Here is a 552,965-nt window from a genome sequence, read left to right as displayed (position 1 = left end):
TATCTACTTTGTGTTAACATTTCAGACTGGACTACGTTAACACAAACTAGGTACTTTTTGGAACACACCAGCAGAGTCTACACAGGGAAGTTAGAGAGCAACAAGTTAGAACACTCTACAAATCACGCTACTCTGGTGCACTTTGCCGCACCACATAGACAACTCCATTGATGAATTTGGCACTTCAGTCTCTAGTGCTGTCATGCGGCATACCTTTCATAGCAGTGGCAGATTAGCCACTGGGCCAACAAGGCCTGTGCACAGGATCCCTGGCCAATTGCCCCTCCCCCACCGAAAAATGGGCACCTCAGCCTCCTGACCTGCTGTGCCCACCCAGCGCTCTTGCGGAAGCCCCACACACCCCGAGCCTGCTCCCCGGCAGGAGCGCTGGGGATTGGGGGGGGATTGAAGGTGGAAAGGGAGGGGTGGGGCCTGCACTTGCTCTTGCCCAGGACTCCACTAACCTCTAATTCACTTCTGTTTCATAGGCACTGTTTTTTTTTAACATATTGAGTTGCAGCAAGTAGTAGGAACTAGATTCCTGTTGCGTCAACATTTTAACACAACCTCTGAAAGCAGAAAACAAGCTAGTGTTTGGTGAGCCAGTCCAATTCAAGTACACACATTTTACAGTCTTTTACTCCTCATAAAGGAAATGAACGCCTACAACTCCAAAAGACTTCAATGGGAGTTCCTCGTGTACATGCATCATGGTACAGCCGGAATATCTAATATGTATTGAATATTGCTGTAGGGTTTTGCAATATATAATTATTTATCAAGCAAATCAATGTTAATTTGATTTTAGCAGGCACCTGTTAGTGCCTGAAGGCCTCTGTCACTCTTTGCATTTCAGAGTGGAGATGCTTACACCAGCGAACAAAAGAAAGACATTATCTGCATCAAATTTGTCCCATGGCATTAAGGATGTACATAAAATATTCAACTTCCTCAAGCAGCATCCTGATTCAGCAATATTCTTTTAGTTGCACCAATGCTACTTCAGATCTATTGCATGGAAATATATCCTCTAAACATTTACTCATTCTACAGAGTACTATTAAATACTATTCAGTCACACGCAAGCCACCCATCTCACATAATATTCCCTCAGGACTTGTTTTAAAAATTGAATATATTGCGCAAAATAAGATAAAAACCAGGCATATTTGTTAGTGACTTACGAGGGACTATACGCTAAATAAGGCTTCTTGGGCTTTTATGAAACAAAAAGGTAGTTCATAGTAATTAAGATTGTAATCATGTCAGAGATGTTTTCCATTTTGTTGAAATTTCATCTTCATATAAATATTTCATAGAACATGAATGAAAATGTGTTCATTAAAGAATCCTAATCGAGATCTGTAAGCCAAAATGATATTAAGAGAATAAAAGAAGGAAAAAACTACTCAGCTTCCACTGAATGTGTCATGAGGAAGGCAAACTGGTAATAACTTACTGCTATGTTGTAAATATTGCATTAGATGCAGATTTATAAGTTAGATGCAATTTCATCATTGTGTTGAATGGGGATTTGTAGGCTGCCAGAAAATAAATAGTCTTTTACCTTATTTGCAATTTGCTCCTTGTAGGCACTAATGGTTTATGGCTAACAATAAACATATCATTAAAGGAGTAAGTCAGTTAGGGAATCTTAGCCATTGCAAGACGACCACTTGGACACTAGGTATGATTTTTCTGCCCAAACACTAGTTCAAACTTACAGAAATGGCTAATATGATAACAATTTGATTGTTAAGAGGTACAAAGGCCTATGCCAAAGGGTGGGGCCTATGCCAAAGGGTGAACATTATCCAAAATCAGTAATTTTAGTAGCTCTTTTCCTTTAATCAGTATTAAGGTGAGTGACATTTAATAACAATAGATATTAGAACTATAGTACAGTAGAACCTCAGAGTTACGAATACTTTGGGAATGGAGGTTGTTCATAACTCTGAAATGTTTGTAACTCTGAACAAAACATTATGGTTGTTCTTTCAAAAGTTTACAAGTGAATATTGACCTAATACAACTTTGAAACTTTACTATGCAGAAGAAAAATGCTGCTTTCCCTTTATTTATTTAGTGGTTTATGTTTAACACAGAACTGTACTGTATTTGCTTTTTTATTTATTTTTGTCTCTGCTGTTGCTTGATTGTGTACTTCCGGTTCCAAATGAGGTGTGTGATTGACTGGTCTGTTTGTAACTCTGGTGTTCATAACTCTGAGGTTCTACATAGTAGTTTTCATTTAATACATTGAACAGCTTTCAACCGGAGAATTTGGGGAGGGAGGGCAGTGCAGGTCAGAAAATGCTGATTCATTGAAACTGAAACTTTTCTGATAAATATATAGGTTTTGACTAAATTTTAGTTGAGCAGGTTTCTCAGGTCCATGATGGAATATCTAATCAAGACTAGAGAGAAAGAAACACATCCCACCAAAGACAATAGTCTGGTGGTTAGGGTGCTTGTTTTAGATGTAGTAGATCCAGGTTCAAGTCACTATTTTGCCTCAGGTTGAGGTAGGACAGGGATCGGCAACCTTTGGCATGTGGCCCACCAGGGTAAACCCCCTGGCAGGCTGGGCCAGTTTGTTTACCTGCTGCGTCCTTAGCTACCCAGGAAAGCATACCTGAGGAAAAAAGAGATTAAGGGGGCGATAGATGGGCTATTCTAGGGGCACACCAAAACCTGTTTTTCAGGGAAACATGGTGAACAACTGTTGATATTCCTTCCCTTGATATATGTATTTTTGCCTATATTAAATGGTGTCCAACACAAAATGCAATTAAATTTTAACTGTAGATGTACTAGCCAATTATGGTAGCAAGGGGAACAGTTTAGGTTCATTGAAAGTGCCAGGGACAGCTGGCAAAAACTGAAGAAAGTGGAAACAGTCAGAAAACACAGAAGGCCACAAAGGTCCACTGAGCATCAGAGAGAGCTGGCAATGGCTGAAGTGAGTGTGAGAACAAGCTTTATGTCTACACAAGCAGCAGACTGTTCCAGGAATGTCTGAAAGAGCCTTAGAGGCAATAACTATGAAGAATTGGAGGGGGCTTCAAATCTGAAAGCGCTGAAGATTTTCAGTCTAATAGTTCCTTCCTTCAGAATTCAGTATGTCCTGCCACACTTAAAGTATCTAAGCCTCACATTTTACATGGAGGGGGAAAAAAGACTGAACACTCATGTATTTGTGAAAACAAACAAATCCTACTTGTAGTTTAGTCTTGTTTTGCAAAAAGTCATTATGAATGGCCAGATCACTGATCTATGAAAGTTCTTGTCTTGAGTTAACAAAATGAAATTCAACCCTTATCTTAGTCTGTGACGCTAACTATATGGGACAAAATCAGTAAGCCATACATGCTGCTACTTTGGCTCAAGATTTTGAAAGGAATCAGGCTGATAACAAATCCCATTAAACATTATACCATATCTATAAACCAAGTTTATTAGAATTGTTTGAATTAGCAGTTCCTTTAGCACCAATCCTTCCTAAGTAAGGATATTTGAGTATCAGCCATACATAGGTATATTATATAGCTCAAACTGGATTAAGTGTTTGTTGCCTGATGTTCAAAGTTAACTAAGTTGTATTAATGTTACTATGAGGATTATTTAACTGACTTCCCCCCCACCCACCTTCTCCCAACTCAACTAACACACACAATTGAAATCTTGTTTTAAGTAATGGCACTACATCAGTCATTTTGTGATACTACTAATGCATTTTAAATATAGCATTGATTCTAATTAAATATATCAAAATGACTAGTATGTATGTGTATTACTGTCTTTGCCTCGATGGATTCAGAATAACTTAACTGTCTAAACTTTCCAATTTTCCATCCAAATTTATCAGAATTTCCACAAAGAAAGTGGAATGAAATTGCCCTTTCCCCCCATTTTTATTGATCAGCTCTAACCATTAGCCCTAAAACATCAATGCTAATAGAGCTCCCTCTTATGGAAAGGAACCCATGTTTTCAAAACAAAAGAATGTTGTGAAAATAGAGTCACAGTGTGACAACCAAGAAGTTTTAACTGGGCCTACTATTATTACATAACAAAATGCATGCTTAGCAGATTTGTAGACATGCCTTTTTAATGTATTTCTCACTGTTTTGGGTAAGTACCACATCCTCCAGTGCTTATTCTGTGGCAGGGCTTGCCAAGACTGAGCCCCAGCACCTTTAGGCTTGGCAGTTCATAGCCCCAGAACCTTTTCCATCAATTTAATTACTCCAGCCCCTGCATACAACGGTAGCTATGTCAGTGGGAGAAACTCTCCGGCCAACATAGTGCTGTCTACACCGTGGGTTAGGTCAGTGTAACTTGCGTCACTCAGGGGTGGCTTATTCACATCCCTGAGCAACATAAGTTATCCCAATGTAAGCTATGGTGCATTCATGGTCTAATGCACTGAGAGGATCAGAGACTGTTCCGGGCTGTACAAGGGTAGTGGCTGATTGGGAAATGGAACTCTGAAGTTGTAGCCCCCAGTCCTGCCCTCTAACCAATAAACCACACTTCATAATGCTAAAGTTTATGTGACCTTATTGATACCTGACTGATCTGTGCTGAAAGGTGGGAAATCACGTAGAAGTGAACCAGGGCACTAGTATGTTCTTTCAGTGATCTAGCAAGTCTGCATCAGACCAAAGGGTGGGATTCCCAGTTTTGTTTCAGCACACTATATTTCTTTCTTTTCTGAAGCTGTAGCATGCCTATATTAGCCAGTACCAAGGGACAGTAAAATACTAAGCATCTGAGTACAGCATTCCAACACCATTCTAACCTTCCAAGAGCATTCTATCACCACCCATTCTGTTTACCCAAACAATCCACTTCTGTATTTTCTGAGGAATGTACAAATCTAGTTTGACTTATTTAAAATAAAAACTCAAAGTCTTTTAAAAGAAGATTATTGCACAGTGAATTCTGCAGCACGCTCAAGTGCCCCTGGCTTCTGGATACTTCAGGTATGAAATATCCACTTCAATGGAACAGATATGAAAGAACATGAAAATGTTTACTTAATTACTAGCTGATTGCTACAATAGATTTAGTCTATCATTACTAAAAATCAAATTATTCATATGCTAAGGTATTTAACTTCAGGTATCCATATCATAGGAATATAGTGTAGCATATGAAGTGCAAATTTAAAAGGGGTTATTTGTTTATGTCTTGCACTTGAAGGGTTTAACTTAGCTTAGAATTAATGATTTGCATCAAGCATGTCAAAGAGAAGGATAAAAAAATATAGCTGTAGAAGTTCATTAATTAGAATTATAAATTGAATAGTGTCTCAAGAGTTAATGTACCCAAACTATCTAGCTAATGCACAGTACATGGGAAGATGGACAGGCTGGTATTTCAGATCTAATTGGCTACAGAAAACTGAATTACGTACTAACACCTTGTATAGGCAGGATATAAAGGAAACTTTAATCTGTAAAAAGAACACAAAGTTTGTTTTTAACTCAATTATTTCTCCTATATATCCAAATAAAATTATTTTGACTGCATGGGAAGCTTGCAAGTTTTAAAATAAAATATACGAGATGATTTATGATGGAATTAGACCAGCCCTAGGGGCTTTATGTTGTACCAGCTATACACCAGTGCTCACATGGCTGGCATCCGATTTTACACAAATAGAAAATTATGTCAATCTCCTGGATAGGGAAAATGGGCCAAACACTTTTAAGTAGTCCCACTGAGGTCAAGACTCACTGAGTTGAGCAGGATTTGGCCCAGGTCTTCACTTAAGAAACACTTGCTTCCAGGAACTGGATGTTTATTTCAGACGTTGTCAATAGAAGTAGAGGATTTAATGTGGCCAGAGATGTAGCCGTTTACTCTAGAATTTATAGCACAAGAAATGACAGAGGTTAAAAGAACTCTCCTACGGAGATCCAAGATGAAGGAGCCTTAGTTTTCCATGTGTATATAAAAACAATTTATTTTCATTACAATGGAGTGTTTTGATAGCATAGAAATGATCAGAGTAAGAAATATTAGGCCTGATTCGTATCTCATTTATACCAGTTTTACCACAGTTTAGTTTTATTGACTTCATTGGAATTACTTTTTATTTGTATCAATGTAATCGACAGCAGAATCGGGGCCGTTGGATTCAATCAGAGCAAACACTATGGTGAAGTAATATGGTTAAAGAAAACCTGCAGAACAAGAACATCTTCATGAACATCCCATTCAGAACAAATAAATGGGAAAACTACAATAATATTTCTCTCTGTGCTCTCCAATAATAAGCAATGAGACCTTTCTACAGTCTCAAATGTGTACTTGAGGTGGCCATTGAGCCTTGATGCTGGTGAAGGTGAGAGAGAGAGAGAGAGAGAGAGAGAGAGAGAGACGATATTCATCCTTTCGGCACATCAGCTCTATCAGAACAACATTTATAATTGTTTACATTGCTGAAAATTCTTCACTGTGGCAATACATTTTGCATTATGATTATGTCAAGTGCCAGCAGCATGCTGGGCTTAGTACTGAGCCAAGATGAGTCATAGGCTTGCTTTGAAATTCTCCTTATGAAATCTTTGATGATATGATTACCACAGTTGAGAGGAAACTGTAATTTGAGTACTGGTACAATAATATTAATAACAATAAAAGCAAAATAAAGTTAGATTGGAAAAAAAGCTATTCTATTCATGCAGTGACTAACTAATAAAAGTAATATACTAATGAAGTGCATTCAGGCACTTTGGAATTAGTTGCATATATTATCCATTTAATCATGGATACAGTCTTTACATATAAAAGAGAATTACAAACTGTCTACTGCTTTCCCACAGAGGGCAAAATTAAAGGAGAAGAGGCCTATATTTATTTATTACACTTAAAGGAGTATGATTTTTCCACATGAATAATTGGAAAGTTTCTTCACGTATCTGTTTATTAGTTTGCAAAGTAATCTCTGTATGGGTGAGAAACAACATGCAGGGAAACAGAACTACTTTCTGGATAGATATGCTGACAGGGCAGGCAAAGGAAACTTGCAGCACACCACTGCCTGAGATATACCTGTTCCACAGAGCAACAGAGAACTTCTGAGGAATTATAACCAAGGTTGCCTATGTAACCTTATTTCTGGCATTTCCTAACATAGGAGTGCTTGACTTTGCAACCTTAATGCTCCCTTATACGTACACACACACAGACAAAATGACATCAAGCAGAAGTTAATGTTGAGAGTATATAATACATATCAAAGGGAAAACAAACATTATAAAAGATTTTACTTATTCCCAAAACAAGCTTTATAAACCCAAATTCAAAGAAATTCAATGTAGTGAAGGTAATTAACCATTAGAATGATTTACCTAGAGATGTGGTGGATTCTCCCAAATCCAGACTGGATGTTTTTCTATAAGATATTCTATAGCTCAAAGAGAAGTCATAGGCTATAAACAGAGATTTTTAGGTCAGGTTCTCAGGATTATTCAGGAGGTCTGACTCGGGCTTCTCTACCGGAAGACATGCAAGAAAAGTAATCTAAATGAACTAAACCTGAAAATTGGAAGTAGATTAGTTAAACTATTAAATCTCTGTGTCAAACACTCTCATTAAAGTGGCCTTAATTCAGTTTACCTTAAGTCACTTCTGTGTAAGTCAATACAGTTTAACTTATCCATTTCAAATTCACACTATTAGTTAATTTGGATTAACTTTTCTGGATGTCACCATGTAGACAAGCCATAAATTTTCATAATGGTCGTTAAACTTATTTAGTCTTAGTGAAGTGTATAGTAGAGACAGCAAAACAAATGTAACTTTGCACTGTAATGGTGCCACGAGGGGGAAATAAAATGAAAATTAAATCTATCTTTGTACACCAATGCGAGGACCCTAGGTAACAAAATGGAGGAACTAGAGTTACTGGTGCAGGAAGTGAAACTGCATATTATAGGGATAACAGAGACATGGTGGAATAGTAGTCATGACTGAAGTACAGGTATTGAAGGGTATGTGCTGTTTAGGAAAGACAGAAATAAAGGTAAAGGTGGTGGAGCAGCATTGTATATCAATGATGAGGTAGACTGTAAAGAAATAAGAAGGGATGAAATGGATAAGACAGAGTCTGTCTGGGCAAAAATCACATTGGGGAAGAAAGCTACTAGAGCCTCCCCTGAGACAGTGCTTGGGGTGTGCTATAGACCACCGGGATCTGATTTGGATATGGATAGAGACCTCTTTAATGCTTTTAATGAAGTAAATACTAATGGGAATTGTGTGATCATGTGAGATTTTAACTTCCCAGATATAGACTGGAGGACAAGTGCTAGTAATAATAATAGGGCTCAGATTTTCCTAGATGAGATAGCTGATAGATTCCTTCACCAAGTAGTTTGCTGAACCAACAAGAGGGGATGCCATTTTAGATTTGGTTTTGGTGAGTAGTGTGGACCTCATAGAAGAAATGGTTGTAGGGGACAACCTTGGTTCAAGCGATCATGAGGTAATTCAGTTTAAACTAAATGGAAGGATAAACAAAAATAGATCTGTGACTAGGGTTTTTTATTTCAAAAGGGCTAACTTTAAAGAATTAAAGAAATTAGTTAGGGAAGTGGATTGGACTGAAGAAGTTGGGGATTTAAAGGTGGAGGAAGCCTGGAATTACTTCAAGTTAAAGTTGCAGAAACTATCAGAAGCCTGCATCCCAAGAAAGGGGAAAAATTGATAGGCAGGAGTTGTAGACCAAGCTGGATGAGCAAGCATCTCAGAGAGGTGATTAAGAAAAAGCAGAAAGCCTACTAGGAATGAAAGATGGGAGTGATCAGCAAGGAAAGCTACCTTAACGAGGTCAGAATATGTAGGGATAAAGTGAGAAAGGCCAAATGCCATTTAGAGTTGGACCTTGCAAAGGGAATTAAAACCAATAGTAAAAGGTTCTATAGCCATATAAATAAGAAGAAAACAAAGAAAGAAGAACTGGGACCACTAAACACTGAGGATGGAGTGGAGGTTAAGGATAATCTAGGCATGGCCCAATATCTAAACAAATACTTTGCTTCAGTCTTTAATGAGGAGCTTAGGGATAATGGTAGGATGACAAATAGGAATGAGGATATGGGAGATATTGCTAATACAGCGAAGGACCGGGATATCATACAGGAAGATCTGGATGACCTTGTAAACTGGAGTAATAGTAATAGGATGAAATTTAATAGTGAAAAGTACAAGGTCATGCATTTAGGGATTAATAACAAGAACTATTGTTATAAGCTGGGGAGGCATCAGTTGGAAGTAACAGAGGAGGAGAGGGACCTTGGAGTATTGGTTGATCACAGGATGACTATGAGCCGCCAATGTGATATGGCTGTGAAAAAAGCTAATGCGGTCTTGGGATGATTCAGGCGAGGTATTTCCAGTAGAGATAAGGAGGTGTTAGTACCATTATACAAGGCACTGGTGAGACCTCATCTGGAATACTGGGTGCAGTTCTGGTCTCCCATGTTTATGAAGGATGAATTCAAACTGGAACAGGTACAGAGAAGGGCTACTAAGGGTATGTCTACACTACAAGACTATTTCGAATCAACTTAAGTCGAATTTGTGGAATTGACCTTATGAAGTCGAATTTGTGTATCCACACTAAATATACTAATTCAACTGTGTGAGTCCACAGTAACAGGGCCAGCGTCGACTTTGGAAGCGGTGCACTGTGGGAAGCTATCCCACAGTTCCCGCACTCCCCGCTGCCCATTGGAATTCTGGGATCTCCCCCCAATGCATGCTGGGGGAAAAAATGTGTCGAGGGTGGTTTTGGGTAACTGTCATCATTGAACCGTCAATCACGCCCTCCCTCCCTCCCTGAAAGCGCCTGCGGGCAATCTGTTCGTGCACTTTTCTGCTCAGTGACAGCGCGGGCCCCACAGAACTGTGAGCACGGAGCCCGCTGCAGTTATGGCCGTTGTCAACTCCTCGCACCTTATTGTCCACCTCTTCCACAGTCAGCTGCTGAGAAATAGGGCTACTTTTCAATGGTGCTGCGAGCACTGGTGGACCATGGGGGACATTTTACCAACAACGTCGGGTGGCCAGGCAAAGTTCATGACGCGCGTGTTTTCAGGAACTCTGCTCTGTTTAGACGCCTGCAGGAAGGTAGTTTCTTCCCGGACCACAAAATAACTCTTGGGGATGTGCAGATGCCTACAGTGATCCTCGGGGACCCAGCCTACCCGCTAATGCCCTGGCTCATGAAGCCCTATGCAGGCACCTTGCACAGCGACAAGGAACTCTTCAAGTACCAGCAAGCAGCGAGCAGCGTGACCTGTGACTATTCAGTTTCTTTACAGAGAAGCTGAACCTGCCCCTGTTTCTTTACCAAGTTACTGTTGACTAGCATCTGCAGTTACATACCCCTTCCACCCCGCTTCCCCCACTTCCAACACACGTTTAAAAATAAAATACATGTTCCACTGTAACTTTACAAAGGTTTCTTTATTGATGACTTTGCATTAAATGGTTGAAACTGCGACGCAGACTGTGCTGGGTAGGGTGTGCGGTGATGTAAAGACCACCTCTAAACTGGAGGAATGACAGGCTCCTGCTCCCAGAGCGGTCTGCAGTGCCGGACTGGTTGTTTCAACGGACCCTGCCATCCCTCCTTTTTGGGACTCTGTGTGCGGGGCCTATGTGGCCTTGTGGCGGGGGAGGACGGATACAGATTCCTCTGCTGCGTGGCTCTGTGGTCCAGGACAGGGACCGTTGCATGAGATCTGTAACCACCCTCCCCCGCTACAAAGTCACGTACCCCCCCACCCACACAGAACCTGCAAACCACCTCCTATACCGACCAGGGTGCCTACTGACTGCACTGTGTGTGTGACCTGCTGCTGATCCTGCCCCCGTCTCTGTACCCTGCTAAAGGTGACTGTCCTATGCAATACCCTACCCGCTTCCCCACCCACGCACCCACCCCTTCAAACGCAGCGTTGTGTAAAAAAGCATGATGGAAACAGTAATTAACAGCAAAGTATTTTTAATAATTAACCAGACAGTCAGGGGATGAAACTGGGATTGAGGCTAGGGTGAGTCAGGAAGGGAAGGAATTCTCAAAAATTAGGGTATGAGAGCTTTTGGGTACTTGAGCACTCTGCTGGGGTGCAGTGACAGTTTTCACGGCCCCTGGCGCCACTCCTTCTGGTTACTTTGGGTGACGGGAGGTATGGGACTTTGTGGCGGGGGAGGGCGGTTGCAGATACACTGTGGGGGGGGCTCTGTCCACCTGGCTGCGGTCCTGCAGAACATCCACAAGGCGCCGGAGCGTGTCCGTTTGCTCCCTCATTAGTCCAAGCAGCGTTTGAGTCGCCTGCTTGTCTTCCTCATGCCACCTCTCCTCCCGTTCGCTGTGTGAGCACTGGTACAGAGAGAGGGTCTCCCTCCACTGGCTCTGCTGGTCCGCCTCGGCTCAGGAGCACCCCATAACTTCAGCGATCATCCCGTCCAGTGTCTTTCTCTTTCGCCTCCTAATCTTTGCCAGCCTCTGTGAGGGGGATGCTGTGGCAGGTCTGGAGACAGTTGAAGCTGTGTGATGGGAAAAAGGTAGTGAATTCCTTGCAAAGATACATTTTTGCGAACAATGAACACAGTCTAGTCTGTGTCTGTGAACAACACCATGCACAGCACCTCTCTCGTCCGCACTCCTGCAGCAGGCAATCCTGAAAGCATAAACTCTGCCCCTGTTCCACCCCATCGCAGTGTCCCCCGACCCTTGCACTTCTGGGTTGAGATCCCAGTGCCTGATGGTGCAAATTTCATTGTCGCGGGTGGTTCTGGGTAAATGTAGTCAGTCATTCCTTCCTCTGGGAAAGCAATGCCAGACAATCATTTCGAGCCCGTTTTCCCTGGATTGCCCTGGCATACGCCATAGCGTGGCAACCATGGAGCCTGTTTTGCCTTTTGTCACTGTCACCATATGCGTACTAGATGCCGCGGACAGAGGCGATTCAGCAGTGCTACACAGCAGCATTCATTTGCTTTTGCATGACAGCAGAGATGGTTATCAGCCATATTGCACCATCAACCACGCCAATGTAAATTGGCAAGGTGATGATGGGTAGCTGTCCTATTGCACTACACCTTCTGCTGCTGTCATAGGTGCCCCTGGCCGAGATTAGCCGGGGGCGCAAAAGACAAAACTGGGAATGACTCCCTGAGTCAATCCCTCCTTTATGGTATCTAAAAATAGAAACAGTCCTGCCTAGAATATGGGGCAACTGTACTAGGGTTGCAGTGTATCAGAGAACTACTGAGCCCAGCCGCTCTGTGTCAGATCCCACAGGAATGACGAACTGCGTGCCATTCACAGGGGGTGCCCCTGCAACAACCCTACCTGTTGCTTCCCTCCTCCTCCAGCCTTCCTGGGCTACCATTGTAGTGTCCCCCCATTTGTATGCTGAAGTAATAAGGAATGCAGGAATAAGAAACAGTGACTTGTTAGGGAAATGAAATGAGGGTAAGGCAGCCTCCAGCTGCTATGATAGTCCAGGCAGTACAGAATCTTTTCTTTACACATGAAGGGCGGGGGCTGATGGAGCTCGGCCCCCTGTTGCTATGATGAAGACGGTTAGCAGGCCGTCTACTTATGGGCTGATGATGAGGACAGGTAGCAGTCCTATTGCACTACACCATCTATCGCAAGGCTGATGATGAGGACGGGTCCCAGTCATTTTGCACCATCAGTCACCCATAAGGTGGGGGAGGGGGGGCGAGGATGCTACCGTAGCGTGCCGCAGCATCGCGTCTACCAGCAGCATTCAGTACACTTAGGGTGACATTTACAAGAGTCAAGAGACTATTTCTTTCCCTTTTCCTTCTGGGGGTGGGGGGTGGCTGTACATTGACGAGCTATGCCCTGAACCACCGCGGACACTGTGTTTGACCCTAGAAGCATTTGGAGCTCAGCCAAGAATGCAAATGGTTTTCGGACACAGCGGGAACTGTGGGATAGCTTGCGTCCTCATTCCCCCCCCCTCCCTCCATGAGCGTCCATTTGATTCTTTGGCTTTCCGTTACGCTTGTCAAGCAGCAGCGTGCCGACTCTCTGCTACGCCGTCTGTCCGGAGATTTTTTAAAAATACTTTGGACCAGGAGTAACATTACGGTAATTTTCCTAATTAGATGCAGGAGTCTCCGAACGAGATCACCCTGAGGACGGTCACTGAAGGAGATAGAGAGCGCGTGCTGCATGAAAGCCGGCACAAACCAGGGGCTTATGCAGCCGTGCTCGGGGAGGCAATGCTCCCTGAGTACCTCATGAAAGCCTGGCACGGAAAGGTGTGCTATCACGGAGCACCCAATAAGGCAGCTCTCCCCAGGAACCTCCTGCGGAGGCTTTTCGATTACCTCCAGGAGAGCTTCGTGGAGATCTCCCAGGAGGATTTCTGTTCTATCTCCATATATAGAGAGACCTCCTCTACACATAGTTCAGATTCCTGTTCCATTAATAATAAAAGTTTACATGTTTAAAGCACTTACCGACTGCTCCTTCCCCTGATTCAGGGTCCGGGTTAACGGCCGCGGAGGGTTGTTGGGGGATCTCCGTGAGGGTGCTGAAGAGATCCTGGCTGTCGGGGAAACCAGCGTTGTAAGCGCTGTCGCCTGCCTCGTCCTCCACAAACCCTTCCTCATCTTCCTCGTCCGCGAACATCGCCGAGGAACTGGCCGTTGACACTGTCCCATCGTCAGAGTCCACGGTCACTGGTGGGGCAGTGGTGGCAGGCTCCGTAGCGTCCGTTTGCCGCTTTGATTTTTTGGTAGCCTTGTCTGGGGTCCTTGATTTTCACACGAGGCTGCATTGCATCCCGCCTGTATCCTCTGTCTCTCATGGCTTTGGAGACATTCCCGTAGGTCTTTGCATTCCGTTTGTTGGAGCGCAGCTCCGAAAGCACAGACTCCTCGCCCCACACACCGATCAGATCCAAGACTTCCCGGTCAGTCTATGCTGGGTCCCTCTTTCTATTCAGAGATTACATGAATTCCTCTGCTGGAGAGCTCTGCATTGCTGCCGGTGCTGCTGAGCTCGCCCCGATGTCCAACCACGAAATGAGATTCTAACTGTCCAGACAGGAAAAGGAATTCAAATTTTCCCAGGACTTTTCCTGTATGGCTGGTCAGAGCATCCAAGCTCGGACTGCTGTCCAGAGCGTCAACAGAGTGGTGCAGTGTGGGATAGCTCCCGGAGCTACTAAGTTCGATTTGCATCCACACCTAGCCTAATTCGACATAGCCATGTCGAATTTAGTGCTACTACCCTCGTCGGGGAGGAGTACAGAATTCGAACTAAAGAGCCCTCTATGTCGAATTAAATGGCTTCCTGGTGTGGACGGGTGCGCGGTTAATTCGAATTAACGCTGCTAAATTCGAATTAAAGTCCTAGTGTAGACCAGGCCTAAGATGATCAAAGGAATGGATTATCTGTCATATGAAAGGAGACTCAAAGAGCTTGGCTTGTTTAGCCTAACCAAAAGAAGGCTGAGGGGAGATATATTGCTCTCTATCAATATATCAGAGGAATAAATACCAGGGAGGGAGAGGAATTATTTAAGCTCAGTACCAATGTGGACACAAGAACAAATGGATATAAACTGGCTATCAGGAAGTTTAGACTTGAAATTAGATGAAGGTTTCTAACCATCAGAGGTGTAAAGTTCTGGAACAGCCTTCCAAGGGAGAAGTGGGGGCAAAAGACATATCTGGCTTCAAGACTAAGCTTGATAAGTTTATGGAGGGGATGGTATAATGGGATAGTCTAATTTTGGCAATGAATTCATCTTTGACTGATAGCGGTAAATATGCCCAATGGCTTGTGATGAGACGTCAGATGGGGTGGGATCTGAGTTATTACAGAGAATTATTTTCTGGGTGTCTGGCTGGCAGGGCCGCCCAGAGGATTCAGAGGGCCTGGGGTCCTTGGCAGCCCGGGCCCCCCGCTGCGGTGGTAATTTAGCGGTGGGGGGTCCTTCTGCTCCGGGACACACCGCCGTTGATAAATGCAAAGTAATGCATGTTAGAAAACATAATCCCAACTATACATACAAGATGATGGGATCTAAATTAGCTGTTGCCATTCCCAAAGAGATCTTGGAGTCATTGTGGATTGTTCCCCTGAAAACACGTCAATATGCAGCAGCAGTCAAAAAAGCTAACAGAATGTTAGGAACCAGGAGGAAAGGGATAGATAATGAAACAGAAAATATCATAATGCTACCATATAAATCAATGATACACCCACACCTTGAATATTGTGTGCAGAATTGGAAAAAGTACAGAGAAGGGAAAAAAAGATTAAGGGTATGGAACAGCTTCCATATGTGGAGAGATTAAAAAGACTGAAAAAAGAGATGACTGACAGAGGATATGATAGAGAGCTATAAAATTATGAATGGCATGGAGTGAGTGAATAAGGAAGTGTGATTTACCATTTCACATAACACAAACTGTGGGTCACTCAATGAAATTAATTGACAGCAGGTTTAAATCAAACAAAAGGAAGCACTTTTTCCACACAGTCAACCTGTGGCACTCATTGTTGGGGTGTTGTGAATACCAAAAGTTTAATTCTTTTTTTTAACCCAGTTAGACAAGTTCAGGGAGATTCAGTCCATCAATGGCTCTTAAGCCAAGATGGTCGGGGACCTAAACCTCTGACTTCTAGAAGCTGGGGCTGGATGTCTCAATAAATTGCTCTCTTCTGTTCACTCCTTCTAAAGTCTCTGACACTGGTTGCTGTTGGAAGATCAGATAGATGTACCATTGATCTGACCACTATGGCCATTCTTTTGTTCTTATTAATTACAACATTTTTCATGTTTTGTTTATCCTTAATTTATTGATATGTAATCTGTCCCTAACTCCAAATTACATTAGTTTTAAAATGATTTAATCGCACTGTCCTCAATAGAGTTACCTTTGATTTACACCATGCGAGATCAATACCAGACCCAGTTTGGTGCCCGATTAAGAGTCCTTGAGATTGAAGGCATTTTTATTTTCAGAAAATGGACAGTTCAGGCAGCTGCAGTGCAAGCTTCAGCATAGTGTCCTATTATTATGCATATACCCTGACTCAAGAAGGAGTTAATCTAAAAAGATAGGAAGTGAAATCCTTGTCTCTTTGAAGTCTATGGGAGTTCCCATGCCCATTCAAACCCTGGAGACTCTGTGCAGTCAATAAACGTTCAACCAGTCCCAATGGTATTTTTATTTCATCTGTCTACTAGAGAACTGGAGTGAAACCACAAACATTTCACAAAGGCACTTAACAGCCATCAGAAAGTAAGAGCTTTCAGCCACTACTAACTCGAGCTGAAATCAAACTAATGCCTAGGTGTAAAAGGTGGTGTTATCCTATCAGCTGAGTTGTTCAGCTTCTTATGAGTGTTGTATCTTTTAACAGACATTTTAGAACTAGTAGCCTAATCATTAGCTATTTATAGTAGGCTTTACATTTTAAAATCCTGTAACTACCACAGGGCAAGAAAATAATTTGTATTCTGAGAGTACTATCAAATTAGCACTAGTCTTTTGAGTGGCATTGACATTCCTGGGTAAATGGCATCGTTACTTGCTGGCTTGTTTACAGTGTTCAAAATTATTAAATAGGATTGATTTGCATTTTCTACTTCAGATTTTTTCATGGGACCTATGCCAAAGCTACTACTACTACTACTATGGGTATAAATGAGATATCAGGACAAACAATACTCATGGAAAACCACACTGAAGTCTCCTTTTGCCTTTTCCATGTCCAAACCCACAGGCCATGAAAATGAGAAGTGGACAGAGCTACCAGCTAGATGTACAAATTAAGGCTCTGATTACTAGCTTGGGGCCCAGATTTTCAAATAGACCGTGTGCAAGCTGTTCTGCTTGGCCAAATCTAGATGAATGAAATACAAAACTTAGAAATATTAGAGGCTATGAATTAATTAAAAAACATGGGATATGACATACTAAAGCGGACTTGGAACCATCAGAAGCAATACATTGATGCAGGAATAAGCTTAATCACCCATGTTAAACACTACTAGGGAGTTGGTTTATCAGGAGGGGGGCAAACTCCATATAAAAACTGAAGGTTATAAAGATAGCCTTTTCCGTCACTGGCCATCTAAATCAGTGGTGCGCAACCTGCGGGCCATATGTCAGGGTAATCCACTGGCGAGCAGCGAGACAGTTTGTTTACATTGACCATCCATAGGCACGGCCGCCCTCTGCTCCCAGTGGCCACGGTTCGCTGTTCCCAGCCAATGGGAACTGTGGGAAGTGGTGGCCAACACGTCCCTGTAACCCGCGCTGCTTCCCGCAGGTTCCATTGGCCAGGAACCACAAACCGTAGCCACTGGGAGCTGAGGGTGGCCGTGCCTATGGATGGTCAATGTAAACAAACTGTCTCATGGCCCACCAGCGGATTACCCTGATAGGCCACATGTGGCCCGTGGGCTGCAGGTTGCCCACCACTGATCTAAATTGTGTCAACAAAATTTATTCATAGACTCCAAGGCCCGAAGGGACTATTGTAATAATTTAGTCTGATGATTGTCTAGTCATTTAGGAGTATGCTCTCTCTATATATTTAAGTGGGCATTTGCACGCATATATCCCAGCTTCGTTCAAGAAAATGGTGCGCAGATAAATGTGGAATTTTAGGTAAGCCACTTTAAGGTTGCACTGTATAGCTGTCTTATATCTGTGGCCTATCCACTCTCTAGAAAACCCCACTGAAAGGGACATTTGAAAACCCACATTTTCTATTTAGTAAATGGTGTCTGTACATTAAAGTTGTTGAATTTTTGCTTTGCAGCAGCACCAAGAATTCTGTGTAATCGTGTTCCATTCATTATGTTACACATCATCTTGCAGTATATATGGACAGGGCAACACAGGGGTCACAAAGAGAGAGACTAAGAAAACAGTCAGGATCTGGATGACATTGCAGCAAGTGCATCTTTTTCTCCAGATTAATTTAGCTCTATTCTTTCCCCATTAAACAGGAAGTAAAACTTATGACTTCAGCCTTGACAGTGAACAGATGGTGCACAGAGTAATACTTCCTAGAATAAAAATTATTGGGAGCAGTCAGAGGCATACTGATAGGCAGTCACAGATAGGCAAAACTAGTAATGACTGGATACTCTGGAGTAGGGATCAGGGAATCATGGTTCATACACAGAATTGGATGGAACAGATTGCTCCAGCTACTGGCACACAAACAACATACCAAGCAATTTACAAGAATTGGTCAATACACTGTACCATACTTTGTAATATAAGATTTAGTCAATATCAACCTCCCTGAGACATTTATAAATATGGCAAAAAAAATTTGCATAAAAATATACTATTAGAGTAGATAGCAGAAAAACTCCCCACCCCCGTCTTCCTAGAACTGCTGGAAGACAGCTATAAAACATGCCTGTAGTCATGCAAGTGAGTTGCTTTAGCTCAGGCCTGGGCCAACACTTGAGTTTTTCAAATTTTGACGCCCCACATTGGACCTTAAAACTTTAAATCAGTGTCACGGCCTTTAAGAGAACTCTCGTGCTCTGGTTGCCTCTACAACTCTGAAAGGCTTGATACCACATGATGTTTTCAAAAAGGCTTCTGGGTCAAACTGTGCTAAATACATCACACGTGAAGAAGGTTTACACAGATTTTAAAACAAACAAACTAAAACAATTTAAAAAAATCCCCCACACACATACTTTTGTTTTCCAGTAAACAAAGTGGCATGTATCTGGTGCAGTGGTCTTGTGTCATGTCTTTTTCCTTGTCCATTATCAAGGATGCTGCATGATAACAGTTTCTCTATCTCCTCAGACTTCATCTGTTATAAAAAATGATGATCAATTCCATTATTTTCTAGATTGAATTTAGAACTCAGAAAGATGCAAGACTGACTGTGTTTTCTAGTCTTGCACCTTGTCTAGTCAAGCAGTGGGCAGATACAAGTACTGGCCCAACTTCTGTTGGTGAGAGAGAGAGACACTTGGTTTTAGTATCTAGAAAAGTTACTAACCCAGAAAAATGGTAAAAGACAAAACATCATATGATCTGAAAAGTATTCACCCACAGAAAACGATCATTCTATATCTGACGTCTCAGTCCTCATCCTCAAAGGAAACCTGCACAACACCTTCAAAAGATGAGCATAGGCGCTTAAATTCATAACTTTGCTAGACACTGAAAAATCATTGACTGACTAGAGACACTGGATTTATGGCTTATTACAACAATGTATAAACCATTCAAATGTCCCCCACCAGCTTTCTCCTCCTCCCCCCAACCTTTGCCCCTGTGATTGGAGTAGTGTTAACAGGCCACTTCACCTTGAATGGTCCATTGAAATATGTTGTTAACTATGTAGGCTAAACAATCTATTCCACCTTGTTTTTAGCTGTGATGCTTTCGGTATATTTCCCAGCAGTCCAGAAGAAGAGCTCCATTTAAGCTGGAAAGCTTGTCTCTCTCTCCAACAGAAGTTGGTCCAATAAAAGATATTACCTCACCCACCTTGTCTCTATAATGTCCTGGGACAAACACAACTACAACAATACTGCCTATAACTGCTAGACAGCATGGCTAGCGCTCCCACTGCATATTATTGCAGATAAGCTCTTAAAAATATGGTCCTCTTGATTTTTAGGCAATAATTGTATCACACAAGCCAAAAGGCAAATACTTCCTAGCTGAGCTAATCGGAGACTTGATAAACTTCCTTCAGCTTTCTTTGTACATCCTACAGTTGGCACTCGAAACTGAAGTTTCCACTTTGTCCATGAGCAGGGTTACTGCAGGAAGTGGCCAAAAAACCTTCTGCAGAAGGTTGTCCCATTAGTCTCATTTCCAACCCATAGGGGCCACCTTTAGGGGTGAGAGGATACTTGTACTCTTACACTCATTCCATACTTATCCTATGTGCTGAGAATAGCTGTTTCTAGTTATGATGATGGTTTCTGTGTGATGCCAACCTGTCTACTGAAAACTAAACTGAGACCACCAGCTCATAAGGGTGTTAACTTACTTTTTATTCCTACTGACCAGTAATAGAGCCAAATAAGTAACCTAGTAATGAAATATGGAAACTTTCATTTCCAATAGTCTAAATCATGTTTTTGACTGAATATACAATATTTAGCACATGTATTTTAATGTATTTAACAAAGACCAATCAAGCCAACCAGTTTTTCCTCATTAAGGACTTCAGACTGAACCTATAACGTTTAAATATTAATGAAAAATCATAAGATGCAAGGCAATATTAACACTGTATTTCTGCTATCCTGCATGATGAACTTATAATAGAAATCGAAGTGCTAATGAAGTGATCTTGTCTAATGTGTAAAAACGGGAAAACACAGTTCCAGTAAATTGTGCATCCAATTACCATATGCTCCAAGAAAGATTTCAAGCAACAGTCATTAACTTTGACCACGTGTAAGTGATGACGATGCTTTTGAAATAGATAACTAGGGAACAGAATTAAAGAAAAAAAAGGCATTTATTCCTGCATGGTACGTGACTATAATAGCTGATTGCTGTATTTAGTGGCTTACAAAACATTCTATAATATGGTCTATAAACAGGAGTCATAATAATTCTAAAAGAGAAGCCATAATGTAGGAACAGACATCAAAAAGCCTAATGATTAAAGCTGAATTAAGGCAATTTGATTGTTTATTGTGTCTTCCTCATACATCTTCAAATATAAAAAGTGAAAAAGCCGGGGGGGGGGGGGGGAAATGAACAGAATGGTAAAATACAAGGGCAGATTTACACTGCTGTAACATTTCAGAATTTGACTGGTACATTAGGAGAGATGAGTTAAAGTACATCGTATCAATGTAGCAACATTTTCAAAGCCATCATAAACTCAGGTGACCAACTATTGTCAGAGCCACTAGTCACCGTTAGAACTGAGTAAATAGTTCATAGTTAATATTTATTTGATGATTTCCCCCCCCCCACTCCTTCTTCCTTATAGACTTTAATACCAAACTTTAATTCCATCATGATCACCTATTCTGATCTCCTGCACATTGCAGGCCACAGAATCTCTCCCACCCACTCCTGCAATAGACACCTAACCTCTGGCTGAGTTACTGAATTCCTCAAATCACGATTTAAAGACTTCAAATTATAGTTTTCCTGTTTGAAAACTGTCTGCCTAAAAGGTCCCTCTGCAGGTCTTCCTATTTTCACCTCTGATATGGAGTAGCTTTTATAAAACTTCTCCATGGCCTAATGGTAGAATTTCCTTATTTACCTATTATCTAGGCCAGGCAGTGGATGTTCCCTTTAGTTTTTGAGAAGGTGTTTCAACCTCTAAAGTAAAGGACTTTGGACTACTATAAATGACCACGTAAACTGTATGTTTAGGTAAGGATGTCCATGCAAGTGTTATACTTTAATTTTAAGCAAAAACATGGAGATCTTGGAAATGCTCCATCTTGATTAGTGCACATGCATGTCTTTCCCCCTCCCACCAAGAGGTGCATTCGCCAGTAGGAAAGCCCACTTTGCCAGTTCTCTCTATTTACTAGCAAATCTCTCACTTCTAGAGAAAAGGTCTTGGCATCACAAGCTGTTGAAGAAATCTTGCTTGACGGCCAGCCTAGCATAAGTATTTGCTTCACAAGTCATTGGTAATATGATGTGACATATCAAAATACTGTAAGATCTACTGTTTGTTTTTTAAAGCTAGAGTACATGTACAATTTCAGGTATATTTTTAAAGGGTCTGGGAGTCTCCTATGTAGATCCAAAGAAAGCAAGAAAATATGCTTGCAGACTAACTACAGAATGGAAAAGGGGAAATCATAAAATTACAGACAAATCAGCAGAAGGAATGGAGAGTAAAAAGAGGGGGGAAGGAGAATTAATATAAAAGAGAAAATTAAGGAAGAAAAGAGAAGAGAGGGGAGACCATAATTCAAAGAAAGACTTTTCTAAGAATACAGAAGGTTAAGAGGATCTCATGAAGGATTTAAAAGGACACAGAGAACCTGGATTTTGTTGAAATGGACTAACTAAAAATATCATAATTTCTGATAAAACACCCTTTAAGTGGTATGTTCTGAAGTTAGGTTGAAATTCCTTTTTATAATATTTTACAAGGTCTCCCTTTCACAAGCTTGAAGTGTGACTCTTACCTTTTGGATTCTGCTATTTTGTCACTTGCCACATTCAAGCACCTGAAGGAAACAAAGTTAAGTAACTGAGATGTCAACAAGCATCCTCCACTGCCTTGCTCATGGTATTGTCATTTACACCTGTGCAAAGTGGGTATAAAGCACTTTTGTTCTTACTTTGTAGCTTTTCACATCCACTTCACACAAATGTGAATAACTATGCAAGTTGCAAGGTTGTGCTTAATGAGTTTCTATGTGTTTAATGTTAGATAAATTTAGCTACTATCTTTAAGAATTTGGAGATTTCTTGCCTCATCCAAAAAGGAAAAGGAAAACAATTCTCAGATGGTTCAGTCAGTCTGTCACTTTTGTGAATACTTGCTTTATGCCACTTCTGGTTTTCCTGCTCTGTAACCAAAGGCAATTACATTCTATTCCTTTCATTTGCTCAAGAGAAAAATTTGTTCCAATTTCTGGCACTATCATCTCTAACTTCAGGGGTGCTAAAGTATTACAATAGGTATGTGTCAAGGGGAAAAGGTTAATCTTGTCTTCATGTTTTTCTACAGTGCTTTATAAACTATTTACTTTAAAAAGTTGTTTTTTAGCAACTTACCCAAGGATATGCTGCTACTGACTCTCCCCCGCCTCCAGCAGGTGAAATGCAAATACTTCGGCAACTGACAAGGAAGGATCCTAAACAAATTGCTTCTTTTTTCATTGTAATTTTGAAGTGTCTTGGGAGAAACTCATATTTCTCAATATTACATTACAACTCATGGACTATGCTTTTGTTATTTAGAGGAAGATGAGCAGTGCAAAGCAGACCTGCTAGCTTCCCTCTACTTTCATGAACTGTAACAAGCCAGTCATTTTTTTTAACCTGCTGTGCTTTCTGTGGCTTGTGCTCACTACCACTGATCTAACACACTTGCTCTTCATCTCATATTTTATGTGCTCAAGCCTATAATTAAAAGATCTCAACCAAGAGTTCAGAATAAGGCCACTAACTGCTGGGAAATTTTAGCTTTTTACATGTTTAAATACTAAACACAGCTCTGCTAAAAGGTAAGGTCAATCCAAAAATGAGATGGCACTGCCTGCTGACCTTACCCTGAATGTTTATTGTTGTGGTTTTTGCAGTGTGTGTGTACATTGGTGAAAAGCCTGGGGCCAGTGTCTGACAATTATCTTCAAGAGATTTTCAAAAGGAATAAAGAAATGTGTGGACTAAGTTCTGAAACAGAATATTTAGAGGCATTTCCTCTCCTGCTTTCAGAAGGATCCAAAGAAGACAGTGGGAGAGAGTGGGAGTAGAGACTGAAACCAGAACACCAAAGTGAGGAGCCCTTTCTCCCCCTCCCCTTATCAAAGGCTTAGAGACTGAGAAGAGAGAGGGAGTTGGAATGCCTTTAATCAGTCTCACAAAAGAATCTGTTTAAAGGGTGGCAGAATTCAACTCATGAGCACAGATTCAGGGGACAAGGTTGATGTTCACATTCAGAAAAGAATCTTATAATGGAAACACTGGGGAAAGAAATTTGAAGTCTGATGGGCAGGGGACTGAGGGAAGCAGCAGCAGCTGCATCACAAAAGCAGGAAAACAAAGGAAAATAGATGAATGCATACATCTATCAAGAGATACACACATCCCAGAGTCTGGTCTGAGTGTCTATACATTTCATGAGATTGTAAGCAAAGAGAAACCTACGAGGATGGCGAGATTCCCCAATAGGAGTGAATGGGAATTGTTAGAAGATGGGAAGCAACAAATGAACAAGCAGAGGAAGAGATTTCTCTTTTTTGTTGCTGCTTAATTACAAATTTCAGTCAAAGTGATGCACACACTATCCCTTTCCCCTCCATTACGCAGTCAGAAGAGATTTAACACGCATCACAGATATAAGTATAATAAGCTCCCAAGTAAGATGAGATGACTGTAGCAACTGACCTTGGTCTGACTCTTACTTAAGTACAGCCACCCACACTAACCATTCTTCTGGCCATGCAGCTGAGCACACAGACTCACCTCAGTATAGATAGTGTGGGATTCATTCTATATTCCTGCCTAACCACTGATGTGGCTGCACTCCCTGACCCCTCCTTTACCTGCCCCTACAAACCTCTGCATTTAGACTGCACTCAGAACAGAGACAGAGTCTCTCTCCCTTTGCAGGTCTCTTTCCCCTGCCTCTCCAGTGGTAAATAAGATGTCATTTGCTGTGATCTTTTGTAATTGCTTTGTTTGGGGAGAGGGTTCAGAAGAGTAGAAATTTAACAGAATTTTTTTTTCCCTCTGACACTGACAACAGTGAGTTGCTTCCACTTCAATATCCAAAACTATTTCACATAGGTATTTATTTCACATCAGTCACCATAGTTTCTAGGCACTGAAAAGAAACACAAGGACAGCAAAACTGTTACAGGATTAGTGCAAAGTGGCTGAGTTACAGAGGCAAATCCAGCCAGTGATTGAACAGAATGAAGGTACTGAGAAACTTTGAATTCTCTCTCTAACCCCAACCCCAATTTAGGATATATACTCTCTAATGCTCACCTTGCTAGCTGGGATACATCTTTGATGGGGCTGGGCGCAGTACAGACACCTCCTAGGTCCAGCAAGGAAAGATCTTAACTAGCAGCAGCTGAAGCAGTATTCCTTTTGTTCTCTTTCCTTTCTCTCCTCCTCACTTTGATTTCAGCAGGTGGAGGGTGCTTCTTCCCTCTTTCTTCTTTGTGCTCAGAGCAGGGGGAGGGGGTATGTCACATGCTGCACTGAGGAATTGAGTTCTAGGACCTGTCCCACTTACTAATACTTCCATTAGGGCTGATACAGTTTGCTGGCTAGGGAATAGCCAGAACGGATTCCCTGTTTCAGCCCCACCCTTTTCACCCATTTTCTAGTAGCTGGATCTCTGGGGCAGGGTTAATTGTTGGTTTGGAGGTTTAGAAGGGATTTTTTCCATATGGAAAAGCTGGCAAACTACCCTGTGGGATTTTTTACCTTCTACCTGGTGCCTAGATTTGGGATTTAAGTTAGAATTGTCATAATTCTGGGAGGGTTCCACTACAGCTGATGGCATAGAAAAGTGTCCAGTTGAGGTCCCTCTGACCCTTAGACTGCCTTGGGACTGAAACTCATGGTGAAGGGATGTGGCTCTACAGTTACATCTACACTCCAAGCTAGGGATGTGATTCCCATGTCATGTACACATACTCACTCTATCTCGATCAAAGCTAATCAACTATAAATAGCAGTGCACCTATTGAGGGACTGCAGAGGGGCAGGTGTGACCTTGCCCTTTACTAAAGGTCCTGCCCCCTAATTGTAAGGGGAGGAGCCACAAACCCAGGCATCAATCAAACCTGGAGGAAAACAAATGAAAAAAAACAGGGATGGGAATGAAGGTTACAGGGATAAAATCAGGGATCGAGAGAGGAACACCAAGTATAGGACCCCAGACAGAGCCCACTGTTCCTCAAAGGCATCCAGGGATTGAGGGAGGCAGCAGACACTGCCCAGAGGAACTCTGCTTGGATACCTAAATTAAGGAGAAATTAGAAGTAGACCTCAAAGTAGCAAAGGCCTGCTCCTGTCCAGATTCTTCTTCCTGGTAGGGTGGATGGTCACCTTGGCCAGTGCCTGGAGGAGGCTGATGAGGAGGTCTCATGACTGTATGGGGCCACGGACATGGTGTGAATGGATCAAGGGGTGGGGGGAATCCAGCCAGAGCTTTAGGAGGACAATCTGGAGGAGCTGGAAAAGGGGCTGCCATCTGACACACCCTACATAACATGCACCAAGGCCTCCCTCTTGCCGTAGAAAGGGTGAGTGTCAGGGGAAGCCGTAACTGCAGTAGCACAGGCAGTGGCAGAATGGTTTAGATTTGCTGATTATAAGCCCACCTGAACTCCATGGGTGCATACTCAGAACAGGTAAGCTGTGCTACCATGAATGCTGCCTATGTTACTGCAACTACATTGCAATTTATACTCACACTAGCTTGAATCTCACCCCAAGTTCATAGAATCATAGAGTTAGAAGGGACCACAAGGGTCATCTAGTCTACCCCCCTGCCAAGACGTAGGATTTGTTGTGTCTAAAGCATCCAAGACAGATGGCTAGCCAGTCTCCTTTTGAAAACCTCCAGTGAAGGAACTTCCACAACCTCCCTAGGCAGTCTGTTCCATTGCCCTACTGTCAGGAAGTTTTCCCTGAGATTTAATCTAAATCTGCTGTGCTGTAGTTTGAACCCTTGCCTCTTGTCCATAGTGCAGACATAGTCTGTCTTGTTTAGCTTGTGGCTTTTCTCATCTTAGCTCTCCTATGTCCACTGTGGAGGAGGGGAGCAGGCCAGAACTCTGGATTCCAGTCAGGGTTCCCTGGCAGGACTGAGGGTGTAGAGGAGGCGTGGCCGTCACACACCCTTTTAAACCTGTTGTCTCCCAGGACCATTGGTTCCCATTGAGAGTGGCACTGGAACCGGATGGCTACTGTGGGGTGGTTACCCCAGGTGGGTAATAGTCTTAAAGTTGCAGTCTCTGCATTTAGCCAAATGGGTGTTTGTCTCTCATTATTTCCACATCCACTTCAGTACCTGACAGCTGACTTTTTGCAGAAGTGGTTTTGTCTTGTCAGGTAGGGTTATTGATTTTTTTGGTTCTCCCATCCCTGCTAATTAGCACTTTGAGCCAATTGCCTTTCATTTCCCCTCATGAGTGGTCTCTCTTCCTTTTAGTAACCAGATAATAAGGCTTTGAAACAGAGGAGTGCTGGGTGGCAAAAAAAACAAAAACAACAAAAAAAAAGAAGTCCTTTTCCTGAGCTGAGCCACTTGAGCTCTAAAGCCTGACAGCAGCATTGCCATTCTCAACAGGGCTGGCTCTAGGCACCAGCGCTCCAGGCATGTGCTTGGGGTGGCACTTTCCAAGGGGCAACACTCTGGCACCTTTTTTTTTTTTTTGCTTGGGGAACAAAAAGCCAGGAGCCGGCCCTGAGCGGAGGTGAGCTGTGGCAGTGGGGGGCATAGGGAGGGCCGCAGGAAGTAACCCGGGAGGAGGGGGCAGAGGAACCACTCCCCCCAGCTCACCTCCACTCCACTGCCCCCTTCTCCCCTGAGCACGCCGTCGCTCCGCTTATCGTGTGAATCAGCTGTTTTGCGGCAAGCCTGGGAGGGAGGGAGAGAGGAGAAGCGGAGCGATGGCGGCACGCTCAGGGGAGCAGGTGGAGCAGAGGTGGGCCGCAGCAGTTGGGGGGCATGGGGAGGGCTGCAGGAAGTAACCTTGGGAGGGCAGAGGAACCACTCCCACCCCCAGCTCACCTCTGCCTCCTCCCCTGAGCATGCTACCCGCTCCTGGGAGGGAAGGGTAGGAGGGGAAATGCGGCATGCCCGGGGGAGGAGGCGGGGCTGGGGATTTGGGGAAGGGGTTGGAATGGGGTGGGGAAGGGGCGGAGTTGGGGCGGGGCCAGGGGGGTGCATGGGAAAACTTTTTTGCTTGGGGCGGCAAAAGACTTGGAGCCGACCCTGGTTCTCAAGCATTCAAAGTCATACACCTTGCTTTCAAATCGTGAGATTTAAATAACTAATCCACTTTAGGTTCTTTTCATTTGCCTTCTGTTTCTCAAACTTCAGAATAGACATGGGTCACATGTTTTCAGGCCTTTAAAAAAAGGGGGTGGGAGCTGAGATTCTCCCATAATCCTTGCCTTCAGGAGCTGTGGTTTTGTTTAAAAAAAAAACAGCAAATACTGTGAGTTTCATGACAAAATCCAGAGTGTTAGCGACTCTGAAATAGCATTGTCATAGGATAGGCCTCAGTCTTGGCTGATTCCAGCAGTTAATGTTACAGTGACTCATGAGACTTTGAATTTTCTCTCTACCTTCTTCACCCATTTGGGGGACATACAACTACCAGATTCCTGGGAGTGTATGTTTTCCAGGAGTGTTTGGCTTGCTCAATAGAGTTAATATTCATGCTGTCTGGTAAATTTATTATTTGATGCCTCCCATCCTTGCTAATTAGCACTTTGAAGTGATTACTTTTTTTGCAGCTGACTATAGATAACTGGGTTTCTCCTCTTTGGGAATGAACTTCAGATATGTGCTTGACTTCATTTGTTTCTGTTGCTACACTGCAATTTTACATGTTTCTATAAACAATGAATCAGACTGATCTTCTAGGTTAACAGGCTTACACTGATTTATTGCTCTGTTATGATGGGACAACTTCAGCCTGATGAGACACTTCAGCTCAAAACAAGTTTATGTGAGGAAAAGAATTGTCAACATCCAGTGTTAATTGACAGACTCTATTGACAGATTGTTCAGCTGCAGAAATAACATCAACTATCCACGCTCAGTGCTAAGCCTACTGCTAAAGGCACAGTAAAGAGTTGTATCTTCTAACGGGCATAAGGATGGAACGTTGATTCTCAAAATGTCCCAAATATTGGCACATCTGTGAACAAAACTGGACCCCCAGATAAAACTACTCAGAGGTTCAGGGAGGATCTTCAAAAAGTCTGTTGGGTCATTCCAAGTGATCATGGCAGGGTTAAAGTTCCCTCAAGTAGAGTAGAGTTCGACTCAAGTAGAGCAGGAATTTGAACTACTTGAAATGTCTCTCATTTCAAAGATTTTTTCATAGGATGGAAAAACAGTTTCCTGTCCAGCTCTACTGATGACTGCTTGCTGTCCCATGACAAGATGATGAGGCATCTGTATAGTAGGTCAAGTCTGAACACAGCCCTCAGGGCAAGGCTTTAGGAGAAAAGTGTATGTTGTGTCTGCACAGAGAGAGAGAGAGTTGTTTCACTGGCTACTGACACAGGTGAGACTGAGAAACTTCAGGTGAGCATGCATCATTTGGGAGGGGATGCTTTGTTCTCCTATGTAGTCTAGTAAGGATTTATGTATTAGAGAGAGTTTATATATTAGAGAAAGTACCATCTCTTTCAGAATATTTGTTTAAATTGAACAGTAGTTATGGATTCTCAAAAAAAATCAATAAAACTATTAATTTTGAATCAAATCAGTAAACTTTAGTACTCGGCATTAGTCTTTACTTCCACCTACTTTGCATATTTAATTTTTTTAAATTATTTCTACCTTCTGCTGAATTTAATGAAACATCAGGACTCAAGTGCATTTCATTTACTATAAATCCTCCACGAATGGAATTTCGCTTGACAAATTAATCTTTGCCTCCTCCTCTTGCACAGGTAATCCGTGATTAATTGACAGTGATTGTGTAGAACATAATATGCAAGAAAGCCTTAGAGCTCTTCAAGGGTGGCATTAAAGTGTACCAAGAAAAATAATTTTCTGCCCACCAAAAATCCTGATATTATGCACTTCACAGTAATTTACTATGCTTAATTTGAATAGGGATGGCCAAACCTGGAACCTCCAATCTAATCCCTTCAAAGTTCAGAGGTGGTGGTTCTGATCTGAACTGCTGCTTCTGAATCTGCTTCTACAGTTTCAGATCCAAGCTGAATCCAAAACCAGAAATTGCATCCCCCTCACACACACTTTGGACATGGCCAAAACTTCATGAGAATGGACATTCTCATGAAAGTCAATCCAAAATTAGTAAAATTTCTTGAACCACAGATCTGATGAGATTTTTAGAATTGTGTGTTTGTGGTGGGGGGGGGGAGATCTCATTAAACAGGTTCACAAGATGTTGATCCCATTGGTCTCACCCTAACTCTGATTCAGCCCTCAAACCATTGCCTAAATTTAATCCAGACCCAGATCCAAACGCTTCCTCTCTTCAGCCATGACTAATTTTGAGAGGAAGCAGTTATGTCATATCCATTAGGTGTTCTGCATTATCACCTACTAATGAGTTTTACTTTATCAATGAAGTGGAAATGTTACTTTAATTATGAATTTATTATTTGTTGCTTGGCCATTTTCCTTTAATTAGCAAATATCTGAAGCTATTAGTTCTTCCAGATTTTCTCAGTTGCTATGACTCATGAGCTTCTTTTGGGAATTTAGCAATTCCATAATTTAGTTTATATTTGGCATTACACACACCACCTGGATGTTAAATTACTAGAAATGTTTCTGTGCCTATAAATAATGCAAGTTCCTGGCGCTGCTCTAATTATGACATGTTCATAATGTATTGCTTCCTAAAATTGATAGAAATCCTACTTTGCCCCAAAATGCATGCATTTATCATGGTACGGGTGGTTTTGAGGAAAATTGATATAAAGAGATCACATCCTGCTTTCCTTAATCAATTGAATCTGGGATTTAATGGGAGTTTAGATTGAAGTCTGGTCTACACTACAGACCTATATCAGTAGAACTATGTCGCTTAGGGGTGTGAAAAATCCACACCCCTGAATGACATAGTTATACCAACCTAACCTCCTGTGTAGACAGTGCAATGGCTGCAGGAGAACTTCTCCCATCGACATAGCTACCACCTCTAGGGAAGGTGGATTAACTGAGCCGACGGGAGAGCTCTCTCATGTCGGCTTAGAGCGTCTTCATTAAAGTGCTGCATTGGTGCTGCTGTGCCAATGCAGCGTTTTAAGTGTAGATGTGCCATGAATATAGGACTTAGAGACAGATTTTTAAGTGATTTATGCACCTAAAGATGCATGATAGCGAGGCTCCTCAGTGCTTTTGAAAATGCCACTTGGCACCTCTCTGCATGTTTAGGCACCTAAATCATTCTAACCTTTTAATCCAATTTTGTCTTGTGGAAGTGCATTTGCTGTCATGAGGGAAGGTTTCTAAAAGGCACAACTAGCCGTTATGTGCCTAATTCCCATGGCCTTTCAGTGATGGTTTGGTGCTGAATTGACATTTGTGCTTTTGAAAACCTCTCCAATGGTGATTTCAGTTGTCCCATTTATAATGCTGGTAGCAATAAGGAAGTGCCTATGATGACAGAACAAATGTGAATGGCTTCACTTAATATGCTTTCTGGGAGCAGGATGCTTTAAATCCCTACAGATGAGAAAGTGGCTGACTTGTTATATCTATATCTTAGCTTCACTGCACAGAGCACTCCATTAGTCAGCCACCAAAAATGTAGGTGCACATTGCTTTAGGGAGTAGATTGATAGAAATGCAAAGATGACCTGGAATGTGAAATGTGGTTAAGGGGATTCATACAGAAGCACAAATCAATATAATAGACCCCTTTCCCTACTGCACTCAGTGGTATTTGAATGCATTACAAAGAAAGAAATGTAAAGTAGACAAGCAGGCCAAGATTTTCAATAGCGAGTAGTGATGGGTGCCCGAGTTTTTGAATGTCTATCTTGAGGCATCTGAAAGAGAACTGATTTTTCAGAGGGTGCATGTTCATCACTTCCTGAAAATCCAGTCCTTTTCACACTGAGCACCCAAAAACCGAAGCACAAAAAAGAAAAAAAGAAAAAAAAATAAACCCACTGCTCATTATTGAAAAAACTTGGCTACAAGCTATTGCTTCTCTCACTTTCACTAGTATGTCTCACAGGGTTTTGTTTTTTTTTAATTTCATTTATTGGGAGTAGGGTGGGTGAATTGTTATTACAAATATTTTTGAGCACAGCTAAGTTAATAAGGTGGCTACACATAAGAATGGCCATAATGGGTCAGGCCAAAGGTCCATATAGCCCAGTATCCTATCTTCCGACAGTGGCCAATGCCAGGTGCTCTGGAGAGAATGAACAGAACAGGTAATCAAGTTTCCCAGCTTGGCAAACAGAGGCTAGGGACACCATCCCAACCCATAATAGGCATTGATGGTAATAGGCATTGATGGACCTATCCTCCATGAATGTATAAGTTCTTTTTTGAACCCTGTTACATGTGATCTGTTGCCATCCCCAACTCTTGTGGAAGTGATCCTACACCCTTGGATGGGAAAAAGCTCTGTCTGCCACAAGTTTCATATCCTACTTTTTAGAGTAATTGTCTCTGCACGTAGCCATAACTTATTTAAATTTATGTAACAATTTCCTCTTAATTTATTTTTCCAAGGGAAAGTATGTTCTAAGGATACAGAAATTATGATGGCTGAAATCCTTCTAATGTTTAAGTGCCACCTCATGTGAGCACTGTCGCAAACAAGGAGTTTTCAGTTTTTAAACTCAGTGAAAATTCAGTTTGTGTGCACCTCAAAACAATACACATATGCTTTATATTCCATACACATTAGACATATCAACTAGGAAATGGCTGTTCGGCCTCATGGCACCATCACAACAGTCTAGCCTATGAAAAGTCACTATAGGGAACAAGATATATATTCATAATGCATAGTGTTAGACAGTTAACGGGGGTGGGGGGGACACCTAGAATCCATTAGAAATTCTGTATATGTTTTCATAAAAATGTATAGTGTTCTGGATAGATTCAATGGACTAAAATCTTCTAGTCCACCATACGAAAATAGAACAGTAGAAAAATGATATTACAATACTTGTAAATCTGCAACATTTTGACATGAACTTATGCATTTCTTTACCCAACAATGACAGATCACGACGCATACATAGCTGGAGATTTGACGTTTGTAATAAGCAGGTTCAGCTTTATAAACACGCAAGCTCCTGAGCAAACCAGAAATACCTTCTTGTAAACAGCTTTTCAACTCTAACTCGCTGACAGGTTCTTTGAACATATGTTTTGTTTCAGAAAATGTAACTGCTATTGAGTTTCTGCTGCAGCAAAATTGTAATGAGACATTCTTTTCCCTTCAAGTTATTTTAGGTTTTTTTGGAAACACAGTAGTGTGTCAAATTTGTTAAGAACTTTCTGCAACAAGATGCCTTTTTAAAAAAATAATGGGTAAGGGAGATGAACTAGAGGGCATTACCCAGGCTTTTTAAACAGATTATCCTTGTCTTTAAAAGACGTGATGCTAATTCTCAAGAGACAAATCATTACTTTAAAGCTCCAATTGCATGGCTTGCTTAAATACAGATGACTTCAATGCAGATAATAATTCAACACATTTGAATAGCTGTTTATATCTCCGTAGTATTTTCATTAAGGTTTTGGGATATATTAACCTATTATTTTTCAGTAATAAAAGATATGAATGATTAAAACAGTTATTATTTTGAGGGAGTACAGTACAGGCTCACTTAGGTAACATAAGCATCACCTCTGAACAGGCAAAATTTAAGGTAGTTTTTAACGTGACACTACTCATGTCTGTAAATTACCTGAATGGAATGGCAGTCAGCCTCTAAATAATAAGTGAGAGAGTGTATCTTAGATTCTGACCTCCACTGGATGGAATGACACAAGGTGGGTTAGGTAATATATTTTATTGGACCAGATTCTGTTGGTGAGAGAAAGAAGCTTTTCAGCTTACACAGAGCTCTTCATCTGGGCTGGGAAAGGTACTCAGTGTCATAGCTATATACAAGGTGGAACAGATTGTTTTAGCATACGTAGTTAACACATATTTCAAGGGACCATTCAAGGTGAAGTGGTCCATTAACACCCCTCCAATAATAAGGGTGAAAGAACGGGGCATTGTTAGTGGGTTATATATTGTTGTAGTTAGCCAAAATTCAGTATTTGGATTCATGAACTAGGGGTCACCAAATGAAATAAATAGGCATCAGGTTTAAAACAACAAAAGGAAGTATTTTTCACACAATGCACAGTCAACCTGTGGAACTCCTTGCCAGAGGATGTTTTTAAGGCCAAGACTAGAACAGGGTTCAAAAAAGAACTAGATAAGTTCATGCAGGATAGGTCCATCAACGGCTATTAGCCACAATGGACAGGGATGGTGTCCCTAGCCTCTGTTTGTTTGCCAGAAGCTGGGAATGGGCAACAGAGGATGGATCACTTGATGATTACCTGTTCTGTTCATTCCTTCTAGTCAGGGGCGGCTCTACAAAGTAGGCTGCCCCAAGCAGCGCGGAGCGCTGCGCCGCCCTTCCCCAGTCCCGCGGCGGGTCCCCTCTTCCCGCGGCTCCGGCATCCTGGGGAGGGCGTCATTTGGCTCCGGTGGAGCTCCCGCCGGCATGCCTGCGGCAGGTCCACCGGAGCCCGGGACGAGCGGACCTGCCGCAGCCGCGCCGCGGAGCTCAACCGAGCCGCGGGAAGACGGGACCCGCCGCAGGCATGACTGCGCAGGTCCGCTGTCCCGGCTCCAGTGGACCTGCCGCAGGCATGCCGGCGGGAGCTCCACCGGAGCCAAATGACGCCCTCCCCAGGATGCCGCCCCAAGCGGGCGCTTGGCCCGCTGGTGCCTAGAGCCGCCCCTGCTTCTAGTGCACCTGCCAGTGGCCACTGTCGGAAGACAGGATACTAGACTAGATGGACCTTTGGTCTGACCCAGTATGGCCGTTCCTATGTGTCTATTGAGTCCATGATTTTTAGGGTCTTGCAAAGTTATAAATTTAAGCTCCCAGGCTTGTCTTTTGTGAGTGTTGTGCAAGTTTATTTTGAGGATGAAGACTGAGAGGTCAGCTGTAGAGTGATGGCTTTGTGAAAAGTGTTCATTCCAGAGGTGATATGGTGTTTCTGTATTATTTTCCTATGGGAGTTCATTTGAGAGTGTAGTGATTGTCTGGTTTCACCAGTTGCTATAGAGGCATTTAGTGCACTGGATGAGGTAGGACTCATGGATCTTGAAAGGTGTGTTGTGGGGGTTGTTAATCATTGTAGCATTGGAGATATGTCTGCAGGTTTCACATCCATTGTTCTGGCAGGGTCTGGTTCCGCTTTGAGTTGGTGGGTCCTGGTCTGTGGGGAGCTTGCTTCTCCCGATGAGCTTGGGGATTGTTTGAAGGCCAGAGGAGGGGATTCAAGACAGAAAACAGGACTGAAAATTAGCAAATATAAAAAATCTTTAATCCTCAGACTCCAGTAAGGTCACGATTCAGTAGGTTTCTTTTTGACAGTACCGTTACAACATAATTACCCACGTGCTATGTTTAAAAATGGGTCAAATCAGCTGTAAATCCACAAACTCATTTTGTATTAATGTTTAAAATCAAATTAATGTACCATTCATTTATGGCTCATAAATTCTAAGACCTCTACATAACCTTGATAGAGGAACTTTAAAGATGACCCTCTTTATATTCTAAAATATTTCCACAGAAAATTTTAGAAGTAATAGCATAGCTCAATGCACAATCCATTAAATCACTGTTTAACACTGCATAAGATTAAAGTGATTCAGCACATCATAACCCTTTCTATAGGCCCTTTTATACACAAGGATGTCAGAACTAATGTATTATTTATATTAGTAAACACACATACACACACATTCTGTTAGATACCCCAGACCATACAACTTTATCCTGTCCTCCCAGGCTGACACCCTTTCATCACTCCCTTTATACACCCTTTACCAAACTACCCTCTCCTAACACAATCAGCTACTACAAACATCCACAACTACGTGTGTGTGTGTGTGTGTGTGTGTGTGTGTGTGTGTGTGTGTGTATATTTAGGTGGAATCTGAATCTTATTGATTGTTGTAAGATTCTTTAATCTGAAGCTTATTAATTGTTGTAAGATTCCTTCATTGTAATTCAGCTAGATTCTACATATCCATTTCTTTTCATCTTTCCTTAGAAGCAATTCCTCCTGCCCTTTCTAGATCCTTTAATCACTGATGGGAAGTGCATTTCAATTAAGGCACACTGTACCAGTGACTCAAGTCCCCATTATTTAGCCTTAAGTTTCAGAGCTCTATTTTTTTTTTAATTATATAAGATTGGTGGGAATATCAAAAGTTCTTGGCATTGGTCTAACTGTTCCCACTGATGTCAATAGGATTTTTAATGTTGTTTTCAAAAGGAAAAGGGCAGGCCAGTAGTGATCACTTTCGAATTAACACTTATAACCCCCTTTTTGATACTTAGAGTTGGATTTTTTTTTCAAAATCTTTGAATAGAAACCTTCAGACTCATGGCCTATTTGAATGCATATTCTTAAAACACTTGGATTTGCTCCAAACTGTTCCAAATCATCTCCAGAAAGTCATTCTATAAACATTTGTTCTTCCCAGTGCTATTTCCAACTTGTTAGGTAAAATTATTGATTTTGAAATAATAAATTGCTTTAGACAACACATCATTTCTCCATTATTATTTATACCAGGAAAACCAATCAAGTGAAAAACATTAAATTATTTGTGAATGTCTTTAATAAAGTGTATATATATATTTTACACTAAAATTTTACTGCAATATTAAATCTAATTAAATGCCTCATAAAGCAAAACATTAAGTAGATGTCAAGCAAAACTGACAAGTCATTCTTCTGCCTTCACTGTCATGAATCCCTGATTTTGTTCGCAAATGGTAATTTGGCCCATGTGATGGGATGTGCTCTTGAATGTTTGGGAAGGTCAAATGAAAGCTGCAAAATCCTCTCCATTAATGATTTAGTGTAGATGAATTCAGAGTCCTGTTTGACATAACCTCCAACTCAGAGATACTCAGACATTTCCCATGACTCAGTTGGAGCTACCCCCATCCCTGCACAAGCATAGTTTTGTCTGTATTTTAGAAGCACTTTGCCATTTATTGAGAACATTTACAAGCATTACGTTCCATTCAGAAGAAATCAGAAGCAACAATTAGTAACTGAATTGATAGCTAGCCTGATAACAAAGATCTTTCTAAAGTATTGTCTGGAGCAGTATTTGGCCAGTTTCTGGAGATTAATATTATTTAAAATATCGTGCCAGACATAGACCATTAAATGCCCACTGAAGTCAGTTGGAATATTTCTCCTCACTTCAATGGGCTTTGGATCAGTCTCAGTGATACCATACCGAGCCAGATATTACACAGAAAGCTGTAGGATCACATGGAAAATATGGGTTTGCTCCTTATCAGGCAAATCAGAGGAGCTTGCAATCTGACTTGAGAACTAACTAGGCAGCGTGTTTTTGGCAGCATTCAGCACACAGGCCAGACTGTATCACTTTCTGATGCAGAAAGATAATTGTCCTTTGCCCTTATATGTCTGGCAAGACAGTACCTAGTATGGTGCTTTCAGCTCTGACCATTTCATTACTAGAAAGATATGGACACACTGGAATGAGGTCAGAGAAGAACAATGAAAATTATGGGGAGGCTAATTAATGAGGTAATTAAAAGCATTGCTTGGCGAGGCAACAACTAAAGGGTGACAGATATCTACAAATGTGTGAAGAATCAAGGAGAGAGAAGAACTGTTTAGCATGGTTTCAGAAGGATATAATTAGAAGTAATGGAATGAAGTTAGGAAATGAGAAATGGGAATCAGAAAACCAGTTCCCTCATGGTGCTATATAGTCTTTAAGGAAACCAGTTCACTCTCCAGTGCTACAATGGATAGCACACTTGAAAAACTGAGGAAGAATCCTACACTTGCATTGGGAAGATTAATTGACCTATTGGTTCTTCTTTATTTCTAGCTTATAACTCTATGGCATAAGAATCAATGATGACCCATCAGTTAGGTTAGCATCTGGCTTACTTTACATTTATTTTAAAATGTGCCTCCTGCCACTCTCACTGTGTCCAGTATACACTGCCATTCAAACAGGCCCTTGAGAAACTAATTCTTCCAAAGAGTACAGTTTCTGCCTTGGGAACAAGAAAATGTGTTTCTCGATGCTGATTATGTTATCAAGCAAACCATGTCAATATGAGCTCGTCTTCAGAATAATGATTGTCCTGAGAAGAACAGTGAGGCTTTATAAGCCTGTCACTTAAAAATATCCCCATTCTACTTTGACATTGATTTGGAGCAGCATCGGCAATAGAGAAAGAAAGTTTTGCAAAGCAGCATCAACACAGAAATCAGCAAATCTTAAAAGAGATGCTGGAATTTCTAAACAGAATTTCTGTGTTTTGTATCAATGATTCTGAGCCTGGTACATGGGTACACAAATGGATACTTGTTGTCAGCTTTGATGGGGTCAGGAGCAGTGGAAACACCATCTGGGACCAGGGAGGAGAAATCACAACTGGGAGCAGCTAAGGCAATGTTTCACATGCCCACCCTTTCCTTTGATCTCAGTGTGTGCATGCGAGGGAGAAAGGGGCAGTTTCTTTTCTCTTCCCAGCCTTCTTCCTTGTGCTCAGTACATTGGGAGGGGGGTCACATGCTGTCCTACCCGGTGTTGCTGCCACTGGGTGGTGGGTGTGTTGCTGAGTTCAGGTGATCGCTCCCATTTGGTGGTCGAGTGGGTGTACATGTGCAGGGGTTGATACAATTTGATGACTAGACAGGGGAGCCATTCAGGCGTCCTGTGTCAGCCCCTCTCTTTATCTAGTTGCCAGATCTCTGATGATGTCAGGAGCTGAGCTGATTGCCAGTTTTGGGGCCTAGAAGGGATTTTTACCATATGCCAACACTGACAAATTGCTGTGGTGATTTTTTTCACCTTCCATGCAGCATCCAGGAATTCTGGTTTGGAGAGGGGAGGTAAATAGGCTTGTTCCAGTGCAGTTGCTGGGTTAGAAAGTGTCCGACTGAGGTCCCTATAACTCAGCATTGGTCATAGGCACAGCAATGCCTCTGTGTCTCGCACAGCTTGAGGCTCACCTCCTCTTAGCTCTCCTACCTCCAACGAGAGGAGGTGGTTGGGACTCTAGCTTCCAACCAGGATCCTTTGGCAGAACTGAGGATACAGAGGGAGCATGGCCTTCATGCTCACCCTCAGGTTTATAGTTTAGAACAGTGCTGGAAAACACTAGCAGGCAGGTTTGAGGTGGTTACCAGAGTTTGTTTATATTTAAATATACATATTAAAATTAGTTCAACCAAAAAAACCTTAGTGATTCAAAAATTAGATCCCCAAAGCACTTTTGAGGGATAGCTCGGTGGTTTGAGCATTGGCCTGCTTAAACCTAGGATAGTGAGTTCAATCCTTGAGGGGGCCATTTAGGGATCTGGGGCAAAAATCTATTTGGGGATTAGTCCTGCTTTGAGCAGGGGCTTGGACTAGATGATCTCCTGAGGTCCCTTCCAATCCTGATATTCTATGATCTTTGCATGCTGTACAGAATAGAAAAAAATAAATACTGTCTAGAGGTATAAAACATTGATTAAATGCAGCTGTATTATTTCTATGCAAGGCTATCCAACCTGATAAAATTCAGGAAGATTAGAGTTTAAAAAGTTAATAAATCATCAGAAAATCTGTAATATCTTTAATATACCTTCAATATAAAAGCCCTTTGACCTGATGCAAGGACCACTGGAATAAGTGAAAAGAACCCCATTGATTCCAGTGGGCTATGGAACAGACCCATTATGAACAAAAAGATAGAAATGACAACTAAAGGATACAAGGACGGGGGATGGCAATAAATAAGGGGAATAAAGTAACACTGTAATCACACTTTCAAATATGGCCTTTAAAAACTACACCCATGTATGCTTGTGTGTGCTCACTAACTAGTTGGGTGGTCACTCTGTGTACATAGTTTGCACCTGCAGATAGATTTTCAGAGGAACCCAAAGGAATCAAGCACCCAACTCCCAGTGAAATTCAGTTGGAGTTGGGCATCTAACTCCCTTGGGCTCCTTTCAAAAATCTCAGCCACAATCCATTGCACAGGCAGAACTGAGGACACCAGTGTCAGAATCTGGGTTAAGATCACTTTGGGGAATTTAATCCAAGAGAGTCAGCAACAGCGAGTCTTGACATACTTTCCCAAATGCAAAAGGTAGTCTCCGAAAACAATATTAAGCACCTAACAAACGGAGCTGGGGGGTTTTAGCTAGAATGCCTCTTCTAAAATCTATCCACTTACATAAAGCCAAATAATGTCTCAAACTCCCCTTTTGTTTGTGAGTCTGGAGTAAAGGTGGGACAAGTGATTTTGAAGAGTTTGAGTACTTCCAAAAATTAGGGTGAAGCAAGGGTTACATGTCAGCACATTGTAAAGCACTGTATCAGAAACCCAGAGTCTGTCCTCATTCCCACTGAATAGGCACTGTTCGCCAGTTTAGCTAAGGGCTTTATGAAAGCAAACAATGTTTGATACATGTCTTAAGGGCAAATGCAGCACTGGCTATTACTCCTACCCCTGGCAGACAGACAGCTGAAGGGATTCTTTCATAAAGCAGAGGCGCTGGAAGGCTACCGTCATCTTCCTCTTACCTCATTTCCCAAACCACATACCACAAGCACCAGTAGACAGCAAATCTTACTGAGTGTGCACTATTCCGGAGAGATAGACAGCTTTCAGGAGAACTTCAGTTCTTTCTTTTTAATGAATTCAAGAACTTAGTTTAAAACAAATTATTTATATATAAGAAAAAAAAACTTCCATCTAACCTTTCTAGCTAGTTCAAAACCTTTGGTACAAGGCTTTTAATTGTGTCCCTGCTGAGGCTTTCCTCCAGCAGACTTATTACCCAAACTTCCTAGCCACAGCCAGTTTCCTGAAGGCTTGCACTTCCTAGGCTCTCTGCCAGCTAAGGAGAGTCTCTCTCTGAGTTTAGGCTGTCCTTCATAATTCCAAGGAGGCCTGGTTCCAAGCCACATGCTCCTATCATGTGACCAAACTTATTTCCTTCCTCTGGGGAAGTGGACTACATCCCGCACAGGTGAGACTGACCTTCCTCCTAAAGGACCAGCTTACAATTCGACAACTCCTGTTTCATGCCTTGTAACTTTACTGAAGTCACTCATTCCCTGGTATTTCTGCTTTGAAATCAATGGAGAAATGGATATAAAACTGGAGTAGTAGAGCGGTGAATTGGGCCTTTATTTAGTCATGCTGGCCATTGTTACAGTCAGTCCCTCATTTTGATGAGCACAAACATTCACACCTCTTGTCAAAAATATTAAAAGGAAACAAAAGGAATAAGGTATCTTCCTAAAAATTAATTAATCCTGCAACTTTGTTTCTTTCCTCCTCCTATCTCCAGACGCATGGAAATGAAGGGAGCACTGTCATACTGCACTGCTCCAGATGGTAGAATTTTGAAAACATGCCACAGGCTGATTGAATTGGCTTGTGGCACTAATAAACTGTAAACCTTGAAATTCCTGTCTAATTTCAAAGTCTTTCAAAATAAACAGCTATAAAGATAAAAGGGTAATTTGAAGCCACAATTTGTCAGGAACATTCTGTAGGTACACAAGAACCTTCCATTGAGCATCCTTGTTAGCTAGTGAGTTTCATCTGGTTAATTTAATAACAATATGGGAAGATTATAACATTTGAACATCCACTTGCCTGGGGAAATGGCTTAGGCTTCATAGACTAAACTCAGGAATGATGGAGGTATTTTTTTTCTTGGATAAAAATTTAATAACTAACTAAATTCAGGGTCTTATTGTTTAACTTTTATTGTGCATTCCAGAGGTGAGGAAAACCTCTGGTTATAGTTCCTGAGAATCCTGCTAGCTGTGGATTTTTCATGGCATTTATGATTTTCAAATGCTAACTGTACATTTACATACAGGAGATGCTCAGCACCGTGCAGGATTGGACCCTGTACATGTGAGCAGTGACCATATCATAACAATAGCCTGACTTTAGGATACTCTTTCCTATATTTTTACAGAGTAGCACCAAGGAAACAAACAAATGGGTGGTAAATGCTAAATTGCTTCTTCACATGCCATTAAATATCCCATGTTAGTACTCCAATCTTTTAATTCTTATTCATATCTGACTATGCAAGTCTCAACCAGCTTCTTCAAAACTTTGCCAGACAGAATAGTATTCAATATAATATCTACGAATGAAAAGCTGACATTAATTCATCTTGAATTTGGAAGATTTTTCCATGATCAGATAGTGATTATGAGATAAAACTGCCTTGACTTTGACATATTTGCTAGGATATATCAACTTGAGGGAAATAATGCATGAAAGTGGAAGCTTGCATTAAGTAAATGGTAACTGTTAGCTGCATGCATTTTTAGTGGTTGCCACAACACTGTTCAGTATTATGTTATGGAAAGTTCTCTGAAGGAGGCAGTGTTTGTTTTTTAATCATTATGATAATCTGGGAGGCAGTGAGTGAATCCCAGTGAGACACTCCACTTTAGTGCATAACTAAAGGCTTCTGGGAATCCTGGCTTACTTGACAGCTGGAAAATGATTCTCAGGTTCTTGTGGATATTTCACATCCGTAGAAGAGGTCATTGGCATATAATGAAGTGTGAAATAGGAAATGTTAATCTCATTTTACCTAGTGTTTCACTCAGGAAATTTTTGTTTCCTAGGGCAATTGATAGTGCCAAACAAATATGAATGAGTCATGATGAAGAAGGTCAGTTGCTGAATGTTTCTTCTTTCTGAAAGAAATGCTCATTTCATATCTCTTGTGTGCAACATAGAAAAGTTTGATTTGCGGGGGCTGAATTCCAAGAAACAGAGGATCCAACTGCAATTTGAATGGAAAGGTAATCTTTATATTTGCGCTTTTTTGTCCCAAACATATCCACACATGTGCCTTGACAAAGTATGCTGAATAGGAGCATCATTAAATGTTAATAGCCCCAGTGCTACAGTAAATATCAGTCATGTGATGTCTTGAATTAATTGGCGAAAGCTCTTGTTAAGAAAAATATCCTGAATTAGATCTTAATTCTTCCCTTAACATACTGCAGTGATGTGCACTGAGGGGTGGGGGATTTCTAAAGCATAATGATGTGTTGTGCAGTAACTGGCCCATTTAGACCCTGCTGATGCAAACTGAACACTAACACTGTGTTAACGTGCACTAGGGAACTTTTAATTTGCATCAGCAGGGTCTTCATGGGCCAATTATTGCACAACACATCAGTACGCTTTAGAAATCACCCCCCCCCCCAGTGCACATTGCTGTAGTGTGTATACAAGCCCTTACACTTTTTATTAGGAACTTTGCCCAGGTTACAAACCAAATATTTGTTCTTCATTTTCCAACATTTCAAAGCACTTTTATCTTGCAAAGTATGGTCACATTCTGGCCTGTGATCCTAAAAAGTTAAGATCACTGACTGGCAGTTAGTGCAGTAAAGAATCACTATATATAAAAAAAAAAGTAGACTGCACAATTATGACTGGAGCTTGCCAGAAAATTTTGACATTCAGCATTTTCTCATTTAAAAAGGGTCAGTTTTTTCATGAATATTTTTGTGAAACATTTTATCTTCCTCCTATCCCCCCAAATCAGGTCTATTCGTGACAATGGTTCCTAATTCTGTCTTCTTAAAGATGTTCATTTGTTATCTTCATATTGAACCAAAACCTTCAATATACCTTCAATATAAAAGCCCTTTGATCTTGATGCAAGGACCACTGGAATAAGTGAAAAGAACCCCATTGATTCCAGTGGGCTATGGAACAGACCCATTATGAACAAAAAGATAGAAATGACAACTAAAGGATACAAGGACGGGGGATGGCAATAAATAAGGGGAATAAAGTGACACTGTAATCACACTTTCAAATATGGCCTTTAAAAACTACACCCATGTATGCTTGTGTGTGCTCACTAACTAGTTGGGTGGTCACTCTGTGTACATAGTTTGCACCTGCAGATAGATTTTCAGAGGAACCCAAAGGAATCAAGCACCCAACTCCCAGTGAAATTCAGTTGGAGTTGGGCATCTAACTCCCTTGGGCTCCTTTCAAAAATCTCAGCCACAATCCATTGCACAGGCAGAACTGAGGACACCAGTGTCAGAATCTGGGTTAAGATCACTTTGGGGAATTTAATCCAAGAGAGTCAGCAATAGCGAGTCTTGACATACTTTCCCAAATGCAAAAGGTAGTCTCCGAAAACAATATTAAGCACCTAACAAACGGAGCTGGGGGGTGTTAGCTAGAATGCCTCTTCTAAAATCTATCCACTTACATAAAGCCAAATAATGTCTCAAACTCCTTTTGATTGGATTGGATTGAAGATATTGGATTGAAGATATTGGTGGTAAAGTGAAAAACTAGCTGTCAACCTCACACTGACCCAATTTCTGAGATTGCTCAGAATGAAGGACAGAAGATTACAATGATCTGGGAGTCATTAATGGGTTTCAAAATTCCTAAAATCCTCAGTTGTAGGATTCCCCATTTCTAATATTAATTTTATAATGACAATACCAAGCTGAAATCCTGGTCCCACTCATATCAGTGGCAAGACTTTCATTGACTTAAGTGGGGCCAGGATTTTACCCTAGGGGAGCTGGGGGAGGAGGCCATACACAAAGATATTTTATATCTAATTTGAGAGACCTCCCTCGGTTTGGCGTTCACTTGCAGATTTTTCCTGTGTAATTGTACTACACTTATGTGGAGAGCTCTGGCTTTCACCTGGAATCGTGAAAGTACTTTGCAGTCTCTAACCTTCTGCATGATTTTACAAATCCTGTAAACTCATCTTTAATGGACAATTAAAGACAGCTCATCTCACACCCCTCGCTTCACTGCTGAATTAGCAGCTTTGGAAATCCCCCATCCATCAGGTGAAAAATGCTGAAATGCTTACCTAGCTCTGAAGGATGCAGGGGCCTGTCAGAGAAGAGAGTGGGGGCACAAGGAGAAGTGAGACAGAATGCAAAGCAGTGGGGAAGGACGCCAGGACTAAAACAGGTGGGAGGAGGAAAGGAATCCATTAAATCATGTCAGGTGTTTATGAATTTCAACCTGTTTCTCACTGTGTGGTTCCTTTGGAAGTATTAAACATCTGATAAGCTACATATTTATATTAAAGCATATCCTGTTCAAAAGGGAATGAAAACACTGACATAAAAAGACTTATTTGAATTTAATAGCTATCCTCCACAGAAACTGCATCCATTCTGCAAATCCTTGGGGAAAAAAAAACAAATATTTCAATTGAAAATCAATCAGAACAAGCTGGCTTGTGTACATTCATGTGTGATGCAGGCTCAAACTACAGACTGCCCTGTCTCTTGAGTCCAACAACCCAAAAGTCTCTGTCCCTGATCAGTGCAGCCCCCGAGTTGAAAAGTTTATCAGCAGAGTTTTACCCCACCAGCCTGGGTGGAAATGCGGGGGGGGGGGGGGAGGGAAGGGCCACACGGGGTGTTAAGGGGCACCTTACGTGGTCTGAGGCCGATTGCCCCACCTCTCTGTGAGGTTCTGCTGCAGCCTTCACCCCGAGCCGCTCCACTCCACCAGCTGTCCCACGAACTGCTCCGCTCTGCCCCACTCCACCTCGCTTCACTCCACTCGCCATCCCGTGGGCCGCTCCAACCATCCCACAAATTGTTCCGCTCTGCCAGCTGCTTAGCAATATATCTTCAGGCTCCCCCACTAGTTAACACAGCACTCAGTGATCTCAGCTCTTAGTAATTTTAGCTCTTCAATGACTTCAACTTGTAGTAGGGGAGCCCCAGTGCTGGTGTGCCATTGGGCCAAAGTGAATTCAGCACAGCAGTCTGTAACTAGACTCTTAATAGAATCAAATTAGCTCTGCTATTCAACAGTGGGGAGAGAAGGACATGCAATTGGTGTTTCAAACCCTCAAAGGGGGCCCATCCCACCAGGTACAAATACCTACCCCCCATCCTCTCTCAATTCACTGGGTTTTGGAACCCATGTCCCTTGTCTAGTGAGTGCTACTTAGTTGATGGTCACTCCCTCTGTCATAAAACAGTTCCACTAGCCTTAATTCAAATAATCAGGGTAACAACACTTTATTCCTCCTGCCCCAATAACAGAGAAACTGGGGATCCCACAGCAGCCACCGTGACCATTTGGGTGGCTGTGGGCTCATCTTACACGGGGTGGGTGTGCCTATGCAAACAAGACCAGCCCCTGAAGTTCTTTTCCACAACTCACCACAATTCACCACCAGATGTCAGGGTAGAGCTCATCCTGACTCTGCTTACAATAATTTATAACAGCTTCTAACTTTTACACACTATTCATGTTTCTAACATGTTTATAACATACATTAAACATTTATAAACCCTTTATCAGCCTTTTATAAACAGATTCTTAACATAAAGTGCAAACAAGCTACTTTAATTTAAAAAAAAACAGCAACACTTTTGTAGAGAAATGGGCTGACTGGCCAGCATGCCCTCTCATAACAGGGCATGGCATAGCAGGCTCTCCTCCTCTGGGGCATTCTGCAGTGGTCTGCTTTTTCTCATGACTTGGCCCTCGGGCCTGGTCACGTTCATTTCCACCTCTTCTGGTGGGACAGAAAGTCCCAGACACTATTGTTTAAAACCTTATTCCAGACTTTCAGCCCCGACCCTGGGACCAGTCATCTTCACATACCTTTGCCCTTGTATCAGGAGGGGTTTAACACCATCTTCCTTGGTGGCCAGCACAGGAGCACAGGCTGTCCCTTTACTCTGAGTTCCAGCCAAGGCACCCTATGGGGCAAGCTGCTAAGCTCTGCTTCTCTCTTCTGCTGCCTCCCTGGAAGGCTACTTCCTGCAGTAGCCTGTCTCTTCTAGGCCCTTTTCTGGGATCTGCAGAGTTCTTGTACAAAGGAACACCTCCCAGAGCTTTCTTCCTGGAGACTCAGCTTCTCCCCTATTGTGAGGAATCACCATAGAATCATAGAAGATTAGGGCTGGACGAGGGTTGCTCTCTAGTTCCAGTTAACCCTTTCACTGCCACTCCGGGGTACACACCCATCAACACTTTCTTTTAAGCATTTTCCAGAAAACAATACAAAAATGCTACCTCCCCCTTACTCAAACAAATTCCACCTACTTCAGAGGACTTCAGTGGAACTGTTAGCATAAGTAAGGTGAACAGGATTTGATATTGTCTAATATATAAGAGGCTCTATATTCTGATATTTGTTTCCTGCATAGTAAAATGTGGAAAATAAGTATAATCTGAGTATAAACAGAGTTTAATAGAAAAGTTTTTGTCTGGGGGGGAAAACATGATCAAGAATGATAATTAATTTTGAGTAGTAAATTAATTAGGTACTGCATTCTCTCCACATTTCATCCTCATTACCAATCTATACAAGTGAATCATATTAATGATCCTGCTTGAAATTCCTCTGACATTGTTGATTTATTAAAGCATGGAAGATGGATGCAGAATATCTATGTCAGCACTGTGGTTGGCAGATCTTCTGTTTCACTCAAGATGCTGTCAACATAAAATAAAAAAGCACAGATGTTACAATCTCAGCAATACACTCTGTACTTCTTCTTTGTATAGTTATTACAAAGCTTGTAAATTTGCATTAAATAAGGATGAGATCTTAAAGAGCTAATCATCATATAAATATGGTACATTATGTTCAATATTTAGACTCTGTGCCCTGGTCAGCCCTCCCTGGTTGTTGCATGTTCACTAAAATTAAGGCTCTTTTTAGCTTTATTCTAAGGATTTTAAAGGAAATATGTAAAGAAATATTTCTGAGTAGTTGAAAGACTTCACAGTAACTGCTAGATTAAAGAAAAGTGCAGATGCTGCACAAATAGTTCATACCATTCACAGTCCAGTCGCAGAACCTTTCCTTCTTTTGGCCTTGGGTATTAAGCATGTATCTATTTCTGTTAACATCATTATACCTTACTGGCAACTTAAATTCATCTCAGTCAAATTTTAAATGGGTTTTGGAATGCAATTATATTTCTCATGATTATTCATGGATAACTTTTGAGTTGGTCCCAACAAGAGAGAAGAATTTAGCAAATATTCTGAGTTTAGCCTATATCTACCTTTTGGACTTTACAACTAGGTAGCATTAAAAATCAAAATGTGCGTCAAATTACAAACAAAGAAAGCCCCCTAAAAATAAAGGGATTCTCAAAATGGTAAAAAAATGGTTAAGAAGCTAATCAAACAACTCTCATGTTCAGTGCCCACATCTTTTCATGTTTCAGCTTAAAAGTTCAGTTAACAAACGGTTTAACCTATTGTCTCAAAGGCTGAAGATCTTTTGTAATAGGTTAACATGGTTCCCTTTTTGTTAGCAAAAGGACCCCAAATAGATTGACGCTGAATAAGGGCTTGTCTACATAGGGAAATTGACCAGTTATTCTGCTGCAGCTATCCTGGTATAACTCCCCTGTGACTTTATTCCAGAATAATTATTCTACTGTAGCTATGTCAGTCAATTTCCCTGTGCAGACAAGCCCTGAAAAGAAGGGGCGGGGAGACTTATTTGCGTATCTCCCAGGACCACATAACCAACCTAGTATGAGTTTTGAAAGATGGACAAATCAAATGTTCTTACAAAAAGGATATTAATGTGTTTGGGCTGGAGATAAGACACCAGCACATCAGCCGAAAGCAGTGCCTGGAAGTAGGAAAGAAGATCTGAAACCCAGGCACTCTCTCTGTGTATGCTTTGATGCTGCTTTTCCTGCTAATCCCCCCTTTTTGTTGTTGGCAACTTCAACAAATATTTTCTATTATATAAGTCATTTGTACACTCTAACCTTCCATTCCATTTTCAAATCTGGCCACCTTATCTTAAAGCAAGTTATAGAAGAGTTCAGAAATGGATAAGAAAAAATGAGTAGAGTCTTGGAAAGACTTCACACGAGGAGGGATTGAAAACACAAACTGTTTAGAGAGAAGACAAATAAGACAGGACATGATAGAGGTATACAAAATGATGAATGGCGAGTAAACTCAATTGGTAGCTTTAGCAAACAACATTAGAGGAGCAATCAGCAGATGCTAAGATGCAGGATATGTGAATCAAGTTTGTGAGCTGTGGGATTATGAAGGCACAAAGGGAATTCTTCCAGACTTCTGGGATGTCTTGTGGTGCAGGGGGATTTTGACACAAAGCCCAAATGGAGTGTCTCTGGCCTGCAATTAAAGCTTGCAACCCTGATGGTATTGCACTGGGTGAGAGGGCTTTTAAAGCCAAAGGTCAGTTTGGACCAGTTCTTTGTGCCAGCCAGTACTTTCCCCTGGTGGCTACAATCTCTTTCCAAAACCTAAACTTTTGCATTAAAAAAATATTAAGGCCAACATTTTAAATCTGGATGCCTAAAGTTAGGCTCCCAAATCCATATTTAGGCAAGTAAATATTATAGTATAGGTTTCTAGAGTTATTCGAGTGCTCTGAATCTATAATCAATACTGCAATACTGAGACTGGATAGGAAGATTCCAGATATATCGATCTGATTAATTATATTTACCTGAAAAGGCTCAAATTGTACTTCTTTCCTTCCCTTCCCCTCCCCAGCAGCAATTCCTGTTCATAGACAGCTAAGGGCCATCAGATCCCAAAACATATCAGTAACGCTTGATATTCATTGGAATATGTTCTGGTACTCACCCCAAAATCACTTTGAAATTAGCCTTATTTATTAGTTGTGCTGTGTGGTTTATAAATAAAGTTGTGGTTAGATGGATCCACAGATTTGGATGTTCTAAATGTAATGTAATTTGGAGGCTTAGGGTATAATATACTTACATTGAGGTATAAGTCCACCCTATTTTATAGAGCTGCATTAATTTTTTTGTTTGTTTTTTTACTTTAGATCACAACTTTTTCTGTACTGGGGACTGCATTGACAACATGGTAGAAGCCCAAAGGCTACCCCTAAACTGTATCTACATTTACACAGAATTTTAATGAAAAATAAATACACAGCATGCAGCAGTTCACATAATGCAGACACAATATGCTTTGAAGATTTCAAGGTGTGGAGTGTTCATGAAAAGACTAAAGTCAACTTCCTGAGATCCAGCTATATCTTAGAGGTGGCCATGTGCACTTCAGAATGCAAGTCCAAGTCTGCTAGTTGATCATGGGGATATGTTCAGATTAGCTGCCTTTTCTTATAACTCTAGCAAGCATTTATGGAAATCCAAAGGGCTTCCTTCACAAAATGGGTATTGAAGCATTGTGAGACAAGCTCTAGAGAACTTCGGCTTTAGCTTCAAGGTGATCTAAAAATGCACCTGTAAACAACCAACGTTTTGAACACATTAAGGGAATAAAGTTTGAAGCTAATATAATCAGCAGTAAAATAGTCCATACTCCATTTAGATGAATAAGACCTGTACATACCACCTCAGATCCATTATTTCAGGCCATCAGCTTCCCAGATTAAAACTGTGCTACAATGGCTCACATTCACATTCTTTTTGGTAAGGGCCAGAAGCTTACATTTTAAAAAATGAAAGCATATGTTCTGCAGAAACTGACTTGCGCTTCTGATGGGCTGAAATTTGTGGAGCCCAGTTTCAGAGATATTTATGTATGTAACAATTTATTCCTAATGGACAATAAAAGTTAATCAGGAAAATAAGCCTAACAAAGCATGTTAATTGTAAATAGAAATGGAAAGCATAATAAATAAGGATGAACAAATTAATTAGGGCAAATAAAAGCAAAATCCAATCCTGAGCCAAACCAACATTATTCAGATTCAGACAGGTTTGGATATTCTCCCTCATCTAGAACATAGTTCCTAAATGTGGTTGTTCTTTGTACATTACATGGAGATTTCCCTTTTTTTTTTATTTCCCAAATTTCTAGCAACATGCAAATTATTACTGTAGATTTGTGGGTAATTTGACATCCAGTTCCCTTGTGGATACATCCTTATATATATCCAGACATCTGTGAGCTTAATTCCTGGGCAGTGCCCAGTGGGGTGATGGGTGTGGTTCCTGCTATTATTATACTATCAATGACATTGGCATTATTTTGTTAACAGGAATAAAATCCCATCCTTACCCCTGTGCTTTCTGGAGCATCTCAGACTTCACTTAGAATGACTTAACAACCACCCAATCAGCCGGCCAGCCAGCAATGGGAGCATGACTGTCCCCAACCCTGCTGCTGACAAACTGGAGGGCAGGCAAGAGCATGCCCCACTTCAGAGAGTGTGAATTTGCCAACACTTCCACCCAAAGACTGAAGATAGGGGTGTCCCGGTTCACCCTATCATCGAGGGTTGACAGCGATCTACCGTCCCAAGATTCTGGGATGAGCGGATAAAGGCTCTGTGGAAGACAAAGTATGAAGTGGAGAGATAGGGGCTTATTGGGGTAAGTTAAGGAACTGGTGAGGAATGAAGGTTCTGTGGGGAAGAGATTGGGTGCAGGGATGGCTATATAAATTCTCAGAAAAGAGATCGGAGCTGTAAACGAGCACTTATATTTGCATTAGCTAATAAATTTAATATTGGACATGCCCATTCCATGTGTGAGTCCCATTCCTTTTGTGAGATTTGAACACAAGCTATGTATTTACAAAATACCACTGCACTCCATCAAATCACACAAACTCCCCCCAACCGCAGGGATCCAACAGTATTAGCTAAGGGTACTGTACAGAGAGTACTGGAGGCTTTGTGAAGTCTCTTTGCCCTTCTTTATCCCTCACACTAATTCATTTCAATGAAAGCTTTGTCTGAATATCAGGCTGTAAAACTGGCCCATGGATCCCATGCTTAGAGGTTTCTAAACTGGTTCAAGTTATCTCCAAAGCCAATATAATTTCAGAAACCTTAGTTCCATTATGGGAGCATGATACTAATGTGAATATTGATTAAGCCTATTGGGAGTCAGAGAGTGAACTTATGTTGCCTGGAAGAATGTAGCAGCTGAATCTTTTTTTTTAAAAAAAGAATGAAAAACTTTCATGGTTGGAAAAGTGTCCAAATAGGGAGATAAAACTAATTAACAGAATGAAACGGGAATCCAGTGTAAGCTGAAAACAGCTGCTAAAGCTTTCAGAGAAATTGCATGCACAAGTTATGTTATGTATACATGTAAGAAACATGGAGTGTTAAAAAGCTTCCAAGGAAAAGTGCTTCTTATGCTATTGGCTATCTGGTTGCTTTTGGTATGAACTGTTGCTGAGGAGAGTTTTCAGTTCCAGCAGAGCACTTGCGTATTTGAGGCTAGGATACTCACAAAGCATAAAGGTATGCAGGCCCATGGGTAAGTCTTTGAAGAACTGGGGTCTAAAATTGCCTCCTGATGCGTGAAATGTAACCCAAAGAAACAAGGGTAGTCCAAATAAAGCACAGTTCTAAAACATACAATCCTTACATAATCTTCAGCATGCATACTACTTAATGCATATGCATGGATTGATTAAACTATCAGGAGATGCCAATGTTTACCACACAGCGGCATCTGAGAAACCACAATATTTTCCTAGACGTAGAATACCAAAGAACTATACTATCCCTGACGCCACTATGCTAAATGTAGTATGTTGACTTGTTATAGGACAACCTGTGTGTGCATATTATTCTGCCTTTGTATATTGTGTGTAACTTACCTTTTTTACTGACTGTGTTTGGTAGAATTTGAAGTTAATGCATAAAGTTAGGCACCTTCATAGTCTTTGCAGGTCCAGGGCTTTAGCTTGTCATTTTTCTTTGGTAAGTGATCATCAAAGTTTTCCTAAGTTAAATAAATTGTAATATTGATGATAAAACACAGTCCTATCTGGGAGCCACTTCCTATTGGAGTTTTACCATTAATTGAGTGGAAGGAGGATAAAGCCCTAAAGCTGGAGGGAGATGTGAAAGAACCAGTATTTGCAGGTCTGGCACTGAACTTTTTCTGGAAGCTGTAAATACAGCCTTCAGTGCACTACCATGTGGTAATGTGGTCAGACTAATATGATCATTCCACCTTTGCTTTACTTTTACTGTGTCTTACCTACAGAGCTGCAATAGGCTATGACCTGTTCCAATACATCTGTGTTAAAATCTACCACAGAATATTTTTATATTTGTTTCTTTGTTAGGTCATGGCCATTGATACTTCCCAAGTTGATTTAATAAAGCAACTGGGAGTTTGTTTGCTTCTCTTTGGTGATATCTCTGTGCTACATGAAACATACATATCTGTTGAGAATGAGACTACTAGCAGGGGAGTAGTCAGGATTTTCTATATTTACTACCTTGTAAATTCAGGCAGGATTCTGCGTATTGCCGGAATAAGTGCTCACTCGCAATTTGTGTTCTATCTTTCCATTCCCTCACCCTGGATTCCCTCCTACCAACAGTCCTCACACACACCAGTGGCAAGTTCAACACTATGGGCTTTATTTACAACATGCTTTACAAGTGTTTGTTCCTCACAGCATTCAGCGGTTCCACAAACTTTTACTTACAACCAAGGCACAGGACAGGAGGGGGAGACAGATTAGATTTTGGGCTCCTTTGCTCTTCCTTCCAGCCTTCCCTCCTCCCCGCCCCCTTTCAACCATCCTCAGCTGAGGAGTTGAATCCTCTTGTTGCTTGTTTAATCACCTGTTACCTAACCAATTATCTCATCCCTTTGGCTCAGGTAGGGGATGCTTATTTAGTACAAAGAGTGGTGAGTTAGCCTTAAGCTACTCACACTGTGTCATGCTTTTACAAGCAGTGCTGGAATTACTGCCAACATTCTGCTGTAACCAGCAAGTGCAGAGAAATGTAAAAATAGAGGAAGAGACAATAAAAATGTACCCAAACTATTCTGAAACTCAAAAACAAAACAAAAAATGGGTTTGACCTGAACTTTCTTCAAAACTTCAGATCAGTTCTTTTTCATCTGAACCAGTGCACATATCAATGCATTTCCAGCTCTTGTAAGATTTCAGCACTTATAAACAGGTGGTTAATGATAGAGTATAATGGTCATAGGACCAGTTTTAAAGCCTTCATTTTCGTTCCTGTAAGTTCTTGTAACAAATAATTGAAGTGCTACTATGACTAGTATCTGTTTTCAAACTAGCATCATTTTCTAATTATCTTTGTAAATATTTTCCTAAAAATACCATCATTATGGAAATGAAATAAGTTCAAATGAATTCCTATGACAACAGATACGGAAAGGTTTGGTTAAGCAATCTTTTAAATTTATCATTCTAGTTGTTTCAAAACTGACCACTTATGGTTATGAACCTATTTTCCATTCCTTTTGATTGATCTCATTCTATCCCTTATCTAATAGGTTTATTTTCTGTTTGCAATATTCTTGCTATTCAAACTGCCTAGCAGATACTCTGATTACACAAGCTTGCAATATAAAATAATATAGTCACTGCAGGATGAGCTAAGGATGGAATAAGTCCTGAAACGGTGAAAATCTCATTACGAATATAGAAGAAATTGATACAAAAGGCTGAGGAGATTCATGGTAGAAATTATGTAAAATAAAATTGGCACCATATGACTCTATACACAGATTAATATTTATACATTAGACAAGTAGGGATAGATGAACTACATGTCACCTGTACAGGAAAGGACATGGTGAATCTAGAAAGAGTAAGCGTAGGAATAGAAGAATAGTAGCATTAGTCAGAGGGGGAAAGTAGACATTGGGCCAAGTTCTCTGCTGGCACAGTTCCTTTGGCTTCAGTGGAGATACACCAGCATAGAATTTGACTCAGTGTATCATCCTTGCAGCTAAAATCATCATCAATAGTTTAGAAGACCAGAGTGTTCAAAAAGCAATTATATTTACAGTAAAGGCATTAACTTTAGGGTTAGGAACATTGCCCGTAAAACACCCAATACTGGCCTTTCCACAGTATCTTTGGGTTCTCTTTCCTGATACTTCAGCTAGCAAATAAACAGTAGATATTGGCTGCAGTTGAATTTAATATAATCATTTATTGACCAAAGTAGTACATATTGAGCAAAGCTTCAGCAATGTCAGTATTTAATGTGAGCAACAATAAATCTTCTGGTTGAAGGAAACTAGAAGTCAATATATGTATTGCTACATATACTGTATTTTAAAAAGTAGTCCTGACATGGATATTGATCTAATTTTATGTAAACGCTTAGGGCTTTTTAAGTCAATGTTAGAAGGCAGTATTGCCATGCTGTAAGTAATACATTCCATTTTCTTACATTCATCATCATAGTGGTGCCCTACTGGAAAAAAAGATCTTTGGCAGCAAAGCTGAATAGTGCTTTCTATTAGAGATGCACAAAAACTGAAGAAGAAATTCACTCTATTTTAAAAATGATTTGCTCCAGCAACAATTACATATCTATAGCATCTATTATTCATGAACATATAAGTGGTCAAGTTATCATGAATGTATACAGATAGTGAATTTTAAACTCACATATACAAGAATTCACACTGAATATATTATATAATACAGTACACTATATGGCACAATAGGGGGAGAGAGAGCCCAAACTTCTTTACAAGGCATTTGAGATAGAAACAATTAAATAGGAAAGATATAAATTGTACCACACCATTAGCAACTAGAACTCGACATACAGAATATTGCTATTTCTCTGAGTTAAAAAATCATGAGCTAGGCCTCAAAAAAATCCCATGAGATTGCCTGAAAAAAATAAATACATTTTAAGTTCTCTATACTCACCTTCTGTTTTCTGAGCCTTTAGGGTTGATGTTTTCAAGCTTTTCTCTTCAAACTCTTCCTGTGAATGAAAGCTGAGATTCTCATTTAATCACATGACTCCAGTAGCTGGAGCTTTTAAAAAACACACCAAATATCTCAAGACTTGTGGTAAAATCTCAAACTACACTATTACAAACTGGAGGGCCTCCCTGAGCTGCAAGTAACAAAGGGAGAGAATGGCCCCAGTGAGTTTATCTTCACTAAATTTCTGCGCCAATGCAGCTGCACTACTGTAGTGCTTTAGTGAAGACGCTATTATGCTGATGGGAGAGATTCTCCCATTGGCATAGTTAATTCACCTCCCCGAGCGGCAGTAGCTGTGTTGATGGGAGAAGCTCTCCCACTGACATAGCACTGTGTCAGTATAACTGTGTTGCTCAGGGGTGTGCATTTTTCTCACCCCTGAGCAATGCAGTTATACTAATATAGGTCTGTAGTGTAGACCTGGCCCGTGTCATCTTTTGCGAAAGTGCACTATACAGTTCCGACCACAATTAATTAAAGGTGCTCAGTTCTTCTGAAAAATCAGGTCACTTTTATTTAGGTGTCTAAATATAAAGTTAAAAACCTGATATTAGGCATCCAAGTTTGAAAACTATAGCCTTAGCCTTTGTGCTGCAGTTTATCCATTTATAAAATGGGTATAAATCAATAGTAATTGTTCACTGCTGGAAAATTCTGGAAAATTGGCATTGCTCAACCCCCTCCTCCTCCCAACCAACAGTTGTCTTTGTTTTTAGAAAACAAAAATATCACTGAAGCCCCACCCCCTTTGAATCCTCCATGTTCCACCTCTCTCAACCGCACTCCCCATCTCCACTCTCCTCAAGAGGGTTATGTGAGGTGTGCAGTTCCTGTTCTCTCAGCATCTGAAGCTACTAATTCTGGGAGATCTAGTGCAGTTATGTGGGAGAAGGAGTCGTTTCTCCAATATGTGCCAGCATTAGATCTAACCCACAAGCCAGCCCACAGTGATTGCTACAGCTCAAAGTAGAATCCAAGATTTCTCTGACTCATGCCCCTGTCTCTAATGAGCAGATCTCTAGGGGTATGTCTACACTACGGGATTATTCCGATTGTACAGAAACCGGTTTTTTTAAAACAGATTGTATAAAGTTGAGTGCACGCGTCCACACTAAGCACATTAATTCGGTAGCGTGCGTCCATGTACCTAGGCTAGCGTCGATTTCCGGAGCGTTGCACTGTGGGTAGCTATCCCATAGTTCCCGCAGTCTCCTCCACCCATTGGAATTCTGGGTTGAGAACACAATGCATGATGGAGCAAAAACAGTGTCGCGGGTGATTCTGGGTAAATGTCGTCACTCAATCCTTCCTCCGTGAAAGCAACGGCAGACAATCATTTCGCGCCCTTTTTCTCTGAATTGCCCTGGCAGATGCCATAGCATGGTAACCATGGAGCCCGGTGAGAGGGTCTTTCTCAGGGAAATGAAATTCAAAAGTTTGCAGGGCTTTTCCTGTCTACCTGGCCAGTGCATCCGAGTTCAGATTGCTTTCCAGAGCGGTCACAATGGTGCACTGTGGGATACCACCCGGAGGCCAATACTGTTGAATTGCGGCCACACTAACCCTAATCCGACATGGCAATATCGATTTCAGCGCTACTCCCCTCGTCGGGGAGGAGTACAGAAATCGGTTTTAAGAGCCCTTTATATCGATATAAAGGGCTTCGTTGTGTGGATGGGTGCAGGGTTAAATCGGTTTAAACGCTGCTAAATTCTGTATAAACGCGTAGTGTAGACCAGGCCTAGGCCTCCAAGCACTCCCAAGCAGATCCCCTTGCTCTATTTCTCACCGTAATTCTCACATGCCACAGTGTGAGATATATCCCATCTCCTAGATCATTAAGTCCCTTTGGCTCTAACTTCTTACAGTTCTAGTTTTAAATTCTCCTCTGCTTTTAAGTAAACTAGCCTTAAGATTGTCAGACTGGTAGGAATTATTTATTTTTTTTAAAGTAAAGATGGGTGAGTTGTCCTGCCAGGTCTGTTTTCCCAAACTCAGACGCCTTCCATTGCTCTTTGTTCCAGATTTCATCCTCATGTGCATATCAGTATGTCCAAGGTGAAATGGTAGTCAGCCTGCTGACTTTGATTGATGAAAATGCACCCATATTACAAATGCACAGTTGTCTGTTACCTGATGGTAGGCAGTCTGATAGACCTATTGTTTTGAGACTGATACAAAGTCAATAAAATCACATACCACTTAAGAAGTCACATGCTCCACTGGCACTGCAGGTCAAAACTCAAACCCAATCTTACATTCTAAGGCTTACTTGTCTCAATTGCATTGAGAATTGAAAATGGCAAAGTTTACAGAGATACTTGCACCTAAACTCATATTTCAAGCTCCTACTCTCTACCCCATTAAGATGTTGTGTTTGTTTGGACATGGAATTTTGATTAGCGATAAGGAGCTTTGCCAGAATTTCACCCTAGATATTTACTGTAGATTAAAATTAGGCTCTAATGGAGTTTCACTGACATTCCACATGAGAAGTTGTGGATGAAAGTCATGCTTTCTTGACGTCAGAACTTTGTGCTCTTTAACAATTAATATTAGATTGCTGTATTCATAAGACTTAAAGCTATGATATTGCAAGGTAAGGAGGTAGAGCTCTAAAATACTGGATGTATGGCAAGAGCTCGCAAGAACTGTTAAAGATCAGTATAAAGGGGTTTTTTGTTGTTGTTGTTTTTTAATGTTTGTCACTGGGTTGGCCTGCATCAGACGACCGAAACAGATGAATTAATGAAAGGACAGTCATACTCCATGTTTTAGTTCTAGCAAAGGGATTGGTGACCCCCAAATGAATGCAATTCATATAAAGATACTGTGCCTCTAGGGATCAGGGCTAGAATAATTTCACTGAACCATTTCCCCAACAATTGTATGTTAAATTCAGGTTGCTAATCCAAGGAATTTGATCATGTATCATTTCAATCAAATTTTGGCTCAGGACATGCCTGATTTTGTGGTTTTAGACTTGGCTGAAAGAAATGTTTTAAAAAAACCTCAGAATACTAAATCCATAGCTGTGGAAATTAGCATAACTCCATTGACTTCAATTGATTTACACTAGCTAAAGCTCTAGCCCTTGAAGTGCAATATAAAATTGCTTGATACTGTAAAGTATGCATTAAAAATAAATTATCAATAATAGAGGTGCTACATATACTTGTACATTACAGCAGGTTGATCTTCAGAAAAAGGTATAAACTTAAGAATTACTCTAATTTTAAAAGCCAAATTCAACCTTTGTTGTTATTATGTGTTGTCATGTGGTAAAATCTGAATACTGTGCACCAAATGTTCTTTCCTTGAATGTGTTGTATGCCAGAACATTGTTAACTCAAGAGGAGTTGATCTGAAACCTAACTGATTAGAATGTCTTCACATTTCTGGTGTTGATACTGGGATTTTGTGGCATCTCTGTGAAGGAATATAACAAATTATATGTTGTGGGAAATGTAGCAGGAACTCTGCTGCTACTGTAGAGTTATTTCTGAATTTAATCAAATATTTTCTTTAAATTCTAAGGCTGCACTTTTATGTGCTGTAATTTACTGTTTCTCTTCAGAAGTAGCTGGTGAGGGTGCAGCTAAGAGGCAATAATATCTAGCAACATCCTCTCCAGAAACCTCTTCATGTTATTTAGACGATTGATTAGGTTACTGAGAAGATTATTTCTTTGGAGTTTTTCACTTTTCTACCAGTTTTCATCACCACTTTTCTAGGTAAAGTGAAGAACTTAGCTCACAGAGGCAGAAGCTAATCCTCTGAGTAATTTATAATTGGTGAGAGACCCGAACATTTTTCCTATCAAAGCATTATACACCTCTACCTCGATATAACGCCACCCGATATAACACAAATTTGGATATAATGTGGTAAAGCAGTGCTCCGGGGGGGGGGGGGAGCACACTCCTGTTTCACCTATAACGTGGTAAGATTTTTTGGCTCCTAAGGACAGCATTATATCAAGGTAGAGGTGTATTTAATCTTAAAGTACTAGGTAAACAAACCCAAATGAGAGCTTGCAGTCAACATCAATGAGTGTTATCCCTGAATATGGACTGCAGGATGGCCTACTCTGCTTTGAATTTTCTGAGAAATTAATTCCAGACAGCTAGTAGGCCAAATACTGCTCCCCTAACTTAATGTGGCTAGCAGCATGTAAATTAATGGAACTGTTAGTATGTGTAAGGAGCAGGATTTGGCTTAATCTATGAATGTGGTTATTAATAGTATTAATAGTATTTCGATCTGAAAAATCATAAAATTGCTATTCCTCACAAAATCACTGTTGAAAATAGCACATAAAACCTCCATGCATGTCATTTGAGAGAGTAGGAATGAGAACATGCAATGGATTACCTGTTTCCTGAGAAACTGTTTTTTCTTATATTTGGTCTTCTGCTTTGGTGTGGCATATTTGATAGGGGTCCAGATATCACATTTTAGTGAGGGGGGTGGGATGATTTTGAAAAATGACATAACTGTAAATTTACAAGCAGTTTTCCTTGCTGCTGGAGAAGACAGGAAGGATGGTCTTATGGCTCAAAACTTTTGGGTTCTAATTTCAGCTGTGTCACAGATGCCCTGCAGAACACTGAGAAAGTCGCATGCAGGGGAATCTTCAAAGGGGATAGTTTGGGCAAATGACAGGGGATTGGAGAATTTGAGTCTGTAAAGTATGTAATAAATATAAATAATCGAGGTGTAACATACTTTTATTACAGCAGATTGATCTGCAACTAAAGTTACATGGTGCTCTGGAAATGGTAAGGATTTTCTAAGCTTAAGGGAATCAGTGTTGGAGTTCTGAAAATGCTCCACATGCACAAACATGAATGGAGGCCCAACGGAGCATGCAACAGGCTACCTAAGGCAGTGCAGGCTTTTGAAAATGTTGGTGTTAATCTGTGTGGGTGAAATCGTGATCCTACAGAAGTCAATGAGAGTTCTGCCATTTACTTCACTGGGGCAAGGATTTCACACTCTGCACCTCAGTTTCACATCTCTAAAATAGGAGGAATAATAATTCTTCCTTATGTCTCAGGGGTATTGTGAAAACAAATTGATTATTTTTAGAGAGACTCTTAAATACCACAGTGGCAGCATCATAGCAGAGGATGTATATAAATAAAAGTTCTGTGTCATGGTAGTAAAAATGATTTGTATAACAATAAAATAAATTTATTTTGTAATAGGTTTTATATAGCACTGATTTTTTCCCCACTGGTATAAACTGATACAGAACTCCTGTACCATGCTGACTGGTAACAACTTGGAAACACGAAATGATACTAAGAGCTGCAGGGTACTGGTATTGATGTATTGAACATGTTGCCACAAGAAGATTAGTTCTGGAAAATAATGGTAGTACCCAAGATATTTAAAAGAATAAGCGTTTTCAACTTTCTGACCAATCCAGTTGCTTTTTTCTGCTGATTCAATTGAATAGATAACCACCTTTCACTGATTAAAATGGTAGTGTGGAGGAGTGTATGTGTAGGGATCTGGGGTTTCTCTTCCTTTCAGTCCCAACAACAATACCAAAAGTACTTGTAATGTATCATACAAGCTTACAGTGATCTTCATTTGTAATTTCCCATATAATTATTTCTTTATTACATTAATTCTCCCTTTAATTTATATTACAGCTAATCCATATGAAGCCAGAACAAAAAGAAAAATAATTGTATTAATTCAGTTTGACATGTGGCTCTTTAGTATGACAGCAGGCCAGGGAGGTGGAGAAGCTTTTTGACAACATATTAGAAAATGAAAATTGGTTCTTTCACGATACAGGCAACTCATTCTTCCAAACTTGCCATGATGTCAGTTGTGATTGTGCCACACTAACAACAACATATCTTACCTCTTGTTCCTCCTTCACTCCCTTAAAGAGAGGCTGACAAATTAAAAATAATTAATTATGAATTTAAGGAGCAGATACACTTGTAATTATCTCAGACATGCAGTGATTATGATAAGATTCCCTGAGGGGGATCAGCTGGAGTGACTTCAGACTCCATGGTAATCGTTGAAAGGGCATCTGTATTACCTCCTGTCCCTGTGCCAGCAGAGCTTGAAATGTACAGCCAAAATAATTGTGTCTGAGCATTGAACATGACTAGAAGTGAGCAGGTGCTTTATTTAAGGGAGGTTGATTCATGAGCATTGGAAAGCCTTGGAGGCTGCAGAAGGGGGAACAGACAATATTCAGTTAGGGTACATCTTCACTACCGGCCGTATCAGCAGGTAGCAATCTCATCTAGACGCGATATATCGATCCCCGAACGCGCTCCTGTCGACTCCGGAACTCCACCAACGCAAACGGCGGTAGCGGAGTCGACAGGGGGAGCCGCGGACGTCGATCCCATGCCGTGAGGACGGTAGGTAACTCGATCTAAGATACTTCGACTTCAGCTATGCTATTCACGTAGCTGAAGTTGCGTATCTTAGATCGATCCCCCCCCAAAGTGTAGACCAGCCCTTACAGTAAAAAGACCTAAGATGAATGTAAACCGTTAAAAAAAGAACATGTGGGATTTGAGTGTATTGCTACTGCTCCTTGCAGTGTATTTAACAATTAGACTTGTTTGACTTGCTGATATGAACCCTGGGCTATGGGAGACAAAGTGTAAAATAAGGGATGATCCTGCAATACTTATTCATGCAAGCCGTTCTATTGACTACAGTGGGAGTAGTCATAAAAGTACATTCCCAGGATTAGCCCCTAAGAACTGGACACCTCAGCTTTTTCCTCAAATTAAAAATTCCAGTGGAAGCAATGGAAATCACATGTAGCTTTTCCTTTTAAAGTACAGCATACAGATTTTCTAACATACTCTTTGCGAGGAAAAACCTGTATTCTGAAATACCATTTGCGAGGTTTAGCACTTTTATCAGGAACCGGAGAGCCTTGGATATCTCAAAAGGAAGGAAAGGAAATCAGATTTTTTTTAATTCATGCTAAAACCATGCATTTTTCCATTTACAGGCATTAACAGAAAGGGTTGGAAGGTGTGATCCCATTCCTACACATAAAAATGACCCTCTCCAAAATATCAACCTCCCTAATATTAGTTCTTGAACCACAACCACATTTATCTGATTTCTGTCTCCTGTTGCAGCAAATGAAATCTGCTGAAAGCAAGCAGACCTACCAAGAACGAACTCTGCAAGAAACAACTGAGTGCTGCAGAAACCAGAAGTGAAAACCTGGCCCTTCTGAAGTCAATGGAAGTTTCACCCAAGGATTTCACCCCAACTGCCTTTCCTGAATGGTGTATGTTACCCCAACCTAGGATAATATAATTAGTTAAATAATATGTATATAAAACTGGAAGTTAAAAACAAGGAGGAGGAGGGAAAGCTGCATCCTGTTACTCACCAGTTAATTAGCAAGATAAATCTATGTAGTAACATAATCAGTGAGTATGTAACCCTTCCGTCAGGCCGAGTTGATAGAAGGAAGGGCCGGGTTCAGTACATAGGGGCCCCTTCCCAACAACATAACACAAAACCAGCTTGAGCCCCCACCCAGTGACCTGGGAAAATCTTACACACACCCCTGGGCACCTCAAAGAGGCAATACTTCCCCTCTGGTAGGCACAGAGTCTCGGTATAGCAGAAAATTTTTAATAACATGAGGTAAACAACATCAGCATAGATTGGGAAAACACCACAACTAGGGTTCATAGACCAAACCATGAGAAAAGACATACCCCAGCAAATTGGGCCGTGTCCTTTCCCTTTGGTTCTTGAGTCCAACACCCCAAAAGTCTCTTGAGTCCACACTCAAGAATCACCCCAAGTCCCAAAAGTCCAACAACCCAAAAGTCTCTGTCCCTGGTCAGTGCAGCCCCAGAGTTCAAAAGTTTATCTGCAGAGTTTTACCCCACCAGTCTGGGTGGAAATGGCGGGGAAAGAGGCACATGGGATGTTAAGGGGCACCTTACGTGGTCCAAGGCCAACTGCCCCACCTCTCCGTGGGGTTCTGCTGCAGCCTTCACCATGAGCCGCTCCACTCCACCAGCCGGCCCATGGGCCGCTCCAACCATCTCACAAACTGCTCTGCCCCGCTCCGCCCCGCTTCACTCCACTCACCATCCCGTGGGCTGCTCCAACCATCCCACAAACTGCTCCACTCTGCCAGCTGCTTAGCAATATATCTCCAAGCTCCCCCACTAGTTAACACAGCACTCAGTGATTTCAGCTTGTAGTAGGGGAGCCCCAGTGCTGGTACACTATTAGCCCTAAGTGAATTCAGCACAGCAGCCTGTAACTAGACTGTTAATGGAATCTAAATTAGCTCTGCTATTTGGTGGTGTTGGTGTTTCAGGCCCTCAAAAGGGACCCACACCACCAAGCACAAACATCTATCCCCAGCCTCCTTCAATTCATTGGGTTTTGGAACCCATGTCCCTTGTCTAGCAAGTGCTACTTAGTTGATGGTGAGTCCCTTTGTCATAAAACAATTCCACTGGCCTTGATTCACACAATCAGGGTAACAACACTTTATTCTTCCTGCCCCAATAATAGAGAAACTGGGGATTCGACAGCAGCCAAAGTGACCATTTGGGTGGCTGTGGGCTCATGCAAACAAGATCAGCCCCTGAAGTTCTTTTCCACAACTCACCACAATTCACCACCAGATGTCAGGGCAGAGCTCATCCTGACTCCACTTACAAGTAAAATAAAGGGGAAAATAGGAAACTTATGTTACTTTCAACATTTGGATACAAAGCAGAACTCTTGAGGGTGCTCTATGATGTATCAAACTTAACTGCAAGATAGTGAACCTAAATCAGTAGGCAAGAGATTTTCAAAGGCACAAACAGCAGTTAGATAGCTAATTCTCATTACTTTCCATAGGAATTAGGTGGTTAGTGCTTATTTTTGCCTTTGAAAATCTATGGAAGCCTAGGTGGTATTGAAGATCCCAACCCATAGTTAAAGTTTCTCTATTTCATTTATGCAGGGCGTGCTGCATGCCTACTTACTCCTTCCTGGAACAGATCAAGGCTAGTTCTAGGGGTGGGCAAGCAGGACAGTCACTCTGGCATCAACTTCCAGGGAGCATCAAACTTCTGTACTGCTCAGTGTTTCCTCCCCCCGGAGTGGCCAGCTCAGCTGCTCAAGGAGCAGATGGGAGGAGGGGATGTTTTTCACCCTGGCCAGCTAAATGGCTCGGATGACTTATGGAGCCAAGGGTGAGTAGGGGCAAGCAATGTGAGGCGCTTTTCTCCCCATTAGATCTTGGTGAATAATTGATTTTTCAGTTTGGTGGCAGTTCTAAAAAATGCTGGGGGAAAAAAACAGGTTTGGGTTGAAATGAATCTGAAAATTTTCAGAATTTGTGGTGAATTGAAAAGAGCCTGCTCCAGAGCAGGAATCTGAACCAGCATTTCCCACATTCCAGGTGAGTGCCACTGGGCTGTTGGCCACAAATGTGGGGTGGCGGGGGAATCAGCCCCACCACCTGCTCCTTTTGCAAGTGGCCAAAATTATTACTATCAAATTTGCAACTATTTTGAGGTTGACTAAAACTGATTTTTTGTTAAATAAACTATTCATCCGAAAAAACTTTACTCAGCTCTCCTGGCCAGTGCAGCTAACTAGGGCATGGGATTGCAGTTTGCTGCTGCTCTAGGCCAGTAGCAAATTACTACCACTCCCTCTCTCCATAAAATAAGGAGGAAGGAAAGTAAGAACTGTTCCTCAGAGCCATGTCTGTGAGGCACATGGCTTCCTTAGCTACCCCTAGGGTGTAAGCTTTTGTGGGTAAAAAACCCACTTCAGATGCATGGAGTGAAAATTACAGATACAAATTGTACCAATATATATTTATGCCTGTATCTGTAATTTTCACTCCATGCATCTGAAGAAGTGGGTTTTTTACCCACGAAAGCTTATGCCCAAATAAATCTGTTAGTCTTTAAGGTGCCACCAGACTCCTCATTGTTTTTGTGGATACAGACTAACACGGCTACCTCTGATATTTAGTACCCGTAGGGTGGTGAAGCTTACATATCATCTCTTGCTTTGAGCTATACCTAAAGTAACAATACATTCATTACATGAGAGGCTATGCAAATTTATTTCTCACCTATCCTTGAGAATAACATACCAGTTCTCTGATTAACTATGGATTTTGGAATAATGCTAACTACTACACCATATCTCCTTTTGTATTGAGTTAATATAGGTGTGATAAAGAATAAGAATGAAAAATGAAAGAGTAATAATAATACTATAGTGTTAGGTTAGAAAGTACCAGAGAAAAATAGTTAGTCTAAAAACTGTGGTATATAATTGGTTGGATTTTGGATCATCAAAACTAGACTTGAACATTAATAATTTGTATTGAAATCCACAAAAAATGTCTTTTTTATCTGAAAAGCTTTTAATTTATATATCTATCAAATCCTTAGTTTACACGGTACTCACAATAAAATGTAAGGGGCACAATTTCTTTTCTTCTAAACCCTCTTTTTGATTTCTATGAAACTGGAAGTAACAATAACATTTCTGAAGTATAGTTATATGCTGTCCCAATTCTAGTCATGACCATACAAAGTTTTTAGAATAATTAGATCTGCCAAAGCATAATGGAGGGGATTTTTAATCCAGTGTTACAGTTACCACAGAATACTCTGTGATCTTCCACAATCAAGTTCTATAACACATGACAACTCCGACACACAGGAATTTATGGAATAGGTAACAAAAGGTCAGGTCTTAGTCCCATTTGCCCTGCCACTTGCGTCTTAAAACTTCTTTCAAATTATGGCCTTACTTCTTCCTCTGTTATTTCACACATTCTGAGCAGAAGGATCACAGTGACAGGAAAAATTAGAATGAATTTTGTTTTAAAAGAAAAGAATATCACAGCATTACAATAACCCATAGACTATAAGTGAATGTTCACAAACCTAGCTTACCAGCACTGTTTTGCATGGAAGCATGGTGAATGTGGTTTAGTTACTCCATTTAATTCTGAGTGTAGTTGAGTTTCATATGTTTGTTTTGTAGGTTTATATTATAATGCTGCCTGCAGTGATTCAATCATGAATACCAAACTTGAGGCAGACTGTTGGCACCCATGGCTCAAACCCAAAATTGGTTGTGAACTCTATACTTAGATGTCACCAACCAAGTGTAACATCTTCAGGCACTATAAGACCCTAATTTTGGAGTCACAGACAGTCTTCTTGGGTACTCCAGTCTATCTTGCCACACAGGTGGGCATATCTTTGTGATAGATGATCCTTTACACCAAGAATCTATCATGTTATAAACTATCAGGTTATTATCAGTCCCAAACAACCAGCCACTTACCCCAGGACAAGTGCACCTTAGATCTCACAGGAAAGAAAATGCTTGTAGCCAATCCTATAATAAACAATATAACGATTTATTAAATAGGAAAGCATTGGCCTGCTAAACCCAGGGTTGTGAGTTCAATCCTTGAGGGGGACTCTTAGGGATCTGGGGCAAAATCAGTACTTGGTCCTGCTAGTGAAGGCAGGGGGCTAGACTCACTGACCTTTGGAGGGAGGGGTAGCTCATTGGCCTGCTAAACCCAGGGTTGTGAGCTCAATTCTTGAGGGGCCATTTAGGGATCTGGGGCAAAAATCTGTCTGGGGATTGGTCCTGCTTTGAGCAGGGGGTTGGACTAGATGACCTCCTGAGGTCCCTTCCAACCCTGACATTCTATGATAAAACAAGAAAGTTATTTACAAGGTTATAGCAGGTAATACATGCACAAATGAGTTACAATCTTCACTTCCAAAAAGATAATAGAAACTTCTATAAGAAACAAGCTCTGTTTGAACTTTAGGGCTAGCCTTGGCTAAGCAGCTGGGGATCACTTACATATGCCTAGAAAACCTCTTCCCCAGTCCAAGTAGCATAGAGATACAGTTCCTTCTTGTTAGGGATTTTGTCCCCTTTCCCCCCCTTGTGCTCTAAACTGTAAACTCAGCCATTTGCATGACTCATCTTCTGGGGGAGAGGGCAGCATAACATATGCATTTTGTCCTCTTTAACACCCCACAATAGTCTGTCTGGTGTTGATGGACATTTCCTGTTGGGCAGGATGTAACCCTTTCTGTTGGAGATTAGCATTTGAAACTTGCTAATGTCTCTCTCCTGCCTGGTGATTTACACAGTCACAGAGGCTCACAAAACAACTGCTCAAATGTTACCTTACAGTATGGGAAACAGATGGTATAAGTGAGGTTGCTGCATGCAGCAACTCACAAGCATTTAATAAATTTTAAACATTAAACCCATTCTTATAATTCTAATGCTTACTTTAACAATACTAACACACAGGTGAGCCAGACTGATTCCAACTATGTATTTGTCAGTATTCAGTTGAGAACTGGAGACCATGGCATGAGCTGGCACTTGATCTGCCAGCATCACAATAATTGCTGGAGGATTTATGAAGATTTATTAAGGTAATTTAGAACATAATGGCTCTCTTTTTCTTGTACTTCCCCTTTTATTGACCTCTGGCACCTTCCACCGAGGCAGTGAAGTAGTTTGCATTGGCTTTCAAGCCACACAAATTCACCTATCATAGTGTTTTCATGACATTTCGCATCTTCTGATCACTGGAAAACTCTGCAATTTTCTCTAAGATCATTGTCTCTCTAGTAGACGTATTTTTGCGTTCTTATGCTGGGGTGTTTTAACCTTTTAGAAGAGAAGTTCATTGTTTAATCTTATCTATTGGTCCCTGGCAGTAAACTGACCCAACTTCTCACTTGGCAACTCTGGACTGATATTGTCTATGCTAATATCTTCAGAGCTAGTTGCATGTGTGTCCAGTACAAAGAAAGGAGGTAGCAGAAAATCTGTCTGCCACTACTGTCATATTCATTTAAATTAAAAGCAGTGTTCGTAAGATTAATATTCCAATCTTCCTGCAAGAGTTAGGGTCAGATGTGAACATGAATACAGTGAAACACATAATTGAATGAAAGAACATAACTGGCTTGTTTATATTGTGATTGCTAGAAAAATGTATCTGCGTATGGCTGAACTTTGTTTTTATTACTTAGATTGTTTTAACATACCGTCTGTTTTGGATCAGACACCTAGGATAATACAACACAATCCTATGAAGAGACTTTTAAACAATGCTTCTCTGCTGCTTAACTCACTTTGATATCTGCCTCAAAAGGCATAACCCTGGGCATGCTTGGCAGTGCAATTAAGGGGCAAAGTCAACATACTGCTATGAATCAGCTCTGCCATCACACAGCCTGATTCTGCCATTGAAGTCAACAGCACAGGGATTTATTAAATACTCTATGGTCTAGACGTCTGGGAACAGAACATTTATTGGTTAACTAGATCAGTTACCTAGAGCCAAACCGCAGCACTGAACACAAACCTTCTAGTGAGTCACCGTGTCCTAATGGCTTATAGGAAGACCAGCTCCATTGATACTGATGCATGAAAATAATAAAGTCTAGAATTAATTTTTTTTCCTTGGCTATAAATCTTTCCCTGTTTTTGACTGATGAAATTCTTTTCTGTTATTAAGTGCAGTGCTGTTTTATAGAAACCAGGGTTTAAAAGTGCATAAAGGAGCTGGACAAATGCTGAATATATTTACATCATCAAGAAACATAACATTCAGGGAAGCAAAAATTTAGACATTATTTACACATCATTTTTGCTAATGTTTACTTTGTTTTTTAAACACATTTAACTGCACAGGAAATTACTGTAATGAAGCATTTAATGGCATTTGTCCAAACTGTCCTGCAGGCAATATGGAGTTGTATATAATTTCTTTTAAAATTCTGCTTCACACACATTAGAGAGTATAATACATCATTTATATTATTCTCATGGGTGTCCCTAGATTGTCTGAGCTGGCATAAACCAAATTAAAATAAAAATAAAACAAAAAAATCTGCTAGTTGAGTAGATCCATGGTAGAACTTTATTTTTTTTCTTATTTTATTTCATTATGCTGTACCTTTTGGGACTTATTAATCTTCTGTACTTGTAGTGCAACTTTGCTGGTAAGGTATTTATGATCATTTCTGTTTAGTATTTTATCCCTCCAGGGCCCAACACTATTTGAATCTGTTCTCATAATATCAATGGCACAACATAAATTCAGTTAAGGACCAAAGGTTTCCTTTTTCACTGGGTCCTTCCTTGACAGCATCCAAAAGGTGTTGCATGCTCACACTTGCATTTAAGAGAACATTGCCTAAATATATTTTGGCCCTGATCCTACAAACACTTAAGCGTGTGTGTAATGTAATAACCTGATACATGTGAGTAGCCCCATGGATCTGAAAGAGACTACTCAATCATATGAAAAGGTATGGACATTCTTAAGTTGTTTGCAGGATCAGGGCCATCAATGGTAATAAATAAACATTAGAAATCAGTTAGCCTTTTCTGAGAAACAAACGCCTAATAATATGTATTATTAAAACCTTGGTTAGAGTACAGTTGTGGAAATCTAGCTACTTAACCCAGAAAGTGACACAAATAGTTTTAGTCCTGTGCAAAATTAATAATTTTGTTTTATTACATTTTGCAAAGATTGAAGGCACATCATGTTTCATGATTTACCAACCCCCAAATTCTGCCTTGTTCACAGCTTCTATAAATTGATTCTTTTCCCATTCAAAGTGTATAAAAACAGAACTGATCTGGCAAAAGCCACCTCTATTTGGAAACAAGTAACAGACTTTAGCAGCTGTTTCTGGGCAAAAGGGCCAATTTGAAGATTTAAAATGAAGTTCTGAAACCTGAATTTTGGGCAGTCTTGCATTTTCGCACTGAAATAGTATTAGAATATAGTGTAAACAGACTGCTTCATCTGACACAGGAAAACCATTTTTTAAAAGTACATTTGCCTTCCATTGCCAATGAAACACATTCATTCTTTGGCGTTTATGTGCTTTCATAGATTTAGAATGAGTTGCAGAACAATCTCATCTCTGTTACATGGTTAAAACTTCATTGTAGTCAATAAAATTACAAGGGGTAAAAATAGAACTTAATTTGGAAGCAAAATGTGATTCTGTTTATGTTGCAAACCAGTCATTCTGATTTTAGTAGCAGAGGGGTAGCTGTGTTAGTCTGGATCTGTAAAAAGCGACAAAGAGTCATGTGGCACCGACTAACAGAAGTACTGGAGCATAAGTTTTCGTGGGTGAATACGTCTGACGAAGTGGGTATTCACCCACGAAAGCTTATGCTCCAATACTTCTGTTAATCTATAAGGTGCCAGAGGACTCTTTGTTGGTTTTAGTAGAATGGTCATGGGATATGTCCAACATATACTTTATAAAACACTTAATTAAGGAACTGTTTTAAGGGCCTCAGAAATAGTGGTATGACTGTGCCCTCATACACTTTAGTTCAATTACAATTGATTCTATTACAGGGGTAGGCAACCTATGGCATGGGTGCCAAAGGCGGCACGTGAGCTGATTTTCAGTGGCACTCACACTGCCTGAGTCCTGGCCACCAGTCTAGGGGGCTCTGCATTTTAATTCAATTTTAAATGACGCTTCTTAAACATTTAAAAAACTTTATTTACTTTACATACAACAATAGTTTAGTTATATATTATAGACTTATAGAAAGAGACCTTCTAAAAACGTTAAAATGTAACACTGGCACGTAAAACCTTAAATCAGAGTGAATAAATGAAGACTCGGCACATCACTTCTGAAAGGTTGCCGACCCCTGTTCTATTATATGTTGAAATCATATATTGGAGGGGAGAAAATGTTTGCAGTGTTCTCCCCACACTGAGCAAGTTTAAAAATATGTATGAGGTGTTTGGCATGATTTTTCCCTTGTTAAAATCTAATTGATTTTTTTGTCCAAGAGAATTACCATTATCTAATGTTCATTCATAGTGATTGCAGATGAACATCTGGTCAGTTTATAGAACTAGCAGAATGTCATATTGAAACAATGTTTTCTTGGTTTGGTTTTGCTTTTTTCTAATGTTCTCTAACACAATGTTAGTGATAATATATTGGCTGAATTTAAGACAAGTCAGAGGTCTTTAGTCCTGTATCAGCCATTCCATTCTTTTGCCTGGGATCAATATCAGGTTGACAGGGCTGAAGATTTCCATGCTCTCTCTCAACTCATACATGAATTCTTTTAGAAATTTTAAGTCCAATCAATTCAGTTATTTTTCCACTTGGGAAATGGAGAAACATTCCCACCACCCATTTTAAGTAAATTTTAAGATTCTTTTAAATCAGTAGTTCTCAAACTTTTGTACTGGTGACCCCTTTCACAAAGGAAGCCTGAGTGAGACACCCCCCCTTATAAATTAAAAACACTTTTTAATATATTTAACACTATTATAAATGTTGGAGGCAAAGCGAGGCTTGGGGTGAAGACTGACAGCTCGCGACCTCCCATGTAATAACCTTGTGACCCCTTGAGGGGTCCCAACCCCCAGTTTGAGAACTTCTGTTTTAAATGGAAACTGTCTGAATTTTACAAATGGAAATTTTCAGATTGTCTAGTGCTCCCATACCCTACAACACTTCCGTCGTTAGCAAAAATAAATAAGTATCATAACTAAAGGTCACTATTCTGGTCAGTCATGCCCAAGCAATTTCCAGTAAATCCAGAGGAAATCACCCCAGAGAGTATGTGTGGATATATTTGCACCCTAATGGAGTCTCATATTAAAATATAATTCAGCTGGTTTTATTAGTAGTTTTTATTAGGAAAGAAGGATATGCTGGCTTGCAGTGAAAGCTGATCTATCTCTTTGGCCATGGATTCTGCAATGCATGTGAATTTCATTTTTATGTTTATTGATAAATGTTATCAGATAAGAAGCTTGGAAAGATCTGCACCTTATTTTTAGCCTGAATTTGTCTATCTTCAACTTCCAGCCATTAGATAGTGCTATCCCTTTCTCTATTACACGTAAGAGCCCATTTTCAAATATTTATTCCCCATGTAGGTACTTACAGAATGTGATCAACCATCTCTTTGTTAAGGTAAACAGATTGAGCTCCCTGAGTCTTTCACTATAAAGCATATTTTCCAATCCTTTAATCATGTTCATGGCTATTCCCTGAGCCCTCTCCAATTTTTCAACATCCTTCTTGAACTGTGAACACCAGAACTGCATACAGTGCTCCAGCAGTGGTCACCCCAGTGCCAAATACAGAGGTAAAATAACTTCTCTACACCAACTCAGTATTCCCCTGTTTATACATTCAAAGATCACTTTACCCCCTTTGGGCACAGCATTGTACTGGGAGTTCATATTCAGCTCATTATCCACCAAGACCCCAATCTTTTTAGAATCATTGCTTCCCAGGACAGAGTCCTCCCACCACATAAGTCTGGCCTACATCCTTTGTTTCTAGATGTATAACTTTACATCTGGCTATAATGCATGTTGTATGCATGCAGCCATTTTACCAAGCAATCCAGATTGGTCTGTATCAGTGACCTGTCCTCTTCCATATTTATCACGCCCCCTATCTTTGTGCCATCTGCAAACTTTATCAGTGATGATTCTGTGTTTTCTTCCAGGTCATTGCTGAAAATGTTAGACCGACTACGGCCAAACACCAGAGCCTGTAGAACCTGGATAACACACACCTGCTCAGTAATGATTCCCCATTTACAAGAGTTGTCAGTTAGCCATGTTTATTGTGCCATGTACCATGTTTATTGTGTATTCTTTTAGTTTCGTAATCAAGATGTCATGAAGTACCTAGGCAAATGCTTTACAGAAGCCTGTGTATATTACAGCATCTCTTTATCACCCAAACTTGTAATCTCATCAAAAAGTGATACCAAGTTAGTTTGACAAGCTCTTTTTTCCAATTTTGGCATTAATTATATTATCTTCCTTTAATTCTTTAGTGAGTCCCATATCAGACATGCCATTCTTTTGCCTGGGATTGAGATCATGCAGACGGGCCTATAATTACAGGCGTATAATTTACTGTGACAAAATGGCCGATGTTGGTATGGTGGGTCCCACGCTTTTCTTGTGGGGGGCTAAGGCGCCACCCTTTGCCCCTGCTCTTGGGGAGCCAAGGGGCCCACTAGTGGTCCAAGAAGGTGGTAGAGAGGTTTGCTCCTCACTCTGAGGCTGAGCCCCTCTCAACTCCTGTGGGTGTCTTACCTTCTTTCCCCTTGGGTAGGGTTACCCTCGGTCCTTGACACTGGGAGAGAGAGTCTCCCTTCTTTTGATTCTCTGGTCTCAGAGGCACACCTCAAACTCCAGTCCTTCCTCTCACATACTAACTACCTGAAGCAGGGAGTTTTATTAGGTTCCTGACAGGGCCTTAATTGACTACAGGTGTGCCAATTACTCTACAGGGAACCATGCCTTAATTAGCCTAGGGCTTATATATTTCCCCTCTACCACTCTCCCACTGTTCCCTGGTCCTGCTGTATTACATTACATATTGATACAGCATTAGCATTCCTCTAATCGTCTAAAACATCTGTAGTGTTCCAAAACATATTGAAAAATCAACATTACCATCCAAGGAGATCTTTGGCTATTCTTTTAAAACTCTCGGATGCAAGTTATCAGACCTGCTGATTTTAAAATGTCTAACTTTAGTAGCTGCTGTTTAACATCCGCCTGAAGTACTGAGGATCACTGTGTTTATTCTAGATAAATAAATTAGTGACTTTTCCCAGGATAGGGTAAAAGAAATGCCACAAACCTAAAGCATATCAAGCAGAGGGCACTCATGTACCTTTCATATTTGGGAGAGGCTTCAGGCAGTAAGTATTGGATAACACAACTTAATATACATCTTGATCTAGAATTAATAGCAACGTTTGAGACCAACATATAATTTCCTTACGGTAATATCAGCTAAATAGAGCCCCAAATCTTTCACTCATTGGTTTCTAACCCTATTTTTTCTTGTTAGGTGACATGTAAACATAGTTTAATATAAAATAGTCCTTGAACTAAAAGAGTCCATTGTGATATGAGTCCTCAAAATTTGCTATTGTAAAATGAGGGTTTGTTCCCCCTTCTTTGCTTGTTTAATCAGCTCTTTAGATAGCATGGAGAAAGGGTCAATAAAGAGGGCCTGTGTTTCTGTAAAAATAATAAAACTAAGTCCCTTATAAAGCTTTTTTAAAGACTTCTGGATTTTCAGTTTTGCATTTCTGGAAGATAATCTGAAAGTCATTGGGAATTGTTAGAAATAGCCAGACAGATTTTTGCTTATCCAGCCCCCATTTGAGCCGAATATTAGTGATATATTTTTTCTAATTATATATCTTATGTTGGATATTATACTTTTAGAGCAGTATTCCATATTAGCTAGACCACCGTTTATATAATAATACAGCAAAGCATTAATGTAACAAAACAAAAGGAAAAAAAAGCACAGCAAACTGAGTTTTTGCTGCCAAGTACATGATTGGCTGAGACCACTCTAACATGAGGGGAGTAATAAAATAAAATGACCGACTTTGGCTTACACCGTTGCCAAAATGACAAAGAAAAATACATTTTAATGTAGCTTTCTTTGCTCCCCATCTCTTCTGTGAAATACTTAGTGAGGTTCTTTGGAACATCAATTGGGATAGAATTACCATTAATGTACTAGGTAAAGAGAGAGGCAATTCTGCTACCAAGAAGATTCCTGTTGTGCTTTATGTGAGTGCGGATAGCTTGTCTGCAAGTACCTTATTTTTGTCCCTGTAAGTCACCACTATTTGTTAGTTAATATCACCTGTAAATTTAATCAAAGAGCTATGCTAACTACAGTAGGGAGTAGAGAATTAATTTTAGTTGAACCTACTTAATGGAAAGACTCAATATTTGTTTACGTTATTGCATACCTGTGATTGATAAAGTAGGATTCTTTGTATGTATATTCGCATGATCTGATGTAGACTTCCCAACAATGTCATGGGAATCTTGTTATGCAATTCCTATGTTAGTTTTACAGGCTCAGGAAGTCCAGGTAAATATACAACTTTGAGATACTTATGTAACCCACTAAAGTTTGATTACACAAGTACCCACTATAATTCCATTTTACTGCAGGAATAGTGAGTGGGTTCCATCTGTTTTGACAGTGGAACTCCCATTTGTGGATACTAACACATAAGATAAATATGCAAATTTGGATAGTTGTGGACGCCCACATGCTGAGTTGCTCTAGTCTGGAACAAAGACACAAGAATATAATAAAGTTGCTCAGACTAAAAAACAAAACAAAACAAAAAAAAATCAAAGTTTGTAAGAAGACAATGAGGGTTAACTACAACTCCTCAAAAATCTAAATGCAATTTTATCATTACAGCAAACACTATGCAAGAAAAATAGCATCAAACATACAGATTTCTTCAGTACCCAAAGATACACAGGACACAAATCTTATGCCTTTAAAACATGCAGGAAACTTGTTCTTTGAATAGACTGGTATCTTTCTCCTTGTAGGTATCTTTTTGCTTCAATTAGTAAAACAGGCCTGTGAGCCCTCAGGGCAGAGATCTTCAGTTCCCCTCCCATATGGCTTCTCCCTCTGGGTCTGGCTCAACTAACATGAAGTTTGGTGCTTTTTTTTTAAATACTACAGAGTGGAATTTGCCCTCACCCTTGGAGACACCTACTGAGCATGCTCCAACAGCTCATGATTTTTTTTTCCTGCTAGTCTCAGACTTGCTGGAGTCTGTGGACAGCTGCTCCAATCTTCTGGCAAAAAACCTGACTGCTACTGTTTAAAGGAACAGCAATACGAGCATGGGTTACACTTACACAACCAAAACCAGCCTATTCAAGGATGGAAGTTCACCCATAACATTATGTAGACTTTGAGCCCACTCCTACAAGGTGCTAGGCCACTCTGGGCAAGGTGCACAACTTCAGAGAACTCCAGTGAGAGCTGAAGGTACTTTATCCCTTGCATGATCAATAATACATAAAATGAGAACCAGCAGAAGACTTAAAAATTTTGTAGTTTGAGATATAGCTTGGTAAATAAGATGGAAATAGTGAACTCATAACATAGATTCTTTTCTCTCAAATTGCATTTTAGGCTTCAAAGTGTAGATTCCAGAGTTTTAAATGGGCAGCCTTGATCTCCAGCGATAGCTTTGTGCTACCAGTGCCTGAATCTCTATTACAGTCATTTGGAAGCACTGGTATCAGCTTTCCCTTAACTATAGGCATTTGCATATTTTTGGCCAAATCTAAACATGTTTTCCTATATAAGCTAATTTATGTACTCAGATTGCAAATACACATTAAGTGTCTAAAGGGTAATTGCTATGAATTTTGTATCCTACAAAAAGGAACAATAGATCACAAGTTAGCAAATGTGTTAGACATTATTCCATGTCCGAACAGATGACATTTAAATAATCCCAGTACTGTCAAATGCATTCAGCTGGGTGAATATCTTGGACTTAAATCTGAACTGGATCACAAGCTCGCTAGGCAGGGACTGTTTCTTTCTTTGGGTCTTGAAAACAGCTGAGCACACTGTTTAAACTTAATAGTACATAATTGCGCTCTATTCAAATTGAAGTCAAACCAAACCATTTTGAAGACTGGAAAAGGTTTTGTTAACCTTTTCCCTACCTGTGCCCAGCCAACATCTCAAAGGTGTACCTGCCCATCTCACCTTCAAGCGATTGAGAGGCAGATTGCACCTGTAGTGTCAGGTCTTTGCTTTGCTTTGCTGTCTGGCATTGAAGTGAGGTAGGATGGGGGAGGGAAGTTCAGATACTTTACTCATCACACCCATTACCCCTTAATTCTTCACTACTCACCCTTCTAATTTAACAATCAACATCCTTGCCTCTCTCTCGCTTACTGCTTTGGGGGTCTCTGGATGAATCAAGGACAAAGCAAAGAGCAAAAGAAAGGGCTACATTTGGAAAGCTTATTTACACTGCTCCTCTGCTTGGCCTAGATCAGTGCTTCTCAAAGTCGGGCCACCGCTTGTTCAGGGAAAGCCCCTGGCTGTCCGGGTCAGTTTGTTTACCTACTGCGTCTGCAGGTTCGGCCGATCGCGGCTTCCACTGGCCATGGTTCGCCGCTCCAGGCCTATGGGGGCTGAGGGAAGCGGCATGGGCCGAGGGATGTGCTGGCCACCCTTCCCACAGACCCCATTGGCCTGGAGCAGGGAACCGCAGCCAGTCAGAGCCACGATCGGCCAAACCTGCAGATGCGTCAGGTAAACAATCCAGCCCGGACCGCCAGGGGCTTTCCCTGAACAAGTGGCAGACCAGCTTTGAGAAGCACTGGCCTAGAGGACAATGTGCATGTGAACGTTCCAAGCTGTAAAATATCTCATTTAACTCACTTACAGTCCCAGTAAGGGCAGAATGAGAAATTACTGCACTGATTCTATTGCAGCTAAACCTAGACCCTCCCTTAGTCTTATCTTGTCTTGTCTTATTAATTTAACATTTTGAAAGGTTCTCTAAGGCTTAGCTAATACATAGTTTGTATTGTCTCCCCATGGACTTCCCAGAACCACTTTTCCTCCTTCAATCCCTCCCATCATTGAATATCTCACAGCTTCATAAGTATCCCTTGTCCGCTGAATTTTTCTGCATTCAAATCTGATGAGCTCAGAGACTTTCCTGCCATGTTATGCTGTGGACTGTACATTATCTGCATCTGAAGTAAGTTATAGAGGAATATATTTCCATGAACTGCTAATTGGCTGCCAACAAATGTTCAAAGGTTTGAGTTGGTGCTACAGAGAAAGAGAGGAAAGGGAGAATATGAGGGATGTGGAGGAGAGGAGAGAAACTGAGGAATATCTAGGCACCAGGAGCCAGCAAACCTGCATGCTTGGTTAGGGTGTCTGGAATGGGAGGAGTCTGAGAAAACATGTTGGGTGTTGCAAAGATAGAAGAAGAAATAGGTGAAATAGGAAAACGCAATTGGAAAGTGAGAAAGAAGGATAGGGTCAGAAAAGTAAAGAAAGGAGAGGGGAATGGATGAAGCTACAAAAGGTTCAGATACCCTTCATGTAAGGACCTAAGCAGACATCACTAGCTTTTAAATACCTTCTTACCTTATGTCATTTCCATGACAAAAAAGACCACTAGAAGGTTAATGTCATTATAAAGCGGGAAATAATATATTCCATGTCTAGACAGAAGGCCTGGTCCTAGGGCACTTGTGCTGATTAACTGATACCTATAATTGCAACTGAGTGTCACTATTCTTCAATTAGTTCCAATAAAATAGGTAAAGGAAAACTGCAGGCAATTGAACTGATTAATAATTCAGTCGTATCTGATCCTGGGCAATCCTGGCTGCATAATTTTTCAGTTCCCTTTTCTATTACTTATGTAAATTAAACAAGTAAACGACGAGGTTATTTAGAAGATATAGATCATTAAAACAAAAAAGTTTGGAAATGGGAATAAGTAAAATTTTACTCATTCAGGGCCTTACTGAACATTCATTCCTCACCCACGCAACCCTCCCATTAGCTTCAATAGCAGTTTTGGCTGATCAAAGAGTTCTGCATAGGGCCTGTAGGGAGAGCAGCTGATGAGCAACAAACAATGAAGAAATGTACTCAAATAGCACACCCACTCTCACACAAAGCAAAGATATAATCTATTTCCAAATCAAACTGCTTCTACAGGCTGAGAAGGAAGAAATAAATTGTTATTCCTATTTTTAAATAATTGGAAAGCACAAAGGAAACTTTGATGATGGGAGCCATTTAAGTAGACAGGTTAGACAGATGACTGCCTTTAAAGAAATCCACATAAGTCTTCACTCCACTATGAAAAATATCCATTCGTGACAGAACCTGATGGGGGTTTAACCACCATTACTAGGCGCTGAGCAAAGTTTGTCTGTCTGCGAATCCAGCTAAGCCGTATTTGACCCTGTGTCAGCTGCACCTATTGTCGGCAATGGGCAATTTTGTCAGTGTGTCACTTATGAAAAGTGTTTCCATTATTGACTGCAAGGTGAAAGGCATTTTAGAATGTGGAGAAGTGGAAATTGCAGGTAATGAAAAATAAGGTTAGCCTTTACATTGTGGAATTATTCACTCACTACAGAGCATGACAAGCTCTCCCCAGCATTAGATAAATAACAAATTCACCTTGACAACATAGACAGCAGTAATCCAGTGGTCTGCAGGTTCCTTTATAGATGGCATAGGGGGCAAAGTAAATGGGTTGTGTTGCTGTAGTGCCCTAGAACAGAGCAATAGGGGAAGCCAACAGAAAATTGTTACAATGCATGTCTTTTCACCAGAATCACCTGTGGTAACAGGAGCCTCTCATAGCCTGCCAACAGGTAGCAGCATCTATGAGGTTACAATTTCACTTTGGCATTCTGACAATATTTCAAACTCTGCATAAAGATGATTTGAGATGGGGTCTCTAATGGAAGTACAAGGTCAAGCTTCAATATAATCTTGTGATAATACATGATTTCAAGCCTGAGAATCATCCCCTGCACAGGCTACTGCTCCTTACTCCTGCTGCCCTCTTCTCAACCCTTCACTGTTCTTCACCCGTGGCCAAAAACACTGAGCTCTCTCTATTCACCACTGAAGCGGCTTTGTATTACCATTTCAGCATCTTTCTCAGTTTTCCCACAACAGCACTCACTTTGGCACTAATTAAATGTAATCATTTAAGGATGTAATTAAACTTCTAAAGTATAAGTTTTTTTGGTTGTGTTTTGTTTTTGTCGTGATCTTCAGTCTGTTTAACATGCAGTAGTCCATGGTTTATAGTATGTCTTGTGAAAATGGATAGTGTAGCAACAGCTTTAGAAAACATTCTATTTAGTCTTAAAATATATGAGAGAGGGCAGAGTAAAGAGGAAGATAAATCGTTCCTAATGTAAATCAGAGAAGTAGAATAAAAGATCTCTATGTCAGCTTGTCATGGTGCTTTTTGAGGAAGAAGAAAAAACATAGCAAGCCGATAGATAAAAGGAAAGATGTCAGTCTTAGAAATAACAGTTGGACTAAGGATTTGGTACTGTCAAAATCCAAAAGACACATCTGGTTTTCTTTAAAAAAAATTTAGTTAAGTAGAATTGGTAGTTCCCACAAATTTTGAAAAATTATAAAGAAAACCAAAAAGAACAAGGAGTACTTGTGGCACCTTAGACACTAACAAATGTATTTGAGCATAAGCTTTTGTGGGCTAAAGCCCACTTCATCAGATGCATGACGTGGAAAATACAGTAGGAAGATTTTATATATTATATACACACACACACACACACACAGAGAACATGAAAAAATGGGGGTGGCCATACCAACTCTAATGAGACTCATCAATTAAGGTGGGCTATTATCAGCAGGAGAAACAATAACTTTTATTGTGATAAATCAGGATGGCCCATTTCAAACAGTTGACAAGAAGGTGTGAGTAACAGTAGGGGGAAATTAGCATGGGGAAATAGATTTTAGTTTGTGTAATGATTCATCCATTCCCAGTCTTTATTCAAGCTTAATTTAATGGTGTCCATTATACAAATTATTTCCAGTTCTGCGGTTTCTCATTGGAGTCTGTTTTTGAAGTTTTTTTGTTGAATAATTGTGACTTTTAGGTCTGTAATTGAGTGACCAGGGAGTTTAAAGTGTTCTTTGACTGGTTTTTGAATGTTATAATTCTTGAAATCTGATTTGTGTCCATTTATTCTTTTGTGTAGAGACTGTCCAATTTGGCCAATGTACATGGCAGAGGGGCATTGCTGGCACATGATGGCATATATGACATTGGTAGATGTGCAGGTAAATGAGCCTCTGATAGTGTGGCTGATGTGATTAGGTCCTATGATGGTGTCCCCTGACACAAAAGAATAAATGGACACAAATAAGATGTTTGTGTCCCCTACTGTTATTCACACTTTCTTGTTAACTGTTTGAAATGGGCCATTCTGATCATCGCTACAAAAGTTATTGTTTCTCCTGCTGATAATAGCCCACCTTAATCGATGAGTCTCATTAGAGTTGGTATGGAAACCCCCATTTTTTCATGTTCTCTCTGTATATATATGTTTGTCTCTGTCTGAGGGTTTGGAGCAAATGCGGTTGTATCTTAGAGCTTGGCTGTAGACAATGGATCATGTGGTGTGGTCTGGATGAAAGCTGGAGGCATGTAGGCAAGTATAGCAGTCATTAAGTTTCTGGTATAAGATGGTGTTTATGTGACCATCGCTTATTAGCACTGTACTGTCCAGGAAGTGGATCTCTTGTGTGGACTGGTCCAGGCTGAGGTTGATGGTGGGATGGAAATTGTTGAAATCATGGTGGAATTCCTCAAGGGCTTCTTTTCCATGGGTCCAGATGATAAAGATGTCATCAATGTAGCGCAAGTAGAGTAGGGATGTTAGGGGATGAAAGCTAAGTAAGCATTCCTATACAGTAGGAATTCCTACTGTATTTTCCACTGCATGCCTCTGATGAAGTGGGCTTTAGCCCACGAAAGCTTATGCTCAAATAAATGTTAGTCTCTAAGGTGCCACAAGTCCTCCTCGTTCTTTTTGCTGATGCCGACTAACACGGCTACCACTCTGAAAAGAAAAATGAACTAACCTAAGCAAATATATATTAATATCCTCCATGTTAGATTTATCTTTATGTAGGAGTTTCAGACACATTAAAGCTATGTAAGACTAAATTGGTGCAGTTATATATTAAGTCTTACAATTATACATCAAGGAGTATTAGCCAACAATTGATGTTTACTAATGAAAGGCAATGGGGAAAAGATGGGATACAATTCAGCAACTGCTTTAAAAGCATGTGAGCTTCTCTATTCATTTTAATAAACTCTAAACAGGTAATTAACTAAATGACAGGTTTAGGGAAGATTTTTATTTCACAACATTACTAACAATTCTAAAAGAATTGAAGAAACATATCCATTACTGACACATATGATGCAAATACTTAAGGAAGGTAGTTAGAAGGCATAATGTTTTAGCCCACTAGCCTTTCTCCTATAATCACCTCTGTTGAAATGCTGGCTTTGGGTCACCAGGGAGAACACATTTAGGGATGTCATTTTAGTCTCCTTATACACTTAACAAAACTTACACACCGTCTGATGAATTGGGACTACCATACATTATATAACCATTCTGATGTAAGTGTGAATTAAATTTGGGGTTAAAGGACCAAATGCTTTCTTCCAATTCAGGGGTGGCAAATCTGAGCCTGAGAAGGAGCCAGAATTTACCAATGTACATTGTCAAAGAACCACAGTAACACGTCAGCAGCCCCTCCCCCATCAGCTCCTCCTGCTCCCAGCACCTCCCACCCACCAGCAGCCCTGCCAGTCAGAGCCTCCCCCTCACTCCCCGCACCTCCCAATCATCTGTTCCGTGGTGTGCAGGAGGCTCGGGGTGGGGGGGGGAGAGTGAGGGCATGGCAAACTCAGGGTAGGGGAGGGGAAGGGATGGAGTGGGGGCAGGGCCTGTGGCAGAGCCAGGGGTTGAGCAGTGAGCACCCCTCAGCACATTGGAAAGTTGGCGCCTGTCGCTCCAGCCCTAGAATCTGTGCCTATGCAAGGAGCCGCATATTAACTTCTGAAAAGCTGCATGTGGCTCCAGAGCCATAGGTTGGCCACCCCTGATCTAATTGTTGCCCCCTTGCAGAGCCTAGGTAAATAGTGGAACTGGTAAAAAGTGCCTAGGATTTTCTATGGAAAACTTCCAATTTTCAACAGAAATTCTAAAACCAAAATATTTTGGCCTATTTCAGTTTGGAAATGTTGCCATGGTGCCTCATAGGAGTTGTAGTTTGGGAGCCTCAAATTCCCATTTTCCTCTATAGGCCAGGTTCCCTGATCAGACTATATTTACCATGGAGCACCATGGTCTTCCCCCTTGGAGAGGTTACAGGAATCCCCTGACCATTGTGCATTAGAAGTGATGTAGTCCAGCCAGGGAGCCTGACCAATAAGGGAGAACGGGGACATGAGACAACAGAAGTACATCTCCCATTAGGCACAGTGGCAGCATTTCCTAATTGAAATAATTCAGTTTGGAGGCATTCCGTTTGTTGATGAAAATTTGAAATTGTCTGCAGAAAGCAGGCTCTTTTAAAAAAAAGCATTTAACTGTAAACCCAGTTTTCTGTAGAAAAATACTTATGATGGAAAATATTTGACTAGGCCTAGTAAAGAGGCTTTACGGAAACTGAAGGCACCTAATAAGGGTTTGTTGGGGAAGGGAGATTGCTAGCTTAGTGACTGGGAGATTACTCTTACTCCCTCACTCCGTTTGCCCCTCTCATTGGTCCCCTAAGTCCACCAATCCAGTGTAGAGACTCCAGTAGGTAAGCCACTCTATTTTTCCCATGGTTGCAGCTCTCTCAGGCCCTCAGCTTTAGCTCTCCAGTTTAGAGTCAGCAGATATCTCCATCTTCTGCTGCTGCTCCCCTCACCACTGCCACCACCATAAGCCCTGGTGTGATAATTTTGCCTACAAATGTACTGTAATTGTGACCTCAACTGTAAAAAAGTAAGTGGAAGTTCATAGGATGTCACAATAACCTATAATAACAAATGTGGATAGAGAAAGTCTGTCTCCTTTTTGCCCCTATGTTAGTCTAAACAAAAAGGCCTACTGATATAATTCAAGGACTGTGTCAATCTCATGTTTGCTAAGCAACACAATGAAGGTCCAAATATTAATAAACCAAAATTTAGTGAGACAACTATTAGGCTTAATTGGTGGACAAAATAATGAGTGAGGACAATATGGAAGAAAAGATGGAGGCTACTGGAGCAAGCTTCACCATCATGGCTGCCATTACCACCACCATTTCCTGGGACCCCCAGGCCTTCATCACCCTGATCCTGAAAGATGTCCTACTGAGACTGGCCAGAGAGAGGGATCTACAAGCTCCAGCTAAATCTCAACCACCCTCTGAGAAGAAAGAGGCTCAGACTTTAACAGCAGCAGCAACAGTTCCATCCTACCTCAACTAACTTTTTCTTTTCCCCACAAGAACACTTATTACCATCTCTGATACCATCTAAGAGACTTAGAAACAGGGTTTAATTTCCCCTTCTAAAACTTTTTTTCTGCTAACGAGAAAAGGAACAAAATATGTTGTTAAAATGAAACTCTTAATACTTTACATTTCAAATCCTTTCACTGTTTTTCCATCTTTTCTTTATCTTTAATAAAAGGTTCAAAGTATTTTAATGGTGTATTTGCCATGGTAACAGGCTAAGGTCTCTGTATAACAAACCCTGACCCTTGTATAACACTATTTAATGTTGGACAGTGGCTGCATTACATTAACATTTTTAGCCCATTTATTCCATCTAAATTAATACAATTGCCCTCTCCAGCCCTAACTCAGCTAGCAAATCACTCTTGCTGCTCTCCTTGCTTTCAGCCTTCCCCCAGAAAACACCTTCTGGACTCTGGCAGCTCTCACCTGCTCCTCTTTTCCTGACTCTTACTCAGGCAGCTTGGATTCACCAGGCTCATCCTTATGGGGTCTCCCTCGATCCCTTATAAACTCAGATGCTGCCCTACCCTCTTAGTTGGCCAAACTGGGGGCACCTGCTCCGGCACAGGAGAGCTGCACCTGCTTCATTTACAGGGGCCAGGCACCGTGTGTCAGTTTCCCACTGCACAAGATCTCCTGGATCCCTTTTGTCTCTTGGAAGACAGAGCCAGAGAAGGAAATGTAGGGAAACTGGGGATCAGCCTTTGCAGGCAAATTCATGACCTGAAATTCACCCAAATGCTTCTGCTGCTTAAACCCACATTATCTGCGCCTCCTTCCACCAGAGAGGCTTTGGTGCTGGTACTGGCAAAAACTGCATAGTAAAGTGGCTGTGTGGAGAGGGGCCGGGGCCGGCATGAAAATAAAACTGCTGCTGAACATGTGAGATGATATTTGGAACGTACACAAGTTCAGGATGCTGGCCTGTTCCTCATTCCTTAGCAGATAGAGGGAGGAAAGAACTCTGCAGAGGAAATGCCGGGGATCAACACTGGAATTTTTTGTCCTTTATCTGCCTTTTTCCTGCCTAGTCTGAACCCCTCATCCTTTTTCATCTTCTTTCCCACTCAACCCCAGGGCCGGCCAGAGGTGGGGGGAAGTGGGTCAACTTGCCCCAGGCCCCGGACCCCGAAGGGGCCCTCACGAGAGTTTTTCAGGCCCCTGGAGTGGAATCCTTCACTCACTCCGAGGGCCCCGGAAAACTCTCGCGGGGCCCAGGCCCCCAGAGCTTCTTCCACTCTGGGTCATCATCAGCAATTTGGCGGCGGGGGGTCCATCCGCTCCGGGGTGGAAGGACCCCCCCACCGCCGAATTACTGCCAAAGCGGGAGCCCCCCGCCACCGAAGACCCCAGGCCCCCTGAATCCTCTGGGCGGCCCTGCTCAACCTCCCCTGAAAAAGAGGGAAATGAGTCATGAGGAGAAAGGATCACATAGTAATAAATGCAATTATGAAGACATTTAACAAGTTTTAAAGCCTGCATTTGATATTGTGCTTTCTCAGTACAGTAGTGTCATTTTAATCTTAAATTTTCACAAGGTTAGCAAGGGGACCGGTTTTCTTTCTCTGTGGAAAGGCCTGTCAAAAAGTTAAATGATACAGTAGGCTTGGTTACCTCTGATGCTCTAAACGTGGATCGATTGCCTTTGATTTAGGAATGCTTTTCTCTAAAATGGATTTTATCAAGGTACAAATACTACAACATTTTCCATTTATTTAGCCATGGTAATTGCTTTATTACTGTAAAATGAGTTGAATCAAAGATATGATATGAAATGTATTGAGCCGGTATTTTTTCAGCTTCATGGCCAAGCTCAAGTCTATTAAGTTGGAAAAAACAGATAATAGATTAAATATTATATATGGAAAAAGATTTTCAATTTTGAGTTTAATAGCACTTCATTGAATTTTTGTTTGGCTTCCTGCTCACTTGGGGCTTGGTAGGAAAGAACTAGTTAATAGCACCAGAAATATTAGTCAGCAAGTGGAAAATAACTTTTTAGTTGCTGGAGATGAAGTGTGTCCTATAGTCACAGCAAAGTTTAGGATGAGCTGCTGAAGAGCTAAAGTGTAAAGATTGGAAATACTTTAAAATAATTTTGTCACGAAAAATGAACTGCAGTTTAAGAGTGCTGCAATACAGAATGTAGGTACCAGCAGTGATTTATTTAGTGACTGTTTGGAAATCTGAAAAGCTGAAACATTAATACACACTTTATGATAAAATATGTATGTCAGTGCATTCATTTGTGATGTTGGCCAACCTAATAATTTCAAATGATGATTTGTAAGCAAAGTCTAAATGAGTTCTCCCTGACAGCTAAGGCTTCTATTATCTATCCCTTTCTTAATGATTCCCAACATTGTTCCTTGAGTGTAGGTACCAGTTACTGAGCTCTGTGCACTTAATGTATAAAACGGGACACAAGCTAAATGATCAGAAAGTGCCATTTACTGTAAGGCAGTACATAGCAGCAAACAGTAACAGCTTCTTTATTAAACCTTGCACACACAGTGGTGGCTCACATTAGCATTACTACATTGCTTAACCGAAGCATATTCTCCCAGTTCAGTGAGTTGTTCTCTTCCCAGCTGAATTATTTCTAATGGGAACTACAGTATGTCTTCTGAGTACTGTGGCTGGCAGGCTATGCTGGCTGCCACTGGTCTTATAAAAAAATCCATCACAACTGGCACTAACTGGCACACTTTTGTAGTCTCCACATTGAGGCTCAACAGAGACTGAACCATATTCTCACCCTCTCAGATTTGAGAAATGCCAATGAGTTAGGTATGCTAATCTAAGACATTTAAAAGCACTACATTGACTTAATTTTTTAAAAGGAAACATATCAATTATCCTGGGCTTTTTGCTTGTTTTTTGGCCATCTGCTTAGCAATTAAAGTTTAATCACCTCTTGATTTAAAGTTGTAATTTTTAAGCAATCAGCACTTAAACTTTTTTAGTGCTAAGCACGTAACTGTATTTCAAAAGTACCAGGAGCTGCAGGGAGTGGAGCTAGGTGGGTCAGGTGAGGGTCGTGTTTAACAGTTAACAGACTATCTGAGGCTTTGACAGAAGACAGTCCTGCTTTGTGGGACACTACTGATGTCTGTGACTTAAGCAGAAGGGAAAGCACCAGACGGGGGGATAACAAAGGAACCAGAATGAGTGAGTGAGATCTGGGTAGTAGCTGGAGAGCCAGAATTGTCTGAGGTCTGAAATTATATAGTAGACCTGGCTGGGGTTTCAGTACTGATACAGTAACTCCTCACTTAATGTCCTCCCGCTTAACGCTGCTCAATTAGGGAACATGCTCGTTTAAAGTTGTGCAATGCTCCCTTATAACGTCCTTTGGCTGCCTGCTCTGTCCACTGCTTTTAAGATTCTGTGAAAGAACAGCAACTTTACAAGGGAACATTGCACAAGTTCCTCTTCTCCGCCTCCTCTCCCTCCCTCCCAGCGCTTCCCCCATTGCCAAAGAGCTGTTTGGCGGCACTTAGAAATTTCTGGGAGGGAAGGGGAAGAGCGAGGAAGTGCCGCGTCTCCACTCCTTCCCCTCCCGCGCTACCCCGCTCCTGCCCCTCCTTCCCAGAAAGTCCCAAGTGCCACCAAACAGCTGTTTGGCAGCACTTAGGACTTTTGGGGGGTGGGGAGGAAGGAGCGGGGATGCGGCATGCTCCAGAAGGGAGGTGGAGTGGGGGTGGGAAGAGGTGGGCCTGGAGTGGAGCGGGGATGGGAAGAGGCGGGTCTGGAGCATCCCCCGGCAAAGTCGGCACCTGTTCTTCTCTGGGGAAGCTGCTGCTGCTGCTGCAAAGGTGCTTCCTAGCGTCCTTGCCTGCAGCGGGCTGTGCCTGTGTGGGGTAAGCCAGGAGCACTTCCCAACCACAGTACAGTACTGTTGTAGTAATGAATCAAGCCAAGTCCGTCAGTCTATCCCAGTGGAGCGCCCCGGGGGGGGTTTTCCGTTTTTTATTATTATAAGTTATTACAATCATACTATTATGCGCATATGCTAAACAAATCCCCTTCCCCCCCCCCCTCCCCTTGCCTCATGTTCTGTGTATTCCATATATATGCACCCTGGTCAGCAGTGAGTCAGTGAGTGAGTGATGTGGGTGGTGTGGGGAACACTGGGCCACTTGCCACTTAACAGAGTGTAACACACCATACTGTACAGTATATAATGCCTTTTGTCTGCCCCCCCAAAATTTCCTTGGAACCTAACCCCCCGCATTTACATTAAATCTTATGGGAAAATTGGATTCGTTTAACATCGTTTCACTTAAAGTTGCATTTTTCAGGAACATAACTACAACATTAAGTGAGGAGTTACTGTATTGTGCCATGGAGTAGGGCTCTGAAAGGGTTGCAGCTGGACTGGGAGAAAAGAAGCAGCGTGGGAGACTGCTTGTGTGGCTGGAAATCTCAGGTGGGATGTTGGTAAAACAATCCAAAAAACCTGCTCTCCTGGCATAAAAATCTGAATGCTCAAGCTTTCTCTGGACAGCATGCAGGGTTTTCCCATGAGAAGCAGCAGAAGCCTAATATTATTGTTAAATCTCAGATTTACAAAAGAACAAAAGAAATTCTAACAAAAATAACTTAAGTTATAGTTAAGATTGCTAAATGCATTTCAACAGCAGACATATCATTAAGCACATCTGTACAAAACCCAAACATCAACTGGAAATTCCTAGCTAAGTTTACGTATCATCCTGAATGTTGAGTTCACTTGCACAGGCCTTTAACAAAAAAGGTCTCTTCATGATATGGTTTATCAATTCTTGATGATAAAAGTAAGTGTGTCTCTCTGTGCGTGCGCATCACTGTCAGACAATTTTTTGTGACAGTGTTGGCTCGGGAGATTAAGAGATGTAGGTTTGATTCCTTTGGCAGTTTCAGTTCAAGTCAAATTTTAGGATTACATAAAGCAGGTTGACTGTACTGAGATGATATATGATGAGACATTCTCCTTCAACAAATCACAGGAATCACAGCTTGCTTACCCAGTCTATAAAGCACAAGGTGAGATGAAGTCATTATCAGAAGTCAGGACATGCTTTAACTTGATTATGTCTTTGCCATTTAGTGTCTGCATATTTGGACTGTATATAAAGAACAGTTAGATGCTGCAACCTTTTTCTAATATTGACTATTCTTTGAACTTGTTACACTTTTGGAGTTATAATGCATCACAAGGCTCAAAGGATTGAGCGAATACAATATCCACAGAAACTTTTAAAGAATTCTAAAGAAGTAAGTAGATTTCTGAACCTCTAGGGGATTTTTTGTTTAAATATTTATGATTTCTTTTAAGCAATCTTCTGGCTCCTTACTCTTCCCTCAGATGACCCCAGGAATCCCAAGAAAAGTAAAAAGATATTATTTGTTCAGAGAGCCCAGTGTGTGTAGATAAGACTCTCCTTTAAGTCAGTGGGGCTGCTCTGATTTACACCAGCTGAGGATTGGGCTCCTGTTGGTAATGCTCAGATATCAGCATGAATAAGAATGCTTTTGTGATATTTGGTTTGATAGTGGCAGGGTTGTTTCTTCTTCTAGATAAATCTTTTTTCTCCATGAATGATTCAACCATACCCTAAAGCTGTCTGCTCAAATACTAATGCAGTTATCTCATTGAAAGTGTAAGTCATACATTAGCTTACTGTCTTCCAGGTGCCTATAATAATGAGCTGAAGATCCATGATAGTAAGAGTCCAGAATTTAAGTATTCCCACAAATGAAATAGAATATTTAACTAACCATATTTGAAGTCTTTTTAGTTAGGGTTAAATGCTCCAAGGGTAAGTTAATTCCGCCATGTAAAAGTAACAGTATCTGTCAGTATTTGACCTTAAAAGGAGTAAGATGTTTCTTCCACATTCATATAAACTGTACAATGAGCTATCAGAATTGGCCTAAATGAGGAGAAAAGGCATATTTGTTAGTCAGGGGAGCCTAATTAACCTCTGCTAAGTTTATAGAGATTCAATAGGGAAAACAAGATTTCCATTTTGTCACACCCATCCTTACTATGAAGTTAAGGAAGTATTTTTATGTTTAGTAAATATATACAGGCTATCTTTGCAACCAGACACAGATATTTACTATTAAGAATTAACCATGTGGCAGTGTACTTACAAAATATAAATTCAGATTTAAAAAAAAAAAGTAAACCGAAGCTAGATTTTCCACATTTCCAATACATATTAGGATCTAGTCTGAGTTAGTTTACCCAATTTTCAAAATATTAAAATGAAGCCTAATATTGGCTAATCGCATAGCCAGCCATTCAGCCAAGTACATAACACTATCATACATGAGACTTCATGAAGCATACATGGAATTCATCCATTTCTATAATAAAAATTTAAAAAACACTGGCTGAAAGTTTCTTTGAAAGTTTTTATGACATTACAGGTTACTGACTGCTGCTAGTTGCTGGGGTGTGCATAAATATAACCTATGTCCTGGCTAGGGGACTACTACCCACCAAGCATCTGATCACAAAGCCCACTGAAGTCAATAGAAAGACTCCCATTGATTTCACTGGGCTTTGGATCAGGCCCCTGATGTTTTGGGTCACATCCTCTGTTTTCTTTCTTATGCAATCTTCCACTAAAATTTGAGCTAGTCAATGTAGTGAGAGAAAGAGACACTGATAATTTTTAAGTACCTGCCAATCTTTCTCCAGTGGTTCTTAAATTACAATGAATGCAATGCAGGGGCACCTTACACCTTTAAAACGGTGGTCTTTTACTTCCAGTCTTGGCGGAACGAATAGCTCTGTGGTTTGAGCATTGGCCTCCTAAACACAGGGTTGTGAGTTCAATTCTTACAGTGGGCCATTTAGGGACCGGGGGTAAAAATCTGTCTGGGTATTGGTCTTGGTTTGAACAGAGGGTTGGACTAGATAACCTCCTGAGGGCCCTTCCAACCCCAATATTCTACAATTATCACTTAGATCTCTACAACTTACTATCAAATATCTGACATTACAGCTACATTTTATTGGACTGTATGTCACCAGTGCTGTGCCATCCATACCTTGCACCAGAAGGATGGGACAAAAATAATGCTGGCTAAGGAGGGTGAATGGAAAACACAAAGGTTCTGCATGTTATAGAGCTGTTTCATCTGCAGACCTCTGAATCAGCTTCAATTATTTCAGTGTCTGTGCAGAAAGTGAATGCAACAACTAAGTATCAGATTTGCTAAATTTAAGTTTTTCTCTTTCTAATCAGTTGACTTTTAGCAAAGTGTCTGAGCTGCCACTTTTTGGATGGCAAAAAGGACATCAGAAATAATCTTGTCTTCTTAACTTTCATACACATCATGAAATTCAGTTCACTAACATTTACTAAAGGATGTGTGAATGAGTTATGAAAAAAAAAAAAAAAAAAACCAAGAGCTAGCCCAAACCTTTTCTTCCACCACTAACAATTCAAGTAAGGGCAACCTGAATGTGTCAATATTCCTCTTCCCTCAGCACACAACATTCCTGAGACTTCCTTTTCACAAGCTTTCAATTGCTTATGCATGACTAAGGCTAAGATTTTGTCACAGGACTTTTAGTAAAAGTCATAGGTAGGTCACAGGAATAAACAATAAAGCATGGAAGCCTGAGCCCCACCACCCAGGGCTGAAGTCATGGAGGTCCCCTAAAATCACAAATCCATGAGTTCCTCATAGCCTTATGCATGACATTCTTAAATCAGGCTAGACTGAATAGCACTACTTAGCACTTCTCTATTAGGCAGCATGAAGGGAAAAAGCCTATCTGTGTACTATAATCACAATTATTGCTTGAAATTGTAGTCATTCCCCTACAAGCTTCTCCTTGCAGCAATTTGGGCAGAAGTCATGCAGTTCTTTTGTGTGCTAATTAGTACACCTGGCAGGCCTGATCACAAACTGTAATGTTGAATGTAACTATTAGAGATTGTGCAGAAGATTCAGAATTAAAATTGGTCTTTAATAGGGACACACTGGTGCCCTGCAGCGTGCTGAGGATTTCAAACACCACAAAATGTTTCAACATTTCCAAGATGAAACATTTAATTTTGGTCTGTGTTCACCTAAACTACCACAGTTCCTCCTGCAACTTATAGTTAGGTACCTCATGTCATCGTTCTCCTCTATGGATTGGGTTCAGTGGCTGGAATAGCTCTCTTAATGCACCACAGTCATGGACTTCCCATAATGCACCTGGGAAGTTCAACCAGAAGGGAGAGCTCGGTGCATCTTGAGAGATGTATTCTGGACAAGAAGTCCGTGGACAGAATAGGGCCAGGAGAAACCTAAGTACAGCTCCCAGGAGGTACTCTGCCAGTACACATGGTCATAGTTAATGTCAAACTGAGCTAAAACAAGAACCTTTTGATTCAGTTTGGCAAACTGAAATATTTTGAGTCAGGTCAGCCTGACCCATCACAAATTACTTTGTTTTAATTTTCCCAGAGGAAAATGAACAAAGTTTAGCTAACCAAAATCCCTTAGAAAAATTTAATTTTGCAGAAACTACATTTTCACAGGAAATTCCTGACCACTTGTAGTCATAAACATGCCCCTCACTATTTAAGGAGGAAAAGCTAAAACAACATAAGCCTAACATTTAAACCTATATCAGGAGTTCACACACACTATTGCTCATGTTTAACTAAGTCAATTAAACATCACATTTTTAGTTTAATTGGGGCAACATGTGTATCTAGACAACTTTCTTGGAATATTACTGTATTTCCAAATGTGACCCAGGCAAAACAAAAACACAAACCTGTCACTCCCTCAGTTATTACTGTAAATAATTTATAGCAAAATAGTTGATTCAGGAAAATGAAGTTAGAGTGTTTAATTTATGTAAAAGATAACTCTACATCATTTTTGGCTTCCACAGTTCTGCTCTCTACTTCTGGATAATCTCCCATGTTTAGATTGGCCATTCTCTACCTGACTTGAGAGACAAATATATGGCCCTGTGACGGGGCAGCACTGCCTAGCACTAGCCCCAGCAGTGTCAGACTAGTAGCACTGACGGCAGAAGTCCCGCCCCATCTGTACTGGGCATGCTCCAAGTGCTCTGGAAGTATAAAAGGAGGGAGCTCAGCTCAGACTGGGCTGGCGGCCGCAGGGGAAGGACCTGACTGGGAAGCTCCTGCAAAGGACCAGCCATTGCCCGTGAAGGCACCGGGGACAGAAGCCTCTCCAGGCTGGCTCAAAGCCCTGCGGTGGGAGGAACCTGAGGAAGCGACTGACCCGGAGGCCTGCAGCAAACCTAGGGACTCGTGGGAGACCCCAACTCTCAAGCCAGAGGGAAGCGACCCAGGGGGGTGACAGACTGGTATCTTGCCCCCGGTAAGCCTCAGCGTGTTTCAGTAGGACTCACACACACACACACACACGCTGAGCCAATGACAGGGTCCTATGCTGCAGTTAGGGCTGCAGGCCAGTGCCCGGTGGAGTGGGAGAGACTCCAGCCACTAGGCCGTACTGCCCTGCAACCAGAGGCAACTCTATGGACTCTGGCCACCAGGCCATACTACCCTGTAACCAGGGGCACAAACCCTCACAGGCCCCAAATGGTATACTTTCAACCAGAATGAGGTTTAACCATTCAGCTTCCATTAATGTAAATTGCAGCTACTTGGCTAACATCCTTCAGCTCAACCTACAAGATTTCTTCCAGTGACAGGAGGTAGCAATGTTCTTACCGCAATACAAAATAAGTTTTGACATGAAAAGTTATTTCAAAATGAAAAATAAAATGTTCCATTCCAAAAGTGTCAAAAGGGGGCATTTCAATATAGTCACGACTTTTTTCTCTTCTGAAATGGAATTCCAGTGAAGTTCTCTGATTGGCTCTACACCTACCTTTCTGTATTGTACCTTCGCATTCCAAAGTTCTTGGTTTTTTCTATGCTGCCTTTTACTCCAGGACCTCCCTTTCACCCCCACTTCCTTATGTGAAGCCTTTGACAATCCACCATATTTCTTTATTTATTAAACTGCACCACTTTTTGATGGACACGTTTTCTGGTCATCTATTGCTGACTGCATCTGTACTGCATGGTTCGTTTACTTAGACTGGAACTGGGGCCATGTTATTTACACAGTTGAGCACACTGTTAGTATACAATGAATATTCCTCTTTGGTATCAGCTGCAGACAGTAATATCAGCAATACCATTTAGTCCCCCTACTTTCCACCCTATGGATTAGAACTGTCATGCTCTGGCTTCCCAGGAAGAGAAGAAATGAGAAACAGAACCAACAAAATAATGTAAATCATTTTGAATGAGACTGACATATTGAAAAATGCTATCTCCCTCCCCTCCCCCACAAAAAAAAGGTTTTGGTGTAAGAGTCTTAAAATTCTTAGGGGTCAGCCCCAATAAATAAAAAGCAATCACTTTTCCACTCATTTAACAGAATGATATGAAAGTAAAGAAAAGTGAAGAAACATTTACTTCACAACAGCTATGGGAAATACACTCCCGGGACCAATCAAACTGGCCACTGGATGTCACTGGAGATCTTGTACCACAGAAACACAGCTGCTAGCATATTAATCTGGCTGGAAATCATATTTTGGAGCATAACTGCAAGTATCAGTTGTTTGTATTACATCCCTTATACTCCCATTTTGTTTGTTTTATTGCTACAATTTGTAGAGGGGTTTTTTTGAATAGGGGGAAACAGTGTGTTCATTAAACAACTGATATACGAAGTTATCTGCGGTTCTTTGACAATAACTGAATGTAACCCTTTACATTCATGTGGATCAGTAAGGCCATTTAGAAAAGGTTAAAAATGGGTGCACACAACAAAAATGTTCTTTGCAGAATCAGTATATTGCAAGCAAACAGCGCACCCCACCAGTGACCAACCTGAAATAAATTCACACCTGTTTCTGGAAACTATTAATCCACATTAAAGCCATTTTACATAAATAAGTCCTAGAAGCGAATAGTACAGTTTCTCCACACTTGAATAGTGCTTTTTGTTGTTGTTTTTTACTGTTTACCTTTGAACCTTTCAGGATTTACTTTCTTTAGAAATCGTCATTACAGCTCTCTCAGGAGACAGCAGCATTCGTATTTCAGGCAGAGGAACAGCTTTAACCATGCAGAGCAAATGGTTTGAATTCAGACTGAGCCAAGCAAACTTTTTTACCCTTTCATAGGACAGAAATTACTACACAAGGAGGCTCTGATAATTTTTTTAACTTTTGCTTAATATGTTAGTGTATTGCAACCTTGCTAGTGTTTGTACAAAGCATTGATAACTATGCAGCCATAACAAGCAAGCAAAAGATTTTTGTATGTAATGTAGCAACAAACACCCATGGAGCTAGCAATTTTCAGCCTTCCGCCAGTATTATAAACACAAACGAGCAGATGGAAACTCTTTCAGGGTAATAGGGTGCCACAATACATGCTTTTCCAATTAAAAATCATTTGACAGACAGAGGGACTCAAACAACAAAGCATATCCTAGAGAGAAATAAATTGTTTGGCCTCTAGTTCTCTGATCTAGTCTAGAATCTCTGGTAATGTTTAAAATCAACATTTAAAGTCTGTACATGGAGCATATGGAGAGCACCTATTGAAAGGTACAGGCTGGATTGTGGCTTTAAGCCACTGGCCATGTTGGGGCAGCTGGGAGACCATACAGCAGATGCCCCCTCCCGCTGAGAATTCTGGCCAGCTCCTGATTTCCATGGTCATGAAGTGGGCCAGATGTACTGGTTTACGAAACATGCAATGAAAATCCAGTCCCATGGTATCAATTTGAATCACCTCATTTGAGCTCATCGGCAGGCGCACAGTATAAATTCCATAATAGGTGCAACATATTGCACGTATATTTTCTGAATTGGCAATAGCCTGCATAACAGCTTTTCTATCACAGATGTGAGTGTTATAGAACTTTTGTTGGACCACATCTTAGCGACATTGTGTTGCATTTGCAGGAGTCATGGAGTCTCTGTGGTTTTCTAAGGATTATGCATGTTTGTCTTAACACATCATTGTTGGGTCTGTGGGAAACTCATATTCAGTATATCTTCTCCATTTTAAAAAGTGTAAAGGGAAAACACTAAGCACTTCAAAGCGTCTTACCAATATGAATCAATCCTCACAACACCTCTGTGACTTAGGTATGTGTTATCCCATTTTATGGTGAAACTGAGACAGAGCTTAAGTGACTTGCCTAATATCACCATTGTCAGAACTGGATTAGAATTAGAGCTTCTGCTAAATTATGCTTCAGCTCGAAAAAGAAGAAATGGCTTGAATGTATTAAAATGATTGAAGAACAGTTCTCGGGGCGGGGGACGGGAATCTAATACCTGACACTGAAAAAAATACACACAAAAAACCAGGCAGTGTCTTCATACACAACAACATAAATAAATAAATACACCTTTTCAAAGAAATACTTTAAAGAAAATGAAATGTCAGGACATCACTTTAGGTGGTGGTAGCCACCAGTATGGCGATACTACATTAGACCAGTGGCTCTCAACCTTTCCAGACTATTATACCCCTTTCAGGAGTTTGATTTGTCTTGCTTAACCCCAGTTTCACCTCACTTAAAAACTACTTGCTTACAAAATCAGTCATAAAAATACAAAAGTGTCACAGCACACTAGTACTGAAAAAATGCTTACTGTCTCATTTTTACTGTATCATTATAAAATAAATCGATCGGAATATAAATATTGTACTTACATTTCAGCATATAGTATATAGAGCAGTATAAACAAGTCATTGTCTGTATGAAATTTTACTTTGTACTGACTTCGCTGGTGCATTTTATGTAGCCTGTTATAAAACTAGGCAAATATCTAGATAAGTTGATGTATCCCCTGGAAGACCTCTGCCTACTCCCAGGGGTACACATACCCCTGGCTGAGAACCACTGCATTAGACTATTAAGTCTATAAATACATATGTAAGAATTCATGAACACTCACAGTTGCAAACTAATTCATGGTGATTTCAGTGTGCACAAAACCAACAAGACCAGGTTTTGACATTTCATGGAAAGACAAGACCTAAACAATCATCTAATGGAGGAGTGAGCATATATACAAGGCATACATTTTTGCTAGTGAGGGTAATTAACCACTGGAACAATTTACTGAGGGTTGTGGAGATTAATCCATCACTGATGATTTTTAAAATCAAGATTGGATGTTTTTCTAAAAGATGTGCTCTAGGAATTATTTGGGGGAAGTTCTATGGCCTGTATATACAGGAGGTAGACTAGAAGATGACAGTGGTCCCTTCTGACCTTGGAATACATAAATCAATATCTACATTTTCAATTTAATAATAAAAAAAAAAAGCAAGAACCCAGATAGGACTTTTTCAGTTCCAAAGTGAAATTGCAGCCAAATATTTCTCCAAGTATGTCGTCTGCATTAGTTATAGGTCAGCAATAACTGTTAGTCATTGAAGCTAGCCAAAAAATCCTAGCATGTAAATATCCTTAGGAGGGTACTACACACCAGAAAATATTGAACTATTTAAAAAACAAAACCAAAAACGGAGGTTGCAAGTTTCAGAATCAACGAGGAGATGAAGAGTTAGTGTAAAGGAGCTCCCTGCCTCCCATGACTCATAACATCTTAATGCTAGAACGGTTATGAACTGCACCTACTTTAGCAAAAGTATGAGATAAGCCACCATTTTTAACCAAACTACCCCCACTTCACAGTCATAACCTGTAAAGCATTATATAGCCATTATACAGCTTATACCTCTATTTTTAAATTAACCTTTTAACAACACTAAGCAATTCACAGCTTCAAAGAACTGTACAACTACTAACAAATTAATCCTCACTGAGCTTTTGTGAAGTGTGTTTTACAGTCTGAGAAATGGAGCCAAAGAAGGATTTACTTGCCCAAAACCACATAGCAAGTCAGTGGCACAGCTGGCTTGAGAACTCAAGAGTGATTGAGGATTCAGTACTCTACTGCAATCCAGCAGAGTTCAGGCACAATGGGGAAAGGAACCAGGCTCCACCCTCCACCTCTCCTTGCCAACACACCTCCCCTCATCGTGCTCATCCCCTGCCTTCCTGCTTCACTACCAGAGCCCCTCCTATGATACAGGCACCAGCATGAAAAGTGGGTGACAGAAATTGGGTGAGAAGTGGTGGAGCTGCCTCCACCAACTTTAACCTGGGGGAGGGAGAGAATTCTCCAGGGGAAATCTCAGTGTAAGTTCACTTTGCACGTGGAGAATCCAGACGTCAGCCTTTTGCATGATCCCTAGGACTGCATTGCTGTTTCAGAGGCACCTCTACCCAACAGATTTGGGCCACCATTTTGGGAGTGCTTTCTGTGTTGCTTTAGTCCTCTGTCCGGTTCACTCCTTGTGATTGGAGTGTTACTCCTTCCTCCATGTACGCTTTAAGCAAAATAGGGATAGTATCCCAAAGGGATTAAACAACATTAACAGTATTCTCAATGCCACTGGCAGAATCCATAGGGAGCAAGGCACTTCTTAACATAATATGTTATTGTTAAGCTGTGAGAAAGGAGAGGGGAACACAGGAGAGAGAAGCCAAGTGAGGAAAAGAAATGGATATGAGAACACAGAGAAAGAAGGACTGGATGTGTGAAGGAAGTTGGAAAGAAAAGGAAGGGGAAACAGAAGAGAGAAAGGAAAAGGATGAGATGATGCATGTCTATTTCCCACCATTCATATCTTGGCTTGATGTCTAAGGTAGAGCCGGTCAAACTTTTTTCACCAATAAAATTTTTACACATATTTTGTCATTTTTGTCTCACTTCCCCTTCAACTATTTTGTTTTTTCATCAAAACTGAGGGAAATGGAGATGTTTTTCAAAATGTTTTGTTTATTAAAAAAACAGCCTTTTTTATTGAAAGGGTCTAACAGCTCTATTCTGAAGCCCTCGTTACTGCTTAACCTAGCATTTCTGTCCTGCAGACTGCAGGAGAGAGGAACTGAGGACAGCAGCACGTTACACTTCAAATGGGATTTTTTTTAATATACATAATCAGTCAATAAAAAACCCCGCAAGTGAGATGAAATTGATTAAAGCCCCTGATACTTCCCACTTTTCCTATTATAGGGGAGAAAGAGGCTAATGACTGACATTAAATGAGATTTCCTAGGTGCCTCAGGAACAAGTCCATCAGCCAGTGAAGAACTGTGCAGTAAACTCAGGGCCATGACAACCAGTCAGAGCAACCTTTCTGGTCTTCAAACTCTAAGCAGACCCTGAGCATATTCATTGGTGTCTCCTGATGTAATCCACAACAGTCTCTGTGTTCATCATATCTATCAAGTGGACCAAGAATTGTGAGAGATTTAGCTCGGTAGAAGAAGAATGAAAAACCTGCTGAGAACATTGCATGGACATTATTAAAGAGACAGGATTTTCTTCCTCAACGTGCAAACAGCTTTTCCTCCTTGCAGAGGGGAGAGCTTCCATGGACAAGATGTCCCATAGACTAATTTCAGCGGGACTGCGCTCTTGCTCTAAAACCAAGCTATTTGAAGTTTTTCTTCAGAAAATAATTTCTGAGTTTAGATTCCCACATATCTAATTCATTGTAAAGCCAAATCAAAGTAACTGATATGCTGTACGGGTGTTTTGAGTCAATGTATGAGTCAGCTCAGAGGGACTTATTAGACACTAGTTTTGTATTAAAGGATTGCGGCCAAATTTTATGAGAAAAGCACCTGCCAAGACTTTATATGGCACAGAACTGTGGGCTTATATCTCTGTACTTACACATTGAGTTAGAGAAGTCATCAAGCATTAGCTCTTTGTCTATCAAGTACAATTCTCCCTAAAAACAGGATAGCATTTGGTTCTTCAATTAACTTTTATTCTGCTGTTCTTTTCCCTTTTCCAATGTAAAAAAATCTCTCTCACTGGAACCAGCAGTATGAAAGCAGGCAAACTGCAGAACATCTCACTTGTGAATTAATTATACGGGCATGGATCAATAAAGCAAGAACGTTATTTAATTGAAATGAATAAGAGCAACAAAACTACTTAATGAGAAAATGCTGAAGCCACTACAGAGACTAAACTAAAGATCATTTCACAATGCTCTTTCCTTTCCTGGTTCTCATTTTAGGTAAAGAATGAGGAACACGAATATGAATGTACTATCATGTTACTAAATTAAAGGCAAATACTAGGGATGGATCAAACAATTTGGCTAAATTGACACCTTCCCCTAATTTTCACCCCACCCTCAAAATTAAACCAGAACAATTAGACATGTACTAAATGTTTAGATGGAGGGTGATATGTTGTCCTTACAGGCTCTTCAAGAAAAATGAAACTGCCCGATAACTGTAGTAATTTGGGGTGGGAGGCAGAGGAGGGTTGTGGGGAGAGTGAGGGAAAACAAAGATTCCACAAATGAAAATCTGGCAAAGCTACTTCTGCCATTAATGTGTAATGTGCTGCTCTATTCTAAAAAGGACTCTATAATTAGGGCAGCATGAATCTCCATGTTTTCTGGAACTCCATGACATCCACATCACATATGCTCAGTGTACCAGTAAAGATGGAGTTTTGTAACTGGTAGCTCTTCAGATTCAGCCTAGGATACTGTACAGATCTCTCAACTTTATAGATTTTCAGACCCTCCTGAAAGTCTGGGAGACAGCCAGTGCTGCTGCAAGTGATGCAGGGCAGTCTGGTCCTCTGGCATGTGCAGGGGGAAGACTTCTTCCTCTCCCAAACCAATAACAGATGGCTGGAGTACTCATGCCTTCTATGCTGAAAGCAAACTCAGCAGCAGCTGCTCACTGCAAGTGATGCAGGGCAGTCTGGTCCTCTGGCATGTGCAGGGGGAAGACTTCTTCCTCTCCCAAACCAATAACAGATGGCTGGAGTGCTCATGCCTTCTATGCTGAAAGCAAACTCAGCAGCAGCTGCTCACTGCTAGCTCTGAAGCATCTCCTGCCTATTCTCTGGTTTCTCTAAGTTTGAGAAGTGAATATCCTCTGGTATTGTTTCCCCCCACTGGACTGGGAGACATATCCCTACATATCCCAATAATGCTCCCCGGGAAGAAAAACAAGGAAAAAGGCCCTGAAGAAAGGAAGGGTGGGTAGCCAGGCAAAGTATCTAAAACATAGGAGCATAGAATCAATCGGGTGGGATTAGAGAGCATAATAAACTGTAATGGTATGTAGGGATATTTGTGTGGAGTCAGAATCAATTGTGCAAGAAAGTCTGGGGGGGGAGTAAGAGGATGGGGGGGGCAGGACAAAAATCAAGTGTGCTTAGAGGTGTAGCGACCAGAGTACTTATCTTTTACTGATAATATCCAATTCCACACTAAATAGATTATATTCCACTAATATTTTACCAAATCATTCAGAATGCAAGCTTTTGGGGGCAGGAATCTATCTTCTGTATGTTTTGCTGTCATAGCCAGATACAGCTGTGGATGCTGCAACGTAATAAGAGCAAAAATATCTTTGTAAGTTTTAGATCAACAAAAAGTCTTATGGGTAAGAGAAGAATGGTGTTCAAATTTAAAAAAAATCTTTTTATTACCAACATTTGCTTATGCAAATGGAAGAGAAATATCAATATTCTTTCTCCCTCCCACCCCCCAATTTCTATATTCAGTATTTCATTAGCCAAGAAATAAATGCTGAACTATAGTTTCCTTCCCATAGGAGTTAATGATGTTCCATCAGCAAACAATTCATTATTTTGGTGTACTCAGTAATTATATTTAGTGTGCTTTCCTCTCTGATTTTTACTGTGTATAGACAGAAAATGTGACAGTGTTGAGTTTTGACATTTCTGCGGAAACCCTTTGGGAACCAATATTAGCATGTCAGTTAAATATAGTTTTATTAATTTATTATTATCATCATCATCTTATTATGATGAAAGATAGCTTCAACAACCAGTAAAATACGTTGCCTGGGAAAGGCAGTCTTTCAAGAATAAACAAAATTGCACTGAAAATCTTGTGGATGCTTAAAATATGGCGGCTTGTGATAGATATAAGGAAAACTGAATTATACGTTTACTTATCTGCCCCCCTTCTCACTTTCACATCTGTCAGTGAGCGTCGCCATTTGCCATTGATCATGATATGGTCAATCTGGTTCTTATCTCCGCCATTTGGAGAACACCACATCAGCTTCTGTATTTCACGATGTTCAAATAGGGTTCCGCCCATGACTAGGTCATTCATACTAAAGAAATCAACAAGCCTTTCTCCGTTTTCATTCATAGAGCCACATCCATGTCTTCCCATTGCTCTGTCATTGTTTGTGTTGTCCTTACCGACCTTGGCATTTAGGTCTCCCATGACAATAGGTCATAGTGTGGTACTTTCTCTAACTCCGCCTGTAGTGTAAGGCAGAATTTGTCCTTTACGTCTTCATCACTGTCATTTGTCAGAGCATAACACTGAATCAGGGTGATATTACTATGTTTCCCTTTCAATCTGGCTCTCATACGTCTGCTGCTCATGGATTTCCATTCAAGCAGGGAGGGTCCCACTCCCTTCTTCAAAAGGATGGGAACACCCTCATGGTGTTGTCCATCATCCCATCTAGAAAACAGCAAAGTTTCTCCCATGGCAGTTGTTAATCTTCCAGATCGCACCCATCTGCTCTCACTGACACCCAGGATGTGAAAGCTGTAGCATCTCTTCTCTGCGGTGACCTGAGCTAGCTTTCAGAAAGGACAGGCGGAGGAGAAAAGATGGAGGAGTTGCACTGTATGTAAGAGAGCAGTATTATTGCTCAGAGCTCCAGTATGAAACTGGAGAAAAGCCTGTTGTGAATCTTTGGGTTAAGTTTAGAGGTGAGAGCAGCAAGAGTAATGCCTTGGTGGGTGTCTGCTATAAATCACCAGACTAGGAGGATGAGGTAGACGAGGCTTTCTTCGGACATCCCCACATCACAGGCCCTGGTTCTCACTTCAATCACTGTGACATCTGCTGGGAGAGTGATACAGCAGTGCACAGACAATCCAGGAAGTTTTTGGAGAGTGTTGGGGACAACTTACTGGTGCAAGTACTGGAGAAACCAACTAGGGGGCATGATCCTCTTGACCTGATCCTCACAAACAGGTAAGAATAGGGGAAGTAGAAGTGTACAGCAACCTGGACAGCAGTGACCATGAGATGGTCGTGTTCAGGATCACTGACAAAAGCAAGAAAGGAGAGCAGAATACGGACCCTGGACTTCAGAAAAGCAGGCTTTGACTCCCTCAGGAAACTGATGGGCAGGATCCCCTGGGAGGCCAATATGAGGGGGAAAGGAGTCCAAGAGAGCTGCCTGTATTTTAAAGAAGCCTTATTGAGGGTGCAGGAACAAACCATCCTGATGTGCAGAAAGAATAACAAATATGGCAGGCGACCAGCTTGGCTTAACTTAGAAATCTTCGGTGAGCTTAAACCCAAAAAGGAAGTTTATAAAAAGTGGAAACTTGGAAAGATGACTAAGGAGGAGTATAGAAATATTGCTCAAGCATGGCAGGGGTGTAATCAAGAAAGCCAAAGCACAACTGGAGTTGGAGCTAGCAAGGGATGTGAAGGGTAACAAGAAGAGTTTCTACGGGTAGGTTAGCTACAAGAAGAGGGTTCGGGAAAGTGTGGGACCCTTACTGAATGGGGGAGGAAACCTAGTGACAGATTATGTGGAAAAAGCTGAAGTACTCAATGCTTTTTTTGCCTCAGTCTTCACAAACGTCAGCTCCCAGACTGCTGTCCTGGGCGGAATAGTATGGAGAGGAGGTGAGTAGCCCTCAGGGGTGAAAGAACAGGCTAAGGACTATTTTAAAAAGCTGGACATGCACAAGTCCATGGGGCCACATGCAATGCATCCAAGGGTGCAGAAAGAGTTGGCTGATGTGATTGCAGAGCAATTGGCCATTAACTTTTAAAACTTGTGGTGATCAGGGGTGGTCCCAGACTATTAGAAAAAGGCAAATATAGTGCCAATCTTTAAAAAAGAGAAGGAGAATCTGGGGAACTACAGACTGGTCAGCCTCACCTCAGTCCCAGGAAAAATCATGGAGCAGGTCCTCAAGGAATCTATTTTGAAGCACTTGGAGGAGAGGAAGGTGATCAGGAACAGTCAACATGGATTCACCAAATGCAAGTCATGCCTGATCAACCTGATGCCGTCTATGATGAGATAACTGTCTCTGTGGATATGGGGAAAGTGGTGGACGTGATATACCTTGATTTTAGCAAAGCTTTTGATACAGTCTCCCAAAGTATTCTTGCCAGCAAGTTAAAGAAGTATGGATTGGATGCATGGAGTATAAGGTGAATACAAAGCTGGCTAGATCGTCAGGCTCAATGGGTAGTGATCAACAGCTCGATATCTAGTTGTCAGCCAGTATCAAGCAGAGTGCCCCAGGGATCAGTCCTGGGGCTGACTTTGTTCAGCATCTTCATTAATGATCTGGATGATGGGATGGATTGCACCCTCAGCAAGTTCGCAGACGACACTAAGCAGTGGGGAGGGTAGATACATTGGAGGGTAGGGATGGGGTCCAGATTGACCTAGACAAATTGGAGAATTGGGCCAAAAGAAATCTGATGAGGTTCAACAAGTGCAGAGTCCTGCACTTAGGATGGAAGAATCTCATACACTGCTACAGGTTGGGGACCGACTGGCTAAGTGGTGGCTCTGCAGAAAAGGACCTGGGTATTGCAGTGGACGAGAAGCTGAATATTATTCAACAGTGTTCCCTTGTTTCCAAGAAAGCTAATGGCATATTGGGCTGCATTAGTAGGAGCATTGCCAGGAGATCAACGGAAGTGACAAAGCCCTGGCTGGGATGATTTAGTTGGTATTGGTCCTGCTTTGAACAAGGGGTTGGACTAGATGTCCTCCTGAGGTCTCTTCCAACCCTAGTCTTCTATGATTCTATGATATAGCCCTATAAGCAGGCCAGGCAATCTGGCCCATATCTCTTATGATGCACCTGCTGTCATTTAACTCCTATGATGCACTATGGCACTTAGAAGAAAGATTGTGTTGCACCATGGGATATGTAGTCCAGCCAGGAAGTCCAGCCCATAGGAGAGAATAGGGGCAATCAGACTGGTGAACTTCAACTCTCAAAAGGCAATGACCCATTGCAGGGAAATGCAGTTTAATGTTAAAGTTAAACAGTCTAGAAAGAAAACATTTTGTGTCACCCACTGTAATCCCCAGGTCCTTTTCTTTTTCAATTGAACAAATTTTAAACTAAATATTTTGTTTTTGTTTTCCCAATGGAAAAAAAATGAAGTTTCACCAAGATCCAACAGAAAAAAAAATCTATTTTGTTGAGACTGCATTTTCCATTTAAAAAAGTCACTCTGAAAGAAGATTTCCAACTAGATCGACTTAAAAACTTCCCTGTTTCAAGTTTTGTTTCGGAACCCTCTCTGCTTTTTATATCAGCATTTGAAGTGTCCCAGGTTAGTTATTAGTTATCCTTCCAAGAGCAGTCAAAAGTTTACGTAGTCCAAAGTACTAAACACATAGTGTGGCAGCTTGGGATACTCAGTTGTTCCTTTTTACAGTTTCTATGCTATTTATTAGCAAGTATTTCTATTTAGTAAGTGTTCTGATTGCTATCAATCAGTTTGACTGACAGCAGTAAAGAATCTTCCTCACCAGACCAATCTTAATTCTTTGTTGACAGAGATGAAATATATCAAAACCAATGCATTTCTAACATCATAAATGTAGTGCCTTATGTTGCTCTAAGGAAAAGAAGGGAAGGTTTATGGAATGTGGGAAAATTCAGATTGATTTGCTGATCACTGTCTCCATAAAATGGAAATCAACATCAAACATGCAAAAGAACTCTCCTATTATTGCTATTTTATCTTGCATGTCTCCCTGAAGGGATATGTGCTCAAGCAAAAGCAGCAACAAAAAACTCTTCCTTTTGGAAATTACTTTGAAAATTGGAGTTAAATAAATTATTTTTATCTTCCTTTTATCTCATCATCCCCATCTTTTAACTGCCTATATTGCTTTCATACCACATAACAAATGATGTTGCAGCCAGAGTCAAGTGGAGAATTTCTGTACTCAACATCTGTAATCCTCTCTCTGTTTGGTCATTCTGATCCTAACTCTCTCTCAAAATTACACAAAATCCAAGTCTCCTCACTTTCATGGTTTCATGAGTTTCCTATTAAGTCTGTCAAATTTACCCTGGTTTTATGCATAAATCAGGAAATCTATACAAGTTTTGCGGCAAAACAAAAATCAGACCAACTTCACCCAAAAATTTAACTGGCTGTAAATTTGTCAAACTCTCTGCTTGCTCCCACCTCAGAAACGAGAGTGCCTGACAAAGAGAGGATGAAGAGAAAAAAGAAATCATGACAGGACAACAAACGTACAATGCTGGTATTGAGTTCAGGAGTTTCTCAGGCTGCCGTCACATGTCTTGACTACACGCTCCAGGTGCATAATATCATGAATGGGTGGAAAATATTAGGCATGCAATAACAATTCTTAAATTATTCCAGATTCTTCTTGTGCAAGGTTAGGGTTTTTTTTCATAATGTTAGCTTTAGATGTATTTAAGTAGCAAATATCCAAGCCTAAAAGACCTTGGGCTCTACAACATTTTCTTTCTTTTGCTGAAGACTCACCTCCACCAAAAAACCTTGCCTTTCAGCCATTATAACAGATAGTAGGTTATCCCACTACTCTGATTACTCAAGGCCATTGATGTTGCATGCCTTTATCCTGTCACTTACAGCTGAGTCACACACTTTTCTGTGCCTTTTCTACTCTCATTTTACCTATACCTTCACTCCCATTGGTGAGCCTAATTCTGTTCCAGACCAAATGAAACAGCTATGTTATTTACTGATGATCATAGATGAAAGAGTTACTATGCAAGCCATGCTCCTAGGAGGGAAGCTATGAATCTATACCCGTGATTTAGCCAAAAATTTGTCACGTAACACCTGTGACTTCTTTGACTGCTTCCACCACTAGCTTTACTTATGCAGGCTGATCATTAACATATAATAATTGTACAGGAGCTCAGTACCAAATTTACTGAAATCCAGTGAGGTGAATAAATCTATATGCTGCTTTCTGCTCAGTAGAATGAATGCAAAGTTCTAAAGTGAGTTGTATATTCTTCTGTGAAAACATTTCATCAAAAAGTGTTAAAAAAATAGAAATAGCATAAATAATTGAAGCAGTTGATGGGAATATTAGACTAGTCTTTGATCTGAGAGAGACTCTCCATGAAAATACAGTGCTACTTTTGCGTTAGTGGCTTCTTTCATGTAATACTGAAGTCTATATGGAATGTAATATTTCCCCTTGAAGTACTTCTCAGCTTCAAACAATTAAGAAAAAATCTTCCTGGCCTTAAGGAAAAATCATTGAAATAATAAAATACTCAGTGAAATGAATGGGGCTGGTCTAAGTTTTGCTTGTGAGAAAAGCAAAGAAAAAAAGTCAGACTTATGAAAGTAAGAAAAATCTTGACCATAACAGGTCAAATGAGAGCTGGGAGGGTTGCCTAAAGTACAATAATTACAGTACCTACACGTCAGTGAAGCCATTCTCCAAGAGTCGGTGAGGGTTTTACTGATTCCCATCTCAGCGTTTAGCACAAAAGATAGATGGATGTCAGTGGTTCCCCATAGGGTCTCTATTTCCAAGGGCCAAATACACATGCCATTTTGCTAGAGTAATAGGAGCTCTGTGTTCTGAATGAATTCAGATATGAAATTGCAGAACTACTAACTGTGGCACATATCAGCCTTTGTATCAAATGACTAGAGGGAAGATGATTTTTAAAAAAAGTCCAGAGGTGATCCTGGCAATTACAGGCTGGTAAGCCTAACTTGAGCACCAGACAACTTAGGTGAAACTATAGTAAGGAACAAAATTATCAGACACATAGATAAACACAGTTTGTTGAGGGAAGAGTCAACACGGCTTTTGTAAAGGGAAATCATGCCTCATGAATCTATTAGAATTCTCTCAGGGTATCGACAAGCAAGTGGACAAGAGTGATCCAGTCGACAGTGCACTTGGACTTTCAGAAAGCCTATGACAAGCTCCCTCACCAAAGGCTATTAAGCAAAGTAAGCTGTCATGGGATAAGAAAGAAGGTCTTCTCACAGATAAGTAACTGGTTCAAAAGATAGGAAACAAAAGATAGGAATAAATGGTTAGTTTTCACAATGGAGAGAGGTACTGTGACATGTGGTGTTCAACCTATTCATAAGTTATCTGAATTTTTTTTTTGCAGATGATACAAAATTACTCAGGATAGCATTCAGCTTTGGTTTATCGATGGCTGTTAGCCAAGATGGTCAGGGCCACAAACCCATGCTCTGGGTGTCCCTTAATCTCTGACGGCCAAATATTGGGACTGGACAACAGGGGATGGATCAGAATGGGCAGGGAGATTTAGGACAGATATTAGGAAAAACTTTCTAACTCTACAGGTAGTTAAGCATCACAACATGCTTCCAAGGGAGGCTGTGGAATCCCTGTCATTAAAGACCCTCCCTCTCCACCAGGTCCTTGTGGAAAGCAACTGCAGGGAGCACCCTGCTGGTACAAGTTCCCTGCAGTTTGGGGCATGGCCCCTGTATTCCAAACAGTCAGACTCTCTCTCTGTCTCTCTCTGTCACACACACACACACACACACACACAAAAGAGCCCAAAGGAGCACAGCCCTGCAGGTTGTCAAAGAGGGTGGGGTTGGAGAAGGCACTGCCTTTGGGCCTTACTCACTCAGTGATCTTCTCTTAGGCTCAACCTTCTGTCTGACTTTTTTGGAAGATTTCTCTTTCCTGGAACCTGTCCATCCCCTTTGCCTGGGCTTCTAAGATCCTTTTTAACCTGCTCTTCCATGCTCAGAGGTCAGTAGGGGTGGGAGTATATAGGCCCAGTATTGTCTCCTAACCCCTTTGGGACCAGGGTGGGGTGGACACCTCATCACCAGATCCAAAGGGGACCCATGGCCAGACAGTAATGGGAAAGAGGCTTTCCATACTTACCAGATGGGAAGGTCTGGCTGGAATGATACTCTTAGGGGCAGGAACTGAAACCATAAAAGCAATAATCTTCAGAGGGAAATGGTTTGAGGAAACACCAGTCAGCAGGTCCTTATTTTTGGAAACAACTGTTGCACCCAACAAGGAACTGAAGAAATTGGGGAGTCAGAGAAAGGCATGTTTTGATTTGATATTTGAACTGTTTTTTTATTGTGTTTGCAGGGCCGTCCTTAGGCATACACAGCGTACATGGCTGCGTATGGCACCTGAAAATTTGGGGCACCATCAGGGGTGGCTCTGTTTTTTGCCGCCCCAAGCACAGCAGTCAGGCAGCCTTCGGCGGCACGCCTCCGGGCGGTCTGCTGGTCACACGGATTCGGTAGCGTTTCTACGGGTGATTTGCCAGTCCCACACCTTCGGCGTACCTGCTGCCGAATTGCTGCCAAAGCCGCGGGACCGGCGGCCCTCCCGCAGGCATGTTGCCGAAGGCTGCCTGACTGCTGCCTTCACAGCGACTGGCAGGCCGCCTCCGTGGCTTTCCACCCCAGGCACTTGCTTGCTGCGCTGGTGCCTGGAGCCGCCCCTGGGCACCACTGGGTCTTAGGCTATGGCTACACTTGCACTTCAAAGTGCCGCGGCAGCGCTTTGAAGCGCTACGTGTAATCAAAGCGCCAGCGCTGGGAGAGAGCTCTCCCAGCGCTGTCCGTACTCCACCTCCCTGTGGGGAATAACATGCCGCGCTCCCAGCGCTGGGGCTTTGACCACACTGGCGCTTTGCCATGGCCTTAGTATCCACCCTCCTGGCTCTTCCTATCCCTGTTCCGACTCTTCCTGCAGGCTAAAGCCTTCCAGCCTGCCAGACCAATTAGCACAACATTGAAACTGTTACAGAGCCATTCAAGTGGTAATGAAGCCATTTAACAGGCATTTGCCAACCCCCAGGTATATACTGTCAGTTTCTGAATTTACTGACACAAACAGTTGTGCAGGACTGTCATATTTACTCAGAATGTGTTAGTCTACAGGACCTTAGTTTAAAATTTGCTTTAAAATATTTAATTAGTGAGTTGGTGAAGATTATAAAATCGCATCTCTAAAAAATCCTTGCATAGATTTTTAGATGCACAATCATCTTAAATGCTTGTATCTTCAGATTTTAAATAAATCCTTCAAAAGACCACCCTTATCTAAAATACACATTTTTATTTTAATTACTGAGTTTCCCTTTCTTTATGTCTGACTAGCTGATGAACTAGTTTTAAGAGAACCCTCCAGCAAAATCAGTACCTAGTAGATATAAAATCCTTTGTTATGCCTAAAATCTTTGGAAACACATTTTTTAAAGTTGGTGAAATTTCATAAACATGTCTATTGTTATGGTGATCACACAAAGTAAATCTGTGTTCCCTTTTTCTAAAAGCAATGAACATTGTTATGAACACACTAAACCTCTGTGACTATTAATTTAAAATAATGTATTTGTTTCAGTGAGTTAAATATGTAGTAATCTGGAATGATTACTTTATGAAGGCTTAAGAGTACATTTAAAATATAAAATCAGCTTAGAAAACTAATTAAGAAAATGTAAAACAGAGAAGAGCTGCATCATGTATTCCATAATATTTAATGTTGTATTCAGCATGGCAGCTGACTTGCCCTCACTACAAAGTTTTTGCAAATAAATTTCTGACAAACTTCATGGCATATCAAAAAACCTGTGACTGACATTTTTTATTCCCAAGTTTAGTGCTTTTAATTAGGTACCTTCTGCATGTCCAGTCTTCACCATCTGGCATGCAGTGGAAAACATGCCCCATTTTCTTTAGAAAGAAATTGCAGAAGAGTGTTTTTTCAAATGTCATTTGCTTCATTTGGGTTCAGGGATTTGGCTGGAAAGGGGTGAGTAGGGTGGGATAGGAAAGAGAGGAGGAAGATGGGGGGAAGGCCGGGCCTGGGCGGAGTGGGGCAGGGCTTGGGGCAGAGTAGGGGTGGAGTATGAGCGGGGCCACCGGCAGAAGAGGTGGGCTGGGGAGCTAGCCTCCCCAAGCAGCAGCTTCACTCACTGTCCATGACAGCAGGTAAGAGCGGGTTGGCTCCAGCGCTCACTGCAGTGTCCTTAGGCAGGGGCCATATTCACAGAGCTGAATGTGCCATCGCCGCACATTCTGAGTGAGGGAGAGTGAACGGGGGTCTCTGCGGGGAACTGTGAGGTGGGCCTGGCATCTCAGTATCCTTTGCTGCCTCTCCCACCCCTGGGCTGCCATTGGGCATAGGGGCACCAGTTTAATAATACTGGGTAGGGCCCCATAAATCCTAAGGATGTCCCTGTGTGTTTGTTTTTGTTAATAAAGTACCATATAAGGATGTATTATTTGATTTACACAAGAGTCTGGGTTCAGTTAGTGGGAACCTCAAGAAGGGGGAAAAGGCGGTGGCCAGGTTCAATGCCAGTTTGGGTAAAACTCACTTGCAGTCAGTTTAGGGCTATTTCATTGCCCCTAAACTAGCAAGGAAAATCCCCTCAGGTGAACTCCTTTAGACTAGGTATATCTGCCAAGCATCATATTAGTACACTCACAAATTACACTCCATTAACTCAGTGGTCAGATTATTTTATATTGAATATACTTTAGAATACACAATTCATTTGTTTTCAAATAAGTCTCCATTATCGGATATTTTATGCACACCTCTCTCAAGAGATGCAATCCAAGTAAGGTTAGTCATAATTCTGCTTCAGTGGGAAGCACTGTCTTCCCAAAGATTTAAAATCATTCACTTTGCCATTAATCCAATCTGCAGCCAGGCTGCCTTCTTTGATGAAATGTTCTTCAAATAAGTATTGTTTGTTAAATAATTTCAGTTTCCACATAGGAGGCCAATCCCAGGCTCTAGGTGCCCTTGACAGATACTTAGTAAAAACAAAACAGCAGCAGAAACCTAATCTTGAGGCAACAAAGGCACAGCTGATAGTAACCACAACTTCTCACTCTCCTGTGGCTTTTCTCCTCACAATAGGAGCATAGTTTAGTCTCTCCCATCTTAAAAATCCTCATCACCCTTTACCCCCACTTGCCTCTCCAACTACTGCCTCATTTCCCTTTACCCCCACTTGCCTCTCCAACTACTGCCTCATTTCCCTGTTATCTCGAAGTTCATTGAGCACATTGCCTACAATTGCTGTCTGACATTCCCCTTTTCCAGTTCCTCCGAGACACCCTCCTATCCAGACTCTACCAGGACACTAACAAAGGACCTAGAAAGAGAGCTGGAAAATAGCACACTGAAAACACTTCAGCCCGTGCCTCCCCACTCCCTTCCCAAATGCACTGTGTGCACATTGAACAGAAGAGGCAAATAAAGTGCAACTTTGTGTAACCTCCAACTGAAACCTGCCCATTTTCTCCAACATCTGATACAGAAAAGCCCTCCAGCTTACGTTTTCAAGGAGAGGTACATGCATGAGAGTGTGTGAACTTTTGATAACCTTCATATTAGTGATGCTAAATCTCAGGCAAGACCCCTTTGGGGTTCTTCATGTACCTTATAGCAATATGCATGAGCAGTCCTGATTTGTGTGCAAATCAGGGGGATTCAGTCGCCTACATTCTGTGTGTGCATTTTTAGGTGAATATTTCTGTCAAAAATATTCTGTACTTTTAAATTGTCCCTTCATTGTTTTAGAATTAAGAAAGCACTTTACTTTCCCCTTCTCTCAACTTCCACTTAACTTTAAATTTTAGTATTAAGCATAGTGGAGTCATGCCAAGGGCATGGCTGGCCCCAGGACCAGGAGGGATTGCCGCTTGGTCAGATCTGAGGATCAGATCCATAGATCCTATTAGTGCAAATAAGCTCTGCAGGGCTATGACCCTCAGAATCACATAGATGGAGTCAGACAGAAGAGAAAGTCTGCCTCATAGGAGCTGTCCCCTAAAAGCCCAGCTCACACTCTAAGTTTGCTATAAGCAGCAGTCTCAAAAAGCCGGAGGGTTGCCAGATAAAGTTTAAAAAAAGATCTACTGAACATTTCAAGGGATAGTTAGGACAAAATTTTCAAATAAACTAGATGGATCTTGAATGCAGTACAAACTCAAACCAAGGTTGTTTGTGTTGTATACTTCTGTGGTGTGAATGAAGTATGTCAGATGGTACTAAATGTTCTAACTGGAACCAAGCTATCTCACATAGTCATAATTAAAGTATGGCAAGATCATTGGGTCCTTTTGGCATTTACAAAGTCTTCAGAAAGCCCCAGTTATAATAGTATAATTCATGTACTATTCCATATACACTTGGATCTTTGTGTGGCCAAATCTGATTACCTGATTTGTCAAACAGATTTTTTACACTCACATCATCCATCTCCACTCTCTGAACTCAGTTGATGTTGATTTTTAATAAATCTTTGCATTCTGGAACTTAGCCAGAGAACTGGAAAAAAGCTAAAATTGTGCCAATATTTAAAAAGGATAAATGAGACAATCCACATAACTATAGGCCAGTTAGCCCAACTTTGTGACTTTGAACCTGGGGAAAATAATGTAGTGGCTGACACTAGACTCAATCAAAAAATAACAGAGGATGGTAACATAGTTATGCCAATCAGCATGCTTTTATAAAAAATAGATCTTGTCACTTCACTTCTCAACTCACTGTTCCCATTTGCACAGGGTTGGAGATGTCCACAATTCTTTGCCAGTCCTTTGAGTCCGTGGCATAGGCTCATAGGTCTGGGAGATCCCATCCTTTTATTTTCAAATTTCTCTTGACTGAGTCTTTCATTGAATCCTTGGTCTTCCACATGGTTTCTAGCTGTCCTCCTCTCTGGCTGGTCATTCTTCATCCTTTCTTATAGCATGCCCACCTCAAACACGTGCTCTCCCATCCTATCCCTGAGAGTACCAACTTCATCTTCCTCTTAGTTTCTTCCATGAACACTCTGTCTACCCTCTGCTTGCCTACCATGCTCCTCAGTATATTATATTCTGCTACTTGTATCTTGTTTTCTTCCATCTCCATAAGACCCATTATAGAGCAGGCAGAGACAAACACATGCAGCATATGCTTTTCCTTTCAGTCCGTTACTTAACTGTTGGCCATACAGTACTCCTGCCACCTTTTTCATTGCCACTCATGCACATTGGGTTTTTCATTTTACATGTCCAGATCTCTCTCTGAAGTCTATGTGACTTCTCACGTATACAAATTCAAGCTTCTGATTCATCTTCTTTCCTGAAATTTCAAACAAGAGCTCTTCTTCCACCTTCCTTATTTGTATAACTTAGTTTTCTTCATGTTTACCTTCAAACCATGGTCTTCAAACACAGATGCCAACTCTGATATTATATTTACCAATTCCTCTTTGCTGTCAGACAAAAGAGCCAACTCATCAGCATACATTAATTTTCACTGTCTCCCCACAGACTTGGTTCTCCTACTAATCAACTCCATAACTAGAATGAAGCTTGATGTCTCAACCCCACATCAAAATGCTCTGAAACTCCATGCATTGTAACCACCTTAGTTCTTGACCTTGAAAATAAATCTTGTCAGATTAAGTAAAAAATAGATTTCAAAATGTAATTGTTAATCGAGTCTCATCACTGAATAGCAATGATGTCCAGTAGGGTGCCTTCAGGGTCTGTACTTGGACCGGTGCTATTCTTTATCAATGATACAAAAATAAATAAATAAGCATCGCTGATAAAGTCTGAATGAAGATGGCACAAGGATCGGTAGAGTGGCAAATAAGGACAGGTCACTCATACAGTGTATGTATCCCCTATGGCCATCCAGTATGGGAGGTACAGCAGAGTGGTATGGAGAAATTTACAGAGCAAAGGAGTTTATATGTTTATCTGCCAAGAAAATAAGTGCAATGTCTGTACTGTGGTTTACTGTAATGCAGATGCTCAGGCAGCTTTGACTTTTTCCTCTTTGTACTAGCTGATTTCAACACCACAGGGCAGTGTTGTTTATGCCACCAGCTTCCCTTGATTTCAACAAGGAAGGGCAGCTTTATTTTATGGCCTGTGCTCTATAGAAGTTGTACCATTAGCAGTTCCTCAGAGAGATATTGGCACATCCACTAGCCACACTAGCACACCGTGCAGTTTGGGGGCCACTTTGACCTTTTGCAGGTCTGCAAAATGAAATAAGTTTATGTCCACTTTGCAATAATGCAACCTTCCCAGCCCTGACACTTCCCTCATCCCCATTGGACTGCCTCCATAGGAAGCTACACTTGAAGAAGAGAACATTGACCATAAACTGGATTTAGCACTATGAATATGGCAAAAGGATTGTGAAATCACATCGGTTATAAGGGTTCTAATTTGCCTAGAGCCATGATTTGATTTTGCATAAGTAGGTACTAAAAGCAGAATGTAAATCTGTACAGGATTTAAAATGCAATTTGAGCAATGTTGTGTTCTGTTTTCTAAAGTGCATGCAACGTAGATGCTTTGATACTGTTCGCAAAAGTTCGATCAAATATGACAATTAAAATTATTGTTTAAATTGTATTTAAAATTGTATTGTTAAAATTGGATTTTTTTAAGATAAACTCAAGAAGTTTAAGTCTGTTTTTCATTTCAGGACTAAGCAGTGGCTTTGATCTCCAAATCAGGTCAATAAACCTGAAAGAGCCTCACCTGTGTTCACATTAATATAAGTGGGTTTACATTAATATAAATGCAATCTCAGTCTGCTTAAATGGACATTATGGAACTGGCCTATCAAGAGGTTTCAGAGGGAAAATCACTGAAACAGATAATGTTATAATATTTGACTATGAAACAGACTAGAGTTTACAATCCAAATGAAAGCATTTCAGAAGAATACCCAACTGTTTTATAAATCACAAAATGCATTATGAATAGGAAATGTTTGACTAAAATGAATCCACCAGAGTTCATATTTGTCTGGTCATTCATAAGAAAGCTCAGTTTATACTGTATTAGGTTTCAGCTAAATTTGTAATCACTTTGTAAAATTGCCAAAACTCTTTCTTTTTTTCTTCTTTCCAAATCAATGCCTCCTTCCCGTTTATATCCCAACCGTGACAATGGAATACTAGAATCTATAACCTTATGCTTGAGACAAAATACAAACCTTTCCAGTTTCTACTGGGATTTAACTTGCTGGGCCTCCTATGGCTAAAGCTGCTGCTTCTACAGTTTAGTAGTAATGCACCTGGTGTACCAGTTCTCTTGAAGAAACGTGAAAATCTAGTTCCTGTTCCCATCTTCAGTAGTTTTAAAACATTCTAAATATTTGTAAATAAGTAGAAAAACCTTACACTTGTTTTTTATTTAGCTGATTCTAAGGACATGCCTGATGCTCTTGTGGAATAGCTGAGAGGCCAGAGTGGTTTTCTTTGGGAATTTTTGAATGCATTTCCTAGAAATTCCTAAATCTGATCAGAGGCAAAATAGAGCACTTTATCAGCAAAGCCAACTTTCTGATGCAAAACATGGCAAATTTCACCTTATACCAAACTATGAAATCAGAAGCAGTGAAAACATTATTTTGAGCAAACTATTAATCTTTTAAAGTGCACCTCTGGTCCATGCTTCCCAATGCAGGTTCCTCTAGCAAGGCAGATCAACATGTACTGATTTTTCCTGTAAAGAGGTTTCCTAGGTTTTAGTAAAGTACTCTAGCTAGATTTCTACAGCGCTCTCTTGAGCTGGCCATACTACAAATCTCTTGTCTATCTTGGGTCTTCTGGGGGAAAACAATAGCTGCTATTACCAAAAAAAAAATAATTAGGATTAACATGAGACCTTTACGCTAAGTATTCTTGCTTCCTCATTTGCCCTACTAAACTGCACATTCATAATCACAGTAGCCTTACGGGGGGAAGACATGTGAGGCCGTAGTAAATCTGTTATTTTCAACTACAGAGCTGTAGTGAAACAGACAAGAGATATAATAAAACAGCAAAATCATCATGACTTAAATAATTTTATACATTTTTGTTTCTTCCTTTAACATCTGGTAGGTCTGATTAAAATAATCTTTTCCTTGTAATTTTTTTTAAGTGGTCAGATTTAAATTCCTTAGGTTTAAAACATATTTGTCCCAGTGTTCAGAATTTAAAAGCAACATTTATTATACTCTATTATATGTATATGATATGGCTGGGGAAAAAATCTGTTAATAATAGTGACTTTTATGGAATTTTCTAAATTAATGAATCCTTTAAAAGTGCCTTTTCTCAGAAATATCATCAAATAGGCATCAGACACATTATTTTAGTTAAATGACTTATAAATAATAAAAAGGGTATCTTGACTATCTTCATATTAATAGGATTGAGCTGAGAGCCAGGTTAAAGATCAAACATTCATCCAAATAAGCAGCAGACAGATATGAATTTATAATTAGAAAATGAAAACAGTAGCAGTCTGTTTAGTTACAGCATTGTGGATTTAATGTATTTAAAGGGCTTGTATTTGTAAAGTGTGCTCAACAACTCAGTAATAACTTGAATTGTTCACGAATGGAGTTTACTTGAAAACAGTACAGGACATTTTCCCTTTACTGTAATACTTCTAAATATTAGTATTTCATTCAATACGGGTATATATACTTTTCATTTATGGAATGCCATTAGTTCATATTAAAATACTTTACAAATGTTAATGAAGCCTGGGAGGTTTAAGCAAAAGTATATTGGTATTTCAGATAACAACCTGAGGCAGAGGTCAGGTTGCAAACACCAGTCTGTAGTAGAATCAGGACTAGAGCTCTAGAGTCATGACTCCCAGTACCCTGGATCTAATCATTAGACCCCTCTTGTGAAATTGTGGCCCTATTGAACCCAGTGTGAGTTTTGCCATTTTCTTGAACAGGACCAGGAACTCACTCCTTTCTACATATAAGATTAATTCTTGTTATGTGATACTATATACATTTTTAAAAAATCATATTGCTTGGATTCACTTCTTGCCTACATAGATGTTATGTTGTGCATGAGGCTTATGATAAAATGGGAATATAAGAGGTGTTTATGACAGGAACATAGGCTGAGGGCCTGATCCAAAGCCTATTGAACTCAATTCATGCCATTGACTTCAATAGGCTAAAGATAATTTTAATAAAAATCAGCCTTCAAATTGATTTAAGTAAGTCAAAGAGAATAGCTTTAGAGTTCTTCAACAAAAATATGTATGTTTGAACATAAAGAAATTAATTACTTATTGGTATAGCAGAGATTCTAATAGATGTAGCTAATTATCAACCATGGGTTTTTTCCACATACGTTTTTCTATTCTCTTATAAAGTGGTAGTTTTTGTGGAACCAGTCTGTTTTCTGCAAAATTCTTAAAGGTCAGATACAATGTGCATGCTGATTCAGGAAATCAGATGCCCAGTTGGTGACTTCTTTGGTCAGTTGGACTGTTGAAACTACATGCACAGTAGTAAGAGAAAAATATAATCTATGGGAGTTGTAAAGAATCAGACTTCAGCTCTCTATTCCCATTTCCTTCTGTAAGAGAAGTACTTCCAGTTAAAAACAATCTCATGCCGTGCTGAGGAAGAGGAAAATGAACAAAAATAAGGTTGGCTGTAATGATAAAAGAAAATGTGTATAAGTCAGGAAGGTTTTTTTGTATAATGCGAAGCAGAAAACTGAAAAGTGAATTTTTAATTAAATGTGTGTGTTTAGTAAATGCTAAAATTTTCCATTTTGCCTTATTATTACAGTTCAAATAGGAACCCCACTAGAGATTTCTGCATAAAGACAATACTTGTGAAATCTTATAACTATATTGAGAGGTACTTTTTTCCTGACACAATTTAACCTTTTTCCTTTTAAACAAATAATCTCCTCTTCTACCTCCCTTTTAGATTACAGAGATTGAAACCTGGCCTGATTGAGTTTAATGCTGGCTACGACAATCAGTATTCTTGGCTTTGAGCATTTGTGAAATGGATTTAATTGATTTTTTCCCCCTCTACAGTGCTTTCAAAGTGAAATGCAGCATAGACTGAATGGCCAAGCACCTGCTGATTTCTTAAGAGCTGGAAGTCTGGCGATACTTTTAAAAATAATGTCTATGTACAATATTATGGAACTTCTCTTTTTCTCCTGATGTTTCATGCAAGGGATGCAAGGTTACAGGGTTACAGGGATGGACGTTCAGATTTGAAAGTTTCTTTCCAGTACATTAAAAAAAAAAAAATTCTGTCGTCATGGCACTCAGAAAAGGAACTGATTCAGCAAAGCTAAGGAGAACATGTTTTCAAAATCAATAACCAGGACACTTTGGGGATGATATTTTTAGGGTCAAAAGTACATTTTTCTCATTAAAGTGTGCTAATGTCACTGGTCAGTGTTACAGATCTCCCTCTATGTTCAATCTACAGGGGATATGAGTTTATTACAGGTCTAGCTAAGCTGTAGCAGCTCATGCTTTCAGCTTCTATTTCCATCCCAAGTGTGTCAGGCCAAAAGGCAGCTGCTGTCACACTAATGTCACTCCCACCAGCTTTTGACTCAATAACAACATATGCATATTTCTCAAAGTGGAGAATTTTTTTCCCAGAAACAGTGTTCCAGATTTGTTTCCCAAATTGGAAAATGTGATACCTCTTCCAAGACAATAAAGTAAGTCTAGTAATTGAGGAAAGTAAAGCAAAAAAAACTGACGATAGTATTTTATTATCTGAATAGAATTAGAATCCATAGTAGAAGGGAAAAAATGCTTTTTTGAACATACGGAAATTGAAAATTCATTGGTTAAAGCAGGGATTCTAATTACTGTGATACTAATTACCAGTTGTATGTTTCCGACACCTAACATAAACCTAAATTTTTCATCAGTGATGGCATTGTAACAAACAAATATCTTATATGCTTGTTTATAATGGAGAAAGCATTTTTAACTTTTTACTGGTCATATCTTATTTTAAGATGCTAGTGACCAAGAATCTTTTGAAAACTTAGGAAATATTGCTCTGGGCCAAATCCTGCTTGCCTTACTTGGAGCTACTTGTGTGAATAAGACAAACAGAATTTGGCCTTATGAGAGAATCCTTGCTCCTACCTGTACTCCTAGCTATGCCAATAAAATGCTCAGGGTAAGAATGGTCACCCATTTTAATTAATAGGAAACACTAATTTCTAGATGAACAGAGAGCACTGCATACAGATTCAGATTGGTACTAATGCAACAATATATCATGTTGACAACTTCAAACTGGCTGCTGACTTTGCTTAGAGGAAATGGGCAAATCTTCCCAAATCAGTGATGATGTACATTTTATTGATGAAAACAAAATGAAAACTTTTCTATCCCTTTAGTTACAATTGTTTTTTTAAATCTTCTCTGGCCCTTTAATTCATTTTTTCCAGATAACTACAAGAAATCTCTTTATCTCAGTTGCTACATATTTCAGCTTCTTGAGGAGAAGTCACTTAAACTCTGTGCAGACATTCACCACAGCTAGATACAAATAATCAAAGATAGACACTCTGTTTGAACAATCTGCCAAGCTTAATGGTAAGCCTAAGGAAGATTAAGGGGAAAGAAGGATCCAGCATGGGAAGTGTTTGATTCACCTCCTTGCACCACCTCTGGTGAAGTTAACCTATTATATGTTGACCATTATTTTGAGAAAATGATGCAACTGAAAAACAAAAAGTAGTTTCAAAATCGTATATTAAGAAATAAGACTATATTTCAAAGCAGGGAAAACACATAGACGAATAAAATACCATCTAATTAATCAGAGGGGTAGCCGTGTTAGTCTGGATCTGTAAAAAGGGACTCTTTGTTGCATCTAATTAATGTCCATGGTCCAGCAAAGCACTTACACATGTGGTTAACTACCACCTGAGTAGTCTTATTGACTTCACAATAGCTACCAAGTGCTTTGCTTCGTGTGACAATATGTCCTAATTTTATTGGTTCCGTTGCAATTTCTAACATGACTTCTCAGGAACTTTCCTTAGAATACCTGAATTTATAACTACAAATTGTTTGTTCAAGACTTATTACTGCACCAAGAGAAACTTGTTTGTCTCGGAAGAGGTATCATGTTTTCCAATTTGGGAAACAGACTACCGAAACTGACATCACTCTCTGGCTAATCATAATCATAATCATTGCTTGATTGTTTGAAGGTGTAAACATATTCATAAATGTAAAACTTTGAAATAGTTCTACTTAAATCAATTAACCTTTATTTTCATTAGCCATTTGTGCTGCCATTCAAAAATATTAGTTTTTTTAAAGGTTTTCACGTGCTTCATCCATGATTGGGAGAGTCAGGTTTTAGCAATGGACTGGCCTTTCAGACTTTATCACCACCCAAATGCTGGTCTTTGACAATGCAGGCAGGGAATTGTGCAACCTGGAAAAACCCTGGTCAGGGGAGAGAGCGAGAGCGAGAGAGAGAGAGAGATGTAGGTTTCCACCCAAGCATGGTGATGGCTGAGGAGCCAAAAGTCTGGAATGGATGCACTTGCTGCACCATGCAGGGGTAATACTGATTCAGTTGCCCTGTGACAGATACAAAATATGAGGGTAACAAGAGGCTCAGAAACAAAATGATATAAGATAATGCTTAAAAAAACACCACCAGGAACTGCAAGAGTTTAGGAAAAAACAGAATGTGGGTAATTAATGCATGGAATGAACCACCAAAGTCAGGCCTTGCTTTCTGCTCAAGAACATATTTTTTAAAAGATTAAGTTATATATGCAGTTATAGAATAGAACCATTAGGGGATACAAATGCAGGATAGATTGGTGAAAAGACTGAGGTGAGCCACCAAGGGTCCCTGTAACACTGACTGTCACTACTGTAATGACTGAGCTAGTGTGTATATCTACTGCATGGAATCAGGATTATCCAAGCAAATTACATGCTGTCAAAAAGTATTTTAATGCAGGGTCTCCTACAGTCTCTCTCATAGCCTGTTACAAGCCTGATATATCAGGGGTGTACATATGCAGCAGGCAAGTCATTTTATCCCCACTGTTTTTATTCAGAGTAGTAATGGTGTGCAGTAGAGGAGGATACAAAATAATTGCTGCTTATCAGTATATTCTCAGGTTACAATGGGAGAAAATAGCTAATGGTTACTGTTATGTTTCTTTTAATTGGTGAATAGGATTTCATTCTGGACTTTACAGTATATTTACCTAGATGCTGTGTTTTTGGAGCAACTTTAAATTGGGCATAACAACGTGTAAAGCAGTGGTAAAATAGATGTTTTAATTGACAGACACTGTGTCACAGATTGAATCCATGCTGGTATCAGACCTAATACTTTTGAGGGACAATGAGAAATTGCCTGGGAATTAGAAAATTGTGGTTCTTGTTTGAAGTCCCAGAAATTATCCACTGGGATTGTTTGGTTGTTTTGTGACATCGCTATGATACATTAAAACACATACTTGGGTATTTATCACTTAGGGTTGTATTTTTAGCAACTAACCAGTTAGTCTGAAACTCACAAGTAGGAATTAAACTATGTTCTCTGTGTTGGTCAGAGAGGAAAAGCAAAAGTATCTGATGAGTGAACACACTATAGAGAGGTTACCATTGGACAAAACCAGTCTATAATTTGTTTTATTTTGTCATGAAAGAAGTCCAGTAAAAATAGTTCAGGGTTCAAGGCTCATTGACACACTATCATAGTGTATATTGGGGACTGAGCACAAGAAGAGCAACAAGTGCTTCCTAAATGTGTTACATTATAATTTTAAAAGTCATAAAAATTAGTATACTTTGGACTGTTTCATAAGTGTAATGGGATTGATGCTGTTCCTACGCAAGTCAGTGACAAAGCTCCCATTTAATTTGATTATGCAGGAACAAACCCAAATTGAAATTCAGCTTTCTGTTCATGCAGGATCAGCACTAATCAGAGCTCCAATTTTCTGCTCAGACAAATAAAAGGCTGCAATCCTAATTTCTGAAATTCTATTTGTTTCACTACTACTGAATCTGATTTTCTCTGGCCTGTAAAATCTTTAATTTCAGATAGTCTCAGAATGCCTTTCTGGGAATAGATATCTTTTAAAACTATCAATTGTAAAAAAAAAAAGTCACACTGCTTGTTCATTTCAGTTAAGGTGGTAGTATATAGTGGACCTATAATCACATTCGATTTGATCTGAGAATCCTTTACATTTCTAGCCCTCTTAAAGAAAATCCTTTTGGTGCATTTTGCTGCACAAAACCGATTACATATAAAAACATGCAATTGTAATTTTTTCTTATTTTGACCAGTATATCAGCTAGGGAGCAGATGTTTATGACTTTCATAAACCTCTCATTGGTTATTTATTGCCTGGCTGCCATAAGATTTTAAAACATGGACTGAGCTTTTTCTATTGCTGACTGAACATAATTTTGTTTAATCATTTTTAAATGAAATTTAAAATCAATGTGCAAAGCTTAATAGGTTGAATTTTTGAAATGGGACGTTTAATATGATTGGGTTTTTTGCCTTAAAATTGCATTCAGGTGTGGGGAAAAAAAAGCCATCAATGTAATGTTAGAATTCAGAAAATAATAGAATGTTCTTGAAAGTGTTTCTTGAAACTAAATACAAAGGTGTTTTTAGAAAATTCAGAAAACACTAAGTTGTAACCTAATACTTTCAAAAGAATATATTTTAAAAAGTCCATTCACATTGAAGATGCTTTAATGTGAGCACTGCTTTAATTGACCAGTAGTCCACTCAGAATGATTTCACTTGTAAAAATGCATGCAGAAGATATTGGAAGGCCATTTTAAATATTGCTATAAATGCAAATGTACTGAGTGATTGTAAATTGAGGTCTGCCAATGCAGCACCAAAAATCTTGCAGCCATTTACAAAACATCTTTGAAGGATACAAAATAGCGGTTTATGATGCTAGTAACTTACATCACTGGGGTATTTTACTGGCCGTATGACCCTTAGACTAAAGTAAGATATAGCTATCTAGAGGGAAACTATTGATTTCAAACTATGTTTTGCTACTGTCAGACTCTGAAAAGAAGAAAGTACTTCACACCAACTCTTCCCCAGAAAATGGGAAGAACTGTAGAATAAAAAAACACCCCATGGAATATTGATGTGATGTATTAGGCAGTTTTATGTACGCCATCACTGCCTTGAAACAAAATAGACTAATTTACAGACCAATAATAACAGTTTTCATTACAGCATATAGTATAGTATTGCAATATAGCATCTTTTAAGCTCTAAAAATCATAGTGTTTAAGGTAAAGGAGGGAGGGATAGCTCAGTGGTTTGAGCATTGGCCTGCTAAACCCAGGGTTGTGAGCTTCCTCCTTAAGGGGGCTCTTTGGGAATTTAGTTGGGGATTGGTCCTGCTTTGAGCAGGGGGTTGGACTAGATGACCTCCTGAGGTCCCCTCCAACCCTGATATTCCATGTCCATTAGATCATCTGATCTGACCTCAGGTATATCATAGGCCCCCAACACCCGTCAGTACCCACACAGCAACTGTGAAAGTCATTTATTTATTTGTTCTAACTAAAACTATAATTCCCATAATGAATAATTTATTGTGCCCTTACTTCCTGGAGAGCTGGACATGAAGGATTACATTTATGGATGAAATTGTAATTTATTTGTAATTCACCACCTAAATATTTTTCCCCTCAGGTATGAAAAGTTTACCTTTTAGTTTAAGTATTTTACTAGCTATAAAGCCTGTTCGCTGCTGCCATTTACAACATTATGGATTTTAACTGAATCATTGTGGTTGTGATAATATTACAATCGAGTTGTTCATTTATCATGTGGTTGGACTCCTGTATTTAGGTAGCAGAAGAAACACATGATCTAGCTGGGAGCTGAACCTAGTCCATCTGGCTAATAGCTAGCAACTGTATATATTTAGGCCCACTGACTAGCTTGTATTTCCATGTCAATATGTTTTTTCTCAAAGCCTGAATGTTTTCTTCCTTCAGATGGAGTGTACTCCAAGAGTTCTTGTTCAGAAAGAACCGCTTCATAGTATTTCTGCTGTGAAATACTATGAACATGAACTGCAGTCTAGGCAACCTTTTCCCTTTGATGTTTAATTATGATGATACACTACACTGAATTTTGTGCACAGTAAATCCATGCCATGTTTCACTTTCAATGATATAATGTTTGGTATTTATACTTCTGGGATGGAATCTTATTTTATACAACTTTCAGATTGAAGACCTAATCCTTCAAACCCCTACTCATGTGTAGAACCCCGTCTTGAAGTCAAGGGCATATAGGTTCATAGGATAGGGTCCTCACTGTCCAAGGGTTAGATTGATACAGCTCTTGTTCAGTCACACAGCCAAGTAAGGGGGAATAAATCTTTCCACCCCTTTACTTTTCTGCTCAGCCTCTGCTCAAAAGGTGACACAGTTGTTGTGGGAAGAGTAAGGGCTGTTTGACCAACATTCACCCTGAGAATAAACAAATAGGGAGAGGAGGGAGGAATAACTCAGTGGTTTGAGCATTGCCCTGCTAAACCCAGCGTTGTGAGTTCAGCTCTTGAGGAGGCCACTTAGGGATCTGGGGCAAAAATTGGCCCTGCTAGTGAAGGCAGGGGGCTGGACTCAATGACCTTTTAAGAACATAAGAAAGGCCATACTGGGTCAGACCAAAGGTCCATCTAGCCCAGTATCCGTCTACCGACAGTGGCCAATGCCAGGTGCCCCAGAGGGAGTGAATCTAACAGGCAATGATCAAGTGATCTCTCTCCTGCCATCCATCTCCATCCTCTGACAAACAGAGGCTAGGTACACCATTCTTACCCATTCTGGCTAATAGCCATTTATGGACTTAGCCACCATGAATTTATCGTCCCCTTTTAAACATTGTTATAGTCCTAGCCTTCACAACCTCCTCAGGTAAGGAGTTCCACAAGTTGACTGTGCGCTGCGTGAAGAAGAACTTCCTTTTATTTGTTTTAAACCTGCTGCCTATTCATTTCATTTGGTGACCCCTAGTTCTTGTATTATGGGAATAAGTAAATAACTTTTCCTTATCCACTTTCTCAACATCACTCATGATTTTAATACCTCTATCATGTCCCCCCTTAGTCTTCTCTTTTCCAAGCTGAAGAGTCCTAGCCTCTTTAATCTTTCCTCATATGGGACCCTCTCCAAACCCCTAATCATTTTAGTTGCCCTTTTCTGAACCTTTTCTAGTGCTAGAATATCTTTTTTGAGGTGAGGAGACCACATCTGTACACAGTATTCGAGATGTGGGCGTACCATGGATTTATATAAGGGCAATACTATATTCTCAGTCTTATTCTCTATCCCCTTTTTAATGATTCCTAACATCCTGTTTGCTTTTTTGACCGCCTCTGCACACTGCGTGGACATCTTCAGAGAACTATCCACGATGACGCCAAGATCTTTTTCCTGACTCGTTGTAGCTAAATTAGCCCCCATCATGTTGTATGTATAGTTGGGGTTATTTTTTCCAATGTGCATTACTTTACATTTATCCACATTAAATTTCATTTGCCATTCTGTTGCCCAATCACTTAGTTTTGTGAGATCTTTTTGAAGTTCTTCACAATCTGCTTTGGTCTTAACTATCTTGAGCAGTTTAGTATCATCTGCAAACTTGGCCACCTCACTGTTTACCCCTTTCTCCAGATCATTTATGAATAAATTGAATAGGATTGGTCCGAGGACTGACCCTTGGGGAACACCACTAGTTACCCCTCTCCATTCTGAGAATTTACCATTAATTCCTACCCTTTGTTCTTTAACCAGTACTTTAACCAGTTCTCAATCCATGAAAGGACCTTCCCTTTTATTCCATGACAGCTTAATTTACGTAAGAGCCTTTGGTGAGGGACCTTGTCAAAGGCTTTCTGGAAATCCAAGTACACTATGTCCACCGGATCCCCCTTGTCCACATGTTTGTTGACTCCTTCAAAGAATTCTAATAGATTAGAAAGATAACGATTTCCCTTTACAGAAACCATGTTAACTATTGCTCAAGAGTTTATGTTTTTCTATGTGTCTGACAATTTTATTCTTTACTATTGTTTCAACTAATTTGCCCGGCACCGACGTTAGACTTACTGGTCTGTAATTGCCGGGATCACCCCTAGAACCCTTTTTAAATATTGGCGTTACATTAGCTAACTTCCAGTCATTGGGTACCGAAGCCGATTTAAAGGACAGGTTACAAACCTTAGTTAATAGTTCCGCAACTTCACATTTGAGTTCTTTCAGAACTCTTGGGTGAATGCCATCTGGTCCCGGTGACTTGTTAATGTTGAGTTTATCAATTAATTCCAAAACCTCCTCTAGTGACACTTCAATCTGTGACAGTTCCTCAGATTTGTCACCTACAAAAGCCAGCTCAGGTTTGGGAATCTCCCTAACATCCTCAGCCGTGAAGACTGAAGCAAAGAATCCATTTAGTTTCTCCGCAATGACTTTATCGTCTTTAAGCGCTCCTTTTGTATTTTGATCATCAAGGGGCCCCACTGGTTGTTCAGCAGGCTTCCTGCTTCTGATGTACTTAAAAAACATTTTGTTATTACCTTTGGAGTTTTTGGCTAGCCGATCTTCAAACTCCTCTTTGGCTTTTCTTATTACACTCTTGCACTTAAGTTGGCAGTGTTTGTGCTCCTTTCTATTTGCCTTCTAATTCTAGGAGATTGGTATATCTCCAATTATTACCTTTATTACTTACCTTTAGGTCAGAGGCAGGGGCAGCTCCAGGCACCAGCACAGCAAGTGCCTGCTTGGGGCCACAAGCCACGGTGGGCGGCGGGCCGGTTGTCATGAGGGCGGCAGTCAGGGAACATTCGGTGGCGTTTCTGTGGGAGGTCTGCCGGTCCCACGGAATCGGCAGCAATTCGGCGGTGGGTACGCCGAAGGCGCAGGACCAGCAGATCACCCGCAGAAGTGCTGCCGAATCCACGTGACTAGCGGACCTTCTGCAGAAACACCACTGAAGGCTCCCTGACTGCCACCCTTGCTTGGATTGGCAAAAAACATAGAGCCATCCCTGGTCAGAGGAGCCGGAGGAACTCTGGATCCATCCTTCTGACTAGCAAATGGCAGGGTAGAGTAGCTGGCTGGGTGTACAATGCAGCACCATTGGGTGCTGGGTGTACAATGATGAAGTAACCTACTCCTCCTTCCAGATAAGGGGAGGAAATGTGACTCTTTGGTCTGCTCCTAAAGTAACTCAAAAAAGTGCTGCCCCTTCCTCAGACTAAGTTACAAGCTAGTCATAAATTTACTGATGACTCTGTGAGTAGTATTGACTAGTAAACACAAAGGGGTATGAAGGATGTTACCACAGTAAGAGAGAACAGAACGCATAATATACAACAAACATTCCAGTACTGCTTTGCTGTGACTTCATAAGAGTTTTGCATGTGCAAGGACTGCAGGATTGGACTAGAAGTTTTTCATCCAGGTAAAATTTTCATAAAGGAATATTACATCCCATAGTGGCAAAATGTAAGAGGATTTATAATAGAAAATATAGATTACCATTTCTTCTCCAGGTCACTCTGGGTAAGGTTGCAAAAGGTCTCAGTTTTAACCCCTTGTTATTTTTTTATGGACTTCAGAAATCAGCTATTGAAGTAATTTTGCAATATTTCGCCCTACCCCCAAAATAATTTTTTTTGGAAAATGTGGTTCAGCTACATTTGCATTTGCCAAAGTTCAAAGATACACATTTTAAAAATTTCTAACCATACTTTTAAGTTCTGGCTGCAGGAAAAGGAACTGAAATTTGAACTTTGCATGTGAACAGTCCATAATTAGTACTGAATTTGCAACTAAAGCTGCAGACTAATAATGAATCACTTCTAAACATGCTCATTATCACTGCTAAGATTTTAGGAAAGTTTAGTGAAGCCTGGTCTCTTTGTGACATCACTGACTACTTTCCCTGCCCAGCATGAGAGGAGCAGAGGCTGCAGTTGGGATAATTTGCATGAGCAAGACTACATTTGTCTTATTAAATAAAATGACCTAAAAAATTAGGTTACATATTTCATCTCACCTCAGCTCCCATGACAGATCACTGAAGCAACCTTAGATAGAACCTTGCATGGTGTCAAGTATCAGAGGGGTAGCCGTGTTAGTCTGGATCTGTAAAAGCAGCAAAGAGTTCTGTGGCACCTTATAGACTAACAGACATATTGGAGCATGAGCTTTCGTGGGTGGTGCCACAGGACTCTTTGCTGCTTTCTCAGATAGAATGTAACAAAAGGGCTTTAGAGATCAATATTCACTTTGTGAGTTTCAAATTGCACTCAGCTGGCAATAGGAAGCAAGTGAAGCCATTGGAAAATTGCTGTAAAACTCCAGCAATAAATTCAGTAGGTCATGCGCCAGGAGCCCACTGTACTATCAGAACTACATTTTGCCACTTTTGTGCCAGCTGTTGCCTCCAATCTTCACCAAAAACCATGTGAAATAAATGGCTTTTGCAGCATGCCTGAAAAGGCATCACATTTCAAACTAAGGGGTCCTAGCTAGCTTGTTCTTTTATATTGGGCTTTGGTCTTAGCTAGTGAAGAAAAGTATGAAGGCTGAGGTCAATGAGATGAGGATCTATAAATCCCTTCTCTGCCTCAATTGGGCCTATAGGGAAGAATATTAACCTGTATGAGTAAGAGCCCCATGGACAAGAAGGGGGATGTTTTGCATTCTAATGTCGCACACCTCTAACATTTTGATTGACAAGATATGCTGGGTCAGTGGTTCTCAACCAGGGGTATGTGGACCCCAGGGAGTAGGCAGAGGTCTTCCAGGGGATACTGCAACTCATCTAGATATTTGGCTAGTTTTACAACAGGCTACATAAAAAGCACTAGCAAAGTCAGTACAAAGTAAAATTTCATACAATGACTTGTTTATACTGCTCTATATAATATACACTGAAACGTAAGTACAATATTTATATTCCACTCAATTTATTTTAAAATGACATGGTAAAAATGAGAACATAAGCAATTTTTCAGTATTAGTGCACTGTGACACGTTTGTATTTTTATGTCTGATTTTGTAAGCAAGTTGTTTTTAACTGAGGTGAAACTTGGGGGTATTCAAGACAAAAATCAGACTCCTGAGAGGGGTATAGTAGTCTGGAAAGGTTGAGTGCCACTGTCCTAGGTGACCAGATACTTGGAGCTGATCCTGCAACATCTTTTAAGAGTTAAAGATTATTCTGTATGTTTGTTTGTGTCTGTTAAAAATCTTTGCACATACTGAGCAATTGTGTGGTATTCTCTCTTTGAGTGCAACAGAGAGCTACTAATTAAGCTTAAAGTTCAAAATTTAAATACAACAGCTCTACATTTGATGTGTGTGCAATTATTTCTGTTAAGTCCAGAAAAGACAGAACTCAGCCCTGTGCTTTGGCAAAGAGCAAGGTTGATGTGAAAGAAGCAGAGTGAAATAATAATGAGGCACAATTTGTCCTAATATCTTGGTTATCTCTATGAATGTAAAGTACACATTGAAGTCAATGGTGTTTTACCAGAGTAGAAGGGACTGCCATATTTGATCCTCGGTAAGAATGGACAAAATAGTAAGTTAAATAGAAAGTTTTTTCAGTCTATTTCATCTTACATTTGAAATACTACTTTCCTGGCAATACAGGAGGATTCAAAAAATTATTGTTGCTCTTTCTATACTGGACTCTTCAATGGCTCTGTCTGTGGGGCAGATTGTGCCATTTATATCATGGTCCTTATTAGGGTAGGGTTGCCAGGCGTCTGGTTTTCAACCAGAATGCCCGGTCGAAAAGGGACCCTGGCGGCTCCGGTCAGCATTGCTGACTGGGCCATTAAAAGTCTGGTCGGCTGCGCAGTGGGGCTAATGCAGGCAGGCTCCTTGCCTGTTGTGGCTCCGCGCAATGTTCCCCCTCTGGCTCCTAGGCATGGGGCAGCCAGGGAGCTCTGTGTGCTGCCCCCCACACCAAGCGCTGGCTGAGCAGCTCCCATTGGCCAGGAACCACAGCCAGTGGGAACTGCAGGGGTGGTGCCTGCAGACAGGGCAGTGCGCAGAGCTGCCTTGCCGCATCTCCATGTGGTAGGAGCGGGAGGGGGGATATGCTGCTGCCTCCGGAAGCCACCTGAGATAAGCACAGCCTGGAGCCTGCATCCCTCACCCCCTCCCGCCCCAATACCCTGCCCCAGTCCAGAGCCCCCTCCTGCCCTCTAAACCCCTCAGCCCCAGCCCAGAGCCCACTCCTGCATCCTAAATCCCTCATCCCCGGCTCCACCCCAGAGCCTGCACCCCCAGCTGGAGCCCTCACCCCCTCACACAACCCAACCCTCTGAGCCAGCCCGGTGAAAATGAGCGAGTGAGTTAGGGTGGGGGAGAGTGAGTGACAGACAGAGGGGGGATGGAGTGAGTGGGGGCAGGGCCTCGGAGAAGGGGCAGGGCCTCAGATGAGGGGTGGTGCAGGGCGTCGGGCAAGGGCGTTCAGTTTTGTGTGAGTAGAAAGTTGGCAACCCTAGATTAGGGGAGTGGAGAGTCACACTGCTCCAGAAGCTACACTCAGCAATTGTGCCTGCCTGAGGCATAATCTTCCCCGATGGACTTGTAGTGCACTGGTAATCTCCTCACTCTGTTCAATCCATGCAGATTGCTCCCAGGAGTATGCCAGCCCCACTCTGCAGGGCACTGCACAGAATATTGAAATAATCATGGGGATTTAGTTAATGTGCAGTCCATGACATAAAGATGTATTTTTTTAATGTCCAAAAGCATTGTTATTTTATAGATGAATAATAAACCAGCTGTGTGCTTAAAGGACCTGAGGGGAAGAAAGGCAAGACACCTGCACAGAGGTTTTGCTTGCGTTTGTGCATACATTTACATACGCAAGTATCATAAATGTGCATGCCAGTTTGAGCTCTGTGCGTGTTAATGGCTGCCTGGGCACTGAAGTAGCCATTCATATGAGAAAATACCTGATTTACATATTCTATTGCAGTAATTGCACACAAAAATGTAGGTGTACAAGTTGGCTTCTAGCTTCTTGGCCTTAAATCTTTCTTCACGTGTAATGCATTAAAGTATTACCAAGATATCTTGAAAATTCACACTGTGCTACTCCTTTGTCTGTCATCTCAATTGTTGGTGATTCCACCCATCCTTTGATGGATGACTGCTGTGTTGGACAAGTACTGAACCATGTCTCCCGAATTGCAGATTCTTGGAAAAGGACTGGATTTCAACCTGGCTACAGAAGAAGTGGGCACAGTACAGGAGAAAATGAACTGTGATTCAAAGAAATCACAACGGAGAGTGACTGAGCAGATTATTACATGTATAAAAGGCACAAGTGCCTCACACAGGGTGGCACACTGACAATCCTAATCAAGCTCTGAGAACAATTAGTAACAGCTCAGACTTAGAAGATCTTTTATTTTTACAAAAAAATGTGTTGTATTGAAAACTGTGTTAAAATTATAAACCATCAGTCAGGATCAAAGCCAGCAGCTGATCGAGTCTCCAGGCAATCCAACAAGTACAGTTAGCCTGCAGAAGGCTGCCTGATTGGCCACACCACCTGAAGCCCAGCAGCAGCAGTAGTCTGGTGGCTACTCAAAGCATTTATCTATGGTTGTGATAGTTCCTTTGGCTGCCTGTTGCCAGCTTTGCCCCTGCCCTGTTCCACTCCTGATGCTGCCTTGCCTCACCCCAGGTAGACCAGCTCTGACCATTGATTCTGATTCCTCACTCCAGTTCTGACCCTTGGCTCTGGCATCTGGCATCTAGCCTTGACTCAGACACTCCTGCTCCACCCTCTGGCCTCACTCCTGCTCCGACCACTGGGCGTGAGTGCCCATGTCCCAGTCTCTGACAATATCACATTAAATAGCAAGGGGGTTCCAGGTCAGCCGGCTCTGAAAGAAGTGTGATGTTGGGCCCTTAACTTCTGTGTATGTACATGCTGTCACCATAACAAAGAACAAACAAATTTAATAATCCTTCCATTGCTCTTCATGCTAGTAATATGGCTACCAACTTGAAAAAACCCCACATATATATTACAGACTCTGCAGAATAAAGCTTGCCGTGCACGTACTGTAATAATAAAAATGAGATGGTAAAGGCTTATGAAGTGGACTATTTGGACTTAATGGTTAAATAAGGCATCTTTTATGTGGTTAATTCACCAGATAAAATTATATTTCTTAACCGGTGATTCTCACACTGTTAAACACTAGATGCATGTCTCTGAAAAATAAGAAAGGAAATCTTTGTTTTGCACATGCTCTCCAAACTGCAGTCTGAAAGATGGAAAAAACAAAGTCCCTGGAGAACAAGATCATATCTGAGGATGTTATAGAATGAAGGAAAGATTCAGTGCCCAGTTAATATTTAACAAGCCATATTCTGTATTGTTTAAGCTAACACACTTTCCATCTTCATGAACATTCCATATATTCAAGCAATTTTTATGGTAATCAGAAGCATCTCAATCTCTCATATTGATTTATGTACCTACTTCATCAACAGGATACAGTCCTTCGAAAACAAAGGCAATATATCATCTCAGGTTATAAATCCTGTTAAACTTTATTCAAGGATTCAGAAATAATACTCTGATTTTTCATTATGTTAAGTATAGGTTAACATCTAGTACTGATGCGTATACTTGGATCACTTTAACTCCCACTAAAAGACTTTTCTTTTCTGTAGAGCTTTTATAAATGTTTGAGGCTTAAGCTTCTAATCTTCACATTGAAGTTACACCACTGTATCTTTAGCCCGTAACTTCAGCAAAGTTACTCTGAATTTACACCAGGGTAACTGAGAGCAGAATGTAGCAGACAGAGGTTTGTGAAGCTACACAGTTGCTTCCTGCTGGTTTTATATATATGTAACTGCCATGGAAACCAATGAGTGTTGCATGCATATTACAACTGTGGGATCAGGCTTATAGTTAATAAAGGGAGTTTATATACATTTCACTTGTCTGGAAGAATTATTTTTGTGCCTGATTTCTATTTTTTACTCTGCAACTGGATACAAATTTGCTTAAGTAGCAATATTATTCTTATTTTATTCCTGTTAGTGGTCCCCAATCAGGGTCAGAACCCCATTGTGCTAAATGTCGTACAGAGAGAGTAAAAATAAAGTCTCAAGCCAGAAAACTTTACATGGATTCATTTCTTCAGACAAGATTCACATTCCGAACATTCTAAATAGTATGAAAAATTTAAAGCATCAGTGGAAAAATATGCTTGTTTGAAAATGAGTTGTTCAGCTCAGAAATTTAGTTTTAGTGCTTTCATTCTAATTTTGCTGAAAAGATACAGGCTTCTTGATTTTTTTTTCCCATATAAACTTATTAGACAGTAAATTGATTCCATAGCCACTTAAAACCTAACAATGCTATAAATTACAGACTGGGTATCTAATCCAAAAGTTTTTTTTTCTTCTAATACTTGACATGTTGAGTTAGAGTGTGTGGAATGTTATAAACGCCACTCATCTCTGCTTTCTACAGAGCTACATGCCATTGGAGTATAGATCATTTTGATAGATTTTTCTTTTATTGTGTATATCTGGGGTGATGTGACAATATGATGCTGCACACTGTAACTCAAAATGTGAAGGATCAGGAAAAAAAATAAGCAGTCAGCTGTCCCTGTTAGTTCCAGTTTCAAGGCTAAATTAATGCAGCAACTAGCAGAAGTAAAGGATGATTGACATAGTTATAATTAATTCTAGAGAGTGTTAAAAAATGTGCTCTTTTCCATTTCAGGAGCATGAGTCCTATTTTCAAGTAGACTCCAGGCAAGGGTTATTTCCTTATAGGTGGATTTAGATAGACTTATTCACATTTACAGATGGCTGAAAAATTTCAGACAGAAGGTTTTGCTGTCAGAAAATATCATTTTTTCAAAATTGAAACTTTCTAATGGAATGTGTTGATTCTGACAAAATTTCATTTAAAAGAAATCAAAACAAGGCATTTTGATAAGGTTGAAACAGAACAGAGAATTTCAATCTTTTGTTTTGTAATGACTTTGTTTTGGAAATTTATTGTATAATAGAAAGTAAAATGAAAAGTCAAAATCTAAATGAAACATTTGATTTTATCCAACTGGAATGTTTGACCCAAAACATTTTTTTTCTTCCAAAAATTGCATTTCGCAGGAAATTTTAAATTGTTTTTATTACAGCTTAGAACTAAAACAAATTTCAAAATTGCAAAGGGTCTTATCACATGGTCTCACCTCTGATGTAAATGTGGAAACACTTGTCAAAAGCCTCATCCCTACTGGGTACTTGTAGGAATTATAGCACCAGTTCAGGCACCTGAAATTTCTTCTATACCTATACCTATACCTATACCTAATGTATCCATGCACCAAAGTGCTAATCATAAGGTAAATGCTTTTTATGTCCTGGTACAACTGTTGTTCTGAGCAAGGCTGAACTGTTGCCATGCTAAATGTAGATGGGAGGTACATTAAATGGGCTCAATTGGTCCTTCAAGCACAATCTCATAATCCTGTGAGACACTTGGCACTCTCCATTACCACTGGCTTCAGTGAGAGGTGAAGGGACTCAACACTTCACAGGATCATTCCTCTCTACACAAACAGGGAAGGTGTTTTTTTCTCCCACTCTTCTAGTGCTATATATTTAATTACTCCATTAGCAGAGCGTTTTCAGCTGTAAGTAAGTTTAACAGTATGGAAACATTTGGGGACGTTCTAACCCAGAACTGAGAGCACTGAGGAGTTCTAACAGCCCTACGAAGATGTTCAAATAATGACTAATGACAGACTCTTTACCCAGCATTTCTAAAAGCTAATTTAAAAACCTTGCTGCTTCCATTAAAATAAGGGGTGGGAGTGGGCCAATCTATTACAATGGACTGTTGTGTGTGATGAGGGTACACCAGGGTAGGAAGCAGTCAAACAACAATGGGAATCAGTAGCAATTTAAAAGTTCCACAGAAGCCCTTGGATGTTAAAGCTCTGCAGGATGAATCCTATGGGCTGCTGTGATTTAGATATTTACTTTTATACACGTTATAACACATCAAAATCAAAAGAACTAAAAAAAATGTTTAGAAGAGTTTTTAACTTATTTTTATGAGAAGTAATTATTTATCAACACCCAAAATGTACTAGGTCCCTCACAAAACAAGTAAAGAGACAGACCCAATCCCAAAGAGCAAACAATAAATATTTGAGACAACACAGCAAGTGAAGGTCATAACCATCCCCTCTGTTGTATCTTTACGTGAACCTTCTGTTGACTCTTCAGCTGGAGCAACATTCTCTCCAGCTCAGTTTTATTTTACCTGGAAAGTATACTTTTTGAACAAACAGTGTTTGCCACTAGGTGTTGGGAGAACACTATTAATGGGAGATTTACAGCATTTGAAAACACTATTCTCATTGAACTTGTCCATAACTAGAGAAGAAAGAGTGGATCCACTCAGCCTGAAAAATTCCAGAAACAAAGCTGTACTAAACATACTAGTGTAAAAGATTCTCAACCCATAGACCCTGCAGCTGTGTTTAATGGAAGTTCTTTGTATTTAATGCTGTATTCCAGAGGAAAGGGAGGGGAAGACATAAGACCATTATCCAAAGCTTGTGGGGATTTCCAAAGTGGAGAGAGGTCAGGTTTTATGAATTCTAAGGAGATTCATACTGGATGACTTACATATTTTGAAAGGTAACATTGTTTATTTTTAAATATATGTAGTGAAGTAGAAAAATCACTACATCCAAGCCAGCCCACATATCATGCATCCTCTGGTATTAAGGGAATTCAGTGAACTTAGTGAGCCATTGAGATTTTTGAAAAATCATTGTCATGAAAAGCACCAGTAGAGGGGAACAAAATGTTGTACTGATGTTCAAAATAAAGGGAAAAAGATGATACTGATAGAAGTTAAACTGGTGGGAAGGTGACTATTTCTACTAAACTCTTGGAACAAACATTAATAGAAAAAAATAATTAAATATATAGGGGGAAAAACAGACCATGCAAGATGATGATGAGGATTCAACAAGAATACAACACTAACACTTTGAGAGTTCAGAAAAATCACAAAAATGCTGAAGGGACTGACTTAAGAAAGCTCTCTTTAGTTCTTTTAATCTAAGAGACAATTACATAGTCTACAGATATTGTAAAAGCTGTGAATGCCCAGGGTGAAATCTTGGCCCCATTAAAGAAAATGGAAGTTTTACACTGGTCTTCACTGGAGCCTGAAGCCTTGATTTTCACCCCAAGAAAGTAGAGGATTTTGAGATGTGGTACAAATAGGAATAAAAGAAGGAAATTTTAAAAGGTGATATTTGTACTGAATGGGAGAAAAGATTTCCAAGGCTATGGAAAAGCATCTGAACTGACATGGTAGGTACCCTGACTTTTGGGACTCTAAAAGCTTGGCTGTACAAAACACTAAAAGATATGTAAAATAGAGAAATATCCTGCATGGGCAAAGAGACAAAATGAATGATCTGCTTAGTCATTTCCATCTCTCACCTGTTTGAGCTTTTACAGTTTTCTCTGGCACCAACTGTTAGACTATTGCTTTCCACTTTAAGAGTGAGTGTGGTGAATTGTTTCTATGCAAGTCAGGCACTCTCAGCTTTTCTGCTGCTTTTCAATCCAGGCACTTTCAGCACCTCATTGTTCAAGTTCTGAACTTCTACTAAGATGACTGATAATTGAATTATAATGTGGGAAAATGCTCATTATGAGACCAACTAGGGAACATATTTTCATCAATAACCTCTCAAATTCCAGGTATGATTTATGCATATATACTTTTGTGGGTGCAAGTCAGATAATTAGTAGCCAGATTTCCAATTTGGTGCTCTAAATATGGATTTTCAGCATGCAAAATTTAGGGACTCAACTAAGGTTAACTGAAAACATCACCCCATCTTGAAACCACTTAAATTTTTATTTGGGACCTCTATCATATTTGAACCCAAGTATGAAAATATAATGTATTAGCCCAGGGGTGGCCAACCTGAGCAGGGCCGCCCAGAGAGTATTCAGGGGGCCTGGGGTCTTCGGCGGCGGAGGGCCCCCGCCACCGAATTGCTGCCGAAGACCTGGCACTTTGGCGGCAGGTCTCAGGGCGGAAGGACCCCCTGCCACGGGTCTTTGGGGCACTTTGGCAGCGGGTCCCGGAGCGGAACGACTCCCCACCGCCGAATTGCCGACAACGACCCGGAGCGGAAGAAGCTCCAGGGGCCCGGGCCCCGCGAGAGTTTTGCAGGGCCCCCAGAACGAGTGAAGGACTCTGCTCCAGTGGCCCTGAAAAACTCTTGTGGGGGCCGCTGTGGGGCCCGGGGCCTGGGGCAAATTGCCCCACTTGCCCCCCCCCCTCTGGGCAGCCCTGAGCCTGAGAAGGAGCCGGAATTTACCAATCTACATTGTCACAGAGCCACAGTTATACGTCAGCAGCCCCATATCAGCTCCCTCCCCCCTGCAGCCTCCTGCCCACTGGCAGCCCTGCTGATCAGCACCTCCCAATCAGCTGTTTTGTGGCGTGCAGGAGACTCTGGGGGGAAGGGAGCAGGAGCAAGGCCACTGCAAGCTCGGGGCGGGGAGCAGTGGACTGGGGGCAGAGCCAGGGGTTGAGCAGTGAGCACCTCCCAGCACATTGGACAGTTAGCACCTATAGCTCCAGCCCTGGAGTCGGTGCCTATACAAGGAGCTGCATATTAACTTCTGAAGAGTCGCATGTGGCTCCAGAGCCACAGGTTGGCCACCCCTGTATTAGCCAATTACTTTTGCTGAACTTGAACAAAGGCCCATTTGGTACTCTATTAATTTGAGTCCATATAGGTTGTCAGCATAAAATAAGGTAGGGCAGAAAGAATTTGGGGTTTGAAGGACTCATTGAGCATCTGGGGGAAAGGTGCAGGAGGATTATTGTCAAGCCCTTAACTTCTTCAATGGAAATTAGTGATTAGTAATTTTCCCTGAAGATGATATGAAGCTGCAAACTGAAATAGTGTGCTTTAGTTGGTGGTTCAAGATAGTTCATGTGTTAACCCGCAGACTGCAAGCACTTTCTAGACTGCAAACCAAGTAAATACTTTAGCAGAAAGTATGTAAAAGGATGTCTTTTAAGGTCTTTTTCAATCTTCATTACTTTGTTTTCATTGCGTTGGGGAAGTAAACACCCACATAGGTACAAATATCAAATATTTAGGGAGTAAGCTGTCTGCTGCTCTATCACTGCATACTATGTAACAATTTGAAGTCTGCCAAAGAAAGTAGCAGCACTATGGAGCAAGTCTTGAAATGTGTAGCAACAAGGAATTTCTTGAGGAGCACCAATTCTGAGCCAAAAGCAAGCAGTGCATTACAAAGGTGATAATAGGAACAACAAAAGGAGAAGATCCAAATTTTAGAATAGGGTAAATTATGTAAATGTGTTTTTTAAGCTATTCTGTACACTATGTGCAGTTTCCTTGTCAGTAAGAGCATCTCATCCGCTTTTCTGTCTTTCTAAACCTTTTTCCCTTTTTAGATATTTATCTTCCTGTTGTAATCCCACTTTTATTCTGGCCCTTTGAGAGTGAGCAGCAAAAAGTTCTTATTGTTACGGACAGTGATGGATTTAAGACAGATCCCTGTACACTAGGATCCAAGCCCAATGCTTCATGTGTGCTTCAAAGCTGAACTTTCTGCATCAGAAGGGGTTTGGTGCATGGCTCTGCCTAAAGGATGTATGGAAGGAATCCCCCCCCCCCCCGCAACCTTCTGTTTACAGGGGAGGAAAAAGTAAGCAGCTTTTCATACATGGCAAAGCAATCCTTACCTGGGTTGAAAAGTCATTAAGCATGCAATCAAAAGGGCGAGGTGCTTGAACACTACTGAAAATCCTATTAGGTAACTATATGCATCTGTGGTTGCTTAAATACCTTTTAAAAATCAACCTTCAGATACTACAGGGATAGGACCTATATATTTAACATGATCTAGTTCTGTACTTATAAGCTTTTCACAGTATTTTGTGGGTTTTTTCCCCTGTTTTCCCTGGGCTAATTAAGAACCCAGCAGCTGATTGTATTGCTCCTAAATAGACGTGTCTATGAAAACAGAAAACAATATGCATTTGTGCAACTAATGTTCTAACTTGCCTTTGTGCTCAAATTAATTAGTCTAGTGACAAAGCTGTGAAAGATGGGGAGAGGGAAGCATTTTAGAAGTTAGTGAAACTGGAAGTTTTTATCTCTAGTTCCTTGGAATTTTCTGTTTAAGTTCCTGATGCAGCATCATTTAGATGCATGTCTATGTTTTAATTTCAAACAGCTAGTTTATTTAGGTGTTTAAATATATTTTACCAAATGAAAGTCACATTAGGAGAACAACCTTGAGTTCAAGCTATGCATGCATGATGCGTATTTACAATCCATTTTCCTCACAATAAACTTGAACTATCATTCAAAAAAGTAGGGCAAGACATATTGGATCATATTCATCCCTGGCACAACTTCAGTAGGCTTGCACCAGGGATGAATTTCTGTCATTGTGCGGACATCAGCTGTAACACACAAGAAAATATCAGGAACACTGCTGCAGTGATGGGACACAAAATAAAGAAAGGCAATGATTTGATTGTTTGAAGCATGAGATTTTTGGAAAGCAGGTCTAAGGGGATAGCAATTAATCATGTAATATAATTTTCCCAAAAGGAACATGAACTAAGAACTTAAAATTGGCTTAAAGTAATTGAGTGAACATTGATTTAGCAATTCTTTCCTCCTTCAACAATATTAAGAGCAAACACTTGGATTTTTGAAGTAATTATACAATTGAAGGAAACAAAGGGTGGTTCCAAGATGTAGTTCAAGGTTGAGAGATTTTCAGAGTCACCTAATGGATTTCAACACTCAGTTAATGGGAATTGGGCACTCAGACCTTTTAGGCAACTTCAAAAAAAACCAAAACAAAAACAAAAAAAACCTGAGCCTAAGAATAATGGAGACTATTATAAATAGTGAAGTTCCTGGAGAGACCAGTAAGGTTGTAAAAGGGTAATCAATAGAGTTACAAAAGGAACAATTCTGCTCAACATGTGTACACCTGGCTAATACCAGGATGAGTGGGCTCCCTGATCACATTAAAATGGTAATGCAGGAGTGGACTGAGGATGTATCGTGTATTTCCATATCCATCTCTTTCTCACCTCCCATTATAAATACGATGCACTTTGAAGCACTGGCACATTTTAAAGAATTATATTACCCTGAACAAATTAAGCCTCAGAGTACCTACGCTACTCAACACATTTTTTCCCCTTGTTTTCAGAAGTGGCCTGGTGCAAGATGGGGCTCATTACAGTTTGTACTATGGCAAGCCAATAAAAAGTAACAGATGGCACATTAGAAATTGGTAATTAGGTTGGTATCCAAAGTACATAAAGCTACAACTCCCATTTTGATCTGCTCATCAATCAGGTGTTATAGCACTGAAAGCAAGAAAAGGATTTAAACACAAAAAATGCCGCATTGACACAAAAGACTTTATGCACTGAAATGTGCACTATGATATTTAATGTCATAGCATGCATATTACTGTGTTAAATGCAATGAAATCCACGTAGAAAGAAAATAATTCACTAGAATTAGGTCACCCTTATGAATTAGGTCACCCTTATGAATTAGGTCACCTACTACTAATTTAAATAGCCCTTGACATGGTTATAACATGTAAACAAGACTTAACTGAGTTCCTTTATCTCAGCTAAAGGCCTTGAGTTTTAAGCCAGTAACTGAGACAAAATATACTACAAACTGTGTTGCAACTGTGTCAGCAGATAACAGTGGAAATTGGTTCCCTTACTCTCATAGTTATAAATATAGGGCTTACCATCTGTCCATCACAAGAAGCTATGTAGCTACTCAGAGGCCTCTGCAAAGGGAAATTCCAGCTTCTTGACAATGTATCTATAAAGGAGTTGCACACCCAGGACTACACTAATTGTTGCTGTACTTGAGACTCCTGGGTCTGGGCTCTGGAAAATATACAGTCCAGTGATGAATTATCTTTTCCAGAGAATACTGAAAAGGCTGCAGTTGGGATTGTGTGTGTCCCCACCCATATCGGCCTATTCCTTCCACCTCTGCTCACCCAGTTGCCACTCCCACCCCCTTCACAGACCCTGGACCTATAATGTGCATTGTTGGGGTCCAGCAGGAGGGAAGAATGGTTATCACGCAGGGTCATCTATGCACAGAGGGGACCCTTTGTGTGCAGATAGATCTAGGGGAAGATCTGCAGCAATGTGTGGCAAGAGGGGGTTGGACTAGATGATCTCCTGAGGTCTCTTCCAACCCTAATCTTCTATTATTCTAAGAGGCAGTGGAAAATGTAGGAAAATAGCTGCTGATGAAGTACAAACATTTTAATAGAAGAGACTGTTATGCTATTCAGAGCTGACTTGACTCTTCTAATCTCCACAGTTGTGGGTTCTAAGGATGGTATTTTATGCAAACAATGACCTTGGCACAATTACAGGGTCTGTTTTACATTAGGACAAAGTGTCCATGCAAAAATCTCACCATTTTGCAATTCACAGACCTTTTACATTGAGGCAGAATATTACAATACCAGATGTAGTGTTGGATCCTATGAGGCACTGAGTGCCCTGCAGCACACACTTGATTTTCAGGATAAAGCCCATAATTCCTTATTCCAAACAATGAAAATCAAAATTAATTCCATGATTCTGATGCTGTACTATTGAATAACATGACTGAGTTAACACTTGATAACTTATCTACCCCCATAGTAGTATTCTATATTTTGTATAACAGTGTTCTCACAGCAATCATTTATTCACTGTCTTTGTACTTAAACACTCTAGTTTCCTGAAATAACTCCAGTTTATATATGTATTATCTTTATTAATCACAGAAGAACCTAGAAGAACTGTGGTAGAACCAAATGCAATATCTTAACAGATAGACAGGTGTGATCTTAAATGGTTTATAAAATGCATTTTTCAGCTGAAAACCTAAAATTACACAGCAACCTGACTAGTTTAAACAATATATCTTGAAAACTGCCACATACTGATGTTACCAGCCATGTAGCTAATATAAGTAATGTGTTTAACTGCTAAGGACAATGCAATATCTTTATGGACTATTTAGAAAGAACCCCTAAGAAAAGGCAGTTCTGCCCTAACACTGGAGAATAAGGGCCAGAACCTTAGATAGTATGTGCCAGTATAGATTCATTGAGGATTAGTCTTTAGTTAGGATTGCCAACTTTCTACTTAAACAAAACCAAACATCCTAGCCCTGCCCCTTCCCCAAGGCCCTGTCCCCCACTAACTACATTCCTCCTCCCTCAGTGGCTCACTCTTCCCAACCTCACTGACTTTCACTGGGCTGGGGCAGGGGGTTAGGGTGTGGGAGGGGGTGAGGGCTCTAACTGGGGGTTTGGGCTCTGCAGTGGGGCCGGAAATGAGAGGTTCAGGTTGTGAGAGGGGGCTCCTGGCTGGCGCAGGTGTTTGGGGTGTAGGAGCGGGTGCTGGCAGGAGGTGCGGGATCTGGGGCGGGGCCAGGGATGAGGGGGTTTGGGATGCAGGAGGGAGCTCCAGGCTGGGGGATGAGGCCGAGGGATTCAGAGTGCGGAAGGAGGCTGCAGGACAAGGCAGGGGGTTGTAGTGCAGGAGTGTGATGGCTTCATGTGGGGGTGCAGGCACTGGGATGGGGTCAGGAATGAGGGGTTTGGGGTGCAGGAGAGGGCATAGAGTTACCTCGGGCGGCTCCCGGTCAGTGGTGCAGTGGGGCTAAGGCAGGCTAGTCCTTACCTGTCCTGGCTCTACGCTTTGCCGCGGAATCAGCTGGCAGGTCTGGCTCCTAGGCAGGGGGCCCAGAAGGCTCTGCTTGCTGCCAGGGCCACCCGGGGGGGGGGGGCGCAAGTGAGGCAATTTGCCCCAGGCCCCACAGGGGCCCCCACAAGTTTTTCAGGGCCCCTGCAGCGGGGTCCTTCACTCGCTCCGAGGACCCCAGAAAACTCTCGTGGAGCCCGGGCCCCCGGAGCTTCTTCTGCTCCAGGTCTCTGGTGGCAACTCAGCGGCGGGGGGGTCCTTCCGCTGCTGAAGTGCCCTGAAGACCCACGGCGGGGGGTCCTTCTGCCCCAGGACCCGCTGCCAAAGACCCCAGCCCTCCTGAATCCTCTGGGAGGCCCTGTTTGCTGCTCTCGCTCACACACACCACCCCTGCTGCTCCCATTGGCCACAGCCAATGGGAGTGTGGAGCCAGTGCTTGGGGCAGGGGCAGCACATGGAGCCACTTGCGTCCCCTCCTCCCCCCTCCAAGGAGCTGGACCTGCTGGCCACTTCCAGGGCAAAGTGCAGAGCCAGGACAGGTAGGGACTAGCCTATCTTAGCCCGGCAGCACCACTGACCAGATTTTTAATGGCCTGATCGGCGGTGCTGACCGGAGCCGCCAGGGTCCCTTTTCAACCCGGCGTTCTGGTCGAAAACTGGATGCCTGGCAACCCTACTTTAGATATCTTGCTCTGGGTGAACAGGAATGTAGCTTCAGAAATGCTTTGGAGCTAGTAGTTACTCTAGTACAAGCTATTAAATAAGGAACTTCTACAATAAAACTAAAGCACATGTATACAATGTGCTACTCCAAGCAGGCTGAAGCTGCCAATACACTAAACTATGTATCTCACTAGCCAAGTCTGAAGTCTAGAAAGGCTACTTTTACTTTTTACTTTTACAGCATGATAGATTCCTCTGCTGATTTATACCCCATTCAATCCCACTGAAATCAATGCTCCATCCGTAATCTAATTACTCCAGATCCTCATAATCTTCCTCTGGAAGTCCCAGACTCCTCCCAGGTGCACACATCTCTCTTTCCATATGAGTGATCCCAATGCTCCCTTCCACCCATTGGAGCCTCAATCTTCCACCCCTGTGTTTACATAAAGTAGCTGAGCACAACATGACTCTAAATCCTTTGGGTCAGAGTCTAGACCAGGCCAAATCCCTTCTTTGAAGAACCATCTATGGTGTTCAAAACACGATTTCAAGATAAACTAAAGAATTACTATCATTTTCACATTTATTATTTTATAGCATTTTGAATACTATGAATAGGTAGAAACTGAAGCATTTATGTTTCATTTATTGAACACTGGTGAATTTTTGATATAGTAATGACACAAACATTAATGAAACAAGTGGGCCCCAAGGATACAGCCAGTGAATAAGCATGCAAGTAACAAAATAGAAGCGTTCCTCAGATCTCATAATTACAGCAGACGGTAGCTAAAATGAGCATCCACAAGAGCAAAAATAAAACACCCCAGCCTCTATCTGTTTTAGGGGGGAAATAGTGTAGTTAAGAAATGATTCTTACATTTGCATAATGCCTGCTGAGAGGAAAATGTTTCCTTTTGCTTTTTCAATCATTGCTCAAACAATTTTGTTAGCATTTCTTACCTCATCAGTCACATCTATGTCATTTAACAATCCTTTCTTTTTGGCCCCAGTGCGTATAGCATAAGATAGGAGCAAAGAGGAACATGTCCGACAATTTAGTCTCTCTTTCAGCACCTTTCTTTTTCCTAATGGCTGTCTCTGTAAAGTCTCTATTTTCCTTCCCTTCTATCATTAGCATGTAGTGTCTTGTCTGTAAATCCCTTCTTATGCTTAGCTTTATTGCATGTGATTCATCACTTCTATATTACTTGTGCAATTGATTAATTAAAACTGGATGTGAACACATATAATCATGGTTAATTATTCTATTCATTAAGGGAGCCACAGTGATCCACAGAGACACTGGGAATTAGGACATATCTCACCACACTTGAGATAATGACACAAGTGACAACAGTTCAGCACTTGTGGAATGCAGTACAGCCCAGTTGTATGTGCAGGAAGAAAGGGGGTGAGGGAAGGGAACCAGGCAAGTCATACTACCCATTGGAAAAAATATTCTGTCCAGTATGGCAATGAAAAATCTACTGAAAGAACTATTGCCAGTGGTAGTTTATGTTGATTTTACCCACCTATTACCTGAAGGCAGAAAAAAACCTCTCTTACTCCAAAAGCTAAAATTCTGTATTTCTTACCTGAGAAGGGGCCTAAACTATAAAACATTAGTCATGTTGGTAAACACTTATATGAGTAGTCCCCCTGACAGAAGAGACCTTCTTAAAGGTAATTGACTTCTCAGATGACAAAGTGCTCAACTTGTGCATTATCGCCCAGGAGTATGGCTTACGATACATTTTAAACAAGATCTTCAGCTGCTGTAAACTGGCATAGCTCTATTGATTTCAATGGAAATACTCCAGTTTACAACAGTTGAGCACCTCATCTACATTTTATTAGATATTGTAAGTTGTTCCACTTATGTGTAAATAAGAACATATGGTCCTGGTCCTGGACAACTATTGTGCATAAGTAGTGCCATGGATCCTTTCAAAAGTGGTTAAGTTTTGCTCTTAATTCATGGGCAAACAACCTGTACATGTTCCTTACTTTCAACCAAGGATATTAAAAAACAAAACAAAAAACAAACAAAAAGAATACATGCAAATTAAAATAGGCAAAAATAATACATAAATCAGAAGCAAAAAGCCTATACATCATACATACGTGTGTCTTTGACCATAAATGTGTTGTATATTTCTAATGTGCATCAAAAATTAAGACTTACTAAACATGGATCTGCTGTTAGAATCTTTTCATCTACATAAACAAAATATCTACAACAAATTGTCCTTACGTAAATATAATCATCATATGAATGGTATTATATAAGTACTTTTACTGTAGTCAATAAATGTGAAGTTACTTTTCACTGGAAAAATATATGACTGTTTACTAATGTTTATTAATAAAATATTCATCATTCATAAAATATTAATCATCCAATAATGATCACTGAAATCTGTATCCTGCAATTGATTCAGTGCAGGTGGACCTCATGTCCCTATGCAATGGGGCACTGTGTGGTCTCAGGGAGTCTGTCTATGCACAAGAATTTGCAGAATCAGGGGCTAATATGCTGAAAAGAAGCTGAAAAAGTTATCTTGACCATTTGCAAGTAAATTCAAGTACCATGAAATTTATAAGTGAATTTATTTTAATGGGTGACCAGGGAGAGGGTAGCAAAACAGAATAAGAGAATAATTTAGAACCAATAAAGAGTAAGCCATTAAATGTAATGTTAACATTAGATGCTACAGGAGTAATACACCCAGTTAGTGCTACACAAGAATATTCACACAAGAATATCTTCACACAAGATATTTTTTATATTTTAGAGATTAGAAATCAGATTTTTTAAAGATCCATTCAGATTCTTACTGGCCAAAGCCAGCATGTGTATTGTATACAAATTAAATTCAGTTTAAATGGGAATGTGAACTAAAGTGGAATAACTAATTAATTTTCTGTTATCCGAATCCTTGCATTTATCTCTAACATGTCTTTACATGCCTGAATTTAGCTTTGTGTAAACAAAGGAATTATACTGAAGGGGCTTATGACAGCATAAGTGATCCTAGTGAATTCTGTGATAAATTCTTATATGACTTGGTGGAGTATAGGTTTTAAAATTCATATTTACTTGTAGAGGAAAGTGTATGTTATTTTAGTGACTTATGCAATTCAATGATTTATGTGCAAAATATATAGCTCCTATATGTGCCCATAGCCCCAGACTTCTTGCTACAGTCTCCCCTACCATTCCTACTCTCTTTGCCCAGCAAGCCCAGTTCTGTCTTCTGGCTTCTCAACTTCAGATATATCTTGACTTCTGGCTTCAGCAGTGCACAGACAATCCAGAAAGTTTTTGGAGAGTGTTGGGGACAACTTCCTGGTGCAACTACTGGAGGAAACAACCAGGGGCCATTCTCCTCTTGATCCACTGCTTACAAAAAGTGAAGAATTGGTAGGGGAAGTAGAAGTGGGTGGCAACCTGGGCAGCAGTCACCATGAGATGGTTGTGTTCAGGATCTTCACAAAAGGAAGCAAGGAAAGTAGCAAAATATGGACCCTGGACTTCAGAAAAGCAGACTTTGACTCCCTTTGGGAACTGATGGGCAGGATCCCCTGGAGGCTAATATGAGGGGGAAAGGAATCCAGGTGAGCTGGCTGTATTTTACAGAAACCTTATTGAGGGCACAAGAACAAACCATCCTGATGTACAGAAAGAATAGCAAATATGGCAGGTGACCAGCTTTGCTTAACAGTGAAATCTTCAGTGAGCTTAAACACAAAAAGGAAGCTTACAAGAAGTGGAAACTTGGTCAGATGACTAGGGAGGAGTATAAAGATATTGCTCAAGCATGAAGGGGTGTAATCAGGAAGGCCAAAGCACAATTGGAGTTGCAGCTAGCAAGGGATGTGAAGGGTAGCAGGAAGAGTTTCTACAGGTAGGTTAGCTACAAGAAGAGGGTTAGGGAAAGTGTGAGACCCTTACTGAATGGGGGAGGCAACCTAGTGACAGATTATGTGGAAAAAGCTGAAGTACTCAATGCTTTTTTTGCTTCAGTCTTCACAAACAACGTCAGTTCCCACACTGCTGTCCCGGGCAGAATAGTATGGGGAGGAGGTGAGTACCAGGAGTGAAAGAACAAACTAAGGACTATTTAGAAAAGCTGGACATGCACAAGTCCATGGGTCGAGATCTAATGCAATGGAAGGTGCCAAGGGAATTGGTTGATGTGGTTGCAGAGCCATTGGCCATTCTCTTTGAAAACTCATGGCAGTTGGTGGAGGTCCCAGATGACTGGAAAAAGGCAAATATGGTGCCCATCTTTAAAAAAGGGAAGGAGAACTTGGGGAACCAGTCAACTTCACCTCAGTCCCTGGAAAAATCATGGAGCAGGTCCTCAAGGAAACCATTTTGAAGCACTTGGAGAAGAGGAAGGTGATCAGGTCAACATTGATTCACTAAGGGCAAGTCATGCCTGACCAACCCGATTGCCTTCTATAAAAGGTAGTAATTGGAGATATACCAATCTCCTAGAACTGGAAGGGACCTTGAAAGGTCATTGAGTCCAGCCCCCTGCCTTCACTAGCAGGACCAATTTTTGCCCCAGATCCCTAAGTGGCCTCCTCAAGGATTGAACTCACAATCCTGGGTTTAGCATGCCAATGCTCAAACCACTGAGCTATCCCTCCCCCATTATGTATGATGAGATAATTGGCTCTGTGGATGTGGGGAAAGTGCTGGACGTGATATATCTTGACTTTAGCAAAGCTTTTGATATGGTCTCCCACAGTTTTCTTGCCAGCAAGTTAAAAAAGTATGGATTGGATGAATGGACTATAAGGTGGATGGAAAGCTGGCTAGATTGTTGGGCTCAATGGATAGTGATCAATGGCTCAATGTCTAGTTGGCAGACGGTATCAAACGGAGTGCCCAATGGGTTGGTCCTGGAGCTGGTTTTGTTCAACATCTTTATTAATGATCTGGATGATGGGATAGATTGCACCCTCAGCAAGTTCACGGATGACACTAAGTTGTGGGGAGAGGTAGATATGCTGGAGGGTAGGGATAGGATACAGAGTGACCTAGACAAATTGGAAGATTGGGCCAAAAGAAATCTGATGAGGTTCAACAAGGACAAGGGCAGAGTCCTGCACTTAGAATGGAAGAATCCCATGCAGAAAAGGACCTGTGGATTACAGTGGATGAGAAGCTAGATATGAATCAGCAGCGTGCCCTTGTTGCCAAGAAGGCTAATGGCATACTGGGCTGCATTAGTACGAGTATTGCCAGCAGATCGAGGGAAGTGATTATTCCCCTCTATTTGGCACTGGTGAGGCCACATCTGGAGTATTGCATCTAGTTTTGCCCCCCACCCCGAAGGGATGTGGACAGATTGGACAGAGTCCAGCAGAGGGCAACAAAAATGATCAGGGGGCTGGGGCACATGACTTATGAGGAGCGGCTGAGGGAACTGGGCTTGTTTAGTCTGCAGAAGAGAAGAGTGAGGTCAATAGGAGGCTTACCTGAGTAAATGCATAGAAGAGAAGAGTGAGGGAGGATTTGATAGCAGCCTTCAACTACCTGAAGGGAAGTTCCAAAGAGGATAGAGCTTGGCTGTTCTCAGTGGTGGCAGATGACAGAACAAGGAGCAATGGTCTAGGTTGGATATTAGGAAACACTATTTCACTAGGAGAGCAGTGAAGCACTGCGGTGGGTTACCTAGGGAGATGGTGGAATCTCCATCCTTAGAGGTTTTTAAGGCCCGACTTGACAAAGCCATGGCTGGGATGATTTAGCTGGTGTTGGTCCTGCTTTGAGCAGGGGGTTGGACTAGATGACCTCCTGAGGTCTCTTCCAACCCTAATCTTCTATGAACTGTTCTTTCTCTCTCCCCAACCTCCAGTCCCAGGCTCCCTTTCACCCCAACTTCTAGTCTCAATTTCCCTCTCTTCCCACCCCTACCAGTCTCCAGTCCCAATTACTCCCCACCCCCCGAAGTGACATCCACTGCTTTGGCACTTATCCCCTTTACAGTCATCTCAAGCAGTTTCCTCCTAGGCTCAGCAAGGGGATTACCGAAAGCACAAGAGATACAGGGTCCCTGTTCTCATTTAAGACACCCCAGGCTAGAGCATGCCCAGCATGAATCAAATATTCTAGAAATGTAACTGCTAAAATCTAACACGTCTCTACTGACCATGTACATAGTGCCACTTTTCAAAGGTTTGTAGCTTGGTCAACTTTGTGCAAATTTTCACAAGGAACAGCAAGAAGCACATCCCTGACACAAAGATCACCACTCAGCCAAATTTCAAAGCACAAGGGTGTTATTGCTTTTCAAGAGGAAATGGCAAGAACTTAACATGAGGAAAAACTACATTTTTTCCCTAGTCTCATTCTCAGAAGAGGTGGAACTGCTTTGGCTGATTTTTTTTTTAAATCAGAATAAATGCAGACACCTGACATGAGAAATTTAAAACAAAATGGTTAAGTTTGGAAAAGTTATAAGCAACCTAATCCAAGATTTTATAATAGGAAATGTTAGGAAACCTTAATAATAGACTCAGATCTAGTAGATATTAAATGTCTTCAGATCACAGCCTACCAAGGACAGAAAATGTCTTGCATTAATGGTGGTAACAGTGTGCCTTCCAAATGCTCAGAATGCTATGCAATTCAGCATATATGTAGAGATACAGTTACGGTAACAACCTTTTTCTTGGCTATGGAATAGTAAATGTATTAACTTGGGAAATGCCAAGGCAAAAAAAAGCATTTATCCAAAACTCAAATCACAATAGTTTTCCCACTTTAATAATTGTATCATCAATTATTTGATTATAGCCCCCTTTTAATATACATAAAATACTTTTATTATCCAGGAGCCTAGCTTAATTACATTTAGGGCTTTGGCCCTAAAGTTAATGCATTATTATTTCTTGTCATGGAAACTCTGCCAAGTGGCTAAATAGACTGCTGAAGACCATTTGAGCAAGGCTTTGGGAGGGGCGGAGGAGGAAGCTTTACAAATATGCAAATTAAAAAAAAAAAAGGTTGCAGTGTTAGAGATGCAACAAATGTCAATAGCCACGAAATTCATGGCTGAGTGTACAACATACTAAGAACAGATTGCAGGCAAAATGTCCTATCAGAAGAAGCTATTTATAATTACTTAAATCTAATAAGTTTAGCTTAGCAGTAAACAATCTTTTCCACATGTAGGATTGATCACTAACTTTGTTGGTGTCATGAGTCAGGATCCCTCCATATCCCATCCTCCTTACCTTTCTAACATTAACTTGCAACCCAATTTCACTGAGCATTGACAGGTAATATTAATAATGATTTAATAATTTATTAATGTCAATAAGGAGAAGTTTAACAAGGCATAATGTAAACACTCAACTTGGAATTTGGCCAGGATAGTAGCATTAATGTTCTAACTCTCTGAAAAAGTACCATGGGTCCTCTACTTACTACAAACTAACTCAATTTTACATCTCTCCAGAAGAAGACATCAGCATTGGCATAGTGACCTTAAACACCATGCAGGGATATTAGTTCCATAATGACTTGGCTTAGGAAGATTGATACCAACCAATGTATCAACACCTATTCCTTCACCACGTACATACTCTTTAGAAGTCTCTCACTGAAGTACTGACACCAAGCTGAACACTTGCTTACCTTGTGAGACATAACAGGATTATGATACAAAGTAGGATAACTCAAGGCACCTTCCACATTCAAGCTGATCTCCCACCATTAGGGATTTTTCACTGACAGAAGGCATGAATTTTCTTTATTTATTTCAACTCAGGAGTTCTAGTTGTATCTGCTTGTACCAACCTGAACAAGTAGCAAAGTATTTCTTATCCCTATTTTTGTAGTAGTCCATTCGGTTTGTTCTCTTTCACTAATTTCTCATTTGTACTGATAAATAATGACAACTTGATCTCTTTGGGGAGAGAGAGGCTTGCAGACAAAACTTATGAGTAATGTTGGATTCATTGCCTTCCATGGATCCTTAATGAAATAGTCCAGAATATGACTTTTTTTTTTGTATTTTTTTTAGTGGGAGACTTGGAGAATGGGGGGTTAAGAAAAATCCATTTTAGAAAACCCTACATGAACAGAACATTATAGCTTGCACTGTTAAACAGACAACTGACTGGAATGCCAAAGTTTAGTGGCATGTGCAACAGTAACTCATGTAAGTATGCACAGAGTCCATAAGTAGATGCTCACATACTATTTCTCGAGTAATAACATGCAATTTATTTTACAAACCTAGAAACATGTGTGTAATAGTACTATGCAATCTGCTGTCTATGCCAGACAAACAACCCAGGAAAAATTTATAGGAAAAATACACTGCATGTTAGCAGTGCTGTGTGATGAACAAAACAATACTGGGCTTCAATTTTACCCCAAGATTTCAAATATGCCAAAATCCTAACAATCTACAAGCATAAAGGGGACACAACTGTGCCAATTATGATGGCATTTGTTCCTCTCCATTGCTGGAAAGATCAGAGCCACCAAGAGGATTCAGGGGGCTTGGGGCAAAGCAATTTCGGGGACCCCTTCCATAAAAAAAAGTTGCAATACTATAGAATACTATATTCTCGTGGGGGCCCCTGCAGGGCCTAGGGCAAATTGCCCCTCCCCCACCCCCGGGCAGCCCTGGGAAAGATCCTTGGTAAGCTGTTGCTGAAAAGGCCTCAGGTTATTGCAGATGATGTACTCTCTGCATCCCAGTGTAGTTTTCATTCATCATGCAGCACTGCTGATATGATATTTACATTGCAAACTATTCTTATACTTCCAGCATTCTACAGATTAATTGAAACAAAATCAAGTACTGTAATAGTGAAAAATTGCTGACATGTATAGGCCATCGGGGTTTGCAGCTAAGTTATGTTCATCGTTAACTGCCTCATGCTCTGCATTATATCTAAGGAATGTTTTTGACACTAAATGAAAAGAAAGTATAAAATACAGGAGGGCTGGAAAAGTTTATACATATGTATCCCACTTAGTCACGGTATTATCAAATTCTCAACTCCATTTTATCAAGAAATTCAGAGCGCCCACAATGAGCTAGAACTCTGAGGGGATACATATAAGCAACTGGGGGCTTAGGAGGTCTGAGGCATTGGCTTTAGGGTCTCAAGTAGATGGGCTGCATAACCCCACATCCCAAGGAAGGGAGGCAGACATGAGGTCTGCCCTTGAGAGTGTGCCTTAGAGATCCAGAGCTAGGAACACAGTTGACTTAAGAGTACATGGGATCCAGTGGCTGGATCCTCTCACAACAGACTGGTGTCCTTCCAGGGTGGTGAGGAAGGAGGCAGGGCTGAGCCAGGTTATGACACATACCTATGTCTTAGAAGGAAAATAACTTCTTAGACTTTTTATTATGACAGCCGTATTTTCAAAATGGCATCTAATTTTGGTCACTTAATTTCAGATATGCGGTGCACCAACAAATGCAAGGAAAGTCAATGGAAGCTTCAAGGCCAGTATTCTTAAGAGTGACTCTGGCTTTTCATGGCTGTGTTTCTGAGTGCCCAAGTTGAGACACTGTAAAGGGGTCTGATTTCCATAAAGTTAGTGCTTAGCACTTTCTGAAAACCTTGCCCTTTAATGTGTCTCACGTTTGGTTCCTACAAATTGAAGCACCCAATTTTTTATAATTTCTGACCACATCAATAAAGAGAGACAGAACAATTAGACCATACAAATAGCACAAGTGTATGAAAATGAAAAAAAAAATAAAGAAGCTGTTCCCCATGAATCTTTGATAAACAGCATGCAGACTTTAATATTGTGTATCCACAAGGAAGCATGTGTATATTCTGATGACATTTCTGGTTACTCATAAAACCTTAAATTTGTCACTTCCTGATGTTAGAATATTTACCCATGCTAACTAATGCTCTTTTAATGTCATTTAAAATTACAGGAATAAGGTACCCAGCAAAAAGTCATCACAGCATATCAAACAAATGTCTGGGAGAACAGCCAGCCATTAGATCATAAAGATCAGAGTAATGATGAAAGATGCAGAGGTTTGGTTCACTTCTGATAAACAATGAAGAGTTTGGGAGCCATATCCTGTCAGGGTTCCTCAGTCTTTATGAGGTCAATAGGAGGCTTACCTGAGTAAATGCTTAGTAAGGCTAGCAAAATGGTCCTGACTGCTAAGCCAAACCTCTTGAATCTGCAAAATGGGGGGCAGGAGAGCTCAGAAGAACAAGCTCTGTCACAAAGTCAAATTTAAAATGAACCTCCAAAAAGTTCTGGTTCAGGCAGAGGTTATTGTCCATAAATATTTACTACTTTTCTTTGGAATCCATGAATTCACAGTTCATAGTTCATTACCATGCCACATAAGACACTGATGTTTCACTTCTAAAATTTGTAAATATACAAAATACAGCATATTTTAAGTCTAAATTGTTGATATGCTGAAAAATATTTTAATGACGCATGTAAAGACTTGGAATACAAAGCTTCTAAACACAATAATTAGGCTTTTGGAAAATATGTTGATAGTTTTATGTTTAGGACCACCGCATTGCTAATAAAAGGTTGCCAGTTCTTAGTTTTACTGGCACGGAATGAATTTTTTATTGGCACATTAATATTCTTGTCCAATGGATGCTTAAGGCTTTGACAGCTATATAAAGACACAAGAGGCTAACACGAGATATCCAGCATGGGAAGGCGGGACGTAGAAATGTGTTTAATTCTATGAATCTCATCCTTCCACGTGTTTCTAAGAATCTACTCCATTTCCAATGCACTGAGCATAATGTTTTAATGGATCAAGACCTTCTCAATCTTATTGCTCTGATGTAAACTGCATAGCTTGTTTCATACTGCTGGAATAGTGCGGGAACCTCTCTAGGGGAAAAGGGTGGGAAGAGAGAGAAAGGAAGGAACCATGCCTTGAGCAGTCTAAGTGAGGAGCAAGCTTTTTGTTATTCTTCTCGTTAGGTGACAGGCACCTTAAAGTTTAATAGAGAAATAAAGTTGATAGAACCCCCCCCCACACACACACACACACCAGAAAAATAAATGTATGAGGTAATAACTGCTTCTTTCTTAGTTCCAGCTGCCCCGACAGTGAACCGCAGCAGCTCTGTCCATACAGACCATTGGAATATTTGAAAAAGAAACAGCTGTTACAGACTTCTGTTGCTAGTTGATGCTGCATCCTGCATCATTAGAAATTTTGCTGCTATAGTTCTGTGTTCCAGTCTCAAAAAATCAATCAGAAAATAGCATCAAATGCTTTTCTAACATCTAACCAGATGCCCACACTCACCAGACCTGATGTAGTTTTTCCAAACTCAATTTGCTTTTTAGGAAACTCCTCCCCCACTTTATTTTTCAAAGTGGTTTCAGGACTTAAACTATTTAGAAGTCACTGGGACTCAGCATATGCCTGATTAAGAAAAGAGTTTTGGCTATGCTGGATCATTGACTTAATTATTGATTCTGAGGTAGTTTCAAAGCTGCCCACCAAAGATCAGGGGCCCATGATTTTAGGAGCTGTACAAACATAATGCCAGTCACAAAGACCTTACAGAGACAACATGCAATGAATATTATGAACAAGAGAGGGATAATTAATTATACTGAGCTAGCACATAAGCTAATTAAAATGCTCAGTTGTTTAACACTGATTTGATAAATTCCTTTCTTTGAGGTGTTGAAGATCTAGAGGGCCAGTTTGTCCCTTCCATGGCAAAAACATCAGGGTAAGGCCAGAGAAGAAAAGAAAGAAACTCCTCTAGATGGTTGATGTAACAGAATTTCCTGTGAAGCATCCCTCCCCCTGCGTTGATCTACTGGTCTCTCTCTTCACTCCAACAGAAGAGCCACACAGCTGCTGTCAGCATCCCCTCTTCCCCCATACACATATACCATTCTGCTTGTGCTTGTACAGTGGAATTCAGAGGGAGGATCCAAAAGTTGTTAAAGATCCAAACTGTATTAATTATCAACTGAACTTCTGCATAAAATATGGCAAGTCTGTGAGAAATGGGTTTCTGCCAACAGTCCCTCTGCTCCAGCACCCCTGTTTCTTGACCACACACCACCATAATCTCACAGCAGCTGGGTTTGTCCCAGAAGGCAGGAATCCTTCCCTCTCTACCCAGAGAGCCACCAGAGTTCACTTGCTTCTGCATCCATAAGCAGAGAGGGTGATCTGGCTGATTATTAGTATTATTAGGACTTGTATCTTGTTACCCTACTAATGCGGGGAATCTACAAGGACACTCAGTTCTAGGGTTTACTCATGGGTTAATGACCTACTATGAGGAATAGAAGATGTATAGTACTCACACTACTTTTAATATAAAACATTTTTGTTCATGGTCTCAACTAAATTAGAACATACTTGTGTTTTCTTTGTACCACAGCAACGTTCCTTCCCGCTTTCCCCCAGCTCTCTTCCTCTTTCTTTCCTCCCTTTTTGACATTCTTCTTTCCCTCTGACTTGAGTATCTATGACCAGCAAGTTCTGCACCAGGTTGCTGCAACTTCATTATATGTATGTATTTATTTCTTAAAATTAAATTTTAATTGGTCTCAAGCAGCTGGATGAATGTCAATGCTCAGCTAGTAATAGCTTTGTTTCTTCATCATTTCCTTTGCTTTGAGAAAAATACAAAACATATATAATCATCCAAAGGATTTTTTCTGGAATGCTTTGGGAAATATGTCAATTTGAATTATTCTCCTGTCTAATAAATATGTAATAATAGGAGATATACCAATGTCCTAGAACTGGAAGGGACCTTGAAAGGTCATGGAGTCCAGCCCCCTGCCTTCACTAGCAGGACCAATTTTTGCCCCAGATCCCTAAGTGGCCCCCTCCAGGATTGAACTTACAACCCTGGGTTTAGCAGGCCAATGCTCAAACCACTGAGCTATCCCTCCCGTAGGTGGAACTCAGGTAGACAGTTCAAAAGTAATAGATCCTTGGTGAAAAGTAAGAGAAGAATAGCCTGAAAAAATAAATAATTAGAACCTTAGATAAGTGAATTTAAAGACAGGGCCATTCTAGGGGCTTGTGCTATGAGAATTTACAGTTTGGCTGCGAGAGCTATAGGTATTAATAAGAATATTGGGTGATTTCTTCTAATATTTTACAGGGATTTAGTAACAATACTCAGATTTTGCTTTCCAGTTGAAATTATATCATAACTGCACAATCTGCCCATTACAAGCTTTGCTGGACTTCCCCTAGAACATGCCAGGAGGGAAACTGTGATTTAAAAGTCACAATCTCCTTCTTGGTTCCCCTGCTGCTCTGAGGAAGCAGTAAAAGGCACCAGGTCCTTGTATGGGGCAGCATTGGTACAGTATACCACCAAGTGCATGGGGGGAGTGGAGCTGATCTGGGAAAGATGTTGCCAACTTGAAAATAGGTCTGTCCAGAAAATAAATAAATATATGGATATAGGAGAAATCAAAGCAGCACACTTACTTTTCCAAAAGGATATTCTGTGTGATGGAAAAATATTCTTATGACCAATGCTTTTTAGAATAATGGGTTGATGTTGTGCAATTTTCTGTTTTTCATGACATTGGTTGTTACAAGATGGAGAAATACCACAAGCATAGCTCACTGTTTAATATTGTAATTATAACTGTCAATATAGACAACATCTATATAGTCGACCAAAATGGTATTTCAGTTACATAGAAATACATACACATTTCACCATTTCCCTCTCTTAATTGTGTTTTATCTGTTCACATGAGTAACCGCAAGGGGCACTATACCTTGGGGTATGTCTGCACTGCAATGTAAGCCCAGAATCAGTGGGAGTTAAGTCAACTGACCCATGTCAGAGAACCCTGGTCTGATTCTTAACCCCATATTAAGACTTTTCTAACCCAGGCTTGAACCTCAGGCTTTGGCATCCACACTGCAGCATGCTCATCCCAGCCAAACCAATCATATCACAGAGTCCCTAATGCCTTCTCAAAATGTGGCTGTGCTAGGCCTTTGAATCTGATGCACTGCAGAAAAACTGCCCACCCTGCACATTACAGGAAATATGAACAGCCCACCGACAGCACCTGCCAGGAGTTATTCTGAAGAACTACTCGTGTGAGCTTTCACTCGGCTTTCACGAAAAAAGGCAAAACTTCAGTGAGGTGTTGGTTGACATTTTGGTGGTGTTTTCTGACCCACCCAAGATACCTACTGGTACACTCAGCCAGAAAGGGCACCTACCACAGATGGGTCTTGGTGCACCTGGGCAATAGAAGTTAAAGATGCTTTGTGTGCTCATATTATGGACTTGAATGGCCCAATGGAAGCAGGGAAACAGTACCTATAAGAATGTGTCATTGGACTTGAGGAGGCGGGAGGGGGGAAAAGGGTCAGTGCTTGGGAGGGGTGTGGGCTTGACTGCCTTGCAATCAACATATGAATGACATGATAAATAATGAATGGGAGGTGAATCACAGTATAGGCTCATACAAGGAAGTTACTAAAGTGTGAACTGCTGTACCTAGCTGCATAGAGAAATATTGTCTGCTTAGTAATGTATAATTGCTCCTGATCATGTTTTCAGCTTTGTTATCTCAAATTGTGATGGTATGATGTAATGCAGTGATAGCAATCGACTTTCATGATGACATAAAAGGCTTTATTTGTAAATATGTTAAAACAATACAACAATCGCCCATTGCCAGGCAGGCCAGCTGCCATTATGACATCCCAAAACAAGAAACTGAAGAACATTTCCAAAACAAAAACTAAAAAAATAAAAGTGTAGGACACAGTGCAAACATGACATAAACCCCTTATTGCTTCATGTCTGCCCCCTGGCCCCACATTCTCCTTTCCTTTCTTTCTGCACACTTGGCACCAACGGAGGGGGTGGAGGGATCCACAGGGGAGGGGTTCAAGAAGGAAGGCTGCAATGGGACCGAGACATTCATGGTGCTTGAATGCATGGAGTTGTCCAAGCTACTTCTGGGCTGAGGGTATGTTGCAGGGGGATCAAGCCTTGGTGTGGAAGAGGCAGCTAGAGCCTGTGTTCTTCCAGCCATGATAGGGATGAGTCACCAAACAGTTCGCTCTGTTGACCTTGGTCCTCCTCCCTCAGCCACCATTCCTGTTCCAGGAACTGCTCCCTTGCTAAAACCCTGTCCTCCAGCTCAGCAGTGAGTTTTAGCCTTTCCTCCTGCCTCTCAGCCTGCCATTGTTCCAGTATTACACCCCACAGCTGCTGGTATTGGGCCTGTTTGTCAGCCCTCTCAAGAGCTTCAACCAGAACTTCATTATGGAAACACTTCTGCTTGGAATGGTCCATGAAGGTATATTGGGCCAGAGGTCAAGTTCTGGACATACAGCAGCCAGTGGAGGTCAAGGGGCCTGAAATAGGATAAGAAACAGATGGTTATTGTCTAAAGTAGTTCAATGGAAAAAGCAGAGAACTAAGCACTGTGAAATCTTAAGGACATAAAATGTTATATTTCAAAACTGATCCAAAATATATTGTAAAACAGATGCTTCATTCCACAGAATCATTCTGAACACAGCCTGGGTAACTGCAGTTATGGAAGTGCAGAGACAATGGTAAGTTTTTTAAAAAAAATAAGCTTTTTCTCTTTTATAAAAATTACATAACTACTTGGTTGTGGGTGGGGTGGAAAGTAGCCTTGCAACAAAAGTCTTTTTCCATTATTTCAAGCCTTTCAAATTTTGAAGGATAACTGTTCTTGTGGTGCTCTATTGGCCAAAGGAGATATTATTTCAAAGTGCTAGTGTATGCAGCTGGAGTATTGAAACATACAGTGACTGAACAGCACATCTCTCAGTGGAGTGGGTTGATCTGCTCGACTGAGGTGGTTCTGGAAATATGCCCTTCCCCACAATGTGACTACCTATCCAAAGTTCCCTGCCTCAGGAAAGTTTGCAGCTTATCAGCAACCAGGATTGGGTGAGAATCCATGAGGGAATTAACAGGATGCTGCGTCAGTTTACATATGGCTTACCCTGTTATGGCATCACACAAATCTGCACCCATGGCACATTTCTGAATGAAAACTGATACCCCATTCGTGCTTGGGAGAAATGATTTTGTCACCGGTGACTGCATGGACTTTCTCTAATTGAAATGGACTAGATTTTAAAATAGAACACAGTTTCACACTCTTTCTAGGGGACTCCATAGACTACAGAGTGGCAAACTTAAAGCCATTATTACTTGAAGGAAAACATGAATGATCCAAGAAGGCATCTGTGTAAAAATACTCTTTACAGCTGTTCTTTACTGTTTGCAATTCCCAGTCGCCATTTTGAACTCCACATGGTGAAAGGGACTGCGGAGGGGATGCTAAAGTGCTCGGATATAATCTGCCATCAGCAGATACATGCTGGTAGCCACGGTTTATCATAACTTTTGCATTGGTTCTTAGAGCAGAAATCCCTCCCATTACTGAGGTAATCAATTTTAAGAGTCAGAAACTTACCAGGCTCACAGAAGGCTTCTGCCTCCGCCAGGTTTGCTGCAGGCTCAGCAGTGGTGTGTTCCTCAGAGGAGGGCCATCAAACATCTCCTCAGAGTATGGATCCAGAATTTGCTGTTGATCTTGTCCCACAGCACTGGTTTCAGAAGTAGAGTCACTTCATGCTTCTGACTCAGAGCCTGCTGCTGGCTCACATCAGTTCCCATGCTGGATTCAGGGGACAGGCTGACCAGGCTGTCATGCATCACAATTGGCTCCATGCTGGGGGTAGTGCCCAGTTTAATTTCATAAAATGGATGTGAGGTTGGCAAGTTGCCCGAGGTACAGTTCTGGTCCCTGGTTCTTCTGCTACTCACTCCTGAGCCACTTATTCTGCTTCCTGCACTGGTCACCAATCTGGGAAATTTGCAAAGCTGCCAGCTTTTTAGTTATCTGCTGTTAAGCATGGTCATTCCTGGTACTTTTGCTAAAGTCCACAGTTTTACTGGCCTCACACTAGAGAGTCACCAAATCTGGTTGTGCTCCTGTGACCATGAAGCAGCACACTTTGCAAATGGCTTGATCTCTTCAGGCTCGATTGCAAATACAGAAGGCTCTCCACTCATGTTTGCAGCTCAGTGATTAGAAGACAATGGAAGCGTTAATGCTGACTCATTGTGTTGCTGCTGTACACCAAGAGTGAGCGTCTCTTTTCAACTGAGTCAACTGGAGATTGTTGGGACAAAGAGGACTAAGGAAGTTAGCCCATGGGATTGTGTGACACTTCTGGTGGACTTCCAGGACATGAGTCAAGCAGGGCTGTACCTACTCTGCAAAGCAATAGGGTTTGAACCCTGGGTCCCGGCTTCACTCAGGCTCATATCCTGCAGGCTGGCAGGTTCTGGGACCAAGCCCTGAGTTAGCATGATTTGGCTTGAGCCAGAGTCAGAGCCTGGGTTTACATGGGAGTTTAGATACACTCTTGGAGGTTAGAGAATTTGTAGAACCCGGGATCAATGTGAAAGATGTATAGCAAAGTATCATCAGCCTACTGAAGCCCAGACTGTCTCTTAACTTCCTTTAGTGTTTTACATACACAGAGTTGACAGCATGGAATCCTGTAGGATGAGCAGCTGTTGAGCATTACTTATTGGAACCACTCTAGAAGAAAGAGTGAACTCCATGAGGGCTAGTCTGTCCACCTACCAGATGGCACAATGAGCCAACAAGTCATGGTGATCAGTAGAAAAAACTGCTAATATACCTAAAGTGGGTTATCAGAGACACTTATCACCAAAAAATAGTTAATGTAATCAACCAGTTTTACTGACAGCATCTCAGGTATATAGCATGATTTGAGGTAAGGATAAAATAAAGGTGGAGTTGCTCCAAGACCACTTTCTCAATAACCTTCCCCCAAAAAAGAAATAGTTCAAGGCAATATAATATGCATGATATTAAATATCAAGATGATTTATTGGTCCAGGGTCTACCTATCAACTTTTCAAGTGTGGATGGCAATGTCACCTCCATTCAGAAAGTGTTATCAGTCTTAATCAACAATAGAACCAATGTTTCTCCACTAGTCTTAACACTGTGATACTTGTAAAGGTATGTTGCCATGGGTAGATGTTGTGTTACCTATTTTTGGTACATACGTGTGATGAGGCATGTTTAGGCAAATATGATCTAGGACAATCCACTGTAGTTTAATGTTTGGGACTATATGTGGAGAACATGGTCTAAGCATCTTGTTGCTATTTATTAGTATCTCTGTAGCACCTGGGAGTCATGGTCATGAATCAGGATCCCAAAGCATAAACAAGTATTTCAGACAATTTTCATATTTAAAAATTAATCCATTATCTATATTCTTGGAGTAAAGTATTACTAGAAAGCTTTTCCTTTCATCTTTTTAAGATACAGTGGGTCACACTGAATAAAAGTAACACTGCAATCTAGCCTCAGATATTAGGTGCAGCCAATGCTTAATCCTATGAGTTTTTGAAATGAAGATTCATAAATTCCTCAAAAGGCAGATCCACAAATGGATCTCTGAAAATGAAAAGGCAACATTTGCACCTTAAACTGTTTCTCCCCAAAGCAACTTGTTTAGTTCCATTTCTTGCAGACTTACATTTATGGAAGAAGATGGATTTACTAAGTAAACAAATTAGCATGAGATAAAAATGCCCTCCACCAAATCCTTGTTATCAGCAGAATTTATTGGGAGTTGGCAGCTGCCCATAATGTCTTTCTACCTTCTGAGACCTGGTCAAATTTAAAAAAACAAACAAATAGACTATTTGCTTTCTGCCCAGGCTGTGCAAATCAATTTCCCATGGCTCACACATGCTGGGTTTTGTTTTTTTAAAATACAGAGTTCAAATACTGTACATCAAAAAGGTACCACATTTGCCTTAACATAAGGCATAAGAAAGGTTTTAAAAGGTCATCAGTGAGTTAAAGGGAAAAATGAATAGACTCCAGGCAAAGAGATCTCAAAAGGTACAGAAATATGAAAGAGGGTGTTTAAAAAAAAAAAGACAGGAGTATCATCAGATTCTCATTCCTGCTATGTCTTATACTCCAATATTAATGGAAAATTAACCAAAAAGTTTGTTGCACAAAAGTACTTGAAAATTACACAGCAACTTAGGTTTCAGTAAGTCTGATGGAAGTGATTACCATTGTACAAAAATGCATTGTATGTAAAAGAAGTCTATTATCTTTGTTTATATTGGTCAACTCCTTATGCAGCTATAGCTTTATCATTTTAATGTGCCAGTTGGTCACACTTCTGATACTTGTCCCCCCCATTCTAGCCAATAAAATAAGATCTTGGGAGAACTTCGTTGAATAGCAGTGAACATGGGTCACACATTCTTACTAGCAGTGAAATTGAGGTACTCCCCATTTTTACCTTCTTCTCTTTCATATCAGTCCGCCAGACTCAGTTCTGCTGTGATGTCTACCAAGAAATCAGCCAATTTGGAAAATGTTGTATAGCAAATAGGAAGAGTTATAATTGTCTAATATATAAAACAAAAATTCATTTGGATTTGTAATCATGAGATTAGGCATATTGAGTTTGGTCTCAAAGCCCAGTTGAAGGATATTGGGTCAAGCTCATCATTAGTCCATTTAATTATGTTATTTTATTACTGTTCTCTTTCTCTCCTTTTGATTAGACTCACTTGTTGCATCATGTCTTAAATTAGAAGGTGATCTCTCTAAGGCTGGGACGGTCTTCCAAAGTGTTAGGTAGCAGTTAACATAGTTAACACAATGACTCAAAAACAAAATAGTTAATATATACTGTTGATCTGAAAACTATCAGGATGATCCCATCATTGCATGAAATAACCAAAATTGCTGTTTCTGAAATTTTATAACTAATGCACCTCACAGTCTAGTTTCTTGAATTTAAAATCCTTCTCTCGACTTAACTTCAAAGGTGCATTGAGTAATAATGTCTTGGGTCATTAACTTTTGCACCATCAACATGTTCTCACTCTCACACTTACTTTAATTAATGTAATGCTAGCAATTAATGGAACACTTTACACAAAGGATTGCCTGAGCACATTGTCAACTTCTGACAAATAGATCAATCCTCAAATATTTAGAGCAAAACAGAGAAGTTGTTAAAAGTGAAAAATGCACAGGACAAAAAGGTCAATCCGATTTTTATCTTGATTTAGGTTTAACAGAGGTTTAAATGTAATGGTAAAAATATCATCTACATTATTTAACATATTTCTTTTCAAATTTCATAGTAGTAAGTTGATTAATAAATCAATAGAGAAATCTCTAAAATAGTGTTAATGAAAAGTGATTTAAAATATTAGTGATGATGAAAAGACAGAATGAGAAAAAGGTAGCTGAAAAAAAAATGTTAACATTCTTCTTATAGTATAATTTTATTTACCGAAAAACTCTTAAATACTGATAGTTGTTATTGGTGCTACAACTATGATAACCTATTCTTGCTCAAGTGTTTCCTTCATAAGTTTCTGAATCTTTCAGTTTTTACTCAGAAATTTCCACAAGATTGATCTTTGCCCAAGGGTGAACATTTTTTTTTTAAAACTGCTTGGCTCAAACTTTCAAATGTTTTTTTCACAACAAGGAAAGTAGCAGGACTGAATCTGAATCTCCCACAATAGCAAAACAAATTCAGCAATGCAAGCTTGGGTAGAAAGTAAAATATTTAAATTACTCAGCTTGAGGAAACTATGTGGAATTGTCTTATGAAGCAAACTTGGAAACATTTTCTTCTTACATATGAATCATATTGTGGTGTCCCAAACTCATGGAAAAGTACTCTTTTCATCTCTCTCCTACACACAATGTGCAACTGTAGCTAGAGCTCCTTGACAAAGTTGGGGGTGGGGGCTGGAAAGATGGGAGGGAAGGAAAATCACTTTTGTGCAGTGGCTATATTGATATAGTCTGGAATCAAAAGTGGCCCAGTGGCACAAAGCAGAATTTGAATTCAGGATCAAGCATTAAAAGCCTGATCCTTGGGCAGACCAGTATTTTGACTGGATTGTCATCAAAATGGCATATACAGCCCATCTCTCTTGAGCCTCCTGTGTGGGATCTAGGCCCAAGAATGGTGTTGATACTTCATTTAGGATTTTTTATTTAAAAAAACATGTTTTGGTTCACTGTTACATGTAGTGTCACTTTCCAAGAATAAGAGATTAAGCATCTAAGAAGTGCAGAAAATTATACCAGACATCAGACATTATACGCATAGCTCTTCTAACGGGTGGCTCAGAAGCCTGATGTCTGGCAATATTATTTACAACTGACTTTGAGAGCCATCCATGGAAGAGACAATTGTAGCTGGAAGTCTGGTAAGAGGCATATTTTTCTTTTAATAATTCATGAGTTCACTTTCTCCACTGAGAGTAATAAAGCTTCCATTTGTTTGTGCGTACTCACTTGGAATTATGGTCACCTACCTTTTCTCTATCATAGTTTTAGTAACATATTAATTAGACTATAGCTACAGTAGGGCATGCACTAATAGATCTCACTAGCAGTTTATTAATTTTGCTTAGTTTGTCTTGTAGTTGAACACACATACTGCCCATACAAATGTGTTATTTGTTCAAAGTCTTTTGGTCTTTCTCCATCATTTTATTTATGTATGGAAACATCCTGGTTTCCTTATCCCCTTTTTCATAGGACCCTATGAACTGGTCTCTGTGAGGAGGCAATGTGGGCAGAGACGGGACTTAAGGGGCAGGAGTGGGAAATGGGTGAGCCTGCTTTGAGTGGGCCTTTAGCACTTCTAAGATTCTTGGGAGTAGCAATAAAGTTGGAGATGCATTAGTTCTTCCATGAATCCCTCCTAAGGTGACCAGACAGCAAGTGTGAAAAATTGGGACGGGGGGGAATAGGACCCTATATAAGAAAAAGGCCCCAAAATCTGTTCCTATAAAATTGGGACATATGGACACCCTAATCCCTCCCTACAGTGGGTGGTAGGGGAGGGGAAATCAACCCAGTCTTTTGGTCAGTTGCAGCCAGGGGGAAAATTCCCAAGTAGTGCAACTTCATTAGTCTCTGCACAGATGCTCATGATCTCTTGTAGATCCATGGGGGTTTGCCAGGTTGTGGGCAGGCTCAGTGGATTATGCCAAAAGATAAACCCCCTCTCCTCATTCCCTGCATGTCATGATTGGTAATGGACTCAGACAGAAGTCTCAGGAAGACCTTTATATTCTGGACTTCTACCATGTGTGCAGGAAGATGAACTGTAAACAGTGTATTTTAAAGTGTGGCCTGGATTACTGAACATTCAGAGAGCTAGCAATTTAATGCACAATACCATGAGCTACAGTTTCCAGCTACAAATACTGCAAACATTAGTGAGAATATAGAAAAAACACAAAGGACCTAGAGATCTTACAAAAAATGGTCAGAAAACAGCAAAGTAACAATGTGAAATTCAGCTTGAACAAATACAAGCTAACACATATGGGAAAAATAGTCCAAAATAAAGAAATTCAATAAGTGGAAGGCCATTGGAAAACAATCATAGTGAAAGAGGCTTATAAGAGAGAATATACAGTAAGTAATACATAAATTGATATGCAATATGGTGGCAAGACAGAGTGCCATTTGGGACTTCACATGTGGACGGAGACATCACAGCACGGTAGCAGTCCCCCTTCCTGGGCTTGTCTACATTACAAAATTGTATCGTGTTTGAACATGGTTGTGTAAAAAACAAGCTAGCTGATATGATGCCAATCACAAGAAACCATGTTCAATGTTATGTCAGCAAACCATGATCACAAGTTGTCCTTGCTCTTGAGAAAGTCACAATCAGCATTTTGTCAGCTAACTTAATTCTTCACACCGGTATTCAAACACAGAAAATATCTGTAGTGTAGACAAGCTCCATGTGACTCTGTATATTTGGACTAGTACATTCAATTCTAAATACTTCATTACCAGAAAGCTATTAGCTATTTGAAAGAAGATCTGAAAAATGAACGGAGGCAGGAAGGGATTCACATAGGAGGAAAGATTATGAGCACTAAAGATGTATACTATTGTTTGGCAAAGATGGGAACATAGATTACAAATATTGGAAGAGTGGAAACAACAAAGAAGAGGTTTAAGCAGGAATAACTAGGAGTTAAGGGATAAATTAAACAAGAAGTTAGACTTTCTTCATAGTCAGTGTTTCTGACACTGGGATATAGGAAGGCTGTGGAACTGTCATCTTAAGACAGTGGTTGAAGCCACAACTATAGGAAAACTTCAGATAAAATGCTAGGAAATGTTCTGTAGGAAACAATCCTGTATCAGCAGTGAAATTGAATGGATGATCAAATTATTCTCATAGGTTTCCCCCCCCCCCATCTCTAACTTCTATATTTCTATTAAGATCAATTAAAATGTCACAATTCCTAGCTGGGAAGTATGATTTCAGATCATAAAACGTGAAAAGCTCTCATATTTTTACTCTAATAGTAATGGAATTTACAGTTGTAGAGCTTAGTAACAAACATTTTTTGTTACTACTGTAATTTATTTTCATCTTCAGACATAGTGGTTTCAAAGCCTCATCAGAAAGCATCCCTGTTTTGAGTTCTATATTAAATAGATCCATAGCTATGAATTTTCAGAATCTTAAAAATACACCACATTATGCTTCTCCTATGAACACTGATTTCAGTTTCTGTTATTAAACAAGGAGAGGTTACTTGCCTGTACAGCAAGTGGAGTTCTTACAGGTATTGTGTCCCTACAGATGCTCCATATAAGGATGTGCACATGCCTGTGCATTCTTCATTAGAGATTTTTCATGAGCTCCTCAATGACATATAGGGAGGAGTGGACCCTCTTACAGTAAAAAACAAAACAAAACAAAACAAAAACCACCACAACCTTAGGTAGAAGAAGCGGTACAAAGCACAAAGTCTAAATTTAGTTTACGGTCTTAGCACTCCGTGTGATTGAAGTTGACAAATGTTCAAGTTTGAGCAAGAGAAGACAAAGAATTCTGACTATGTTTTTCAGTGTTTCTCTCTTGTATTAGCCTACTACACAAATTGCATGTAAAATTGATATTTACATATCAATATCCCAATTTCCTGGGGAGAAAGACTAATGGCAAAATTCTCATCTCCAACCTTCACTGACGATCTCTATGGCACTTTCTACATTTATTCCAGAGAGACGCCAATCTTGTAGTCTTTAGGACAGATTGCACTATTGATTTTTATGATGAAGTGTTCATTGACTTCAAGAGCTATGCTAAAGAAATAGTATGGGCCTTTTAATATATGCCTATACCATGGATAGTTGATTGTTCAGGAAATGGCACAATACACGACATACAGGAGTGCAGAAGGGATCGGGCTGTACACTCCTGTATTCTCACCATGTACACAGCCTCCAGCAAAACAGACTATTTATTCTGCCCTGACCACTTTTAAAAGCAATGAACAAAGAGTCAGCAATAATTAGTTTTTTCACTCTCTTTGTCGTAAGACTTATAGCTTCTCTTTTCTTCCGTTATAGCACATAGTAAACACTAGGCTGCCTTACAAAAAAAATCATACAAATGAAGTCTGATGGAGCAGGAGAAAGTATTTTGCAGTGATCTTAACCTCAGCATTGGTTAGGAGGATTACAACCAACATTTTCAGGTGGACGTTTAGTCCCTTTAGGACACAGCCTGTTTTTCAAAACTAGTTATGCTGTGTTCATCACCTTGCAAGTATATTTCTAGCATTTGTACGATTATCTGTGCGCATGTGTAGAAAGAGCATTTTGTTTATTTCCTGGGGGCAAAACAATTGAAGCAGAAAGAAAAATGAATATTGCTGTTTATGGAGGTTCTTGGGTGGAGGGGTCAAAATATTCAGCACAATGAGTTTGTTATACTGTTGTCTCTTACACCACAGTTTCCAAAAGATACAATTCTTAAGCAAGGAGAAGATAAATAAAAAAAATACATAATGCAGGGGCCATTAAACGTGCACCCAAATTGCTAGAGAAAAAGAGAAGGGGACAAAACAGGCAAGACTATTTTTAGCTCCTGGGGAAACAAGGTCCAAAGAAAAACATCATCGAAGTAGAAGCAGCACACAGGTCACCCCACAGGTTGTTGGATCTCTAGATGATAATAATAAAAAAAAAAGACATTTCAAAACTGAAGAGGAAAAAACCATTTATAAGAGATACAAACTGTAGTCACATTTTTCTTTTAAATCTGTGAAACCCATAAAAGCTGCTCAATTTGAGAGCTCTGCAACTAAGCTCCAGAACTCATTATTCATGCAGAGACACTAACCCATCAAGGCTAGCATTTTTTTTTATTTTTTTTTTAAATAGAAGAAGAACTGGTATATAAAGGCCAGTCTTATTTATGAAGGAGGCATAAACTTGCTCTTGAATGCAAATATCATTGTATTTATGGACACAGGCTAGTTTTCATAAAATTAGATCTTTACAGAAAATGATCATGAAACTCTGGCCTGCCTGTCCCTTCACATTTGTTATTGATGTTTATTTTTCAATGTTATGTTTTACTTACAGGAAAAAAATATTTAATTCAGCCTGTTGATCTCAAAAAGTACAGTGTGTATCAACACAAACATAACATTCATGTCACACAGTAAGTCTAAAGAAGCTTCAGTCTGAAACAATTTGGTGGTTTTGAAGATCTTTTATAGTTAACAGTAGTAAACCCTCTAATGAGATGGTTACAAACAAAATGTGCTTCTATTGTGTGGGTTTTCCTTACTATGGCCATCACAAGGCAAAAGATCATGAGTAACTGGCACTAATGAGGCAGCATTTAATGGATCGCTTCTGTTTATCCATGAAATAAGTATATGGTGACAAAATAATGGATACCTGAGGAACAAATACTTTAAGATCACTGTGATCTAAGATTCAGGTCATAACTGACATTAGAGAGTGTAAAATTACATTTTGATTATCTAGGATGTTTATTATTTTTATCATGATAGCACCTATGGGCCCCAAGCAGGCCAGGGTCACAATGGGCTAGGTGCTCTACTGATACGTAGTAAAACAGTAGATATAAATTCTTTGGAGCAGATACATGTCTTAAGCCAACAATGTAACAAATGGGTGAAACAAACCAAACAGAAGGAGGAAAGGAAGAAAGGGTTATGGTAACACAGACTTATATTTTCTTGCCAAAGTCTAGCTGTGCACATGATACATACTTCAACCCTTAAGAGCTATGGGAAAGTCAAATGTCTGATCATTTATTTTTATATTTGGCAATTCAAAGTAATAGACGCATTGACTACTAGGGCACTTATCACTCTTTGTATATGAAATAATTACTTCTGGAAGCACGAGATCAATTAAAACATGAACATCTAGCTTGGTAGAATCTGCATGAACTCAATAGCATTTGATCTTCTTGTGACAGATATGGCAATTTCCTGCAATATCTTTGGAAGATCTTACTATATTAAATGTATATATCATTGTGGGCCAGAGACTGTATGTAATTCCATGAGGGAGGGTGACCACAGCTCCTTCAGGGGGAGGAGTAGGCAAATTTACTCAGGCTGTAACACTTCCAGAGGTACCAGCATTTGGAGATGCTTGCATATATTAGTTCAAACTTGATTCTTGAGAGACCAACAGACAAAGAAAGGACTTTTGGATAAATAGCCTGAGTTTACACTATCTCGGGGCCCTTTTTTCTGATCCAGCAAACTGACAGAACTGTCTGTCCAAGAAGGGCCCCAATCCTTCCTGGGAGGGGTTGGAAGGATTTGAGACCACTGCGTACCCATAAGACTAGTGAGTGACCTCTGGTAAGCTTTTACTATGTATATAGGAACTTTTATTGTTTATATGTTTTCTCTGTAATGCTCTTACTTTAAGAATAAATGAGCTTACTTAGAAAGATCTGTGAGATAACTTATAACTGCTGGAAATTACACCGGTCATAAGCCTTTGAAGAAAAAGCAAAGAACACACACTGGCCTGTTTAGGCAGTCAGGCTTGCTGGGGATATCACAATGGAGGCGAGTAATTGTACAGCCTGCAAAGGGCCCATCGGGAAGAAGAGAAGCGCAGCTCTCTGCCAAAGGGAGCAGACAGCTGAGGAGCTAGGATCCTAGAGTAGGTGCCCTCAAACGACCATGGATGGAAATAAAGGTGCAGTTGCCCTGAACTGTGACATTTCTCAAAATTCACACTCCACTAAAGCCAAGGCACTCATTCTACAAGTCTTTACCACAATATAGCTATTCAGTTTTCCTGTCTGGTTTTGATCATAATGAATCCTGAATCTCAGATATATTAGCACAGGTGACATTTTCTCAAATACTAGGACAACAAGGTTTCCTAATCAACACTAGGAAAAATTGTATTTGATGGTATATGCACCACTTAAATATGTTCTGTGGTCTAGTGATATGTAGTGCTAATCAGTCAGGAACTTACTAGCTTCTGCTGTCATCCTTGACAGCCTTACTATTCATGAGCTTTTACTTTATCTTGATGCACTGTAAAGTGAGCAGCATAATTGCATTCAATTTTGGTTAAAACTGTGGATGGGGCTGCTCCATGAATTGTGGATCTTACCCCAACTTCCACAAAAGTCAAAGGGGTTCAAAATCATAGGGTTTTTTTCAGGCCCTTTTCTAGTTTCAAAAAGGTTGGATGAAAAGGACATTCCAGTTGGGAGACCAGGCTCATTCCAATAAGGGCTTCCACGCTAGTATCAAAATATGACCAGTGCAGTTCTTTACATAACAAACAATGTTCTTTCTGAAGTGAAGATGATATTTCTAAAGGGGGAGGGGGGAACCCTAGATATTAGGACATGCAAAATACTGGTAAGAAAAGTTCCCATCAGACATAGTGGGCTTGACCCAACTCCTACTGAAGCCAATGGAAAGACATCCCTTGACTTCAATGGGAGTTGGATCTGACCCACTGTTAGCTACAAGTGTTAATCCAGGAATACAGAATGTATTGGTATTGCATGTACATAATACTGACAACTTTGACAAGTATCACTCCTCACTAACCTCAGACCTCCTCAAATTCCAAACTTCTCACAGACTCAGGGTGCACAGGTCTCAAAATGAATTCCAAAGTTAGATCACATCCATGTTAACATGATATCACTGGCTGCTAACTATCATGCAATTTTGTCCTCTCATTCATTTACGCGCAGGAGGAATGATCTAGAGATTCTTTGGGAACTTCTTGAATGTTGAAAGAAAGCCACAAAGCATTCTAAGTATGCAGATGGACTTCAAGAAATAAGTTGCAAGTGTATTACAGAGTTCATAAAGGAAAAAAAAAGATGCAAAGTACTTATCTTTTCTGTGACTTGGGAGATTGTTGAGTTTTAAAGAAATATTTTGTTCTATTCATTTTCCAAAGGTCCCAGTGTTAAGTCACAAGAAGAAGAGTAACACTATAATCAGAGCCCAGTGGCTCCAACATTCCCACCCCTCCGCCAATCAACATAGCCAGGACAAGCATAAGGGGAGCTACTGGGGCATCCAGGAAAAAACTCCCACCCCAGGAGACCTCTGTGGCAGCCCCAGGAGTCACACTTTAGACCCTGAGCCTTCCAATATCAAAATAGAGGGTTGCCTCTATATTCTTTTTTGCAGTAGGAATGGCCACTCCAATTGTATGGATGACCCTCTTGCTGCCCTCCTACTCTGCTCCCACTTAACTTCTCCTTCATCCACCATTTTCTCCTCTCTCACTCCATCCAGCTCATCCCTTCCTGCCCTCTTCTGTTAGAATATACAAGACATTTGCCAACCTTCACTGTAATTGCTTGCTCTGATACTGTAACCCTTTCCTCCACAATCTCAGTTTTGTTTCTTTGAAACATGGACTGTATTTTGTTATATGTGATAGGACTGTAGATCACCAAGCATAATGGGACTCCAATTGGTTAATAATAAATAGCTAAAGGAATTTTGTAAAGATTACAGACTATCCATGGACAGCAGCACTCCAAGAACAAATCCCAATTGCACTATGCTTCCCCTTTTAAAAAACAGCTTTAAGAAATTAATGAATACTGGTGTTGTAACAATTGGAACTGGCTTTTTTATTTATTTATTAATTTAAACATGTTGGCAAAAAACAAAAACTGCCATTTCAAGTCCACACCTAATGGATGGGAAAGAAATTTAAAGTCAAAATCACCTCACCCCTTGCCATTTTTTGACCATCACTATTAAAAAAAAACTTCATTTTTAGAAAGGTGATCAGAACTGAACATAGCATTCCAGATGAGGCCATACTATTAATTTATATAGCAGTATTGCAATATTTTGTTTGGCTGATGGGGAACTTTAAAAGGAAGGGTGTGTACGTCATACAAAAAAGATAATTTTGTTCCCAGCCTTGAGAATATTTGACAGAGAAGATTGAGTGTGTCGACATCTCTAACATTTTACAAACCATTTGATTGAGGAAAGTTTTTCTAGTGCCCAAAAGTACATATTTAAGTGTAGAGTATAATGAAAATTTCTGGAATAGGACAATATATCAAAACAACATTTTAACTTAAATGAAGCAGAAAACTTTAGATTATTTTTTCCTCTGAATAGGAGTGGATTAAGAATAAAGATATTTATTGAGTCAGTGGTAGCATTTCTAGCAAAATGAGGTTTGCCTCTGAAGTTTGTAATCATGTCTGAAGGTTACAAGCTGTTTTCTCTGTTTTGAGATAGGTCATAATATTTGCTAAAAAGTGTGGGGAGGGGTTACGAGTGTATAGAAGCTGGTATTTCCCTTAGCTTGAGTAGGGGGGGAAGCTCAAAATCCCTGGAAGCACCTTTCCTACATAATTCATAATATGAGTTTCCCCAGAATCTTCCAGTATAGAAGACCATATTCCTCGAGAGTGGGATATTGGTCAGGATAGGTTGGATTTTGGTTGACTATTGTAGATAAAGTATTGGATAAAACTTTAGATTATGTTTTCAAAATATCTCAGCACCCAGCAGTACCCATTGTTCTGAGTGGAATCTATTGAGAATAGAGCGCTTTTGAAAATCTGGCCTCCTTGGATGCAGCGATTAAAAAAAAATGGAATTTAAGCTCCATGTTTAGGAGGGATGTGGACCAGTAATCTGAACAGGATAGACCATCTCCAGCATTCTTGGAGATGGCTGTAAATTAAGGCAATTTTTTAATACCTTTGGAGGTTACACATTTTAAAAAATCTCCTGAATCATTAGCTGGGATACAAGGATGAGCCAGTGACTAAACATTTTGTGGAACTCCCATTCAGGCCTGGAAATCTGCCAGAGAGCATGAATTTAATAGTAGCTTGGATTTCTTCTTCCGAGAATTCTTGATCAAGGAGTTGCTTTTGATCTGGATCCAGCTTGGGGATGAGACAAAGTGTTGTGTTTAAAGTGTGATTCAGTGATAAATGCCCCAAATTGTTTCCAAGAAAAGTAAACAATGTTTCACAGAATATAAATATGTGAACTACATTATAAGCCTTTACATGCAAAGCGTACATTTCCTCAGGGATACGTATACATAATGTTAACTATCCAAACAATACAACCACAGAATATTTAAACAGACAAGCTTTGGAAACAAACATGTTCCTGAGAAAGTGAAGGCTTACAACATGATTGAGAATGACAGGCATACTTGTCATACAATCTTATGCTGATCAAAACAGGAAGCAGAAAAATCAATTTGTTTGCTCTCACCATTCAGAAGTAAAATTTAAACAACCCTGATAGCAAAACAAAAAAAAGTAATCTACAATTAAAAGGAAGTTACGATGCAAAGACTGATCTAAACAAAGTTTCTTTAATCAGCATGTTCTGACAATTCAGGAAGAACTAAATATACAATACTCAATAAGCCAGAGTCTAAGCCATGCTAGGAACTAGACCAATTTAATCTATAGTTACTTTCCTTGAGGAAGAAAATTAGATAGGTCACAAGGGAGAACAGTGGGTCTGTGTATTTTCCTAAAGGCTAATTGGTGAGACGTCTCATTGTAACCAATTTTATTTGCTAAATTTTCAACTGTTCATACTCATGATAATGATCAAGTTGGCAGTCTCATTACTGTTCCTAATAAACAGTGGCCAACATCAAAAGAACTGCCATCAAAATGACTAGTTTTCAGTTAAAGTGAAAAGGCTAACAGACTGAGTACTTAATATGCGAGTATGACATTCTTGCAATAGGGTATGAAGGCCTCAATTATGGATCAGGAAACTCTTTGTTCTAGTCACATGCACAGTGCCTGGCACCAAGACAAAGCCTGACACAGAGACCTCACCATCTAGGATTAGGTCAAGATTCCATAAGGAAATAAAACAGAGAAACAGGAGTTGGGTACAGGACAAAACAGCAGAAAGTACTGATATATTTCCAGAAGTATTCCCAGTGTTAAACTAGTCAAGAAATCTGCCAACCTAGCTAATGCCAGATGGTTAGAGTTTAGAGCTGTCACAGGAAAGGTACGTTTTAAAGAGGGATTTAAAAGAAGATGGCGGCTTTATTAATTCTGACAGGAAGATAAGGGGCTGGGTGGGAGCAAACCTGCATCTATGGCACAGTGAAAGCAGGGATCATTCTAGAAGCTCATTTCCCTTCTCTCTATCAGGATGGGGTTTCATTGGCAAGCTAACAGAATTCTGTCTTTCAAGTTCTGTGAGCTACTCTCACTACTCAGGCTTTTGCAAAAGGTTCATGTGTTCTGGAAAACTAGTTTCAGACTCTTTGGCTTCTGGGTTTGCACACAGTTTTTATTCAATATATTTATTTTAAAAGTTTGACTTTCTTTGAGTCTTTTCCCCCCCTTATGTAATTTCCTGTACATTTTAATGAAGAAAGATTATTTAAGAAGTTGTAATCCACACCTGAAATTTTAAAGGATAAGTGAGCACAGCTAGTTCTTTTTATTGCAAGACTTCAGTATATCCTGAGAAACCCTTTCCACAGGACAAATTGCCCCAGGCTTGCTAGTAATTTAAATGCTATTTTTCCCTTAAAGAATAAAAACCTCATGTTTTGAAGTCCTAACATACCTATTCCCAAAGAAGCTGGTTCCATATTTGCTGGACTGGGAGAAATGTCTATAGAAATTAAAAAGGCTGAAAGTAAGGGAAAGGACTGTTCTACATGCCATAAGAAGTAGAAACTTCTGCCTTTACTACACAGAAACCATGTTAAGGGCCCACTTCTGCATGACATCTGCACACATTACATTATATTTGTATTACAGTAGAGCTTAGAGACTCCACCATGCTAGGCACTCTACAGACACAAAGTAAGAGATTGTAAGCTTTTCAGGGCAGGAACTATCTAAATAAACAAGAGAAGGTGGGAGAAAGGAGGCATTATTATCCTCATTGTTCAGATGGGAAACGGAGGTTCAGAGAAACTTTTTGCCCAAGCCCACACAGAGGATTGAACCCACGTAGGTCTTCGGAATCGCCAGATGCTATCTTAATCACAAGATCATCCTTCTTTACCATTAAGCGTAAGAGTTTTGGATACACCAGGAATACCTGAAAATAATATAGGCTGGAAGTCTTTACAGTGTGTCATGGCTTCCATACATATAGGCTAAGATGCAAAATTGACACCAATAATAGGATATGAATGGCATATAGGTACCAGTGTAAGCAATGCTGTTGGATCTCTCAGAATAGCCTTCTGACAAGGAATCACTGCATTATGTAAGTTTCATATAGGATACATGCAGTTCCTGTCTGTTATTTTGCGAGCACAGTTATCTAGTTCAACTTGTATTTTCACATGCGTTAATAGATATAGCTATTGCTGCAGTTTCATCATTAATCAAAAAACATGAGCAAACCCTTTTTGCTTCCAATAGTCCTGATAGTTCCCTTTGTGTAACTGATAATGGGAAATATAGGTATTTTCTTCCTTTAAATTCTAGACACTTTCATCTTTGTGGTTCACTTTTGCAAGTAATTAACAAGTTGCATTGTGCCAACATACTGGACAACTTGGCAGTTAGGATTGATACAGAGCTCAGGAATTCATGTAACTTTTCACATTGTTCTTTCATAATTAGCATCCCGTCTTTCAGCCATTTCAGGGTCATCTACTTTAAACTGGTCAGATGATCCAGGATAGAAACAACAAGTTACAATCTCTTTCAGTCAAGGATTTTGCCAGTTTAAATTGTTTGGTAGTAAATAGTTAACACTGATTTTGCAACCAGAATAAAAGTCGTCTTTTAAATGCACCTAAATCTGTTGTAACAAACCTTTATTCAGTCCATAAATAATTTAGTAAATCCATTCTGAATTCAAAGCCAAGCTAACACAGTCAGAAAGTCATTTTACAATGAGACTTCTTTACAAATACTTACGAGCAAGCTAGATTAAAAGACAATAGCCTGAGGGCTTCATACAGCCAAATTTTATATCAAAAAGGGAGAGCAGGATTTTTTTTTTATTACAGCCAAGGCAATTTAATTATTAGTCTTCTTGAAAGGAGTTTATTTAAGAAGCGCAACAAGGCATGACTCTTAGGATACAGATTTCACTTAATCAATATCAAACATCAAAGAAGGCTTGTCCAATAGCCTGTGGTTTAGATGAGAAAATTAAAATATAGAGCAGTGGTCCCCAAACTTCTCACGGTCCTACCCCTTTACCCCAGTCCATGCCTCCCTGGGAGCCAGGGCCATGGCTCTGGGTGGGGAGGCAGACACAAATCTGCTTGACATATTTTATAGACATATTTCTTATGTTTGCTGAGATAGTTTTATTCTTTTGGGTCAAATGAAAAGCTGTTTGATCAAAACATTTTATTTGGGTTTTATTTTTAAATACCCTTTTGGTGGTTTTAGTTAAATCTAGCTAATTTCTAAATGAAATATTGCTTCAAAATGAAAAAAAGTCAACCATTTTGTATTAAAAAAAAAAAAAAGCTTCATTTGGAAATCCTTCCTTCCTCCAAAAAATTTTCCCAGCCAAAATCATTAGCCAAGTTTGATCAGAATATCCAAATATCTTTGATCAGCCCCAAACTGCATTTTTCAACTAATAACCTATTCACTAAAAAATAAAACAATAAAATAATAATAATAAAAAATCACCCAGGTCTAATCATGATCATAAAAAATCCAAGCAAAATGTTTATGAGTAACCAATTTTGCTATATTTCTCTAGCTCTACTTATTAGCATCTCTCTGTGCTAGGCAATATCCTCTATTTACCTGTGCACTGTATGTTTTTACATTAGGAGCCAGAATAAGGATTCGTGTCCACAATAGGCTCACAATGAGCAAAGAATAGCTTGGCCTACTGTTTAATCAGATGAATATCAGAGTAGTGTTCCTATAGGGACATTACAGAGGCACATCCAATCTCAGTGAAATGAGGAATAAAGAGGTTAATGAAACTTTTTCAACCCTTAAAATACAGAATGCAGTAACTAATATATCAGTATGTTATAGTCAAGCATTTGAAGACTGTGTAAAAAGATCTTTCTTATGAGTGTTCATTATTAGCATGAAAGCCAGGAATGAGGCTTTTTGTATTGCTAAGGCTATTAATTGCTAAATTTTATGATTTCTTCAGCAAGGGCTATATAATAAATGCAGGGGAACAGTGTGCAAGCCCAATAATCAGGGAAGAGAAAAAATGGGAGCATCTGTCCAGAGGAAAGACCGTCAATACAGATACATGAACAAAACGAATTTGAGGAGGGGAGAAGGCAGGGGGAAAATCAAGTGCTCATATTGAAGCAGCCCTAGGTAAACCAAGCAGTACTCAAGTGGTCAAACAAAACCAAAAGGCGTCACTGAATATGTCAGCATTTTCTGGCATAAGTCAACTATTTGGAACAATTCCTCTAAAGAATTAATAATTAACAAGATTACCTTCAACACAGGTTCACATGTGGTTTTTGCTCTATAACAACAGATCCAATGTTTATCCTCCTTTGGTGAATCTATTGTTAGTCTACCTTTGTAGCTCATGTTTCTTTAGCACTCAGAATATTCCAGTTATTTAAAGAGTACAGATTTGCATTCCATACTGACTGGGGGATTTATTACCTTAAATATTTCAGCCATGAAGCAACTGGAAAGTGTTCACTCACCTATTACAGGTTCACGGGAAAGTTATTTTGGGAATTCTCCTTTACTTGTCATGTGAACAGTTATAGATGGCGTAAATTCCATTGCCAAGAATTCCAGCAATACGGAATGGGAAGGTTCCAGCTTTTCTAGCCTCAGAGGTGTCAGCACTAAGTGTCTCAGCAGCAAGAGTGCTGAGAAGACAGACAGCATTTGAGGGCAAGTTCCATGGACTTCAGTGTCAGACACAAATGAACCTCCAAGGGCTAGGTTTGGTCCAATGCTAAGAATCCATCCAGGCCCTGTGGAATACAAGAACTAGGGGTCACCAAATGAAATTAATAGGCAGCAGGTTTAAAACAAATAAAAGGAAGTTCTTCTTCACGCAGCGCACAGTCAACTTGTGGAACTCCTTACCTGAGGAGGTTGTGAAGGCTAGGACTATAACAATGTTTAAAAGGGAACTGGATAAATTCATGGTGGCTAAGTCCATAAATGGCTATTAGCTAGGATGGGTAAGAATGGTGTCCCTAGCCTCTGTTTGTCAGAGGATGGAGATGGATGGCAGAAGAGAGATCACTTGATCATTGCCTGTTAGGTTCACTCCCTCTGGGGCACCTGGCATTGGCCACTGTCGGTAGACAGATACTGGGCTAGATGGACCTTTGGTCTGACCCGGTACGGCCATTCTTATGAATTTGGGGTCCACATTTTATATTTTCAGCACTGGAAATACTAAATTTACCACTGATATTAAAGCTGACTTGTAATTTGACCCTATATTGTAATTTTTTCAAGCTGTATGTTGCTCCAACTTCTTTTTTGGGTAAAAATAATACGAAGTGCTCAACTTGTGCATTGCCCATAGGGACAAGAGAAACTTCAGTGACTATGATGTAGGAAGGTTTGTTATTAGAGGTTAACAATTTGCAAGGAAAAAATGGTCAAATGTAGGCTCTCTCCTGCCCCCAATTATTTCAGTTTATTGATTTTTCTGAATTCTTTGCCCAGGGTATTTGATATTCATAACATAAATGGAGCTTTGACTAGACAGATAGGTCATATCGTGTGCTGCTGGTCACAATTTTAGGCAAAAGATGTCATACATTTTCCTCCCCTTTGTTTTTCAATCAGTTCTAGTCACATGATACAGTTTCTGATTCCTGTCTGACTGAAGTAAATTTAGAATCAGGTTTCCGGTATAAATAACCGGGATTGTGAATTCAGTGTTTGCTTTTCCATGAGAACTCTGTAACACCTGCTTAAGACTGGTTGGTGTGGTGAACATTCCTGCCAGTAGAATTGTTGCTTAGATATTCATGGAAATCAAATACAAAAGCTGAGTGAACACAATCGAAGCAAAGCATTAAAAACAATAAACAGTGAACTAGTGTTTGCTAATACTGTCACAATATTTGGTCAGAGCTAGATACTAACTGCTTGTTTGTTTTACAATACATTTACAAATCTGCTTCATATACACATGTACTTATTAATCCTTCTGAAACCAGAAAATAAATACAAGCTTAGCAGAGCCATATCAAAAAATAACCTAGCCTCACTTCTGGAGAGAGAGGGAAAGTCAATACAAATCAGAAGTTATGCTGTATATGTTTCTTCCTGATATCAATTTATCCTTATAGGAATCATTATATTTCAGGGGAAACAAGAAATATGATAGCTATTATAGAATCTGAGGGCTTAAGGTGAGGAAAAAAAATTATATACCCCTGTTTAGCTACTCATTAGCTTTCAAAATCCATACCCGCTCACAGTCTAGAGCATGGTAGTATGGCTCCATGATTACCTTAAGTGTTTACAGAATGGCCTTCAATATGTAACATACACAAAAAAAGTGACTGAAGTTAGAAATCTTTTTTTTTTTTTAAGTGAGGTTGCTAGGGACTCATCTAAATTTTGCTCTAGTTTTCAAGTTTGTTTGGCTCTGCAGTTTGATGGACACCAGGAATGTTTACAGAATTGGGCTTAAGGACAATGGATGCTTGGGATGGGGAGGATACAAAAACATTGTCTTATTTTATTCTAGTCATAGAATCACAGAATACCAGGTTTGGAAGGGACCTCAGGAAGTCATCTAGTCCAACCCCCTGCTCAAAGCAGGACCAATCCCCAACTAAATCATTCTATCCCAGCCTATTGATACCTTTTAATATTTACTTAGCCTTGCTAGTTTCTTTACAGAGATTTTGATTGCCCATTTTGAGTTATACATTTTAATTTCACCCTTTTTTGGGAGGGGAAGGGGGGAGGTAGGAAGGTGCACACTAAGCCTTTTCCAAAGTCCACTGAAGTCAATGCCTTTAACCTCACCTACATTCTAATATTATTTTGTGACTGAGTTCTTAACCCTGCCTGCTTATTCTTGGTTTTGTTTTTGTTTTTTGCATTTTAAATAATCTAGTTTCTTGTAAGTTTTACATTTCAAAACTCACACTTGCCTACTTAGGCACTATGTGTTATATTCAAAAGACTTTTCATTGACATTTAAAAACACATACAATTACTTATGACAGTTTGACTATATGAACTATTTGATTAGTAGAAAACTATTAGTCATATACATATGCAAACCTTGTTAAAATACTTTGTTGCATGCTTGGTAAGATCATTCAACTATAGTTGCATCCAAAGAGTTCTCTTACATTTGGACTCTACTCTTCTTCTTTTCCCTTCAATAGTGTTTGACTATTTCATTTGATTCTCTTATTTGCATTTTTTGAGTTGAAAGTTCACTGTCACTCTGACCACCCAGACCAGCATGGAATTCTGGTTGCCTATTTAGTTCTCTCAGAAATGTTCCTAAAAGTCTGCTTTGTTAAACATGGACAATTTCCCCAAGCAGATTTCAGTTTGTAAAATTCAGTAAGGATCATTTATTTTTTAGAATGAAGAACACACAACATTTTTTTTCTCATTTGTTGCTACTGCAAGAAAACCAGCCTAATAGCTTAATTTACAATTAACATCCAAATGAGGCAAAAAAATTAATCAATCAATAATAGCCTATCAATCAAGCATGATTTCAGGAAGGAAATTGATATGAAAGTAGGATAAGTAGCTTACACTACTAGTTAATGTGAGGTGGGGGATGTCAATTATTTCTCTTAGTGGCAGATCCACAGTGAGGAAGACATAGCAATCCCTCTTTCCCACATAAGATTCATAAGTATCTGCAAAATCTAAGCTTTACATCTGAAGAAATGAAAAAAAACCCTGCATTCTGTGAAGAATACCTTTCAAACATGAACAGGGTGCAAACAGACACTGTGCTGAGTTTACTGCAGACAGAAAGACACAGATATAAGTTAGAACTGGGGGAAATTTCTCAATCAAAACTTTTTTTCCACCAAAAAAGCATATTCTGATTGACTGAAACACTTTGCAAATTCATCTCAAGTTTGCCATACTGATTTATTAGAAAAAATAAAACCAGTTCTCAAAGTGTGGAAACATTTCATTGACATTTGTGAAACATTTCAATTCTAAATAAACGTTTAAAGTAATGTTTAAAGTAATAAAACCCCTCAGGCTAAAGGAAATATTTCATTTTGGGTCAAATGAAACATGTCATTTGACTCAAAATTTATGTTCATATATTAATTTTTGCTTTTTCATTTTTTTTAAATAAAAATAGTTTGGGTTAACCTGAAGCAATTTGGTTCAGCCAGCAATTGGGTGTCACCATATAAACCTAGTGATCAGTAGATCTACTGAAAGTCCTGCAATTCATAATTGCTGGGAGTGGAACCGCATGGGACATTCATCATTAGCTCAGCCAAAAAAGCAGGACACAGGACACTGATTGGAACATACTGTCATATAGGGACAGTCTCGATATTTGGGGCTTTTTCTTATATAGGCTCCTATTTCCTCCTACTCCCATCCCAATTTTTCCACACTTGCCATCTGGTCATCCTACTATCAGAGTACTTCTGAGGACATAAAAAGTTCTGCATATTTACTGGCACATAATGGTTTGATTGACATGACAGTGTCATTTCCATGCATCGTATCCAAAGATAATCCGCTGTAAGAGGAAGGAAAGAAATCTCTCAATAGAGTATTGCATGATTGGCTAGGTGTACTTATTCTTCCCTACTTCCCTCTGAAGGATTAAGTACTTGACACTGTCAGATGCCTGAGTTAGACAGCTCAAAAAGTAAAGGATGCTGTCTTCCTTTACTTTTGCACTAGAAACATACAGCTAAGGAAATCTCTTGTTTATTATACACTGTCCCCTCCTCCCCTACAGTAGCCTTATATGCCATCTTCAGAGCTGGTGGACATTTAACTGAAACTACATTTAAAACCTGTGGTTTCAAAGGCAACATTTTCTGGAAAATGTTGATTTTGAGGAATTTTTTCTAGTTTTTTCCCCCATGAAAAAAATTAAAACAAAATTTCATTTTGATTTGTGTAGGAATTTCTCATGGAAAGCTAAAAATATTGACTCGGAAAAATTAGAAATATCCATTCAATTCTGAGTTAAAGGGAAAATAATAAGATTCTAAAGAATATTAGCAGAAGGTGAAAAGGTACATAGACCTAAATCCTCTCTCTTGAGCATCATTCAGGTAGATAGGCTTTGCACAAAGATACATTATTTCACCAGAACTCAGCAGAGTCAGGTTTTTCAGGAGAGAGGGCAGATTTAAAAATAATAATTTAATTGATTAGGATTCTGGCGGCATCTAGGCCCAGATCCACAAATGTCAGTGGAAGTTAGGAGCCTAAATAGCTTAATGCATACAGAAGTGCAGTCACATATATAAATTCTCCATCCCATTTTCATAGTCACTCCCCTACTAGCAACTAGATACATATCCTTACAGACCAGAGTGCAATAGCAAGGCCATTTCATAATATCTGTACATTATTTCATGCGCTACTTTGGCTAATGAAGCCACATAGCCATGGATTTCCTAGAGTTTTCCCCCCGACCTTCTCCAAATCAGAGGCACTGTGAATATGGTCCAGTGGCTATCCCACAGGACTGAAACCCATGAGAACTTGGTTCTAGCCTCAAACTAGGAGATATTTTTGAAGTACCCTTACATCTAAGGATGGTAAGTACTAAGTATTTATTATCAGTAAGGGCTGCACCATATATACTCACTCTGGAACTACTTCAGTTCTGCAGTACTCAGGACCTCCCTTAAGCACTGATTCAGCAAGGTACTTTAAGCATATGCCTCACTTTAAGCATGTGAGTAATCTCATAAGTCTGTGGGACTTATAACCTTTTCTGAATTGGAGCCATGTGATGTACTTGTATCATATTAAGAACTATAATATTTACTTCAAATCATGTTACTATAGTAATATTTGAATTCATTATCAACATATATTAACAGAACAGTCCCTCAACTTTTCCCTTATTTATCCACTTGCAGAGTCAAATATTGTCAGGCAATATACTCTTGCATCACTTTTATGAACCATAATTGGAATTATTGACGCTCTAGGAGAGGGAAATGATGGTTTTATAACATTGGTGCTGAGAGGCGGCTATATCCCTGTAGTGAATCATCTTTCAGTTATCCTGTGGCATGATAAATCATCAACAGTTCAAAAGGATATTTTTGCCATTCTATTTCATTGTTAAATGCAATAAATACAACTGGGGAATGCAGACTTTTCTCAACTTGCAGTTTTATAAGGCTGCACTGCTTGGGAGCAATGATTAAGCAGGGTTGTGGGCATGTTATAAAATACTTTAGGAGCATGTGGAAACAATCTAAAACCACTAACTAGGCTTTCAGACACACCATATTACCATCTCCTACAAGAGGGGAGAAGACAATTTCCTTTGAAAGCTTCAGACATTCCACTTCCCAAAGTACAACATAGCCATCACCTTTAATCTTCCTAAAGACAGTAGCCTTTTAATATAAGATAGTACATGTTTAAAAAAGGTTAGAAGATATGTTAAAAAATATATAGGAATATGCTTACTGTGAATAAACTTAGGGTGAGATTTTCTTAACACTGACTTCAGTAGGAACTGAGTGAGGCCAAGGCTAAGCACTTTCTAAGACCACACCATAGCACATAGGTGCAACTTACCACTCCAATACCTCCAGTACAGTTGTATCTCAGTTTCCCCACTGTGCCTCAAGTCTGTTCTTCTAGAGATAGTCTTCAACAGGTTGGTTTTGTGGTTTGGCCTTCTACCAAAAGTAAGAGTCCTGCCTTTCCAGAAAAGGACAAAGTCCAAACATAAAATACATAGGCCTTCCACAAATAATCCCTTCAGACCTGCTTTTTTGTAATAGGAGTCAAGTGATCCTCCACCCCTTGTCTGTAAGGGTGTTGACTCACTCTGTACGAGGCCCAGCTGAGATGAAGGAAAATCACTACCTTTCTCCGCTACAGACTCCAGCCTCAATACCCTAACTAATTTAGTAGCCATATACTCCTTCTTCCCTCAGAGTTACTTCCTACCCTGTTTGGCTTGCTTGCCTCTTAAGCCTTCACCTTTGCCCATCCACAGGCTCCTTTAGCTGCAGGTAATTACATTTAAGGAAAAAACAAAACAGACAAAGGTTCTTAAACCAGCAGCAGAGTCTTCTAGGAAGACTGTAGTAGACTTTCTTCAGGATTTCTAGTCTATAGCTTTCTCATTCCTGGGAACTTCTCAGCTCTGTTTCTCATGGTTGGGAATAGGACACTTCCTGTTTCCCCTGAGTCAAAGAAGCAGTTTTCTTTCAGATTTAAGGGCCTTCATGAGCTCAAGTGGAAACCATGTTTTGTGGAGGAAGAGCAGGGTTCAGCATCTTTTGGGCTCCCCCTTTCTGCCTGCTCTAGTATGAGCCCCCTTCACACTTAAGTATTAAAAGGAAGAAATCCTAATTATGATTTCACCTTCCAAATGCTTTGCCATGTCTGCCAATCTCTTACAGACTGAGTTTTCCCTTTTGCCCCTTTCTTGGTTGTTCCCTTTAGGAAATGTGTCTCGTCCTGTCTCTGTGTCCCCATTCATTTAAAGAAAAATGCTTGTTAACTTCCTAGAGGTTACGGGACGAGGTGGAAGGGGACAGATGTAGGCATTGGGAAGGAGATGTGTGGAAATTGGATTTTTTTTAAAAGTTACAATTAAGCTACAAAAAGAAAAGAAGTAACTTTAGATAAGGAGAAAGAAACAATTGTGCAACAGAACAATAATCTACAGCTGAAGAAAATATTGGGGTAAAGAAAATGTGGGCTCTGACTGCAGGAAGCTATCTTCAATTGTATAAGAAAATTACCACTGGTTTCAAAATTCTTTGAAAAGAAGGTAAAAAGCATTTGTTCTCCAGAATGTCTTTTTCATATTTGAATATTAATGACACTAAATGCACTGACTGATTTAGACTAAGTTGAAAGACTTTTATCCTAAGCCTGCAGCATTTTTTTTTATTTTCATGGTGCGTCAGAGTTGAGCCAGTACTCTTACCACACAACTCCAGTTAGTTACCCTGGCCTAGGGCTGACTACCAGAACTGTGCCCACTTGATAGATTGGGATGGGCTGTAGGAAGTTAAAAGGCTAATTAGGTCATTAGTCCAGATGGTACAAAAGGTGCAGAAAGGAAGGCTGGAGGAGGATGAGGAAAGCCTGAGTCAGAGGAGAGTGTGGGGGTCTGTCTTTGCCTCAGAAGCTGAGGGCATAAGACTACATAGTCACTAAATGTGGTGGAAAAGAACACTGCAAATAAACAGTCTGAAGTATTTTACTTGAAGAAGATGTCTGAGGTGTTTGTGGGCTGGAAAGTAAGTAGGAGTGAGTCTGCCCTACCATGCATAGACAGGACTAATCCATCTGTTAATATAATGTACTGTGTCTGCAATACTAGTGATTTAAGTATTAATAAAGATAGTGGGAACTTTAAATCTATCTTAAACTGCTCCTATTTCACATAAGTATCATTTACCTTTGATGTTCAGGCTAATTCTTTATTCCCTGCACTCCATGCAGTACTTATTGACTTTCTAGATTAGACTTTTGTGGGGTCCTGTATGAACACTTTGCTGTAGTTAAGTTGAATTATATTCTGAGATTCTCTATCAATTCCACTTGTTTCAAATTTGTGAGGTATAATTTTCCTTTTTGTGAGCCCTTGCTGACTATTCTCAATAAAATCATACTTTTTCAAGAGTTCTCCAATTTTGTTCCTAATTAATGTTCAGCAGAGATGGATGAACTAGTTCAGATAAAATAATAATTGAACTGACCCTTTCCTATATGAAACACTAGACAGACCTGCTTTTGAAAGTCTTCATTTGCAAGCATTGAAACAAACATTTTATTTCAGGTCATCTCTGACAATAGTGTACACTTTCCACTGGTGGATTAAAGATCCACCAGTCCCCTTCATGGACACCTTGTTCCTGTTATTTCTTCAAGATACATTTACTATTTTAACACTTGTGCAATCTTTTTATTCTTTGCCTTTCAATTTCTGACTCTTTTACTCATTGATTTTAATGATGTCCTCTTCTGGACTTATTTATGCACATGCTTAACTTTATGCCTTCTGACCAGTCCCATTTACTTAAGCATGCATTTAACTTTATGCACACTGAAGTTCTGCTAATTAAGGCCCAATCAGGATAGCCCTATTACTGGCACCAAATTATTTTCAGAAATGACAAATTATAAAACAAATACACACAAAACAATGTTGGTGAGAATTTGTCCTACATTCTTTGCATACCCAGAATTATTGAACAAAAAGTAATGATTGGGCCTAATTAGATTTTTTTTGACTACTTTCTTCCTGTTTTGTCTTGGTTTTAATCCATAAAGTTGTACATCTCAGTGAGTTGTCACATGTGTATAGGTTTACATGTTGGCCATAAAACATACTTTAATGGATAAATAAAATATTTTGTACAGTGCCTAAGTTGTCAATTATTAACCATAAAAGGGCTCTTCAGAGTTAAACTTCTTTCCTTTTCCATTCACATCTGAGTCTTTTTTTCTTTAATGAAATAAACCAAGAGAAATTAAATTGAAAGAACATTTACAAAGATAATATGTGACTAAAAAGAAATTTCCCCACTCCAGTTGCTTTCCTAAAGCTCCAGTGCTGCACAAACACTTGCACATGCACTTAATTTTACTAACAGGACTAGTTCCATTGAAATCAATAAACTACTCACACCAGTAAAATTAGGCAGAGGCAGAAGTGTTTGTTAGATCAGGGCTTAACATTACCATTTCTACTAGGTGAGAAATGCTAAGATACATTTTATATATAGATATAGATATAACACCAAATTTCTTTACCTTTTTTTTTAAACCAAGAACACCTTAAAATTAAAGGTTTAGATTTTCAAGATGAGAAAATGAAGGACTTTCAATACCTTATTTTTCACTAAAACCCCAGATCTAAACTCCTCCAGATTCTTGAGAAATTCTGATCCAGAGCACCTTGCACACTTCATGACTAGTCCCTAGCTCAAGAGTGGCAAATCTAAACACCGTCTCAGTCTAGGAATGCTTAATTACAGCTCCATATTTCAAAATCCCCTCCCTTATTGAGTTTTTTCCCATTGTTTCATGTTCCTCAGCTCATACAATGAGATCAGATTATATCATTTCACTTTCCGGTTCTCAAACTAGCACAATAACAAAACCTTGGATATTTAACCACTACAAAGCGATATTTATTTTTTAAATTGTTTCCATTTACATCAGTCTTGTAATCTTTACTTTTGGGTGTAGGTTTGGTAAAGACAAGGTCTTCAGAATTTGGGCCAGGTTTTACATGCCAATATCCCTTTAAGAAATAAACTCTGTTCTCTCACTGATGCTCTAAGATGATTGCCTGTCAAAATATCTCATCTGTAGGCTTTTAATTTTTCTAAACTGTTCAGTACGAGGAAGTTGATCAAGGTTTCTATTTCTAATTGCTCAATAAGCTGATCTCATACTCTGTTAGCTATGTGAAATATAGTACTGTGTTTCACACAAGTCAAATATGTCTATGAGCTTGATGTCCTTGAATTAACTTTAATGGGAATAGGATTGGACATTTATACACCAATCTGCAAACACTTTATATGTAGACTCACAGACTTTAAGGCCAGAAGGAACCATCATGATTATCTAGTCTGATCTCCTGCTCATTTCATGATTTAAAGACTTCAAGTTATAGTGAATTCACCAGTTACACTAGTTTAAACCTACAAGTGACCCAGGCTCCATGCTGCAGACGAAGGCAAAAAGCAAACAAATAAAAAACAAAAACAACCAACACCAAAAACTAGGGTCTCTGCCAATCTGACCCAGTGGAAAATTCCTTCCAACCCCAAATATGGTGATCAGATGGACCCTGAAAATTTGGGCAAGACTCAACAGCCAGACATTTTCTCTGTAGTAGCTCCAAGCTCTCTCCATCTAGTGTTCCATCACCGGCCATTGGAGATATTTGCTACTAGCGGTCACAGAGCTGAATAACTATTCAATGTAGTAGTCCCATGGAAATTAATGAGACCATTCATGCATTTGCCAGACTGAGGGCCTTAAGTTGTAATCTTTCAGGGGCTTGGAATATACCTGATTCTGTAAAGCACTCCCTGTATAAATTATTTAAGTGATTTTAATTATGCAGAAATGTGTGGCTATATACATATGCCCATACGTAGGCTCACTTTAATTACTTCATGGAGGAACCACCGTACCTTACACTACTGGCAAAAGAAAGAGTGTGCCATTGCTGTTCTTCACAGACAATGTAAATGCACCCAACCAGTTTGTCTCCAAATGCACAAATCAATATCCACTGTAGCACAGCCCTCTTGAATTCAACAGTTCACAGCTGTTTGATTGGCTGTCCTGTGTGTATTCTCATGTAATCTATAAATCTTCCTTCTGCATGCACAGAAACAGCACCTGCTATAATCCAACCAAGGATAATAATTCAATATGCCACAGATTTTTTATAATCGTAGACATTGATACATCTTGAATAAGCAGAGTTCATGTGGCTCAGGCAGTTCAGGGCTCATAGCTGGAGACTGGTACAGTGATAGCAGAAGCAAAATGTGTTTCTAATTTATGGAAAAAAGGTAAAACTTATGGATGATATGAGAGCTCTTAAAATCTGCAGGGATACCACAATTAACACAAGTCAATCTATTTTAGTAATAGGACAACACCAACTACCTGATGATAAATCCATAATGCAAGGGAAGACCTTTAATTTAGAGTGGAGAGAGCTAAGACAGGCAAAACATGTCGTTCTATACCAGAGCAGTCCCATTATCGATCACTTACTCTGAAAGTATATTTAAGTGGCATAGGTGGTGGAGTTCACTGTTTGCTGCAGATAATATGAATTCTCTAATGTTTGCAACGTTAACTATTACTAAGTGAATTTCAGTATTTATTAACACATCTTTACTTTTCACTTATGAGATGACAGTGAAGAGGAGAACTAAACAAAGTGATTTCAACTCTGCATGAGCTTCTGGTGTTCTAAATCTTGTGTCTTGTTGAATTGACACAGCAAATTAAAGTTGCTCCTCTCTGTGTTGACTGATCTCCAAGACATGCAGGGGCGGCTCTAGAAATTGGGCTGCCCCAAGCAGCGCGGAGCGCTGCGCCGCCCTTCCCCGGTCCCGCGGCGGGTCCCCTCTTCCCGCGGCTCCGGTTGAGCTCCTGCTGGCATGCCTGCGGCAGGTCCACCGGAGCCCGGGACTAGCGGACCTGCCGCAGTCATGCCTGCGGGAGCTCAACCGGAGCCGCGGGAAGACGGGACCCGCCGCAGTCATGCCTGCGGCAGGTCCGCTCGTTCCGGGCTCCGGTGGACCTGCCGCAGGCATGCCGGCGGGAGCTCCACCGGAGCCAAATGCCGCCCCCCCGGGAAACGGCCGCCCCAAGCGCCTGCTTGGTGCGCTGGGGTCTAGAGCCGCCCCTGAAGACATGCCAGCTACTTTAGATGTGGTAAGATCAGGAAACCCTTAATTATGTTCAAGTTGCGTTAGCTAGGCAAATCAACAAACCAATTTTCTTTTCTGACTGTTCTCTTCTTGGCTCCTCCCCACAGCATGTTTTGAAGGGAGAAGAGGGAAAGAAACTTCAACAGTTGTACATGCAGATTCTGGAATAGTAGATAAATATATTACACCAGCCACACTTTACAGATCATAAGCAAGCTTGGGGTGGATGGGAAATGTGTCGTTTTTTTGTCATATCTGTGAGATTTAAGAAACATGTATGGTATCACAGTCTTAGCTACCTGTCTAAAATATGGTCATTTGAATATTAATAATGCTGTAGAAACTTAAAACTGACAAATTGAATTAGTCTTGCTCCAAAACATCTTTTCTTTTGTTTCATTGTGTTTGTGTGTTGGGGGGGGGGGGTTGGCAACTTTTTCTTAAAAACTGAGGCAAAATTGCTAACATCCTGGTACTCTGGGTACAACACGGGCACATACTACTTTGGAAGCATGAGTGAACACTTCTCTTTGCTCTGCAATGGGGAACAGTAAAACTAACAAAGTTTACTACAGGTGTATGACTGTAGAATTAATGTAATTAGTAGGGGAAGAGATGGTGACTGTGCACATTACAAAGAGCAGGAATCTGAGTGCAACACTTGCAATCCATGATACATTCTGAGACATCTTCAACAAAGCAGGGATACCAGGAGTACTCCGTAGGGAGGGAAATGCAGGTCCAGACAGTTAAAGTTTCCAATTGCATCAACTACCTTTGTCGAGATCGTAACTGGAATACTCCTCCCTTACAGAAGGCCTTTCTGCATGGCTGCAGATTCCTTAACCCAATCCTGTCCCTGAACCCCAAAATAAATGTGTAATGTTTCCCTAGTGGGGTACATAGGCACTGGGTACATGCACTTCAGTGCCATCTGAAGAGTGTTTTGGTCATTCAAAACTCTGCCATGGTTGGAGGAATGCTGGTCTTGTGTTTAAGGCACTAGCTTGGGAGTCAGCATATTCCTGGCTTTCCCTGGGAGTGAATTCAGTTCCTTGTTTTGCCATTACCTCTCATTTTATCTTGAACAACCCACTTAAGCCAGAATTTTCAAAACAGTTCCCCACCCACAATTTAGACTGCGTTTTGAAAGAGCTCTTTCGAATTCGGCCCCCCAGTATGATCCAAAGGCATTTGAAATCAAATGGAAAGACTCCTAATAACTTCAGTTTTGGACAGGTACTGAATCTCTCAGGGCCTCAGTTGCCCTGTAAAATGAGATTTCCTTTCTCCTACCTTTTGAACCTTCCATGAAATTCATGCAGACATCCCCCTGCACTCATGTGAAGCCTGACTTCAACAGGTCTACCTGCCCTCATCTTGTTTCAGGATCAGGCCTTGATCAGGTGGTTAGTTTCTTGGGGCAGGAGCTGTCTTTTTCTGTTTGTATGTACAGCACCTAGTACAATGGTCCCCAATCTCAGTTGAGGTCCCTAAGCACTATTGTAATAATAATTAATGGTAATATACTGTGACATTACCTACAGTACAGTCTGGACTGTTGAATAGCTGTGTTCCCTCAGTTCTCCAATCTGGGGTGCCTTTTACACTGCTTTACTGTAAGAACATCCACTCCTAGCCAGTTCACACAGCCTCTAATGTGTACAAACAACCCTTGTTGCACAGTATTGGGGACCACTAGCTAAGTACCCATGCATTAAACTGCAGAGTAACACCAGCAAGCTCTCTAGTCCCAGACTTCCCCCCCAAAATGTGTCTTGTACTACTCAGTACCTTTCTGAACAATACAAGCTTATAGAAAGTCCATCATTTCATCAAAGGAAAATGGTAATGCCTTGTTATCCCAAATGGGGATAATACAAACACATTGGTTGAGATAAAACAATAAGATAAGTTTATTAACTAAAGAAAGATAGATTGTAAGTGATGATGCATAAAAGTCAGTATTACAAAAGAAATAAAAGATAAACTGCACGCTAATGGCTAACTTAACAAACTAACAGAATTCAAAGCAAAGGTTTTCTTCACCATGTGCTGCTGTAAATTTCACAGGCTGGGGTTCCTTTCAGCCTGGGACCCCTCCCCCTTAGTTCAGTATCCTTCAGGTGTTCACTGATGTCATAAGCAGAGAGATGGGAGGAGGAGTAAAGTCAAGTGTTTTCCTCTCCACTTTATAATTTATTTTTTGGGGCTAGAAACATCCTTGCTGACTCATGGTGACAGACAGTCTATTGTGGATGTGAAGTTTGAACTGTCTCTGTGATGGAATGTAAATTTCTTGTTTACACATTTCCCCCTGCTAGAGAATGGCTACTTAAGCAGGTGATAGCTCTTTAATTCCTGAGAAACTGATTTGGGCCTGCTTTTCTTAAACTTGGAGCATGTTACAGAAATGATACATAGCAGAAACATATCACTTCATATACAATGTTGATATACATATTTTACCAGGACAATAACGTTCAGCAGATTATGACATTTCTAATAATACCTCACAAGGCATTCTTTGTACAAAATTTATCATAGTTTTGTAAAAGTGGTGAACATAATAGTATAGACCAGGGGTCGGCAACCTTTCAGAAGTACTGTGCCACGTCATCATTTATTCACTCCAATTTAAGGTCTCGCGTGCCAGTAATACATTTGAACATTTTTAGAAGGTCTCTTTCTCTAAGTCTATAATATATAACTAAACTATTGTTGTATGTAAAGTAAATATGATTTTTAAAATGTTTAAGAAGGTTCTTTTAAAATAAAATTAAAATGCAGAGCCCCCCGACCAGTGGCCAGGACCTGGGCAGTATGAGTGCCGCTGAAAATCAGCTTGTGTGCCGCCTTCGGCACGTATGCCATAGGTTGCCTACCCCTGATATAGACCATCACATATACCAAGTCATACTGCTCTAACTTATCTGAGTGTAAACTGAGAGAAGAATGCAAGATTTTGCTCTCTATATAGTTAAAATAGAAAACAAGCCCTCACTACTTGAATATTGTTTTTTAATGTCTATGTACGAAATCAAGTCATGTTTCCTGAAAATGGTGGTTTGTTTTCTAGGTATCTACCTTCAAGGGCTTGAAAAGTCTGGGAGTCCCTTTAACTACCGGTCAATGGAAATAGATGTGTTGGATTTATTTTTATTTTTTCTTAACTATTCTAAATTATCTTTGAATGAATCAGGCTTCTGGGAAGAAGATGGCAACTCAGTCAGTCTTGGCAAAAAAAGATAAAGATAAGATCACTTTGTATACTCATAATTTGTCTAATTTTGTATTTAGTCTAAATTACTTCCTTGTAATTAGTTTTAAACTGTCTGTTCCTTTTTTTTATAGGACGTTAGGACTGCAGCAGACTTTTGAGATGTATGTAGCTCATGAAGTTTTCCAGCAATCTATTAAAGAGGAAGTACTATTCTCTCATTTATATAGAAACACACACATGGAATGTTCTGTTGTATGCGCCTCTCACTCCTAAAGACACATAGAATTGTTACTGTGTTGCTTTGGGAAATCTGTCTATTTAGACCTTATGAACTGTTTGATATTGGGGGCTCTTTGTGTATATTTGTGTCAGACAGCTGATTCCATTGTGGATTTGGTTCTCTGTTGTCCTTTTACCTCCCTGTTGGACTGGAATTCCAAGTTGGAGCAGAACATGGTTGTTAATAAAGAGTCACTAAACTCACAAGCAATTTAGACTAAAAGCTCACTCCTGCCCAGGTGGCCTGGTTTATCAGAGGAGAGACTGCCTGATAATGAAATCAACTGGTAGGAGGCTGGGGTCACCTGTTGCTGCTGATCAAGAGGTCACGACTGAGGAGGCTGGAAAGTAATTGTTTTACTCTAGGTCTTTGGCCATTTTCATCAGTTCAAGCTGAGGGGAGATGTTACAGGAGCCTGATAAGGCAGAAGTGACCTCTATCTACTAGAACACAGCTGAATACCCCCAACACACACACTTCCCAAGGACTCCCAAATGGAAGTGTGAGCGGGAGTGGGGGACATTAGGTTCAGGATGTTTGTTTTCTAAATGATGCGTACTCTCTTCTGCTTTATCTTACAAAAATAAATGGTGTTTAGAATCCTGTACAAAGTCCATGTGTCTGTTTGCTTTCACTGTCACATGCCTCTGAAGAGGTGAACTATGAACCAGAAGGCTCACACCTTTGGTGGGGTTCAGGGGCATATACCAGAGCTGCTCACAGAGCAGAACTACAGTCTCAGTCTGAGGGTTCCCAGCGCCCAGAGTGGTGTTGGACACAAGGGCTGCACGTGGAGTTCTTGCCCAAAGCTAGGGACAGTACCTAAACTCTGCCTGGCCCCAGAAAGCTGAGCATGCAGGATTCAGCAGTTGGATCCCCTCACAGAAATCTGGTGAGTGTACAGCATAAGGAGCTTGACTAGTTCTGTGATAGTTAGCTAAAATTAACTTGGGCTGCCTGCATTCATTCTGGTCTCTGGTGGCATGGAGCTCCCTATTTGAAGGGACCCTTAGCTATGAAGGCCAGCCATTATCTCTTCATGCTTTAATCCTAGATCTTGATAGCCATTGTGAACTTTAAGGCTAATCCTGTGCCCATTCCTCAGCAACTTCCTCTCCCAACCTGGCATGCTGAAGGATTCATAGTTTTATTAACACTAATACACAAATCTTTCATATGAAGCAGTTAATTATGCAAACCCACAAGCATGGAAATGGAAAGATGAGCTGCTTAACAGTACTTGCGTCTGCTTCTCCACCCACAAACACCATCTTACCATTAGCACAACTACCACATACCACTATGCACTGTGGCTATAAGCCTCCATCCCTTTCATGCTTCTATGAAGCTCTGTATACCAGATTATTATCTTTCAAGATACACCCAAGAGTTAGAGTATTTTATGATTGTATCTTTCTGGAAGGTTGCAACATAATACTACTCTGATTCTTATAATTTAGAACCCCAAAATAGGGAGGAAAAAAAAGCAGGCTGCTTCCTGAAGCACAATTTGACTCAGATTGCATATATCTCTAGAGAGCCCAGAGGCCTGTGAGCAGAACTAATAAACCCCTAGAAAAATGATAGCTTAAGTTCCAACACAGTCTTCTATTACTCCACCCAACAATAGTAGTTGTGGATGTTTTGTGCAGTATTTGGTTGTTCAAAAGGATATTTAGAGGGTGTAATGGAAGACTGGCATCCCTCATGTGGCAGACTTAAGAATAGAACAGTGTAGCTTCTGCCAAAAAAGCTTTTATGTGCACCCAACCCCCATCAGTCAATCAGGTTTGTGTGCTCAGTGTAAGCAGTCTGTTATAAAGTGATCAGTAGCTTAAAATGAACATAAACACATTTGAAAACAAAACAGAGTACCCATTGCTCCTGATCGCCTCAGAATCCTGCTCTCTACTCTATTTTGTACAGAGAGACAATGTTGTAAAGAAATATCAATCAACAATGAAAAGCAGGATTACCCAGGGGAAAAGTCATCAGAGTACAAACTCAAAGGCTTCCTATCAGAGAAGCTAAAAAACCCTATATTTATAGTTCCTAAAAATTGTACTTGATTGAAGTTTCACTAGAAGGAAGTGGCCAGTTCACGAGGAAACAGGAATTTATGTCTCATTTTTAAGGCCACTTTAATATGCAGGCTAACTAGTCAAAATGGGTAACTCCAATACATAAAATCATAGCCACTGCAAAATGGTGTGTAGGGGGAGGGGAATGTTCAGATTGCACAAGTGCAGTCCACTAATAACCTTAAACATCAGGGCCAGTACCTTGAAAATGAATCCAATAATGAAGAGGAAGTCAGTGGACATGGTGAAGAATTTATACTATAAGCCCTGTTAAACATGTTCTGGTTTGGATGGAGGTACCAAGTGATGGACTAATTATAGCTTTCACCTACCCTGCACCTTCATCCTCAGGTAGGGTGAGTTACAGTAGACCACCAGCACTGAGGTAGGACATGCATGGATTTCTATGGCTAAGTCTGTCCCTGAGGGAAAAACATGAAAGAGTTTTGTTGTTTTGATGTTCAGCATCAATGTGCCTCATAGAACAGAAGGCCACTTGATCACTTGTGGATATGCCTCAAACTGAGAGTGAGGGCATACTATTTTTAAATACAGCTTTTTAAAATGCTCCCCTCCTTCTAATCGCCACCACATCAGTCTTTCCCGGATCAATTATGGACCAGCTGTCTCTATTCAGTTTCCAGTTTGCTTGGTATACTGAGATAGCTGTGAGATACTTCATGCAGATGTTACATAGAACTCTTTGTCAGTGTATTTTTGACAGTGTAGGTCATGGACTCTCACAGTCTCCACTAGCAGCTTCAAATCAATGTTGAATGGGAGAGGTGAGAAGATACAGCCTGGGGGGACTACACAAATTAGGGCCTGCATGCAGGAGTAACTGTCCATCGACACATTCTAGGATCTGCCAGGGAGTAACAAGCACAGTCAGGCTGAAGTAACCCTGGCTACCACTGCCAGGTTTTTCAAGTGGGTCAGCAATACTTTATGGTGGATGGCAGCTTGAGAATGAGTAGTGTCAGCAAAGACATTCATGATGATAAGGATGTTCTCTACCACGGTAGCTACAGCTGTTTCTGTGCCATGACTCAAGCTGAAGTCCTGTGGAGGGGATCTAGAATATTAGTGGTGAGCAGATGTTCCTGGGGCCTGCTTGTTAAATACTCAGGCCTTGCTGAGGAATGGGGAAGTAGCAACCAGGTGTTAGGTGGTTGGTTCATGTGAGTGATTTTTTTTTATAGTAGACCAGACTATAGCACATTTCAAAATAGTGGAAATAATGTCTTCCCTAAGGAAAGTATGGATTGTCTCCCTCAGCAGTGGGCTAAGGTGTGCATTACTGGCTTTTGTTAGCCAGCAGGAGCACCATTTCATCAAGATTTTTCCATGGGGTTTCAATAACTCTCTCTGGGTGAATTGGATGAAATTTGTCAAAAATGATGGGATAATTGTTGCCTGCTGCATTGAAATATTTCCCTTTTGATTTGAGAGGCTGTCACACATTTGATTAATGTTCCTCTATGAAATAAGAGAAAAGCTTCTGAAAGCAGGTGGTACTTGGCTCTTTGGTTGGTTGAGGGGAAGCAGGATGCCTTTATATATGTGGAGGATGGAACTATATTTGGGCCTCACTGACTGTAAGGTACTTTAGATCCAGGTATGCAGGGTGCCAGTAGAAAGGCTAAGGTCAGGAATATGTGAGGTTCATGTTTACACACACGTCACACTATGCAAATGGGTTATCTTTGGGATTCTGGTTTGACCCTGACACTAGTTTGGGAAATATCTGTAGCTGCATCTCCTTTCACATATGGCTTTAAAAGAGGTAAATAATAAAGCATACAGGGTAGCTCCAATGTTTCCCTAGGGTTCTTGAATGTAACACTCCATTTCTAAAGTGTTGAGCTTAAGTAGTCTGTTTCACCTAATTAGCTCACAATCCAGAAGTGTCTCTGAGCTATTTCTGAACCTGGTCTAGGAATTAACCTTGGAAAGCTCAAGCTGTTTTCTGGCTTGGTGGATGCTCCTAAGGCAGGGTGCTTCGTGACTTCCCCTCAAAGACATACAACCTGTCAGTGTTTATATAGCAAATTATAAAACAATCAATTTGTAAGTACCTACAGGATAACAGTGTTATAAGGAATTAGTCAAGAACAAATCATGCCAAATCAACTTCATTTTCTCCTTTGACAGGGTACTGGCCTAGTAGATTGAGGTGGGGAGAGGGGATGCTGTAGACATGATATATCTTGATTTCAGTAAGGTTTTTCAGAGTCCTACATGACCACATTTCCCTAGTTTGCTTATGAGACTGTCTAGATGAAATTACTATAACACCTGCACAAGTATTGAAAGGCCCTACCCAAAGAATAGTTATCAATGGTTTGCTGTCAAACAGGGAGGACAAATTAAGTATGGCCCTGCAGGGGTCTGTCTTTGGTTTCGTACTAGTCAATATTTTCATTAATGACTTGGATACTGGAATAGAGAGTATACTTATAAAATTTGCAGATGAACTTAAGATGGGAGGGGCTAAAGGCACTTTGGAGGACAGGATTAGAAGTCTAAACAACCTTGACAAATTGGAGAATTGGTCTGAAATCAACAAGATGAAATTCATTAAAGGTAAGTACAAAGGACATGACTTAGGAAATAAAAAAAATCAAATATTCAACTACATTATGGGAAATAACTGGTTAAGTGGTAGTACTGATGAAAAGGGTCTGGGGATTATAGTGGATCACAGATTGAATAAGAGTCAACAATGTGATGCAGTTTCAAAAAAGGCTAATATCATTCTGGGGTGTTTTAGCAGGAGTGTCATATGTAAGACACAGCACATAATTGTCCTGCTCTACATGACACTGGTGATGCCTCAGCTGGAGTTCTGGGCACCACACTTCCAGAAAGCTGTAGACAAATATGAGAGTATGGCAAATTCCTCTCTATCCCCAAATTTATCCGCTGGCTAAGCAAGCAAATAACAGTGATTAAAACCCAGTTTTGTAGGATTCAAAAAATTAGACATTTATATGGATAATGAGAATATCCAAAGGTTTATATTAGATGGAATATTAAATGTAAGAAATATAAACCCACATGTTCACGATATAAGCTGTATGTGTGCTGCTGCTGTGTACATCTATGTTCAGAGACAGAAGGGCCAGCATAAGCCACCCATGTTATACAATGCAACCCTCTGCATTTTGTAGGTCTGTATTACTTAACATGCACTAATATTGTACTAATCTACTTTGAGATGGGCTAGAGTCAAGGATCGGTAAAGAAAAACTGTGGCATAATTAAGACACTGTTTTCTTTTCTGTGCTCTTATTTTTTTACTATCTCCTTTTCACTCAAGCTGTTGCTTCAGAATTAGATGTTGATGGAGTTTCTGGCATGAACAATGCTGAGTGGTGCATAATCTAAGTTAAAGATGAGAGCCTACTGCACAATGGGAAGACGTCTTCCAAGTATAAATCTGGTACTTTAAAAGCCAAAGCTTCCACAACTGGAAGATAAATAATAACTCAGAGTCTAAGCATGACATTCATTTACTTCCGAAGAGGTTTGTCATAAACAGATAGTTAAGGGTTAATGTCTCTTTTACCTGTAAAGTGTTAAGAAGCTCAGTAAACCTGGCTGACACCTGACCAGAGGACCAATAAGGGGACAAGATACTTTCAAATCTTGGTGGAGGGAAGTCTTTTGTTTGTGCTCTTTGTTTGTGGGTTGTTCGCTCTTGGGACTAAGAGGGACCAGACATCAATCCAGACTCTCCAAATCTTTCTGAATCAGTCTCTCATGTTTCAAACTTGTAAGTAATAGCCAGGCAAGGCGTGTTAGTCTTATTTTTGTTTTCTCAACTTGTAAATGTTCCTTTTTGCTGAGAGGATTTTAACCTCTGTTTGCTGTTACTTTGAACCTAAGGCTAGAGGGGGTTCCTCTGGGCTATATGAATCTGATTACCCTGTAAAGTATTTTCCATCCTGATTTTACAGAGATAATTTTTACCTTTCTTTCTTTAATTAAAAGCTTTCTTTTTAAGAACCTGATTGATTTTTTCCTTGTGTTAAGATCCAAGGGGATTGAATCTGGACTCACAAGGAATTGGTGGGGGAAGGGAGGGGGGATGGTTAAATTCTCCTTGTGTTAAGATCCAAGGGGTTGAATCGGTGTTCACCAGGAACTTGGTGAAAAAGCCTCTCAAGGCTGCCCAGGGAGGGGAAGGTTTTGGGGGGACAGAAAGTGATCCAGACACTAAAATTTCTGAATGGTGGCAGTGTTACCAGATCTAAGCTAGTAATTAAGCTTAGAAGTGTCCATGCAGGTCCCCACATCTGTACCCTAAAGTTCAGAGTGTTTATTTCTTTGTTTTCCCCTTTAAATACCCTGAAGTTTTAATGAAAACTCCGCAAATAGACGATTGGCCAACTGATCTCCCTATTCTCATTAAGCAGTACTTCACTCTGCAGTTAGTCCCCATGAAATCAAAGGTTTTTGTTTAGGAATTATTATTACAATTGTATATCAAAGGTAGGATGTGCTATAAAAACTACAAGACTCTAGGTTTACCATGCTAATAAAGATGTTGTTACATACTCCACTCAATTTCTCTCTTTATCATTAAATGTAATCCACCTAGGCCTTGACCTGGCATGATAGACCTATTTCTTTTGATCCAAGAGTTAATGATTCTAATCAGAGGGGCTGAAGGCTCGATCACTGCGATGAGGTGGAGGAAATGGATTCTTCATGAGAACCCTCTCACAGCGATTTCTCTACATTATTCCACTTCTTGGGGACGGGGTTTTCCTCCTATGCTAGACTGTGGGATCTGTGTCCTGGGGCATATAGGGAACATCCACAATTGGAGTGGAAGCCTATACCATTGCTGGAGCTCTGTGCCCCCAGAAGAAGGAGATTCTAGCCAAAAAACGGCTCAATGGAAAAGATAGCACAGGGCCAGGCTGTATTATATTTTCTTAATAAAATCCAAAGAGTATGGGTCCTGCTCACACCCACCCATTCCTCCATGATATGCCAAATGCCTGCTTCCGCCCATTCCATGGCATGGGTTATCAGACCACCAGAGAAGACTCTGTGGGATGTAGGGAAAAGGAGGTGGCAGTGTTAGGGAGACAGATGAGCCCCACCTAGGAGCAAGAGGGAGATCTGCATACAGAGTCCCCTTTTGTGCACAGGCTTGATTCCTGCTTAGATTTCTGACAGTAGCCCTATGTAAGTGGAGACACACTTAGACCTCAAGTACTGGTGCTGTCTGTCCCTAGAATTCTCTGGGAGAGAAGTCAAAATAATTTATATCCTTCTTCCTTCTCCCCTCCACTGCCCACCCAGGTTAATGGCTTGACATCTGTAAACCAGATCAGCAGCCTTGAGGAAATAGCTGAAGGAAATTTAGAAGATTGATCACACTGTCATTGTGTGATGGTAGCAAAAGAGAATCAATGTTTTTATATAGCATCAAAGTGGACTGGATTTAACTGTGTAAAAGAGGGAGAATTTAAATCTGGATCCAGATCATGGCTACCTAAGGTGTAGGGAAGAATAAAATTAACCAAAGAGAGAGAAAGGAGTCTATCTTTCCTGGTAGAGTTGCCCTTTACAGGAATAACTGAATTTGTGTTTGTCTCTTTTATGAGAGGTAACTTATGGCAGAAATAAATAAATTTAAAAAATGCTTTGATTATTACTCTGCAGAAGGACATTATAGAATTAATTTTTATAATGCCAGCTGCATCAAAAAGGAATTTTGAAATGGCTAAAGCCACTTCAGTTAAGCGTACTCAGAAAATAAAGGCATTCCAGTAAATCCAGTAAGATTATGGCAACTGCCTTACCTAGCCATACACATGGTCCTCCTTAGGTGTGTGTGGAGTGGTGGGGGAGGGTTGGATTTTTTGACTCATTAGTTGGGTTTGTTTGCAAGGGGACAAGGAAGGATAGGTATGGATTCATTCCTGAAGCAAAAGTCCCCTTTATGAGCTTTTAAAAGGTGATATGGTGAAGGGGGAGCCAAGGAATTAGTTACATATTTTGTGCACTATATTATTAGAATGACCTTGGCACCTAATATAGCCAGGTGTTTGAGGAGGAGGGGAAGGAAAATACAAACTGAAAAAGCAAGTTCACTTTACAACAATATTTATAGGAGTATGACTTAGCATTATCATGGGGGCACAATTATTGAAAAGTTAATGTTTCCTGAGCAAGACAACTCCCCCTCAATTACATATATTTATTTTGGAGGAACAAAACCACCTTTTCCTTGCCTACAAAGGTCACCTTTTCCTTGGCAGCGTATGAAATACTTGGTTCCTGCATAGTGAGGCTTTTGCAGTTGCTCCTCCCTCCATCACTTTTCTGCTTAAATGTAGGTTATAAGCAATTTTTTAGAATGCAGGGATGCACTGTTACTCTGAGATTTTAAAATAGTTTTCAGATAGCCTGGCAGATTTTAGAGGCATTCAATTGCTTGTGAGAAGTTTGTCTGACTCTACTTTTCTAAACAGGATAAAAAAAAGTTAATATTTTCAGAAATGTTTGCCATTAAAATTCTCACTTTGGGCCAAATCCTGACCCCAGCATGAGTAACTGGGCTGTGCATTGAGGAGTTAGGCAATGAATGGGTAGGAAGGAAGGAATCCTCTGTGCCAGATGCTCCATGGCTGCATCAACCCTTGCAATCATTCAACACGCTCATATATACATAGAATCATGGGGCTGGAAGAGACCTCATCTAGTCCAGTCACCCGCACTCATGGCAGAACTAAGTATTATCTAGACCATCCCTGACAGGTGTTTTGTCTAACTTGCTCTTAAAAATCTCCAGTGATGGAGATTGTGGAATCTCCCTAGGCAATTTATTCCAGTGCTTAACCACCCTGACAGTTAGGAAGTTTACATGGAGAGCCATAGCCAATTAAGTCATGTAAGGCCAGAATTTCATCTTGGTTGCATCCCTGCAAATCTGGAGTACCTCCAGTGACCTCAATGGAGTCGGTCTAGATTTGCATTGGTGTAACCAAAAGCAGAATGTAGCTCATAGTCACAGATCCATTGACACTGACTCTTCCCCATGTTTCCAAACCTATCCAGCCCACTGAGGAGCAGGAAGCCACAACAGAGTGCAGTTCCACAACATATAAATGCCATATGTGCTCTCCAAATCTCCTCACATTTGGGGCTCTTTGTGTCTGTCAGGGGGCAGGATTTATTTCCCTAATGCACAGAATATAATCTTATTGGATGAGAGATCTTGTTCACCTGGTTAACTTAGTTTTACAGCTAGCCAGCAATAGCTTCATTAAAAGAGTCCCTAGCTTCAAGTTATTCTTTCTTCCTTTGAGAAAGAGTGATGTTTATGATCCTATTGTGCTTTGCTTGGGGCCATCTTTGTCTGTTGATCCCCAATCACCAAGTCTATGTTATTATTGTCAAAGATTTCAGATCCTCTGTTAATACTTTAATTCTGCTTTACACATGTAAATTCACTTCAAACATTTACTAGAAGCTTTTAAAAAATAATGGGTCTGATTCTCCATTTTCCTCCCCATAGTGTACATCAGTACAGAGTGGGTGGAAATCAGAATGGTATCATTTTGCCCTCGCTTTGCAAAGAAGTAAATGATCATCCTTGGGTCAAGGTAACAGAGAACCAGGCTGTGACACTAAGCACCCCGTAATTCTCCCCCCCACACACACACATGCTACTGTAACAATCTTTGTACAGGATATACTTTGTAAAGTAGCACATGAAAACTAATAACTCTCTGATCACTTATCTTCTTATATAATGTATGCCTGCCAGAAGGTGTACAAAAAGTTATAAATATATGCTGGAATTATGACTAAAGTGTGTTTTAAACTAGGCATGTTAGAGAGAGTTAGTTAGACAAAGGAATGTGTATTTGATTCTCTGACCAGCCTGATGCTCAGACAAAGACAATGAAGGTCCATATTTACATATAAGCAGTAAACAAGACTGCCAAGACAGCAAGGAGAGGAGATAACAGGAAACAGAACAATTTGCATTTCAGCAAAAAAGAAAGAGAAAAAGTATGGAGCTTCCTTCACCACCAGACTCTGTCACTTTCCTCACAGCTTGAATAAACTTTACTTTTGAGGGCACAGATAGCGAGTTTGGAATTATATGGACCCGTGGTGCCTGTGCTCCACCAATATTTAGGAATGTAGGCCCAGCACCACCAAAGTTTGGGCTCACTGCGCTTTGTGGGGCCCCACAAAGCATTTGGGGAAAGCAGGGTCTAGGGTGGCCTGGGAGGTTAGCGGGGGGCCTGGCACTGGCAGCAGCAAGTGACCTGGCCCCAGCTCACCCCTCTTTGCCCCGCCGGCTCCCGGCGTCGCTCGGGGGAGGGGGCATAAGCTAGAAAGAGATGGGGTGGGGGTGTTGGGGAAGGGGTGCAATGGGAGGGGGCAAAGCAGGGGCAAGCTGGGGCTGGGTTGCTCACTGCTACCAGTGCCAGGCCCCACACTAGCCTCCCAGGCTGCCCTGGACCCCGTGTCCTCCTGAAGTGTGGGGACCCCCGAAGCACAGGGCCCTGGGCAGTTGCCCTGGTCTGTCCTATGGATGGGACAGGTCTGGGTCCAGGGCGGCCTGGGGGGTTAGTGGGAGGGCCTGGCGCCAGCAACCAGGCCCCAGCCCACCCCCTCCCTGTCCCCATTCCATCCCTTCCCCCAAACCCCCACCCCACCTCTTTCTGGCTACTGCCTCCTCCCCCAGGCGATGCCAGGAACTGGCAGGGTGGAGTGGAGCAGGGCAGGCTGCAGACTGGTCACTCGCTGCTGCCGGCACCAGGCCTCCCTGGACCCCGCATCCGCCTGAAGCACGGGGCTCAGGGCAGTTGCCCCAGTCCATCCTATCGATGGGATGGCTCTGCCTGGACCCCGCCTCCCTCTGAAGCGCGGGCCCCCCAAAGCGCAGGGCCTGGGGTGGTTGCCCCGGTGGCTGTGCTTGGACCCATTCTGGGCACCACCAAAAATTATATAAACCTAGTGCCCATGTTTGAGGGATAATCCAACCATTGCAAAGGTTTACTGGTCTGTAAAGATTGGGGCCTGAACCTCAGATGATACACAAATGAATCAATTGATTGTATGTACTATTACTGTATTACAAGAGTGTATAGCATGTGGTCTTTTCTGAAAGCTAATGACACACTAGTGATTAATATCATTGTGACATGTACATATTAACATTATGAGGAAATATGGATGCCTAATGATATTATGTTTTAAAATCTGTGGCCAAACATGGAGAAACAAGTTCTCTCCCAGAATGGATAGAAAACAGCTATTGACCTGACTCCTATGTAAATTAAGCATGGTAGAACTGAAACAATGGAAGCCCTGTTCACTTGAGTGGGATGGGAAGCCCAGGGGAAGGGAAGAACAGTATAAGGTCATCCTGCCTCTTGAAACAACATAACTTTGGAAGATATAACCAAGGACAGAGACCCAATATTTGGCATCTATCACAAGACAGATGCAAGAGGGCAGAGCTCTTGCAACCTGAGAAAGATGCCCCCTTTTACCAAGGGGGATTGAGGTCTCTGGTATCTAAATATAGGTGAAAGAAACCATCCTGAAAAAAGCCTTGTACCTTGCTAGATTACATTTTAGATATTTAGATGGGTATTTTCTCTTTTATTTGCTTATAACCCTTTCTAATTTTATCCCTTTTACTTGAACTTACTTAAAATCCTATTTTCTTTTGTTTTGACTATTAGTCTAAACCACCAGTACTGTGTTTGAAATAAATTGAATGTTAGTTCAGATAAAATGGCAAGCTAGTGGGATTTGTGTCTTTAGAGGAACAAACAAATATTATTTCTCTGAACTGTCCAGGAGAGGGCTGGGCACTATATGATTTTGGGAAAATTTTCGGACTGGGAGTGTGTTGGGGTTACCCTGCAAGTAGTAACCAAGGCTGGTGGAAGCCAGAGTGGGACTGTGGGGTTATAGACTGGCTGTTGGGGTCAGAGCTGCTGAATGAGAGCTATGTAGCATGCAGACACTCAGGGTGTGACCTGCACACTGATAGGCTAGTTGTGGGTATCCCAGGCTAGGAGCTACAGCAGCAGAGCATTGTTAGGCACCCAGGGTTGCTGGGCAAGTGGTGACAAAATCCCTCATTGGTCTGTTTTTTCTCCCCTCCCCCAAAACACCATCTGACATTCCTTTTTGCTTAAAAATAGAAGTATATTAAATAGAGCTTGAATGTGTTATAATAATAAATAAAATAATATATGGAGATATATGTATCTCATAGAACTGGAAGGGACCCCAACAGGTCATCAAGTCCAGCCCCCTGCCTTCACTAGCAGGACCAAATACTGATTTTGTACAGGTCCCTAAGTGGCCCCCTCAGGGATTAGAACGACTGAGATGTGTTTAGCAGGCTAATGCTCAAACCACTGAGCTATCCCTCATCACACTAGGAAACAAAACATTTACCTTCACCTGTGAGGCTCCAATTATAACTATGCATTTAGATGTATGTATATCTCATAACCTTTCATAAAATCAAAACAAATCTTCAAAACACTATTTTGTTACTTTTCTTCCTTGACTTCAGAAAAATTTAGTATTTGGAGGCAGGGGGCAGAAAATGATAGGTACTTTCATGTTTATTAAAATATTCAAGTAATGAGCACTTATGTTTGATCTGTTTAACTTCTAATGGTATAAATGACTGCTATAACTTTAGAGTGAAAGTGAATTGTACACTCTTACCAAAGTGTTTTACAGTAGAACCTCAGAGTTATGAACACCAGAGTTATGAACTGATTAGTCACCCACACACCTCATTTAGAACCATAAGTACATAATCAGGCAGCAGCAGAGATGGCCAAAAAAAAAAAAAAGCAAACACAGTACAGCACTTTGTTAAACAAAACTACTAAAAAAAAGGAAAGCAGCATTTTTCTTCTGCATAGTAAAGTTTCAAAGCTGTATTAAACCAATGCTCAGTTGTAAACTTTTGAACGAACAAACATTATGTTTTGGTCAGAGCCACAAACATTTCAGAGTTACAAACAACCTCCATTCCTGAGGTGTTTGTATTCTGAGGTTCTACTGTACAGCTTTTAAAGTGTGCTAGCTTTAGAAATGCTTGTAGGATCAGAAAAAAGTGGTAGGTGAAACTAAAAAATGGAGAGTATTAAATTGTATTCTTTAAGAAGTACGGTTCATTGAATTAGTTTAGATTATGGGATGAGGGAGAAGTGCTCACACGTGGAATGAAGTATAATTGGATAAACAAGGGGCAGTTTGGTCATTAGACAGGCTAGTATAAGTGATTTTTTTGATGATAGACTGGAATACTTCCAGGGAATGTCTTTGTTTTTGCTATATTTGAAAGGCAAAACCCTATCCATAACTAATGGGAAACACATAGGAGTGTAGCGGGAAGAGGAACTGGGCCAGCCGATAGAGTTGTTTCACCAGCACAGGACATGATGACTCTGGGAGAGGATGGAGAGTGATGCATTGCCAATGCCAGGCACATTTCTCCTTTGAAAATGAGGAGTTTGTACTTGTGCTTACCATGGTCTGCAGATCACAGTGGATGTGCTAGCCTATTGGAACCAGGGTTATATTCTCTAACTGCAGATCACACTCAACTGGCAGACCACAGTCCCTGTGAAAATGGAAGTCAGTCCTCCATCACTATGCTGTACTGAGTAACAGATAGAGATTCTACTCTGCTGTTTGCTGTTTAAACCCTCTTCCTTGGTCCCATGTAGGACAGGGCAATATTTGGTACAAGGGCTACTAGATACTAAATCTATCTCCTGCTAGTTCAACTAGTTGGATGGTCAACAAAAGTGATCCACACCAAACTGTCAGACTGCAGGATGATGTGGGAGTTCATTAACAACCGGTGGATTCAGGCAGCTTGGTAAAGGCATTCTGTAAATAGGTTAAACCATTCTCACATAGGTTTATTCCATCTTCCACCCCCATCTTTGAAAAGTAGCACCTCAGACCTACAGCAGTTTCTGGATAATAAATGCTTTCTGTGTGTGCTATTAAAATAATGGACATATAAATTGTGACTAGCAGTGGCCAACCAGCTGGGGGAAAGACAAATAAGAGGAATAAAATATGTAACAATTTAGACAGGTTGACTCTCCAAAATGCTTTTCATACAATCTAAACCTCAGACAGTTGACAAAAAGATTCCCCATTCACAAAGCAAGGTTGCTGCTAGTCTTTCTACTCAGTATGTGATTTGGATAGGAAAAAATGAAGAGGCCGTTTATATGTTCATTTTACTCATGTTCAAATTTATAATTACTTTTTTTCCCTCCTAAAATGAACACCATGTGTCTCAATCACCCTCCAAACTTTTCTTCCCTATCATCCGTTATACATATTGCTAGGAAATATTCTCTCAAGACACAGATCATAGAAATTACCCGAAAGTAAGGGTTCCAAAAGAAAATTGACCAACCACCATTATTTTACTAAATTAAAAATTATCTTTAGCATCGTGTCTCAAATTTTAAAAAGAATGCGTCCATAAAAATGTCATGAAAATCTGATTTATTTATTTATTTTTATGAATTTCCCCTCTGGGCTTAGTAATCAATTATATGGCGATGGAAAGCTTACTAGGGTGCTTATACTTCTCAAAATTAACAATGTTACTGTTTCCTCCTGCGGTGACTGCCAAAGGGCATTGTAATGGAGCCAAGAATTGTAAAAGGAGTTTTATTATTATTTATTATTTAATTATTTTAGAAAACTGAGCTTGTACCAAAAACTGGCAACGTTTTCTGCTATATTCATACTGCAAAATTCCGCAAGAATATACTTTAGCTGAAAGAAGTGCTGCCATAAAAAAAAAAGTTAAAATAACTTTGAAATTAATACATCAATCTACAAGTTCAAGGAAAGTCTGAAAGGAAGTGTGATAGCCCCATATCTTTCTTTTGGTAATGCAGCACATTTGGGGCTTGAAAAAAGCCCACTAAAATCAAGACTTCAATGGGCCTTGGATAGTGCCCATGATCTCCTAGTCAGGTCTCAGAGCAGTAGTGTGATTTTATACAAAATGTTCTATAATACTTGGACACAAAGGAGACTGTTAAGGATGCTCATATTGCCTTAGTTAAATATTTTCCATCATTCCATCTCTAGCCCATAGGGCTAGCTTGCCTTTATTATATTCACTGCCTTGCCTTCATTATATTCTGCCTTTATTATATTGAGCAGTGATGCAAGGAACCTCCAGGCCTGTACCCTCTAAGATATTAGTTTCAGCATTTAGCATAAGACTTGAGGCCTACGAACTTTGGCACAGATAAATGACCCAACTATAATTCCCAAGTTTGGGGGAACTGAAAATAGAGTGTGAAGGGGGAATTTTGTCGGAATTTACCATAACGACACCACCCAACCACAGGAACACGAGCTAACATCCACAGATATGTCCCCAAGAATGCTCTGGCAATGAATTGATGTATAGGATAATAAGTTCAGATAATTAATGTAGTCACCTATAGGAGAAGGGCAGCCTAACATTAGTAGGATGAGGAAATACAAATAAGGAAGAGGGGAGAAACTCCTGCTGAATATGCATGAGACATAGTGACGTCAGCGTAACATATTATAAAAGTTGTATCCTAGCCTGGGTGCAGAAGGAGAGAGAAAGAGATATAGCCCTTGGGAGGTGCCAGAATGATAGCCACTGGAGATGAGGAGGAAGGTGATGGGGAAGATAATGGCTAACATTTCAGGTTGTTCTGCAAGGGATAGTGTGAGTATGGATGTGCAGATTTACATTCTGTATTATTTCTATCTACCTTACTGAATTAGAGTATTTGTGACTTTGATAAATGTATTACTAAACTATTGTAAATATAGAAGGGTTTATATAGTGTAAGTGTTGCAACTGTGCACATCAGGGTTTCCAATGGCTCAGTAGTTTTAATAATACTGCTGCTGATCTTGGGACAAGAACCTATCAACCCTCAAAGTGATAACTGGGAATTCTTAAGTAACTAATATAATTAATACATAATCCATAGATCAGGCTACACATCAAGGATGATGGTGATACATTTCTATTCATTTTAATGGGAATCTACAACAGAACAAGATTTATGTATAATCTACATGTAAATTAATTTACTCAGACAATAAGAGGAGAAGACATCTTTTCTAACAACCCACAGTTTAAGAAAGACTACTCAAGAAGCAGGACTGACCCAAGACACCAAGATTTCTTTTCCCCCCCAAATACACATTTTATTTGCTTTTAAAGATGTGGAAGTTCCATAGGCATCATTTTGAGTGACACTGTGTTTAGCTGATTTCATTCCCAATACTTTGCCTAATTCTACCTACTAAATGTAAGAGGCTGGGATATTGAAGAACCAGGGAAGAATTACATTAAAAAATTCTCATTCATTTAAAAAAGTAGGCAAAGATAAGGCAGACAAAAATACATAAGTAAAGGCTTACCACTGCTTTTAGGAAATTACCTGCTAATTTACAGCACAAATGAGCATTAAAACTCTTGGCCTAGGTCAGCATTTCTCAAACTCGGGTCCGTGGGGGTCTGTGAGAGTACTCCAGGGGGTCCATGGGCCCGCTGATTAACTCCTCCCACTTCCTCCCAGCACCTCCTGCACACTGGGGAACAGCTGTTCAGTGGTATGCAAGAGGTGCTGGAAGGGAGGGGAGGGATAGGGGAAGGGGGCACACTTGGTGGAGGGGGCAGAATCATGTTCGGAGCCATCGGCCCTGTTAATCAATTCCTCCCCCTACTTCCCAGTGCCTCCTGCATGCCGGGGAAAAGCTGTTCAGTAGGGTTCAGGAGGTGCTGGGAAGGAGTGGAAGGAATGGGGAAGGGGGTGCGTGCAGGGGAAGGGCAGAAAGGTGCAGAAGAGAAGGAGCAGGAGTGGAGCGGGAAGAGGTGGGGTGGGGTCTTGGGGGGAGGCAGAGAATGGGGGCAGCAGGGCCTGGGGCTGAGCGGGAGGACTAGGGGTCCAGGAAAATCTTTAAATAAAAATGGGGTCCTTGGGTTGCTAAAGTTTGAGAACTGCTGGCCTAGATTTTATGGTTAAACCCAGGCTTCTTTGTACTCCTACCAGTACCAAAAGGTATCCTGTAAATCAAAATATCTCCACAGCATCAGCAGAGACCTTCCTTATGAATAGGAGTCCTAAGCAATTCCCCCTGTATTGCTTATTAGTTACCACTCCTATATCATCATCTACTCCCAACATACCATGGAGTAGAGGGAGACTCCTCTTATTCTTATTTAAAGGCACAATGTTTTCAGTCAGTTCATGGTACCTATAGCCTAAATCACTATCAGAGCATACAATAATGATCATAGAAACCTGTCTAGTTCCAGAATCATGAATTCTTCCTTTGCAAATTATCAAGCATGTTAAAATATTTTTGTCTAATTAAGCCTTGTAATACAAATATGCAGGATGTCATTTAGAGTGGTGAAAGAACAGCTGTGAAATTTTGATCTGCATTTCATTGTTACCTGACATAATTGAAAATGTAAAAGAATCAAGACAAGAATACACCAGCGCAGACTGTACGATTTATGACCACTCTAGAGCAGTCAGTCTGAAGATGCAAAAGATGTTGGGCTTGCAACATTCATTATTTTAAAGATTTCACCTCAGTGAAGTAGAACATCTTGTTTTTGTGATTTGTAATGTGTCTAAATTTTATGGATATTAAGATTGAGATTCACAAGTAAATGTTTGATGAGATGGGGAAAACAGTTGGACAGTGAAGATAGCAGGGCCATACCCTGGCCTTCATTTTAGCGGTACAAGCTGCTGGAAAGCTGGTGGATCTGACCCTTACTATTTTGCACTGTGTGTGTAATACTTGGGTAATGGCTCCTAATCTACCTACCTCCCAGCCCCAGTATGGGAAGCATGTCTGGGAGAAAAATTGGCATAGCCAGGGCATCTATAAGTCACAATGACCCCAGAGGATGAAACAGCTCTTAAAGGCAGTCAGCAGGTAGTGCAAAGTAGAGCATCTAAGGACACAATAAGGATTGTTTCAGTAGCCTGCTAACCTCACCACTGAGAGTTGTTTATGAGGGAGACTGTTCTGAGCATATCTAAGCATGCTGTCATGTACCAAACCCATACTCCAATAAAGTGATACTAATAGGGTTTTTGGAGTCCCATAATATTTCACTTCCTAAACATACAATATATAAATGCCTGATTAACTTGAACTAAAATGGGATCAACATATACTTTTTCATTCTGTTTCCCCACTGAAATGACTGGAGCAGTGGGGGCGTCTCCTGTGTACCTTCCAAAGTCTGTTTTGCTGGAAATACGGGTAACCACACTTAATATGAAAGATGTAAACAGTCTTGTTTACACAGGAAGCATGAATACTGCTAAACAAAAATAGAAGCAGGAAATCACAACCCAAAAATCACTAGAATGCCCTGATTTTAATGTGTGTTCAGTTTGGCCATATTAGGAAGAAGCTGCTCAGGAGAAAAAGATTAGTAGAGAAATGGAAAGGCTGCAATGTGAAGATAATTTTTTTTAAAAAGGATTAATTAGTTTAGAGAGGATGCAATTGACAGGGGCCCTCATAGTTATATAAAATAATAAATGGCATGGGGAAGGTGAGTCAGGCTCTCTTGCTCATCTTTTTTTTGTCATAATACACGAACAAAGGGATATTCTATTAAATAGAAAGGCAATACATTTAAAATTGATACCATTTTTTTTACATACTACACAATTAACCCATTGAACTCATTGCCACAAGATATTACAATCTGAGAGATTTGCCAGAGTAGTTAGAGAGAAAAAAAATCTACTGGCTCCAACTCTCCTTTGCAGCAGACCGGTAGATTCAGTGCTAAACTCAGAAAAACAAATGCATCTTAACTCACTATTTGTTTTCTAGGATGCAGAACAATAGTACAAACCTGTGGGTGAATCCTGCTTGTCTAATAGGTAGTAGCCAATCTGGATGCAGAGTTTTTCACATCCAGTCTTTCCTCCACCCAATGTGCAACCAGGCTTCTCCAGTTAAAAACATCCAGAAGCAGAGAAAAAATTATGTTGACCCAAGTCTGGTTGCCCACTGCCATGTCACATGTGGGTGTCCTAGTTGGTTTTGAAGTTGTCATGTCATATATTGAGGTAAGATATGTGGTGTGGCACTTCCTTCCATCTGCAGGGAACTAATAAGCTGTTCTGAAGATAACAGTCAATGTGGACTGTAGACTGACAATTGTTTGAGTTTGCCTGGAAATCTGCAATGAAATAATCTTTTATCAAATTCCAGTGAAAGGTAAAGAATTATATATAAGATAGTTGGAAGGTGTATATGTGGGAAAAGGGATAGTGATTCCATGATGTGGCAGTAACCTGTATGAACAAATGGGTAAATCCTCTTCTCAGCTATCAGTCAGATGGGTGACAACCTTCTGCATGTGGAGTTTTCATGTCTTCCACACCACATCCACACCTACATGCAGGCATGTTTCCCCAGCTGCTCTTCTACATGGCTGGAATCAGCTGCAGCTGGTACCTCTCTGCTGAAGAACCCCCATTTTTCAGGCCTCAGCAGAGCTTCAGTGTGACATGTAGCAGGAGTCCTCCCTGAAAAAAACCGGTGAAGAAGAGCAGAAAATGTTATTCTTGTGCCTGCATTTGTGGAAGAAGGTGCATTCTTCCTGTTCTTCCCTCCCTCTTCCACTTCAGCCTCCTGTAGAACTGCCTCTGGACCAGGTGACCATGCTCAGCTTCAGAAGGATTATTGATTTGTGGTGGCTCCAGGTAGTGGAAGAAGAGAGTGATGTAGCTTCTGTCCAGGGCATCAAAAGAAGTCACTTCAGCCATGCTTGTGATTGATCACTATGGCCTTGAATAGGCGTTTGCCTGAGACAGGCAGCCAGGATTAGACATGGTGGGTAAAATTTTCAAAAGTGCCTAAATCCCATAATAAAAAATTACTGTCATTAGAACATAGGCTTCTAGGTAACTTAGGTGCTTTTGAAAATTTTACCCACTGACTTTAAACTTTTCTTCATCTTGTCATTCGTGTTAGAGAATTCTTGATCTATTGTACCATAAACATTCACAGTCTATAAAGCTCTGTAATGGAGTGAGGCATCCAATAACTTAACAAGAGACATGCACAGATGGTGGTCTACAGGGTCAGATATAGGGCCAGGCGACCCAGGAGACCACCTGGGGTGCCAGGCTTGGGGTGCTGTTTTTGTTATTAGAGACATTTCAGTTATTCTTAAAAGTTTCCTCTATAAGCTTAGAGGAAACAATTTTTTGGTTTTGTATGTGGCATGAATATATACAGATTTACAGATCCTAGCATGCAAATATCAGAGAGGTAGCCGTGTTAGTCTGGTTCTGTAAAAGCAGCAAAGAATCCTGTGGCACCTTATAGTCTATAGTCTATAAGGTGCCACAGGATTCTTTGCTGCTTTTAGCATGCAAATGTATTGCTTCATATGACAGGGAAAAGCCATGCATGCAAATCATGCACCAAAGTTTTGAAATGGGCTACAAATGCAATAAAAATAAGATATTCAAAAGTTTAACAAATGGAGGAGGGAGGGCATTGTGCCTCGCCTGGGGCACAATCTGATCTAGGACTGGCCCTGGTCCTCTACTTCCCTATTTCTAGATCTCTGATACTGTGCTGACATTGCATTTGGTAAAGGCAATTTTGGTGGCAGAAGGATTTAATTCTGTTTTAGGCATCTAGAATAGATGTTTCATCATTTGAATGCTCTATCCTAGTTTGCTATTCCTTTCTTTTTTCATCTTAGCAAAGATTTATTTGAACAATGTGAGCAGTGATATAAAGTTAATGTAGTGCTTATCTCAGTACCAGTGCACTTAGTTGTGTGATATTTAATATGTTGACAAAACAGAGACAGATTTTAAACAATACTTGATGGCAAGTGACTGTATTTGTGCAACTGAACTTCCTGTGCATAGTTTTGTTCTGGTTCTTGGAAGGAGACAGGAGGTAAACACACTGAGAATTCTAAAAATGAAACCTAGGGCCAGATGGTGTCACTTAATCTTTTGCCTGCATCCGGCACAGTGTGAAGACATACCACCCTAGAATGAGCTATGGGAGCCAGGGCGGGACTGTGCCTTTGTGCAGCCTCTTCTTTTGGCTTGCTTCAAAGGACAGTAGGGGAGGAGGGCAGGGTCATGACCTCACTTTTGCTCCCTGCACTTGGAGGTATTCCTGGTGGGGCTAGGAGGTTAAAAACATTAACTTTGATTGTCCCTAATCCGGTGGTACCTTGCAAGAGTGGGAAGGCTTTTTGTGCCCTCCCTTGATGAAAGGTCCAGGATAATCTAACCCTGAGTATATCTCCTTAAGGCAAGTTCCTAACTGAATCTCAGTCTAATAAAAAGCTTTTTTAAAAATCCCACTTGTTATGTCCCTTTTGACAGCTACGAAATTCCAGTGTAGTTACGTAAAGAGAGAGTGTGTTATTTTTCAGTGATCTTTAGCTAAATATGAAATACTCTTATGTGACCAATTTAGTCAAAAAGACACTGTAGGATTTTTTTTTGTCCTTTACCTATTTCTGGAGGCAGAAAAGTGCTTTTGGAAGCTCTCCTTGTTCTGTAGGACAACAGAGCTTTCATACAGACCTGTTTTTTTCTAGTTTATATTTGGTTAGCTATTAAAATTAGGGAAACAAATTTCCCACATACTTCTCATTCTTTATTTCCTCTGTGTCTCTCCTAATCAGCATTAAGAGTTTGAATATAGCTTCATCAGTTTCACTTTTGTTTCCAGGCAGCTTCACTTTCAAGAGTTCAGTCTTTCTGCCAATGAAGTCAATAGCCCAAAGTTCTTTTTTTTTTAATTAGTTCAGTGCTGCAACATTTAGATTGCAAGTGGCCACATGTGAAAATCTACTTGCAATAAAAAAAATATTTCTGATGGAATTTTAAAAAGCAATTGGAGAAACAATTTCCATTAGTCTCTGGTTTTGTAAAAATAAAAATTTTATTCCACAAGTAACATAGTTTCCAATGAAATAAATAGGATTTCTGTTGTATTCTTTTTCTTCTTAGTAGTACTTATAAGTCAAATAGAAAAGGATGCTGCGCTACTTCAAGTTGGGCAGGCACACTCTCTTGTTCAGGGAGCAGAAAAATTGCCAGATGCTTTTGGTATATCTGTGGCTATTAAGCTTTAATTAAAGTACAGTACTTAAAGTACAGTGTCTGCAGCCTTCTAATTTTAGTTGTGTTCTCATTTTATTATCCTGTGGACAAATGTCCACATCATTAAATGGCCACATAATTTGGCACAGCTGTGTATGATTGGCAGTCACTGATCATTCTTCAAAATAAGCAGCGGGCAGTGCTATGTTAGGAACACATGTCTAGCCAGAGTATTTTAGTCTCATTTTCCTGATCATTATCAGATGCCTGGCTTATGGGAGCAAATATAATACTCTAACATAGTTCGATCACTTTTTTATTTTTATGGTGGTTTGAAAACAGATTTGAGGTTTTAAAGATCAGCTTTGTATGTAAAGAATTGAAGCAACAGCTAACTTCTCATTTTTTCATAGATAATTACTGTTACAATGAAATTAATGGGAGTCTTCCCATTGACTTTGGTCAGATTCTATACTAGAAAAGTTGGATAGTCTGTAACAGTAGGTGAAATGGGTAGTTTTACTACTTTTTCCTGTTAATGCTCTGAAGTCAGATGAGCAGCATAATTTTCTTTTTACCTTTCAGGCGGGCATATTCGTGTTCAAAGAAAGTAAAAAAAAAAAAAGCCACATATTCTGCTATATTTCTTCTTATACCTAATGCAAAGATAATGCCAACAGTATTAAACGAGAAACAATTTAAAAAAGTAATCCTTCAAGGAAACAACACTATGTATATTGAAGAGAAATCATGTGGAAAGAATCTTAGCAAAACAAAACAAACCACACCAAACCACCCAGTACGACGGGAGAGTTTTATTTTCAAAATCATGTTCCTGTCAGAGGGCCTACGTTCGTTAGCCAAAAGCCTTCTCTGACTCCTGCATCCCAGTCCCATTCAATGCTTCTGACTTGACTATTGCATTTTGTTTGTACTAATTATGATATGGGCCATTTTGGAAGAATTATCATGAACACGGAGAACAATAAAGGCTATTTACTTACTCCTAGTGGTTTTCTGTTTTGTTTAAAGTTTCCAAACAAGGACATAGGGTAGCTTTGATCAAAACCCCTGACTTGAAACTATGGTTGAAAATTATTCTGAAAGTGGTTGTAAATTTATTCTGGAATTTTTACTTGAGTTTTAAAAAAATAGCGTTGCAGCAAAGCACATCTATACTTTCTAAAAACAGCTGTTTACCCGAAGAGCGATAGGTTTACTTTGTGTCTGTTTTGCTGTACACTACTTAGATGTTACAATTTCTCTTGGAAACAAATATATAGACCTAAGCAGTATTTTTTACTACTGTTATTGATATTAGCTTTCCCCTTGCTTGGAAATTTTGAAGTCACTCTTAGAAGTTTCTTTTTTATTCCCCTTTGTCCTGTTATAATTTTTTACAATGCTTTCTCCCCCTTTGCCATAAGAAAAAATATACTTCCTACAGCATGGTCTTTGTTTTGCTGCTCAAAAACTGAACACATGCAGCTTTTATGCATTTTGACTGGATCATAAATTCCAGCTGGTGTTGATTTCAGCAAGAGTGTATTACTCAAGAATTCTTATTTTAAATAACATTACTTGAGAAGACTCCCAAATGTATCAACACTGAAGACATCTCCAAAACAATGGTACTGTAATAACACTACAAAAAAAGCTGTGCCTTTATGAATATTTATTAACATGCATACAAACTTTTAACAATTGAATGTTGCTTGGTATTGTAGTTTATTTAGATTCAGTTTGCAGAGCCAGATGTAGTGGTATGTGCTGCAAGCTGATACATTTTGTTCACAGATAAAACTGCAATAGCGCTCAAAATAAGATTTAGCTTCAGATTTATTGAATACATAGCATCATTTTTCTTGTAGATACCATGTTAAATTAAAACATTTCTTTTCTTTTTTCTTTATTAAGGTAGTTTTAACTTAGCAAAGACCTGCTGCTGCTGCTCACTGAAGTCAATGGAAGTTTTATCACCAACTTTTACAGGAGCAAGATGAGGCATCAAACATGCATAGGAAAGGCAAAAGTTTGGAGGAAGACTAGTAGGGAGAAGTTTTAACATTAAAAAGACAAAACAAAGACTCAGGCACCAATAGCTAGCTGATCCTAAGCAAATTTCTGTCCCCTCAGCACATTTTATTTCATTCCTTTATTGTCAAAAACAATTAATAAACAACCTTTTAAAATTATTTATTGCACAATCTTGCATCTATCTTTCTATTAAGTGAAAACATTAAAAAAATCTACCAAGCCTCCCTGGAGTTTTTTCTTCACTTTTCCCTTTTCATTCTATTTTTAATTCCTCTACCATGTATTTTATTTTCTTCTTTGATTTCAGCAAAAGAGCAGTTTTGTTAGAGTCTACGCTCATTTGACTTCACTCCAAACAATGGGTGTCATACTGAACACTCATTCCACTACACTATTTGTTCTTTGTAAGCAATTTGGTATAGCAATACTTGCTTCTCCTGTACAGACATATATTATACAGTAATAAATATGTTTTGATGAAATAAAAAACTTGGATCATTTCAGGAGTCCTGTAATGAGGGAGGGAGGGCACCAGGATATCGATTTTTAAAACAGTCACTTTATTAGGACACTGTGTAAGTTTTATTCACAGAGGGCAAGATTAGTATGTAGAAAATCATTAACAACTTCAGAGGTATGCCACATAAATGCAGCTAGTGTTCTTATGTCAAATAGGATTTTAATGGTACTGAATACTGATTGCTAGAACAATAAGAATAAAGAATGACCAGAACAATAAATTCTATTTGTTGATTGACTTCATGAAATACAGGCAACCAGTACAAGTGGGGAATAATTGTACCACAAAAAACTTAGTGTAATTAAAAACTTGCCTCATTTTTTAGCCACTTGGGCCTACATTCTTGGTGGGTGATCTGTGAATGCATAATCTGTAAGAGTTAATCCACTCTTTGATCTATGCATATTATTTCAAAGTTTTCCTCCTCAAACTACTTCCTTTGAAACTCAAAATAACTGATTTTCAGAGGCCTGGATGAGTTTCTAGTAAATCACTCTTTGTGGTTCTGTAGATCCATAAAGTGATGTATCTGAATGCAAAACTTTAATTTTTTAAAATATATAAAAATCAGTCAACTTTACATGTATTACTGACAGGTTTTACAATATTTCAAGTCACTTCCTTTGATTTCATGATTATGAGCCCAGTCCTTTCCTCTCTACTTAAGCAACGCTTCCATTGACGTCACTGGGAGTTTTACCAAGGGAAGGAATTCAGGACTTAGGCCCTAAACCTGCAAACACTTGTATGTTTATCTTTACATAGGTGAATAGTCCCTTTGAAGTCAATGTAAGTGTTTGCTGGATCTTTTTGCTTAAGACACAAGAACATTCAAATTCTTTTTAAAACTTAAATTTGTGGACGCTATTCAAATTTTAAACTGTTTAATCTTATTCATGAAGGTAATTATTTTGAGGAGAAATATGGAAAAACAATAATTTGGGGGGTGGGGGGAGAAATTAGAATTATTCAGCAATTCATGCTAAAGATGAAAGAGTTTGTGTGCCTGGAAAGGGCAAAGCAAATTCTGTTTTACAACAAGCAATAGCAAAATTTGAAGTATTTAAGATTCTGAGTCTACAAGTGTTTACACATTACAGAACAATCAGTTGTACACATACAAAATGGGAAATGACAGCCTAGGAAGGAATACTGTAGAAAGGGATCTGTGGGTTATAGTTAAGGGTAAGATTATTGTCACTATTATTTTTAGTAAAAGTCACGGACAGGTCACAGGCAACAAACAAAAATTAATGTAGCCTATGACTTTTACTAAAAATAACTGGACAAGCTGGTGGAGAGGCGCACAGCCCCAGCCCCCATCATGGGGCAGGGGCGCATGGCCACCACTGCAAGCCGCGGGACAGGGGCACACGCTGCAAGGCTATGTGGGGCACACGGCCCCGGAGGTGGCTCCTGCCACGACTCCAGCCACGGCTTCAGTTGCTGACAGCTGAAGCTGAAGAAGTCACAGAGGTCCAGTAAAGTCACGGAATCCATGACTGCTGTGACCTCGGTGACTAAATTGTAGCCCTAAGTTACAGTGGATTGCAAGCTAAATATGAGTCAATAGTGCACACTGTTGCAAACAAGCAAACATCATTCTGGGATATATAACCAGGAATGCTGTCAGCAAGACATGAGAAGTACGTCTTCCGCTATACTCTACACCAGGGGTTCTCAAACTGGGGGTCGTGAGCTGCCAGCCTCCAATCCAAACCCTGCTTTGCCCCCAGCATTTATAATGATGTTATATATATTAAAAAGTTATTTTAATTTATTATGAGGGGTCACACTCAGAGGCTTGTTATGTGAAAGGAGTCACAAGTACAAAAGTTTGAGAACTGCTCTACACTGATTACACCTCAACTGGAGTATTGTGTCAGGTTCTGGGTACACACTTTAGGAAAGATGTGGACAAATTGGAGAAAGTCCAGGGAAGAGCACCAAAAATGATTAAAAATCTGGAAATCATGACCTATGGGGAAAGACTGAAAACACTGGGTTTGTTTAGTCTGGAGAAGAGAAAACTGAGGGGGGACATAACTGTTTTCTAGTAGGTAAAAGGTTGTTACAAGGAGTAGAGAGAAAAATTGTTCTCATTAACCTTGGAGGATAGGACAAGAAGCAACAGGCTTAAATCTCAGCAACAGAGATTTAGTCTGCACATTAGGAAAAACTTCCTGTCAGGAACAAATTGCTTAGAGAGGTTGTGGAAGCTCCATCCGTGGAGGTTTTTAGGAACAGGTTAGATAAATGCCTGTCAAGACTAGTCTAGTTATTACATAGTCCTGCCTCGAATGCAGGGGACTGAACTAGATGAACTCTTGATGTCCCTTCCAGTCTTACACATCTATGATTACACATGAGTAGTTCCATCCTATTGTGCTGAATGGAACTATTCATTGGCATCAGTGCTTGCAAGAATAATTGTACCACAAAAAACTGAGGCTGAAGCAAATATTAGGAAAAAAGCTTTATTTGCTTTTCAAGTAGAGAAGCCAATCCTGTGTTTCTTATGTATCCACTGAATAGAAAATCACATCCTAAGAGAGGTTGTTCTGTCTTATGAAAAAGAGGCAAACATCTCAATTATTTTCCTTGTTCACTTGTTTTTTAAATTATGTATGAAAGCTTTTATTTGGGGAATTATTTTCCATATTTCCTTTCAGTAGTAACAGTATGCCAAAAATTATTCATGAACTACAGTTAATAGATAAGTATACCTCAGTGTTATTTACTATAACAAATGTCAAGTGTGCAATAGTTCTAGTTAATGAGCTATATAGAGTAAGTACAGGTTTGTTTGTTGAAACCATAAATTTGAAGATCATTTCATAACAAGGATTTTCAATGTTTAATCTGTACTGCATTTTTACTTCTTAGTATGTTCACTAAGTATTTGTAATATTTATGTACTGCAGATTAAAACTGAAAAAGGCTCTACATTTTGTCTTTGATATGCACATGTATTCCCCATTGATATAAACTGATGGTACAAGATGGCTTAATGGTCCTAGGTATAATCAAGGGAAGTTTGAAAGGGGGCTACTAAGATTAACACTCACCCTTCCAGTTCTTCCATCTCTAAACTCTGCAGAAGATTCTGATCTATCTGTGTATTGTTGCTCTGATTTCATTACATTGAGCATGTAGCAGAATCTCTTGTGGGTATGATTATAGATTGCATTATCAGCAAACTGAGAAGTTCATGGATTGGCCTGTGCTTCAGCTGAGGAGTAGGTGGCTACAGAATGCAGACTGCAGTTAACTACCTTTTCCTTACAACTGGCTGTGCTTGAGATGGCTTGATACAGCTGCCTCCTCCATCCAGCTGTTAGTGTTGCACATTTCCAGCATGGTTTTCTCTGTGTCCTTGAAAGCACTGATGGTGGGATGTGGACTGATTATAGAAGTGCACAATATAGCCAGCAATGTATATGCTGAGGAAGAAGGCCAGGATCAAAGGACCAAGCTTGCAGCCCAAAAGGAAAGAGGAAATGAGCAGAACTGGGTGCAGTAAGGAACAAGAGAGCAAAGGAAGAAGAAATAATAAAGGCATTGAAACAAATGGGAGAGATACATAAGAACTAGGAAGGAATGAAATAAACATTGAGAAGCAGAGGAGGTTTATTTTGGGAGAAAAAAGAATGAGGACACATTTTGGAAAAAGAGAATAGTGTTTGATTTTTGTTTAACGAAGAAACGAGTTAAAAAGATGTCATAGGGTGATCTCCTCAGAGTCTTTTCAAGCCTCACAACTGACCCTCATAACTCCAGGGTTCTTCACCACCACAATGCTTTATTATATCCCTTCAGCAGGCCACAGCCTGGAATGCTATTTACAGTCAGTAGGCAGCTTCCCCCACTTGCTTCTGGGAAAGGGTACAGTATTAGCCACCATTCTTGCCTTCGTTCCGGCTCCCTATTCTCATTGCTAGGGCTTCCTTCCTGTCTGCTTATATAGTCCCAGCTACTAGGTTACTTCCACCCAATTAGCCCTTCAGCTATATCTCTGTTAATTGGCACCTTGTGCTGACAGCCTGTCTTTCAATCAGGTCCCAATTAATGTACCCTGGTCGGAATTTGCGTTCCTGATTGAGCACACCCTGTTACAGAAGGGAAATAGATGACATAAGAAGAAGAGAGATGGGGAAAAGAATAGAGATAAAGGGAATTAAAGATGGAAATAGAAACAGAGAAGGAAATAAAGTAAATAAGAAGAACATCAAGAAATGGCACCCACAACTTTTAGGGGTTTGGAGTTTATTTACTGTTTTTTCTAGATTTTACAGCATTTCCCAGGCAGATGTCTCATAGCACTCACATGTTGGGGGAAGAGGAATTGAAGAATGCTGGTAGAATGTGGTTCCTGTGGGGTTTTGAGTCTTATTGCTTTGTAGTGTTGTTGTTGGCCATATGCATCTATAAAATTACCTGCTGCATTGACAGGTAATTTTTTTTCAGCATGTCAAGGGCTGAACAACGATGAAAAGAAATTTTCAGACAGGATTTTCTCTAGTGTGGCCCAAGAAATGGACTCACAAAAAACTGACATCCCAAGAGCAGAAGAAATTAATATTTTTTGCAAAGATAGCTGCATTTCTTTTGTTTGTTATTAAGCCCACACCAAAAGATTGGGATAAGGGATATAAAAGGTTTCAGGGAAAGGGAATATATAAGGGCAGAAACTGAATGCATGTGGTATCAAGGCTGGCGTTACCATGAGGAGAACTGAGGTGGCCAGGGGGTCTGCTGCTGGTGCATATGTATTCTCTCTGCTCTAAATGCACTGAGACGGTGGAGTGCTGTGCTGGAGGAAGGAGGGCACAAAAGACATAACAGGCAGGAGAAAAGGTGAGAGGGAATAACAGAAAGCTGCAGGAGCTGCAGGGAGAGAGAGGAGGAGGAGCCTCTTATGTACCTCTCCAGCATGCCCAGGAACCTGGACTGATTTAACACCAGCTTCTCAGGGAACTTCCTGTTTCCTGATGCTTCCCTGAACCCACTTGAGGAGAACAGGCAGTTAACTGAAGTAGTAGGAGCCAATTAGGCCCTTAAGATGCTGATATCTTCCCTCACTCAGGCCCTGCTACCAACCTGCTTATTTGTCCCCTTCAGTTGAGTGTTGAGAGCCACTATAGCTGGCACAGAACAGCAGTCATGAGTGAAAGAAGAAAACCCCCCTCTGGGGCAGCATTCAGAAAAAGCAAACAAGAAAAGGAAGCTTTTCTGTCTAAGCAGGAAGGAGCTCTCCTGAGATACATAGACACAAATGTTCATGGTAAGCCTTTTGGTCCCAGTGAGGATGTGAGTGGTGAGGAGATGCCTGATCTTCCAGTTAGTCAGAGTGCAGGTGACCTGGCAGCTACTGCAGCATCCATATCTCCATCTCAAATGGATGCAACCACATTCCTGAAGAAAAGTGTAGATCAAAGAAGAGTGTGGTAGAGGTGCAAGAAACAGCTGCTGCTGAGTTCAGTTCCTTAAGTCTAGATGATCCAGGACTGTGGACCCACTTGAGCAGTAGCCTGAGGGACTTCCTTGTACTGCATGGGCCACAGCAAGTGAAAAACTTCACGTTCCCCAAAGACAATGAAAATAGAAGTTTCCATCCAACACATTACTGGTTGGTCACAAAGTGGAGAGGCCATGGCTTATGTACTCAAAAACCCAGAATGTTGCATACTGTTTTAGTTGCAAACTCTTCCAGTCTAATGTTCTAGATGGAACATTAGACACATTGGGTTCTACAGGAACAAAAGACTGGAAAAATCTGGCTAGAAATCTGGCATGCCATGAGAAGGCAGCAAATCATCAGAGAGCATTCCATAGATGGAAAGAGCTTGAGATGAGACTAATGTTAAAGGCCACCATAGATGAGCAGCATCAAGAGAAGATTGCATCAGAGTCTCTTCACTGGCAAAATGTTCTGAAAAGGCTCATTGCCATTGTGAGAATGCTTGCTATCGAAAACCTAGCACTGTGTGGCACTTCAGATCAGCTGTATGTGCCAAACAGTGGAAACTTCCTTAAAATTGTGGAGCTGATGGCTGAGTTTGATGCTGTACTCCAGGAGCATCTAAGAAGAGTCACCACACAAGAAATGTACACACACCACTACTTTGGAAAAACAATTCAAAATGAGATCATACAGTTACTAGCAACAAAAGATGATTGTGGCAGATCTGAAGTCAGCAAGATATTACTCTGTTATTCTGGACTCCACACCTGACATCAGCCATATGGACATCAGCCAATGGCGCGTTTTGTAATAACAGAACCTAGTGAAAATGTCCCTGCAATGGTGACTGTCAGAGAGCATTTTCTAGAATTTATTGACATTGATGATACTACAGGAGCTGGTATGACTAATGTGCTTCTTATAAAGCTAGAGATACAGGAATTGCGATAGCTGACATGAGAGGTCAGGGCTACAATAATGGTGCCAACATGAGAGGAAAGAACAGAGGAGTGCAGATACAGATCTGAGAGTTAAACCCTCGAGCTTTTTTTGTCCCATTCAGTTCTCGTTCATTGAACTTGGTGGTCAGTGATGCAGCATCAGCTTCCAGTGAGGCTGCTGAATTTTTTAATGTAATTCAAAGCATCTATGTATTTTTCTCTGCATCAATTTATTGATGGCAAATTTTGAAGCAACGTCTGGGAACATCCTCTCTGACACTGAAACCACTGGGTGCCATATGATAGGAAAGTCGAGTGGAGGCAAAACAGCCTATCAAACACCAAATTGGGAAGATAGATGATGCCATAGTTGCCATTATGGAGGATAATGCTATGACAGGAACTGTTTGTGGGAGAACAGGGAAATGGAATCACCAGAAACATACATAACTTCAAATTTCTGTGTGGCTTTGTGTTGTGGCATGACATACTGTTTGAAATAAATGTTGTAAGCAAGAGACTCCAAGGTGTTGACCTTGATATATCTGGAGCAATGGAACAACTGGACAAAGCAAAATCATACCTACAGTCTTAACAGCCAGATGAGGGATTTCAAAATGGTCTGAAGAGTGCACAGAAGATGGCAGAGGAACTTCACACTGAAGCTATTTTCCCACCCATTCAAGAACACAAGAGTCACCGAAGAAGAGATTTTGATTACGAGGCACGGGATAATCCCATAAGAGACCTCAAACAACAATTCAAAGTTGAATTCTTTAACCAGGTACTAGATTATGCAGTACAGTCAGTTGAAGAATGTTTCATGCAGCTCAAGGAACACAGCAGTATATTTGGGATGTTGTATGATATTCCAAAACTCCTCACTATACCTGAAGAAGACCTACACCAGCAATGCAGGGCACTAGAGACAGTGTTGATACATGATGACATGCGCGATATTGATGCGAGTGATTTAGGTGATGAACTGAAAGCCCTTTCAAGATACATTTCAGCAGGATCAACTCCAAAGGCTGTTCTGGAATATATGTGCACAAATAACATGAGCACCCTCTTTCCAAATGCTTTTGTTGCTCTGTGCATACTTCTAACACTTCCCGTAACAGTTGCCAGTGGAGAACGCAGCTTCTCCAAGCTGAAGTTAATAAAAACACATCTACACTCCACAATGACACAGGAGAGGCTGGTTAGCCTTGCAACCATCTCAACAGAGCATGAGCTGGCCCAGACTGTGGACCTTCAGGAAGCAGTTTAAATCTTTGCAACCAAGAAGGCACGGAAAGCACCACTTTGAATAATCAAACAGATAAAAATGTCAGTGTTTACTATGCAGACAAGAAAAGTTACATTTGCTGTTCAGGCATTTGAAAGTTAAGTGTTACTTAACATTTTTGAACAAGGCATTTTAAGTTGTTAGTTCTCCTTTATTGGGGTAGGTAGCAGAGCAATACCATGAGAGGAATAGAACAGGAAGAAGGCAGAATTGAGACCTTTCAAAGTTTTGGCTCAAGCGAGAGGGCCTGGGGGCATCATTTGAGCTCCCCACCTTAGGTGCCAAAATGTTGTAGGCCGGCCCTGTGTGGTAGCCACTTTCTAAGAGTTTGGTAAGCCTAGTTTCACAATAACTTTCAAAAAATGAAGGGTATACAGAAAAAACAAGAAAAGAGTCAGTGGTCAGCCTAAAGAGAGAGGAGAGCCTTACCCTTCAGTAGCCAAAGACAGAGAGAGAATGAGGGTACTGAGAAATCCATCCAGGGATAGGGCTGAGATACAAGGGAACAAAATCTCATGGAAAACAAGGAGGTGGGCAGCATGAAGATTTATATGGGGGGAGGCTACAACAACTATTGACCTTAGTTTATCTTTCCCAGAAGAAGATGGTTATTTTCCTGCAAAATACTCATGCATAGTGAATGAATACTTGTGAGATGATAAATCAAGTGGTGGGCCAGGATCAGATCTCCTCCTCCTTCACTGAATTTTAAAAGAATTGGATCAATATCTAAATACAAACTTCTCAGTTCCAAACAATTACTGTGTAAAATGGGGTATGCAACACAAAACACCATAGTTAAGGTCATTGTCTTTCATTACAATATAATTCGACACAAAAAGCAGTCATCGGATTGCACCAACTCCATGTTCAGTCTCCTGAACATGATAATAGTAAAAGGAGTCCATAAAGCATAATTACATTTCTGAATTTTATGATGGCAATATTTGTATACAGAATTTGATGTCACGCCAGCTCTGTTTACAAAATGCATAGGGTCTCCATTAAAAGATTTATCAAAGTCAGGGTTTCTTACCATTCTGTATAGATACCCATAAAAAACTCTCTCACACAAAAAGACGTCTTTGTCCAGTAGTTATCCCGATGTAACTCCTGGCATTTTGGGACAACTATATTGCATCAATATATCTTAATCAGTGATATACTGTGCCAGTCTAGCCAATTGAATGAACTACATGCTCCTTTGTTAAGTATTTTGGTGCATAACGCATCCCTTCCCTTTCTGAATGTTATGTGTGTAGAATTGCTCTCTACCCAAGATTTTTTATGAGACTAATATAATGTTGAAAGTACAGCAACCAGCACAAGTTAGAGCTCTTATTACTTCCTAAGGGATACTTAGGCTCCATTTTTTTAATGTTCTGAATGTTAAATGTTCTTTAATGGGTATGAAGTAATTTTGTTCTAAATAGAATTAAAGTTCATTTTTACTTCTTTTAATGTTAAGACTCAGCTTGAACTTTCAGTGGGAAATGGTGCTGTATGTAACAGTAAATCTGTTAACAGCCTGCTGCTGGTATGAGTTTGCCAGGTCTTGGAGTGGCTGATAAGACTATGTGGTATACCTGTGTTTTTTCCAGCAGCAAGATTGAAAATGAGAGTCAACACCAGAGACGGAGGCTGCCTTTTCTCTTTGCTAGTCTCTCTTCTCCCCTTTTGTGTTTGTCTTGTTTTCTAGAAAAACAATAACAACACGTATCCGACAAAGTGGGTATTCACCCACAAAGGCTCATGCTTCAATACGTTTGTTAGTCTATAAGGGGCCACAGAACTCTTTGCCGCTTTTACAGATCCAGACTAACATGGCTACCCCTCTGATAACAGCAACAATGATAGCTCCAGCCCATCTCAACTAACTTCTTCTCTTGTCCCCAAAGGACAGTTGTTACCATCTTCACTACCAAGAGAGCGTCAGACAAGGGGTTTTTCCTTTTAAAGAGTCTATACAGAGCAAGGAATGCTGTTTAAATGAAAGCCTTACTTAATACTTTGTATCTTAAATGCCTTAAATGTCTTTATTTTTTTCTGTATCTTTAATAAAGGGTTACAAAGATGTTTAATTGTGTTTGCCATAGTACTAAGCACACGGAGGTCTTTATACAGATCCCAAATCTTGTTTCCAGCAGTTTAAAGTTGGACAATGACAGGGTGTGATGAGGCATGTCCTTATCCTGTTAAGGAGGGAGCTAATGAGCTCTTCAGCTAGTGCTATCCAGACACACCTGCAGGAGGGAGGAAATTAAAAAGGGAAGAGGTGGTAACTAGGGGGAAACTGCTGTGCTACAGGGTCAGCTGGTTACAGCAATTAGATCAGTGAAGAGGGAAAGAGCCATGGACCCTGCTGCCCTTGAGACAGCCTGGACTAGGCACAAAAAGCGGGAGGGGGAGTCTAAAGATAGATGCTAGCCCGAATCAGGACTCTAAGGCCAGCTTAGTCTATATGCTTTTTAAAGAGGTGACCAAGTGACTACCCAAAAGCATGAGCACCCTCCCCCTAACAACCCCCCCCCCCACTTCTTTACTTTGATACTGCCTTCCCCTTGGTTGGTTGGTTGGTTCAGCTTGGTTTGAGACACTCTTCTATACCCTGAGCAGGGGAAGGATGCTGTGAGTGCCAGAGAAGGGAAGTAACCCAAACCACAGTGAAGTGGGAACTCAAAGGATCCCCATTCACCACACAGGGTCACTTAATGCCTTTGACTCTTTGCGCCCTTTGATTCTAAATCAATACTGCGGAGTGCATGTTCTCATGTTATCATTCTGCATTTGTTTGAACACATAAACAAAGTTATTCTATGGAAGTTGAACATCAAAAATGAACTTCTCACGACTTCTGTGTTAAAGCAATGAAATAAAACAAGATGAATGTCCTAACCAATGACTTCATATACGACTACAACTGAAGAGTGTTCATTTCTTCGGAACACAACTCACCTAGATAATTACTCTAAAAAACGTAGTGTTCAAAAATACAGGGAAGCTGTAAACATGTATATTTTCTTTGCCATACAGATCTCAATTGTATGTTTTATAGTTTTACTTTATTTCTTTTCTAATATTCAGTTCTTTCTGTTTCACTATTAATTGCTACATTGAACATTCATATCTGTGTTGTAGCTTTCCCCGGCCTGGCAAATTCCCTTTTTCTCTTGTCATTTTTCAGCTTTACATTATATGAAGAAAATATATCAACTGATACTAACATATTAAATGTATCACTTGCGTACAACCAAGGGCATGATTTATATGTCTCTAGGTTTACCGCATATAATGTGAAAAATTAAAACATTCTAAAATGCAGATAAATGTGCATTTAATCCAGTGCATCTTGCATAAAATATTACAAAGTATTCCATAAGGAGGGGAAGCAATGGAAAATAAATGACTGGGTCTCAAAATATGCATTTAAAATATTCATTTGGCCTTGAGTAAAGATCTCTAAGAGATTTTTTGGCTTTTGCTGGGCCTTCCCTGAATTATTTTATTAAACACCTTTTGAAGATATTAGTTACTGATTTAACTGTTAATGAACATGGTATTGTTTATGGCAGGGGACTAGTTTTCTCAAAACTCATAAACCCTTTTCTTTCTAACACATTATTTCAGAAGCCCATCAAAAACTTAGGCTACAACGATGCTTTTATATCTAAGTATCTGATTTCTGTATATGTACAAAGAATTTGTAAATAATGGGCCCTCATCTATCACCCTTTGAATTCCATGGGAGCTGAATTGGAACTGCAAAGTTTTCAGGGTTTTGTTGAATATAGGTTGTGTATTGAGGGAGTATTTAAAAATACAATTTCGTATACATTTTCAGTTTATGCTAAGAATAACTGTTTTTTGGCTTAGACATTTTGAATAAATATTTGTGAGTGTATCACTAGCAAAGACTTGGCTTTGAAAACCGATGGTGTCCATATGTACAGTAGGTATGGTCAGGCCAGCACAATTATTTCTAATGTTTCTCTGCCAATGTCTGTGTCGTAAAGGAATTAACTCCAGGGTTAGTGTCTGGGTCTTTCCACTAAGCATTGCTCTGAAATGTGTGGAAAGCAAATTGTGGAGTACAGAGAGACAAATTTTCAAAAGTGGATGCCTGACTTGAGACATCCGAGGCCTCATTTTAAGAGGTCCTAAGGACCCACAGCTCCAACTAACATTAATGGGAACTGTGGATCCTCTGCACCTCTCATAATCAGGCCAGAGGTGTCTCAAATTAGGCACCTAAAACACTTAAATGGCCATTATTTGAAATTTTTTGACCTGAGTTGTTTAAGTGTTATGACCCAATTTCTTAGTCATAATATACAGCAGTCATTTTTAGCATTCAGGTGGGGGGAGGGGAGAGCCTTTCTGTACTGCATACTTTCACTCACCCCACTTGAAAGAAAACAATTAATATTACAAAAAAATGATATTTAATACCGTATGATTTTATTCTCTAAAAAAGTATCAATCTTTTTGTTTTCAATATAATTTTCACTTTCTTCTTACTTCTAGCAATAAATTAACCAGAGTAACAGCCAAAAGTCTGAGTCTTCTCTTACTGAAAGTCCATTGACTTTGATGGGAGCAGGATCAAGACAAGTTATTAGCAGTACAGACTGTGGGCAGCTGTTCATGTGCAACTGCATGTCTATTTTGAATAGATTTTGTAGTAACTTTGGATACCTTGCATACATACTACAAAACTCATCTAATTTTATATTTGCATATAACACATTAATGCATGCCTGATTAATGAAAATAAGGCCCTAACTATACATTTAAAAACAATGAGATATTTCTAATTGTCCAAGAAATGCATGTAAGAACATTCATCAAATTTTTGTACACATATACAGAAATCGTTTTTTGCTTTTTCCTTTAATTGAATATGATCTTATTCACTTTTCACTAGAGTTGGTTTGGGGGGTGGGGGGAAAGCTCTCCATGAAAAGCTGACAAAAACAAAAATGTGTTTTTCTGAAAATTTGCTTTGCCCACTGGCCATCTGTAATAAGCCATAAAATCTCTCCCAGTGTCTTATCATCCCCCAGTTAATCTAGCTAGACTGGACAGTGGAGAAAGGACCTTTGTTAGCAACTCTGATGTTACAGACTTTTGACATGAGATTACAACATGCTACTGTCAGCATGAATCATTTAACCAATGGAATACAAAAGAGGAGGCACAATGAGAGAAAATAATTTGTGACTTCTATGTCAATAACCCTTCACACTGCGAAGCATGACTACATTCCCCCCCGAATCAAGTTAGATCATACTCCTTTGCCCAGCTGTTTATTTTCCCCTCCAAGAAAGTTCTTCTTAAATGTGTCAGCTTCTGTAAATTGTCCTCAGTAAGCCTGACATAGAGGAGTTTTTGGAAATAATGGAAATTCAGATGTTATAACATGAAGTGATTATCCTTTGCTCAACACTTGCCCTGACAATTTGGTTAACAATCATCCAATATTCCACTCTTGAGGTTTTGGCAAAATAACTATTGTCTTGATGCCTCAGCTTTGCTTCACCTTTGTCAATCTGGGTACAGAACAAACTGCACTATGGCATTGATAAATAATCTAATTATTAATTTATAAGGCTTGATTCATACTAAATCAGCCTGGGGACCTGATTCTCCGTTACACTTAGGTCCCTTTACACCTCTGTGGCAGTGTAAGGGGCCTTAAAGCCCCTATTACACTGCCAGAGTACTGTAAAGGCGCCTCTGACATGTGAGCCTGGCTCCTTTAAAGAGTGAGTGGCTCAGCTCACCTATGACTAATAAGCCAGTGCCCATCAGGTGTAACGAGGGACAGCTAGCCCCTATAAAGATCAGTGGGGATGCCCAATAAAGACAAAATGAAGGAAAACTGCTAGAGGATGGAAAGGCTCTGGCAGGAGTCCAGAGTAGGCTGGGGAGAAGGAACTACAGGGGAAAGTGAAGGCTCCTGTAATGGTTCCCCAGAAGTAGGGTCAGAACAAGGAAGAAAGAGTGATTGAGAATCCTCTATATCCCTATAGCAAGCGCCTGGAAGGAGAAATACTTTGTTTATTGTGAGGACATAGTGTATGAAGCCGAAGGGGGTAAGAACATTCTGTATCTAATAACTCTGATGGAGAAAATTTCAAAAGGCAAAGTCAGAAGGAGGGGGGCCTGGATCATACCTTGATTGCGCAGTAGCCCCATGACATTGCCTAAGCGTAAATGAGAATCAGCCCCAGCATGTTTACACTGATATTCTTAGATCTATCACTTGCTTTTGTCACCACTGATCACAATGTGGTGTTGACTCATCTGCAGTCTGTGGCAGGAATGAAAGGGTTTCTCTTGGATTTCTGGTCCTTCCTTGTTGAGCATTTCAGAGAGTGATGTTGGGCAATTCTCCTTAGACACCTTCAGGGGGTAGGTACTACTCAACATAAGGGTGGCATCTCTTGGACCTCATCATTGGTACAAACCTTGTGTGCCTCCTTATTTTCATCCCTTGTATTAATGTGACTATGAATGCCATACCCTCTATCTCTATAGATTTCTCCCTGATTTCTTTTGTTTGGCTGATTCTTCATTCATCCTTCCTGCTACATTCAAGACCTAGAGCTCCAAGAAACCTAGTCCAGTTTTGTCCAGTGCAGGCTGGATTAATTTGTTTGTGCTCTGGCTCTGCTCCAGCTCCAGGCAAAAACCTGCAGCTCCGCTGCTCCGGAGCTGCTCCGCGCTCGAGCTCCGGGCTCCGCTCCAAAGCCTAGGATTAAGGCTTCAATGGACCTGTGAAACAGTTATTACCTTGACTCAGGATGTTCTTCCTTTTAAACATGTTCATGCTTTTGCTGAATCATATATGCAAACAATTATGAAGAAGAGGGACTACTTCTGGACTTCTTGTACCTCTACTCTACTTTCAATCTCTTAAACCTCATCCTATCCTACTGGTTGTCTTGGTGATGGGGGAAAAAACTCTCTCAAGGAAGAAATAAATGATAAGAAGCCATGTATTATGACACTTCTCTTATTCCCTCCAAGGAATTGCATAAGATGTAGTTGAAAATAGATTTATATTACATTCTTCTTAATTGTATACTAAAATAGAAATTCCCATAGGGAAAATATCCTAGAGACAAGAAAACCAAAGATTTCCATACACAGATTCCTCTCCCCTCCCCTCCCCTCACATTTTTATATAAAACATCTACATTTTAATGGGAAACACAGTTGTCTAAGGAATGAGCACTGAAAATGTTTGGACTTGTATCAATGTTTAGGAAACTATTTTATTGTACTCAAAATGGTATTGTGTTATTACTAACAATTTTAGGACAAATTATACCCTGACCCCATTCAATATCACTGAGTGAAGTTGGGACAAAATCTTGCCATTTTCATTAAATCTGTATTTCATTTTACTTGAAAACTTGTCTGATGCTGAATGGTATTTGCATATAATGGCACAGTAACAGTATTTTTGAGTATCAGAGGGGTAGCCGTGTTAGTCTGGATCTGTAAAAGCAGCAAAGAGTCTTGTGGCACCTTAAAGACTAACAGTCGTTTTGGAGCATGAGCTTTCGTGGGTGAATACCCACTTTGTCGGATGCATGTAGTGGAAATTTCCAGGGGCAGGTATATATAAGCAAGCAAGAAGCAGGCTAGAGATAACGAGATTAGTTCAATCAGGGAGGATGAGGCCCTCTTCTAGCAGCTGAGGTGTGAAAACCAAGAGAGGAGAAACTGATTTTGTAGTTGGCAAGCCATTCACAGTCTTTGTTTAATCTTGAGCTGATGGTGTCAAATTTACAGATGAACTGAAGCTCAGCAGTTTCTCTCTGAAGTCTGGTCCTGAAGTTTTTTTGCTGCAGGATGGCCTCCTTAAGATCTGCTATTGTGTGGCCAGGGAGGTTGAAGTGTTCTCCTACAGGTTTTTGTATATTGCCATTCCTAATATCTGATTTGTGTCCATTTATCCTTTTCCTTAGAGACTGTCCAGTTTGGCCGATGTACATAGCAGAGGGGCATTGCTGGCATACGATGGCGTATATTACATTGGTGGACGTGCAGGTGAAGGAACCGGTGATGGTGTGGCTGATCTGGTTAGGTCCTGTGATGGTGTCACTGGTGTAGATATGTGGGCAGAGTTGGCATCGAGGTTTGTTGCATGGATTGATTCCTGAGTTAGAGTTACTATGGTGCAGTGTGCAGTTACTGGTGAGAATATGCTTCAGGTTGGCAGGTTGTCTGTGGGCGAGGACTGGCCTGCCACCCAAGGTCTGTGAAAGTGTGGGATCATTGTCCAGGATGAGTTGTAGATCCCTGATGATGCATTGGAGGGGTTTTAGCTGGGGACTGTATGTGATGGCCAGTGGAGTCCTGTTGGTTTCTTTCTTGGGTTTGTCTTGCAGTAGGAGGCTTCTGGGTACACGTCTGGCTCTGTTGATCTGTTTCCTTATTTCCTCGTGTGGGTATTGTAGTTTTGAGAATGCTTGATGGAGATTTTGTAGGTGTTGGTCTCTGCCTGAGGGGTTAGAGCAGATACAGTTGTACCTCAGTGCTTGGCTGTAGACAATGGATCATGTGGTGTGCCCGGGATGGAAGCTGGAGGCATGAAGGTAGGCATAGCGGTCGGTAAGTTTTCGGTATAGTGTGGTGTTAATGTGACCATCACTTATTTGCACCGTGGTTTCTAGGAAGTGGACCTCCCGTGTAGATTGGTCCAGGCTGAGGTTGATGGTGGGGTGGAAGCTGTTGAAATCATGGTGGAATTTTTCCAGAGTCTCCTTCCCATGGGTCCAGATGATGAAGATGTCATCAATGTAGCGTAGGTAGAGAAGGGGCGTGAGTGGATGAGAGCTGAGGAAGCGTTGTTCCAGGTCAGCCATAAAAATGTTGGCATATTGTGGGGCCATGCGGGTGCCCATAGTGGTGCCACTGATCTGGAGATATATATTGTCATCAAATTTGAAATAGTATTTTCAAATACCCTTAACATTTTCACTTCTTTTGTAAATAACCTTGTAAAACCTATTTCCTTGCTAGAAATGTCTACCATTCATCCCACATGCACTTTTGCTTTGCTATTGAGATTGATGAGCTGCTGACCTTTATTTCTCTTAACTTAAAAGAAAACAAAACCCTACTGAAGTTTTATTTTATAAAACATAAACAGGTAAAAATGTACATGACTTTGCAAAATAAGAAATAAGGTAGATCAAAACTTTGAACTTACATTTCTTAACTTGAGAGTAGTTGAGAGCTAGTATTATCAAAATAATATATATGTATTATACTTATTGAACCAATTTAAGGTTGTTTGTCTTAGGCAGCACATGTCACAAGTCAGCTTGCACTGTTCATTTTGAAAAGCTAAATATAAGACCCTTTTGTTGAAACTGATGGTAGTTTTGCCTGAGTATGGAGTGCAGGAGTTGGCTTGTTACCTCAGGAAACAATCACACTATGAAAAAAAAGCAAAACAAACCCTAAATATGTAAAGCTATTAAAAACCCCCTTCAAAATATCATTATTAAAATAGTTCTGTGCCATTTATGAAGAAATTTTCTTTTTTCTGCAATCCTATATGGACTTCATAATTTCTCCCCGCCCCCATCTGGCCACAGTTGGACAGACAAACAGAATAGGAGATATATGAAATGGGCTGTCAACTTATACTGTTAACAAGATGTTGGTGCAGCCTGTGCCAGTAGTACTTCATGAACATGCAGGTGAGGGGCTGTCAGCAACAGCAACACAACTCCCAACACTATCTGTGTGATACAGCAGGAGCGCTAGAGCGTTTTTTGCCTCTCAAAAGAAGAATCAGCTGTGGATGAAATGAGAAATTTCAGTCATTCATTATGCATCCTTCCACCTTTCTATTATTGTAACAGGGCTGTTTTTCTTTCTAGACTTTTCATATAAATCCTTAAGGTGGGTGTAACTCCAGGATGCTAAAAAGTCATCATGCACAAAACCGCAGCAGTGAAAGTGATGCACATTGGGAATCCAGATAGGCATTCCATCCTCCCCCCATTTTCTTTCCCAATATTCATTTTCATGTTTCCCCTTTGGGCTGGGATTTAGGCAGACTGATTGTTACCATTGTTAGGGACTTTGTACAGAAAGATTCTGTGCAACAGCCTCATGATTTACTTGCAAATTGCCCACAGTCAAAATTTATACATTTTGAAAATTTAAAATTATGCTGATGCTTGTTTATTTTTCTTCTTTAGGAACATAATTCAACTTGAATTTTCAGGAACTTGATATTTGCATCCTGCAGTAGAGAACATTGTGAGAATTTGCTTCATTTCAGCATCCAAATTTTGGAAGCAATATTTTGTGGTTGCAAATCAATGGAAAAATTAATCACACTAATTAATCTGACTATCGTGTTCAGCCTCAGCCCTGTTTCCAGGTACTAGTGCAGATCAGTGATCATGTTTGTCTGAAGTTACTAAAGTGCCACCGGATTCCTTGTTGTTTTTGTGGATACAGACTAACACGGCTACCCCCTGATACTTGACACATTTGACTTGTATCCTTTGTTGTTGTTTTTTTTGTCATGATCTCTCCATCATGACACAACCTCCATCTTTCTGAATAATTATAGAATTGCGGGGCTGAAAGTGACCTTGAGAGAGGTCATCTAGGCAAGCCCCTGTTTGAGGCAGCACCAACTACAATGTCTCTTAACTTTGCTTAAAACAAACTTTGCTCTGATTTCAGTGATATGTCTTGCTCTGCTATCTAAATGGCCACTCTCAAGGTTTGTCTGTTGAGTAATGAAAAATGAAATGCTGCGATTGCTCTGGTGCTCTGCTATGGAAAATCAGGTGTAGGAATGACAGATGAGTTTCCTGTGTTTTCAAAGAGAGTGCATGTCTCCTTACTGGCATCACCATGGCAGAATGACACAGGGAATAAATGGAACATGGAAGAGATGAGTTTCTTGTCCTTCCACAGGTAATACTTGGTCTCTAACCTGCAGTCCCCATCACTTTCATTGAAAATACTTGAACTTAAAGCTTGTGTCCCACTACAGCACACTTTAACAAGGAATATATATCCTCTAACTTGCATCTCCCAGTGCCAGAATAAAAGGGAATGCATGTCCCCTACCCAGAAGACTTCTATCCCTCATTGCAGACTTGCTCAAAAAATGTATTCTATAGAGGTTTTTATACTGTGCTCATTACTGTGGTTCCTGAACACCTTCCAGTAGGGTATAACATATGACTACACATCTGTCATGTGGTGTTTGTTCTCTTATCCTCTTTCCAGGCAAAGAAGTGTGTGCAGTGTCTTGTTTTGGTAGGGTGTTTGTGGGTGTGTGCAATATATACACCCATACATTATGTAGTTATTAGAGAAGGCAATATCAGATAAATGGGCCGTGCACTTGGAGCAGAAGGTGGTGAGATTTGCAGAGGTCCTGAATTCCTGGGGAAGTTCATTCCATGGTCTCAGATTGGCCCTGAGAAAGTCCTGGCTCTTATAATAATGCTCTTTACCCTTATTGTAGAGAGTTTAATTGTGCCCGAGGAGCAGAGTTGTTGACCACAGACTTCATCCCAGAGCTTTAGGCAGTTTTTTAGATACCCTGGATCCAGCCTATGGATTACCTTGAAGATAAGATCTCAGATCTTGATTTTGATTAGAAATTCTATGGGAAGCCATCATAAAGACCAGAGGCCAAGTTTGATATGCTTGTGGTAGCCTGTGGTGCTGAGAAGATATGGTGCAGTGTTCTGTACTATTTGGAGTTTCCTAAGTGCTAATGGCACCATGCTCAGATATATTGTGGTAGTCCAGCAAACAAGTGACAAAGGTGTGAATAACTGAAACCTGGTCATTATCTGTAACAATAGCCATCTGGAGATGAAAGCATTATCCATGAGTAATGTTTCTCTGTGAGAGCAAGGAATCCATCAGTACTCTTAAAGATCAAATTGACCAATAGTAGAGGAGTACTTTCTAGTAGATGTGCTCCCTAAACAACACCTTACCCAGAGTAGGCATCTTCAGTGAATGCATGCACTACATCACGCAGCCCCCTAGCAGACTGCCTCCAGAACTTTCTGTCCCTTAAACTGCTTTCTCTTCCCCTTTCTCACCTCCCTCTGCCCCCAGAAGATTTTTCCCAAAGCAGAGCTGGATTAAAGCAATGTGAGACCATACACCTGTCCAATCAGGGGCTCCTATAGACCTGATCTCAATATGGCCTTGACCTTGCTTGGTAGGGTGGTACCACCCACACACAAGCCCTATTCTGGGATGACAAGGGCTCTGCTGCCACCCCTTCAATGACTCAGTGGTTCTCGCTCTCTTCCCTGATGTGCAACCAGTCTGCTGTTTTCCATCCATGGACAGGCTGGGTTCCATCTGGGAGGAGAGAGTCCCTTGCCAAAATGAGCAGCATGTCCTCTGTGAGCAGTTCTCCTCTTGCCAGTCCAGTGGGATTCCTGTGGGAGAAGACTTCCTGCCACCCTAGCCTAGGGCTCTACAGCTGGGTGGGGCTGTACCTGCTCTGGGAGGGTGGTTGCTTTTCACAGGACTCTTTACCACAGGCACACAGCACCCTCACCTTCGGTGGTAGTAGGTGCACTGTTCCAAGCAGAGTTATGAGGGTAGCTGCCATCCCTCTTATATGCAGCCTTGTGGCACTGTCCTCTGCTTGTTGGAGACTGCCAAGACTCAGGCTCAAAGACCCCCATGAGTAGCAGTGGCAACAGGTCAGGGGAGAGGGCAGGCATTTCATAAACTACCTAACCTAGAAAGAGGCCTGCTGAGCCCCCTCCTCTTCTCCCCAGCTGTATTTGTACCGGTGCTCTTTGATGAGCCCTGCTCACATCACTTATGCCACCACATGACTTCATAGCTGGGGACCCCACTCAGGTGGGGGTTGTGCCTAGTTACTCTTACCCGTCCCTGGGAATGCATCCCCCAGAATCTGCATCCTCCCCCCGCCCCCAGCAGATTTCTTCAAGAATACAGCCCCCTGCCAGACTCGCTATGGTTGTTTAAGACAGTTTAGCTGCTTCTGTTACCCCAGGCAGGTTCTTTCCTCGCGAAGCTGCTGTGGGAAGGCGGCGGGGGGAGGATCATTCCCCGTCTAAACCACCCCGGGGCAAAGTCCCAGGCGCTTGGCTGGGCGCTGACCGAGCGGGCGGACGCGCGCGCGGGAGGGGGGCGCACACGCGCTCCGCCTGCCAATGAGCCCGGCCACCTCCCGCTGTAGCAAGGCGGCGTGAGCCAGAGGGAGCCCGGGAGCAGCCGAGCGCCAGCTCCGGCAGATCAATGGTGGGAGGGGAGGCGGGAGGAAGCCCAGCCTGACGTCAGGAAACTTTCTCGGTGGCTGAGCCGGAGCTCGCGGAGCCGCTTCTTTCCCTGGGCGCCTCGCAGGGGCCGGCCCCGGCTGCCACCCTCCATCACTCCGCAAGGTACCGCGCGTCCGTCCTTCGGGCGGCTGCCTGCGCCGCCAGCGGGACTCAGGCCGGCTAAACTCCCCTGCAAGTCCGCAGGAGTTTGACGCCCCCCGCGAGGACTTTCGGCGTTGGCGGCGGCTCTTTCAGCCCTTTCCAGGGCCAGCCGCGGCGGCCAGGGGGAGGCGCCCCGCGGAGCGCCCGTCTCCACGGGCAGGGGCCCGGGGCTCTTGCCAGGCGCAGGCCGGGGAGGGGGGCGCGTTGGGCAGCTCCCGGGGCTGCGGCGTCCGAGCGCGGTTTGGCGAGGGACCGGGCAGCCTGTTGAGCGCAGTGGCTGGAGTGATGCTGGGGCGCGGGGCCAGCGCGCGTGGCTGGTGTCGCGAGCGGGCGCGGGGCAGCCTCGCTCTCCCGGGGAAACTTTTTTAGGTTGAGTGAGCGCGGGGCGGGCGGCCCCCCTCCGCCTTGGGCATCCAGCCGTGAGCCCTGCAGCCTCCCCGTAGCCGCTCGCGGCGCAACTTCCAGCTCCCTTGTTGGCTTTGCGCTGCAGCTGCCTTATGGCCACGATCGGAAACGACTGGCATCCAATTATCCCTCTCTTCCTCCCTCCAAAACGTGAAACAGCTGTAGCGACCTAAGCACCTTTTCCACTCTTAGGCGTCTCGCTTTTGAGGGTTTGCTAGTGTTAGCAATGATTGCAAATCTTGCCTTCCCCCCCCCCCCCCCAAGAGAGCGGTGGGGATTGGGGACATTGGCATTTGTTGTACCAGTTTTAGGAAACAGAAAAAGGATTGATGGAGCCTGGCAGGAATGTTTGGATCTTAGAGTAGTGAGTACAATACTTTGTGTGTGGAAGACTTTTCTAATAATATAGAGGAAATAACCCTTTGCTACATACTCACTTGCATCAATATTGAATTGTATCACTAGAATTAATCATGCGATATTTCCCAGTGTGATGATAGCATAGAAAATAAAGTGGTGCTGGAATTAATTTTCTCTCAATAGGGCCTTCAGGAGATGCTGGGAAGTCCTCAGTCATTGTCAGTCTGCATATACGTCTGAAATTTAGATCACCTTTGAAATTCAATAATGATTATGGATTTTTAATCCTATATATCAATGAATACCCCCAAAGAGAATCTGTCAGGTTTTTTCTAATATTTATTAGACTATATTTGCTTTAAAACTTAAGGTAAACACAGGCACAGCTTGTTTTTCTTCCCCAACTTTGAAATTATAGGGACTTTGTCAGGATTTCAGACTCCAAATATGACTTTGGATATGATAGGAAAACTTCCTCTGAATTCTAAATAACTGTTTTCAAAACAAACACACACCCTATATTCTAGTGAGAAATGTAAAAAGTAAAGTAAAGCCATTTTCTCTGTTTTTTGTTGGTCCTATAAAGTTTTGTTTTGCTTCTCCTGGCTTAGCCATAGCAATTATGTTTTGGAGATGAGCTGACATCACTGCTGATGCTAACGAACACATTATTGTTTTGCAGAGGAAGATTTTTCTATCCATAGCCAAATTAAAACAGAAAAGTTAATTTTAACCCCATAAAATAGGGCTTGTCAATTGGAAAGGAATGTGAAGACTATACTAATATTTGAGCATAAATTTCAAGCTCAGAATCACAGGAGGGAGAAGGAGAAAAAATTAAATTTCTAAGAGGGTTTGAAACTTAAGATGACAGTGACCTTTATGATACTCTTCTAAAAGGATATGGTAAAATGCAATATCATTTCTGTGCTGTTACTTTAATCTCATTACCATGATTGGCATTAGTCAACTAAAGAACAGTGACATAAGTTTTTGAATATCAATGCAGATTTACTAATAAATGAGAATACTGAGGAGACATTTTTCTTATTTTTATCCAAGGGTAATGACAGTCAGTCAAAGGCCAGTAAAGGTTAATTGTAGTCTTGAATATTTGTCATAAAAGGAATTCAGTTACTTTGACTCTTCCTTAATATTTAAAAAAAAAATAACCCCACAATGCTGATACTTAAACTTGTTGCTGCTTTATTTTAAGTCACTCAATTGTCTTAAACTATCACTACATTTTTAATTTAAATGGAAAATAGTACTTCTAGTTGGATTCCAGTATGTAAGCTTCTTTAAAAAAAAAAAAAGGCTTCTCTATATTGAAGTAACTGAGAACATGTTCAGAAGTCTGTCTGACTCTGAAAGGAAGGCAGTAGTGGGCAGATGTGATGGTATACATGAAATTGACCTGAAATATGCTTTGAATGTACATACATTTATATAAATACATATGCTCTGCTCTCAGGATGGTGTAAATGTAAATGACTGACTATCAGCTGTAAACTCTCTTTATAGGAATAACTATGAAAATAATGCCCATAGAAAAGATCATCATATGATGCTGTGTGTCATTGCTCCTATTTTTTCTCTTCTCTAGGTTAAGCTAAACTACGTTATGATTTCATAGCAACACCTGTCAAACAGGCTACTGATAAAGTGATGCTTCACTACTATTAAGAGTTTACAATCTAAACATAGGAGGGGAACAATGAAAAACAACATGAGTGGTGATAAGTACACAACTTGTTAGTTTTGTGCTTTTTGGTATGTGTCTTTTCTTTTTATGGGCATATGTTCATTAGTTAATGAGCTGTATGAGTTAGTGTTTATAGGCCTCCTTGAAGAATTGTGTTTTCAGAAGGGAGTTGGAGGATCAAAAGGTGGAGATGCAGTATATCTGAGTCATGGATTAAGGTTTTAGGAATATGTAGCAGGATGGAAGAACTCAAGGGGGTAGTTACTTGTGTGTTAGACAGAGTAAAGTGGGGAAGGAAGACAATGGAAAAAGATAGCTAGAGTCAGGTTGTGCAGCACTTTACTTCCATAGACAAGGGTCTTAAACTTGCTTTGGACAACAGTTGGAAGCCTGCAGAGGGATTTGACGAGGGGTTATAATGGCAGGTGAGGTAGATTGCTTTTACTGAATGAAGCACTTCAGATAGTATTAATTAGGATAAGGCAGATACTGGGAGATTAAAGAGGAGGAGGCTGATGCAGTAATCAACACTTAGACAAGGGTACTGGTGATAGGCTGTTTGCCAATTTTGAGAGTTATTTTAGAATAACTAAATACACAGGATGATACTGAATACTGTACAATTAAAAGCACACATGGCAATAATACTGTACTCTTTCCCAGATGTTAAAGTTCCTGTGTGTACAGTACAAAGTCAATTCTTCAACACAGGTCTACAAAATCCTGTCATCTGTTGAGTAAATCCTTAGAATTTCCTTAATTTTTTTTTGAAAATCCTTTCTATTTTTCCTTCAAAAATAATTACATTTAAAAAAATAATGAAATATGAGTGGTAAATAGAGGGATATGCATTGCAGTGTAGGATAGGGCTGTATAATGTGTATTGAAGATAAAAGTTTTGAAGCATACAGTTCTAAATACAGAATATCAAAAGAATCATGTGAAAATATTTAAGGTCATAATATTAATAGTACCAGTGTACTTTGATTACAGAATGAGTTTTTCCTCCCAGGATTTGATCCATGAATAGCCTGTTGCATGAGCATGCTGTAAGGAAATAATCAGAACTACCAGATACACTAATTAAAGAAAACTTGAAACTAGGAGTGTATTAAGTGCCTCTACCCTGATCTGGAGAGACCATTTAACTAGAGAGAGAGGCTAGTTCATCCTCTGTAACCTTTCAGTTGTTGGTTTCTCTGCTATGACTTCTAACCAGGTTGCCAATTACTGCTCATTTTGGTGATTTTTTCTGATGGATACCAGTCCACTGAGAACTGAAATCACCTGATTCATTTCACAAATGCTAGTAAATGCTCAGATGGAAACAATTTCCAGTTGCTACAGAACTGAATTTAAATGATATGAATGACAGAGCTCAGAGGCTCTGTTTGTAACAACTAATCCCCTGAGCCAAAAAAGTTCTGAATTGATCTATTAGAATAGAAGTTATATAACAATGCATAAATTATGCAATAATAAACCTTGCCCTTCTTTCTCTCAATAGTAATCTGATTTGTGAATGGATAATTACAATGAGGGAATCAGATTATTGCCCAGGAATGAACAGAGGCTATATTATTGCTATTATAACTCAAGTAGTGCCCCCACACAAACTGCTTAATAACATTCTCCACATATCTCTCACCTTAAGTGGTTCACTCCTTCCTCTAAGGATTTTAGAAATTGATGTATTCTCAGCAGGTCTTGAACTCTTGGGGTCCAATCCTGCTTATTTTACTCACATGTACATCACTGAACTTGTTGCCTGACAATTGCAATCCAATCTGCCGTGGTCCAAAGTAGGCCATAGTTACAGAGGAGTTGAGCTGCACTTGGGTGATAAGTAGTCAAAAGTTGTGTTTATCTTGGAAAAAAAAATATTTTGCTTAAATTTAAAACTTTTTTTATGGACTGTCTTCCATTCATATACTTATCTCCTGTTGGCAATAGTGGAATACTACAACAAATCTAATTCTGTAGAGGAAAAAAGTCACATGCAGGTGACCAAAAAAAAAACAACCGAGGTATTTTCTGAAGTTCTTTAAAGAGAAGTTCTACTCTGAAAACAGACCCTAGGGTTCTATGTTTGTTTCTTTCTGTATCAAATCTTTCTCAGTTTTTGTAAGTAGAAAAGATGTTTTTCTAACTACCAGCTTTGTACAGTCAGCCTGGGTTCTGAGAATCAAACTGGGTTCTTTTCATTTCATACATCCTCAAAGTTCAGTTACATCTGAGCAACCCCACTGTCTTCAAATTATTATCACAGTGACACCTATGCAACCCAGTTGCCTTCAATGAGTTTGCACAGGTGGAACTGATTGGAACTTAGTAAACAATTCTGTTAATGATGCACAAGTTGGGAGAGACTCCACATGTCATTCAGTCTTAGCTCTGTTCTCTCTGCAGGATTAACAGGAGGAGCAAATAATACAAATTTTTTTAGTCACGAAGATCTGCAGATATGACCCTAAATACATGCAAAGAGAATATGTGTTGAGTAAGAAGGTAGAGTTTTTACATAGTCATTTTTCAGAGTAGCATTATAGTCTTATGGAGTTTTTTAGGCACTAAAATTGAGTCACAAACTTCAAGAATACTTTTTAACAGTTCAAAGGGCTAGTATTTTTATTTTCAATATTATTTCTTCTTCCAGCTTTTCAAACATACTTGACTTAATGTAAGTTCTTAATATTCCAAACAGATTGATATTTCTAGCATACAACTATTGATTTAAGTGTAATAATTGTTTCTAGGTAATGGGAACAACTTGAACTTTTCCCATACTATGCCTAGATGCACAAATTTAGTTTCTAGGGATGTCAATTCAGCACTTGTCACGAGCAATAAAATCATATGAAAATTTAAAAAATGCACTCAAATTCCTGTGCAGTGCATTATTTTTAGATAAGGTGAAATAGCTCAGAGTGGACTCTGGGATTCTTAATAACTTTCTCAGATTAGCATTTTCAGTTTGAATGAGGGCAGGCTTAGAAGAGCAAAAGATTAATACCAGTCTTTGATCAATCAGTAAAGATGGGTAGTATTATGTGTACTTTCTTGAATATCACCTATCATAAACTGAGATTGCCTGTTCCTTTTTTTTTTTTTAAATGAAGACCTCAGCATGACCGTAACTAGTTGTGATTTCTTTTCCAAATGAGTTGCATGTTTGGCCAGCATACCCATTGGGCTTTTGTGCTTACTTAACACAAATCATCTTATATTGCTTTGAAAGTTACAATGAATACTACATCACTAATGAGTACTTACTGCTTTTACATTATTTTAAATCAGTTTGCCAAACTAAATACCTCCTTGTGCCACTGTCTTTTGAGTAGAAATCTGCCCTGAAATAACTGGGAAGCTTTTTCAAAATCAGAAAAAAAAATCTGATGCAAAATGGCTCTTGCTGTAGTGTAACCTAGAAATGGCTTCTATTACTTTTTAAAAGACATTATTCCTGAAATGCTATAGCAGTCTTCTGTTGACTCAGGCATGTGCATGTCAAACATGTGAGGATTCATAAACAAGGAGTTTGTATGTCCTCAATGCCATCTTTTTAATGTTTGCTAGGACTAGCCCTCCATAAACCATACTATATTGCTACATTATGTCTCTTGCCCTTCTTGTGTGTAGAATTGCCAGCCACAAGTGTTTGAAATCACGTCTGATCCCAAAAATCATGATTGGCTTAAAATTTTGGGGTTAAAGTCAAATAATAAATCTTGGATTTTTTTAGTTGCCTTTTGGCCTTTGAGACTTTTGGGTGCCCTCAAGTCCCACTTGCAAGCTTTTCTTTGTAGTCATGAGAGGCCAACACTTTTTGTAATATAAAGACTGAGATTCTCACAAAAGCACAATATTCCAGGCCCTTGGGCTCTAAGAAAAACAAATACTGTGAGGTTAGCAATACAATTACAAAGGATGGTATCACTGTGGGTGAGCTTTTGCTGAAATAAGACTTAGTATTAAATGAGAAGTTATTGTCAATGTATTTCACTTTCATCTATATTTACATTTTGATTGTAGGATAGTTCTAACTAAATGGCAGTATGCCTGTTGAATGTAGCACTGAAATCAATTCAGATTCAATGGTAGAGATAATGGTTTTCAGAAATAGTGTACCTGCCTTTTCTTCCTCCCACCATGTGAGGTGAAATAGGAATAGAACCTTAGGTCTTTAGCTGCAGAGTACATTTCAGTGGACAGTCTAAGCAACAGGTAAGTGTCAAATTCACTGGTAATTTTACCAGTATCGTAAGGTCTCTCTTTATGTTGCAAATCATACCCATTTTAAAATAAGCAAAGATCTGAAAATAATATCGAAGTGGATCATTAAAATTAAGCAATAAATGTATCAGGAGGTAAAGTACATATGTTTTTTCTGTAATACTGAATGCCTAACCAAGTCAGCATATGGGAGTAGGAGGATATACAGCTAACATAAAAGGTAGTTTGAGAGACCGAAACCCCACAGCTGTGCCCCTTAATCTGTTTCATATGTGCAAGCTTTAGAAGTGAGTGTGCTGTGGCTTTGTAAACAAAAAGATCTTTAGCATCTGAGTTTAGTCATGATCTCTCTCTTGAAGGGAGCAGACTACAAATTGCAATACCAATTTTATATGCTTTACTGCAGCATTAATATCCAATTTATCATGTTGAGCAAATAAATTTAGGATGGGGGAAATACTTTTTTTCAACAAATTTTGCAGCTGGAACTGATACTAATACTCTTATCTCTCAGTACCATACCGTAATTGCAGTTAATTGGTTGCTGGATAACTGCTTCTGCCATGTGTTGTGGTGTGAAAATGCAATATATCAAGAGTACTAAATCACAACATTAGCCTGTATAATGTTAATGTTTTGAGAGAATTTCCATATCAATCATCCAAATGGGTGAAACATTTCATGTGAAATTCCAGCATCAGTGCATTCCCCAAACTTTTGTAGCTAAAGTGTTTGTTGTTACTATTACTTAAATAATATCCAATAAATTAATATTTATTTGGGTAATTTATGCATTAACTTAAACCAGTAGTGTTTGCTGGTAACATGAAAATCAAGATTAGTTGGGGATGTGGAACCAAAGGCCATAATTAGGAAGTGAGCAGAATACTCATGTCTTTTTTCACACAGTCGTTTAGAAATGTTGGAGCCCCCATTAAATCACAACCTGCCTGCATTCTAATATAACCCCTCTGCAATTACCCAGTTATCTGAATCCTGCCAGGCTTTTCTTGCTCAGCTATGGTGGCTCATGTAAATACAGTCCCACTTGTAACTGTGACTCCATGACAAAAACTGCTCCCAAAATTTAGAGATTGGAGCTCAACATTTGGCTCCAATTACAATGGTCACAAAAGTGCATCTTTCAGAAAGCAACCTGGCTTAGAAAGGACACTAGGGAGCTTTCCAGTGCATCAGAAACAGACATTTCCCCAAGGCTGAATAGAAGCAGCACAGAAGTTTGAGAAAGGCAAATGGGAAGTTCCACGCGGAACAGTGGGCCAAACTGGACTCTTATGTTATTGGATGACTAGTTTATGCAGCAGGTAAAGAGACTTGAACTTAGAAGCAGTTTTGTGTGTGTGTGTGTGTGTGTGTGCACACATGCGGGGCACCTTTGGAAAACATATTGGGATCATGGGTCATTATGTTCCCATCCCTTGATTATTCAGAACTTCTCTTTGGCCAATAAAATCTCAAATGCTGTCACATGATGTGAGTTTTAAGATAGTTATGTGTACAGAACAAGAGAACATGTATCACTTGCTAACCAAAGCACTGTATAGCTATCTTCTTTTAAAGAAGTATTACAACAAACATGGATGAACTTCTGCTGTGGCTTTGCTGTTATGTATGATGAAAAACATTCTAGCGGGACTCCTTGTTCTGTACCTAGAAGCTAAAATGTGGCACACTGCAGGGGACACATTCAGCTATAGACCACATGTGGGTTAAGCACTAACCATGCTTCACAGAGTAAGGATATGTCCCTCCAACTGCCAGATATGTGCGTGCAGATCCACAAGAGACAGAGGGAAAGAAGCTGATGTTATTGGAGGGAACATTAATTCCATAACTAGTAACCTTCTGTTTAAAAAATACCTAATGAACATGTATAAATGGAGTTTAACTTTTGTTTATAATCAATATGCTATATTAGTCAAACTGTACAAAGTTCTGCTAGTGTTTACTGTCTAGAATGGTCTGAAGAGAATAGTTAGCCCCTTTCATGTTGATATGCAGAAAAAAGAGGCCTCTCTGTCTTCTTCCTTTGTGACTCATCCTGGATCATAAAGCAACTTGCCAAGTGTCTAGGATCGGCTGGGGATTGGATATTGGCTAGCTGGTTGACGTTTCATCCAGAAAAGACAGAGATAAAGGGAAAGTAACCAGGAAAAATGAGGCTGGTCTCACGCCCTTATTGAGAAGTTGCCTGCCACTTGCCAAATGGAGGAGTAAGGATGCTGCAGCAGATTGGCTGTAGGAGCTTGCTAGAGGGAAGGTTGGGAAAAGAGGTATTCAGAGAGGATGTGGAAAATGGGGAGAAGTATTAACATATGCATTCTGTATTGTTGACAAATTGTTTATTTTGTTGTTTTATCTACTTCAGTTGTAAGAAAGATCTTTGGGAATAGGTACTTTCTGCTAGTGTGTGTGTGTGTGTGTGTACAGTGCCTAGTGCAATAGTTCCCAGTCTCTGATTGAGGTCTCTTATCGTTTAGGGTCTACCAGAATATGATGGATTCTAAGGTTGCTGCTATTTAAGTGTGGAAAAAACTTGTTGCTTTTTTTATTTCAGGTGTGAACATTGCTGTGCTTACTAGTGCCTTTCCCACAGCCAGGTTGGACTTCTATTTTGTTCTAGATGGGGCCTACACCTTAAGACCACCTGGAAAATTATATACAGTGGAGAATGTAGCTGCTGGTTCATTAAACAGGATTTTCTGTAGGAGTACTCTATCCCTGTACTCCATTATCTGCTCTGGCTACTGGTTTATACTGAGTGAAATTTGAAATGTTGTTGTTAACTTCTAAAGCCCTAAATCTTTAGGGAATTTTAGAAATCCCTTTCCCCCAGTGTGGCTCTGTGGCAGTATCAGGCAGCTGAGGCACTGAATAGCAATAGGTTTAAATGAGAACTGGTTTAAATGAGAATAGAAATAGGGTGTTCTTGGGGGAGGGTGAATGGCAGGATATCTGCAGCTATTTAATTGGTTAATGTGCCCTCCTGTGCCAGAGCTCAGGTTTGCTGAATGTTGGGGAACATTCCAAGGCCTATCCTTTTCCAGATTCTTTTGAGAGAAAGAGTTGGATGTTGAATGAAGTTTTGGAGTCAATGCCTGGCAGCATCCTTTGTGATATTGTGCTAATTTGTGAAAGTATTTTTTTCTAATGGTGTTTAAAGTATTTTTAGAAAATACAAATAAAAACATGAATGCATTAAAATAAACAGGACCTTCTCTGATACCCAGGTCCACCCAGCAAGATTTTGTAAGTCAGTGACTCCCCAGTCGTGAGCTGTTATATTTTGATCATGGAAGTTGCCTAATAAGAGCCTATCTTGGTAAACTAGACCAGTCCTGTCTATTTTAAACAAAGCATTGTTGGTTGGTTTTTCCCCTTGTAGGTGAAGGAGTGTCACCTCAGGGACCACTTTTGTGAGCTTCTGTTATCATAGGTCTTGCCCACTCTAGGAAAAAATGGTACCTGTTTTTCCCAGCAATGGGGCAGCTGTATTGTTACTGGGAAACAGCAACATTGCCTCAAAATGGATACAGAATCTCCTAGCATAAATATACCCTCAGCCTCTTACACTACATAGGCCAGAGTTTAACTTGCAGTTCTAAAGAGTCTTAATGAGGTATGTTGTTGTTTCTTATCACAACAGCCCACCTTCATCATCCGTGCCCATCCAAATAATTGTAATTTATCAAAAGCCCCGGGTATTTTATGTATCATTGTGGATAATGCCAAAGCTTTAACCTTTTTCTTATCTCCAGTTAATCATCAGTTACGACTCTTCTCTGTTCAAGGACAAACACCTGCAAACATGATGCTGGGGTAAACCTTAATGGTATGTTAATGGCACTCCTTCTGCTTTTCTGGTGGGGGTGGAGGAGTTTGTTTCATCTTGCTGGTGGTTGCTCTGCACACTTAGACATGCTGATTTATGTTTTTATTTGTTCTTGTTCTACTTTCAGTCTTCACGAATTATCCCACTAGTTTTATTTTCTGCCACCCCACATTATGCTGCATTGCAGCACATGCTTAACAGGGTTTAATCTGATTCAAGATTAACCTCATTTAAACTTCTCTCTTATTACCATACTCTTAATCTTCTGTACAATGGTTGTACTGTTCATAATCCAATCCATTCCTATACACTGCCTTGCACTTATTGGGACACACTTACATGAGATATCTTCCAGGGAACTGATTTAAACCCAGTGACAATAGCAAGGACTGCTGCTTAACAAGGATGATAATTCTGTTTAATTAAGATACCTGCAGTTGATTAAGTGATACTTAAATAGGGATAAATAGTATTTGTGATACTCTGGGTGATATTGGTTTGTCTTCCTTTAAATGATCTTTACCAGTGCTTTCTTCAAGTTCACTCCCATCAGGATCACAGTATTGCACACTTGTCAGAAACTTCATGATGGTTTTTTCTCTAGTTCCATTGGGCTGCAGCTCACTGAGCTGTATTTTGGGGGGTGTAACAGAGTACCTCTCAGATACCGAATGACTTGACTTCTCTTAAATCCCATGATCCGCTCAGAATCCATATGGAGGGAAGACTGCACTCATGAGGGTGAAAAGGGGCAGAGGAGCTCACAGGAAGTATAGGTCTTGCAAAAGAGGTGCTCTCTAGGGCCAGGGGGAGCCAGGCAACCGCGGAATCAAGGGGCATCTGTATGATCCTGAACAATGTGTGCGTTAAGTGAGTGGTTATTCCTGCACAGAAGACAATCAGGCCCAAGGCTAAGAACTTTGCTCCTTTGGGATGCTAGCCATCCACCTGGGGTATGTTGAAAGTGAATCCATATGACTTCGATATAGTCCCAGACTCCCAGGTGCTACTGGTCAGATTTTGTATTTTGTTTGACATTTTGAAAAATAATTAAACTATGAAAATATCCTCAACAGCTGACAGTGCCTGGTTTATTACACGTAATCATTAGAAAAACCAAGTCAGAAGGCACCATTATGATAATTTAGTATGACTTCCTGGGTAACACAGGCCCTTACCCAATAATTTCTGAATCAAGCCCATAACTTCTGCTTGTGCTAGAGCATATCTAGCCAGAAGACATCCAGTCCTGATATAAAGACATCCCTAGACAAGCTGTTCTTGGGGTTAATTACTTCAGTGTTGAATATGTGTGCTTTAATTCTAGCCTGAATTTGTCTTGTCTCAGCTTCCATCAATAGGATCTCACTACACCTTTTCTGCTATATTAGAAACCTACTCAGTTCAGCAGTTTCCACACAGGTCAAGGAGTGGAAGGAACATATCTTGGATCCAGTTCTTCTCCTCTTCTGTGTCCCCTCCTTCAGCTCTGCTTGCTGAAATGGAGATTCCCTCCCTTTCCACCCTCCCTGCCCAAAATTAGTCAACACACTTCCTCTATGACAAGAAAAAAAATCAGTCTGGATTTTTGTGACTACTTAAATGCACTCAGGAAGAGGTGAGGAGGTATACTTGCCAAGTTTCAATAAAACACAGAGCCAAACTTGAAACGAGTGATCCTATAGGAATGCTACATAATAACACATGATATCCTTAAAATTCCTTATGGATTTCCTGAAATGCAGAACTTTTGCTTCCTTATGGCATATAAAGACGGCTCAGAAAAGTGTATTTTTCTTTTCCTCATCCTCCCAAAAAAACTTTTCCTTTGTTTTTTATGTCTTAATGTAAGCTCTGGTCTAGCCTAGAAGACTCTTGGTTGAGTGAAGAACTAGAAAAAGTTACTACCTCCCAAAAGCCAAGAGAGTGAAAGCTGAGCAACTGAGAGAAGGGATTTGTATTCTGACTACTTAAAACGCCTTCCTCTCCTGCACCTGTTTAACATCATTGACAAATTAACAGTATGAAGAAAGGAGAAGCTGTATTAAAGATTTAGCACAAATCTCCTGCCCCTTCAAATAAGATGAGAGCTAACAATATACATCCTCAGACTTCAAGCAAAATCAGTGAATACCAGAGCTGATATATCTAAGCCCCACTCCCTTCCCACCACCACCATCACCAACAAAAAACCCATAGGGGTGAGTTTTGGTTTGTTGTTAAAAAAGGGGGCAGGGGAGAGGGTTTGGTCTCTTTTAAGCAGAAGTCACAAGCCCAATTTAAAAATCTTTTGCAGGTTTCCTTTAAGCAGGAATTTGTGACAGGTGATTAGCCCCTTGTAGTAGAAATAAAGGAGTTTTAGAGACCACATGAGTATTAAAACTGACATTTTAAAATAATGAACCAAACATTCATAGAACGGTTTTCAGAAAGAGTACATTTCTTTAAAAATTTAGAAGAACCAGAGAGCAAAGTCTCAGTCCTTTCAACACCTGAGTAACTTTACTCACATGAGTAGTCCTATTGAGCTCCCTGGGACTATAGATGCTTAAGCATTTATAGGTCAAAGGCCATAACTGGTGTCTGAGAGCATCCCAAAAATGGCTGTCCCACATTTAGGAAATACTTCAGCAAGTGTAACTGATCTATTTTGATAAATCTGCAAAGCATTAAAATGCATGCAGTCATGAAAACTGATGAAATATGTGCAGTACTAAGTGTTTTGTTTATTAGAAGAATGACCTGCATTGAGACTGTGGAAAATAAAGATTGGAAAACAATTTTGGAATTCAATGGAGACTGCCACAATTAAGCTTACAGACAAAGTGAGGGAGATAATAACTTGTATTGGACCATCTTCTGTTGGTGAGAGAGAGGAGCTTTTGAGCCACAGAGACTTCAAGTCGGGGAAAGGTACTTGGAGCATCACAGCTGAATACCTCATGGAGTAACTTTCCCAGACTTGAAGAAGTCGTCTCTGTGTCTCAAAAGTTTGTCTCTCTCACCAGAAAAAGTTGGTCCAATACAAGGTATTCCCTCATCCACTGGGTCTCTCTAATATCCTGAGACTGACACAGCTAAACTACACTGCATACAACAATTAAGTTTGTCATTCATAGGAATCACATAAATTTACGAAACTATCTGTACACCATAAAATGTTGAATACATCTGTGACAGAAGAGACAAAACCAAATTGAAATTAACTGTATACAGTGGTAAGAAATTACCAGTAATTGAGGTATTAGCTATGCTGTGTATATAAAGTCAGAGAGGGCCTGCTTCTCCACTGTCTTGTATCTAGTGTAGTCATCTAGTGTACACCTGTGAAAGATAGGTGTAAATCACTTCCAGTCTGTTCTCGTGCATTCTGGCACAAAGGGGTGAGTTAGTACAGAATCAGGCCCTGGGAAATTAGATACTTTTATTTATTTTGGCTCTGAAACTCAGCACGTGTTAGGGATTAAAATGTGTGAAGATATACAACTGGAACATATTGTGGAGGGCTTGTGAGATCCAAATGAAAATATACTAGGAAAATACACAGACTGTTTGAAATCTATCATGCTAATGGCAAATTGAACTGTTTAAATGCTGAGATAATCTCAGTTATTATTTCATCCTAGAAAATTCCATTTGCACTCAGGTTGAGTTTTGAAAGAACTACTTTAGGATGATAAAGTTATGAAGTCTCACAATCAACTGACTGGGCACATCCACTGGAAGGAAAAAAATCTTCTAGGTATGTCAGTGAATACATCTCGATACAAAGGAACATTATAAAGCTCTAACAGTCCCAATTGTGGAAAATGTCAGTAGTGGATTGGCTGGAGCAAAATGCTTTCCAGATTTTGGGTTCATCTGGTGGCTTTTGGCAAATATTTTGGGAGAAAAAAGGTTCTGTGGAAACTACATTTAACCTGTCATTTATCACATACTGTTTCTTGTGGTAGCTGTGAGTCATGTGTGCTTCAGGCTTCCTAGGTACTACTTGATTATGATACCATAATCCAATAATTGCCTTCATAGGGGTGTTTGTCAGTGATGAGGTGGAAAACACAAGTCATTGCTGGTATTTGTGTAAGGTAAAGTGGATAGAGATATAGATACAAATAATTACTTAAGGTGGCAAATAGTTTTGACTCCCTCAGGGAATTGATGGGCAAGATCCCCTGGAAGAATAACATGAGGGGGAAAGGAGTCCAGGATTGCTGGCTATATTTTAAAGAATCCTTATTGAGGTTGCAGGAACAAACCATCCCGATGTGTAGAAAGAATAGTAAATATGGCAGGCGACCAGCTTGGCTGAACAGTGAAATCCTTGCTGATCTTAAACACAAAAAAGAAGCGTAAAGAAAAGGAAGATTGGACACATGACCAGGGAGGAGTATAAAAATATTGCTCAGGCATCCAGAAGTGAAATCAGGAAGACCAAATCAAACTTGGAGTTGCAGCTAGCAAGGGATGTTAAAAGAAACAAGAAGGTTTTCTACAGATATGTTAGCAACAAGAAGAAGGTCAAGGAAAGTGTGGGCCCCTTACTGAATGGGGGAGGCAACCTAGTGAGAGAGGATGTGGAGAAAGCTGAAGTACTCAATGCTTTTTTTGCCTCTGTCTTCACGAACAAGGTCAGCTCCCAGACTACTGCACTGGGCAGCATAGTATGGGGAGGGAGGTGCCCAGCCCCCTATGGAGACAGAAGTGGTTCAGGACTATTTAGAAAAGCTGGATGATCACAAGTCCATGGGGCCAGATGCACTGCATCCGAGGGTGCTAAAGGAATTGGCGGATATGATTGCAGAGCTATTGGCCATTATCTTTGAAAACTCATGGTGATCAGAGGAGGTCCTGGATGACTGGAAAAAGGCTAATGTAGTGTCCATCTTTAAAAAAGGGAAGAAGGAGGTTCTGGGGAACTACAGGCCAGACAGCCTCACCTCGGTCCCTGGAAAAATCATGGAGCAGGTCCTCAAGGAATCAATTTTGAAGCACTTCGAGGAGAGGAAGTGATCAGGAACAGTCAGCATGGATTCACCAAGGGCAATCATGCCTGACTAACCTAATTGCCTTCTATGATGAGATAACTGGCTCTGTGGATGAGGGGAAAGCAGTGGACGTGTTATTCCTTGACTTTAGCAAAGCTTTTGATATGGTCTCCCACAGTATTCTCGCCAGCAAGTTAAAGAAGTATGGACTGGATGAATGGTGGATAGAAAGTTGGCTAGATCATTGGGCTCAACGGGTAGTGATCAATGGCTCCATGTCTAGTTGGCAGCGGTATCTAGTGGAGTGCCCCAGTGGTCGGTCCTGGGGCTGGTTTTGTTGAATACAGGCTTTGGAGCTGTGCTCCGGCTCCGCTCCAGGCAAAAACCTGCAGCTCCACTGCTCCGGAGCTGCTCCAGCTCTGCGCTCCACTCCAAAACCCTGGTTGAATATCTTCATTAATGATCTGGAGGATGGCATGGATTGCATCCTCAGCAAATTTGCAGATGACACTAACTGGGAGGAGTGGTAGATATGCTGGAAGGTAGGGATAGGATACAGAGGAACCTAGACAAATTAGAGGATTGGGCTAAAAGAAATCTGGTGAGGTTCAACAAGGACAAGTGCATAGTCCTGCACTTAGGATGGAAGAATCCCATGCATTGCTACAGACTAGGGACTGAGTGGCTAAGCAGCAGTTCTGCAGAAAATGACCTAGGGGTTACAGAGGACAAGAAGCTGGATATGAGTCAACAGTGTGCCCTTGTTGCCAGGAACGCTAACGGCATTTTGGGCTGTATGAGTAGGAGCATTGTCCTCTGTTCGGCATTGGTGAGGCCTCATCTGGAGTACTGTGTCCAATTTTGGGCCGCACACCCACCACAAGAAGGATATGGAAAAATTGGAAAGAGTCCAGCGGAGGGCAACAAAAATGATTAGGGGGCTGGAGCACATGACTTATGAGGAGAGGCTGAGGGAACTGGGATTGTTTAGTCTGCAGAAGAGAAGAATGAGGGGGGATTTGATAGCTGCTTTCAACTACTTAAAAGGGGGTTCCAAAGTAGATGGATCTAGACTGTTCTCAGTGGATAGAGGTCCGAAGAAGTTGAGTTCCTGTGAGGAATAAAATATAGTTAAGAGGCTGATTGTGTGTAGTTAAAGTTATATTATGGATTTTTTGTGGGTGGGTGGGTGGGGATCTGCACCTTTCTAAACTTCCCTAGCATTGGGTTTGTCTAAGGCACTTTCCTCTAACTCCCTTAAACCCTGGGTATTAGGCCAGGATATGTATGGACTAAAATTGTAGGTTGATTCTGTCATTAGCTTGTATCTGCAGACCCAAAATGAGTCTATTTGTGACTATGCACCAAGTCTGCTATTGGGCTTATCACTCAACTTAATAGGCCGCAGGTTTAAAACAAAGAAAAGGAAGTATTTCTTCACACAATGCACTGTGAACCAGTGGAACTCTTTGCTAGAGTATGTTGTGAAGGCCAAGACTATAACAGAGTTCAAAAAAGAACTAGATAAATTCATGGAGGATAGGTCCATCAATGTCTGTTAGCTAGGATGGGCAGGGATGGTGTCCCTAGCCTCTGTTTGCCAGAAGCTGGGAATGGGTGACAAGGGATGCATCACTTGATGATTACGTGCTCTGTTCATTCCCTCTGAAACACCTGGCATTGGTCACTGTCAGAAGACAGGATACTGGGCTAGATGGACCTTTGGTTTGACCCAATATGGCCGTTCGTATGTTCTTAACCCTGAGCCCAGGCTATGATTGGGACCACTGTGTTTTTTCTTTGTGGTTTGAACACATTTGATATGGATATGCTGAGATGCAATAAACCCACAAAGTCCTTTTTAGGGTAACTTTTTAAAGTGGAATCATGTCAATATAGCGAGCCTTGGAATTTGGTTCAGTGTACAGTTTATTTCTGTCTCTTTCAGTGGAAGTTTTGTCATTGTTTTCGATGGGAGCAGACCATCTCCTTGCATATGTTCTCTGATTCTCCTAATGGCATACTCACTTTAACAAGTGTCGATAAACCAAATACTGGATCTTAAATAACAGAAAGCTTGTTCTAACAAACTATATGCAGTTTAGTAAGCACTGTCTCTGTACACTTCTAGGACATGAAATTGTATTAAGGTATATTTTTTCTCTCCTTGAACTCCACCAAAATAATATAAAAGATTTTTTTATATCTCCTACCTCCTCCTCAAAGTGGTGAATGCACATTATGTTCTATTGTACTCATAATTTTGATTGACTACATCCTGTATCTTTTTTTTCTTTCACACTTTGTAATCACAAGATTAAAGTCTTTAAATAAAAAACTCATTTTTGCTTTTATGCTTGTCTCATTTCAGGCTTCTCTGAGAAATCTTGGTAAAACCATTAACAACAAAAAAGGAGGGTACTTGCCAATTGACTTCACACTTCTGACATTTATGATATATTACAGTCCACACACTGCTCATTTATTTTCCTCTAAGATCCTTTGTTTTGAGTGGGTTTGCTTTTTCATTGCTAAAAATCAAAAGTATCTAAATCTCTCAAGGTCAAAATAGGTTAGACTGGATGACCCTTGCAGTGCCTTCAAACCCTATGATTTTAAAATAGAGCTGCAGGAGCATTTTACTTTCCATTTGCTTGTACCATAAGAGTTTCTATTGCATTAACAACCATTCTGTTTACTTTTTGTCACGAAAGCTGTTGTGTATCTTTAAATTGTGTGTGTTCTAGTAAGTTTATCAGTAGTTCTAGGTCCCAATTAACCCAATGTATGCCATGCTTCATTGGGACTACTTGCAGTATGTAAAGTTAAACACGTGCCTGAATGTGTGTAAAATTGGGGCCCTGTATTCATGTAGGGGAGATTGTTTTATAGGAGATTAATTTAGGAAGACAAAACTGGTTTATGTTTAAAATGGGATTGCTGTTTATACCGACTATGAAGCCTGCATCAGTGATATATTGACTTCTGGTAAGGGTGAGTACGCACATTAGTATTCTTAGCATTACTGTTTTATTGGTTAATTTATTGGTGAGCATAAACTTGCACAGTAGATCTGTTGATGCATAACTTTGAAGGCCAGAAGGTACCATTGTGATCTTCTAGTCTGACCTTCTGCATAACAGGCCACAGGACTTTCCTGATTTAATTTTTGCTTCATATTCAACAGCTGTAATTGAACTAGAACATATCTTTCAGAAAAATGTGCAGTCTTGATTTAAAATTTTTCAGTAATGGAGAATCAATCACAACTCTTGATAAATTGTTTCAGTAGTTAATTACCCTCAAAGGACCTTTTGCAATTGACATTTATTACTGGTTGGATAGAGAATGTGTCTCTATCGGAGTGCAAAGGAAACTGGAGGAAAGCTGTTACAGTAGGTCTTGGCTACTGAGTTTAAACCTACTGTTTAAACATGGGTCTGCTCTGAAAAGGGACTATAAAAATGGCATTGTGGGGTTCCATGCTTATTTTATTTCATTTCCCTTAACAAATATATTGAGTTTATAAATAAAAAATATTCATCCCTGCAAGCCCAAACTGTGTTCTGAAAGGGAAGCTGGGTTCATTATTTCTCTTATGTCTTCACTGTTAGTAAATGTTCTGATGGTTAAATGTATGTCCTTGGTTACACCTGTGCAACCGGGACTGTTGTCCATGGGATTTCACAGGTGTGACTGATTGAATGATAATGCTCAAGAAGGACTAGAATCCAGTTCTTACCTCCTAAGCTGTACTGGGTTTGCAGTGCTAATGGAAGTAACTAGTCTGTTTATCATAAAAGTAAGTACAGTAACTCGTCACTTAACGTCATCCTGGTTAACGTTGTTTCGTCGTTATGTTGCCGATCATTTAGAGAACATGCTTGTTTAAAGTTGCGCAATGCGCCCTTATACCGTTGTTTGGCAGCCGCCTGCTTTGTCCACTGCTTGCAGGAAGAGCAGCCCATTGGAGCTAGCTGGTGGGGGCTTGGAACCAGGGTGGGCCAGCAACTCCCCTATCAGCTCCCCTAAGTCCCCTGTGCAACAGCCGCTCATCAGGCTATCAATTGCTGAGCAGTTCAGCTGTCCCTCCCCCTCCACTGCCATGTGCTGCTCCTGCCCTCTGCCTTGGAGCTGCTCCCCAGAGCCTCCTGCTTGTTGTTCGGGGGTGGGGGGAAAGAAGGGTGCTAAAGTCAGGGTGTCCCCCTCCCCCCTGCTCCTTTATTCCATCTCCAAAGAGCGGGGGCGGGGGAGACGACAGGGCTCAGGACAGAGTAGGGTGACCAGATGTCCCAATATTATAGGGACAGTCCTGATTTTTGGGTCTTTTTCCTATATAGGCTCCTATTACCCCCACCCCCATCCCGATTTTTCACATTTGCTGTCTGGTCACCCTAGGACAGAGGGAGCTTCCTGGCAGCAGTTGCTGTCTCAACTTGCTCATCTACTTCAAAAGATAGTGTGTTTAGAGTGGGGTCAGCCTACTTAAAGTGGCAGTGCTCATCTCTCTCTCTCTCTCTCTCTTTGCCATCAGGGCCGGCTTTAGGCTGATTCCCCCGATTCCCTGGAATCAGGCCCTGCGCCTTAGGCGCCTTTTAAATTTTTTTTACATACCTGGCAGCAGTCCGGGTCTTCAGCAGCACTTCGGCGGTGAGGAGTCCTTCACTCGCTCCAGACCCCCCAAGTGCTGCTGAAGACCCAGACCGCCGCCGGGTATTCGAATTGGGCCCCGCAGTTCCTAAAGCCGGCTCTGTCTGCCATGCTGTCTCCGCTCCCTCCATTCATGTTGCCTTGTAGACTGTGAGGCTACATTAACAAAAATGTATTAACCCTTGAGGGCCCAGCCGAGTGCTAGTTCATCATTTAGCAGTAAGGCATTCCTTGGGAAATATCCCACCTTCTGACTTCACCACCTCAATCAAGCTTCACAATCATCTTTGCTGTGTACAGTATTAAATTGTTTGTTTATAAGTTTTAAACATAAGTGTATATGTGTGTGTGTATATGTACATACATATACACATATGTATATAAAATATAGTCTTTTGTCTGGTGAAAAAAAATTCCCTGGAATCTAACCCCCACATTTACATTAATTCTTATGGGGAAATTGGATTCACTTAACATTGTTTCACTTAAAATAGCATTTTTCAGGAACATAACTACAATATTAAGCAAGGAGTTACTGTAACGAAGTGGGTATTCACCCACGAAAGCTCATGCTCCAATACGTCTGTTAGTCTATAAGGTGCCACAGGACTCTTTGCTGCATTTACAGATCCAGACTAACACGGCTACCCCTCTGATACTTGTAAATGGATGTAGGGATCTCTTGAATGAAGTAGTGGTGCATTTATACAGGAGAAGGAGGATATCTTTATAAGGGCTAAGGCTATTGTTGAATTCTTCATTAAATCTCTACAACAGGAAAGCTTTCAGGAGAAATGTGGTAATAGCATGGCACAATTACTCTTAGTTAACTCATGTGATTAACCCAAAAAAGTAATTGCGATTTAAAAAATTAATCCTGATTAATCACAGATTTAATCACACTGTTGAACAATAGAATACCAATTTAAATTTATTAAATATTTTGGATGTTTTTCTACAATTTCATATATATTATATTCTCTGTCGTAATTGAAATAAAAAAATGTACAAACACAAAACAATGTAAAACTTCAGAGCCTATGAGTCCACTCAGTCCTCCTTCTTGTTCAGCCAATTGCTAAGACAAACAAGTTTGTTTACATTTACAGGAGATAATGCTGCTCTCTTCTTAGAATCATAGAAGATTAGGGTTGGAAGAGATCTCAGGAGGTCATCTAGTCCCAACCCCTGCTCAAAGCAGGACCAAACCCAACTAAATCATTTCATCCAGGCCATTGTCAAGCCGGCACTTTAAAATCTCTAAGGATGGAGATTCTACCACCTCCCTAGGTAACCCATTCCAATGCTTCACCACCCTTCTAGTGAAATAGTTTTTCCTAATATCCAACCTAGACCTCCCCCACTGCAATTTGAGATGATTGCTCCTTGTTCTGTCATCTGCCAACACTGAGAACAGCCTAGCTCCATCCTCTTTGGAACCCCCTTTAGGTTGTTGAAGGCTGCTATCAAATCCCCCCTCACTCTTCTCTTCTGCAGACTAAATAAGTCCAGCCTCCTAATAATTTTCGTTGCACTCCGCTGACTCTCTCCAATTTTTCCACATCCTTTCTGTAGTGGGGGCCCCAAAACTGGATGCAGTACTCCAGATGTGGCCTCACCAGTGCTGAATAGAGGGGAATAATCACTTCCCTTGATGTGCTCACAACGCTCCTATGTTTTTAGCCGGCATTGCAAGGTATTTACGTGCCAGATATGATAAACATTTGTTTGCCCATTTGTGCTTCAGCCACCATTCCAGAGGACATGCTTCCATGCTGATGACGCTCGTTAAAAAAAATGTGTTAATTAAATTTGTGACTGAACTCCTTGGGGGAGAATTGTATGTCCCCTGCTGTTTTACCTGTATTCTGCCATATATTTCCTGTTATAGCAGACTCTGATGCTGACCCAGCATATGTTCATTTTAAGAACACTTTCATTGCAGATTTGACAAAACGCAAAGAAGGTACCAATGTGAGATTTCTTAAGTTACAGCAGTTGACACAAGATTTAAGAATCTCAAGTGCCTTCCAAAATCTGATCGGAACTGGGTGTGGAGCATGCTTTCAGAAGTCTTAAAAGAGCAACACTCCAATGTGGAAATTACAGAACCCGAACCACCAAATAAAGAAAATGAATATGAGTCGGTCTACACTGCTTTGGATTGTTATCGAGTAGAACCCATCATCAGCATGGATGCTTGTCTTCTGGAAGGGTGGTTGAAGCATGAAGGGACATATGAATCTTTAGCAAATCTGGCACGTAAATATCTTGCGACGCCGGCTATGACAGTGCCATGTTAACGTCTGCTCTCACGTTCAGGTGACATTGTAAACAAGAAGCGGGCAGCATTATCCCCTGCAAATGTAAGGAAACTTGTTTGTCTGAGCGACTGGCTGAACAAGAACTAGGACTGGGTGGAATTGCAGGCTCTAAAATTTTACATTGTTTTATTTTTGAATGCAGCTTATTTTATACATAATTCTACATTTGTAAGTTCAACTTTCATGATAGAGATTGCACTACAGTACTTGTATTAGGTGAATTGCAAAATACTATTTCTTTTGTTTTCTTACATGCAAATACTTGTAATAAAAAATAAATATAAAGTGAGCAGTGTACACTTTGTATTCTGTGTTGTAATTGAAATCAATATATTTGAAAATGTAGAAAAGATGGAAAATATTTAAATAAATGGTATTCTATTGTTGTTTAACAATGTGATTAATCATAATTAATTTTTTTAATCACTTGATAGCCCTACATGACACAGTTACCCAAGAGTAATGAAGAATGAGCAAAGTTGCACAAAATAAAATCTCAAATTCTAAGGCAATTTCTATTAGGTACCAAATCCTATTTGCCTTGCTTACCTGAATGATCTCATTGGAACCATTGAATATTTTGAGATTTCCAGAAAGAGGTACCTAAAACATACCTCTAGAAACTTTCAGAAGTAGATTTACGTGTGTGAAATTAAGTTACAAGAAACTAAGAACCACGGAAACATTGACTTGCAGAGCTAAGAAAAAGTTAGGATTTGTTTTACAAAGAAATGAACAGAAAATCGTTTAACAGAACAATGAATTGAATAAATCATTTATTGTGCACTAATCTCTGAAGGTCTTAGTTTATTTTTGTAGTGCTGTGTCTAGAAACTTGAGAATGGAATAAATTGGTTAATTAAATAATTGCCTACATTGCATTTGATTAAACAAGTGTAAATTAAAATGTATGATATGCACGACTTTGTCAATGTAGACATACCTTCAAAAAACTTTCAAACATTACAGAAAGATGAACCAATTAAAGTAATAACTAAACATGCATCAAAGCAACAATATATGTTTAAGAGGGTTGCAGTATTATTAGAAATCACACCAGAACATCTCTGGAATTTTTAATAAATGCTTAGTGAATTATTTACTAGATTTGTACTGGTCTTGGATTTATTCCTTAATTGATTAATGCTTATAGGAGCACATGTTTTTATTCTGCTATGGCCCTTTCCTTTTATTAATGCATCTGCTCTGCATTTCAGCTCTTTAATTAGCTTTCTCTTTTGAGTTGGGAATGAAGAATGTTTGGTGACAGCTTATTATAAATGCCCTATAATCATTAATTTATTTGTTAATCATTACAAAGATACCTATTGCTTTTAGGGCCTTTTTTTGGCTATTCACTTAGATTTTGCATATCTTGTATTAGAGCTAGTTGGGATGGGATGGAATTTTTACAAAAGAATTCCAGATTCCCCGCTCACCTCCATTTCTAACTGAATACTTTTGGTGAAATTGCCTGACTAACTTTTTAAGATATGGCTGCTTTATTTTCATCCATAAATTTCAAAGTCTTGACAAACATTAATTCTCTACTTTGAAATCTGAAGTGATATTTGAAAATAGAGCAGAACTCACCATCAAATCAGACCTATTCTTCCATGATGTGAAGATAATGGGATACACTGGGTATGGCTACGCAACTTCCCCCTCTCCCCCCGCCCGCCCCCCAAAAAAGCTGTGTTCTTAAATGGGGTTAAAATAGCAAATACATGGCAAAGTAAAGGACTAGAGTCCTACATTTCCCAAAATGGATTCTTAAGGTGCCCTATTTACCTAGACCTGTGCATTAGGTGTAAAATCCTATCCCAGTTGAAGTCAGTGGGAGTTTTGCCTTTGATTTCACTGGGAGTCATGATTGACCTACTCAAGTTTTCTCTTTTTTTCTTCTTTCTTACAAAAAATGAACAAAAACTTGTTAGAAAAATTCTGCTTTCGCCCCAGAGCTAAGTTCGCCTCATTTTGGAATTGATATTCCATTCCTTGGGGATATCACAGCAGGGCCCAAACTGAGCATATAATGGAAACTCAATTGTATGCTTAGCTAGGGAAAGGCTTCTGCCACTCCATTAATTAAAGCAAAGTCATCAAAGAGCTGGTCTGATTTACATTTTTAGCCTGGGTTTCACTCGTCACTATTTGCTAAACACATGCATTTTTCCCATGACAACAATTGTGCTGTGATTTTTTCCTCCCTACATCTTTATTACAAAACTGTTAAGAAACTTGTTTGAGACTATGAATGATAAAATTAAATATATTAGTGGAAACTCGTGGGAAAGATTACTGTAATTTATTATCCATTGGATTGGAGCAAAAGTGAATTATACTGAGAATGTGATTTTTTTAATGCTACTTTACAGAAATAATGTAACATTTATGAATCCTGGAGGTTTTAAATACTTAGCGTGTTTTATGAAGAAGCATTTTGAATTTATAGCAGTCTTTTCCTCAGTGATAAGAACGGATAGTGTCCCAGAGAAAACAGTCCCACTGTGTATAATTTTGAAGCTGGTTTAGCAATAAGCATTTAACTTGGGGGATCCTATAGTTCTAATCTCTCAAGTACCAGTAGGTCTTACTATAAAGATTTATGATGAATAGAGTTAGGGCCAGATGTGCTTAGAATAGGTTTTTATCCATTTTTCAAACTTAAAGGAAAAAATAGGCATTAAAATAGACATAAATCTCTAACACAGATATGTCAGAACAATGAGGGCGGTGTTGTGTATCTATAGAATGAACACAGTGCATGAATCCTTGATTAGCCAGGGGCTAGGAATAACAAGAACATCATAATATTGATGTCTCAACTGGCAGTACAGTGTTCTGCTTTCCTACTATGCCAACTCAGTCGTTTATAATTGGTTTTATGTGGTTTGGGGATATTTAAAACTCCCATATTGTACCTATGAGAAGATATGTGCGTAATTCCACGGAGTACTGGAACTAGATGAAGGAAACTAATTTTTGTATGAGAAAATGTATGAATTGTCCTGGTATGAACTTACTATTGCACTGAATGGATTAGGGGCATTAATATAACAAATACAGATGCCTGTGGCATCAAAACAAGTAATAGGCACAAAGTCAGTTCCCCCAAAAGAATGGAAAATCTGAAGCTTTGCAGGTGACACATTCAGTCTTCAAAAGTGTTTTTAAGCTGTTAAGATCCTTTATAAACCACGTAACTACATCCATTTGAATTTTAAACTAGTTTTTTTTTACTTGTAATAGAAAACAAATGTTTTTAAATTGTGTTTATATATAATGTTATAAAATGGAAAGGATTTTAAGGGGTGGTGGTGTACACACGCATACTGCAGCCCTCATTTCTGGGTAGACATCATATTGCTTATCAATTAACTATTCATGTACACCCATAGCTAGGGCCCTACCAAATTCACGATCCATTTTGTTCAATTTCACGGTCATAGGATTTTAAAAATCTTAAATTTAATGATTTCAGCTATTTAAATTTGAAATTTCATGGTGTTATAATTATAGGGATTCTGACCCAAAAAGGAGTTGTGTGTGTATGTGTGTGGGGGGGTGGGGGAGAGGGCAAGGCTATTGCAGGGGAGGTTGCAGTACTGCTACCCTTACTTCTGTTCTGCTGCTGGTGATGGCGCTGCCTTCAGAGCTGGGCAGCTGGAGAGCAACGGCTGCTGGCTGGGATCCCAGCTCTGAAGGCAGTGCCACCACCACTAGCAGCGCAGAAGTAAGAATGGGATGGTATGGTATTGCCACACTTACTTCTACGCTGCTGCCTGCAGAACTGGGCCCTCAATCAGCAGTCTTGACTCTGGCCACCCAACTCTGAAGGCAGCAGCGCAGAAATAAGGGTGGCCTGGTATGATATTGCCACGCTTACTTCTGTGCTGCTGCTGCTGCTGGCAGGTGCTGCCTCAGATCTGGGCACCTGACCAACAGCCACCACTCTCCGGCCGCCCAGCACTGAAGGCAGCGCAGAAGGAACAGGAGTGGGAGTACATGAAGATGGGTTGGGTCTCTTAGTTGTGTAGCTTGCATGCAATGTGGAGATTTAAAAAGGGTTCCTTTAAAAGGCAAAGTATCAAATTATCAATTAGGAAGCATGTATTCTTTGTAAATCCATGGAAAATTATATGCATTGAATAGGGTAGTAAGGGTGCAGTATGATGAATTATGTGGATAAATGCCATCAAGTTCCAAGACGGACCTAGACTGATCAGGGTCTAGGGGCCCAGGAATGCACCCACTCTGTTCTGTTTCCTACAGCTCTGCCTACCTGCTGCATCGTTTATGAAACCTCTATAGATCTTCTTTTGTAATGGAAGCTTCCTGAAAATTTTTTAGGAAAAATCAAAATAAAATTGACAATAAGGATGATACAGCTCAAAGTCCATTCACTTACAATATTGCTATACAAATAACATATGCATAAAATCAAATCTAGTGTACTGTGTGTTGTCTTTGTCATGAAGAGTTCAGTATTGACTATGAAACTTCCACAATTTTGTATGTTGTAGAAGAAGCGAGGTCTATGTGGAACAAGTTAGATAATTCCATTGAGTTGTATTGTCAGGGTAATACTTGGATTGTAAGCTCTTTGGAGCAGGGGCTGTCTTGTTTTGTTTGCACAGTGCCTAGCACAACAGGGTCCTAGTCCATGATTGGGGCTCCTACGTGCTACTATAATACAAATGATTTATAATAACAACAGGTTCCCTATTAAGGACCACATTTGGTAACCTGAGGTTTTAAAGTGCCCTCCTTTTATGTAACACTGAACAAACAAACCATGCTGTAAAAATACCAATGTTTTATGTTTGTTTGTCCTAAATTAAAGGAAAATGAGGTAAGGCTTGAGGACAGAGGTGGGCATCTAGAGGTGGAAAGCACATTCCCTGAAGATTCTGTCAGCTCTGGGCATACTCCAGCTCAGGGGTGAGCTGGAATTTCCCTATAATTGCAGCTCTAGGCTGCTGTGGGCTGTGCTGGGTCTGGGCACCTGAACGTAGAACACAAAAACTGTATTTTCTATGCCCTCAGCGACATCACTGCAAGGCCCACGCAGTGTGGGGGAGAAAGCTGCCTGATTCATATGCAGAGGACAACAGGATCTGTAGTGGAAGGGGGAATAGACTGGGACAAGCAACCACTAGCAAGGAAGGAAGAGAAACTGGTGTGGGAGGCTGGCAGAGGGAGAAGGAAACTGGGACTGGCTGAGAGCTGGGGTGGAACGTGGGACAGATTGGGCTAGGAGACTCAAACTGGGATTGGGATCCGGTGAGGGAAATGGAGAGGGGGAATTAAGATCCAGTATGTGTGGGGGATACTAAAGTCGGATGCGGCGCCAGGGGAGACTGTGACTAGCTGATCAGGAAGAATAGAACTGAGAATCTGTGGGGTGGAGGGAAGGGATACAAATGTGATAAGGGCGACAGTTACTACTGGTTGGTCAAAGAGACTGGGAGAACTGGGACTGGGTTGCTCAGGGAGCCAAGGAGGCCCACTGAGATTGCCAGCCCCCACAGGCTCCTCATCCAATGTGAGTGTGGGGAGTGGAGGCCAGTGTGGGGAAGCAAGAAAAAGATTGGAAGGGACAGGGCGTAGGAGGCCACACTAGTAAGGATAGGCAGAAGAGTACGTGTCCACTGAAGCTCACTGCCCTGCCATGATGCCCTGCCATGATGGTTCTAGGCCAGTGGTTCCCAAACTGGGGTTCGTGAACCCCTGGGGGATTACCAAATGTTACATAGGGACCGCGGGCAGCATGGGGTCAGCAGCCCAGAGCCTTGGGGACTGCCACGAGCTAAGCAGATCAAAGCAAGCCTATCTATCACACTGAGGAGATTTAAACTTCAAGACTCCTTATAAGAAATGGAAAGGGAGGTGGATATTTTTTGCTGTTTTTTAAAATTAAATAGGCTGCTAGTGTTGTTTTTAAATTATTATGAAGAACAAGTTTAAACTTTGTTGTAATGTGCATTGTTGCTCAAGACCTGAATGCTTGTGTAGGAGGAACTCTTTGAGTTGGCTTCTTAAATACCTTCATGCTATTTCACATCTGATACTCCTTGATGAAACATAGGAGTCAGAGGCACCAGTACGGGGGGGCAATGAGGGTCATGTGCTGCCCCTGCATCAGCACACCCCTCCGCGGGTCCCTCCCCTTTCAAAAGAGAGATAAGCTACAAAAGTGAGATCTTGGAAGAGTTGCCATTTTCATAATGTAATAAAAATACTGTAATGATAACTAATAATAAATAGTGTGTAGTAAGCATGTCATAAAAACAAATTTTATATATCCAAGATCACTGCTTTTATAATTTATGTTGAGGTAAGGGAGAAAATCCCTGGAAATACTCATTTTTAGGAGGGGCTTCATGAGACTTGACATTTTAGTGAAAGGGGTTCTCAAGTTGTTAAAGTTTGGGAACCGCTGTTCTAGGCGTTACTAGTCAAGTAACTTAAACCATACTCTTCTCAGGTGATCACTTGTGTCTTATTTGTTTTCTAGATATCTGACTTCAGACCTTGGGGTCTGATTTGCAGAAGTGCTGAGCACTCATAACTTAAATGAAGTCAATGGGAGCTGTGCTTTGAAAATATAAAGTGCTAAATAATGCTAAGTACTCTGAAAAATCAGATCCTAGGCATCTGAAACTGAGCAGCCAAAATTCGTGGATACTTTTGACCTAAACATTTCTTTGAATGAATTCCCCATCTATAAAATCGGAATAATACCAATCCCTCACTTCAGAGGGGTGTTGTGAAGATAGATTAATTAATACTTGTGGAGCACTCTCACTATAATTAAACTGAGAAAGATTAGGTTTTTATCTGTAATTGTTGGTAAACATCAATTTCACCGTACGCACACAAACCGATGAAAAAATATTTTTCTAGATAATAGAAATTTACAGATAGGAAAAGTAAGAAAAATGCTGCTTGAGAACTTTAGAGTTTGTTTCATGACATTTACTTTTTATATTTTGATGTGATGTCGGCAATTTGTATTTTAACAGTTTGATAAAGCTTTATTTTTTTGAATCTCAATTTCTACTGTCATTTGATAATTATTGTCTGATTCCCCCGTAACTTCCCACACCTGTGAACATTTAAATTGATAACAATTGCTTTTAAAAGAAAGATCAATATTATCCACAGAAATTATAAAAAGAAATAAAAATCAAATTCTGTTAAATTTATCCATAGCGCTGAGCACTATAGAAAAGCCCATAAGGAAGTTAATAATTATCATCAGAGCAGGGTTTGGATAGTGTGCAGTAAATAAGGCATAGGGCCAATGAGGAGAATTAATATAATATTGAATAGCTGCACTGTCCTTTTGGTATGCTGAATGAGACTGTTTCTTGGGAAAAAATGTAATTAGACTGTATCATAAAGCATATACACATGGGAGCCATATTAAAGTTGCACAGCGAACCTTAATTCTGGCATTGCTTAACTTTTGAATGCTTGACTTTGTAACCTGAATAATCTTTTTAGTGTAGTTTTTGTGTAAGTAATGTAATATACACTGTGTATGGATACATAGACTATATACCGTTGCATGTGTATATTTGTGTTTGTGTATTTATATATAAATACGCACTATGTTTACTCAATGCAACTACTCCCGTGAGTGTAGAGATACTCATAAAGACTTGAAGAATCAGGACCATAAACTATAAAGGTACATTGTGTCATCTCCTCAAACAGCCATGCTGGAAATGTTAAATGAGTGCTCTCTCTTTTTCTGACCGGTTCATCACAGTGATGACAGGATTTGGCTGGTTTCAGAAGGAAGTTAGGGAGCTAGTCAAATTGCTCCTAAGACACTATTTGCTTGCCGACTCCTTGTCAGAGTGGCATCAGTGTATTTCTTTCAGTCTGAGGTGAAGCAACTTTTGTCACGAAAGGGAAGGAGAGGAAATAAAACCTAATGTATATTTAAAGGAATTCTTGTGTATCTCTGCTGTTGTCAAATCCCTGTGGATTTGTTTTATATTTAATTAGCACCACCTCCTCTACAAGAATGAGTGTTGATGCAAACTAGAAGTATAAGAATTATGTAAGAAAAAATGTCTCACTGAATTAATAAATATATCTAGCTATATAGATATATTTGCTTGTAAATTGCTGCTTTTAAACATTTTGAATACATATCACTGTTGCAGCATTCCCTTTTAAAAACCAGAATAAATATCTTATCTTTAAAGGAGATTATGGGGATTAAATTGTGATTAATGGCTTTGTCATTATATTTGACAGTGAACATATTTTTAGCGGAAGAGCCCTTTGTGGCATCGCTCATGTTTTTATTTACAAAATGCTTAGCCATGAGTTAAACAACCCATTGGCCCCATAGGAAGACTTAGAGCTTGATCCTGCAGCCCATACTCATCCCAGTAGTTCTATTTATTTCAGAGGGGCTGTTCTTGTGAGTAAGAACAGCAGACTTAGACTCCACATTGTACTTACATTTATTTTTAAATAGCATGTTCTATGGCTAATGCAGTTTTTTTTGTCAATGAAGCAAAATTAGATATGTTGGTTGGAGAAGGGAGGTTGGAGAGGACATTCTCATAGTACTGAGTGCTATGGGGGATTCTCAGCAGCAGCCCTCAGAGGCTGCTCGAGTTTATGCTGAGGGCTGTTTCATCCACTATTAGCAACTAGGAATCCAGAGAGTACACGGACAGTGTAAAACCACACCTTTTCCCTCTTCTGGGACCTGGCCTTTGTCTCCTGTGCTGTGTCTCTCAGGAGGTGCACCACAGAATCTAGCCCAGGTCTTCTGATAACTAAACTGAAGTGTGTGTATATAGGGGAATGAAGAGAGATGGACATACTGAAAATGGGGAATGGCTCCCATTTTCCCTGCTTTGAAAGTGCACTTCACCCCCATTGCACCAGCCAGCCCTGTTCACACAGTATTTCCCACTTTGAGGTGTCCATGTGGAGGCCAACAACACTTCCGTTGAAATCAATGGGAGTTTTGCTGTTGATTTCAGTTAGAATGGAATCAGGCTCACAATGTTGTTTTCGGTAATAACTGGCTGCCCACCCATACCCTGCCTTTTTCCTATGGACGTAGTCATGGACTCTGCCCAACTAAAAATGCATTGATCCCCTAAAAAGGGGAGAGTACGCACGTGTGAGGGGTGAGAGGAGGCCGTTGTTCCTAGCCGAAATGCAGCCAGGAGAGAAATGTTAAAGGAATGGTCTCAGAAATGGTCTTGAGCTGATCTGGGCCATGAATCCATGGCCTTCTGTGATTGCTGCAGAAGCAAGTGTGCTGTTGAACAGGCCAGATGCTCTCATTATACCATCTTAACATCATGAGATATTCCTAGTACTCTATACACACAAGCTGCACTAAACCATTATTAAGGCTCCAGCAGTGGGGGAAGGACTTCAGCAGTGGAGAGGAAGAAGAGAAAGACTCCTGCAGTGAGGGGCTGCCAGAGCCTTTCCCTGCTGCAATGAAAAACCTCAGCAGCAGGGAAAGGCTCTGGCAGAGGAGAGGCCCCAGCAGCTCCCCACTGTTGAGCCTTTTCCCTCTGCCTTCCTCCACCAGTCTTTCTCTGACACATGTAGCTCCACACCACATTGTGAACGCATCCTGCTTTTCACTGTGGTGTGTAGCCACGCATACCCTATTTGCTGCTGTCCCGTGGTGTGCAGTGTAAATGTAGCCTAAAGCACTACTTTATTACTGTAATCATTTAACACAGAGAAATCATTGCCAGCTGTGATGTAAATTTTTAATTCTCTACATTAAACAAATTCAGGCTTATAATTGTTTAAATTCAAGCAAGGTTAGAAATAAAAGTCATAATGACTCTGATGTATTGTCTTGCCAAGATCCTAAAGTGCTCAACCTAGTGTGCTGACACCCCTTAGAGAGCGAGAGCATTCACTTCACCCATTCCCAGTGTACAGATGCTTCTGGGATGGATGGCAGCCTTTAAGTTGTCAAACTGATGGTATGAAGAATGGTTAGGGCCTGATCCAAAGCCTTTTGAAGTAAGTGGAAAGCTCCCATTTACACGAGTGGGCTTTGGATCAAGCCCATGTGGGGGGAGAGAACACACCTACCCATTCTGAATTTAGCCAAAAATACAGCAACTAATATCACTGTTTGTTCTTGCAAAAGATACAAATGGGATTTTTATTCTGAAAGAAGAAATGTCAGAGAGACGGTACATTACATATTGTGTGATTTACATAGCAAGGTCCTCGTCCAAGGCCCACTGAAGTCATTGGGTATCTCTCCATGAACTTTAGTGGGTGTTGGGTCAGGACTGTAGGGACCCATTCTTCACCCTGACTCTTATTAATTAGTAATGAACTCCATCAGAATTCTTGTTGCAATCAGTATGAGGAAGTGTGGCAGAAATGGGCTCTTAATTCCTGTAACTGAAGTTGTATAAATAATAAAATCAAACAGAGAGGCAGTTTGTTAAAATAGTGGCCTGTTACATCATAGAAATGTTAGTAGTTTGCCATTAATTTAGCTGCTGTCATGGCTACCTTTTAAGACCGTCAGCTTCAAGTGAGCAAAGGTCACGTCTTTTAAGTGCTGCTATAGTGTCCTTTCAGATAGTCATGCTCATGGGGCTCCTTTGCACACCACTCATCCTTATTGGTGTCTGTCACAAGCTATATCCACAGTCACATCTTCTGGATGAGATGTCTCCATGTTAACCATTAAGAATGTCAGTCATTCTCAGCAGTCAGAGCCTTGCTAACTGAAGAGCAACCTCCCTTTCTGAAATTTTGCCACCTAAGATGACTTTTTAAATGTCCTTATTTTCTCTTCTCTAAATAGATTCCTGTGGCGCCCTTCCCCCAGTACTGGCTCTTCCCTGGGTCAGAGCAAAGCGCAACTGCTGGCCACAAGGTCAGCCCAAATATTCAGACATTCATAAGAAAACTATGCACCAGCAGGATTACATAATGTTCAAAATATGGCGCACACATAGACTTGCTGTATCATATTTCTCTTAGAACATTGGTTCCATTGTTAGTAGTAATAAAATGAGGGATAATAACTTGGGAGGTGAGCCATACATTCACTTTATAGTTAAGTTCTGCTATTGCAGTGGCTACTGTGTGATCTTTGTTCCAGTCAGAGATGCAGAGTGCAGCTTGTCTCAAAGACAATGCCAGTAGATGAGACAGACACTTCTTGGAATGATCCCCACTGAGCTTTGGCACTTGTAACAGTAAGTGTCTGCCTATGTATTAATTATAATGAAAGAATAAGTATGGTGCTTACTGCGCTGTTCATCCTGGAAGCCAAATGTGACTTACCAATATGCTGCTAAATTTGCACCTGCACACCACACACAGTTGTTGGGTCCCAGATGATAGTTTTCACAAAGGTGAATGAGATGAAAGCAGGGAGGGATAGCTCAGTGGTTTGAGCATTGGCCTGCAAAATCCAGGGTTGTGAGTTCAATCCTTGAGGAGGCCATTTAGGGATCTGGGGCAAAAATCTGTTAGGGGCAAGGGCGGCTCTAGGATTTGCGCCGCCCCAAGCAGGGTGGCACGCCACGGTCGCCGGTCCCGTGGCTCCGGTGGACCTCCTGCAGACGTGCCTGCGGAGGGTCCGCTGGTCCCGCAGCTGCGGTGGACCTCCCGCATGCACGCCTGCGGATGCTCCACGGGACCAGCGGACCCTCCGCAGGCATGCCTGCGGGAGGTCCACCGGAGCCGCCTGCCGCCCTCCCACAGGACGCCGCCCCAAGCGCGCGTTTGGTGCGCTGGGGTCTGGAGCCGGCCCTGGTTAGGGGATTGGTCCTGCTTTGAGCAGGGGGTTGGACTAGATGACCTCCTGATATTCTATGATTTTGCAGGTTCAGTGGAATTCATGTAGGGAGTAAGGAGGCCAGAACAAAGCTGTCTTTCTCATTGGGTTGGGGAGAATTTTCTTTCATAGGTTAATAAGCTCTTGGTCCTCATGGAAAATCCTTTTGTTCTGTGTACAGCGCCTAGCATGGTGGTTCTCCAGGGGTCTGTTCCTGGGGCTCGTAGGTACTACCACAATACTACTAATAATAGCGCGTGTGGATGGTGGAAAGTAAAATATGCATTTGGGATATGTGCATCTTGTTTGCAACAGCCACTGGAGAGATAAATGTGTGAGGGGCAGGTGTCTCAACTGATTGTACTAGTAAACATCCTAAAGTGCTAAATAAACTTTCTGACACAGGGATATACAGAGATCATACATTCACCACTGAAATTCAGCCACCTTCAGGGTGGAAGATATTGCTCTCTGTTTTGTACACATGCCTCTTTATCAGCACTGTGAACACAACCCACTCTGCACTTTTATATTAGATGCCAATTGAATTTTGCCCTAACCCAGTCAGAATCTTATCCATTCCACTTAGCCCCATGCTCAATGGATATGCTTCTGCTGATGAAGCCTGGGGTTCAACTCATATTTGGAAGCAGTGTATCCTAAATATCTGCCTGTGATTTATAAAACGCTACAGGAGATTAGATAAAACCTAATCTCACCACACTTAGATGTGTCCAGCAGATCACCTTAGAACTTCCCCATACAACTTTGTCAAGAGCTAGATGTAGAAAGACCCAAACATTAGAATTCAGTAATGGTAAAAAACACTTTTAAAGGAGGAGAAGGAAGAGATAAATGACTTATTTGTGCGTTTATACATTGCTCAGTTGCTACTGTGTGAGTGATAGAAATGCCTACATATAAATATGTTAAAATTGCCCAGGCAATAAGGCTCCGAAATTCCAGTCATAGACCAGGCAAAATGCCATTAGGGTCTGGCAGGAATTCCAGCAAATTCCTGACAAGGAGAATAGGTAACTAACTAAAATTACCCATGTATTCTATCCTAGGATCCACAGACATAAGATGGATTCTTCAATCTTTGGCACTCGATACATTCTGCTCTGGAGATCAAATGCAAAAGCTCAGCCATGTATCACTGGATCAGATATTTGGCTGGGTAAATCTGTCATCCAGCCACGTCTCAGTAATTCATGCAAGGTTGAATGCCTAGACCATGACTGGATCATTGATAATGGGGGTCTTATTAGTGACTAATAATAAAAAGCTACATCTGAGTTTATGGTCTCTGCTTATTATTGCCACATCATCCTGAATGAAGATGTCAAACCAGTAGGACAAATGACAGATATGATAGATAGCAAATGGTGATCTCTGTAATCCAAAGCTTCCTATTTTGCTGAGTTCTAACAGTTCAGTTCTGAAATTACAGAGTGCTTTGGCTCTGATACACTTAAGCATGTGTTTTTAATGTTAAGTATGTTTGTAGTCCCATGAGATATTGAAGTCAATGGGGACTGCTTGGATGCTTAAAATTAAGTGTGTGCTTAAGGTAATTTGCTGCATTAGAGTTAGAGTGCTTAATGCCTTGTGGGATTGAGTTCTTCTTAGTGCATGTGCAATGTGCCACAGGTCCGCTGGCTGGATCGTTGAATTTGGTCCGCTGGTTGGCTCATTAGCTTCCCTGGCTTGGGCTGGGTACTGATGCGGAGTGTAACATGAATGCTGATCCATTACCCTTCCTCCCCAGGATTGAGTTTATTATGTAGTTTACCACCTTTTCTCTATGTAAGCTCTTTTTTATTTTAGTATTTTTTTTTTCTTATGACCAGGGTACCACACCAAATTCTTTTTTTTTTCTTCTTCCAGTTTCTCAGTCTGATTCAGATTGCATGTTGCATTATCATTGTTAATGACTGACATTTTGCTGAGTGGTGGGATATGTTTGGCAGTACTTGACACATTTTGAAATAAGAATATCAGGTGTTTAAATTACTAGTGTTTGATCCTGCGATTTTTTTCACTAATCCCAGCAGTTATTTACAGACCAGTGGTTACCCATATACAAGAAACTTGCTGTGGGAGTTTTTTGCCTGTAAAATAACTTCATGATTCTTAATAAGATAATTGCTCAGCACAGTGCTAATTGTTGTGTCCAACAAGGAATAGAGCTCTGCTTAGATTTTTTGTGTGTGAGCAAATTTATATTCATAATATTACACACTAAGCCATTCAGGATCAATGCAGTACATCTGCCATTTATAGTAAAGGCTGCTCTTCTGATACACCAAAGGAATGGCTGCAGTAATATATACAACTATTAATATTTACTTTTATTCAGTGTTTTGTTCAGTGACTCATCTCCAATTGTCATTAGCTATATACTGCAGAACCATTTAATGTTTTATGTTAGATTCTGTCTCAGCTATGTCAGGCTTTTCAAAAGTTTCTTATTTTGTTTTTGTTCTAGTTATCTTTTGATAAGATGTGCCTGACTGGAAATATTTCCTACTGTTTTTACAATAACCAAAACACTCACACACATTTTAAGGAATAAAATTGATACAATATTCCATTCTGGTAGTGATACCGTAGTGAAGAATAACATAGAGTTTATATTAGGGCAGTCAAGTGATTAAACAAATTAATCACGCGGTTAATCGTGCAATTAAAAAATAATAGAATGCCATTTATTTAAATATTTTTGGATGTTTTCTACATTTTCAAATATATTGATTTCAATTACAACACAGAATACAACGTGTAAAGTGCTCACTTTATATTTATTTTTGATTACAAGTATTTGCACTGTAAAAAACAAAAGAAATAGTATTTTGCAATTCACCTAATACAAGTACTGTAATGCAATCTCTTTATTATGAAAGTTGAACTTACAAATGTAGAATTATGTACAAAAAAACCCCTGCATTCAAAAATAAAACAATGTAAAATTTTAGAGCCTGCAAGTCCACTCAGTCCTACTTCTTGTTCAGCCAATTGCTCAGACAAACAAGTTTGTTTACGTTTGCAGGAGATAGTGCTGCCCCCTTCTTGTTTACAATGTCACCTGAAAGTGAGAACAGGCCTTCTCGTGGCACTGTTGTAGCTGGCGTCGCAAGATATTTATGTGCCAGATGTGCTAAAGATTCATATATCCCTTCATGCTTCATCAGCCATTCCGGAAGACATGCATCCATGCTGATGATGGCTTCTGCTCGATAACAATTCAAAGAAGTGCGGGCTGATGCATGTTCATTTTTATTATCTGAGTCAGATGCCACCAGCAGAAGGTTGATTTTCTTTTTTGGTTGTTCGGGTCCTGTAGTTTCCACATTGGGGTGTTGCTCTTTTAAGACTTCTGAAAGCAAGCACCACAACTCGGCCCTCTCAGATTTTGGAAGGCACTTCAGATTCTTAAACCTTGGGTCAAGTGCTGTAGCTATCTTTAGAAATCTCACATTGGTACTTTCTTTTCGTTTTGTTAAATCTGCGGTGAAAGTGTTCTTAAAATGAACAATATGTACTGGGTCATCCTCCGACACTGCTATAACAGGAAATGTATGGCAGAATGCGGGTAAAACAGAGCAGGGGACATACAATTCTGCCCCAAGACGTTTAGTCAGAAATTTAATTATCTCTTATGTTTTTTAATGAATGTCATCAGCATGGAAGCATGTCCTCTGGAATGGTGGCCGAAGCATGAACGGGCATACAAATGTTTAGCATATCTGGCACCTAAATACCTTGCAATGCTGGCTACAAAAGTACCATGCAAATGCCTGTTCTTACTTTCTGGTGACATTGTAAATTGTAAATAAGAAGAGGGCAGCATTATCTCCCTTAAATGTAAACAAACGCGTTTGTTTTAGCAGTTGGCTGAACAAAGAACAAGAAGTAGGACCAAATGGACTTGTAGGCTTTGAAGTTTTACATTGTTTTGTTTTTGAGAGCAGTCATGTAACGAAAAAAAAAATCTACATTTGTAAATTGCACTTTCACGACAAAGAGATTGCACTACAGTACTTGTATGAGGTGAATTGAAAAATACTATATTTTTGTTTATCATTTTTACAGTGCAAATATTTGTAAGCAAAAATAATATATACTGTGTTCAGTTACAACACAGAATACAATATATATGAAAATGTAGAAAAAATCCAAAATATTTAATAAATAATAGAATACCAATTGAAATTTAATAGTGCAATTAATTGTGATTGATTTTTTTGAGTTAATCGCATGAGTTAACTGCGATAAATCAACAGCCCTAGTTTATATTATACTTCTCATGCTATGATCACAATACTTTAAACTGCCATTTCAAGGAAGATGAGACCATAATAACTATAGACCAAAGGCAGTTATTATGTATCCAAGACCACTGTATTAAGTAAAGATCTCTTGACTCATGTCAACTTTGTTTATTATTCATAACCCTTCCATGTCACTTTCCTTCTTGGTTACTTTTTATCTCATTTTCACATGCTGCTTATTTTATTCCTTGCTTTACTTTTCTTTCTTTGCTCTTCCTTGTCAGGTTAGATCATGGAATGTGCAGATGTGGCTGTCAGTACTTAAGACAGATAAAGGAATATGACTGTTTATTCAAAATGACATTGTCACTACTGCTTTAAGAGATTAACAAAAGACCAGATACTTCAGTATTTCTGCTGCTTCTGAAAAAGTGTTTTAGTGAAAAAAAGATTGATAGTTGTGCTTCTGAATACTGCTGTGCTGTTGAGAAACTTGCTTCTAATGGAACAGTGTGTAAATGTTTGTTCTCTCCTCCCATAACTTTATAATATGGGGAACTCGGAAGCAACTGTGGTGTGGGAAGCCAATGACAGAAGATGCAGTCTAGTGGAGTTCAAAGTCAAAATGGGTCTCCATTTGGTTACAAGGATGTGATTGTGCTGAGATGATTGCTGATTAGACCTTAGACTGTTTATAAAAAACACAGAGCCTCTATCCAGCACTCCAGAAGCCTTTGGCATGTTGAAGACAGATAGAGAAATAAACAAACAATGGGGTAGATTCTTACTACTGCAGGGAAGTAATAGAGGGTAACAACCACACTTATACTCACCTATAGGCTGGCTAACCAGACTTTGTATCCAGGCTCATAGCTGTTGGCAAGTATGTTACTATGGGTAAAAATCCAAGTAATTATTAATTTGCATAGATTTGCATAAATTGAAGTAGATCTTGTCTAGATTGGGAATTTCCCCAATTGTAGCCATTGGTGAGGCTGCACCAGGCAATCTCACTGGAAGACTGCACTGGTGCACATAACAGCCTTTTCTGTCTACATTAAAGGTTTGCTGTGTTCTCTCAGGAGGTGAGGGAGTGGAGCAGATTGTCGGTTTAGAGGCATTTTCCATGTGGACTAACAGATGTTCATAGGAGGGTCAGCGAACCTGCTGTCTCTGCTGTCTCTGTAGGACTTTCAACCTTGTAGTAGAAAGCAGGAACATTTAGTGCCCTAACCCTTCCCTGGAGCAGGTGGGCAAAAAAATGGGTGGGGTCTTGCCCAGTCACAGGACAAAATAGCTGATTTGAGATGGATACTAATGGACATGGACAGCAGTAAATTACAGTCCCTTCAACCCCATCCCCAGGAGTAAAAAGAAACACGGGAGGAATTGAAATTTGGTCCTGAGACATTTTAGTTTGCATACCACACCTTGCTCGTGTCTGTATCAAAAGCCCTGAATAAATAAAATGCTAAGATGCCCTTTTCAGGTGTCATTAGTTGTCTTGCTTCTATACAGCTCTGACCCTCTTCTTATCAAGGTAGCACAATAGGCAGGGTCTTCAGTCCTGACACACATGATTAGTGTCCTGAGAACCTGATTACCGTTTTTGAATTAAGCCTCCTGTTTTAGTAATGTATGGAATAGTTAGCAGAATACTAGTTCTGAATAGCTGTGACCTCTCCACACTGTCAAGGAATATCAAATAGAGAGGAGCGTCAGGTCACATAACCACTGCTGCTTGGAATGTGAAAAGTTTCAAAGGTACTATTTAAGTGTTTGTTTGGGAGAGGGGAAACGAAAAGCAGACAGATTTTCTGAGAACATACCATGAAATGTTCGATTTGTCTTAGCTTAATGGAAGTTTTGGGTAAGCTGTACAGTTGAGTTGATATGATTGCTTCAAGCTTACTGTGGAAGGTCATTCTGATATGTTGGTTTGTTGCCATTTTAGGGCCTGGTCCCCTGAGGAGCTGAGTTCTCTCAGCTCCCATTCTGGCTTTACCTACTGACTTCGGTATGTTTGTAAATGACGCCACATAGAAAAGTGCCAATAAGTATTTCACTTCTTTCTTAAGGCTTAATCTAATGACCATTAAGATCAATGAGTTTTTCTACTGACTTCAAGGGGCTTTGGATCAGGCCCCTAATGAGAGATTTCAGTCTCATTGCTTGTCAGTGACAGAGAATCAAATGTAACTGGCATCTTTCACTTGTCACTCAGTCAATCTTCCTTATATAGAAGAAACGGTGACCTTCTGCCTACTTACTAAAATAAAGGTTTTTTTCTCAATTACTTTGAGAATCAATGTTAGGTCTTTTAATTATAGAAACCACTCTTCCAATGACTTTGTTTTAGTCTTTACTATACTTGAAGCTAGTTTAACTCCCATCTTTACGTTCTGTGTGTGTTCTTGCACTAGTGTACCACATTTCCTAGGAATACGGTAAGCAAGTAAAAAGTGATTGTCTACAGTGTGATAGGAGCTAAAACACCGTAAGTGGTACTTACTTAAAGCTTTCTTTCCCAGCACCCTGACTTTCCCTGTGGGGATAATGAAACAATCCAGTTGTTTGTTTTCTCCTGGTGATTGCACACAATCCTCAATCACTGTTCAGCCTAGTCACATCTGACTGGAAGAGACAGACAGAACTAGTCTTAAATATTTAATAAATTCAAGCACCAGATTCCCTTTCCTAAAATGTTGTTAGAGAGTGATGCCTTCACCCTTTTTTTCTAAGGAGTGGGGTGCATTCTAGTAGGGAGAGAAAAAAGATGGGGCTATGTTTGGAATGAAAAAGGAAATAAAATCTCACTCACTGCTCCAGAGCCAGGTGCACATATCACAGGAAAAACCTTCACTGGATCAGTCAGAATTAGTCCTATCTCTGTTAATTACATTTGTTGGAATTACTTTAAGATGCATATGTTGTCTACTTTCATGGGTTAATTGGATCCACCCCATATACAAGAACCAAATGCTTTCATACACATCAGCTAATGAACTCTTCCAACTTGAATATATATCAAAATGGCATAGGAAATGTAATGTCCTACAGCCAACGTATACATTTTAGTACACCAATGTTTGGGCCCTTGAATGTTCTGAATCATATGAATGGTATTCTACTTCTCAGACTTGATCAGAAGTAGTTTTAGGATGGAGTCTTCAAAGTAAAACACTAGGTAATTTTACATACTGACCAATATGTTGAAATAATTAGAGAATAGATATTGAAATAGCAGAATATACAGAACAAACTGTCATAAATTGGAAGTCTCAGAGTGACCACAACTAAGGCCGGCTGTGTATGTTTCCCATTAGAAACCTATTGCACTCTCTTCAGTTCCAGAACATAGAGTATGTATATGAAAGCAGTGTGAGGAGGGTAAAGGGGGAGGTGGGCTGCTTGGTAACAGAAGCACTTGTATATGCTCTTGCACTTGCTGGACCAAGATTGAATGATGAACTGGGATGGGTGTCTGTCGACAGAATAGTGACGTTTATTGTCTAATTACAGTGATCTGATACTAGCTGGAGATTTACATGATGTATTGTGTGACAAAAGGTCTTAGTCAGGGTCTAAGCACACATTTATGTTGTAGTAACATGTTTGCTTGTGCTTCCCACTGGATATTTGAGTGTTTTCCTGGCTGCAAATACATTTTCTCTGTGATTCAGTTCATGCTGCTGTAAGCAAAAAATCTGATATTGCAATTTGAAAAAACATAAGAACATAAGAACATAAGAAAGGCCGTACCGGGTCAGACCAAAGGTCCATCTAGCCCAGTATCTGTCTACCGACAGTGGCCAATGCCAGGTGCCCCTGAGGGAGTGAACCTAACAGGCAATGATCAAGTGATCTCTCTCCTGCCATCCATCTCCATCCTCTGACGAACAGAGGCTAGGGACACCATTCTTACCCATCCTGGCTAATAGCCATTTATGGACTTAGCCACCATGAATTTATCCAGTCCCCTTTTAAACATTGTTATAGTCCTAGCCTTCACAACCTCCTCAGGTAAGGAGTTCCACAAGTTGACTGTGCGCTGCGTGAAGAAGAACTTCCTTTTATTTGTTTTAAACCTGCTGCCTATTAATTTCATTTGGTGACCCCTAGTTCTTGTATTATGGGAATAAGTAAATAACTTTTCCTTATCCACTTTCTCAACATCACTCATGATTTTATATACCTCTATCATGTCCCCCCTTAGTCTCCTCTTTTCCAAACTGAAGAGTCCTAGCCTCTTTAATCTTTCCTCATATGGGACCCTCTCTAAACCCCTAATCATTTTAGTTGCTCTTTTCTGAACCTTTTCTAGTGCTAGAATATCTTTTTTGAGGTGAGGAGACCACATCTGTACACAGTATTCGAGATGTGGACGTACCATGGATTTATATAAGGGCAATAATATATTCTCAGTCTTATTCTCTATCCCCTTTTTAATTATTCCTAACATCCTGTTTGCTTTTTTGACCGCCTCTGCACACTGCGTGGACATCTTCAGAGAACTATCCACGATAACTCCAAGATCTTTTTCCTGACTCGTTGTAGCTAAATTAGCCCCCATCATGTTGTATGTATAGTTGGGGTTATTTTTTCCAATGTGCATTACTTTACATTTATCCACATTAAATTTCATTTGCCATTTTGTTGCCCAATCACTTAGTTTTGTGAGATCTTTTTGAAGTTCTTCACAATCTGCTTTGGTCTTAACTATCTTGAGTAGTTTAGTGTCATCTGCAAACTTTGCCACCTCACTGTTTACCCCTTTCTCCAGATCATTTATGAATAAATTGAATAGGATTGGTCCTAGGACTGACCCTTGGGGAACACCACTAGTTACCCCTCTCCATTCTGAGAATTTACCATTTACCATTAATTCCTACCTTAAAAAAGAAACCTTTACTCAGAATTCATGAATATAAACCCACTAGCATGGGGGAGATCTTAAAGGAAATGCAAGACACCTCTGTTAGATTGTGTGCACTCTATTAGCACTGAATCACACCAGCAGCTTGTACTAGCCCTTGCAAGCTCTCTGCAATATTTGACATTAATGACAAACTCGGCGATTTTTAGGGTAACTTCTCCAAAGACAGCTTAGATCTTTAAGTTTTTAATTATTCTGTTCTGTGCTCAGCATGTTTTATCCCTCCTGCCCATGGTACAAGCTGTTGGTGTGATATGACCTACACTTCAAGACCCTGAGTGCCTTGACTGACTGGACGCTGATAAATGAGCTGTACTCCCATCTCCATTTCTTTGTGAACAACACCAAATGGCAATTGCATTTAATTCTGCACTTCAGAAAGAGCAAGATACATAATTAGCCATGTGCATTCTTCCTGAGGTGCAGTGTAGAGTGTGACTGGCTAAACTGTGCCGGAGGACTGGTCAGGCAAATCATCTCTTTCTTCTACAGTTAGTGGTACTTAAAGGGAACTGAGCTGAAAGGCCATTTTACGTGGTAAGACGCAGGGGGACATGTTGGTCAGCTAATGAACAACTGCAGGTTTTTAAGCTTGGCAGCTGATGTCTGATAGGCAGCAAGTGGTTAAATTTCACTTGTCTGGACTGGTGTTTTGTTTGTCCTGGACTGTAATACAATAGGTTATTTTTTTCCTATCCTGGGCAAAGCTCAGCCAGTAATTTTACTAATTTAGAAATATATTGTGATTCCCAAACAGAATAAACTGCCGTAGCACTGGGACTAAACTATATAGGGTAAAAACATTTATTGTGACTGTATTTTTTCTATTCTGTCCACGTGGCAGTTAGGTGGCATACAGTTTAGTTATTTTATTACAGTTGAATAAGCTATTACAATATAGAACTCCAGTAACTTTTCTGTGAAGAGCGTTGACACTTCATTCAAATGGACAGGAAGAACCTACTTACTATTCTTTAAAGAAACCCACTAAGATCTGGAAGGCCAACACCAAAATAATTTACCAGGATGATATATAGTGCAGTAAGACTGTTCCATAGATGTAGGTGGCAAGCAGTGAGAGATGTTCTTAATTTTATCTACCACAAAAAGAATTAACTATTGCTATAGGGATTGAAACAAAAATAATGGCAGAATGATATAGTCTATGTGCTGTTGGACCTGTTCAATTTATGTGTTCCTTCTTATAAAAATTAATAAAATAAAAACAGATTAAGCAAGCATCATTCTAATGGATCCTTAATAAACCTTAAGTATGCCTTCCTATGGTCTAAGATATGGTAAATGACTGGATCCTAAACTTATCTCCTTATTTTTAGAGTAGTTTCTCAATGAGGCTTAAAGTTCAGACAGCTGCTTCTTTGATTTATGTCATCGTGTCCTCGTTAAAGATCCAGTTTGCACTGCTGGGGAGCTGTGTCCCATTGTTTTTTCTTTAAAATATTCATCCAGAGGCATCGGTTCAGAAGAGGGAGCTGGTCTGTTGGTGAATTCAGAAACATGGTGTTTCAGGTAAGAGTGGCTTTGAAAATGAATCTGGACACTTGGTGTCATTTGCTGAACGAAAGGCACGGTACATTTATTCAACATTTATTGCTTGTGAATTACCCAGACTGTAGAAGGTGCTTATTGTGCAGAGGGTTTTTTTCTTTAGCTGTGTGTTGTCAGTCAGAGTTCTCTCTCTCTTTTGTTTATACTGCTTAGAAATAAAAATAAAGTTATCACATCTTTCAGTTATTTGACATTTGCAGAACTGGAACTTTATCTCTATTACAATCCACATGATGTATAAAAAAATAAAAAACTATATAGTACATTATTAATAGGCATCTAGAAGTCTAATTATCTTGCAACTTGTGTGGTCATGTATTTCTGTGCAAAATGTACAGATTGTTACAAGTGTAAAATGTTACTAAATCAAAGGTTATCACTTTATACCCACTTTACATTCAGTGTGAATGACAATACCAGGAGCAATGCAGTGGATATTAAGCCCCTAACAGGCTAACTTCCATTGCACTTTCCCTAGCATGGGCGAAAATGTATATATTCACCTACACTCCTTAAGGCCCTAAGTGTTTTCTGACGCTCAGTGTGCGTGATGAATAACTTTACAGAAGTCACTGGGGTCATACCAGTGTAAAACCAGCATAAGTGAGTGGAGACTCAGGTCCTGAGACTATATTGCAAATTCAGTTTGAATTATGCACATGTATCTGATGATAGAATTGGCTCAGTTTCTGTATCTAATTACTCCTAAGTTATAAAAAAGTCATTCACTGGTCCTCTTGACCTAAGGTGTGAGACTGGTGCTTTGAAGATTATGTAACTAAGTTCTATAAGCAGAGAATCAAAGATTTTAGAAACTTTTAGCAAGAGGCACGCTAGGATTAAACCTCTGTTTACTGTAGTATATGTTGACAGTCCTCTCACATAGATGTTCTATACATAGTAAGATGAATATGTTGGTTCCAGTGGCTGTTCTCCAGGCTAATTTTAGTGTTCATTTATATTAGGGATTTTTTTCTCTGATGGGGGTTCAAAAGTTGTTAATATAGACATGCTCTTAGTTTAATGTTTCCTTCCACCATGCTGATTCTTTGTTGGTTAGGTCAATAGTGAGACCACTATTTTTATTAGAGCTTTTCAGTAGGAAGCATTCTACAGGTTATATCAAGCAAGAGTTTATCAAACTTCTAGTTACATTTTAATAAAGGGTGGTAGATTTTAAGGGAAAACGCTCCACTGAGGATTATTATTACTATTTTATTATTCTACTCTGCTCACTTAATGTCTCCAGGCTAGTTGTTGTTTGGTACAGTGGGTAGCATTTACAAAAACAGATTAGAAAAAAAAAGAAAAATAATTACAACTATGTGTGTGAAAATATTAAACTAAATAATCTGTAACAATTGTGAGATATCTGGGTTTGAAACCAGTTCTCAGTGGGCCTGATTTGGCTGGGGCCAGTAGGCACAATTGAGATGTAACTTGAAACTTACATTGACAGTTATCTCAAGCAGTGCCTTTACCTGGGTCCAAGTTGACTGCCTTTTTCATTGATTCCATGCATCATTAATGCTAATAAACAATAGCAATATGTAGTGTTCCTCTGCCACATGAAATGTTCCCACTACCCTTCCAATTTGGGCTGTACACCCTCTGCTCAGATACAACAGGGCAGCATCCAGAGCGGAAATGCTTCAGCTTCCTCTGCAGCCAGCCATGCTAGATTTTTTTTTTTTTTTTAAAGAATCAGTGTATAGGCCGCCTGAGTATTAGTAGTGAAAAGAAAGGTCCAAGATTATTTGCTCTCTCTCTGTATTTGTGTGTGTCTGTGTTGTGTTATATGGCAATACTACTAATGTTGTCTCCCAGCTTAACATTTTTCCTTTGCCATTGATGCCAGCCTGAAGGCCCCCTTGGTTTTATTTTCCATTCTAGTATTCATTCATTCCCACATGGAGATCTTATGCTTGAAACAACCTTCCTATCCTAGCCTCTTTTTTTTTTAGATCCCTTCTGAAGACCAGATTCTTGAATGAGAGTTTGAGACCTAACCCTCATAAGTAAATTGCCATAAACCTTTCCTTTTCTGATTTATTTTTAAAAAAAACCTTTTAATTTACCATCTTCTGGGACTGCCAGTGACTTCTCATCTTTTTTGTGAAAGTTAGATCGTAAGTTCCTCAGGACGGGGGAATTTTTGCTTTATTTTATCCATATTTTTTTTTTAGTGTGTGGCACACAACATAGTGCTTAACAAATAAGTATTAATATAACTACTAAGAAGAGCAATCTAGTGGGTGAGAAAATTATACATTTTGGTTGTTCCGCTCTAAATGTTGGTGTCTTACATAATTCTAAGTGAAAAATACCAAATCTGTATATCATTATTGTTATGGAATATTTTCATGATGATGATGTCCAGAGACCCCAGTCAGGAGTGGGCACCACTATGGTAGATGATGTAAAAACATAGGCCCTAATACTACCAGGACTTAAACAAGTGCTTAATACTGTCAGTAGTCCCCTGGGAATGTATATATATACCTTTACAAACACTGAGTAGTTCCATTTACAGGTCTTTGAAGAACCAAGGTTCTAGGAGGTAGTCATGGATTTTCTTCTGAAGAGCTTTATGATCTACATTATCTCACCAATATTAGGACCACAGGTAAAATTTTCAAAACCAACCAAGTTCCATTTTTAAAAGTTGACTTTGGCACTTGGGAGAATGTCTCACTAAAAGTCTATAGGACTTAAGGTCCTAAGTCACTTAGATTCTTTTGAAAAGTTTATCCAATGGTCCTTCACTTCTTGCATGATGTGGGGACTCTCAACTTCAACTGGAATACTCATGATATTAATCCCTACACTTGGTAAGAAGTGTCTACAGGATCAGGCCCCAGTAAAAAAAAATAGACACACACACACACACACACAATATTTCCCTTCTGACAGTACAGTATCTATATTGATACTTTTTGGTTACAGAACACACATTTCATTGCCTGACTTTTATCAGGTCATACTCTTTAATTGGCACTTTCCTTCCAATAATTAAAATGTTGCTTGATTGATGAGCTGAATAATATAACTTTCAGACACAAAATATTTGTGTCTTTGCTGTTCAACAGAATACAATAAATTGAGTAATGTAATATAGAAAATTATTGGCATAGTAATCATGTTAATAGTGCTAGTTAATATATTGTTTGAAAATGTAAAATGCTGAAATATACATTTATCACTGTGTACATGTTTTGTGTGTGAAAAACAGTTTTACATTTCAGAACCCTAAATACTTAAGATGAGCACAAAAACACTTAAGTGACTGATGAGCACAAATCCTATAGAATTTCAGTAATAAGCATGTGACCCCTTAAATGGAAACTTTTAATGCAAGAAGGTTATCGTGTGTTACCAGTGGTTAGGGCACTAGGAGACCCAGATCCAGTTCCCCATTCTACCACAAACTGTGTGATCACTGGCAAGCCTCCCTTATGGCCTGTCTGCAGGGCAAGTTACTTCATGGCAAGCCAGGGTGTGAATCTACATCTTGCTACTTGGTAATATTCTGCATGGAGTATGTCAAGCCTCATTCGGGAACTTACTGCTCTGTATCCCTGTGCTGTGGCAGTGTCCGCATGGGATGTTACTGTACAGCAAGCTGGCATACTGTAGTGTCACATCTTGGCTTGCCGTGCAGTATCTTGATGTGTAGCAAAGCTCTTAGTGTCTCTGTGTACCTTTGTTGTCCATGTGTAAAATGGATCACCACTTGCCTACCTCACAGTGGTGGTGGTGGTGTGAGGATAATTACATTATCATAGTTTCTGAGCACCCAACATATTTATTGAGGACCATGTAAGAACCTTAAATAGATATGAATGGGATTTCTGCATGTATAATGGCTGGATCATGTGGGGTGTTGAGCACGCTCCCCAACTCCTACTGAATGCCAACGGTGTTGAGACTCAGCACCTCCCAGGTGGGCTCTGAGGGGCCAGTTGACGTCAGTAGGCAAAAGATTGGGTCTGAGGAATGAAAGACTTGCGTCAACATTCACTGTACATCTAGAACATTAACTGATTGTATAAGAAATGCAGGATTAGGTCCTAAATGAAGACACGTACATGTGTGTTGAATTAACTTCCAAGTGTGAAGTGCAGTAAGAAAAATAAAAGAAACAAACCCACTGAGGTCTTAATTAGAATAGCATAGCATTGGACTATGTGGTTTTAAGCTTCAGTGAAATGATGTTACTGGGTAGAGAGAGTTATTTTTGTATAAAGCATACAAACTCATTATCTGCTGCAGTAAATTAACACAGCTTTGATTTTTCAGAATGTGGTAATCAATAAATATTCATAACAATCAGTGAATTTCTGATGTTTAATTTTTTACATTTTTGCGGACTCTCAGGTGCCTGCAACTAACAAAGTAAAACAAGGGTTTCAGGAATAAAATATTTAGTATTCTGAGTGCTGGCAGGCAGCATTTTAAAATTAGTCTTCATTGAATTAAACATGATGAAGAGTAAACTAAGTGTAAACTGACCTTTTTGTGTTTACAATTATGTTTGCTCAAGTTACATTTTTACAAACTGCCCTTTTTGCCTTTGTATGCTTTTTTTTTAAAGAATGTCTTTTCGAGTATTTCTTTTTCTTCCCAATGTCTCTGAAGCATCATTGAAGCCTTATTTGACTCCAGCAGGCTGATACTGGTCACAAATATGCTTATAATCCTATAGCAGGGCTGCAGAGCTGATCTTGATTACAGTCAAAGTGTAGTAGTCCTGCTGCTTAGACACTGAGCAACCATAAAACAGATATGCAGGGGAACTGTATGCCCCTAAGCATGCAGGTTCTGCATAAGCCACCATCATAGAAGTTTGGCTTAGGCAAACTGGGGAGGTGCATGCCCACAAGCTCTATAGTCCTGCACCTCCACCTGGCCAAAGATAGGTAACAGGGCACTGGGTTTTGGGGGTGCATTCACATCCAGTGCACCTGTTACAGTCCTTGAGCCCTTTTAAGACTGGGAACTATAACAGGTCCCACTCTTGCTTCTAGTCATGTACCCTGCAGGAAGTTGTGTAAAGGATTCCTGACACTTAGGCAGTGGAGCAGACAGGGAGACCCAGAATGAGAGAAGGGTCAGAGAGTGGGCTCTCTGTACCTGTCATGCAAAAGGCCTGAGATGGAGACACCTGCTGGGAGCAGGAGTCAGCTATGTGGAAGCCCTGGAAGAAAGGCTTGTAAAGGCAGAAGTCCCAGAGAAATGGACTAGTCCAGATCCTAAGAGCAGTGAGACTGCTTGGGGGTGTCAGTGGACCTCAGTGGGTCACAACAGAGAATATCAGATTCAGCACAACTGCTGGGAAATAGGGCAGGCTCATCCCAAACTGGTGGTTATTCTATCATTATACCAAGCCAGGAACAAAAGTAAACTTCTGTCTCACCACACTGGTTAACGAGAAATAAAAAATTCAGCCTCCTTAGGTATTCCAGCCTTTGTCTTACCACCCAGACACTGAACTCTATGATGAATGGCTACTGAACACCAATTTAATCAAGTGTAAGGTCCTTCTAATCCCAAGAGATCAGCCACTTAGCCAGGTCAATATATAACACTGATCTTATCCAATGATCACACTGTTGCCAATCCTTTAGTAAATAAAATCTAAAGGTTTATTAAGAAAAGAAGAAAAGAGTTAAAATGGTTAATAGATCATATACATACAATAATTGCAAAGTCCTTTTATCAGGTTTGTAACAGTGATGGAATAGACTGGTGGTTTGTAAAATCTCTCTGGTAACTTCCAAAAGATTGGAAGGTCATTAGTCCAGAGTTCAATATTCTCCTTTTAGTTGTAAATCCACAGTCCAAAGAATCAGGACAGAAAAGAGCAAAATTGAGTCATTCTAGGAATCTTTTATAACCTTTGCCATGTGCCTGGAAATTTTCTGTTTCAAACAAAACTCATAGCCCAGTTTGTGGAAAGTTACTGCACAAGATGTAGTCTAGGGTCACATGAGCATATCACATGTCCTTACAAGGCTTGATGATTCACAATGGGTAGCCAATGGCCGCTTGGAGGCTGAGGTGTCCGCAGGAAGAGATGTCTTGGTGGAATGAGTTTCTTCTATGGGCCATTGTGAGAGCTAAGGGCATGTCTGCACTACAAACTTAGGTCGACTTACAGCCATCTCAGTAATTACTGTGGTGGTTCATGTCCACACCGCCCTCCTTCTGTCAGTGGTGCATGTCCTCACCAGGAGCGCTTCCACTGACTTAAGAAGGGCGGTGGGAAGGAGGGCTGAGAGCCACCTGGGCTCCCAATGGAGAGCTCTATGCCCGGAGCATGGGTGTCTCCCGAGCTCTGAGCAGGGAACCTTATGCAGCCCACTTGGGAGCCAGGAGCCTGGGCAACAGCTCGCCTGGGAGCTGGGAGCCAGGACCTTGGGACCGCCAGATTGTGATCCAGGAGCCAGGAGCCTGGGGAACAGATGGGGCCCCCATCTGCCCCGGAGTAACAGCCCAAGCTGTGAGTGGCTTTCTTTATGCTAGAGCAGTGAAATTGACAAGAATGACAGTCAACAGCTGATGTAAGTAATCTACAGTGTCTGCACAGACACAACATTGTCCTAACTACACTGACATAAGCCCTACATCTCTCGTGGAGGTGGAGTTGTTATGTTGGTGTAGCAAGACAGCTTACATTGAGGGGGAGCAAGGCTGTAGTGTATACACTGACATAATTAGGTCAATGTAAACTGCCTTACATCGACCTAACTCTGTAGGGTAGACCAGACCTAAATGTCTTTAATGGGCCGTGAAGCTTAAATAGTCCATTCCCAATGTGCTAGCTAGACTGGATGTAAACTTCATTGTGAGTGTTACTCCAGGAACAAACACATTTAAACTACAGATACATAAACTACAGCATTCATAACTTCAGACACAGTGATGATACATGGATTTAAACAGGATACTCTTATATAGCAAATCATAACTTTTCCATTGACACCTTATATGATATACTTTTTACAAGATTTGTTGCAATTGCCTAACAGTGGCAATATCAATGGTATACATAATCACATTTCACTCATACAGCATCACAAGGGGGTTGTGTTTGGTTTTACACCTTTGTTAATACAGATAGCTATGAGAACTGAGGGTGTGCTATTTGCGGGGCGGGGGGGGGGGTGCTATTTGGACTTCACCTTCCCTACCTGGTAGATCAGCCTACCAGATTATGCCATCCCATAGTCTGTGCAGCTCTTTATACTGTGATTGCATCTCTACTTTTACATGCTTCAATCAGCCATGAAATAGTTAACAGCTAATTTAAATATGTTAACTTGGTTAAATAGTTCTGATCATTGGCACTTTAACTACCAATATATTGAGATGAACAGGAGCACTGCAGCTATTTTTTTCAGGCTGTATACAAACTTGGGCAGACATCACTACATCAGTTATATTCTGACTAAATGTTGAAAGTTCTGCTCTTCTAGAGGACAAAATGGCTGTTTGAAAGGTGGATGTAGGCCATATACCGGTGCTAACCCCCTTCCATTTTGACTCCTGCTCATAGTGAATCATAAACACAATATATTTATTTAAAACTGAGTATTCATTGGAAACTTTTTTTTTTTTTGGTGAGAAGGGGACCCAAACCCCATAGCTGTCATGTTTAATGTCAGCTTCAGAAATATCCTGAAAATTTAAGTGTCTTTGTAAAACCTCACTTCATGTTCTCACATCAGAGAGTATTTTACTTCATCAAAAGGGTCTTGCAGCAGAAAAACTACTTATAGATCTATAATATCATATATTAATTTAAAATTATGCCAGCATAAACCTTATTTAAAAAGTTTTCCAATTCAATTTTATGTTTCAGTAGCACAGGTACCTCACTTGTCACATGTTATTTCCTTCTGCTTACTGTCTAAATGAGCTTTAGAAGCTCTTAGTGTAGCAGCAGAATCCTCATTTTGCAAGGCATGGTGTCAGTAAGAATCAGATTCTTCCTATTGGGAAGAAAATGTAGGCCAGAAAGGCAGTTCTATTTCTGCCCAAGCAACTTCATAATTTTTTTATTATTTTTTAAGCTTGTTCCTCCTAATTCTTCATGAGATCTGTCAACATTGTGCCAACATAATCCTTGATGTATCACCATCATTGATTTAACTCCAGTATTCCAATGAATCTGGCCATTATTAATCCAAAATCCAAATCTGGCATTAGCAGGTACAACTCGCATGATCTCACATCTGCTTATGCTAGTTTTGTGTCTTACTTTTTCCTGCTCCTTCCTTTCGCCATTCTCATTACAGGTCATTCTAGTTGGCATTTTGGAATTTTTCAAAAAACTTTTTCCTAAGTAATTTGAATAGGTAGGTGCATAAAAAGAATGAACAAACATTTCGCCTGCCATGTGTATGAGGAATCCCTCCTCAGCATGGTTTTTATTGCTGTGTGAAGACAGTGACTTATATACCATTAATACTATTTGGCTTTCAATATTTATTGTAATCACAGCAGACCAAGTTCATCCCTGGTGTTACTCTACCTACAGAGTTTTTAGAACTATTCAGGAAAATTTTTGAATGATGCATGAAATACTTGTATGAGCTTTTCTGATTTACTGTGGTGCTTTCACAATTCAAATGTTTTATCAGTTCATGCTGGGCCAAATGTTGTGGACTGGTTCTAGTATATACACTCAAGGTGTGAAAGATGCTGCTCACATAACTCACTTTTATCATTTTCTGTACCTGAGTGCTCTTTTAAATGCAATAATGTTTAGAGTAGAAAATTCAGCACCAAATCCTGTTCCCACTACTTCCACAAAGCCCTATGTGACAGAACTACCTGGAGGATAAGATAAAATACTTCCCTCTAACCCCGATGGAAGGCCTGGTGCTTTGGCAAAGCCAGGTTACTGCTGCAACTCCAACCTTTGGGAAGAAGTCACAGGTGCAATCCTCTTCTCTCTCATAGTCACACGTATACCTGGGCTTTTTGGCTAGTGAGTCCTAACCACATCTACTGGCCATGTCCCATGATTCTCTTGGCCTACTGACTGTGTCCCCTTGCTTGGAGAACCTTTACAGAGCATTTCTCTATGGAATTCTGGGCATGTAGGGTAGTGGGAGTGTTTGGCTAAATTATGTGCAACTCTGAGAATTTAAAGGTTAAAGTCCTGCTAATATTGGACAGTTGAGTTTTTAAAAAAAGCTTCACTGTTGAGAAATTTCCAAGCTCAGTTATCAAAATTGGTTATTAAAATGTCTGCAAGAAATTTCAAGTAAATTAGTACCACATATCAAGCTATGCAGCAGCGCTACCTGCATGCCTCCGGTTTATTTGAAGAGCTGCAATGTATAAAGTGCTCTTGAATGGTTATTCACCATGACTGCATATTGTCTTTATAAATGACCGATTGGATAATTGTGGTATTGTTGTAAGGAGTTTTATCATCCCCCCCTCTCTCATTTATCTTGTTCCTTTGGTTGATCTTTTCTGTCAAAGGCACAGAAATGACTCCTGAATTTTCATCTTCTGTATCACACACCTGAAGTCTAAGTATGAAATTTTGCGTACACATGTTTGGAGAGTGAAATGTATCTTGAATGCAACTTTTTTTTTTGAGGGATGTAAACAGAATTGTTGAGAAAATTCATCTATTTGTGCAGTTTTCAGTTCATGATATATTGCTGTCTAACTGTGAAGCACGGTGTGTGAGAAAGATAAGTCAATTTATGAGACAGCGATAGTAATATTATTCTTATTAATTGATTCTACATAGTCTCCTTCATAAATATCAGGGTACTTCATAGGGAAACATAGATTATTAAAATAAACAATTAAAAGAGACTGGGAAAGAAATCTCTCAAAGCATAACTTTAAAAATATCATCACACTTAAAACAGGAGAGCATTCTACCCAATAGGTACAAAAATTCCAATCCTGCAAGATGCTATGCACCTCAGTGAGAAATGATAGCTCAGTACCTTGAAGGACTGGTAACTACCATGGAGAATGTATAATGTTTGTTGTTTGAAATATTTTAGTGTCCATGACTGTATATGCTATATGTGGAGACCACCTTTCCCTAAAGAGTGCACCATCTGGTATTGTAAACTACACAAGTGCCAAATGGCACCGCAAAACAAATTATCATATTTAGACTGCAAGTTCTGAATGGGGACATTAGATGCAAGTTAGACCACACAAATACAATGGAGTTGTAGAGTGAAGAACTTTAAATACCAAGGCTAATGACTTAAACCTGATCCTAAAGTTAGTGGGTAACCAGTTCAACTCAGTAAATAAATGAGACACTATGACGGATATGAAATTTTAAATATGCTGTTGTATTTTGAACTGATGCAAACAAGTGATGGATGGCCAGTAAGACTAGTAATATGACTGTCGCAGTATCGCAATTGTGCACTAAAAGGGATTAATGTTTTAGCAACTGCAGTGGTTAAGTATTTACTAGGGCTGTCGATTTATTGCAGTTAACTCACGCTATTAACTCACAAAAATTAATCGCAATTAAATCAGTTTTAATCGCACTGTTAAACAATGGAATACCAACTGAAATTAATTAAACAGTTTTGGATATTTTTCTATATTTTCAAATATATTGATTTCAGTTACAACACAGAATACAAAGTGCACAGTGCTCACTTTATATTATTATTTTTATTACAAAAATATTTGCGCTGTAAAAATTATAAACAAAAGAAATAGTATTTTTCAATTCACCTCATACAAGTACTGCAGTGCAATCTCTTTATTGTGAAAGTGCAACTTACAAATGGAGATTTTTTTGTAGCATAACTACATTAAAAAACAAACAATGTAAAACTTTAGTGCCTACAAGTCCACTCAGTTCTACTTCTTGTTCAGCCAGTCGCTAAGAGAAATAAGTTTATTTACATTTACGGGGGATAATGCTGCCCGCTTCTTATTTACAATGTTATCTGAAAGTGAGAACAGGCATTTGCATGGCACTTTTGTAGCTGACATTGCAAGGTATTTACATGCAAGGTATGCTAAACATTCGTATGCCTGTTCATGCTTCGGTCACAATTCCAGAGGACATGCTTCCATGCTGATGATGCTCATTAAAAAAATAATGCATTAATTAAATTCAGAATGGATTTGATTGAAATCAAATTGATTTAAATTATTATTTAAATCACTAGTCAGGAAGACTCGATTTTAATAATGGATTTCTACATAAAAGTCTCAGTGGTTTGAGCACTGGCCTGCTAAACCCATGGTTGTGAGTTCAGTCCTTGAGGGGGCCACCTAGGGATCTGGGGCAAAATCAGTACTTGGTTCTGCTAGTTGTCGAAGAAAAACTCAGTTCTCGCTTTCTGTTTGGGTGCAGCAAAATCAAATACTTTATTCTTTCTCTAGTACCGTATTTTTCCGTGTATAAGACTATACTTTTTCCTAAAATCCTTAGCCTAAAAATTGAGGGTAGTCTTATACACGGAAGTAAGCCTCCTGTTCCCTGCCCTCTGACCCTCCCAACCCCTATCCACCCCCCCCACCCCGGAACTCCCCTGCCCTCTCTCCAACACCCCCTCCCTGCCCCCTTACCGCGCTGCCTGCACGTGGCTGGTGGCGCTACAATCCATCCGCGGCTGGAGCTGGGAGCGCGGGGCCGGGCAGTGTCCGGAGCCGGGCATCCGGGTAGGTGGGGTCGCGGCCGCCGCAGTGCCCGGACCGCACTACCGGAGCCGGGCGGCCGGGGACGCGGGGAGCCGGGCGGCCGGGGGAGCCAGGGAGCGGGGCGGCCCCCCCGCCGGCCGCTCCCCGCGTCCCCGGCTGCCCGGCTCCGGTAGTGCGGTCCGGGCACCGCGCGGCTGGGGACTGGGGAGCCGGGCGGCTGGGGAGCCGGGAGCCGGGCGGCTGGGGACGCGGGAGGAGCCGGGCGGCTGGGGAGCCAGGCGGCTCCACAGCCGCCCGCTCCCCGCGTCACCAGCTGCCCGGCTCCGGTAGTGGGCACTGCGGTGGCTGGGGACCGAGGGAGCCGGGCGGCTGGGGACCGAGGGAGCCGGGCGGCTGGGGACCGAGGGAGCCGGGTGGCTGGGGACTGGGAGCTGGGTGGCCCGCCTCCCCCCCGCGCCTGGCCCCCGCCTCCGCCGCCCGAGTCGGGGCCGGCGCGGGGGGGCTGGGGCGGCGGGGGGGGGGGGACGGGAGCCAGGCGGAGGGGGGGGGGGGCCGGCTGGGCCTCTGGCCCCCCCCGCCGGCCGGCGGGGGCGCCGGCACTGCAGCGGGGACTGGGTGGGGGCTGGGGGGGGCGGGGGGCTGGGGCGGGGGGAGCAGGGGAGCAAGGGAGGGCGGGGAGGGGAGGGGGCGGGCCGGGCCGCAGGGCCGCCGAGGAGCTGCGCCTCCCTCCCCTCCCCTCCCCCTCCCTCACCCCTACCCTCGAGCTGCAGCTGGGCCTGGACAGCTGCAGTCCCTTGTCCCGGACAGGTCTCTCTCAATTAGTAAACAATCACTACAAGCATTTATACCTTTGTTACAGATAATAGCTAGCAATCCTGGAGACAGTAAAAATAAAGCATTTGCATTTGTTTATACATAAGCTTCTTTGCTATCTTATTTGTCTTACTACTAGAAAAAAAACAAGACTGCACATTGCAAGGTCGTAATAACTATCACACAGTTCACTCTGTCTTACATTCTCTAGCTTACATTCTCTAGCCAACTCATGCTAACTTAACTAACATACATTTAAGATCCCTTCAAATCCTTGTTAATTATTAATTGGCTTCCACATAGTGAAGGCAGGGGGCTGGACTCGATGACCTTTCAGGGTCCCTTCCAGTTCTATGAGATAAGTATATCTCCATATATATATAAAAGTGCATTCTTGTTGGTTGTTATAACCTTAATACATATTCTTCACAACTCAGAGATAGATGTAGGTTTCATTTTTAGAAGGTACACACTGTACATTTTTAAAGTGATTTATTTTGAAAACTTTTCAGATTAGTTTTACAGCTATATCAGAACATAAACGAATGATTGGTTATTTCATTTACCAAAGATAATTGAAGCAGATATTTATGAAGTCATTGGGAGGTGAACTATCTCCAGTTCAATGGGTTAATGATTAATATTTTGAGGATTTTCTTGCAATGCTATATAGGAGGAGAACATCATGAGACAGACATTTAAATTGTTTTATTTAACTAAAAGAACAACATTATGTATTCTGGATTTTTTTCTTCAACAGCAAACAGATAATATTTTAACAAAACAAGCATATGAATTTTTGAATTTAGTTAAACCATCAAGTTTTTTAATCAGATTTGTTTTTGTAAAAATTGTTTTTAACTAAAATAGTTAAATGAAATATTAAAAAAAAAATTAAATTGACTATGTCAACATGAAAAACTTAAAATGTGGCTCCTGCCGCTAACTCAGTCATCTTCACCTTCATTTTCCTGTTTGTTCATAAACTGGAAAAGAAAAACAAGCTTTTCTGCTTTTTTCAGATCCCAAATGATTTCTCAGTTTGGAATGAATTAGTCCAAAGGAAGAAAATATTCTTTCTATACCGGCAGAAGAAGCTACTGTTGTTAAAAGTGAGATTATTACTTCAACAGTCTCTGAATGCAAGTGCTTAAGTGACTTCCACCAGTTCACAGGTGTGATTTTCTTTAAAACATCATCAGCAAATATATTTCTTGAATGGTTCACCCTTAGCTCTAAAGTTTATTATACTTGGCATTATGGAGGGATGATTGCTCGATGTCCATGTCATAGCCAACTCCTCTTCTTCAGCAGTTAAGGTTTGACCGAGTATTGAGAATATTTGCAAGAAAATGAGCTGGAGATAGTGCTTGTCCCATTCGTTTTTTTAATGCTTGTAATTTAACTCTGTCATTGCATATTTCTCTTTTTAAGATCTCTCTCAGTTCCTTCCAAATTTCAACAGCTTCAGCAATAAAACAGCTATTTCCCTACAATTTGTTCAAGGCTACAGAAATAGGCTTCAGGGTACTCAGCATGTATTCAACATTTCACTTAAGCCCAATGTTGAGAACTTCGGCTGTGACAGTGCCATCTATTTTTTTCACAATTTTGTTCACAAACTGTCATCAGATTAGGCCAGTTATTAGCTTGTGACTTTCTTCACTCTCTTCTAAATAATTTCTTCTCATCTTGCATACATTTGAGCATTGTCTGTGACCAAGCTGCGTGCTAGACATTTGATTTTTTTTCAATTTGTTATAGTTTTTACTGCTACTTCTTGTAAGTATTCTGCTGTGTATGCATTTCCTGATGTATCAATTATTTCTGTAAGAAAGACATTCCCTTCTTTTGTTGTTGCACAAGCACATACAACAGGATCATTGTGGACATTGCTCCACCCATCAAGACTCAGGTTAACTATTTCACCCTCTAGACCTTTTTCATGCTGCTCAATTTCTCTTTCATACACTTTATCCAGCAATTTGCCTGCACCATTTGCTCTGTTGGGTGGACTGTATCCTGGTCTTAATGACTAAACCATGTTAATGAAGTGTGGGCTCTCAATCATACAGAAAGGAGAGTTTGTTGCATAAACAAATAGGGCAATTTTTTCATCAATTACCACTTTTTTTAATCTACTGGTTCTTATCACAAACTTATCTATGGTTGTTTCTGGATGATGGAGATTTTTTTTTCTTTTTGCTACAGGTGATATACTGTGACTATGTGGCATACATGATGTGACTGAAACACTATCATTGGCAGATAACTCTGAAACTATAGAAAATGATGGTGATCTTGAAGGTAGATAGTCTTCAGAATCCTGTATGTTGAGGATGGATTCTCCTAAACAAAACATGTCAATGCAGTTATTTAATTATTATTACCATACTGCTCATTTAGTATTACTCATTGCATTCACTGACACTCAGTACTACTTTAAAGGTGAAATTGTAAAAGGAAGATCCACCTATTTCAGCTATTTATTTTTATCACAACTGCATCTAAAATGATATTACCCTTAGAGTAACAACTATATTTTTTGCTCAAACATGAGGATTCAAGAATAGTCCAGATGATCTGGTGGTCCCATCTGACTGTAAACTCTATAACTCTATGGCATACTAGAAATTCAACTCCGCGCAAGTGGTGTTCATACACTACACTTTTCTCCCTAACATCATCACCCCTTGCACAACAAAACTTCCCTGGTACTACTACTAGAGGCAATCAGAGCAAAAGACAGAATTTGGCTCTGAGAAATAAATATTTAGGGTTGGATTTTTTACAAGCACTTAGCATTGATCAAACTCTGCTCCCATTAAGTCAGTGGTAAAGCTCCCATAGACTTCAGCGGGAGCAGAGTTCGATCAGTATTGAGTGCTTCAGGAAATTCCACTCTTGCTATGTCTGAAAGTGTTAATATTAGTAGCAGTTGGAGAGCACCAGAGTGACCTAATAACACCTACATAGTGCATGAAATACAAAACTGGAGAGACCAGGCACAGCAGAAATATTGCCAGGCTGCTCATCCTCCCACCCTTTTAAAGCTAGGTTGCTCCATGTGTGGGTGTGCTTGTGTATATGTTTTTCAAATAATTGACTGAATGCAAATAGGGAGAAAAGGATGAATATTTTTTCATCCTTCTGTAGTTGGGAGTACAGAAAGTCCCTGCATTCATCATCACTGAGGAGCCTGGATGCAATGTGAGTGAGGTGTAGCAGAATTCCTAGAACCTATGCAGGGTATTCTCAACCCAGAATCCACAGCTATGCTGAGCCAGTATTCTTATGTGTGGCTTGGTGGTGGTCAGGAGATATATTAAGGCTGCAGAGATAGCCATGGAGCAGCTAACTTGCCACTTTGCAGTCTGATGAATGGAATCCATTCTTCTTAAATCCAGTGGTTTCCATTCTCTGTAAGAGTTTTTTCCTCATGAATAAGACTCATTGTCTTCCCAAAATGAGGATAACTTGCTTATCTTGTTTTGTTTTTTTGAAAGAGAAACATATATTAAAGAAGTTACTTAAAGGAACAGTATCTTTTGTAGGTCTGTGCCTTCACACTGGCTCCTATCCTGCTCCATCACAGCTCAAGTCATAAAGTCAGAAACTTAGAAAAAAATGAATGAAAAAATAGGAATTCTTTAAGAAGAGATTATTCCACAAGTCAGAAAGAGGACACCTTTGGCTAAAAGCTCATCCTGGTTCAGTGGTGAGGTGAAGGCATCAATTAGAAATAAAAAATAAATATATATCAAATGGAAAAAAAAGGAAATAGCAATTTACATGAACTGAAAGCTATGACATGTAGAATGTTGATAAGGGAAGCTAAAGACATCAGAGAAAGATCCATTGCTGGTAGGGGTAAGGATAATGTGGAGGAGTTTTTAAAGTATATTAGGAACAAAATAAATCCAAGCAATGGTGTTGAACAATTACTAGATGGAGATGGTAAAACTGTTAATGCTGCAGAAAAGGCAGAACAATTCAGTAAATATTTTTGTTCTGTATTTAGAAGTAAGCAGGATGATGAACTCATGCCACATAAGGATGATAAAGTACTTTCCAGACATTAGTAACTGAGAAGGATGTTAAACATCTACAAGGGATAAACATTTTTGCTTTTGGGAATTAATTGATTTTTTTTTATTTTCATAAAGAAACTGACAAGGAAAAAGAAGAAAAAGGTAAATGACTTACAGTTTGTAAATTCCAAATACTGCACAATTCATGAGCTTTCCAAAAGAATTATGGATTTATGCAATTTTACAGCTTGTCAAAGCTCCAAAACCAGACAACATTACAAAGAGGTGACATATTAGGGTGTGGAGAACAGTAAGAAAATAGAAGATGTTCGTGAATATGGAGAAAATAGAGGAGATGGGGGTAGAGAGAAGAAGACAGGGATTAGGTGAAATGGAGGTTTGGCATTCTTTGAGCCGTCTCAACATTTTTACCAAAACATATTTAGAAATGGAGTCCAAATTGCTTCAAATTCAAATAATTGCTCTCTGGTGACAAATTGCCTTTTTTTGGCTGCTAACTCAGACAGGTCCAAATGCCACTAACTTTATTCTGGGTGTTTGCCTATTTCTTCTGTTTTTGTAAAATGATTCTCTTGATGATGATTGCAGACCTCCAGAACCAAAGTCTTTGTGGCAGCGTTAAGCCCATTTTAGCTGTAAATAACCTTGAATATAATTTTCAGCAGAGGCTTGATTGCTGAAGCTGAGCACTATTTTAACTCTTGTATCCACCTCTTTCCACAGCTGCCTGATGATTGGAGAGTCCCATAGCATATTCATTAAAGTCCTTTTCTCTTTGTTACAGCAGCCAAGAGTTCTGAAGGAACACAAATGTGAAATTGCAGAACTACTAACTGTAGTCTGTTACCTATCATTTAAATCCGCTTCTGTACTAGATGACTGGAGGATAGCTAATGTGACACCAATTTTTAAAAAGGGCTCCAGAGGTGATCCCAGCAATTACAGGCCTGTAAGCCTGACTTCAGTACCGGGCAAACTGGCTGAAACTATAATAAAGAACAATATTGTTAGACATATAGATGAACATAATTTGTTGAAGAAGAGTCAACATGGTTTAGTAAAGGGAAATCATGCTTCACCAATCTACTAGAATCTTTGAGGAGGTCAACAAGCATGTGGGCCAAGGGGAGCCACTGGATATAGTGTACTTAGATTTTCAGAAAGCCTTTGACAAGGTCCCTCCGCAAAGGCTCTTACACAGAGTAAGCTGCCATGGGATAAATGGGAAGGTGCTCTCATGGACTGGTAACTGGTTAAAAGATAGGAAACAAAGGGTAGGTATAAATAGTCAGTTTTCAGAATGGAGAGAGGTAAACAGTGGTGTCCCTCAGGGGTCTGTTCTGGGACCAGTCCTATTCAACTATTCATAAATGATCTGGAAAGGGTAAACAGTGTGTTGGCAAAATTTGCAGATTATACAAAATTACTAAAGATAGTTAAGACCGAGGCAGACTGGGAAGAGCTACAAAAGGATCTCTCAGAACAGAATGACTGGGCAACAAAATGGCAGATGAAATTTAATGTTGATAAATGCAAAGTAATACACATTGAAAAGCATAATCCCAACTATACATATAAAATGATGGGGTCTAAATTAGCTGTTACCACTCAAGAAAGAGATCTTGGAGTCATTGTGGATAGTTCTCTGAAAACATCCACTCAATGTGCAGCAACATTCAAGAAACCAAACAGAATGCTGGGAATAATTAAGGAAGGATAGATAATTGAACAGAAAATATCATGTTGCCTCTATATAAATCCATGGTACACCCACATCTTGAATACTGTGCAGATGTCATCACCCCATCTCAAAAAAGATATATTGGAATTGGAAAAGGTTCAGAAAAGGGCAACAAAAGTGATTGGACGTATGGAATCGCTTCCGTATGAGGAGAGATTAATAAGACTGGGACTTTTCAGCTTGGAAAAGAGATGGCTAAGGGGAGATATGATTGAAGTCTATACAATCATGACTGGTGTAGAGAAAGTAGATAAGGAAGTGTTGTTTACTACTTCTCAGAAGACAAGAACTAGGGGTCACCAAATGAAATGAATAGGCAGCAGGTTTAAAACAAATAAAAGGAAGAATTTCTTCACACAATGCATGGTCAACCTGTGAAGCTTCTTGCCAGAGGATGTTGTGAAGGCCAAGACCATAACAGGGTTCAAAAAAGAACTAGATAAATTCATGGAGGATAGGTCCATCAATGGCTGTTAGCCAGGATGGGCAGGAATGGTGTCCCTAGCCTCTGTTTGCCAGAAGCTGGGAATGAGCAACAGGGGATGGATCACTTGATGATTATCTGTTCTGTTCATTCCCTCTGGGGCACCTGGCACTGGCCACTGTTGGAAGACAGAATACTGAGCTAGATGGACCTTTGGTCTGACCCAGTAGGGCCATTCTTATGTTCAATAAACATCACCACGGATCACTTTTCCAAAGCAGTCACTCTATATCTGACTTGTCAGTCCTCATTCTCAAAGGAAATCTATGCAACACCTTCAAAAGATGAGTCTGGGAGCTTAAATTTATAAGTTGGCTAGACACTGAGTCATTGTCTTAATAAACAACACTGGTCACTGAAATCCACTGATCACAAGCTCCTGGAGGAGAACAAGTACTGCAGGTATCTGAACCCACTTGGACCTATAGGGACAGAGTGCTTGGTACACAGGTACTACAGCTCAGATTTGCAATAATTCCACCCTGAGGGATAAAAGGGATGAGGCCTGATACCTGGCAGGGTGCACTCAGGGAGATCACAGAGGGGACAGAGGTGCAGCTAGCATTGAACAGTGATACCTGTCATCAATTCTATACAAAATAATGAAAATATAATATGGGATTCTATTGATAAAACCTCAAAGGATGGGAATATAATTAATAACGTAGTTTTATGGAATATATGTCTGATCAAACATACCTGATTTCATTCTTCAGTGAAGTTGCAAGTTTGGTTGATAAAGGACACTGCTTACATGTAATATACTTAGGCTCTTGTAAGGCATTTGTCTTCGTGCCACACAAAATCCTGATTAGAAAAATATAATATCAATAGAGCACACGTTAGATGGATTTGAGAATTCACTGAGAAGAGCTGACAGATCTTAAAAAGTAGTTGTCCGGTTGGGAATCATCACTGAATGGGGGTGTTTCTAGAGAGGTTCCAGAGATTGGTGTTAGGCCCTATAACTCTAGTGAATGTTTTGTGAAAACAATACCATTTCGTAATATAAATTGAGTTTACTTCAGTTATTAAATCCAATGTTTTGGGGTGCATTTACAAGAAAGACAAGTATTAGTTAAATAGCTCACCATATTTGCTGGTGACCTGGAAGTAAACAGAAAATCTCTGCTGATAAAATTTGTAGATGACACAAAGATTGGTGGAGTGGTAAATAATGCTGAGGGCAGGCCTCTCATACGGAATGATCTGGATCGCTTGGTAACCAGGGCCCATTATAACCATATGCCAAGGTATAGGTCTAGGAACCAGGAATGCAGACCATGCCTACAGAATGGAAGACTATTCAGGAAGCAGTGACTCTGAATAGGATATGGAGGGTCATGGTGTATAAGCAACTTAATGAAAACTCCCAGTGCGATGCTGTAGCAAAAGGGGCTAATACAATCCTTGGATGTATAGGTCGATAATGGAATACTGCATCCACTTCTGGTATCAGCATTTTTAAAAGGATGTTGAAAAAATGGAGAGGGTGCAGAAAAGAGCTGTAAAAAATGTTTGAGTGATTGCAAAAATGTCTTACAGAGAGACTTAAAAAGCTAAATTTGTTTAGCTTGTTGGAAAGAAGACTGAGAGATGATTTAATTGGTATACAAGTACTTTGATGGGTAGAAAATGAGTACTAAAGGGCTCTCCAATGTAGTGGAGAAAGGCACAACAAGAACAAATGGCTGGAAGCTGAACGAGGACAAATTCAAATTAGAAATTAGGCACAGATTTTTAACAGTGAGGGTGATTAACCACTGGAACAAGTGAAGTGATGGATTCTCCAACTCCTGATGGGGGCAAATCAAGGCTGGATGCTTTTCTGAAAGATATGCTTTAGCCAAACTCAAGTTGATAAGGTGAGATTTCATGGCCTGTATTATACAGGAGGTGACTCTAGATGATCCAATGTTCCCTTCTGGCCTTAAACTCTATGAATCTATTATAGTGTCCCTAGCTTCTTGTTTTGCAATTTGCTCTTGACCACTGGGAATGCAGAGGTTCTGTATTAGTTAGTGTTTTTTTGCCAAAATGTATTGTGATCCTGTGGTACAGATATGAGCTTCTTGAAATATTTTATCATTTAATTACTTGCCAACTCAGTGGATGTTATTCACTTGGACTGCAGGGTCACTATACTTTTCACAGACACTCTCCACCTGTATGCTCCCTGCTTCTAGTGGATTATTCAAAAGACTTTGAATTGTTTCTTTTATTAGCATTTGAGAAAGAGCCATGTGCCTCTAGTCTTAAGAATGTGATAAGAAGAGATTTATTTTGTTTCATTTCCCATTTTCCTAATAATCTATATTTTGAAACTGGATTGGCCTTTAATTTGTGGGCAATTTTGCCTTTTTATCATTAAGGCTCCAACTCACATGGAGATTTAGTATGAGGAATTTACAAAAATATGTAACTTGTATAAGTACAAAGCTATATAACATACTGTAGCATTGTTTCTCAAATACATTGCAAGTTTCACATCTCATTCTTGAGGGGGGAAGCATGAATCAACTTCTGACACAATTGCAAAAAAGAGGACTGACACATGCTGTATTTTATTTTTACATTGTAGTATTATAGGTCCACATTTTATTCTGCACACTGTTTTATTTTTGTTGCAGTGAAGTATTAGCTCTAACTCTCCAAATGTCATCTCTACACTGTAACTGCTGGGATCTTTAACACTCATCAGGTTTTTTTTAACTAAAATTTTGCATATGAGAAATAATTGCATGGCTCTTTAGTTGTCAGCTTGCCTTGAAGAAGACCTACCATTCTAATGGTATCACAGTGTCATGTGACAAATAAGCAGGATCAGTAATATCAAATATAGGAAGTGTGAAGCAAGAAAAATGGCAGAAGCATATATCCATTATGCTATTGAGAACAATACACAAACAAACATTTAACACCATTGTCACTTATAAGCAGCATAGGCTGCTGGCCTGTCTCCCCAGTCCAGGAGTCTGGGCCAGGCCCGTTTCTCAGGGCTTCAGCTTTACTTCCTGCAAATAATACAAATTCAGCACAGCAATCATCCATTCCCCTGTAACCAGGGATCTTCTGCAGGGGCCTTTGTGTTCCCTACAGGTTCCGGCTCCGCTGGCCACTTACCTGAGAATCGATCTGCCTCAGGAGCTAACTTGCTTCCTGTATCTCTCTCCCCCACCGCACATCTGCTGCAGGAGCCTTCCTGCTCCCTGTAACACTCTACTCTCCCTGAGTAACTTGCTGGCTTTTATGGTCACCTGATCCCTTGCTGATCAGGCTGAGCTAGGAGATAGCTAAACCCCAGCTCCTCTTTAAAGGACCATCCACCTTGTGAAAAGCAGTGATCCCTAATAAGAACTTGTGCACATATTTTCTTTGCTAGAAGGGGTGTATTTCAAGTTTACAAATGCAAGGTGAGTAACGTGGTACAAAATAATTCTGCAATCACACCATGTATGGAATTTCAATTGAAGTACGTGTATTTAAAAAAAAAAAGCTGTATCTCAAAACATTTGCAGAGTTAAAAGACAAGGGCAGAAGAAACTTGAAATAAAAAATGAGGTATAGGCAAAGGAGAAAACTTTGCTAACTTGTGTTCCTATTACAGTTTATAACATGCACTTTCTTTGGTGTAAATGTGCTGCTTTTTTCGAGTTTCTGTGCATCCCTCTCCTGTCTCTGACCCTATTAATCTATATCAATGGGCGGAGCAAATTTAAGCTAGTAGTTGCTCAACTGCCTGTCATACGGTAGTGTAGATGTAGTTCAATATAGAATCTGCAATGCCAGAATTTGTGCTGCACTAATAAATACTGTTTTGAGTCTACTAGCAGTGGAGGAGGTACTAGTGTTCCATTTGTTTATTGCATTGATTATGCATTTAGTTCAAACATAATAACAACTAATCTTTACTAATTAGAACTAAGCCATGGCTTTCTGTATGTGTCAAGAATATCTTGGATGAATTCATGTCTTATTCTTTTGACTACATTTTAAATTTTGTTTGTCTATGCAGTAAGGGCCAGGTCCTGCTTGCATTGAAGGGAATAGAAGTTGTGCCTTTGACTTAGAGGTCCTAAGTAGAAATCTTAAAATAGTTACCTAGCTCCTAGTTATTTTGTTTACCTTATTGTTTCCTAAAGAAGCAAATATAACCAAAAAGGGCAGTGCTCAGATAAAATTCCTGCCGCGTTGGGGGTGGAATCATACCTTCCAAATTAAAACCTGTCACACTGTTCTAAGGTAGTGGGGGAGGAGGGAGTGGCAGATGTGAGCCCCTCCTTAATCCCCGTTTTGGGTTACATGGATCTACAGTGTCTACAGCCTATGCCACTGGCATGTCGTTATTTCCCAATGAAATGCTTTGTAGAGATCTACAGTAGTGTTCTTCTCCAGGGCACTTGGGCGCATGCAGTCATTCTATGCAGGTTCTCTCTTGCTTTTGTTGCCCATACAATGGTCCTTACAGTCTGAGCTAATGACAATGAAATATTGATCTCTCGTCTTATGAAACACTAAATGTAATACCATTTGCTGTATTGGTTTATACAAAGGTGGAAAACAGTAGCTGGGCTTATTAAAGCCATCTATTATGAATTTGAATTTCAACCATATTGATTTTATTTTGCAGTGCTGTATTGTGATTCCTAGGCATCAAAAAACAATGCAAGTCTTTAGGACAACTGAAAGTATAGCAAAGGTCAGAAGGAAAGGAAGTAGCAATATTAGACTGTACAAATTAGGTTTTGATTAAGCCACTATAGTACTAGCAAGTGAAGCAGCTTATAGAGTTGGCATCTAAGTGTTTATGAAGGAGGAAAATGTGAAATAAGTATGTATCTGAATTTAAATGAAACATTGTCAACCTTACTGCGATTTTATATTTTTACCACTTAAGATATATTGACTTGTATAGTGCTTGTGTGGGAAGTGCTGAAAAAAGAATTGTTGATATGGACTTGTATCTGGTGTGGAAGGAGAAGGGAGATTTGAATCACTTCAATGTAAACTGGAAAGTGAGTGCATAGGGATTGATGCAGCTTGCTCTGCTCTTGTACTGGTGCTGAAGGATTTAGCCATTGGGATGGAAGTTTCTGGTGGGAGCTGAAGACTGAAGATTCAGAAGGGAATATATTAGGGATTATGGCATTCTGGAGATTTTGTAGCAGCCTTTTTTAGTGATGTGTGTCTCTGGGGAAGATATCTAGTAAAACTGTCTTTTCATCTTTGCTTCTGTGCCATTCTTTGAATTTTCAGTGACAAGGGACATACTGTACTTGTGATAATTAACTAAATTTCAGTCCTCAGATGGGAATACATTCAAATCTTTTAACCTTGGTAGTATCCCACATTCCTAAATGGCCCTCTCAAGGATTGAACTCACAACCCTGGGTTTAGCAGTTCAATGCTCAAACCACTGAGCTATCCCTCCCCCACACCAATGGACTTCATTGCAGAACTGTCATGTTCACAGGGATACACATTAATCCTGGTTGCACTGATCTGCTAACAAAGATGGCACACTTAATCCCAAACTGTACCTTTCCTACCACATTGGGACCCAGCTTCACTCTCTTCCTAGAAAATGTTTTCCTTTAAGCCTTATGAAAACTCACTTCATCACACTGGTACTTCTCTAAAACCATGAAAATGTGCCATGTGTGCACTTATGTAATGTACTTTATTTCTATGAAATCTGGTAACATTCATATGCTAATTCATAGAAGATCTCTTCCAGTGGACGTTTAGTTTGATATATTTGGTTGTGGTATAAGATTCTAATGGGTTTAGCTGAGTCTGCTGAATAGGAATACACAGTGCAAAGTGTGCAGAAAAATGAATTGTACTAACATTTTAGTAAACCTCTCTGAATCTGACAAACTACTTAAATTTCTAACAGAAGAATCTAAGCTTTTTAAATTAATGGTGATACACAAAGGGTGCCTATAGCACTAGAAAGAAAACATATTTTACACAAGATGAGAAAAAATCCTTCTTCTGCCTGCACAATTTTGTTTTTTACTTTAGGTATTTCTATTGTGTCTTAGTTTAGAACTAAATGGGTAGTGAAGTCATTGTATGTAGTCCAGCCTAGTTGAATAAATATTAAAAATAATGTTTCTGTAGGTCTGAAGTTCTGCCATCCATATCTTGTGATCTCTCTCTGTTTCTTTCTCCTTTTCTCTTGAAATCTGTCCATCCATTGCTAACTTTCTTCTATCTGAAACATGCCAGGAGATTTTTTGCATTTCACTTGGTCTGCTGCAGGACTGTCACTGGCCATTTCAAAATTCATACCATTGGCCTGGGACGGCAAACTGTGGCTAGTAGGAGCTGCGATCGGTTGAACCTGCCAACGCGGCAGGTAAACAAACTGGCCCGGCCCGCCAGGATGCTTACCCTGGCGAGCCGCGTGCCAGAGATTGCCGACCCCTGCTATATCTATACAGTGGCTTCCCTAGATAATTCACATTGACAACACCTGTTCACCATATGAATCCAATAGCAAATATAATGCATCCACTTTCTTTTAGCATCTTCATGAAGTGCATGCTCCTCACCACTTGTATCATTCTCACCCACAAGCATGCTTATAGTTAGTGCCTTACCTACTTACCCCTAAAGCAGGGGTGGACAAACTTTTTGGCCCAAGGACTACATCTGGGAATAGAAATTGTATGGTGGACCACGAATGCTCAAAAATTGGGGTTGGGGTGCAGGAGGGGTGATGGCTCTGGTTGGGAGTGCAGGCTCTGGGGTGAGGCCAGAAATGAGGAGTTTAAGGTGCAGGAGGGGGCTCCAGGCTGGGACAGAGGTGTGGGGTGTTTTGAGGGGGTGAGGGCTCCGGCTGGGGGTGCAGGCTCTGGGGTGGGGCTGGGGATGAGGAGTTTGGGATGTAGGATAGTGCTCTGGGCAGGCACTGAGGGGTTCGGAGGGTGGGCGGGGGATCAGGGCCGGGGCAGGGAGTTGGGATGCGGGAAGAGGTGCAGGCTCCGGCTGGGGGTGTGGGCTCTGGGGTTGGGCTGGGGATGAGGAGTTTGGGGTGTAGGCTGGGATCAGGACTGGGGCAGTGGGTTGGGTCGCGGGAGAGGCTTGGGGTGTAGGCTCTGGGCAGCACTTACCTCAAGTGGCTCCTGGAAGCAGCAGCATGTCCCTTCTCCAGCTCCTATGTGGAGGCACGGCCAGGCAGTTCTGCATGCTGCCCTGTCTGCAGGCACCATCCCTACAGCTCCCATTGGAGCACCAGAGGGGCTATTGGAGCAGGGCTATTGGAGCACATAGGAACTGGAGGGGGGCCATGCCGCGGCTGGAGCACCAGAGCGGGGCCATGCCGCAGCTTCCGGGAGCTGTGTGGAGCTGCCCCCAGCCCTGCTCCCCGGCTGGAGTTTGGGAGCAGGGCAAGCCCCAGACCCCGCTCCCCAGCAGGAGCTCAAGGGCTGCCTTAAAACAGCGGGCGGGCCAGATCCAGCCTGCGGGCCATAGTTTGCCCACCCCTGTTCTAAAGGGTTCAAAGCTGCCTTCACAGTGCATTCATCTTCATTGACTTCCATGGAAGCGGTATGCTCTTAACTGCTATTACTTCCCTTGTAGTTCTGCTCCTAAAACCAATGATGTTGTTTTCCAGAGTTTAACATATGTGAAACCTGCACAATACCATCAAAAGGCAAGCCTGGGAACTTAAATGCATAAGTCTGCTAAACACCAAAATCCATGGACTTAACAGGGACGCTGGCTCTCTGGCTCCTTACAACAATTTATGACTCACCACACTGCCTGCTATCCTTAACTGCACACTCTAAAACATTTATTTGGAATAGCCTAACCCCCAATTGCCCACTTCATTTCAAGTGACTGCCTCCTACACGCATTACTCCTTCTGCTTAACAATCTGTCCCAACTTATATTTAGCTCAGAGTCTCTGCTTCTTCCCCCATACCTGAAGAAGAGCCCTGTGTAGCTCTAAGGGCTTGTCTACACTACAAAATTAGGTTCATTTACTGTAATTTAGATTAACCTACAGCCAATGCAGTAATTCAGTCAACTGTTAGTGTCCACGCTACCCTCCTTCTGCATCTTCACCTGGAGCGCTTGCACCAACTGAAGAGGGGCACTGTGAAGCACTGACAGCTGAGTGTGGGGCACTGACAGCCATGCAGGGTTCACAGTGGGAGCTCCCCATCTGCCCAGAGGTGACAGCCCCTGCCGTGAGCCCTACATGGGCTCAATTTCACAGCACAGCGCCAACCAGCAGTGAAAGTGACATTTTTGTCAATTCCACGTTGTGTTCCTGGGAGCTGGGAGCCCAAGGTCTCAGCGGGGACCCTGGGAAGCAGCCCAGCTGGAAGCAGGAAACTAGTGGGAAAGCAGGGCTCCCAGCCGGGAGAGGGGAGCCTAGACAGCAGCCCACAGGGAGCAGGTAGCCAGGACCTCAGGGGCAGCTGGGCTGTAGCTTGAGCCCCTCATGTGCTCTAGGGTGAGGGCCTGAGTTGTGAGCCAGGTTGAGGGTTCACAGCAGGGAACCCACCGGCCTTTCTTGTCAATTTCACAGTTCACACAGGGAGCTGTGAAATTGACAAGAATTTTAGCCAACAGCTGATATAAGTAATATGGTGTCTACGCAGACACTGTTTCATCCTAACTACACTGACATAAGCCTTACGCCTCTCGTGGGGGTGGAGTTATTATGTCTGTGTAGTAGGGCACTTATACCGGCAAGAGCAAGGCTGTAGAGTAGACACTGTCATAGTTAGGTTAACATAAGCTGCCTTACGTTGACCTATCTCTGTAGTGTAGACCAAGCTTAAGGCTTGTACCTGCCACCTGCAAAAGTTGGCGCAATAAAAGATATGACCTCATCTGCCTAGTCTCTTTCATATCATTATATTGTGTCAAGTGACATATTAGTGATACAGATCCAGGAAGACAGACTAAGTCTCTTCTGCAGGTCCTTATATTTCCTTCTTGAACACTAGGTTATCTTCTCTGGGCTCGTTGTTTCATTCATTCTGTTATCCAATTCCATAGTGTTCAGTTTACCTATCAATGTCCAGTCTCTTAAAGTAGTTATCTTAGGAGCAGGGCTGGCTCCAGACACCAGCACAGCAAGCAGGTGCTTTGGATGGCCAACGGAAAGGGGCAGCAGTACGGCTCTTCGGCGGCAATTCAGTGGCGGGTCCCTCAACCCCTCTGGGAGGGAAGAACCTGCCTCCGACTTGCTGCCGAAGAATGAAGCGGCAGCGGTGGAGCTGCCGCTGAAGTGCTGCTGATCGCGGCTTTTTCCCCCCCGCCCCGCCACTTGGGGCTGGAAAAATGCTGGAACCGGCCCTGCTTAGAAGGTGCTGACCTTAACAATGATTGCTTTTGTGAGGCCATCAGATGAAAACAACATAATGTTACTTTGCACTTTCTTAAGCTGCTTTCATTAGAGAATCTTGAAACTCTAACAAACACTGATCACCTTTGTGTAACAGTATTCTTTCCATTTTACCGGCTGGCGAAATTGAAGTATAAAGAGGTTAAGGCCAAAATTCTTGCGTAGCCACAGAATATGAGTGTTTCGATTATTAGGCATCCAGTGAGACACATCTAGGGCTTGATTTTAGCAGAAGACAGTGGGAGGGTAGATGTTGATGTTTTTAACCTTCAGTCACCATTGCTAAAGATAAGAGCCTTTTGTGCCCTCAGTTACATGCCCACAGCTCCTAATGAAGGTAAAATCAAGCCATAGGAGTCTTAAGTAGGGCACCCAGATTTAATGAGTTAAAGCTGTTAAAAACTTGGGTCCAGGTGACTTTCCTAATGTTGGTCAGCAAATCAGTGTCAGAACCATGTCTTCTAAAAATAGACCACCATGCTTTTCTCTCCTGGACAGCTTCAGAATCCCGTAGGATGAAAATCCTTGGATAGCTATGACTTATTTTTCCGTTGTGTTCTATATGTTTCAGTTGTAACTATTTACTCTTTCTACTGAGCAAATGAATACTCAATACATATTCATGTGCAGATGGCAGGGGCTGATCTCTAGACCTTGCCAATACTTTGCAGTTGAAAAAGTGTCAATGAAGATAATTGTCCAGCTGTAATAATGAAGCCATTTTTCATAAACAGTTGTGTAAGTTGCTGAATCAATACATTTTTACATCACATTTATGCATCTTCAGTTTAAATAACAGCAGTAATTATCATTTTAAAGGTAGCTAAATAACCTAATGTGTAATTAAGATCTTAAATAACATACATTTTGGAAGCTTTATGAGATTTCTTTGCTACTTTGGGACCAGATTCTAATCCAGTACACCAATGCAAAGATGGAGGAACTTGCACTGATGTCAGTTACTCCAAATGCATGTGCAGCTGGATATCAGAATCTGTTCCTTTTATCTTTATTGCCTTAAAGGGACTGTCAAGGTTATTTTGGAACCGACACTTTAGTTATTTTGAGGCTATTATAATCTGATGAGATAAATTCTTCAATTGTTAAATACCTAGTGGCAAAAAGCAATACACACAGCATTAGGGCACTAAAAATGATTTAACATTCAATACACTTGCCCTGTATCGTCTCTACTTAAAGGGAAAGGACTATTTCCAGTAATTTAAAGATCATATAGAAATCTTAGGGCATTATTTATTCAGACCACAACACAGTGCCTATAGTTGATATTTCTGGGATAAAAATTCTATTTTTGTTGGTTTATTCCCAGGAGTGCAAACACTGCAAACATGAGCCCATCACAAATAATAAGTAACTGTGCTTCTCAAACTCTTCATTTATTCATATAATTAGGATCAGTACATTCACACACATTATCAGATGTAAGCCTGCCTCATACAAAGTTATCCTATAATATTTTATTAGTTTTATCAGTATCATCTCACTGAAAAAGTAACACTGTCATTAATACTGTGGCCCAAACTGAATAAGTGATTTGTCACAAAATGTTTGAGTTTGAAACAAATCTTCTATTCAAATGAAGGTAAAGTTACCATCAACAGCATGTGGAAAGCTGTGGAAAGCTTGGGCAATTATGCCAATTTTTAAAGAGTGGCCAGAGATAATGTATTGAGTGCCTTATTTTTTTTAGTGTTCAGTTTTTTGTTGCACAGACCTCAGGATTGATTTCCACAATATTGACTTCATCCATATTTCTGGGTGTCCTGTGCTTTTAAATATGAGGCCAAAGGTGCCTGAAATTGGGCACCCAAAATCAGTGGCTGGTTTTGAAAACAGATTCACCCACCCAGTCTCTTTGTGTCTCATTTCTGCATCTGAAAATGGGGATATTTTCCTATGTCATGGGAGAGTTGGGAGGATAATCCATTATTGCCTGAGGTACTTAGAAAGGCCTGTGAATAAAAATAGGAGGATATTTGGACACACAATTCTGGCATTAATTCACCTGTTATGTCCCAAATGTTCTTTATTATGCACAAAACTATTTGTACACCAGTCAGGTTAAGTGCAAGATTTGTTAGATTGAATGGGTGTGTTGCTGCATTGCCCCAATATGGGGCTCTGGCTAAATGCCAAGGTTTTTAGCACCATAGGTTAGTCAGTTTAGCGATTTGGAAAAAACCTCTCTGGTGTGTCTCATTCAATACTCAACCATGTCTGCAGGGTGAGCAAAAATAAAACTAATTTCTGAAGGGGATAATCCATTATTACGTTTCTCTGAGGTTTGGGAAATACTGAATTGACAGATGTGCCCACTAGAAAATGAATGATCTCTCTTCTATAGCAAGTAAAATGTGTCTGTTCATGCCCCTGCCTTCTCTCCACCTTCTCCAGCTCTATTTCTAACCTTGTGTTCTTCTCTTTGGGCAAGATTTTACCAATATGCTTTGGCTGTGTTGCCCCAGCAGCTGGATGGATGAGTTGGGCTCAGTATACTTAAGGTTGTTCACCTTGTATTTATTTCTGCCTTTTCATAATGGTACTTCATATAGGGTTGAGCTTCATGTAAAAGTTTAATGTTCTGTGGACTGTTTCACTTATGATTCTATGATGATTCAAATATAATCTACAATAAAAACACTTTGTTAAATTTGGAAGGCCACTCTACACAGAAGCAAAAATTAACTTCCCTTTCCTACATTCAAGCCTCCCTCCCCCTGCTGTGCCAAGGGCCCCGTAGGAAGGGATACTATGTATAACTCAGCTGTGGAAGGGTAGGACAGGATTAGAAGGGCTTGAATTGGGAGATGCATATCTCCTGTGTGATGGAGAATTCAGATTGGTGACATCTCTGTACTCACAAGTAGAGCCCTGCAAATCTGTGAATATCCACTTAATATCCATGGATATCTGCGGACCATGTTTGCGGATCAGATGGAGATACAAATTTTGTATCCACACAGGGCTCTACGCAACGCACAAACATGCCAGTAGTGGGCTACGTTGGATGAATTAGAAACAAAAGCATTATCCTGGAGGATTTTCCCACTCCCTTTCTAATGCACTCATCTATCAAAAGCACCAATTTCTAGTCCTGATGGTTCACAGGATATTAACCTTAAATCTGTCCTTTGGCCAGGTCTTTGGCCCAGGCAGTACAATATAATTCAGGAGAGAAATAATGCTTGTTGTTGAAGAGCATTAGAAATAGTCCCACAAGAATAAAATTGCAGGAGAGGCAGTTAAATTGCATTTATCTGTTTGCTTGTTTTTATCACATTGTTTAGCAATTTCCCGCAGGATACTGTTATCATGTGTGATACTAGCATATACAGAATACTGCATAATATATACATTTCCTTTCATACTGTCAGTAATATATTTCAATACCTGTCTTTTTTGTTGCTTTAATGATCAGTTTTACCTTGTGCCTGTGACCTCGGTGAGGCTGCTATGATCTGTTTAAATCAATTTAATTTGTTAAAGTGTTTTTGGGCTGATGGCTGTATAGAATTATATATATTGATGGGTCCTTTTTAAGTCTGCACATTGATTAAAAAGATTCTGGCAGTCAAATACTGTTTGTTTTTTTGTTTCTTCCATACCTCTGATGCCAAAGGATTTATCATTCTCAGTCTAGCACTAAGCATTAGTCATCACAGATAACTATTTTAACGTCTCTTTACTTTGTTTCTATAGTGCTTGCTAGAAAATACGCTGGAGGGTAATTTTTTAACTGTTTTCTGGTCACAACTTCTATATGTGTAACCATTTGTTTCTATAAATCAACATTGATATGGACAAATAATTGCTTGCCTCTCTGCCTCATTTGCTTAGACAAAGCCAATTTATGAATCAAAAGGTGGATTTGGGATGTGTAAATCAGGTTGTGCACATAAAAATAGGGTTAACTGGGTATTTTGGTACAATCTGTGTGCAATCACTGCTTGGACTGTGTACTCTTTGGGCTGGGGACTGTCTTTTCATTGTGTATCCACTGTCTCGTAGAATGGAGCCCTGACTGGGATACTACCACAATACAATTCCTTCTCTTAGTCAATATCTTGAAAAAAGTTTGGCTAATGAAAGAGACATATTGGCGTGGAAGTGCTGTACTCTGCCATGGCACTGGCATGTATTCCTGGGTGGTGAAATTATGTGTTTATTTCTGTCATTTTACCTTCCTCAGAAGTTACCTTTCACCTTTATACAGATGAGAAAAGTGAAGTGTAGAGATGTTAAATGAGCTTCCCATGGTTGTAGAGCAAGGAACAGAACCCAGGTCTTCTGACTGCCATTCAGTGCCCCATCAGCTAAAGCAAGCTAAACTATCAATATTTAGGCCTTGTTCTTTCCTGTGTATATAGACTTTGTTGCTCTACATTCCTACAGTTTATAAATAATGCTTGTTGGACCATAGAATAGAATCATAGAATATCAGGGTTGGAAGGGACCTCAGGAGGTCATCTAGGTTCTCTTCCTAGCTTTGTTACTGGCTCACTGACTGAATTGACTTAACCTTTTTTGTGCATCAGTTTACTCATAGGTAAATAAAGATAATAATGCTATATAGTTAGATATGAGAATGATAGACCCTGAATAGAATACTAATTCTGTTTTATCTGCTGAGTTGGAGCATTTAAATTATTTCCAGCAAACCAGAAAAGCAGAAAGGTGTTAAAGTAAGGAGAATGACATTATGGGGGCTAATGGTGAGTGTTACTTTTTGGGGCCATAAACAGGAGTGGCAGTAGGGTAGCAGAAATGAGGGGTGTTGAGTTGAAAAGGGGTTGCAAGAGTAGGGAGTGATGTGTGTTTGTGGGCATGAAGTGGGGCAGAAATGAGGAAAGTTAAGGAGTGGGCAGAAGTAATTGATCAGTGTAGGGTGACCAGATGTCCCGATTTTATAGGGACAGTCCCGATATTTGGGGCTTTTTCTTAGATAGTGCCTATTACCCCCCACATTCTGTTCCGATTTTTCATACTTGCTGTCTGGTCACCCTAGATCAGTGGGAGTTTGGGGAAGGGTTGTTTGAAACCAGTGATTGCATTACTGGACTCATGGCGAGAAGACTGTTGCCTCCCTCCAATTCTTAAACTTTCAGAGACAATGTTTAGTCTGCTCTGGTGAAGTAATCAAGGTTAGAACAACATTTGGATTGGGTGTGTTGTATGTGTCTACCAAATCAAGTGTGGGTGTTTATCCAAGAGTTATTGGGAAGCAGAGTTCAAATGAATTGGAACTTTTGCTCTGAAATTATGTCAAGCATACTGTAGCTAGGGCAGATTTTACAGTTTTGGCTGGAATGCTATATGTTTCCTTCTAAAATTGGCTCAGCCGATGGAAAACTAAAACTACAACAACATGTTTTAGTTATATTGGAGCTAGTCTGGGAGTAGAACGCTTGGGAAGGATTTTTACTATCCTCCAGGGTTTCTTAGACATTTTCATAGTGTAGGCACATGTTAATAAGCAGATTTGTCATGTGTACATCTCCCTTCCTGTCTGTGATTGTACACACTGCCTTGCATTGATTCGCAATCACCAAATGCCCTTACTCAGATAAGTAATAGGAACATATTTAATGTATTTTAGCAGTCTCTTAATGTTATTTAGCAGATGAACATGAGGAGAACCAGTCCCATATGGCCAGCTACCATTCCACGGCACACCAGCAAGTACTCCACAAACCACTAGTGATCCATGGATCACAGTCTGAGGATTGCTGCTCTGCCAACTTTCCAGTGTAAATAAGAGCGCAGAAAAAAGACAAAGAACCAGAACTCTTCTCTGATGCTGATTCTCCATCATCTTCTTTCACATACTTTATGCGTTTATATGAATGAATTTTAAATGAATTTTTGGCTTATAATTTGCCAGCAGCCAGCTATGTCAAATATTGTACTTGAGTAACTGTAAGACATTTAGAACTGTATAACAAACAGGGAAAGAGAGAGGAGTCATTGATCCAGTAACTCCCAAATCCACTGCTCACACCCTGTCCATGCCTGAGCTCTACAGTCACTACTGTGGTCTCTCAAGAGAGCTCTATGGAGAGATGCTGCTCCCTGTATCTGCTCTTCCTGCGCTGTGGAGCCTCCTGACCTATTATGTGGATTCCAAAAGTGTGTAGGGGTGAGCATGCATTATAGCTGCTATCTTACCTTTATCTATACCGGAGCCTCCTTTTCATCCTTTATTGCACCCCCTCTTCCTACAGGAGAGGGATGGGAGCATTAGCTCTGTGGTTTAGTCCCTTTCACCTGTTGATTTTTGAGACTGTTTAAACTTTGTAGTGCCTAACTTAACAAACTATATTTGATTTAAGGTAAAGTCCTTATCACACCGTTCAGGTCAGGACCCCGATCCCAAAGTCCAATGGCTGTTTCTTTCTGTTCTCTTAGGTGAAAAAAGGGAGATGGACAGAGAGAGAAATATCTTGGGCTGTTTGCCCCTCCCTTTTATAGTTCAGACCCCCTCAAAAGTGCTATCCTGCTAAGCATAAGGGGACATGGAGTCTAGTGAAAAAAGATGCGCTTTTCTTTCACCTGTGTGTGCTGAGATGCAGATTTTCTTTGTCTTCTTTCTTTTCTCTCTCATTGTCTGAGAACCCTGTTTACAACTAATATGCAAATTGAGGTAATCACACATCCCTTTGTATAAGACCTCTTTGACCACTTTTGCTTTAATTGGTCCTACATGAGTTTGAACATGTGCCTTTAACATTATACAGGGTGGATTTCATAACTTTACATGCAACATTGCTGCATACATTTCCCCAGGATATTATTGGCCTGTGAGTTATTAGTTTTCAAATGGTGCCTCACAAGGCATATTTTGTACAACGATTATTACAATACTATGTAGGATGTGAATGCAGGGGTGCATTCACTCACAGTGGGGTTAAGCTATGTTTGAACTATATTTTAAATACATATTCTAGCAATGGATTCCAAGCACAGGTCCTGTTTTAATGCAAAAGAAAAGATAAGCCTGAGGTGCGTTTTAAGTCCTGGTATTCAGAGGTGCTGAGCATCAGCAGCTGCTACTGCCTTCAACTAGAGTTGTAGGGGCTCCACGCTGCAGGGCTAAGTTAGGCATCCTGAAGCTGAGGCACTTCAGATCAGTGGCCGTTTTTGATAATTTTAGCCTTGGGAATCTACAGCTACGTAGTCCTAAATGGAACACATTTTGGAATAGAAACGCAATCAGTATACTGTTGTAAATAATTAAATGTCTATGGTTGCAAAGGGCAATTCTGCTAAAATTGAACATAGGATACTGAAAAATCAGTGCAAGAACATAGCATTTACTTATCAGGTTCAGGGCTGTCATAATGATTAAATGGTGGATTAAAACAACTCTTCATATTTTGTAGCTGCAGAACACATTATTTTAATAAATGCTGAAGGTCATTTATGTATCTCAGTATTTCTGTGAAAGTATGATGGAAACAAGTAAGATGGATGAACATGATACACCACATACTTAATAAAATTGGCACATATGCAGCTTGGCAGTACAGCAAGATATTCAAATTATTAAAATACTTCAGGCTCCACAACATAACACTATATTGGATTATGTACCTTTTAGAAAATTCTAACATAAAATGTATTTCTGATCTACTATAGCATTGTGTGTTCAGTTATTCTTTTACTTGTACTAGAAAATAGCAGCCATTACTCATTGGTACCATAATTATTGTTTTGTGGAAATTATTAAGGCTTACAGGTATAAGAGCAATGGAGAGAAAAAAGCAGAATATAGTAGGGCTGTCTGTAGCACTAGAACGAAAGGAAGTCAACTAGTAACTGAGAGAATAAAGAACAGGAGTACTTGTGGCACCTTAGAGACTAACAAATTTATTTAAGCATAAGCTTTCGTGGGCTACAGCTCACTTTTTGCATCCGAAGAAGTGCCACAAGTACTCCTGTTCTTTTTGTGGATACAGACTAACATGGCTGCTACTCTGAAACCTGAGAGAATAAAATTGACAATGATTTTCAAGTGATCTACTCTGGTTCTTTTTTTCTTTTGTTTTTTAACAAGACTAGGTAAAGAAAAAGGAGAAAGTATTGGTACCCTTCTTATTTTCTGTTGCTAAAAAGCAGGAAAGGGAATGCTTGGAATGGTCAAACTGTACAAATCAGCAGGTCTGAATGATATGCATTGTAGGTTGTTAAGGGAATTAATTAGTTAATGAACTTACTGAACCACTGGCAATTATTCTGAAATGTTATGGACAGCTGCAGAAGCCTGCAGGATGGAAATAAATGTGGTATCAGTGTTGGAAAGAGAACATTTTTTGTTCAGTGCATAGAACTTCAGTCTCTAGTAAAATAAATATTAGGAGAGAATGTGTGAACACCTGGGGCTAAACTTGAGGTTTTTCCTTAATCTTTACTCAGGAAAACCCCTTGTGATTTCTTAGTCAGGAGAAAGGCATGTGCCTAGTCTTCAGTGAAAACGCTCCCATGCTTAAAGTTAGGCACAAGCTTAAGAATCGGGGCTATAGAGAGACTTCATGAGGAGTTAATAAAACTGTGATTAATAAATACCAAGTGAGGCATAGAATTCACTGTGATGGAGAAACATGAAAAGTCATAGGAACAATAATAAACATCCAGTTATTGTAGATGTGAGTTTGCAGTGTAACATGGAGGCAAAAAAAGGCCCGAGCGTGATTTTGGTCTTCATATAGTATGCGGAGTCATTTCATGGATTAGGAAGGTAATTGTACAGCACTGATTAGATGACAACTTTACTATGCACAGGTCTAGGTGTGACATACCAGGGTACAATCCAGACTAATGAGCTGTTGTGTTTCCCCTGCCCTGAAACCTTGGGTGCCTTACAATGCTTTGCTGAAGCACCTCTCATGTGGGCTGCTCACAACAACCTGTCAGCATGCAGTCCACACCCTGAGTATCTGTGTGCTACTGCAGCCAAACCAATCTTGGTTATACTGCTGGGTGACCCCAACACATCCCAGATATTCCCCAAGAAATGTATGTCCTGTACTGCTCAGCACTCTCCTGGACAGGACAAATTATATTAAGTCAGTTATTTCTTTAATAGAAATAATATGTACACAAATTGTCACCCCAAATGGAGTTTCCCAGACACTTCAATTTAAACACACTGCATTAAATAAAACAATAAAACAAGTTTATTAACTACAAAGAGATTTTAAGTGAATACAAGTAATGGGGCATAAAAGCCAGATATGGTTACAAGAAAAATAAAGATAAAACACTACTGGTGCCTAATTTAACAAACTGTTTTTTCACCACGTTTTCAGCAGTCTTACTTGCCAAACTTCTTAGGTCAGGACCCCTCCCTCAGTCCAATGGCTACTTCCTTTGTTTCTTTGGGTGCAGTGAATTGATGGGCGGGGAAGGGGTGACTTGGGATGTCTGTCCCTTCTTTTTATAGTCCTGTCTCCACTTTGAGAACCATTTCCAGCTGGGAGCAAGGCTACAGGCAGTCTGTAGGGAAAGGAACTCCATGCTATTTCTTTGCTAAGATGTAGATTTTTTGTTCCCCGCCCCCTCTCCTGCCAAAGAATGGTCACTTAACAGGTAATGGGCATCAGCCTTGTTTACACCAGACTGAGGTGTCCGCTTACCCTTTGTCTCTGAGAAACTGGTTTGGCCACTCCCCAGGCTTCTCTGGAAAACATACTTTTAGTCATGATCTCAGCTTATGTTTATAACTTCACATCTAACCTGCTACATGCTTGTTGCCATGATTTTATTGATCAGGAAATTGAGTTTTTAAATACCTCACAAGACATGCCTTGTACAAAAATGGTTACAGTGGTGTGTAGAGTGTGAACATGGGGGTATATTCTGTCACACTAGGCATCTCACTACCTGAAATATTTTGACAAATTGGAGAGAATTCAGAGAACAGCAGCTGGTATAAAGAAAGGTTTGGAAGAATGACTTACCAAAAGAAGCTACAAAAATGAAATGTGTCAATAAGGGTAGAGGAGAGTGTTTGATGAGCATCCATAAATATCTCTAAGATTTACAATCTCGTGGAGGGAGGAAAATTGTGCAGGAGGGTGGAAAAACTCTCTCTGTCTCTTTGCCAGATTACACACTTGCCTATTAAAATTCGCAAGGGTGGGAAAATACTCTGTGTGATTCATCTCCCAGAGATTCCTTCACCTGGGTCTATCAGAGAGAACTAGCTTGACCTCCCAATTGTGAAAGAGGCTGCGGAGCCATTCTGAAGAGCCTGGAGATTTGTGCAGGCTGTGGGATCCACAGGAACCACTGCCAACCTTACTTATGTTTGGTGGTACCTTACTCTGCAAATAGTCCCCTGGATTTTATATGGAGTTAAGATACTACTCATTGCAAGCAGGAACATCACAGTTTGGCCCATGACTATTGTAGTCCATTGTTCTGACCTTGAACTATCAAAATATGCATTGTGTATTAGCACAGTTGCTAGATTACTGTAGCTCCATGGTCTAATGGAAACATTTAAGCCCTAAGCTGAATATGATGGGTAAAAAATTAATGACAGTGAGATCTCTTAGGTGTAGTCTCCCAAGAGAAAGTGTGAAACCCCTGTTGCTTAGGATATTTGAAACTATAGTGGACACAGATACATTAGGGAATGCCATTGTTGGAAACAATTCTGCATTGATGGAGAGAAGACTCAGTAACCTAACAGGTTTTTACCAACTTGTTTAATTACATGAAAAATAGGGACAGATGTAAAACTGCAATCCATAATTTATTACCTAGTAATACATAGACAATAAATGTATATGACTTAGACACTTAAAAAATTGAACATACATTGATTCTTATATACATTCTAGTCTCATCACACTTTACAGATATAGGACCTTATTCTGTTATGCTAAATCCCCTTTAAACCACTCCGACAGTGCAAATACTTCTTTTTTTTCTCACCTTAAAGCCCCTTTATGCTTTAGTGTAACAGAGCACTGGTGTAACAAAATTAAGCGAACTTAGTGTAGGCTAAGGGCTAGGATTAGATGGTGTAATATATTTTGGATGGAATATTTAAGTGATAAAAGTTTACATATGTTCACAAGTTGCAGATGCAGTGCCATTCTGTTTTCTCTTGCCCATTATCTTCTGGTAAAGACTATCTTTGATTTTTATGATTCTCCTCAAAGTGCAAGCTGTTTACTCAAAATGTCTTGACCATCTTTATTTTCTATTTTCAATGTAAAATCTACAAACCCCCTTTTTGTTGAATCTTTTGGAAATGCTATATACATCAGTCATGAAGGCTTAAACAGTTTCTGTGTGGAACTAAAGCCAGAATATATTGTAGCTGGAAATGACTGTGTTTCTGCCTGTACTTCCACCAGTCTGGACTTCTAATCAACTTTTAAATGCAGAAGGATTTATGGCCCAATGCTGCATATGCTGTGCATCTAACTCCCAATGACGCTAATGTGAATGTTAGCTGTGCAAGTAATGCATGATCAGACCCTTATTTTCTATAATGAACAGTCCTTTTGTTTATCTGAGGGATTTGTGCACAAGGAAGCTACAGGAAAAAAATACCCGGATTCAAACTTCCTTTTAAAAGCTGCAAGTCTGTAGCTTCTGGCATTTTTGTTTGATGACTGAGAATTCTGATGCTACAGAGGTCTATTAAAAATGTGTAGCATGAAGTACATTTGATGCCTTAAGCTATTTATATCAGTCTTTTTAAAATGAGAAAATAACCAGCATAATAAAAATAATTTCTGTGCTTTGTTACAACATTAGCTCTTACCTGACATTTGTCATTATTTCTCTCTCCCTTCACAGTGCATTGAATGCTACAAAGCAGAAACGATAAAAGTTGAAAGATGTTGACAAATGAGTGATATGCGAGCAAGTGTCTGTCGTGCCCCGGCCGAGAAATTTGAAAATACTAGGGTAAGGTTTGTATTTAACTTTATTTCCCTTGCAAGTCAACTGATTTATGTAGTAAGTATATAGGTCTGTTGGCTCACATTAGGTGAAATGACTTTGTCAGTCAACAGTTGAGGAGTAAAATGGATAATGCTTAACTTATTCCATTCAAATATAGATGAACCCTAATATCTACTAGTTCATTTCTGAGTTGACTGGTGACTTTGAAAGCAATGCTGATTACTTTCGCTAAACATTGGTCTCAACAACTTAAAAAACATAACAAGTATAATAGAAAGCAATTCAAAACTCCATAAAGAGTAGTAAGAAGGCATTGAAATAATGTGTGAAATCCTGACTTCACTGAAGTCACTGGAAACCTCCTCCTCCATTGACTTGAGTGGGGCCAGAATTTCACCCAGTGAGCCAAATTCTAAGCCCCACTATAACTGCTTTGTGCTGCTAGTTGGCTTAATGCCACCGTTGCCTCCCCCTGAGCGGATGTAGCCCAGAATCAGATCCAGCATGTTCATATGTAAGTATTTATTAAAATTTTAGTTCTGTATTTTCAATGCTATTGTGCATGACAAGGTCAATAAGAAAATCACTAGGCCAAATCCTTCCTTCGGATACAACTGTACAAGTCTCATTTAAGACAGAGAGTTGTGAGTAGATGAGGGCTGTCTTTGCTCCACTGGTCCAATTCTACTTTAGCTGAAGTCAGTAGCAAAACTCCTCTTGATTTCAGTGGCAGGAGAGTCACGCACAATAGCACTGAAAATACAGAACTTAAATTTTAATAAATACTTTCATATGTACATGTTGGATCTGATTCTGGGCTATATCAGCTCATGGGGAGGCAAAGGCGGCATTAAGCTTTTCTTCCACCATAAGTTACACTGAGGAAGAGGTAGAGGGATGACCAAAAGGAGTAGAGAGCTTCCTCAATGTCCTTTGCCATACTGGAGATAAAATGTTAAGCTTGCTTAATGCGTTTGGCTTTGAACATTTGTTTAGAAGTTTCAAGACAGAATGTTGCATATCACAGTCCCTGAAAGATAACCTAGAAATTACATTTTGCAATGAAACACTGTTGTTTTCATAATTTTAAATTGCAGTGGGTGAACTTTCAAATTTGGATACAGAGAGTTGTTCAAAGAACATCCATTAGTTGGAAAGAAATAATAAATGTTAATGTATCATTATCTGTTAGATTGTACAAGCTGGCATTTTCCATCATCAAACATTGATAAAAGTTGTATACCTACTCAGGGTCAAGGAAAGAAACATAAAATTAATGAAATGGTGCTTGAAAATATGAACTTAGTAGATGGCTGAGGGCTAAATTGTGTTGACCTTACTCATGTATCAAATGATGATTTCCATTTTGTACTATGTGTTGAGCAAACCTCTAAATTTGCCTGAGGGCAGCTTATTGTAATACGTTTCAGACAGTTGCCCTAGCCAGAAAGATGTTATTGACCCTATCACAGAGAAGCCATCATGGCAGCAATCTGGAGCCATCGACTTTCAATGACTATAAACCTTTGGCTTACCCTCACGGAACAGTGGTTTCTCACCTGGAGGGGGCTGGAGATTCCCAACTTGAACATATGGCACAGAAGAGAGACCCTACTAAAGAACAGGATTCTGTGCTGTGCAGAGGGAACCAAACATAGCTGCATGTAGTATGGTCTTGCAGGAGAGGATAAGAGGGACTCTGACCAGCCTGAAATGCTGACAAACCTTGGACTCATTTAAGGAGTGAGATCAAACTAGGGGAGGGAGCATTTCAGGACTTCGGATTATTTTCAGATATCTGAACCTCCAAGTGCTTTTTAAAAAATAGATCATGATGATTAAGAAATTCCTTTTGCTAAGCCAGTGTTCTTTACTTTCCTGACGTGTTGTCCGCAGAGGAGTTAACTAGAAGACCAGGATGCCCACAGCCTAGGTGGAGTTTTGGAGGATGGTGTAAGAGCATCTGGGCATTTCAAGAGGTCTCAGTCATTGATTTGGGGGTCTAGAGTGGCTGTGCATCAATGCCCCATATCCCAAAGATGGATGTCAGAGAAGAGTTCTGAACCTGAGGGTATGCCCTATAGAGCCCCAGAGCTAGAAACAGTAACTAGACTTTACCCAGACCTGTTTGGAAGCTTGTGGGACCCAGTATCTGGGACAACTTGCAACAGAGTGGTGACCATATAGTGGGGTTCTGGGGCACAGCATAAGTCTTCTCACATATGTAAAGCAGACAGGATTTGGCTTTGAACATATTAAATCAGTGTAGGGCGATGCTTGAGAATAATTGTTCAGTACTGACTGTAGGTTATAGTGTATTTGTTTTTGTTTTACACTAGGGGAATATGCTTTATGTAAATAAGATTTTCTCAAACTTCAAATTATAGTATACAAACATATTCAGATTTGATGCATCATAATTTCTTTGTGATAATCTCTGATCAGTGAGTGAAGCAATGGAAAGCTAAAGGTGGTAAACTGATCTCAACTCTTTCTCAGGCTATGACGATCTAGAAGGATAATGCTGCATGTCAGTACTTTTCATTATCTGTGATAGAGTTTAAAGATTGATTAAGATGTGCTTATATTGTAGGCTGTTGTCATGCACATTGTCATAGTAACATGCATAGTATAAAAATTAGCATAACTTGGTAACAAACTATTTTAAAGGTGCTACAAATTCCTATGGAGACTATTGTAGTATGTTTCCATTTGATTTTCAAAATGATGTTGCTTAAATTGTCTGTAAAATAATCTGTAGGCACATCCTGGCTGCTGTTAATATTTGTCAAAGCTATCTTTGATCAGCTGGTAAACCTCCTTAATTCTTTGACTGAGATTTCCCCTTACTGTCACTTTGCATCATACCACTTTAGTTATTCCTCCCCACAGTATCCTTAGTCCCAGAAATGCCTCCCCAGCCATATTCCTCCCACATTAAACCTCCCCAGTCCAGTCCCTGCCCTCTGGGTTTTCAGCCTGCAAGCTTTCTGTGGATTACTGGTTGAGACAGCAATCTCTATCCTCCTCTTTTCCCTCTACACCTCCTTTGCCATGCATCTGACTGTGTCATTCTTCAGACAGGAAATCACCGATGGTTCACCAAGTGATGTTCTCTCTGGCAAATCACAGGTGAAAGTTTTCCCTGCAACATAACCCCTTCCCACGGACTCCAACTTCCTATTTGAAAGCAAACCCTACAGTCGCAACCTCCCTCCCAACCCTACTACTTACATTTTCAGTCAACATCAGCTGGGGTGACCTGCGTGTCCTTGCTTGATTTTTCACTCTGTTGGGGGAGAATCACAATCTTTGAGGGAGATGGGGCTGCTGTTTGTGATGCACCTGTGGACACAGTCTGTCAGCACGGGTGGTGAGGAATATGAGCGAAAACTGACTTTGACAGGCTCACTCATCAGCCTTGCCCACCCATAGTGGATAGTAAATTGGATAGTTTCTAATTTTAAAAGAAAAACATGGATTAAGGCATCAAATGTCCATTCTAATAGGGTTTCATAGACCTTGTATGATCAAATGACCCAGTTCCTATTTATCCTGGCTCTTTAGCCTTTGTCAAAGACTTTATATGTTGTTTTATTGAAGAGATGAGGCTAGAAGTCACTGCCTCCACTTACACCAGCCTTGCATTTGGCCCAGAAAACTATTGTCAAAATTCTTTGCTTATTTTGTGTTTTGATTTTAGTGTGAATTTATGGAAACAACTTTGTACTGCATTGGGAAATGCGGTTTATTTATAATCCAGTCATAAAAGTTTATGGATTACTGATGAAAGAAAGTAGTGGCCTACTTTTCAAAAGTGGAGAGCTCCCACATACCCCACTAAAGTCAACAGAAACTACATGCGCTCAGTCTGATAGAGTGGGATATGCCTCTAGCAGATTGTGAACTCCATTTTCTATTGTCTTTCTTTTTGTGCCTCCTTTTATGTGTGCAAACTGCCATATTGTGTTCTGTGTTGACAAGGTCAGTCCATTTCATACATTGCCCTGCCAGGGAGGGATGTGGGATACCTCAGAGAGGACTATCAATGAGAGAGCCATCAAAGAACCATCATGAGTATAAGGAACTGGAGACTTGAGAGAGATGAGGCATTTGTTTTGGTGTCTAAGATAGCTGGTCTGTGGACCACCACAGCCCAAAGAAGAGCAGCAGACACAAGGTCTAGCCCAGGGAGGGTACCTTAGAGACCCAGAGCTAGGGGCAACAACCACACTCTGATTAGACCTGGTTTGCTTAGGAGCACATAGGATTCACCAGTTGGGTCCATTCATAACAGATTGGTATCCTTCCAGAGACTGGGGATGGGCCAGGTTGTGATAGTTAGCACCTTTAAAAATCAGGCCACTGGTGACTAAATAAAGGATATTGTTTAGCTGGAAACAACTTTGTAGACATTTTATAAGAAAAGGAAAAGAAATATTTAGGTTCAAAACAGCTGCAGGTCTGCACAGTGTGAAAGCATAAATTAATATGTTGCACTGTTTCTTGGCACCCACTGAAGAGTGGAAAAAATACCATCCCCCTCATAGAACATTGCATGGGGCAGTATAGATGTTAGGGGCTATTGGGCTGGTGGGGAAGCTGGTTTCTGAGAGGCACTTCTAATTGGAGAGATGGGGCTGATGCAAACTAGAAGCCAGTGTCTGTGGTGTATGGGGAAGGAGCTGTGGCCTGGGAGCAAAGGAAAAAATCTGCTCTTTCCTGCTAGTTATAGCCTGGGAACCCTGGATCGGTCACTGCTGGGTGTTTCCTCTCTCCCCCCTGCCCCGGACTTTGAGAGTATTTATTCCTTGCAGGAAAATTACCCCTATTTGGGCCCTCTCCTGTGCCTTTACAGCAGGGGTGGGCAAACTTTTTGGCCCGAGGGCCACATCTGGGTATGGAAACTGTATGGCAGGCCATGAATGCTAACAAAATTGGGGGTTGGGGTGCAGGCGGGGGTGAGAGCTCTGGCTGGGGGTGTGGGCTCTCGGGTGGGACCAGAAATGAGTTCAAGGTGTGGGATGGTGTTGGGGTGAGGGGCAGGGTGTTGGTGTGAGGGGCAGGGGGTGAGGTCTCCAGCTTGGGGTGCGGGCTCTGGAGTGGGGCTGAGGATGAGGGTGTAGGAGGGTGCTCCGGGCTGGGACTGAGGGATTCGGAGGACGGGAGGGGGATCACGGCTCGGGCAGGAAGTTGGGGCATGGAAGTGGGTCAGGGGTGCAGACTCCGGGCACTGCTTACCTCAAGCAGCTCCCGGAAGCAGCGGCATGTCCCACCTCTGGCTCCTACGTGGAGGTGTGGCCAGGTGACTCTGCACGCTGCCCCATCCGCAGGCAGCACCCCTGCAGCTTCCGTTGGCCATGGTTCCCGGCCAATGGGCGCTGCGGGGGTGGTGCCTGCGAATGGGGCAGCGTGTGGAGCCCCCTGCCTGCCACTATGCATAGGAGCTGGACAGGGAACATGCTGCTGCTTCCGGGAGCCACAGCAGGAGCTCAAGGGCCAGATTAAAATGTCTGATGGGCCAGATGCGACCCCGTAATTTCCCCATCCCTGCTTTAGAGGAAGGGGTTACAAGGTGTCATGGTCTGCACCCTCACTTGAAACTGGGGGGTTTCAAGTTGAGGACCAGCATGTATCCCCCCACCCTAAAATCCTAGGGTAGGTCCCCTTTCTGGCTGCCACCACTCGGTCGATTACGTGGGCCAAGACACCCCTGTATTCCCCCTGCCTTCCTCTTTCCAAAGAGGTTCCCTGGGGACAACACAGCTCAACTCAGAGGGAGAAGCCTACCCTTCTCCCCCCTCCCTTCTCTGCCCGGAGATAAGCCGTCTCACCACCGAGAGAGAGTTTCTTAGCCCCACCCCCTGTATCCACAGTAGAGGGATTTAATCAAATCTTTACAGAAAGAATTTATTAAAAGAAAAACAAGAAAAATACAGAATCTCTATGAGCCCAAGCTGGACACTCATAGAGTATAACCTTGCTAAGTTCTGGAGAGAATCCGCTCTCCTCAGTACAAACAATACATGCAGAATTAAGAATAATCAATAACAAACACACAGAATTGCAAACATAGGATTATTAGATGAAGACACAAAGTATCTTTCTAATACTCACTATCTTGACTAGAAGAAATTAGTTCAGAAAGGTGGAAACTTGTAGAGACTTGATTGAAACATCTGGACCCTTGTAATTCCAAACGGCTAAGAACAACACACACAGAAACAGAGGGAAAAAGTTCCCTCCTAGGAGTTTCAAATTCTCTTCCCTGATTGGTCCTCAGGTCAGGTGCCTACCAGGTACTATGTTTTAACCCTTTACTAACTATTCATGACACAAGGCTTCACGCAGCCCTTTCCTACTGGGGCTGGGAGACAAGGCAGGTGGATGCAACATTAGAGGAAAATGTAATTAACGAGAATTTGTGATATCTAGAACTTTTTTTGCAAGTAGATTCATTTAGTGCTGAGAAGCTGCTTTACTTAAGATGATAAGGCACAAATTCCAATGTAGATTTTACTGATTTGTTATGGGCTTATGTAGTACTTAGACTTTGGGAATTTCAAGCCAGAGCTGTCGTCTCATTTTTTAAAAGTCTGTTTTTGAAATCCATCAAGGTAGGTTTTTGGTGACTAGATGACTTTAATATCATGGGAAGCAAGAATATACAAAAAATTCCTCACCTGTAACATTACAACAGAGTTTATAGAAAGGCACATTGAATTGATGTGTTTTTTTTTAAATATATTAATCATCTTGGAGAGAAGTTTAACTCTGTGTGTGTGTGTGAGTGTGTGCGTGCGTGGGGAGGGTGCGGGGGGAATTCTTCTTTCTTTACGCTGAATAACACCTTATTCCACAAGTTGTCCCATTGAAGTCCTTGTTATACATATGTAAAGAGATTACAGTTTGGCTCTTTATAATGAAACACATGTTTAAACTAGGGGTAACAAGTGTAATGCTTTATGACTGTATTTGTAATAAGCTGACAATAATTGCTGTAAGGGTCTATAGTAAGTCTGAAATGCTTAAAGTCTTGTAATTTCACATTGGCTACAGTGAGTTGTAATAATAGTTCAGTGGAAGGTCACAACTTTCCTGTTTTCTGCTGGAGAGATGTAAAATTTATTTTTACTGCTGTAATAGTATACTGTGGGGCTCTAGTATGCCTGATCGGCTTCAGCTGGAGAACACTATTGACTTTTCAGTGCCTCTGGTTTGGTTAATTTTAGCTACAGAACTCCTGCCTTTCTGGCACTTGATGTGCTCACTGACAGGTCATTACTCTAACAGTGGACCCCTGAGGACATGATTTAAAGGGGAAGGATTCCTAATGAAGGGCCATGCTTCAGCTAATGCACATATCACTTAAACAATGGTTGGCATGTACCAAATTCTACAGTAGTGGAGTCTGAGACTTTGGAAAACCGAGGGATTATCTACGCTTACAGTACTGCAGTGGCGTAGCTGCACCAATACAGCTGTGCTGCTGTAGCATTTAGTGAAAACTTCACCTGCACTAATGGAAGAGCTTCTCCCATTGGTGGTTGTACTCCACCTCCCTGAGAGGCAGTAGCTATGCCAATGGGAGAAGCCCTCCCATTGACATAGTACTGTCTACACTAGAGGTTAGGTCAGTATAACTGTGTCACTCGAGGGTGTGCATTTTCCACACTCCGATTGATATAGTTATACTGATGTAAGTTGGTAGTGTAGAAGACCAAGCCTGAGGTTGTGATACCACAAATCATTGCTTACTCCAAATAAGTGGTCTTTTTACACTCCAGTAAGAGGTCACTGGGATTATTTGTGAGCTTGGGTATTCATGATAAGGCTCTCAAGAAAGATACAACAGTCTTTCAATTAAATGAAAAATCAAACAAATAAATAAAGCACTTACAGGCCATGTTAGATTCATATCTACATTCACACACAGAGTTAAGAAATGCCAAAGTTGTTGCCAGAATATTTATTTGCTTACATTGCATGCAGTGTAGGTGTTTAATGACCTATTCAAATCAAAACACAAATATTACATATGTGCCATGAGAGTGTTAATGAACCTTGGCTTTTGCATTTACTAATTTTGCATTTAATGTAACCTTAATGTTGCATTAACTTTGGTTATTTAAAGGAAACAGGATTAAAAATCATAATGAAATTTCCTGTACATAAAGGCATTTAAATAGCCCCACCAGGCTTTTTGAAATTGAGCTCTGGAGAGTTGCACTCACAGTTCTCCATTCTCCACAATATACAGGAAGGGTGAATTAGCACCTATGCTGCTTTTCTTTGACTAAACCATCACTGAACCCCAGGACTTCACCTAAATAAAACCCTTAAAGGATCTTTTATATAGGTTAAGGGAAATTTATCCTGTGAACACACTATAAAGTAAATGAGCCATATAGATTCCTAATGCAACTTTTTATATGTTTTTAAAAAGTTGAATGAGGGATAAATTTGGTCCAATGTTTAGCTGTTCTAAATTAAAATTAAATTGAGGAATTGACAGTCATAAGTGGGTTAAAATAAGTGGCTACAATAATTTAATAAGAATGAACCATTCTGGCAAATACTGTCCAAATTAACTATTTTTTAAATATAGGTGCATTTTAGTATTATTAAGCCAAAATGGTAATGAATATGATAGATAATTAATGCATTAATTCATAACTTAATTGTTGGTTATGATGCTTGTGGTATATTGTAATTAGTAATTGTTAATTATAATTATTAACTATTTATGAGAGAAACAACTTTCTTTACAAGAGTATAAAATTGCCCACGCAGATTAATAATAACCTAATGTTAATAAAATATCCAAACTCTAATTGATAAGTAGAAATGGTAAATGTATCTCTTACAGACTTCTTGGGTAAAAAATTCAAAATTCATGGATATTTAAGGCCAGAAGTGATCATTATGATAGTTTAGTCTGATGTCCTGCATAACACAGGCTATAGAATTTCACAAGGTGATTCCTGCATCAAGCCTGTAACATCTGATTTGAGCTAGAGCACATGCTTTAGAAAGACATCCAATCTATTTAATGACTGCAAGTGACAGACAATCCATTATATCCCTAGGTAAATATTTCCAATAGTTAATTATACCCTCGCTGTTAAAAAAGTGCACCTTATTTCTAGCTGAGTGTTGACTTTCAGTGAGATTTAGCCTAAGTGGCTAAGTCACTTAGTGCTTCTTAAAATGTTACCCTTTAACCTTTCTGTGATGTTCTTTGCAAAACAAGTAGGTTGCAGTGCTGATGTCTTTTGGGTCAATGCAGAAATAAGACTGCACTCTAGTAATTTTTTTTTGTTTAGGCTGAAGTTGCAGTACTTATAAGTCCAGAAGATTTGTTATCACTAATATCCTAAATAATCATAAGGACTGGGGCACCCTTCCTGTGCCCTGGACATCCACAGGAGAGGGAGTTGGACTACACCAAGATCTTACCCTACTGGTGTCACAATTCTAAAGTGCTCTATCCTACCTTTCCCTACGAGTAACCAGTATACAGCTAATCATCTATATATAGAACATTGTAGGTAGCATGCTAGGAACATAACATACCCCTTTTTGGATCCTGTGCCATGGGACTGAATTGGTGTCCTCTACTTGCTTTCATTATCTTGCAGCAGGGGGCTTTGGGGCCAGCTGAAAATGGCCAAGAGGAATATATAATCGGTAGCAGAGGAAGAGACAAGTGGTAGAGGGAAGAAGCTGGGACCATCAAATAAGGATGTCCGGAGGGAGGAGGTAAATTTTTCCCTGAGATCTGAGGAGAGAAGGCCACAGCTGGAAATCTGTCCTCAAGCAAGGAGGACTCTACAGTTGTTGTTGGGGAAGGAAGGCTATAGCAGAGAGCTTTCAAACGCTCATAGATATAGTATTTTTCTATACAACTTGTCAAAGAAAACGTTGTTGCCAGTTCACGGGTAATGCACTGTTACTGTGCTGAGAAAAGCTTCTGTCACTCACAGTGGAGGAAATGTTAATTAGCTTGCCTGTTTTCCATGTCATTCAACTTTGTTACTCTTGATAATCAAGAGAGAAAATGAGCTGAAAGCAATGAGACAAATGAGCTGACTGTCTAAATCAAAATGGAGTTATTTAATACATTTAACAGGTGTAAAATCATTTTACCTAAAGCGGACTTCATGTCAGTGAGTTTTCGAAAACCTGAATCTAAAAAGTGAAACATGGGGGGATAAAAGGTATTTTCTATGTGAAAAATAACACACTCCTTTGCTTCCTTTTGGAAATTCATTTGCCCTATGTGGGAATAAGTGGTGTTCAGGAAACATAAATCCTTATTTGCACAATGAAAGCATCCAGCTGATCAACATTTCTATGTTGCCCTCAAGATAATACTTTATTTGAGCTGCTTATCTGAGATCCGCTAGAAGGATTAGCCCTTGATGTGAATGCACATGCTTGTTTAAGGGAAAATAAAGCATATTGTTAACTGCATTACAACTTTGAATTGTTTTCTGCTTGAGCATCAAGCTCAGCTTAATTCTTAATTTCTGTTCTCCAGGCTTTTATAACAAATGCCACCCATAAGTAATTTTATTTTTAAAAGAAACAAAATACCCTACAGATAATCAGTAGCTGTAATTTCTTCTGCTTTACACGTAAGGCAGTGGTAAAAGAACACTCTTTGTTTGATTAAAGCATAATAAACATGAGCAAATAAAATAAATTGAACATGAACAAGGAAAAGTATATTCCTCATGAAACTACTCTTTGAATCACATCCTGTTAGTAACCTAGACTGTGCATTTAATATTGGAATGTATAATTTGAATGTAAACAATTAAGTGTTGTTTACTTTTATTTAGTTCATAGAAATTTATACTAGTCTAATAAAATTCACAGTAAGTTTCCTTCATTTTTATGTAATCAGGAGCAGTTGGAAAACTGATATACACTATAAGATGGTTTTAATCAAAATTTTATTGATAATATTAAAGATTGTTGTTATATTTGTTATTTAACCTGCTAAATGGTTTAATTTGGATTGTATTTTTCTTATTATGTTGGTATATGTATTTGCCCTCTGCTTTGTAAGGACATTTCAGACTATCCTTCCTTCGTTGTGTACTATCACAGCAGCTGAGATCAGCTGAAGAGCTCATACTAAGGGACGTCTACAGTACGAAATTAATTTGAACTTATTCTATTTGAATTTTCTGAAGCGATTTTATACATTCGGTGTTGTGTGTCCCCACTAAAGCACGTGAATTCGGCGGAGTGCATCCACAGTGTTGTCAGATGCTACCGGTGTGGTGCTCTGCTCTGTTCAATGTTGATATCAATCGGCTGCATGCGTGTGTTCCCTCTGTGTGCTGTCCCAGCTCTGCGCAGATAGCTGGCACAGCAGACCCCGAGAGAACCCCCAATGACCACAGAGTCTAGTAAGGTACGAAGGCTTATTGTCAAACAAAGCACAATGATAGTTCCCTCTAGATTTTACTTTACAGGACATACTACGAGTATGTGCCCCCTGGCAATGGACTCAGCTCAGTCAGTGGCGGGACTTTCCACTGCCCCTAGGCTGGACAAAGACACCGCCCCAGGGATGTATTCTTATACACAGGTACAAACAAGTTACACATCACTCCTGACGTATTGAGGTGCAACCCTTCTACGTAGCAAGGTACAACCCCTCTACGTAGTAAGGTGCCGCCTCTCACCTTGTACATGTTGGTTCGAACAAAACAACTCCATCCATCATATTACCCTTTTGGCCCTGTCATTGGGATGGGTCAGCTTGTTCCTTGTTATCTGTGTGGAGTGTACAAGTATGCAAATGTTCTGATATCTGGTGTCCAGTACCTTTTAGGTATGTCTCTTTTTGCAGCATCAGCCCTTTCCTTGCCAGCTTCTGTGAGCAGGGCCGGCCTCTGGCTCACAGCTTAACTTTGCTTTATGTTAGCAAAGTCTTAACCGTTACTTTAGTTCAGGTCTTAGGCCTCATACCAGGCCTCTGAAACCAAGGTTTATATCTCAGGGCCTCCTCTTACTACACACAGTACCAAGGCTAGCATCAAGTGTCGGAGTGGTGCACTGTGGGAAGCTATCCCGCAGTTCCTGCCACCCACTGGAATTCTGGATTAAGCTCCCAGTGCATGATGGGGCAAAAACATTCTCGCGGGTGTTTCTAGGTGTGTGTCGTCAATCGCTCCTCCTTCTGTGAAAGCTACAGCAGATGCCATACTGCCAGCAGATAGTGCAGTACGGTGCACCGCGTGTCTCCTGGTACCATGAATCCACCTCGCATGTCCTCTCGTCTTTCTATCTACCTTTTATCTAACCATTTCCTGCCTTTTTTTGGCTACCGTGAACCGAGCAGCACAGCCTCCGCCGCAAACTCTGCTCTCCTGCTGTTGCATTGCTAGCTAATTTCTCCATGTTATTTGTCCTGGGCTCCCGTGGAAGCTATAGAAGGCAACAATTTTCCACCATTTTTCAGCCATCATGATCTGAGCCGCACAGCTTCCACTGCAAACTCTGCTCTTGCAGCTCTAGCAAGCTTCCCGCCTCCGTGAAAGCTACAGAAGACAACCATTTACCGCCATTTATCGGCCATCTTGAACCGAACAGCTTTTCTATGTTTCGTGCCCTTTTTCCAGGATTACCCTGCAGGTGCCATAGCTATCACACACAGCAGGGCAACAGAATTCAGCTTGCAGGCAGCTTAAGGGCACGCGGGGTTCTGCTTCTTCTACATTCATTTCAGTGCTTTCAAACTGCTGGGCCCCCTTTCCCATAGCAAGCAATGCCTGATGGGTTTGCCATATAAAAGGAGGGCCTGCGGGCTCTCTGGGATGATCACTTCACACAGCACCCCTCCCCCCCCGCCACACCCACTGCGTGGCTTTGATGAGGCTCTGAGCAGGGATGAGCCCGTTAAACTAAACACGAACAGCCCAGCGCAGCTGGGCTTTTCCCCCTGCCCCCCACCGCATGGCTCTGATCAGGCTCTCACTCACCAGAAGTTCCTTCTCCAGGGTCATGGGTCCGGGAGCCTGCCTTGGGAGTGGGCAGAGGCTATTGGCTGCAGCATTAAGAATAGTTCCTGGTTTGGGGGGGGGGGGGAATGGATTCCCCACTGTGCTGCCTGTGCACTGTCCTCCTCCTCTTCATCCTCCAATGACTCTTCCTCCTCTCTCCATGCAACTCTCCCCTTGCAGGTGTCCATGGACAGTGGTGGGGTAGTGGTGGCATCACCCTCCATAATTGCATGCAGCTCACAGTAGAAGTGGAATGTATGGGGCTGTGACCCAGAGTGCCCGTTCGCGTCGCAGGTTTTTTGGTATGTTTGCCTGAGCTCCTTGATTTTTGTACGACACAGCTCTGTGTCCCTGGAGTAGCCTCTTTCCGTCATGGCCCTGGAGACTTTAACATACGTATTTGTGTTCCTTTTTTTGGAACGTAGTTCTGCCGTAACAGATTCATCTCCCCAACATACAATGAGATCCAGTACCTCCAGTTCGGACCATGCTGGAGCTCGTCTGCGAATCCAGGACTTCGTGATCTCTTGTGATGGTGGACTGTGCTTATGGTCACCTGTGCTGATGGTGACCAAACAGGAAATGCAATTCAGAAGTTCCCCGGGGCTTTTCCTGTCCACCTGGCTAGTGCATCAGAATTGATAGTGTTGTCCTGAGTGGTCACAAGGGAGCATTCTGGGATAGCTCCCGGAGGCCAATAACGTTGAATTGCGTCCACAATACTTTTAACCCGGGATTGCAATCTCGATTTAAGTGCTACTCCACTTGCTGAGGTGGAGTACAGAAATCGGATTAAAGAACCCTTTAAATAGAAAAAAAACGGTTTGGTTGGAACGTGTGGATGGAATCATTTTTTTTTCCAAATTAACTCGGCTAATTCCGAAATAACCAACTAGTATAGACCAGCCCTAAGATTTCTCATGTTCCAATGATGGGTTGCTGTTTGGCATGGTGTTTTCACTGAAGCATCCTCAACTTTTTGCTTGCTTCTTTGGTCCAGCAGATTCCGGACTTGTTCATCTTAAAGGGATGTTAGGCTCAACAGCCATCTCTTTTTAGATGTTTTCCAAAGAGAGGAAATGGGCATTAGGGGAGGACAGGTGTTGCCTCCTGGGATTTATTGTGTTTGCTGTCTGTCTAAAAAAATCCCTATTCCAAAGGGAGCACATCAGTCCTATAGATTATTTTAAAATGTATTTTACAATTGATTATATCTGCTCCTTTTCAAATGTTACGGTTTACATTAGAGTGGAGGAAATGAGTAACCTGATTTAAATGAAGACACAAAGTCTCTTAATTGTTTTTTTTATTATTATCCAACCAAAATTGGCCTATTGGGTTATTATTTTCCATTTCCTGTGCAGTCTTTGCCAGCAGGGCTCTTACAGAATCCCAGCCATAAATTGAGGCTTCTTTTATTGGTAGATCCCTTGTAGCGGTGTGTCAGTCATACTGCTGCCTGCCCTTCCCCATGTGGGTGAAGGGGGATTGCAGTTTGCTCCCTAGGTACTTCCAGGTCCAAAAATCTTTGTGTGATGCATGTATGGGTTGTGTACAAAGAGTTATAAATTTGTGCTGGAAAATAAATTCTTAAAATGTGTTTGGGTGGCACTGCATAAGCCCAGCCTGCTCTGGACAACAGTATTTACCTGTCTGATCAGCTAGGTTACTGGCTGAGGACAATAAAAGTACATTTATATAGAAGGTAAACAAAGCTATCACGCTAGGAGCAGGGGAGAAGACCATTTAACAGTCACACCAGGGGACAGAATTTGTACCTCAGGAAGCCTTCCTGGGTCTTGAGCCAGAAACTTAGGGTAATATAACAGGAGCAAAAAGACCTTTTAATTGATGGGAAGTAGGGTACAACATCCTTCAAACTGAAAGTTGGATCCCCTAGAGTGGAGGACTAGGGATGTTGGCAACTTGATATAAATAAGAAAACTGCTTAGGCAGAGCTTGTAACTCGCTAAGTTTTTTGTTTTAGTCACTAGAAAGTAAGTTTTTTGTTTTATTTGTAATCATGCCTGTGTTTTTTTCTCTTGCTTAGTACCACTTAAATCTCTCTTCTTTGTTAATAAACTTACAGTTTTATTAGAAAACCATCTCAGCGCTGTGTATTAAAGTGAAGTGTGAGTCTTCATCTCACCTTACGGCTGGTGTGTGTGCTTCTTCTTTGGAGACAGCAAACTTAATTTCTGAGAGTGTCCAGGGCACAGAACACGGCAGGGAGATGTCTCTGGGAAACTCGGAAATTGGTATTCACTGATTGTTAGCTGCTAGGCAAGGTTAAGACTGGCAGAGTCTTGAAGAGTTTGCTGGCAAGGTAGACAGGCTGGTGTCAGGGAACTGACGAACAGTTTAGCGAAAGCAAAGCACTCCCTCTTGATAAGGCAGAGTGGTAACACAGTAGCTCCCCGTTTTTGGTGTTCTGAGTACAACATCACAACATGTGGGTCTGGCACAGCAGGAACGTGTAATACACACTGACCAGTCCACATGCAAATTGTGTACCATGATGTAACATCTTCTGGAGGTTGAAGAAGGATGAAGGGAGATCTTAAATGGTGATGGGGCCTCTGTAGTGACTGTTAAGTTGTATTTCAGAATTTTCTTTTAGTGTCAAGTGATTTGTCTGTGCAGCATTTTATGATGCTGTGGCACTTTATTCAAAAACACATTTCTCTTGGGTAGAGGATACTTATTCAAAACTGGAAAGTGCAGTATTAATTACCTTATAGCCCATACAATATTTTGACTGTGATTCAATCATTTAGGCTCATGGCTTGAGGCACGCTATCTGAGGCTTACCAGTCCAGGGGCACCATGCCACCAATCAGCCTGGCAGCACAAAAATCAAAGAAAAACTATGCTGGTGTAATGCTGGTTTGGGAATCTTTTAAAATTTCCTGTTCATTAAGCAATTTTCGTAACCCCAGCTTTCCTGAATCTTTGAGTTTACCCATCTGCAGCAACATTAACCAATAGGTCTACAGAACCTATGGCTAGGGCTCATCAATTTTTGGGACACTATAATGGAAGGGAATTCAGGGAGAAATCACATGGGCATGGAGAACCTGTGGAGCAGCTGGCAACGCCATGCATTTAAGGGAAGCAATGTTGCTGCTTAGCCTGGGGAAGCATCTCCATCTGTGAGCCGGCTGTGCACAGCAATGGAGTACTGATTTTTGCCTTTGTCTTTGATGTTCTGTGTCCTCCTCCCTTGGTTTTCACACCTCAACTGCTAGAAGAGGGCCTCATTCTCCCTGATTGAACTAACCTTGTTATCTCTAGCCTGCTTCTTGCTTGCATATATATACCTGCCCCTGGAAATTTCCACTACATGCATCCGACGAAGTGGGTATTCACCCACGAAAGCTCATGCTCCAATACATCTGTTAGTCTATAAGGTGCCACAGGACTCTTTGCTGCTTTTCCTATAGGAAGTAGACTGTGAGTACAGAGGTAACTGTCTATTTTGCTAAGTTTAAATTGGCACATTTATAGTGGCCATCACCATAGCTCCTCCTCCTCTCACAAAGGACCCAGTAAGATTGTAGAGTTCCTCATCAGATGAATTAGTAATAGAACAAGTTATTTGGGGGTAAAAGGTGGGGAAATGTATTAGTCAGACTGAACATTCACATATTGAAGAGATAGTCTATTCAGTAGAATATTGTGCTTTAGTTATGGTGGAAAAATAAGTGATTTCATATCCTTTCTCTATGCTGTACAAACATCTCTATTTATTAAAATTGCTTTTTCCTGTATTTAAAACTCAGTATTCCATTTTTTACACAAAAGCAATGTAGAAGTATTAAAAACATACTCATAGAGACATATGGGCTAGAATCTCAGCTGGTGGGAAACAGCTGACAAAGCTTGAAAAATCTGTCCTCGTATTTACATGACTGTTAGGATAAACAATACTGCTTTGTTCTTAAATAACTGTAAAAATGGAAATTCACAGATAAATGGCAATATTAACCTAGAGTTGTTTTGAACTAGTGAAAATCAGAAAATCCAGAGGGAAATGAAAATCTGCCCTTAAATAACGTCAATCTATAAATATTTCAGTATCTTGGTATCACAGTGCTCATAAGGATGGATTTTCAGCATTAACTCTGAGAATTCCCTGACTTTTGTTTGTATAAGATGATCCTGCACACTTATTTTTGTGATTTTTTTTTTGTAAATATTTTAATAAGGAATATTTTCAGCAGATGAAAATATTTTATCTGCTTTTAAAACCTCTAAATAAGCTTTGTGTTAATTGGCTCCCAGACTTTGTAGATTAGTTTGTTCTGCATTTTACTGAGAAACTACATGAATTAATATAGATCTTAATTATCATATTAACTACAGCTGTGCAATAATCTCTGCATTCACCCGTTGATTGATTAATATAATGCTAGCCAGCAGGAACTTATTCTGAAGCATAAAAGCACAATAACCTACATTGGAGAAAAAACATAATGTGTGTGCGCGCGCTTAATTTGGCAAGAAGGTGGTGGGGGATTTACAGATAAGAAGCTGTTTTTTGCCTCTTCAAGCATTTAATGGAATAATGCAACAGGAAAACCTAACTAAATCAGGAATTTGAGTCCCTTGAGTTTCCCCACCGCACTCCCACTTAAAATAATTTCTCATCTCTGACTAAATAATCTTCTGTATATACTTGACTCTGTGTACATGGGCATTTTATTAAAGAAGGGACTCGAAAATACAGCAAGAGACTATTTATTGTGTAATTCAGTCATTGCATATGCAATTTATGGACTGGAACAAATGAATGCTCTCATTCTAGAGGTCAAACTCTCACATCAAAATGCTGAGGAAAAAACAGCCTATGTAGGGGTGATCCAAAGCTCATTTAAATCTCTGGAAAGACTCCCATTGTCTTCAGTGTACTTAGGATCAGGCCCCTATCCTATTTACAATCACACACAGTTATTAAAATAATAATCAGCATGTGACCATAGAATTACTATGAAAAAGGAACAGAGCAAGATTTAAATTATGAAGATTAGATGCTCATGAAACAAAAGGTAGGTTAGGTCTTCCGAAGCTAGAACTGTTACACTGAAAACTGACTTTCATTATTGGCTCCATTTCTTGGATTTACTTCAGAAAGCCTACTTACTGTCATACATTTAGAAGCCCCTTGAAATAGCCCCTTTTCCAATCCAGTCCTGCAGTCAAATTTAAAGTCTGTTTGGTTGTGAAAAGAGATCACCAGATCCAGCTGTATTCCTCATTCTAAAAGAATCTCTCAGTCAGTTGTAGAATGTTTCCAAATGGAAGAAACTTGAGGAATGGCCGTTGTAGTTGGATTACTGAAAACGATCACTAAACCAGTATCACACCATAGTAATTATATTTGGATTATACATTGATCAATGCTTTCCCAGAATTAATCCATCACTCTTAAATCTGGAACACTAAAATAAAAATTGAGATCAGGTTCCTTTATTGGGTAGATAAGGAATTGGCATAGATTGTTCGTCTTGGGGATTTTTATCTGGAGGTCTTTCCAGCTACCTTCACAACCTCCCAAAATGATTTTGGCTCAATAAGCAATCTACTAGAATTCTTTGAGGGACTCAACAAGCATGTGGACAAGGGGGACCCAGTGGATATAGTATACTTAGATTTTAAGAAACCCTTTGACAAGCCTCACTAAAGGCTCTTAAACAAAATAAGCTGTCATGGGATAAGAGGGAAGGTCCTCTCGTGATCAGTAACTGGTTAAAAGCTAGGAAACAGAAGATAGGAATAAATAGTTAGTTTTCAGAATGGAGAGAGGTAAATAGTGGTGTCCCACAGGGGTCTGTACTAGGACCAGTCCTATTCAACATATTCATAAATTATCTGGGAAAGGGGGTAAACAGTGAGGTGGCAAAATTTACAGATGATACAAAACTATTCGAGCTAGTTATGTCCAAAGCAGACTGTGAAGAGATACAAAGGGATCTCACAAAACTGGGTGACTTGGCAGCAAGATGGCAGATAAAATTCAATGTTGGTAAATGCAAAGTAATGCACATTGGAAAACATAATCTCAACTATACATATAAAATTATGGTCTTTATAAAAATGAATTGTAATTCTGGTGGGTTTTGCAGTGGTTCATGCTGAGAAGATGGAAAAGCACTTATCAGCCTCTTTAGAAAGATTGGTATATTCACCTAGCATCAATTGCTTCACATGAACATCTTATTTATTAGATTAATGACAAAATGAAGAATGTCAGGGAAAAATTATTTCTTGCCTATTTTCCTGTAGACTTGCAGTGAGAGGCAGATGAGATTGCGGAAATAGATTTTAAAAATAAATTTTCATATGTAAAGGCCATGGGTTCTCAAGACATGAGGACTTCAGCAACTCAACCAGAGGTTATGGGTCTGCTGCAGGAGTGGGTGGGTGAAGTTCTGTGACCCGTAGTATACAGGAGGTCAGACTAGATGATCATGATGCTTCCTTCTGTCCTTAAAGTCTGTGAATCTAAATGAAACTATTTAGAGACAGAAGGCTGCTTTGTCTGAAGGGGTTTAAAAATGTTTACGTGCCTATATCCTAAGATACAAAGGGCTTTGGTGGAGCGTCTTTTCAGAGGAAAAAATGTCATAATTGCTGAAGAAAAGAAACCTGCAATTTACTGTTTCTGCAGAATATTTAGCTCAAAAGCCCCTATATTTGAGATTTTGAAATCTGTGTTTCTCTTAAACTTCACTGCCACATTACAGGATATGAAAATGAAAAAATATGTAAAAAAATGTGTCCTGTTAAACATACTCAGGAGCATTACACAAAGTGACCAGCAAAGCTGACGTTAACAAATGAAATGTGAGTATGTAAAGTCTGCTTTGAATCCCTTAGCTCTTTTAATCCTTCCTGGCCTTTGTATTACGCTCCTCTGGTGGCAGACCAAAGCCTTTCCTATGCCTTGATTCAGGTTAACATTACCTCCACCTCACTCTGTTTTCTATGTGGTCAGAATTTTGTTCCTGTGACAAATGTCAGCTAGATATAATCCTCAAATTATTCAGGTTAGAGTAAACAAAGTAACATCTTTTGGCAATTTTACAGAAATGAGAGAAAAACAGACATGAAAATCGGTTCCAAATTCATTAATGTATAAATAACTATGAAAACAGGATGTTAGGAATCATTAAAAAGGGGATAGAGAATAAGACTGAGAATATATTATTGCCCTTATATAAATCCATGGTATGCCCACATCTCGAATACTGCATACAGATGTGGTCTCCTCACCTCAAAAAAGATATACTGGCATGAGAAAAGGTTCAGAAAAGGGCAACTAAAATGATTAGGGGTTCAGAATGGGTCCCATATGAGGAGAGATTAAAGAGGCTAGGACTCTTCAGCTTGGAAAAGAGGAGACTAAGGGTGGATATGATAGAGGTATATAAAATCATGAGTGATGTGGAGAAAGTGGATAAGGAAACGTTATTTACTTATTCCCATAATACAAGAACTAGGGGTCACCAAATGAAATGAATAGGCAGCAGGTTTAAAACAAATACAAGGAAGTTCTTCTTCATGCAGCACACAGTCAACTTGTGGAACTCCTTACCTGAGGAGGTTGTGAAGGCTAGGACTATAACAGTGTTTAAAAGAGAACTGGATAAATTCATGGTGGTTAAGTCCATAAATGGCTATTACCCAGGATGGATAAGAAATGGTGTCCCTAGCCTCTGTCAGAGGATGGAGATGAATGGCAGGAGAGAGATCACTTGATCATTGCCTGTTAGGTTCACTCCCTCTGGGGCAAATGGCATTGGCCACTGTCGGTAGACAGATACTGGGCTAGATGGACCTTTGGTCTGACCCGGTACGGATGTTCTTATGTAAAAGCATCCTTAGATTGCTTCTAAAGGTGAAGGTACTGACTCTTTATTGAAATATGAGTGCTTTCTTGCTGCTTTGAGAAATGCAACTGCATGTCTTCTGTTGGTGTAAAATAGGTGACAGAACACAAATTATCCTTTGATTATCCTTTGAATGTAATCAGATTATAGGGTTGTCTTAAACAAAACAAAACAAAACCTAGTTTTATTTGATTAGTTTGTCCCCTGAAATTACTCACAAAAATGTAATGGTCTTTCTTCCGGCATTTTATGCTAAAATATTGTCTCTTCTCAAAATTATAAGTGTGTGTGTTCTTTCAGTGCTGTGGTTCAGGCTTGGCAATCAAACAAGCTGCATGCCTATAGTTGAATTTAGTGTTCTTTGGCTAACAATTCCAGATAATACTTCAAAGAGGATCCTTCCCATGTAGCATACCTCAATTAAAAATATACACATAGGTAGCAGAAATCTAGATAAAGCAAAGATTAAAAATTGGCTTCGCTGGACACAGCTCATCAGGTGGGCAGAAGCTGTACACATTAAGAACAAATTTCAGTTTAATTTTTCCATGATAGCTTCTGCTGCTGGTTTAGAGGGCTACATGACCCTCTATGCCAAGAAAGAATTCTTAGCAATTAGTAATTCTTAGTCATTAAAGCTACAGCATAGTTAGGGTCAGACCATCTCTTTGCACTCCACTTAGGGACCAGCCACTGCTATTCTCTATATAACAGAGTTCAGACACTACGCTAGCACCTCCTAGAGTGTGGCTGGGAGGAGGTGGGTTTGAAGTGCCTAAATGGCTGGCCAGGGCATTCCAAAGAGGGATTAAGCTCTGCTCAAATGCCTCCTGATGCTCCCACCGGGACAGTGCATAGCCAAACCTCACTTTTCCAAATGAAGAGCAGTCTATAACTGTCACAAATAACACATGGAAATGAGCTTTAATAAAACTCCCTATCTGTTTGGGCTTCAGTTTCTGGGATGCAGAAAGGCTTGGTTTGCTTTACATTTTATCTACACCCAGGGTTTCTCAAACTTTCATAGTGTGGGTCATATTTTGATGCACAGGTTGTCACATGACTGTCTTCCCTCCAGTTTATAAGTGTATGGGCCACTGCCTCATTTGTGGCATATGGCATTGTGGCAAGCAGAGCAATTGTTTACTTAGAAAAGAAATCTTACAGTATTCAGTGTACATGTAACCACATTGTAATGCAAATTGGTAGATGCAAATGGAAAGGAAAAGCCAACATGATTGAATAGCCACCTCTCTGCAAACCACCAGTGGTTCACACACAATCATTTGGAAATCTCTGACCTGTACCAGTTCATCCAAGTGGAATCTGAAAGCATAGTTTTAAATTGTGTTTCTAATGTGTAAATTTACAAATTGAAAGAAACCTATGGAGGTGCTATCTTCCCTTTGTTCATATTAAACATTAGAAAAGAAAATGTCATGTTTAGACTTGGAAGATAATCAGATAAATTATTTTTGCATCTTAGGTTGAGAATTTAATGAAGATATTTTACTGTCAACTTTTCTCTATGGCCTTTAGAAGTCTCATTTGTTCAAACATTAAACATAATCTGAATACAATTTGTCTATTGCAGTTAAAGTAAGATTTTAAATGATACTGTAGTTTTGGAACCAAGTCCCAAATTCTGCTTTCCTTACAAAACAATGGGGTTGCACAAATGTAGTAAAGAGCAAAACAGCCCAGAGTGGAAGATATTAACCAGGGATCTTCTTGATTCCAGATGAGTTTAGTTAATTGTTAACTAGTGGTTTGAATCCTGGCTAACATCCTGTTTGAATCTTAGAATATTAATTGGATTCAAAGAACTAAAAAGGCAGGCTATAAAAACACAACATAGGCTGGACTGAAGGAAAGGAAGAGAGAAATAGATTAACATGACATAGAATCATAGACTTTAAGGTCAGAAGGGACCATTATGATGATCTAGTCTGACCTCCTGCACAATGCAGGCCACAGAATCTCACCCACCCACTCCTGTATCAAATCTGTGTCTGAGCCATTGAAGTCCTCAAATCATGGTTTAAAGACTTCAAGGTGCAGAGAATCTTCCAGCAAGTGACCCGTGCCCCACGCTGCAGAAGAAGGCGAAAAACCCCCAGGTCTTCTGCCAATCTGCCCTGGAGGAAAATTCCTTTCCGACCCCAAATACGGTGATCTGCTAAACCCTGAGCATGTGGGCAAGACTCACCATCCAGACACCCAGGAAAGAATTCTCTGTAGTAACTCAGATCCCACCCCATCTAACATCCCATCACAGGCCATTGGGCATATTTACCGCTAGCAGTCAAAGACTAATTAATTGCCAAAATTAGGATATCCCATCATACCATCCCCTCCATAAACTTATCAAGCTTAGTCTTGAAGCCAGATATGATTTTTGCCCCCACTACTCCCCTTGGAAGGCTGTTCCATAACTTCACTCCTGATGGCTAGAAACCTTCAGCTACTTTCAAGTCTAAACTTCCTGATAGCCAGTTTATTTCCATTCATTCTTGTGTCCACATTGGTACTGAGCTTAAATAATTCCTCTCCCTCCCTGGTATTTATTCCTCTGATATATTTATAGAGAGCAATCATATCTCCCCTCAGCCTTCTTTTGGTTAGGCTGAACAAGCCAAGCTCTTTGAGTCTCCTTTCATATGACAGGTTTTCCATTCCTCTGATCATCCTAGTAGCCCTTCTCTGAACTTGACCCAGTTTGAATTCATCCTTCTTAAATATGGGAGACTAAAACTGCACACAGTATTCCAGATGAGGTCTCACCAGTGCCTTGTATAACGGTACTAACACCTTCTTATCTCTACTGGAAATACCTGGCTTGATGCATCCCAAGACCGCATTAGCTTTTTTCACAGCCATATCACATTGGCGGCTAATAGTCATCCTGTGATCAACCAATACTCCGAGGTCCCTCTCCTCCTCTGTTACTTCCAACTGATGCCTCCCCAGCTTATAACAATAGTTCTTGTTATTAATCCCTAAATGCATGACCTTGCACTTTTCACTATTAAATTTCATCCTATTACTATTACTCCAGTTTACAAGGTCATCCAGATCTTCCTGTATGATATCCTGGTCCTTCTCTGCATTGGCAAAACCTCCCAGCTTTGTGTCATCCGCAAACTTTATTAGCACATTCCCACTTTTTGTGCCAAGGTCAGTAATAAAAAGATTAAATAAGATTGGTCCCAAAACCGATCCCTGAGGAACTCCACTAGTAACTTCCCTCCAGTCTGACAATTCACCTTTCAGTACGACCCGTTGTAGTCTCCCCTTTAACCAGTTCTTTATCCACCTTTCAGTTTTCAAATTGATCCCCATCTTTTCCAATTTAGCTAATAATTCCCCATGTGGGACTGTATCAAATGCCTTACTGAAATCGAGGTAAATTAGATCCACTGCATTTCCTTTGTCTAAAAAATCTGTTACCTTCTCAAAGAAGGAGATCAGGTTGGTTTGGCACGATCTACCTTTTGTAAAACCATGTTGTATTTTGTCCCAATTACCATTGACCTCAATGTCCTTGACTACTTTTTCCTTCAAAATTTTTTCAAAGACCTTGCATACTACAGATGGCAAACTGACAGGTCTGTAGTTGCCTGGATCACTTTTTTCCCTTTCTTAAAGATAGGAACTATGTTAGCAATTCTCCAGTCATACGGTACAACCTGAGTTTACAGATTCATTACAAATTCTTGCTAATGGGCTTGCAATTTCATTTGCCAGTTCCTGTAATATTCTTGGATGAAGATTATCTGGGCCCCCTGATTTCATCCCATTCCTATTTGTCATCCTACCATTATCCCTAAGCTCCTCATTAGCCTCATTAAAGACTGAGGCAAAGTATTTGTTTAGATATTGGGCCAAGCCTAGATTATCCTTAACCTCCACTCCATCCTCAGTGTTTAGCGGTCCCAGTTCTTCTTTCTTTGTTTTCTTCTTATTTATATGGCTATAGAACCTTTTACTATTGGTTTTAATTCCCTTTGCAAGGTCCAACTCTAGGCTTTTGGCCTTTCTCACTTTATCCCTACATGTTCTGACCTCAATAAGGTAGCTTTCCTCACTGATTACACCCATCTTCCATTCCTAGTAGGCTTTCTGCTTTTTCTTAATCACCTCTCTGAGATGCTTGCTCATCCAGCTTGGTCTACAACTCCTGCCTATGATTTTTTTCCCCTTTTTTGGGATGCAGAATTCTGATAGTTTCTGCAACTTTGACTTGAAGTAATTCCAGGCATCCTCCAGCTTTAGATCCCCAAGTTCTTCAGTCCAATCCACTTCCCTAACTAATTTCCTTAATTCTTTAAAGTAAGCCCTTTTGAAATCAAAAACCCTAGTCACAGATCTATTTTCATTTATCCTTCCATTTAGTTTAAACTGAATTAGCTCATGATCACTCGAACCAAGGTTGTCCCCTATAACCATTTCTTCTGTGAGGTCCTCACTACTCACCAAAACCAAATCTAAAATGGTATCCCCTCTTGTTGCTTCAGCAACTACTTGGTGAAGGAATCCATCAGCTATCGTGTCTAGGAAAATCTGAGCCCTATTATTATTACTAGCACTTGTCCTCCAGTCTATATCTGGGAAGTTAAAGTCTCCCATGATCACACAATTCCCATTAGTATTTACTTAATTAAAAACATTAAAAAGGTCTCTAGCCATATCCAAATCAGATCCCAGCCGTCTATAGCACACCCCAAGCTCTATCTCAGGAGAGGCTCTAATAACTTTCTTCCCCAATGAGATTTTTGCCCAGACAGACTCTCTTATCCATTCCATCCTTTCTTATTTCTTTTCAGTCTACCTCATCATTGATATACAATGCTACTCCACCACCTTTGCTTTTATTTCTGTCTTTCCTAAACAGCATATACCCTTCAATACCTGTACTCCAGTCATGACTACTATTCCACCATGTTTCTGTTATCCCTATAATATCCAGTTTCACCTCCTGCACCAGTAACTCTAGTTTCTCCATTTTGTTACCTAGGCTCCTCGCATTGGTGTACAAACATCTTAATTCTTGCTGTTTGGCTTCACTCACATTCTTTACCCGATTAGGCCCAGACATTCTACCGCCAGTATCACCTATTAGAATTGTATCTACAGTACCCTTCCTCCGTATGTCCATTCTCCTACCCACAACAGTATCCTTTCTTGCTTCGTTTTCTTCCCTCTCAATGTTAAAATCTGGCATGGAGATTACCTGGACATCTCCCAACCATCTCCCCCTCAATTCCTAGTTTAAAGCTCTCTTAATCAGTTGTGCCAGCCTCCATCCTAGAAGTCTATATCCCTCCCTACTCAGGTGAAGTCCATCCTGAGAGAACAGTCCTCTTTCCATGAATGCCTCCCGGTGGCCATACATCCCAAAGCCCTCCTTATAGCACCACTGCCTGAGCCATCTGTTGATCGCCATAATCTTGTCACACCTTTATTGCCCTTCTCTAGAAACAGGCAGAATCCCACTGAAGATCACCTGAGCCTCAATTTCCTGAAGTGTCTTCCCCAGCCTGGCATAGTCTCCCTTGATACATTCCAGCAAGAATCTAGCCGTATCATTTGTTCCCACATGTAGGACAATCAGCGGATTCTTTCTCGCTCCCATTTGGATCCTCTTCAGCCTCAGGTCCACATCCTATACCTTAGCACCCAGCAGACAGCACAACCTTCTGCAGCTTCTGTTCTCTGTATCAGCTCTGGTTACAGGCCTGTCTATTCTTCTCAGTAAGGAGTCACATAGTAAGTAAGAATCATGTAGACCTGACTTTTCCTGGTGACGGTGCGATTCTCCGGTCTATCCCCTGTTCGCTCTGGCTGCAAGTCCTCTCGATTCCTATTCACCCTTGCAATCCTCTGCAACCCATCCCGTATCCTCCTGGGGCTCATGTTGGGTGTCATCTCCATTGACTCTTCCCCTCTCCTTATAGGGCTAGCTGCTCTTCTATTCCTTGCCCTCTCACCTTCCGCGACCACCTGCTGTGCCCCTTCTTCATTTTCCAACTCCGCAAACCTGTTCCTGAGCTATGTTGCTCCTTCACTAGCATGTCTTTTCCTCTCCCTGGTTCGCTTAGTCACATGCTTCCACCGTCCACTTTCCTCACCCAGCAGTCTCTCCTCAGAATTCTTTGGTCCTGCTTCCATCTGCAAGTCTGAGCTTTTCCCTTTGGCCTCATCATGTCTTTGCTCCATCATCCGCTCGACCCCCCTTCTAAATTTGACCAGAGTTTCCACCTGGATCTTTTCTTCCATCAGCTCTATCAGACGGCACTTCATGCCAACAAAACTCTTTTCAGGTACCCCTTTCAGGAGCATATGCATGCTGCAGCTTCCACATCCAGTCATCTTCATTGTGTCTTCCACTGCTTGGGTCACTACAACTGCTGCCTTTGTATCTGTCATAGGCTTCCCTCCTAAATCCTGTAAATTTGGAAACACAAACCAACCCAAAACACCACCACCCTGAGCAAAACAAACCCCCAACAAGCCTCTCTTAGTCTTCCCCCAAACTACCCCTGCAAACTCCCACTCAAAATCCCGTTTACAGCTCTGTTTGCTGGCTCCTGTGCCGCTGCAGCTGACATGTCATGAAAAGAGGATGATACTAGGTAAGTTTAGTGCTTTATTAAATTGGTTTTTAAAATGTATAGTACCCTTTTATTGGATTATGGTAATCATATAATTCTAGTGAATTACAGTTTATATCTACGTTTAGTATATTTGAGTTTATTGAAAGACATATTCTGTTCTCTCGGTGTCGTGGTAAATTTGGACAGTCTTCTGCTGCTATGTCAAGACCTCTGTCATTTGAATAGTAAAATAATCTCTTCTCCTTGTTATTAAAGTTGTAGAGCATTTATGGGCCAGCTACTGGTCTAGAGGATGAAATATTCACACATATTTGAGTGCAATCAACAACCTGTGCCTTGTCACAGAATTTAGGTGCAGCTTGACATAGAATGCAACTGGCCTTTCATCTAGTGGAGGGCATATACACCAGCAGGGGAGAACAAAACAACCTTGTAGTGTCAGGGTAGCACGCTTAAACGACAAGATTTAAGCTTAAACGACAAGATTTAACTTAACTCTCTTCTGGTCAGCTTGCTGGAATGATTCTCAAGAACATTTCTTACAAGTGCAAAGTGATCCTTGTTGGCTTCAGAACAGTAAATGTCACCTCAGTTATAAATGGAACATCCAGGCAATAGCTGTGCACTGGGAAAAGCACCCAAACTCAGGCAACTAAATTCAAGTCAGACCATAAGCCACTCTACTAATAGCTCCAATCTGATTGATTCAAATGCATTATTTCAGACCACTTAGACCCTAGATTCACAGAGGACACAGAAGAGTTGGAAAATGCTACAATTATTTCTATTCTCCTTAGTCTTTAGAGTTAGAAATTCTGGCCCAGAGAAACTAAGTAATCTTGAGAAATGTAATTTAACTTAAAAAAAAAAAGTAAAAATAAATTCCAGGAGTAATTGCTTGCTTATAAAAATGTGTGTGTGTGCGGGGGGGAGTGCAGTCGTCTTGTGCCACTTGGTAGGCCTGTCAGTGATGTTAAAGGCATATTATGAGCTGGCTTTTCAGCTGTGATATGCCACCTAAGCTGTGGCATGCCTCGGGAGAAAAGCCAGAGTATGACAAGCCATGACTTTCACATCACTGAGAGACATGCTACATGGTGAAATTATGCTGCAGTCCCTCACTCCCACTTTTTAGGTCATTTTCATTACAATATGTTATCTGTCCTCACACCAGAAGCTGCTAAGTAAAATGAGAGGTATTTCTAATTTACACTGAATTATACTTTGATGAGTGGCTAAATGAAGTGTGTTACTGACATTGCATCGGTCACCCATGTGTGGCAAAACTACATACAATATACATATCTGTGCATACAGCCAATGAGATAAGATGTGACCTTTAAATAGGATATACTTAATTATGACAGATCAGGGTTGGTTCAGTCAATTTAGTCAATAATTAAGACAGCAGGATGAACATATGCTAAATATGGACAGATAACTGTGGAAGATTATTTCTTCACTGGATTTTTTTTTTATATTATTTACTGCATATGAGACTGAAAATTTACCATTGAATTCCCTCAGTGGGTCTGTTAAAGGCATCTTACCCAGCGGCATCCATCTCTAGCAAGGAGAGAAACAGCCCCAAGCCTAATGTCCCCTTGTTGAAAATGGATAATCATAAATCGTACAGCTTACTGTGGTATAATTTTGGTATATCTTCAAAGGTTTCTGGCTATATTAATTGGGCAGGCATGGTACAGATGTGGGATTGGAGAAAGAAGCTTGTGACCTTTAAAGTTTCTATTATGTTAATTATTCAGGTTTGGTTTTGATATGTAAGTTACAGAGAATTTGCCTAATGAATCCAAATGATGCCCGTTCTCCCATAACTCAGAGTACACCACTGTTCTAAAGTTGGCTAACTGAACCAATGAATGCTAAGTCTTTAGTATTAGGAAAGGGCTGTCGAACAACATTCTGTCTCATTTAATCCAAAACATTTTAAGGAGAAAACATTGACTATTTATGAATATTGTAAAAGCATTTGACTCCATTATACATATGTTTTGAAGTGGTGCCATATGCTGCTGCTGCATTTCTTAAAAGGCTTTAATCAAGTTAAGGCTTAGTAAAGCAAACCCCACAATTTAGTTTGTCATCAGGTTGGAAGTTCGTTTCTAAATCCAAATACTTCTAGGGAGTTGAGTTCACCATAGATAGTTGAGTTTACCATATTGTGGAGTAGACACAGAGATGTGCATTGGAGACAGTTTTGTCTGGGGGAGCTGCTGGAGGAATTCCCCTAGTTTAGCCCCTAGTAGGGATTGTACCTCAAGAGAGCACATTCCCTCTTGGAACTCCCTGCTGTTCAGAGTGAAGTGTGCATGCTTTCCATTATTATACTGTGAGCTCCTTTCTCGGCATCCTGCCAGTAGAGCTGGCTGGTGCCAGGAAGGATTCAGAGCCACCTCCTTTGGAGTGGCCTTTTCCCTAGTGTTAGGAGGGAGCATTCCCAGAATTTGGGAGTGAAGCAGTAAAGGGATATTGGGGCAGGCTTCTTTCCACCTCTATCTCTTTTGTGCTTGCAGAGCAGCCAGACTCAATCTGGCCTCAAATGCGGGTGACATATCCAAGCTGTTTCACAGAACAGATTAGGCAAGGTTGTAGTAGGATAAAGTGACTTAATAAAGGAATCTTTATAGAATACACTTCACTCCTGGCTTTGGAAATGAATAGCACTACAGAACAAAAAACTGGAAGAGGATAAATCACCAGTGAACAAATACTGACTTTTATTTTTTTAAAGTACAAGATTGTCTGTAAGTCAGTAGTACTATAATAGCCAAATGGAAACTCTGAACTCTGTACTATCAACTGCGTTTAGAAATGGCTTTGTGTTGTCTGCCATAAATGCTGCAGTTTAAGCAACTGACATTATAGCAAAATTGCCAGGAAATGCATTTTATTTAAATAGAATGAATAACAGATGGGGAAAAAAAACCTTGTTTTTTTTTAAACAAGTTAACATATATTATTTTTGTAGAAAAGAATATCACTAGACTAAACTGTGGAGTCTACATCTGAAGTGACTTCCAAAAAAAGGCAGTTGATTTGTTACAGTGAATGTAATGAGTTTTGATATTTGTATATGGGAGAAATCAGTGTAAGATCATTTGTAATGCATGCTCTTCCAGGACTGTGATTTTGTTTTCCCCTTCTTTTGAACTAAGCATGGATGAAATCAATCTGTGTTTATACCCAATATGTGTCCTTTGTCTGGCTAAATGCCAGCTTAAGTAAATACATTCTGCCTATCAAAATTCTCCCTAGAAATCACACACTCATGTACCTTCCTTGAAAAAAACCAAGCAAATAAAAACAAAACAAACAAAAAAAAACCCACCTCTCCCCAACTCTGCCCTTGCAGAAAAACACCAATCCCAATTTGTTGCTAGTGCAAAATGGCTGATACACTGCATCGTGTAAATGGATGTGTTTCAGGGATATGTAAAGCGATTCCAATGAGTATAGTTTGTAAATCACTTTTAGATGAAAGGAGAATTTCCATCAGAATTTCCTCTTCACCCATTTTGTAATGTAAACAGACGTGTTCAAATAGTGCCTTGCCTTGTCTATCATCTATGTTATGACTATGTATATGGATTTTAGGAAGGATGCAAAATTTTTCCTTAAATAGAAACTCTGATGCTGCCTTAACAATGAGTGACAGTTGCTCCATAATATATTAGTGATGCATCTTGCTTTTCTTGTAATTTGTCCATTTAGGGGCCAAATTCTGAGGCCCTTTCTCAGGCAAAAACCTCATTGTCTTGGGAATATTCAAGAAAAGGGAGAAAGTAAGAGGCAAAGAGAAGAGCCGGTGTATATGAACTACACATGCAAATCCTTTCCTTCAGTTCTGCATAGATACAATAGCTGCTCTAAAGGAAGAGAAATAACTGCTCACTTTGGGTCTGGTTGGGACAGAGAGATGATCCTTCCTCTCCAACCCACATACAGTTCATCCATAACTGCAGTCAATGACTCTGAGGAGTTCAGGGATTGCCACCTTCCTGTGCCCCTGGAGGCATAACCCATCTCAGAGGGCAGGGATGGTCCAGGTTGAGCAAAGTGTATCACTTGAAAGAAAATTGTTTTTGATGTGGGACATCTCCACACCATATCTTATTGTGGACTTGGGGCTAATTGCACAATCCAATCTTTTATTTTAAATCAAATTTGCTCTGAATTTTCATACTTTGATTCATGAAAAGTCTTCTTACAATCGTGGTAAGAAGCACAGTAGCTTTTCACAATAGATGCTTATTTATTTATCACTTTCATCTGGAAAATGTTACATGATATCTGAAATTGAAAATAAAAGCTTATTTTAAAATTTTCAGCACAGCACTTTCCATTGCCACTTTGTCTTTTCATGTATAAATCATATTAAAATAGAAATTTTCCTTCATAAAAATATTTCACCCAATGAGCTTGTAAGGTTTCCACTCTCTTGAAACTAAATTTAACTGCATTATTATTTATGCTCTTGTTTTGATAGATGAATTGTCACATTTTGGATCTCTAACTCCATTTACAGACTTAGCACTGCTAGCTCGTAACGTTCCCCACTAGGAGCAAAAGTGATGAAATACCAGAATTTAACATAAGGATGCATCCTTGTTCATCATTGTCACTTCCTTTGGTTTTTATTTTAATATTGTCTGTTTATTTATTTATATATTACTCACCAAAGATAGCATCTTTGTCTTGTTAAAAATGATCCCCCTTGAGACTGAGAGGGCAGGGTAATTCAAGAAGCAAAATCGATTTTGCTTACTCCTTAGAGATACAAAGTCCACAATGAGCAACTAAATATTGAGGAGCTGACAATAGCTACAAATAGCTGGAAATGTTTAAAGTCAGCTGGACTCAGTTGTTTACCTCTTGAGCTATTAGTACCCACTTCAGGACAAGAGCACAGAAGTGGGTTCTTGAATTCTTCAGCTTTTACATAGAGACAGTGCCGACCACAGGTTGTAGAGACAGGCCAAAGTGGTTGCCCCACTCATACCATGTAAAGACTGCAACCCAGTATCCTTACTCTGCTTAACCAACAAGCTATATGAGCAGATGATAATGAGTAGAATGACACCAGTAGTTGAAGGGCAACTGATGACCAAGCTGGTTTCTACCCATGATATCCATGCTGTGGCCAAATTGCGAACCTAACTCAGTATATTGAAGATGGCTTTGAAACCTGCAAAATCACAGGGGCTGTGTTTGTTGATCTGTTGGCTGCTTGCTACACTGTGAACCATCATGCACTTTTAATAAGAGCATCTGGAGTTTTGAAAAAGAGCAAGATGGTCCAAGTCATCACCTTCCTGCTTGAGAATTGCTGTTTCTTTGCTGAGATGGATGGTCGAAAAAGTCAATGGCAAACTCAATAGAATGGGTTGCCCCAAGGTTCAACACTATCATCCTTGCAACAGTACACATCTACACAAATGTCCAACCAAAATTATTTGATTTTTGAAGATTTTTTTATGCAGATGATTTTTGTATTGCCACCCAGTCAGAAAGAGTTTAAGACGTTGAGTGCATTCTAACTGGCTCCCTGAGCATGCTTGGAGAATAATATTGCACATGGCTACTAAATACCACGCGTAGGAAGGCAAAAGTGTGCACCTTCCATCTGAAACACCATCATGGAATGGTACAATCCTTGAGCATTGTGAGCATCTGGTCTACCTTGGGGTTACATTATACCAAATGATGATATTCAAAGAGTACAGTAAGAAGCTGAAAAAGAAAAAGTGTACTCCGGAAACTGGGGAAATTGGCCAATACAAAATGGGGATCTAACCCCAAAACACTCTGAGAAACTGGTCTCACTCTGTGTTACTCAGTTGCAGAGTACTGTGCCCTAGTATGGTCACACTCGAGCCATGCACACACAGTTGAAACTGACTCCCACACTCTTGCTATTCTGCTTACCAGGGATTGTGCCACCATCAGTGAGGTGGGATGCTGATACTAGAAAGGACAGACAAAAGAGAGATGCACGATCCAAGACACCCAGTGCATGGACACATTGCAACAACCAAGCGGTTGAAGTCCAGAAAGATCTCTGCCTCTGAAAATCTCTTTCCCCAAAATACCACAGTGGAAGGCTGAAGAGTAACAAAATGGTGGAAAATGCTGATGATCATAGAGAACCTGTCTCATTCAGAACAACTCTCCCAGGCACCAACCTGGAATGAAAAGACAGGTATACTCTAAATTGTGTGAGCACTGAGGTGACAATGTGACCAATATGACCAAGAGAAATGACCCCAAATGTGAACGTGGAGAGACTAGACAAACACTTGAACACTGTCTAATGCAATGCCCTCTGTCAACATCCTGTAGCCTTAAGGAACTATTCAAAATCAGTAACCCCACCAGGTCTTGGAGGTGGTTTTGAAGCAACAAGCTACAATGATGTTTGTTCTTACCTAGACTAAATCCTGTGACACACAGAAACACAATCCTGACTTGTGATTGACTGAAAACAGTCATGTTACAAGTGGCATTTCTATTTTTTAATTCTTCAGAGGTCAATGGTGCTGTTGTCTGCAGAAATGTAGACACAGTCCAGTGCGTAGTCTTCAAATAAATCTCCAATGACAATGTAATAGCCATAGATTACTCAGTGAAAAGGCTAAAATGTTCAGACCTGGAGGAAACATTTTCTTTGCAGTAGACCCAGAAGTTTCACAATTGATTAGAGTCACCATTGTGATATTTGTGTTACCTGAAGAAAGTTCCATGATCTCTCAAGGCAGAACCAAATATGCCTGGCATGCACTGAAGCAGTGGATAGGCAGCTGTATTAGATTATATTTATATTAAAAAAATACATGTGTGTGCACGCACACATGTTTTTCTGCAACTGTAGACGTGAATAGTTGGACCACTGTTGTTTATACATCTAGAAAATGCCTGGATCAGCACATACTCCCATTCAAATGCAATTAGTCTGTTTCTTGGTAAGCCTCTTGACTTGAGGGGAGTTATGTACTTGCCATGTTAGGCTCCACTGACAGAAAACATATTGTTAAGCACTGACTAGACTTAAAAAAATTCTCTTTTGAGGAACAGGAGAAAGACTTGTCACAGAACCGCAACACAGTAGCTTTCCTCATTGGAGCATTCCTCTTTTGGCTCTACAGGAAGTATTGCCCAAATACATATAATTGAATGTGGGCATTTTTAAAACCAGACAAGATTTGTTTAATATAGTGTAGTATTTAAATTTTAGTTTTACACTTTCCAAATTATTTTCTAAAACATTTTGCTGTTTCCTCACCTAGTGGATAGTTTGAATTGAAAACAAACAGTACTTTGATTACTTAAGTGGGTCATATTTCAGTAACATAAAAAATAACCATGACAAACCAAATAATGAAAGTCAAGAGCCAGCTAATAAAGCATTATCTGTCATGCTGTTGGCAAAGTGCAATTGCTTCAGATGTTGAGTGCTCTGGTGTGCTGCAAGCACTCAAATGACTGCAAGTGGGGCCTTCCTGACGTTCCCCTTTGCCATTGTGGCCAGTTAGATGATGTAGATCACATTCTTGTAGGCTGCATCCATCAGCAAGGGCTGCCTGGTTCCTAGACTTTGCACAATGCCCTCCCCTCAGCAGTTAGACTAACACTCTTGAGTTGAATGTTGGTGTAAATGCAATCTCAATAAAAAAGAAACCTGTTATCTTTTGATTGTTTTAGGTAATCATTCTTCAAAAAACAATTGCAGAGGTCATTTTATAAGGACACTGAGAACAAATACACATTGCACTACCTGAAATAGAAGTATTTATGGGCGTATTTTTAATTAGTGTAGTATTTTTTCTTTTTAGGATAACATGCGTATAATGGATTTTGACCTCTCCAGCATTGAGTGTGGGTATAGTCTGTTTCTTCTTTCCATGTTGCTTTGGTTTCCCCTCTGGAGATTGTTGCCCTCTGTAAGATGTGTGACCTTGCTGCGGGTTGGTCCTCTGTCCAAATTTCTATTGCAGTAGAGACTTTTCCCTACACATGGGGTGTTCTTCAGGGTCAATCTCCAGCTATTTTAAGTTCATTTTGGCATACTGAAGAATCTGACTCTAAGTATTTAATGGCAGAGAGACTAAATTTCCCCTACTGCCTTTTGGCTGTAGTTACTTGAGCAGTTCAGGGATGAGGCATATATAGATAGTGATGTAAAAAATCTTGCACTGTGGCTGCCTGTACTGTAGCTGTTCTGTGAAAAATAGAGTTGAATTACCAGTACTGCCAATCTGGTGTCTTTCTCAAACATTAAATTATTTTGAAAAACAGTTTGGAGGTTTGACTTTTTGCTTCACTTGAATATTCAGGAAACACAGACCATATTGCCAAGTGAATTGGCTGGCTAACCCAGTGTTTGTTCCCCATCTGTAACATCTGTGATGCTACGCGTTGCTTTCAAAGATTCCATTATTCTGATAAAGTAGTGCCTCCAACTCATTCCTCAAGTCACCATTGCTAAGGAGTGAGAAAGAAATGTCTAGTTTAGAACATTAGTCTCTCTGTGCCTTAGTTTCCCATATGTAAAATGGGGATAACAGTACATACTTACTGTACCAGGTGTTGTGAGAGATAAATACATTACAAATTGTGAGGTGCTTAGATACTATAGTAATATAAGTACTGAAGATGGATGGCTACTTTGTATAAGACCTAGCAATGTGATCAGTTGCCTCAGAGTGATGTTGTTTTCTTATATTATCTGGTCCAACAGTTCTGTAATACACAAAACTTACAATGTGAGTTGCAGCTTCTTTAACAAATCCAGTTTGCCAAATTACTTTTGGAATTTATCATCCTTGAACTAGGAAGACTCAAAATTCCTTTGCTTCCAGTGCAGCACAGTGTCCTCTGAGCACAAAGATGTTACAAGATTGCATCATGTTATGAGACATATTCATACTGTATAAGGTCCAGGATGTGGAACCTCCTAGTGGATATTACATGATGCACTACTTTTTCACAGTGGCAGGCAGTGCTCAAAAAGCTTGTCTTTGAAAAGCCCCTTTTGAAATGGTATCAGAAGTGCTGAGTGGATGTTAGGATGTTTATGTCACTGAGACACATAAACAAGGAATAATATTGGTAATCGGAAACCCCAAAAGTCCAGCGAATGAAAAAACCTGTATGTTGCTAAATAAACTCAATTGGCGGGGCAGGGGGAAGCTACTAACCGCTTCTCAGTTTCATCAGCCTTGAAGTTCAATAAGGTCTGGTTGCTGACTGAACACTTTTTGGCCACACTGAAAAAACACAGACTAGCAACTGAACTGGGAGGGTGAAGCTGGGGGAGATCCTAAGATCAAGATTATTTTCTTATGTTCAGTAGTGAGAAAAAGAAATACTTAGCATATCTATGTAGAAAATATGGGTGTTACACGGACCCTTAATGCACTGAAGTAACATTTCCTTCATCCTGGAAGGTTATATATGAACAATATATTTTTAACACAACAAATCCCAGAAATAAAAGACCAGAGGTATGAATGAGTGTTAACTTCCATGAACAAGTTCAAAACATTAAATGCTGGGGTCTATGGCTGCAAGTGGTAGTGTTAGGATATTAAGAAGTTAAACTAGATTTTCCATGTGCTGTGGAGTTGTGTAGAGAAACAGTATAAATGCAACTGAGTGCTGCAGGCATAGAAAAAAGTACAAATCTTAAAAAAAAAAAAAAAAAAAAAAGGGCAAGAAAAAAAAGTATTAAAAATTACAATATAGATGCCATTATTTTGATAGGAAGTAGTTTAGGATCAGAGAGAAGTGCCCGGATTACAGAAGAATTACAAGAAAATCAGTTTATGAAAGGCTGAAGGAAGCAAAAGTAGTTAACTAGCACGGTAGTAAAGTAATTCAATGACAAAGAGGATAGACTACAGGAAAACTGTATTCAGTATTGTATGTCATGTAAGGGCAATGAAAACACAATTAACATGATGGTTCATAATGACTAATATGAGCACTGATAAGCACCCGGATAAAGAAATCCTATGACAAATGGGCTGTAGATCCATAGTGAATGAAACTTAATCAGTAGCAAAGATTACTGCAAAATAAGGCAAGATGGGAAGGTGACTTTAGAGCACAGTTGAGCCAAGCAAAATTTATAATAGTTCAGATGCTGCCTGTAGGCCAATACACATTGAACTGCACAAACAAGTATAAGGATCCCTGTGTACTCCTTTTGATAGTGGGGGGAAAAATCCAATAAACCCCTCTTCTCAGTACAAACATGCAACGAAACTTAAAGCAGTCAGAGATTTCTACTGGAAATTCCAATTCTCTGTGTAAGAGAAAGCTCAACTGATGTAAAATTGGTGGAGGTAGTGCTACAGCTTCTAGTGCCAGAATCTACCCTCCATCATAAGGGAAATGTTGGGGGAGGAAATGGGAGAGGAGTTGGCGGGGGAGGAATGGGGCTCCATTTTCTACTGATGTATGTTCTCTCAGGACCTAATATCAGAGGCTTACATTAAAACCGCCCCACCGCATCATTAACATACACCAGGGCTGAGCAGCTAAAAATTAGGGAGCCATGACTAGCTCCTTGACAGCCTCCCTTCTCCATGAGGCCTGAGCAAGCAACTTGAGCAGCGTTCACATGGAGTGTGAATGACGTCTTTTCTGTTCCAAGTAGATTGGTCTCAAAGGAAGATCAAAATAGAAACACCTGGTTCTGCATCAGAAAAGAGACATCCTTCAACAACAACAAAACTAGAACAAATCAACTATGCTGAATTCCTCAGAGCTTCAACTTGGCCCAAATACAAAAGATGAAATACGGCAGGCAGCAAAAGCAATGCTTTTAGTTGGATGGCCAGATGTGAAGGACAAGGTTCCTTCCAACATTAGAGAGCACGGGGCGTATTGTGAGGAAACAAGTGTGAAACATGGAGTCCTTACAAATGACTGAAACTGATTATATACAAAGTTAAGAAATGTTAGCAAGAATTTATCCTAGCCACCCTAAGAGCAGAAGGACCTGCTTAGAATGCATGAACTGGTCAACTGACCTTTTTGCAAAGTGAGTATGGATTTATTTGTGGCATAAGATTATGTTTATTTAATTTTTTTTTAAATATTCTGATTTCCAAGAGGTCTCTTTTCATAGATATATAACAACTTGCAGAATATTGGAAAAAATGAATGTTAGCTATAATTCTCCCCATGCAGTGGTGAATAATGGTCTATAATTCACAACTAATGAGCTTGCTGGGTTTGGTAAGGAACAGGCACATAATCTAATTTACATATTACATAAATGGGGAAAGCTGAGTCACCAGTAAAACCAGAAAAAAGTAAAAAGAAAGCCAAAGCCATTTTTGCAAAGCAATGTAAGTCTGGTAGAATACACTAGCAAAAAACGCAAATAGCAAACTTGGACAGCATCTAATGTCCAGTTGAGCCCCAGTACTGCTCTGACTTCTGAGGAACTGTCTGCACTCAAATGTACTTTCAGGAATAATAAACTAGTAAAGTCAGTCTGAAAACGGTGTAATGTGAGCCAGGATCTAGGAATCAAGTAGACCTGCAAATAAATTAGAGTATAAGGTTGAAACCATCTCCAGCTGAGAGAGGGAAATGGGGGAGGAGGAACCGACTACAGGTAGCAGTATGCTTATCCACTGTGCAGCGGGACAGAAGACCTTACAGTGTAACTATGTTCTGAAAAGAAAGAGAAGCACAAATGAGGACAGAGACTGGAACAGGCCCTACTGGTAAAGAGCCAATAGCTCCTCTTGTTTCTCTGGACAGTAGAAGCTGTGGGCTTGATGGGCTTGATTAGCTCCTGTGGGGCCCAGGGTAGTAGCTGCACTGAAGTATGGATTCACTCCTGGAGGGGTGGTATTGCTACTGCCATCCTGTGGAACTCCACCAGGGGGAGATGCTCTAGTTATAGCCAGAGTTTCATAAGAGCTAATAGTGACTGCCAAGGAGATGTGCTGAATGAGCACATTAGCTACCTTTTCTCTTACCTCTTTTTCCTCTGCCTGGCTCTGGAAACATTCTTAACCATAACAATTGGAATAAAGCCCCCCAATTAGGTTATTGGCAGCATGGGTTATTAGGTTATTAGGTTATTGGCAGCATGCATTCCCCACAACAGAAGACTTTCCATCAGCACAGCAACACACTGTATTCCACTGCCTTCGAGTGCAGATGCTACTTGTTTATACAATGAGTTAAATATACTTTCCACTTTGGTTCACCAGTCTAATATAAAAGTCAACAACAGACGATTGTGAGATCCTCCATGTGAATCATGTTGGCTGCATTTCTTGCTTTGCAATACTGTCTTGACATCTGTAATTTAAGGGCTGCCTAAGCTATCTCTAAAAGTGTGTCTGAAGTGGAAGAGATTATGAATAACTATAGTTTTTCAATCTAAAAGAATTTTGCAAACTATGTGAAGTTTTAGTGACAGGGAGGGTTCATGGTTGGTGTCATATGTGATGTGCTCACGCATCATACCCCAGTAAGAAAGGAAGGCACATGGAAAAGAAATATTCAAACTAGATTATTTCAAACTAGGGGGAGAACGGATACTCCAAACTCAAAAAGAATTGACTTCATTATTTTCTTCCTGTCCAAGGCAGTTTGAACTCCTTTAGCTCGTCCTGCCTAAAACAATGTAGCACTTAAATAAAGGTATAATTAAGGTATAATTAGAGTCACAATTTACTTGTACTTTTTGAAGTCTGTTTCATAGTTTTCAATGATAATTTCAGATCTTTTTTTCTCTTTACTTGAATTACAATAGTATTATCAAGTAAGTGATAGGAAGAAACTTTTAATGCTGCTAACTTACGTAAGATAGCATAATCATATAAAATAAACACATATTCAAATTTCCATTTCCACAATAGAATCCTTTCAAACCTGCAGTGAGCCTTACAATACTGCTTGGTCAAAGTTTGCAAGAAAATGTTCCAATTTACATGCAGTACACCAAGAAAGGTTTCTTACACCTCAGAAGTGTATTTGAGCAGTTCATCCAGAACCTGGCAGTCAGAATGCCTGGTTTGTATTCCAGCGTTGTCAACTGATTCCCTCTGTGACCTTGTGCAAATCAGTTATTTTCTCTGTGCCTTAATTTATCCATTTGCAAAACAGAAAAATAACATGGCTCTTATAGGGAAGGCTTATGGACACACTGCAAATACTCTCATGTCCTCTGGTGAAAGAAGCAATAAATGTTAAGTGTTATGGAAGAGCAGCAACATCTCCATTATCAGTAACATTGCCACAAGCTTCTTTTATAAAGCCTTGTGTTAGCTCCCCCACCTCCATCACTTTGGCTTGGAAAACGGGTTTAGCTGAAGTTTGTGGTATTCACTGTGAAGACAAATGAGAATGTCTCTGCAGTGTTGAGAAAATTTACATAGTGGTCTTTGAGTGAAGTCACTTTAATGTTAACCTGATTTGTTTTTGGTTTTTTTTGGGCTATCTTTAATACAATTTTTTATTGTTAGCATTGTAATAGCACCTAACATCCCCAGTCATGGACCAGGAGTCCATTGTGCTAGCTGCTGTAAAAACACAGAACAAAAATATAGTCCCTGCCCCAGAGAGTTTTTGTCTCCTACTTGCTTATAATCCACATAGCATTAACATTTCAGACTTTTACATGTAACACTTATAACACATAATTGACCTCTCACTTGGAAGATTTCACTTAGGGCTCGTCTACACAGTCAGGTAATGCATTTTCTGGAGTGTGATTTCTAAAAATGTACTCAAAGATGAGCATTAATGAATTGGTCCATGTAGACCCTGCTGGTGTTCTTTAACTTCGTGTTGTTTCAAACAGAATTGTGTTAAAGTGCACCAATGGTGTATATAACATGTACCTAGATAAATTAATGTGCATACACTAGTGCATTTTAGAAATCACACCCACAGCACATTAGACAAGCCCTACATGGAAGATCCTTTTTTTATGTTCAGCCACTGTATGAATGGAGTATTTTTTGTTTCTGAATAGTTAGAACCAACCCTGCTCCCTCTGATCTCAGTGAAATTATTTTGACTTCAGTGGAAATAGGCACTATGAGTTGGAAGTCAGTGGATTTACACTAAGTTACAGTAGTTGAGAATCTTTCACGATACATCTGTTTGAGTCTGTTGCTATATGAGAACAATTGACTGGCTGCAGCCTAGAAATAACATAAAGGTATTTTTTACAGCTGACACATGGCTTCCTTTAGTTCAAGTGGCAGAGGTCTATGATTTTGGATTTGTAGGATCAGGTTTCCAGTTTCAAGTCTTCACTTGTCTTTCATTGCGGAGAGGCTGTGGCATAACCCCATTATGAGGCTGATTTTAATCCCCCATTTAACATTCCATATACTTTCAACTTCTTACGGTTAAGTCTGATTTTTTAAAAAAATGCTTTTATAGATGAAAGCTTTTAAAATGGCTCCTTTTAAACATTTTTATAAATTCTGTCTTTATTTTATTTATTTATTTATTTATGCATGCCTTTTTTTGCCCAGCAATATCATATTATGCCACAGCATCTGAAACACAGATTTTTACATTGGCTCTGTGCAAGGTGTAGTTTTCAAGGACAGGAAATATAAAAATGTTAAGAAAATTCCATTTATTTGAAAACTAGGGATAATTCTCTGGTGAATAAAAACAAACATGGCAACCGAGAATGTTTTCATTGTTGATCATTTAGCTGGCCAGAGCTACTTTTCAAAAGAGAAATCTAGACTCTAGTAAAATGTCTCCTCCTCGTGCATTCTCTACCAGAATGTCCTCTTAGCCTGAGGAGAATGTACACAGGTGGGATAGCAGAGACGCAAAGAAGCTGCTTTTCCACTGCCATGCCTTTTATGTGGTCATTTAACTTGTGCAAAGGATTGTCGTTCTGCTTTGGTTACGTTTTTCACACACTTTGCATGTCTGTAAATGACCAAACAAGGCAATGGAGAATCAAGTCCAGAGAGTTTAAGTGACTTGCCAATTGAGGTTTGTGGCAGAACTGTGATCAGAGCTCTAATCTCTATGGCTCTGCCCTACCTCTTATCCACAAGGAGACAGAAGGCATTGGTGGGAAGCAGCCTAGAGGTGACTGCTGGTAATGCTACTATGATAAGTACTGTACAAGTAACTCTGCTAATCAGCCAAGCAAACATTCCCAGGTTTTACAGAAATCGGTACCAACCCCTCAGTTTCAGTAAAACTAGAAGGACAGTCAAACTGGGACAATCCTGTAAACTGGATATCTTGGTCTCACATTGACCAGACTTCTGTTATGCTAACTAATCTATATGAATAAGTGATTAAACTAAATAACAGCATGACTTTCTAAGGAAAAACAAATCTTACATTTCTCCTTCTCACTTTCTTCACTTCCCTGAGGACACCCGCCCTCACAGTATTTATGTCTTTGAGGAGCAAGCAGTGAGGCATATTTTTGAAAATCCATTAATATATAAAGTATCCTGTTCCTCAGTAAAATAGAAAGATAAGAGGTAATTGTGAATTTTGGTGTGTAATGTGCAAGTCCAACAGGATTTAAATTTAGGTACGGTAATTTTAAGAAAAAATAATAGGCTGCATGTTCAAAATTCCAAACAAGCGAGCGGGGAGTAATATGGTATTCAGGGGCTTCTATTCAGAATACTTTAAGTTTTATGATCCAGTTTGTAGTACCGCACATCGCCCAGCCGAGAGCCATTAAACTGGGCAACAGTGCTTCCTCCCTCAGTTCCTGTGTGATTTATCAGGGCAAGTAAGTAGTTTCACATTTACCATTTTTTAATCATTTAGATATCAATAATTTGATATACTTCTGGCTTTCAAGGTAAATGATAATCAGTCTGTTGAGTATTTTTTTTAAAGTAATGCTTAGTGGCACTAGATCTGCTTTCTTTATATGCTGTTTAGATTTATGTTCTATTCACTTTTATGATTTACAAAAATAGTGTTTGACTGAACACTTTACCTAAGACATACAGCACCCTGGTGGGAACAAAAGTACTGTCATTCCCACAACACCTTTCAAAAGTTTTAATCTTCCAAAGAGTTCAGTAACGATCCTCTTTTGTCTGCATACTGTCAACTATCCAGTGTAGTGTGCATATTTATATAATCTCTAAAGCATGAACTTTGACTGAGTCTTGTCACATACGGTTCCCATTAAAATAAAGGGAAACATGGCTCCAGATGTGTTGCTTGGCTAACCAAGGTTTATATTTAATCTCTTTTAGTACAGTACCTCTTTAGTATATATCATAATAACTATTCACTGTTAAAAAGAAATTATTTTCAAAATAGCTAATGAATATCTGTTAATGTTCTTAAATTAGTGTGCTGAATACTAACTGCAAAATTACATGCATCAGATTAAAAGCCATTTGAAATTATTTATAATCATTTAATATTTTTTTAGCTCAACTGCTTCTGCAATTCTTGATCATCCTGTTATATTCCCCATTTTATGCTCAATTCATTTTTTTTAAAATGTTGTTGCTTCTTTCTGGGAAAAGTCTATTTCATTAGACTTTAACAGAATAGAAGTTTATTTTGGTCTTTTCTTAGTATCCCTAGCTCCTCATTATGAAAATGAACTACCCCATGAAATATACATATGTAATTGAATGTCTCTAGTGATATCTGGCTCATTGTGTGGGTTCTTTGACTGCTTAGTGAATTTAAAATCACTAAGGAAAACAGCATTTTAAAAATATAGAATGTTCTGTAGGTCATTTAACTTACAGTTTTGATAGACTTGATCCTGCTTTATAAGAACTGTACTTAAAAATATCCCTCCAAACATAAGCATTATTATTGTCCTCTGATGGTATAAATGTTTCCCCCACCCCATATATGATGGATCAGTCTGAGAACCCATTACAGCAGTGAGCAGTTACTCATAGCAGTAGTCCCCATTCAAATCAGTTGGCTTACTTGTGTCTATAACCACTCACTGAGGGTAAGAGTGAGAGAAAGGAGTTCACAATTTAGCCGTAAGAGTACATGTTTCTTTCTTCTCCTTCTAGAAGCTAAAGATGCAGGATGAAACGAGTTCATTTTCTGTTTTGTAAGAGAGGGTTTCTGTGCATAGGAGTAACCCACTTAGAGGAAAGGTAACTTGAGGAGTTTCCTCTGCATTCTGCTATCAGGTATAATTTGCCTCCCTTCTCTTTCCCGCCTCCTGGGATGAACCAGGGAGTTCCGTCTTCACAGATCATGGTAGTCAAGAGGCATGTACATAGATGACCCTGGCCTCTATTATACTTCTCAACTTCACTAGCCCCTGAAGAGCACATCCTTTTGAATCATGCTTCTAGATGCTCCCTCAACTGCACTGTCTCTGGAACCCTCTCCTCAAAAGGGGCTTCATAGGAGGGAGAAGGAAATAGCACAGATCAGTACATCTGCCGGCTGTATCAACTTTGTGTTTCCCCTGCAGTCTGAAGGAACCTAGCTGGCTCCCATGAGAAATCATGGCATGTTTCTCCTCCCTCCTCATTTGCTCCATTCAGCCCATTGAACTCTAATCCTGTAGAAATCCAGGGAGAGGCTCTTGGGGGAGGAGGGGAGAACATGCAGCAGAGATGGAGTGTCCCTACCCTCCATGAATGGACAGAGAGAGAGGAGCATAGGATTCTTAGTGACTAATTCGTTTTTCTACCTGCCATTATTTGGGGTCAAATCTGAACCCCATTGACATTTGGGAAAGTTTGGCCTGTGATAGGAGTTTGAATGTTGTTAACTAGATCCAAGGTTTTGGTTGGACTGGTAACATGTTTGGATCTGGAGCTCAGCTCTGGTATTTTAATTTGGACTCACTTGTATGAGTAACTAATTATACTGATTGCAGTTTACTTTGGTGGCTAGCAGCAGCATGAAGCTAAGGGACCAGGCTGAGGTAGCATAAAAGGAAAAAATTCCTTAGTCTCTGTAAAAGCCAAAGTAATTATATTTTATGTGGCTGTCCAACAAAGGAGGAGGAGTATGAAATGCAACCCCCAATTTTGGGGCAGGTTACAGTGCAGCCTCTTCATTGCATTCTGCCACCATATCTCTAGCCAATAAATTGGAGTAAAGTATCTGCTCTCCCCCTCATGTCCCAGCCATATGAATGTGTCCAGCTGTTGGAACAGTGTAAGTATAATTCCATTAGTCCAGGGCTAAGTTTAACATTCCTTTCTGCACTGGAGTATTTGGATCCAGCACTGAATGTTCCTGTCCTGCATACAGGGCTGCAGGAATCTTATTGCTGAGTGACTTCACCCACATCTTCCCAATGGATGTATTTCATCCTAATAGTAAATTCTACCAGATTCTACTGCATAGGGATGTGCATATCTATGCAAGAAATGCAAAGAGTCAAAAAAAAGGTAAAGAAAAGAGGGATTCTGACATTTCTGTGCTCTACTGAAAATACTTTAATTAAATACAAATCAAAATAGCTGTTCGGACCCATGGTTCATTTAATCTAATGTGATGTCTCTAACAGTGGCCGAGTGATTTAGAGGAGGCTGTAAAAGACCTTATAATGTATAATTCTGCAATACCATGCTTATGGGAGAAGTTTCATCTTAACTGCCATCAGTCAGTGGCTCTTTATGTCCTGAAGCATGAAGTTTGATAATCCTTATACATTTTTATCCTATCTAGTTTTACTATGGGTGATATTAATATAAATGTCTGATCTTCTTATGAATCCTCATTACCTCAACATCTTCTGGCAGTGAGTACTGCCAGTTAATTATGTAAAAAACAATTTCCTTTCTTTGTAATACAAATAATCAAAAAGAATAAACAAGGCTCCCAATTTAAAAAAGGTCACAAAATAACTGTTACTGCAAGCTTCTGGATTCTTGTAGTCATGCATTAGACTTTGAGCGAGTAAGTGAGGGTGGGGTAGAGGGAGCAATGGAGGGTTGGGAATGGAGTGAGTGGGGTGGGGCCTCGGAGAAGGGGCGAGGCAAGGGTGTTTGGTTCTGTGCGATTTGTAAGTTGGCAACCCTATGTATATTCAAGTTCATATTTATAAATATATTAGGTGAGATTTTCAAGAGTGAAAACTACTCTAATACAAGTCAATCGGAACTTTATCATTGACTTCAACAGAAGCAGAGCTAAACTAGCACTGAACACTTGAAAATTCCACCCATTCTCTCTCTACTTTTGGAATTATTAATGAGAGCTTGAACCAACTGCTAGTTTTCATGAATGCAAACTGCATACCTTTCCCGCGCTTGTGTTTATTTTTTTTAAACGTATACACCTGAGTATTCAGAAAATGTTGTAGACTTTGTATTTGTGGATGTACATAATCCACACCATTATGTCAATTACTCTGCAAAAATCAGTTTATACTACTACTTTGCAGTTGTCCTGGAAATAGCTTGTCTGTCTGAATAATTACATTAAAACACCTCTCTGGATGGGAGTATACTGTATTTTACAATTCTTCATGTGTGTGTTTTCTAGAAAAGAAATGAGTTCTTTGCAATTTGGTTCATAGATTAAAATCCACATACTAGCGCTTCTATGAATGTTTTAGGCAACAAAATAGATGCAGAATGAAACGGTTTGCAAGTGCACTGTTTTAGTGCAAATATTCTCATCTCATATGTTTTTAGTTTACTTATACTTCTTTTGGAAGCCAAAAAAAGTTATTCTGGGACTCATAGACTGGAACGTTTCATCTTAGCAACTAAAACTCAAGGTGTACTATATATCTTAAAATTCTAATTCTGATTTATTTAGAGGTCTAAAGTGTGTATGTATATATATATATACATAAACTGTCATGTTAATTTATTCTAAATATTATTATTTTTTAAATTTTCTCCTAGCCTGGGACTTTGAAAGTTAAATTCCAGCTCAAGGTGAATCCAAAAGACTATAGGCCTAGATATGTTGGATCTTAAGTTTTCAAATATTGTGGGCTGGCAATTGCAGACAAAAATACATTTTGCATAATTTAAATACATTAATTCTTGGAAATGGGTAACACAAGGAAGTGTCTTCCTCTGGTAGCAGGCATAAACATAAGACAGTGAAGATTACATTTAATTTTAGTTCTCAAAGTATCTCTCTCTTAATGTTTTGAGTTTTTGTTGCTGATTGCCCCGAAGAGTCCCAAATTTGTTCGGGACTGTTTTTTGAGCTTGGTTTCTTCATAATGACATTCTGCTCAAGTCTACGACACACATGTTTTCTATTCTGAGTTTTATGATATCTATTTTTAAATACAGAACATCTGGTGAGTTATATGAAAAGAATTATCTCTTGGGGTGTGTCACATGGGCTGCATGAGGGAGTAGGATGTACATTGCTGGAGCTTTGCTCCTCACACAAGAAAGGGCGAAATTTTCAAAAGAGTTGCAGATAAGATTTTCAAAATGCTCAGAACCCACTGCTGAGGCCAGATTTTCCAAAGCACCAATGTGAGTTAGAAACACAAGTCCCACTTTGAATGCTTAGGTGCTTTTGAATATCCAGTCCACCAATGGCCTCATTTTACATATTATGACCCAGCACACTGAACTCTTGAAAACTAGCACAAAATCATCAGCATCTAGGGTCTGATCTAGACCCCACTGAAGTTAATGGGAGTCTATCCATTGATTTCTGTGTGTGTTATATCAGGCCCTTACATTTAAACAGAAAACTCTTCCCAGCAAGGTCCTTTCGAAAATCTTGGGTGTGACAAATTCCATCCTAGTAATGGGCAAAATTGAAAACAGAAAATGGAGATGCCAGATGTTGCCATTATGAGATGACATAGTAAAAGATTAACTGTCAGAGGACCATGCAGCTAGAAATTGTATCCAAAATTACAGCAAACTCATAGCTCTGTTGGGTATAAAATTTGAAAGGCAAGCAGGGAAGACGCATGTAAGAAAAAATCTTTCCATGGAAAATGGTGAGCTGAAGCAACAGGTATCAGATTAACCTCTATCTTCAAAATCTATCATTTACTCTTAAAAACCTGCATGCTTTGATCCTTCAATTTTTCCTGCCTATATGTTAAACCACACTAACTTTGGAATTTCTATTACGTGAGGTGTCAGTCCTCAGTCGCTCTCATGATTTCAATTAGTAATTTGTTCTAGAATGGAACACATACTAGTCTCTTCAAATAAAATCCCTAATAACCTCAACTTGCCAAATTTTAAAACTATAGTTTTGAGCTTGTCACCTAGGTTATGACTCAGAATGAGTCATAGGATGTTCTTTCCAGTATGGTGACCTTTGACTGGATATTGAAAACAATCATGATCATTCATAGCTCAGAAAAATAATATATATTTTTATCTCTGTTTATGTGATTGGTTGCCTCATACTAACCTATGCAGGGCCTGATCCTGTGTGCACAGAAGTGAATGGGAAACCATTGGCCTAAGTCATAAAGACTAGACAGATACGATTATATTCAAAAAGAGGCTAGATAACAACATATGTTAAGAGTATGTAATAATTGATTAATCGATGCTTTAATAAATGGCTGATCATTTTAGACAGTTATAGAGTCCAACAGATGAATGTCACTTAATACTATCTTTGATGCTTCTACTAATATGCTTATAATAATCCAAAACATGTACTAGTCAAATATTGTAATAAACTATAAACGTATCCTTAATAAAAAGTGTGACCCCAAAGTGCTATGCAACAATTGATGCTATTAGGATAATTTTGATACACAACCCTCTGAGATATTAGGAAAATTGGGGGAAATGCTTTCTTTCTCTGTGAATGTCTTGCCATATCATGGGCTCTCTATATTGACCTAAGTAAATGTTTGGGAGCCACTGATAGAGCTTGTTGGAAAATGGACACATTTCAGGAAAATCCTCAAGAGGCTTTCCCTTTGTAATTTGTTGATGTCATTTCTAAATGTTCCAACTTGCTTTAATCACTCAGGTGGCCATTTGTGCATGTAAAGTAGGACTGTCCTTCTTTTTCAGAGTCTGTCTGTCCTGGTGTCCTTGTTATTTTTGTGGAAGAAAACAACCAGTGTTGTGTCCTGGTTTTTGCACAATATGGCTGGTTTCGAGGATCTCACACATGAGGTCTGCTTCCCTGCACCAGCCCTACATGACTCTTCAGTTTCAGAGAAGAAAGGGTTGGGAATAGGCATTGTTTCAAGTATTGTTTGAATAGATTCATAGGGCTTGTCTTCACTACTGGGGAGATCCACGCTGCTGCAATTGATGCAGCAGGTGTCGATTTAACAGGTCTAGTGAAGACCTGCTAAATCGACGGCAGAGCACTCTCCAGTCGACTCCAGTCCTCCCGGTCCCCAAGAAGAGTAAGAGAAGTCAATGGGAGAGTGTCCTCTGTTGATGCAGGGCAGTGAAGACGCCACGGTAAGTTGACCTAAGCTACGTCGACTCCAGCTACATTATTCCCATAGCTGGAGTAGTATAATTTAGGTCAATTTACCCAGGTAGCGAAGACAAGCCCGTAGAGTTTAAGACCAGAAGGAACCACTAGATCACCTGATCTTACCTCCTGTGTATCACAGGCCACCAACACCACCCAGTACTTGCACACAAAACCCAACAACAGCATAGGAAGAGGAGAATGTGTTGTGATTATTCTGTGATTTTTCTCTCACTTTTATTTATTGCTTCTGTGTAGCCTTTCACTGTTACTCCTGGCTTTACATCTGGAGGGAGTCGTTCATTTATTCATTTAGTCTGTTTGATTTGTCACTATTACCTACTTTCCAGATTTCCTCTCATTGTTGTGAGCCTTTTAGTTGGTGGAGTAAAGTTTTTTCTTTTTCTGTTAAGACGGACATCAGGGAGGTTACAGAGAGCTCAATATTAGAGCAAGGAGCTGCTGGATAGGGATCAAGGTCTTCAAAAGGAGCAAAATTATATTGGAGAATGGCGGTAGAAGGTGCAGAAGCTATGAAGAATTGTCTGACAGGGAAGGAAAGCAACAGTGCATAGGGGGAATGTTTGGGAGTGGGAGGGAGGAGAAGAGCTGGGAAAGTGCCAGCAGATAACTGGGAGAGGAGGAGTGGTACAGAGAATGTTCAGGTAAGCAATTTCTATATGGCAAAAGCAATGGAATAAGCCATACTGATACTTGTTTTTGCAAAGTATAAGTCAAAGATGGGAGGCTGCAGAGGGAGCATGAAACATGCCATTATGTCTAGATTGTCTAGACAATCCATATCTAGTGTAATTTTTCAATGCATCTACTTTCATTCCCATCCCAGCCCACTGGCTTAGGGGCTGCAGTTTGTAATCAGTTTCCACATTCAAATTGTTAGTGGCAGCAGCGCATCTCATGGGAATTCAGAGACTGATGAATGATTACCGTTTCTGTTTGCAAGAACTATATTTTAATTTGTTTATTGTGGTTTTAGCTGGAACTTGTAGGATTGCCACCAACTGATTAGTTTCTAATTCCTTTACATAACACTGGAGAGAAAATCAGAATGAGACGCTTCATTTCAGGGTTGTTTTTTTTATCATCACGCCACATCTAATTGCCATAGTCGGTGTAATTCAATTCAATCATGTACATTCATAAAGTTTATGAAGCAGAAGTAGTCACTCTGTAGTTAAAGTTGAAGCCACCTTCCCATAATTTTAAGCTCAAATTTCAAAACCTCTCCCCCTCTCCAGTTACTTTCCTCAAAAATAAAAACCCTGATCTTCCTGAAACTCCCTAATGTCACATATCATCCCAGAATAGTTTTCCAAAAGCACAGATGGAAAAAAATTAGAAAGGGGATTTTAAAGCTATTGGGTAAATTTTTCAAAAGCTCCAAAGTGAAACAAGACCCTAAGTCTCATTTTCAAAAGTGACAATCAATTGGACTTATGGTCTTAAGTACCTAGGTCACTTTTAAAAATGGGAGTTAGGGTCTTGGGTCACTTGGATGCTTTTGGAAATATTACCTGTCGTATTTGCAGGTTTGAGTTCACTGTTGACATTTTTCTTTTTCTTTATTTTTAAAACTATTTTAGTTCATCCAAAGTTCCAAAATGGCTTGGCCTGTATACTCCAACGTGGTCTGGTTTTGTTGACCTTGCTTGAAATAATCTTTTGTATTTTGGAAGGGCAAGGAATGAGGGAATCACAAATATACAAAATACCCAAACCCAGATTGTGATGCCACACACTAAGGGTACATCTCCACTGCACAGTTAACCTGGGCTGCTATCCAGGCTTTAGTCCAAATTCCTACCATCCACACAGAAAAACCTCTGACCTGAGTTTGGAGTTACTTTAAGCCTGAGCTAGTTTACATGGGTGGGGGTTAGGGTAGAGTCCAGGCTTCAGTTTAATTCAGGTTGGAAGCTACCTTTTTGCAGTGAGGATGCAGGCAAAATCACTCAAGTGCAGATAGTCCACCGATGCCCTTCCCACAATTCCCATGGAAGGGCAAGTTCTCCCACAGCTGACACAATGGCCTGAGAGAGAATCCTAGAACATTGCAACAGAAAGAACCTTGGGAGAGGCCCTCGGACCCCCATGGGTGAATACAGAATCATTAAGCAAATTGAATCTATTTCCCCATGTTAAGTATCCTCACACCTCTTGTCAGCTGTCTGAAATGGGCCATCTTGGTTATCACTACATTTTTTTTCTCCTGCTGATAATAGCTCATCTTAATTAATTAGCCTCTTAGAGTTGATATGCTACTTCCACCTTTTCATGTTCTGTATGTATATATATATCTCCTCACTATATGTTCCATTCTATGCATCCGATGAAGTGGGCTGTAGCCCACGAAAGCTTATGCTCAAATACATTTGTTAGTCTCTAAGGTGCCACAAGTACTCCTGTTCTTTTTACAGAATCAGAGAGGACACAGTAGCATGGGTAAGGCTTTGTAGTGAGGATGATCACACCCAGGCTAGGCAAACCCAGCTGCTCAGCCCCAGATGCCAAACACTCAGGTTTAAATGTGTAGTGAAGACATACCATAAGGTACCAGATAAGGTTTTAATTAGGGGTTTATTACAGCAGGATTATGAAAAAGAGCCAGTGGAATGTGAGAGAGGGGCCCTGAGGTTAAAACAGGAAAAATGAGTGTCCAGCCCAGCCAGCAAAAAGGAAATGGGAAACACAAGATATGGTAAGTTAGGGTAGTTTATTTCATCCCCTGCATAGCTGCAAGCTCTCAAAAGCTGCCCTAAGTTATAAACCGCTATCTTGGAACTTACCATCCTCACTGAACTCCTGGGCAGTTGGAGTTTTGTGTTATCACTTCAGAGTTTCCTTGCAGCCACTGAGGACTACTGTGATGTGTCTTCTTAGTGGGCAGCTGGGCTGCCACTCTGTCCCTCCTTTTGCTGCTTCTCTGCTGGATGTGAGCCAAGGAGGAGTGGTCAGGAGGACATAAGTTGAGGGGGACAGTACTGGCTCCAGGAACCCCTCTTTCTCAAAGCCAACAATCCACAATCAGCCCCAAGGTCCTGTCAACCTCAAAAACTCCCACCACCACCACCCACCTAGTTTCTCCAGGTTCCATCACAACCCTCACAACCCACATACCTTCTCCTGGACTCCCCTCACCACCCCATGTAGCTGTCCCAGGCCCTTCCCCTTCCCCCCAACTACCCAAATATATTGATGAAGTGGGGACAAAGCAGAAAGGGAAAGAAATGCCTTTACATGTCACCGGTTACCTGGGTTAGTGGTAGTTCCTTTAATAGCTTCAAAGCTATATCTTCACATGCCAGGTGAACAGCCAGAATTCACACTGCTCAGAGGGTGATCTTTCAAATAGCTCAGGCTGCTGAGCGTATTCTTATGAATTTTAGGTGATTTTCTTTGCCTTTTATATTCCTCTTCCTCAAACAAGAAGACAACCTAAAATTCCACTCAGTGAATGCACATCCCTCATATGGCTCAGACCCTCTTTACCCAGCCTGTGTAGAGAATTGTCGCTGGCAAAATTCTTTGTATGTTGGCAACTATGCTAGAGTCAGGTATAAGTTAATTAGCTTTTGCTTAAAGAGGTTTGGTTGGTTTTCTGAATGAGGAGGAAGAAAATGCCTAATTCTGGGATGGAGAAATGCTCTCCACAGAGGCATGTGTTCCTTTAAGATGCAGGATGCAGTAGTTTGTTTGCCCCTCTCCCTTCCCCCATTCCTTTTTCTGTTACCTTTGCTTGTCACAAGCTGCTTTACTCTTTCAGACATTTATGCCTCCCAGTGACACAGTGAAATCTGTAACTGGAATGAGCTGTCCCTCTGATCTCTCTCTGTCCCTCCATGGACAACTGTTTCAAGTGAGTCCTGCACTTCTCTCAGAATAGAATCCTGTAATTCACCACCCTTTTGACGGGTTGTGAAAACCAGGTTGTGAACAATCCTGTTTCTCAGCCATGTTACCTACAACAGGTTCAGATAGGCCCCTGCTAGAGAATTCTCTCCTGGAGCAGTAACTAGGGTTGCCAACCATCTAATCACACACACCCAAACACCTTTGTTGCACCCCCTGCCCTGCCCCTTCTCTGAGCGCCCCCCCATTCACTCCAGCCTCCCTCCCTCCATCACACTCTCTCCCCCCGTCACTCACTTTCACCGGACTGGGGCAGAGGGTTGGGGTGCGGGAGTGGGTGTGGGCCCTGGGCTGGGGGGTGGCACCGAGGGATTCAAAGTGTGGGAGGGGGATCCAGCTGAGCCTGGGACACGGGGCTGGGGTGCAGGCAGGGGCGGCTCTACCTTTTTGGCCGCCCCAAGCAGTCATGCGTGGGAGGCGCCCCGGAGCCGCGGGAGCAGCGGACCTCCCGCGGGCATGACTGCAGAGGGACCGCTGGTCCCGCGTGGCTCGGCTGGACCTCCCGCGGCTGCGGACGGTTTGCAGGTCCGGCGGCTCCGCTTGAGCTGCCGCAGTCATGCCTGGGGGGGGTCCAGCCGCGCCGCGGGACGAGCGCCCCCGCCGCAGTCATGCCTGCGGCAGGTCCAGTCGTCCCGGGGCTCCGGTGGACCTCCCGCAGGCATGACTGCGGCAGGTCCGCCGGCCCAGCCTGCCACCCCCCCTGGCGGCAGGGGACAGGCCGCTCCTCGGCTCGCAGCGGCAGGATGAACTGGGGCCCCAGCCTTTTGCCGCCCCCTAGATTTTGCCGCCCTAGGCACCAGCTTGTTTTGCTGGTGCCTAGAGCCGCCCCTGGGTGCAGGAGGGGTGTGTGGGCTCTGGGGGGGAGTTTGGGTGCAGGAGGAGGCTCAGGGATGAGGCGGGGTTGGTGTGCAGAAGTGGGTTTGGGGTGTGGGCTCTGGGAGGGAATTTGCATGAGGGGGCTCAGGAGTGGGGCAGGGGGTTGGGGTATGAGAAGGGGTTTGGGGTGCAGGCTCCGGCCAGCCGGCACTTACCTTGGGTGGTTCCCGGAAGCGACGGCATATCTGGCGGTGGCTCCTAGGCTCGGGGAAGCCAGGCAGCTCTGTGCACTGCCTTTGCCTGCAGGCACTGCTCCCACAGTTCCCATTGGCTGTGGTTCCCCATTCCAGGCCAATGGGCACTGCGGAGTCAGCGCTCAGGGTGGGGGCAGCGTGCAGAGACACACCCTGGGGCGCACCTCTGTCTAGGAGCTAGAGTGACATTCCAGCCACTTCCAGGAGTAGCACGGAGCCAGTGCAGGCAGGAACTAAAATCTCCCAGATTGGCTTCAGTAGGCTCCAGGAGATCGAGCCCAATTCCGAGAGACTCCTGGCCAAACTGGGAGGGTTGGCAACCCTTGCAGTGACCAGCTGGTAAATGCAGTGATAGAGAACAGCTTGTTCACATTAGGGTATGGTTTATTTATTCTTCAGAACACCCTAAGGAGAGAAAAAAGTTAAAAATAACTAAAGCCTTAAACGCATATTGTCTTAGCTAAACTTATCCCGGACATTGGGTTGGGTGAGATAGGTTGTCATCTACAATTGCTGTCTCTGACAGTCTGCGCCTCAGTCAGCCTATGTCTCCCTGAAGAAAATGCCCGTGTCTCCATGAAGACACAGGCTGTCTTTTATCCATTTCAAAGGTCCTTTTATTGAAAGTTCCTGCCAGAAGATCTTCTGAGGTTTCAAGTAGGGCTCCTGAACCTGGTCAAACTTATTCATGCATTTCTCCAGAGCGGGATGGAGGTAGTCTTCATACAGTGTATTCCTGGTATTGTCCATTTGAACACCAAGCAGTTGTGTGTCTATAGCCATTGTTTTGGATTCCTGCAGGATTTAACCCTTGGCCACCTTTTTAGCCAGCAATAAATAACCCTTAAATCCATATATAATATATACATACACTCTCATACTGTCTCCCCCTCTCTCACTCACTCACAAATTAATGTGGCTACCTCCCACGTTCTTCACAGCATTTCATAGCTAATTTATAGAAAGCCCATTCAAGTCAGTGTACAGATAATAATGGGTAGTGAATCAGATCCTATTTGTGTTATATATTGTCCTTATAAGAGAGCCATACAGCTGATAGCACTAAAATGGAGTCAAAATAATGCTTAGCTTTAAGATAATAGTAGGAATGAAGTATATGTGATAAACATTTATTATTAATAAAAGTTAGTCAGTTTCCTTCCAATTTACAGGGTGTTTTATTTAATCCCAGTTGTGTTGGGTTTGTTGCAAAAATAATTTCAAACTAATCTCTGATGAAAGATTCAGCAATGAATTTTTTACCAGTCAGGCAGTAAAGAGGGTTTGGCTTTTTATTACTACAGGTTTCTTTAAATATTAGCCTTCGTCCTTGCTCATTAAAGAAAAAAGATAAGCTTTTATTTTCAAATAGGTCTCAGAAATTCAACATATGTAAACACAAAATGAGGAACGGGTTCCAGATTTCTTTAGAAACTCATAAAGCAGCTATTTTAATGGTGGTTATATTTTCCAGATGTTAACTTAATCTATCTTTGGTCTAAATTCCTTTTGGACTCAAATCAGTAAAGTTGCATCACGCATAAATTTGGCATCTTTTAAATTATGCTAAGATTTCAGTAACAAAATGATAATTATATTTGTAAATGACCTTCTTTTGGAGCATTTCTCATTTAGACAGCTCCAGAAATTATCCTTGGTTACTTTTATATTTTAAATCATTGCTATGTTAACACACTCAGTAACTGTTATATAAGTAGTTTCGTTTTACAATAGTTTCTTGAGGCCCCAACAGAGATCAGCTCCTTGTTGGGTAGGCTTTGTGTGTATTGTGTAGAAATGATCCCTGCCTCAAAACGCTTACAGTCAACTCTAAGCCCTGCTTCAGGAAAACGTCCTTATTCAGGAAGGGTACCTAAGTATATGCTTAAGTGCAATTCGAATAAGGGCTTAAACAGAAAAGACTGGAAGAAAGAAAATATTATTATCCCCATTTTTTAAATATGGAACTGAGCCACAGACAGATTAAGTGATTTTCCAAATATCACATGAGAAGCCTGTGGCAGAGGTAGGACATAGATGATCCCTGATCTTCTTACATCTTAAACATAACACCATCCTTCCTCTCTTTTTACTGATGCTCTGGTCTGGTAGCATGTTAGTAAAGTATGACATACAAAATAGGAATTTTTTTAAAAAAATAAAACTTTCATAACTTAAAAACAGAATAAAATGTAGGTCCTGCAAAGACTGTAGGCAAATATTTTGGCTAAATGCTTTCTTCTGTTGCTTGCAGTTCATATGTTAGTAACACTTCTGGCCACCTCACTTATATTAGATTAGCTACCAGCGTTTTCATTACTGAAAACTATTGATAGTTCATCTCAATGTTCCCTGTCATGTACTAAATCAGGAAGCATTGCCTCTCCTACCGCTAAACTCAACATGACAACTAGCCGTAACTGACACATTTAAATAAATCATGCTTTTGATTACGATTTCCTACACATCCTTTGTTAAAGCAGGTAAATTGAATCTGGGCTTTGGGGCCAGATAATGTAACTGAAGTCCATGGCAAAATTTCCAATGACCTTAATGTGAAGTGGATCAGGCCCTTAATCATCTGATCTCATAGTCCTTTGTTAAGCTGGGATATTACATTCTTTAGAGGGTGCTAATCCTAAACCCTGTGAAAAATATTATGAGTTGACATTTGTACTTCTGTTTCAGTACATGGGCCTTATAAACATAAAACAGTAAAATTAAGTTAAATAATTCAGTAATGACTCTTCAGTTATACAAGAAGTACAAAAGTACTGAAGATGAATGAAACAATTTGGATTTATGGTAAGTAATTGTATTATTCTTTAAGTTAAATAGGGCATTACCTGTTTTTTTCCCTTGATAAGTGGAATAAGTTTCCATAGTTTGTACTGTTTTGGTAAAGTTCTTTTAGGAGTTGCTGTTATTTAATATCAGTGCTTAAATGGCTGATATGTCTCTAACATAGGGAGATAAGTAGAATAGTGTCTCAACTATTGTGTCAGTGTCCTCCTAGTATACAGAAATGTGGTGAAAATTATGATGTATAGTATTTTATATTTAGGTTAATGGCTTTCAATTTACATTGAAATTGTCAATGCAAGGACAGAAATGACAGTACTTTTAGTATAATAACAACTTTGTTTTATGATTATTCGATTAATTACAGTTGTGTTTCATTGCCATGTAGATTTGACGAGTATAATGATAAAGGGGCATAGGTTGTACTAGAAAAGTATGTCAAAATTAGATCCTTTTAGTTAAAAGATCCATTGGAGCTGCTTGAAGAGTAAAAAATATGCTATTTTATGGGCAGGACATTTGCATGGCAGGTATGGTTCCTAAAAATACTATACCTAGTTTTTTGCTTTATTTTCAATAATTTTAGTAATTTTATAGAGAGAGTGTTAATTGTCCTTTAGTCAAGAAGGCATCTACTATAAAATCTGGTTAAGAAAAATAATCTTTAACAAAAATGTACTATACTGCTTTTTTTAGATTTGTTAGCACCATTGTCCCTGTTGAGTTCAATTTGAGTTTTCCCATTGATGTCAGTGTGGTCAGAATTTCACTGTGTGATTTCTCTGCCCATGCAGGGAGCTCAACAGAGCTTATTCCAGGATCAGGCTCCATTTTCTGAAACCCTTACTTTGGTGAGAATTTATTACACAAGTAACCTCACTGATGTGGCCATGATCCTGTTCTGACAATCACACAGGTGGACTTGCCTTTGTAGAAGATCTGATTTGAAAATAGAGAACTCCACCTCCCCCATCCCCACCCCTTACCTAATCTTCTCTTCTACTCCTCTGCTGTTTGACAAGTTTTAGTAAAAAAAAATCCATAAAACAATACCTGTAAATACATTTTAATGATCATAGTAAGTTATTTGCAACCCAGGCTAATTCATCATAGAGTAAATAGGTGATAATTATACCATAATTCCCATAGTGTTACTCAGATATGAAAACTATCAAATATGTGGTGATTTTAAAATAAAATACAAAGGATTTAAGTATAATTACCTGTATACCTTAATCTAGAAGACAATCTTTACATGAAAATAAAGATGTAATTATTGTACTAAGAACTATATATAGTTATTTGCAAAGCAGGACAAAATTTGCAAAATGTATTTCAGGTATTTGCATTCAAAAGCTTACACTAATTTGTCTTGGCCATCTTGACAATACTATTTGAAGTATTCAACGTTGGCCTAACATTGCTCCCATCAAAGTCAATAGTAAAATTCCCATTGATTTCAGTGGGAGCAGAGTTATGGCAACAATGAGCACTTTGAAAATCCGACTTTGGTTTTTTTTTGTTCTCCCTCAGGCTCAAAATGCCATGGGAAGAGCGGGATAGAGGGAGGCCATTTTCAAACACCATGGATCGAGCATGTTGGCTGGGGCAACATGGACAGAGGAAGGGAGGATGGGCGAGTAAGAAACCAAACAAAAAGTGTTTTAAGCAAGGGGCTCCAAAGGAAGATTGCCCTGCCTACACTGGGAAGTAATGGGGTATTTCCAAATTAAGTGTAGGATTCCATGTCTGTAAAATGCTAACAAAGAGAAAATACAATTCTAAGGATATTATCAGGGTTAGAGTCTGAAATCAGGATAAGAATTTTGTGTCAGAGGATGTGATCTATCCATCCATCCATCCATCCAGTGTTCCCACCATATCAGACCTGTATCCTTTACCTATCTGTTCCAGTCTGGGAGGTAGGTGTAGGTAAAGGATACAGGTCTGATATGTTGGGAATACCGTCATCAGCAGATGACACTGGTTTGAAGGAAAATCTTTCTGGGGAGCACAACTTGAAAAGAGTTGACAGTCTTAAGGCACAAAACAGGGCAATATAAATACAGGCTATATCTTTCACACTAGATATTCAGCATTCATTTTTGTAGACTTAATGTTTGTTGTTTAGTATATATTTAATCCATTTCCACTTGTGTCTGTTAAATTGCAGTGAGGGGAGCTTTCCAATAATCTTATTCAGTTTCTCTGGGACGTTCAAAGAAATACCTTCCTGAATCACCTGATTTTTTTTCTTCATTAGCAGACTATTCCCCATTCTCTTTCTTTAAATTAGCTATTTCAGAAAGGACACCGTTTCCCTACTTAAGTCTCCCTTTTGAGTCTAGTAGAAGAGGATACTTTAGTTACACTCTATATGTATACATAGGAAATCTGTCTGGCACGCATTTGCTTTCTTATACCTGTGAACACCACCTGTGCAGTTTGATAGGTATTTACATTTACAAATAACCATCAATTTGTACAAACACTAACGTCCATATATAATAAAGGCAGGCATATGCTTGTAGATATATGTACATGTAAGTTGGCCTATTCAGTTTAAAAACATTTTGAATGTCACATAATTAAATAATCTGTTAACCTGACATTTTATTATAGATTTGTCTCCTTATTATTTCCTTTTGTGCATTACTTCTCAGGTTGAAGTGCCACAAAACAGAAAACATATTTGACTGGCTGATTCTCAACATGAACCGTGCTTTCAGCAGAAAGAAAGGTAAATAGTTTGGCTTTCATTATATGGGAGACCAAAGCAATTCTTCATAAATACTTGTAAAGGTTGAAAATATTAGTATTACAGAACAATTCCTTTCTGATTAGTTGTATCAGACCAATTAGTTTAGAAAGGAATGACTTTCTGGAAATTATCTGGAGCAAGTCACTCCAGATGCGTACCTATAAAGAGTCTTCTGTCTGTAGTATAAGGCTGTGAGAGCCTGTACTGAATCTCCTGCTATTTCCTTTATTGATTTCTGATCAGAGGGAATTCAAGAGGGTGTTAGAACAGCTAAAGGGAGGCATGGAGGTCTTTGTGCTGCTGTTTATTGTTTCTAGTGATTGGGCTTTTATTCCTGGTGAAGCTGTTTTAATAGAACGAAACCTCCCTGTGTTACAGCAACTCTTTGTTCATTCTAAAGCCTGGGCTTTGAAGGCTAAAATTAATCTTGGGTTTATGTTAAAAAAGAGACTTTCTAAAAGTGTATGTATCTACTGCCAAATAGTTTTCAACAGCTAAATTTCCAGTTATAGATCTTTCAGTTCATTCATTCATTTTTTTTTCATTCGGTTGTTTTAATGTATTTAATTTTTAGACAGAGTTTACAGATAGATTTTCTTTTTAAGCAAATACAAACAAATTTGTCTGATGTGACTGAAAACATTTAACAGAAAATGATATTTGTGTATTAATAATGAGGAAAACATTAACAATAAGAGCTTCATTTTCTGGGCTTATGTTCACAGAATTCAAATAGATCTTTCTTCTAAAGACCATTAAGTGATAAAGACCATCAACCAAAGTCTCTGCTGGTGTAAATGAGTGAAACTCCATTTAAGTCAATGTGAATCCATCCATTTACACCACAAAAAAGCCTCATATTTGCCACATCTATCTATATTAAAGTTAGAAGCTTAAGGTGTCTTAGAATAGAAGCTAACAAAATGCAGTAACAATATCTCTGTGACCCTTGTGGAGAATATATCTACTTAGTTTATTGACACTAAGGCCACAGACCCATCTATATGCAGTCATAGATTTATTCTTTTGTTCCTGGAGATGCATTGTGTTTATTGGTGTTGCCTAATTTTCTTTAGCATATTTGTTTTTATAAACAATTTTCCCACATTTTATATTAGTTTCCACATTTTTTCCCCATAGCCATGGGAAGAGTTTTTTCCTGTAGATATTTCCCCTATTTTGCTCTATTGGCTGTTGATACTATTTGCAACTTGGTCCTTCCCTCCATGAGAAGTACCCTATTCTTCCAAACCCCTTATGTTTTGTGGTGGTTTTCTTGGTAGTTCACCTGGCTATTGGATTATCTTATGGTCAGATACTTCCTTACTTAATCATTGTGGCTCCCAATCCTCTGAAGCTCAGGGATACAGCACAGAACATAGTCCTCATCCCTTCTGCGTCCCCCATACCCCCCCCCACCCACAACATATTGTATGTCTTACATGGCCCTTATATGTTTAGTTAAATACAGGCAGTCCTTGACTTTGCGACATTTGACTTAAGACAAACGGCACTTATGATATTTCTGAATTGACACCCTGATTTGACTTACGGCCATTGGTTTCGACTTTTCAACGCGTCGTACTGCAATGGAGTGGATTGCAGTTCCAAGTTACAACCTTCAACTTACGATGCAATTTTCAGGAACCAATTGTGTTCAAAGTCCAAGGACTGCCTGTAAGAGTAATCAAATTAGGTGAGGTTTTAATTGATTAATTGAAATCTCAAATTGAATAGGTAATATCAACCCACTCATCTTTCAGCCAGCGATGACAACTGAAAGCATTCATAAGTTCAGGAAGCACTTATTCACACATGCCATCATAAAGAATTTGAATCTCTGCAGACAAAAATTGTAATTGAAAATAATCTGGGTATCTGGTGAAAACAGATTATAGGAACACAGGCTTCACAAATACTTTTCTTGATTTGTTATGTTAAAGTGCAAGATAAATTTAACATCACCAGTATCATGATTATTAAAGTTTGATACTTATGCTTTTGATACTTTTGATCAAAGTAGCATAGAACTCAGTGGGAACTTTTCCACTGACTTTAACGAGAGTTGGATTGCCTATCCATTTTTATATTTCATGGAGACAGTGTACTTTGTGTTTGAGTTGCAGAAACTTTAAATAATTTAAGAACAATGATAACAAAATGAATATCAGAATAAAAACTGTCTACTTTTAAAATCAGCAGATGCAATTATATACCAATTTATATTAATAGAGTTTTCATGGATCTTATTAAAAACTAAGGGGAAAACTGAGATGTCATTGTCAATGATGTTGGAAAGTTGTTTTTCTAAAACATGTTTTCAAAACAGCACTGTACAAATTCCTGCTTCTTCACTGTCAAAAGGTGTGAACATTTTCTTTAGGTCAAACATATAACACATGTGTTTCTCTGTGTATTCCTCTGACCCATTTTTCTGCGCCTGATCCCATCCTTACGATGTATCACCTTTAATTTAGCTTTGTATAGTGATACCCAACCAAGCAAGGTGACTATTTTGCAAAACTTCCTCTCCTCAAGTGCAGCAGTAGATAGTTATATTAGTAGAGATGGGTAGAGATCAAACTCTCCCTAATCTTAGCTGTTTCTGTATGTCTTGTCTTTATTGTCTTCAGTCTTAGCTGTAAGCTCTTCTGGGAATTTAATATGTGTTATAGTAAAGAAAGAGATTACATATTGTAAGGGCAATCATAAATGTTGTGACTACATATTATCCTTATTATTAATATTGGTATCCAAGTCACATGTATATAACTGAAGGGATAACCTGTGTGTGTGTGTGTGTGTAAAATATATAAGCAAACTTTTAAATGAACAATCATCAGTATTTGGGGCCATATCTTAAAGGGTGTCTGTTTTTCTTGCTGGCTCTGTAGCCTGAGATTTATAGATATTACTGTAGAAAGTGATCATACTGATGCACAAACAGGAAAGTTAACAAAATGGAGCTACTGTTTGTTGATTTATGCTGCATTAGAAACACAGGGAAAATGTATTATTTTTGTCATATGGAACAGGACATTTTTAAGCACAGGGTAATCATGGTGGAAATGTAGGCAATTGAAGGCCATGTTTTTTTCACTCCGGGCCAAATTCAGCATTGAGTTACAAACTGTGAAATCTCACTGACTGCTTCAGGGTGTGGATCTGTACTGAATTTGGCCCATAGTTTGTTATACCCTAATGCCGTGATTTCATCCAAAAATAAATGCACAGGTGTCAGCCTTAGTTTAGATATGGGTACACAGGTCTATGTCAAGACTATTGTTCTGTAGGAAAATCTGAATTCTCTAACATCATGTGGAAAAATAACATTTTTAACAGTTATGATTGCTGCCAGGCGATTGATTCATGAAACATGGAAGACACCTACAACATTAAATTTAATACATTGAAGTAATTACAAATGAGAAAGTATGAGAAATTTTATCTGTACTGACAGCTAAGCCAAATGATCATGGTTCTTTATGACAGTCATTTATGGAAATAGACAAAATGTAATGACAAAGTTTGAAATATCACAAGCATGCCTCAAGGAAAAGTTACAGAATACAATTTCACTTGAATGGACTGTCTATAAAATGATTTTCAGAATTATTATAATCTCATGCTACATTTCACAGATAACATAAGTTTAGTGTTTCCTATTCTTCCTTTGGACATGAAGGAAAAAGTGAAGCCATAAAAGTGGAGGAAATACCTATGGCACATAAAAAGAACAGGAGTACTTGTGGCATGGGGAAATAGTTTTACATAATGTGAATGCCTGGCTTTTTTCCACTAGACAACCATACTTACAAGAGTGAAACGTTCAGTATCTGAAAGGTACAGAATTGCATGCCAAATAGCCCTTTGCTACTCCAGTTTTGTTGGCCTTTTGATATAGAAATTGGTCATTTTCTTCTTCTTAATACTTTAACTAGCTTCAAATATTAGAATTTTTGCATGGAAGATTATCAGATGGTTTCAGTCATAGCCCTTCTGGTGTTTGACATATAGTGACAGGTGAAACCAAAATTTCAATGACAGTGGCCCTTTTGGATCAGTAACCTAACACATTTTATTTTCTAAGGGCCTTTTGTAAATATTATATTGCTCTCAGTAGGCTGTTAGGTTTCCTTTCCAATATGTAAAATATGAGACAGAATTCAAGAGTCTTTAATGTGTAGGGACCAAATTATCTTCTCCATTGTCCTCTGCAGAGGGGTGAAAATAAGTGGAAGATGGGGCAAAAAAGTGAGATCTCTGCAATATGCTCTCATACTACCCCAGGATCTAAGCAAGTCCCCTGGAATGAATACCAAGCAGAAGGCATCCATGGATTTGGGGCAACGGAAGCAGAACTGGGCAGTGTACAGACATATAGGGAAGAGCCAGTATATCAACATGGTTTCTGAGAGTAACCATGAGCAAGAAATGCAAAGGGGAAAGTTTCTCGGTAGGGATGTTCTTGGGTTTGTAGGGTTCTGGTCTGATTTCATTTTGGAACTTCATGCAGTTGTACCGCTACTCTTTGGTCCCATATTTTTCAGCATGTGGGACGCATTAGGCAGTGGCTGGGAAAGTTCTAACTCATACAATATTTTGCAATATATTCTCCTCTCCTTCACGTTTCTGTGGGTGAGAAGATAGTGTGGCCCTTTAGGATTTAGAATTTGGTATTTCTCTGTTTGCTAATTTGTCCAAAATATCCTTAGCACATTCTTATAATAATCATACTATAGGTTCCTACTTATCAAAGTATTTTAGGCAGCTCAAAAGAAAGAGCTCTGATTTTCACCTGAATAAAATAACCAATTTTCCCCTCTGCTAAGCTTAGGAAGCTCCTTAGAGACATAGGTTCATTATTTGCTCTCCGGGCACTGAAGCTGTAGAACATAATAGGTTTTTTTGAAGAATGTTGAGCCTTTTTTGTTACTTTCCATTGTGAGATTCAGGGCCTTAGGACAATTTAAACAGCTTAAAGGACATAAGATCAGATATTTGACATGAAGGCTTTCAAGCCGAAGAATTTGAGCTCTATAACCAATAAATTATCCATTTAGAATTGGTGTTCATTATTGCCCATTTGTAAGTTGGACGTTGTGGGCCAAATTTTCAAAACTGTCTAGAGAAATGTGGCTTCGACAGTTGCACATGTGCCCAAATCCTGCAGTTATGTGGACAAAATGGGTAATTCTTCATGTACGTAGACAGGCACTTAAACATTTGTGTTAGCACATAAGAGGTTTAGTATCTGTGTAAAACTTTCATATAGGCAGATACGTATTTGAATATCAGGCAGTTAAAGGTCTGCAGTGACTTTTTTGGTGGAATGGCATGTTTTGACAATTGTTGGTTAACTTTCTCTTGCTTCATACAAAAGCAGTGGTTCTCAAACTTTTTTACTGGTGACCCCTTTCACATAGCAAGCCTTTGAATGCAACCCCCCATATAAATTAAAAATACTTTTTATATATTTAACACCATTATAAATGCTGAAGGCAAAGCGGGGGGGTCCCAACTCCCAGTTTGAGAACTCCTGTACTAAAGAATATTTCTCAATCTTCTAAATTGCTGGCTATCATGAAAAATCATTTCTTGTATGTTGAATTACATTTTGGAGATGTATTCACAATGCCATACTCTGATAAGAGTGATAAGGGTTATTTCATATTTTGCTCACTCTCTTAGTCTTATGAAACTGCTGGAAATTTAGCATGAATATCCAAACTATGATTAAACTTACACCATATTTCTGTCAAACACAAATGCCGTGCTAGGAGTAAAAAATGTTATATGGCTATATGTAAATACATATACTGTCTCACACATACAGTCTTGTTTTTTATTTGGATCTTTTTTAATAGTCATCTCTACCATTTTTTCCCCTTTTGGATCCTCCATTCTCAAATTTTGCACCATTGTGGTAGTCATTGGATGACTTTGAGTTCATTTACTGTGGAATATTTCCAACAGTTCTATAAGACTAAAGATGATTTAATAACATCAGATAAATGTTATTCTTTATACCAGAATAAAGTTTGGTGGATACTTTTCCCTTCAAATTTCACTAGTGAAAAAATATCGCTTCACTGTAGTAATATCCAGCAATTCAGAAAAATGTAGCAACGTGGTGGAGTACCAAAAGGGAGAAAAGTAAAAGGTCAACTTTTTACCTAAAGATTTCTCTTTCGAAACTTCAGGGTCAGTTTGAGCGTAAGAATGTAGGTATGCTGTTGTGATTGCAATTTTTACAGACAAAAGTCTGTACCTTTCCCAGCCTGAATATCCTGTGCATAATGCAGGCAGCAAGATTCCTGGCACCCATTGTAGAGGTCACAGTAGTCAACTGAATGGAGCCACCACTTTAGTTAAGGTTCTAATACTGTAACCCCTTTTTGTCATATGTGAACTTTTGGCCTGGCTGGCTCTGGAGCCCCTGCCTCAGTTTCCCTCTTCTTCAGGGCTCCGTAATGGGAGAATGCTGAAGATATGGCTTGACCCTCCAGCCAAGTCACAAAAAAAGTTACACCTTCTGGGAGTATCAAGAGTCCAACCAAAAGTCTCAACAAAGAAAAAGCTTCTTCCACTCTTCCTGAGTGTCTCTGCAGCCTGCCCTTGGTCTTACATCTCAGGCTAATTAATTATGGGTTAGCTCAGGCTGGCCCCATCTCCCCTTTAAGGGGGCCAGTGACCCAGTGGCAGGCTGACTTGTTCCATGCTTGGTCTCTCTCCAGAACTGATTTTTTTCCCCTTGGAACACTCACACAAATTCCCTCTAATAATTTGTGATTTAGGAAATGGTGGTAAAATATACTTAGAGCTGGTCAAACTTTTTTATTTTTGGGGGGAGGGGAATGCATAGCAAATTGGAATAAAACATTGAATTTCAAAATTATCCACAAAATGAATTGTTGGTCTGTGTTCCACACCTATGCAAGGGAGCAAGGAGGTATAAAACACACTTACTTCTCTTTGCAGGCTGACTATACCACAAGTTTCAGTCCTGTGGTGAGAGCATCCACTACAGGACCTCTAACTCCCCCTCTTGCAAAGGTGGGTGGGGAGCAGGTAATCAAGGGTGAAGAATGGATAGAGCCTGGATTCTATCTGCTTCCTCTCTGACCCTGTTCACCTAATGTGCCAACCAGCACAGTTAAATTGTAATGGAAACAGTAGTAGTTTGCATCATGCATTGGGCTGGCAAAAATTACTTCTCCTTCTGGAGGGTGAGGAACTTGGGACCACATTCTGAGTCACGCTACCATCTCTGGCTTGCTCCTGGAGCAATACAGTCACGCACTACCTCTTTCAGGGCTTCTGGCTAAGCCACAACATAGTCATTAGGGAGCAGCAGAACTTGTAAGATGCACAGACTGACTAGCTTAACAATTCTAATCCTTTTGTTAAAAAAAAAAAGTTAATACATCATTAAACCTGCATAGTTAGTGCCACAAAAAGTGAAGAAATTCAAAAGCCGAGGATTCATGATCAGTGTTATATATGTATTATTTCTGTTCTTTTTTTTTCTGCTTAAATATGTAGATCACTTTATTATGATCTATGTCCTAAAATATATGGCATAAAACACACAGTATATGAAATAAGGTTGAGATAATGTCACTGTTCGAATCTAGCATTTGCATTTCCTGACTTTTCATAATTTTGTAACTATGCAAACTCAAGATTGCCTTAATAACATTTTGTTATTTTAATAAGCAGCCATTGAAAGCCATTCATAAGGCCCTGAATCTCATGATGGAAGGACACTGAAAGGCTCTACATTCTGCAAATCTCATTCTGTTCTAGGAAGATAAGACTTCGGTGTCTTGACAAAGAATGAATGCTTGTCTCCAAGAATCACTGGGGGAGGAGAGATACTGGGGGCGGAGAAAAAAACACCAACAACACAACACTTAGTTTTTGTATCACGTATATTTCACTGGGACTTGTCTATGCATACCTTTGGGCAGAATTTGGCTCATAATTTGGATTGTGTGCTTAATCATAGTAACCTAGTAACTTTAAAAAATTGCTTTTATTAAACACTTAGGTCGTAGTCAGCATCTGTAATTCTCTGCTCCTACTGTCATTGAGACACGCACTGTGGTTGGGTGATAGCAAAATGGATAAATATATGACCGCTAACAACGTTGTAATTACTGTATGCAAGTGAAAGCTATGACAAGGGTAATCAAATCTCATGCTTCAGGATATAAACTCCTGTCCTGTAGGGGTGAAGAAAAATGTATGTAATGTACAGCATTGAGTAATTAACTGACGGGCAAGTTGCAAGAGCTCACCTTTCTCTGCAATAAGTTACTAATGGAGGCAAGATACATGACTAGATGAACCAATAGGGTGTTCATTTTTGTGTCCTATTGTGAAGTTTTTCTTTACTGATATGAAGATAGATAACCAAATTCAAAACAGAATGTATACAGTGTGGAAGTGACTACCCTGATACCTGTTCCTTGTCATTCATACAGAGGTATTGACCCTCAGAAGACTAACATTATGAGATGTGCTGGGAGAGCAGAGTTAAGTGGAGTGAACTGTGGCATAAACAGCTAGGGCACTAAGATACTGGCATCAGTGCGAGGGAAGTGTTGATCCCCAGCCGAAGTAATAGTGCAAAACTGTTTTGGTCATTAATTGAAAAAAAATAATCTAACTATCCCTCTCTTCCCTCAGTGTAGCTGGCACAGATGGTAGTGCCATGCACTTTGGAGAGAGGGTCACCGCACTGGAAGTAGTAACCACTGACACCTTTAATAGTGCCCCCTCACACCGATTTCACATGAAAGGCTCTCAAGGCCATCTTCTAACTTCCTGTGCTAGTAAAGACACTGTGTTTTAATACATTTTATTGGCCCAAATCCTGTTGACTTCAAAGGGTGTTTTGCCTTGGTAAGGATTGCAGGATTTGTCCCACAGTTAATGCATACGTGATTTTGATGGTAAAGCTGCCCACAGTCAGTATGCCCCGAAACACTTCTAATTGGTTCTTCCTGTTTCCATATACTGTGATTCTTTGACCACGCATAAGGCAATGCAGGTCATGAAAGAATTTTTGTTCATTCTGGAGAGGGATAAGTGTGGTCATGAGCTAAGCAAAAATACACTTGAACACTCCTACTGTCCCTTACATTTTCAGAATGTTATCCATGCAACTCTCATTGAGTCAGTCCTCTCCTTACAGTGCTGGTGCAGTATAGGAGAAGAGGGCATAAGGAGCCAATCCTGCCCAGCTGCAGAGCATCTGTGTAATAGCAGGACATTAATCCAGTCTAGCGGTCAATAAAACTCTAGGAGAAGGCCCTTGCTATTGCAAGTGTTTATGCAGCATCCTCAAGGAGGCTTAATCTGTTGGCTAGGAGCATTGCCAATCCCAAGTACATACCACTCAGGTGTCCTTTCCCTCTTTGCTGCCCTATAGCAGAAGAATATCTGTGGGATCCACTTCACAGTCAGTGTTTCCCTTTTTCCAGTCTATGTGCACTCCCAAAACATTCAGTGTAGAAGTTTACTTTCACGTTTTAATAGGTTTTGGCTGAAGTTTATAATGCTCAGAAATGTATGGGCTTGTATCTTCGCCCTTTATGCAAATTCCTCTCTAATGTGTGTAACCAAATTCCTTTTTCATTTAAACAGAAGGCTGTTATTCCATACACAGCAATATTGTGCCTGCATGTTGCTCTTAAATCTTAAGTCATTCATACTACCAGCGGTACTGAAAGCTATGAATTTATTAGTTCAAATTGCCTTTAGCTACTCAGTAAACTCAAGCCTAGTACACTACATCATTTTTAAAAAAAAATATTTCAGTATATTATATGTGTATGTTTGCTAGCTTTATTTAGACTTCAAGTTCTTCTGTGCTGGGGCCTTGCTGTTTTATATATCTGTAAAGTATTAGCACACAGTTGGTGCTATATAAGTGATATAATAATAATAATTAATAATAATATCAGCTGTTTGTTTTGCTGATTACATTATACAGTTCTGTTTTGTTTATTATTTGAAAATGAATAATGAAGTACTAAACTATGATGTCCTGTTTAAATTAATTTTAAAAGGAAGGGATGAAGGAGCAGAACAGACTGCATTTTACTCTTGAAAGAATTCATGTATTAAATTGAGTATCCCTGTTTTGTTTTCTCATAGTGTTCAGTGTGGCTTTTTGATGCAATGTCTCTGCCATTTCCTGGATTTTATTTGTCTAAAATGGTCTTATTTTCCTGTTGCCTTGAACTGAGATGAAATCATAGCAACGTTTTAAAAAGATGCTGCAAGACAGTGCCAGAAAGCAAATCAGAACTTAGCACGCAAGGGGAAAATAAGGATTAGGCGATATTTCTTGTGACTTTTCAGTACATCTTCGCCATTTCTGTGAAGTTTGCCTAAGCATGGTCTTGCTTAATGATGCAAATAGTGCTGCCAACCTGCAGCCACAAGCAGCCCCATGCTAATGGGATTCCAATGCTAGTGTGAAGTTTACAGTGTCCCTATGGGGTGTTCACAAGCTGCTACTTGCTAACTAAGGGCATGTCTACACTACCCCAAAGTTTGGACTGTGGGGGTGTAATTAGGAGTATTACACCCAAGTTCTGTGCAGTCATTCCCCTGTGTGAACATTGCGGGCACAAACTAAAAGGTTCCTACCTCACATAAATGTAGTCCTATTTGAAGAGAACTATGGTAATGCGAACTAGGAACCTTTTAGTTTGCGCCTGCAGTGTCCACATGGGTGAGTTAAAGCACAGCTCTTTGGTGCTCACTGCTATTGACATATTGATTATCCGAACTGAGGGGTAATGTATACATGCCCTTAGAGTTCTATGGTGAATAGTATGAGTCCTTCAAAGAATCAAGATGTCTCCCACTTTAACAAGACCCTGGCCAGGTAGATCAGTTTTACCAATTCCTTCTTTTTAACAGCAAAGCTCCATCCCCTTATCTTCCTGCACAAACACACAGGTCATGATGGACACATTACCCATAGTATTCCTTCCTTACCACAACCCCTGTAAGTCTTTTGGCATCACATTCTGGAGCTGGTGGGTAGGGAGATGACCTCGCACTGAAATCTGTAATGAAATCCTTGCCCATTGAAGTCAATGGGTGTTTGCCATTGATTTTTTGGGGACCAGAATTGAACTGGTCCTGTTGGGGGAAAAAGTTTATCTTTCAGAGTGAAGCTAAATGAATAATCCAAGCATGATGAAGTTATTTGGACGTAAAATTAGGCTGTGATTATTATTTCTTCTGGCATTGCTAAACAAATTTGTGGGGGTCTGCAGGTGCCTTACTGATATTTCATGAGGGGTATTTTTGCTAACACTTATCTTATGTATGTAGACATCTGATGGTATCCCACTTAAGTCAGTAGAAATTTTACAGTCATAAGAAATGCAGAACCATTAAAACATTTTCATTAATATTTTAAATCACATTTCAAGATAGGTTGTCCTGTGTAATTGTGCACTGCTTTGGATCTGCACTCATTTAAAGAACAGGGAGAAGTCTGGTTTTGGGTAAGCCTTGTCTGTACTGTAATTGTGGGGTGTGATTACAGCTCATTATGACATACCTGAGCTAGTTTTAATCTATTTAGCTCCAACCCCAGAGCAGTGAAGCTATGGCATTGTGAGCTTTGGTGTGGGCTAGCTCCATGAGTAATTACTCAGGGTTCCTGATGGGTTTGTATCGCCTGTGCTGGAGCATGAGCTGCCACAGCTTCACTGCTCTGGTACCTGAGCTAGCTAGATTAAAGCTATGTCAGATTGAGTTGTAATTACATCCAGTGATGACAGTATAGACACACTCTTCTGATCTTTCTCTCTTAATCTGGACCCTCCTGCTAATTGGCAAACCCACTTTTTCCTCATTTCCCTCTAAATAGTGTACCTATTTTTAAAAGTATGATTCTTTTAAAAAATACAACATAATATATACGACCAAATTAATCTTGGTTATGACGCTTTCTCCTTTATCTTTGTCTTCCAGCTGCATTGATTATTAATTTTTAAAATGTTCATTACATCCAGGTGATCCTAGAATAACACATCACATCATTGACAGCTGATTTAATGTAGAGCACTCTTCAACTCAGAAGTTATGTTGAGAGATTAGCCCAGCACACAGCGAACCCAGGATCAGGGGAGCAAAAAGGTCGCCATTACATACTCTTCCTCTCTCCCCGCCTTACACCCCTGATATGCTGTGTGCTCCCCAACCATAGCCAAAAGCACATTTATAGCTACTGTACAATATCAAGTGTTAAATTATACCACTTTAAGGAACACATGGCTAAATCTTGTTCTTTCATGCAAGAGCTTCACTTTCAACGGGAACTATGTACGCTACAGAACAGATTCAGCTTTTTTTATACAACTGCCTTCCGTTGAGTTGTGATTTTGTTATGAAAGTGACTGTGTAAAGATATATGTCTTACAAATCAGATCTGTTCCTTATGCACATTCGGAGGCGTAGGTGTTTGTTTAGTTAAAAAAAATAAGTTTTACTGCTTTTACTCCTGTTAAAACTGCGAGAGCAAGCACAACTCAGAGAGTATGAGCTGGATTTTATTCATCCTTGTGTGTTATCAACTGAAAAAGTTAATTATTTAGTTATTGTGAAAACTCACTGAAGGCAAAGGGAATTGCATGTGCTTATCCAAAGGCCGAATTTTGCCTTACACTACTCTTGTGGTGGTTCATTCAATGAAGTTCCAGATTCTGCAACCGTAACTCATACTAACTGAAATGAGAATAGTTATATGTATAAGTAAACGCTACTCACCATGAGTAAAGTAATTCATCACAAATTTTAAAAAATCAGGAATGCCATCTAGTCATTTGAAAAAAATGGCCCCAACCCAAATATTTAATTTCTCTTCTGCATCATGTTTTATGTGGATTTCTAAAATTCTGGTGTTGAGAATTATTCTTCTGAAACTTTAGCAGATTAGTTTTACATAAACTAGGCATTTTAAAATAGTCATTACAAAGAAAAGGAAAGGCAAATGTGTTTCACTGAGCAGTTAACACATGCTGTCAAAGCATAATAATATTCACAGCAGGAAAAGGAAGATAATAGTGTATAGTTCTTAGATGGATCATTAAAGGAAGATATACAATTTTATTTAGGCCATCCAGTGAAAGATTAAAGTTTTAAAACTTTGTACCTAATTGTTAACATGGTTTAAGACATGATTTTTTTTTACAGGAACCTTCCCTGTAGAAATATTGGAGATAACAGTTTTGCTTTTGATTTATTGTGTTTTATTGATTTTTGAAGAAATGAATACAATAGAGAAATCTAAGAAAAACCATCTTCTAGATCTATAAACATAATACATCAGAATACGGGTAATATGCAGTCAATGTTTGGAACATCTGCATGGTGAGCAAAATATCAGAAAAACAAGGAAAACCCACCTTGGATTGAAATAGCACTTTCATAGGGCAGAGGAGGAAATCCAGAGATGAGGGCTTTAGATCTGATTTTAAATTCAGTGAAAGGTGATTAAAATGGAAAATCTCATAAATGCTCAAGATAAAAAGTTTTTATATACCATTAAAAAGTCACAAAGCCTTTCTGGATAGTCAAATTTGTTTCTTATCTAGCTTGACATTGCTTATCTCGTCTTATCTTGTCTCCTGAAATAACTGAGTTACTGGATGAATTTGACATTCTTTTTCCAGCAAGAATTTTACCTAGTGGTCAGTGTTAAGCATAGTTTGTTATCACTGTTCTAATATTATTCTCATAATGTTTTGACGTATTATAAGTTTTCGAAGCAGCTGAATCCTTGTACAAACAAGGTACATGATTTTAAAATGGTATGCGGGGATCTGCATTCATGCTTATAAAAGGAAGCTCTTTCACATGACTGTGTATCTGCTGTACCTCCAATACAAAACAACTCTTGTGATTATTTTCTGTTTGGTTAGAGATAACGTACAGCAATTCTACAAAGTGGTCATACTCAGGAGAGGAAGGATACTCCAGTGTACCAGTGTAGAGTACTGGGGAAACCTGGATTCAAGTGCCTGATCTGCCACAGATTTTCTGTGTGATTATGGACAAGTTTGTTAGGCCCAGAATTGTAAAGGTATTTAGGTGCCTAATGATGTAAATCGGTATCTTTTAGCATCAGAGATTCAGGCACTTTGGCACTTTTGAAAATCCCAGTAGATGCCTATCTGCATCTTTAGACACCAAGTACCTTTAGAAATCTGGTCATTAGCCTCTCTGCGCCTCATTTCTCCATCTGTAAAATTGGGATAATAGTACTGCTTTACCTCACAGAGATAAATTCACTAACGTCTGTGAGGTGCTGAGATACTGTGGTAATGGGGCCCTTTATTATTACCTACGATAGCAATGTACTTAGCTGAATAAAATTAGGATATTTTATGCATATAAAGTTACAGTAAGAATGAATAAGGCATTTAATCTAATGCAATTTTTTTTCTTTTGCTTTTTTGCAGATAAAACATGGATGCACACTCCTGAGGCTTTATCAAAGCATTATATTCCCTACAATGCAAAGGTAAGAAAATGTCAGTTAATTTCCTCTTTGTTTACATTTTGTGACAGACCCAAACCAGTGTGGTACAGGAGTCTGGTAGAGGGCAAATATACTGGTCACTGGATGAGTAGTTTTCTGTTCCCTGAGTGACCAGAGCAGGGGCTGCACTAGAGTAATCAGGAACCTGCTAGAACCAATTAAGGCAGACAGGCTGATTAGAACACCTGCAGCCAATCAAGGCAGGCTAATCAAGGCACCTGGGTTTAAAAAGGAGCTCACTCCAGTCAGGGAGGGGGGAGCCAGAGGAGAGGAAGTGTGTGTGAGGAGCTGGGAGCAGGAGGCGCAAGGAGCTGAGAGGGAGAGGGAGAGGGAGTGCTGCTGGAGGACTGAGGAGTACAAGCATTATCAGACACCAGGAGGAAGGTCCTGTGGTGAGGATAAAGAAGGAGTTTGAAGGAGGCCAAGGGGAAGTAGCCCAGGGAGTTGTAGCTGTCATGCAGCTGTTACAGGAGGCACTATAGACAGCTGCAATCCACAGGGCCCTGGGCTGGAACCCGGAGTAGAGGGCGGGCCCGGGTTCCCCCCAAACCTCCCAACTCCTGATCAGACACAGGAGAAGTTGACCCAGACTGTGGGGAAGATCACTGAGGTGAGCAAATCTGCCAATAAGCGCAGGACCCAGCAAGGTAGAGGAGGAACTTTGACACAATTTTTAAAAATAAAATGAAAGGACATTTTGAACTAAAAAGTCATTTTGAATAGAAAAATTGTGATTTTTTTTGTTACTGAAATAATTTAGCGAAATCAACCCAAATTCGTGAAATATGTTAGTGTTCCCAAATCTGCTTTTTAGTTTTGTTTGTTTACTGGAAAAGCTTTCAGGCGCAAAATTTCACCCAGTTCTGTTTGATGGATCCACTGCTGTATGGATTCTCTTCCTCTCCCCGCATGGGGTGCTGCCAATGTATCAAGCTACTTCACCTAATCAGAGAGGTTCCTCATCCCCTATGCATCTGACCACCACTTGTTGTTGTTCTGATTGTGTGCTGGGCCTCTGATTTGTCCTCTAGAGGCAGGTGTTGAGAAACAGAAAGATTTCAAATTTTGAAGGTTGTCACATCAGACTGATTACAAGAATTTTTGCTGTAAGCTGGGGACTTATCAGTTGGAAGCAACAGAGGAGTACAAAGACCTGGGTTTACTGGTTGATCACAGGATGACTATGAACCATCAATGTAATACGCTGTGAAAAAGGCTAATGCAAATCTATGATGCATCAGGCAAGGTATTTCCAGTAGAGACAGGAAGTGTTAGTACCATTACACATGGCACTGATGCAGAGAACGACTACTATGAATGGAAAACCTACCTTTTGAGAGGGGATTCAAAGAGTCTGGCTTGTTTAGTCTAAACCAGGGGTTCTCAAACTTCATCGCGCGGCATCACTCTTCTGACAACAAAGTTACTACATGACCCGAGAAGGGGAGCAGAGACCAGGCCCCACTGCCTTGGGTGGGAAGAGAGGAACCACAGCCCGAGCTCCGTTGCCCCCGGTGGGGGTGGCATTCATGCTTCAGCATCAGCCCTGGGTCCCAGCAACTCTAATATTGGCCCTGGAGACCCCATTAAAATAGGGTCACGAGCCACAGTTTGAGAACCGCTGGTCTAAACAAAAGAAGACTGGGGGGAGGTATAAGTGTTCTCTATAAATACATCAGAGGGATAAAGGAGGCAGAGTTATTTAAGTTAAGCGCCAATGTGGACACAAGCACAAATGGATATAAACTGGCCGTCAACAAGTTTAGGCTAGAAATTAGGCGAAGATCTCTAGCCGTCGGAGGAGGGAAGTTCTGGGACAGCCTTCCAAGGGGAGCAGTGGGGACATAAAACCCAACTGGCGTCAAGACTGAGCTTGATAAGTTTATGGAGAGGATGGTAGGATGGGACTGCCTACAATGGCATGTGGCCCATCAGCTCCTGCAGTAGCAAAAATCCCAATGTCAGGGGATGGGACACTAGATGGGGAGGGCTCTGAGTTATTACAGAGAATTCTTTCCCAAGAATCTGCTTGGTGGTTCTTGTCCACATGCTCAGGGTCTAACTGATCACCATATTTGAGGTTGGGAAGGAATTTTTTTCCCTGGATCAGATTGGCAGAGACCTGGTGGGTTTTTCACCTGCCTCTGCAGCCTGGGGCATGGGTCACTTGCAGGTTTAAACCATTGTAAATGGTGAATTCTCTGTGAATTGTATCTTTAATCCATGATTTGAGGACTTCAGTAACTCAGCCAGAGGTTAGGGGCCCATTATAAAAGTGGGTTGGTGAAGTTCTGTAGCCTATAATTTGCAGGAGTTCAGACTAGATGATCATGATGGTCCCTTCTGATCTTAAAGTCTATGAATCTGAGTCTTCCCTGTCATAGATATTTGGTGGGATCATTGTTTCATCCATGTGTCAAGAGCAGAATTGTAACTGGACTTTGATCTCATAAAATAAATGTCTGTGACCAAGTTACCTCCTCCATCTTCATTTTTCTTTAGTTCTGATTTATTTTTTGAATCTGTATAGAGGCAGAGGAATCCCATAGATAGGTGTTGGTACAGGTATTTTAGAAAGTATTTCAAAATGCAGAAGGAAACAAAGAAACAGTGGATGCCACAGTAATACCCCAAAAAAACACAGTCCAGCATCAACAATTGTTGATGGAAATAATATTCAGTGGAAGACTTTCTTCAGGCTTATTGTGAAGGTCAGTCATTCCAAGCAGAGGCCTATTTGGCTGAATGCATTCTCTATATGTCTGCCATTTAGTATGTGTTCACAACATCTAAGTTGTGTTGGGTCTCTCTATTACTTACCTTGAGCATTGGCAGATTGTACAGCGTACTCACCAGGATTTCTTTGTAACTTCTGCCCAAGCCGGGCAGCCCCAGGGCCAGCAACAGCAGTTTGAGTGTGTGGGAGGAGGCTAGGGGCAGAGGGATTGGGTGGTGCAGGGGGAGGCACTTACCTGGGGTGGGGAGCTCCCCAGCTCCCACTGGCATGGCCCCCCTGCAGCTCCTAGGTGGCTGAGGGGCCAGGGGGGGTATCTGCGCCCACAGGCCTCACCCCCGCAGCTCCTATTGGCCATTGGCTGCAGTTCCCAGCAAATGGGAGCTGTGGCAGCTGGTGCTTGTGGTGGGAGCAGTGGAGACCCTGTCCTGGCCCCTGCCTCTGCTGCCTAGGAGCTGCAGGGATGCGGAGCCAGGTCAAAAACCCTGCTGTGTCATGGCCACTCCCCCGTCCCCCCCCGCCTGCCTGCCAGCACCAGCTGGGGTCCCTGACTGTGCGCTGCGCCACGGCCAGCCTCCCCACCCCAGCACCAGTAGTGCCCCTGGACCACCACCACCCTCCCAGAGCACCCATGCCCCCCCCCCCAAGTTTTAGTCACAGATGGTATTTTTAGTAAAAGTCATGGACAGGTCACGGGCCCGTGAATTTTTGTTTACGGCCTAACCTGTCCATAACTTTTACTAAAAATACCCGTGACTAAAACGTAGCCTTAATCATAAACAAGGCTCTGCACATGCTTTGCTAGAAGAACCACAGCAATAATCGCAAGCTCATTAAATATAATCTTGCAGAATTTTGCCTTAGTCCTGCAAAGACCAGTTGTTTCTCAACAATCAGCATTGTAACCATAGGTTGGTATATCACAAGTGAAACTCTTAAAGAGCTTTCACATTCTGGTGTGAACAACTATGATATACATTCATTGCTATCAATTCAGGTGCCAGTTATGCTTTTATCTTGCATTTTGAAAACAATATTGTAAGATTTAGGGACCAAAAAGTATATAAAGATGGAACACCACTTGTAACAGATCAGTCAGTGAGAGTGCCTGAGTTTGAAACTACTATATTGATTCCTCTATATATAAGCCTATATTTCAAAATAACAGCCTCAGAATTAAATTAACTATATTAAATATAAATTTACGATGCTATAGTATAGCAGTAGTATGATTTCTATATGGTAAAGAAGAATTATTTTACTCAGTATGAGTATGAGCTTTTTATATAGATTACAAAAACAGGCTGTTATTCATTTACAATATAAATATAAAACCCAATATACAGCTCCAATATTTGAAACACCTGGCTCCCCACCAATGTCAATAATTTTCCTGGCTACCTACAACAGAGAGACTGAGATCCAGATCCTCAGCTGGTGTAAATTGGCATAGATCCACTGAGGCCAATGAGCTGTGTCAATTTACACCAGTTAAGGATCTGTCTTTTCAATCTCAACTTTAAAGTGTGATTTTCATTACTTTTTCTTGGCTTCCAATATTTATCTTCGCTTTTAAGGTTAAGACATACATACATACAAAAATCCATCATTTTTTGTAGCACTCCAATTTTGTAACTCTATAACACTAAAAAGTGTATCCAACCAAAGTAATATATTGTGTGAAATAATGGTGCAAGCTTAGGAAGCATTTATGAAGTTCCCGAGACTGGGCTCATTAGTTTTTAGAAAATGCTTATTAGCCACATAAACAGTGTCCCATTGAGAATTCTACAGTATTGCATCTCCTATCTCCTCCTGCATTTGAACATTAAGAAAGAAAAATACCATGACACTATTTCTCATGGGAATGATTTGATAAGGTAATTAGTTTCATGAAAAGAAATAAAGATGACCTGCTTAAAAAGTCAAATAGAATAAAACTTTATTATAGAAAATAATATCATAGAATCACATGCAAGTACATAACTAAGTTTATATCAGCTAAACTAAAATAAATTCTCCCAAATAAAAAAAGATACTAAAAAAATACTAAGAATTTTTTCCTGATTTTTTTTCCCAGAAAGTTAATGTTTATTTCTGAGATGATGGAGAAGAAAAGAAATTGGTAATACATAACTGGAAATACTTTTTTTTAAAGGGCAGTGTATGTGCTATACATTGCTATGGGTCTTTTTATATAAAAAGGCCAAGCAAAAGCAAATTCAGTGCAAGCTGAAAGGCCTAGCACCTTGCAGAATGGAGTTTTATGTACAAATTGTAGAAGATTCATTGATAGTTTCTTTTTTCATTTATTTGCTTTGGAAAGGCCTTTTCATATATTTTAATAAAGAATTAGCAATGTATTGTACTTTACAGCACAGCAGAGGCAACTTTAGTTGGGGTCCATGGCTGCAATTATATCCACAGAAATCAGGCCAGGTCAGAACAAACCTGAGTGGTGGTATGACCTGGTACACGAGATTGCAGTGCTATTCATGTTTTGTGCCTGCCATTGATGGTGTGGGAAGTGACTATCCTGCCCCAGCCAGGCCCAGATCCAGTTGTTGCTGCTACTGGCATCATTGCATCAGGCCCAAAGTGACCTGCAGGGCTGAAGTTCAGCAAGATGTGGGATGGGGAGCAGCCCCCAGCAGCACTGCCCTGCCTTCATTCCCTGCAGATTGGACAGCAATCCCAGAGGGCTGGGCCCTCTCTGATCATCCCTTCTTCCTTCTCACTCCTGTCATCCCTTCTCCATCCCAAGCGGGATGGGAACAACACCACAAGCCTGGGCACTCGCTGATCCTCCCTGGTCCTTCATCCCCACACCTATTCACACCTATTGAATTGAGAGGCTACCCCCGCCCCTGCAGCAATAACTCTATGAAGTCACTTCTGTAGTAAATTATATTGTTTTTCCATGTTTCATATGTAGTCATTTGGCTATTCCCTGACTCATTTCATATTTCCATGGCAGCACGCACGCGCACACACACACATTTATGCTTTTTATTGGATCTGCCACGTAGGTCCAATATTTGTGCTAGTGGCTGGCATCATGGTAAGAAGATGGTTTGGGGATTACACTGAGGCTGGGGGCTATTACTGCCGTGCTTTACTATACATTGACATGCTAAACTCATGGGAATGTACTGCCCAAAGACCGACAATGGCTTGGTGATGTATGAGACAACCATTTCTTCAAGTCAGTTTCAGGCTTATTTTCTTTTCACAACTTAAAACTTCAAGTTAGAGCTATGGATGAATTTGTTCATTCTCACCCAAGTTCAAACTTGTCATTTAAAATAATAATAACCTTTCAGAAAAAATTGTTGTGTCCCATCTGTGCTACCCTACCTTTGACAATTAATCATTTGAAAATATTCCAAACAGTACACATATCTCTATGGAACATGCCATCAGGGATATTTCATCCCCATTACTAAATGTGCAGTTTGGAATTGGAAATCTATAATACAAGCTAGATATGTAACAAGCATCAAATGCATTAAAATTAAATATCCTACAACAAAATATTGCCTGGGAAAGTTATGTGGTATCAATCCTGGCCATAACACACAAACTTTGTTCACTGCAGTCTAAACTGATTCATTTTTATCTGATAACACTTTCTCCATCATCTGTTAGGCCTGGACTAAGCTCAGAAGTTTTGCCAGAAGGACTATGTTGGTTAGCACGGTGAAAAAAATCACACCCCTAACCGATATAGCAATGCTGGGAAAAGTCCTGGTATAGACACAGTTATATTGGAAAAAAAGTGCTTTTGCTGGTATAGTTTATTTCACTCAGAACACCTGGAGAAACTATACCTGCAAATACTCTTGCCCAAATAAACTGCATCTCCATTAAGAGGATTTGCTAGTATAGCTGTGCCTAGGTAGTGTCTAGTGTCGACAAGGCCTTATTCTCATATAGCCTTCTGCCTTATAGGTCTGTCAGATTCCAAACATCCTTGGTTTATTTCCTTTTTTCCATCATGATTTTCCTTTTAAGCCAATACATTTATCTCAGTTCCTCTTCCTGTTACTGACGCTTTCCTCGGGAATTCCTATTTGTGCCTATTATAAATTAGGTTGCCATTGGATGAGGGGAGCCCCATGATGATTGTTATTAGGATGAGAAATAATTCTAAAATTATAATAAATATATCACAAACAAAGGAGGCAAATGGCAGAGTCTGGAATGACTATGGTCTTGGGCCAATAAAAACAAATGAGACTATGCAAAGGGAAATTGTATACCATTTTCAAGAAAACTAGATGTGAAAAATGCTGGAAATGATAAGACATGGTAAAATAAAAAAAATAAAGATTAGAAGGTAAATGTTAGGTATAGTGAGACATTCTGAAGAAAGCTCCAAAATATCAGAAGTAAGAAACTAATGAAAGAGAAAGGGAGAACATAACAGGGCATATAATGAGACATAGGAAAAGTAGACGATAGTAATAATATCAAAATAATTATATTAACATTGTTTCAAATAATTTTCATTAAATAATACCAAAATATTCTAGATATAATCTTCATATTAATATAGCAAAGGTTTAAACACGATAAACTCAGTACTGAAAGAAAAATTAAATAATAGGGCAGAAAATTAAACTTAGTGCAAGAAAATGCAGATCCATAGTTATTAATTATTGTATTATATTAGGATCCCTAACTTTGGGTTCCATTGTGCCAGGCAGAGAACAAACACATAGTAAGAGACATTCCCTTCCCTCAGAGAATCTTGAACTTTCAATCTTCAGAGAACTGCTTGAAAAAACCTTCTGTGACTTCAGATGGGCAGTTGTGTTTGAGGGAGCAAACATTTGAAAAACAAGAAAACAGAGCGTGGGAAAAAGGAGGGGAACTGAAGTACAGGGATTAAGGAGCCAAATTTTTTTGGTGGGGAGGGATAGCTCAGTGGTTTGAGCATTGGCCTACTAAACCCAGCATTGTGAGTTCAATCCTTGAGGGGGCTACTTAGGGATCTGGGGCAAAAATCAGTACTTGGTCCTGCTAGTGAAGGCAGGAGGCTGGACTCAATGACCTTTCAGGGTCCCTTCCAGTTCTATAAGATAGGTATATCTCCACATATATTTTGATTTTCAAAGGAACTCACCTGGCATGGAGGCACCTAAGTGAAGTGGCCAGATTTTCTAAAGTTCTCAGAACCCAACAATTCCCATTTCTCTCATGGTGGATGCTGAGCACTTCTGAAAATCTAGCCACTTATTAGGTTCTTACATGGGAACTTTAGGGTACCATGCTCTTTTGAAAAGCTGACCCTCAATGACTTGCCTAACGTTACCCAGGAAATCTGCAGCAGAGCCAAGAATTGAACCCAGATCTCCTGAGTGTCAGTCCATTCTTTTAACCACAAAACTGATCCTCTCTGCTGATTAACTGTCCTGTCAATAATTAAGAGATTATGGTGCAGTAATGTAAATAATATGTACAGAATATAGCATCTATGCAATGGAGGCTCCCAAATCCAAAAACACATGCACACAGTGTGTCCCAGTCAAGCATACACACAAATGTCCAATGCATGTGCACAAGTCAGGGTAGCTTGCATACTTTAATAGGTATGTGGCTACTGACTAGTGTATGTGTGCAGATGTTTGCCTTATACGTGCATTAGTTTCAGCTCACCCACAATCATTGGATAATTTGGAGCATATTTCATATATGCAGCTATGGAGATTAAACTTCAAAGATTTTGTATTCCTCCTTCCTTTTTAAGATATCTGCGGGCTAAGTTTATAATATCAATGCCCACATCAGAGTGCTACTGTTGTACTAGTTACAGGCATCCAGGGAAATATGTGCAAAAGGATGAGTCAAAGAGATACTTTCATAAAATAATTCATATATGATAAATAATTGAAACAAAGAGAAAACACTTAGCTTCTTTTAATTTCTGAAACCTAAATTTGGAGCAAATACTCCTATAACTGGAACTTGATCGGTAACTAAGCCAATGTGTCATTAGCTAACTGTAGTTTTAATAAATAGGTGGCCAATGTGCCATCAAGGCATAGCCACAACTCTGACTTTCAACAGTATTTAATTAGTTTGTTCTAAAGTTTGTTCAGTGCTGGTTTGAATGAAATGTTCTGGCATATAATTTGCTCATTTATCCAAATGTACATTCCTGTCCCTTGGCTTAAAAAATAAAGAGACATCGGTCAAATATCTTTGTCCTGATTCTGATCTCGGCTACATTAGTGAATTATTGCCTTACTGGAATTAAGCGCTATATATATAGCTAATGTGTGTATGTATATATATATGTGTGTGTGTGTAAGTGACATAATCAGAATATTGGCTACATGAACTGTAATTAATACACATTAGAAATAACAATTAAAAGGCAAATTCTGATATTCAATCCACACAACAAATCTCTCATTTGCTACGTATATCTCTTTCATATTCAGTACTTGGTCCCTTCACGATACCAATGAATAGGATATTGTGTAGGGATCAGGTACAGAATATAAAACAGAGATCTGAAATGCAAATAAAAGGTATAAGCTATATATTCCAGAGGAGGACTTGACCTTACCAATTTCTCTAGATAGATAGATAGATAGATAGATATAAATACTATACATTATATTTTTTTTTATGTATATTACTGTATAGTGTGTGTGTATATATAGAGAGACAGACAGACAGCAAACAGAATATACCATAGTATACATAAGCTGCCAGAAACCTGTGAGAGCAGCTTTATATATGTTGTTAGGTCTTCCATGTTTGTGTATCTCATTGTCCTTGACTGAAGCAGTTAGCTCCATTTGTTTTGAGAAAATGATTATATAGGTCAACCAGACATTGAGATGATAATCCAACATGTTTTGTGCAATAACAAAATCAGTGTAATAAAAATTACTTACAGAGAAGACAAGTGGAAATTTTCCCATTGTGGCAATATCCTTCTTCCTGCAGCAAGTTTACATTACCATACTTTGACATTCAGTATTGTACCCTACATCAAAGGGGATATTTCCAGAAATATAACTTGAAGTTTAAAAATAGGCATTTGTTGAATCTTTATATAGCAATTTTGCAGGGCCTTTGTGTCAGATCTTGTCCCATTGTAGTTAGTGACAAAACTCCCACTGACTTCTCTGGGAGCTGGGTTAATGGTATACTAACTGCCCTTTGGATTCTTCCAACCTGTGGCACTTCTCCAGCCTGTGAGTCTGCATTCTGTTTATTCTGCCCTTATTTATTTATTGCATTAAACTAGTGAAACACAATTGTTTAATCTTCTCCAGGATTATCTGAAAATACTTCGTGAGAAAAATTGACTATAGCATAAGTAAATTTGAGGGAAGAAAGAAAATAGTACTTAATATATTAAGCTAATGTAAAATAAATGATTTTCATCACTTGGGTTTATAGGAAAAATCAATACGTTAACGACTTAATGTTGTTCCATATAAGAGTACAGTAGTTAGATAACTAAAAGATTTGCCAGTCATAGTAATTGAGTTGGAAGTAGGATCAATAAGGTGACCTTTGTCTGAAGAATGAAGAATCAAATAAGGTACAAGCGAGCTGGAGGTATAAGATGCTGCAAAAAAGTAATCCGTGAATAATTTTAGGTAAGGGATTTTTAAAGGTGGAATTGAAAATGATGTATCTGAGTCAACAAAGGTTGGGGATGATGTGGTCAGAGTTACAGACCTGAGCAGGGAGCTGTATGTGGTAGAGCTTTGAACAACTAAAAGTTTGGGAAGCAGAAATAAGTGGTGGCATAATAGGAATTGAATCTTATGTATGTACTTCATATTACAAGATGAACAAAGAAACAGATTGCTGAAAATGGCTTTCCTGCTGTTAAGCAGGAAGCTTTTTTTTCTAAAGCTCCGTGAAACTGGTTCCTTTAAATATCATTTGTGACTGAGTCTTCAGCAGCTGAATAAAAAAAAAGATATAGTTGCTGGTACAGAGTGGGGCTTTATGCATATGATGGCAATGTATACCATAACATCACACAGATGTTTTTATATCCTAATACAGTTTTGACTGGCATAAACATAGCAAGAGTAGGAAGATGGGAAAACACCTTTAGATGGCAGTGATCAGGAATAGAAATGGAAGATGGTAGAAAGATGAAGGAATGTTGCTGAAAGCCTGGAGGGGCAGGAAAGGAACTTTTATAAGGAACAAAATAACTATGCTGCATATCAATATTGGAATTGTTAGCCAATCTCCTATTTAAAACAATGTTCTTTCCCCAGAATGAAACAAGGTATATTAAATATTTTTGTCTATAACTTGCATTATCTTTACATTTCTCTCTTTTTAGTAAAATCTTATAGGAATCATCTGTGTTTAATTAGATTGTAATGACACCATATTTGTCAACTGAAAAATATTTTCATGGTGTTTCTTTTATTATTTAGATGCACAGTAAATGCTGGGTAGGCTCTAATCTGCTTTTTTTTTTTTTTTAGTTCAGCTTGTTATATTTATGGATGCCAAATTCTTCATAAACTGTCTGTCCTGTTTATCTGCTTTTACCCCAAAGTTCAGATTTACTCTAGGGGCATGCACAGGTTCTAATGTTTGCATTTCTTGTGTTTTTGTTTGTTTTTCACTCAGGAAGCTATTTATGACGCAAAATAATGAGACATCTGTTCTTTTCATTCACATTCAATTCATGAATGGTGGAAATACTATGAGAAGACCTCATTTTGCCTTATTTCAGCTCTATAAATGACTTGTGGAGGCCAAAAAGCTTTGGGGAAAATGCAAATACCAATACCAGATACTCCAATGTAGTAACATTCTATTCTACACAATGTGCCAGATCCTTTCCAGTCGTTGGATAGATGTGTAAGGCCCAAAAGACAGCAGAACAGGATAGTTTTCCCGCACAAATAGGCCAAGCCGGAATGTATTCAAGGGGGTTAATATATCCACTGCGTGCCATAGAGTTGGGGTAGGGACCAATAGATTAGCAAAGATGTGACTCCACTGGTGAAACTTCTTATGTGGAGATCTGGTGCTCCACAACCAGCCCTTCCACCACACAGAACCCTTGTGCAAAGCTCAGTTCAATACAGCTTTGTGAAGGGAGTTAGGAATCAGCCCAGTCTGAATAACTGATGCAATGCAAATGCCTATGCTATATTACGACAAGTACATAAAGCAAAGGATTGATACACACATGGCAGAAGACACAGCATATGAACACTTTGGGTCTGATTCTCCAACTGCCTTGCACCTTATGTAGTTGTTACTAACTCTATAAAAGTGAATGAAGAGAAGGTGTCCTCAAGCATTTTATGTTCTTTCTACACAGATGCAAATGACTACACAGAGTGCAAGGCAGTTAGAGAATCATGCCTTTAGTCTTCAAGCTACAGAACAACATATCAGAATATAATACTGCTTCAGAAAGCTTTTTCACTTTTCTGAATAAAATGGGGGAACATGCTGTGTTTGAAGCTACTGGGAGGCTCATACACTTGTGGGAGTGGAGCCTCGATTTTTGGGTGGACAGAATAAGAAATTACGAAGTTGCTAGATAAATTGCACTGCCATGTTTTGCATTCTGTTTGTTATGTCGTCCTGCAATCACATGTCCCTGCATTTTATCACATGGGTATTGGATATGCCACATGCATGAGGTCACAGTGTTCCTAGCCACAATCATTTTTATTTAATTTCTATATTCCAAATGTATGTTGCTTGCAGTGGGAAATCATATTGTCAGGAAAATGACTTTTTACTGAAGCACACAAGTTTTTAAAAAATTAAAATGGAATTTTCAAACCGTTAAAGTAGGGTTGCTTGCTATGCTCCTCCTGATATGTATTGTTGGAGTGTCACTAGCACTCCAACAGGGACTTAAGTATGATACTATTCAATTCGGTGGCTCCACAGTTTATTACATTAAACAGACGTGAGCACTAAGTGTAGTGCTTAGGCATGAGAAAATGAATCTAACTGGGAAGGCTCACGTTAAAAAGGAAAATCAGTAGCAACTTTGTTAAAGCTTTTAAAAATCACATTTTCTTCCTCGTTAGAAGTAATTTAAATTTGTACATTACGTCTGATATATGCAGTAGAGCAATCTTCTGAGGTGGTGAGTATCCTCAACTTCCATTGATTTCAGTGGGGGTTGAGGGTACTCTGCATCCCCTGGGAAATCCTCAGCACTTGAGAGGACTGGATCCCAAATTACTTATTTGGAATAAGATGTTTGATGGCTACTCAGAGAATTGGCTATTTTTTCCAGATTAAAGAAAATTAAACCACAGGGATTTGTCCACACAGAATAATAAGGCCTGTCACAGATAGAGACAGACAAAATAAAGAGAAGTCTACAAGATCTCTGATGGGCTACTCAGAGATGTGGCTATTTGTTCCAGATCAAAGAAAACTAAACCACAGGGATTTGTCTACACAGAATAATAAGGCCTGTTGCAGGTAGAGACAAACAAAATAAAGAGAAGTCTACGTGAAAAGGAGGTTGTTTCCTGAAGCCCAGATTCGTATTGTTCTCTTAGTGTCCCTTTCTGTTCCTTCTCCCTTGCTGGTATATATTCCTCCATTGCTCCCGAACCAGCTCTAAGCAACCAATTAGGCTCATTGACATTCCCCTCCAGGAATTCTTGCTGCACAATTAGATTGTTTGCTGAACTGTAGGCCACTCAAACCTCAGGTTGCTGTTCCCTCTGAAATCACAAGCAGCAGGTGCAGCAGTGTGAGGCTGCTTAAACAAGGCTTTAACCTCCTGGCTGCCAGGCCTCAGATAGTTATATGGCAGTTATTTCAACTAACATTTCAGATTATCTCAGTGTTCTGTAAACATACATGGCCCGATTCTCATTTAAACTCAACTCTAAACTAATCTATGTCTGTACTCTGCCAGGTGATGTAAGTGGCCTTTGTTTAGGTGAGAATTGGGCCCACAGATGTTATATGGATACAGTATTTCCACCTTGTCAAAACCTTTCCATAATCTCTCAGGCAACAGGAACTACCACTCCCTTTTTCTTATTTACTATTTTTCTTCACTCTGTAAAATTAGCAAACTATCCTCTCCTTCTCTCCTATAAAAAGCTAGAAAAAATATATAGAATGTTTCTACATAAAAAAATAAAACCACTTCTTGAACAGGAGCAGCAGCAACTGCTGAGCAACAACCAAAAAACCCTAATCTGTTTACCAACAAAACCAAAACTACCGGAATCCCACTAGCCACCAGTCAAAACAACATGAAAAATATAGTCAGACATTTTGGAAAAATCCATTTCACACTTACTGAACTGTCTGTCCTCATGTAGAATATCATCCTTAGAAGGAAACTGTTGGACAGATCATTAGCTCCTCTCAATGACCAGTGAAAACCATCTTTACCATAAGAGTGACATCCACTAACCAGTCACAGATGCTGAATCACCTATTTTGCTGCTGCTGTCAGGAGCGTCTTCTTGAGTGACTCAAGGTTGGAGAGCACAGAGGTGGCTTACAGCCCTTGCCCCACATTCCAAGCTGCATTTTGCACTTTGTATCTGGGATCTGGGGTTCGGATTTAAAAGGGATCTCACTATTTGTGTTTCAAGCCATAAGCAGGCCACTAAGAAACTATCCCCATAGGCACAGTATTGTATAAATGTCTGCTACATCAGTTTTACACCTTCATCTGAAGTATCTAATATTTGCCCCACACAAAATCTTGAAGGAAACCAAGTCAAGTTCATTGCTGCATCCTAACAGCATTACTTTTCAGTTTGTTAATGTTGCTTTAATATCACTAAAGATAGAATAACTGGTAGTAGAATAGGATTATTTAGTCGGATGATAAATGTGTGAATGAAAGTTGCACTATTATAGACAGACAATTTGAGGCACTGCGTAGAAACATTCCTGTGGCATAGATCTGATTATAACTCTAATATATGCACATTCAGAGTATCTGAAATCTGAGGTAGAAAAGAGATAAGTAGCTAAGCTAGTTACAATTTCAGTTAAGACACTGTAGGAGGGAACACATATCTTGTCAACAATCAATTACAGTATTATGGCTGGAATCTCACTGATACTACAGAATGGATTGCTTTCCTTAAGACAGGACTGCATACCCAACATGCACTAGGATAGGGTATTGAGGAATTACTGTAACTATTTGGTATATAACAGTTGAACGTCTGCATTTTTTGCAGAGGTATCTTAATGACAGAATTACAACTTTCAAAGGGCAAACACAAAAGCATCTCCAATAACAACTCATGTCTCTGCTGTCACTAATTGTGTTCAAGGCCACAGTAAGAGCAAATAAAATTAAGGCTGATTAAGACACCAGAGTGATAATCATTCTGAAAAGAGTGATCGGCGATTGCAACTATTATTATTTATTTGTATAATGATGACTTCCCCAGTGAACTACATGCTGTCCACATTTGAGTTCTTCCCTCCCAATATGTCCACACTGCAAAGACAGACCCTTAGCAGCTAGTCTCAGAATCCGGGTCAGCTGACTCAGGTTTAGGATGACCAAATCGGGCAGGATAGTCTGGAAATGCAGAGTTCAAGTTCCAGTCCTAGGCTTGAGGACCAGGGTCGGGGCCACAGAGAGGGCAAGATTCCTGCATGTGTCCCACTTTTGCCTTTTAAAAGGTGGTCACCCTTCTCAGTCTGAGCAGGCTCACACTACAGGGCTAAAAATACCAGTGTAGACGTTTGGGCTCAGGATGAAAGCCCAGACTCTGAGACTCTTCCTCCTCACTGAGTTTCAGAGCCTGGGATCTAGCCAAAGCCTGGATGTCTATTCTGCTATTTTTAGCCCTATAGCAAGAGCCCAAGTCAATTGACCTGAACTCTGATACTTGCTACTATGGGTTTTATTTTATTTTATTTTATTTTATTTTTGCCGTGTAGATGTACTCTCAGCTCACAATCAAGAATTAAAAACTGGTGAATGAAATTTTAAACATGAGGCATAATCCCTCTTTTAAAAATAAACAACGTGATTTACATTTAAGCTTCAAAACACCTATACTTCACTGAAGATCACATTTCCATGCAGTACCTCATCACTTGATGAAGCTTATTAAATAGCTTTCTTATCTCCTTCATGCAATTATCTCCACTCCAGGAGTTGTGTGGTCCAACCTTCTCTGCCAGGAAACCATCCACATCTGGGAATGAGCTCTGTGCTACCATGTTTTCCCATCCGCTGTTTGTTTAAGCTTTGATGGTCAAACTTACTAGAAGCTTGCTTAGGTCATTATGTATTAATTCTGCCTCAGAGCAGTAAGATGGACTAGATGACCTCTCACAATCTCCTTCAGCACTACGTTTCTATGATTCTGTGAGTGGTCTTGGTTTCAGGATGTGCTCAGTCTAATCTCCCAGCTCTTGACACCTTTTCCCCTATCTCTGAGCCATTTTGGCTCTCATGCGCTTGCATTTTTTTTTCTTTTAAGTTACTGGGGATCCCCCTTTTTAATGCCTTTTTCCGATTTCTTTCAGTTTTGAGCCTTTGCAGAAAGAAGGATGAGAGGCAGTGCATGCTAGTCCATGTAGTACTAGTTTGGATCTATCAGTTATGGTACTTGCACTTGCTAGCACTGCTGTTGGAACAGCACAGGTGGGCCACACATGGGCCAGGAATGTGGCCCGATGTTGTTGTTTGTATTTTAGCACTAGCCATTAAATGAGATCAAAGCCCCATTGTGATGGGCACTATAAATAATGTATTGCAATTATAAACGTTTACTTAGATTGTAAGGTATTTGGGGTAGGGACCATCTTTCTCTTTTGTGTTTGTACGGTGCCTACCACAATTGGACTGTAGGTGCTAATGTAATATAAATAATAGAACTAATAATAAACATCATGAGACTCAGTCATTGCCTTCAAGAACTCACTATCTAAGTAACAAGACAAAGTGTGGGGACAGGGAAGTATTATTGTCCTCAATTTTACAGGTGATGAATTCAGGCAAAGACCTTGAATAACTTGCCCAAGGTCATACAGAAGATTGGTTACAGACTCACAATTTAACCCAGCTCTCCAGAGTCCCAGTCCAGTGTATCAGCAGAAGACCAATCCTCTCTCTATATATTTTCTAGAATTATTTCATTTGAAAGACAGAATTTATTATATAAAGCATTTTACAATAGTAAGCCTCTGCCTTATTTCACATTTAATTAAAAATGTGAGTCCCCACTGAAATGACTTAGACTAAATTAATTTTACCTCTCTAATATCTGAAAATAAACCATTTATTTACAAGGAGAGTCACTTTTATAAAATATTACATCAACACTGTCAATTTTATCAGCCAAATCTGATATCAGATTAGTTTAACAAGATGTATTTTCTATAAAACCGTATTGATTTGCATTAATTGTATTACCTTCCTTTCATTCTTTATTAATCAAATCCTATACCAACCATTCCATTATTTTGTCCTGGATCAATGTCAGGCTGATAGACCTATAATTACTGGAGTCATCCCATTTATCCTTCCAAAATATTGGTACAACATTCGCTTTCTTCCAGTTCTTGGGAACTTCCCCAGTGTTCCAAGACTTACTGAAAATCAATATTAATGCTCCTGAGAGCTCCACAGCCAGTTCTTTAAAAGCTCTTGAATGCAAGTTATCTGGATCAGGAAGGATCTCCAGGAAGATCACTTGGACATTCTTCTCCTTCAGCACTCTTCTGAATTCTCTGAAGTCATTTATAACCTGTGAGCTATCCCACAAAGCAAGTCATTAGTGCTGATATGCACCATCACCATTGGATCTTTGCCCACCAAATTCAGGCGTCTATCCAATCTTAGACTCACATCTCGGAGTTTGCCAGCATCTTTTAGTATCCTGTCCATTGTAGAATGTTTTTTCCATTCTTCTTAGTATAGAGCATTCAAAAGGATGTTCTGTCTTCCCTGGGTGTTTGGAAATCTCTTCGTGGGCGAGCTTGATTTTCTTATGGGTTGAGCTCTTATGAGATGTGCTCTATACACCTCTGCATTCCATTTGACCAGCTGGATCTTCAGAGATATCTTCCATAATTTCCATGCAGAGGCCATGGTAATGATTGAAAACTTCTAGCTCTGTGAAATTCCTCCTGACCCTCTTTTTTTCTGGTGGTCAAACCCTGCCCGTCCTCATCTGCTACAGCCTTGTGGAATGCTGCCTTGTCCTCTTGTCTCTGGTGGTTATGATCTGCAAGACCTCCTCTCTGATGTTTACTGTTTCCTTGGTAGCTAGCTCCTTTCTTCCTTGAATCTGGTGTTTCCCAAATGCCTCAGCTTCTCTGATACTCCATAGCATCTGTACTTGCCTTTCTAATCCAAGAATTTTTTCTTCCAGGACAGTCACCAACTTGCCCTTCATACATAGGAAGTCCCTTCTGACTTCATGCACACATCTCTTGCAGGTCACAGCCACTGTTCCATAGCAGGCCATCACAATATTGAGCGTACAACTGTACCTGAAAAGCAAGACTCTCTGAAATTCCCGTTTGCTGAATATAAAATAATGAATGGTCCAGAAAAGGTAAATCAGGCATGTTTGTTTATTCTTTTCCATCTAAAAGAAAAAGGGAGTATACAGAAGAATTAAAAGTCAACAAAGGAAATGCTTTTCTTCACAATGCATATTATCAGGTGGAACTCATTTCCAAACTATATAATTGAATCCAAAAGTTTGAAAGATTCTGGACAGGATTAGATATTTGTGCAGATAAAGTGAACATCCAACATTAATGTAGATAAAATAGATATGTCTAAAAACCCTCACGTTTCAGATCATAAACTAACCACTAATTGATGATGTATAGGAAGAAATTTCCCCTGTGGGCAAGATATTTCATAAATGTTCTATGGGTGGTTTCTTGAACCTTCTCTAGATCTTTTACTGACAAATGACAGGGAGAGGATATTGCAATAGATGTACTGCTGGACTGATTAACTGTGATATCAGTGAAGTTAAACAGGTATAATTTGCCCTCTTGAGGTCTTTCATTAACAAGGACAACAAGTGGAGTTTAGGAATTAGAACTAATAAGAAAACAAAGAAATATTGACATTTTACATCAAGGAACTTTGAAAAATTCCCTACAAGCGCTAATAGAATGTTATCACCATGTGGTGCGAATGTAGTATATTTATTCAAGCACATTCCCGTGGACTATTTATGTGAGTAAGGGTTTGCAGGATCAAATCCATACAAGGTGAGGTCCAAATTCTACTCTCTACCCTACTGACGTCATATGAGTTGTACCTGTGTAACTGAAAATAATTTGTTTCAGTCCATACAGTTACTTTGATTATAGGAACTACAGTAAAAGAAGAAAACATTCTGTGGTATGTCTTGTTTGTCATATCCATCACATTTTGCATAAGATTTGCATATAAATAACCGTCAATTTACATTCCATAGTAGTAGTAATATAATTTAAAGACCATATGATATGCCACAATGATTGTACAAATTGTTTAACAACTAATGTTCAGATAGTGTCCTAAATTTGCAACTTATAAAAAAGCTCTACTAAACTTCTGAACATGAGTAGATTAAATTAACTGCTATGAACACTCTTATGTTTCTTTTCATCTTATCAAATTCTTTTTCTCCACAATGTTCATTGAGTTTGCTGAAGTTTGTTTTTGTCTCAGATTGAAAATCACATATTTCCATGACACCAAAATTAAAACCAGAATATATTTTTAAATCTGTGGTACACGGATAAAACCTGAACTCACAATAGTAGCCAAAACTTTTATAAACTCTGTTTTAGAGTAGACAAGGCATTCTTAAAGTAGGGACTTGAGCAAATTTGGGGAAAAAAATGGGCCATTTAAACCCAAAAGCAAAGGACAGTAGATTTCTATGTTCCTATTACTGAAGATGTTTGTGTTTGAATGAGAATTTTCTTCCTAAACATGACTTGTGCTTCTACTTGATTCCACAGGGAATTCATATTTCTGTGTTTATGTAGTTGTTGTATATTGCTATGGCAAAGACTTGTCCATTGCAAGTTCAATATTACAGCTTCAGTGAAGAATAAAGGGAGCAGAAAATTGGCATTAAAGGGGGGAAAAATCTTGCTTTAGTCATTTATTAATTAGCACAATTAAAAAACTATTGTTAAATATACTTTTGAGTGTGCTTTTATAGGATAGATTTTTAACATTTCTCAGTATGAAAGGGCCTCTTCAACATGGCCTAAATTGTGATTAAGCATTTTTACATACATTATCCAAGAACATTAGCATTTATATACAATGGAGCAGATTCTTTGATGGGTCTGACAACACAGAAGTGTGGTCTCATGTCTCTTAGGAGGGACGTGGATAGCTTGCATGAGGCATTCAAATAATATGGCATATAGGAATCTTAATAGCCAGCTATCAAGCTCAAGCTATAACATCCTAAAAACTGATGGTTTCATTCTCAGCAATGCTGAGCAGCTCTGGAAATCAGTTTTTTAGTGAAAGCATGTACTCAGGTTTACTTACAGTGTGCCACAATAACCTGAGGAAATTTACCTTGAAAATATTTGATATCATAATGCTGCTGTTCAGTTAACTGCAGCATTATGCTGGCTCATGTTTCTATTTTGTATTAGCATTGCCGGAAAACTATAGGAAATGAGCCATAACCTAAACTTGTGTAGTCTAGTGGCCTCATGCAGTAAGTAACAATGAAAATTTTTTTTCACACTTCAGTGGTTAAGTGGAAACATTACTGATAACTCTATTCTCAGTGGATTTACAAATGTATCCAAAGAGAATCTGATGAGACGGAGGTAGAGGAAAAGCTAATCTCGCCACCCATTTGATCAGTTTCTGCAAGGTGAATTTCACAGGTTTGTAGGTATGTCAGATGCAAATAATTCTCCTTAGCTGCTGAGTATGTTTGCCTTTAAATTACCTTGCTCAGGTCATTTGGGTGGCATGTAAGAATTCTGAGAGTTATAATTATTGAAGTTATGTCATATGATTAACTTACTAGAGCACAGAATTTATTGGCATTTACTTTCCAAAACGGAATGTCAAACAACATGACAACTTACTCATATTTGAAATATCTGAATATAAGAGAGCATCCTGGTAGAAAATAGCGGTTTGGTGAGTACTGATTACATGGGTCTGGTGATCTCATTTATACCTAGCAATTGATATTACCTGAGAAGAATCTAATTCCCGCTGTAAGAAATTAAGCATAATGGACTACTTTGTCTATTGTCTAATTATGTGTTGTGCTTGATGGTCCATGATTAAGGCTGTTGCTGAGTTTCCATTGTAGGTGAAATTACTTCTCAGATCAATAGACAAAGGACTATATTCAAAACTGATATATGAAGTCAATATATATGGCCAAAGTGGATAATTGGACAAGAGATTCCTGAATCATGATACACTAAAAATAAATATATTTACTGAAGTTCAAGAACTCTTCTATTTTTTTTAAGTGAACACAAATTCTTTGAGCCAAAAGATAAAAATAACTTAAACTGGTAACAGTTAGCTTAGGAAGTTTTGTGGACAAGAAACAATAACTAGATATGGAATCAATTTTTCTGAATTTAGGCATTCAAAGCATATTTTGTGGGTCTAAAATGAGTGGATGCTTAAATGTCAACTTGAGCATTCATATGTGGAATTTGTCTTCCTAAAGTAGGTGCCCAAGTTTGAAAATCAGACCACATTACTTATGCATACATAGAATAGTTCATATTTACTCATACTACAGTAGAACCTCAGAGTATTTAATACCTCAAGAATGGAGTTTGTTCGTAACTCTGAAATGTTCGTAACTCTGAACAAAATGTTATGGTTGTTCTTTCAAAAGTTTACAATTGAACATTGACTAAATACAGTTTTGAAATTTTACTGTGCAGAAGAAAAATGTTGCTTTTAACCAACTTAATTTAAATGAAACAAGCACAGAAACAATTTCCTTAGCTTGTTGAATCTTTTTTAACTTCCCATTTATTCTTTTTAATAATTTATATTTAACACAGTATGTACTATATTTGCCTTTTTGGGGGGGTCTCTGCTGCTGCCTGATTGCGTACCTCTGGTTCCAAATGAGGTGACTGGACAGTTCATAACTCTGGTGCTTGTAACTCTGAGGTGCTACTGTACACAACATGTGTCATGAATATAGAGCTATTTGCTTGAGAAATGTCACTGAAGGCTTTGAGTTCCTGGACCTGCTCACCAAATCATATAGATAGGGATGTGCCAGAAAGGGTTACATTTCAGCAGTACGTGTAAAGTATTGTCAAATCCAGGTGTTCAAAAGTCATAACTCAAGGCTCAAAATATTACAAGATTGGCTTAAAATAATGATAATTTTAAAATATGCATTTTTTAGTTTTCTTCATTTGTTTTTTCAGCACTTAGGGTTGCCATTTTCTAGTTTTTTCCCACAGCTATGAAGCCTAGAAGCTTTTTCTTCTTTATGAAAGCTGTGTATGACTCCAGAAGGTGAGGGCTTTAAGAAAACTACAAATACCATGACACTTGTGATAAAATTACAAGAGTTGGTAACACTGCACGTATTCCTACAGGCAGGGGCGGCTCTAGAAATCGGGCTGCCCCAAGCAGCGCGGAGCGCTGCGCCGCCCTTCCCCGGTCCCGCGGCGGGTCCCCTCTTCCCGCGGCTCCGGTTGAGCTCCGGCGGGCCTGCCGGGGGCCGGTCCCCCGGCGCCCGGGACGAGCGGCCCGGCGGCAGTCATGCCTGGGGGAGCTCACCCGGAGCCGCGGGAAGAGGGGACCCGCCGCAGTCTTGCCTGCGGCAGGTCCGCTCGTCCCGGGCTCCGGTGGACCTGCCGCAGGCATGCCGGCGGGAGCTCCACCGGAGCCAAATGCCGCCCCCCCGGGAAACGGCCGCCCCAAGCGCCTGCTTGGCGCGCTGGTGTCTAGAGCCGCCCCTGCCTACAGGACACTATGCAGTGCTATCCGTCCTGATGGCTCTCTTGCACTTCCTCAGAGAGAGAGGAACCAGATGCAGAAACTAAGGGATTGTTCACACTGAGACTTAGTGCATGGCAAGCCAGAGTGTGAATGTACAGCACACCAGCCTGCTGCATACTAAGTTTCTGTGTGGACCCTGCTATCACATGCTAAAAGCTCCATAGTGTGCTTTGACTTTCTGCACAGCAGGGTGCACATGGCAACTCAGTGCATGGCAGGCTAATGTACTGTAGAGTTACACCCCAACTTGCCAGGCAATTGTAGTAGGGATTAGTCCTCTATACAGCTCTTAAATACAATTAGCCCTGCTGACAATGAATGGTGGCTGGCAGTGTAACCCCTCTCCCCACCACAAGCAAATCCTCATAGGTCATGAAGAAAGATTGAGAGCTCCAATAACAGAGGTTTCTAAACAAGTATGCTGTTTAGATGCTGCAAAACGTCTGTTAGTCTATAAGGTGCCACAGGATTCTTTGCTGCTTAAACAAGTATGAATAGTGAAGACAAAAACATTGCAAGATGACTGCATAACAACCTGGCCACCCCCTCCCAGCACAAACCCACCCCTCAGGTGATAACCGAGTAGAGATGTCCTGTTCTAATTGTCTGTAATGTGTTCAATTTCACAGGAATGAATGGTGAATGGTCTTCAGTTGCAGGGGAACAAAACCCTCATAAAGCTATGTAGCCCACAAGTTTTGTGACAGTGTTTCCTCACGTGTCTCTTCCAGCAGCTGTACAGGATATGAAGGTGTCCATAAGCACAGGCAGATGTCATCCTCTGCCTTCTTGTTGTGCATATATGATATACCTGATTTCCCTTGCCCAGTGGGAACCATGACCAGCATGCACATGGGTGGGATCCAGCTGCCTGTACAGTTTGCAAACCAGGTTTGTCCTGAGCCCACTCAGGATGGAAGAACTACTTTTTACCCTCACAAATATTAGCAAATATGTGAAGGTGGGGGACAGGAAGGACCGGCAGGGAAAAAAGGGAGGAAGTGTTGCCTTATATATTAAAAATGTATACACTTGCACTGAGATTGAGATGGAAATATTAGAGACAGACTTGTTGAAAGTCTCTGGGTAAGGATAAAAAGGTAAAAAAACCAAGAGTGATGTCATAGTAGAGATCTACTACAGACCACCTAGCCAGGAAGAAGAGCTGTATGAGGCTTTTTTTAAACAACTAACAAAATCATCCAAAGCACAGGACTTGGTGGTGATAGGGGACTTCAGCTACCCAGACATCTGTTGGGAAAATAAGACAGCAGGGAACAGATTATCCAACAAGTTTTTGGAATGTATTGGAGACCATTTTTTTTATTTCAGAAGGTGGAGACAACTACCGGGGAGACACTGTTCTATATTTGATTTTGACAAATAGGGAGGAACTGGCTGAGAATTTGGAAGGCAGCTTGGGTGAAACTGGTCATGAAATGATAGAGTTCATGATTCTAAGGAATGGTAGGAGGGAGAACAGCAAAATAAAGATGATGAATTTTAAGAAGGCAGACTGAAGCAGACTCAGGGAGCAGGTAGGTAAGTTCCCAGGGGAAGCAAGTCTAAGGGGAAAACCAATAGAAGACAGTTGGCAGTTTTTCAAAGAGACATTATTAAGGGCACAAGAGCAAACCATCCCACTGCACAGGAAAGATAGGAAGTATGGCAAGAAACCAAGAAGTCTGATGGTGATTGGATGTCTAAAGTAGTGAATGCCAGTGAAAATAAGATTGGATCAGAAGAGGCTAAAATAAGGAAAGAACAAGTTAAAAATTACTTGGACAAATTAGATGTCTTCAAGTCACCAGGGCCTGATGAAATGCATCCTAGAATACTCAAGGAGCTGACTGAGGAGACATCTGAGCCATTAGTCATTATCTGAAAATAAGGACAATCCGGGGAATTACAGACCAGTCAGCTTAACTTCTGTACCTGGAAAGATAATAGAGCAAATAATTAAGCAATCAATTTGCAAACATCTAGAAGATAATAAGGTGATAAGTAACAGTCAGCGTAGATTTGTCAAAAACAAATTGTGTGAAACCAACCTGATAGCTGTCTTCTGTTCAATATCTTCCTTGGAGATTTAGATAACTCATACAGAGTACACTTATAAAGTTTGTGGACGATACCAAGCTGGGAGGGGTTGCAAGTGCTTTGGAGGATAGGCTTAAAATTCAAAACGATCTGGACAAACTGGAGAAGTAGTCTAAAGTAAATAGGATGAAATTCATTAAGGACAAATGCAAAGTACTCCTTTTAGGAAGGAACAATCAGTTGCACATATACAAAATGGGAAATGACTGCCTAGGAAGGAATACTGTGTAAAGCGATCTTTGGGGTCATAGTGGATCACAAGCTAAATATGAGTCAACAGTGTAACGCTGTTGCAAAAAAAGCGAACATCATTCTGAGATATATTAGCAGGAGTGTTGTAAGTGAGACACAAGCAGTAATTCTTCTGCTCTGATTAGGCCTAAACTGGAGTATTCTGTCCAGTTCTGGCTGCCACATTTCAGGAAGGATGTGGACAAATTGGAGAGAGTCCAGAGAAAAGAAACAAAAAATGATTAAAGGTCTAGAAAACATGACCTATGAGGGAAGATTGAAAAAAATGGGGTTGTTTAGTCTGGAAAAGAGAAGACTGAGAGGGGACATAACAGTTTTCAAGCATATAGAAGTTTGTTACAAGGAGGAGGAAGAAAAAATATTCTTCTTAACTTCTGAGGATAGGACAAGAAGTAATGGGTTTAAATTGAAGCAATGGACATTAGGAAAATTTTCTGTCAGGGTGGTTAAGCACTGGAATAAATTGCATAGAGAGGCTATGGAATCTCCATCACTGAACACTTTTAAGAGCAGGTTAGACAAACACCTGTCAGGAATGGTCTAGATAATTAGTCCTGCCATGGGTGCAGGGGACTTGACTAGATGACCTTTCAAGACCCCTTCCAGTTCTATGATTCCATGAGAGTAACAACAATACACAGCAAAGTGATTCCTAGAGTGTCTCCCTGTCCTCACAGAGCCCTGGAATAATGCCAAAATGGTAGTGCTAACACTGTGAAATAACAGCAGCAGTGTGGACACGGATATATGTGTGTACACCACATTACACCTATGTCCAGCACAGTGTAATGTGGGCACTTGGAAGGGCAACAGGACGCATGTACGTGGTCTCATACTCATCTATGCTGGCACAGATACTCATAGCCTGAGTCTCCAGGTAGACAAGCCCTGGGAATACCCTCAGGCCACATTACAGTAGCGTCAATATTGTGTTTATTTTGTAAATTATTACTCGTTAGTTAAGTTATCCTAAATTTTATTGAGTCATCACTGAAATACTGCAAGGGGCTCTACAGGGAGGATAAATAATAATGTAAAAACAGAACAGGTTAGGTTGTCCTAAGGCAATTAGATGGCTGTCAGGTTAGTAGTGAACTCGATAGTTTTGGAATAGGGAATATAGGAACTGTAGTCGCTTGGGGCCAGTGCCCTACATGCACACACAGAGCCCCCACTGAAGTGCATGGGAAATGGTATGCACTCATGCAAGGAGAAGTTTGCTCCCTTGTGTAACAGCCAGTAATGAAAAAAAATATGTCCAAATAAAAATACAAAGGATTGAGCTTGGGAGCTTTGTCTTTTTTGACATTGATAGTTTTTTTTGTTATGGTTTCTGTTTTCCCCACATCCAAAAGCAAAGTTTTCTTGACTGTGAGGAGTAATGAATCATGTGAAGAGAGAGAGTAGTAACTCAGAACTTTGGACATTCAGAGCTTAAGACACCACCTACAACAGGGAATGTATAGGAAGGCATTATTTTCAAGAAATAAATTGATACCATAAAGAGAGAATTCTCTCTCCCTCCTAATCATTTTTCCCTTTCATGCCTGTCACCAACTCTGAAGCTGTCATGTTTACATATCTGTTCTGGTCAGTTTACACATCAATAATTCAGAAAAAAACAGCCAACAACTTGATGAGCATGTCACAGCAGTATCTGTTATCTTGTATTCTGGAAACGTGCATCTTCCTCATACTTCCCTCCCCCTTATTATTCGTATTACCATAGAACAGGGTTTCCCATACTTGGTTCATGGCTTGTTCAGGGTAAGCTCCCGACGGGCTGCAAGATGCTATGTTTACCTGAACGTCCACAGGTACAGCTGCTCGCAGCTCCCAGTGGCCACGGTTTGCCGTTCCCGGCCAATAGGAACTGCAGGAAGCGGTGCAGGCCAGGCCACCGCTTTTCGCAGCTCCGATTGGCTGGGAACGGCAAACCACGGCTACTGGAAACTGCAAGTGGCCACAGGTACTGCTGCTCACAGCTCCCATTGGCCGGGAACTGCGAACCATGGCCACTGGGAGGTGCGAGCAGCCATACCTGCGGATGCTCAGGTAAACAAAGTGTCTCGCGGCCCGCCAAGGGCTTACCCTGAACAAGTCATGAACCAAGTTTGGGAACCCCTGCCATAGAGCCTATGAGCCCTACTGTCTGACAATACCAAGAGATTGACGTAGGCTTAGACTGTGCCCTAGAGAAACATTCCAAGCCACTTTTCTCCCCTTCTTCCTGGGGAGTAGTATTGTATTGGTTGCCTATGCCAGCAATACGTTGCTACCCTTAGCCAGAAGAACAACAGGAGCAATACACCCATTCCCCATCCTCTTGTTCTGGGGAGAAAGTAAGTTTGCATGTAGCCCTGCTTATTCTTTCATGCATGTAGCTAAGATCCAGGTAGCCCTCACAAGTTGAAAGGGGTACTGTTTTTTCTGCCTTTCACAGACTCATGATCTGAGTCACAATCTGACTCTATAGGTTTTCAGGATTCAGGTTTGGAGTGTAAGATCTTCAGGGTATGATCATCTGGTTACATCTTACTAAATTAATTCCATGTCACTGCCATTGGAGAGGCCTTGGACATTGGTGCACCTTTATGCCTCTTGTTTTGTGCCTGTGGCACATGATAGTTTAGTCTCCTGAGAGCTTTAATACTTCGATCTAATTCTGATTGTTGGCTTGGTGTGGGGGTACTGGGGGTAGCATACTATGTGACCTTAAATCTTAACTCTTTTTAAAAAGTGTCTGTAAAATGCTGTTCAGATCTATAGCACTGTAGTGTATGTTTTGTTTTGTTTTGTTTTTAATTACCAACATCTTCTGTAGTGAGAGTTCTGTCAAGATAAGCTTTGTCCTTTGCAGGAAGTAATGCTTCCCTGTGTTTGGTCTAATCTGCTCTTATCTTCCTTGCAGAGATGTGGGCAGTATCTTTTAATGTTATAATTTCTTTGGGATTTGTTATTCTTACTCCTATTTACAGTCTGATGGCTACACCATTATCTGATTTTTTTTTAAATACATCATGTTAATTGCTTTTCTTACAGATCCCTGCAGTGTTCTTTCACTGATAAACACGATAACATGAGTTTTGATTACTTACAAAGTTTAGGGCAATTTTGGAGACAAATTTTGCTTACAAATGAGCTGAGTCAGCTAATACAAATTTATACTCTAGAATCTAGATTCTTGCCCTTTTTCTCTCTTTCAAGCCTAGAGGTGTGCCCAGCAACAGTGGATCAAACTCAGTGGTAAATCAAAGGGAATCTAAGATGGTATAATTCATACATTCTTCTAGTTTCTTTGGCTTTTAAACTACACCAAATTAGATTCAGTTATACTCAGCCTCTCTTACCTCCATATCCACTTAGCAATATGCAAATTTGTAACACTTCTTTTCCCATAACCTCTGAATTTGGCCAGGCGGGAGAGGTCAGAAGAGAGGTATAGCAAGAGAAACTATGAACTGTAGTAAGAAGACATAAATTAAAGCAGAAGCTGGTCTATTTCCCACATTCCTATTCTATTGTGCTGAGGTGGCCTATTTTAACCTATGCCTTCTCTTTGGTTCATTTCCCTCCTATATCTTCTGGCCCATTGATATGTAAGTTATACCAGTTTAGACTCCCTTAGGCTACATCTACACTATAAGCTAAGGGTGTGATTTCCAGCTTGTATACACATAGTCGCAGTAGTTCGATGAGAGCTAGCTTGAGTATAAATAGCAGTGAAGTTGCAGCAGCACAAGCTCCAGCACAGGCTGTACAAGTATCGGTACTTCCTCGGCTAGTCTACACTGAAGTCCATGCTGTCACAGCTGTGCTGTTACCAGTACTCAAGCAAGCTGGCTCAGGGAATCTCTGTACTGCAATTGGAAGAGTGATTTCAACTTGTGTAGATATACCTAAATCATTACAGCACCTTTAGACCCCTAGGAAAAAGTGCAAATTAAACCAGTTTATATTCTCTTGGATTACTTTAGAATTTGCCACAATATCTTCAGCATTCTCAGTGAACAAGACAATTCCTTTTCTTGTTAAGTAACTAAAAATCTGATTTATAGCCCTATTTCTTCTAACTTTTTTCACCATTTTAGTAGTTCACCAAATACAGTTTCCTTTCCCTGTTTTTCACTTATCCTAAATATTTTCTCTTAAATGCCTTCAACTCTGGCTTCATTTTACTGATTTATCACCTAGATGTTTTTCATTTCTATTTATCTTTTGTAACAATAACCATGCTTTCCTTTCTTCTTTACAAATAGTTCCTGAAAAATCCCTCATGCCCAAAATGCTCTTTCCCAAGGCATAAGCACCTCCTCTAATATCCTTCCTCACCTGTCAATCAGGCAGAAGGAGGCATGCAAAGATTCCTGGCTTCATCATCTCCTCAGAATCGTTCTGCAGTCTGGGTTCTCCTGACCAGAATAAGATGTTTACCATCCTTTCCATTTACTAAAAAAGATCACTTTCACAGCCTGTTACTGAGTCTGGACTGTATTTGATTTATGATGCAAATCTCATAGAACAGCAAAGAAGGTCCCTATTCCCACAGTCATAGAAAATGGTCTCATATGGTTTTCAGGCAGTGGCCAGAGACTACAAGCTGCTGCTCTCAGTGTCTTTCAGGGAATCCAGTAGTGTCCACGAAGTATTGAGCAGTTTCTTAAATGTGCTTCCGATCAGAGAGCCCCTGGCCCCAGTTAGGTTCCTTTCTAGGGAATTAATATTTATTCAGACTATTTTTTTCCAATATTTATTCACATCCTGGGAAGGACACTGCTATACAGGCCCTGTGTCCACATTAACAGCCCCTGTAATAATGGCAGCTGCACTTAGAGAAAAATCTTGCCTGTTAATTCTTTTCCAAGGTGTGGCCCTCCTAGGACTCCCCTATGCACACGCACACTCTGACAAAGGTTTTAGCCAAGAGGGAGATCAGGCAGACTATCTCAGCTCTGGAACTGATTGTAGTAGAATCATAAGGGGGAATGGCACAAGAGCCAAAAGTATTTTTTAAAAATGCATCCATATCTCATCCTAGGAGACAAGACACCCCACCCCCCAAGTCTATACTAATGTTGCAAAAGCTTGAATAATGATTAGCAAGTTAGAAATATATTCATCTAACTATTTTCAGCATGAATTCAGAAGACCTATTTGGTTTCATTTGCAACTCTTACCCTTATGAAACACTCCATTTCTGTCCCCCTGTTACTGTTTTGTTTTTCATTACATACCTTCCTTATTGTGGTGTTGAGATATGGGTATATTTAGTCTTACTTTAAGCAGTAAATCAACATCTTTCCAACGTCTGCTATTTTAAAGAGCTAATTTATCAGATTTTGGCAGCAGGTTTCTAGTGAAATTTACATTGCTTTCTTCCTTTCTTTGTTAATTTGATGGGTACTTTATTTTTTCTATTGCTACCTTTAAATTCAGATAAATGAGAACTTTTAGCATTCAGTGATTTCAAAGCCACAAGGAAATTCTCGTTGAGAACGATTAAAAGCTTGGGTTTTTTTTAAACTAGGAATGTGGTAACAAAAGAAAACAGATCCTCTTATTACATCAGTAAAATATCCTGCACTGCTCTCTACTGGGAGAGTGGAATTTAAAGTTTTAATGTCCTAAAATGCATCTAAAACTAGTTTACCAGTCAGATTTATCATTAATGTACCATCATCTTTTTTAAGTGATCAGTAGTTAATTATTGAAAATAGTTTTTCAGGATCTTATATTTTGAGATCTTTTTTGTTCATTCTGAAAGATAGTTTTTTTAGTGTAAAAATGTTTTAAAGAAGTAGAGTATATAATTAAATCTAAAATATAGTGTTAGGGGAGGGGAAGTATTATCTCAGTAAAAGAAGAGATTAGCCGTTATGGACAATAGACAAAATACTGCAGGAGCTCTAGACATTATTATTTCTTTATTAATATGTATCTACTTAACATGCTAACATGTGATAAGCTGGTTAGGTAAAAAGGATTCCAAATTTAGACAGAGTTTAAACATACTTGGTTGTGTTTCATTTAAACAACAAAAAAGCAAATGTTGAGAGGCCTCTTTTTATGGAAATAAATAAAAATGCAACTGGGCTTCAGCCAAAGTGCAATTACAAAGGCTTCTATTAGCTTCAATGGGACTTGGGTTGGCCCTACATGCACCTTGCTTAAGCTGAATCAAAAACAAAAGTCTCAAATGTAACTGTTTTCAATCAAGTTCTGGAGGACAAATGTTTCTCACCCTGAGGGGAGGGGGCTGTTTTCTAGCTCCTTGCCTGACACAGCCCTCTGGGCCAAGTTTCTCTTGTTGGGCTTGATCCTCCTCCTATTGAAGTCAGTGATAAAACTTCCATGGACTTCAGTGGTATAGGATCAGGCCTATAGTGTACTAATTGGCATGCATTAATTCTTCCCAGCTGGGCCAGGTTTGTTACCTTGCTGAGGGCAGGGCAGGTACATTTGCTCCTTCTAATAACCTTTGATTGTAAACTCTTTGGGGCAGGGGCTGTCTTTGTGCTGTGTGTTTATACAATGTCTGGCACAAATGGGACCCTGGTCCCTAAGTGAGACACCGAGGTGCTACCACAATACAAATAATATCCAGAAGGTTAATCTCTGATGAGTTCAATACATAGTTGTATATCAATAAAATGCAGTATCTGTGATGTAATAATGGGTCAATAGTGCCTATAAAATAGATTCGTAACTAACAGTAGCAAAATAATAAACAATGTTATAAAATTTCAAAGAGAGTAAGACCATGTCCAATATGTTTTAAATATACAGGTCTTTATTATGGAGTCTGACTTGACCTGTCTCACTCACCGGATTCATTGACTGGATTCCTGATATAGGTGCAAGTCAGCTCAGAATGAGTCCCATGGTTAAAAGCACAGCTTTTGATTCATCTGTGGAGAAAATAAATGTTTGGAAGAAAGGCAAACAACAATTCAAATATATAATATTTTTATATAAAAATAAATCAACTTTACAATAGTTTGTTTGTACAAAGTGTTAAAATTCATCAGTTTTGAAAGTCCAGCTTCTTAAAATATACACATGAAAACTTTACACAGCATTACTGAATGTTCACTTTAGCTCTAGACTTGCACTTAAAATGTTTGACAGAGAGAAATATAGTCACATAACTATTATACTGTGTGCCTTTTTGTTCGGAACATTTTTAAAAAAACAGAAGGACAAATCTGTTACATGAATAACTATTTTATCAATTGCAAATATCAAATATCATTAGGAAATGTGATCAAATAAATATCTGTATTTTCTCCAAAGTCAATCCATGCTGTAAAGTGAATAAGTGAACAATCTCATTTGTTTATTTCAATGGTGCCCAGAGGTGCTAACCATGACTGGGGACCCATTGTGCTAGGGCAGCACAAACACTAATCTCTGTGCCAAAGAGGTTACAATTGAAAACCCTGAACCTGCAAACACTTACATCAGGGCCGGCTCTAGGTTTTTTGCCGCCCCAAGCAAAAAGATTTTTGGCTGCCCCCCGTCCCAGCCCTGGGCTCTCCCCCCCACACACACCCCCTGCTGTCCCAGCACTGGGCTTCCCTTCCCTCCCCCACCAGTGCCCTCCCCACCCCGCTTCTGCCCCAGCCCTGGGCTCCCCCCTTCTCCCCCACCAGTGCCCCACACACACACATCCTGCCGCCCTAGCCCTTGGCTCTCCCCCACACACACCTTCACCCTCCTTCCGCCGCAGCCCTGGGTCACTGGTAACTCGCTCCCAAGGCAGGTCATTCAGCAGGAATTTTGGATGTGCACAAAACACAGATAGGATCGGTTCCCATATGGTTACAGAGCTGCAGTAAAGTGGAACAATTTTCAGCTTGTGTGATTGGAGGATATCTGGATGCATATTATAAGACTGTCCTCCATAAATGAGGAAAAGTTGAGGTGCCTTTATTATTCTTTTGTTCCACTCTTTCTTTCTATGGGGAATTTGCCAATGCAATCTCACTGTCTTCCTTTTAAACAAACAAACAAACAAAATGGCAATGGCTGTTGAAAATAGCAATTCCAGTCCTAATAACCACTGGGAAGTATTTCTTGCTCAATTTTATCCTACTTTTTCTACAGCAAGTTACAGTGGATCAGTATATTTGATTTGGGAGAAATGAAGTAACGGCTGCCCAAACTGAGCTTGAGCACCCCTGAATTTTGAGGTGTTCAAATCTGGAAGGCAGGTGCTGGGTGTGGGGGCTGTGGGCTCCACGGGGGAGCATGGCAGCATGTATGCAGCAGCGTGTCTGGTGCTGTGCTGAGCCAGACACGCTGGTCTGAGTGGCACAGTAAGGGGGCTGGGGGATTGGAGAAGGGGTAGGGGTTCTGGGGGCAGTCAAGGGACAGGGATCGGGGGGGTTGGATGGGGCGGAGGTTCAGGGGCAGTCAGGGGCAGGGAGAAGGGGGGGTTAGATGGGTCGGGAGTTCGGGGGGGCAGTCGGGGACAGGCAGCGGTTGGATAGGCATGGGACTCCCAGGGGTTTGTCAGGGGACAGGTAGGGGGTGGGGTGCTGAGAGGAAGTTGGGGGGGTCTCAGGAGGGGGCAATCAGGGGACAAGGACCAGCGGCGCTTTGATAGGGGGTGGCGTCCTGGGGGGCAGTTAGGGGCAGGGGTCCCGGGAGGAGGGGATCAGGGGACAGGGAGCGGGGGGTTAGATGGGTTGGGGTTTCTCTGGGGGGCAGTCGGAGGGAGTGGATGGTGGCAGGGTGGGGCTTCCGTCCCCCTGGAGTATCCTGTTTTTTGAATGTTAAAATATGGTCTCCCTACCACTCTCCACCCACAGCATGCTGCCGCATGAGGTCCCCCTCCTTCCTTTCCAGTTGGTAGTGGCCAAGGGAATGCTGGGAAATGTAGTTCTTTCCCTGCTCCAGGGCTGACGCTATAGGCAGGGAGCTAACCAACGAACTACAGCTCCCAGAGCCCCCTATTAGTTCTCAGCTCCCCTGTCGCCCCTGCAAATGGGCTGCCCCAAGCAGGTGCTTGCTTTGCTGGTGCCTAGAGCCACCCCTGCTTACATGTACTTTACTATCATGAATAGTCCCATTGAAACCAATAGGACTCCTGATGGTCTTGAAATTAAACATGAATGTACGTGTTTGCAGGATTGGCACCTAATATTTGACAAGGCTCAACAATTGGGCAAAATAAACAGAAGGAAGCAATTGAAAAGAGAGGATGAGGGCAACAGTGATAGGAAATACGGTATGTAGTTACATAGACGAGCTATACGCACCTCTAAATGGTTATAGAGTCAGATTTTTTTAAATTAGGATTAGAACTGATCGAAAATTTCTGAATGTTGAGTTTTTGACAAGGTTTTCGGTTGAAAATTCAGTTTTAATGAGGAAAAAATCAAAAATATATCATTTTTTGCAGGTTAACTAGCTCTAATTATAATATAAGTACTCCAACACATAAAATATGTTTTTGTTCATTGTTAAACTGTGCAAAGTTTGTAGCTTTACACTTATGTTTTACCTGAAGACCAAAGGAGACAGTTAATTTAAGAGGTCATGGGTGAGACATGACAAACATGTAATAGTCAATTACTAACGTTATTACAAAAATAACAACATACCTGAATGAAACAGCTGCAGTCAGTGGATACAGATACAGACAACTTAAATAATGACAGCCCATGAACTCAGATATTGTATGAATAATAATGACATTTATGCTACAAACGTCCATTACGTTTTTAGAATGAAATGTATCCCATTATCTTTTCCTATGCTGCATACTTTATTATGTATAATCTTGGATTCCACATGCAGTATAAAATTGTTGAATCTAATAAAACCTGTTGTAGTGATGCTAGATGTCAAAACTAATATTAATCCATGAGGCACTGCATTACAAATGATTGGAAGAATTCTGATTAGTTAATTTATCTTCCATAAATGTTGATGTAACTGACAAAATATGTCCATATAATTTATGGGAAATGCATGGTCTTCATTGTTGATTTGTTTTTGGAAGATTTTGCATAATCTACATTTACATATGTTTTGAATGGGTTTGTCCTGTAATCGTGTAAGCCTATGCTTGCAATACTTTATCTTTCTATTTTAGATGTCTGGCCCCCTCCCTTTGCTCCCCACCCCCAAGTACTCGGTCAGAATAAACCTGAGAAATATTAAAATTAAAAAAAGTTTATTTCTACTTTGGGGACTGTTCATTGTGGATGTCCAAGTACGAGCTGTCATTTGAAATCCATGTAAATCAACAGTACCTATAACATGGATTTTTTACTGCTGTAGCGAGGATTTCCAGATCCATACTGCTCCAATATACGTGTACATGTGTATGTGTGGATACACAACAAGAGACAAATTTGATAGTAATTTTGTTTGGCTTTAAACTTGTATTGAGAGGTGGTGGGCTCCTTAACCTGATAACTCTTTTGGACGTGTTGAGTGCAACCACATAAAAGTATTAAGAGGCACCCATGGGAGAAATTCCCATGTGCCCACACCTGCACACCCATTTATTCATGCCACCTCCACACACACAACACTCAATACCACCCACATTGAGAGTATTACACTCAATACCACCCACATGCTCAAATACCCACACATACACACCCCACCGCAATCACTCCTTGCAATCTAATCTCGTGTATATCCATATCCCTCATTCATTTTTACCTATCCACACTCATGCATCTGCCCTTTTACCCATCCACTCCTCACTCCTGCCCTCATGTTTGTGCATATTCCTTTGCTCTAGCTCCCACCTCCTCACACATACCTATCCACCCTGTCCCCTTCTTTCTTATCTCTCACACACACAGCATCACAGAATTGTTCTTGTCCACCCATAGACAGACAAGTCCACTCCATCACTTCTGCTCCCAATATATCTCCTCCTCATCTAAAAGAAAAGGGGGAAAGGATATGAACTGAGAGAACCTCTTTACAGTCCAGAGCTCAAAGCTCAGGGGAGGAGGAGATGAGGAGGTTAGAGAAAGATCTTCACTCCTCCCCCACCCTTTACATGTGCCTATGGAACTAGAGCTACTGGACGGTCTTCAGTATCCTTCTCTGGTGGTACAGCTGCTGGAAGCCTGAGCTAGTTTTAGTTCCCTAAACAAGTGAGCTGCTTGGGGGTTGACTAAGCCAGAGGCAGGATAGGGCCCTGGGGATAGAAATCTCTGGTCCCAAGAAGGTGCACACTTTGCTGAACACATACATTTACTTTGGGGCAGGGAAAGAGAACTGCCACTGGAGCACCTGGGTATTTTTGGGATGGAGGGATATCAGTAGAGAGAGGGGAGAAAAGACACATACCTCTCCCTCATGTGAACTCTTTAAAATTATTCCCTGAGTGTCATTTATCCAGGGAAGAACCTGCCCTCTATTTTAAGGCCTCAGGAGATGCACTGAGTATGTCAACAATTCATAATAAAAATTTAAAACATTGTAAGCCTTTTGCTGTAGCAAAACCTCTCTCTCCCAAGTCGGGTATTATAGTAATGATGAGTATTGATGACAAACGTGCATGGTGTTTTGGTGTACATGTTTTTGTACTCAAGATGACACAGTCTACTCAGTTAACAGGAACAGACTTTTAGTGAGACTGTGTTGTTTATTATAAGATCTGTCGATGAAGTAGGTAAACTTTTATGTAGGTGCACCGTGTTTTCTTCAAAATGATCACAGATAAAGTACATTGCTCTGAGTACACTAGCTGTACTGTAGCAAGAAATTTAATGAAAGTCTTATCTTATTCCTTAGGGAATTAGAAGAATATTGGAAAACTGCTGTAAAATGAGCAGCTTGTGAATTGCTTTGAAGTCACTTTAAATTTACAATTCATGCACCTCTGTGCATTATGTATGTTGGTGCAGCTGAATGAAAATCAAATATTGCACAAAGAAACCTGCTTTTATTTATATTTAGAGTATGTGTGTATATGTATTTCGCTTATTACTATTCTTAAATTTTCCAGAGTCCCTAAAACTTACATGTCTAAATCATCATCTTAAGTTTTTGTGTTCTTCTTTTCCAACAGAATTGTGCATAGGCAAACCCTCAGACATGGGGGAAAAAAACCTATAATTTTATGTAGAAATCAGGGCGCTAGGCATATAATTGCTTGATTTAAGACCACAAACACAGTCTGAGCATCTCCACTGCACCTTGCACATGCAAAGTTTTGGAAACCAAGCAATAAGCATGCAAATATCTTAAGAAAGGTGCTTTTGGCGTTCAAATCTTGAAGCTAGGAGAGGTGTCTTTAAATAATTGAGCCTCACTGCACATTTTGATGTGCATACTTGTTTTTTGTTAAAACAGGATCTTGTCAAAATATAGAGCTAAATTAGTAATATTCTATTATTGTATAAATTGTTTGAGTGTTACTTTTGCCAGTGTAAGTCAGAATCTGTTCCATTGGAGTCAATGTATTCCATAGTGAGAGTGGAATCAGTCCTTTAATTATCCTTCACCATGTTTGTGAAGCAACCAGTTCAAACTGGTAGCACATGCTGAATTTATATCTTGGAAACATCTTATTCACTGGAGCTTCTAAAATACTTGCACTGTTCCATTCTTTCCCCAAAGGCATGACATTTCCCTTATGGCAATGCCAGAGGAAAAGAGTCAAATTATATTCTACAGAGGGAAAGTAACTTGACCAGAAATCCAAGGACTTCTGTGAATTCAACCAAGTAAAATGGGTTTCAAAGACTGCTTCAAAGAACTTTGATGTTTTCACTCTAATTAGGAGTTTAATTTCTATTGCCTTCATTTCCTTTGATTAAAAATAAGTATATTAAGATCCATCATTAGACAACAAAATTAAGTGCTGAAAGAATTGTATTTCCAAAATATTATTTACAAAGTTAATCAGTAAATTGTGCCTTTCAGCATATAACATTTTTCTCACAAATTACAATATTTTCAGTTTCTTGGCAGTACAGAAGTGGAGCAGCCCAAAGGTACAGAAGTTGTGAGAGATGCTGTTAGAAAACTAAAGGTAGGGAAGCATTTATAAATATAGATAAAACCAATGTGTATCATGTTATATTATATATAGTTCAATAAATGACTGTGGACATTTACAGCATGTCAAAAGCTGTGACTTTTACTAACCTCACTAGTATGTAAATACTTCTGTATTGCATATATACTACCTGATCTTCTGCTCTTCTGCCCAAATATTTTGAAGACTGTCTTGCTAGGAAAGATAACTACCAATAGTAGCATAAAGTTCAGTGCCTTCATGTATAATACCTTCATTTGGCAAATTGTTTGGACCTTATTCATTCTAAATTATTTATCAACAGTTTAATTTAGTTTCAGCTACCCATATGTGGTGATTGATAACCTCTAATCAGGCTATAAAAAATCCTGTTGCCTGTCAGTGCAAGACAACTAAAACTTGTTTAAACTTATGACTCATTACTGAGAATCACATCTAACCTGAGGTTGAAGGTGAAGGTGCCCTGCTGCACCAGTTTTCCTGGAAGTGCTGCCAAACTATCAAAGAAACGGGTGATTGGTGTGCTCAGCTTAGCACTTGGCTGAATTCTAGTCATTTTCATTGTGTGCAGCGCTTCATGATGAATGAACGGAACTAACAAAACCTACAATCTTTATTAAGACCTGGTCTACACTATGGACTTATATTGGTATAACTATGTCAGTTGGGTGTGAAAAATCCACACCCCTGAGTGATGAGGATATATTGCCCTAGTTCCTGGTGTAGACAGTGCTATGGCAACAAGAGAGGTGGATTAACTATGCCAATGGGAGAAACTCCCCATTGGCATAGTGGAATCTTCTCAAAAGGCAGACACACTTGAAATGCTGCATCGGCCCAGCTGCAGCACTTAAATGAAGACCTTCCTACACCGACGGGAAAGGTGGATTTTTCACACCCTTGAGCGATGTAATTATACTGATATAAGTTTGTAGTGTAGACCTGGCCTAAAGCACTTTAGCAGCACAGCAGCACTGGTGTATGTAAAGAGAAGCCTTAAGCAGGGGTAGCCAATAGAGCCTGAAATCTTTTTATTTACTTATTATTGTCATTATTGTTATTTTTTGTATTGTTTTCTCTGGAGTCTGGGTCTTTACTAGAAGACTTGACCTAGAAATTTGGACCTTGACAAAAAATGATTGACTACCCCTGCCCTAAGACAAAATACACATTGAAGTCAATCGGAATTTTCCAGAGTAAAGATTGAAGAGATGATGCCTTAAAAAAAAGAGAGAGAGAGAGAGAGAGAGCAGGAATCATTGAATATCAACATTTGACATGTAGGTTTTCCTTGGAAACGCATTTTTAAGAGCAATTAGTAGCCTCACTGAGATGTATTGGAATGAAATTCTTAACAATCGTTTTCACTCTGCCCAAATAATGCAGGTGCTACTAGGTTTTGACTTAGGCAATCATAGGGAGATCACCTCCGCTGTTATTGTATCAATTCATGTTCCCAAACAGAAACATTACAGCATGGCTACTTTTGAATTTATTATGTTAACACAAGTGTGATTCTTTTTTAATCAGGAATGATGTATGAAATGTACAGTTTTGTACCCAATTTTCAGATAATGCTGTGATAAACTGTGTGTTATTAGACATACTATTTTAAATGCACAGAAAGATGCAGCCAGAAAAAATATACTCAGTGCAGAAGTCGCTCGAGACAATGCCCTGGCACAGAAAAGTTGATTTTTTTTAAAGACATTTTAGAGTTTCTAATTCTCTCCATCCTTAAAACACCATCAAGTGATCCCCTCCATAATCAAGCTTGCTCACTGTTAGGCCTCAGCTATATTATCATGTAACCCTCAGTGCATTCAGTGGGAACTTTGTATATTGGACTGCAAGATCAGGCCCTTTATGTTGGTTCAAGGGAGAAATCAGATGGAAAAAGGATGTTTCTTACAGTCTAGGGAATGTACCAGCAAAGGGCTTAAATCTCCAAATGGATCAGTCTGCATGCATCCCTGTCCTAGGCAAATACTTGTTCAAGATCAAACACTAAATCTTACAAATGTATATTTATAGTAAGATTTCTGTGCACGATTTGAGTAAAATGCTGTCCATGATTAACTGGTGCATTGATAAGCAGCTACCTGATATCATAGAATCATAGAACTAGAAGTAGGGGAGGTTTAGGTTGGATATTAGGAAAAGCTTTTTCACTAGGAGGGTGGTGAAGCACTGGGATGGGTTACCTAGGGAGGTGATGGAATCTCCTTCCTTAGAGGTTTTTAAGGTCAGGCTTGACAAAGCCCTGACCGGGATGATTTAGTTGAGGACTGGTTCTGCTTTGAGCAGGGGATTGGACTAGATGACCTCCTGAGGTCCCATCCAACCCTGATATTCTATGATTTTTGTGATTCCAAGGGACCTCGAGAGGTCATCTAATCCAGTCCCCTGCACTCATTGTAGGATTAAGTATTATCTAGACCATTCCTGACAGGTGTTTGTCTAACCTGCTCTTAAAAATCTCCAGAGATGGAGAATCCACAACCTCCCTAGGCAATTTATTTCAGTGCCTAACCACTCTGACAGGAAGTTTTTCCTTGCTTTCAACCTATACCTCCCTTGCTGCAATTTAATACCCATTGCTTCTTGTCCTATCCTTATTGGTTAAGAAGAATGATTTTTCTCCCTCCTCCTTATAACAACCTTTTATGTACTTGAAAATCGTTATATCCTCTCTGTCTTCTCTTTTCCAGACTAAACAAACCCAATTTGTTCAATCTTCCCTCATAGGTCATGTTTTCTGGACCTTTAATCATTTTTGTTGCTCTTCTCTGGACTTTCTCCAATTTGTCCACATCTTTCCTGAAATGTGGTGCCCAGAACCCGATACAATACTACAGTTGAGACCTAATCAGTGCAGAGTAGAGCAGAAGAATTACTTCTCATGTCTTGCTTACAATACTCCTGCTAATACATCCCAGAATGATGTTTTGGGGTTTTTTTTCTTTTTTTTTCCCAACAGCGTTACACTGTTGACTCATATTTAGCTTATGGTCCATTATGCCCCCCAGATCCCTTTCCACAGTACTCTTTCCTAGGCAGTCATTCCCCATTTTGTACATGTGCAACTGATTGTTCCTTCCTAAATGGAATACTTTGTTTTTGTCCTTAATGAATTTCATCCTGTTCACTTCAGACCATTTCTTCAGTTTGTCCAGATGGTTTTGAATTTTAATCCTATCCTCCAAAGCACTTGCAACTCCTCCCAGCTTGGTATCATCTGCAAACTTTATAAGTGTACTCTGTAAGCCATTATCTAAATCACTGAGGAAGATACTGAACAGAACCAGACCTAGAACTGATCCCTGTGGGACCCCACTCATTATACCCTTCCAGCATGACTGTGAACTGATAACTATTCTCTGGGAATGGTTTTCCAACCAGTTTTGCACCCATTTTATAGTAGCTCCATCTAGGTTGCATTTCCCTAGTTTGTTTATGAGAAGGTCATGTGAAACAGTAATAAAAGTTTTACTAAAGTCAAGATATACCACGTCTACTGCTTCTCCCTACCCACAAGGCTTGTTAGCCTGTCAAAGAAAGCTATCAGGTTGGTTTGACATGATTTGTTCTTGACAAATCCATGCTGGCTGTTACTTATCACCTCATTATCTTCTCAATGTTTGCAAATTGATTCTTTTATTATTTGCTCCATTATCTTTCTGGGTACAGAAGTTAAGCTGACTGGTCTGTAATATCCCCGGGTTGTCCTTATTTCCCTTTTTCTAGATTGGCACTATATTTTCCCTTTTCCAGTCTTCTAGAATCTCTCCCATCTTCCATGACTTCTCAGAGATAATTGCTAATGGCTCTGATATCTCCTCAGTCAGCTCCTTGAGTATTCTAAGATGCATTTCATCAGGCCCTGGTGACTTGAAGAGATCTAACTTATCTAAGTAATTTTTAACTTGTTCTTTCCCTATTTTAGCCTCTGATCGTACCTCATTTTCACTGGCATTCACTATGTTAGACAGCCAATTGCCACCAACCTTCTTGGTGAAAACCAAAACAAAGACGTCTTTAAGCACCTCTGCCATTTCCACATTTTCTGTTATTGTTTTTCGCCCTCATTGAGTAATGGGCCTACCCTGTCCTTGGTCTTCCTCTTGCTTCCAACGTATTTGTAGAATATTTTCTTGTTACCCTTTATGTCTCTAGCTAGTCTGATCTTGTTTTGTGCCTTGCCCTTTCTAAATTTGTCCCTACATACTTGTGTTATTTGTTTAAATTCATCCTTTGTAATTTGTCTCTTGCCGTACTTCCTATCTTTCCTATGCAGTGGGATAGTTTGCTCTTGTGCCCTTAATAATGTCTGTCTCTGAAAAACTGCCAACTATCTTCAGTTGTTTTTCCTCTTAGCCTTGCTTCCCATGCGATCTTACCTACCAACTCCCTGAATTTGCTAAAGTCTGTCTTCTTGAAATCCATTGTCGTTATTTTGCTGTTCTCCTTCCTACCATTCCGTAAAATCATGAACCCTACCATTTCATGATCACTTTCACCCAAGCTGCCTTCCATTTTCAAAATCTCAACCAGTTCTTCCGTGTGCATAAGCTTCTGAATCACAGCCATTGTCAGAGTTATACAAAGATCTTCAAACTGTTTTGGAGACTATCTAATATGTATGATTTTATATAGCTTTCAAAGTCCCAATCTTGTAATTGTTCTTCATGAACAACCTCCATTTTAATTTGTTTGATGACATAGGATCCAGATGAGAAAATGTATGGATACAATTGAAAATTTTTAGAACTCCTCCCTTCCCCCCCCCCAAAAAAAAAAGAAAAAAGCCATAGATTAATGAAAGGCTCTGTGTAGAAACAATCTTCAGTAGATTAAAACCTCCCTCTCAACATCACTTCCAATACATAGCATTGCCTGTGTTCTGAATTTGAATTCCATGAAGACAAAAAAATAGAGATACTGAGTTTATTCTTATTCAGAAAAATAGCCTTTAGTTTGCTTTTAAAAAATAGGAATGTCAGTTAAAATTTAATAAAACTACAGTAAAGTCATAGCTTCAAAAAGGATTCCATTATCCATACAGAAGACAAAAACATGCTTAAAGAATTTTTTGACCCATATGAAAGAGGCGTTGTCGTTAATGAAATGATTTATGATAAGCTTGTGGTATTGTATTTTTTGGTCATGTGGTTCTGGTTTTAATCAAAATTAAACTAATGTCTTGCACAAAAGATTGGATCCAGCAAGATACTAAGCTCTCCCTGAGACATGTTGAGGACTTTCCATGACAGGCCACATTAGTTCATTTTGAAACATTACTGTATTTAGACTGGTATAAACCATGTTGGTGTGTCATGTTTTCATTATTGGGCCAGCGTCACAGCAGTCTGTGTCAGAATGAAATGTTTAGTGATCATTTATGATTTCTTACTTCCTTGATTCTAGGAATTAGGAGCTCCCAACTCACATAGCTTGACGAGTTCAATACTTTCCTGCCAAAAAAAAAACAACCAACATTGTACAAAATCATAGTATACCACTATTTAGAATTTGATTTTTACCAGCAGGTGGAGCTGATGTTCTACAGCAAAACAATAATTGATGTATTTTTTTCTTAATACTTCCCCACACACTTTTATTTCATATACTACTTTCATGTTTTTAAATGCTCGGTTATTTTACTGGGTCATTTGCAGTTTTAACCATGACATGGTTGTTAGAAGACAGCAAGCCACTTTCTCACTTTGTCTCATTTCTTGATCAGATCTACTCAATTTTCTTTATCCAGAATGTAATTAAACTTTGCCTTGTTTTCAGATTATTTTAGGGCACAAGGGACGGATGATGAGAATCATAATTATGCAGGAAATAGAGAAAATTTGGCACTGTAGTGTTTTACGGCATGTGTTTATAAACACTTATAAGATGGATAATGGAAACACTTGCCTCTAACATTTCTGAGCTGGATTTTCCAGAATTCTAGTCAAATGAACATCTAGGAGAGAAAATTGGCATAGTAGAGATAAGTCCAAGAAGTTTGCAATTAGATCTGAACTTGCCCAAAGTTTGAAGGAGTTCAGCTGCAATTTTCTGTTTCAAGCCCATCTATAGTACTTGTACGTGTTACTGGATGTATGTGGAAACTAAGGATATACATCTCCGATTAAGCATCCCTTCTCTCTGCCTTTCTTCAATGGCATAAGGTAGAGAGCAGCCTTCAATACAACAGTGAGTGCAGGAGTGACAGAAATAAGAAAGGAAGGGGTGGTCAGCCATTGAAAGGGCAGGGCTTTGGCATCTGGACAGGAAAAATAGCAGGCAAGGAAGGAGGGAGCATTTCAGTCAGGCTGACCCAGGGCATCTCCTTCCAAGGGCAGCAGAAAGAAGCTACCCTCATCTACTATACTCATTCTAGTCAGGGATTGACTGGAGAAGAACCATGCTAATATGGGGTTTCAAAATGACTCAGGTTGCTTACACTCCTCTGCCTTGCTAAGAAGTGGGATTCAGGGTGGCCAGGCTGCTGCTGCAGCAGGGAAACCACCTGGAGGGAATGGAGAGGAACTGCAAATGAGTAATTCATTCCTAGGCTCAGAGCCTCTCTCCTTTGCGGCCTCTAAAGGAAGAAGGCCTGCATGAAGGGATCTTGATGGCCAGGAATCATGGCTGGTCTCTGTTCTCCTTGACCGAGCTTGGTTGTTGTCCAGCAACGGTGTCTGACAACTCCATCATCAAGCTGCTTTGAAGTTCACTTTCCTACCTCACTTAGATGGAGATTAGGAGGGAGGGCATAAGAGGCACCAGTCACTTTGAAGCCTGGCTTCAGCAAGCTTATTCCTCAATTTCTCCTCTGTTCCTTGATAGGGGTAGAAAGTAAGGTGTTTCCTGTACATACTACCCAGTGTGTGTTCTCTGCACATACTACCCAGGAGAAGCAGCCACCTCTTGCAGTTATTAATGGACCAGAGTGATGATCAAAGGCACCATTTCTATTCTGTGCTTCAAAAGCTGCAGTGTTGCCCTGTCAATAGCTGAGCTCCCACTCATTCCTCCTTTTCACTACATTGGTGGATTTCCAGGGGACACTTTGTGTCCTTTTACCCACCATGTTGTAATCACAGGAGAAAAATGGGACACATGAGATCTGAAGATGAGGGCTTGTGGGAGGGGGGGCAGTGAAAAGACTATGTGGAGTGCAAAAAAGCTCCACAGTACACCTCCAAAAGTCAGCCTGAAAGAAGCATCCTTGACCCATCCAACAACTCTACATGGGTAGGAACACAGACTTACGGCCCACTACAGTGTCTGCCAGACTATGGGGCATGGAGATATAACCTTCCCACCCACCTGGAAGAGATTCATCTGCTGGGAGTCTAAGGACATTACTTGCGCACATATACCTGGCAGCCCTTAAGAGACCCTCAAATGGGAAGGCAAAGGAAACAGCAACATAGAAAACTGCCTAATCTCTTTCCTTGCCTTCCATTACCATCCTGCCCCTAGCTCCTCATTTCTGCTGGGCTGCCATCCCGTGGGTCTTGTATACTTGGAGGGGAGAGGAGAGGAAATGGGGCTGAGTCCCCTGCAGCACTTTACCAGGCACACTCGGTGGTAGAGCCTCCTTACCAAAGCTGGCAGATTTTTTAGGCTTCTTCCCAGCCTGGCATATATTTTGATAGGCCTTGTATAACTCTCTTTTCTACCCACCCTAGCTGGTACATTTCTGAGAAACTTACCCCCTTCTACCTGTATCTTAAGGGATTGCAATTTTCTTCTTTTTGAGTGCTCTTCTTTGTTCTTGCTGTTTGAAGCTAAATTCCAAGGAGACTCTTTCCTTATATGCATTTATTGCACCTAGCATAGTGGGGCCCTCATCAGGGATGATACGTATAATGAAGCAGCAGCTGCAGTCTGGCTAAACTCTTCTTCTACCTCCAGCTGATATTGTCATGGCAGGATTGGGAGAAGCATCTTCCCACATTTCGGTAAAAAAGGTGAGACTTGGATGGCATAGTAGAGATGAGCTAAAATTAAAGTGAGAACAGGATTTGTTTTTAATTCATGGCCCTAATGAAAGCGTCTAAGACACTTGCCCAAGTTCACGCAGGAAGTTGGTGTGATAGCAGAGGACTGAACTCCAGTCTCCTGGGTCCCAGGCTAACAAATGAACCATCTTCCCTTTAAAAAATGAGGCTACAGGGAATACAATTAAATCTATAAAATGAAATATAAATGTTAAGTAAAATTATATCACTTTGATTTGGCATTTGATTTTCTTTAATCATTGTATAATCTGGTACTTCTCTAAATAGATCATACGTGCAGATTTTAAGATGTGTGTTTTTGTCCTCATACAGTTCTGTTCCTGATTAACCCTCTGATTGTGGTTTGCTATTTCTTAATGCATACGCACTTCAAATGTAACTTAATAATCCCAAACAAGAAGGCAATTTTCCCAAACACTGTTGTGAAATTAATGAAATACATGCATATATACAGTGTTGGGGGGCGAGGTGGGGGGAGGCTTTGAGTTAAATGAAACTGGAGAAAATCAGTTTAAATAAATGAGTTGTGTTTTCCCCTTAAAAAGTCACATACAGATAAGGACATCATAACTGTCCATTCCAAAAACTACGTAAAAAGGAAAGTTAAACATTTTCACTTATTTAATTTAAATTTCATTCACCCCTTTACATTTAGTTAAGATCTGATTCTACCCAGTGGGCTTCTGTTCATGGTATTGAGCTAAAATCTGTTGTTTTGCCCAAGTGAGGATTAGGTAAAAACTAAACAAGAGCCTGTGAAGTTGGCCCACTGTGTTCATTACCAAGCCATGTTGTGATTCAATTTAACTCTATGTTCTAAGCCTATGATCCTTGCCAATCTCAGCTCCAAAGATCAGTCTGTCGACATGTTCTTCTCCAAGTTCCCAGCATTTCTTCCCACTTTCTGTTTTGATGCTAATCTGAGGCTGCACGTGTTTACCCTCTTAAAGAATTTTATTAGTGTGTAGGCTGCAAACGGGGGTGGGGGGATGTTGAATACATGCTGAACGTAGAAAAATAGAGTTTGTAAGGACATTTGAGCTACATGGCCTTTTCCAGGCACAGTCTGTTAAAGGAAATAGTGGAAGTAATGGAGAGAGATAGAGGCAAGAAAAATAAAGGGGTAGATATTTGGAAAAGAATATTTGCACCAGGATCAATTCTTTGGAACCCTGTGATGCTTTTGGGATGGGTAAGGATGGGACACAAAGATGGGAGAAGTGCTGTAAGTTGCACCACTTGCAGTGGCCTCCAAAGTGCCATTCCAGGAGCCAGGAATGACGGCAGTGCAAATATCCTCAATCCACAACCCCAGTTCTGGGAGGCTGCGATGGGTGGTGGACCGATACTGGCTATGTGAGCCTTATGCCACATGGGGGTGCCATGGCAATTGCCCAGCAAGTCAGTTAAGCTAGTTTATTATAATTTTGTTGTATTTGTATTGCCATAGGATGAGCCAGCTGGGACCAGGGACCCATTGTGCTATGTATTGTACAAATGTATAATACGAGACAACATCTGCCCCTGAAGGTTTACAATATAAAAAGACGTTAAACTGAACATAAGAAAAAAGGCGGTGAAAGGGAGGAAAGAGGATAAATAAGAAAATATGAGAATGAAATAGAAAATATCATAAGCTTTTAATACAGGCTTAGAAAAAAAATCTATATTAATGAAATGCCTGTTTTAACAAGTACAGTGATAGCCTGCAGGCTCTGTAAAGAACTGGGAGTATGGCTGCATGAAAAATGTAATCACAATTTTTTTTTATGGAAAACTGACAGTTTTTGGAGGACATTTTCTGTGGAAATTTTTGAGTTTTCATTGAAAATCCAAAAACATTTGGGCCAAAACATGAAAATCTTTTGCTTTTCAGGTTTTTATTTTTCAATGAAAACTTTTTTTTTTTTTTGGCAAAAATTTCCTTGGGGGAAAAAAAAACATTTTCTGAGCAGCTCTAGTTTAGAGTGAATAGTAGCGATCTTCATCAAGCTGTGCTTAACAAGAGATTTGTGAAATATGTTACCTGGACAATGAATCGGGACATAGGAAGTTTAATGACGTGGTTCTGCACTGCCTTAAACCTGCAATGTGAGTGCAAGTTGCTACCACATTGCAATGACAGCATTTTACACCCACTTTGTACAGGTGGAGACTGCACGACGTGAAAGGCCTCGGAGAGTTAGATGCTAGATGTATAAATACAGCAGTGGGGACTTGGAGAATAGGAATAAGCATGCCTATACTTCAAGAACTGTGTGCAGGACACACATAGGAGGCAAAAGGAAGTTATTTAAGTTATCTGTTTTTTTAGACAATTGGCAGGAAGCTAAGTAGATAGGCTTTTCTCAGTGAGTTTGCTGTGGCCATCCTGTTACAAGCCAGCTTAAAAAAGGTCTTGCCAAAGATTTTCACAGTCCTGGCTGCTGCAATTGAAAGAGGACATCTACGTCTCTGAGTATTTTTTAAACTAAATTTGTATTAGTATGGCACTTACCAACTAATGTGATGATGGACTGATCAGTAATTAATGACCCAGTGCCATTTTAAACTGGACAACTGGTAACATGGTGTAGTGATTTCATCTCTGCTCCCCTTCTTACAGTTTGCAAGACATATCAAGAAATCTGAAGGCCAGAAAACCCCGAAAGTTGAATTACAAATCTCAATTTATGGTGTAAAAATTCTAGATCCAAAAACAAAGGTAAAAAACTTCACTTCATAATTGTTTGTTACACCAGTAGTTAATTCAACATTGATTTAGAAATTCTATTTTATAAACCACTCTTCTAACAATTTCTTGTAGTGAAAAACTCCCTACTTATGGATCAACTGTAAAAATGCCTTTGCTAGTTACTGTAAATAATCATTTTTGTCAACATTTACCACACAGAAGTATATGAGATAACACAGGTTTTCTAAATATAGAATACATAGGGATGCTCACATTTCTGTAAGAGAACTACACTGGGACTGACATTCCATATAGCCATACAAGAAGGGCAGAGTGGCCATGACCCTCTGACTCCTGTGTCCTCTGGTTTGAGAGCATGTGGAATAAGAAATTGCTGTGGCAACTATGAGTTGTGCGCTGGCAGATGTTGACTATTTAATGGGGATAACTAAATATGTAGTAGTGTTGCATATCAACTTTTGTAGCTGACTTTATAAGCCATTTATATTTCCTGTGAGACTTCTCTTCCACTATTTTGGAAGGGCTACTTGTTTTTCTGGGTGTTTTCCCCCTTCAGAAGGCTTTGAAATTCCAGCTGTGCTATAAGTATGGCTTCATAACAATGGCAGCAACTGATTTGGTGAAATATGTCCTGAACCATGGTCATTTCTACAGTATTGTAGTTCATTGTCTCCCTATTGTGGTTGAAAATGTAATTTGACTTACAGAAAAAAAATGAAACTAAACAAAAAATCTTCCTTTGAATTCAAAGAGGAATAATGACTTAAAGGCCCATAAACAGATCTTAAGAGTATTTTAGGTCTAGTTATTCAATAATTTTCAACATTTTATAATTACTAAACTCTTATTGCTGCATTTTGTATTATTATTTTTATGATGAATATTGCAATTCAGTGTAATACTGTAGTTAGAGATAAGCCAAATTTAATTCAAGGACATTTCTACTTGCAAACCTTTCTGCTTGAGACCCTTTAAGTGACAGTGGGTGAAAAGTTGGTAAGCAGAAAAAAACCCAGCACTAAGTTGACTTCATTGTAGTTCTGTATCCTCCTTGTGGTATTGTGGGATGAAAAGTGGTTTCAAATCCTTGTCCTAGCTACAGCCATCTTAAAAATAACAAATGCCAAAAAAGTTAATCCCTTGCAGAAAGAAATATAAGGAGATTTATAGAAAATTGTGGGACACAAATTACTAAGGGAACAAGACATTTTTAAACTCTTGAAAATGTTATAACAAGCATTAATAGAAATCAACTAGGAGCAGTTTTTGTACCTCTTTTTTCTTTGTTTTCTTAAGACTACAAAATTACAAATGAATGAAGCCCTTATTTGCAATTCAGCAAAAGCAGATTTAAAATACATGCAGTATTATGACAATATCAAAAGGAACACATTTATTGTGTTTTCTGTAAACAGAGGATAAATAGCTTATTCCAACACAAACACATTATTCCTTTGTATTACATGTACAAATAGTTGAACTCACTTTTAATCAGTGTGGAGGGATTTTTTTATAGATGTTTATGGATATCTTTTTCAGATGTTATAACAATCGCATTTTTCTTTTTTTGTTTTTGTTGAGAATAATTCATTTTAATTAGCTTACTGACCACAGTGAGTCATGGTAGCTGAAGGAGTCTTTTTTTCCCCTGAACTGTTTTGCGTGTTGTTAATATTATTATTAATTTTAATTGTGGTAGCACCTGGGAGCCCCAATCATAGATCAGATCTCCATTTTGGGAGGTTCTGTGCAAACACAAAAGATGTCCCCTGGCCCAAATAGTGTAGGAGTTATACAGTGTTGAACAAACCTGGACTTTAAAAGTCAAGAAACAGAGAGGTTGGGGCCCAGTTCAGTGAGGTGATTTAACTCCCACTAAGGTCAATGAAGGGTGAAGATGCCAAGCCCATGAGGAAGGAGGCCCTCAGCATCTCATAGAATCAAGCCCCAAATCACTTGCTCAGACCACAAAGCAACAACAGAACCAAGATTATAACACAGGACTTCCTCACTCCCAGTTGCTGTCAGGCTGAGAATAACTTGCCCAGGGAAATCAGTGACAGAACCATGTTTAGAATATGATACTGCCTGGCTCAGTCCCCTCAACATTTTCTTCCCCTGGTGCTGTCCCCATCTAATGTACTGACTCAAAGGTTGAAGAGGAAACATAAAAGAGCTTTTCTTCTTCCCACTGTAGCCCATCTCCCTAAACACAAGGAAAAATTGCTTCCTCCTTTCCTAAATGGGGTTGAGAGGGCAGCTGGCAGTCGCTGCAAAGAATTGCCTCTTTCCCTAGAAGGCTCCTGTGCTGCCCACTGAAGTGGCACTGGGAACATGAGGAAACACAATCGGTTGTTAAAGTGGTGGATGGAGAGAGTATAAGGTAAAGTTTGGAGAGCTCCAAGCTTTGTGGAGAGGGTGAAGAAGGGGAGAAAGCCAAGAGGGAAGGGGTGGGGAGAGTGTCTTGGGATGTAGGGGAGAGGAAGAGAGCCGAGAGCATGGGAAAGGGAGGAGAGAGCATATAGAAGATGCGGGAGATAGGAAGAGTAGAGAGCCTTTTGATGGGGGCGGGGAACAGATGGGAATGAGAGGGAAGGAGAGGGAGAACCTAGGGGATGTGGTGAAGATTGCGCAAGCAGCATGGATGGAAAAGAATGTGGCTAAGATTTTGGCCAGGAGGTAAATGAGAAAAATTGTTTTAACATGTGTGTTTTTTTTTGACAAGCTGCAGGAGTATGAGACATTTTATTGTGGGACAAGGTGCGCAAGAGGATGGATGTGGAGAGAGTGTAGAGACTGGGAACAGGGAACATGGCAGAGGGAGAGAGATTGAAAACATGGAGAAATATTTGAAAGACTTAAATCCTGTGTTATAATCTTGCTTCTGCTGTTGGTCTGTGGCCCTAAGCAAATTATTTGAGGCTTGATTCTTGGAGATGCTGACTGCCCCCCCGCTGAGATTACAGCAATCCGTAATCTCTGCACAGGAATCCACAATTTTTAAAGTAGATATAGCTCACATATCAACTGCAATATTTTCCTTCATAGCTGGTACTGCTTTCCCATGCTACTGGCCAAATGAAATAAAACACCAAGAGGGTTATTGAGAAAAATAAAATACTAGAATCTCAAATATTTTTTCTATTCCTGTAATTTTGCCAGGCTCTTGAAAATTAAGAACACTCTCATTGCCACCGTTTAAGCAGTTAGGCCATAAGAAAATACTGGGCAGTAGTTTTGGGGTTTTTTAATCCCATTCATCAGAAACAATGATTCACATGGTCACACTTCTCATTCCAAGATTGTATTTTAAGTGTGTGTCACAGTACAGGAAGAGAAGGTGGGGAGAGCGCAGGAGAGCATGTACTCTGCTCACTGAGATGCTAATTAGTTTCCCAGGGGAAGCTGATTGGGGTAATTATCTAACCAGGCTGGTGGGCTGGGTGGGATAAAGATTCAATTAGCCCATCAGCCCAGGTCTGATAAAGAGGCACAGGAGAGGGTGAGAGAGAGGAACAGGGCTAGCTGAACTCAGCCACACAGAGATCTTAGAGATGCGAGACCTCTGTTCCCCTCAGGTCCTGAGGAGAGGGCCAAAGGCACTGTGAATATTGTAAACTGACTGTCCCACAGGGACTGTAATCATTTTGGTGGAGGGAACTTAAAATGAAAGGTCACTGAGTGTACACCTGGTGGAGTCTGCTCAGTTTCTGCGGGAAAGAAGACAGAAGCGAAGCCATGCCCTTGTCACAGTATAACTTGTGTGTACTTTAAAATATATGTCTTGAGTTGACAGAATGTGAGTGTACTTGTGTTTAGAGGAAGGATTTGGATTTGTGCCTTTTTTCATAGAAACCACATGAAGGAATTTGAAAAACACCCCATTTGTTGCCAACAGAAACATTTAGAATTACATAATGCATTCTATAAGAAACGCCATAGTTTCTGTAGAAATTGTTTTCTTTGATATTAACAATAGAATAGTGAATTAGAATGGTTCTGCCATGACACACACATACTACAAGCATGTAGGGAGTTTCCTCTGGGTACTACTCCAAATTAAATCTCTCCTGGCTTTTAGGTGTCAAGAAGGTCTGGACTCATAATCAGATTACTTCTTTACTGGGTGAGATATTAATGTCATATCAAAGCATAATTACAGAAGACACACTCCTGAGCAGAAATATTAAACTGAAAAATCACAACTCTCCTAGGCACATGATTTATCACATTTGTTAGAAACCCAAAAGTTCTATACTTATTTCTTAGGCACAAGTGTACACTCTTGTTCTTTTGTCTTGTCTCTTCTGATAGTTACTAGTATGTTTTATTTTCCACTCTGCAGTTATAGGTTTAAGATGATGGTTTTGATTCACCGCTTTTACACTAGAAATAAAAATTAGTAACCATCCATCTAGACCATTAATGAATGTTATTGCTGTTTTCCAATACCCAATTTTACAATAACCTTTACCTAATCTAAATGCTTAGTTACTTCTGTCAGGGCTAAATAATTCCAGCTGTCTTTATCCATTCTCATTTGTAAGCCTTTTTTGTTTTGCAGATTCTGCTTTTTAAGGTTTGCTTCTTAGGAGATTGAGGGCATGTCTTCACCAGGGGGTAAGTCGACCTAAGTTACGCCACTCCAGATGCGTGAATAACGTAGCTGGGGTCGCCGTAGCTTATGTCGACTTACCCCGGTGTCTTCACTGCACTGCGGCGACAGGAGATGCTCTCTGGTCGACTTCCCTTACTCTTCTCAGAGAGCTGGAGTACAGTAACTCCTCACTTAACATTGTAGCTATGTTCCTGAAAAATGCGACTTTAAGTAAAACGATGTTAAGCGAATCCACTTTCCCCATAAGAATGAATATAAATTGGGGGGGGGTTAGGTTCCAGGGAATTTTTTTTTTGCCATACAGTACAGTACTATAGTTGGGAGGTACCCCCGCCTTACTCCACACAGGCACAGCCCACTGGCACTGGAGACAATGAGACAGGCAAGGAGGCTGAAGGTGTAGGCTAGGAGAAGCAGGTTGCTCAGCAGCAGCAGCAGCTTCCCCTACTCTGCAAGCACCAGGGGCGGGGGGCTCAACCCTCAGCCTGCCCACTCCACCCCTTCCCCCAAACCCCCACTCTTAACTCACCTCTTCCCCTCTTCCTCCCCCTTTACTCCACACACCATGTCCTCGCTCCTCCCACCTCCCTCCCCTGCCTCCTGCCGGTGGCAATCAGCTGGCTTTCGGCATTCAGGAGGGAAAGGGGAGGAGCGCAGACACGGCACACAGGCCCCCCCTCCCTCCCCTGCCTCCTGAACACCACAAGCCAGCTGATTATCGCGGGCAGGAGGCAGGGGAGGGAGGGGACAGGCATGCCACGTCCTCGCTCTTCCCCCCTCCCTCTGCCCTTAGCAATCAGCTGGCTTGCAACGTTCAGGGGGCAGGAAGGAAGGAGAAGGAGCGAGGACTCAGCGCGCAGCCTCCCCCCTCCCTCCCCTGCCTCCTGAACACCACAAGCCAGCTGATTATCGCGGGCAGGAGGCAGGGGAGGGAGGAGACAGGCATGCCACGTCCTCGCTCTTCCCCCCTCCCACTGCCCTTAGCAATCAGCTGGCTTGCAACGTTCAGGGGGCAGGAAGGAAGGAGAAGGAGCGAGGACTCAGCGCGCAGCCTCCCCCCTCCCTCCCCTGCCTCCTGCCCACAACAATCAGCTGGTTTATGGCATTCGGGAGGCAGGGGAGGGCGGGGGAGCCTGCGTGCAGAGTCCTTGCTCCTCCCCCCTCTCTCCTGAACACCAGGATGGGGGTGTAGGGGAGCTGATAGGGGGGCTGCCAGCTCTGGACAAAGCAGGCAGCCAAACAACGTTATAGTGAAGCATTGCACAACTTTAAATGGAGCATGTTCTGTAATTGACCAGGGATGTAATATTGAAACAATGTTAAGCGAGAGGACATTAAGTGGGGAGTTACTCTGTCAGGGTCAACTGGAGAGCACTCTGCCGTCGATTTAGCAGGTCTGCACTAGACCTGCTAAATCAATCCCTGTTGCATCGATTGCAGCAGCGTCTGTCTCCTTATAGTGAAGACCAGCCCTCAGATGTAGTCAGTATTAGCTAGAATGATCACTAACAGTTTAAACAAATTCTGAATTCTTCAAACTGCAATAAAGGTTTAACTGATAAAATTAGGTAGCTGTCCTGCAATGAGTTCCACACAGGTCCATCTGCACAAAGCTCATTGCAGGGTGGGAGCCTTCCCTTGTAACTACATGCACATTGAATGATGCAATATCATTTCCTAAAAAGAGGGAAAGGTCACAATAAATTTGTCACAATAAAGTAAACATCATATTACTATAACTTGTCCCTTTATATCAAGTTATGTAGAGTATTAATTTTCTGAATAAAATACTAAAAAATTAACTCATCAAATATGATCATTCTGTTGTCATTTGCAGGAAGTCCAGCACAATTGCCAGCTTCATAGGATATCATTTTGTGCTGATGATAAAACTGACAAGAGGATATTTACCTTCATATGCAAAGATTCTGAGTCAAATAAACACTTGTGCTATGTATTTGACAGTGAAAAGTGTGTAAGTATGTCAGATGTTTTACAATGATTTTGGCATCTCAAATGGCCTGTTTTGAAATTAGTACTAGGAAGAGGCTAAAACGAGCAGCTGGGTAGCCCCTTATATAGGGTCAGCTTGATGTATTGTTTCATGTCAAGATGTTTCCTTTAAAATTGTACTTGTGTTTATTACAGATTTAAATTAAACATTTTGTTAATACTTTTTCATCTAAGGTCACAATGTTCTTTTTTGAGGCAAATCTTCTTCCCGGTACCCAGCCTCACTACCTGGGCCAAGCACCAGGCTGATACACAAGATGGGGAGAAGCAGCAAAGAATCCTGTGGCACCTTATAGACTAACAGAAGTTTTGCAGCATGAGCTTTCGTGGGTGAATACTGCACTGCTTGCATCCGAAGAAAGTGGTCACACCCACGAAAGCATGCTGCAAAACTTCTGTTAGTCTATATAAGTTAGGATTCTGCTTTCTTTTTTCAGAAACTAGACTACTAACTAACTGACAAGATGGGGAGAGGATCCCTTTCCCTCCAGGCTCTGGAATGTTGCAAAGCTTCCATGCGGAGATTACTGCAGCACACTATGTGAAGTAGCCACATGGACTGTTGTGCAGTACACACACACATCCTTATGAGATTTGCACAGTTGGCGTCCTCCCCTCTGCTGGGTCACCCATGTGCTGATACACCACTACAAGAATGCAGTCACTTCTGAGAGGCAACATGACAACTGTTCAACAATGCACAGTTACATTCAAGAATAGTTTAGGACAGGAAGAGAAGAATACTGTGTTCAGCTGAAACAATAGGAGTTTACATAGGCAGAAAATAAATGCCTAATGGAATTTAACTAGGACATTGGTGCAAATGCACTTATTCTTATGAAGAATGACAAAGGATGTTTAATATTCACAATTGCTTAGGACCTCTGTTTCATCATGCCTCATTTAGAAGACTATAAAAAAACTCTTGACAAAAATTACAGCTTTTTTTCCTCTATAGCATTAGATGCGGTTATATAATCTTTTCCCTTACTGCTTATAGAATGTGTTCGGTGGTCTTGTCATTTATCTGCATTAGTACAGTGCCAATACCAATAACCATGTTTATACTCACTGTACATTTCTGTTCGCTTTCTGTCTTCTTGTCTGTCTTCCTTTCTCTCTTCTTTTAGGGAGGGCAGCAATAAACACTGATCTCTTCTCAGTCTCAGGTGCATTTCTTCTCCCCTCCCAATAATCTCTTTTTGCTAGTACCTTTCAGAGACCAGGATGTGAGCAGTTGTGCGTAGTGGTTGGTACAGGAGTCAATAGCCAGAAAAAGGCACCCAGGCTCAGAGGAGAGGCCAGAGTCAGATGTCAATAATTGGATTCAAGGGTCAGAACCAGAGTGAGGAAGGCAGAGGAAAGGCTGTGTCCACCATCAGAGGCAGGAGCAGGACTGAAACAAGGTGGGAGCAAGGTTGGGAATAAATAGGCAGAGGAGTTATCACAGCTGTGGGCAATAACAGCCTACTACAGGCCAGCTGCACTTGTCAGGTTGCCTGGAGACTGGCTCTTCTGCAGAGTAGAATACCTGACAATACCCCCAACTTGAGGATGCCTCCTAACTGGGCCCAGTTTCTCCAGGTACTTTTGATGGAACTCTTGCAATATGTCCAGAATGTGCATGTTCTCTGCCCAGTCCCAAGACCACTACTCCAGACTGTAGTCTTCCCAGTCCGCCAGGTACTGGAGCCTTCCCCTAACTTGCTGAGTTGAGGATTCAGTGGACCAAATACTCTTCCTGTCCGAGAACTGTTATAGGTTGGAGCGGTTTGGGTATAGGTTCTAGGTGTAGGGCTTTAAAAGTGTGAGGTGAAAAGATGGATCTTCGAGGATTCAAGCAACTGTAGCCTGAAGGTCACTGTGTTTATCCATTCTATAATCTTGAAGGGGCCCAGGCATTGGTAATCTAGTTTGGCAAATGGGTAGTTTGATTTAAGGTTCTGGGCAGAGAGCCATACCATGTGCCTATGGCCAGATTGGGGATGGCTTGATGGTCTTGGTCCATGTGGTGTTTTATAGGCTTCTTTGGCAGGCTTCAAGTGTTCCATGAGCTCTTGGCGCACCCAGTATACGTTGGGGGCTAAATCCACAGTGGCTGGTAACTTATGGGTACGTATGTGTGAAAGTGGGAGAGAAAGCCATAGTTTGCAAAGAAGGGGCTATATTGGGTCTGGTATGTGTTTGTAGTCAATAAAACATGATGTCAAATAACTAACTCAGTTGACATTTTATTTAAGACAATCAAGCAATATTTAATACAGCGCTGTGCAGAGAAAGGAAATATACATATCAATCTCTGTAATGGAGGAGTGATGGTAGTGTACTTCAGTGCACTTCTGATTAACTTCCTTAAAATCACCCTTTATATATACATTTAGAACCCAGAAAAATCCTCATGTTTTTCCCAGAGTTGGTTTTGCTGACATTTTGCTTATTTGAATATTCTTACCTTAACCTAATCAATAAGTTAATGTCTGTAACTATATTTAGCTCTTAATGACTTGGACATTAGTCAACATATAACTTAATGGTTTGCTGTTACATTGATTCCAGAACACATCCACTATACCAAATGCTCCTTGTCCATTTTGTCAGTTACTAATCTTATCAGTTACCATGCATGTATGTGTATCCCTTAACAATTATGTCATTTTGTCCATTACAACAAACATGTATAATAATAGGCACCCCTTTATATACAACGGGTGCTTACAGACCAAGAAAAAATGACCTATTGACTATGAAGTTCTTTTCATGTAATTATAAACACAAGGTATAGTAGGACTTTGGCTCATCTAGAAAGAATCAATGGGTTATGGTTAAGGTTAAGATTTTGTCACAGTTATTTTTAGTAAAAGTTATGGACAGGAGGCGGGCAATAAACAAAAATGCATGGGAGCCCGTGACCTGTCTGCGACTTTTACTAAAAATAACCAGGGGGAGGAATGACAGCTGGAGCCTCATGGGAGCGGACTGACAGTCTGAGCTCCACCGCCAAGGAAGGGGGCACCGCCCCAGCCCAAGGCGTGGGGTGGGGGCGTACAGACCTGGCTCCAACCCCAGCTACAGCCACTGACAGCTGAAGCCAAAGAAGTCATGGAAGTCCATTAAAAGCACAGAATCCGTCACCTCCAGAACTAAATCGTATCCTCAGTTATGGTAATGTGGTTTAATTATTAACAGGTCAAGGTGTAGATTGCATTGTTATATTCAAATTTGGAGTAGCACATCAGGAAAGGCTAATCGTCCTGGTGGTAACTGAGAAAACAATAAAGATACCGCACCAAGATTTGATTCTCTCTCTGTTTGCCCATTGGTCTTTGGGTGATAAGTGAGTCTCTCACCTCAGCCAATCTGAGAAATTCCCACCAGAATCAGGAAATGAACAGGGACCCTGGTGAGATACAATGCCTGTCAGTAACCCATTGTAATGGAAAACATTTTCTAGGAAGAGTGAAGCTTGGTCTCAATGTGGTAGGAAAGGTACAGTTTGGGATGAAGTGTGCCATCTTTGTTAGCAGATCAGTGCAACTAGGATTAATGTGTATTCTTGTGAGCATGACAGTTCTGCAATTAAATCCATTGATATAGTATACAAAGGCTGCAGATGTGTGGGTAGAGGCTGGAGAAGACCTAGTGGTTTTGATTGCAGGTTCATGGTATGGGCGCATTTGTAAATGGTTTTGTGTAGTCTACGTGAATCAGGATGAGTGCTGAGAGGAATGCTTTCTTTAGTTCATCAAAGGCTGTCTGAGCCTATGTGAACCAGGGAAACTGAGCCCCCTTCTGCAAGAACACTGTTATGGGTGCAGCCAGGCTAGAGAATCCTTTAATGAATTGCTTTTAGAAATTAGCAAACCCCAGGAATTGCTGCACCCTTCATATCTTCTTGGCTGCAGCCCAGTTGGATATTTCCACCACTTTATGTGAGTTCCCGGTGTATTCCTCAGGTGAAAAGATATATCACCGTGACCTTATCAAGCTTTTCTCAAGCTTCATGCATAGGTGGTTTTGGCAGAGTCTCTCCAAGACAATGCGCACGTAATGATTGTGGAGCCCAGAGAGATTGAGGATCTCATCCAGGTAAATGATGACAAACTGGTCCAGCATATCCCTAATATGTCATTTATGAAATGCTGGAAGATTGCCAGAGCACCCAAACCGTATGACCAAATATTTATAGTTGCCATACCTGGTACAGAAGATGGTCGTCTATTCATCTCCTTGCTAGATACTCACCAGGTTATAAGCTCCATGGAGGTTCAACTTTGTGAAGACCTTGGAAGAGCGGAGTCTTTCAAATAGCTCATTTATAAGCGGTAAGAGGTACCAGTTTCAGAGTGTAATCTTGTTCAGAGCTCAGTAGTCCACACAAGGCTGGAAAGAACCATCTTTCTTCACCACAAAGAAGACTGGATCTAGCTCATGCTGCAGAACGTCTGTTAGTCTATAAGGTGCCACAGGATTCTTTGTTGCTTTTACAGATCCAGACTAACACGGCTACCCCTCTGAAAGAAGACTGGGGTTCTTCTGGGACGTGGTGGGGCAAATGAACCCCTTCTGCAGGTTTTAATCAAGATAGCTCCGAAATACCTATACTTCAGGTTCAGAGAGGGAGAGCCTCTGCTCGCGGCTAGAAGTTGATGGGGCAGTCGTAGCTCCAAGGGGGCAGTAGGGCATTGACTTTCTTTTTGCGGAACACATCGACATAGTGCTGCTATTTAACAGGAATCCACAGAGCTTTTGAGTGTTGTCATGGTGATTGTTGGGGTCGCCTTTGCATCCTATCTTCATGTCTCTGAATTCTTTGGAGGACCAAGTAAACCACAAAAGGTTTCTGATCTCCAGTTAGCTCTTAGAAAACAAAACTATTGGAAAAATGGGAGATCAAAGCACCAATTGATGCACGGGTCATGGGAGATGAGCTAGGGGATGCCAGTGTCAATTGATGAATGCAGTGAATGAATTAGCTCAAACTGGAGGACTTCTCGGTAGCCTCAGGGATAGTTAACTCTAAGGGAACCATCTGGTCCTCACAAAAGGAATGACAGCTCTGTGGACTTCGCTAACTTGGGGGAGTCGTTGTGCTGGGTGGAGATATTGTGTGCTTGGGCAAATTCCAGATCCATGAAATTGCCTGAGGTTCTGAATCCACCAGCTACTCTAGGTTAGTGTCAGACATCACAGGGTGCCATAGCTGGAAAGGAAGTTGAAGATGTGTTGATTGCTGATTGGCTATCATGAAAGTACCGGTGGATGAGAATAGGCATGGACTGCTGGGGTGAGGAGAAAGACGCAAACCCAGCCCTGATCCCCATAGGTCCAATGCCCAGTGTCAGTTCCTCTATGTGTCAGAGAGGCAGGGCTGGACCTGATTGACTTGCTTGGGCTCAAGCAATGGCGAAGGGACTGGTGGTGGGGGAATGGAGCTGGAGCCAGCAGAGCTGGCAGGAGCCAAGAGGACCATCATTTTTTCTCGGTAGCATTCATCGATTTTGATGACTAGATTGACTAAGGCATCCAGGCAGGATGGCGATTCCACCTGTGCCAGTTCATCTTTAATATTGCCATTTAGGCTGAGCCAGAAATGATAACACTGCCTGGCCTCGTTCCACTAGGTGTCTCCTACCAAGCATCGGAACTCTGCTGCATATTTAGCAACTGGCCATCATCCCCTACTGCAAAATCTCATGTGCAGCTTCAGCTGTACGCTCATTACTTGGGTCATTGAAAATCACCACCATAGCTCAAAATAAAGTCCTTAAATTGGCCCAGAAGTGGGCTTGATTTTTCCAGGAGCAGAGATGCCCAAGCCAGAGCCTCCCAGGTAAGCAGGCTGATAATTAGTCCCACTTGAGCTTGGTCAATGGGGTACAACTGTGAGCATAGCAGAAATAGGAGCCAACACTGATTTAGGAACCCATGAAACATGATGATTGTCATTGAACTTGTCAGGCAGAGAGAGTTTGGGCTCATGAGGAGCGGGGGTTGGAACTGAAAGCACGGCTTGAGCTTGCAGGATTGTGTTCTATGCCTTCAGAGTGGTAACCTGGGCCTGCAAGATCTGTCGGGCTCCGATTATTTCCATCAGAGAGGTATTGGCCTTTGTAAGATCCATGCTCACCATATCAGTTCTAGTTCCCTGGTTTTTTGGGCTGCTCAAACTGTCATAAATTGGGACATGGCAGTCATGCCTAGCAACTGGAGAAGGAGGCAAATCTGATGATTAGGAACAAAGTGAGAGCAAGGCTGGGAACAAGAAAACACAGGAGCTATCACAGCCATGGGTGAATGTTTTGAGCAGCTACCAAACTGTTGCGGCTACTGGGCTCAAGAGCTGATCTACTGAGTCTCTTCCCACCAATCAGGCAGTGTAGCCAATCAGACAGCCTACTACAAGCTAGCTGCGCTCGTTAAGTTGCCTAGTGACTGGCTCTGCTGTAGGCCCTGGTTCTTGACAGTACCTTTCTCATCCCAGTCACTATTGCTCTTTCTCTGACACTTCTGTCTACCCCTACGGTCCCCCAAGTGAGTTTTGCCCCCTTCCTCTTACCAGTCCGTTAGTTCTTTCAGCTTCCAAAGAAGCTCACTCAAGTTGGTGCCTTCCCTTCCAATCTACACACATTTCCTGGAAAGTACCCATAGTGCCAGCATTGCATATTCCCAAATGCCAATTTACCATTATTTAATTAGTTGTGAATATGGTCTGTTCTTTAAGATAGTCAACATACAGCTGATTGGTAATGATAATTCTGAGCAACTGTCACTTTGTTGTGTTAATTTGCAGCAGATAAAATTATTAAACCTGTATCAGTCATTTGGTATTACAGAAAGTTATCAAAGGGAAAGTCTCTATTTGCTTTGAAAATTAAAATCTCAGTCTTGCCTTGATATTTTTCCATGTTTTTCTTTGCTTTTCAGTGACAAAGAAAACCAATAGTCTAATCCAGTTGACATAAATCCAGTTCTTATAGTGGTTGTCAAAAAAAAATCTGTTTTCCAACAAACACACTACATATATGCCAGTTTTTCCTGTTCTATGTACAAGGAGAAAACTGAGCAAATGCTGACCATTTGATGGTGATTACTGGGATTAACTAAGTTTCCAAAAACATTAACAATGACTTAGTGTATTGTATTGTTGGGTTTTTGACACTGCAAAAATTATCCAAAGTAAATCTTTCCTATGTAAAAGGAATTGAAACATTATGTATGGTGTTCTCAAATATGAAGAGAGAAACTATTTTATTTGCCTGGACATGCACAGATTTGGTTTGATTTGGCACTTGTGGTCTTCAATACTTAAGCACAGATATACGATATATTGATATATCGACCTTATGGAAATTGATACCCTATTTTTATAATATAGACTTTTGAAACCTAACTAAAAACAATGAAAGTAAAATTTGAATTCAGTAAAAATATTTATTTAACAAAAGAAAAGTTACAGCCATCAGCCACTTTCAGGAGATGCAACAAAAACAGACCCAAGCACATTGTTTATAGATATTAAAGTAGCATAATGTACACTGCACCGTAGATAATTGCATTGTCTCTACAGCAGTTTCTCCTGTAGTTTATTTGCATCAATTATTCTTCAGTTATCCTCCTGGCTGCCATGTTTCTTTTCAAAGCTGACTTCATTTCAGTGGTGGGTGAAGCAATACCTAGGTATATTGAATATCATGTATAGGGCCCTACCAAATTCAGGATCCATTTTGATCAATTTAACAGACAGAGATTTAAAATTGGTCAATTTCATGATTTCAGCTCTTTACACCTGAAATTTCACAGTGTTGTAACCATGAGGGTCCCAACCCAAAAGGTACCCGGAAGTAGGTGTAATCGCCCCAACACACCCTCTCCTCAGAGCTACCATGCAAAGGAAGGACAAGTCCTGTCTCTCCCCAGCCCAGCAGGGACTCACAGTTAGGAGCTCCCTGGGTAGGGCACTTCCAGGAGCAGGGGGAGATCAGACCCACCTCCACAAGTGTCCTGCTGCAGGAACCTCCGGGGCTGGAGCTTCCTGTAGCAGGGGGAGGCACTCCAAGGTGGGTCTGATCTCCCCCTGAAAGTGAGAATGGCCGTGCAGGGGAAGGACAAGTCCTCTCCCAGCCCAGCCAAGACTTGCAGCTAGGAGCCCCCTGACTGGGGTTCTCCCAGCAACAAGGAGGAGATCGGATTTCACAGGGAAGGGCTTATTTCACAGTCAGTGACAAATTTTTCACGGCCGTGAAGTTGGTAGGGCCCTAATTACGTAATATGCTTTGTGCTCCTGTGAAATGAAAAACACTGTATAAGATACTCTTAACTTGCTAATTCCAATATTTTACTTGTATAAAGGCTGAAGAGATAACTTTAACAATTGGTCAAGCATTTGACCTGGCTTACAGGAAATTTCTGGAATCTGGAGGAAAAGATGTTGAAACAAGAAAACAGATTGCAGGGTTACAGAAAAGAGTAAGTCATACATATTTGTTGCTTCTCTTGATGAAAATTATATACTACTGTATATACAGATTTCTGTGAAGTATGCTGGAGCATAAGTTGCAGTACTATACTGTACTAAGGACAGAAGATTATTAAGAGACTCCAGAAACACTAAAAAAGAGGACAATCATCTATGAAATAATACAGTGTGCATCTTTCCATCATCCTGAACATTCACAAGCACTAAGACATTTTTTTACATTATCAAATAAAATGAGGCATCTGGGTCAATTATTAAACACAATTACTAGCTTTTGGGTAATTAGTTTGTCGTATACTGTTAAGAAGAGCAGATCTCAAATAAATAAAGAAATGAAAATGTTACTCATGATTTATAGCTAAAATTAGATACATCAGAGGATGAGTCTCCCAGTAGCTGTTACAATGACTGTTTGTTTTGTAGATTCAAGAACTAGAAACTGAAAATATAGAACTGAAAAATAAGGTACAAGATTTGGAGAACCAGTTAAGAATAAATCAAATACATACATCTCCAGTAAGTACATGGATACAACTATATTTTCCAGCCAAGATTGGTATAACTTAAAATTATTTAACAACATCTTTGTGTTCTGATAACAAATACAGAATTCACACTATTTCTGATTATTGTAATTAACACACTATAATCCTATATTTAAGTAACAGTAAGATTGTGACAAACCAACAATTGTAGGAAAATTAAAAGTTATATTCAATAAATGATGCTTCCTTAACTCAGCCTGTTGTGCCCAGATGTTGCTGTATATATGCAAACTCATTTTTCTCAGACACACAAGCAGACTACCTAAGGATGAAGAGAAAAGTCCTGTGTCCAGAGGATCTGGTTCAGTGTGCCAACCCTGCTCTTTGTAACTCAGGATTTCTTAATAACTTTCTGTCACAAACATATCGTTACTTACATCTATTGTTTTGTCTATAACTTACTTATTGTCTTAACAAGTTTTATGTTCTTCTGAAATTCCCTACAGTTATCAATGGAAATATTTTGCCTTCTTCAGAATCAGTGGATGTCAATTTTTATGGAATTTTTAAATGGCAGATTTAGATATCTAGTTAGTGAACTATTAAAAGTATAGGTTGTTTAGCAGACTGACCCTAATGGCTCTAAAGCAGTTATAGTTTATTGTATCCAAATATATTTACATAGCTGTAACAACAACAACAAAAAGTTGATGTGCGTATACAAGTCCTTATGAAAAGTATCTAGTTTTTAATCTAAATATAATTGATGAAATGCTGGTCCTATTGAAGTCAATTGGGACAGAATTACATCCCTTGAGTCTATATATTTGTCCAAGCAGAAATAATTTGCCAATTTTTATTTTTTTATTTTCTTAAGTCAGAGTGGGTTTTTTGTTTTTTAATTACAGAAGTATCCACACATTGTACAGTGCATTTGCTTTAATTTTTACAGTTGTGTAAATTAAAATTTGGCCCTACCACATATTTTGAAAATGTGTTTTGGGTTTTTTTCATCTTGTTTCCAGCCTGAAACTCCATTATGCCTAGTATCAGCCTTAAGTGGATGTTTACATTTTGATCCACAAAGCCCCCCAGAGTCTGTTTATTATTGCAATGGTAATTTATTAGTATTATCATACTGAAATGAAGTTCTGTGGAGGTCTGTCTCCATAATGTCATCAAGTGTAATAGTAACATGTGACCGGAATGGATATGATTGTATATATGAAGGTCTTTCTTTCATAGGGACTTATATGAATTCCTCAGTGAAAACTGTAAATTTATATGATTTCTGACTTACTATGCATTCAATCAAAAGTACTAATCCCTCAGGCCAAATCCTCAACCTTTATTCAGGATTTTTTCCTATAAAAGTTGATCCTTTATTGGTAAACATAATCATTCAATTTGTCTAATAGCAAAATCAGCTTTTATACTAACCCTGTGATAGATACATTCTTCGTATAAAAGAAACAAGAATAACAAAAAAACAAATATTTTCCTGTTTAGCTTTTTGGTCCAGGAACCCTGTGTTCATTATGTGTGCATCCAGTGTTGATCACAATGGGACCCAAGTACCTGATGGGGCCTCTTGACACTTAAAGAATACAAATAACATATGAGATTGTAAATTGCAATTGTATAATGTCCAAATTATGCGCTTCACTGATTGGGCATTATTATTATTGGCATTGTGGTAGCAATGTGTATATGCTTTCTGTGTATTATTTCAATGTGACTTCTGGCACATAGTTCTGAGAACAGAATTTGACCCTTAAGACAGCTGTTATTTTGTGTGGTGGAATGCCTGTGAGGAAATCTGCAATACAGTCTCAAAAGTACTGATTTAAGCATTTTTGCACATTGTTTTCATTATTTTATTTGCTAGTGAATATAAGACACACAGATGTTAATATGACATTTACATTTAATACCCATTAATTACAAGAATAACATATTTAAATCTTATATTTTCAAAAAATCATCTCCAAAATGTTGTTTCAAATATAAGCATACTCTAATTTATTTGTTATTTCTTTAGATTGAACATTTTAAAAGAAAGAATTACCATACAGAAGTTCTAATAATTAGAATTAGCATATTATAGTTAGAAGAGGCACCAAAAAGTACTGCAGCATTCAGCTGTGATGAGCATATTATAGTTAGAAGTGGCACCAAAAACTTTGCAGAATGTGTTTAAGGCTAAATTATGCTTAGTCAAACAAGGATATCTAAATTACTACTTCCACCTTTTCATGTTCTCTGTATGTATAAATATCTTCTTGCTGTATGTTCCATTCTATGCATCTGATGAAGTGGGCTGTAGCCCATGAAAGCTTATGCTCAAATAAATTTGTTAGTCTCTAAGGTGCCACAAGTACTCCTGTTCTTTTTGCTGATACAGACTAACACAGTTGCTACTCTGAAACCTGTCTTTAATTACTAAATATTAACCTGATTCTATCTTGTTGACCTCTCCCAAGGAAAGATATGGGTTTGGCAGGTATGGGTTTGGCAAAGTATTGACTGGACTGATGACCTGACTCAGCTCTACCTCTTGAGGAATTTTTTCGTTAACTATGAAGTACATACGCTATGTGGATTCCAGATTCCTTCCCCCTCTCCCCAGATTCCTATGTCCTCAGTAAGGAATACTGAATTCTCTTAGAAAATTCTCCCAGGAACAGTTTTTTAAATCTTTGTTTAGGGATTTCTTCAGCACGAAAAAGAATTGACCAAAACCAGTCATCTTTGTTGAAGGCCCAGCACATGAACTTGAGTTATTAGGGGACAACTTTCCATATAGAGGATACATAACTGACCTGAGTATGATCATCATTCCAGTCAAGTCAGAGCAGGTAGTCAAGGTAGCATGAGGCCAGCTCTTCCTCCTGCCCAGCACAGCGAGTCCTACCCATGGATGGATTGGAGGGCCACATATCAAGTAAAATGGGGGATTTCATTCTGATAGATGTATAAGATACAATGTAAAAGAGTAGATAAAATGGAACATTGTTACATTGTTTTATTTTTGAGAGGAGTGCTGACAATCGGATATTAACACAGCTGTGTTAACTTCAAAAGTGATTGGATACTCAAAACAGTATCTAATCAAATAATGTCTTTGAGTTTAGGGGTTGTAATTTTGTGTGGAATATGTCGGATTAAATTTCCATCAAGTTGCATCTCAAAAGTCTAGTCACAAGACACCACAATTATAAACAGATATGTTCTGTTTGTCTTAGATCAACCCAACAGGTTAACTGCACTTTACGGATACATATACATTTACTTTGATTTTGGTTTGGTTTTTTTCTGATTTGTCTTCATCATATTAAATTAGCATGATAGTTAAAGAAAATTAAAGACATATGCTCCATTAAAACCATTTGTTTTACTTAATATTAAGGATGTGTTAATTCTTATTATCATGATTTAAAGTACTAGTCCTCTTCTACTTTTTAAAATATTTGCTTTTTGCCTGTAGTGAATCTGAGGGATGTAAAAGGTTGTAAGTATGTGTGTATTTTGCTCTCAAGAAGGGCCTGAGATATATTAAACATTCTGGGCTAGATTCTGATGCACTTTCTCATATGAAGTCATGTTAAATAATCCTTTTAAGTTCATTGGCACTGTTTGTAGATTGAGGTGCTACTCAGCAGAAGTAAAAATAGCAGACTCTGGCCTTTGTGGTAAATTTCAGTGGTCAGGACCTCAATGTGTGATTTTTGTATCACATATTAAAAGGTTCTTTTCAGCCCCTCAAATTTAATTCCTTCAGTCTCATTCCTTTCTTTGTAGAGTGTGATATTGGGAAGTGACTGAGACTATTTTACTCTCAGATTCTCAAGGTAGATTGTGACTCCAATAATCTTCCCTTCTTACATGTGGAGAGCTCACATTAATTTCAGTGGGTGTTTATGCATGTAGGAAGAACTGAATCTTGGTGCTAAGATTTATAGAACAGATCTAAGGGAAACATTTTATCTTAAAGCTATACAACTATGATTGTGTATAATTGCTATTTCTAATTAATGCTGGTGATGTTCAGTGATATGAAGAATACTAGTGAGAATGAGATGCTCACTGTAATAAAGGTTTTCTAGATTTTTAAAAACTGATAGTCTCACAATGTTGCAATAGAAGTAAAAGGTTTTCCCTTTAGGTGCTAATATAATGTAAAGCTGCAGGTTTTTTTACAAGAGCAAAGGTTCCTATTCAAACAGAAGACAGTTACTGATATTCAAATTCTAACACCATGATTATTATTGATTTAATGTCATTAAAAGGTATTTAAATTATAAGGACTAAGTCTTGACATTGATATTTACGTAATAATCCTACAGAATTCCCATGCGAAGAGGGAGGGCAGGTTATGGTCCTTATGCCATATTGAGGCTTACATTTAGGCATAAAATGAGAAAAGACTACTCTACTAAACTTCACATATATTACTTTGTCTCTTTTCAAATAAAGGTTGCTACTATGTATGCTTGAATTTATTGCAAGAGTTCTACTCTGTGAGGGAAGACATGCATGTCTATGCATGGGTGATGTTGTGTGGCATTCTGCATGTAAACTTTTAAAAGCTAAAATTTGTTATTTGTTAACTGCCTGGCAGTTGAAATTTACAAACAAAAAAAATTGCTATTGAGGACCCTGGAAAAGATCACATGGTATCACGGAGCAAAATCTTACTAGTGCCTTCTTCTCTTACCTAGAGTCCCTGAAACAAGTGGGAATGGTCTGTTGTTTGTCCATTGTAATCAAGTCCTGTTTTAACACAGGGCATGGACATGTGAATTGCAATACAAGATTGTTTATTTCATGATAAAAAAAAACAAAATAGAAACAAGACTTCCCTAAATATTTTAAGTAAGGATAGAGACAAGTCATATGGAGACAACTGGAAAATAAACAACTGGAAAGTAAAATATACATTTTAAATGGACTTATTTAAAAGAACGGAAATGTAGAAAAACAGCAGAAAATGAGTTTGATATGGGCACATTATTTCTTAAACAATCCAGTCAACGCAAACTATGATCCAGTGGAGTGGTTCTCAACCTGCGACCCACAGGCCGCTTGCGACCCAATCAGCACAGAGAGGCAGCCTATGTGACATTCTTAGGGCCATACAGGTAGTATTGGATGCATCCCACATAAAACATTGCGGGCCACATATGGTCAATAGGTTGAGAACCACTAATCTAGTGAGTTTCAGTAAGTGATTAGATGGATTTATAATGCTATTGACTTCCTTTATAAAGTGTTTTGAGACCTACTGATGGAAAGCACTATATAAGAACTAGGTATTGTAATTATACAGCATATGCTCTGCTGATATAGGTAACCCAGTGAAACGACATGGAACCTGACAGCCACATAACTTGCAGTAATGGCAAATGCTAATAGAATGCATACCATATAATAATGTCATGCATTTATTGCATTTCACTGGAAGTTCCTGGCACAGAAGACATTGTGTCCTTTTGATAATGCAGATTATTAAGAAATCTGAGATCATGTGTTTATCTGAGATGGAACACCAATTTGTAAGAAATTTGTATAAATATATAAATTAAAGTGTAACTAGGAATGGGAGAACCTCATATTTACTATGTAACCTTTACAAAGGAATTCTTAAAACATTACTTTACAGATTCATTATCATATTTGGAGCATTATTTCAGCATGGAGCTTCCTTGGGGCTTTAAAGAGGCTTGTCTGAGGGAATTAAATAGAGCAGCTCTGAAGTTATACAGCTCAGATACTGCTTTTCATGAGAATAAACTACAGTCCAGAGGAGTATGACTGAGAAAGAACTGTGTAAAAAAACAATATAGTCCTGTGTTGCATGACAAAGATTTTTTCAAAATTATGTTTTTAAAAGCTACTTCTTTTGGCCTAGGATTTTACAGAGCTGTAAATTCTAAGTATTTTAATTTTTCAAATTTATATGTAGCCCAATTTCATCCTGAGTGTAAATGGGTGGAAAACACTGATAGTAATGGAGTTTCACCTGTTTACACCTGGCATTAATTTGGCCCTAAGCTTTTAGCAGTGAATATATGGCCTCTGATTCCCTTGTGTGAAATTCTGCTGTCACTTATTTAACCAACATCTATACCAGTACATGGTTATGGCGACTGCAATACCATCCAAGTTAACACCCTAATAATGCTATGATGTCCTGAAGTGAATTTGAATTGGAAAGGGGAAAACAACTTTCAAAATAAAAATATCTCTACTTGCATTCATACATCAAGGCATTAAAAGTAATGAGAACCAAGGCAGAAAGCCAAAAAGAATTTTGATTATGCAGTCAAATTGTTCAGCAAAAGAACAAAAAGAAAGTTAACCATCAAGTAGCAAGTCTTTTGCATGCATGTTTCATTCTGTATGGATTCTGTAACTTTATTATTTTTATTAAATAATTTTTATTATTTTTACTGTTTGAATTTATATTCAGTACATTTCTAAAAAAAAAATCAGTTTCTGCATAATATTATTTTAAATTTTATTTTAGAATTATATCTATCAAAGCTGATAGTGATGATAAAAGCTTAAATAGTTGCTCACTATGATATATAACTGTCAGTGGAGAAGTCTTATGCAAAATAGATTAACACATTTGTTACCACTTCCTGAATAAGTCTGTGAGAAGTATTAGTAATACTATAACGTGGTTAGAAAGATGTGGTTTCCTTAGTTGGGACTAGACCCTTGGAGTTTCTGTACAGCTATACTCCTGTGTGGCATTTGAACTGTTGGCATGGGGTGTTGCTGCTGGCTATTGGTGTTTTTTTCTCTGTTTCATGCAATCAGTCATTTGGAGATACAGCTAAAGTTTCCATTACTCTTGTGTGTGTGCTGTTTACTTTTCCTCTGTGTTTTAGTGGTTTGGCAGTACATTAATCACTGGTCATTCTTCCATTTGGTCTTGATTATGTGGGGGCAATCTGATTTTCTCTTTATTTGTTTCATATGGTGGTGATGCTTATGTTTGTATCACAATAAGAGTTTAGATACTGCTTTTGAGAGAACTTGCACACACAATCTCAGTGGATCCCTGAGTGCATCTATTTATTTTAAATAAACCTATTTTCATTATTCAAAATATCTGGGGGTGCCTTTTTGCACTGTTGCTGCCTGAAGCAATCTAGAAGGGGATCAGCTCTACCCACCAGCCTTCAGGGGGATGTACAATTGATTGAAAGTGTAGTCATTCACAACCATATTGACTCTATCTGTTTCCATAGGAAGTTGTATACCAAGCCCTGGCTGACTGCTAAGGAACATCTCACCAGACCAACCAAACAGGCCTTGATCTAGAGACAGGAAGGATTTATTTTTTTTCAAATGTTGGATATTTTTTCAAAACATTCCTGGAGCATCTGCAAGCATTACAGGATCTAACTAACCAGAATTCCAGAATCAGAAAAAAGAAAACTGAAGGAAATGCCTTGATAGCCACAGAACCCCCTTGATGAGAATAAATAACAGGGAACAGTCAGGAAGGAAGGCAGTGTGTGAGAGAAGAGCAATGCAAGGGAAGTAGTAAAAGACGAAACCAACCGAGGAGTAGAGGAAGAAACCAACCAAAGTGGAAAATAGTGTCAGAGAGAGAAAAACAGACAGAAAAGATGTGTGCTCCTTTGGATCTCACTGCATCACAGGTGTCTGCTGATTCCTGGCCTGACCTTACCTTTGTTTAGTGTAAGCAAAGGCCTGCTCAGGACTCTCCCCAGCCAGCCCCACTTTAGTTCGTGTTTTTTCTCTCCCTCCCTCTCTCTCTTTCTCTCTCTCTCTCTCTCCCTCCCTCCTTCCTAGATTCGGCACAGAAAGTCAACATTTTTGAAGGGTTACCTTCACAACTGAAGGACAAATTAAGCAGCATTTTATTTAGGCCTATATTTCCAATGTAGTTATTCACATAGTGGAAGATACCTGACAATGACAACCATAAATACAAATAAAAGTCTGGTTTCAGCAAATGAAAAGAAAAGGAGATTGGTTATAAACTATTTCCAAAGATGCTGAGCAGCAGGCACTATCATTTTGTAAACTTCATGATCAACTCCTGTGATCTGAAATAGAAAGTCAAGAACTGCATCTCAGTTCAACAAGCATGAATCTGTCGTGTCAAAGTTTAAATCAGGAAACAATTTGTGAAGCACCATTGAAGTTGCACCTGTAGTAGTAGCTGATGCTGTTTCCAGATAAACTTTGCTTGAAACAAGCACAGCTGAAGACCTGTAGATGAGTTACAAAACCAAAGATCCCATAGATGATAGAAAACCAAAAAGCCCAAAGACCCTGTAGACAAGCAGGTCAACAATGAAGCAGGTCAAAGCAGACTTCCTGCTGAAATAGGTTTGACATTCCCATCTAATAAGTCACTTTCAAGATTGTTTTATCATCTGAGCTATTGTGCATGCTTGTACTGATTGTCCTTACCAGTCTACTGAGAATGATATGCCATATGGACAGTTTCCTTTTTCTCATATAGGCCACCATTTTTCATCTTCATTTTACAGAATGAAAAATGCACCACGTTGAAGATTTGCATGTCAAGTGGCTAGTATACTCATCTCTTTCAGATTATGCATACTGTCACATTTGTTGGTTGTTCAAGGATACAGATATTTGAAAATCGGCCTGGTTAACAGTGATTGAAAGAATACTCTAAAGTCAATGTCTGATCATGGCAGAAGCAAACAACATGTGTAGTCACATGTGGCAGCTCTACAGTTCATGGAGGATCAATGCATGTCTTGATAAACAAGCATCTGAACATAATAGGAAATGGCAAGAAGTACTAAAAATATTGATTGATGCTGTTAAAACTTTAGTTAATTTAGGTCTCCCCTTCATGGCATCATTACACTACTTTCAAGGCACACTGTCACTTTTGCCCAACATATCAGTGACACTAAGGGAAATCAAATACTTAAACAAGACAATTACTGATGAACGTAAGTCTTTTAGCATCAGAAGCCAGGAGGTGCATACACCTCTACCTCAATATAATGCTGTCTTCGGGAGCCAAAAAATCTTACCACGTTATAGGTGTAACTGCATTATATTGAACTTGATTTGATCTGCTGGAGCGCGCAGCCCCTTCCCCTCAGAGCGCTGCTTTACCGCGTTATAGCCGAATTCGTGTTATATCGGGTGGCATTATATCGGGGTGGAGGTGTACTTCATAGCTGCAAAAAAGATAAGTTGTTAGCTGGAAATATTAGCCATGTTGATCTGATGACTATTTTGCTTCTATTTGTTAACATTGATCATTTTGAAGGAAAAGTAGGTATTAAAGAGCATTTTGTAAGCTTTGTGGCAGCAAGTGAGGCAGATGCTGCCTCCTTGTGTGACCAGTTATCTAATATTGTATTCTGCAAGTACGGATTAGACCCCAAATACATGTCTGGACAGGGATATGAAGGGGCCAGTGTTATGGCCAGAGCTTGTGGAGGACTGTAAGCAAAGAGAATATCTGTCAGGCAGAGGAGACAAAGTGTATGCATCATACATTGATTGCTCAGTACATCAAATTAACCTACTTTTGGTGCATGCTGCTGAAGATAAGGCCAGTCCAGATCTGAAGGTTTTGTTCTGAACTTTGCAGGAAATATATAAATATTTTGCAGATTCTAACCGTCAATAGGGAAAGCTAATGATTAAGTCCAAAATAATCATTACCTTCATACTTTTGCTTGAATCAGTAAAGTTTTGCAAAGGGAAGAGGAACTTGATGATGTGCTTCAGACCCCTGAAGAAGTTGGCAGGATAGATGCAGCACATGAAATTGAACAGGCTTCTGAAGAATGAAGGAGATCTTTAGATTTAAAGACAATCTGCAATACTAGATGGGCAGCTCAAATGAAAGCCAATGAGGCAATGACAGTAAATTTTCAGAATACAACTGAATGCCTATAAGTTGAAACTGTTGCTGAACGCAGGAGCGGTGAGGACACACATCAAGAGTAAAAAACAACTTGTCTTTCGTGGCCTGGATGTTCTGTCTCAATCTGTTATGGTGGCATAGGATCTTGGTTATCATGGCTGCAGCCTCTAGAATCCTTCAGTCAAAGAAAATTAATCTGTGCCTGGACGTTTGAGAGCACAGTGAATGAGCTCAGCAAACTCTGATCTGAAGAAAAGTACAAGGAAATTGTAAAAGAATCTCAGAACAGGTGGGAATCAATGGGTTTTGAAAATGCAAACTATCCAAGCGACAGGAAGAGACATGAACGCCGCACATGATGAACTTGCACACAGTTCTGTCTTTGAAGCAAAGGATAACCACTGAAGGAGATATTTTGAGGTTTTAGACAAAACAGGGAACTAAAATCTCAATGTGAAGGATTTCAAGAGGTAGCTACGCTGTTTGATTTCCCCCATCCCAAGTGACTTCGAAATATAACTTTAGAAAAGTCAACGGAAGAAGTTCTTAAATTCATGGGAAAATACTCATAATTTTCTTCAGACTTGATTCAGGAGATTGTGTCATTCAGGCTGTATTATTTTACAGAGGACACAGAGGTGTTCAGTTTGTCACTTGCAATCCAGAGCTACTTGAGTTTCATAGTGTCAAGTTCTCTGGATGATGTTTTACCAGAAGTGGAAAATGGGCACAGCTCAGTGACCTTGCTTTCCTTGCAAGTGAGGAATACAAGACAGCAAGGATGGAGCTGGACATCATTATAGAACAATTTGCCAAGAAAAAGTGTTACTGTGGTGCTAGATTCCAGTAGTTGGCAGCACATGAGCCAACACAATTTGGGTGAGATTCCATTTTTGTTTAGGATTGTGATTTTTTTAATGTTTTTTTTAACTTTCTATCTTTAAAAAGCCTAAGGTGATGTGACCTTTGGGTCTCATGCTGCATGTTGGCTGACCTTGCTCTAACCCTTAAATCTGCCCCTGTAAATGCACACCTGCTACAGCACTGGCCCTGGCTCAGAGCTTCAAAGTGAGCTGAAGAGAGAAGACAGTGTCCATGGATGTTCTGGGCACGTCTCTTTTTTTAAAAGCGATCTGTAGCACCTTGTGATGGGGTATACAAACCCCATACTGGGCATCGTGGGGTTAAGGGATTATTTTGGGCTCAGTCAGCCCCGCCACAACTGCAGCAAATGCTCCATCTGCTGGAGAAATTAAAAGACAGGGAATTAGCTCATTTGGGTGGCAGAGCTGGAGGTGAGCAAACTTGCAGCCCACAGCTCCAGCAGCGCAGAGCAGAGGGAAGCCTAAGGCACTGACACAGCTGCCCAAAGGGGCCCTCCCTGAGGGAAGGGAAGACCCACCCCAGAGATAACCAGAAAGGGAAGTATCCTGTGGACCTTGGACATTGGTAACCCCCTCTTGTGTATTGTGTTAAAAAAGCAAGTATTGGATGAATGGACTATAAGGTGGATAGAAAGCTGGCTAGATTGTCGGGCTCAATGGGTAGTGATCAACAGCTCAATTCTAGTTGGCAGCCGGTATCAAGTGGAGTGCCCCAGGGGTCTGTCCTGGGGCCGGTTTTGTTCAACATCTTCATTTTAATGTTCTGGATGATGGGATGGATTGCACCCTCAGCAAGTTCGTGGATGACACTAAGATGCGGAGAGAGGTAGATACGCTGAAGGGTAGGAATAGGGTCCAGAGTGACCTAGACAAATTGGAGGATTGGGCCAAAAGAAATCTGATGAGGTTCAACAAGGACAAGTGCAGAGTCCTGCATTTAGGACAGAAGAATCCCATGCACTGCTACAGGCTGGGGACCGACTGGCTAAGCGGAAGTTCTGCAGAAAAGGGCCTGGGGATTAGTGGACGAAAAGCTGGATATGAGTCAATAGTGTGCCCTTGTTGCTAAGAAGGCTAATGGTATATTGGGCTGCATTAATAGGAGCTTTGCCAGCAGATCGAGGGAAATGATTATTCCCCTCTATTCGGCACTGGTGAGGCCACATCTGGAGTATTGCATCCAGTTTTGGGGGCCCCACTACAGAAAGGATGTCGACAAATTGGAGAGAGTCCAGCAATTTGGGGGCTGGAGCACATGACTTATGAGGAGAAGCTGAGGGATCTGGGCTTATTTAGTCTGCAGAAGAGAAGAGTGAGGGGGGATTTGATAGCAGCCTTCAACTACCTGAAGGGGGATTCCAAAGAGGATGGAGCTCGGCTCTTCGCAGTGGTGGCAGATGACAGAACAAGGAGCAATAGTCTCAAGTTGCAGTCGGGAAGGTCTATGTTGGATATTAAGAAAACCTGTTTCACTTGGAGGGTGGTAAAGCACTGGAATGGATTACCTAGGGAAGTGGTGGAATCTCCATCCTTAGAGGTTTTTAAGGCCCAGCTTGACAGAGCCCTGGCTGGTATGATTTAGTTGATGTTGGTCCTGCTTCGAGCAGGGGGTTGGACTAGATGACCTCCTGAGGTCTCTTCCAACCCTGACATTCTATGATTCTTGGACTAAACTGACCCGGGGGGACAACAAGAGAAAGAGGCCCAGGGAGGGCAGCCTTGGCTGCCAGACTACTGGTAGCCCAAAGAACCCTGGGTCAGAGCCTGATGGAGTGGGAAGGTCAGGGCTTCCCTCCCCACAATCCTCTTGGCAGTCAGAAGTTGCGGTCCTGACCAGTAGACCATGCTCCCCAAACAGACCCCAGGTGAGGACTGTCACACATCTTTTCTTCTTCTGTACTTCTGGTGAGGATTTTCCATTCTCCCTTCATAGATAGTGGTAAAGCCTACAAGAGTCATGAGTAAGGCTATGTTTAAATCACAGGTATTTTTAGTAAAAGTCATGGACAGGTCACAGGCAGTAAGCAGAAATTCATGGCCCATAACCTGTCCATGACTGTTACTAAAAATACCCGCTGTGACTAAAACTTGGGTGGGGGTCTGCGGGTGCTTGGGAGGGCAGTATGGGGACACCAGAGATGCTGGGGGAGGTGACTCAGGAGACCCCGCTGGTGAGGAAGGGGCGGGCAGCGCAGCCAGGGATCACTACTGTTGCTGGGGGTGGGCCAGGATGTGGCATGTGGCCAGGAGCCCTGCTTTTGCTGCAGGGGGTGGGGAGGGTTGGCGGGGCTGGCAGGGGCTCCCTACCCGGCTCCACATCCCTGCAGCTCTTAGACAGCGGGTGCGGTCAGGGGGCTCAGCACACTGCTCCAACCACAAGCACCAGCTGCCGCAGTTCCCATTAGCCAGGAACCGCAGCCCATGGGAGCTGCGGGGGTGCAGCCTGCGGGCAGGGGCAGTGGGCGGCGTGGAGCCCTTCCCTCCTCCCCCTGCGGCCCCTCCACTGCCTAGGAGTTGCGGGCCTCCCACCCCAAGGTAATCATGCCCCCAAACCTCTGTCCCTAGCCCTGACCCCGCTCCCACACACCCAAACTGCTGCTGGTGGCCCAGGAGCTGCCTGGCTCAGGCATCCCTTGAGCCAGCACCAGCAGCTGCAGAAGTCACAGAGGTCAGGGAAAGTCACGGAAGCCCTAGTCATGAGCAAGACAGTAATCCTTGGAAGCCTCTGGGTGACTCTTCCTGTCTCTTTCCAGAAGATGAAAAATAGCCGTGTTATACAGCACATCAGTTTACGCTCTCAACACTGGACAAAATGTAGGGTAACACACAAAATTGAGGTTCAAATCGTAGTGCAGGTGTACAATTACAAATTACTCACAAAACAAAATTAAATCCATAAGTTGATTCCAGTCTCATCACTCAGGATTTTTATTTGGCATAGAACACAGCTATACTGCTATACAGTAACTCCTCATGTAACGTAGTTATGTTCCTGAAAAATGCAACTTTAAGCGAAACAATGTTAAGCAAATCCAATTTCCCCATAAGAATTAATGTAAATGAGGGGGTTAGGTTCCAGGGAATTTTTTTTTCCACCGGACAAAAGACTATATTATATATACACACACACACACAGTATAAGTTTTAAACAAACGATTTAATACTGGTACACTGTGATGATGATTGTGAAGCTTGGTTGAGGTGGAGGAGTCAGAGGGTGGGATTTTCCCTTACTGCTAAATGATGAACTAGCAATTGGCTGAGCCCTCAAGGGTTAACTCTCTCACTCTACAAGGCAGCAGAAATGGAGGGAGGGGAGACAACCCATACGGAGACACACACCATTCCTGTGAGAGAGAGATATGCACAATTCTCCTTTAAGGACACTGCCTTCTTAATTAGATCACTGCTGAGACTGCAGCTGACGCAAGCTCCCCCCATCCTGAGCCCTGGTGTGTCCCCCCTGCTCTATGGAAGATGGGGTAAGCGGGGTGCAGGGGGGAGGGGGATACCCTGACATTAGTCCCCCTGTTCCTTCCTTTCCCCCCGCCTCGCACAGCAAGCAGGAGTCTCGGGGAGCAGCTCCAAGGCAGAGGGCAGGAGCAGCACATGGCAGTGATGGGAGGGAGAGCTGAACTGCAGGCAGCTGCTGCACAGGGAACTTAGGGGAGCAGGGAGCTGATAGGGGGGCTGCTGGACCACCCTGATTCCAAGCCCCCACCAACTAGCTGCCACGGGCTGCTCTTCCTGCAAGCAGTAGACAAAGCAGGAGGCTTCCAAACAACGTTAGAAGGGAGCATTGCACAACTTTAAACGAGCATGTTCCCTAATTGAACAGCAATGAAACAACGTTAACCAGGATGACTTTAAATGAGGAGTTACTGTACTGAGTTGACCAGAATCAAACGAAAGGGGTGGGTATAGGGTATACCACACATCCAAAGTTACACAGAAAATCTCTTCCTTTACATAAAATTACATATTACATTGTACTTAGTATACCAGGGGTCGGCAACCTTTCAGAAGTGGTGTGCCGAGTCTTCATTTATTCACTCTGATTTAAGGTTTCGCATGCCAGTAATACATGTTAACGTTTTTAGAATAAGTCTATAATATATAACTTATATACGTCTATAATAAGTCTATAATATATAACTAAACTATTGTTGTATGTAAAGTAAATAAGGTTTTTAAAATGTTTAAGAAGCTTCATTTAAAAATAAATTAAAATGCAGAGCCCCCCGGACTGGTGGCCAGGACCCGGGCAGTGTGAGTGCCACTGAAAATCAGCTCGCGTGCCACCTTCAGCACACGTGCCATAGGTTGCCTACCCCTGTACTATACGTTTGATCACACTTTGGGAGATTGGCTTGGTTACTTTGTAGGACCCAAATGGTGACTCTAGTGACTGAATAATCCTTCTCGGTTGTTTTCTATTTTAGACAGTATTTTGCTTACTTAAGTCTATTCAAATCTAGTATTGCATAATATATAAATGTAATAACTGGTAATATGTAACATTAACAAACTCTATGATCTTTGAACAGTGGGAAAACTCTGCACCAGCACTGTTACTGTAGACATAGCATAGTGGTACAATGCTTCAAAATTCTTCCAAATTCTTCAAAATTCTACCAAAATGATGTAAATCTTGTTTTCCTGAGTATTTATGTATTTATTTGTTTTATTTGAATATTTAGGTTTTGTATGGCTTGGAACACAAAGTTTCAGCCTGGCAGCAAATATGTTTTTGCATGTTTTAATATAAGAAAACGAGTTTTTGCTGTTTTCAGTTACAAACATTGAGTGGATACACTTGCAGTGTAGATTTTACATTTAGCGCTCTTGTAATTTAAAAACTGCTTTGCTGTTAAAGTTGCCAAGTTGTGTCCTTAACATGGCTTTGACCATAAAGAAAACAAGAAAAATTGAGGCACTTGAAAAGAAAGTGAAATGTTTCCTAAATAACCATGAAGAACAGTTTAAGGTCTTTATTATTTCAGGGCCAAATCTTGATCCACCTGTGGGTATGCAAGACTCAAAAAGCAATGATAATGCCAAATTTCAGTTGTACAGCAGGGTCAGTGTATGAAGAAGCCATGCAAGGTGAACTTTGCAACCTTCTCTGTCAGGCCCACAGAGTGGTGTCATGTGGGCAAACCAGAAAGTGAAATGGACAAAGTATTCACAGCATAGATCCACCATCTTCAGTCCCCACTCCTCTTAGCCTTGCCAAGGAGTACTGGCTGTTCAAGAAGTAAATCCCTTTTTGCAGGATTGAAGGAGGATTCTGTTTTTATATGCAGCTTCATATTTCACTTGTGCAAAGATGTTTTTCTCAGGCTTTGGGGCACAAATCAAGATTTGGTCCCAAAGAGTGCCTGGTTAGACACATTTCCAAACCAAATATTTGTGAACCTTGCCCTCATTTTCCAGGACCTGTGTTCAAGGCTCAGTGTCTATAGTGGGAGTGGGGGTCGGGGTGGGGCTGAGGGAATGATGACATCACAAACACTTAAAGCAGGGGATAGAGTCAACTCCCTGGTCTGGTTGAGTTGTTTGTAATGCCATCATTTCTTTCATGAGAAACACAGAACCTTGACCTCAGCTCAGGACATGGCAGGGAAAATCAAACAAAACCTTTCCACTTGCTTTTCGAATAATGTTTGTGTGTTTTGTTTTTGAAGCCTAGAAGCCTGTAGAATTATAAATGAAAACACAGCTTTTATAAATGAACATTTTAACACAGCTTCTTTTAAATCTTAAAATTCAAATAGATACAGGAAACAAAAGGAAGTAACAAGTTAAAAATGAAAGGAAATAAAATCAGGGAAGTAAGGCTTTACTGTCAGACTTTTGGGTAATGAGAATAAGTACACATTTTAGCGCCCACCACATCTAAGTCATGATTCCCTGCTGGCTGTGTGTTTGGGGGCGGCCATGGAGAGGGGAGGAATCCTCTCCCCAGGTCACAGAGCAGACAAGGACCAGTCCCAGTGATGCTACTCAAAGCCTGCAGTAGTTATTCTGGCCATTGCGCCCCTCATCCTGTTGTGTGGGGAGGACTTGAGGCTTGGTAGAACTTTCATGCTTCACCCCTCTTCAGCTGGGAAGAACTGCTGTGGCAGAAGTCCCCAGAATGCTGGATTGTTCACGGCACGAGGCTCCTGACTCAGCACAACCACAGCAGTTCCACTGTGTCATGAACCCTATTTACCTGTACTAGAGGCAAGAGGATTTGAGTCTTTGTGATAGAAGATCTTAGACACTGTTTGAATTATCTAGTAAAAAGCATCTCATTTCAACTCAAAAGTGCATTAGTTGCTATTGTACCAAAAATGTCATAAGGATATATATTTCTGTGCAGGAACTGTATAGTTTTCATATTCTATAGCTGAGTATCCAAAGGAGCCAATATAATCTTCCTATTCAAAATAAAACAAATCCCGTAAACTGCCTACATAGCAGGCTTTTTTATTGTATGAGGATTTTATTATATGAATTATTTTTTTATTTTGGGGGTAAAAAGAAATGGTCAATGGAACTGTATATTAACATAACAGTGAACCAGATTCTGGCCTGTACTTTAACCACAACAACTTTCCTCCCTAATTATGTGCCTAACTACTGTTTTGCATGTGCAAATACGGGGTTTTGTAGATATGTTGTTGCATGAACATTTTTGTGGGTGCGACCCATTGTGCCCATATTTGAAAATATATTCATTGTATTTTGATTCAATTTTTAATATCTTATTTGAATCTTATTTGTTCTCACCAATACTGAAATACCTTTTATGACTATGGGTTTTTAAGGTTCTTTTTTCATTTACAAAAAAATTCTTTAGCGTTCTGTTGAACAGCGATTTGCAAACAAATTTTTAAAATATAAAATGTGCATTTTTTCTTTCCTTTATGCTACCACTTTCTATTCCTTAGAATATTTTCTCTTTCTGTGATTCCTTTACAGCTGCTGCACATAAAGTCTGATAATGATCAACATATGTTTCAAAGACCCTCCACCTTTTTCTGGTGTAATAATGAGGATTCAACTCCTTGTTTAGATATCTCTTCCATTACACTTACTCCTATGAGCTCTCCTGATTCCAGACTATCATCTGGACTATTAACACCACCACCTTCAAAAAGTGGTCTTCCAAAGCCAGTCAATGAATACAGCATCCCAAGACCTTGTGTAATCCTGCTGTGCAAAAACTTTTTTTTTCTATTTTCCTATGTTCTCTGTTGTGTGTTGATTGTATTAAAATATACATTTTGTACAGTGGTTAAAGGACAGATCAGATGTATTGTAGGTTTTGTCTGGGTACTGTTAAAAATGGAGACTTTTGAGATGTTCTATAGTGCCTGCATCATATCCTTAAGATAATACCCTATTTTCCCAACTTTTTAACATTTCTTTTTCTTTACATTCTAATGGTTTACCTGTATGTGCTATATTTATTGGACTAGTTTGCTATTTTGGTAGAGTAATTATACTAATAATAGGTATTTACATTATTCAAGACTGTGTCCCAAAAGTCTGATTTGGAGGGCTTTAATTTTTTCAGTAGAAAGAGAACTTGGGTAAGTGAGAAAGTATTGATTAGCCAGAAGAGCAATCAGCCATTATATTTATTTTACTATAGTTTATATGAACTCTGTGCAAAATGAAGGCTGCAAATTATTTTATTCTAAAATGATCTGTAACATGCATATTGACTGCCTTCTCGTAACAATTTCTCAATACTCACAATCTTTTTTCCATTTGCAAATGACATTTGGCTGTATTTGGCAAACATTATCATGGCTTTCTGCATGTGTTTACTGAATAAAAATGCTTCTCATGTTCATCCAGATTTTAATAGTACACATTTATTTTTTGAATTAACCACTAATGATCAAATTTAATAAAATTAGTTGTATTAATGGTATCAAAATACCCAATGAATATGACAAGAAATTGGAATATTGAACAGCAAAATATGAATGAAAAGCTTTTACCAAAAAGACTCATTTAAGACTGACCTTAAATATTGTTTACGTATCTCTCTAGCTTCTGCAGAGCTATTTATAACCTTAAATTCTCAGTTATAATCTACTGGTCACAATTCACGCAAAGATCTTCCATGAACATCAGTGGGAAATCTGCATGTGAATCTAGGGTAATTTATGGCTCATAAATACATGCAGGGCCTGATATCAGGCTCCTGATGCAGACAAACCACCTCTCCTGTCAGTGGGAGTTCTGTTTGCATGAGGAGTGTGAGATCTGCCCACTTTTTGATTACTGTTGTTTGTGTTACACAGCCTGCAAATTACACACAGAACTCCCATGATATTAATGGGTGTTCCATGTGCAGATTAACAAGAGTCTATTGCACATAAACAATATTCTCTCAAGAACCATTGGGCCATAGGCTGTCTCTGAAGTGCATGTGCTAACGCCTCTTGATGTCAACAAGAGTGTGTGTGTGTGAAAAGTCCCATATAATTGAATCATTTTTTTAAAAAGAAGTTGAACTCTAATCTTACCACAAACATGCATGAGAATTATTTATTTTAAATAGAATGAAGTAAAAAAACAAGCCAGAATTGTTATATGTGGAACCCTTAAATTAGGCATGTCAATACATATAAATAAAAATGGGCCAATTCTCAGATGGGCTGAGTATGTCCAGATCCTACAATACGTATATAAAATATAAATTCCAAATTCATGAGCTGGACTTATGTGATTTTGAGAAAACAATACCACAAAAAGCTATTGAATAAAGACTATATAGATGAATATACAGAAAATAAATACTTTAGGACTCTCTCCAGCCCAAGCTTTATATATTATACAGATTATATCTATAGATATATATATAAAATCTTTCCAAGCAATATAGTCTGTAGAAGTCCAAAAGTCAACACATTCAAGAAACAGGTTAGCTTTTTGCAGAAAACAACACTTTAAATAAACCCTGCCCCCTGGGGAGTAGAGGAGCATCTCAGTGAGAGAGGAAGAAGTACTGAAAATGAGATTGCTGCCTCCAGTGAGTTCTTATCCAGACCCTGTCTCTGCTCTATCACCCCTTCTTCCCCACCACCTCCTGGAGTGATGCTGAATGAGAGAATGCTGTGGATGAGCAAAATATTTGGGTAGCCTCAAGAAGCAGAGAAGGCTGGTTCTGGCCTGTATATGGACTTTATGTTAATAATAATAATAATAATAGTAACCTAGTTATATGGGTAGAAGGTTTTATTTGATCCCGCACAGAGTGAATGTGCTGCTAAGGAATCGCATTCTGATCTCCAGCTCTGCCCTTCTTTTCTGGAATGGAACTGTCTGTGACTGCATCTCTGTGAAGGGACAGTTCGAACTACAGAGAAACTACTAAAAAAAGGAAAAAACCTTTCCAACATTCCTATTACAGCTGCGTGGCCCAGGAGGGCTGTGGAACGCCCATGAGCCAGCATCTGTAAAGGCTGCTTATCACACAGGTTGTAGCACTGAGATAATCTGACTAAATCAGTCTGTTTTAATCCTGTGGTTACAACCTCTTTCATGTCAGCATTTTGACCAAATTGAGAATTATTTTGCCAAGTAATTAGGAAATAGGACATTTTTCATTTGGCATTATAGTATTTCTAGTTTTCAGAAGCTTGTTTTCTATACTATGAGTAAAACTGAACTTGCATTTGTGTATTCCGTATCAGTGGTATATATTTTGCCTTAGTTTGGTTTGTCATTCTTAATTTTTAAGCTGTTTTTAGTGTCTGTTCTATATTGACTTGATAGCGCTGTATTCTATGTCCTGGGAGTGATGGTAGAACTGCGGTATGAGCTGTGATTAATGTTTTCATTTTAATGTGACTTTGGAACCACAGTAACTTATTTGCTTATCCAGTATTTGTTGAAGTCTGCTAAAAAGTCCTGGGCTTTCATAATGAAATATTTTCTGCTCCCCATTCAAGGATAATTTTTTTTAAATTTTGGATTTTAATATTACATGTTGTCAGTGTGTTAGATGTCTAGGTTATTGCTTATCACAGAATACATTCCATGCATTGAGGATAGCAGCTCTCATAGGTTGTCAAATAAATACTCATGTTATATAAGGATAAATTAGTAACGAAAAAAATTGTAATTATATCTTTTAATTTCAGGCACTATTTCTGTACATTCAAATGTATAGCCTATTGCTGTTACCCCGTTATCTTAAATGGGTCTTGGGAATAATACCTCTATTCAAATTCTTATTAATTTAGAGTTATTTCTTTCCAGCTCTTTCAGGTCTAAATGTCATTTATTTCTGGCTATCTCAGATTTACTGAAAATGTGAAATTTACAATGCTATTCAGGTTTTAGCATGTCCCATAAACTCTTGGTTGTGAATGCCATTTGCTTGGTGTCAGGAGCTGGGTTTTGCATGCTGTTATTTTTTATACTGTAGCTCTTATCTGCATGCTGAAAAGTTCAGTATTGTGATTTTTCATGTGAAATATTACCCTAATATTTATTGTCCTTATTGTAGGCAGGCAGTGTGACACCTAAATCACCCTCCACTGACATCTTTGATATGGTTCCCTTTTCTCCCATATCCCCTCAGTCATCAACACCTACTCGCAATGGCACACAGCCTCCTCCAGTACCCAGTAGATCTGCAGAGATCAGTAAGTTTTGTAACTGACCTAATTTTTTCATATATTGTTTTTTAATAAAGCATCTAAAATGATGTACTGACATTTTCGTGACAAGCCATTTACTGTTTTTGATAGTCACATGTCTGATAATGCCATTACATTTTTATACCATCTGAACCAAATTCTTTGCAGTTCCTTTCAAGTTAAATAATGAATACATTCATTGAATTGATTAAACTATCATACTCACAATTTGATGGTTGGGAATTAAAACTTCCTTACTTTTTATAGTATGGGGTTTTTTTTAAGTTAATCCAGGAAGTATTTTGATTTCCAGTTACATTTTCTTTATTGCTGCTCGCAACATTAATATTTTTGAAAACCTCCATTTGATGGGGAGGGGACGGTGGGAAGAGTGGTGATGGTATAGAAGGGAGAGTTGGATTCACAACTGAATATTCAGAGTTTATTGGGGTAATAGTATTCATGTAACTTTTCATGGCATCCGTGAGAAACAAGGATAAAAGCTCAGAATCTCAGTATGAAAGTAGTTTATTCTGCTTCCAGCATTTCACTGTGATGGAGGAATATTGCATTTTATTGCCTGGCATGGTCTAGAACAGGGGTGGCCAACCGGTGGCTCCAGAGCCACAGACAGCTCTTCAGATGTTAATATGTGGCTCCTTGCATAGGCGCCAACTCCGGGGCTGGAGCTACAGGTGCCAATTTTCCACTGTGCTACAGGGTGCTCACTGCTCAACCCCTGGCTCTGCCCCAGGCCTGGCCCCCACTCCACCCTTCCCCCAAGGCCGCTGCCCCTTTCCCTGAGTCTGCTGCACCCTTGCTCCTGCTCTTCCCCCCCCAAGCCTCCGGCACACCACAAAACAGCTGACTGCAGCAGGCAGGAGGCGAGGGATGGAGGGTTAGGTGCTGATCAGCAGTGCTGCTGGTGGATGGGAGACACTGAGGGCGGGGAGGGAGCTGACGGGGGGCTCCTGACATGTTACTCTGGCTCTTTGGCAATGCACATTGGTAAATTCTGGCTTCTTCTGAGGCACAAGTTGGCCACCCTGGTCTAGAAGCCATATCCTGAGAGTTGTTGAGCTCTCCGAATTTGACCCCAGAATGTACTAGAGAAAGTAGAATACCCAATTCAGCCCAACTACAAGTCCACTGAAGTCATTAGTGTTTTGCCTGCTCAAATCAAGGTTCAATTTGATCTGCAGACTTTACAGAATGTGTCACTGCACATCTTCCACCTAGTGTACACATGAAGATCCATTTCCTGGTCTCATCTAGGTCAGTGGCAAAAGCCCATTGATTTCAGTGGAAGTAGAATCAGGCCCAAAGATACCAGGTACCAGAAATAGTACCTAATTCTGATCACAGTTACACTGGTGTAAATTAGGAGTGACTCCAATTAAGCTATGCGTTAACTCTGTGTAGAAAAGTGGAGTGAATGAAACTAACATCAGTCCTGATTTTAATTTCTTTAACCTAACAGAAAAACACTGCAAGAGAATTTGCCATTTAACGGTGAACTGAAAGGCTGTTTATAGTTGATGAAAGTATTTGCATTTCCTTTGAACAGCAATGTTGCAATTGTGTTGCAATTGTGCAATGGAGCTTTATAATGTTTGGTGTTTTTCTTAAAGCCCCATCCTTTGAGTCCTCTGGTTACAACATAATCTCATTTTCTTTTCTTTTTTTAAGTATATTTCTAGCCCTCATGGTTGCAAAGAAAATCTTGAAAACGTAAACCTCAAAGGCTCAAAAAACAGAAAGTAGATAATGAGAACAAACATTAATTTTGTTTTAAAATTTCATGATTTTAAAGTCAATCTCAGTTTTTGGGGACTGACTCATGAGTTTTGAACATGAGATGATACTACTGCAACAGTTGATGTCATTAACACCTAACATGGAAGTCAGATGTTGCAGGTGTTAATGATTTCATTAACTGCTTAAGTAATACATGTCCATAAAGGAATTACCAAATCCATATTTTTTAACAAGTTCCTACAGATGCTCTGGCTATGTATGTGGCAGAACCAGTAGCCAAATTGTTGCAGTGTTCTAAAACCATTGGGCTACTGGTTCTGCCACATTCATGGCCACAGCGTCTGGCTCGCTACCAAAAACCAACAGAGACCAATCAGCACATACCATGTACTTGGACTTTCAGAAAGTCTTTGACAAGGTCCCTCAACACAGGCTCTTATGCAAACTAAGGGGTCATGGGTTAAGAGGGAAGCTCTTCTCATGGATTAGTAACTGGTTAGAAGATAGGAAACAAAAGGTAGGAATAAATGGTCGGTTTTCACAGTGGAGACAGGTAAATATCAGGGTCCCCCAAGGTTCTGAACTGGGACCACTGCTTTTCAACATATTTATAAGTGAGATGGCTAAAGGGCTAACCAGTGAGGTGGCAAAGTCCAAAGCAGACTGCAAAGAGTTACAAAGGGGTCTCACAAAACTGAGTGACTAGGCAACAAAATTGCAGATGAAATTCAGTGTTGATAAATAGAAAGTAATGCACGTTGGAAAACATTATCCCAACTATACATACAAAAAGATGGGGTTGAAATTAGCTGTTATCAATCAAGAAAGAGATCTTGGAGTCATTGTGGATAGTTCTCAGAAAACATCTACTCAATTAGTAGCACCAGTCATGCCTACAAATTCCATTACTTTAATAAATACACCGTTTTTCTGCTAGAATATAGAGAAAATATATTTTTGTCTTGATCTGACTATTGACAAACCATTTTGAATTAATTTTGAAAAAGAAAGGAATTTTAAATTGAACTGATAACCTGGATACCCAGTTTCAATCCAGAGGGTGTCATATGTTCTGAAAAGTGAGTAAGAAGCGTGCATATACCAGAAATTTAAGGAGACACTGAATGATTGAGGTATTGCTGAGTGTCTTTACAATTGCTCATAGCCCTAATGTTGCCACCCTTGTTCACACTGAGTAGTACTTTACTCCACTGATTTCAGTGGGACAGCTGGTACAGTTTGATAGCAGCAAAGACTGGCAGAATCAGATCCTAAGCATCACATCATATTAGTGTAGTCTGGCAGTAGAAATCTTTTCAAACCTAGCCTAGAACTCTCTTTGTGCTGCCTGGTATGCTTCAGTTATAAGGGATATTCTTGCAGTATTCTTTATGTTCTCAAAATCTCATTGATCTCATTGCAATTTGGGATGCACAGAAAGGACAGGTTTGGGTCTTTTATCTGTATAAACTTGTGTTATAGATTAATCTATATTCAAGTTGGGATTTTATAGCTCAAGAAAGGATACAAAGGAGGCTGTAAGCCATCTTTCTGCCTCCTCTGCTCATGGGGCTGGCTCCTGGTGAAAGTTATAGCATGTCCCATCCACACCCCCATTCCACCCAAGAATGGCTCCCTTTAGAGCAGCTCAGTAAAATCCCAAGAAGGCATTTTGTTCTCAGAATTTACTGATTTGTTGAAATTTAATGTTTTGCAGAGACAGTTCAGTTTTGATGATGCTCCCCCAGAAATTAGGCAGGATTTCAGCAGAACCCTGCCTAATAGATAGCTTTCAAAACATGACTCGTTTTCTGCCAGCATGCCAGCTGAGTTCCTCAACATCCCAGGCTTCCAGGCTCATGGTGCCTCAATTGCTGGCTCTACCCATCCCCATTTTAGATGGGAGAGAGCTATGTGGAGAATGACAATTCTGTTTCACAGGGGATTTCAATGCTTTGAAATTTATTTTTGTTTCAATTAGGAAAGCAAACAAAAAAATTAGAAATTTTCTATGAAAGGGAGTGTTCAGGGTGCAAGATGGGGTTCTTTACGGTGAATTGCAAAGCTAGTTAAATCTAGATTGTTGACTGAGTGCTTCCACCAGCCAATGATTTTTTTTCTTCCACTTTGTGAAATAATCCAGAATCTTTCTGTCTGTGGTATGGCCAATAACATAATACTGTTAGAATGAGATTTGTGGTATCAGTGTTGTCACAAACTGAGAAATTATGAGAGATCTTCAGCAAACCAGGAAGAGCGAGGCCAAAAAAGAATATTTAAAAAGTTAAAACGTATTTGAATGCAGAATGGTCTCACCAGCCTGGTTAGTGGGATTAATGAACACAGAAAGCTCAGTTTAACTCAATTTTAAATTCAGTTTTCAAGTTCACCTCCACAATATATAGACATTGCAAATAGAAGGGTTGAAAAATCAGTTTTTCAGTTCTTCTTTTAGTTACCCATGAAGAACTGAGTTCAGGTACTTCCTTTGTGAAAATTCCAATAAACAATATAGAATCCTTTAAATAATCATCATAGTGTGTCTCTGATATAGCTATAAAAACAGCCATACTGGGTCAGAGTATCCTGTCTCTGACAGATACCTGTACCAGATGCTTCTGAGGGAGTGAACAGAACAGAGAAGTGTATCAAGTGATCCACATCATCATCCAGTCCCCACTTCTGGCTGGGGGACAGAGGTTAGGGACACCCAGAGCATAGAGTCGCAGCCCTGACCATCTTGGCTACTAGTCATTGATAGACCTGTGCTCCATGAATTTACCTAATTTTTTTAGGACCCAGTTATACTTTTGGCCTTCAGAAAACTGCTGCCAATGAGTTCCACAGATTGTGCATTGTGTGAAGAAGTACTACCTTTTGCTTGTTTTAAACCTGAAGCCTGTTAATTTCATTGGGTGACCCCTGGTTTTTGTGTTATGTTAAGGGGTAAATAACTCTTTTTCTTCACACCATTCATGATTTTATAGACCTCGATCATATCTACACTCAGTTGTCTCTTCCCCAGGTTGAGCAGTCCCTGTCTTTTTAATTCTCTCCTCATATGAAAGCTGTTACATACCTCTAATCATTTTTATTCCTCTTCCCTGTACTTTTTTCCCAATTCTAATGTATCCATTTTGAGATAGGGTGACCAGAACTGCACACAATATTCGAGGTGTAGGCGTATAATGGATTTATATAATGGCAAAAAGGAATTGCCAGGTGAGAAATTCTCATGTTTTAAGTTATCTTACAACAAATTTGAATATCACCTGCTTTGTCATGTCATAGATAGTCAAAAAGGATCTGTGTTACCTCTATCCTAATCTACATAATCAGGATGGGAAATACTATATTATTACAATGGGAACTCTCATTGAGGGACTGTTCTCCATCATGGAGATAACACAACTGACAGGTGCAGTATTTCTAAATCCTGTTTTGAAAATTACTTTTGTACTTTTCTCTCTCTAAGCGTAATGCATATGTGTAATATAGTCATTTTTGTAACAAAAAACTAGTTTCATTGTTAAGTATCCGCTGATTTTTAACCTCCTGTTAGGCTACATTTCATACAGGGCAAGTGCTGCACATTGAAACTGAAATGTTGTCTTCCACTTCTATAGACCAGAGGCGCTTCTCACAGAGCGGGATGGCCACACAGGGAAGCTGCATCCCTTAAAGGGGTATAGTGGTTCACTCCTTACGCAGGGTGAAGGGCTCTGAGAGACAAGCCTGTGGTGATCCCCTGGAGGGTGCAGCTGCGTCCATCACACAGCTGTGCCTAAATGTTGTTACCTAGCCCAAAGTTACCTCACAGCTGACAGCCTCTGTTCAGGAGAACAGTGACAATAATGTGGCTGCTCAGGACAAGGCTGTATGAATCAAAATGTGTGTGGAAGCTTTCACAACACCTGCCTGGCACTGTATCTGGCTCAGGGCAGTGTTGTCTATTTCTCTCATAACTCAGAGTATTACATCCACTCACAAACATGTCATGAAAAATAAATGTTATTTTTAAGTACAGCAAAGAGAGTGTGGAAGTACAAGGGCAATTCTCAGTCCTCTCCAAAGAATAGTATTTGATCAAACCCACCCATAAGATAGGTATTTAGATGCTGAACGTGTTCAGGCATAATTTGCATTGGAAAGTTTACTTGATATGGCACTGGATAGGTATCTATAAAGTTAATTTTGAACATTAATTAAACTGATGAATGGCATGGTTTAGCTCATCTAGAATAAGTCTTGCTGTGCATAGTTTTGAAGGATAAAGTTACATAAAATAAATAACTGTAGAAACAAACCATTCCCTCACCTGAAGGAAGAAATTATTGATCAAACCCTGTAACCTGCAACCCTTACACATGTGAGGAGTTCCATTGACTTGAGCAGAACTGCTTCTTGCAGGTTTGGGCCCAAATGAGAAATATTCTGGAATAACTGAAAATATTTCATATCAGTTGAATGTTCAGAAACTTCCTTTTAATAATAATATGAAGTTATATTTCAGCTCTAAGACTTGCAAAAGCCATGGTTTTTTTTATTTCAATGCCCGTTTGGTAAGGCATGATATCAAAAACTGACTGCCTTCAGCTATCTGCCAAGGGCAACAGTCACACTGAAAAGTATCATCTTCTTGGTATTATGAAATGGAAATACTAAATAAAAATAAGAATAACTCATATCTATAGTAATGAATCTACATATATCTCCTGAACACTACAGAAGAATGATGATTCTGTGCCCATTGTCAGTTTGAGCATCCCTCAGCTGCCCAACATATGCTGGCTACCATCTGGGGATCACCAGAACTGAAGAGTACTCCAGCCATATTTCTTCAGTGCACCCTGGAGAAATCCTCTTTGTTGTACAGAAAGCCACAGGTGCAGAGGCCAGTTACATCAGCTCTATACTAGCCAAGGATTCTCCTACACCATGGTGGTCTGTATCTGCCTACAATGGACAGCTTTCTGCTAGCATAAAGGAGCTGCACCATGGGCCACGATATGGTCCTAAGGTTCGAGGCCACATCATATAACCACATGGAGTGTAATGTAACCACAGCTTCTGAGGTTCTGCTTAACCAATCAAATTCCATCTTGCTTTAATACTTTGATGTTAAGTATGACAGAAACATTAAAATAGCCTCTTAATATTTGTTGTTTCAAGTGGATTTTGACATACTTAAGGTTAGTTGTTAATCATGGCAAAAAAAAGGGAAAAGTCATGATCCTGTCATGGAAAAGATGCAAACGTAGTCATTTTAGTTAAATATGTTGTGGCACATGATAATTTAAGTTGTTTGCAATGAGACATTATGAGAACTCTAATATCCTTTTTAAAAAAATCTGAATATCTTAAAACCATGTAATAATACTAAATTGTTAGTTTAAAACCCATGCTCTATTGCAATGGGCTGGCATGGGAACCACATCAGTGGGTGAAATCCTGGCCCTGCTGAAGTCAAGGGAGTTTTGCCATTGACTTAAGTGGGGCCAAGACTTGAACCTGTGATTTTCTGTGAATCATGCACACATGCACACACTCACACAGAATTGCCATCGAAATCACGGCTGTCTAGACATACTGTTCTATAAACAGATTTCAAAATTAATATATTAATATTCTATATTCTGTATGTATCCTGTGCAATTTCTTTCAGCATTGATTGCATAAACAGTAGTACTGTAACATGCAGTCTCTTGATATAGAAAATACTTTGTAGTTTGTTGTTCAGTGTAACATAATTGACTGCTGATTCCCAACTCTTGACTCTAATGTTGCAGGTCATATTTTGGGCTAGAACATAAAGCTAATAGTATTACAGGTATCAATAGCCCTCTTTACTTTTAAATTAACACACTTTATAATTGGATAGCATGGTTAGCAGATCAGGTGGCTAAAAGATAGGATATAGTTTTAACTTTCCTTCTGGCAACTGTGCAGATGTAGTTACCTAGTTTTGCAAGTGATGCAACCAATATGTTTAAACTGTGTTAGCGAAATGGTTATTAAAACCAGTTTAGCTGACTTCCAGTCTAGGAATAGCATTTTTACATGGCACTCATTTTATGGAGAAAAGAACATCTGTACCTGATGAGCGAGAAAAAATAAATGAACTTGGGCTACAAATCAGATGAAATAAGATTAGTATAGTACTGAGCTAATATAGTAAAGTGATATTGAAGATACTGGACCTTAAAAATAGACAGTGACACAATTAAGAAAAACAAAGACTAGTTAGGAAGAAAAAATGAATAGTGAGAAGTTGCTGTAAGGCACTGATAGAAAGAGATGTACAGATGTATTGCTCCATTTCAGTTCCGGGTTCCTTGGACATGTATGTTAACTGATCTTTCATGGTCCACTACTTTTTGTTTTTTGATTTGTCTTTTATTTTCTTATCTAAGAGTAAATTAAAATGCCTGGGGGCTAATAGTTGTTTCCATTAATACCAGCTGTGTCTAAAAGAACTGTGTTGCAAGTCAAGGCCTTACTTGGTGTGTACAGAGAGGGCCATTTGGATTTATGCAGACCCTCTGACCTGACTGCAAGAAGCAACAAACAGGTGACCTGAAGACTGGATAGTTTTCAAGAGTCTATTTCTGCCAAAGATTAAATTAAAAAAAAAAAAGATGAATGCTTGGTGCCCACTTCTGCACCTTTTTCATTTGTGAAACTCCCACACACAATAATTTCAGGACTGTGCCATTAGGACTTACCTCACAGAGACAAGGGGTAAGGCCTGAACTTCCTTAGGATAGGATAATTACTGAACATTCCTGAAAAAAATGCAAGAGAGATAACTGAAAACAAATGAAGAAGTGAAAACATCAGCTTGGTAGCATTCTTAGAAAGGGAGGAAAAGAAGCTAACTCAGACTAGCTTCCAAGTTTATATTTAAACATTGCTGTTCATAAAATGGATTACAGGAAATGTTGTTGTTCAGGTTATTTTGTAGGGAGACATGCTTACCACGCACCATGCTACTCCTTCCATATGTCACTAATCTTTGACTTAATGTTTCTTTTCATTCTAGAGAGAGACCTTTTTGGAGCAGAACCATTTGACCCTTTTAGCTGTGGAGCAGGAGATTTCCCTCCAGACATTCAGTCCAAACTAGATGAGATGCAGGTAATTACTTATTTATCATTTCAACAAATGGTTTCCATTAGCACATGAACACTTACCTAATAAGGGTAAAGTATACATCATAGAGCTGTCTTTGTGTTATAGCATGTTAAGAATTTGTTCTTTACTATGCAAAGAAGAATGAACTTTGATGTTTGTGGATGGATCCCACTGACCTTCAATCAGAGTTGAACATTTGACTCCCTGAGGCATTCTTGAATATTCTCAGTGTCTTTAGAAAGAATGCATTTGGCACTTAACTGTACTAATTATTGCTGGTTGGAAATTTTCTGACGTCATTTGACATTTTCTGTCAGAAAATGATGTTTAGTTGAAATAAAAATGCTCTGCAGAACCATCCTGATTTTGACAAAATTCCAAGCAAAACCAGACAGGTTTCCAATAGAACCCTGCCTAGTTTTCTGTCAGTTTACTTGCCTGGCTCCTTGGCAGCTGGGGGCTCCCAAGTAATGGGCAGCTCTGGGAGACTTGGAAATGTTTAGAAAAGGTCACAATGAAACTTTGGAATTGTGATTCATGGGAAATGTTGAAATTTCATTTATCATTCCATTTTGAAACAACTTTTTCATTTTGAAATTTACTGTGGACTGGGAATTCAAGTCTCTGACCAGCACTAGTACTAATATTTGAATATCAAAGCTAAAGTTAATAGGACATGAGAAATATCACTCAGAGGTTTGGCATCAGGAAAACCTAAGCAGAACAGTTCTACTGTGGAATTTCCACAGCATTGTTTAAATCATTTCTTCAACAAAGGGGGTTGAATTTGATTGCATAATGCATGTGATATCATCCTATAAAGAATGTTAACATAAATCAATGGTTTGGGTCAAAAAAAACCCTAAAACATGTTTATATTTCTTTATACTATTTCTAATATCTCTTTTATCTTCTTGTGCTTTCCTGGATGTTTAGCGTCAGCGATGGTTGGTATATTGTATTTTAATATCAATATTAAATCAACTTGTTATAATTAAAATCCTAAAAAATGGGCATGCTGTATAATTGACATCTTTTGTGAGGTTTATATTTTATGTCTATAATTCAGGACCATTTTATGCAAATGTTTTTGGGGGGCTTTGTTATTTTTCAGAGGGGGTTGGTGGGTTGGTTTGGGGCAGGGGAGTTGTCTTTCAAGTCATAATTTATAGACTTTTTTTCCCCAATTGTTCATTTCCTTATTTAAATATGGTTGCTTTTTCCTTTCCACTTACACGGGTATTGTATAAGTTAACTTTCGCATTTTCATCATCAGACCATTGCTAGTGAAAGTGTCTGTTCAGGCAAATATTATTTATCAATCTATTCTACCCAAATGTATCTGGAACCCGGAGGGGGGAGGAGAGGGGGAGGATGTTTCTGTCTTGGTTGTTGGTGTTAATTTCTCTTGCATGATCTTTTGACACAATATGAGGCATCTTCCATGCTGGCATATTAAAATATAGAGGTGTTGAAAAACCCATGGCCTTTTTTTTGCTTCCATTTCACACTTGAACTTCAGAGGTAAAATTGTTGACATTAAGCTTTTGTATTATAAGATCTATATAATAAATTAGTTCTTGATTAGGATCAGTCAGTTGCTCACCTATTTTTAAATGGAAAGAAATATGATAGGCAAGTTTAGCATCTTAGAAAAGTCATGGGTGGTTTCTTGGGCCCACAAGCCTATCTAAGGAGTCAGTAAATACGTGAAAAGAATTAGGAAGAAAAACATAAGCAGTTCCAAGAAACCTAGTGAGGCCAAATACCACATGTTTTGAGGAATATGACAGTAATGAGGAATATGAGACAAAACTGAAGGCCTCGTTTATATTCTATAGTAGACATGTATGTAGACCCAGCACGTTTGTACTCATTCACTTTGTAAAAATATAGATTTTCTGAGTCTCAATAAGTGTATATTTGATCAAATAATATAGAATGCTGTTATTTATTGGTTGTCTGTCCAGGGAGACAATTTACATAGAGTTCAGCAGTGAGGGCAAGATGACAACTTAGAACAACTGATCATTCAAGAGAACATAAAGCTGCTGATACAAGTGGGGAATTTCTAAGTAATTTCCAGTGTACAGAGTTAGTATATCTTTATAGCAGGTACTGTGTGAGACAGACAAAGAGTGAAGGCATAACAAGAATGTCAGTAAAAAAAAGAACAGGTGATAAGAAAGCACTAAGTAGCTGCTACTTGTTATTACTGTCAGCACTGCCAAAAAAGATGGACTCAAATTAAACTCTCTGAACTTTTGGGTATCTTTCCAAATCCAACTTTAATTTTGGTCCATATTTCACAATTATGATCTTTTTACTGGCACTGTGAATCTAACCTTTTAGGAATGGTAAAATCCAGACATGTACCCAAATCTGAATTTTGCAGCTCAGACACATCTCTGGTAAACATGCTGTGACAGGATCCTCCCAGGGTGCAGCCTGGGACTGTGGGACCGCTGTGCCCCCTGAACTCTCTCCAGCCTGAGCTGTCTCTCACAATGCCTTGCTAGTGACCAACAGCAAACCCCTCCAGGCCTTGTGATCACTCAGCACAATAGCATATGGAGCTCCACGCACAGCTATATTGCATGAATCTTCCCAGAGCCACTCACAAATCACCCAGAGAAAGGCACCAGAGCCAAATACCCCCAGCTGCCAGCACCTTACCTGAGGAATATACCATTTTGCACTGCTCAAGAAGGGCAGTGCAGATTTATTAATTGGTTCACTACTTCAACAATGGAAAGTGGTTATACACCAGCCTTTGTCAAACCTGAGCAGATTTGCCAGACACTTCATAAAAATTAACTGGTAAAGATAAAAAGTTAAACAAATTTATTGACTACAAATTATAGATTTTAAGTGATAGGCAGAAAGTCAGAGTTGGTTACCAAAAGAAATAAAATATAAGCATGCAGTCTAAACTCTCAACCCTATTAGACTGGGCAGCAACTAGATTAAGCAGTTTTTCTTACCCCGCTGGATATTGCAGTCCTCAATATACAGGTTTGTTCCTTAAACCTGGGCCAATCTCCTCTGTTGGAGTCTTGTCTTCTTCTCAGTGTCTTAGGTGCTTGCAGCATAGTTTGGGGCAGAAGAAGGGCCAAGCACATGGCCACTCTCTCTGTTTCATACCCTCAGTCCATGTGCTTGGAAAACACAAGTCCAGGCATGTCTGGGAGCATTGCTGAGTCTCCAGGCAAAGTTGAGCAATTGCCCTGGTGTGGCCCCATGCAGGTGAGTCATTGCATTGTAGCTTCCTTGCTGGACAATGGTTCTTGATGGTTGATTGATACCCCACCCGGGTGTTGGTTACTTTCCTTGCTGTTGCCTCTGGGGAGCTAATATCTGGCTGATTCCCCAGTTTACAGCATGTTTTAGTGACAACGGTACAACACAATTCTCATAACTTCATATGCATTAATGATACAGATATATGGACAGAGAAATGACTTTCAGCAGATCAAACCTTTGCCCTGATACCTTACAAGACATGCTTTTATATGTAAGAGCACGATTATATGAAAAAGAGGAATTTGGGGTTCCAGGATGCTCCCTCAAGGTATAGAATGTCACACATTCCTTCTGTTTTGCTGAAACATTTTCATCCCTCTGTGTTTTTACCGTACTTCACACATAAATCAAATCAATCCTTCTGTATTCTCTAATCTCCTGAATTTGAAGTTTCTTAGAGGATGTTACATGGACGGAAACTTTCCCATTTCACAAATTATAGCAGCAGCAGCTGTTATATGTTCTAAAGTCCCACTTTAGTTAATCTTGTACAGCTTGCAGAAGCTGTGGTCATTCTTCTTTCTCTTCCTAACGCAATAAGAGGCTTGCCTTTATTTTCCCTAAAATCAATCACATTTAGATAGAGATCATTATCTGCTCAAATACATGTACATTTGCCATTGGATCATTGGGTCTGTGCTGCTTGAAGCCCAGTGGGTGCAGTCAGACTAACAATGAAAAGCAAGTCAACGAGGTTAAAAAACAGAAAGTTCTACCATTTACCTGAGCTCAGGACTCTGCTACATCTCAGCAGTGCTGGCCATTGAATGACTGAAAAACTATTGGAATCACTAGTGTGTGTCCTCGCTAGAGCTGGTCAAGTATCTAGATTCCTCAGCTTTCCAAAGGGATACAGGCCTGAGTATGTCACCAACACTGCCCTAGTTGGTTTGGTAACTTATCCTCTGCTCTCAACGTTGTAGATCAGGTGTCTGTACTCATATTGGTAAATCTGGCCACTGTGTGCAATACCAGTTGTTGTGAGATGATGTTGATCTGCTCCGAAAGGCAACGGCCTTTCAGTGGCTTAAGCTATGTCTACACTTAAAACGCTACAGCAGTAGAGCTGCAGCACTGTAGCTGCACGTTTGTAGCATTTCAGTGTAGACACTTACTACAGCGGCAGGAGAACCCCTACCATCACTGTAGTAAATCCACCTCCTGAGAGAATTCTTTCATCAATCTAGCATTAGCTTCTTTGGGACTTAGGTCAGCTGAACTGCATCACTCAGGGGTGTCAGTTTTTCATACCCTTGAGCGACACAGCTGGATCTAACTTTCTAGTGAAGACCAGCCCTGTTTTTTTACCTCTTAGAGACACCCTCTTAGAGAAGGTAGTTTGGGGCCAGGGGTGGCTCCAGGCACCAGCGCAGCAAGCGCATGCCTGGGGCAGCAAGCCGGGGGTAGGCGGTGGCCTGCCGGTCATCGTGAGGGCAGCAGTCAGGGAGCCTTCAGCGGTGTTTCTGCGGGAGGTCCGCTGGTCCCACAGTTTCGGCGGCAATTCAGCGGCGGGTACGCCAAAGGCATGGGACCGACAGATAACCCTCAGAACTGCCACCGAATCTGCGTGACTGGCAGACCTCCTGCAGAAACGCCGCCGAAGGCTGCCTGACTGCCGTGCTTGGGGCGGCAAAAAAAAATAGAGCCGCCCCTTGTTTGGGGCAATTACTTTTCTGCATCAAGGATCTGTCACATGGAGTTCTGTAAGATGCCCTCTCTCCCTGCCTTTTGTATGTATAATTGGCCCTTAAGAGCCATAATCAAGGGGCCATGAGCTACAGTGTTTTCATTATGTTTTTGCCCTCATCTCTGTTTCTGTTTCATCTGACTGTGGCAGGGCTCCTGAATGACTTCTCCAATGTGTACTAGCTATTGGGGAATGGATGATGGTTAGCTGACTGAAACTGAGTCTGAACAAGATTGAAATGATGGTGATTGGATGAAGGAAGTGACTGGAAAATATGCTGTCCTTTAACTGAGTGTGTTTATCCATCTTTTGTTACTAAAGTTCACAATCTGGTGGTCCTGTTTGATCCTCTTCTGCTGTTTAACAGTCATATGGCCACCCTAGCCAGGACAGTGCTTTTTCCTTTCTCTGTTTCCTAGAAATTGCAACCATTTCTTTGGATACGGACATTGCTATTGTGATTCATGCTTTCATCACTTCAGATTGCGCCACTGAAATGTGTTGTAACTGGGACCTCTCATTAAATCAACTTGGAAATCTAAGGTGGTGCAGAATATGCAGTTTGCTTAATAAGGGGAGTTTCTTACCATGATCACAACCACAGATCCCAGCCTTCAATGTACCCATCCTTCCCCAAAGACTGAAGATGGACATGGTTGGGTGCCCTGCAGTTCAACAGGTTTGAGCTATTTCAGACCCAATGGGGAGTGCTTTCAAGGGTTAATGGTAAAATTACTGCTTGCACTTAGTAATTTCTTCCTGAAATTTTAAAGTCATGGAGAACATGCTGTTTTATTGGGACAGCAGCATCTTCAGTAAAAAATCCTGCCTGTCTGCAGAAGCTAAAGTACATATATATAACGATACAAATAATATATTTAAATGTGTTGTCCTTGTACGTGGTTCCCTTTAAATGAAAAATTGTTGTGTATTACAGATATTAAATGCTATTTTATGTACAACAAATATTATGAAAATATCTATTATTGACTGCCCATAACGTATTTAATATCATTATTTTTAAAAGAATATTCTGACTTCTAAAATAATCCTGCTTTTCAAAAATAATGAAACAAAGCATAAATGCTCATCCATTTTTCTCCAGCTCTGGCAATTCAACTGACATCATTATTATGACAGCTGAAAGTGTTGGTCTTTGGGAGTGAAAGGTGAAGGGAGATATACACACTGCAATCTGGGTTTCATAATAAATATACAGCACCTTAACCCATATAATTTTTTAAAACCTGTGCATATGAATTGTGTGCCTGAAAGCCTGCACAAAGCCTTGATTGTTCTCAGTTAACTGTGAGAGCTACAGATAAGAGAAATTATTAAATAAAAAGTAAAAGTAGCCCATGGCTTTATAAATCATCTCACCTCCACAGACGCACACAAAGGGCACTCTCGTCACCCAGATCATCCCCTTTCCTTGCAAAAGGGAGTTCATCTGACTTCACAGCACTGTTACCACCCCTTCTCCTAGACTCTACAGAGGATAACAGGAGTTAGCAAGCTAGGGGGGTACCTGTTGTTTCCCCCTCTTCCCCCATGAAGCTTAGATAGAAGAAATATCATAGCCAAACCAGTGTGAACTATAGAACTTTAAAAAGCTGTGGGCCAAATTTATAAGTAGGTTTAAAAAAGAAAAACATTGTTTTTGTATCTAAGACTGCATTCAAGAGCATGATATGCCCATGGAAACTTCCAGAGGCTAGTGCTGTGCTTGACAGATTGGATTTGCAGATTACAGAAATAAACCCAACAAAAAATATGTTTAAACACCATACAAAGAGTTGTCAGGTTAAATTCAGCCCACTTTTGAGACAAGAGAACTCTTGAAAGAAGCTGAAAAATGCCAGTCTAAATTTTTGATACACTGAGGGATCCTCTTCTTCAAAAGTAAAATGGTGGAGATTTCAAGCAATCCATGGGCTGTTTGACATTTATGTGACAGTGGATCAAATCCTGTTCACGTTAATGAATTAGTTTCATTGACGCTGACGGGATTACTCATGTGAATAAAGCAGGCAGGATGTGATTTAAGGAGGAAGGAATGTATTTTCTTTACAAATCTGCTGTAAACTTTAAAAAATGTAAAATAGTTATAAAAATATGTTAATACATAAAGCTAATAATCAATATTTGTGTGGGGAAGATGCTTTAAACTAGACAGACATAAGCACATTTTTAGTTCATGCAAATAATATTTTTTGCATTTTAAATAAAGGGGAAAATTAGATTTTCCTTTTTTCATTGATATCAACATCTTGTTACTTCTAGAAAAACATTGACTCTACCCACATACTTTTGCCCAAATATATCAAAATGAACAATTTGAAAACAATCTGATAAAGGTGATAATATGTGATAATATGTCATCATCCCAAACTTGTAGTTCATTTAAGTCAGGAAATAAGCGGATTGAAGTTTTATGCCATTCAAATACTTTTCTTTGTGCCATTGTCAACCAGATTTTAGGTCAAGTCCTAATGTCCTTACTCAGTTTTACTACATGCTTTCAATGGGAGTTTGGCCATAGTAAGGAGAGAAGGATTTGATAGTAAGAATGCTTTTGATAAGGGTTAACAGTCCTATCTAAACATATCTTCCAAATGGTGCATTCTTGATAAAGACTACTGTTTACAGAAACCTATGTAAGAATCATAGAAATGTAGGGCTGGAAGGGACCTTGAAAGGTCATTTAGTCCAACCCCCTGGGCAGAGTCAGGACCAAGTAAACCTTACCATCCCTGACAAGTGTTGTTTCAACCTGTTCTTAAAAATCTCCACTGGTGGAGATTCCACAGCCTCCTGTGGAAGCCTATTTCAGAGTTTAACTGACACTTGTAATTAGAAAGATTTTCCAAATATATCCCCCTTGCTGAGATTAAACCCATTACTTCTTATCCTACCTTCAGTGGCCATGGAGAGCAATTGAGCACCATCTTCTTTATAACAGCCCTTAACATACTGGAAGACTGTTATCAGATGCCCCTCAGTTTTCTTTTTCCAAGACTAAACATGCCCAGTCTTTTTAACCTTTGTTTATAGGTCAGGTTTTCTAATCCTGTTGCATTTTTTGCTGCTCCTTCCGATTTGTCCACATCTTTCCTAAAGTGTGGTGCCCAGAATTGGACACAGTACTCTGAGGCCTCTCCAATGCTGAATGGAGCAGGACAGTTACTTCCTGTGTCTTTCATAGATTCCAAAGCCAGAAAGGGCCATTATGATAATCTAGTGAGTCTGATGATTTTAAGTCAACTCATGTTAACACTGTCGTTCCTGAATTATAATATTATTTTATCTTGCCCTTTTTGGAAATCCTTCTTATTCAAGAAAGCTGGGTTTTATGTATGGTATAAGTTAAGTATCTGGCAGCTAAACCAGCAGTTTCTGTTAGTCCTGAAGTTTGCTAATTACAATCATAAAGGACAAAAGGCATATTAATAAAACTCTGATACAATATGGTACATGCAACAAAGAATCCTGTGCCACCTTATAGACTAACAGACGTTTTGCAGCATGAGCTTTCGTGGGTGAATACCCACTTCTTCGGATGCAAGATAAAAGTTGCAGCATGAGCTTTCACCCACGAAAGCTCATGCTGCAAAACGTCTGTTAGTCTATAAGGTGCCACAGGATTCTTTGCTGCTTTTACAGATCCAGACTAACATGGCTACCCCTCTGATAATATGGTACATGAATTCTTTGAATGGATCAAACTTCGACTGTGTAATTTATTCTATTATCTTTGCCATTCATATTACAGACACATGAACATTGAACTATTTTTGTTTGCTTTGTAAATTTAGAATATTGGAGAAAGTTTAAAAAGGACTGGAGGCCTAAACTTTGTGATGGAAAGGGTAGAGCAGGTCACAGAAGGACAGACAAAGGAGACAGTCAAAAACAAAACAAACAAAAATCAATGTGTCAGGCAGGAAATAGGCTAGAGATATGTAAAAGGCAAAACATACTGCACACAACAGGTGATAAGTAACAAAACACCATTTTGTTGGGACTAAAAAGACAGGAATAAGTGAAAACAGCTGCTCTGTTTCTGAATAGCTATAAGAGTTGAGAGCCCAAAAACAAAGCTTGAAAGGAGGAGGCTCCTGCAATGTCAGCAGATTCTCCGAAACCTCCCCAAAGTGCTTTTAAAAAATGGAGGGCCTGGCTCATTCTTTCCCCACTGCAGCCTCCAGTGGTGGAATGCCACCTAGAGGAAGGAGCACACTGGCATGAGGCACCTGAAAGCACTACTCCCCTGTGCTGTGCTCCATTGCTCACAGTGTGAAGTGACAAGGACAGGACACCCTGCAAATACACAGATTTCAGTGTATCTCCTCAGGTACTATTTCTGTCATGCCCCTAGCTGGAGTTTAAAGCTGACCTCCGTGCCAGATGAATCCCTGTAGTCCCTCTGCTGGTGCACCTGCACCAATGAGCACCGGAGGGCATGCAGATTTTCCCCTTGCAACATCAGGAATGAATCAGTTCTTCGTATGTTTTAAGAGCTCAGTAAAGGTTTCATACATATTTAACTGCAGGTTTTAAAAGTTAGCAGAGCAAATTTAGGGCTTGATTCTGTAAGCTTTACTTTTGTAAGTAGTCCTTACTCATCAGAGTGCTCCCCTTGAAGTCATGAGGAGTATGTGTTGTACCAACACTGGTAATGTGGGCAAGGTCAGGGCATTAGCCTCTGTGTAAGTGGGCACAGCTCCATCCATTGCATTTAGCTAAGAGGTGCCCACTTACACCAGGTTTGTATTTGGCCTCTGTCACCATGCCTCTGTGGGTCACAACTGAGAATACCAAATTCAGGACAAACTGCTGAAAAATAGAGCAGACACACCCCAAAACTGGTGGTTATTCTCCGATAAGACATACCAGACCAGCAACAAAATATACTTCTGTTTCACCACACTGTCTAACAAGAAGTCAAAAAAGCAGTCTCCTTAGGGATTCCAACACTAGACTTAATGATGATCATCAACCAAAGAGTTCTTCTGATCCCAAACAACCAGCCACATACCCAGGTCAATATATAACTCAGATCTTACCCAAAAATCACACTGTTGCTAATCCTTTAGTATCTAATATCTAAAGGTTTGTTTATAAAAAGGAAGAAAGAAATGTGAGAGTTAAAATTGGTTAAAAGAATCAAATATATACAATAATTGCAAGGTTCTTGGATCAGGCTTGTAGCAGTGATGGAATAAACTGTTAACTGGTTAAGTCTCTGGTTGCTCCCAAATCATTGGAAGGACCTCCGTCCCTTGGTTAGAATGCTCCCATTAGTATAAGTTCATAGTCCAGAGGTTTGAGCAGGAAAGAGGCCAAATGGGAATGTTTTCAGGGCCTTTTATAGCTTCTGCCATGTGGACGGAAATCCATTGTTCTAGTTTGTGGAAAATCACAGGTAACAAGACAGAGTTTGGACTCACATGGGCAGGTCACATGGGCTTAGTCATGGCAGAGGCCATTACCTACACTCTCTTTAGACTGTTTACATGAAAGTCGCTCAGGTGTGGATAGACATCTTCCATGGTCCATTGTGAGTTAAGTGTTCTTTGATGGGGCATTCAACTTGAATAGTCCCTTCGTGATGTGCTTACTAACTACCTTGTGGGTGTTACCACAGGAGCAAACATTTGAAATACAGGTACATAGTTAATATTCATAACTTCAGATACAAACATGATACAGCCATACAGATAAGATAATAATATTCAGCAAACCATAACTTTTTCATAGACGCCTTACGTGACACATTTTATACAAGAGTTGTTGCAATTGTATAACAGTGGTAGCAACAATGATCTACATGGTCATATTTTAATCATATAACGTCACAGCCTCTAACTGAATGTATTGTTTGCTTAGAACAATTCTTCTGTGTTTAAGGCTTTTGTGCTTTCATTCTGTGTTGCCAGCTTTAGTAAAATTCATAAAAAATGGGGCAAATTCACCAACATGTTCTGGCTGCTTTATGCCACCTAGGCAATGCAACACAATCATGTACCCAGGCTGGTTCAACCAGGTCTACAACTGCTTAGTCTTGCTGGACCATAATAGTGATTCTGGCCTGTAATGTGATCTTGGTATGAAACTGCTGTTTGAAATATCTTCTTCCTGGAAAATCTCAGACCACATTATAATTAAACCCCTTGAAGTTTATTTTATTTCTCTTAATATTATTTTCCAGCCATTAATAATCCCAAGTGGAATTATTAAATATTTTGACACTTTAAATTCTAGCATGTGACTTGAATTTTTTCATGAGACGAGGCTAGCTGAATCTGTGATTTGCCTTTTATCTTTAAAAGGTATCTTTTTGATATACAACACATGCATGTTATTTATTCATGGCAACCTAATGAGAGTTACAAGTGTACAGAAACAGGAGACTATCTCTTTGGAGTTTAAGTTTATATCTATGCCTTATAAAAACACATACCGTTTACTTCATACTGCATCAGCAACATTTCCTAAGTACATCCTACTTTCAGGAAAAAACTGAAATGAGCATTACAGCAGGAGCTACTGTAATTAAAATTATCTTGGCCTTTTCATAGGGCCCCCTACCTTTCTTCCAATTGCTCATAACTGCAGTATTTTCACTTATCAGAATGAAATTTTCCAGGCTTAGTCTCAGCACAAAAGTGATGTTTCTTTTAAAGTTCAAGCCAAAGTAGTTCAGCATTTTTTAAGGATGAGGAGAGTGAGGAAAGACAAGAAGAACACTTTCTCCATCATAAAAACAAAAAGGTTTGTGTCCGATTCCTGCCCTTACTTACACTGAGTAGTATCTTACATCACAAGTAGTCCCACTAGAGTAAATGGGATTACGGATGGTGTAAAGTCTTTCTCAATTGAAAAGTGGCAGAATCTGGCCTTTAATTTGTTTTAAACACCTATACCATGGAAACAAAAGGAGAAAGCTGAAATTTGACATGAAAATAGATAATAGTCTTGAGACTCATCTTTGAGTGTTCTAATAGCAATCATTGATTTTGATTTGACCAAATGATGTGCCTTTAAAATGTATACCTTGAACATGAACTGTGGATCGGGTATGATTTTTTGCACGTTTTAGCAATGCTTTGAGTGAAGGTAGGTTGTGCAGCACTTGCACGGGTGATTTAGCTGCATAGTGTTTGTTAAAGGTAACGGAACCAGGTGAAAGAGAATGTTAGAGTTCCAGGGTTCCACACTGAGAAGTCAGGAAACAATAACGTTAAGGTTCATAGACTATCAGGATTAGAAGAGACCTCAGGAGGTCATCTAGTCCAAACCCCTGCTCAAAGCAGGACCAATCCCCAGACAGATTTTTGCCCCAGATCCCTAAGTGGCCCCCTCAAGGATTGACCTCACAACCCTGGGTTTAGCAGGCCAATGCTCAAACCAATGAGCTATCCTTCCCCACAGTTGCTTTTGTAACTTTAATGCTGACTGCTTGTGTGTATGCATTTTGCTACAACCTAGTGGTATGATCATATGCTGTTTCTCAAAAACAATGTGATAACGATATAGTTGTTGCCACAAACTTAGATACACGGGTGTAACATCTTGAATATTTTATTCATTCTCGTACACTGACACTGTTTTAATTGTTATAACTGTCCCATATATATTAGCTTAGACTTTTTATATACTAAGGTTTCCTCTATATAAGCTATGGAATATAAGAATGTAGGGCCAAATTGTATGAGTAAACAGTGAAGGAGGTGGCATAAGAAGCTGTCTTTACCGTTGTGTGATCCATATATGATCTAGGACGATTTGCAGCCTCTCTGTTAAATGGAGAAAAGGGGCTGTTATATCCCTATTTCTTTTGAGCTAGGGAGGTCTCCACCTCCCCATACATCTCCAGCCTGTAGTGTTGGTGACCATGTGGAGGTAGGTAGTTGCCTTGAGTAAGTTCCTTGAGACAGAATATTTTCCAGTGCTTCACCAGCGTCCTGAAGTGTTCAGGGTATTTTTGTTTTGTTTTCCAACAAGGAAGTTGACATTTCTTAGATTCAATTCAAGATATGAGGCAGCTAATTTAGCTACACACTCCTGGAAGTTGCAGTAACGGAAAGTGGTAATCTCCCAGTAATATCCCTATTAAAAATTGTAATAAGGAGTTTAATATATTGTGGATTTACCATCCCTGGAGAAATATAGCAATATTAGTAAGGATTCACATGGTGAATTTTTTGAAAAATTGTATCAGTTTAGTAAACACATGCAAAATACTAAAAATGCCATTATATGCCATTAAATCTTCAGAAGTTTTTCACATTAGTATATCTACAAACCATTCTTTCATTCTTTTACCACTTGATATTATTCATTTTGTCTTTTAGGTGCATATTGTGTATTTGCACTCTGTTTCATGTAGTATTTTCAGACATTTGTGTATTTGTGATACATTTTTTTCTTCTGCACCTGTCCTGATTAAAAGGAACTTATTAAAACTTAGCCTTGGAATATGAACAATTTTTTTAAATGTGCAAGATTCACTATGTGATATTCATTTTAAATTCAATTTTGGATTTTTGCACAAAGCCAAAAGACTCTGACTTTCTGGCACTAAAATCTTGCATCCTTGGGACCTCTTCTTGCAAAATTGCTTAACTTGACTCATATGAATGGTGCCACTGGAGCCTACGAGGACTACTTATATGCCTAAAGATAAGCGTGCATTCAGGATCGGGGTTTAGATCTGTGGAAAAAGACTTCCTTTTTATTAACTATGTCTGGTTTTTTTTTTTACAGGAGGGGTTCAAAATGGGACTAACTCTTGAAGGCACAGTATTTTGTCTGGACCCACTAGACAGCAGGTGCTGATGCCAAGACCAGAAATTTGAAATTCATATACAATCCTTTATTTTTAATTCAGAACAAGTATTATAGATGTTATTCATGTGCCAAAAATTATATTTTTAAACATGTTAACTCTTGTGAAGTTTGCTTCTGTAAAACACCAACTTAGGTCCCCTGTACAAATGTAAAAAGTCACACTTGTATATGAAATATGAATTAAATTACACTGTTGTATTTCTCGCTGTCATACTTGGACAGACATTTGCAATACCTAATGAGTATTCACTTTAAGCTGGGAAAGTTCTTTAATGAACTCATAGATACCTCTTTCTGTTAGAAGGCAATATAATTTTTGCATAATATTTGAGTGGTGACATTTTAAAATTAATCGTCTCAAGCCACTATTTAATTTCAGGTCAATAGGATGATTATTGTACAATAAAAAATTTAAGTACCAATTAAGGAAGTAAAACATACTGAAAATTAGTATGTACATAACAGATAAATCTGGATGCCATGTAATTTATTCCAGTTAACTGTACACAATCACTATACTATATGAATAATGTTATTGTTAGCCCATTGCATCTGTAATATTTTAGGCCTTTAATTCACATTTTAAAAAGTAAATCTATCGGATTAATTGTCAATATGCTAGCTAATGTTTGATAAGTGCACTAGGGAGGGCTAGTATACATGTGACCATTGTTTTGTAAAATGGACAAACTTAATGCTATGCATTTCTGGTTTGATGTTTTACAGCTAAGCTAGTTGCACATATTGTATGATGTTTGTAATTTGGAATTCATTACATGACAGCTATATTTAATGTTCTGAAAACTAAGACCTTCATGCTAAAGAACATGTAGTAACCCCACTGCATTCACTGGGACTACTCGTGTGTAAAGGTACTCGCATGCTAACGTGTTTGCAGGGGTGGGGCGCTCAAACGTGGAGAAACACTGTAGTGTTACTGCTAAATGTCACACTGCAGCTCTACAGCTTACAGCAGCAACTCAGTGCAAACTAATAATGAAACCTTAAATACCCATAAATAGGTCACATAACAGAGCTAGATATTAAAAATATCTTGCATTGTGATGAATAATCACACACACAAAATATTGCTGCTGGGTGTTTGTATATTGTTGACTTGTTTATGCATACTTTTCACTAACCTTTAACATAAACAGCAAGTGAATGTTTGCATCCAGCCATGAACTTGTTCCTTAATGTTTATACTTTGCCATGATTTTGTTCATTGTGTACCATGTCCAAATTTTATGTTAAGGATATTCCCCATCCATAAAACCCTCATTAACACCCCCCTCTCCATTAACAACACACATAAGTAGAAAAAGAACTTTTAGGGGATTTTTAGTAGGGTTGGTTGGGGTCTTTTTTTCCCCAAAAAAGACTTACTTTTTTTGGTACATTATGTCTCATGTTTTTGAGCTTATTGTCTTAAGGTTTAAACAGAAAAAAATGCATTTATGCAATATTACATTTAAGCATATATGCTTAGGCCCTGATTCAGCAAAGTACTTAAGCACATATGTAATGTTAAGGATAAGGGTAGTCCCATTAGCATCAATGGAGGATACTCATTTGCTTGAAGTTAGGCATGTGCTTAAGTAACTTGCTGAACTGGTATCTTAATGTTCAACTTTATTTAAGTCTTCCTCTCTTATTTTTTGCTCAACATTCTCTCTCACACACACACACACACACACACACACACACACACACACACACACACACACACACATATAATCACTAACAAATAGATTAGTATATGTTTCATAAGCAAAAGTCTTTATAATTTTGTTTGTCTTATAGTATTTTGGAATTTGTATAATGAGGATGTTTAGTAGCCATATCCATGGCTTTTTTTAACAAATAGAATTTGTATTTTTATTGTACTTTAAAAAGCTTTATGTAATAAGCATATATTTAGTGGCCATTTACGATCAATGGTAACACAATACTAAGATATTTGCACATTTTAAGAAACCTTTTTCTTTACTGATTTTTATGGCAATTGACTCTGCAGATGGCATGATTAAATATTATATAAACTGATTGATCAGTACAAAAATACTTAAATCAATGCAACAGTGCATTTTTAATGAAAATGTTTAGTGATCTGGTTCAAAATTGTATTTCTATGTAATCTCAATTGTCTGTTTAATTTTGCCTAAAATAAATGTTTTTAAATAAATTGCATTGTAGAACATACTATTCATTCAGTAAATTACACAGAACTCAGTGGTGGGAAAGTCACATAAACACCATCTCTATAAGCCAAGAATTGCATGGCAGGGGACCCAGTACTTCAAAATCTTACACACGTGCTTAGCTTTACAGATTGTGGCAGATCCTCGGCAGGTGTAAATTGTTGTAAGGTTACTCTTACTTATTGGAATGTGACCTCCTCTTCATGGGTTAGAGAAAGTTTCCAATAATAAGAGATGTCTCATGTCCCATACATCCTGATATTTCATACAGGTAAGTAGAAATATGTTCTGTTCCCCCAAATCTTGTTTTCATTCTTTGCCTGTCACCCAATAATATGATCCTTATCTTGTTTAAATTGTCATAGCGCCATGGACTTCATTGTAGCTATGACCCTTGAAGTCAATGAAGTAGGCTTGCTGCAGCAGGTGGTAAGCTGGTCATGAAGAGAGGTCACTCAGGGTGTCATTCTGATGAGTACTGTCATTTCATAAGTACTGACCGATCAAAAATAATCTAACCTCTTTTTTTTAATCTTCATAAAACATTACTGGGCACTTTGATTCTTTACTGGAATTATAACTTATTCATGCTCTTTTAAATCTGGAAACGTTGAAACTAATTGCAAGCCTTCCACTGGCAGAAGTTGACTTCAGATGGAACTCTGCACATGGAGGGTTTACGGCTGTGGCCCCTTCAAGTGCTAATAAGGAACGGGTATGTTTAATAATCTCCGTCAAGTTTGGAAATGTGAACACACCTGTTATTCTTTCCCACAAGCCAGGTGCATTTGCTCCTTTCTATCAATGTTCTAAAAGTGTTTATTCTTAATTTCAATCTGTTAAAACAACATATAAGTGCACATTTCAGATACTGTAGATTCACATTGTGCAGCACGGTCGCTCGGTGATTGATCCTGTCCTATTGAAGTTAATGGGAAATTTACCACTGACTTCAATGGGAGCAGGATCATGCCTTCGGAACTTCTTGTTTATCAACTGCCAAAAGTACTTCCAGATTGTCATTTTTTTCTTTAAAAGCACGCTCCATTTTCCAATGCTTCGGGATCTCTGCTGCTCTTTTTAGAAGAGATGGCATGTTGTCGAGAACTCAGAGCAGGTGACTGTGAGAATGGGAGGTTTTGTGTCCTAATTTCAGGCTCTGCTACTATTTCACTGAATTACCTTAGGGAATTCACCTAGCCTTAGCCTGCTGAGCTCTAAAATGGAATTAACAACATTTACCCACCTCATACTTTGATAATGAGGCTTGCTTTATAGTTTGTGTTTTGGATCCAGAAATCTGTGCTATATTGAGCATAAAAGAACATACTGCAATAGCTAGGAGCCGCCGGATTGGTCTGCTCTTTTCCTTCTTTCTCTTGAATGTCTTTTTTTTTCCTGCTGGATCTCTGGTATTGACTAACAGCTGTGACTAACCCTTTTCCTCCAGGTGCATTACAGTAACTCCTCACTTAAAGTCGTCCCAGTTAACATTGTTTTGTTATTAAGTTGCTGATCTATTAGAGAACATACTCGTTTAAAGTAGTGCAATGTTCCATTATGAGGTTGTTTGCCTTGCCCATTCCATCCAGAGAGCGGGGTCAGGGAGTGGAAGCTTGCCCCGTTCCGCCCACCTGGCGTTCCAGCTAGAGAGCAGGGTCGGGGCATGGGGGCTTCTCCCATTCCGCCTGCCCAGCATTCCAGCTGGGGAGTGAGCAAGCCCCCGACCTCCCCAGGAGCACCGGACAGGCAGGTGAGCAGGAGCACCGGACAGGCAGAGTGGGGCAAGACCCCACTATGCCCCGACCCCACTATGCCCCGCCTGAACCAAACTTCACAATCATTGGTGGGTACAGTATTAAATAGTTTGTTTAAAATTATTTAAAACTTATACTGTATATGTATAGAATATCTTTTGTCTAGTGAAAAAAATTTCCCTGGAACTTAACCCTGCCCTCCATTTACATTAATTCTTATGGAGAAATTATATTAGCTTGACATCATTTTGCATAAAGTAGCATTTTTCAGGAACGTAACTACAACGTTAAGCGAGGAGTTACTGTATTATATTCTGATTCCATCTGTCAGCTGATTGAATGCCAGGCTAATGTACCTTCCTGAGTTATGCCAACACTGGAAATAAGATTCTGAACTTTGTATTTCTGCAGCATGGAAATTTTCTCTCTGATGACCAGGTTGATCTCACTGAACTTGCCTAACCCACGTTCTGAGGTTCCCATATGTCTTAGCAGAGGTAAACTTTACTAGCTAACTGATCTGCCCTTTTCCTCTTTCTCTTGTTCAGGATCTTTCTATTTTCTGATGGATTATCAGAGTGATGTTATAGGCTATTCTCAGTTGTAACCCACTCCCTCTGCTGCAGTTCTTGCTAGTCTGTTTGGTCTGCACGTTGTCTTGTTTTATCCTTCCAGGGCCCAAAGGAAATGTGCCACGGCCAAAATAGCTGTCTTGAGCACCTGAACTACTTCCAAAGACTGGTTCTTTCCTGCAGTGAAGCCTTTTTGGCTTCATTTCTGGGGGGAAAAGTGCCTGGAGTCTTCTCACGCTTGCAGAAGTAAGCGTGATTCTGTAATCCCTATGGTGCTTGTAATTGCCAAGAAATGGAGTTTGCTCTCAAAAGTTTATTATAATTATTTTTCACTTCGTTGTCTCAACTCTGCAGTCTCTAGTTCCCGCAGAGTGGATTCTATTTCACAAAAGAAGTCTCTGCTGCACATGAAAAGAGTACTCTGCCTAAGACATCTCTAACCAAACAAGAAAGGGCCCCATCTTCATGATAGCCTATCAACCATTAAAAAATCTTTACCTGTGTACAATGCTATTCTTAAAGCACAGGAAGACATTTTAGTACTCTTCCGGCCTTTATATTAGCCAGAATTGGCACCAGCCAATCAATCGGCTTCATTTCTTTGATATTTCATGCTCATTGTAGCCAGTAAGACAGTGAAAGCTTTTCTAAAAAGCTAACAAACAAAACGCAGGAAGGATGTTTCAGAGGACTTACACTTTGAAAATCCATCTAAATAGCTGTCCAGGCATTTTAAAATTCAGCCAAGGATGTCTGTTTCCAATAATCAGAGGGGTAGGCATGTTAGTCTGGATCTGTAAAAGCAGCAAAGAGTCCTGTGGCACCTTATAGACTAACAGATGTATTGGAGCATGAGCTTTCGTGGGTGAATACCCACTTTGTCAGATGCAACTTCGTCAAGTGCATGCATCCAACGAAGTGGGTATTCACCCACGAAAGCTCATGCTCCAATACGTCTGTTAGTCTATAAGGTGCCACAGGACTCTTTGCTGTTTCCAATAAGTCATGTCCTATAAATTTAACCCTTCTGCAGGTGAAGGCAGCAGCAACAAGGGCCAGGTTCAGTATCTAGCGGTTCCTTTTCAACAATACAACACAAAACTGGCTCGAGCCCCCACCCAGTGACCTGGGACAATTACACACCACCCCTGGGCACCTCTAAGGACAGAATTAACTCAGCATTAATTTGGGAAAACACTGCAACTAGGGCCAATAAACACAAACCATGAGCAAAAGACCCACCCCCAAGTAGGTTGGGCAGTTTCCTTTTCCCCTCAGGGTCTTAAGTCCAGCAACACAAAAGTCCCTTTAACGTGCCTGTCCCTTCTCTGTACCCCACTCACAGTTGCTGTCCTTGGCCAGTTCAGCCCCAGAGTGCAGAGGTTCATCTGCAGATATCACCTCCCACCCTGTGTGGAAAGCGGTTAGTGGGGGAGCCTCATTGCTGGTGCACATTAGGCAATCTCTTGCAATAGAGACACTGTCCCAAAGTAGGTCTAATATTTAGACCTAGGTATCAGTGATTTCAGCTCTGCAGTGTGTAACAACACTCTCAACTGAGTCTAAATTAGCTCTTTTATTATACCATAGAGAGAAAAAGGATCAAATGGTGTCTAAGACCCTTAAACCAGGCCCACACCACCAGGTACAAGTACCTGCCCCCACCCTCTCTCAACTCACTGGGCTTTGGAACCCATGCCCCCTGCCTAGCGAGTGCTGTTCAGTTGAGGGTGAGTCCCTCCATCAGGGTATGCCAGGTACAGTTCTGCTGCCCTCAGTTCACCCAAGAAGGGATAGCAACCCTTTATTACTTCTGCCCCAACAACAAGGAGACTGGGGATCCCACACCAGCCACAAATGATCATTTGGGCAAGCAGTCCAATCATGCTGAACACCTAGGCAGGGTGGGTGTGTCCATGCAAACGGCATCAGCTTCTGAAGTCTTTTTCCACAGCTCATGACTAGATCTCAGGGGAGGGCTCATCTAGACTCTGCTTACATAAAGTTCAGCCAAAGAAAGCACACAGACAGTTCTGGATAATTGTCCTCCTTTATAATTCTCTGTTAAGAGAAATAAACCTATTACTTTTGATGAGAGGTAAAGACTTTTATGATACATTATGTTAATACATGAATGTTACACAGTATTTCTCATCAATTAAATATGAATCAGATTAGCCATTATTTAATTTTGTCCTTATGGAGGTATTCGACAACTTTTGTCAAATGTTAGTGCCATTGCAACTGTGATCTATAATTCACAAGAAAAATTCTTTAGTCTGTACACCAGCAGACTTACTTTATGTCACATCTTACTAAAAATACTTGTATATCCAAATATTTTTATTGGACTCAAAATGGTCTCTGGATCTAGAAACACTTCTTTATGAACTCATAACAGCAAACTGTATGATATTGCCCGTTAGTAATCCATCATCACACTTACAATTTACAGCACAGTACCGTCTAGCACATATAATTATCCGAGTCCTGATTAGAATATTAGCCGTCTTGTAAAGTGAGTGGGTACAGAGGAAATTAAAAGGTGTGTTCTGAAGTACGTAGATTTCATCTAATATTCAGAATGTTTGCATGTTGCATTTGCTTTGCACTGCCGTAAGGGCCAAGAAGGAAGTGCAGGGAAATGGAAAATCAGGCTCCATCCAAATGTTCTTAAGGCTAACTAGGGATGAATCATGGCATTTGAGGTTTTGCAAATTTCAGAAACTGTATTCCACATTAGAGATATGCGGCGAGATACTAGAGGTAAGTAAATTCAACACCCAGCTTTGTCCTCTGTCTTCAGTGCAGCTTGCCTCTTCAGCATATTTCAGGGATTTGGCTGTGTGATGCTGTTGTTACCTGTATTAACTGATTATTACCTGTTGTTTCCAGATGTGAGGCAGGGAGACAGATCAGGCAGCAGGTGAAAGATGGAGAGGACTAGACTGCCTCATTGAAATCAGTGGAGTTACCTTCCCGTAAAAATGACATCAAGTGAGACCAGAATCAAGTCCACAATCTTAATCCATTTTAGTCAATATGTAACCAAAAGAACATTCAAAGTAACTTAATCTCTTCAAAGTGCCATAGTTTGTTTTATTTTTCAGAAACAAACAAAGAGATAATTTTATAAAAGAAAAGGTCCATTTTTTTCAGAATGGATTCATGAGCCAAAATATCTGCATATATGATAATAAAAATAATGCCTAATTGTTCCTGTGTGTTCAGAAATACCCAAACACTGGTTTAATCAGAGTTCTAGTTATTAGCATAATTTCATGCGTAAAATTATGGCGACTAGGGAAAAGTATTAACCAAATATAATATGAAAAATGATATTCAACATGTTATGTTTTGTCCGATAATGAGACTGTCTTTAGTTAATTGTTCTCATTACCAATATTCTGCTGCAGTAAATTATCATATATAATACATGTAAACGTAAAATCTATTCCTATATCTACTATTTGATTTCTTATTGAGTTTTGACCTTTCACTATTTTCAGTTGTTCAGTATTTGGTCAAATATTTCAATTGGCTAATTGTGTCAATTGTTTGGGTTCCTTTTTCACGCCTGATTAATGACAGTCCTACTATTTAGGACTTTGCAATACCAGCTATCAGTAACTGAGATTATGAGAAATCAGTATAACACTTTGTTCCATGCTATCAGGCCTCTCTCTTGATAAAATAACAGAAATTTGGGGCTAAAACTGAGCCATTAACATAATTTTGAGGATGGCAAAGTCCTAAATGAGTTTTTGAAACAGTGTAAACCATTGTCATCTCTGAACTTAAATTGCATTTTTCATATCAATGATTGTTTCACTGCAAGTGTGTGTCTATATTGGCCTGATCAATATGCATATTCAAGTCAATAGAAAGACTCCCATTAACTTCAGTGGGTGTTGAATAAGGCCCTAAGGCCAGATTTTTTCTTTTTTGTTTAACGTTATATTGTATTCCACTTTCAAGAAGGGGAAACTTTTGCTGCACTCTAATGCCTGATCCAGCAAAGCACTTGAGCAAGTACTCAACATTAGGCATATGAGTAGTTCCATTGAGGCTAATAAGACTATTCATGTGATTAATGTTAAATATTTGATTATGTGCATGCTGGATCAGGGCCTAAGAATATACAGCTGCTTCAGGATTACTATCCTGATTATAGATAATATGTGTGATGTTGTAATTCTAGGTCATTGCATTATGCTGGATTTCATAATTAATTATGGCCAAGCTAGAGTGGTCATTTTGCCTCTGTACACACAAGAGCGTAGCAACATGTCAATATTATTTCAACCTGATTCATGCACTTTTAAAAATGCTAATCTGTGACCATTTTTAGCATGAACATCACTTTATTATGAAATACTGTATTGTTCTGCAAGCCTGAAACTTTTTCGCTAATGGAACATGGAATTTCTTGTTGTATATATTCTGGCAACACAATAAATGATAAGATGTTTTAATGGTTAATTAAGCACAAAAAATAGCACACATTATAGTTCAATTGGATTTGCTAAGAGAGTGCCAAGATTGATTTAAATGTGACACTAATTTTTCCTCTAAGACTATCCTGTATACAGGTATGAATGTATAAAAACATGGTGTGCTTCTCTGTTAGTGGTTAGCAGAACAGATTTCTAATTCCCTGCCCCACATATGGATATCTCTATCATCATACCTTGACAGCAGGTTCTTTGTTAAATTCAGCTCCTGTGTTCCCCTGTGCAATGAGGATCTGAAAAGGATTGGGGTAATATTCACAATAATAAAGTAACAACATGTGCATTGGTATATATTAAAGATATGTACAGTTTAGAGAATTCACTATTCAAATAGTTGATACGAAGATTTTCCTAGGGTGAGTATCATAGGAAAGGATATATCAGTAAATAGTCATTAAAACATCTTATTAAATTCCAGCTCTTGGTCCTAATCCTGGAAACACTTATATACTTATCTTTAAGCATGAGTAGTCCCATAGATGTCAATCTAATCAGGTACATAAATGTTTTCAGGATCAGGACCAAGAGCTGGAATTTAATAAGATGTTTTAATGACTATTTACTGATATATCCTTTCCTATGATACTCACCCTAGGAAAATCTTCCCAATGACTCATATGGCTTGAAATGCTACATTTCATCCATAGTTTGACTGCAATCTATACATTTACCATGGCAATTTCTGTCTTAGCTTATAGAACAGCCCGGACTATAAACTTTGCTTTGGGGATATTAAGAAGGCGATAACAATATCTCATAACACTTGGATTATATATCTTTGATTTCTCATTAAAATGACTTCCTGTATAATTCAGGGGAGAAATTTAAGGAAATGATTACAATTTGAGATTCTCCATAAATTAAATATGTCACTTTTGGTGCAGTTTCCAGTTTTCTCAGCATATTGTATCAGTGCAATTACTTTAGCGTGAACAGAAAGGGTTGTCTAAAATGGTACATTAAAAAAGAAAGAAAGATGCACAGTCTATTGTCTTACATTCACAAGGAGAAAAGGATGACGAAAGACCTAACATGACACAATAGTCATCCCCGTGACATAGTAGATATGGCAAAATAACCAACCACTGAAGAGTGTTGTCATGGGATATAACCAACCCATTTTACAGCTGGGATGGAAATGGTTATAGGTGCATACAGATTGCTCGCTTGCTCTTGATTCGTCCTGTTTGTGTATGTTTGCAAAATATATTAATCCCAGTAGTGGGATTGTTATTAAACAAAGTTATTACACTGTAAAGGGAGTTATTTAATAAAGTCCTCTCCCGTAATAGTTCTGTGACCAAGCCTTTAGATTGGATGTTCTGATTATGACACAGTGATGGGATGCAACATAAAGAAGAAATCCCTTACCCAAGAAGCCCATTCCTTTGGGACTTCCTGATTCCTGCTCTCTCTCCCTGATACAAGGTTGCCCTTTTGGAGGGACCTTTTTTCCCAGCACATGTTTCAGTGTCTGGCCTTTAAATTTGGTAGACCCATCAGCTCTACTTCTAAAGCGAAGCCATTTGCCAGTGGCAGATGCCTGTATCATCTTCCTCTCTTCCAGTTGGTGAGTTGTTCTTAACTCCTGCTGTATTTGCCTTTTCTTATTCCTAATGGGATGGCACATTCTCAAGGACATGAAATGGCTGGGTTAAAAACAAACTTGTTTGGGGGTGGAGGTGGGGTCTTTCCACTTCAAATAGGGTTTTAAATCTTCTTTAATTGCTTCATCAGTTTATCAGCCATCTAAACACCATAAACAAAACCACCATACAAAACTTAAAACAAAATCACAAAAGTCAATCAGGCCAAATGCACGGACGGACATCCTCAAAGCAACCTGGTCTAAAGGGGAATCCAAAAGTTATCAGTCACCCACCAACAAAATGGGTTCAGTCTCCACTGGCATTGTACAAAGTATGGTAAAAAGATGGTGGCAGATAAAAATAGCATGGAAGGGAGGGAAATTAAAAAAAAACTGTCAAGAATAAGCTATCCAAAAGAATTATGTTCTGGGAGGGAGGGTAATGACTGTGAATGCTTGACCAAGTAACGGCTGCTGTCAATCAACTTCTGGGTCAACTTGGGGAGAGAGAGCACATCTCCAACTGACCAAAACATTTGGGGACCTGCCATGATTTTATTTTTTACTGGTTATTTGTATTGTGCTAGCTATTAGAGTTTACAATCTAAGTATAAAACAAGAGATGACAGGCTGATATAGGACGACACTGTCAGTCTGTTAAGACGATGGGGAAACACAAGGAAATGTGATAGGCAGCGGTCTCAGTGTACAAGCACCCTAACAGCTGTCAAGTTTTTGTAAGTATCTTGACAAAGGAGAAATAGGCAAAGGAGCAACAGGCTCTGTCTAAACTAGAAAAAATAGGTGGTGTTTTAAAACATGTTGGCACATTTCTAGGCCTAGCTGAACATCTAGTGCAGGCAGAATTTAATACTCTCTTAAAATTGTGTTAACTGGTTGTACTTAGTCCTAGGGATTCCATTAAAGAGGAACTACAAGCAGCTGTTCTTCAATTATTACTGCTTTTGTGTGTTATCGTAGTGCCAAGGGACTCCAAGGCAGAGATCGGGACCCCATTCTGTTAGGCACTGTGCAAACATGTAAGAGGCAGTCCTGGTCCCATTCTAAACCCACAAGCCAGACAAAGGGTAGGAAGGGAAACAGGTGAAATGACTTTCTTATGCTCACACACCAGGTCAGGGGGTAAAACTGGTCTCCTGAGTCCATATCTGTCGCACCAGGCTGCCTCCAAAATTTAAATTTTGCCCCTTCTTTGAGGTACTCTCTTGTCCTATGTTATGACTGGGAAAGTAACTGCAAGCAAATCACCTTGGATTGGACAGACATAAGGAGACACCTGGCATTCAACAAAGCCAATAGTCTCAAACATGCTTTATTCTCCTAAATCCATAATCAGAGGGGTAGCCGTGTTAGTCTGGTTCTGTAGAAGCAGCAAAGAATCCTGTGGCACCTTATAGACTAACAGATGTTTTGCAGCATGAGCTTTCGTGGGTGAATACCCACTTCTTCGAATGCAAGCCGATGCATCCGAAGAAGTGGGTATTCACCCACGAAAGCTCATGCTGCAAAACGTCTGTTAGTCTATAAGGTGCCACAGGATTCTTTGCTGCTTCTAAATCCATAATGAAGCACCTGGATATGTGAGCTGATTATTTGAGAGGTACTGAGCACCTGAATATGGAGATAGGTGCACAATTGTAGGCATCCACATTAGAAAATGTTTTCCTAAATGCATAAGAACAAATCCATATACAAGCAGAGGTAAAGGTGAAACACTGCTTGTAGTTGCCATTAAGGTGGATATGGAAGTCCCACTCACAGCAGAGCAAAGCTGTTGCACAAGCTATGTTTTTCAGAGGTCAGAATTTAGCTTTTTATTGGTTCCAATTCTGATGCTATACATTTAAAACGACTGATGGCTCAAGAAGCCTTACCTATTAATTTTTCTTGGCTGGTGGAATTACTTCACAGGAGGCCATTAGCATCATTTCGATTTCACTGTTTTTGTATGTAGCCAGGGCCAGATTTAAGGGCAGGCGACCCAGTCGACCAGCTGGGGTGCCAGGCTTGCAGTGTGGGCACCGGGGTCAAGGTGCTGTAGAAAAAATAAGGTATTCAAAAGTTTAACAAATAGAGTGGGGAGCGGAGGAACACCGAAGATGCTCCTCGCCTGGGGCGCCATTCGGTCTAGGGCCGGCCCTGTAAGTAGCAATAGGTCCAACAAACCTTTGAAAACTCCAGCCTAGTTTTTCTCCTAACAAACATCCGAAGCACCGAATAAAAAGTACCTTGATGGCACAAAGTGCTCAATGTTTATAGGGAAGGTTTGCACAAGGCTAGGATTGTCCCATCTGTACTAGATAGATCTGTCACTAGTTAATAAACTATGGTCCTAAAATGACAGTGTGGTTAAGATTTCCTCACAGAACCCCTATCCGATTTTTCAAGGCTCTGACTAGAGGATTTTGAACTAATGCTGTGTATCTTGGGCTTCTGAGGATAGATATGGTATAATCCTCACATAAGCCTCCAGCCAGCTTCTCTCCCTTCATTTATTATCAAAATGAAAAGATAAGGATAAGAATAATTGTGAGTTTAACAACTACTGTGGCAGCATATATTTAAATGAAAACTGGAAAATCTGTTTATTTCACATGCACGGGAAATAAGCCAAAATATACACTTAATGTTTCATACACTTGAAGTGTGGATCGTTATAATTATAGCCTTAAACAAACGTGGTCAAGCAATACAAAATCATGGAGATGGAAGAAATATTTGGCTGTTCCAGCACCCTTCATTCCTGCATGTTTAAATTATCCATTTATTCAGACCATTCCCTCAGTTCTTTCCCCCTCTTTATAAATCATTCCTCTTCCCTTGGTCTCCCTGCACTTTTAAGAAAGGGTCCTATTTTTAGATGCCTTGTGCATATCTTCCTTTAACCAAGCTTGTTTTCAGAACTGTATATATACTGATTAGGAAGTACATGGTGAACCAGTTAATATACAAGTCTGGTAAATATTTAGGGTGACCAGATGTCCTGTTTTTAAAGGGACAGTCCTGTTTTTGGGAACTTTTTCTTATATAGGCTCCTATTTCCCCTCCCCCCCGCCCCACACCCTCCCATCCCATTTTTTCACAGTTGCTATCTGGTAACCCTATAAATATTTAACCTCTACAGTTCTTTGTATGCAGGTCTATGAAAATACATAGGGACTTCAATATTGCATTTGAAAAATTATAACTGGGTTGGGGGAGTTTGGCTCCTTTGCTCCTATATAGGTTAGAGGGAGGATCCTTTACCCTTTAAACCCACTGCCACATGTGTGGCTGTTATAGGCGGTAGGGGTACAGTTACTACTTTCCTGGTTTGGACAATCTTTTATACCTTACTCTCATGAGAGGGAAGACCTTGGCCATGACTAATCTCTTGCTGCAGGCTGATTCTGGGTTATGTTCCATATCTGTACTACTTGACTGCCGCCTTCGACACCATTGACCAGCAGCCTCTTGGAATGTTTAGAGCAGATGGTGGGGCTGTCTGGAAGTACTTTTAATCACATCTTACAGATCAGTGCCAATTCATTATTTACATAACTCTAAAAATAGCTACAGCATGCTCTAACACAGGGAAAACTCACCAAAGCATCGAAAGGAAGTCATATTTCATTTCATTACTATGTAAAGTTGTGTCAGGGCCTCAGATGTTTCAAAATACCATTAGTCTTATTGATGAATATTCACTTAGGATACATTCTAAAGTAACTTCTTTATGGCCCAACTTTTAAACTCCATTTTTCCTCTCCCCATGATACTTTTAAAATGGTTCTTTGTTGACTGAAGTGTGTCTTTGGGGGCTTTTGTTGTGTGACTCAGAGTCGCTCTGTTTTTTTGATGAAGGGAGGCTGTGCACTTAACAGCTATCACTAGTGCCTGGATGCATTATGGCACTGTGTGACGTGATGGTTAAATACTTAAATGCACCGGAGCTCCATGCAGTGCCCCTGAGGAGGGTAGAGATCTAGGTAGCTTTCAGCCACCTACATACACACACACCCACACAAACTTATGTTGGCAGCTGCTGGAAGCTGATTCAACCCCTGGTGCAAGTTAGGGAAACACACCTGCTGGAATAACCTCTCCTTTTCCTAGCACACCCCAACACAACCAGCTGGGGGAAGGGAGGGGCAGGAGCAAGAGCCATAGAGCCACCTTGCTGGCACGTAAATGCTACCTTGCAGCCTTTGCCCTGCCAGTAGCACTCAAGAGCCCTGCTTGGTCTCCTCAGCACCTGAAGCTATGTAATTATTGCCCCATGGGAAGCAGAGGTGAAAAGGTCTCTACTAGGCCCTCTACTATCCTGAGCAATCACCCAGAAGCAGCCATGATGTATCACTAAATCTGCTGTCTTACATCTTGTAATTTATACAATCTGTCGTTAAAATGGCATAATGAAGGTAATGGAATGTTGAGGGCCATCAGAGGAAAGGACAGTCTTTCACAACCTGATGCAGTACCATGATTTCACCTGGGAATGTCACAATTTTTCAAATGCCAGTTAAAAATTACATAAGATAAAACACTTCAAATTCAATTGCTCCAATTAGTGGCTAGCCCATCACCTAACCAGAACTAGGAAAATGGTGTTATGTATTAATAGCTTAACATAGGAAAACTTAACCTGGGATAATACTTGTACTGATATTGTGACTGGGAAAATGGCGTGAACAACCAGCTGGGCCACTTGGATAGAGAGCCCTATACAAGTTTACTGTGATTTTATCATCAACTTCCTAGACCTTGACAGCCCATCATTATCTTTATCTATAGTAGTAATTCTAAAACCAAGGGCAACATCTGCCTTTGGATACACAGGCACATCTCCTATTAAAATGAACCCTGTGCATTGGGTGCAGGCACAGATGTTAAAAGTTAATAGCAAACATTTTCGTATTAGTGGCCCAAAGAAATGTGATCACAGATTGGAAGGATTCTTCTATTTTACCCTGGGGGTTTTGTAAAACCAGTTTAATATATAACTATTAAAAAACAGCAAGTGAAACAACAAAGCTACATATAATCTTTTAATCTTTTCTTTTCTTTGGCTTGAACTTGGAAACACCCTATCAAACTTAATAGAAATATCCAAAGAATACAATCCCTTTAACAATGGTTCCTTCAGTATTCCCTATGTTTGTTAAAAAAATCCTCCCTTTCCCTTAATAACTTATTTTCTGTTTCGTGAAAATGTGTATGCGTGTTCTTTGGTGCATGTGTGTGTCAGTTGTTCTTGCAACTGCTATAGTACAATACTATAGTATAGCAAAATACTATAATTAAAAGCTGTGCTTTGTGAACTTAGCTATTTGCCATGGGGAATGATATTAAGATGTTTTCTGTTTAAAGACATTAGATAGTCTACATGCTGCCAACTGTTCTAAAACATAAACCCTAATTAAAACAATGGAGAATTTTGCTTAAAAATGAATGTCATTATATGCCCTAGGGTGTTTACTCTGATTTGAATCATTTGTTTTGTTTTATTGTTTCTTTGACTAGATTGATTCTTTATCTATCAATAATGACACATTCCCCAACGAAGCAGACCTTACATATAGTTCATGTTATTAATAGCATCATGAACTTTTCAGATATTAATGAGCATTGGAAAAACAGAAAGAATTCTGCTTAGGTCAGTAACTATTTATTTATGTATAAGGAGCAAAAGCTTTGTGTCACTGGTAACCTGACATTTTTATTTATTTAATTTTATTTTATTTTGAATGATCTGACCACAGGCTGAACTCTCCACTGCAAAGTGCTGTTTCCCCTTTTATTTGTTCCCTGATGTGAAGTGATATATTTCCATTGTTTCTGGAGAAGCTCAAGTTCAAGCTAAATTCCAACATGTCCTGTGGCTTTGATCTAAGTCCAGAAGTATGGTTTTCAAGTCTCACACTGCTTCACTGTAAAATCAACTGTCTCTTTCATAGTAGTTACCAAAACACTAGATTTTACCACAATGAATTTTGGAGTCACTGGGAAAATTCATCCCTATTGCAACTCCACTGACTTAAATGGAGTCAAACCAGGGATGAATTTCTCTGTCATGTCATTGTCAACTTTCACTCTTTCAGCTGCTTGGCAGAAAGAGACCTGATTTCATCCATGGTCATGAATGGTCATGAAAGGTGTTCTGTCACTTATACTTATTAATATTGTTCTCTTATTTGTTATTTCTATACCACCATAGGTGTGCATAGTGCTTTATAGAGAACTATAAATACACAAGAATCTCAAGTTACATCAGTTGAACACCAATGTTAGGCACAAGACCTCTTCCCTAAAGAGATGCAACCTAAAGTCAACTAAGAGATTAAAGAATCTGACAACAGGATAGTGGGCACAGCCCTCTTGGCATCTGAGGGAAAGAGAGATGCAGTGTGTAACTGGAATTTCACGTTTAATAGAATGTCTGTTGGGATGAGCTATGTAACAATGGAGCATTAGAGATGATAGGCTGACTGAAAAGTGAGTTTTGAGGAGAGTGTGGTCATTTGGCTCATGACGACAGGGGAGAATGTTCAAAGCATATGAAGGCGGTATGAAGATGAGGGCTGGAGAAGGAAGATATGAGACATAATTAAGGAAACCCAGCAGTGCCACATGGCCCTACCTCTCAGTGGTACTCTAAGCGAGATGTCCCTTGAAATCACCCTGACATGTAATTCAATAAATAGCTCTAAATGCCATCGTGATGAAGCTGCAAAACAGGGGATTACAACTCCTGGTCAGGTAAGAAAAGATATCGAACCAGGAAGTGGCCAGGCTCTGTTTGGAGGTGAGAGCCACACGGCAGCAGGAAGATGGAAAGAAGCCTTAAGAACCGTGGACAGAGCTGCATGTGGAATGGGCTGTGATTGCTGGACATCACAACTGAATTCAGGTCTATATTGGACTTACAGGTGAGCAGCAGCAGCTGGGCAGGGAACCACTGCAAAGGAGACCCCATGAACAATGCTAACTGAGACTGGCCTGGAAACCTGCAAGCTCCTATTTGCTTTAATGGAGAGAGACTAGGCAGCGCACCCAGGCACTAGGCCTGAAGAGCCCTGACTCTCAAGTGGACTGCCCCTCAGGACCCAAACAGAAACTGCTATTGCTCACTTTGAACTGTAACTGTTTATTCTCTGTACTTACGGCATTGGCAACCCTTCCCTTTCCTGCCAGCCGTAATAAAAACCTTTCCCTTGGCCAAGTGTCTGAGTGGTTATTGGACCTGCAAGAGCTAGTACCTACAAGGCTTAGCTGCTAAAGCACCTACAGCCATTGCCTCTGAGACACAGTATGCTGGGCACAGTACTGGCACCCTAGGAGTTTGCAGTAGAGTGTTACCCATTATTACACCATATTGAAACCAAAAGCTCAGTAGGATTATATATGAATAATAAGTATACTCTCAATTTCATTGATACATTGCTTTCCAGAGGGAGGGGGCCTATGGTGGCTTTAAGCCACTTTTATGGGTTTCTGTTCCTAGGCTGGTGTAATTTAAACAGCCCTGAGAGCCTAAGTTATGGCAGCTACCCTGAGCTGCTCTCTGGGCACTGTGGGAGCCCACAATCTCCACAACACTGTGTTCTGTGTGGACCTAACCCCAATATACTGTCCCAGTTGGAACCAGGGTTTTGAAGGCCTCTTTATGTGACTTCTGATCTCTTACAGAGCACAAAGTGGCCAGAGTGTGAGAATCTCACCTCATGTTACTAGTCAATGTTTAACTAGTAAGAGTAAGCTAGTTGTTTCTACATAAAGTTTGTAACTGTGGCTAAGTTAACCTAAAGGGTTGAGTTCCCTTACTGAATATGAAGTTTGAACTTGAGACACAACTTCTTTCCATAATTTGGTGATACATAATGAATATCTATAGTAAAAAGGCACATGGCAAAATTCTATAGGTTTTCAAAACAAATTCTGTAGCATCCTATAACAATTCTATAGGTTTCTATTGGTTTATTTCCTAATAAATCCTACAGGATTTTTCCATAATGGTAATGAGCTTCTAGAGAAGTTGTATAGCATTTTATATAGGCACATTGTACAGAGACTACAGAACCTATAGAAAGGTTATCAACCATCATCTAGAATTATATTGCAGGGATATTTATTAATTAAACCAGGTACTTCAAGATATCTACAGGAAAGATATTTTCTGTTAAATCCTATGGACTTTTCCATAGGGGGGACTCCGCTGGCCAGTTAAAGAACAGAGGCCTGTATCCCCCCCAATCTTCCTCTGTCAGATGGATGCTGTTCGCAACGGGCTTCAACAGGGACATGGGGAGAGAAGGAGAGAGAGTGTGAAGCAGAGAAAAAGAAAGGCTTTCGGGGTGTTGACATGACCTTGGTGAACTTCCTTAAGAAAAAAATGTATTACAGAATATGTATGTTTATGGTACTTCTGGATGTCTCTACTTCCAGGCTTCTCTTTCTTATATGCCAAACATGTTTCTCTGTTTCTAGACCTACCTTCTTCATAAGAATATAATGTCCTACCTTGCTTTCTTCTCCTCCCTCCAGGACTCATTTCTGTCACTCCTTAAGGCCCTTTTAGCCTCACCTCCAGGTCTCCACATCCCTTCAATACACCAGGCCATCCTCTTTTTCTCAAAATCTATACCCTGCTGAAAAATTGTGGTAGAGGTATAGCAAGCAACAGTCCTATACTTTCTCTTCTCTTCACAAGGCTACCTTCTTATGCAGAGGAGAATAAGGTGACCCTCAGGCAAATACAGTCCTTGGTGGGTATTAGAAAAGTAGGACACTTATTCACAGTGGTGAATAAACTTGATGGCCAAATGTGAAAAATTCTGCAACAGCTTAAAGAATTCACTGGCCAGACAAACATCCTGGGTCATTACTTTGAATGGAACCAGTTGATATATTGCAGACCCCTATCTGTGCCAAATGAAAAATAATGCAACCATAGGTCATATCCTTTGCTGATATAAATTGGCATTGCTTCATATAAGAAACAACATTTGTACCCACAGTGTACAAATTTTGCTTTGTTTGTGCAAAATGTTTCATAAATCATTCCAGTTTTCAGTATTTTATTTTGGAAAAAGTTTTGCCCGTCAGGAAAAAAAAACAACCTTTTAAACTTTATCATATTGAAATAAAGCCTACTAATGTACAGTTTGTGCCAAAATCCATTTCTGCTTTGTTACACAGAGATGTAGAAGAGGGGAGTGTCCTTAACACATTTGTCAGCTGAATCATCTAGAATTCTGATAGTCCCAGGCCCAGTTCAGCCAATATCAATGTCCAAAATATCATGCAAGTTTCTTATTCTCCTCCTCCTCCTCACAGAGGCGCTGATGCCTCAGGGTAAAGTTGGAAAAACATTCTATTGAGAGACAATTTTACCCTGGAGCCTATAATTTTTGCATTATCTCTCATCCTTCTTTATGACTTAGTACTAAGGACATTTGCATGAAAATAGGATCTTCTTTGTGTAGAAACTTCCATTTCTTATTTACCATTTAACCCTACCTGTGAAATGTCACAATCATCTCCATGTTGCAACCAGCTGTGACATCACAAACCAATTATCATGATATTAGCTGGTAAGTAAGAAGTGGGAGCAGGTGAACTATAAATCAAGGGTCTGAGCCAAAGCCCATCGAAGTCAATGGAAAGACTCCCACTGATTTAAATAGACTTTGAATCAGGCCCTACATCAGTGGTGGGCAAACTACGGCCCGGGGGCCACATCCGGCCCTCCAGACATTTTAATCTGGCCCTCAAGCTCCTGCCAGGAAGTGGGGTCTGGGGCTTGCCCCGCTCTGGCACTCCAGCTGGGGAGTGGAGTTGGGATCTTACCCCACTCCGTACAGCTCCTGGAAGCAGGGGCATGTCCCCCCTCTGGCTCCTACACATAGGGTCAGCCAGGGGGCTCCGCATGCTGCCTCTGCCCCAAGTGCTTCCCCCACAGCTTCCATTGGCTGGGAACCACAGCCAATGGGAGCTGCAGGGGTGGCGCCTGTTGACAGGGCAGTGTACAGAGCCCCCTGGCTGCACCTCCTCATAGGAACCAGAGCGGGGACATGCCGCTGTTTCTAGGAGTTGCTTGAGGTAAGCGCTACCCGGAGCCTGCCCCCGTGAAACCCTCCTGTGCCCCAGTCCTGATCCTCCTCCCTTCCACTGAACCCCTCGGTTCCAGTCCAGAGCACCCTCCTGCAGCTCCAGCCTCTGATCCCCAGCCTCACCCCAGAGCCAGCACCCCCCAGCTGGAGCCCTCCCACCCTCCAACCCCCAATTTCGTGAGCATTCATGGCCCGCCATACAATTTCCATACCCAGATGTGGCCTTCGGGCCAAAAAGTTTGCCCACTTCTGCCCTACATCCTGTTTTCCTGCAAATGAGTGGAAGAAATAAAATTCATTTTTAAATGATAAAGGCAGAGCACTCTCTAAATATGTTATCAAAATTTCTCTACATGTGGATGGCTCTTTAAGCAGAGAAAATGCATTCTATGAACATTAGAAGAGAACCAGAAATCTTGACACGATCTCCATTGTTATTTACTTGTTGTGGCACTGTTCCACATTATTATGATAAGATATATTTCTTCCATGAAATGTGAGCATGTTTCGTAGCACCGGAAGTTAAGGATCCACCAGAGAGCAGAAAAGGTGCCATTGTTTTGTGGTTTCCAGCTTGATTTTTTCCCCCCACAAAATATACACACAAAATAAGACTAACATTTTTCTTTTCATATGAATAAAAGGATCTGAGTGCTTACTGTTTGCCACAAGAAATACAATAGGGCTCTAAACTTCACCAGCAGAAATTGTCTTCCTTCCCTCTTCCCCACAATGACATAGTCATCATTAACAAGCTCTTTTTGTTCTTTTCTATATATGGATTCAAACAGCACAATCTTCCTTTCTTGCCTAGAAATATTGACCATTAAATCAGTATTATACTATTTGGATCCCTTTTAAAATTTTAGTACTGGTAAAATTGGTTATGACTGAAGCCCAATAAAGGAGCCCTATGACTTTTATTTGTATCTCAATACCTTGTTTGAGGCTCAGTATATAAGCTGGCAGAAAAGTCTTGGCTTTCCAGTCTGAAGGAACTGTGGTTACCATCTGTAAGATATGAGTTTTGCAGCTGTTTTCAATAAGATAGTTTTGGATTAAATCTTGGAAAAAACGACTCATGCCAAAAAGTCTATTACCATGTATTTGGCTATGCCCTAAACTTGCAAATATAAAATTCCCCAAACAGTTGGGAAAAAATAATAATAAATCCAAATGTCTCATTAAGCAATACATGTTTCATCTTAATGAACATATCACATGCAAGATAAAGAACCATGCATAGTTAATTATACACTTGATACCATGAAGAGAGCTCAAATACAGCCTGTATGACATTGGCCTATTTCCTAACCTTAACCCTTACACAAAAGACGTTGCTGTAAATTGGGAGGCCCAGTTCATCTGGGGCTTGTCCAAAAGAACTTTGCCAAATGAGCTGAATTAGAAAAAGCAGTATCATGTAGTAGCAAACCTACTGTAAACTGACCTTTACTAAGTTCAATGGTCATGAGAAAATTTGCATCTCCTTTTGTGAGACTGATTTCGTAAACTGTTGTCAAAACCAGATGGAGCACATAACGACCTCTGACAGTCAGGCTTAAATCAGGTCCTGACTCTGCAGACTCTTGAACATGATTTTAACCCTAAAAGTAGTCCCATTGAACTCAATGAGTGTTAAGTGCTTAAATGTTTACAGGCTTGGGGAGAATGGGGCTGATCCTAAATCCTTTAAAGTCAGTGCGGTCTTTCCTTTGGCCTCTCCGGTGTTAAATTTTATCTTCCACTATTTGAGATGAGACGAGATCTACTGTTTTGTTTTAAGTAAAAAAACCCAAACAAACGTGGGGGATAATCTTCTCTAGGCACATTTTAGTTTCTACAATTAGTAAGACAGCCCAAAGAAGGAGACAAGTTAATATCAGCAAAAACAATGAGAAGTACTTGTGGCACCTTAGAGACTAACAAATTTGTTTGGGCAGAAGCTTTCTTGGGCTGATGAAGTGGGTTTTAGGCCACGAAAGCTTATGCCCAAATACATTTGTTAGTCCCTAAGGTGCCACAGTTAATACTGTTTTTGCTGATACAGACTAACACGGCTACCCTTCTGAAGTTAATATTAGTAATTGAAATAATAAAAGCAACTATTTTAAAAGCTGTTATATAGCTGTATTTTTAAGGCAGTTATTGATTTTTCAGAATATTTCTTCCACTATATTTCATGTCATAGAGAAAGTGATTACAAACTGAAACTAAGTTAGCAAACTTAGCAGAGAGAAATGCTGAATATATGATGATTGCAGTCCAATTCACAGTATATATTTTTCATCATTATATTTCATGCAATTAGTGAGGCATTCTTGTCTCATATAAAATGCTACTACACAATGCTTCCTTTACAATTTTCAGAGTCCTAAACACAAAGATTTAATTTTTCAAAAAGAGCATGTAAGTTTCTCAAAACCAATATAATTTCATACTAAATTGTGTTTTAGTTCTGTTCAGATTATCTGAAAAACTATGCACAAAGTTTTATATGTAAAGCAAAACTAACTTTGGCTTGTTTTCCAGTTTAGGTACAAGGTAAAAATAAAATCATTATATGTTCAGATCCCAAATACATCTCCTCATGTAATAAAAGACAATTTCACCAACGGTACTGCTTTTCACTTTGTAAGAACTGACCATGGCGCAAAAGACTCCAAATTTTGGAACACAGTAGTAAAAATCTCTAGGATATTATATACATTTTACTCCAACCAATACATCATTTTCCCCTCCAGTTTGCTCATGGCAATCTTTGTATCTCTTTTTATTGAGGCTTTAACCCCACCCTAGCATCCATGCTTTCCCTTTCCCAACCAATCTGTCATCCCCTCTCTTTTACACACAAAGTTTTGCAAACCATAAGCTTGAAGAAACACTTTACTTGGCTTGCACTACTTCTTTTAAGGCATTTTCCCCCCTTCCAAGGTTCTATTGGCCAATAGTGAGTTTTAAAGCAGCCTTCCAAGCAAAGACTGAGGAAGTGGCTGAAAAACAGAAACCGTCTGTCCTGAACATCTGTCTGGGAACTTTCATAAACAAAGATTGTGTGTTCATTCCTGATGGTTGTTGATTGAGATCATCTGGTGGAGATTTGAGTGTGTGTGTCATTGCACCTCACTGGGCTTAGCTAGCAAGAAGCAAGTTGGGGCTAGGGTTATTATGCTCTCAGGTCTGCTCAGGAGATTAGAAGTGAACAAAATGGGGAAGTTTAGAAATGCAAACAATTTCTGAAAATGCAGCAAACATATTGCACATAGTGTTCCAGCCATGGACATGCCCAAGTCTTATAACAAGAAATGAGCCACAGTGCATGGACGATGCCCATAACAAAAAAAATGAGACCATACAAACTTTTACACAACCTGAAAGCATGTAGAGTGGGAGAGAACAGTATAAACTGTGTCACAATTTTGTTCACCTTGTAGAAACTGAGGCCAGAGATGCCTTAGAAACCTAACATAGATGGATAGAGAGAAAGACACACACACACAAATATCCACCATTTTTTCAGTCCCATCCACCCCATCATCCATACTTTTTTTTATGGATAGGGAAACCTGAATAAAGCCCCAAACTATTACAGGAAGAGCCATGTGGACAGTGCCTTGTTGACTAATAAGGTTTCCCACTGGTTTCTACCCACACAGAGTCAATTGGAAGGTCAGGACCTAAGTTATAAACTGCCTGCCTAATAAATGAACCAGGTGGTTTAAAATACTAACAGTGCTATACTTATTCAATATCATCATACCACCATATCTGCATAAACTGGGTAAATCAAGCAATATGAGGAAAAAAGAAACCTTTAAAAACAAATCCTCCATTTGGGCACACTCTTTTGTAACACACCTTTAAAATTCACCAAAGACAGGGCTAGACCTCACCTCTACGATGCAATACTCTGTGTGCATATGTTAGTCCTATTACATTAACATAGACAGTGATAAATGAAAGACACATAAACATACTAGGTAGTATGGTTTACCTATTATTAGCCCCAGATTCTATTAATTTCAAGTCCATACTGAAGCAACATCATCCACTTGGGTGTACAGGGCATGGTACTTGTCAAGTTTCTCTGAGCTTCTCCATACTAGCAAGACGATGAATCTAACAGCATGAAGGAATAGTTTGTGGTTTGCCCCAAGGATGGATGTATCACTTTGGTAATGCTCCAACAGTGTGTTAAAAAGTTAGCATTTACCAATGCTTTACACACCACATCTGAGATACCACAGTCACTTCCTGTTCCCAGTGGAGGGGGAATTGTGGTACCTCAAATTTCACAGTGTGATAGTTGGCAGATGCATCGTTTTGTAATGATAATCTCTATAGTGTGTCTGGCACAGGGGTGAGCTGCAGCCGGTTCGCACGGGTTCACGCGAACCCGTTGTTAAATTTAGCAGCCATTTTAGAAGCGGTTGTTAAGGGCTGCTAAATTTAACAAAAGTTCCGGCCCAAACTCACTTCCCGCTCCTCTCCTGCTCCGCCCCCTTCTCCTCCCCCTCCCCTGCTTCCCGCGAATCAGATGTTCGCGGGAAGCCTGAACAAGCAGCATGGAGGCAGGTAAGCTGGGGCGTGGAGGGGGAGGGGAGGTGCGGCTGGCTCAGCAGCTCCCGGTCCCAGACCACGGCTCCCTCCAGCCCAGCGCCGGCCGGGGGAGTCGGGCCCCGCGGCTGCCGCCGAGCGGCTCGGCCCCGGTGCCGGCTCGGGGAGTCGGGCCCGCGGCTGCCGCCGGCGGCTGGGCCCCGGTGCCAGCCCGGGAGTCAGGCGAGGCTGCCGCCGAGCGGCTCGGCCCGTGCCGCCCGGGAGTCGGGCCGAGCGGCTGCCGCCGAGCGGCTCGGCCCCGTGCCGGTCCGGGAGTCGGGCCGAGCGGCGGCTGGGCCCGTGCCGGCCCGGGAGTCGGGCTGCGGCTGCCGCCCGGCGGCTCGGCCCCGGTGCTGGCCCGGGAGTCGGGCCGAGCGGCTGCCGCCGAGCGGCTCGGCCCGGTGCCGTCCAGGAGTCGTCGGAGCGGCTGCCGCCGCGGCGGTGCCTGCTCTGGTCCGCCGGGCTCGGGAGTTGGGCCCGCAGCGCCGGTCGTGGTCCTGGCAGAGTGGACCCGGTCCCCAGGCAGTGTGGTAAGGGGGCAGGGAGGGGGGGGGGTGTGGGGGGGTGGATAGGGGTCAGGGCAGTCAGAGGGCAGGGAACAGGGGGATTGAATGGGGGCAAGGGTCCCGGGGAGCAGTCAGGAAAGAGCAGGGTTGGATGAGGTGGTGGGGGCACTCAGGGACAGAGAGAAGGGGTAGTTGTATGGGGTAGGGGTTCTGGGGGGCCATTGAGAATGAGAGGAGGGGTTGGGTGGCGGCAAGGGGCAGTCAGGGGACAGGGAAGGGGGGGATGGGTCAGGGGTCTCGGAGTGTGTGTGTCAAGGAACATGAAGGGTTGGATGGGGCACGCCCCCTCCCCCCCCGGAGGGGGGGGGAAGGAGGGAAACCGTTGTTAAAATTTTGGAGGGAGGAGGGAACCGGTTGTTAAAAATTTGGCAGCTCATCACTGGTCTGGCATTTGAACTGAAGTCTTCCATGCTTCAGCACAAAAATGTACCCTATGGCCACCAAGCAACAGCTTTTTAAATTAACACTTTCTCTGCTCTATACCACAGGTATGGGCTATGGAATTTGGGGAGAGACCCCCATCAGCTAGATGAAAGCTGAAACTGGAGAGGGTCCATGTTTAGAAATGGGAAGTAAGTGGGAACAACTTCAAGGTCAAGATGCTAGAGGAAAAAAGAAACCTGGAAGAATCCCAAGGCATGATACTGGTAGAAGGAAGTTTCTTTTTCCAAGATGCTGTATAAAACAATAGGGAGCCAGGTTGACCATATAGAAGCTAGACAATAGCCCAAGGAAGGGTCCCAGACGTTCAAAGGGGCCTAAAATAAAAAGGCAGAGTTTGGAGTCTAGGGATACTCTAATATCCAGAATTCAGAAAGCAGCAAAAGCTGACAATGAAGAAGTACCCAATAATGAAAGCAAAATGCAGCCTGAACTGCACTGACAGTTCACCCACAGATCCTTCAGGAAACAGGCTCTTCCCTCTAAATATCCAGCAAGCTCTACTGGCTGGTTCATGGACAGATGGTACCCTGATCTCTCCCCACCATTTGCCCATGGTATGCATGAAGGGAGATGCCTCTGCACTTATCAGAACTAGAGGAATTGCCTTTGTGCCTGCCTGCTGAGAAGGGGCACAAGAAATAGGACTCCCTGCACCCTCCCGCTGGTAATCTTGTGGATAAGTGAGGCAATAGCAGGTCTTCACACTTTAATATAAACCAAAACCAAGATACATCTACCTTCAACTGGTAAAATCAAACTCACAAAGTTTTCTCTATCTGCCTTATAGATTAGTTGAACGGATATTATATAGGATCTCATGGGAGTGCCACTGGTGCAGTACCTTCTAGTTTTGCAAAAAAACAGAATGACAAAAACATACATTTAAAAATCAAAATGTTCAAATAATCCAAATACTTATAATGTGTGTTGATCACTCATTGCAATATCTCATTATCTGCACATGGGGAGTCTGAATAACAAATATTCTCATTTGAAGATTTCAGCATGATCTTGGACACAGTTGCAGTCTGTCCAAAGATACATACCAATTTTCAATATGCTAAAGGGACACTTACAATAAGTGTTCTAAAAATGATTTCAGTAGACAATTAGTAAATTGGGTCCCAGCGTAAATGGATGGCTACATGGTATGAAACTACCAATCATTTTGCAGCCTTCTGAAAATGCAGCCTGATTTAATTTGCAATAGATAATCAACAAATATTCTTAATTATCATCTTGTCCCTTTCCATCACAATCTGTTTGCTTTTTTCCCAACACATAACTTTGTCCTGAAACATATCTAAACATTGAGATGTATTCACAGGCTCAGATGATGTTTTTAATGGCTCTGTGTAGCATTGCCATATCCCTTTTTATAATGTCCAAAGTCTTGCAAGTTTATGGAGCTGTTTTGAAATATATACACATGTGTGGTGGAGCAGGGGAGCCACCCCCAGCATGGAAAGGGTTAAGGAGAGCCTTTGGGCCCTGCTAGCCCTGCCCTGTTATGCCTGCAGCCAATGTCAGGCCTGGAGGGGGGAGAAAAGAAGGGAGCCTGGCTCAGTTCAGAGCTGACTGGTGAAGAGACAGGAACAAGCTGTTTCATTCCCTGATGGGATGAAGCCCTGGCCTGCAAGGAAACCTCAGCACCAGACGTAATTGACTGGATGGACCCCAGAGACATTGTAGGGCTTGCCCTCACGAGCCTGCGGCTGCCCTGCCCAAAGGACTCTGGGACTGCACCAAGGTGCTTCACTGGACCCAAGATTGAACCCTACAGGAAGCCCAGTAGATTGGACTAGAGGGGCCATGCCTCAGACTGAACAGACTGGGAGGAAGTAGCCCAGGGCAGTTGATTTTGACTCCCTGCTGGGAGAGACACAAATGCCTGCTCCCCCCCCCACCCCGATTCAGGGGTTGACATACACAGGGCCCTGGGCTGGGACCCAGTGGAGAGGAAGTGCCCATGTCCTCCTACGCCCCCTAACTGCCTGGCCTTAAAGACTGAGGTTACTCAGCCCAGCAGGGGACTGAGAGCCATGTGCTCTAACCACTAGGCACTAGGCTGCCCAAGCCCCTGTTACAACATAATTTTCAGTCCTTAATTTGACAAGCTCTATGGCCTCATAGTGTCTTCGCCACAGTCTGACTTGATGTCTCTTTATTTTTGATTGGTTTGTTTGCAGACTTGTATTTTGTTTCCCATGGATTTCTTATCCCATTGCAGAACACATACCCCTTCTTGAGTTCAGCTCTATGGCCTCATAGTGTCTTCGCCACAGTCTGACTTGATGTCTCTTTATTTTTGATTGGTTTGTTTGCAGACTTGTATTTTGTTTCCCATGGATTTCTTATCCCATTGCAGAACACATACCCCTTCTTGAGTTCAGCTGGCTTCCAGATTTCCCATTAGTGGAGAGCAATATTTTGAAAACATATATGCTTCTAATTTTTTTGTATATGTTTAATGTTTATTGTCTTGAATTATTTGGTATTACGGATTTGTTTTCTCCTTAGTCCATGGTCCAAAACTTCCTCCCACTGAAGTCACTGGCACAATTCTTGTTGATGTCATCTGGCATATTGAGGCTCACATCTTGGGCATGTGAATCAGTTTGGACTCTCTGTTTCAGTCTTGGCCTGATCCTATAAACCTTTATTCGTAGAATAGTCAGGGGACCGTTCATATGAGTGAGTATTACTCACATGAGTTAAATTTTAAGCTCACTAGCTCTCTCTCTCTTTTGAAATTCAGAATTAAGGAAGGAAATTATGGAGTTCATTTTTCTTAGGCTGACCCTGACAAGCCCACAGACTTAATTCTACAGCTTTAATTATATCTAACAAAACCGTATAATGAATTTCCAAGGGTAAAATGCATTGGGGATCAGACCAAGCAGAGAAAGCATTTGCTCAGAGGCTGAGGCAAATAAATGGAAATGTGTTTACATGAAATGCTGTATATTTGCAACAATGCTATTACCACCAGACCACAACTCAGTAAAACTCAGTGCCTATTCAGTGTGAGACATTATCAGACTAAACCATTATTCTCCAATCCGGCATCCAATAATGCTTTAATAAACTAATGTTCCATCTTGGATGTAGATCAAATAGCAATTGCCCTACCCATTTGGCTTTAGAGAAAACTGGCAAAGGAACTAAACATAAGGATTTCTGCAGGCAACTAAAGAGGTTGTTGTGTATAGAAACCTACAGTTATAACTTTCTTTATCTAACTTTGTTCTTTACTTTTGCAATTGTTCCTCTATCCTATAGAAATAAAAGTAATTCCACTGAGCCAGATCTCCTCTTTCAACCATGTAATCCACAGGAAGGACTAATGGGGAACAAACCTGCATGAAATTCCCCTAGACACAGCTCCTCCTGAATCATTCCATTGGCGGAAGATGTTTGGCTCCAATTCAAAATGCACAAGAATTCCACTGACTAACCCCATAGTTTCTCGAAGATTCCCAGGAGGCCAGGCCTGTCCACATGAAAGCCCTCTTGCTCTGCACCAGCTGTGAGGCCACAATACCTTCTCAGTCCCACCACAATCTGATCCTTGCCACACAGCCAGGACCATACCCAGTCTACACGATTACACTAGATACAAACAAGTAGAATCATAGTTTTCTTTATTTCCCAAACTTGAATGACTTGCTGAGGGGGAAAAATTGCTCTAATGAAAACACTAGAGGTTCGTATATAAAATGTAGATGCTTCACTTTGACAGAACGGGCAAGGAAAATATTGGGCCAGCCAAAGCATAGAAGCAACTTGATGTAACCTCTCTTCAAGCAGAAGTAACTCTTCACTTTTACATACTATCTTCAGAGGCTTTATGTAAACTCCCTGTCAGTAACCTGGGAAAAGCATGGGAGATGTAGATCATCCAAATACACTGTGGTAGATGCCAACAGATTTGGCAACAGGAAACAAAGGAAGTCAGCAGTGGCTTTGTCCTATCTCTTCAGTATTTCAGGAGAATACTTGCAGCTCCCATCTGAAAAAAGCCAGTGTGATTTATATCAAAATGCAACACTGCTTTATCAATATAATTAGAAAACCTGGGTTTTAATTTGAATTCACATGCCAGGTTCAATGGAATATCAATGGCAGAATACACCATACACTATAGAGACCACTGGAAGGTTATTCCCATAAAAGCCCTATAGACCATAATATAGCTACCCTTCTGGTGCCAATATTTTCAGTAGAGGAGCCCATCATGACACATATAAAGTGTCCCTAAGAACTCAGGGACATGGGCACGAGATTACTGTAACAAAAGGAGCTAGTTGCAGTGACAACAGAGACCAGAGAAAAGGGACAGTAATGAAACATGGGATAGCTTTTGTCTTTCGTTTTGTTGGGACTATGCTATCCAGGCAATGATGGTCTACAATAGAATTATGGATACTCTCTGACTGATAAATGGCATCTCAGCTTTTTCCTTTACACATTTTTTTTTTAAAAAAGACTTCAGGCTTGATCCTGCAAAGCACTGATAAGTAGAGCTGCACTTAAGAACAAAGTAAGACTAACTACACAATGGAGTGCAAGGGAATCCAGGCATGCAGTAGTGAAAGTACTTATGTACTGCTGCTGCCATGTTAGTTCAGCCTACTAGCTGGAGTAAGGTCTCAAATGGCAACTAATACTAAATGTTTCAGTCCCAATCCAGTAACACACTTGTGTTTTGCTACACTGGGGCCTTCAATAGCATCATGAGTCTTATGCTTAAGTCCACCTCTCCTCAGACGCACTGTTCTCCAGTTATACCATTAGATGCCTCTTTGTACCTTGCCCACTTGCAAGTAATGGGAGTCGGCATTCACTGGGATTGAGACTGCAGGTACATCTATGTGATCTGGGAATTACACTGTCCAGCTCAACTGTAGAAGTAACCATGCTGCGAGTGACTAAATTGTAGTCCCCATGGCAGCAGCTTGGGCTCGCCATCTGAGTAAGCGCTCAGGGGGATCAGGTGAAACTGTACTAGGGGTGGCTAGTCCAAGCAACCACCTGCGCTGCTGTGGACACACTGCTGTGTTTAGGTGCTCAAGCAGAGCTAGTGCAGGTACTCCTGTGCAAGTGGGAATCACGCCCACCAGCTCACATGCAGATGTACCTCTAGTGCTGCTGAATCAACATGGCAGGTGCAGATGGGACAGTACCATGGCCTAGTATTCCCTTGTGTTGGGATGTAACAGCCTTGTGTGGCACACAGACTTGCAGGCTCACTGCCATAATTAGGCTTGGCAGGATGAGAGGTTTTTATAATTTGATCCATTTAAAATTTACAGTTGTAGGAAATTATGGGGGAGTCAGAATTTAATTGACATTGAGATTCAAAAATTTCAAGCTTTATAACTATTAAAACTGAAAATTGTCAACATCACATGTCAAAACATACAAAATATCCTTAAACTCTAAGTTCCCAAGTAGTATTTTTCTGTCTAGCTGTAAATTTCAATTGATGGAAATATTTCATTGCTTTGCCTGTGTGTGCAGTTTTATATTTAACATTATTATAAATGCTGGAGGTGAAGCGAGGTTTGGGGATGGAGATTGACAGCTCATGACCCCCCCCCCCAATGTAATGACCTTGAGACCCCCCTGAGGGGTCACGACCCCCAGTTTGAGAACCTCTGCAATAGAGTAAGGGACAGCTGGGGATGGAGGGGAAGGCCTCCATGGATTGATTGCAGAGCACAACCTGGCCCCATTGTTTCCTTGCCCTACTTCTCAGCCTTTTTACACAGTTATTCATTTTATACTGCTTTGCTTTGTGATTTACCATTAATGTGTCTTGAAGTAAATGTGGTTCAACCTGATAGATGTTATAAGAACGTATTTTAATTTTATACATGTTGCTAATAACTTGGATAGTTCAGCATTAGCTTTCAATCAATCAGAAAAAGGCGTTGTCATCTGCGCCATAATTATTATTATTAAAATCCCAAAGGTTCAGTGCAGTAGTGGCTAATTAGGCCCTTCTCTGTTCAATCTTCTGTCACAGAAATGAGAGAATCTCTTGTGTGCACATTAAAGTCTATGGATCAAATTCCCCTTTTTGTTAGCTGCCCTGATGTAAATGGGGTTGCACCAGTAATGAATCTGGCTTTTAAAAAATCATTTTGTTAGAAGTGAAAGAAAAGGAAGGTTAATAAAAAAAAACAATAGGAAGTAAAACTGATATTTCAGTGGCTGTAACTTCCACATTGGAAAGCCAGCATCTGCTGACTATGGGACACGGAAAATATCAGTGTTGTGCTAATCGTGTGCCTCATCGGAATCAAACCACATAGCCCATCGTTCATGCACAAAAACACATTTTAAAAAATCCACACACAGCTGTCCCCCGGAGGAGAGTAAGGGAGAAAGAAGGAAAGAACCACATGAGACAGATGTAGTCACTTCCTTAATGCAGTGGTGGAAGATGCTCAGATACCATGATGATGGCTACAGTATAAGAACCTGAAAGGAATGAAATAGAATTGAATAGAGAGCACGAACCAAGCTCCTCATCACTGGAGGGAAAGGCAGATGTATCCATTATTGCTGTCTTAATTTAGGCCATATCCTGGCTTCGATTTTTTTTTAAAGGACTCTCCATTGATTTCAATATGGCATTGCCTACACTAATCAATGGCAAGATACATGTAGCTTTTAACCATTCTCATTCATTACCTGATCTCAAGGGCTTCCAAACAGGGCCGCCTCCAGGCACCAGCGAAGGAAGCAGGTGCCTGGGGTGGCCAATTAGAAAGGGGTGGTACTCCATCCATTATTGGGGTGGCACATCCAGGTCTTTGATGGCAATTCGATGGCAGGTCTTTCACTCCCTCTCTTCCTCTTCAGCGCACTTCGGCGGGCAGGTCAATCATTTGTTTGTTTGTTTTTCCCCGCTTGGGGTGGCAAAAAAGATGGAGCCGGCCCTGCTTCCAAAAACCTGGCTGCTACCCTAAAATAGTAACAGAGGGCTCAGTTGTGATTTGGATTACATGCCCATTCAGGGCCATAAGAATTCCTTTGTACTCTGGCTACCTGTCCTTGGGTCCAGACACACAGGATTTGTGGGGATACTTGCCTGGTTTGGATTGCAGATTCTTATCCACATTCCTCATTTGTCTTAAGCAGAGTTTTCATCATTCCTTTAACTTGATAAAATAGGTGATTTTAGAGAGGAAGAAATAAATGCTATATCAGCTCTTTGGAATCAGCAGTTGTAGTACACACTTCTATTATTCTTTCTAACAATAATGCCTTGCTACCATCCAATTCCTCCTCTTGCCGCCCTATTATAGACTTTATATTAACTATTCTCTGTAAGAAACACCACTTAAATTTCTATAGAGGCTTATCCATATTCTTTGTTCTTGAATTTGACATCCACATTGATTTTCTTTATACTCTTCAGATATGTGTATAACTCAGCAAAGTTTCCACCTGAACTCTGCTTTCAATTAAGGTCCAGTGCCCCTACTTTCTCTGTATGGCAGGATAAATTATGACCAGATTGTTGGCTGCATGCGAACTTCCGTCTTGCCACTATAGAATCCCCCTTGTCCTTGGGCTCCAGCAGAGAGCCCTCCACTGAGTCAGGGTCTGGGATGCTGTACATGGAGAGGTGGTGGGCCAGAGGCAGGAGATGTATGTCCCCCTTTTATTGAGGCTGCATTAGCTTGTCATAAGAGCCTCTACATGCTGTAAACCCCTCCCCATCTCCTTAGCTGGCACCCCAGGAGTCCTTGGTAGCAAGGCTCCATGGTCAGCACTTAAAATAACCTACTTTGCTTCATTGTTGGGATGTGGGGGATTCATGGACATTGCACCCCTCAGTGCTGCCCATGGATCCATGCTGCACTGCTTCTGTAACTCCATCCCTGGAAGAGGGTAGGCCAACCTCAGCTAACAGAACTAGACTCTCCCTATAAGAAGACAAAGGGTTATAGTATGGTAATACTATCTGATTTTGAGGTTTGAAGCCTGGAGGGTTGCAGGTCTATTCAATTGCCCACCTGCACCAGGTACCTGTGTACATCAAAAGAACTTTGCCTACCGTAGATACGGGGATTCCTATGCACTGTGATTAGGGTGGTTTACATTGTTTCTGAAATTTGTATGGCTTGAATGAATCTATGTTCCTATGAGGGGGCATACACTTCATAGCTTGTGTAGGCGAAGCTCACTGCACAAACCAGGGGCTTCTTGCATCCTCCCTTTCCCACACAAGCTCCCTGTATGCCACCCTCCCATCCGTCTCTATTTCAGGGACACCCTGCAACTTCCTCCACTGGCTCCCACATGCATGAGGCTCTGTGTGCCCCATCCCCCTTATGCCAGGGGCTGCATTCCTCCCATTACCTTTTTCCCCATTTGTGTCCCCCATTCCTTCTTCCCTGCCATGCTCTGTTCTCCTCTTTTCCTTCCCATCTCTATTCTAGGGACTCTGTTCCCCCTGTCCTCCATGCCAGAGGCTCTGTGCTAGCCCTTCCTCCCCCCTTTTCCCTCTGCCATTATCATGTCTCTGCTGTCTCTCTGGGAGATAAGTCATTCATGTAAAACTCTATTGGGAGGATAGGCAGAGAGACAAGGTGGATGAGGTAATATCTTTTATTGGACCAATTTCTATTGGTGTGAGGGACAAGTTTTTGAGCTACATAGAGCTCTTCTTATTGTCTGGAAAAGGTAGCAGAGATGGGATGGGTATTGTTGTGTGAAAGGTGTTAATAGCTTCCATCAACCAGTTTTTGATCCCTAGGCAATTGCAGAGGTGCTTGAAGCTGTGGCTCTGCTAAACAGATGCTAAACCAATTTTCCCTCTTTCGGTTTCCCCCCAAAAGCAGTATGGTTCTGCCCATTGGTGAACTGCACATTCAGTGAAACTTGGGAACTGGTTGGATGCTGCCTTCAAAAAATATTGCATTACAGGCAGACAAAAAGATGAATGCCATTAAGTTAAGTGTAGGTGTAACCCATGTGCCTAATAGGGAGATATCTCATTAAGAGTCCTATGGTGGGGGTAGGAATGAGTTGTGTCCGGGTCACTGTTGCTAGGCAGATTTAGCCCTCCACATCCAGAAGCTTCTGGAATTGTCTCTGTGTGGTAATTTTGGGTCTGCTCCAGTTGGTTACTGGGGTCAGGCTCCATGAAAGCAAGCACTCCTGGTGTTGCTTTACAAAGGGCCAGGTGCCCTGGGCAAGCTGGGAGAAGCTGAGCGCAGGGGCAGAATGCAGGCTGTTTTCCCCCAGCTCTGAAGCATTTTGCAGCAGGTTAGTGATAGTGCTAACCCTCCAACAGGGAAGCATGGGAAATGCTAATTATAGCCAGGGGAAATTGGGAGGGAAAAATAATTTCTTCTGTTTTAATTGCATACTTTGACTGTTGTTTGATTTGGGACAATTTAACTAACACAGTTTGGCTAAACTAGTAGGGTTCACCAACTTTTCTTTAAATGTGATAATGGGGAAAGAGTTGTTTATATTTTGCTATTCTCAGTTTTGAATTTTCTTGTAATGGTTTGGATTTTTTTTTTAATCAATATACTTCGTGGTTGGTTAATCAGTTAGCTGACTGGCTAACAGTGATTTCAGCAAAGGAAGAGTCTCCAACTGAAGTTTCCTACAAGCAAATGGAAGGAAGATGTTGCTTTTGACTCAGCATACTGTATAGATTTGATGATCAACAACTCTAATAGAGTCTCTAATAGAGACAAGTGAAATCAACCTAAGCTTTCAGGAGTTCTGAGTTTCTTCTCACTGTGTTTCTGTGGGGACTGACCTGTTTAGATTTAATGTTTCTTTATGTTTATGTATAACTGAAGATAATATATGTGGATTATAAAATAGCCATGTTATGTTGTAAAAATTAAATTATTTATTATGTTTATCACAAGATTTTATAAAGTTGTTACTTAATTAAATTCCTTCCTTTCAAGACTTGAATGTGGGGAGGTTGACAGTTGCCAGGTTGATGAGATAAATATGCTTCCCTGCCTTTCAAAAACAAGCCCAAGCCTCTCAAAAACAAGCAGCTCGGTAAGAGGTGACTTGAGCTCCTCCCTGGGCTGGCCGGCTGCTCCCTGGCTCCAGGTTCCCCCCTCCACCTCTTCTCATCTTTGCTCTGTCCCCTTCCCCCCAGGTTCCCAACTGCCCACCACTTGTGTCATGCCTCTTCAGCCCCTCCCCCATGCTCCCAACTGCCCACTGCTGGCTCGATGGTTTCTCTGCTCTTCCCCACTCCCCCCGCACCGCTTATGCTTATTATGGCATTTGACTTTTGGAGAACCTCTGGGTTGCTAATTTTGTCCTGCCAGCAGATCCCCATGATGGTGTGCAGAGACTGCATATGGAAGGCCTCTAGCTGTTTGATATGCCATTTGTATGGTGTCCAGCTCTCACAGCTGTAGAGGAGAGATGTGAACACAAAAATATTATAAAGGTTTATTTTTGTTGAGAGGGTTATGTTGTGGGATTTCAGGGCTTTCTTACATAACTTTCCTAATGACTGAACAGTTTTTTGTACCCTGTTCATGATCTCTTTGTCAAGAGATTCATCATGGGAGGTGTTGCTGCCGAGATAGGTAAAACTGTCAACTTGCTTTAGTTGGTTTCCACTGATGGATATGCCAGGGAATATGGCACAGAGCAGTAAAGATGATTGGTGCAACACCACAGTTTTCTCTAGGGTAATTGTGAGGCCTAACAATTTTGATGCTTCAGCAAAGCGATCCACAACGCACTGGAGATCTCCCTCTGTGTGTGCTAGGAGGGCACAATCATCAGCAAAGAGTGCTTCTCTTATTAATAGTTCTGTTATTTTTGTTTTTGCTTTAAGCTTTGTAAGAGTCAAGACTGACCCATCATGTTGGTATCTGATTTATATTCCTCTGTTGAGACCATCTGTAGGATGGTTGAGAACTTGGGTGAAGAAGAAGACGGTGAACAGTATAGGGGCAAGGACACCGCCTTGTTTGACTCCATTCGAAATGGGAAAGGAGTCAGTGAGATCTTTACCAGTTTTGGTGGGCAACCAAGTTTGCTGAGGATCATCCATAATCCTTCTCTATTGACTGTATCAAATGCTTTTGTCAGATCGATGAAAACACTGAAAAGATTCATATTTTCTTCAATACATTTTTCCTGTATTTGTCTGATACTGAAAATCATGTCTATGGTGCTAAGACCAGGTCTGAATCCACACTGAGTCTCAGGTAGGTTGGCTTCTGAGACAGCTTAAATCAGTTGGTTCAGGAGAATATGAGCAAAGATTTTTCCAGCAACAGATAGGAGAGCTATCCCACGGTAGTTATCACAGATCATTTTGCTGCCTTTATTTTTAAATAAAGGAATAATTGTGGCATCTTTGAAGTCTTGTGGCATTTATTCACTGTCCCAGATGTCAATAAGGATCTTCCAGAGTGGTGTTATCACTTTTGGACCTGCAAGATTTATATATTTCTGCTGGTATTCCATCTCTGCCTGAGGACTTTCCTGAGCTTATCAAACTGATTGCCTTTTCTATTTCTTCAAGTGAGGGTGGTGAGTCAAGGTGGTGCTGAATAGGCTTTTGAGGTATCAGATTAATAGCACTTGTTTCAATTGAGGATGATCTGTTCAGTAGTTGGCTGAAATGTTCAACCCATCTCTGTTCCATGCCATGTTTGTCTTTGAGGACTGTCCTGCCATCAGCGATCATGAGCAAACCTGTGCCCAAATTTGGATGTACATAGACTAACTTTAAAGAACTTCTTCGTTTCATTTGTTTCTGCATATATTTGAGTGTCTGCTACCTTCTCCCACCATTTATCTTGTATCAAGCATAGTTGTTTTTGTGCCAGGCTCTTTAGAAGGCTAATAAGACCCGGACCCTGCCCCCAAGGAGTTTACAGTAGGTAGGCAACATACCAATGCAGAGAGATGGAAAGAAGGAAATAGAAAGCCACATACCTGAACATCAAAGTAAGGTGCAGTGTCTGGTTAGTTCCCTAATTTTTTTAAGCATGTGTTGGGAGGGAAGTCAGAGGAATGGACACTAACATTTTGTTGGTGGGAAGATTAGGGTTTGAAGGAAGACATTCATATTAAAGGCGGGTATGGAGTAAGAGTCGGTGGCTTCCCCAGGCTCCTGGTTCCCTGAATCCCTTCCCTCATTGGCCTGCAATGCCCTGTCAATCAGGCTGACCTGGAGCGTTGGCCTCTCCCCACTGACCGTGGGAACTGTCATTCTTCTCCAGATCCTGTCTTTTGGTTTAGGGGTTTTGCATCTGGGAGCCAATCACGCTCTCCAGCGGGATATTTAAAAAAAAAAAAAAAAAAAAGGCAGCAGCCACTCCTGGATTGGAAGCCCAAAACAAGCAACAATGAATTCAAGCCACTTAAAGCAGGAAGCCCAAAACAAGAAGCAACAAGCCACTTAAAGAGCTGCAAAAGCCCCAAAACAAGCAACAGGCAACTCAAAGAAATTACAAGCCAATTTCCAGCCCATAATCAGTGCAGAGCATATGCGCATACTTTCAGGCTAAAAGGTCATTGCTTTGCATAGAGGTAATTAGGTCACTATTACAATTTCATGTAAGGGGAAATTTTGTATCTTTGGTTTTCCTGCAGCCTTCCTTCATTTGTTATTGAATGCTAATTTACTTATGATATAATTCCTTGCTAATAAGAATTAGACATTCAATTGCATTCTCTTATAGTACTCATCAGCTTCATATTCGTATTAATTTTGTTCACATCATATGTCTTAGGAAATAAAAAACTTCAATCTCTTTGTACAAAAAACTTTTGAAGAGTAAGCAGGGGAGTTTTTGTTCCTTTGTCACTGATCTAACAGAGTGAAAAAACAATATAATTTAAAATATACTTTCCATTGATTCATATTGAGTTGGAGCTCAGTCATTTCTCTAATTTAAAAAGTTTCTGACTGAACTGGTAAGAGGCTATTTCAGCTACAACCATTAACATCCCATTGTTAATCTTATCCCATGTGGGGTGGTTATTTTAAAAGTATCTGTTTCATGATCTGTTTCCTGAATCAAAATGGTATCACACACCAATCAAAAAAAGGATGCTTACCTACCTTTAGGCCTCATGACTGAAATCTGATTTATTATTACTTATCTTTATTATTACCTGTACTGGTACACTATGGACACAGCTCACAGTATGATGGCATCACTTGTTTGGGGGGAATGTCTTTTTTCCCAAAGAGACTACACAGAGAAATATAAAAATATAAAAGGAACAGAGGAAGGGAAAGAAGAGTTAAAAATAAGGGGGAAATAGAAAATAACAGCAGAGAAAAACAAGAGTGAAAAGCTATTAAAGCAAAGGAAGTGCATAGAGAAAAGAATGTCACAGAGGAGAGACAGCTGAAACAATTATCACTCAAAGGAAAAGGAAAGAAAAGCTATAAAAATGAGAGATGGGCTCAGCAGTTATGTTCTGTTTTCAGTTAGATTTAAGCCAAGATTTGGGATCCCTGTCTGAGGCCATTCAGGGCTAAGGTTTGATTTGGATATAGAATCATAGAATCATAGAATTCAAGATCAGAAGGGACCATTATGATCATCTAGTCTGACCTCCTGCAAGATGCAGGCCACATAAGCCGATCCACCCACTCCTGAACTAATTCTCTCTCCTTGACTCTGCTGTTGAATGCTCCAAATCATGATTTAAAGACTTCAAGAAGCAGATAATCCACCAGCAAGCGACCCCTGCCCCATGCTTCGGAGGAAGGCGAAAAACCTCCAGGGCCACTGCCAATCTACCCTGGAGGAAAATTCCTTCCTGACCCCAAATATGGCGATCAGCTGAACCCCGAGCATGTGGGCAAGACTCTCCAGCCAGACCCTCTGGAAAAGGCTAACAATATCCCAACATTGACCCTTTGTACTAATTACCAGTGTGGCACGTTATTGACCTATTGACTAAACCCGTTATCCTATCATACCATCCCCTCCACAAACTTATCCAGCTTAATCTTAAAGTCATGGAGGTCCTTCGCCCCCACTGTTTCCCTCGGTAGGCTGTTCCAGAATTGCACTCCTCTGATGGTTAGAAACCTTCATCTAATTTCAAGCCTAAATTTCCTGACTGACAATTTATATCCATTTGTCCTCGTGTCCACATTAGCACTGAGCTGAAATAATTCCTCTCCTTCCCTGGTATTTATCCCTCTGATATATTTAAAGAGTGCAATCATATCTCCTCTTATCCTTCTTTTGGTTAAGGAAAACAAACCGAGCTCCTCAAGTCTCCTTTCATACGACAGGCTTTTCATTCCTCGGATCATTCTAGTGGCCCTTCTTTGTACCTGTTCCAGTTTGAATTCATCCTTCTTAAACATGGGAGACCAAAACTGCACACAATACTCCAAATGAGGTCATTTGTCTGAGGCCATTCAGGGCTAAGGTTTGATTTGGATATGAGGGTATTAAAATTGGAGCTGGCCAAAAAATGGCAAATTTGGAAATGTCTGAACAAAAAGACAATTTTTTTCATGAAAAAATCCCATTTTTAGAACCGCTCATGAGATTTTGGCTACTTTATACCTGGACCTGGAAGAAGCACACCTACTGATTTTTGGATCTGTTTTCGATTCTTAATCATGAAACAAATTCATATCCTACCTGTCAAAAACACAGAAAGCGAGATTCATATTTTTCCTGTGGCAGGTTCTTTTCACAATTTTTACTGTCTTTTTTCTTCATGTTCATCCCTGTATATTTATGTGAGGTACCCAGTTTACTGTTCTACCATTTTTGTTTTGGGGAGGATGTTTTCTCCATTCTACTAGACATTGTTATGTTTATTGTCCTGCCACCATCATAAAAACTGTTTCACAAAGCTAGAGGTTTTATAAACTGCCACATGCTGTTGGGCAGTCCAGTCCATAAATACCTTTTAGAAAATAGCAGATCTTCCAGCTAGGTCTAAATAATTATCTTCTTTATTTCCCTTACTCCTACTGTTCATCTAACAATTATGGCACCACAACAAAATTCATGGCATATTTCCCACATCATTTCTTCTCCTTTTCCTCTCTCTTGGTCTGTCAAGCTTGCCTGTACTTTTCCTTTTATGGACAGCTTCATCTCCCTGTTAGACCAAAACTGTGCTAGATAATCAGTAAGGGCCATCAGATAACCCCCTTTAGTCCTAATTTACCTTGAGGGGCTTTCCAACCTTGGGGAACTTTTTGGCTAAAAGAAAAACTCATCTTGGCCTATATTCATCTGAACTTCTGACAATGTGGCAACCCTTCAGCACAATTCCTTTCACAAAAGAACAATTTCATATCTAGTGGGGTGATTGTTTTCAATTACTTGACTGTGTATTCATGCTGGTGATGGTCAAATGCACAGATAATTGCAGCATGTATGCAACTGACATTTGCAAAATAATAAAATGTTAAACTATCTTCTATGTTGAAATTTTATGACTTTCAAAAACATATACTAAATATACAAGTCAGAATGCATCAATTCTGCCGATATATAAATCTATGTGGTATAAATCTGCTCCTTGAGCATCTGTCAGATACTTCTTTGTATAATGTATGAGAAAATATAAGTACACTGATATGGCACACCGGATCACAACACAGACTGACATACAAGCAGCAGGACATAAATAGACAAGACAGAGGTGCTATAGTTGTTACCTAAACACAAAATAATACACAAGGTGAAGAACCTCCACAGGCTATGGCAAAGGTATTCCAAGTCACAGGAAGGATGTTTTTAATGCTCATACTCACAGAGTAAAACTTACTCTTCAGTCTAGATTTGTTTTCATTTCAGGACAAGGAAAAAGATCAAAGAAAGGGCTTAACCCTAAGAGGCACTAATTGCTTCCTGCAAGGTACTGAGCACCCTGAACCCCCACTGAAATAGGGGGTGCTCAGCACTTCTCAAAACTGAGCCCAAAGACTGAACAAATAGAAATTTCCCATGACAGAGAAAACACAGTGACTGTAACATGCTGCATCTTAAGGACAAGATGGCAGCTGCATTAGGCAGGGGAAAAAATCTACTTTTAAAAGTGTTGTATTTAAAAAACAGCCTTCAATTTACATTGCTATGTGTAGAAAGAATAGTTAGACATAATAGGCAAGATTCTTCCCCCCTCCCCTACTCACACTGAGTAATACCTCACTCTACTAACACTGATTTCAATGGGGCTTGCTTGTGGGGTATTGTACTAGTCAACATAAGGGTGGCAGAATCTGGCCCAACATGAGAAC

The 552,965-nt window shown here is 40.2% G+C and overlaps 2 protein-coding genes and 4 long non-coding RNA genes across 28 annotated transcripts; 2 read left to right on the top strand and 4 right to left on the bottom strand.

Annotated features, from left to right (window-relative positions):
• Positions 1-18,661: 18,661 nt before the first annotated feature.
• LOC120374288 lies at positions 18,662-24,923 on the bottom strand. Its single transcript, XR_005585987.1, has 3 exons — positions 24,736-24,923; positions 22,200-22,241; positions 18,662-18,874 (listed from the first exon to the last, which is right to left on the bottom strand). It is a non-coding gene; the product is annotated as an uncharacterized LOC120374288 (long non-coding RNA).
• A 21,237-nt stretch (positions 24,924-46,160) lies between these two features.
• On the bottom strand, positions 46,161-187,030 carry LOC120374286. 11 transcript variants are annotated; one of them, XR_005585981.1, is made up of 6 exons: positions 186,164-186,918; positions 180,100-180,378; positions 55,405-55,462; positions 52,339-52,463; positions 47,077-47,214; positions 46,161-46,638 (listed from the first exon to the last, which is right to left on the bottom strand). XR_005585981.1 is itself a non-coding variant. In XM_039493696.1 (3 exons), exons 1-3 carry the CDS (start codon positions 186,978-186,980, stop codon positions 180,122-180,124), a joined length of 402 nt encoding a protein of 133 aa, XP_039349630.1. In that variant the 5' UTR covers positions 186,981-187,030; the 3' UTR covers positions 178,241-180,121. The 11 variants fall into 11 exon arrangements, 3 of the variants coding, with proteins under 3 accessions (XP_039349630.1, XP_039349629.1, XP_039349628.1); XR_005585980.1 differs by lacking the exon at positions 46,161-46,638 and having other exon boundaries at positions 46,951-47,214; positions 186,164-186,916; XR_005585982.1 differs by lacking the exons at positions 46,161-46,638; positions 52,339-52,463 and having other exon boundaries at positions 46,951-47,214; positions 186,164-186,912.
• Positions 187,031-239,547: 52,517 nt separating this feature from the next.
• Positions 239,548-246,198, bottom strand: LOC120374698. The gene is made up of 2 exons (XR_005586209.1): positions 245,644-246,198; positions 239,548-242,526 (listed from the first exon to the last, which is right to left on the bottom strand). It is a non-coding gene; the product is annotated as an uncharacterized LOC120374698 (long non-coding RNA).
• On the top strand, positions 241,187-512,504 carry GULP1 (GULP PTB domain containing engulfment adaptor 1). Of its 13 annotated transcripts, XM_039494778.1 has the most exons (13): positions 241,197-241,486; positions 326,597-326,712; positions 387,102-387,178; positions 401,698-401,759; positions 439,779-439,850; positions 450,489-450,587; positions 457,034-457,171; positions 465,559-465,675; positions 466,109-466,201; positions 483,934-484,158; positions 487,484-487,622; positions 496,417-496,511; positions 510,268-512,504. In XM_039494778.1, the coding sequence occupies exons 2-13, from the start codon at positions 326,648-326,650 to the stop codon at positions 510,337-510,339; spliced, it is 1,254 nt and encodes a 417-aa protein (XP_039350712.1). In that variant the 5' UTR covers positions 241,197-241,486; positions 326,597-326,647; the 3' UTR covers positions 510,340-512,504. The 13 variants fall into 13 exon arrangements, with proteins under 13 accessions (XP_039350709.1, XP_039350704.1, XP_039350705.1 ...); XM_039494770.1 differs by lacking the exons at positions 487,484-487,622; positions 496,417-496,511; positions 510,268-512,504 and adding exons at positions 385,233-385,289; positions 385,972-386,078 and having other exon boundaries at positions 241,190-241,486; positions 326,597-326,707; positions 483,934-484,730; XM_039494774.1 differs by lacking the exon at positions 483,934-484,158 and having other exon boundaries at positions 241,201-241,486; positions 487,559-487,622; positions 510,268-512,502.
• On the bottom strand, positions 431,206-434,574 carry LOC120374700. The gene is made up of 3 exons (XR_005586211.1): positions 434,546-434,574; positions 433,664-433,746; positions 431,206-431,247 (listed from the first exon to the last, which is right to left on the bottom strand). It is a non-coding gene; the product is annotated as an uncharacterized LOC120374700 (long non-coding RNA).
• Positions 512,505-527,440: 14,936 nt separating the features above from the next.
• On the top strand, positions 527,441-528,202 carry LOC120374699. Its single transcript, XR_005586210.1, has 2 exons — positions 527,441-527,742; positions 527,913-528,202. It is a non-coding gene; the product is annotated as an uncharacterized LOC120374699 (long non-coding RNA).
• The last annotated feature ends 24,763 nt before the right edge of the window (positions 528,203-552,965 follow it).

The sequence above is a fragment of the Mauremys reevesii genome, linkage group 11 (genome assembly GCF_016161935.1).
Source record: "Mauremys reevesii isolate NIE-2019 linkage group 11, ASM1616193v1, whole genome shotgun sequence".
Lineage (NCBI taxonomy): Eukaryota > Metazoa > Chordata > Testudines > Geoemydidae > Mauremys > Mauremys reevesii.
This window is presented reverse-complemented; position numbering and strand designations above follow the sequence as displayed.

Excerpts from the sequence above, each read along its gene's own strand:
- LOC120374286 (XM_039493694.1), bottom strand. The coding sequence starts at position 186,509 with ATGGCTACTAAATTAGTTAGGGTATTGAGGCTGGAGTCTGTAGCGGAG. Across the intron at positions 180,379-186,163 it reads GTACTGGAGGTATTGGAGTG|GGCCTGGATGGATTCTTAGC; the intron begins GTAAGTTGCACC and ends TGTATTCCACAG.
- GULP1 (XM_039494778.1), top strand. The coding sequence starts at position 326,648 with ATGAGTGATATGCGAGCAAGTGTCTGTCGTGCCCCGGCCGAGAAATTT. Across the intron at positions 401,760-439,778 it reads ATATTCCCTACAATGCAAAG|TTTCTTGGCAGTACAGAAGT; the intron begins GTAAGAAAATGT and ends CAATATTTTCAG. Across the intron at positions 465,676-466,108 it reads TTGCAGGGTTACAGAAAAGA|ATTCAAGAACTAGAAACTGA; the intron begins GTAAGTCATACA and ends TTTGTTTTGTAG.